We start from the raw sequence: 576,716 nt of genomic DNA, 5'->3' as shown, positions 1-576,716 counted from the left end.
TACTCGTAAATGGCCCTTGCTCTCTTCCCGGTTTAATGTGCCTTTCCTATAACAGTGTAACCAAGACTGCATGCTATACTGCAAGTGTGGCATGATCTCCAAACTGTACCTGTTGCTGGTTGACATGAAGCTGATGAGCAACGGCAGAGGGATACATCATTAATGCAGCTCTTTTGCCGCTGAGTGCAAAGCTTAAGACATTTTACCATTTGACTTTGATGTTGCTGCAAGATAAAGGCCCACCCTATCCTGGATAATTGCATTAAAATAATAAACCATATATTTGCAATTCAATCAGTTGGAATGATTTTGCATTTCTGTATTTTAAAAGGGAATCATAGCATAACTCCTGCTCGAAAACCCATTGCTGGCTTAAATGTTGTGTGAAGACAAATAAAAGGACAGATTCATTCTGATAATTCTGGGAAAATACTTGCTGATTGAAATAAAATAGATAATCAGTCCATCAGTACATCTTCCTCAAACAATAGAATTGTTTCACTGTTCTTGTGATCAAGGCTGAGAAGACTGATAGTGAGTGTTTTGTGAGGACCAAAGCAGGGAAATGATTGATGTGCTTTTTCAAAAACAACTTGAACAAAACAGGAGGATATTAAACTGAATTGAATATAGAGTTGAAATCATCAGAGAGTTCATTTTGCTACAAAAGGAGATTGCAGAAAGCAGAGAAATACTATGATCATTTCATGGATAATCACTGAGCAGCTCAAATGAAAAATGATCTATTAAGATGTGATGAGACTATGAATGCTATTCTGAGTTCAACCCATAATGTTTGAGCTCAAAAAGAACTTGTTATTTTTGTATTTGAAAACATTTCCTATTAATATTATTACTGAGGGAGCTGTTGGCTCACTCAAATTCTGTTACCAAGATGTAGTTGATACAGCAAAGAGACACTAGTTATCTTCTGTTGATTCTCTGCTCGAGCTATTCTTTTTCACAAGTTGACTATTAACTGCTGGCTAACTTATTAGCTACGTCGTTTCCAAAATCATTTGACTAAGTCAGGTTGAAAGATTTAAGGAGTGAGGCAAAACAATGATTACCTTTGATTGTTACACTACACAGTCTCCTTTTTACTTGTACCATCATAGGGCAGTACTGTTGCACAGTGGTTCCTGTAGTGTTTTACACCAGCTGTAAGATCAGAGTTCAGAATCAGAATTAAAATCAGGTTTAATATCACTGGCATACGTCATGAAATTTGTTGTTCTGTGGGAGCAGCACATTGCAATGCATTATAATTTCTAAAAATTAATTACAATAAGAAATACATATAAAAATTAAATTAAGTAAGTAGTACAAAGAGTAGGCAAAAAATAGTGAGGAAGTGTTCCTGGGTTCATTATCCATTAAGAAGCCTCATGGCAGGGATTTGTAACTTGTTGATTAGAACTGAGGGTACGCTGGGCCCCTAATATTATCAAGGATCCCACCCATCCAGCCAGCATCCTCTTTGACTTTCTGCCATCAGCCAGGAGATTCCAATGCATAAAGATAAGAATAGTCAGGATGGGAAACAGTTCCTTCCCTCAGGCCATTGAGCTTCTGAACTCCCTGCTGCATCTCATTAAAAGTGTCACCGATTAATTTGTTCTGTACCCTACAGTATTTAATTTATGTACGCATTTATGCATAATTCATTTGTAGATTTTATTCTTACTTTCCTAAGTTATTGTGTATTATATGTGTGTTATGTGTACTACTGTGCTTTACATCTTGGTTTGGAGAGACATTGTCTCGATTGATGGTGTACATGTACCGTATATAGTTAAATGACAATAAACTTGACATGTCATGATTGTGTTGAACACTGTGCTGTAATCAGTAAGCAGCAGTCTGACATGGGTGTTGCGGTTGTCCAGGTGATCCAAGCTGGCCACAGAGCCAGTGAGATCTGCTGTAGACCTATTGTGGCAATGGGGAAATTGCAGTGGAATCCAGGCAGGAGTTGATTCTGTCTATGACCAAACTCTAAAAGCATTTCATCACAGTAGATGTGAGTGCAACTTGTCAGTAGTCATTGGGGCAGCTCACCCTGCTCTGTTTGGCCACTAATATGATTGTCACAGCTGGCAACTTTCGACTACAGCAGTGAGAGACTGAAGTTGTTCTTGAACACTTCTACCAGTTGGTAGGCATAGGTTTTTAGAGTCTTACCAGGTTCACAGTTAGGGCCTGACGCCTTGCCAGTGTTCATCCTCTGGAAATGTGTTCTGCCAGCGTCCTCCAAGACAGAGATCACAGGGTCACCAGATAATGCAGGGCTGCTGTAGTTTTATTGTCTCTTTCAAAGCATGCATAAAAGGTGTTGAGCTCATCTGGGAGTGAAGCCTCACAGTCATTCATGTTGCTAGGTTTGGCCTTGTGGGAAGTAATGGTCTGTAAACCCTGCCAGAGTTGACATGCATCCAATTCCATCACTGACTTCAAAAATCCAACTCCATCACTAGCTTCAAACATCCAATTCCATCACTGGCTTCAAAAATCCAATTGCATCACTAGCTTCAAACATCCAATTCCATCACTGGCTTCAAACATCCAATTCCATCACGAACTTCAAACATCCAGTTCCATCACTAGCTTCAATCAGGATTTTTTTTGCACTCTTAAAATAGCCTTCTCTCGTTGATACTCCTGTATAGTTTTGGATTAATGATCTTGAATGCCACAGATCTAGTCTGCAGAAGACTACGAATCTGCTGGTTCATCTGTAGTTTTCGGTTTTGGTATGTTTTTGAAGATGCACGCCAATCCACATAGGTCTTGATAAAGTTGGAGACAACTGAGCTGTATTCACTCTGATTCAAAGATGAATCCCTGAATATATGCCAGTCCATTGACTCAAAGCAGTCCTGTAAGCACTCCTTTACCTTCCTTGACCATATCTTCTTGGTTCTCACCATTGGAGCTGCAGTTTTTAGTCTGTGCCTATACACTGGAAGTAGAAGTACCACCAGGTGACCAAGCTTTCCAAAATGTGGGCATGGGATGGCACAGGAAGCGTTCTTAATGGTTGTATAACAGTGGCCAAGTGTGTTGGCTCCTCTGGTTCCACAGGTGATATGATGTTATTATTTGTTCAGGAACTTCAACCTGGCCTGGTTGAAATCACCAACAACAATAGGGAAAGCATCCAGATGCGCTGTTTCATGACTGCTGATCAGGGTTCTCAGCTCTTCCTGACATTGGCCTGAAGTGGAATGTACACCACAACCAGAATGATGGTGGAGAACTCTCTCGCAGTTAAAATGGATAATATTTGACTGCTAGACATTTCAAGTTGGGACAGCCATCATGAGTTAATTATAAAGCATATTCCATCTTCTCTACTTATAAAAGACTGAGCTGTCCTCTTTCTGCAGAGAATGATGAAGGCATTGGGCTGCAGTACCATGTTCAAAATGGTGGAAGGGAGCCACATTTCCATGAAGCAAAGTACACAGCAGTCCCTGATGTCCCTGTGGTACTGCAATCTTGCACTGAGATCTTCAATTTTTATTTTACAAAGACTGTACATTTGTCAGTAGAATAGTCGGGAGTAGGGGTCTAAGGCCTCTACATTTCAATTGTACCTGCAGACAAACTCATCTTCCACGCTTCCATTTTCTTAAAGGGGAACTTCACTCGCAACCTGAATCTGAAATCCAGGATCCATCAATTTTGCTACATTTGAGAATTGATAAATTATTTTAAATGTCTTAAAACAATGTTGCTTCTTGCAGTACCCATGGCTGTGACTGTGGATTTCAGCTGTAGTGGACCTAAACGGGAATATTTCATGATTCCCATTGGAGCTGCAGGCAAAGGGTCTCCACTTATCTGCGCTGTCTCTACAATTATGGTACCTGTTCCATTCCCACTGCCGACTGTAAAGAGTTTGTAAATTCTCCCCGTGACTGAGTGGGTTTCCTCTGGGTGCTTCTGTCTTCTCCCACATTCCAAAGACATATGAGTTCAGGTTAGTATCTTGCAGGAATGCTATGTTGACCCTGGAAGAATGGCTACAATTGTGGGCTCCCCAGCACACCTCGGATGTGTAGGGCATTGACAGAAAAAATACATTCAATTATGCTTCAAAATTTCAATGTATATGTGTCAATTAAAGTTAATCTTTTTTTAAAAAATCTTTAATCTTTGTTATAGTATCCATGCAAATTTGATTTGATGTTGCATTTGAAATGAAAAAGGTTATTGGATAGCTTAGCAGTACATGAATGATATAATTCAAATACTACTTTAGAGCCACCAGCGCTCAATCATCTACATTACTGGCGAATCTCTTTCACTCACTGAGAGCAACTTTCATCCAGGTTTTGTACACCTTGTGGCTGTAAGTTTGGCAGTTCAGCCCTGGCGGCACCTGTGATTGGGGCTCTGCTGAGCCTGCACAAGCTTTATGCAGCAAAAATGTGAGAAATGAAAAGAAATTGTCCCTTTCTGTGCAGTGAAACAGTATATTAGGGAAGTAACAATATTCAGTTGAAAAGAGAGGGGCAGTAGACTGACAGAAAGAATACAAGAAACTTGTCTCAACATTAATTGAAAGACAGCTGTCAGTAATTTGCTCTCCTACACTACTGTCAAATGATGATTAGAATCTCCGCTTATCAAATACCGAATATACTTTTGCTGAAACTCCTCTGATGATATGATAGCCAATCAACAGAGGCCAAGAGAAATTCTGGCTGACTATGTTTGCTATACCATCTGAAATCATATAAAAAGCCTAGGGTGCCTAAGACTTTCCACAAGACTGTATGTTCATGTCATCCCGCACTGATCAAAACAGATCATTTAGTGACAAATAAAATTCACATTACCTTACCATAACATTATTTTCTTTCACACAATTTCTGTAATCAGGTACTCTAAGGGGTTTTTACAATGGTGGTGGGTCGTAAGTTACACCCTGTTGCTCTAGAATTTTTGCTGCAAATGCATTCAGCTTCAATTTATCCTTCTGCATATGGTCCTGTGCCTTTAAATGTGTCAGACCACAAACATGAGATCTGCTGATGCTGGAAGTCCAAAGCAACACACAAAAATTGCCAGAGGAACTTAGCAGGCCAGGCAGCATCTATGGAAAAGAGTACAGTTGACGTTTCGGGCTGAGACCCTTCATTAGACTGGAAAGGAAAGGGGAAGGAATCAAATTAAAATGTGGGGGTAGGGAAGAAGTACAAGGTGGCAGGTGATAGGTGAAACCGGGAGAGAAAAAGGGGGTGAGGTAAAGAACTGGGAGGTTGATTGAAGAAAAAGATAATAGAGAGGGGGGAATCTAATAGGAGAGGACAGAAGACCATGGAAGGAAGGAAAGAGGAAGGAGTACCCCTAGAGGGAGGTGATGGGCAGGTAAGGAGAGAACATTGAGGGAGGGAAACAGGAATGGGGAATGGTGAAGGGTGGGGGGGAGCAATTACCAGGAGTTCAAGAAATCAACGCTCGTGCCATCAGGTTGAAGGTTACCCAGACGGAATATACCTGTTGGTCCTCCAACCTAAGTGTGGCCTCATCGTGACAGTAGAGGACGCCATGGAGTGACGCTGGAATGGGAATGTGAAGGGTTGCCACCAGGAAATCCTGCTTTTTCTGGCGGATGGAGCGTAGTTGCTTGGTGAAGCAGTCTCCCAATCTGCATCGGGTTTCACCGATGTACAGGAGGCCACACTGAGAGCACCGGACACAGAAGGGGACCCAAAAAAGCTCAGAGGTGAAGTGTTGCCTCATCTGGAAGGACTGTTTGGCAGCCTGAATGGTAGTGAGGGAGGAGGTGCAGGGGCAGGTGTGGCATTTGTTCCACCTACAAGAATAAGTACCAAGAGGGAGATTGGTGGGGAGAGACAAATGGACAAGGGAGTCATGTAGGGAGCGATCCCAGTGGAAAGCAGAAAGTGAGGAGGAAAGAAAAATGTGTTTGGTGAGATCCGGTTGGAGATTGTGGAAGTTATAGAGAATTATGAGCTGGCCATGGAGGGTAGTGAGATGGAGGAGAGGACAAGAGGAACTCCATCCCTGATGTGGTGGCAGGAAGGTGGGGTGAGAGCAGATGTGCACAAAATGGAGGAGATGCAGAAGAGGGCAGTGTTAATGGTGGAGGAAGGGAAACCCCTTTCCTTGAAGAAGGAGGACATCTCAGTTGTTCTAGAATGAGAACCCTCAACCTGAGAGCAGATATGAAGGAACTGAGAGAAGGGAATGGCATTTGTACAAGTGACAGGGTGGAAGAGGTATAGTCCAGGTAGCTGTGGGGGGCAGTGGGTTTATAAAAGTTATCAGTACATAGACTGTTTCAAGAGATGGAGACAGAGAGATCAAGAAGAGGAAGAGAGGTATAAGAAATGGTCCGAGTAAATTTGAGAGCAGGGTGGAAGCTGGAGGCCAGCTTGATGAAATTTACGTACTCAGCATGAGTGCAGGAAGCAGTACCAATACAGGTGTCGATGCAGTGAAGGAAGAGTTGGGAAGAGATGCTCCTACCCCAATAAACTTGTGTCTGCATACCTTGACTCTGTTTTATCTCCCTTGGTTCAGTAACTTCCTATCTACATCCGTGACACTTCACACACTCTCAATCTTTTCAATGACTTTAAGTTACCTGACCCCAATCATCTCACTTTTACTATGGACGTCCAGACCCTATACACTTCCATTCCCCCAACAGGAAAGCCTTAAAGCTTTCTGTTTCTTATGCAACTCCCTTGTCCACTTGTCCCCCTCCCCACTGATTTCCCTCCTGGTATTTACCCTTGCAAGCAGAATAAGTGCCACACCTGCCCCTACACCTCCTCCCTCACTACCATTCAGGGCCCCAAACAGTCCTTCCAGGTGTGGCGACACTTCAGCTGCAAGACTGTTGTGGTCACCTACCGTATCTGATGCTTCCAGTCTGGCCTCCTGTATATCAGCGTGACCCGACATACAAACGTTTGCAGATTAGGAGACCGCTTCGTCAAGCACCTTCGCTCCATTTGGCACAAAAACCAGGATTTCCAGGTAGCCACCCATTTCAATTCCACTTCCCATTCGCATTCTGACATGTCACTCATTGGCCTCCTCTATTTCCACAAAGAGGACCCACTCAGTTTGGAGGAGCAACACCTTTTATTCTGTCTGGATAGCCTCCAAACTGATGGCATGAACATCGATTTCTCGAAATTCTGGTAATTCCTTCACCACTCCCCATTCCTGTTTTCCTCCCTCACCTTCTCTCTTTACCGGCTCATCATCCTCCCTCTGCTGTTCCTCCCCTTCCCTTTCTTCCATGGTGTTCTGTCCTCTCCTATTAGACTCTCCCTTTTCCAGCCCTTAATCTCTTTCACCAATCAACCTCCCAGCAGTCCGACTCCTTCCCCTTTCCTTTCTAGACTTGATGAAGGGTCCCAGCCCAAAATGTCGACCGTTTACACTTTTTCATAGATGCTAGCTGGCCTGCTAAGTTCCTCCAGCATTTTGTGAGTGTTGTTGTGTCACTCTATAATATGCAGTCATGTGCAGCTCCTTATATTGATTTCAGCATTGCCTGATATATGAATCATTAATCTCAGTAATCAATCCGACTCAACCTGCTCTCTGTGAACATTTGTAGTGCAGTCTAAATCAACGGGTGGAATACAGATAGTTTCTGGAATCAGGCAGAGATGCCCACTCTCCCCAGTCTTGTTTGTGTGCTGTATAATACTCTTTACTGAAGCCATCAGGAAGGACGAGAGCATAAGAGGAGTGACCCTGCTAATTGGTAGTGGAGGGACCCAAGTGAAAACTTCCCTGTACATGGATGACTTCACCATCTTCTGCTCAAATCTGAGGTCAGTTCACAGATTGCTCTGCACCTGTGACCAGTTTGAGAAGGCATCGGGAGCCAGATTAACTGCACAAAGAGTGAAGCCATGCTCTTCAGCATCTGGCCCAACCGATCCAGTGTCCCCGTCACCATCGGATCCAATTACATGAAGCTGCCGGGGATCCGGATCAGAGGGGCCAAGGCGTGCAACAAGAATTGGCTGGAGCATATTGAGAAGGTAAACCAGAAATCAGGACTGTGTGGAGAGAGCTCCCTATCGATAACTGGGAAGAGCTTGGTCATCAGCTGTGAGGTGCTCTCAGGGCTGCTGAACCTGGCGCAGGTGTGGTCCATCCCTCATTCCTCCAGCTTGGGATTCACCTGAGCTGTCTTCAGGTTCATCTGTGGACTCAAGGAGGAGTGGGTCAGACGGTTAACAATTCGAACAATGGGGGCAAAAAATGTCACCCTCACCCTGATGACCACCTTTCTGTGTTGCTGCATCAGGCTGTGTGTGGAGCTTGAATATGTAGGCACCACGTACCACTATGTGCCAAGGTTCTATCTGTCCCTAGTGTCGTGAAGGATGCCTCTGGCCCCGTTACCATGCAATGTTCCAGTCATCTGGACGTTGCTACCCACCTGTTCTTCATGGAAAAGTTCTTATAGACCAACACCTTTGACCACAAGTCGCTTAGGCAGTGATCAGCAATCACTGATCAGCAATCAGCACTGCAGGAGATGGACTCAAAGGACACAGTAGGGTGGTTCCCTGAGCAGACTGTCCAAACTATCACTGACAAGCACCAAGACTTTGCCTGAGTGAGGCCAGACCTCACCAACAAGCATCAAGACCTTGCCTGAATGATGGTGAGAGGAGCTTCTCTCCCAGTCAGATCGATACTGCAGGCCTGAAACATCACTCCCACAGCACGCTGCCCCCAGGAAGACTGCAGTGCGGAAGAGACAGTAACCCTCCTCTTTCTGTACTGTAGGTTTGTGAAGATGGTGCGGAGAATGATGCAAGGGCCTGTGCCGCGATTCAACCCGAGCAGCAGTGTGACAGAGGACTTTGATCTATGGGCTGTTCCCAGGGACGCACACGGAGACGGACATTAAGTGCTGCTGGCAGATCATCAATTCGATGAAAGGCACCCTTTGATTTGCCTCAATGTTGTTGGTCTGCCAGCATGTTAAGATGTCTGTGGAGGAATGCTGCCGACCGGCACATTCCAAGCTGCAAAGAGAATATGCTGAGGATGTGCATAGCAACCACAAGGGCTCACCGGGGAAGGACTACAGTGCAGGGTTCTTCTCTTACTGGAGACAGAGGCCTGGGTTGGGAGAGGAAGCCCCTCATTTGTTGTAATGGGATACCACACTATGGAGCCACAGGAATGCCAGCAGTGTTATTGATTGATATCTGGGAAGGTAATAGAACAGTGGGCCAGCTGGTGGTATAGTGGCATTAGCAATTGACTTTGAGGCAGATAGTCCTAGGTTTGAAACCAGCCAGGTCCCTACCAGTATCTGTGTGGAAGAAAGGCCTGACGATCTACTTTTGTATCTTACCATGAAAACTATGGGCAACTCAACAATAGAACAGTACTGAAAGCATTGACTTTGAATTTAAAGAAAGAAAAGGCAGTTTATTCTTGTCATTTTCTTATTCTGAATAAAGTTTATTTTGTTTCAAAAAATTAGTCCAATAAAGTCAAAGTACTACGCATGATCTCTGAGAATTATTAAACATAATGTCACCTAAATCGACATGGACTTTCAAACCACTGCTAAATTGATCAGAACTTTCTTGAAATAAATGCAAACTTATTGACAAACTCCATCCAAGTTTTCTGACTCTTGTGCAGTCTAACCACTGGTCTTTAAAAGCTAATAGATTTCAATTATAAAAGAGCATAAAAGTTTCTTGTATGTCCCAGTTGTGAAATAAAAATGTATATATCATTCACTGCACCCTACACTAAACAACCAGGGTGTCCATACGCTTAATTGGTCACAGCTTAAGGACTATGCCAAAGGCCTCAGCATTAAATCATAGCTAGCCAAACATATCAGACAAGCTGCAACTTACAATCAATCCAATTTATTAGGTATGGTTACTTGAGTTACTGTATCCTTCCTGTCAGCTTAACCAGTCTGACCATTCTCGTCTGACTGCTCTCATTAACAAGGCATATTCACCCATAGAACTGTAGCTCAATGGATTTTTTTTGCAACAGTCCTTGTATAATCTAGAGATTGCTGTGCATGAAAATCCCAGAAAATCAGCAGTTTCTGAGATTGTCAAACCAGCCCATTTGGCACCAACAATTATACCACTGTCAAAGTCACTTAGATCACATTTCTTCCCATTCTAATGTTCAGTCTAAACACCGACTGAACCTCTTGACCATGTCTGTATGCTTTTATGCATTGAGTTACTGTGCATCATGATTGGCTGATTATATATTTGTATTAATGAGCAGGTGTACAGCTGTACCTAATAAAATGGGCACTGAGTATATATTGGTTCTTGGGTGCATTTTGAATGAAACTAAAGATAGATTTTGAATGAAGATAGGTCTATATGAACTAGAAGTTAAGTGAATTAAGAGATTATCTCATTGAAACCTAGATTTTTCTGAAGGTTTTTCTAGTTTAGGTGCTGAAAGGCTGTTTTCTATGTTTTCTCATTCTCAGATCTACATGTAATCCAGGTTAATTAAACGCAAAGATGTAATGTTAGAAAGCTCCACCTGCGGAGGGATGGGAAAAAAAAAGAGAATTTGAAAAAACGCTATACGAGAAGAGGCGTGGCTGATGCAGGACAGACAAGGAGAGAAACATAGCAACAATTAGAAGCTGAAGACATGAACTGTTAAGAGTGAAATGAGTAATGAGTATCTTTACCCTACTAACTTGAGAACCTCAGGATGAAACTCCTGGAGGAGAGGCAATAGCGATAAAAGACATTGAAGCTATGGCTATAACACGCAACAGCTATAACGAGACAATATCAGCAGAAACGAGTGTCCAAAATCCCTACCGTGTAGTCAGGACTTAGTTGTGTAAAATCATACCAAGGGATTTGGTCAAGTTTGTGAATTGACTTGCCATGGATGATAAACTATTTCATTCCAATGAACCAAGAAAGAAGATGGCAAACTACCCAAGATTCAATGAACCAGCACGGGAATGAAATGTGCAAAGTCTCAGAGGATTTAATACAGTTGGATGTATAAATGTATTCTCATTCAAAGAATCCAAATTTAATTTTCTGCAAGAACTGATTATTTTTGCAAAGACTTTGATAAGTTACTGAATGAAATTTACTTTGTTTAACAGTTGTAATGTTATCGTGAAAGGAGTTAAACTATGTATATATAATTTTTCAATTTGAATTTAAACTTGTAGATATACTGCCTGGAACTGAAACTGAAGCTAACCATAATACTTAAGATTAGAAAACCAAATATAATTTTCTAACTAACTAGGGATAAGTAAAAAGGAAAGTTTAGTCTGTAAACTTTTGAGTAAGGAATAACACTAGATCTAATTAGTTAGAGAAATTAGAGTAATAAAGGATTCTCACTGAGTCTAATTAAAAAGGGTTTTGTTTTGGTTTGATATCTAAGATTTGGAACCTAAACAGAATGTTGGAATTTTGAACTGTTCTTGCTCATGTAAATATGTTGTATATATGTTTTCTTTCTTGTAAACAAAACTTATCTCCAGAATTGTGTGGTTTCTATTCACTGCCTCCTTCCAATACCTAGAATCTTCTGATGGCCTACTAGCATCTAGTATAGTACTATGTAGTCTGATTTGCTCAGAGTGCAGTGATTAGTCACACGTGATAAGACCGGTGCTACGCGGGAGTTACTCATATCTGGAATGCATGGTTCTGCATAAGGAGTCAGGAACTGTGGACTGACATGAGACAACTTCTTGATTCATAGGGATGCAAATTAAATCTCTTTGTGGCCTTTATTAAAGTCTGAGGTCACTGCTTTTGGAAAAAGAGATAAAAGATTAAGCAGGAAAGTGGCAATGATGAAGAATCAGCTGAGAACTTATTGACTGGTGGAGCAGGTAAAGGCACAACATGGCCTGTGCCTGCTCTTATTTTCATGTATTTAAGTTCTTACAATAAAGTGTTTCCTGAGCTTGTGATCTTGTGGGAGATCATCTACCTATTGCCAAATACATCTGATTCTTGTTCTGTTGAAATCAACAGAAGGAAAGTTGGACAAGATGTGTAAAGGACCTGTACTCCATTCCTCCAGGCTGCCTTCAAGCATCCATTAAGAAACCACCATCATTGTAGCTAGAATTTTAATTAGTTTAATACTTCAGTTCTAGTTTAAAATGACAATAACTTCTAGACCTCTGACAAATGGCTAATAGTCAGTGTACCAATATGTGGAGTCAAATGCTCTTAATTACTTCCTTATAGATAAAGAAATGTATGGGCTGTTGAGGGAGGGGTAGCACCTCTGGTGAAAGGGCTTGCCTTGTCCATTCTAGGGCAGCTCACTCACCTTTGGTTCCACTGGACACTCAACTCTCACCTGTGGCTTCTAGTAGCTGCTCCCATGTGACAGCAGCCACACCCTGGTACACCACTTTGACCGGCAGACTAATCCAAGTATGGGTAGTCGGCAGCTCATACCCCGGTGACAGAGGGACACGTCTGCTCTAGTGTGTGAAGTTAGCTCCAGCAGGCTGGTCAGATGAAATCTATAGTGAGACCCAACAGCCAGGAAGGCGATACTGTGACGTTACATAGAGAACGAGGGGCATGACAAGGCACAGAAGACGTCATGATCTTCCACTGCATCCAAGGAAGACCCTAGCTTGAGATGCTTGTTTGTTCCACTGGACCTGGACTTCTAAGGTTGAGAGAGTGGAATTGCCCCTATGTGGCAGCATTTCCACTCTAAAAACTCTTCCACACAGGTTTCCTGTCATTGTCGGACACGATGGACAACCACCACTGTATAGATTAATAAGTTTTCAAAAACAGTAATTATTCACAATTGCCAAACTTGCTAAGATTTTACTTTAAACCTTTTGAATCTGTGTGTTCAAGTTGCTCTTTTATCTTTGCATTTAAATTGAAACACAGATTTATCTACCACCCTATCACAGTAATATCCTCTATTCACACAACCTTCCCAAGTTATCTACTCTTCTGCCATCTCTCTTCAGAATCAGAATCAGAATCAGGTTTATTATCACTGGCATGTGTTGTGAAATTTGTTAACTTAGCAGCAGCAGTTCAATGCAATACATAATATGGAAGAAAAAAATAATAAGAAGAATTAAATAAGTAAATCAATTACAGTATACGTAAATTGAATAGGATTAAAAATCATGCAAAAAACAGAAATAATATATATTTAAAAAGTGAGATAGTGTTCAAGGGTGCAATGTCCATTTAGGAATTGGATGCAGAGGGGAAGAAGCTGTTCCTTAATCGCTGAGTGTGTGCCTTCAGGCTTCTATACCTCCTGATGGTAACAGTGAGAAAAGGGCACACCCTGGGTGCCGGAAGTCCCTAATAATGGATGCTATGTTTCTGAGACACTGCTCCTTCAAAATGGCCTGCGTACTTTCTAGTCTAGTACCCAAGATGGAGCCAACTAAATTTACAATCTTCTGCAACTTTCGGTCCTGCGCAGTAGGCCCCTATATCAGACAGTGATGCAGCCTGTCAGAATGCTCTCCTTGGTACATCTATAGAAGTTTTTGATAATATTTGTTGACATACCAAATCTCTTCAAACTCCTAATGAAGCATAGTCACTGTCTTGCCTTCTTTATAGCTGCATTGATATGTTGGGACCAGGTTAGGTCCTCCGAGATCTTGACACCCAGGAACTTGAAATTGCTCACTCTCTCCACTTCTGATTCCTCTCTGAGGATTGGTATGTGTTCCTTCGTCCTACCCTTCCTGAAGTCGACATTCAGCTCTTTCGTCTTACTGACTTTGAGTGTCAGGTTGTTGCTGCGCCTCCACTCCACTAGTTGGCATATCTCACTCCTGTACGCCCTCTCGTCACCATCTGAGATTCTACCAACAATAGTTGTATCATCGAAAAATTTATAGATAGTATTTGAGCTATGCCTAGCCCACAGTCATGGGTATAGAGCGAGTAAAGCAGTGGGCTAAGCACACCCCTGAGGTGCACCAGTATTGATCGTCAACGAGGAGGAGATGTTATCACGAATCCGCACAGATTGTGATCTTCCAGTTAGGAAGTAGAGGATCCAATTGCAGAGGGAGGTACAGAGGCCCACTTTTGTGGTCATCCCCCTCCCCCGAGTCTGGTATTCCTTTTCTAAGCCACCACTCAGGCTCATTGATTTCTGTCTTTCATTCAAAAGTTTGTTTAAATCCCACCAGATTTTCCGAGGCTCCTCCCAGTCATCCTTTGTATTGTCATCTTTTCTTCTCCCCTCTGTCAGCCAGGGCTGGGAATGTTATCTGCTTTAATGGTACAGTGAATGGTGTTGAAAAGATAATAAGTCAGCCATGATGAAAAGGTGGAGCAGACTCAATGGGCTGAATGGACGTTCTGCTCCTATATCTTATGGCCCTATTTCTATAGTACCAGTTGTTGTAGAATCATAGGGTAACACATCATGGCCCAACTAGTGCAGGTTGACCACAGAATCCTCCCTGCTAGTGCTTATCACCCATGTTCAGCCCATAACCCTCCGAGCTCTTTCCAGTCCATATATCTACATAAATGCCTCTTAAATATTGCAATTATACCCACCTTGACCACTTCCTCTGGCAGCAAATTCCAGGTACTCACTTCTTTCTGAGTAAAGAAGTCACCTTTTAGGTTTCTTTTAAATCACTGGAAGCCTTTATTTCCAACTAATCAATGCCATGCAAATAACTTTCTCAGCAAACTTAAATATACATTTCAGAATGTCTTAGAATAAAATGTGAATATCGAAGAAAGTTGCAGCTTAGCACACATTCACCGACTCTGATGAAATGAGGCAAGAGGACTGTTCCCAACACCACCCACCACATTGTGTGAGTGATTGTTTCTTTGTTATCTGCACTGGTTTGATATTTTAGGACAGGATGGGTCTCCGTTCTTTAACAAAGTACACCTCAAGGAGAAGACAGAAATCCCTGTCGCTGAGATCCTCTCTGTATCTGTCTCAGATCATCATTAAAGTGTTGCAGCTTAACAGCAGACTGATAAATTTACAGGGTTACATGTGACATTTACACACATTTTATAAGATTTGAATGTCATAAATAATTGGTGGCTGATCCAAGGTGCCAACTGTGCAATATAATAAAATTCTAATTACCGTCTACATGGGAAAATACTGTTCAGCTTGCTGCAGCTGGTGATATTCAACACGAATGTGAGAGTGGTCGGTGTGCTTCCTCTGTGGTGATTTCATATGGCTGAAGTTGACTAGGATGTGTCTGCACATCACCGGATTAAGTAATGTCAGAAATTACTTTCCTTAGCTCATCTCCAGATTATAAAAAATAAGCGAGTGCAAAACTTCTCGGTGCTTTGCAGGACTAGGTATGTAAATTTTAAAAGGCAGCCATTTTAGGAATCTGGTAGAGCAGCACAAGATGTGTTTCACAAAGAACCAAATATGGAGACATGTTAGCTGAAGGTATTAGCCAATGTCAGATTGATACTGCAAATAGGAAGGCAGAGAAGCAGATTTCCTCGGACTAATTTGACAGTATACAGTCATATCTCTTGAGGAGGGTTTACCTATTAGACATAGAGAGTTATAGCTTAGAAGCAGATTCTTTGTGCACCGAGTCAAAGCTGAACATTCATTACCATTATGTGCCATGTGAAATGAAGTGGGCGACCATAATTGTTCTTGGCAAATTCTATATATGTTGTTTGCCATTCTCTGGGCAGTCCCTTTATAAGATGGATGACCCCAGCACTATCAAGACTCTTCAGAGATTGCCTGGCATCAGTGGTCGCATAACCAGGACTTCTGATATGCACCAGTTGCTCATAGACCTTCCAGTACCTGCTCCCATGGCTTAATATGACCCTGATTCGGGGATTAAGCAGGAGATACACACCTTGCCCAAGGGTAACCTGCAGGCTAGCAGAGGGTATGAGCCCCTTACACTTCCTTTGATCGAGACAAATCTCCATCCTGCCACCCAGACACTGACCATTAAGCACCTATTTTGACACAAATACTACCCTCACCCATTTTACTCTCTTCATGTCCCCATCGACTCCACTCCAAATTAAACTTCGCACCTACATAAGCGGGGTGATTTTTAGGGGCCAATTCACATACAAACCTACAAATCATTAGACTGTGGGAGGAAACTGAAGCATCTGGAAGAAACCCATGTGGTCACAGGGAGAAAGGTACAAACTCCTTACAAACAGCACCAGAAGTCAAGGTCAAACCTGAATCGCCACAGCTGAGAGAAGGAAGCTTTACTAGCTGGGTCACCACGCTATCCTATGGTGGCAGGTAGTAAACTAGAATCAGAGCCAGACAGATCTGCAGTACACCAGGCATCTGAGCAGCCACCCTGCTAAACTAACAGTATCAAATCGTGTTAACTAATCACTACAGGCTAGAATTCTTTCATCATTTCATCAGATAACTTAATGATCTAATGCAATGGTTCCCAACGTAGGGTCCACGGACCACTTGCTTAATGGTATTGGTCCATGGCATAAAAAAAGTTGGAAACCCCTGCTCTCATGGTTAGTAAGCTCTGATTCCACAAATAGCAGCAAGTTTGCCTCTTCTCTATATTGATAAACACTACATTGAATTTAATTCCAAGTGTTGCTCCACTGACACAGAGCTTGATTCTAGTTCACTGGTTCTTAAATTGTTTGGAAGAGGAATGGATCGCCATTGAGCACGTCTACACACAGCACTGCCACAAGAAGGCAGCATCCATCACGAAGAACATCCAACGTCCAGGTTATGCTTTCTTCTTGCTGCTACAATTGCAAAGGAGGTACAGGAGCCTCTTAAGACCCACAGCACCAGGTTCAGGAACAGTTATTACACTTCAACCATCAGGATCCTGAACCAGCATAGATTCTATTACATTTGGACTGACTTTCAAGCGCTTCACAACTTATGTTCTCAGTATTTATTTATTTATTTGCTTGTTTGCTTATTTATATTTGCACAGCTTGTCTTCTTTTCCATATTGGTTGTTTGTCAGAATTTGTGTGTGGTTTTGCACTGATAATGGGCGTGGTCAAGTGGCTAAGACATTGGACTAGTGATCTGAAGGTCGTTAGTTCGAGCCCCAGCCGAGGCAGTGTGTTGTGTCCTTGAGCAAGGCACTTAACCACACATTGCTCCAGTCCACCCAGCTGAAAATGGGTACTGGCAAAATGCTAGGGGTTAACCTCGTGATCCTATCCGGGTGGAGTCTTGTACTCTCAGTTGCTTCACACCATGGAAACCGGCATAAGCCCCGGCCTGAGCCTATAAGGCTCAGGGCAGACTTTAACTTTAACTTTTGCACTGAAACTTTAATGGGCCGAATAGCCTAATTGAACTCCTATATCCTATGGTCTGATAGTCAAACATTTTACTAAAACTGCTAAATATTAAAATTCACAGATTCATGTATTTCAAAGATCTTCACCTCCCAGTGACTGCTCTTTTCTTGCTGCTGCCATCAGGTAGAAGGTACAAGTGCCTCAGGCCTTGCACCACCAGGTCCAAGAACAGTTACTACGCCTCAACCATCAGGCTCTTAAACAAAAGGGGATAACTACACTCATTCTACATCTGGTGGTCTCACAACCAATGATTTCACTTTAAAGATTCATTACCTTGTTATTTCCTGCTCATTATTTATTGCTGTTTATTTATATTTCCATTTGTACAGTTTATTGTCCATCGATCCTGTTTACAGTTACTGTTCTACAGATTTGCTAAGTATGCCCACTGAAAAAGAATCTCAGGTTGCATGTGGTGACATGTATGTACTCTGATAATAAATTTTAATTTAAACTTTGAACTTTTGAACTTCACTGTCAAATACTAATTGGGGACTTTATTCTTTAAAGCTATAAATTTGCATTTTCTGTGTTTCATTAAATTCAAATTATAGCAAGTGCATAAAAACTGTGGATGGGTGCAAAATCATGAGCATGCCTTTCTGCGTATACATTGCAGGTATGAACCTATTAATGGTGTTGTATCATTGACAGTTGAACAAATTTGTACACATTTCTGAATGTCTTAACATCAGTCACTAATATTGTTCATTTTTGGGTGATGTTTTGAGTTTATTAAGTATTGCTGCACTGAAAATCTTGCACAAATAACTGAAAGTCATCTTTAGCAAGTGCTTCAACCCCATTGGCCTGAGAAATGACAGTTATTTACTTACAAAAGAATCAGGTTTCACTAACACTGAAAGCACAAAAACAAAAGGCCAGTCACTCTAAATCTGTATATAAAGTCACACTGCTGTACGTCACTCTATGTACTCATAATCTACCCTGTGCACAATGAAGACTGAATATTCCTTGCATTCTCAAACACAGCAGGGCCCGAAGGATCATCAGGGACTCCAGTCACCCCAACCTCCAACTGTTTCAGCTGCTTCCATCTGGCAAACAGCATTAAAGCCAGGACCAACAACCTCCGGGTCAGCTTCTTTCACCAGGCCACCAAATTCATTAATACACATTGATCTGATTGCCTATCTGACTGTACACACATGTATACAAAACAATTATGTATACAAATTTTAACAATATAAGACCATAAGACCATAGAGACATAGGAGAAGAAGTAGGCCATTTGGCCCATCGAATCTGCTCTGCCATTCAATCATGGGCTGATCCAATTCTTCCAGTCATCCCCATTCCCCTGCCCCTGCCTTCTCCCATACCCTTTGATGCCCTGGCTAATCAAGAACCTATCTATCTTTGCCTTAAATGCACCCAATGACTTGGTCTCCACATCTGCTCATGATAACAAATTCCACAGATTTACCACCCTCTGACTAAAGTAATTTATCCGCATCTCTCTTCTAAATGGATGTCCTTCAATCCTGAAGTTGTGCCCTCTTGTCCTATACTCCCCTACCATGAGAAATAACTTTGCCATATCTAATCTGTTCAGGCCTTTTAACATTTGGAATGTTTCTATGAGATGCCCCTTCATTCTCCTGGACTCCAAGGAGTACAGCCCAAGAGCTGCCAGACTTTCCTCATACGGCAACACTTTAATTCCTGGACTCATTCTCATGAACCTTCACTGAACCCGGTCTAATGTCAGTATATTCTTTCTAAAATAAGGAGCCCAAAACTGCACACAATACTCCAAGTATGGTCTCACAAGTGCCTTATAGAGCCTCAACATCACATCCCTGCTCTTACATTCTATACCTCTAGAAATGAGGTATAAAATATCCTCCCACATTTCCCTACTTTATTGCTTGTACATTGCGATGGAGAGGTAACATAGATTTTTACTCCCTTAGATGTAAGAAATAAAATAAAACTAAGCTGAAATCAAAACTGATTAATAAAGCCCATGTGCAACACTCTAGCCCTTTTCCATGATATCGGAACAGAAAAGATGTCTTCCAGTCACCTCACTTGGACCCACATGAAAGCAGGCAACAATGGACTTAGAATACTTGACACCTCATTCAGCCAGGCTTCACAGGAAGCCACACTATTACCCATACTCATTATAGCAAGGTACACTTGCACAAAGTAACCCTCACTCACATTTGTGACCTTATAAAGAATCAAGTATCAACCCACTCACATGATTGTACTGATCTCAAAGTCAATGCCACCCTCCCTGTCAGCTTCCTAGCTCCAGTTTCATTTAGCTCACAGAGGGTGGTACATGTCACATATTAAAGTCTGCTGTATATTCCATTTTAGGGAAGTTGTTGATTCTTTCTGCCCTGCATACACTTCACATATTTCTCCATCTGACCAAAGGAAAAGGTATTCCAATCATAGGCATTTACTACCAATACAACCTTCCCAAATGAGCAGTTATCCATAGATTGTACTCACTTTGCTATTCTAGCTCCCATTCTCAGCATAGACATATTCACTCAGAAGTGGGGATTATACTCTCTCAGAAGACACTTGGTGAAAGAACTTTTGAGGTACTTTTCAATGGTAAGTTTCAGCTGGGCTGGAAACTTATTTACTTTAAATCACGGCTCCCTCTCAACATTCAAGGACACCATGTCCCAAAGGAATATCTGCTCACATCTCCAAACATATCAGGTGACTTCAGGCCATCAGGAGCAGCTCGATATGGGGCTACAGTTTCTACACCACTCTGACCATGTTCCAAAGTATTCAGCAACAGCGTCATTCTTTGTACTATTGTGACTGTATAATTTGTGACTATAGTAACTGAACTTATCCAACTTAAATTTTAACTACCACATTAAGACAATTACAAAGTCAACCTACTACCATCTTAAAAATATAGTGAGAGTTAAAGGGATTAAGTCTCAGCAAGATCTAGAAAAACTCATCCATGCTTTTATTTTTGGTAGGTCTCTGTAAAAAATCCCTCAGATAGCTGCAGCTCATTCAGAATGTTGCTGCTGGAGTCCTCACTAAGATCAAGAAAGTAGAACATATCACTCCATTTCTCAGATCACTATACTGGCTTCCTGTCTATCAGAGGATTGAATTTCAAATACTACTACTGGTTTATAAAGCACTGAATGGTCTAGGCCAAAATACATCTCAGAACTCTTGCTGCATTATGAACCTTGCTTACTGTCCCCAGGTCAAAGCTAAACATGGTGAAACAGCTTTTAGGTCTTTAGTATGGCCCACATATGTAGAATGACCTTCCAGAAGATCTGAAGTCTGCTCCAACTTTAAACTCTTTTAAATCGAGGCTTTATTTTTTTTTGTTGTAGCTTTGAATTAGAATCTCCTGGACTGTAACTTCTATTGATCGTATCAATTTTTATGTGATTTTATTCTCTTTATATATAGTCTGAAATTTGGTGAATGATTTTTCCGTCTAGCTCCATGTAAACCATTTTGAACTGCCTTGTGTTTGAAGTAAACTATACAAGTAAACTTGCTTGCTTGCTTATCTTTTGCTTGCTGAGATGGAGCAAGGGGAGAATTAAGAGCCAGCACACCATAACATACCACGATGAATCTAAGGAGTTACAGCAGCAGGGAGAAGTTGAGTATGAGGAAATGAAGCAACTGGATACCAGGCTTCCACAAAGGTAACATCTTTCTACAGGTGTTAAGAGGTAGTCAATGATGCTGCAAAGCTTTCGAGAAACAACATGACTACCACGCATAACAGCATGCTCATTTCAAAATACATACATTCATAGGGTCATTTAAGGCACTGTGTCACCATAGGAATAGTCTTCAGTCAATGTGCTACAATCAAGTGTTTGTAGTTTTAAAGTGTAACGTACTGCAGCTAAAACTGAATTCCAGAAATTTACTTATCTTGAATTTGATTTTTCTTTCTTCTATCAGCAAAAGTCTGATCCTTTCAGTTCAGTGTCTGATAAGACCATGAGACATAGGGGTAGAATCGGGCCATTCAGCCTATCGTGTCTACTCCACCATTCCATTATGGCTGATTATTATCCCTTTCAACCCCATTCTCCAGCCTTCTCCTCCTAAATCTTGACGCCCTTACTAATCAAGAGCCTATTAAGCTCCATTTTAAATATAACCTCTTGGACTTGGCCTCCACAGCTATCTGTGGCAATGAATTCCACAGATTCACTACCCTCTGGCTAAAGAAATTCCTCTTCATCTCTGTTCTAAAGGGTCATCCTTGTATTCTGAAGCTGTGCCCTCTGGTCCTAGACTCTCTCACTGTAGGAAACATCCTCTCCACTTCCACTCATCTGTGCCTTTCAGTATTCAATAGGTTTCAATGAGATCCCCACTTTTTTTTCTAAAATCCAGTGAGTACAGACCCAGAGACATCATACGCTCCTCATATGTTAACCCTTTCATTCTTGGGATCACTCTCATGAACCTCCTCTGGAGCCTCTCTTTCTTTGATAAGGGGCTCAAAACCGCTTACAATACTCCTAGTGCAGTCTGACTGATATCTTATAAAGCCTCAATTGAGCCATTGTGAAAAGAGCTTTCTAAAAAGCATAACTGAATATGTCCAATTTTCATCACTGGCAAAATACGAATGCCGTTATCACTGCCTTTACACTCTGCAAGCCTGGCCTGCAACTTCTTGGATGCTCTTCTCTTAAGCTACGTCTACACTACGCCAGGTAATTTTGAAAACGCCGGTTTCGAGTAAAAATGACAGGCGTCCACACTAAGCGTTTTTCAAAATATCTCCGTCCACATTAGGCGGATATTTGGGCGAATCTCCTCCTGGGCATGCGCGCAGGACACACAGAAAACAAGCCAAGAGGAAACGATATACTTTGTGCACGTTTGTCCAGTTACAGAGTAGAAAAACTTTAAAGGAATTGCTCTTGGCTCTCGCACAGGAGGACATTAAACTTAAAACAAACAAATACTGGAGCATATGGAGGCAACCGACAGGGAGTTCACGGACAGTATGACCCAGCTGACGACGAACATTGAAAAACTAACTCTGTTACATTAATAAAGCACCTTGTTAAATGTATAAAACGTCTGCATCAGCGTTATCTTGTATTTCCATACAATGTTACATTAGGCTGTTACACATCTATTGTCAGAGAAGTACTTGCATAAATAGGTAAACCACCTTCATACAAGCAAGGACAGAAAACAGGGCAAAGTTTTTATTCAGTAAATACTTATTTATTCAGTAAACTATGGGTCAACTGGCTTCAGTCTCGTCCATCTGTTCTGAAATTGTTAGGTGGTGGCGTTCAAGAAAACAACGAACATCTGTTCCAGCACGTCATGACAGCGTTTTTAAATAGTCAAAAAAACTCACTTTACAGTTTAACTCTCACGCCGTTCACACCGACTGCGCGTTATAACAGCTTGCGCAGTACCAAGCAGAAGCAGAAAAAAGCATTGTTGTTATGGTCCTGCCATGACACCATAAAATCTCTCCGGTTACCCCGTACACACTACACCGGATATTAAGCGTTTTCAGATTTATTCACTTTGGAGAGTGTTTTCGAAAATCTCCATTTTCGGGGGCTGAATACATCGGCTCAGTGTGGACAGGAGGGCAAAACGAAGAGAAAAAGCTTCGTTTTCAAAATTATCCGGCATAGTGTGGACGTACCCTTAGCTTTCCATGAGAGTGTTAATGATACAACAGGATAGGTGTGAAAATCTCTCTGGCCCTCATCAAGAGGCCCATGTAAGAACATTTGCAGTCAAGTGTGCTAATGGATATTTAGGATTGGAACAGTACAAACTATCAAGACTTCTCACTGAGCTCAGAAGGGTAGTTAATTAGCTCTTGATTTATCCTCATTTCCTTTCATCAAGAAGACATATCCTGTCCAGCTCATGGTCTCATTTGAGATTGCAGCTAGTCTCCACCACTACAGACCATTGTGTAATCTGTACAATTACAGTGCAAACATTATATTTTGACAATCACTGTTGGGTTTTCCATCTTCCTTTGATTTCCTGCTGCTGAGTCAGAGTCAGTAGAGTGCTGAATTTCTGGGAATATGCCTGAAAAGAGCCCAAAGCTTTTGCCCTCTCCTGTATTTCCACAGTATTGGTGTCAAATCAGAGAGGAATACTTCCAAAGAGGGGGAGGTTCTCCTAACTCTGCACCAGAGAACACAGCTATGACTTCCTCAACACTCATATTAATCTCATACAATTGGTCCAACAGGCCCAGAGCTGCTCCGAGCATTTCAGAATGATATCTCTTTATCCAGGGACTCACCCGACTCATCTGAGACAGCAGTACGGACTGGTCTCCATCTCTACAGAGCTCAAGCAGTGGTTTTTCTTCCCTTTCAGTCTGATTGCAGCCCTCTTTGGACTAAGCTACTCCTCTCATGAACCGTGACCTCTCACCTAATCGCTTCACAGTGCCAGTATCTGATCTGGTGCTCTGCTGTAATGGGTACCCAGTGTCAACATCTCCTCCTGCTCTTCCAATGACCCCAGCAGCTCCCTGAGGCAAAGGGCTGTGACTCAGGTCTCCCACCCCTTCTCTCTGAGTAAGGCCTAAAAAGGATTAAAAACTGTTGAATTGAAAATATCAAATCTCATCTCTGAGGCCTTGGTGACCGTGAAAAATTGATCCCAGCTCTGGACTCTGCAGTACCACCCCACCAACAATTCTGACCCAGTCCCACCTCAGTGTTACACGGTCAGTCTTTCTCCCACAATTGCATCTGCTGACCTTCTGTTACACCATAAGACCATAAGACAGGAGCATAATGAGGTCATTCAACCCATTGAGTCTGTTCCACCACTTGATTATGGCTGATTTATTTTCTGTCTCAAGTCTCCGGCCTTCTCACCTTTAATGCTCTTACTAATCAGGAAGCTATCAACTTCCACTGGAAATATGTCCAAACACTTGGCCTCCGCAGCTGTCTGTGGCAGTGAATTCCACAGATTGACCACCTTCTGGCTAAAGAAATTCCTCCTCTTCGCTATTCTAAAGGGATGGTCTATTCTGTAGCTGTGTCCTCTAGTCCTAGACTCTCCCACTACTGGTAACATCTTCTCCATGTCCACTCTATCTGGGCCTTTCAATATTCAGTAGGTTTCAATGAGATCTCATTCTCCATAACAGTAGTGAGTATAAGCTCTGACCATCAAACACTCCCAATACATTAACTCATTCAGTCCTAGGATCTTTCTCATAAACCTCATTTGGACCCTCTCCAAGGTCCTTTCTTCAATATAGGACCTGTTACGTACCCCGTAACTGGGTTGCCAAACCAGCAGAAATGGACCACTTAGTTGGAGTCTGGATTACTGGAACTAAGAAAGTTTTATTAAAGAAATAAGTAACACAGTACTCTAATCATAAGGATATAAATGCAACAGGTTAGCAATGATAAAACATACATGTACACAGAACTAGGATAATAGGAATCAATCAAGCTCTATCGCAGTCTAGGGGTAAAATGATCAGTCTCAAGTGACGCAGAGTTCAGTTCAGCTGAGTACAGTTCACAGTAATCGCTGTTGTGCCGTTGGAGAGAGAGAGAGCGAATGCAAATTTTGATTCAACAGACCTTTGATGTTCCCCACAGTTAGCTTTCGGGCAAGCCCTTTTACTGTCTTCGGAGGTCACCGACTGTGACCCCCTCCGTTCCGGTTACGATCGTTATTCCGCGGTGAACCCGGCACCCAGGCAAGGGCGGACATACACACCAGGTTCCTGCCGATCGTACCTTTTCACCCTGTGCGTCTATGGTCGGTCCCGCAACCAGACCTCCAAACTCCCACCAACTTGTGGGGGCACACTGCTTTTCCAGGGTCTCGTTATCTCGTGATCTCGTGGTGTCTGTCTTGCCTTAGCGAACCTGTTCCTTTTATCCCCCTGCTGGGGTATCACCTGTCCATCAAACTTCAAACAGTTCAGGTTCAAAGCAACTGGTCCGTCAATACTCGGAACTGTATCTCTTTTTGTTAATCTCTCTCTTCTCTCATTAACATTTTGAACACTTCTCCTTTTGTCACTCTTATCTCTCTCATCAGCATCAATCTTCTGATAACTTGGTTTTTCGTCACAGACCCAAGACTGCTCACAATATTCCAAATGTGATCTGACAAATGCCTTATAAATCCTCAGTGTTACAACTTTACTTCTATATTCCAGTCCTCTGGAAATGAATGCTAACATTGCATTGGCTTTCCTCACTGCTGGTGCAATCTGCAAGCTCACCTTGAGGGAATCCTGCACTGGGGCTCCTAAGCCCCTTCACGCCACTGAATTTGCTGTGCAATTTGCAACTGGCACAGCCACCTTTGTTGGAGATGACCGGACTCTGCATTGGTGAGAAGTCATGAGGCTCCAATGTTAGCATTTCCGAAGGCAAAGGGGTAAATGAAACACAGTAAAATTGGCTTTACATGCAAGACTGTACACAGTTTACAGAGTGCTTGCAACCACTCTCAGTTAATGGAACCTTTGCATGTTATTAGGACATTACAAAATGTCGGGTGTAGGATTGAGACATTGTGACTGAGAGAGAAGGAGATGGAGAGGCCCACTCCAGAGAGGCACATGAAGTGCAACAGAGAAAGAGGGAGAGGTTGTTCAGAACCAGGAACCTGGCAAGGGGAAGAGACATAGGGAAAAGGAGAGAAAAGGGGAGGCAATCAGTGCATTGGGAATCAGAGAGTGATTGGTCTGTGGAGAAAGGTTTTGCAGTGCATGCATTAATATGATAGCAAAAGCTTTGGACATGATGAAGAAAGTTAGGCTGTGATCCTGATATTATTTTCAGCATTTATTATCTCCAAGCAGAGACCTCCCTGGTGATATTTCAGTATCATCTACAGCTAGCACTGAATAGTCTCCACAGCCCCCTTCAACAGAGCCATTCATCCAAAGGTGAGGTATTCTCCTTGTGCCTTTCCACATTTCCCTACATCCAGGAGCATGCACACTGGCTTCAGGAATCAATGGTTTGGCCACATGGATGTAATCAACAATCTCCAGAAGCTGGAAGAGTGCAGCCTGTTCCTTTGGTGGTGTGAGTATGTTCCTGTATGGGCAGGCCGATGAGGTCTCAGCTTTGTACTTGATTGCCTGCAGCATCAAAGGAGAGCTTTTCAGTGTTATCCTTAAGCAGCACAGCTTTGAATGAAGGGGCCTGGTAACAGTGTCTTTTTAAATGGTGCTTTAAATGATTGTTTGAGAACTTTTTTAAAAAAGTACCATTGGGTAGACCAAAAATACATTTTACCTGTGGGTCAGTATCTGTAACCTAGCCCACCCTATAGGAATAGATTGAAGTTTCTACAGGGCACCTTTTTTTTAAAATCCATTTTGTATCAGTTTCCAGTGAGGTCAGTAGAAATTACTGAGCATCTAATTAACTGTGAGTATTATTATCATCATCTCTTTTCAGCTTTAGTGTAGCCTAAAATAAGAAAGATAAAGAGCCTATTCAATTTTTTAAAAACTTACAGATCTATAATAATGTTTAATTGCCATATCAGTTAATATATTATGAAAAGTAAAATTAATTCAGCTATGGTCATTGACCAAATCATAAATACCAGATGCTAGTAGGAAGCTTCCTCTTCAGACAGAAGAAGATACATGACATTTTGTTGCATCATTCAAAAACCTCACAAGTTATGGCAGCTGCAAGGGGTTGGATACTAATAGATGGGGTCCTTCCACTTCTTGGCCTTGACAAGAAGACATTTTATCAGTAATGTGACTTGAAAGTATAATAATTATCAGTGACTTAAATACCACCGTGCTATTAATCAAGCAGTAATCTTGTTAAATAATGGGGTAGTCACTGCTGTGTAGTTCCTGTTTAGTACAGCAATGCTCCACTGCTTCATGTTGAAACTTGTATAGCTAACTTCAGAACACTTTACTATTCTTGCATTCCTCAGCAGCTATAGCATCTCATCCTCCTGCTTTCATCGTTACTCCCAGGGCCTAAAAGTTATCTTCAAGTTTAATTATTTATTCTATCATATAACAAAATATCCAAAACGAGACTTCAAGCCAAAATCAGATGTCAGGAACAGCTTATTATGAATTTATCAGTGAACTTGTCTGACAGTTATTTTTCCTTCACCATTGTATGCTTTCACAATGCTTAATTGTCAGAAGATGTGTCACTTGCATGTTCAGCAGCTTTGAAAACAGTTGAGCTATGCCTTTGAAAGAGACTGTAATTCGTGGTTCTTGATTTCCCCATCAATATAAATTGGTTTCCCTGCATTCAACCCACTGAATCGCTTCATAATTTAAAGCACTTTCATAAGATTACCTGTCAATTTTGTGAAGACCCTAAGAAAAGGAGCAAGTTCTTAAGTCCGCTTGTCAGTTCCTCATTCAATAAATTCATGACAGATCTGTGATTTAACTTCTCATTTTCCCTGTGTTCCTTAATCCTTAATCCTTGGATTAGTCAAAAAATCTAATCAATTTTAGCTTTAAAACTAACAATTGATCCAGCATCAATTTATATTTGCAGAAAGGAGTTGCAAACTTCTACAGGTCCTCCCCAAGTTATGAATATCTGACTATGTACAGTCCATATATATGGATGAACTTTTGGGAGAATGGATTACGGCTGCTATGGCACTGCAGTTATCTTCAGCCATGTGGTAATTTGCTTCATTCAAATTCATTGCATCTTTCAGAAAAATCTGAATGGTTGAGTTATATTCCCTAGTTTAACTACACATTGCCCTTTGTAGGCCTTTATTTTCATTAAATAAATTTCCAGGCATCTGTATTTCCAGTTTCTGAACTATTCTGGTTGAGTACAGCTTTCAGGAACAGAACCATGTCATAACCTTGGGTGGGCCTTCATGTCTTAGAGATGTTTTCGAATTTTACTCCTGTGAGGCTTGATTCTGGCTCCGGTATATGCAAATCAACTTTATACTACTTGGTGTCGTAAGCAAATTCTTTCAGCTCTTGTATAATTCTGGTTAATCCATGATAGCCTTTTCAGGGCCAATTTACCCTTAAAATACAATATACAAAATTGGGAATAGTTCTCAGACAGAGTCCAGTTAAGACTCTGCTCAACAGAAACATCATTTCCTTGTTTTTTCTTCTAATCCGTTTTGACTGGAATAAAGACCAATTGTCCATTAGATTTTAGAATGCTTTTGTACCTGTCCAAGATGTTGCAGTAACCTCTAGCATTGCCGCAGTTCACTTCCGTTGCCTATATGAAAATATTTCACATCTGAGTTACAAAGTATTAGTTTCCCAAATTAGAGCTTGTCTGAAATTGGAATGAAAAGTAACTTAAAATGATTTTGTCCTGCATATTGTGTCACATAACACAAAATGCATGTGCAATGAGAAGCAGCGCTTTTGTTCAGAAAATGCTTCACAAAGAGCCTAATGCATGTTTTATGGTATGTGGGATTTTACTCTTTGGTTTTCCAACCCTAACTCTAAACCTAACCTTAACACATAGGGACACTGGAAAAACAATGGCCTAAAATGCTGTATGTCACACCATTAAAAGTCATTTCCATGATTCAGAGTCACTAATTTGTAGCTTGTGGATGCCAACCTTCACAGAACGTAGGTGGCCAGATTCAACACTACCTAAGTGGACCTGCCTAAACTGGCCTGGCTCTGAGAAGCACCTTCAAGAGGTTAAAAATTCACCACTCCTCTCCTCATGGCTCTCCTTCCACTATTGAATAGAGAGGAGCTGAGTTATAGGGGAAGCCCCTTAAATATTGTATTGGTGTACCACCCCAGGAAGGGAAATGACTGGCAATGATGCTATGGGTTTCTAAAACAATAAGTTATCACTACCGAATCTATGGTCCATGAATATAAAGATTTTGTATGATTTGTTCTTGTATTTTTTTATTATTAACAAAATTTATCTTGTTTAAAAAATAAAATCAACCCCTCAGTTAACTCTGATTTCTATATCCCTAATCCAAATGGAAATTCAATACTTAGAAACATAGAAAATAGGTGCAGGAGTAGGCCATTCGGCCCTTCGAGCCTGCATCGTCATTTATTATGATCATGGCTGATCATCCAACTCAGAACCCTGCACCAGCCTTCCCTCCATACCCCCTGATCCCCATAGCCATAGAGGCCATATCTAACTCCCTCTTAAATATAGCCAATGAACTGGCCTCAACTGTTTCCTGTGGCAGAGAATTCCACAGATTCACCACTCTCTGTGTGAAGAAGTTTTTCCTAATCTCAGTCCTAAAAGGCTTCCCCCTTATCCTCAAACTGTGACCCCTCGTTCTGGACTTCCCCAACATCGGGAACAATCTTCCTGCATCTAGCCTGTCCAATCCGGTCTATAATTCCCCGGTTTCTCTCTCCCTCCTTTTTTAAAAAGAGGGGTTACATTAGCCACTCTCCAATCCTCAGGAACTAGTCCAGAATCTAACGAGTTTTGAAAAATTATCACTAATGTATCCACTATTTCTTGGGCTACTTCCTTAAGCACTCTGGGATGCAGACCATCTGGCCCTGGGGATTTATCTGCCTTTAATCCCTTCAATTTACCTAACACCACTTCCCTACTAACATGTATTTCGCTCAGTTCCTCCATCTCACTGGACCCTCTGTCTCCTACTATTTCTGGAAGATTATTTATGTCCTCTTTAGTGAAGACAGAACCAAAGTAATTATTCAATTGGTCTGCCATGTCCTTGCTCCCCATAATCAATTCACCTGCTTCTGTCTGTAGGGGACCTGCATTTGTCTTTACCAGTCTTTTCCTTTTTACATATCTATAAAAGCTTTTACAGTCAGTTTTTATGTTCCCTGCCAGTTTTCTCCCATAATCTTTTTTCCCCTTCATAATTAAGCCCTTTGTCCTCCTCTGCTGAACTCTGAATTTCTCCCAGTCCTCAGGTGAGCCACTTTTTCTGGCTAATTTGTACGCTTCTTCTTGGAATTGATACTATCCCTAATTTCTCTTGTCAGCCACGGGTGCACTACCTTCCTTGATTTGTTCTTTTGCCAAACTGGGATGAACAATTGTTGTAGTTCATCCATGCAATCTTTAAATGCTTGCCATTGCATATCCACCGTCAATCCTTTAAGTGTCATTTGCCAGTCTATCTTAGCTAATTCACGTCTCATACCTTCAAAGTTACCCCTCTTTAAGTTCAGGACCTTTGTTTCTGAATTAACTATGTCACTCTCCATCTTAATGAAGAATTCCACCATTTTATGGTCACTCTTACCCAAGGGGCCTCTCACGACAAGATTGCTAATTAACCCTTCCTCATTGCTCAAAACCCAGTCTAGAATAGCCTGCTCTCTAGTTGGTTCCTCGACATGTTGGTTCAAAAAACCATCCCGCATACATTCCAAAAAATCCTCTTCCTCAGCACCTTTACCAATTTGGTTCACCCAATCTACATGTAGATTGAAGTCACCCATTATAACTGCTGTTCCTTTATTGCACACATTTCTAATTTCCTGTTTAATACCATCTCCGACCTCACTACTATTGTTAGGTGGCCTGTACACAACTCCCACCAGCGTTTTCTGCCCCTTAGTGTTATGCAGCTCTACCCATATCAATTCCACATCTTCCCGGCTTATGTCCTTCCTTTCCATTGCGTTAATCTCATCTTTAACCAGCAACGCCACCCCACCTCCTTTTCTTTCATGTCTATCCCTCCTGAATATTGAATATCCCTGAACGTTGAGCTCCCATCCTTGGTCACCCTGGAGCCATGTCTCTGTGATCCCAACTATATCATAATCATTAATAACAATCTGCACTTTCAATTCATCCACCTTGTTATGAATGCTTCTCGCATTGACACACAAAGCCTTCAGGTGCTCTTTTACAACTCTCTTAGCCCTCATACAGTTATGTTGAAAAGTGGCCCTTTTTGATGCTTGCCCTGGATTCGTCGGCCTGCCACTTTTACTTTTCTCCTTACTACTTTTTGCTTCTACCCTCACTTTACACCCCTCTGTCTCTCTGCACTGGTTCCCATCCCCCTGTTGTACTTGATCACAATTCAATCATAATCCCAAATACCTCAGCTCAACAGCTGAACACTGATGTCCCTAACATGACTCTTGTGGTCTTAGTCTTTCTCAAACATCACTGATACCTGACCAGCCTGGCACTACCCCACCCCCTACACACATACACACACATACACACACACACACACACACACACACACACACACACACACACACACACACACACACACACACACACACGTGCCTGCAAGCAAAACTGAATCCAAGCTAATCCCCAAATTTTGACCTCGCAATTGTAGCATGCAAACTAGGCCCAAGATTTACCTGTTCTTTCTTTACAAACCTGTAACAAGAGAACTCACAAATAAAATGATTTTCAGTGCACCAGATGTGCGATGGTCAGTCTGACAAAATGGGTCTCATGTACAATAGAACATTATCACAGTTTATTCTCAAAACAAGTAATTAATTGATCTTCCTATACCACTAATATAACATGCTTTTCCGAGACCCAACTCTTTCTAAGCCATTTGCTACTAACTTAAATATCATCCTGCTGTTTTCGGATCAGTTTCCAAACAGAAAATATAACAAGTGGTTTGAAGTAGCAGATAATCTTTCATTGCTCAAAGGGTATAATCTAGTTAGCCATTGTGAAAGTTGTGGCTCTCACTGGAACAGAGTTACTCCTCAGATACAAGTTCTCTATTTTCCATTGAAATCTATGATTTCAGTTACCACCAATTAACCCACATCGCATTATTTTCAAAGTATAATTTCACACTTGAATAGAACACAATTCAATTACACAATTTACATAAAACACAACCCATTATTTTAAAATGCACCTTACAATTACGTTGTTTAATGCTGCACAGTTAGCTGTAATAATTAAATGGTTTTAAAGCCTTACTGTAAATATACTAACAATATTTAAGTTCTCTTCAATGTTTTATTATTATCATTCCCCTTTAGCCTGCCTGCACAAGAATCCAATTTCATCCTGCCCATCCATTGAGTCCCAGGTCTTTGCTAAACCTTTTTCTCCTATCTTGCATTTGTCCATCAGTCTTTTTCCTCACTTATCCAACTTTTAGTCTGATTTTTTGCTGTTCTTCGTCCATTCTTTTATTTATCAACACTTATTTCAGTCACTTGCTGAACATTCCATACTTTCATTCTTAAATCTTTCTTTGTTTCTCTTTGAATAATTTGACAGCATGTCTTCCCTAACTTGCTTTATTAAAATGGTTTGATGCTTTATTTTTAAATTAATCTGAGTATTTCCAGCATCCTTTCTTATCAATAGCCTAGAAGGTAAATATTACTTCATATCTGGATATCACCTAAGTGCACCTTTCTTCAGGGCAATCATACATCAAGATCAAACAACATATTGATATTGTTCTGGGCCACTAAAATTCCACAAGTCAAATTAACCTGTCCTTTATACAACATAACCCTTGAGTCATAGAACATTACAGCACAGAAACAGACCCTTCAGCCCATTTAGTCTGTGCCAAATCTCCCTCAGATCATGACTGACACCTAACCCACATCCACCAATGAGTTGAATATATTACACTCAGATGTATTAAACCATTAGGTTTATCTGAAACCAGGGTCTGTATTTGTAGAATAAAAACCAGCGTATTTGACTACAGCATGATTTGGCTACGGTTGGTCGGAAAACTACACTGGAGGATATGATAGGAGTTACTCAAAAGCAATTAAAAAAGAAGCAGTATATTTTAAATAGTTTGGAAGTAATATACGCTCAGTGCCCACTTTATTAGGTACCTCCTGTACCTACTAAAGTGGCCACTATATGTATGTTCATGGTCTTCTGCTGCTGTAGCCCATCCGCTTCAAGGTTTGATGTGCTGCACATTCAGAGATATTCATCTGCACACCACTGTTGTAACATGTGGTTATTTGAGATACTCTTACCTTCCTGTCAGCTTGAATTAGTCTGGCCGTTCTCTGACCTAAGACTCCTGTCCCTCCTTCCTGATGGCAGCAGCAAGAAGAGAACACAGCCTGGATACTCTCCCAAGGCAAAAAAAAAAGAAGTCCAAGAGCAAAAGAGATTCAGACATAGAAACAAAGTAAAAAATAGTATTAGAACAAAAGAAAAGTTTATACCACTGCCAAGATAAAGCAGTAACCCCAAATACTGGGAAATTTTCAGAATTCAGCAAAAGGGGAGGGAAATGAAGGGGGAATATCGACTCAGACCATGAGAGGCCTGCATCGGGCATTTTCATGCCTTACAAAGCGTAGATTGGAAGTTTGTGTGGGGTACCACACCTCGCACAGACTAGAGCAATGTGTGATTAAGTGCCTTGCTCAAGGGCATAAACACGCTGCCACAGCTGAAGCTCGAACTAGTGACCTTGAGAAATGAAAGTATTGATAAAGAAAGGGAAAATAAAATATTAGAATGATAAATAAAGGCAGATGGTATGAGCTCCCATAGAAATGTGGGAAGGAAATGATTAAACAAAAGCTAATGAGACTTAGCAGAATGAGACAGGAGAAATGATCTCGATAGAAGATTGGCTGACTGGCAGGAGAAAAGCAATGGGGATAAAGGGACACTTCCCTGGTTGACTGCCAGTAACTAGTGGTGTGCCACAAAGGTCGGTGTTGTGACCACTTCTTTTCATGTTATATGCCAATGATTTAGATGAAGGAATTGATGCCTTTGTGGCCAAGTTTGTGAATATGATACAAAGATAGGTGGAGGGACAGATAGTGTTAAGGAAGCAGGGAGTCTGAAGAAGAGCTTGAGCAGGTTAGCAGAATGGGCAAAGAAGTAGCAGGTGAAATACAAAGTGTGGAAGTGTATGGTGATGCATGTTGGTAGAAGGAATAAAGCCAAAGACTATTTTCTAACTGGGAAGAAAATTCAAAAATCAGAGGTGTAAAGAGATTTCAGAGTCCTTGTGCAAAATTTCCTAAATATTAACTTGCAGGTTGAGTCGGTGGTAAGGAAGGCAAATGCAATGTGAGCATTCATTTTGAGATGACTAGAATACAAAAGCAAGGATATAATACGGAGGCTTTGTAAGGCATTGGTCAGACCAAAATTGGGGATTGTGATCAGTTTTGGGCTCCTTATCTAAGAAAAAACGTGCTGGCATTGTGGATGGTCCAGAGGAGGTGCATGAAAATTATGTCAGGAATGAAAGGGTTAATGTGTGAGGCACACCTGTTAGCTCTGGGCCTGTATTCATTAGTATTTAGAGAAATGTAGGGCATCTTATTGAAACCTATTGGATATTGAAAGGCCTAGGTAATATAGATGTGGAGAGAATGCTTTTTACAGTGGGAGAGTCTAGAACCAAAGGGCACAACCTCAGAAAAGCAAGATGTCTAATTAAATCAGAGATGAAGAGTAATTTCTTTAGCCATAGGATGGTGAACTCTTTGGAATTCATTGCCATGGAAGGATGTGGAGGCCAAGTCAATGCATATATTTAAAGAGGAAGTTGATTGGTCATGGTGTCAAAGATTACAGGGAGAAAATGGGAAAGTGGGGTTGAGAGGGATAATAGATCAGTCATAATAGAATGGCTGAGCAGACTAAAAGGCCAAATGTCCTACTTCTGCTCCAATACTTTATAGTCTTATGGCCTTATCTTGAACAATAGTGAAATGGTAGACAAAGTAAACAAATATTTCCTATTTGTCTTCACAGGAGAACACAGACCGCCCAGATGTAGCAGGCATACTTGGTGCAGAGCAAACAAGGAGGCTAGTAAATTAGCGTTAGCAAAAATGTTGGACTGAAGAAATTACAGAAAAGCAATAACTCCTGAACATTCAATGACATACATCCAATGTTTTTAAAATAAGTGGCTAAGGAGCTGCTGTTCATTTTTCATTGGTTTTCAATTAAAAGTTCAAAGTAAATTTATTATCAAAGTACATATGTATATGTCACCATATACAAACCTGAGATTTATTTTCTTGCAGGCATACAGAGTAAATCCAAGAGATGCAAGAAACACAATAGAATCAATGAAAGACTGCACCCAATAGGACAGACAAACAACCAATGTAGAAAGGGCAACTGTGTAAATACAAAAGAGAAAAAAAAGTAAGCAATTAATATCAAGAACATGAGATGAAGAGTCCTCGAAAGTGAATCTATGGGTTTTGGGAACAGTTCAATGATGCAGCAAGTGAAGGGGAGTGAAGATATCCCCACTGGTTCAAGAGCTTAATGTTTGAGTGGTAGTAACTGTTGCTGAACCTGGAGGTATGAGTACTGAGGCTCCTGCGTCTTCTTCCTAATGGCAGCAGCAAGAAGAGAGCATGGCTTGGGTGGTAGGAGTCGTTGATTATGGATGCTGCTTTCCTGTGACAGCGCTCCTAGTCCATGTGCTCCAGGGTTGGGAGGGCTTTACCATGATGGACTGAGCCATATCCATTACTTCTTGAGGGATTTTCCATTCAAGGTGTTTCCATACTAGACCATGATGCAAGTAGTCAATATACTCTCCACCACACATCCATACAAGTTTGCAAAGTTTTAGATGTCATGCTGCAACTTCGCAAACTTCTCAGGAAGTAGAGGCGCTAACATGCTTTCTTTGTAATTGCAGTTACATGATGGGCCCAGGACAGGTCCTCTGAAATGATAACACCGAGAAATCTAAAATTACTAACCCTATCCACCTCTGATCCCCTGATGAGGACTGGCTCATGGACCTCTGGTTTCCTCCTCCTGTAGTCAATAGTCAGCTCCATGGTCCTTCTGACATTGAGAGGCTGTTGTTTTGGCACACTCAGCCAGATTTTCAATCTCTCTCCTATATGCTGATTTGTTACCACCTTCGGCCAACAACAGTGTCACTGTCAAAAAACTTAAATATGGTATTGGAGCTGTGCTTAGTCTCAGTGCCCTTTCAGTGGCAGTAAGCTTTCAAAATTCCAACTATTTAAAAGAGGAGAGAAGGGAAAATACTGATCTATAAACCAGTTAACTTGACATCAGCGAAGAAAATATAAGATCATGTAACCAGAAGGTACACAGTGTCAGGGGTAATATACTGGCATAAACTGAGGATTGTTTAAGGAGCAAGAAACAAGGTATGTGAATATATGATTCAGCTTTAGTTTGAGATGCGGCTATTTACAATCTATACGAATAATTTGGTTGAGGGAATCATGTGTAATGTATCTAAGTTTACGAATGAAACAAATCCATGTGGTAATCGGGTTCTGAGAAGCTTGCAGTGACATTCTGGAGGACCTATGCCGGCTAAGTGAATGTTTGAAGAACTGGTAAATAAAATGTGGAAAAAAATATAGAAAAGTGAAGTGTTTGTGATTCATGGAAGGTCAACTGGGTAGGTTCAAAAAGCAACATGGAAAACAAAAGTCACATTGCTTTTATTGTACAAAAAAAATCAAATACAAGAGCATTTGATTTACTGCAGTTATAGTCTTGGTAAAGCTGAGATTGCAACATTGTGTACAGATCTGGTCTCCCTCTTTCCCTGTGCACTTGCAATAAAGGAATTGCAATGAAGGTTCACTAGGTTGTGTCTGAGATGGCAGGGCTGCCTTATAAGAGAAGGTAAGGAGAATGGGACTATGAATTGTAGAAGAATGATAAATGATTTTATCAATGTTCCTAAGGGTATTTAAGTGTGGATGTAGAATTGATATTTCCCCTGCCTTAGGTGTCTAGAACCAGAATCACAGATTCAGAATATAGGGTTCAAAATTGAGATTTGGAGAAATTTCTTCAACAGATTGAAGTGGATCTTTGGAATTCCCTCTCCATATTGGAGCATAGAGATGGATGGATTTTAAGATTTTAAAGGATGTAAAGGAGAGTGCCATTATGCTATATAAAAAAAGAGCCATGATCTTTATGAAAGGGGCTGTCCCAAGGGGCCAAGGTGGCCTGGTGCTGCTTCCAGTTCCTATGCTATTGTGAACTTATGTTAAACTCCAAGCACCACTGGGCCTCTGCATGTTTGCTTGTCCATACAAAGAGCAATCTGACTTCCTATCAAGTTAATGTGGCAGATGCAACCCAGCATTTGAGGTCACTTCACTCGTCTGCCAGCTCTGGTAATTTTCTGCTGATAACCCAGTAACAGTAATATAAGGGTTTGCAACTCTTCTTCCTCAAACACTGCTAAAGCTCAGGAGGATGACATTTACCCATCCACTAATTAAGTTGCAAGCCCAGTTATTTGACAATATACTAATGCAGTGCACTAAAAATAACAGAGGATTAGATTTGAATAGAATGTCAGCTCGGCAGGTATCTTTCATTTTCTTATTCATAAGCAGAAAACGTATGTCAGTGCTTGCCTGCTGTGATAGAAGCCAGTGGATCAATTCTTCAGAGAATGATGGAAACCTCTTGTACTTTGGTGATAAGAATAACAAACTGCACATTAAAAACTTAAATTAGAGATGATTGCATAAGAATTCTAACACGCTCGAACAATTGTCCCACTGCATCAAATCTCAGTTGCAAATCAGTTTCTCAACATGTGCTGTTGACCTTTCTTCCCGTGTGGAGTTTCTGGTAGCTGGAGATTTTAGTCAATTTCTGCAGGGATACACCAACACTGTGTGTGTGTGTGTGTGTGTGTGTGTGTGTGTGTGTGTGTGTGTGTGCACTCAAGTGTGTTTATGGACATATGTGCATATATTTCTGTCTGTGAGTGCTTTATGGGTATGCTTGTGCATAGTCTAAAGGCTGATTTATACTTGTGCGTCAAATGGACGCCGTAACCTACATAAGTGGCCTACGCACGTTGTGAGCATTTATGCTTGTGCATTGGTGTGTCTGCGTCGCTCTGCAATTCGGGCACATCACGCATCCGCACACACCTGCCTGATCATGGTAGTCTTTCTCGGGGTAAATAAATTTGAAGCAAGCATCTTTTCTCGTAAAAGCGAAATGTGTCCTCCATAATTTCGGAGGTCTGTAAAGCTTTATGGAAAGCATTGCAGCCAGAGCTCCTTCCCTTCCCTTCAGTCGCCCAATGGGAAGCTATTGCAAGCGGACCAATCACAGTTCTTGCGGTCTGCGTTGCCGCGACACATTTTGGGAGAGGTGCACGTCAGGCTACGGCATAGGGATCTGCATAGGCTCTGTGTAGGGTTCGTGGCGACTGGCGTCGATTGGACGCAGAAGTAAAAATCAGCCTTAAATTAGAGTGAAGAGTTAAAGCGGAATTAAATTGATCCATTGATGATTTTATGGGGAGAGAGTTTCAGCAGATATTGACAGGATATAGTAAAAGTTGAAGGTTATGATTTAGCTCAGTTTTTCATCAGCCTGGAGGCCTCCCAAATTGATGCTGTATTGGGAGGACAACTTTGTTTCTAAAGTGCCCAACAATTGCTGGTTAGAGCGGTGTTTGGGGTTAGTACATATCACAAGTAACTTCAGCAACTGTCTTCAGATGCAAATTTAAACAGTGGATTAAATCTAAAATGCAGCTCCGAACAATTTGTCATAACATTTGAATTGCACTAATTTTAAAATTCCAATCAATTTAGAAGCCATCATAGTCACTGTCAACCCATTTTTGAAGTGAGGCTAAGTGGGGCCTTAACACGCAATTGTTTTCACAACCTATGGATTCACTTTCAAAGACTCGAGAACTCATGTTCTCAGTATTATTTATTTCCATTGTTATTATCATTTGGGTTTTTTATTTGCACATTTGACTTTGTTGCACATTGGTTGTTTGTCCCTCTCTATCTGTGTGTAGTTTTCAAGTGATTCTATTGTGTTTTTTTCTCTACTGTGAATACCCAAGAGAAAATGAATCTCAGGGTAGTATATGGTGACATTTGCATATTTTGATAATATATTTACTTTGAACTTGAACTTTTGATTGCAATAGGTTGCAGAAAGCCCTATTGACACATGTGACTTAACCATAGGGAGAGAAATCGGCCTTTGGATCATATGTTTCTGTACAGAGAATGACACAAGTGAAGTCCAATCTTTGCTTGTTGGTCAACTGTGAGTACAGGTGGCTCAATGCAGCCTTCAAGATCTTGAATATAATCGTCTGAATGAATTTAGCTACTGAAACTCTCTGGTTTCCACGGCTGCATATGTCTAGGGGAGACAATCTCTGGCCCCGCCAAACGTGTGAGATTGAGGCCCGAGCCCACCCCAAACCCCCTGTTTGTGTGGATGCTGAGTAATTTGTTACCCTGTTACAAATGAGTGCCATGAAATAACAGACAATTATCTGCATACAATTAAAGGAAATATATTTATGAATCTTAACTAAGGGGTTAGTAGGCACTAACAAAAAGAAAAGGACGCATTCTAATTAAACAGTCAAATGTGCACAAGTTACAGCTCATCTTGAATTTCTCTTTCACTCACGCGCTGGCCCCTCGGTCAACATGAGTACACCACCTTCCGAACGTCACTTGCAATCCATCTCGAACAAACAAGTCTCCCACCTGATCGTATGCTACTACCAGTTCTCCCCGCATCTCCTCTCAAACAAAATCCCAAGACCAAACTTATCGTCCTTCACCAAGAAAAAACCTCCCGCTAATTGGATGGCACACATTTCACATCATCCCTGATCTTTAACAATAACCCAAACAGGCTGAAAGCAGAACAAACAGCTCTTACAGAGCTGCTAAATGAAACACGTACAGCATAACAGTAAAGATGTGAATCAGGGCACTACACTAGCCAGGCGCAGCACAGCTAGTCACTTTCATTTTACATTAGTCTCCTCAAAGTTTATGATGAAGAAATGACATAATAATATGCTGAATTATCTGTTGCTGATTCAGCACATCACTTGCAGAACAGTAATAAACTGGAGTCAGTAACTGGAGGAGAAATCTCAGAAACAGACGGAAATATACTCCAAATAGCTGAGAAGAGATTGTTTCACTGATAATCATGGAGAATGAAAGGTAATTTAAAATGAGATAAAAGAAATGATTTGAAGTGAGCAAATGGTCTAAACTGCACTATCAGATCTGAAGATTGAATGCTTAAGTAAAGCTCATCGATAGATTGGTTTCTGGTGTTCCCATCAACCATTAGAACAGACAATGGTGTGTAAGAAAGCATTACATAAAAAAGAAGCAGGGACTTTGTGGTGTTTTACTAGAGTCTAAATTAGGGGTTCCTAATCTTTTTTATTCCATGGATCAATACCAATAAGTAAGGTGTCCATGGACCCCAACTTGTGAGCCCCTGATCTAAATTGCATTTTTTTTGTAGTTAAACTTCCTTTATTCTTGCTTGTATTTTTATATAATTGCCAATTTGTCTATAAATGTTCAGAGTATTTTCAATAATTTGTAGTATAGCTGGTTCTGCATTTTGTCTAGTTTCTTTGTCTGCAAGACTATGCCATGCATCCATTGAGACAGACCTCATTGTCTCATAGGTTGTTCTTATCAAAAGAATCTCCTTCATCTTCCTGAGCTAATTTTTCAGTATAAAGGCAATCCTAAGGCAAGATTCTGTCTTTCTTCAGTTCTTGCTTACTTACAGTTATAGGTTACAGGTAGAATTAGTTACCTGCTGCTGTGTTGGTCACTGTTATTTCATTGTTATAAACACCTAATAAAATGGCTGCTGTCACAAGATTTGCAACACATTATTGAATTCCAAAGAACCTTCTAGACAATATCATCTCCGGATGCAACGGTGGATTTATGCATGAACCAATCTAGAAGTAATCTCATCTTACACATGAATTTCTGCCATGATGTGGATTTAAAATCCATTCAGAAAGATCGTGTAGAGTCTCAAGAACTTTGCAGAAGCTGGAAATCTTGAGCAACACACACAAATTTTTGGAGGGAAATAAATAGTCAACATTTCAGGCTGAGCCCCTTGAGGAGGACTGGAAACGAAGGAGGTGGAAACAGAATAGAGTTCTATAATTTGATATTGAGCAATATATCAAATTCAAAGCAATGTAATAAAAATAGAAAGTGCTGGAAACACATCGCAAGTCAGGGAACATCTTCCAAAGAGCAACAGAATTAACCTTCCTTGGAATTAGGAAAGAGGAAAGCAAGTTAATTTTAAGTGGGAGAGGGAAAAATAAGGCAAAGGGAATAGGATAGGATGAGGCTAGCACTAGTCAGGGTTGCCATAGGGATATATAAAAGGTTAGTGATAATTGTTAGAGAGTGATAATACAGACACTGATGTGTAAGATCAAGTTTATTTGTATGCAGCTAAATGAAACATCATTTCTCCAGGACTAATATGCAAAACACAGGACATACTGTCACACACAGCACACAGAATTTATAGTATGATAGCACACACATTCACAACATAATATTAGTATGAGCCCCTGAATGGCAAGGCCTGAAGATTGATGGTCATGGTATGTTGTTCTGGAGCCATGTTTCTGCAAGAACAAGTACACAGCAGTTTATCATCTTGGACTGGCTCAGCCACGGATGAAAGCAATTCAGTATATCTTCCAGGGAGCCAACAATGGAAGAGCCAGCTTGCAGGGGCCAGCCCCCAACCCAGTGCAGACTCCAGCACACCCACTGTGCCTCTGTTCTTACTCACACCACCTCTGACACCTCTTCCCTTGGGTGGCTGCAACAGGTGATGCATGGCATGTAGGCCTGGTCTGCGCAGCAACCCAACACCACTTAGATCCACCACTGTCAGTCTCACCAATGAACTGGACTTGCAGTGTTATGTATACCAATACCTAACAGAGTCTTGTGATCACAAGTAAAACATCTAAGACAAACATTTGCACCATTTGTTGGGCCTGAAGAGGCTGCTGCAACCAAGCAATGTAGCGAGATGCTGAGCTGTGAGAGGTCAGTCTGTGCTAATGATGAGAGACAGACTGGGAAGCTGACATAAAGAGGGAGAAATTAAGTTACAGTTGTGGAACATTATAGAATTCAGAATGCCGCAACTTGTCAAGACAGAAGCTGAGGAGTTATCCCTCAAGCTAACTTTGAGTCTTGTTGTGACAGTGCAGAAGGACATAGCCTTATACATCAATATGAGAGCAGATGGAGAATTAAAATGACAAGCAACAAAATGCTCAGGATCACTTTACAGACTGAACATGGGAGCTTTACAATGCAATCACAATTCATATGCACATTCGTGCACAGACAATTACGTTTGTAAATGTGGTGAACAGGATTAGATTTTTCTCGAGTACAAAACTGAAGCTGAACCAATACTAATACTGATTCTGATATCCTTCAAAGAAACTTGCAAAATTCCTCAAAATGAAGGAATTTTGTTGACATACTTTAAAAAACAAATACCCAGAAATTTGACCCTCACTTTCTCTGACAGGACCAGGCTCAGTTCAATGCAACTTCTTGTACTTAGCAGTTTAGCATTCTAGCAATAGCTCCAGCCCTTATGATTCATTCAAGGCATGTGATCTTTACAGGAAGAGCCAATGCACATTCCTAACTACCTTGGAGAAGTTATGGTGATTTGCCTTTATGAATTGCTGCAGTCCTTCAGGTGTGGGTGTACCCACAATGTTGTTAGGGAGAGAGTTCCAGGATTTTGTTGCTTCCCTTACAGGCATATTGTCTACAGCATACACATATGGTAGCAATGTATACTCAGGAATGAGAGAAGAACATAAGCAAATATGGGACAGGAGTCGGAGGAGGCTAATTTGCACCCCCCCCCCCCCACAAACTAAATCATACTGATCCAATGTTAGCCTCAACTCCATTTTCCCGTTCTGTCTCCATATCCTTGACCCCACCATACTTTAAATATCCTTTGATCTCCTTGAAACTAATCACTGATTCTGCCTCCACAACTCTCTGGGCAAAGAATTGAAAAGGTTCATGGCTCCGTAACAGAAAACACGTGTTCCTCGCCATCTGAAACTGGTAATCCCCTATTCTGAAACAATGCGCCTCCCTCCCCCAGCTCTAGATGACTCCACTGCAGAAGACATCTTCTCAGCATCCAACCTGTTAACTTCCTTCAGGATCTTTCAGTATAATCAACTTCTCCTTCCTCTTCGTACACTGCAGTAGGTACAGGCTTAGCCTGATCAATCTCTCTTCATGTGTCAATCCTGTCATACTTAGAATCCATCTTGTGCACTTCCAATGCAAGATCTTCATTCCTAAAATGGGGAGACCAAACTATACTCAATATTCCAGGTGCATTCTCACCAAAACCAAACAAAACTTCATCAAAGCTTACTACAGATTCACTGCAAGAAGGCCAACAATGTATTGGTCTTTCTAATTACTTGCTGTACCATACCAGACATCTGTGTTTTATGGGAAATGTTTTATCCTGTAGCATTTTGCTACAGTTTCACTCTTCCTTCCAAAGCAGATAATCTCATATTGTACTCCATCTGTCAACTTATTCCCACTCACTTAAACTATTGGAATCAACTTACAGCTTCCTTGTGACCTGAACATGACTTGCTACTTCATCTCCCTTAATATTGTTAGCAAACTTGGCTTCAGTGACATTTGATCACTGACTGAATTGTTAATCAGGATTATAACCATCGCAAACAGTACAGACAGGCAGGACCAGCTCTGTCACAATTATTATAAACACTGGCATCCTCAGCCCCCTAACTCTGCTCCTTGTACACTATCTACTATATGACCAGATTCTCTTCTAACTCTATCTACAAGTTTGCAGATGATACCACCTCAAGTAATGATGAGTCTGAGTACAGGAAGGAGAGTGATATTGTGTCATGACGAAAATTTTTCCCTCAATGTCAGCAAAACAAAAGAACTGGTCATTGACTTCAGAAATGGGGTTTTGCACGTGCTCTTGTCAGCATCCATGGTGTTGAAGTTGAGAGTGTTAAGAACTTTAAGCTTCTAGGAATGAAGATTACTAATGGCCTGGATTGGTCATGCCACCATAGATGCCACAGACAAGAAAGCTCACCAACACCTCTACTTCCTCAGGACTTTGATCCTCACCAATTTTTTATTGATGCACCATGGAAAGCATCCTGTTTAGGTACATCATGGCTTGGTATGACAACTACTCTGCCCATAACGGCAAGAAACTACAGAGGATTGTGGACACACCCCAGCATATCATAGAAACCAACCTTCTCTCCATAGATCTGTCTATACTTCTCGCTGCCTCAGTAAAGTAGCCAGCATAATCAAAGGCTCCATCCACTACTGAATTTCTCTCCTTTCCATTGGGCAGAAGATTTTTAAAAAGCCCGAAAGCGTGTACCTACCAGGCTTGAGGGCAACTTATATCCTGCTGTTAGAAGGCTACTGAATAGTTCCCAAGTTATGATCTTTCACCTTATTGTATACCTACACTACACTTTCTCTGTAGTGGATACACTTTATTATGCATTTTGTTATTGTTTTATCTTGTACAGCCTCAATGTGCTGTGTAATGAATTGATCTCAATGAACATTAGACAAGACGAGCTTCTCACTGTACCTCAGTACATGTGACAATAATAAATCAATTCCATTCCAATAAATAGTTGAGGGACTAGAAATTATCTCTCTGTCACCCTATTAATTACAGATGGCCAATTCAAATATTACCCATTTGTCCTGACTCTCTTCTTTCTGTTAGATTGATGATCCCCTGTTCATGCAATATACTGCCCCCAGCTGCTTTGTGCCCATATCTCAAACCTTACATGTGACATTTTATCAAAATCCATTTACACTACATCTTTTTCTCTTTATCCACTCTTTTTGTTACAACATCAAAAAACCTTGGCAAATTTGTCAATCATGATTTCTCTTTCATATTAAAAAAAACATGAAAATGCTGCTTGATTTTCCTACAATTTTCTAAGTGCATGCTTCAGGCAAGTTATGCACAGCTCTAATCTCTGGTGGTTAGTTTTAATGTGGTAAAAGCTATCAGGGGCAAAAAGCCTTCTATCAATTAAGTGATTTTGCCAATCATCTGAAAATGATGTCCACCCAATCTTGAAAACCTATTTGCTGTTCGGTTGTCATTTGTATGCCTGCCTGCCTGCCTCTTTGTACATTTCACTTCATACCATAGCAAGAAACTGTTGATTATTACTGAATACAACATGTTATTGATCACACTCACAACCCCAGCTTTTTGAGTAGGGTGTAACAGATTCTCACAATATTTAGTGTGAAGGCTTGATATCATTCTTAAATTGCCAGGCTGTAATTTTAAAAAAATTCTGCAGTGAACCGCTACGTTTTTTGAAGTGCTCTAAAAACAGTCAAAAAGCAGAAGTCACAGAATAATTTGAAATGTATGTGGACTACTGCCTGCATCCCTCACCTTTACATTGACTGTAAATAAAATCTTTTATTCCCAAATTGTATGTGTGTTATAGCTCCAGCAAATCAATAAATTGCTTCCTAAGTGAAAATCTCCTCTGGGCAGTATTTCTTACACCAATACCAGTATCTACAGTAGATTGATTGTTGTTTATTAGTTATGGTATATTAAAAATAACCATGTACAGAACAAGCCCAGATAATGAAACAAACTAAACTGTAAACAAATGGTAAAAAAAACAAGTAGGTTAAACAAGCTGGGACAGGCAGAGAATGAAAAAAAGACTAGTATTTACCGTATATAATGCTTTCATGAGCTCCCAAAGCACTCGAATGAGGGAGTTTTGAAGTGTAATCATTCTTGTGATGTGGTAATGAGCAGATACGCTTCTGGAAATTGCTTTCCGTCTCGTGAATTGTGTTAGAACAGTTTAGTACAGGGGTTGGCAACCTTTTTGCCTCTGTGGGCCGGATCCCAGAAATACCATAAAAAACCTGAAATATGGGAATTATCCATCTAAATACATCTAGTTATGTTTTGCCTCAAATTAATCAATAACGCATGCTAGAAAATCATTTGCGCTTAACCAAGGATGCCAATTAGTAATCAAAGAACTCAGTTTAGTTGCAATTTACTTCAATCAAGGTATCTTTTGAATCTATTAAAAGGACAAAATGAATCGTGGTAAATTAAGTTAAATAAAAAAGAAAATTTTAATGCAAACAGTCGATAAATCAATGTGAAACTTGATGCTGTTTGTTCCGAAACTAGCCTTCATTCATTCAACTTCATCTTTCCTTGCTTGCCCAGTAAACTTGTTAAAATTTCCACTATGGCGTCTGATATTTGCCACCTTCTTCACAGTGTTACGTACCGCGTAACTGGGTTGCCAAACCAGCAGAAATGGATCACTCAGTTGGAGTCTGGAGTACTAGAACTAAGGAAGTTTTATTAAAGAAACAAGCAACACAGTAATCGAAAGGATAATAAATGCAACAGTTCAGCGATGATAAACACACATGTGCACAGAATTAAGATAACAGCATCAATCAAGCTCTATCGTTGTCTAGGGGTAAATGACCAAATTTCAAAATGACTCAAAGTTCAGTCCAGTTCAGTTCGCAGTAATCGTTGCCATGGTGATGGACAACGTGGGGGAAGAGAGAGATAGAACAGGAACAACTGATCATTCAGAACACTGCTTCACTCACAGACCGGCGAGATTGCTCACAAGCAACTTTTGGGCGGGTCCTTGGTGATGTCACCTGAGGTCACCAACTGTGACCCCTCCTCCAGATGCGTTCGATCCTCTGCAGTGAACCCGGCACCCAGGCAAGGGCGGACAAACACCGGGTTCCCACTGATCGTACCTTTCCACCCTGGTCGTTGTCTGGTACTTCTCACCCACTCGTGAGAGGCGCACCGCTTCCAGGGTCTCATTACCTCGGGTGGCGTGTGTCTGTCTTAGCGAACCTGTCCCTTTTTATCCCCCTGCTGGGGTATCGCCTGTCCACCACTTCAAACAGTTCAGGGTTCAAAGGTGGAGCCGCTCCAGACAGCTCTCTCTCTCCCACGTCCCTTCATTACACATCTCCAGACGCTGCTCCATTGTTCCTTATCTCTCCTTCCCCTGAGGGCAGGTGGCAGACCAACTGCTGATGTCACTGATGCTAACCCAGGCCAGCAAACATCTTAATTTTATGTGTATTCTCGTAACAACAGCAACATTTTCCAGACAAATGAGACAAACTGGTTTCCCAGCTTGCTTGATGAAGAAGTAATCTAGTGTCCAAGCGTCCAAGTGTCTTGGAAATTTCAGCACTCAGTGTCTACCTCCCTGCGTTTTGCATTCATTGCCATTGGAATTTTTTTCTTCAATTTTATTTCGAAACGCGAGTTATTCGACAAATATTGTAGCACATGTAAATATCTGGATATTTAACGTGGATTTCTTGTTAAAACACAGTGGCGCTGTCTCTGTTTACAGATTTGAACGATCCCATCTGAAAATCTGTGCATGCACGGGGAGTATCTAATACGTATTAATAAGGTAGTCTGCCTTCCCGTCTTTCGTATATACCAGTGTTTGGTTTGGAACAAAATGGAACCTGGGGCCAGTGAAACAAGACGCCATGCATGTCCCTCAGTGTGGTCGTGTGAAACACTCAGAATAAGGAAAACTTGCTCGTGGGCCAGATAAGCATAGTATCCCAATATTTGCTCGCGGGCTGGTCAAAATACCTTCGTGGGCTGTAGGTTGTCTACCCCTGGTTTAGTAGATCACCTGATAGTTAACACTCTTCAATCCAGGCAACATCCAGGCAGCCCTCTTCTGCACCCTCTCCAAAGCCTCCAGCCATAACGCAGCAACCAGAACAACACAGAATTATGGCCTAATGAGTGTCTTATACAGTTTCAACATCCCCTGACAGCTTTTGTAATCCCTCAATCAACTGATAATAAATGCTGTGGACTCGATCTGGGACGTTACGTTGAAGTTAGATAAGGCCTAATTTGGAGTGTTGTGTGGCGTCTTGGTCACCTACCTACAGGAAAGATGCAAATAAGGTCGAAAGAGTACAGAGAAAATTTGCAAGGATGTTGCTGGGACTGGAGGACCTGAGTTATAAGGAAAGATTACATAGGTTATAACCTTAATCCCTAGAACATAGAAGATTGAGGGGAGATTTGATAGAGGTTTTTGGATAGGGTAAATGCAAGCAGGCTTTTTCCACTGAGATCGGCTGAGACTGCAACTAGAGGTTATAGGTTAAGGGTGAAAGGTGAAATATTTAAGGGGAACGTGAGGAGAAACTTCTTCACTCAGAGGGTGGTGAGAGTATTAACCAAGCTGCCAGTACAAGTGGTGGATGCGATTTTGATTTCAACATTTAAGAGGTTTGGATAGGTACATGGATGGGAGGGATATGGAGGGCTATGGTCCAGATGCAGGCCAATGGGACTAGGCAGTTTAAATGTTTCGGCATGGACTAGATGGGCCAAAGGGTCTGTTTCTGTGCTGTAGTTTCTTTGTAACTAAGTATCCATATGCCTTCTTTAATCTAGTTACTTACTTCAGGGAGCTATAGACTTGTACTTCTGGCAGATGTGAGGATGCATTTCCGGTCATAGGTAATCGTGTATCTCAAACCTTAATCAATTACAAGTCCACCCTGCCCGTCAACAACAGCAACGCCTCCCTTCCTGATAGGCCGAATTCTTTCTATACACAATTTGACCAATTGAATGATGTGACATTGGGGAAAGCCCCTCACTTCCTGAGGGACAGGCACCCTGTCTGGCAGCAGCCGAGGTGGTGACAACCATAGCCAGGGTAAACTCATGCAAAACTGTAGGGCCAGATAACATACCAGGTCAGGTTCTGAGGGACTGTGCAGCCCAGTTAATAGATGTCTTACTGAACTGTTTGATGAACTGATTCTTGCTGTAGGATAACTTAATCAGAGCAATTGAATGTGGACACAAGGAGCTTCTGCTAATGACCTGTTAAACCTGAGACCATTCTCAGACAAGCTGTCTATTGTGTACAATAGCAAGTTTGGAGAAACAATCTCCTTGTCTCATTCCAGCGTCTGGATGAGCTGGTGTGACTGGTTTGTACCAGAGTTGAATAGAACAAAAAGAAGTCAACGAAGGCGCAGAGTTGTCTAGCCCTTGTCTACATCCAATCTGAGCCAGATCGGTCAGATGACCTTGAGCCAATGAGATTGAAACACGTCATTTGAACTGGTAAAAAAAAGGAGTATAAGAATGAGGGGCATCAAATGCAAAGCAGCAAGATCTGGAGACTAACGATTGCAAGGAGGAGCCCCCATGCCAGGTTCTGGGAGAAGAAGGATCAATCATTTGGCCAATGGGACAGGTCTGAGTGAGTGTTGGTACAGAGGGACAGAATTTGTGTTTTAAGTTGTTGGCCTGGAGCCAACATCATTACGTTGATATTTGTGCAGAGACAATAAAATGCAAGCTTTGATCAATTAAGAGTTGTGCAGTGAACTGCCAAACACAGAACAGTTGATGAATGGTCAACGAGCCCATCAAATCCACCAAGCACCCATCTACGCTATTTCTACAACATACATCAAAGTTGCTGGTGAACGCAGCAGGCCAAGCAGCATCTATAGGAAGAGGCGCAGTCGACGTTTCAGGCCGAGACCCTTCGTCAGGACTAGACCTGACGAAGGGTCTCGGCCTGAAACGCGACTGCGCCTCTTCCTATAGATGCTGCTTGGCCTGCTGCGTTCACCAGCAACTTTGATGTATGTTGCTTGAATTTCCAGCATCTGCAGAATTCCTGTTGTTTACGCTATTTCTACGTTCGTTTTCAATTCTCCTTCCATTCTCATTTATGCATCTAAACTTCTGTCACTCAAGTAAGCATAGAGGGCAACTTGCAATGGCCAGTTAACCTGTCAAACCACATGCCCTTGGAACATGGGAGGAAAATAGTCATAGTCATAGTCATAGTCATAGTCATACTTTATTGATCCCGGGGGAAATTGGCTTTCGTTACAGTTGCACCATAAATAATAAATAGTAATAGAACCATAAATAGTTAAATAGTAATATGTAAATTATGCCAGTACGTTATGAAATAAGTTCAGGACCAGCCTATCGGCTCAGGGTGTCTGACCCTCCAAGGGAGGCGTTGTAAAGTTTGATGGCCACAGGCAGGAATGACTTCCTGTAACGCTCTGTGCTGCATCTCGGATGAATGAGTCTCTGGCTGAATGTACTCCTCTGCCCACCCAGTACATTATGTAGTGGATGGGAGACATTGACCTAGATGGACTGTAACTTAGACAGCATCCAGATGAAAATGGAGCACCCAGATGAAATAGAAGTGGTCACAAGGAGAACATGCCACCTCCACATAAACAGCAACTAAGGTCAGATTGAACCCAGGTCTCCAGTGATAAAAAAGCAGCAGCTTGACTATTGCACCACTATGCTGTTTCCTATTTTTTTAAGTAAAAGAGTTGACAACTAATAATACTGCAAAAGAAATGAGGGAAAATTGTGTCTTTACAAGAATACCTTAACTGCATTTAACTTGATCATACATATTTAAAATATCTCTAGCCTTCATCCAACATTTGATTATGATTTCCTCTCCAGGAAAGTGAAGTGATTGCAACCTAAACTGAATCAACACAAGTCGTCAAGGTGATAGCAAGGCAATATTTGAATAATTTCTGCAGAAAAAAATAGGCAGATGCACCAAATGAACAAAGAGAAATAAAAATGTAATATGTAATTTGCAAATATCTTACTTTTTGGACAAATAACCTTTCAACCTCTCAGTACTTTTATATTTGTGTGCTGTAGCACTTACTTTTTATTCGCAGTTATTCTGTAAATCACACTATTCTTTGCATTTCTGGTTAGATGCTAACTGCATTTCATTGGCTTTGTATCTGTACTTGGCACAATGACAATAAAGTTGAATCTACTCTAATCTGATCTAATCAAGTCTCCGAATGAATAGGCAAATTCATATTTCCAACCTCTAAAAGTTTTCCTTCAAAAAATCTTAATCTGGCTTCTTGAAACTAATCAACAGCTATCATGCATTTCTCAGGTAACTTGAAATATTTTGTATGAGTTTTTATGAATGCATGTTTAATTAAAGAATAAAGCAGTGTAATTCTCAATGGGGGGACAAATCTCATGCAAGTGCAGGTTAATTAGTGGGAAAAAAACAGAGTAGCACTGATTTCTCCATCCTTACCGCTATGAGTAAAGGCACCACATGCTCCCAAAGCCATGCTTCTGTTTTGATTTGTGAGGTTGTAATCCACCATAAAGACATATCTGCTGCAACAATAACATTGCAATTGCTATCCATATTTTTATTTCTTTTCCAGCTTCAGTCATATAAATGTAAATATCTTCCTTGCAATTTCTTTTTCAAATTTCAGCCTTTAAAACACTTGACTTTTATTGGCAACTAAATAATCAGAGTCAACATATGTGATCCTGGTTCCATGTTGAAAATATGGTTGAAGGATTAGCAGCTAGTTAAGACCATAAGACCATAAGATATAGGAGCAGAAGTAGGTCATTTGGCCCATCAAGTCTGCTCCGCCATTCAATCATGGGCTGATCCAATTCTTCCAGTCATCCCCACTCCCCTGCTTCTCCCCATACTCTTTGATGCCCTGGCTAATCAAGAACCTATCTATCTTTGCCTTTAATGCACTCAATGACTTGGCCTCCACAGCCGCTCGTGGCAACAAATTGCACAGATTCACCACCCTCTGACTAAAGTAATTTCTCCACATCTCTATCCTTCAATCCTGAAGTTGTGCCCTCTTGTTCTAGACTCCCCTACCATGGGAACTAACTTTGCCACATCTAATCTGTTCAGGTCTTTTAACATTTGGAATGTTTCTGTGAGATACCCCCTCATTCTCCTGAACTCCAGTGAATACAGCCCAAGAGCTGCCAGACATTCCTCATACAGTAACCCTTTCATTCCTGGAATCATTCTCATGAATATTCTCTGAACTCTCTCCAATATCAGTATATCCTTTCCCAAAACTTCACACTATACTTCAAGTGTGGTCTCACAAGGGCCTTATAGAGCCTCAACATCACATCCTTGCTCTTATATTCTATTCCTCTAGGAATAAATGCCAACATTGCATTCGCCTTCTTCACCACCATCTCAACCTGGAGGTTAATCTTTAGGGTATCCTGCACAAGGACTCTCAAGTCCCTTTGCATCTCTGCATTTTGAATTCTCTTCCCATCTAAATAATAGTCTGCCCGTTTATTTCTTCCACCAAAGAGCATGACCATACACTTTCCAACATTGTATTTCATTTACCACTTCTTTGCCCATTCCCATAAACTATCTAAGTCTCTCTGCAGGTTCTCTGTTTCCTCAACACTACACGCTCCTCCACCTACCTTTGTATCATCGGCAAACTTTGCCACAAATCCATTAATCCTATAGTCCAAATCATTGACATACATCGTAAAAAGCAGCTGTCCTAACACCGACCCCTGTGGAACTCCACTGGTAACCGGCAGCCAGCCAGAATAGGATCCCTTTATTCACACTTTCTGTTTTCTGCCGATCGGCCAATGCTCCACCCATGTTAGTAACTCCCCTGTAATTCCATGGGCTGTTATTTTGCTAAGCAGCCTCATGTGTGGCACTTTGTCAAAGGCCTTCTGAAAAACCAAGTACACCACATCTATTGCATCTTCTTTGTCTACCCTGCTTGTAATTTCCTCAAAAAATTGCAGTAGGTTTGTCAGGCAGAAGTTTCCTTTCAGAAAACCTTGCTGGCTTTGGCCTATCTTGACATGTGCCTCCAGGTATTCTATAATCTCATCCCTAACAATCGATTCCAACAACTTCCTAACCAGTGATGTCAAACTAACAGGTCTATAGTTTCCTTTCTGCCGCCTCCCACCATTCTTAAATAGCAGAGTAACATTTGCAATTAACAGTCCATCTCAGTGTGTTCTAAAACAATCCTTCATTTTGTCATATTTGGAATGAATGTAAGGATAGTTAGGTTTCTCAAATGAAATAAAAACACTTCAAAGCTAATTATATTACATGGCCATGGCTTGATTAAATATTTCATATTATATGTCCATGTTCAAAATTGATGTCCATGCTTGATGTAATGTTCAAAATTGTAAAATGCATAGAGATGCAATTTTCTATAATTCTGTGTCTCTGCAGATATTAACTGATACTCACTTATCTTCATGCAAATGACCACCGGCCAATTACTTTGAATAAATATTTACCTCCGATTTTCAGATTTTCCACAGTGCACATTTTATTCTACTTGAGGAGTGTTTGCAGAAGTCATTTGAGCCAGAACAATTGAGCATTAACCACTGTTAGGGAAATTAATGTGCTATTAACGAATGTAACTGATCCATTTTTGCTTAAATATACACAAAAAAAAGTCTGCGGATGCTGGAAATCCAAAGCAACACACACAAAATGCCAGAGGAACCCAGTAGGCTAGGCAACATTGATGGAAATTAATAAACAGTCGACTTTCCAGGCTGAGACCCTTCTTCAGGACCAGTAAGGAAGGGGGGAGATGCTAGAATAAAAAGATGGGGGAGGAGAAGAAGTATAACTGGAAGATGACTGGTGAAGGCAGGCTAGTGGGAAAGATAAAGAGCTGGAGATGAAGGACTCCGATAGGAGAGAAGAGAGACCATGGGAGAAAGGAAAGGAGAAGGACACCAGGGGGAGGTGACAGACGGATGAGAAGAGGCAAAAGACCAGGGTGGGGTATAGAAGGAGGGGGGGGAAGAGAAAGTGTTTTTACTGAAAGGAAAAATCAATATTCATGCCATTAGGCTGGAGGCTACCCAAATGGAAAATATGGTGTTGCTCCTCCACCCTGAGGGTGGCATTATCTTGGCTCAAGACAAGGCCATTGATGGACATGTTGGAATAGGAATGAGAATCGGAATTAAAATGTTTGGCCATTGGGAAGTTCCGCTTTTGGCGGATGGAGCTGAAGTGTGGAAGTAAATTGACCCCCAATTTACAGCGGGTCTTACCGATGTAGAGAAGGCCACAGACACATGGGGAGTACCAGACACAACAGAGGACCCCAGCAAGTTCACAGGTGAAGTGTTGCTTCACCTGGAAGGACTACTCAGGGCTCTAAATGGAAGTGAAGGAGGAGGTAAATGGGCAGGTGTTGCATTTGAGTCATTTCCATGGATAAGTGCCAGGTGGGCTATTAATGGGGCAGGACAAATAGACCAGGAAATCATGGCAGCGGGGGACAGGTAAAGCTATGTTGGGTGGTAGGATCCTTTTGGAGATGGAGGAAGTTGCGAAGGATGATGTGTTGGATGCATAGGGTGGTGGTAGATAAGGACAAAAGGAACTCTATCACTGTTAAAGTGGCAGGAAAATGGGGTGAGTGCAGATGTTCAGGAAATGGAGGAGATGCAGGTGAGGGCAGCATTAATATTGGAGGAATGGAAACCGCATTCTTTGAAGAAGGAGGGCATCTATGATGTACTGGAAGGGAGAACCTCATCTTGGGAACAGAGGTGAAGGAACTGAGAAAAGGGAATAGCATTTTTACAGGAGACAGGGTGGGAAGAGGTATAGTTAAGGTAATTGTGGGAATCGGTAAGTTTCTAAAAGATGTGGGCCAACTGTTTGTCTCCAGAGATGGAGAGAAAGAGTTCAAGGAAGGGGAGGGATGTGTCAGAAATATACCAAGTGAATTTAAGTGTAGTGTGGAAGTTAGAGGCAAAATTGATGAAATTGACAAGTTCAGCAAGGGTGCAGGAAGCAGCACCAATGCAGTTATCAATGTAGTGGAGAAAGAGTTGGGGAACAATACTTGGGAAGTCTTGGAACATAGACTGTTCTGCATAGTCAACGAAAAGGCAGGCATAGCTGGGTTCCTTGTGGGTTCCCAGGTCCATTTTACTGTGACAATGCATTTTTAGTGATGATAGAGGACATATATAAAATACCATTAACTTTATCAACAGCATCTGATAAATTTTCATCTTTAAGTTGCATATTTTCTTGTAAGAGCAGTTCCACAAGTGCATATTTGTGTTTATTATAGGTGACACAGGGCTCTGTTATGGTTTCTCTTGAAAGGATGTCTTGTGGCACTCTGCCTATGTACTTAGGCAAAAAGAATGATTAATGCATAGATTGTAAACAAGCACAGGAAAAGTGAAGTGAAGGGTTTGGCAAAGACGAAACACCCACGGCAGGTTGTACAGATATCACAAGGGCTGTTGTTTAATTTTTGTCTATAAGTGTTGGTGAAAGATCAAGTGACAAGTTAATGGGGCAATAATTCTTTCAAATAAGAACCTAATGAGGTGACAATGCTGTCATTAATTCAGAAGGAAAACACAACCGGAAGGGTTGTTACAAGTTGTCATCATGAAGGCCATTGGATGGTAATCATTAAAGGAGAGGAAGTACTAGCATGTACATTAAAAAGCCCAGGCCTTGGCAGAGAGCCTCAACAGCTGGACCTTGGCACATTCTATCCCTGCCATAGTGATCAATAAAGCTAATGAGCAGCTCACTACCAAATTAGCTACAGGCAGCCAGACTGTTCACCCCTTATTGAGAGTGAAATGAAAGTCACCCGGTGACTTGGCTTGAAAAGTATCCTTGTGTTGAGATCACAGGAGAGATTCAGTGTTTTCTCTAGTGTTGCAAAATTCCTTCATGTTAAATAAATTGGTCACCATCTTCATTGTGCGCCATTTTATATGATGTAGGTGACTATGGTCTATCTATAACCATGATTGTTCTTGGCAATTTTTTCTGCAGAAGTGGTTTGCCATTGCCTTCTTCTGGCAGTGTCTTTACAAGGCAGGTGACCCCAGCCATGAGCAATACTCTTCAGAGATCGTCTGTCTGGTGTCAATGGCCACATAATCCTGACTCGTGATATGCACCAGCTGCTCTTACGACCATCCACCACTTGTTCCCGTGGCTTCACATGACCCTGATCAGGGAGCTAACCAGGTGCTACAGCTTGCCCAAGAGTGACTTGCAGGCTAACGGAGGGAAGGAGTGCCTTACATATCCTTTAGTAGAGACGTAGCTCCACCCCACCACCCAAAGTAAATTCATAAATTGGTTTATTATTGTCACATGTACTGAGACATCACTGCGATGACACTGGTGCCAAGCTGTATGGGTCCTAATGCCCTTCCCTTGGACAACATTGGTGTCGTGGAGAGGGGAGACTTGCAGCATGGGCAACTGCTGGTCTTCCATACAACCTTGCCCAGGCGGGCGCCCTGGAGAGTGAAGACTTTCCAGGCGCAGGTCCATGGTCTCGCAAGACTAACGGATGCCTTTATTTATTGAGGTACAGTGAAAAACTTGTCTTACATGCTGTTCCTACAGATAAATTCATTTCAACTGTTCTTTGAGGAAGTACAAGGTAAAACAATAACAGAATACAGAATTACAGGAAAATTGTCGAGTCAAAAGTCCATCTTATTGTATGAGGGAAGCTGAAAGCACTTTCCAGTGGGATAGAAGTGTCCATCAGCCTGATGATACATGCTTTCAGGTTTTATATCTTCTGCCAGAGAGGAGAGAAAAGAGAGAATATTCAGAATGGACAGAGTCTTTGACTATGCTGGCTGCTTTACCGAGGCAACCAGAAGTGTGTCCACAACCCTCTGCAGTACCTTGCTTTCATGGGCAGCGCTGTTGCCCTACTGAGCTGTGACGCATCCAAGATGTTTTCTATGGCTCTTCGGTAAAATTGATGAGGGGCAGAAGAGAGATATTAGATTTCTTCGCCCTCCTGAGGAAGTAGAACATCCCTGGCTGTGACATCAACATGGCTGAACCAGATCATCCTTTTGGTGATTTCTTTCGGCAGTGTTGCAATCTCACACAGCTTTCTCTGTCATAGAAGTTATTCAACATCAGAATTAAATTCAAATTTTGGTGACCTTACTTCACACAGCCATGAACACATTTATTTAATACCTGAAAATAACGTGGCCTCTAAACATTGAACCACTTTATAATGCTGTGGTCTGATTTTCAAGTGAAAAAATAATCTGGTTGGTTCAATGCATAAATTGCTTTTTGAATTAAAAAAAGGTGAAATTACCGGGCATCATTTTTATTGTCCACTATTTAAAGCAATTATTAATAATCATAGTTAAGTTGATGAATAAAAGGAAATTTTCCATAGCTTGACACTCTTTCATTTGATATTTTTCTCTGTGCACAGCATGATAGCAACTTGCATCAAATTATGTCTCTATTAGTGTCACCATCACAGTGCAGCTCAAATTTCTTAATGACAGGCTAAGAAAGCGCTGGCTCAATGTTTCCTACTAACCTTTAATTCACAATGAGTACTCACTGAGGCCAGTGAGGTATGGTACTTCCGTAATTTTTCTTTGGCTATCAGTCTTCTGTACCATTGGGTCAGAGATCTGAGCTCAAATCACATCATGGCAAATGGGGGAATATAAAGTGAAATAATTTAATAAACCTGCTTTTTAATGCTAACTTCTGTATTGCTAGCTACCAAAATTTCCTAAAAACAAAACTGATGAATGTCATTCTGAGAGGGAAATCTGCTGTCTTTACCCAGTCTGACATATGTCTGACTCCAAACCACACTGGACTATTAACTGACTCTCCATTTAGGGCAACTAGGAACAACAACTGTCAGTAGTGTCCATATTCTGTAAAAGAAAAGTGCACTTGGACCATATTCCATTCCAAAAATCCCAATACTTACACCATGTTCTAAAATTCATTGACCAAGTTCCCAGCCATTTTATTGGCAAATATTATGATCGGCTTAATGGTAACATAATGACTAGTTTATGCTGCATAATATTATTGATGCACTAATCAGAGAGAAAATTCAGGACAGGTGAAGCAAAGCATTTAGAATTTTCTGGTCAGTTTACTTTTCTTCAAAGTTCCAGCACATTTATTATCAAAGTATGTACACATTATACAACCTTGAGATTCGTCTTCTTACAGGCAGACGCAAAACAAAAAAAACTTCGAAAGAACTCATTTTAAAAAGGCCATCAAACACCCAATGTGCTGGGGGGGAGGGAACAAATCATGCAAATAATAAAAGTAAGCAAACAGCTACAGAACTGAAGTTTTACAGACGACAGGAATTTGTTTTGCATAATCAGCATTTCACTTTTAGCCTCTCAGTTGCTGAATTTGCTTTTTATTTGTACATGGAAAATTAGAAAGTCAGAGTAGGTCCCCCAGAAAATAGGTCCCCCTGTGTCCTTGTAGGCCATCTACACATCTGCAACCTCACTTTCCTCTGAAGTCCCTGAACTTCCTTCCCGTTGCCTTCCAGCTCTGTGACTATCTTTCCAGGAACATTATGTTTGAGTTTCTCTTTATTGGTTGTAAAACCCAAGCAAAAGCTATAAAAACTATGTGACTGTAGCAAGTCAAGCCATCATTCTTGTTGATTGACCCTTCTGATGAGTGTTTGATGGCTTTGGGCCTGCACTCACTAGAGTTTAGAAGAATAAGGGGGATCTCATTGAAGGCCATCAAATATTGAAAGGCCTAGATTGTGATGGATATTAGCTTCATGGGCCAGGAGACCTCTTCTATTTTGATAAGATCTGCTTTCTAAACACAGCAGCAGACACTTCTAGAGATCAAAGAGTTATTTTTGAATAATTTTGTCTAGCTGCCAGCAGCTGACACTTCCAGAGATCAAAGGGTTGTTTGCTGAATAATTTTTGCTTAGCTGCTAGTCATAAATGGGGGCCAGTCTTCAGCTTTTAATGTAAGTGGCAAGCAAATACTCAGTTTGAAGTTGAAAGGACATCTTTGCAAAAAGATGCACTGTCTATGGAAAGCAGGATGTTGGGTCACAGCACCTGGACTGACTTTTCAAGAGATACAGTATAAGATGTTGGGTTATTTAATTGGGCTTGCTTCAAACAGACAGCGCTGGGTAAGTTATTTAGTTCAAGGAAGCTTGCAGACCAGATGGATAGTGTCATTTAGCATATCAATGGATGACATGTTAACAAAGTGGAAGGTTTGTGTACTCATTGAGTCAGCATCATAATATTAATTGTGGGAATCTGGAAACTCTGTCTCCAAGAAGCTTTTAGACCGTTTGTGTAAAAGGGTATCTAAGGAAATATATATGTGTGAAGTGGCAGAAAAACCATTTATACATGTCTGGAGCAGTTCAGTCTTTTTAGCAAATAGTTAAGGAACATCAAGAAGAACGGAAGAAACACAGGATGGACTAGAATCCATTCCTCTAGCTTCGATTTCTTCGATGGACAATCCATTTGCCTGCATTGTTGGCATGAGTTTTTAGCTTATAGGAAATGTTACCTGTGTTTTGGAAATCCTTTGAGTTTTAGACAAGTTTTGAAATTTGGAAATCTTTTATAAGATACAAATCCTCTGTGAGTTTTAAATGTGATCTAAGAATGTTATCTGGATTTAAATGTGTATCGCAGAAAATAAATAGACTGTGTTTGAACTACTTTGGTAGCTGGAATTATCCTCTCCTTGGTAGGGAGAGGGGGGGCCCTTGACTCAAATAGTGGGTATTGCCAGCTAAACTCACTGTGCAGAACAACAGGAAAGTGAACTAGTCTTTGAAGATTAGGTAGTTACAGTATAACTTCTATTTAGTGAAGGTATCCGTAGTTATGTAGAGGGCTAAGGTCTTAAGGTCCTCATTTTGAGTTTGTCTATCCTCCTCTATAGAGATAGAACTTAAGGTCTTCAACTGAGTTTAGAACTTTGTGATCAGCAAACCCAATACCATCACCAGATAAGAGTAGATGTGGAGAGGATGTTTCCTATAATGGGGGACTCTGGAACCAGAGAGCATGACCTCAGAAAAAAAGGATGATCCTTTTGAACAGAGATGAGGAGGAATTTCTTTAGCCAAAGGGAGGTGACTCTGTGGAATTCATTGCCACAGACAGCTGTGGAGGCCAAGTCATTGAGTATGTTTAAAATAAAGGTTGGTAGGTTCTTAATTAGTAAGAGACTAAAAGGTTATGTGGAGAAGACAGGAGAATGGAGTTGAAAGGGATAATAAATCAGCCGTGATAGAATGGCAGAGCAGTCTTGATGGATCGAATGGCCATCAGTACCTCTGCATCACCCTCTAACTGGATCAGTCTGTAATTTCTTGAAAGCTTTGCTTGATACTTTCTGCCGTTATGAACAACTCCCTTCACATCCCCTACCCCCACCCTGCTCTCTGTGTGTGGAACCTCCATGACACTGCGTATTTCTGCTGGCTGTGCCAGCTTCCTTCCATTCCACAAAAATATGTTAGTGTGTTAATTGGATATTGTAAATGACTCCTACATGTAGGATCCAAAGGAGAGATAACAGGCGTGCAGAGGAGAATGGTACAGGTCTACAAGGGACAGAGGAAGAGGAGTGGGACTGATCAGATTGCTCTGTTGGGAGCTAGCAGAAACACTATGGGTCAAATGGCCTCCTGTGATGTAGTAAAGTAAAAGACAGAATGCATTACAATACTGATCTTGCAGCAGATCTGACAGACTTAGAGCTGAGAGCAATGTTACATCGTGTTGGCATTTGAAAGAGGTTAGAGCAAGGTCAGATTGTAGCTGTCAGTGGGATAACCTGGTCATCCATTACACTTTGTTTACCAGTAAGAACAGCATCTATCAGAGAGAGTTACACATAAAATAATCCCCTGCCCCCTTTGCTTTCACAGATTCTGCCCTCTGCGGTGATAATAGTTACATGTCTTAAGTATGGATGTAGCGGCACACTGATTACCCTGCCAATCAGCAGTCCTAGTTCAATGTACCTGACCTCCAATTATCATTCTAAAGATGCTGAATTCTGTGCAATGAATTAATAAGTTCTTTCCAGTACTTTTCTTTATCTTGGAGACAGTTCAGAACAATGTATGATATAGATACTGATTTAGGAAGAAAGTGTGAATGAATTGCTTAGTAAGGATAATATACTAAAGGTCATAGGTGTCAGGTAAAGGTGTAGGACGACACAATTAGTGCAAAGCTTTACAGCACCGGCGATTCAGAGTCAATTCCTGCCACAGCCTGTAGGAATTTATATGTTGTACCCATGACCATTCAAGTTTCCTCCAGGTGCTGCAGTTTGCTGGCACATTCCAAAGACATACGGGTTAGGGTTAGAAGCATGGTGATACTTGCGGGCTGCCTCCAGCACACCTTTGGGCTATGTTGGTTGTTAATGCAAATGACGCCTTTCACTGTATGTTTTGATATTTCAATTTACTGTACATGTAATAGATAAAGATCACCTAATCTTTAAGCGTGCGCGGCCACTTCGGTGATAATGTCTGTTATCTGTCAAGTAGGGGACCGTGCACAATTCTGATTTGATGGAGACAGACGTGAGAGTACGGAGGAACATCTGGAAAACTTCTGAAATGCCCGCTTCACTGCCACTGCTACTGTGTGGTAGCCGGAATCTCCGGAGCTGAAGGCCCCAAAATCCTCGGCTTTGCGTGTTTCAGCGGCCGGGGAGAGATCGAAGGCGCTCAGCAGAGGATGGCGCTGGGGAGGCTGTATCGGAGAGGCTGGTCGAAAGCTTGAAGTTTTCGGACGGATGGACTCAGTGTCGGCTGTGGTCGGCTGCTTCCAAGGCATCAGCAAGTTGACAGTGCCTGGAGGTTTATGGCAGGGAGTTTCTCCCTTTTGCCGCCTGCTGTCGGGGACTCGGGAGTCGATCGACTCGGAACCTTGAGACTTTTTTTTTACTGTGCTCATGGTCTGTTCTTCATCAAATTATGATATTGTTTTACACTGCTATAACTATATGTTATAATTATATGGTTCTGTCAGTGTAAGTCTTTGGTTTGTCCTGTTTTCTGTGATATCACTCCGGAGAAACATTGTATCATTTCTTAATGCATGTATGCATTTCTAAACGACAATAAAAAGAGGACTGAGTGTTCTCATAATCTAATCTAATCTAAAAATCTAATTACCACCTTTGGGGTGGGTCATTGTGAGGTGGTAAGAAATGTGAAGACAAACTCATGTAGAGTGTAAAAATAACCAGATTAATGCAAATATAAGTCTAAACATTTGCCAACTAGTTTTGTCAAACCATCAAATTGCTGAGAAACTTGGTCGTTGTTATCAACAATTGACGGACATCTCTGCAGAAAAGATACCTAATTCTAATTTTAAAGTTATGGCTACTGCTATCCTGTACAACTCCGCTTCTTCTGTACTATCCAGAAATATTTTCCTTGTACAAGTTCAGTTCTTGTTTGATCTGTATTCAGTATACACTCAGTAGGCTACTCTGATAGGTTCATCTGTACATCTGCTCATTAATATAAATATCTAATCAGCCAATCATGTGGCAGCAACTCTACATAAAAGCATGCAGACATGGTCAAGAGGTTCAATTGTTGTTCAGACCAAACATGAGAATGGGGGAGAAATGTGATCTAAGTGACTTTGACTGTGGAATGATTGTTAGTGCCCGATGGGATGGTTTGGGTATCTCATAAAGTGCTGATCTCCTGGGACTTTCACACACAACAGTCTCTAGAGTTTACAGGGAATGGTGTGAAAAATATAAAACATCCAGTGAGTGGCACTTATCTTAGTGAGCGAAAATGCCTTATTAATGACAGAGGATAGAGGACAGAGGCCAGACTGGTTCAAACTGACAGGAAGGCAGCAGTAAATCAAATAAAAACTCAAAAGTTACAACAGTGGTGTACAGAAGAGTACCTCTGAACGGACATATCAAACCTTGAAGTGAAGAGGCTTCAGCAGCAGAAGATCATGAACAGATACTTAGAGGCAGTTTACTAGGTGCAAGAGGTTTTGTTTTCACTGATCCGTAATTTGCCCCACAGTCTGTTGAAGAAATTTCATCTACCATCAGGTGTGACTGTAGAATGATACTTAAAGTTCTGACAGTAAGGTTGATTTCATGCATCAGTAATTGTCATTTACAAAGTTTCAATGCACATTTATCAAAGTATGTATACAGTATATGACCCTGAGATTCCTCTTCCACACAGGCAGCCACAAACACCATCGAACCCTCTCAGAGAAAATCCCCACACAACAAAGACCATCAAACACCCAACACACGACAAAACGAACAAATCCTGCAAACAACAAATATGAGCAAGTAACGCACAGTGTTAAACATTAATCTGTAGAGTCCCCGAAAGTGAGTCAGAATCCACGAGCTGCTGAGACGAGAGAAGTCGGTCCAGAAGCTGTTGGCCGCAAGTCACAGCCACCGCGTCGGTCAGTTCAGTGCTGTATCAATGGCTGCAGACCACAGCTGCAGAGCCAGTTCTGCTCCCAAGGCATCACAATCAAATCAAGCAAGTAATAAAAAAGTGTAAGCAAAACCATATGGAACATGAACTGCAAAATTCCTGAAGCTGAGTCCAGAGCCGCCAAAGAATTGAAACTTGAGGATTAGGAATCGAACCTTATAGAATGGGACCTCAGTCTCCTGCACGTATGACTGGCAGCAGTGAAAGGGAGATCAGTCAAATACGGGCAGATGGTGCTGAATATTCCACTCTCATCCTCATCAATTTTAATCTTGCATAATGCTCTAATTGGCACGGAGTAATAGAGCCAATCACAGGTTTGCATTCCACCATTAGGAATAGATGGCCTTCCCATCGTCATCTCAGAATCCAGTAGGTGATCACAAAAGTGTCAGATAGTTTAGTTGGCTCAAAAATACAACCTTAAAATGGAAATTACAGGCTGCAATTATTCGCAGTTCAGGAGAAGAGTATCTAGAGGTTTTGTGAGCTGTCTGCAGGATGTTACCATTGGTCACTGGTGCCATCTTGCCAGATTCATATTGAATGTGTAGAATCTCTCTGCACAGATATAATCAAAGTCATAATCTGAGCCAAGGAAAGTGATGTTGGAAGTGAGAGACAGTACAGTTTGGTGGGTGTGGTGTTCTGCTGGTGACATTATCCGAACAAAAGCTTCGCCCCAATGAAAAAGAGGAATTTAGTTAGGTCTTAAGTGACAGCTATCACATGCCCCTTGACAGTCCATAGCAGAAGAAGATCAAAGGACAGTCAATATCAAAGTATATTTATTATCAAAGAGTGTGTATGTTACCATATACTACCCTAAGATTCGTTTTCTTATGGGTATTCATAGTAGAACAAAGAAATATGATAGAATTTATGAAAAACTATACATAAGCAAAAGCTTACAAACAACCAATGCGCAACAAAAGCCAAATTTTGCAAATTAAAAATAAGTAATACTGAGAACTTAAGTTGTAGAATCCTTGAAAGTGAGTCTATAGGTTGTGGAATCAGTTCAGAATTGTGGTGAGTGAAGTTATCCACACCAGTTCTGGAGCCAGATGGTTAAGGGGTAATAACCGTTCCTGAATCTGGTGGTGTGGGATCTAAGGCTCATGTACATCCTGCCTGATAATAGTAGTGAGAAGACAGTATGGCCTGCATGGTGGGGTCCTTGATAGTGAATGCTACTTTCTTGTGGTGGTGCTCCATGTGGATGAGCTCAATGGTGAGGAAGGCTTTTCCTCCGATGGATTAGGCTGTATCCACCACTTTTTGTAGGCTTTCCCATTATTGGGCATTGATGTTTCCATACCAGGCTGCTATGAAACCAGACAGGATACTCTCCACTGTGCACCTATAGAGGTTTATCAACACTTTAGGTGGCAAGCTGAATCTACACAAACTTCTAAGAAAGTGGACAATAGGAAGTTTGTGAGGAATTAAGTTGTGGAGGGATTCAAACTCAAATATAAAAGTGTTAGATTTGTTGCTCTGAGGAACATCAACGTAAATGGCAAATGGAGAATTGATGGGCATTTGGTTCAGCAAGTTAGGACCTGTTTCCCTGCTGTATGACTCCATGACAACAATGGATGAGTAGATTTTAGGAGGAATGCAGAAGGATAGTGGGCCTATAGGTGTTCGCAGAGAAAGGAGGAAGCCTGACGGAGCAGTAGAATAGTTGAACATAGAGCAGTAGTAGCTAATTGGTTGAGCGAGAGACAGCACTGTATTTGAACATCTATAATTGATCTGTGTGATAGTTTAGAGCTGCCAAGGAAGTGAGCAACCATCTTGAAATGGATCTGGTGGTACGGTTATAAAATTTGAAGTGAGGGAAAGTGAAGGTATCATCAATCTTGCTCAAAGAGCTGGACGGAAACAGCTCTTTGACCACCAAATTTGCACCATTCATGCTAATCCTCAATTAACTGAATTGTAATCTCCCCATATTCCCCTTAACTCTTTCTCAGATTCTACCACACAGCTACACACTAGGGCAAGTTACTGTCCCGCTAAAACACATGTCTTTTGGTTTTGGGGTAAAGAACAGGAACACTCAGAGGAAACCCACACGGTCAGAGAGAGAACAGCGACAGTACTGTACCAGAACTGAACCTGGCCACCTGGTCCACTGGAGGTTGAGGTTGCAGCTCAACGACCTGCACAACTGTGCTGCCCTCAGTGTAAAGCTCACCAGTGTTTAGCAGATGGCAATGTGGCTAATTTGAAATGAGATATTAATTTTTATTCAAAACATACTTGAACTGGTTGGGACTGAGGAAGTGAGAGTTCTGATTGCATGCAGAATTCTGGAAGATGATGTAGTACATTTGTAGGTGACTTTTTAACTCAGACGACACACTATAATGTTCCTCAGGAGTACTTGTCCAGTCAGCAACAGTTGTTGCATACTGCTACCTGAACTTCAGATTAGAATTCTGATTCGAAGCGCCACAGGAGATCGGAACATCAAGACAGCAAGTTCCGCTGTCGGAGACCTCTGCACTCAAGCAACGCTCTCGCCCTCTCACTCGGGGGGAGAGTTTGCTGCCAGTTCTCGAGTTGGAAAAATAAAAGTGCGCTGCAGATTGTAAAATCGAAACAGTGAGCTTTTGGTTTCCCCTCTTGCTGTGGAAGGGGTGACACCTCTCTCTACCTTGGGAGAGAGCCTGTGGCATGTCAACGTGCTGAGTTATGGACTGTAGTTTTTGGTGGACTTAGATCATGGTCTCTCTGGGGGCTTTCTTGGTGGGTGTTGGGGGCTGATACTTCCTGGGGGAAGTCGGGGGTGGGGGGTAAGTTGATGCTTTGCTGTCACTTGTGCATGGAAGTGGGGAGTGATGCTTTGGGGTTCCAACGTTTTTCTGTCATTCATCCTTTGGAGTTTTCTTCTGTTTCCTGGATGTCTGAAGAGTAAAAATTTCAGGTTGTATTCTGTATATATTCTCTGATATTAAATGAAACCATTGAACCTTTGAAGCATCTTTGGAATGTGGGAGGAATTTGGAGGGAACACATGCTGTCATAGGGAGAATGTACAAACTCATTGCAGACACTGGCAGCATTGAACCCAGGTCACTGGCACCGTAATAATGGTATGCTAACTGCTATGCTACTGTGCCACATCAGATATATTTGAAAACACCATCAGGGTGAGTGACAGAATTGAGTTGAGACGGACAAGACTTGTGCTTAGTTTCAGTAATACCCACAATTATAGGGGCTGAGCGGGATCCCCAAGAAAAATGTACTGTTTCCAAGTAATGCGAATTGACCACTAAGTCAAAAAATAGTAGCTAGGATGTGGGATATAAATTTCTCTCTCTTTTTTTTTAGAACAGCTTGTGGTTGAGCTTACTCGGGGAAAACAATTCTGGATAGGGTGTTGTGCAATGAAACAGATTTGATCAGGGAGCTTAAGGTAAAGGAACCTTTGTAAGACAATAATCATTGGATGATAGAATTCACCCTTAGTTTGAGAGGGCGAAGATAAAGCCAGGTGTATCAGTATCACAGCAGAGCTGGAGAATTACAGAGGCATGGGAGAGGAGCTGGCCAAAGTTGATTAGAAGCGGACACCAGTAGGGAGGATGGCAAAACAGCAAGGGCTGGAGTTTCTGCGACAATTCAGAAGGTGCAGGATAGATATTGTACATTGTAAAGATGTGGAGTATTCTAAAGGGAGGATGAGGCAACCATGGGAGGCAAGGGAAGTCAAAGGCAGAATAAAAGCAAAGGAAAGGGCATATAATACAGCAAAAGTTAGTGGGAAGTTGGAGGATTGGGAAGATTTAAAAAACCAACAGAAGACAACTAAAATAACCACAAGGAGAGAAAAGATGAAACATGATGGTAACTTAGCCAAAAATATCAAAGAGGATGCCAAAAGTATTTTTTTCAGACATATAAAGAGTGAAAGAGAGGTGAGGGTGGATACTGGGCTGCTGGAAAATAATGCTGGAGTGGTTGTAATTGTGGACAAAGAAATAGCATTTAAACATCTTAAGTATTTTGTATCCATCTTCACTGTAGAATGCACATGCAGTATGCCAGAAATCCAAGCGTATGAGGGAGCAGAAGTGAGTGTGGTTGCTACTGTATTACTAAGGAGAATGTGCTTGGGAAGCTGAAAGGTCTGAAGATAGATAATTCTTCTTGTCCAGAAAGCCACAAAACTAACAAATAAAAGAATGGCAGCACAATCATCAGCCCACAAATCTCTCCTGCCCACACAAAAAAAGAAGAAAAATGGAACAGGCACATCAAGCCACAAATCCCCCTTCTAATCACACAAAAAAACTGAGAAAGTTCAGGTGATAAACACAGAATATAAAAAATTATAAGACTGAAAAAAGTCTATAGTCGAAGTCCATATCCAAAATGCAGAAAACCTGGGTAACATTCTTCGGGCACGGCAGTAGCTTCTCTCCCTCCGTTGGCAGAGCTATCCTCCCCCCCCCCCCCCGCCCCGAATAAAATGTAGTCTCCCCTCTCTGGTAGCAGAGAATCCCACCGGCGATCAAAAGGCAGTCTCCCCTCTCTGGTAGCAGAGCAATCCCACCTTTTGACGCTCACCTTCCACATTGGCCTTGATGTTTCAAACTCCCTCGTTGCTTTAATTGGCGAACAATGGAAATTTTAATTGGTGAAATGGAGTCAAACATTAGCTCGCGCCCTGCAGCCTGCTCACTATGAAGTTCCCACACACTGCCTCCTGAAATCATCTCAGAAACTGCAGAGAGCTGAAACACAGAAACAAACTCTAAACTGCAAATCATAAGCTCCAACAGTTCTGGAATCACATTCAAGATGAAAAACAAGTGTAAAAGACATAAAAGAAGTGAAATATATGGTTTCATGATCTATCCAGAAGATGTCGACCGAAGGAGCATTGTATGCAGGCGCTCTCTTGACCAGAAGGTTACTTGGAGGCACATGATAAAATAGGCCAAAGTCAGCATGGTTTCCTTAAGGAAAAATCTTACCTGACAAATCTGTTGGAATTATTGAGGAAATAACAGATGGGGTAGACAAAGGAGAGTCAGTGGATTTTGCTTATTTAGATTTTCAGAAGGCCTTTTATAAGATGTTGTATATGAGGCTGTTTAACAGGATAAGAGCCAATGGTATTACAGGAAAGATGCCAGCATGGATTGAAGATTAGCTGATTGTCAAGAGGCTAAGAGTTGGAATAAAGGGGACTTATTCTGGTTGGTTGTCAGTATTTGGAAGGGGTCGGTATTAGGACCGCTTCTTTTCATGTTATATGTCAACAATTTGAGTGATGGAATTGATGGCTTTGTGGCCAAGTTTGCAGATGACACAAAGGTTGGTGGAGAGGCAAGTAGTGTTGAAGAAGCAAGGAGTCTGCAGAAGGACTTGGACAGGGCAAAGAAGTGGCAGATGGAATATAGTGCAGGGAAGGGTATTGTCATGCACTTTGGAAGAAGGAATAAAAGTGTAGACTATTTTCTAAATGGTGAGAAAGTTTAAAAAAATCAGAGGTGCAAAGGTACTTGGGAGTCCTTGTGGAGGACTACCTAAAGGTTAACTTGCAGGTTGAGTCAGTGGTAAGGAAGTCAAGTGCAATGTTAGCATTCATTTCAAGGGGAATAGAATAGAAGAAAAGGATGTGATGCTGAGGCTTTAAAAGGCATTGGTCAGACCACACTTGGATTATTGTGAACAGTGTTGGGCCCCTTATCTAAGGAAGGATGTGCTGGCAATGGAGAGTGTCCAGAGATAGTTCATGAGAATGATTCTGGGAATGGAAGGGATAATGTATGAGGATTGTTTGATGGCTCTGGGCCCGTACTCGCTGGAGTTTAGAAGAATGGGGTGGGGGGAGATCTCATTGAAACCCACCCAATATTAAAGGGCCTAGACAGGTTGCATGTGCAGAGGATATTTCCTGTTGCTGGGGACATTGGGATCAGAGGGCATAACCTCAGAATAGAGGGATGTTCATTTAGAATAGAGATGAGAAGGAACTTCTTTAGCCAGTGGGTGGTGAATTTGTGGAGTTTATTGCTATGGATAGCTGAGGAAACCAAGTCATTGATTATATTTAAAGCAGAGGTTGATAGGTTCTTGGTTAGTCAGAGCATCAAGATTACAGGGAGAAGACAGGAGAATAGGATTGAGAGGGATAATAAATCAGACATGATGGATTGGCAGAGGAGACTCAATAGCTCTAGAGGCCTAATGCTGCTCCTACATCTTATGGTCTTCTGATCAGTGATACTGGGCTACTAAATGAAGTATGTTACTCAGATGGGTTTAAGTTTTGAGTGCTAGGCTCTAAGTTTTTGATTATTATTTTATCAGTATTTTTCAACTGCAACTATTCCTTGTGTATAAACCAATTCCAGAACTTAAGAAAATCTACAACATTAACTGCAGTTTACTGCTTGTAGTTAAACATCCCTGCTACTTGTCCATAGCCAGATATGGAACTAATCATGGGACAAGAAATGGTTCAACCTTTAATTTTAGTGGTAAAATACACTCAGTGACCATTTTATTAGGTATACCTGTACACCTACTCACTAATTCAAATATCTAATCAGCCAATCATGTGGCAGCAGCTCAATGCATAAAAGCATGCAGACATGGTCAAGAGGTTCAGTTGCTGTTCAGTCCAAATGTCAAAATGGGGAAGAAATTTTGACTATAGAATGAATGTTGGTGCCAGACAGGGTGGTTTGAGTATTTCAGAAACTGGTGATCTCCTGGGATTTCCATGTACAACAGTCTCCAGAGTTTACAGAGAATAATGTGAAAATGAAAAAACATCCAGGGCAAAAATATCTTGTTAATGAGAGAAGTATATCATGTTCTCAATATTTATAGTTTGTTTATTTTTTTATTATTCTTCTTTCTTCCTTTCTTTCTTTTGGTGTTGCACAGTTTGTTGCTCTTTGTACTTCGGTCATTTGTCCGTCCTGTCTTTCATTGATTCTATTCTGTTTCTTGGATTTACTGTGTATGCCTGTAAGAAAATGAATCTTAGGAGATATATGTACTTAGATACTAAATTTACTTTGAACTTGAAGTCAGAGAAGAATATCAGACTGGTTTCAGCTGACAGGAACTCAAATAACCATGCATTACATCTGCCAAGTAACAATACATTACATCAGTGGTGTGCAGAAGAGCATCTTTGAATGCACAACACATCGAACCTTGAAATGGCTGGGCTACAGCAGCAGAAGATCACAAACACACACTCAGTGGCCACTTTGTTAGGTACAGGAGACACCTAATGAAGTGGCCACTGAGTGTAGTTTTGTTCATCAACCCAACACTGTGTGTGTGAAATTCACATGATGAACAGGAAGGTTTACAGTGGGAGAATGCTTGTAGCAGGTCAGAGACCTGAGCATGTTAATGGCAAAGTGCTCTTTGGAGGCATGTTCTTTCTGTGTACATAGCTTCCGACAGGAAGTTGCTGGGAAGATCTGTGAGGTGAGTCCATGTATGCCGGCACTTTGGAGTAGCTTGCAATGCAACCCCCCCATTCCTATAGGCTGAAGAAAAATTGAATAAAATCTCCTCTCCCTCAGAATGGAGCTTGAGTGGCCTACCTAATGCAGCAGTGAGAAGAAACTGTGACGTGTTTGTAATCAGGGGCACCACTCTGGAATGCTCCTGAGGATAGAAAGCTGTGACTGACCATAAATCAGAACCCGCTGCAAAACAGTCAAAACACAGTGTCTTTTAGATCACAGCAAGTTGTACGTCTCACTAAGGACAAAAAATGGAGCTTGAATGTTGGCCCTTTAAAAAACAATTGCTGGAAAAAGGGCTTCAGTAAAACCTAATTCTCTGAGTAAATAAGAACTGACATTCTTCAGATAAGTGTGAGAAAAGTCTCTCTACACATTCATTTCTCATGTAGCACTATCTTTGGAATCGTTTCGATGGGCTTTACAGGGCAAGGGTGTGAGGTACAAGGAGAAAGGTACTGAGGCCCCCAGCAACATGGTGTACCATGCTTCAAATTCCGGAGCGGTAAGAACAAAATACCTAGCTCATCCTTCTGTAGGGATTGAAGTTTTATTTTCATCTTCACTCTTTTTATGCTGTTTTTAATCATTCATAGTGGAATTAATTGAACTGAATTGATTTTAACATTCCATTTATTTCATGCAACATTTAAGTACTTTGTCCTTGGCAAAGTGAGCACATCACTCAATTACCCACTGTTCTGAAGCTTGGATTCAGAGCTGTAATTAGGGCTCAGTATTTAAATATGCTACCATTATTTTAATGACACTATTTTGTCCATCACAGAAAAAGCCCTCCCCATCTGCAAGGAACACTGGCACAAGAAAGCAGCATCCATCATCAAAGCTCTGCACTATCCAGACCTTGCTTTCTTCTTGCTGCAGCCATCGGGAAGGAGGTACAGGGGTGTTGGGTCCCACACCACCTAGTCTTAGAACAGTGATTACTCTTCTCCCCTCAGGCACCTGAACCAGAGTGGATAATTTCAGTCACCTCAACACTGAACTGATCACTGAAGACAACCCATAGACTCTGTTTCAATGACTTTACAACTCATGTTGTCATTTTTATTTATTTACTTATTTAATTATTTGTTTTCTTTTGTATTTGCACAGTTTGCCTTCTGCACACAAGTTGCTTGTCAGTCTTTGAATGTAGAATGAATTGATTCTACTGTATTTCTTTGTTCTACTGTGAATGACTGCAAGAAAATGAATCTCCAGGTAGTATATAGTGCAATATATGTACAGTACATTGGTAATATATCTACAAAGAACGTTGAAATTTGAACTGATGCATCTACTGATCCAGTGTATTGAAGCTTCCATACCAGGTGGTGATGCATATGTGGAAATTTTGATAAAATACCAAAATTGCTCGAACATGTATTACACTGAATGACAAACTTTTTCAAAAGTGTTGATTCCTCAGAATTTTTGTTTTGTTCATGATGGACCACTTGAAGTTGAACAAGACTATTTCTATCATGTAGGAATTTGGAGAAACAACAAATTAACTTTTATTGAATATAATATGTTTAATTGCATAATGGTGTTGATGTCTGTTGATGATATGTTGATAATTTCCATTTGCATTCCGTGCCTGAGGTTTCTCTCTTAAGGGTCCAACAATAATCAAGCCAGCTTTGAAGGACTCTATCTGCCCTGATACCAATTCTCCATGACTGCAATGTCCTAGTGAAACCTTTCACCATGCTTGTCACTGACAGCACCAAGATTTGCAGGGAAGGAGTCTAAGTGGGAATGCAGAAAATGAATCTTTAGTGACATGTTGCACTTCATGGTTTTGTATGCTTGAAGCATGTTGTCTACCAGCTGCATGTAGTTTGGTGCTCTGTAGTTGCCAAGAAAATTTTCAACAACATCCTTGAATGCCTTCCATGCAATTTTTTTCGGTCCCACTCGAAGTTTTTTGAACTGACTGTTGGTGATGACCTGTTTGATTTGTGGACCAACAAAAATGCCCTCCTTAATCTTGGCTTCAGTTATTCTGACTTGAATTATGAATTGAAATAGAAAATATAGACAATTCCAAAAAAAATTATGTGTGACAGGGAAATTTCGTGGTGACTTTATGATTAACAGCTGAAAGTTAATCAGATACACAGAAAAGTATTCAGGAAGCAAAAACTTTGTTGTCCAGTGTTAAGTAAGCCACTGGTGTGGCTTCTTTATAATTGTATCAATACGTTAGGTCCACTGAGACGTTGGTACTCAGATGTGACATAAATGTGCTTTGATAACAAATTAACTTTGAGCTTTGATCAGATTACAGTTCACTTACTGCTGTTGACCATTTTCTAGTATGTTACTTCGAGAAAAGAAACATGAGTTTGCTGATTTGCAAGGCATTACGAACATGTAGGCTAAATGGGCAGGTTTCTAATGGGAACCTCACAGCTTCGGGGCAAGGGAACTACTTTTCACTGTATGATTTTGATTCATTTGAAAATAAATCTGTGGATGCATGGGCATTTTAATAATTTCATTCTCATTCTGTAACTCAGTTGGTATCACTCTTCCCTGAGTCAAAATGCTTTTGTATATGTCACACTAGAGGTTTGGGCCGGTATGCCAGTACAGTACTGAAGGAACAGTGCACTGCTGAGATTTAAATGAGGAATGGAGCTGAGGCCCTATCTGCTCAGTGAATTGAATATAAAACATCCCACAGCACCAAATGGCAGATGGGAGAGGCGTTACTCTTGATGTCCTGGCCAATATGATCCATCTAGCCACAATCATCCATAATCTTTTAAAAAATGTTCTCCAATTCTTCTATTTATGAGTGCTTTTTGTTAATTTTCTTTAATGTTTTGTAAATGATTAATAATTTAAAATCTTTTAATTAATCATGTTAAATGTCTGGAACATTCAGAAACAATGAGAGAACTTGCAAGGCATTATCTCCTATTCATCTGGTAGCTCAGGCAATTGGCCTTTTAACAGCTAAGCCGGTGGTGAGACTCTGCCCTTTGTCAAAGGTTTCAGAAGAGGTTTGTAGCCAGTGCTTCTGCTCAATTGCCCACCTCAGTTGATTATATTTCTTGGGGTCCTGTTGTCACTTCAGGAGAATAGGGAATGTGAGCAGAGTGAGAGCAGCTGCCCCATTCAGTAAAACCTGGGTCAAGAATAAGTCATCCTAGAGACAAGAGGATGCAGATGCTTTTGTCTGGAGTGACAAGCAATCTCACAGAGGACCTATCTCCCTTTATTGTCCCTCCTCCTTCCCTTTTTTCCATTGTCCACTGTCCTCTCTGATCAGATTCCTTCTTCATCTGTTTAGCTCTTCCACCTATACCCCCCAGCTTCTTACCTCATCTCTCTTCCCCACCTTGGTCTCACCTGTTACCTGCCAGCTTGTAATTCTTCCCCTTTCCCCACCTTCTTATTTTGGCTTCTTCTCCCCTTCCTTTCTAGTCCTGATCAAGGGTCTTGGCTCTAAAAATTGACTGTTTATTCCTCTCCACAGACACTGCCTGACTTGTTGAGTCCCTCCAGCATTTTCTTGTGTATTGGTCAAGATTTCCAGCCTCTGCAGAATGTCTTGTGCTTACATTGGAAGAACAGTCCTGATATAGGGTTTTGACCCAAATCATCAATTCCTTTCCTTCCACAGATGCTGCTCAACCTGCTGAATTCTTCCAACAGATTGTTGCAAAATGTGACATGTTACCAAGTGATAAGTGAAGGTTCAACCTTGATCTCCATTTGGAGCAGAGGTGTGAAGTATGGTTATGTACAATGAACTATTCCATTTGATAGAATTAAGTGAGGACCAGAATCTCTCAGACATAGAAGGCAGTGCAACAGTTTAAATAGTAGTGGGGATTCAGATTAACCAATAAAAACGATAGACAGCCTTAACAATCTGTTGTGTGCCTAAATCTGGTTGCTACAGTTAAGGATGAAAATGATGTTCTGAGAGATTCCCAAAGATAAGATCTTGTTGAAGCAGAACTAGGACAAACAGTAACGAAGATACAGAATAAAAGATAAAAGCATATTGAATCATGCTCCGGGTTGCAGATTAACTGTCGTTTTAACACTTCATTATGTCTTAGTAGCTGTATAGAAATTATTTTTGATAGAGGGTTTTGTCTTTGAAGTTCAATGTTCAAAATAAATTTATTATCAAAGAACGTATATGTCACCATCCTCAATTCTGAGATTCGTTTTCCTGCAGGCACACTCAATAAATCCATAACAGAATAATAGCCATAATAGAATCAATAAAAGACTGCATCAACTTTGCTGTTCAAATAGTGTGCGAAAGTCAATAAGCTGTGCAATTGCAAAAAGAAAGAAATAATAGTAATAATTAAATAAACATTAAATATCAAGAAAGAGATGAAGAGACCCTGAAAGTAAGTTCATAGAATATGGGAACATTTCAATGATGGGCAAGTGACCTTGAATGAAGTTATCCCCTTTGGTTCAAGAGCCTGATGGTTGGGTAGTAACTGTTCCTGAACCTGGTGGTGTGAGTCTTGAGGCTTCTGCACCTTCTTCCTGATGGCAATAACTAGAACAGATCATATCCTGGGTGGTGGGGGTCCCTGATGATAGATGCTGCTTTCCAGCGACAATCCTTCATGCAGATGTGCTCAATGGTGGGGAGGGCTTTAACCATGATGGCCAAGTTCACTATTTTTGTGGGATTTTCTGTTCAAGAGCATTGCTGTTTCCAAAACAGGCTATGAGAGAGCTAGTCAATATAATCTCCATTACACATCTATAGAAATTTTAGATGTCAAGCAGATCCTTGCGAACTCCTCAGGAAGCAGAGGTGCTGCTGTGCGTTCTTTGTAACTGCACTTACATGCGGAGCCCAGGACAGGTCCTCAAAAATAATAACACCGAGGAATTTTGCTGACCCATTCCAAAGTTGCTGACCCATTCCAAACTAATCCTCTGATGAAGACTGGCTCATGGCCTTCTGGCTTCCTCCTCCTGAAGATAATAATCAGTTCCTTGGTCTTGCTGACATTGAGTGAGAGGTTGTTGTTATGACACCACTTTGTGCCAGATTTTCAATCTCCCTCCTACAGTATATGATTTTGCTTTTATGATTCATCACCACCTTTATGCGTCACCGCTTTCGATTCATCCTATGACAGCGGAGTTGTCAGCAAACTTGAACGTGGCATTGGAGCTGTGCTTAGCCAGACAACCATAACTGTAAAGCGAGTAGAGCAGGGGTCTAAGCACACAGTCTTGTGGTGCACCTGTGCTGATGGAGATCATGTAGGAGATGTTGTTGCCAATCCAAACTGACTGGGGCCTGCAAGGGAGTTGAGGAGCCAATTACACAAGGAAGTATTAAGGCCAAGGTCTTGAAACGTATTGCTTAGTTTTGAGAGGTAATGGTATTGAATGCTGAGCTGTACTCAATAAAGAGCATCCTGATATATGCGGCTTTGTTGTTCAGATATTCCAGCGTTGAGGAAAGAACCAGAGATGGTTTCTAGCTGTGGACCTGTTGCTCCGGTATGGTATGCAAATTGGACTGGATCCAAGTCACTTCTCAGGCAGGAGTTGATATGTTGCATCATCAACTTCTCAAAGCATTTCATCACTGTGAATGTAAGTGCTACTGGACAATAGCCATTAAGGCAGGCTACCACGCTCTTCTTAGGTACTAGTATAATTGAAGCCTGCTTGAAGCTGATGGTACCTCAGACTGCCGAAGCAAGAGGTTAAATATCTCAGTGAACACTCCATCCAGTTGACCAGCACAGATTTTTAGTAGTTGGCCAGGTACCCTGTCTGGGCTGGTTGCAGGATCAGGAGAGGAATTGTTCAGGTGGGAAATGAAGATGAGGATATTAGGTTCCCTGGAGATAAAATGGACCTACCTGAGTCTGTTTACTGCTGGCCAAGAATGACTCAGTCAAGCCTCAGCATGGCTGTCCTGTCAGTGCCCAATAACAGGTGCATTGGAAAGTCTACGGGACTTTCTACAACAAAGATCTAACTGAGCTTTGTATGGGGAAATATCAGAACTAGGTGCATATCTGATACAAGAATGTGTTATTCATGAAGTATAATTAACAATCAAAGTGATTGTCCAGATTGTAAATCCAGAAGTAATTACAATCACCCAGCACTATTGTTTTGTCATAATGACCAGGTTATTGAACATAAGGGGGTTACAGATAAAGCTGAACTATTTCTGTTGACAATGTGTGGCTTTACATTGTGAATAAATGAGGCAAAAACATTGAAAGATAATCCAGAAGGAAACATGGGTTGAATGTTTCCTGGAAAAATAAATAACAATATTTCAGAGCACATAGAATTATGCAAACTATGAAAATTATGAAATAGGTTTGCCTCCCACACCATAGTAAAATGATACACGTACTTATTTAAAAAACAAATGAGCACTTGAATCTCTCAGGCATAGAACACTGTGGAACAAGAGTCATACAGTGGGATTAATACAGATGATAGCTAACCAGACAGCATGGATATGCTGGGCTGAATGGCCTGTTTCCATTCTCTACGACTGGTTCTCTGATAACCATTGAACTGAAAGGAGTCTCTAGCTTTATGCAAACTCTGATCTGGTGTAGGATCATGAGGAATTCTAGTAACACCCACTCTACTGTTAAACTCCACATAGAGTCTAATGAAACAGCAGTATGACAGATGTGATGCCATCTGCTTCACGGGAAATTCTGCACTTAAAACGGGTCTGAGTGATTTCCTGGACTTACTTTTACGAGAAAGACAAAGAGATTTTGTCTGTAAGACACATTAAAACCATTTTCAGTTTTATAAAGAGAACACAATCATACAGATAACTTTAATTAATAGGCCTGCCAATCAAACCACACCATCTGATTAAGGTTTTCCCTTCCATTGATCATCCATTGATACTCCTAAATAGACTCATTGTGAATATGCCTTTAGTACTGCAGAGTAGGCAAATAATTGGAATGTAGTCTCAAGGCCAATCTAGAGCTCAATATTGTCTTTCTACACAGCATTGAATGCTCTAAAAATTGATGTAGCTGACCAGCTAGAAAAGTTTATTTTAGCCAAAATATAGATAAGTGACAAATGTACTCATCAGCTCTTTTAGATTTATTAATGAGTTAATTAAAGATACATTTTTCTCAATTTACCCATCTAATCTTTAGATCTCTGAACTGATAAAAATTCCTCTCAGATTCCATCATTTGCAGCCCTTTATTACCTCCATTTATCATCTCCCAGCCTGTCACTATTTCTACCCTTCCATCTGTCTCCCTCTTCCAGTGAGTCTCTCTTCACCAGGATCCTTGCCAGTTCTTGCCCCACCCCTCCTCCTCACCTATATACAGTATATTGGCTATCTCCCTTCTACTTTTTCAGTTCAGTTGAAGTGTCTCAACACAAAAACATCAACAGACCAATTCCCACCACATATGCTGCTTGACCTGCTGAGTTCCTTAGGCAGCTCATTTTTTTTTTGTTCCAGGTTCCAGCATCTGCAGTCTCCTGTGCCTCCAAAAGATAAATTCTATTTACTTTATAAAGCACATCACCATAATAATTTAACAGAACGATGTGCTACTATAAAATTAAATTGGAATTTATTTGAAAATTAGATCTTGCTCATAAAATTGTCACATAAAATTGGGAAGTCTAGAGGCTCCAAAATAAAGCAAGTTTTGCAATGGAAACTCAAAGTTAAATCAAATGATGAGATATTTACCAGAAGCAGATTTAATGCCAGAGAGTTCATATTTGTATCTCTAGAATCTATTGTGCATTGTAAATGGGTCATCTAGCAAACTCTCAACACATGCCCATTTTAAGTAGTCAATTTTAAATGAAGAAAACACATTTTTATTTTCAAAGTAATTATTCTTTGAAAGAGTGCTATATCTCCTTAAGTCAGATTGATTTGACAGAAAGATATGTTTCAGCACAATTTGATCTTCCCAGGTTATTTTGGAATCTCAGCAAGTAAGTGACTGCCTTGATGTTCAGCTTCCCACTTCCCCAGTTCTGTCAGGATCTTCCATCCCTACATTCCAATCTGTGGAATTGGAAAAAAATGAGTCTATTTACCTCCAAGGAAGATTTGCAGTTTACAGCTCATTCTCATCAATTTATCAATGCCATCAAGAAAAGTCAGCTCTTTATGCCACATTTAAAGTCAAAGATATTGTAGAATATCTGGTCATACTATATATCTTGGTTGCTTATCTGTGTCTGTGGTAAAAAAAAAATGCTGAGACATTCTAAACCATCACCAGGAAATCAGGGACATATACATGCATGCATATTATATACTGACAAATCTTTTGGGAGAATATCACAATGAATAGTGGCATAAAGCACTGTAGCTTAAGGTTCTTTTGGTCACCATATTTGCAGGTTCACCACTGTTAACAGGCAGATGGTCTTATAAATTACCTGGATACTTGGGCTGGTTTATGTTTGGTTCAGAGGAAGCTCCTTCTTGACTTTAGGACTTTCCTGCAATCTGACCATACAGATAATGTCTGCCATCCGTTACTTACTGTTCATTTCTCCATTTACAGGTGAAATTTGATTTGACCTGAGCACGAAGAAAATACAAACGGAGCAATTAATGTAATTGGCGATCTTTAGTGTTAGTCCACTGTTGGAGATTTTACTATGTAGTCATAGAGGGATACAGCACAGAAACAGGCCCTTTGGCCCATTGAGCCCATGCTAATCATCAACCACTAATTGCACTATTCATAAATTAATCCCACGTTTATTCTCCGCACATTCTTATCAACTCACATTGGTTGTTTATTGGTCTTTGCGTGTAGTTTTTCACTGACTTTATTGTACTTCTTTGTTCTACTGTGAATGCCCATAAGAAAATGTATCTGAGGGCAGTATATGGTGACATGTATGCACTCTGATATTAAATTCATTTTGAACTTTAAACTCTCCTCGAAATTCTACCACTCACTTACACATTCAGGGCGACTTGCAATGGCCAATTAACCTAACAACCTGCACATCTTTGGGATGTGGGAGGAAACTGGAGCACCTGGGCAACATCCAGCGGTCAGGGAGAGTGCGCATAAGTCCACACAGACAACATCTGAGGTCAGGATTGAACCTGGGGCTCTAGCATTATGGGGCAGCAGCTCTGCTAACGGTGACATGGAGCTGCCTGCAAGTATATTACACCACTGGATTTATAAATCCTTTTAAGTTCCTTCAAAAATTCAAGCTGCCTCCTTGTGTCTACACAATTGCTCCTATTCTAGGTTCTATATACTGACACCTCTTAGCAACTTAGCATGGTGCCTGCATCAGATAATCTTTACTCTTTGAAAAATTAGACAGGCAATATTGAAATCAGTCTTAAATCTATCCAAGCGGCAAGTTACAGCCCAAACATAAAAGTGTTTCTTGCGCCTCTGTGTGTAGCAAGTATTCTGATTAAGGTTGAATAATCATGTGGCTCTTTTAAATATTTATTAACCCACACACACATATACATCCACCAAGGCTTGCCTTTCTGATCAAATGCTGAAGAGACCATGGACTGGATAAAGTTAAATCAATTGTTTTGGTAACCAGAGTGTAGTTATGACTTCAGCCATTTATTGCTGCATATTCAAAGTGTGAAGGAGGTTGAGAAACCCTGTGTATCACACATACGAATATTTGCCATGTCTCCAGTGGACAAGGCTCCCGGATGAAAGGACAAATTGGTTGGATAATTATCTAACTAATTGCCCTCATCTAGCAGACCAGGATAATGCAGAATTATTATGTGGTCTCTGAGAATAGTTTTAAAACCAAACATTAAGATATAGTCATGAAGGTGGTTTCAGGATATTTTTAAGAAGCTTATGGATAATGAAGGAGGAATTATAAGTATTTCAGATATAACCCTGTATATTAATCAGGCTCTGCTTTATTTTTTATGGATGAAGAATAATCATGAAGCTGATATATCTTTTATCCACATAAATATCAGTTATTGTGGATAAAGGATATATCAGATTCGTGATTATTGATCTACCTGAACCATCCAAGTAACAATTGTGCAATCATACACTGTCAGCCTTATTTAATGCCACTTAGCCTACATGGGCCTCTTGCATCAGTCCCTGGAGACTGAGGGAAACACTAAGCATGCTTCAACACGCCAATAACAGGTTTTTCTACCCACAATATTTTGGAAAAACAGAATTTTGCACACACCGCATAAGGCAGAACATTTGCAAGAACATCTAGAACACATTCCAAACGCTGAGAATAATGGGGGCCAATATAGCTCTTGGAAAGTCTACACTGATCATCTCCCAAAAGGAAAATACAAGCAAATAAAAATAATTCTCAAGGCATTCCACAGTTTTGGAGATGATAACACACTCATAGCTTTCACATAAAATGTTGTGCGTTTTGTGAATCACAATTAGGACAAGATACACGTGGCGTGATTTCAAGATATATAAAGTTCAGTAATTTTTGAAAGTGGATACCCATGGAAATTTATCAATGAATCTATTCACTCAGTTGTACCTTATGCTCAATTAAAGTTCCACCAAACAGTAATTTGGGCAATCTGCATTTGCCTCATAAGCTTTTCTGTTGGTCATATTAAAGCTGGCAAGAGACCCAGCACAGATGATGTATTTGAAAACACTGGGCTCCCTTATTGCCAAATGTAGCATGAATGTATCAACATTGAAGGATTCTATTTGCAGTGAATTCCCTCTGGTACTCAAGCATATGAGCAGGTTGAATGCCAGGTCAAACTATGTATTGACAGGTCAATTATTTCTTCTGCTCACCATTGCTGCACTATATCATTTTGTTTTCAGAAGAAAGCTAAGGTCAAGTTGAAAAGGTTGGAACCAGAATTGAAGACATTGATAGTTCAAATCCCTAGAATCTCACCTGCTAGTCCTTTCAAGTCTTTGTGTTTTATGCCACATAGGAGCAATAAACAATGTAATTCATGTATGAACACAAAACTGAAAGTTAAATAGAATTATATTAGAAGAATTCTGAACAAGAGCAAGCGGCATCTATTAGTTCATAAATTCATAAAAATAATGCCTTTGGCCACCATGTTTGCACACACTACAGCCACTCATTCGCACTCATTCTTGATTAATTCCATTGTTTATTCTCTTATCAATTTCACAACCCCACCCCAACCCCAGATTTTATCACTCACCTGTCATCAGGGGTAAGTTTCAGAAGTCAATTAACTTACCATCCTGCCTATCTTGAGAAGTGGGAGGAAACTAGAGCACCTGGAGGGAGCCCACAAGGCCACAGAAGAAACTCACACAGACCTTTCCTGAGTCAGAATTGAACCTGGATCTCTGGCACCGTGAAGGAGCGGATCTAGCCATTGTGCCACCCTGCTGCCCAAAAGTTCTTATCGTACTTATACCATATGGTTGATGGAAGAAAAAGATCAACCTTCAGCCCATCTTCAACAACAGCACCAATTCAAAGTTCAGCAAGTTACCAAATTCAAAACATTTCAGTTGTAAGCGATGAGATTATGATACCTGCATTCAGCCTAAGCAGTAAAGGTGTAAATTCTCTCCCAGGGTAACAGGAAAATGGCCTTATGGGCCAATGTGATTTTGATTCTAACTTATTTTGTGTTGCCTTTGTTAACAGACCCAAGAGCCTTAAACATAAAGTAATACAGGAAATGTAATGACTATTCTTACTTTATATATGTAGTGCCTATGCTAGAATTAACGGAAAGATGGCGCTAGCGAACAATGGTACCTCAGGCGACATCTTTCAGATAGTTCACAAAACTGTTTCTTTCACTTATTTTATCTCTTTTAAATGTGGTTCTGGTCCTATTGAAGCCTTTGATCTACAGTTTGATGGTGTGTTTTCTGGCTGACTGAGCAATCAGGTGCTTTGCTGTCTCTGAGAAGGTTCTGGAAGGCAAGTGGCCTTGAGGCCAAGAAGTTTAGAGACATGAGCCCATGATCAACTCCATTTCTCACCAATCTCACCGATTAAAGTGTTGAGGAAGATTGAAACATAGACGCAAGTGCGGAAGGCAAACAAGTGTTCTGTGCCATCTACCAGCCTCTCGCTCACTGCTACTGGACGAAGGTGTCTGCCTGTGACGGTCTCTCTCTCCCATTCGCTCACAGTTCCTGAGGGAAGGTCCCTGAGTTCAAATGGTCTCGCTCTCCCTTGATGCTGTCAGAGGATGGTACCAATGTTCTGGGTATGCATTTTGTGGATTGGACTGTAGTTTGATAGGACTCTTGATTTTTTATTTTCATATTCTTTCCTTTACTTGTTCTTCTTTGTTTCCGTTTGTTGATTTTTTTGCAAGTGATGGTGGTGGGAGGGTGTTGATGCTCTTGTTGCCATCTGTGTGATTTTTTTCTTTGCATGTGGTGGGGGGAGGGTTGATGTTTCTATTTCAATGGTTTTGTTTGTTTTGAGCCTGTCTGTGGAGAAGACAAATCTCAGGGATGTATTCTGCATACATACTGTACTTTGAACTTTGAAGAGTTTTTTTTTCAAGTTGGATGACAGGTAATATTATTTATTTTTTAAAATGTAAGCAGTAGTTATATAGATAAACAGTGATGAACTATTTTGAGTGAAAATAAGTTAATGAAGATCCACAGTGTGACTGAGCTGGTGAACATAGAATGTAAAGGAACAGGTCCTTCATAACACCACATGATGCCACCTAAACTTAGTCTATCTCCCTGAAAATGGCATATATCCCTTTATCTGCTGTCTGTTCATGCATCTATCTAAATGCCTCTTAAAGTATCTACTTCCACCACTTTCACTGACAATGCATTCCAGGCAAGTATCATTCTCTGGGCAAAAAAAAAACTACCCTCCAGTTTTTGTGAAAAAAAATCCTTCAAGCATTCCCCCCACCGCCCCCCCCCCACCCCTAAACCTATTTAACATTTCTATTCTGGGAAAAAAAGACTTTATCTACCTTATATATACTTCTCACAATTTTATATACTTCTATCAAGTCAAATTCCCGCTTCCAGCACTCCAGAGAAAATAATCAAAGTTTGTCTGAACATTCCTTTCAGCTAATATATTCAAGTGAAGGCAGAAGTTGAATAAAAGCAGAAAATGCTGAAAATGCTCACCAGGACAATGAGCATCTGTGGAAACAGAAACAGAGATAATGTCTCAGGTTGAAGTTAGAACACATCCTCATAATAATAAGATCTCATCATAACTGCATCCATTAACTATTCCAATATCAAAGCTACAGATGGACCATGTGTGCACTATCAGCAGTAAATGGACTATGCAATGAAAGACTGTTATAACTGATAACCACATTGTCATAATGCATTGATTTTAGCACTGCTATATTTCAGTTTCCAGAGAACACTGAAGGTTTCATTAACTTTATAGCTTGACATTTTATTCCCACACTATCACTCTGGTTACATTGAAACATCCTGCACTGCAGGTTCCCTTATTATTGCTGCACAAGTCAGTTGCAGAATTTAAAAGCATCCTATTATCAATTTGCAAGCACAAAATAATCTGCAGATGCTGGGGTCAAAGCAACACTCACAACACGCTGGAGGAACTCAGCAGGTCGGGCTGCATCAGAGGAAAAGATCGGTCGATGTTTCGGGCCGGAACCCTTCGTTAAGACTGTAGGGGGAAGGGGCAGAGACCCTATAAAGAAGGTGGAGGGAGGGTGGGAAGGAGAAGGCTGGTCAGTTCCAGGTGAAAAACCAGCAAAGGGAAAGATAAAGGGGTGGGGGAGGGGAGGCAGGGAGGTGATAGGAAGGAAAAGTGAAGAAAGAATAGGGGAAAACACAATGGGTAGTAGAAGAAGGCGGAACCAAGAGGGAGGTGGTAGGCAGCTGGGGGAGGGGCAGAGTGACATAGTGATAGGGGAAGGGAGGGGGAGGGAATTACCGGAAGTTGGAGAATTCTATATTCATAGAATTTCCCGTATTTGTTTTCCCGTATTCTTTCTTCACCTTTCTTGCCTATCACCTATCTGCTGCCCCTCCCCCACCCCTTTATCTTTCCCCTTACTGGTTTCTCACCTGGAACTGACCAGCTTTCTCCTTCCCAGCCTCCCCCCACCTTCTTTATAGGGCCTCTGCCCCTTCCCCCTACAGTCCTGACGAAGGGTTCCGGCCCGAAACGTTGACTCATCGTTTCCACGGATGCTGCCCGACCTGCTGAGTTCCTCCAGTGTGTTGTGAGCGTTGCTATTATCAACTTGGTTTGATTCATCATGCATTACCTTTGACTAAATTAATATTACTATATACATCATGTACACCTCAGATGAGCTACAGTATAGGATAGTGCCCCTTTTCAACATCATCAAAGAATGGTCAACCTCAACATCTTTCTCACATTTCCAGGAATAGATCAATATGATTTTTTTCCAAAATCCATAAGGTATCCTTAGATAGAAAATAAACATTGTAAACATCATGTAAATGTTGTAAACATAAGAGATTCTGCAGATGCAGGAAATCTTGGGCAACACATACGAAATGCAATGAACTGTCTTGGCTCAAAACATTGACTGTCTATTCCCAAGATGCTGCCTGACTTGCAGACTTCCTCCACCATTCTGTGTGGGTTATGTTTTATTTTAAAGCTAAAGGTCCATATGTTTTAAGGTGAGGAAAGAAGATTTAGAAATCCTGTCAGAATTGATGTAGTTCTTTAAATATATTTTCAGAATTTTCCAATGGACAGAAAATATTTGAGCAATATAACTGAACTTACAGTGACTAGCATAAACTGTCCTGATTAGTATTTCCATGAGCCTATCACTGAATAATGAACAGCATGTAAAGAAATTTAAGCACTTCTGTCTGGGTGCCAATCACATTCTGAGGATGATAATTGGTTTTCCATCTCATTATTTTATATGGCCTGTACGCAACTGTGAATAATTCAATGTAATTTGTACTGTAAAAATGCCCAAATGTATTCAGAAACAGTGGAATGACATCCAGTCGGTACTATCATATATTATGTTCCCAAGCGTGTGATGGAAGATGTCATCAATGTGTTGCGTACCCCGTAACTGGGTTGCCAAACCAGCAGAAATGGACCACGTAGTTGGAGTCTGGTTTAACAGAATCTAATAAGGTTTTATTAAAGAAATAAGTAACACAGTACTCTAATTGTAAGGATATAAATGCAACAGGTTAGCAATGATAAAACACACATGTAAACAGAACTAGGGTAATAGGAATCAATCAAGCTCTATCGCAGTCTCGGGGTAAAATGATCAGTCTCAAGTGACGCAGAGTTCAGTTCAGCTTAGTACAGTTCGCAGTAATCGCTGTTGTGCGAGAGAGAGAGAGAGGGGGAGAGAGAGAGAGAGAGAGAGATACAAATCTGATTCAGACAGACCTTTGATGTTCTTCATAGTTGGCTTTCGGGCGGACCCTTTTTTATGTCTTCTGTGGTCACCGACTGTGACCCCTCCATTCCGGATATGACCGTTCTTCCACGGTGAACCCGGCACCCAGGCAAGGGCGGACACACACACTAGGTTCCCGCCGATCGTACCCTTTCACCCTGTGCGTCCACAGTCAGTTCCCGCGACCAGACCTCCAAACTCTCACCAACTTATGGGGGCACACCACTCTTCCAGGGTCTCGTTATCTCGTGATCTCGTGGTGTGTGTCGTGCCTTAGCGAACCTGTTCTTTTTATCCCCCGGCTGGAGTATCGCCTGTCCATCAAACTTCAAACAGTTCGGGTTCAAAGCAACCGGTCTGTCAATACTCTGAAATGTGTTTCTTTCTCGTTAATCTCTCTCTTCTCTCTTATTAGCATTTTGAATGTTTCTCCATTGTCTCCCTTATCTTTCTCATCAGCATCAATCTTCTGATAACTGGGTTTGTCATCACAAATGCAAAAATGACTTTGATATTTTTGCTTGACAATTCACAAGAGCAAGGCTTCGACTACTCCACATGTAAGGATAATGCTTTCACAAGCAACATGCAGGACATTACTGTTGAGGCAATAAGCAAATATGCTAAAGTAGCAATGAAGCCATCTCACCTTTCTTTGATATTTACTCTGAGGTAAATGATGGCAGTGTGAGTAATGAATCCACCTTCAACTTGAACAAACTATGACCTCTGGAGGTTATTCCCATTCACTACCAAACCCTTGTTCCCACCTCTTAATGACAGTGGTACAGCGAAGAACAACAGTACATGTTACAGGAGGCACTTTACTTCAATTCTGCAGTCTTGAGATTATGTCTACTAAAAGTCTAAATGTGACTCTTGCAACTGTTAAGATTACAAAACTATAAAACTGTCAACAACATCAGACAAGGTACCTTAGATTTTAGCCTAGTTATATCTTAGACTACCCTAATGCAATTTCTGTGCGGAAAGAAACTGAATCAGTATTTTGGGTCAAAGAGGGGGAGTGTGGGACATACAAACAGAATATCTTATATTGGTTCTGGACATTTGTTGTCAAGTTAACAATTATTTTAAGACAAATTGAAATAGAAAGGTATACTGAATCTGTGGAGCAAGAGAGAAAAGCAGGTGAATACCTGAAATTGTTGAATCACAATAGCTGTGATATATCCAGAGGTGTTCTTCCTCAAGTTTATACTGGGCACCATTAAATGTATGAGATGGAAGTGAGAGACTTAATGAGACAAGAAAATTAAAGTGACAGTGAATGAAAGCCCAGGGTCACCCTGACAGCTTGAACAGAAGTGATCTATAAAGCAGCCACTCATTCTGTGTTTGCTTACTCTTATCATTGTGAGCACAGATTGCATTAGACTAAATTTCAAGAAGTGCCAGTGAATCGCTGGAAGGTCTGTTTGGATCCTTGGATGGTGAGAAAGAATGAGGTAAAAGAGAAGTTGTTGCATCTCCCAAAGGAAAATACTGGGAGAAGGGAAGTGGTTGGTGGAGACAGTTTAGGTAATCTTCACAAACCTGAAAGTATATAGTAATTCAAAAAGAGTCAAATTTTGGAATCCAAGTTCAGTACAGATAGTATATGTGTTCAGAATATTAGAATGTACTACTGAGAACAGATTCTTTATGAGTACTGTAGTGGAATAGTCATAGTCATAGTCATAGTCATACTTTATTGATTCCGGGGGAAATTGGTTTTCGTTACAGTTGCACCATAAATAATAAATAGTAATAGAACCATAAATAGTTAAATAGTAATATGTAAATTATGCCAGTAAATTATGAAATAAGTCCAGGACCAGCCTATCGGCTCAGGGTGTCTGACTTCCAAGGGAGGAGTTGTAAAGTTTGATGGCCACAGGCAGGAATGACTTCCTATGACGCTCCGTGCTGCATCTTGGTGGAATGAGTCTCTGGCTGAATGTACTCCTGTGCCCACCCAGTACATTATGTAGTGGATGGTAGACATTGACCAAGATGGCATGCAACTTAGACAGCATCCTCTTTTCAGACACCACTGTGAGAGAGTCCTGTTCCATCCCCACAACAACACTGGCCTTACGAATGAGTTTGTTGATTCTGTTGGTGTCTGCTACCCTCATCCTGCTACCCCAGCACACTACAGCAATCATGATAGCACTGGCCACCACAGACTCGTAGAACATCCTCAGCATTGTCCGGCAGATGTTAAAGGACCTCAGTCTCCTCAGGAAATAGAGACGGCTCTGACCCTTCTTGTAGACAGCCTCAGTGTTCTTTGACCAGTCCAGTTTATTGTCAATTCGCATCCCCAGGTATTTGTAATCCTCCACCATGTCCACACTGAGCCCCTGGATGGAAACAGGGGTCACCAGTACCTTAGCTCTCCTCAGGTCTACCACCAGCTCCTTAGTCTTTTTCACATTAAGCTGCAGATAATTCTGCTCAGACCATGTGACGAAGTTTCCTACTGTAGCCCTGTACTCAGCCTCATCTCCCTTACTGATGCATCCAACTATGCCAGAGTCATCAAAACTTCTGAAGATGACAAGACTCTGTGCAGTAGTTGAAGTCCGAGGTGTAAATGGTGAAGAGAAAGGGAGACAAGACAACAATCCAAACAACTGAACAAAATTACATGTTACAGAGAATATGACACATATTCCTAGCATGAAAAATTGCAACTACAGCAAAATCGATTAATTATCTTTCCTTTCATTTGAATGATATTGATTTGAAGATAACAGAAGTATTTAAAGTTATGAAAGGGTGGATCAAGCATAACAAGAGAATGCTTGGAGTAGTTACAGTACATTATTTAGAATTGAATGCAGGTGATGCTTTTTTTAAACACGGAAAATATTTCCATTTGGATTTGCTGCTTAAAACAACAATTTTTTCCTCAAAATTCAAAATCAGATGGAATGGGTGAAGGGAAAAATGTTGAAGAGATGTAGGAGCTGCACAAGTTATGTAATTAGAACTTATAGCTTACAGGTAAGGAAAAATATAGATTCATTGAGCCAAGCACTCTTGTTTCTTCTCTCTGTCTCCTAAATATAAAGCACTAATTAGAAAAGATGAAGGTAGGTATCTTAACTCATTTTGGTTAAATGACAAATTAGCAAAAATATCCTCATTAAATATCCAAAGCTGGTGCATCTCTCAACTAACTTTCTGAAATTCATTTATTGCCCGATGTACAAAGTGATGATTTATATTTTAATGTCATTTTTGCAAAGATCGGGTCAGCTTGCCCTCCTCTGTGATGTTATGTTTGTTATGAAGCAGGAATTTTACATGTAAAGGCATACTGTAGTTTCTACTGTTCAAAGCCTGTGATCAAAAGTGAAGCATCACATGAAGTTGATAACTCTCCAAGTAACTTCTAAGCAGCAGGTTTTTTGATTGATATTGTTTTTATAAATGCGCAACAAACTGACTTCAATAAAGGATTACTCCAAAGAACATGTTTTTTTTATTAAGGAGGAAGCTCTTAGAAAAACAATTTTATGTTTTTTTCTAATTTAGCTCATTATATTGAGCTTCATTCTTGCATTACTTACCAATGAACTTAATTTACATTAGCTTCTAAAATATGGATTAATTTCAAGTTCTATGCCCATCATGCTTCCTTCAGCACATCCACTTTATTTGTGTATGATACAGATTGGACATTTAAGGTAAAATGTTGACATAAATAAAACAATACAGGAGGTAGCAGCACAAGTGTGCCAGGAGTGTGGGGAGATAAGAAACAGTATGCACATTCATTCTATGACTTCGAAGGTAAAACAATTCTCTCAGCCATTTGGAAATAACATTGCATAAAGTGACAAATGAGCTACAAACGTTTGCAGTTTTATTTTGATTTTTCCTTAAAGACAATGCGAATGTAGTTCAAAACCAAAAGGGTCAACCTGAAATGTTAATTCTGTTTCTCCAGTGTGGCTGCCACATCTATAAAGCATCTCCAACTTGATTCAGTTGTATTTTGTCGGAAGTTGTGAATTCACCATGATCTCCAACTCCTTCTTCAGTAGATTTAGGTACATCATATAGGGCGATTTTTCATTGTGCCACTAAGGAAGGATAGTATTGTTGAAGGAATAATTAGCAAATGCCAAAGTAAGCTACTGCACAGACAAATGTTACATGATCTTATAAATTGATTTTGACGCAAAGTGTAGAATTCATGCTAACGTTCACAAGTGAACAGCATTAAAAGAGTTATGTTCAATTTTATAAATAATCAGACAGACTGATCCATTCAACTTAACTGCATCTTACTTTGATGAAAAATCAACACAGATTGTCCGTTTGTTATGTAGGCTCCAGTCTGAGGTGTGTAGAATTAACTTCTGACAACTAATACCATATTATTGCCACTAGTAGAGCTTTACTTGTTTTTTTATTTCATACCTTTTCTGTCCAATGTTGCTGAATTGATCATGTAAGAAGAATATTTCAGAAGCGTAAGCTTCTCTACCAGTATAAAAATTGACTTAACTTTATTTCTTACATCCTTCACATACATGAGGAGTAAAAATCTTTACATTAAATCTCCATCTAAATGTGCAATGTGCAATCATAGTAATTGATAACCATTTATAATAAACAGAACAGTCAATGTAATATAGAGTACACTCAAGTCAGCATGAGTTCATCAGCCTGATGGCCTGGTGGAAGAAGCTCTCCTGGAGCCTGTTGGTCCTGGCTTTTATGCTGTAGTACCACTTCCCGGTTGGTAGCAGCTAGAATAGATTGTTGTTGAGATGGCTTGGGTCCCCAGTGATCCTACGGGCCCTTTTTACATACCTGTCCTTGTAAATGTCCTGAATCATGGGAAGTTCACAACTACAGATGCGCTGGGCTGTCCGCACCACTCTCTGCAGAGTCCTGCGATTAAGGGAGGTACAGTTCCCATACCAGGCAGTAATGCAGCCGGTCAGGATGCTCTCAGTTGTGCCCCTGTAGAAAGTTCTTAGGATTTGGGGGCCCATAACAAACTTCCTCAACCGTCTGAGGTGAAAGAGGCACTGTAGTGCCTTTTTCACCACACAGCTTGTGTGTAAGGGATGATGATTAAACAGATGAAATGCTATATGATTTTTCCCTTTGTGGCTGACAAACTTATCACACCAACACTCAGGCACTAAATCATATGCAGTATTATTTAAAATATAATCTAATTAGTGCAATGAATCATCTGGTTTATCATTCTGACAAAACATCACTACCAGGTGCAAGGATATCCCAATTCTTATTAGAACAACTGTCCAACCAAAACACAGTTTCTGTTGATGTTTTGCATACCAAAGTACAATTCTTATATTCACAATATAATTTCTCGAGTATTTTTTAAATTTATTTTTATTTTATTGAGATACATCGCAAAGTAGGCCTTTCTGGCCTTTTGAGCCATGCCACCCAGCAATCCCTGATTTACCCTAGCCTAATCACAAGACAATCTACAAATGACCAACTAACCTATTCATTGATAGGCCTTTGGACTGTGGGAGAAAATCCACACAGTCACAGGGAGAACATACAAACTCCTCACAGGCAACAGTGGCAACTGAACCCAGGACACTGGTATTGTAAAGCGTTGTGCCACCCTCATGTCTTGTGCACTTAAACTACCATGTGACAATCTCCCCTCACATTTTCCAACAAACACATTTGATCGCTATTAGGCCTACAAGCCTCCAGACTGCAGCTTAGCAAAATGAGCTCTTTGTCATTTTTTCATTAAAAGGGAAAAGAAGCAGGGAGGAGGTTTGAAGACAAGAGTTACGGCAAGAATCCAACCTGATTTTTCAGAAACTTAAGTTCCGTGTATTTCCCACAATAAGTTTCCTACCTCTGCAGGCCTCTCTGATCTCTGAGCTAATGACCTTTTGGCTTCAAAAAAAGAAACTGTGACAGTAGGAGAGCAACCTGCTATTTGTCGTCATAAAGAATACAGGTTCAGAATTCAATGCAGTTGAAAAGTGTCTGTGCCCTCTATAAATTGATTGTCCTATTTACCTTCAAATAACAGTGACTTCAGTCCAGTGCTGAAGAGATCTCCCTGAATGATGTTAGGGCCTCCTGATGATGCCAAAGCCTCTTTACAAAGTAGGCTTTTCTTTTGCAGTCACTGTCAGCCTTACTTGAGTATCAGTATTGCAAAAAAGGGCAAACAATTATGTGAAAAGCCTAAGTATAAGAAACCTGATTGATCTGCTCCCCTTTAAAGTCTTATGTTTGAAAAACGCCCTCTCAAGCATAAGTTAACACTACCTTTTGAGGAACTTACATCTGAATGGGAGCATGCATGGATTTTTCATCAGCGAGATGCAGCTACATTTAATCTGTGTTTCTTCATAAAATTGCCGATGAAACTTCCATATTCCAGTTAAGGTGGCACTACCGAACATGTCCGACAAATTTCCGGTAGTCAAAAAGCTAAGAAATCCAATTTAAAAATCACAAAAAATACCTTTTCTGAGGTAAATTGTGTTAAGTAATCACGCCAAACAGTGAAAGGGCGAGCAATAGCAAGATGGTGTGTTGCAGAATCGTTGTAGATGGAGTTCTGAACCCATACATCTGGCCAGGGAGCGAGGTGGGATCGCTTTGCTGAAAGGAGAAATTGGGGCTCGGGCAGATGAGATTCAGTGCCTGTACAACTGGCTGGGGTGCAAGGTTGGATTGCTCTGGGCACCGAGCTGAGCTGAAGAGCCTGAGAGCAGCTTTGGGCAGGGCAGTGAAATCAGAGCTCGGAGCAAACCACTGGGCAGCATGGTGTAGGCCTGGAGCCTTTCACAGTCACGGTTTCCGGGTCCCAGTGTGAGATACGATGCACTGTTTAGACTATTTAAACATAGGTTCAGATCAGAGGTGAGACCTGATTTCACTCACTCTCTGCGACCTTCACTCCTCTGTCCAGAGTGCCAGAGACTTTTGCTGTTCTGTTGTTTGGTCAATTTAAACGCTGGCCCAGATAGTCAATAGAAAACAGGGTGTCGGTCAGGACAACAGCTGATTTCATTCATTCTTCATGATGGTCATCCCCATGGTGCTGAGGCTATGAAAATTGTCCCGGCTGCTGTGCTCCATGCCCACTAATATGATGAATTGATAAGCGAGGCTTCGGGCCTACTCTGAGCTGCTCTGGGATCCAGATCTGAAGACACATTTTTGGTTTGGAATTCACTTCAACTGCTTGCATGATTTGTATTTTTTTCTCTCATGCATCATGCGTTGGTCTTTCAGTTTTTTCTCTTTAATTGGTTCTTTCGGGTTTCTTGCTTTGTGGCTACCTGTGAGCAAGCAGATCTCAAGGTTGTATAACTTATACATTCTTTGATTATAAATGCACTTGATTCTTGAATCTACAAATGTTTCTGTCACAAAAATAAAACATTCAGTGTTTTAGGTCCAATGACACGGCCAGATGTATTTCACCGTAGATCAGTGGTTCACAAAGTGGGCAATATCGACACCCAGAGGCAGTGGAGGGGTGGTTGGTAACAAGGGGGGAGGGCAGCTGAGGGATTACAGGTTTAATTTAAGAGATAAGTTACTTATCATAAACATTTGATCCTCAGTGCTTCATAATTGATCACAATGATCACATAATCAACTCTTCTCTTGCTAACATACCATTCATTTGGACTTTGCTCAAAGCATGTTATAGTTGTTAAAAAGCAAAGTGACACTTCTGTATCTGGGAAGTCATGAAAAATCTGTACTGAAGAAATTGTGTTAATTCTGGACCCCACCTGCGCATTATTGCCATTCACTACTGTAGTACAGTGTTAGCTAGTGTGATTCCCGTACTCTAATCACACAATGATGCAATTCTTGTGAATTAGGGTATGGTATGCAAGGGGTAAAATTCAGAATCTGCCCTTTCGGCTGGTCTTGACTGCATATCTTTAGCCCATGGCCCAACTGAGATATCACTGCCCCACTTTATGTACCTTCAGGTTTTGCCTGATCATTGATAATTGCAGTGCTTGAGGTTGGACTTAAACAATACGAGATTGACCGTGGTCATTAATCAATAACGTAAATGGCAGAAACAGACCAAACTAAAAAAGAAGTGTAGACATTTTAGTGTGGAGAACCTGAAATATGGATTTATCAGCAAGCAACCAATAACAGCCAATGTGTCTGCTTGTGAGAACATGTTCTTCAAATGAGGCAATGAAACCATCCCAGCACCTTGAACGTTTAAAGAGAATACACTCCGATAAAGCAAACTGCTTTTCAGTCTTTTCATGAAAACTTTCAGAAACGTAAAGCACTTCAAAACATACTTACCAGCACCTCACAACAAAACAGTCCTGGTCTGCATGCTTCACGCAATATTTTGTTGCTCATTGCTAAATTTGGAAAGCCCCATACAATTGGAAAACAATTGATCCTGTCAGCAGTAAAGGGAGTTCTGAGTATGGTTTTGCATAACTCACCAGGGAAATGATTAAAGTGATTCCACTCAAGCTACAACTCTGTTCAAAGATGAATAAATGAAATGTCTGAGAATATGGAAGCCACATTGTGCAACATACTTAGCACAACAGAGTTTTCTCTGCAGTTGGATGAGTCAACTTTTCCAGGTAATGTTTTTGGCTATGTTCACTCCATAAAAGATGAAAGCATGGTTCAAGGGGACTGGAAGCATACATGAAGAGGGAGGCAATTTCTTGGTTTGTTGAGCAACTTCTCAAAGAGAAAGATATTCAGCTCACCAACGTTCTTACTTGTGCAACAAATGGGGCACCGTCAATGACATGATGCCACTCTGGGGTTATTACTTCCTTTAAAACAAAGAGGTACCTAACAAATTTACTATTCACTGCGTAACTCACAGACTACACCTTGTCACACAAAAAAACCTAAGTGATTGGCTGCACAAACCCTTAAACACTGTTATCATAGTGGTAAATAAAATCAAGCCCCATGCTCTCGATTCTCGACTATTTTGAGAGTTTTATCTTGAGAATGACGAGCAGTTTGAATACTTGTTATTGCACACAGAAGTCAGATGGCTCTTAAAAGGAAACTGCCTTAAAAAATTGGGCTTTTTGAAATGACGATAAAATCTTTGAAGTTTCAAATGCTTCATTGAATAATCAACTCAAGAATATTAGGCATGGCATTGTTTATTTGTCAGAATTATTCACAAAGTTTAATGAAATCAATCTTCAATTGCAAGGCAATGATATGAATCTTATCAAAGTAAAATCAGTCTTCCACTTTCTGTTCAAGTTAACCCTATTTAAGTGCAACATTAGCCGTTGTGACCTTTTCCAGTTTCCAAGCCTCTCAACAATGATCTTTGACAATGATCTTCAGGTATACTGTGTCCACCTGGGTGAGCTGCATAAAGACGTGTCAGAGATATTTCAGGATCTTCCTTTGATCCAAATTGCAGATTGGTTAATAAATCCGTTCCTGAATACTCATAATGAGGAATTAACAGGAGTAAGAACTGATCTCGCTACAAAATAACTTTGAGCTGAAGCCAAGGTTCAAAAAAATCATATCAAGACTTTTAGTTGCAGAAAGAAATCTCTGAATGCTATCATGCTCTGTGGAAAAAGGTCAAGATGACCTTTTCAAACATTATATTTAGAGGAGTGCAGTTTCAGTGCAGTCAGACAACTTCCTTCAAAGGAGCAAAACAGACTGCACGTGGGGATCTGAGACACCTTCTGAGTGACATTCAACCTGATGCTGAGAGACTGTTATCATTGCACCAAGCCTATCCATCTCATTGGAAGGTAAAAAAGCAATGAAGTAGTGAATAGTTGGACTACTAATATATCCTCTAAAACTGAAGAAAATAGTTTTAATTCAATTCACTAAAGAAATAATTTTATTTTCAGCTTTAAATAGATTTGAATTTTTTTGCAATTACGTCACTGTTTTGAATCTGCAGTTCCTGTTTTCTTTTCACCCTGCATCGTAAATCAAAATTCTTTATAGCGTTTATGTAATGGCAGGAAAGGGAGAGGGGGGCACTGTGGATGTAGTCTGGGAGCCAAGAGGGTAGTTACCCGAAAGATTTGGGAACCACTGCCTTAGATCATAATGTTACATAATCACAGTTATCAAGATGAGGTTTAAAGAATGGTCCAGCTGGGCTGAATGGGCTCCTACTAAGTCATGAAATGCAATAACAAAAAGGTAGTTGAAGCAATAGTATTTCCCATCTGGTAAATAATGCAGGTTTAAGAAAGGCATCATTTGATCTGCCAGAAGTAAATGGTAATGTATGCAGACATTGAGCACTTGACACTTTGGTGGATGGTTGCGATAAGCAGATGGGAAGAAGAAACGTTGTTCAGAAAAAAAAACATTGGTTTTGATGATGGCAAGGAAGAAATTTGAAATCAGTAATTTTGAAGAGTGAGCTTTGACAGAAGGGTGAAATAGTCAATTACAGTACAGTGACACATAAGCCCCCACAGTAAATTGAAAGAGTTGTGAGAATACAGTGTAAACATGAATTCATCAATACATGAGGATGTCCAAGACCCATGCTTGAAAAAGTTCAGATCTTTTTAGGATCAATATAAACACTTTATAATATCCCTACTTAATCCTGAGACGCACTAGAAAAATTCTGGGCCAACAGAAATGGCCAGACAAACATCCAGAACTATTAAATCATTTCAGAACACCAAAGGGAAAAGTAATTTCTTACGAAGTGTACTGAAGCTAAATTAGGTCATGTTACAAGAAAATGTGGGAGAAGGTTGTGAAAAAGAATTGATAAATGGAGCTACAATGGGAAATGTGAAATGGCAGGAAAAGGTATAAAAGCAGACTATTAATTGTATGGATATTAACTACAAAATGCTATTGCACAGAGGGTGTTCCCAAGACACAACATTAGCATGCAGATACAGATAGTTATCAAAATAGTTGGAATCAGCCATGATCATAATAAATGGCGGTGCAGGCTCGAAGGGCCGAATGGCCTACTCCTGCACCTATTTTCTATGTTTCTATGATACTCTGAAGTACAAAAATAGCTAACTGAATAGGGTGCTTGCAAGTTCACACTAAACATGGCTTAAGGAGGCAATGGAGGCAGCTCAGAGAATTTTCCTCAGTTTTGTCAAGCCTGCACGTGTAGGCTCTTCCCAGTTTCCATACAGCTAACAGCAGTCACCCGCTGCTCATTTCTAGTGCATCACCTGCAGCCTATTTAAATCCAGCTCTCATACACAATTCTTGTTCACTCATACGAACCAGCCAGGCTCAACTAGTTGCTCCTGACCTTCACTTGCTTTGTTGCTTTGTCATGTTTAGTATCTGTTCTCTCTTGTTTTGTGGCTTGATATTTTGCAGCTTATTAAGATTTTCCTTCACCGCCTAATCATCTTTGCAGCTCTGTGTTTGGGTCAAGCCTCCTCTACATTTCCTGACAGGTTTGATACCTGGTATTAAGATATGAAGAAAGATTGATCAGGTTAAGCTATATAGACTGGAATGTAAAAACAAAATGAGAGGAGAATATTTGAAACAAAATAAGATAACTTTACCTTTCTAAAGGAATCTAGAACAAGGGGAAGAATAAGGAGCCATTCACTTAAGACTGAGATGAAGGGATGCAAATGTTTAAAAATTTCTACTCTGTAGATGCTGAAGCGCTGAATAACTTGAGACTGAGGGTAAACAGATTTTTGGTCAACAGATAAGTCAAGGGATATAGGAACTGGGCAGGAAAATCAAGCTGAGGTCAGGGTCAGGCTATGATTGTTGAAAGAGGAGGAGATAAGAGGAGTGGCTTAGCTCACTCCTGAAACCTAATTCTTAATCTCTTACATTATTGGAAAAAGTGATTAAAATTCACAACATGAAAACGGACACCTGCTGCAAACGAAGGTTAATATCTTGTTTGATTTGGATGACTGATCGTTTTTCTTTTCGCTACTAGAATCTCAGGCTTGTATATTGCCACGTTGGAAGCGACCAATTGGATTACTATACTCAACTTGAACTTTGATATTTGAATGCAGTATTGATAAAATGTCTGCAGACGTTTGCACATTAGTTCTCTGATATTCAATTTAAGACTGCATTATCCAATTTTATCATCAATTCCCAGTGTTTAAGGCTTATTGAGTTTTTTTTTAAACAAGGCATCATCGACAGTCATTGAATGTTGATGAACCTTGTGGTGGAACCTTGCACAAACCACTCATACGAAGTTGCAAATTGTATCTTGTGCCCAATGCCTTATCCAAGAGTCATGATATGAACTCAGGGAATGAAAGCATATAACTTCAGATTGATTAATGTGAATGCTGGTGCAAGCAGTGCTATTGTCATGGCATGGTCTTGGAAAACCAGACCCAGGTGCAGAGAAACAACAGGCTTTTTCTGTCATGGAGGTCACTGATACTGGACTCAACCCAGGAGCTGCAGACACCAGGCGCACAACTCAACCCAGAAACTGCAGGGTCCACAGGAGGAAATGGAAACAAGAGGTTAAACAGGTGAATACCATCAGCGCCTCATGAGAGTGACTGTGAGACAATTTGTGCTGCAGGTATTAGAAGAATAGCCAAAATCTGAAACCTGGTGCAGCAGTCAAGGCTGGTCTGCATTTCTTAAGCGGAAAAAGTTTCTAGGAGTTGGACAAGGAATGAAACATGAAAAAAACACAACATAGGTGAAGATGAGCACCGAACATTTTGGTTACTGCGCTAGAAATCTAAATGAAAGTAGTATAAAGAAGAAATGACATCTGATGGGGTAAGTTCCATAGGTCTATGCTTCAAGTGGTCTTGCAAATACAAGTGAAAATTATGGGTCAAACCAGGAGTCTAGCCCAGAGGAACCAAACGTGGTGATGCATACATTTGTTATCTTACACATGTCAGGGACAAAATATTTTTAAATACCACATCCTAGAAACTCTGTCATTTGCCCTAGGCAATGCTGAATTCATCCCACTCCTATCACTCACCTATCAGCAATTCCTGCCCTCCGTATAATCTACCATGTCTCACAATTCTATTGCGTCTCATAGCAAAATCGCTTACTAACATTTATTCTGTTATTATTGGATAAATTCTCAGTGGCATATTACTTCAAATCAAGTCCAATGTTTGAAAAAGGATTTATATCAACTGGAATTTCTTTGCTAAAGCCCTTACCTCTGCAATTCCTCATTTGCCTTTCAGGCAAATCCAACCATTCTGGTAAAAGGTTTTAATTGTGGGAATTAATCTTCTTTGTTTCTGCCTCTGAACCAACTATTGAATAAAAATAAAAATAAAGGTAGTCTTAGAAAATGAGTATGTCATTTTACCATCTCATGAGATCAAAACAAGCGGGGAAGATAATAACCTGAAGAAGTCATGGCCAATAGAGACTAAATCAATGGGTATACAATACAGCTCTCAAGGACTTATCTAGTCAGAAGTTAATGGACACCTTATGGGGATTCTCAGGCAATGGTGGTCATGTTAAGTCACTTAGGAGGATTAAAATGACTCTGCTAGAAGTGTGACCATGGAGGGAGTCAAGAGGTGATGAATACTGGCCAGGATGGTCACTGAAATCTGAAAACAATGGGAAGTGATGAATGATGGTTTAGTGGAGTGGAGATCATGACTTGGTATGTCACAGTAATGATCAGTGGGAGAAGCCAGCAGCACTCAAGATGGTTTCGAAGACATCCAGGATACATAAAACCTCTTATTAAATACTCAAAGTACTGTATCTAAAAGCTATTTCAGACATGGACATACATAATGTCTTTTTGGGGAGAAGGTGGTGAGGAAGAATGGTTTGGCTAACGGGATACTGCGGTCTTATATAATGTATGCCATTCTTATCTGCCACATGGGGCACAGAGGATTATTTAGAATCTTACGAACACAGATTTTATTCATCACTGAATATTACTTCCCTTTTAAGTCCTGCCATTGTCTATTTTCACTTGAAATTTTCTGAATTTGTGAGTTACCTTTTCACTTATCAAAACTGAGACTGAATTGATTTTGATGGATCCAGACACTTTCAATGCATGCCTGTTTCATCCAAGCATGCCATTTCACAAAGATGGGAGATTGGGCTGTGAACCTCAATGGCTCCTCTTTTGAAAGCAGAAAATTTAATAGCAAAAGATACGGACATCTTCTAAACAGAAAGCAAGTAGAAATGCATGAAGCACAGAATCGTCAAGCTGAGGCTGGTTAAAGAAGCAAAACAGCAATAAGTAGGTCAGGAGCTCGCAGAGACTTGGATTGTCTTAAATAGTGTAAACCATATTTCCTCAGAGAATATTCTCTTTTATATTATTCTCTTTGAATGTACTGCACTTGAACAGTCCACACTATATCCTTAAACCCCATCTTCTGTCAGTTGTACATTTTCTTTGTTTTGTGCTCAGGGGCTTGCAGTTATTAGGTTTATGGAGGGTAAAGATCAGCTGGAAATATGAATAGATATTCTTAATAATGAACCACTTGTGAAAGGCCAATTGATGTAATTAACAGAAATTCAAGCTATACTATTGGATCTCTATGGGATAAACAAGTTTTACTGTAGATATCATATTTTTTATTTGATTTCTCTGTGCAAGATTTGCTCCATTTTCTATGCCATTTGAGAATACTCTGATGCAAATAAAAGATAAATCCAGCTTCATGCACAGAAAAGCACACCATTACATGAAGCCTAGATGTCTTTATTTGCTACAGTGGATAAAAACAAGTTGAAAATAACTTTAATCTTCATTTGCCATGGTAAGCAAATTGTCAGCCTTCTGAATCTAGAACTTTAGCCATTCAACAAGAATGCATTTTCATTTACTAGGAAAGGAAGACATAAAGGAACCTTGATACTTCTGCCAATATAAATTCCAATTAATAAAAATACCCTACAGAAACAGCCCTTTCGGCCCGTCAATCAGTTGACTGGAGGAATTCGGCAGGTTGAGCATCATCTGTGGCGGGGAGGGGGGGAAGGAAATGTCAATGTTTTGGGTTGAAATCCTGATTCAGGACTGAGAGTGGAGTGGGGGGGGCAATTGGTGAACTGAGGGTAAAGAAGTAACAAAGGATAGAGAAAGGATAGTTGGCGGATGTTGTTTACTTGAATTTTCAGGACTTTGACACGGTGCTGCACGTGAAGTGCAAAGGGACAAGAAGTTCCTGGGCAAGACTCCCGGAAGGTTAATTCACAGGTTGAGTCTGTGGTAAAGAAGGCAAATGCAATGTTGGCAATTATTTCAAGGGGTATAAATTATAAGAACAAGGAGGAAATGCTGAAGACTTCAGTCAGGCCGCACTTGGAATATTGTCAAAAGTTTTGGGCCCCTTATCTCAAAAAGGATGTCTTGTCATTGGAGTGAGTCCAGAGGAGTTTCATGAGAATGATTCTGGAATGATGGGGTTAACATATGAGAAGTGTTTGGCAGCTGTGGGCCTGTACTCACTGGAATTTAGAAGAATGCATAAGATCTCATTGAAACCTACCAAATGTTGAAAGGACTACATAAACTAGATATGGGGAGGATGTTCCCTCTGCTGGGGGCATCGAGAACTGGATGGCACAGCCTCAAAACTGAGGGGTGACCTCTTAGAACAGAAGTAAGGAGGAATTTTTTTAGCCAAAGTGTGGTGAATCTGGGGAATTCATTTGCACAGATGACTGTAGAGACCAGATCATTGAAAACATTTAAAGTGGACTTTGATATGTTGCTGACTAGTACGAATGTCAAAAGTTAGGGGGAGAAAGCAGGAGAATAGGGCTGAGAAGGTAAAATAAATCAGCCATAATCAAATGGCAGAGCAGCCTTGATGGGCCAAATGGCCTGATGCTGCTTCTATGTCATATGTCTTCTCCTTTGACCTCCCGTTGCCACCCTGAAGGATCTTTGGACTTGTACACCAAGGTTCATCGTTAATATCTGGGATACTATATATACCTCAAAGTGCCTGAAATCAGGATTAAATTCTATCTGCCATTACCTTGCCCAAATTACCTTCAGATCAATACCACTCTGTAGCCTTAGACTTCCATTCTCTTCATGAACTGGCCTCCTCACCAGCCACAGTTAGGCATTTTTTTTTTGTAACCATTTCCTATGAAACACGATAATGTGCCTTATGGAAAGGCAATAATTTGAAATGTCATTTGCACATACTGTATGTGTGCTATAGCTCTGTGCTGAAGAAAAGAAGTACTATTAATTTAAGGTTCTGTTCAATATGATACAGTCAACCAGTGTTTTCTTTCAGGATATAGATGAGTATTGACAGAATTGTCCAGTTTGGTTAATTTCACTTGTCAACCACAAAGGATGTGGCTATTGATATACTGTCACTAATTGTAAAGGAACTTAAAAACATCCTGTAGATTTTTTTTTCCTAATGGTTCCACATAGAGGTTCAGATGTCGTACAATACTGAATAAAAGACACAGATGCTGGAGTTTCTAACTATAAACAGAATACAGTACAAGTAATGTTGTAGAAAGTCAGGAGCAGATGCAAGGGAAAAAGAACTGAGTTGTTATTTCAGGACTTTGAGCTTTTGTCACCACTGGAAGGAGATGCAGATCAAAAATTGTGAAGCAGGTATAAAGCCAGATAAAAGGTACACAGAGCAATAGGAAAAGTCTGTCATTTTTACTACACACATGAAAAAAATACAAAGTGTTCAATGTCTGTTATTAATAAAGGTTAGCTTTATTTGTTACATGTGTACTAAAACATACAGTGAAATGCATTGGTAGCATCAAATCAAATCAATGTGGTTTGTGCTGGGGCAGCCTGCAAATGTCACGATGCTTCCAGTGCCAACACAGAATGCCCACAACTTACTAACTCTAACCCTAACCATACATCTTTGAAATGCGGGAAGAAACCATAGTACTCAGAGGAAACCTTGTGGTCATGGGGAGGATGTATAAACTACTTACAGAGAGCAGTAGGAATCGAATCCCAGTCAGTGATCGCTGGTACTGACCACTACGCTACATTGGGAGGATTATTTATACCAGATACTGCAGAAATCATGCCACCTTATTTGATTGTTTTTGTATAAATTTTGCTGCATATTGAGAACAGCCTAGAGGAGAAAGCACACCATGACACAGAGTCGAAATGTCTTTATTTACCACAGTGAATAAATTTGAGTTCAGACTATTTTCATATTTATTTGTTGGGGTGGAAAACCTGGAGCAATTTTTCAGCCTTCCTGAATCTGGAAAGAGTATTAAATTTATCTATTCAACAACATTGAACAAGAGCAATGCATGCTCATTGACAAACTAAAAAAGACCTAAAGTACCCTTGAAACTTCTGCCTATTGTACTTTCAGTGATTAGTCTCATACAGCACAGAAGCAGCCTCTTCAGCCCATCGTGTCCATGCTGACCATCAAGGACCTATCTCTACTAACCCTATTTACCAGCACTTGGTCCATAACTTACTATACCTAGGCACTTCAAGCTCATGTTCAGATGTTTCTTTAATATTGTGAGAGTACCTTCCTCCAACACTTTCTTAGGTTTGCATTAATGCACTGTATGAGATCTTCAGGTCCCCACTTTTTTTTAATCCTCTCCTCAAACCTCTGCCTTCTGATCTTAATCATCTCTGGCTGAAAATCTGGCTGTGTGGTACCACAACAACAAACTCTTACTCGATGTCAGTAAGACCAAGAAACTGATTATTGACTTCAGGAGGAGGAAACCGGAGGTCCACGAACCAGTCCTCTTTGATGAAACAAAGGAGAGGGTCAGCCATTTTAAATTTCTCATGCTATCATTTCAGAGGACCTGTTCTGGGCTCAGCATGCAAGTACAATTACGAAGAAAGCATGGCAGTTTGTGAAGATTTGACATGACACCTAAGACTTTGACAAACTTCTTTAGATGTGGGGTGTAGAGTTTATTGACTGGCTGTATCACAGCCTGGTATGGAAATACCAATACCCTTGAATGGAAAATGCCCAGTCCTTCATGGGTAAAGCCCTCCCAACACTTGAAAACATCTACATGGAGTGTTGTCACAGGAAAGTAGCATCCACCATCAGGAAAAACACATAAAAGTTACTGGTGAACACAGCAGGCCAGGCAGCATCTCTAGGAAGAGGTGCAGTTGACGTTTCAGGCCGAGACCCTTCGTCAGGACTAACTGAAGGAAGAGTGAGTAAGGGATTTGAAAGTTGGAGAGGGAGGGGGAGATCCAAAATGATAGGAGAAGACAGGAGGGGGAGGGATGGAGCCAAGAGCTGGACAGGTGATAGGCAAAAGGGATACGAGAGGATCATGGGACAGGAGGTCTGGGAAGAAAGACAAGGGGGGGGACCCAGAGGATGGGCAAGGGGTATATTCAGAGGGACAGAGGGAGAAAAGGGAGAGTAAGAGAAAGAATGTGTGTATAAAAATAAGTAACAGATGGGGTATGAGGGGGAGGTGGGGCCTTAGCGGAAGTTAGAGAAGTCGATGTTCATGCCATCAGGTTGGAGGCTACCCAGACGGAATATAAGGTGTTGTTCCTCCAACCTGAGTGTGGCTTCATCTCCACAGTAGAGGAGGCCGTGGACAGACATGTCAGAATGGGAATGGGATGTGGAATTAAAATGTGTGGCCACTGGGAGATCCTGCTTTCTCTGGCGGACAGAGCGTAGATGTTCAGCAAAGCGGTCTCCCAGTCTGCGTCGGGTCTCACCAATATATAAAAGGCCACATCGGGAGCACCGGACGCAGTATATCATCCCAGTCGACTCACAGGTGAAGTGATGCCTCACCTGGAAGGACTGTTTGGGGCCCTGAATGGTGGTAAGGGAGGAAGTGTAAGGGCATGTGTAGCACTTGTTCCGCTTACATGGATAAGTACCAGGAGGGAGATCAGTGGGGAGGGATGGGGGGGACGAATGGACAAGGGAGTTGCGTAGGGAGCGATCCCTGCGGAATGCAGAGAGAGGGGGGAGGGAAAGATGTGCTTAGTGGTGGGATCCCGTTGGAGGTGGCGGAAGTTACTGAGAATAATATATTGGCTCTGCTCTCCACTCCCTCCGCACTAATCCTAACCTTATTATTAAACCCGCCGATAAGTGGGGTGCTGTTGTAGTCTGGTGTACTGACCTCTACCTTGCCGAGGCACAACGGCAACTCGCGGATACCTCCTCTTATTTACCCCTTGATCATGACCCCACTAAGGAGCACCAGGCCATTGTCTCCTACACCATCACCGACTTTATCCGCTCAGGGGATCTCCCATCCACTGCTACCAACCTTATAGTTCCCACACCTCGCACTTCCCGTTTCTACCTCCTACCCAAGATCCACAAATCTGCCTGTCCTGGCCGACCTATTGTCTCAGCTTGCTCCTGCCCCACCGAACTCGTTTCTGCATACCTCGACACGGTTTTATCCCCACTTGTTCAATCCCTTCCTACCTATGTTCGTGACACTTCTCACACTCTTAAACTTTTCGATGATTTTAAGTTCCCTGGCCCCCACTGCTTTACTTTCACCATGGATGTCCAGTCCCTATATACTTCCATCCCCCATCAGGAAGGTCTCAAAGCTCTACGCTTCTTTTTGGATTCCAGACCTAATCAGTTCCCCTCCACCACCACTCTGCTCCGTCTAGCGGAATTAGTCCTTACTCTTAATAATTTCTCCTTTGGCTCCTCCCACTTCCTCCAAACTAAAGGTGTAGCTATGGGCGCCCGTATGGGTCCTAGCTATGCCTGCCTTCTTGTTGGCTTTGTGGACCAATCTATGTTCTGTGCCTATTCTGGTATCTGTCCCCCACTTTTCCTTCGCTACATCGACGACTGCATTGGCGCTGCTTCCTGCACGCATGCAGAGCTCGTTGACTTTACTAACTTTGCCTCCAACTTTCACCCTGCCCTCAAGTTTACCTAGTCCATTTCCGACACCTCCCTCCCCTTTCTAGATCTTTCTGTCTCAGTCTCTGGAGACAGCTTATCCACTGATGTCTACTATAAGCCTACTGACTCTCACAGCTATCTGGACTATTCCTCTTCTCACCCTGTCTCTTGCAAAAACGCCATCCCCTTCTCGCAATTCCTCCGTCTCCGTCGCATCTGCTCTCAGGATGAGGCTTTTCATTCTAGGACGAGGGAGATGTCTTCCTTTTATAAAGAAAGGGGCTTCCCTTCCTCCACTATCAACTCTGCTCTTAAACACATCTCCCCCATTTCACGTACATCTGCTCTCACTCCATCCTCCCGCCACCCCACTAGGAATAGGGTTCCCCTGGTCCTCACCTACCACCCCACCAGCCTCCGGGTCCAACATATTATTCTCCGTAACTTCCGCCACCTCCAACGGGATCCCACCACTAAGCACATCTTTCCCTCCCCCCCTCTCTCTGCATTCCGCAGGGATCGCTCCCTACGCAACTCCCTTGTCTATTCGTCCCCTCCATCCCTCCCCACTGATCTCCCTCCTGGCACTTATCCGTGTAAGCGGAACAAGTGCTACACATGCCCTTACACTTCCTCCCTTACCACCATTCAGGGCCCCAGACAGTCCTTCCAGGTGAGGCAACACTTCACCTGTGAGTCGGCTGGGGTGATATACTGCGTCCGGTGCTCCCGATGTGGCCTTTTATATATTGGTGAGACCCGACGCAGACTGGGAGACCGCTTTACTGAACACCTACGCTCTGTCTGCCGGAGAAAGCAGGATCTCCCAGTGGCCACACATTTCAATTTCACATCCCATTCTGATATATCTATCCATGGCCTCCTCTACTGTAAAAATGAAGCCACACTAAGGCTGGAGGAACAACACCTTATATTCCGTCTGGGTAGCCTCCAACCTGATGGCATGAACTTCGACTTCTCTAATTTCCGCTAATGCCCCACCTCCCCCTCGTACCCCATCTGTTACTTATTTTTATACACACATTCTTTCTCTTACTCTCCTTTTCTCCCTCTGTCCCTCTGAATATACCCTTTGCCCATCCTCTGGGTCCCCCCCACCCCCTTGTCTTTCTTCCCGGACCTCCTGTCCCATGATTCTCTCGTATCCCTTTTGCCTATCACCTGTCCAGCTCTTGGCTCCATCCCTCCCCCTCCTGTCTTCTCCTATCATTTTGGATCTCCCACTCCCCCTCCAACTTTCAAATCCCTTACTCACTCTTCCTTCAGTTAGTCCTGACGAAGGGTCTCGGCCTGAAACGTCGACTGCACCTCTTCCTAGAGATGCTGCCTGGCCTGTTGCGTTCACCAGCAACTTTTATGCGTTTTGCTTGAATTTCCAGCATCTGCAGAATTCCTGTTGTCCACCATCAGGAACCTCCATCACCCAGGTCATGCTCTTCTCTCACCACTGCCATCAGGAAGAAGGTATAGGAGCCTCCAGACTCACACCACCAGGTTCAGGAACAGTAATTGCCCCTCAACCATCAGGCTTTTGAACCAGAGGGGATAATTTCACTCAACTTTACTTGCCCCATCACTGAACTTTTCCCAAAACCTATGGAGTTACTTTCAAGGACACTTCATTACTCATGTTCTTGATATTTATTGCTTATTTATTTATTATTTTTATTTCTTTTTAGTTTACAGAGTTGGTTGTCTTTTGCACATTGTTTGTCTGCCTTGTTGGTGGAGTCTTTCATTGATTCTATTAAAAGTATTGGGTTTATTGAGTCTGCCGCAAGAAAATGAATCTCAGGGTTGCATATGGTGACATGCATGAGCTTTGATAATAAATTTACTTTAAATTGTGAAGGCGATGGTACCCTCACAAAACTTTTAGACTTGCCCTTGAATCACCAGGTCAGATCAAAGCAGGTTGCTACCACTACTTATTAGGTGGCTGTTTGGTAAAAGCAGATTTTTCTTTTTCTGGATAAACAAAGTTTGATTTGGTGTTTCCTCTCTTTCCCAATGTGCTGGCATTCCCTTTTCTGGAGAATAGCAGACATAAACATGATTTGTCATATAATGTTATACACAAAGTCACAGCTAATACTTCATTAAGCCACTCCTCATATTTTTTAGCAACACAAATAAAATTTTTATGTGTGTTGCTTGAATTTCCAGCATCTGCAGAATTCCTGTTGTTTGCCTCATATTTTTTAATTTAGTGTCAGAATCCTTTAAGATGTACTCAGCTCCCTTCTCTCCTGATGGATCTTAGTAAAGCTTGACAGACAGTGGTCTGGTAGGTGCTGTCATGATTTTACTGATTTTGTTGACCTAAGCCAAAACAGCAGTGGGAAGTTAAAAACTAAAAATCAGTCATCTCACAATTACCTACCCATACTTCAGCAAGAATAACTATGTGTAGTTGCTGGATGAAAATAGTCTCTAAAAATGATGTGCTTGCCAATCCAGCAACCTGCCAACTGTCTATGAAGAACGACCAGCTGGGAATTATATGAGCAAAAACAATACGTTCTAAGATTCTGCACCTTCAGGAAGAGAGAGGATGGGAATCAAAATATATTTTACAATACAGTATTTGCCTAGCAATTTCTTAGCAGAGTCTCTCGAAATTCTAAATCATCACATAAGTGACAATCAAGACAAGCTATAGAGCTGTAGAAATAGATAGCACAGAAGCAGACCCTTTGGCCCAACATTTCCATGCTGACTACCAAGTAGATTAGATTAGATTCAACTTTATTGTCATTGTGCCGAGTCCAGATACAAAGCCAATGAAATGCAGTTAGCATCTAACCAGAAGTGCAAAGAATAGTGTTATTTACAAAATAGCTGCGAATAAAAAGTAAGTGCTACAGCACACAAATATAAAAGTACTGAGACATTACAATATGGGTGCAATAATGTTTATCGCTGTGATGAGAAGTTCAGCAGGGTCACAGCCTCAGGGAAGAAGCTCTTCCTGTGCCTGCTGGTGGGGGAGCGGAGGCTCCTGTATCGCCTACCGGATGGGAGGAGAGAAAAAAATCCATGGTTAGAGTGAGATGCATCCTTGATAATGCTTTTCACCCTGCCCAGGCAGCGCTTATGGTAGATATTCTCAATGGTGGGCAATTGGGTGCTGATAATCCGCTGGGCAGTTTTCACCACACGCTGGAGTGCTTTGTGGTCCGATACGGGACAATTGCCACATCACACTGAGATGCAGTTGGTGAGTATGCTCTCAATGGCACTGCGGTAAAAGTCCGTCAGTATCCTGGGACAGAGGTGAGCTTTCTTGATGCTCCACAGGAAATAAAGGCGCTGTTGCGTCTTTTTGATCAGGATGGAGGAGTTCAGGGACCAGGTGAGATCCTCGGAAAAGTGGACACCAAGGAATTTGAAGCTTGATACATGCTCCACTACAGCTCTGTTGATGTAGAGGGGGACGTGAGTGTGGCTCCTAGCATGCCTGAAGTCCACAATGATCTCCTTGGTCTTCTGGGTGTTAAGGGCCAGGCTGTTGTCCGCACACCACGCGGCCAGGTGCTGGACCTCATCCCTGTAGGCCGCCTTGTCATCCCCTCTGATCAGGCCGACCACCATGGTGTTGTCTGCGAACCTGATTATGGAGTTAGAACCATGTACAGGAACGCAGTCATAGGTGAAAAGGGAGTACAGAAGAGGGCTCAGCACACAGCCTTGAGGCACACCAGTGTTTAGAGTGAGAGTGGAGGAGGAGAGGTTGTCTAACTTAACTGATTGGAGTCTGTTAGTCAGAAAGTTCAAGGTCCAGTTGAGGGGGATGAGCTGATACCAAGCTGGCGAAGTTTGGCAATCAGCTTGGAGGCGATCACAGTATTGAATGCTGAACTAAAGTCACAGCAATGAAGTAGCTAACTATACTAATCCTATTTTCCAGCACATGGCCCATTGCCTTCTAAGCTTGGCAATTCAAATGTTTATCAACATACTTAAAGGTTCTGAGAGTCTCTGCCAGTAGGTAGCATGTTGCAGATTCCAATCAGCCTCTAATGAAACCACTGCCCTCTTATTTTAGTTCCCTCTGTCAAAGGGAAAAGTTTTTTTAAAATTATCTACTCTATCTGTGCAGTTCTCATAATTTTTTATAGTTTCACCATGTCAGCCTCAGCCCTTTCAGCTGAAAGGAAAACAATTCAGAATGTATCTAGTCTCTCTTCATAACTGGAGCATCCTATACCAAGCAACAACCAGGTGAATATCCTATGAATACCTCCAGTATAATGATGGCATTCTGTGCCAGGACGTGGGGCAACACTTGCGGACTGCCCCCAGCAACTCCTTGGGTGTGTTGGCTGCTCATGCAAATGATGCATTTCACTGTATGTTTCCATATACATGTGAGAAATAAATCTCCATTTGGATCCCATAATGTAGTGCCTAGCATTGTGCATAGTTCTCTAGCTGTGGCCTAGCTTTTTACAAAGCTATGTCATGACATCCTTGCTCTTATATTTTATGCACAAACTTATGAGGATGAGAATCTTTGGACTTGTACACTAAGATCCCTCTGTTGCTCAGCACTCCCTAAGATCTTACTATTCATTGTGTATGTACTTGACTTATTACTTCTCCAGAAATGCATCACCTCACATTCATCATGACTAAATTCCATCTTCCATTGATCTCATCAAACTCATCAGAATCGGCCTACAGTGACCTCCCTGCCAACAACAACACCACCAAAATTGTTATGTCATCTGTTATCTTCATAATCATATTTCCTCTGGTCATAATCCAATTTCTAATGTAGATAATAATCAACAAAAATTCCAGCAGTGATATCCCTGGTACAGCACCAGTCAGGGGCTTTTAATCATAAAAATAAACTTCCATTGTCATCTGTTGCCCACTTTTACCAATCTAATTTTGGATCCTGTTTGCCAACTTGCATTGGATCCCATAACCCTAACCTTTTGGACCAATCTCCCATATAAAATGTCTGATGTAGACCTTTGACGTACCACAAAGGTAGTTTGTCGAGACAAGGCCACCAGTTGCGAAAGGTGGTTGCAGACTGTTTGGAATGCCAGAGGGTGTGTGTATACTTGTTGGGTAGGCAATGGATTAAAAGTAGTGTGGCCTCTGAGAACACTACTGAGATACTGTTCAGGGCACCAGAGGATGCGTATATACAGTATTCATTTGGTTGGTGAATGTTTTATGTGTGTCTGACTGTCTATCGGAAAATTTGAGAATCAGAGCCTAAGATGGTGATCGTGCAGAAATACTTAACTTTCTACATAACATAGACATAGACATAGACATGGACATACTTTATTGATCCCAAGGGAAATTGGGTTTCGTTACAGTTGCACCAACCAAGAATAGAGTATAAATGTAGCAATATAGCAATAGCATATATGCTATAAAAGGCATATAGCAACATCATGGGCATAATTTTGAACAGGGGAGAATTCACTAAGTATAAACTCACTCCATAAACTTCAGAAGGTTGAACAGGAAATAAATAAAGCTGAATAGGTTAAGACCTGGAACCTGGAGAAACATTGGTAGCAGGTGGAAACACCAATCAAAGAGGAAGAGAGATACTGTAAAGCAGCAGCCACATGTGTATTCATGAGAGAGAACAAAGTATCCGGAATCATACAGATAGTAGAGCTACAGAAGAGATGAATACAGGGGACAGCAAGACAGTGTACAAGATTGAAGGAGCGGTTAGAACATGAGAGAGAGAGAGACAGACAGACTTGGGTGAAAAACAGGCAGAACAATTAGAACCATACTGAAATGTCAGTGACCCGTGCTGAATGAGAAGCAAATGGGATAATTGTACCTGTAGAGACCAGGCAATGGCAAGCTCAAAACCCTAATGATTCCAGCCAGCCTCTCACACTCACCACTATCATCCACAGGCCCTCCTCCCAGGGTAAAAGCACTGCATTCTATCTGAATTGCCCTCACTTAGAGTTGAGAGTGGCAATGCAGAATTTTGGCCTACGTTGGAAGAACTGATCACAGTCCACCTGATTCACTCAAAGCCATACACATATTGGTTAAAGCTAACTGCCTGTGAAATACGTGGGACAGAATGACCCCAGTTGTGCCGGATGGAACATGGACAACTAATGGGAATCCACGCTGGAGGAACTCAGCAGGCCAGGCAGCAGCTATGGAAAAGAGTAAACAAGTCAACTTTTCAGGCCAAGACCCTTAATCAGGACTGGAAAAAAAAGATGAGAAGTCAGAGTAAAAATCTGGCGGGGAGGAGGAAAAATACAAGGTAGAAGGTGATAGGTGAAACAGGGTGAGAGGGAGGAGTAAAGTAAAGAGCTGGGAAGTTGATTGATGAAAGAGATAAAGAGCTGGAGAAGGGGGAATCTGATGGGAGAGGACAGAAGGCCATGGAAGAAAGGGAAGGGGGAGGAGCAACAGAGGGAGGTGATGGGCAGGTAAGGAGACAAGGTGAGAGAGGGAAATGGGAATGGGAAATGGTGAAGATGAATGGTGGAACTAATGGGAATACCAGTAACGTGGAGAGGTGTTAGCATTTTAAGGAAAAAGTGAGGCAGCATCTGAGAGGCGGTGAGAGTAACTGGAGAGTGATATGTTAGTTACTTAGAAAGTGAATGAACCCACCATTGACTATGCAGAGCAAAAATACCAAGCCAATGAGGAATACTCAGGACTGGGCAATCTGTGGAGGGATTATCCAGTTTTCCTGAAAATGGTTAAGGAAGGAGTGAGTTCAGTCCAACAGGAAGTTTTAGACTTGAGGATATCCGAGGGATTCATCAACTTCACAATAGTTTCATGGGTCGCGGAAAAAGATTGAAGGAGAGGGAAGAGGGGTTGTAAGGTGGCTGTAGCAGATGTAAGTGCTGTGAAGACAGAGGGATTTTACTTTGTTGGTCACTGCCCAGGGCACCTGGCAAAGAACTGCCAGAAAAGACATAGAAAGGCAACGACAATGGTTTGGTACAGCTGTGGCCTCTCAGGCCATGGTCAGCAGTAACATCCCAAGAAGGAACAAGGTGTGATAGTCACCCAACAAGACATGCAGAAACCACATCAGAACCTTCTCTACCCAAACACATTGACTGCTGACCAGATTATAGAATTAGTAAAGACAGCATCCAAGTCAGACAAGCAGCTATTGACAGCTCCCTTTGCCAGTACTGGTCTTCTACAGATGTATACAAGTGCTCTAATGGGGTCAAGCAATACAGTATGTTACTGGACACAGGAGATTCAGTATCTATATCTGACTTACCCTTGCCCATGAGTGGGAAGGCTATTTATCTTACAGGTGTTGGGGGGAAAACAATGAGGGAAAATAAAGATGAGCTTCAGGTACATGAGATACAGCGAATGTGTTTTCCAGCGGATTTCTGGGTATGCCTAAACAATGAAGGTACTATTATGGGGATTGATGCACTTACTAAGGCAGGTGCTGCATAGATTCAGGATGGAACAGAGTACATGGACAAGTCAGCTCAGTAAACATATGAGATTCACAAAACCGACAACGTGGCCACAGCAGCCCTGATGACCAGGGACTGGAGCCGCAATGATGTATGTAGATTATATCAAGAGATCCCAGGGTTATGGGCTGAACACAAACAAGATTCTGAACCAGTAAGAATGGACCCAATTAAAGCAGGAGAATCACAAAAACCCACATGCACGAAGTGGAAGCAAAGGTCTGGACTAAAGGTGGTTGTTCTGAAATGGAACACATTATCCAAGCCTGCGAGACGAACAGGTCACATAATCAGAATTCTATAGATCAGAGACCTAAATTTGAGAAATCTCAGAAGACGTTGGAATTTTGGTTGATGTGGGGATGGTTGAATATTTGTTTGTTCATGACCAGTAGTTTCCAGAATTCTTAGCTTCAAAGTCTTAAGGTCTAAGATTCTGGAAGGTGGTTGTGAAAGTGTGTTTTAGGATGTCTGGCTGAATGTTTAGCCCTTGAGAAAAACTAACTAAAATATGAATGTTGCTAGAGGTGTAGCCACATGTGACTTCACTTAAGAGTGAAAAGGAGATATGCTTAAGTGAGTGTAAAGTCTGTCATGTGTTTGTTAAATCTATATTGGAAAGATGTTTGAATTAATCCAAGAGGAAGATTCTGTAACTTTATGTGAAATGAATTTGCAGGATGTCTTCTTTGGAAGTCTCTACATGAATGTACATGTCCAGAGACTCCATCCACTGATCTTTTCTTTTCCTTTGTTCTTTGCAATGTGTTTATTGTGTATTAAATATTTATTCCAATCACTTTTTTCAATTTATTTGTGAAGCCGCAGAAGGAAGAAAAGTGCAAGCATTGAGTTTTGTTTTGTCTTATCTGTGTTTAAGTTTGTATGCATTTATTTCTTTGCTTTGGAATGAATAGTGGAGAGAAAGAAACCTAGATTCTGCACTGGTCATGTGGAATCAAGGTTAAGGTAATGGAAATGTGAATATCTCTATTCTAGATACAAGATTCCTACATTCTAGAAAACGTTGGCATTTTGGGAAATTGGTGATTTGTCTATACTCAAATTGTGAATTTGAAATTTATGCTTTTGTTGGGAGATTGGTGGAACACTTGAGGAGTGAACCAAAACATTGCTTTCCTTAACAAGAATACTCCATATGATTAAAATATATAATTGGTATTGTCAATGCACTGACGATAAACTGAGTTTTAGTTCTTTTGGAATTAACTTTGCAAAGTTGAGACATAGTCAAAGTGTGTGTCTCATAAAATGCAAACAAGTAGCCAGAATTCAGGTTATTCTGGTCTCCTAGAATGTGCTTGAAGTTCAGCATGTGTTTGGTAAAATGCAAAGGTGTTCACCATTGCTGACCCTAGAGAACCAGAAAGAGAATGGAGACCAAGTGTGTCAGCCCACTAACAATCACATTACAGGAAATTACATAATGACAATCAAATTCCAGATTGAAGTAGGCCTGAGAATGAAAAGGAATGGGAATGCTAATGTAAAAGACAGAGAGAGTGTGAATAACATTTTACAATAGAATGGTGTTGGTACTTTGGAATGAAGGCTGCTACTGGGAGGTAGGTGGTTAGTTATATAGATCAGAATAGAAAGATATTGGTGAAAATAGATGGGAAGCGATCCAAGGTATGGCAGAGACATCAAGTTCTACAAACCAAGAAAGATAAGCAAATGCACAGAGCATATAAAGGCAGCCACCCCAGCCTGAATGGGAGTGAAATAAATGAGCTAGGTCCTTTCAGTGATCAGGCCAGTGATCAAAAGGACAGACCAGGTGTTCGCCACTGGGGTCAGGTTCTTGCAGCCATCAAATAAGAGACCAGCACTAACCCTCCTGTAGATCGATCAAAAAGACTGGTTGTCAAGATACAGTATTCTGATAATCTTCTGTCATGGCACAGAATGTAAACTGTTGCCTGTGACAATAACTACGTTACTTTGCTGGGGCCCCCTGTCCACACAGTAACTACCGACAGTTATGTCTGCTAGTATTGGTTATCTGACATTGAAACGGTGAAGAGAAGGATGTGGTGAAAGTGCAATCGGCCAGCAGGGAAGGAGGCAAGAAGCATATGATTGACAAAGTTGCATTTTAAAGACTAATTGAAATTGAGAAGACAAATGTGTCCAAGAACAGATTTAATCAAATTTCTGGAATGGTTTATTGCTATCTCTCCTTAGCTTCGCAGATGGCCAATTAGGGATGATGGATAGGGTAGATGTAGATATATAAGAACATGATAAGTTATTAGTTGGGGAAGGGATCCAAAGGGAGGGATATTTTTGCTGCCTTTTTAATTAGATACTTCCCAATTTTTGACCTTCCTGGGACATATTTATGTCCAGGGGCCAAGAGGAGGGTATGTTAGGGAGATCTCTGGAGTTATGTAAATATAGCAGATATTAATTCAATCAAGAACCAGTCTTCAGTTCTTATCATAAATGGAAATAAGTTCAGGAAACTTGCAATTAGCCTTTCACTGTTATTGTAAATTGAAAGCAGTAAATTGAAGTTAAAATGGTCTACAGACCAAGAGATTACATATGTATCAGCCAAACATTGAGAAAATGGGGTAGTGTTAAATAGCCTGCATGAATCCAGATAATTATGGGATTTAAACGCAAACAACAGGAATTCTGCAGATGCTGGAAATTCAAGCAACATACATCAAAGTTGCTGGTGAACGCAGCAGGCCAGGCAGCATCTATAGGAAGAGGCGCAGTCGACGTTTCAGGCCGAGACCCTTCGTCAGGACATGGGATTTATCTGGTTCTCTGTTGTTAGAAGTTTTTAGAATATCTGTGCCAATTATTTTCTCCCAACGAAGGCATTTGAACCTTCAGAGATGTCTTATCAATTACAATGTGCTTCCACTGTAAATATGTACCTCGAAAGAGCCAGTTCTCAACCTAAAGTATTGTAACCATTTAAACGTTAACTATTTTAATGGTTATTATAATGTTATTGTAAATATTTAAATTGTATTGTATCACCCACTGTAAACTATGATCTTAAGGGTATAAAAAATGTGATGTATTATTGGGTTATGAGCATCAACCGTGAGCAGCTCTAGAATGATGGCTGCTTGTTGTGACAAATAGACTCTATATCACCAGCTTCAGTGTCTCTCCAGTGATTTTGATCATTCACAACACCTGGGTTCCTTGGAATTGAGTTAATTTGTTGCCTTGTACAACTGGATAAAAGGCAGAATGACGTGATACAGCAATGAAATTATAAGACCACAAGACATGGGAACAGAATTAGGCCATTTGGCCCATCAAGTCTGCTCCACCATCCAATCATGGCTGATCCTTCTTATCTCCTCTTCAACCCTACTTCCTGGCCTTCCCCCCTAACCTTCCCCCCTAACCTTTGATACCATGTCCAATCAAGAACTTACCAATCTCTGCCTTAAACACACCCAACGACCTGGCCTCCACAGCTGCACATGGCAACAAATTCCACAAATTCACCATCCTCTGGCTAAAGAACTTTCTCCATATCTCTGTTTTGAATGGATGCCCCTCTATCCTGAGGCTATGACCTCTGGTCCTAGACTCTCCCACCATGGGAAGCATCCTTTCCACTTCTACTCTGTCTAGTCCTTTCAACATTCGAAAGGTTTCAATGAGATCCCCCCCCCACCCTTCTAAATTCCAGCGAGTACAGACCCAGAGCCATCAAACGTTCCACATACAATAACCCTTTCATTCCTGGTGTTACGTACCCCGTAACTGGGTTGCCAAACCAGCAGAAATGGATCACTCAGTTGGAGTCTGGAGTACTAGAACTAAGAAAGTTTTATTAAAGAAACAAGCAACACAGTAATCGAAAGGATAATAAATGCAACAGTTCAACAATGATAACCACACATGTGCACAGAATTAAGATAACAGCATCAATCAAGCTCTATCGTTGTCTAGGGGTAAATGACCAAATTTAAAAGTGACTCAAAGTTCAGTCCAGTTTAGTAGTTCAGTTCGCAGTAATCGTTGCCCTGGTGATGGACAACGTGGGGGAAGAGAGAGATAGAACGGGAACAACTGATCATTCAGAACGGCTTCACTCACAGACCGGCGATATTGCTCACAAGCAACTTTTGGGCAGGTCCTTGGTGATGTCACCTGAGGTCACCGACTGTGACCCCTCCTCCAGATGCGGTCGATCCTCTGCAGTGAACCCGGCACCCAGGCAAGGGCGGACACACACCGGGTTCCCGCTGATCGTACCTTTCCACCCTGGCCGTTGTCTGATACTTCTCACCCACTCGTGAGAGGCGCACCGCTTCCAGGGTCTCGTTACCTCGGGTGGCGTGTGTGTCTGCCTTAGCGAACCGGTCCCTTTTTATCCCCCTGCTGGGGCATCGCCTGTCCACCACTTCAAACAGTTCAGGGTTCAAAGGGGGAGCCGCTCCAGACAGCTCTCTCTTCCCCGTTCCTTCATTACACATCTCCAGACGCTGCTCCATTGTTCCTTATCTCTCCTTCCCCTGAGGGCAGGTGGCAGACCACTTGCTGATGTCACTGATGCTAACCTAGGCCAGCAAACATCTTAATTTTATGTGTATTCTCGTCACACTGGAATCATCCTTGTGAACCTCTTCTGAAACCTCTCCAATACTGGCACATCTCTTCTAAAATGAGGAGCCCAAATCTGTTCACAATACTCAAGGTGAGGCCTAAGCAGTGCATTATAAAGCCTCAGCATCACATCCCTGCTTTTATATTCTAGACTTCCTGAAATAAGTTCTAACATTGCATTTGCCTTCCTCACCACCGACTCACCCTGCAGGTTAACCTTCAGGGTGTTCTGCACAAGGGCTCCCAAGTCCCTTTCCATATCAGATTTTTGGATTTTCTCCCTGTTTAGAAAATAGTCCGCACATTTATTTCTACTATCAAAATGCATGACCGTGCATTTTCCAACATTATATTTTATTTGCCACTTTTTTGCCCATTCTCCTAATCTAAGTTCTTCTGCATTCTACTTGCTCCTCCACCAACCTTCGTATCATCTGCAAACTTGCCAACAGAGCCATCTATTTCAGCATCTAAATCATTTATATACAGCATAAAAAGAGGTGGTTTCAACACAAATCAGAGGTTAGAACAAATGCAGTGAGATAGTTAGAAGGGATATATTGACTTTCTTTGTTATCTGATCAGTGGAGCAGTTAAAATTCATGGGTTTGTCAACTCTCTGCTGCTCCAGGGCAGGTAACTTCAGTGTGTCTACATGGTGTGTTATAACTTATGCCCAAATTATCATTCAATCTGATCACTACTAATCTCTAATGGGCCTCAGACCACCATAATCTGGTTGTTACCACTGTAATAACCACAGAAACCAGTGACAGAGGGTCTGAAAAATGCAAAATCCTGCAGGAAGTGATGACACAATTGTGGTACTGGCAACATGTCAAAAGCAAAGATTGTTAATACGTTCAAATTGCCCAATACTTTTGGTCAAATATTTGCTTTCCTGCTTCTGTATTTATTATGCTATGCCAACAACATTCATAACTCATTATCTTTTGAAACATACAGTAAAAGTATGAAGAGTCTTTGAATCACTTTCCTTCCCAACCAGCTAGTTGTCAAATGCTGGTCCAGTGTGCTATGAGAGATTATGGAATCATTGCAGCACAGGCAAAACTATTCATTCAACAAAACTTTCAACTTCGACAGCAGCACAGTTACTTCCATTTCTGAGTCTCTTCCCCATGACCCTGCCAAGATACCGAAGTCAATCTATGACTGTCTCAGAGATAAGAGATATGAATCTGCTCTTTTTGATCTGTGCAGAATTATGTCAGTCTCACTGGTCCTGTTACCATTTGTCCTACTGAAATATAGATTATGTATTTCTAAAAGCAGAATAATATTTGATAAAAAGGACAGAGATCTTCAAATGAGGCAAAATACAACAGGAATGTGAATTACCAAACAGAATATTCATATAAATGGACAATGTCATATTGTGCAGATGGATATTGCCCTCTAGTGTTTTAGAAATAAAATGCAAGAGAATCTTTCAAAGGAAAGATTCACTTTTGTGGCTGAATTGATTTTTTTTATTGCTACTCCTTCATTTTATACTTCCAAGATCTAATTCTATTTTTTATATTTTCTGTTACCATATTACTAACCCTTCACAATCTTGAAGAATTTCATCAGAAATCTTATTAATTATCTCACAAAAGGGGATAACTACGCTCATTCTATTTCTGGTGTTCCCACAACTAATGCTCACTTTAAGGACTCTTAACCTTGTTATTTCATACTCGTTACTTATTGCTATTTCTTTATATTCACATTTGCAGTTTGTTCATTAATCCTGTTTACAGCTACTGTTCGATAGATTTTCTAAGAATGCCCACAGAGAAAAGAATCTCAGGGGTGTATGTGGTGACTCTGATAATAAATTTTACTTTGAACTTAGAGGTATCTCACGATGATGGCTATTTCTTTCCTTTAGTTTACGATAACAATTGAATGCTTCACATGAGGAAATCTGCAGGTGCTGGAATTTCAAGCAACAAACATAAAAGTTGCTGGTGAATAGATGCTGCCTGGCCTGCTGCATTCACCAGCAACTTTTATGTGTGTTAATTGAATGCTTCAAGTCTTTTTTCATAATGTTGGGGCTAATAGTAATTATATACTTTCATTTTCTTGGTTTTGACCTGGAGTTCGATGTCAGCAATGAAGGTGGATCTTATTTTACAACATTTGCTTGCCAAACTTGGGTAGAATTTGAGCCTAGTTGGGGGTTCAGGACTCAATCTGGTTGAGGAAGACAAGGGCTTTTTTTATTTGGGAGGGGTGGAATTTGCTACCAGGTAATCACTAAGCCAGATATTGTACTCTTGGGAAGGATCAATATGCTTCCTGGCCAATGCAAATTGCTATCCTCTTGATTCTTTCATCAAAATAATGGTTGGTATTTCAATGACTACAGCCATCTGCTATACTATTCAGGGAACATTATATAGACAGCAGAAGGTCTGTTGAGTTCAGTGGCAAGTGTATATTATGTATTAAATCCGTTCTTTTCTCTACATGTAACACCTAACATGCCGAATATTTTCAGCTTCTCTCTCTATCCCAACATCTGAAGTATTTGTGTGTTGCAATCCCTCAGCAATGGCTATAAATACAGGCTCAATGAGCTTCTGAACTTAAATATTAAATGTTTAAAAAACAGTAATTCTGGGAAAAATGCTTTCATTATTAATAGTTGCATTTGTTGTGCACGTCAAGAGTCACAAATAAACTCAATTCCATCCTCATCTAAATTCCACAAATAACTTACAGAGCTTGCTGTTAGGTATCAGTCAGAAACAGAAACGCTAGCTGATCTTCCAATCTCCACTCTGGGCATTATCACACTTCCACTAAATAAAAGCTGTCTCAGAGGGGAAAAGAACAAGGACACAGTGAAAAAAGCCATATGCTCTAAATGAAGCAGCTCTTGCATAGTACATCAAGAAACACATCTGAGGCAAAAACTATTCTACCATAAAGTCACATTGGAAAAATTACCCCGGACAATAAACTCCAGCTTAATTCATTTGCATAGTTGCTGCCTGACTATCTGAGTTCCTCCAGCTTTTTGTGGCTGAAAATCCAACTGTATCAGGGTTTGACTCTCAGTCAATTAAGCAAAGATTAAGGGAAATGTAATGCTGACTTACAAGAGAGTTTTTGAAAAATAAGTAAGTCAACCCTCTTAAGCAGGTAATTGATATGAGGAAGTCAAATGGATATATAGATTTAATGCTTTGGTATTGGCCATTACCCAGTTAATGAGAAAGGGGATGATGTGTTACAAAAAAGAAGTGGTACCACATGGGTAAAGTAACTCCTTGATTAAAGCAGATAAAATACCACTTAATGTCCTCATGGGCAGTATTCACAGGTAGAACAGAGAGCATGAAGATTACACCTGTGGAGTTGCAGATGCTCATGCCCTTCTCAGGAACTAGATTTTTGATATTCCTAGCAGGGTTGTGGCTTTGAAACGTTGTACTGGCATTGTAATAGGACCACAAAGAGTGTTTATCTCCATCAACTTAAACTCAACCTTCTTGGCACCAAGATGCTTTGAGATGACAAATATCAGAAAGAATTGAGAGAGCTGGGCAGAAAGCTGAGAGCAGAACTTCCAGGGTAATAACTTCTGGATTGCTACCTGTGCCACACTCCAGTGAGGGTAGAAACGGGATGATTTGGCAGATAAGTGCATGGCTGAGAAGCTGGTGCAGTGGGGGGGGGGGGGGGTGGCTTCAGGTTCTTGGATCAGAATCAGAATCAGTTTTTATTATTATCAGCAAGTGTCATGAAATTTGTTAACTTAGCAGCAGCAGTTCAATGCAATACATAATATAGAAGAAAAAACATAATAATAATAAGTAAATCAATTACAGTATATGTAAATTGAATAGATTAAAAATCATGCAAAAAACAGAAATAATATATATTACAAAAGTGAGGTAGTGTCCAAGGGTTCAATGTCTATTTAGGAATCCGATGGCAGAGGGAAAGAAGCTGTTCCTGAATCGCCGAATATGTGCTTTCAGGTTTCTGTACCTCCTACCTTATGGTAACAGTGAGAAAAAGGCACGCCCTGGGTTCTGGAGGTCCTTAATAATGGACGCTGCCTTTCTGAGACACCACTCTTTGAAGGTGTCCTGGGTACTTTGTAGGCTAGTATCCAAGATGGAGCCAACTAAATTTCTGCAGCTTTTTTCAGTCCTGTGCAGTAGCCCCTCCATACCAGACAGTGATGCAACCTGTCAGAATACGCTCCACATTACATCTATAGAAGTTTTTGAGTGTATTTGTTGACATACCAAATCTCTTCAAACTCCTAATGAAGTATAGTTGCTGTCTTGCCTTCTTTATAACTGCATCAATATGTTGGGACCAGGTTAGGTCCTCAGAGATCTTGACACCCAGGAACTTGAAAATGCTCACTCTCTCCACTTCTGATCCCTTTATGAGGATTGGCATGTGTTCCTTCGTCTTACCCTTCATGAAGTCCACAATCAGCTCTTTCACCTTACTGACGTTGAGTGCCAGGTTGTTGCTGCGGCAACAATTTGTTGAATGCCTATGAAATGGCTTTTTAGAATAGTTTGTCATTGAGCCTACTAGGGGATCAGCTATACTAGATTGGGTGTTATGCAATGAACCGGAGGTGTTTAGGATGCTTAAGATAAAGGAACCCTTAGGAAACAGCAAGCACAAGATGATTGAGTTCAACTTGGAATTTGATATGGAGAAAGTAATGTCTGACCTAGCGGCATTTCAGTGGAATAAAGGAAATTACAGTGGTATGAGATAGGAGTTGGCCAAAGTAAATTGGAAGGAGATGCTAGCAGGGATGACAGTAGAGCAGCAATGGCTTGAGTTACTGGGAAAAATGAGGAAGGTGTAGGATAGATGTATTCCAAAAACAAAAATACTCAAATGGCAAAATAGTACAACTATGGCTGACAAGGGATATCAAAACTAATGTAAAAGCAAAAGAGAGGGTATACAACAAAGCAAAAATTAGCAGGAAGATACAGGATTGGGAAGCTTTTAAAAACCTGCGGAAAACAACTAAAAGACTTACTGGGGGAATATATGAAATATGAAAGCACACTAGTAAAAAACATCAAGGTGAAAAGAAAAAGCTTTTTTCAAGTGTATAAAAAAATAAGAGAGAGATGAGAGTGGATATAGGACCACTAGAAAATGAGGCCAGAGAAATAACAATGCGGCTTGGGGGGGGGGCGGGGCAAGGAGATGGCAAGTGAACTAAATGACTATCTTGCATCAGTCTTCACTGTGGAAGATACTAGCAGTATGCCAGGTGTTGAGGGGTGTGAGGAAAGAGAAGTAGGTGCAGTTACGATTACAATTTCAAAAAGCTGAAAGACCTAAAGATACGCAAGTCACCCAGACCAGGTGAACTGCATCCTAGGGTTCCAAAAGAGGTAGCAGTAGAGATTGTGGAGGCATTAGTAATGATCTTTCAAGAGTCATTGGGCTCTGGCATGGTTCTGGAGGACTGGAACCTTCCAAATATCACTCCACTCTTTAACAAAGTAAATTATAGACCAGTTAGCCTGATCTCAGTGGTTGGGAAGATGTTGGAGTCAATTGTTAAGGATAACATTATGAAGTACTTGGTGACACAGGACAAGATAGGACAAAGTCATCATCGTTTCCTTAATGGAAGATCTTGTCTGACGAAACCATTGGAATTCTTTGAGGAGATTATAAGTAGCATAGATAAAGGGGATGCAGTGGATGTTGCATATTTTTCTTTCAGAAAGCCTTCAACAAGGTGCCACACATGAGGCTGCTTACCATGTTGAGAGCCCATGGTGTTACAGGAAAGTAACATGCATGGTTAGAGCATTGGTTGATTGGTAGGAGGCAGCGAGTGGGAATTAAAACGATCCTTTTCTGGTTGGCTGCCAGTGACTAGTGATGTTCAGTAGGTCCGGTGTTGGGGCCACTTCTTTTTAAGCTGTATATCAATTATTTAGGTGATGGAATCGATGACTTTGTTGCCATGTTTGCAGATGATACAAACATTGGTTGAGGGACAGGTAGTGTTGTGGAAACAGGAAAGTTACAGAAGGACTGAGAGAGATTAGGAGAATCGACAAGAAAGTGGCAAATGGAACACAATATTGTAAACACTTGGTAGAAGAAATAAATGTGCAGCAGACTATTTTCTAAATGGGGAGAAAATCCAAAAATCTGAGATGCAAAGGTTCCTGGGAGTCCTTTCGCAGGACATCCTGAAGGTTAACTTGCAGGTTGAGCCAATGGTGAGGAAGGCAAATGCAATGTTAGCATTTATTCCAAGAGATCTTGAATATAAGAACAGGGATATGATGCTGAGGCTTTATAAGGCACTGCTGAGGCCTCACCCCTTGAGTATTGTGAACAGTTTTGGGCTCCTATCTAAGAAAAGATGTGCTGGCATTGGAGAGGTTTCAGAGGAGATTCACAAGGATGATTCCGGGAATGAAAGGGTTATCATATGAGGAACGTTTGATGACTTTGGGCCCGTACTCGCTGGAATGTAGAAGGATGAGAGGGGATCTTAAGACAGCTTTTGAATGTTAAAAGGCATAGACAGAGTAGATGTGGAAAGGATGTTACCCATGGTGGGGGAGTCTAGGACAAGAGAGCAGCCTCAGGATAGAGGGCCATCCATTTAAAACAGAAATGCGGAGAAATTGCCATGGAGGCCAGGTCATTGGGTGTACTTATGGGGGAGATTGGTAGGTTCTTGATTGGCCACTGCATCAAAGGTTACAGGGAGAAGGCCGGGGAGGGGAGCTAAGGAGGGGGAAAAAAGAGATCAGCCATTGTTGAATGGCGGAGCAGACTTGATGGGCCAAATGGCCTACTTCTGCTCTATGTCTTGTGCTCTTATGGTAACAAAAAGGAACCGGCTACAGTCTAGCAATCTCATCCAGAACATGATCAAGGGTAGCAGAGTAGCTTGCCACTACCTGAGATGTGTGGAAGCTTTATTTCCCCATCAATATGGCTATTCAAGTGGCAGATCTCAGGTAGAGATCTAAAACTACTTGGGAGAGCATATCCTTAGACTTAGCATAAAGCTGGCTGTTAAATGATTAATTGTCAGGCCCAGAAAGGTGAACTTGTTGCAACAAGCAAGATGCTGGAGAAATTTCAACAGGTCAGGCAGCATCTGTGGAGGGAAATGAACAGTTGATATTTCAAGGTCAAGACCCTTCATCTGCACTCCATTTAACAAACTGAATTGTGGCTCCTCCTTACTACATTCCATCTCTGTAGCCTCTTAACAGGATAACATCCAATGCTACATTATTAAATCTGTGGTCTAGATCAGGGGTTCCCAACCTGGGGTTCACAGATCCCTTGGTTAATGGCAATTCATGGCTTAAAAAAGGTTGGGATCCCCTGGTCTAGATGAAAGGTCTTGACCTGAAACATGGACTGCCCACTTCCCTCAACTACCTGACCTTCTGGGCTCCTTCAGCATGTTGTTTGTTGCTCTAGATTCCAGCATCTGCAATCTGTTATGTCTCCAACTTGAGCTTATTCTTGAGTGAAATGACATTGACTGATGTTAACTCCACAGACCAGATCTAAATAGGCAATAAGAGTCAAGAAGGATATCAAAATATCTTGGTGGATATTTGCATCTCTGAGAAGGGTGTAGTTATTGACACAACATAGTTATAATGGAGAAACAGAGACACAAGCTGCTGGAGCAACTGAACAGCATCAATAGGGACAAATGGACAGTTGATGTTTTGGATCAAGCCCTTTCATTAGACTGAAAGAAAGAGGGAAGTTGGCAAGTATAAAAAGGTGGAGGGAAGAGATGGAGCAAGAGCTGGCAGGTGATAGGTGGATTCAGGCTCAGGTGAATCCAGACAAGGGAGCCGAAAAGCAGATGAGGGAGAGAGGAAAGTGAAAATGATATCTGAAGCTGGGAAGTGATATGTGGAAGAGACAGGGAATTGAAGATAAGGAAATCCGATGGGAGAGGCAGCTGGAGCATGGAATAAGACAAAGGAGGTGGGGAGGGGGATATAATGGAGGAACGATACTCTCATTTAGCAAAAACTGTAAAGTAGAAAGATATTTGTGAATTCCCCGATTATACACACATGGTTGCAAGGAGTCAGTTGTAGCACAGCTTGCTGAATAACATACACAGCTCTAGTTAATCCAACAACTGCATCCATAGCAGGGGTATCACAAATGCTGCTGCCTGGGATTGTGCTTGAGGACAGCAATGCTGCAGTTGTGACTAGCAGCTGGGGCGTGGGGATTGACAGAGGGCAGTGTGTGGGGAAGACCAGGGTAGGAGAAAAGTGATATGCTGAGGGGATGCAGAATTGGGGAAGGAATGGGGGTGGAAGGGACACAGTGGGGTGTGATAAAGGGAGCCAAGATTTCACATTAAAGAAATTCATACACACACAGCTCCCACTCTGAACTGGAGCAGAAGATATCCTCAACGCAAAAGAGTGATGAATAAGAAGAAAATATAACAAAAGGTGAAACTCATTTTGGAAGTGCAATACGCCATATTCCATCTGAGTAGCTTCCAACCTAATAGCATAAACTTTAAGTGCTCAAACTTACGGTAACTATTCCCCCTCCCACTTCTTGCTTACTCCATATCACGCCTCCTTCTCCTCACCCGCCCATCACCTCCCTTTGGTTCCCCTCCTCCTTCCCTTTCTTCCATGGTCCACTGTCCTCTCCCATTTTTCTTCTTCAGCTCCTTACCTGTCCCACTTATCCCTTCCCTGCTTCTTACTTTATCCCCCCTCCCACCAACCCACCTTCCCATTCACCTGGTCTCACCTATCACCTGACACCTTGTACTCCTTACCCTCCTCCCAACTTCTTATTCTGGCTTCTTCCCCTTCCAAGTGCTCTTGAAGAATCTTGACCTGAAATGTCAACAGTTTATTCCCCTCTATAGATGCTGGCTGACTTGCTGAATTCCTCCAGGATTTTGTGTGTGTTGTAGAAAAAGAATTTGCCATGTTGATAAATTGGCTCCTCAGTAAGGTCCAGAATAGAATTCATATACTCCATGCTAAAAGAAATTTAACCCAAAGGAAGACTTCATAACCCTCAAACCTGTCCTTAGTGACTCTTTGAGAAAAGGTATTAAACACCTCCCTACTTCCCAAATTCAGTTACCAACTGCCTTCCACAGCAGGAGACTAAAGAAATCCTCTTCATTTACATGCATAAACACAATTCCAAACCTGGCAGAGTTTGAAATAATCCAAGATGAGTTAGCTTATTGAATCAAGATCCAAGCATGCATACCACCCACAGATAAGCTAGCAGTTTTCTATGGTTCTTTTAACACAAACCAAATCTGCAACCTTAGCTGCAGAGGACAAGAATAGAAGGTGCTTGCAACACCTTCACCTTTAAGTTCCCCTACAATCAATGCATCATTCTAACTGTGCATACTATACGACATTCTTTCATGATTGCTGGTTAAAATCCCATAATTTGATTTCATTGTGTAAACTCAGTGGTTCAGCAAAGCTGCTCAACAAAAACAAAATTCAAACTTTTTCCTGGCACAGGTGGTGTAGCAGTTAAAGCAGCACTATTTCAGCGACATTAACTCGGTTTGTTTCCTGCCACTATCTGTAAGGAGTTTAAATGTTGTCCCCATGACTGCATGAGTTTCTACCAAATGCTCCAGATTTGTCCCATATTCCAAATATGTATAGGTTAGAGGTTGGCTGGTCACGTGGGTGGAATTGGCCCGGGTGGGCTTGTTGGGCTGGAAGGGCCTGAAACTGTGCTGTATCTCTAAAAAATACATTTAAAAATTGAGAATTTACATTAAATATTGTTACTAACAATATCTATGTCCCATAAATAAATAATTTTCCATAGATGCTGCCTGACCTGCTGAGTCCCTCCAGCATTGTGTGTGTGTTGCTAAAAACAATGCCGTTTGTTTCTGAATGCAAAGGGAGTTAAACATTCGTTACAGATCAACATTGCTTCTCTTCTGTTCTAGTTCCCCATGTTGTGAATGGTATTTGTCATTTCAATGATATTCTGTTCTTCTCGAATGTGGATCCCTATTCAGTGGTAGAAACTCCTGTAAAGGGAAGATACAGGAATGGCTCTGTAGTAGGAAATTAAAGGACTCTACAGGGTTGGTTGGAACCAGCTCTTCACAGAGTACTTTACCAGCTCTTAAACAACAAATAGATTTGGTTGATGGAAATTACACTACACAGTGCGGATAAGCTTTGGGGAAGGTGCATATAATTTGTACATTATGTCAGATGCATTATTACAATTACCTCAGACTAATCTTCAGGGGTGAAGAACGCAATTCCTTGCATATGAATTTTGATATATAAAGATTAAAAAGGTTAATAACATTTTCGATTTCACAAGGATGATGGACTCCCTGGGCCAATGAAGTAGAAAGGAGTTTATATCAATGGAAATAAAACCATTTCTATTTAACAATGATGGATAACCATGTGAAGAAAATGGAAAGTCTTTAGTAAAAGTTGGGAATCTGTCATGAAGGAGAATCGACTTAGAACTTTTACAATGGGAGGGCAAAACCAATCAAGAACATTTGCCTTTAGGTGGGTTCTTGGAATCTGATATGCCTGAACCAGACAGTGTTCAACATCTGGATGGAAAATTAGAAAGACAGTTCAAGCAGAATGAAGTGGAAGGCTAGGGTATAGCAAGCCAGTAGGATTCAGCTTCCACTGCACAGGCAACACAGTTATCATGGAGTAATAGAGCAATACAGCATGGATACAGGCTCTTTGGCCCAACTCATCAACACCTGCCATTGTCATTCCACTTGCACATTCTTGGCCTGAGCCCTATAAACCCCTCCTAGCCGTGTACTTATCAAAACATCTTTTGATTGCTGTTAATGTACTGTACCCGTATCAATCCACTCTCTTTGGCAGCTCATTCTAGATTCACATTCGTAATAGGCAGGTGATCAAAATGGCATGCAGTAGTGTAACCATAGTTTAACTGGTGCTTTATTCAGTTCAACCAATGATGTATCTACTTCTATATTCTGTGCCTCTGCAATGAAAGTAAAGAATCCAGTATGCCTTCTTAACTACCTCATCTTCCCGTTCCGGTAGCTTACGGCACCCTCACTTAAACAATCATTGAAAACCAAACTGTCATCAATAGCTTCTATCCTACTGTTAGAGTCCATTGAATATTTCCCAAGTACAATCAGATGGACTCTTGACCTCAATCTACCTCGCTACGAGCTTGCGCCTTATTGTCTACCTGGAGTCTACCTTCTCTGTAACTGTAAATCTATTGTTATTGTTTTACTCTGTACTACCTCAGTGCACTGTTGTAATGAATTGATCTGTATGAACAGCATGCAAAACAGATTTTTCACTGTACCTTTGTACATGTGACAATACAATACTAAACCAATTAAAACCCTCTGCACTTCTATGAATCCTATTTTTTATTAAATATTTCCTTTGCCATCTCCAAATGCATTTCCTTACACTTTGCTAAGACCTAATTCCAATTGCCACTTCAGGAGTCATGTATCTATCTTCTGTCTGCATTGTATTTTGTGTTGTATGTTTATTGTGGGTTTCGGTAATTTGTCACGAGTTGGGACGTGGTACAAGCAAATGAGTATAGTTACATATTCATGCTTTGTCTGAGCTAGATTAGTTTAGTTAGAGGCAACCAGAGACAGGGATGATGTACTTTTTTGTCGACCACTTAATTACGCTAATTTGAACACTTATTACTCTTATTTCGCACTATTGCTAATTTAGTTTTGTTAGTTTTTTTATTGCTATAAGATCATACATCTTTGCAGATTTCTGAATAAAGAATCGAACATACTTTTTTTGATTTGGAACTCAGTTATCTGGAAGTACATCATACAGTGTCAATCCCTATACTCAGTCTCTCAGCCGTTTTGGCTTGTTTTCAAGTAACTGCTACACTGCCCATTTGAATTGCTCATTGTTATCTTTCAGCAATTTAATCTATAGCTTTCTTTCACTCTATTAACTGTGGGAGCAATTTTATGTTGCCTATAACCTTCTTAATCATACTTTTTACAACTATATGTAAATTATTGATCGAGGTATAAAAGAAGCAAGTGGCCCAGCAATTAACCTATAGAATCGTACTACAACTAAAACAGTTCCACTCACTAAATCATCCGTTGACCACTCAGCCAATCTTGGATCAATTTGGGTGGCATCATGGATCTTCAATCAGCCTGCTGCCTCACGGCTCCAGGAACCTAGCTGCATTCCAACCTCGGACGTTGTCAGTGACGTTTCCATGTCCTCTCCACATCCATAAGACCAAACGTGGGTTTCCTCCTACATGTGCTGGTCGATTAATTGGTTACTATAAATTAACCCTTAATCTGGGCTCATGGAACAAAATGAGATGGGAAATAGATGTGAGGGAATACGCTTCAGAGGTTTAGGGTAAGGAATGGGATGCCCCGGAGACCACAGTACCAGATGAGCTGAATGACCTGTTGTGAATGTTTTAAATATAAGAACATGGGCTTCATTCCGTCATTCCCATGGGCTTTTATTTTTCTGATCAGACCCCTATGTGGGATTTGTCAGAAGTGTTTTTACAAAATCCACAATGATCCTATAAAATATATTTTCTCCATTGATCCTTACAAAAAATTAATTAAGTTCATCGACTACATCCTTTTCTTAACAACTTCAATTGTAAGACAGAAAATGCTGCTGTGGAATTCTCTGACCCACCTGTATTTTTGTCTTTTTTTAAACATAACTAAAATGCATAACATATTATACTAATGATATAATAAAACTTCTATTAGTTGTAATCATTTTAAACAAATGAGCTGTAGATACACATGCAGCTCAAATATTAATATTAAATAAATTGGAGATGTTACTGATGACAAAGGTGTTAAACAAAGTGACTGTACGCTGCTGCTCTGCCTTTTGAATGATACCACAAATACAAATGTACCACATTTGTATACAGGAAGGTCATTAAAAACACATGGCCATGAACTCTAATTTATTACAAGAAAACATAATTCCTGGGTTATGGCCTTAACTCAGCTCGCTTACACTAGCTTTCAGAATTATAACATCATCCACTGGTCGGTCTTCACGATTTGTCTCCACGAATTCAATACGTTTAGCTACTGACAATCCACGGTAGATGCGACCAAAGATTGTGTGTTTGCCATCCAGCAGTGGTGTAGGTCCCAAGGTTAAAAAGAACTGGCTGCCATTTGTATCTGGACCTGCATTCGCCATGGCGAGGATCCCTGCACCTTTGAAAAAGGGAGGCATGGTAAAATTAGTTATGGAGTCACAGAGTAATACAGCACCAAAACAGACCCTTTGGCCCAGAGGCCCATTCCAACCGCAGCATTGGCCATGCTCGATCCATTTGCCTGTTTTTGGCCCATAACCCTCCAAGCCCTTCCACTCCATGTACCTGTCCATATGCAATTGTACCTGCCTCAATCATTTCCTCTGGCAGCTCACTCCAGGTACTCACTACCGTCTGTGTAAAGATGATGATTGACGTTATTGCACACAAGGTTGAGATTTAATCGATGCGTATGCAAGATAATACCTATTAACTGAAAGTACTTGACTTTCATTACTTGTTAATTTTTAGCCTTTGCAAATAACAGCTACTCCACTTGAAAGTTAAATTAATTTAGCACAGTTCTCTCAGAAATAAAAATAGACCAAGTTTAATCATTGCACATAAAATTCACAATGATCACAACAAATACCCTTCACTCATTATCTTAACTATATTACTTATTAAACTTAGGTCCAACACTAAATGTAGAAACTGCAGCCGCAAGTCACCTAACCAGAAGGCATTAATATTTAGCATTTTAAAAACATAGCATTATAAAACTGCAGATTTTAATTTTTTTAACCTGCAGGAAAACATCACCAATTTGTGATTTTCACACAGATATTTTGTTCCTGAGGTTAAACTATGGGAAAATTCCAACAATGTGTTTGCTGTCAAATATACTAAACATTGTTCTAGTTGGTAACAATAATAATTTTTTTCTTTCTTTTCACCACAAGCTCAAATAATATATCCAAATGCTTCTTAAACTGACTTTACTTCAATTACCTTTTCACAATTCGTAATATTCATTCATCCACTGAATGATATGGCAACTGTCATTGGACAACTGCATAGTTATACCAATCGGGGTCAGAAACATAACGCACTGCAGCACACAAACGGACCAATTGGACCATCTAGTGTGTGCCAAACTGTTATTCTGCCGAGTTTCATCGACCTGTGCCTGGACCATAGCCATCCATAAGCCTTCCATCATGTACTTACCAATATTTCTCTTGTATATTGCAATTGAACCCACATTCACCACTTCCACTGGCAGCTTGATCCTCCTGCACCACCCTCTGAGTAAAGACATTCCCCCTCAGCTTCCCATTTAATAAATCACTTTTCACCCTTAACCCATGACCTCTAGTTCTAGTCTCACCCAACCTTAGTAGAAAAAGCCTGCTTGCACTTTCCCTATCTATAGCCCTCATGACTTAACCTCATAACAATTTGTAGACATAAAGTCATAATACATTAGTTATTATCACATAGATATAATCCTGGGATAATTATATACACACACAATTAACCATTAATAATTGGTACATGGAGCATAGTAGAGGTTAAATAATTATAAATTACTAAACAATGAAATTATTGCAAGTAAGATGCATACGTATTCTCCCATCTAAATATTCATTCCACATTTTTTCAGCTTTTACAAAGAACGTTAAATTCAAAGATAGATTTTGGAGAAAATGTAATACAAGTAAACAAATTTCTAAGCATCCATGATATTTAAGATGACAGAGAGAAATCCTAAAACCACCATCAATATTTTTCCATCTGAAGCTTACAGCCAACAATTCATAAATATGTAATATATAGAAATGTTATTTTTTTCCAACAAAACTGGCACTGTTGGGTTAAATCTTAGCTGATCAGGCAAAATCTATGGAGAGGAACAGAACCAATGTTGTCAATGACTTCGCGTATGAATGTCAAATTTACACTGAATACTTCTTCAACAGTTAGACAAAAACATACCAATTTTCTCCTAAGCCCTCAAGATTTGATAAGCAAAGGTTACCTTTGAAAGTTCAGAATAGACACATAATTTACCTGTGAATTTTAGATCTTTATGCAACTCATCCTCAAAGTGCTTTCCATATATAGATGACCCTCCTCTACCTGGGTACACAAGCAATGAGTTTGTATTAAGTTATGATAGATGCAATTCTGTTCCTTAAAATGCTGCCACATAAAATCAAAAACTAATAATAATATAACTTTCACATTTTAAATTGTATATATCGGGTAAATGAAGGAGAAACGTTTGCAGAAGGATGGAGAAAGAGTAAGCAGTGGGACTGGATGGCTATTTGAAAGAGCACAGAGGCAAAAATGCAGTAATTGGCCCTTCACTGTTTTGATTCATTCCATGATCCTGTCATAGGAGCACTTCATAATATGTTTTCGATGAGTTTGCAATATCAAAATAGAAAAAAGTATATGGAATTAATAGAAATATATTTCTCAGATGAATGCATTAATAGAACTTAGAACTGGAAAAGTTTATAAACAGTGCTTAAAATTTACAGATATTTCAAGAACTCAAAATGTTTTACTGATGGCTTTAATTGCAGTGCAAAGTTGTGTAACAGCCCCCTTCAATATGTTGCAGTTGAAACCTGCATTATGTATTACATTACAAGCAGCACTTGTTCCATAAACTTGCATTGATTTGTATGCCAATCATACTCATTATTTATCAGCTATTCATGTTTGAAACACAAAATGTGGCTAGTCCACTACCAGCAGCATTAATTAAGGATTTGTCCATTTAACACGCTTGAACAAATATTTGTTCGAGGTTGCTTTGGCAAGTAAGGTGAAAATAAATCCGAAGGGTTTCTACAGTTATACTAATAGCAAAAGGATAGTGAGGGATAAAATTGCTCCCTTAGAGAAACAGAGTGGACAGCTATGCGTGGAGTAATGAGATGGGGGAGATTTTGAACAATTTCTTTCCTTCGGTATTCACTAAGAAGAAGGATATTGAATTGTGTAAGGTAAGGGAAACAAGTAGGGAAATTATGGAAACTATGGTGATTAAAGAAGAGGAAGTAGTATTGGTGCTTTTAAGGAATATAAAAGTGGATAAGTCTCCGGGTCCTGACAGGATATTCCCTAGGACCTTGACGGAAGTTAGTGTGGAAATAGCAGGGGCTCTGACAGAAATATTCCAAATGTCATTAGAAATGGGGATGGTGCCGGAGGATTGGCATATTGCTCATGTTGTTCCATTGTTTAAAAAGGGTTCTAAGAGTAAACCTAGAAATTATCGGCCTGTAAGTTTGACGTCAGTGGTGGGTAAATTAATGGAAAGCATTCTTAGGGATGATATATATAATTGTCTGGATAGACAGGGTCTGACTAGGAACAGTCAACATGGATTTGTGCATGGAAGATCATGTTTGACAAATCTTACTGAATTTTTTGAAGTGGTTACTAGAAAAGTTGACAAGGGTAAAGCGGTGGATGTTGTCTATATGGACATCAGTAAGGCCTTTGACAAGGTTCCACACGGCAGGTTAGTTAGGAAGGTTCAATTGTTAGGTATTAATATTGAAATAGTAAAATGGATTCAACAGTGGCTGGCTGGGAGACGCCAGAGCGTAGTGGTGGATAACTGTTTGTCAGGTTGGAGGCCGGTGACTAGTGGTGTGCCTCAGGAATCTGTACTGGGTCCAATGTTGTTTGTCATATACATTAATGATCTGGATGATGGGGTGGTAAATTGGATTAGTAAGTATGCAGATGATACTAAGATAGGTGGCGTTGTGGATAATGTAGTAGGCTTTCAAAGCTTGCAGAGAGATTTAGGCCAGTTAGAAGAGTGGGCTGAAAGATGGCAAATGGAGTTTAATGCTGATAAGTGTGAGGTGCTACATTTTAGTAGGACTAATCAAAATAGGACATACATGGTAAATGGTAGGGCATTGAAGAATGCAGTAGAACAGAGGGATCTAGGAATATTGGTGCATAGTTCCCTGAAGGTGAAATCTCATGTGGATAGGGTGGTGAAGAAAGCTGTTGGTATGCTGGCCTTTATAAATCAGAGCATTGAGTATAGGAGTTGGGATGTAATGTTGAAATTGCACAAGGCATTGGTAAGGCCAAATTTGGAGTATTGTGTACTGTTCTGGTCACCGAATTATAGGAAAGATGTCAACAAAATAGAGAGAGTACAAAGATTTACGAGAATGTTACCTGGGTTTCAGCACCTAAGTTACAGAGAAAGGTTGAACAAGTTGAGTCTTTAGTCTTTGGAGTGTAGAAGGTTGAGTGGGGATTTGACAGAGGTATTTAAAATTATGAGGAGGATAGACAGAGTTGACGTGGATAGGCTTTTTCCATTGAGAATGGGGGAGATTCAAACAAGAGGACATGAGTTGAGAGCTGGGGGGCAAAAGTTTAGGGGTAACACGAGGGGGAGCTTCTTTACTCAGAGAGTGGTAGCTATGTGGAACGAGCTTCTAGTAGAAATGGTAGAGGCAGGTTCGATATTGTCATTTAAAGTAAAATTGGATAGCTATATGGACAGGAAAGGAATGGAGGGTTATGGGATGAGTGCAGGTTGGTGAGACTAGGTGAGAGTAAGCATTCGGCACGGACTAGAAGGGCTGAGATGGCCTGTTTCTGTGCTGTAATTGTTATACAGTTATATTTCTCCCTCATGTGTATTTGATATGAGGCCAGGAGATATCATAGCAAGTTCGCTCACAACTAACGCTGAAGTAATTAAACACAAAATAAAACACATCCCTGGAGCTTGTAAAGTATATTAGCTCATTTGTTCAATAATATTCGCACAGTGAAATTCAAATTCTTTTGTTTTGATTTAATGTGGCACAATCTAAACTGTTACCATAAGTTTTAAATGTCATTTTAGTAGGAAAATCTTTTAACATCGAGTACTACATGCAGCAATGCTGTAGTGCACTAAAGTGGTGCAAACCAACCTACAGTTTTATTCCTAGTAAAATGACAAATTTAATGTATTCATTTTGATTAATTATAATGTTTATTTATATAACTCCTTTCATACATTAAGATACAGGCTCCAAGTGCTTTACATAGACTGTAAAGATAAATCAATATAATAAAAATATGAAACAAAATTAAAAATCTTAAGTAAAGGCAAACATTATATAGAATAAATGTAATCGAATATACCAAATTGCATAAATGCAATCAACATCAACAGGCATTAAGTAATCCTATAAGTAGGCCAAATTAAATAGTAGGTTTTTAAAAATATTTTCAAATGTTCCACAGTACTAGCTTGTATTATCTCTGTCAGTCGAGTATTCCAGATTTTTGGTGCATTACAGCAAAAGGCTGCATCATCAGTTTTTATATGCTTGGCTCCAGGAACACTAAGCAAGCAAGTATTCATAGATCTAAGATTATGATTAGGGATGTAAGAGGATAGACACTCCAAAACATACAGAGGAGATATATTATTCAGAGCCTTATAAAAAATTAAGAATATTATAAAATTGATCCTAAAGGACTCAGACAGCTAGTATAATGATGCCAAAACCAATGAAATGTGCTTAGATTTTCTTTTTTTTTTAGCTAAGATACTTTTTGCTGCATTTTGAAAAAGCTGCAGCTGATTTATATCTTTCTTAGACAGTCTAAATGAATAAAAAAATCTTTGCTTCACTTATTGCTTAACAGCAATAAATTTGATTAATTTAGCCTTTCAGCAAGGGCTGTGAATGTAAATTTTTGGATTCAAAAAATACCATGATAAAATGGCTCAAGTTATACTTACAGCTTGTCGGCTAAATAGGGAATGGAGAGAAAGAAGCAACACACACAAAATGCTGGAGGAACTCAGCATGCCAGGCAGCATCTACAGAAAAGAGTACAGTCGACATTTCCTCCAGCATTTTATGTGTGTTGCTCGGATTTCCAGCATCTGCAGATTTTCTCATTTGTGAATGGGGAGAAAGGAGATGCTTCTTGAACCACTTTCAGGGAACAGAATATTATGCGTTTACTGAACTGCAACACTAGAGACAAAACTAGCTGCATTTGTTTTTCCTGAAGCAAAGAAGGCTGAGGGAGGTTTATAAAATTGTAAATGTCATAGGTAGGGTAGATAGCCATGAATTTTTTCTCATTGTAAGGGTATCAAAAACAAGTGGGCAGCGATTTAAGCTGAGATGAAGGAGAAAGGAGTTTTAAAAGAAAGGAGTTTTGAAGGGATTTTTCTTTTTAAATGCAGATATCTGGAACTTGCTGCCAGAGATGGTGACGTAGACTCAAGATTCAGGAATGTTTAGTCATTTTTTCAGTGCTCAAGTGTAAGGAGAACAAAATGACCTTTACTCTGGATCTGATGCAGCATAAAAAAAACACAATAAACACAAATATAACAGTAATCCAGAAAACACAATGTATAAGTAACTGTTGAGTGTGGCTGTATATACAAAGGATTAGCTTATAAATATAGACTGGTTATGTACATAAAGTGATGCTGGGTGCAGGAGTATCTTAACATAAGGTGACTGACAGGAAATGATAAAGTGAGAAAGTGACTCTTAGCAAGAGGAACTTTTCCATGAAAACACAGGACAGTGACTGTATCAGTGAAGGTATGAGGTGTGGAGTGCTTAAAGTGGCAGTGCTCGGGGGTGGAAGAAGGGTACTAAGGAGCTATATCTATCAATACATTTAAGAGATGGTCAGACATTTAAATTTAAATAGGCAATGTGTGTAAGTATACAGACATATATAGGCAAAAGGAGTTAGTGCAGATGGTGACAAAGGCTGATAAGGACAAGGCGAGCCAAAGAGCCCTTTCCTGAACTGTATAGTTTCATCACTCGCCTGCAGCAATTAAAATAATTATTCAAAATAGCAAGTTCCAGCAAAATCTTTATGGGCAACAAAATACATCATTGTAAAATATAACCACAAGAGTTGCTAGCATGAAAATGAATCAGAATCATTTTCAGAATTAGGTTTATTGTATCCGGCATGTGCCATGAAATTTGTTTCACGACAAGCTTCTAAATTATATTCTGAAGCTTTAGAATTATATAAAATGCTCATTTCTGTTATTTCACAGCAGGTCATGAATTATATTCTGAATGACTCTTGCTCTGCTGATGATGAAATTTCTGCACTCTTACCTGTTCCCGTTGGGTCTCCTCCTTGGATCACAAAGCCACTTATCACTCTGTGGAACTTGGTACCATTGTAATAACCCCTTCGAGCCAACTCAGCAAAGTTTCTGCAGGTTTTTGGTGCGTGCTTCCAATACAGCTCTAGTGAAATGTTTCCCATGCTGTTTCAAAATTGAAAAGTATAACAAGTTAGAAATAAGAGATAAAATGACAGACAGTGCCTGGAGATACTTGACAGGTTAGACAACATTCTGTGCAAGGAGAATTGAGTAAATGTTTCAGGCCATTGCCTGATCTGATGAAGAGTCATCAACCTGAAATGTTAACTTGATTTCTCTCTCCTCAGAATGTTGAGTAGTTCCCTCACTTTATTTTTATTTCAAATGTCCAACACCTCCAGTTTTTTTCTTATTCTGAAGTTAAATTAGTCCTAAATAATTTTAAGCAGAAACAATGGTTTTGCATAAATATCAAAAAATAGAATGGATTATGTAAAATCACAGCCAATTCATCTGTAATAAGAAATTCACAAACTTAATGGTATGTCTTAAACAAATAATTCACAGAATTAAAGATCTCTGTTTGAGCTAAAACGTATGGGTCAAACAGCATCTGAGTATCACTGGCGAGATCTACAGTATCACTTGTATGGTGTTGGCCCTTCTCATTATCACAAAATGGCTGTATTGATTCTCATCAGTAAATTTACATTGAATCAACAGCAGAAAGCTCTCTCAGTATGGTCTCTGACCTGGATGAACTCCAAACTCAGGAGTGTTTAAAAGACAGATAGATACATGGATATTTCAAGAGGGGAGGAATGTGGTTAAGATGCAGGGAAGCAGGATTAATAGGACCGGTTTAATTAGTTTAACACAACATTGTGGGCCAAAGGGCCTGTGCTGTGCTATTCCATGTTCTGTTCTATAAGTTCTGTGTGCATGGGTGGCCAAGGGATGCTTTGAGAGCTACCATTAGTCTCCCCGTGTTGTAAGGAAATATGAAAAAGAATGGTAAACAAATTTCAGTACTGACACTGGAATCTGAAACAAAATTAAAAATGCTGAGAGAGCTCAGCCAGTCATCAATCAGCATCTGTGCAAAAGAAACGGGTTAACATTTCAAATCAACCACGCTCCCTCAGAACCTCAGCTGCAGGAATTTTGTCAGGTTATTAAACTAGTCCTAAATTCAGTTGAGGAAAGCTGACCGGCTAAGTCGTTCCAGCGTCTCTGGTTTTGTAGATAGAAGAGTGGTAATGGGACCAAGAAAGAAACAAACTAGCGACACAAGAGACTGCAGGTGCTGGAATCTAGAGTAACAACCTGCTGGTGGAACTCAGATGGTCGAGCATCTGTGGAGGAAAGCAACTGCTGATCTTGTTCGTTGAAACCCTGGCATCAGGGCTGGATTCATCAGAAACAAAAGAAAGCACAAACAGGAATATCAAAATCGTTCCCGTTACTAAACGAAATATCTAAAACAAAATTGGTACCGGAATAAGACTGTCCAGTTCTAAGGCAGAAACTTTAAAAAAAAACTATTTTTCAGTCAATTAAAATTGTGGCTCATCTACAATCACATTACAGTGTGAAGCCGCGCGGGGCTGCTGGGGGAAGAGGAAGCGAGCACACGCTGCTCCTTTCCTCGGTTATAACTAAGGATTGCCAGAACAATTGCGAGTTCCGAGCCAAGCGAACTGCTCAAACCACCCGTACCCCCACCTACGTCGTTTCCAGTGTGACATTTGGGGGTTGCCATGAGTCCAGAGAGATCCCCGACATGCTGACTTTAACTCCGCCGCTCAGTACTTAATACAAAGAGCACCCTCCTTTCAGTGTCACCACAAATACGCCTCGGCCAGCCGGTATACCCGTACACCAGAGGTCTGAACAGACAGGGTAGACACAAACTTTCAAACTCCCCCAGGATCTTAGTGATTCCAAATGTCCTCCCTTTACAACAGGACATGCTATTGAAATAATGTCTGGAAATATTTACAATATCTATTTATTCTCTAAACAATATGTAGAGACGTTTAATTGATAGGAGACGAGAAATCGTTATCTTTTCCAGACAAGAAAATGTGCCAACGCACAAGCATTTCTTAAATACAGTCCTGTCTTTAAGGTGAATAGTTTAACAGTATTATTTATCTTCTTCAGTCCATTACATCAAGAAGAAAAAAAAACGTTGATTTTAATTTGTTTAATATAGTAAATGCTTAATATGAGTGTGTTTGAGAGAGAAAACTCAGATATTTTATAGCTAATCAGATTACCTCAATACAGCTGAGGTGACGATATCAACCTGATTTTCCCTCCAAGGATTTGTCTCAACGGCTGTTTATTTCTAGGAAGTGTTTTATTTATTATTTTGTATTTCCAGCATATGCGCCTTTTTGCTTCTTAGTAAAACTCGGTCTTCTTCAGAAAAAAAAATACCTAACCCAGAATTTGTTAATTTAAACAAGTCCCTCATGCAGATTACCGGGATTCTGGAACAAACGCTAGTTCCCTGCAGGAGGAAAAGTCAGTTGGCTGGGTCAACATGTCCGTGGTCAACGTGGTGACTATTTGGATTTTGCAATAAACACCTTATTGCAAATTTTCCCAGGTTTTGCTGATCGGTTGGAGACTTTTAAGAAGGGGTAGAGGCAGAGAAGTTGCTTCCTTTTGTGGGGATGACCAAATTTGGGAATGTAGCTGTAGAACAGCCTCTAATAAAAACAAAAGTAGATTCAGGATAAAATTTTGTACTCTATGCTGCTTAGTATATATTTGCTTATACTGTGACTGGATTAATTGCATTAATTATAATCAGGTAAACACATTAAGAAGTTTCTATTAGTAAGGTTGAATGAAATGGATTGTAAGAGGCCCATATGTAGTCTAAGCATATGTATAGGACAAAAGGCCAGTTTCCATTATGTGGTAAAAAAAATTGTTCAAGTTCAATGACCTTTTAATTTCTGCTGTATGTTCTGTGTAACTATGTAAACGTATAAGAGATAATATATCTGCAAACTACACTTTACAGTTATTTAAATGCCTAAGCGTCTTCCTACACACTTTTGTTTGGTACTAAAATTGGCTCTGGTATGCTGCAGTTCGTTAATGTGCTCTGAGAGAGAAGCTAATGATTAAGAGGGTGTTAGAAATTCTATCTGACTAAGAAGCACTTCAAGTCCTGATGGAAGGATTTGACTAAAAATGTCACTATATTTTTCCAGTACAGATGCAGCCTGACCCAGTGAGTTCTTCTAGCAGTTTGTTTTTGTGATCTAAAATAATCTGATCATTCTCCAGTTTTATGTTGGCGACCCCCACAGCATGAAACCTGGGTAAATCCTATCGAATGTACGAGATTGCGGTGCAAGTTGATATGGTGGTTAAGAAGCTGTCTAGTGTATTGGCCTTCATTAGTCGGGAAATTGAGTTCAAAAGCTGTGAGGTAATGTTGTAGCTCTATAAAACTCTGTTTATATGACACTTCTGGTCACTTCAATATAAAAAGGACGTGGAAGTTTTAGAGAAAGTGCAGAGGATATTTACCAGGATGCTGCCTAGACTAGAGACCATGTCTTATGAGAATAGGTTGTGTAAGCGAGGGCATATCTCTTTGGAGCAAAGGAAGATGAGAGGTGATGTGATAGGGGTGTAGAAGATGATAAGAGGCATAGATAGAATGGACAGCCAGGGACTTTTTACCTAGGGTGGAAATAGCTAATAAAAAGAGGCATAACTTAAAGATATTTGGAGGAAAGTATGGGGAGGGAGAATGACAGAAGTAGGTTTCTTTTTACACAGAGAATGGTAGCTGTGTGGAACACACTGCCAGGGGTGGTGGTAGAGGCAGATGCATTACAGACATTTAAGAGACTCAGATAGGCACATAGATGAAAGAAATATGGAGGGCTATCTGGGAGGGAAGGGTTACATTTATCCTATAGTAGCTTAAAGAATCAGCACAGCTTCCTGGGCTGAAGGGTCTGTACTGTTCTACGTTCTATGTTCAATGTTTTGGAAAATTGTAAATTAAAAATTTCATAACATTCTACTGAAAGTTTTGTGATAGATTCTTACTTAATATGTTCTAAATTTTCAATTATTGTCACATATCATCATCAACTATACCTCACATTTCAAGTCATCAGTGTACAATAGTTGATGTCTATTTGGCTCTGTGAATAATCCAGGAAATTATAGGCTGTTGAACCTGACATCAGTAGTGGGAAAGTTATTGGAAGATATTCTAAGGGACCCGATGTATAATTATTTGGATAGACAGGGACTGATTAGGGAAAGTCAATGTGGCTTTGTGCGTGGTAGGTCATATCTAACAAATCTTATAAGATTTTTTGAGGAAGTTGATGAAGGCAAGGCAGTGGATATTCTCTCCATGGATTTCAGCAAGGCATTTGACAGGGCCCACACAGCAGGTTAGTCGAAAAGGTTCAGTAACTTGCAATTCAAGATGAAGTGGAAAATGGTATTAGACGCAAACACGAGGAAATCTGCAGATGCTGGAATTTCAAGCAACACGCATAAAAGTTGCTGGTGAACGCAGCAGGCCAGGCAGCATCTCTAGGAAGAGGTACAGTCGACGTTTCGGGCTGAGACCCTTCGTCAGCAACTTTTATGTGTGTTGAATGGTATTAGACATTGGCTTTGCAGGAGAAGCTCGAGGCTGGTTGTAGATAATTGTCTCTCTGACTGGAGGCCTGTGACTAGAGGTGTCGCACAGGGATTGGTGCTGGTCCATCGCTGTTCGTCATCTATATCAACGACCTGGATGATAATATGGTAAACTGGATCAGCAAATTTGCAAATGACACCAAAACTGGGGGTGTAGTGGACAGTGAAGAGGACTGTCAAAGCTTGCAGCAGGATCTGGACAAACTAGAAAAATGAGCTAAAAAACGGCAGATGGAATTTAATGCAGACAAGTGTGAGGTGTTGCACTTTGAGAGGACCAGTCAGTGTAGGTCTAACACAATGAGCAGTAGACCACTGAGGAGAGTGGTAGAACTGAGGGACCAGGGAATACAGATCCATAGTTCCTTGAAAGTGGCACCACAGGTAACTAGGGTGGGAAAGAAAACTACACATTGGCCTTCATAAATCAAAGTATTGAGTGCAGGAGTTGGGATATTATATGAAGTTGTTTAAGACATTGGTGAGACCTATTTTGGAGTACCATGTGCAGTTTTGGTCACATACCTACAGGAAAGATGTAAGTAAGTTTGAAAGAACGCAGAGAAAATTTACAAGGATGTTGCTGAAACTTGAGGACCTGAGGAAAGGTTGCATAAGTTAGAACTTTATTCCCAGGAGTTTAGAAGATTGAAGGGAGATTTGATCGAGGTATACAAAATTATGAGGGGTATAGATAGGGTAAATGCAAGCAGGCTTTTCCCACTGATGTTGGGTGAGACTACAATCAAAGGCCATGGGTTGAGGGTGAAAGTTGAAATGTTTAAACTTGAGCAGGGACTTCTTCCTCAGAGGATGGTGAGAGTGTAGAATGAGCTGCAAGTGCAATAATGATGCGGGTTTGATTTCAACATTTAAGAGGTACATGGATGGGAAGGGTATGGAGAGCTATGGTCCAGGTGCAGGTTGATGGGACTAGTCAAATTAATGGTTTGGCATGGACTAGATGGGCTGAAAGGCCTGTTTCTGTGCTGTAGTGGTCTATAATCTCAGGTTCAAGTGCACAGTTACTTGTAAGTCTCAACATAAGTAGACAGGGTTGTGATGAAGGCATATTGGTATTAAAAGTATTGGTGTATTATAGATATTGGTTTATTACTGTCACATGTACCAAGATAAAGTGAAAAGCTTGTCTTGCCTACTCTTTATACAGATCAAATTATTACACAGTGCATTGAGCTGGATGTTGGAAATCACTGCATTTTTAAATACTTTTTATAAGTATTTTTACAAGTCGAAAAGTAAACAGTATAATCAATTAATGTAAGACTGACGTTGTAGTTTAATTATTTTTACTTTTTAACAAACTCATATATTTTTCATTTTTATATATGTTAGTCAAGTCACTCCTCAGCCTCCTTGGTTTTAGGGAAAACGTTTGTAGTATATGGTGCAAACACAATAATCTGCAGATGCTGGAATTTCAAGCAACACACACAAAATGCTGGTGAATGCAGCAGGCCAGGCAGCATCTATAGGAAGAGGTACAGTCGACGTTTCGGGCCGAGACCCTTCGTCAGGACAAACTGAAAGAAGAGATGATAAGACATTTGAAAGTAGGAGGGGAAGGGGGAGATCCGAAATGATAGGAGAAGACAGGAGGGGGAGGGATGGAGCTAAGAGCTGGAAAGTTGATTGGGAAAAGGGATACAAGGCTGGAGAAGGGAGAGGATCATGGGATGGGAGGCCTAGGGCAAAAGAAAGGGGGAGGGGAGCATCAGAGGAAGATATAGTGAGAGGGACAGAGGGAGAAAAAAGAGAGATAAAGAAGGGGGGGGGAATAATAAATAAATAAATAAATAAACAAGTGATGGGGTAAGAAGGGGAGGAGGGGCATTAACAGAAGTTAGAGAAGTCAGTGGTCATGCCATCAGGTTGGAGGCTACCCAGACAGAATATAAGGTATTGTTCCTCCAACCTGAGTGTGGCTTCATCTTGACAGTAGAGGAGGCCATGGGTGGACATATCAGAAGGGGAAAGGGACCACTGGGAGATCCTGCTTTCTCTGGTGGACAGAGCGTAGTACTAACAGTTTATCACCTTCTTCTTCTATTTCCAGCTGCTTAGATGCATCTGGGCGTATTACAGCCTCCGCAGGATGTATAATTAATTACAGAACTTCAAGGAACTCAAATTCTCAAATACAACCTAGTCTCACGTATAAACTCTTCAATCAGATGTTGATTCTCTTGATGGCCAAAGATTTAACAGAAAACCAAAATAAATTTAAGCCAGATAGCCTCTTGAACAACATGCTTCTTTCAATTTTGTATCGATTACAGCTCAGCAAAACATGCTGGACTGTCTCTGGACTATCACAGTCACATAATCCAGTAGGATGTTTTCCTATTATCTTTAAGTAATAGTTTAGCCCACAATGCCCCAACCTAAGTCTTGTAAATTTCACCATATCTCTACGACTTAAAAGGTAACAGTCTGAGACCTTTTAAACGAGTGGGTGACTAGAAAAATAATGCCTGTCCCTTAATTCATTTTTCCAATCCTCCTGCCACTTCTTTATGCCTTTTTTAATCCTACTTCTCAATTGTGCTCTGCCTCAGGGAACTCTAATTTCTACTTGCCTGTGTTTATCACCTTCCTCATTTTGTTTGGTTAAGTATTAGCACATTACCCATGTGATGTAATTGTGTGGCCATTGATTGGTTTAGCTTATCTAAGGAATTTTCTGTTATCTCAAGTATAAAAGCGAAGGATTTTGCAGAGGCATTATTTTATTCTCTTTAATCTTTGTGCATTCATTTTAGCTTTGTTTTTCAGCTCTTTAGTATTTGAATGGCTGTTTGCATTTTAAAATAAACTATCATTAAGAAGACTACTTGCTATTCTTGACTCCTGGAAGAACCCCAAGGATTAGAAAATAACAGAGATCCAACATAAAAAAAGGTAAAGCAATTAAATGCAGAATAAAGTGTAAAAGCTACACTTGCAGTGCAGGTAACGATAATGTGCAAAATCATAACAAGTTAGATTGTGAGGCTGAAAGTCCATTTTTGGTGCTCACCTTCATTGTTTGGGACATAGAAAATAAAAATTAGGATAATACATTGGAACTTTATAAATCACTAGTTAGACTACACTTGGAGAACTGTGTGCAGTTCTGATCACCCCATTGTAGGAAGGATATGGTGCAGGGGAGATTCACCAGTATGTGCATGAATTGGAAAACTTTGGAAGAGATTAAGTATTTTCCCTAAGCCAAGGAGGCTGAGGAGTGACCTGACTAACATGTATAACAATTATAAAAGACATGGAAAGAGTAGATGTCCTGAATAATTTTCCTATGGTATGCATATCAAAAATAAGAGGACAAAGGTTTGTGAGAGAATAAGTTTTTAAAAGGGAGAATTTTCTACTCAGAAAACAATTGGTACATGGAATTCCTTGTCAGAGGAGGTGATGTAGTCAGATACAATCACAGCCTTTTAAGTCATTTAGACATGCTTTTGTGTGAGCAAGTGGGATTAGTGTGGATGAACAAAAAGATCATCATGAGCATGGAGGCCCAAAGGATCCATTTTGTACTCTGTAAGAGTCTCACTGTTCAATCACATTGAATGGATTCTTTATTCAAATTTAAGACAGCATCTATTAACCGAACAGATGATCATATTTATAATGTTATGTGCTGTCACTGGGGCACACACTTATTTCATAAGACAGATGGTTATTGCTTTTATGATGGCAAAATATTATGGCATTGATTAAAAATGGAAAAACTGGCAATGCTGGAAATTAGCTGGAAACAGCAGGTCAAACAGCACTTGTGGAACGAGAAACTAGTTGAATGTTTCAGGTCAGTGACACTTCATCAGATCAAAGTAAGACATGTTAGTTTTAACTGCAGAGATGGTGGGGAAGTAATTGAGACCAAGTTTGGTGAGGTGATTCCATTGTTTACAGAGCTGGATTGTTGATAGATTAATGAGAGATGTCATCCTTGTTATTTAACTTTGTTGCCCCTTTACCATAGTTGGAAACTCTCATCTGCGTCCCATCTATTGCTCCTAGTGTGTGGGTGAATGGTAGAGTTAGTGGGGTCATGATGGGATGTGGAGAGTATAAAATGGAATTAGAGTAGGATTAATGTGCATGGGCACATGATGGTTAGTGTTGACTCCGGGAGCTGAGGGGTCTGTGACTAATGAGAGTTGATGTTTCAAATCAAAGGCACTCAGCAGAACTGGAAATGCGAGTAAGCAAGTTAACTTTATGGCAGAAAGGCTGGGAGAAGGGCACTTTACAGTCGCCATCTAACATGCCTCCACCCGTCTCAGGGAAGTGAGGGGAAGGACAACTTTTTCACGCAGAGGATAGTGAGTGTGTGGAATGAGCTGCTGGAGGAGGTGGGTGAATCGGGCGCAATACGATAAGACACAGTTGGATAGGTGCATAAGGGGTCGCGTTATACTGTTTACTTTTTGACTTGTGTCCTAAATTCATTTTGGGCTCAATGCCATTCTTTTGGAATACGTTTTATTATCTGTTAATTTATTTGAGGTAGTATCTCTTTATATGTTGTGTGTGTTATGCACCTTGATCTGGAGGAACGTTGTTTTGCTTGGATTTATTCATGTACCCTTCAACTTGATGAGGGGGATGGGCGTAGAGGGATATGGGCCAAATACAAGGAATTGGTATTAGCTGGGTGCACACCGTGGTTGGGCTGAAGGGTCTGTATCTGTGCTGTATTCCTCTGACTTGGACAAAGCCTACGCTGCTTTCCTTGATGCTGTTTGAACTGCTGAGTTTACAATATGCTACAGATTTTATAACATTGCTGTTTGTTGGAGTTTGCTGTGCAAATACTAGATGCAGCTTTTACTATGACGTATTATTAACTACATTTTAAAGGTGTATTTTTTTTTGTACAGAATTTGATCGATTTTCTTTCAACACCTCTATTACTGCCTTTAACTACATGCCACACAAATCTTAGCAGTCGACTGCCTCCGGAATCATTTCAAATCCTCGCCGAACGGATTGACGTGAGCCTTGTCCAATCACCACTCGCTTTTCTGGCTAGTGACCCAATCAAAAGTTAGCTGATTACGCACACTTTCTTTTTCCATAAAGCCCATAAGCAAACAGCTTCGACGTGCCGATTTGGATTTACTGGGGATGTTCATTTCTGTGTACTTTGACAGAGGGCGAGTCGTGTGCTTGTTTGTTTCCATGAGGAAAAGGAAAGAAAGGAAGATTGCGGTTGGCTTCTGACCCAATCAGAAGAAAGACTGGAGGCCACGTGACGTAGATTTGAATATGGTCCCGCCCCTTGGCCATGGTCATGTGCGGTGGTATTTGGAAAGTAAACAGGAGGAAGGGGTTTGGCTGGTGTGGCACAGGGAGCTCAGCACCGTTTTCAAAGGGTCGGCATTTACTCTACGTTATGTGAGTTTATTTTGACTTTAATGCAGGATGTAGAACTGTTTGTTAAGGGAAGAGCGGTGGGACGGGAACAACAGAACTTGCTGTAATGAAGCAACTTCAACATAACCAAATGCCTAGGAATCCCCCACACCCTCCATTCAATATGTTAAAAATTATCCTTAAGATGCTGTATTTAACTCTTACTTGGAAGCATGTTATGTGGCATTGACTATGATTTGCTTGTAATCTGGAGTCAAATCACGTTCCCAATGCTTTTAGGCAGTTCGTCGGATCTTCTTGCTAATGTTGAAAGTGTCATGTAGTTGCAAGTTTCACTTGCACTCGTGCTAGTTCGTTACAGCATTTGTGCTAATCACGGACTCGTGATTGTCTACCACTGTATACCGTGCGTTGAAATGCAGCAAGAAACAAATTAAATGCTTTAAGTATTCTGTGGGGAGAGCAACAGGGCAAGGTCATCGATGCACAATATTAACCTCTTGTTTCTGTTTTCACTAAGTGTTTACAGGGTTTTAATAACGTGAAATGGGCTAGTTAGAAAACGAATACTTGCAAATCTACACCTCTGATGCAATCTTGCCAGATGTGCTGCTGGAAGCATGTTATGCGAGAAGGAACTATGTTCCTCATTAGTGGGTGCAAATTTGAAAACACTTATTTTCTTTTTGAAAAGAGCTGTAATGAAAGAGTTAAATAGTTGAGGATCGAGTCTGACATCTGATGAATCTGAATTTGTGATCTTTATGTCAACCTTGATTTAGTTTCTTCAAGCAGGCTTTAATTATACCGTTGGCTAAGAAAAATTTTCAAAGTAAAATTTATTGTCGGAATACATACGTGTCGCCACGTACAACCCTGAGATTCCTTTTTCCTGCAGACATACTCAGCTACAATGGAATACTATAGAGCAGTAACTGTAAACAGGATCAATGAACTATGAACTATCCATATGCAAATATAAATAAATAGCAATATATATTAACGAAGCATGAAATAACCAGATGAAGAGTCCTTAAAGTGAGATGAATGGTTGTGGGAACACCAGAAATAGAATGAGTGTAGTTACAAACAAGTGAAGATCTGCAGATGCTGCAAGTCCAAGCAAAGCTCACAAAATGCTGGAGGAACTCAGCAGTGCAGGCAACATCTATGAAAAAGGGAATAGTTGATGTTTCGAATCGTGCCCCTTCATCAGTCATGTGGATGTGGTCATTGGTTTGGAGGGCTTCACGTGTGTTGTACTGGGGTAGGATTTGTAGGATTTTAGGCTCAAAGGCATTGGTGTTCCCATACCCGGGTGTGATGCAGCCAGTCAATACACTTTCCACCACATATCTATAGGATTGTCGAGGTTTTTGATGATATGCTGGAACTCCGCAGACTCCTGAGGAAGTAGAGTTGCTGTTGTGCCTTCTTTACAATTACATTTATATGATGAGTCCAGGACAGGTTCTCTAAGACGGTGACCGCCAGGAATTTAAAGTTACTGAGCCTCTCCATCTCCGATCCTCCGATGAGTACTGGCTCATGGACCTCTGGTTTCCCTCTCTTTAATTCTACAATTAGTTCCTTGGTCTTGCTGACATTGCTCCCAGGGGCCACCCATTTTAATTCCACTTCACATTCCCATTCTGACATGTCAGTCCATGGCCTCCTCTGTCACTGTGAGGCCACACACAGGTTGGAGGAGCAAAATCTTATATTCTGAGTGGGTATCCTCCAACGTGATGGCATGAACATCGTTTTCTCCGAATTCCAGTAATGCACTCACCCTTTCCTTCACCTTTCCCCGTTCCCATTTCCCTCTCTCCTTATCTCCTCACCTGCCCATCGCCTCCCACTGGTGCTCCTCCCCCTTTTACTTCCTTCCATGGACTTCTGTCCTCTATCAGATTCCCCTTTCTCCAGCCCTGTATCTTTTTCACCAATCAACTACCCTGCTCTTTACCTCATCCTCCCCCTCCCCCCCCCACTGATTTCACCTCTTACCTTGTGTTTCTTCCTCCCCTCCCCCACCTTCTTAATCTGACTCCATTTTTTTTCTCCAGTGAAGGGTCTCGGCCCAAAACTTCGACTATACTCTTTTCCATCGATGCTGGCTGGCCTGTTGAGTTCCTCCAGCATTTTGTGTGTGTTGCTTGAGTAAGAGGTTATTGTTATGACACTGCTCAGCCAAATTCTCAATTTCCCTCCTGTATGCTGATTCATCACCACCTTTTGATATGGCCAGCTGCAGTGGTGTCATTAGCAAACTTGAATATGGTGTTGGAGCTGTGCTTGACCACACAGTCATAGGTGTAAAGCGAGTAGAGCACGGGGCTTAGCATACAGCGCTGCAGTGCCCCTGTGCTGATGGAGATGGTGAAAGAGATGTGTTTACCAAACCGACCTGACTGAGGTCTGCAAGTGAGGAAATCCAGGATCCAATACTCCAGGGAGTATTGAAGCCCCGGTCTTGGAGTTTACTGATTAGTTTTGAGGGCTTGATGGTATTAAATGCTGAGCTGTAATTGATAAAGAGTACCCTGATGTAATGCATCTTTGCTGTCCAGATGTTCCAAGGTTGTGTGAGGAGTCAATGAGATGGCATCTGCTGTGACCTGTTGCTTCAGTAGACGAATTGGAGCAACTCAGGAGCTGATGTGTTTCAACACCAGCCTCTCAAAGTGCTTCACCACTGGATGTAGGTGCCACTGGGCAATAGTCATTGAGGCAGGTTACCATGCTCTTTTTGGGCACCCATATGATTGAAGCCTTCTTGAAGCACACTGTCGAGGTGAGAGGTTGAACATATCTGTGAACACACCAGCCAGTTGGTCAGTACAGGTCTTCAGTACTCAACCAGGTACTCTGTCCGGACCAGATGCTTTCCTTGGATTCACTCTTGAAGGCAGCCCTGCATGTCATCTTCAGATATTGAGACAAAAGGGTCATTGGAAGACGCGGGGGCGTGTGATGGTTGCTCCTGTTCTGGTGATCAAAAAAAGCACAGAAGGCATTGATCTCATCTGGAAGCGAAGCTCTGCTGTCACCCATGTTGCTAGATTTAACTTTTATACTGTTTTGGCATTCAAATCCTGCCACAGCTGTTGAGCATCCCTCATTGATTCCAGTCTAGTCCAGAATCTTCGCTTTCCCCAGGAGATGGCTTTCCAGAGATAATACCTACACCTCTTGTAGCATTTTTGTACAGGCAAATAGTCCGACTTACCAGAGTGGCTTCTCGGAAAGGAATGACAGGCATTCCTTATCACGGTGTAGCAGTGGTCTACTGTGTTGGGATCTCTGGTGCAACAGGTTGCATGCTGGTGATAATTGACCAGAGTTTTCTTCAGAAAGGCCTGGTTGAAGTCATCAACTATAATTTGAACTGCATTGTGATGGGCTGTTTCTTGCCTGTAGATGACGTTGTGCAGTTTCATGCGTGCTTGCTTATATTTGGCTGCTAGTGGTATATAAACTAAGGTCAGGATCACACAAGAACTTCCAAGGCAAATAGAATGGTCTATATTTGAATGTTAGATGTTCTTAGGAGAACAAGAGGTTGACTTAACCCCCATGTCCAAACACCAAAGAGAATTGACTAAAAAGTACCCGCCACCACCTATTTCCTTACCAGTTCTGCGGTTCAATCCATTCTGAAAATGGTAAAACCTTCCAGTCTGACTGCTACGCCCAGCGTGTCCGCAGATAACCAAGTCTCAATGCAACATACAGTTGAGATCTGCCTTTGATGCAGCAGCCTTGCCCTGAGATCGTCAATCTTATTTTCCAGCGACTGCACGTTTGTTAACAGGATGCTGGGTAAAAGAAGTCTCATTCCTCGGTGCGTCAGCTTGGCTTGGATTATTCCACGTCTTCTGCTATGTTTCCAGCCATGGTGTTGACCCTTAAAGGTGCCGTGCTTAACTGCTCCACCGGGGCTCATGGCTCTGCATTCAATTGTCGACTGTACGACCTGAAGATCATTGATGTAATTTCACAGTCTTGTTAAGAGGGAATTTGCATGCTGCAGATTGCAGCAAAAGTAATTCAAAAGAAGGGTATTTAAAGGGAAAACTGGAACAATTTTCTGCAGCCTGCATAGAGTCAACAATGTATGCTGGCACCATCTTCTCTCTCACTGCGGTGCCTCCGTGACCATTGTCAGTAGTACATGCATCCATTGGGATGAGGTGCTTTGAGAGGTTGGTGATGAAACTCCTGCCTGAGAAGTGACTTGGATCTGTACAATTTGCCTACCGGAGTAATAGTTTTACAGCAGGTGCCATTTCATCAGCTCTTCACTCAACCCTGGGGCATCTGATGAGCGATGGTGCATATATCAGGATGCTCTTCATTGAGCACAGTTTGGTATTCAATGCTGTCATCCCATCAAAACTAATCAATAAGTTTCAAGTCCTGGGCCTCAATACCTCCTTGTGCAAATGGATCCTCTATTCCTCACATGCAGACCCCAGTCACTTCGGATTGGCAAAAACATCTCCACAATCTCCACACCTCAAGGATGTGTGCTTAAACCCTGCTCTGCTTGCTTTATATTTATGACCGTGAGGCTAAGCACAGGTCCAATGGCATTTTGAAGTTTGCTGCTGTTGGCTGAATCAAAGCTGGTGATGAATCAGCATATAGGAGGGAGATTGTAAATCTGGCTGAGTGGTGTCACAACAATCTCTCACTCAATGTCAGCTGAACCAAGCAGCTTATTATTGTCTTTAGGAGGACAAAACCTGAGGTCCATGAGCCGATCGTCATCAGGGGATCAGAGGTAGAGAGGATCAGCAACTTGGTGTTATCATTTCAAAGAATCTCTCCTGGCTCCAGCATGTAATTTCCACTACGAAGAAAGCATGTCAGTGCCTCTGCTTGGAAGTTTGCAAAGATTTGTCATGATGTCTGAAACTTTGACAAACTTCTGTATATATGTAGTGGAGAGTGTATTGACTAGCTGATATGGAAACACCGATGTCTTTGAATGGAAAATCGTACAAAAAGTAGTTAATACAGCCCAGACCTCCCAACCACTGAGCGCATCTATGTGGAGTGCTTCTGCAGGAAAGCAGCATCCATTACCAAGAAACCCCAACTTCCAGGTCATGCTCTCTTCTTGCTGCTGCCATCAGGAAGAAGGTACAGGGGCCTCAGGACCACACCACCATTTTCAGGAACAATTATTACCCCTCAGCCGTCAGGCTTTTGCACCAGAGGGGATGACTTCACTCGCCCCCATTACTGAACTGTTCCAACATCCTCTGGGTTCACTTTCAGGGACTCTTTAGCTCATGTTCTTTAACATTTATTACTTGTTTAATTTTTTTTGTTTTGAATTTGCGTAGTTTATTCTTTGTGTACTTCAAACAATGGCGACTGAAACTGAGCGCATCATGTTGGAGTTGGAGCTAATAGATATTGAACAAGAGTTACTTTTATTGAAATTACTGCAATGCAGAAAAGAGAGAAGACATCGGAGGAGATGGTGTGTACAACCATTGAACGGATTGAGGCAGAAGAAGGGTGAACTTTCTGTGCTTGTCCGGCCACTGAGAGACATGGATGAGGAAATGCATTTCAAATATTTTCGGATGTCGGCAAGTAGATTTGACGATTTGACAAGAAGCAGCAACCGGAAATGCATAGGAGGAAATGCGATGCAACCAAGCGGACCAATCACAGTTGTTGCGGTCTGTGTCGCCGCGACACGTAGTTACATTTTTGGGGAGGTGCACATCAGGCTACGGCATAGGGTACGCGACAATGCTGTACCTATGGTGTAGATTTGACGCAGAAGTATAAATTGGCCTTTAGGATGGATATAGAGTGGTGTATAAATTTAAACAATAATTCAAGGAATAATTTAAATGAGAGAAATGCATTGACAGTGTCACTAAAAAAGGATTGTTTAATATCATTATTACTCCATTCTATACTCTTGCTTTTTGCAAGGGGTCAGTGATCACAAATTCTGATATTGCAGTACTTCAGAAGTTGTTCATTGGGTCTAAGCGCTTGAAGATGTCCAGGTAGCAAGAATGATTGTGGGTTGTTTTCCTCTGATTCCACAGGAATTTCTAGTGCAAAAACAGTTTGTTTTTGAGTATGTAGATATAGCCTTGACCTGGCCAATATTGCCTCAACTTTAAATTTTTTTCAGCAATTCTGAAATAGTTTTGCATTATCTAACCTGTTGCATTTGTTGGCTCTTGTATTTGTGGATACATAAGATAAAAGATGTCTTTTTGCAGTGATAACAAATAAACTGAAAATCTGTTAAGCCACAGTTGATATTCTTAAGATATTTATTTGTTGAAATACATAAAGTAGCATAAATTGCAAGTTATGGCCCGAATACAGTAGAATCAATCTAACTTCAAATAGAGGTATACAATTGCAACACTGAACTCTTGGTAGATTCAATGGATTTGGTGAGCATACTGCACATGGCCTTTTACATCTGAATTTAAATCTGAATCTAGAGCTGAATATAAAGAAAAACAAATGCTAGTAAATTTCATATAGAGCTATATTTTTCAAATGCAGATGTGTTTTGTGGGACCTTTTTGGGGTGGGGAAGCATATGACTCCCCAGATTATGGACGACCTTGGGGTAGTATGACTTTATTGAAGTTCTCCCATACATTTTTAAAGACTTGTTCAACATAAATGCTTTGTGGTATTCATTAAAAATGGGTGCAGTATAAATTCCATTAGTTTAATTATAGGCAGTGTTAGGGTGAATGCGTGATGAAATTAATTACAGGATGTGTATGCAGATTAATATGATATAGGTTTACTATAGAAAATCAGCTTATTGGCATTGTTGAGGATTAACCCCTTTTGTGAGCAGGAGACCCTGCACTGTCATTTATGAATTTATACGATCAGGAATAAGGTACAGATGTCCCCTGCTTTACGAACGTTCGCTTTACGTCACTTCGCTTTTATGAAAGACCTGCATTAGTACCTGTTTTCACTAACTGAAAGAGGATTTTTGCTTTTACGAAAAAAGACGCCCGCTTTAAACTTGTGTTTACCCCGAGAAAGACTACCATGACCATGAAGCCTTGCGTGGGCAGATGTGTGCGCATGCCATTTTTTTTCTACTAATCAGTTTTGGATAAATCTTCCCGATTCTGTTAAGTGAAACTGCACTGTACATACATTATTTCTACTTTATTTAGGCTGTGTATTTATCATATCATTCCTACTTTTACTATATATGTTAGTGTTATTTTAGATTTATGTGCAATTTGGTATGATTTGGTAGGGTTTTTTTGGGTCTGGGAATGCTCAAACATTTTTCCCATATAAGTTAATGGTAATTGCTTCTTCGCTTTACACCATTTCGGCCTACGAACGGTTTCATGGGAATGCTCTACCTTCGGATAGCGGGAGAAACCTGTACAGAAGACTGAAGGTGATTCAGGAATAACTTCTTCTCCTCTGCTAAATGATATTCCTAAATGGACATTGAACTCATTTACACTACCTCACTTTTTTAATATATTACTTCCGTTTTTGCACTATTTTAATCTATTTAATAGACACCTACAGTATATGCTAACTGTAACTGATTTTTTTTTCTTGATTATGTACTATTGCCACTCAGTTAATAAATTTCATGACACGCTGGTGATAATGAACCTGATTCTGATATTACAGATTTATTAAATAAGCTGTTGATTGAGATTTTGGAATAAGCATTGCAAGCTCTATAACTGCTGAAAAATGATGCTGGAGGGGTAATAATGGGGAACAAAGAAGTGGCGGGCGAACTGAATATGTATTTTGTATCAGTCTTCATTATGGAACACACCACAGCATGCCATAAATTTGAGTGTGTCAGAGCAAGCTGTTACTAAGGAGCAGCTGCTTCAGAAACTGAGAAGTCTGAAGGTAGATAAGACACCTGGATCAGATGAACAACACCCCCAAAATGTTGTGAGCGATAGCTGATGAGATTGTGGAGGCATTTGTGGTGATCTTTCAAGAATCAATAGAATGGTTCCAGAGGACTGGAAAACCACAGATGTCACTCCATTCTTTAAGAAAGGAGTGGGGCAAAAGATGGGAAATTATGGGCTGGTTAAACTGACTTCAGTGGTTGGCAAGGTGTTAGAGTCCATTATTCAGGATGAGGTTTCGGGGTGCTTGGAGTCCAAAATCAACTTGCTTTCCTTAGGAGGAAATCTTCCCTGACAAATCTGTTGAAATTATTTGAGGAAATAACAGCCATTATAAACAATCATTATGGAGAGTCAGTGGATGTTGTTTGCTTACATTTTCAGAAGGTCTTTTACAAGTTGCGTGCCTGAAGCTGCTAAACAGATAAGAACCTATGTCTTACAAGAAAGATACTAGCACAGGCAAAAGATTGGTTAACTGGCAGAAGGAAAAGTGGGAATAAAGGAGGTTAATGTATGAAGAGTGTTTGATGTTTCTGGGCTTGTACTTGCCGGAGTTTAGAAGAATTAGGGGGATCTCCTTGAAATCTACCAAATGTTGAAAGGTCTAGATAGTGGACATGGAGAGAATGCTCCCAACAGTGGGAGAAGCTAAGACCAAATGGCACAATCTCAGAATACATGGATGTCACTTTAAAACTGAGATGAGGCATTTCTTAAGACATACGGTGATGAATCTGTAGAATACATTGCTACAGGCTGCTGTGAAGCCCAAGTCATTGGGTATATTTAAAGTGGAGCTTGATAGGTTTCTGATCAGTAATTGTGTCAAAGTTTAAGGGGTTAAGAAGTATGGAATTGAGAGGGAAAATTAATTAACCTTGATTGAATGTCTGAGCAGACTCAATGGGTCAAATGAGCTAATTCAACTTGTGTGCTGTGTTTTAAAGGTTTTTTTTGCAGGTCTTGTTTGTATTTCGAGTAACTAACTAGATTTCTTTCTTTATCAGAGCTTTTTATTGAACTAACTGGAAACTCGCTGACAAGAAGAATGAATCTGCCAACTGATGGTAACCACATTTGTTTCCTCTCTCATGTTGAACCACATGACTTGCAGTTTCAATTCCCAACTGCAGTTTCTGATTCCAATATAAAAACCCTTTATTTCCACGTCTATTACGTGAAATCCTCAATGTCTGTACATTAACTGCTATTTAAAAATTGCCTGTCTCCTGTCCTATGCCTCTGTTCTGCTAATCAATTGGTTTTCCATTGCTTCATATTTATAATTTTTATTCATGTGTTTAAATTCTTTATTCGTCTTGGTCTTCTGCTTAAACCCTGCTCCTTTGATCTAAGTTTTGATATATTGCTTAAAATATCCCCTTTATTCTTTGTTCATTTATTTCACACCACTGCACTTCGAACTTCTTTGCTCTTGAAAGTGCAATCTGAGTTGTTACTTTATGTAACTTGGGGAAATGTGATGATGTAGACTTGGTCAAGTGTTTTATTTTGTACTTAAATTGTAAAAATGACATTATGGTTTTCTCATTTAGTTTATTGAACAGTTTCGCACTGAGCCACCTGGCGTAGAAGTTGTAAAACTCCTGCATAGCATCCTTAATGTGTTATTATACTGAATGATGTCCTGGGTTATGTCTGTGCGTTCTGTTTGGACTCTCCAAGTATAGAGGCAAGCAGTACTGAGTTAATTAGAGATCCAGCCAATTAATACATTTCAATTATTCTTCTTTTGTGTGGGATGACAGAGGTGATATTACTGTGGTAAATACAGACTTGCAAACAATAAAGTATTTGATTATTTATGTGTCTAATGCTGTTTATTATTTAAAAGTTTGGTGTGCTCTTGATACTAATGAATATATGCCAGTCTTAGTTACTCGATTAATCTGCTTGCATTCTTTGTTTTCAAAAAACACCTATGCATGCATTGGGAAACAAAATTACACAGTTCAGGCCTAGAGTTTCTCTAACCTTGGGCGTCTATAAGCAGTTTAAACTGTGATACTCAAATACTGTATGAATGTGCAGGAAACTGCACATTTCAAACAGGTAACTTCTGTGTTATGAAGAAAATTGACTAGCACAGATTTCATAATGCAAAATTCTATTTTCTTCTGAATCCCATATTATAAGTGGAGATGTGTTCTCTCACCACTAATGATGGTGGCACTGTGGCTGCTAGTTCACGGCAGGGAACCACTTCAGAGATTGCCTGATCAGTTTCCAAAGCAAATCACTGTATCAAACACCAGCGACTGCAAATGCTGTAATATGGAGCAAAAAAAAGGTGATAGAAATTCATAGATCTTGAGTTCTACTTAACACCTTTCTTACTATCATCTGCAGCTCTTTGTGTCTCCTATTTGTCACCTTTCAGCCTTTCAGTTTAAGTTTACAACTTGCTGCCACACACACAGTTGGAGAAACTCATTGGGTCAGGCAGCATCCATGGAGCAGGAGGGAAATGGACAGTCAATGTAAATTGCAGACCCTGTTTTGGATATCCTGACTCATGGTGGAGGGAGGGTGAGACAGTTTAATAGCACATTGAATTTATTGCGTTATTTTTAAAACTGCCACCTTATCTGCATGTGTCAAAAAATACAAGTTGAAGAAAAACTACAAAATTTTTGTTTTGCACTTTGTTCAAAATTTTCTTGCACAAAAATTCTGTAACTGTGGATTTTATTCCATATCTTGGATTTTTGGGTAATGAATTGTAAATTCCATAAGGGATATTTCTGTAAGCTCAACAGTCACAATGTAGAGGCTCACCTGTACCAGTAAATTAGAACTGATCTTGCTAGGGATATCCATATACTGAAAAATGAGGGGAGAGGGTTGGTAATAATGTTAGTTTTCTACTATGGATATTGTGTGCAAGTTTGTCACTTTACATTTGCCTCTGGGGCAGGAGGTTGTTAATTGGAGTCCCACTACTGATTTAATAACGTAACATGTTACCACATTACGAAATACAGGGAATTTTCTGTGTCATGATTCAGATCACTAATAATTTGCTTAATTTCTTTTATTTGATCTTTGTGGATAATTGTTATGAACAGTTTTGGTATATAGTTGTATTAACTTTTTTAAAGTATAAATTAGAGTACTACAACACTGGCCCTTCAGCCCATCTTGCCCAACCTGATCTTCTACCTAGTCCCATCATCCTGCACCCAAATCATATTCCTCCAGGCCCCTCCCATCCATGTACCAATGCAAACTTCTAAATGTTACAATCGGACCCAGTTCTATCACTTCCACTGGCTGCTTGTTCCGCACTCTCACTACCGTCTGAGTGAAGTTCAAAGTAAATTTTATTATCAAGGTACGTATGTCACCATTTACAACCCTGAGATTAATTTCCTTGTTGGGAATACTCAACAAATCTATAGAATATTAATTATAACAGATCAATGAAAGACCGCCCAACTAGGGCGTTCAATCAGAGTGCGCAAGACAGCAAACTGTGTAAATGCAAAAAAAGAAACAATTTAAATAAATAAGCAATAAATATTGAAAATGAGATTCTTGAAAGTGAGTCCATTGGTTGTGGGAATATTTCAGTGATGGGGCAAGTGAAGTTGTCCCCTTTTGTTCAAGAGCCTGATGGTTGAGGGGTAGTAATTGTTCCAACCTGGTCGTACAAGCCCTGAGGCTCTTGTCAAGTCAAATTTATTTATAAAGCACATTTAAAAACAACCCATGTTGACCTAAGTGCTGTACAAACCATAACAGGTAGAAAAAAAAAATCACAAATACAAGAAACACAGATATAAACAACAAGGCACACTGCTTATAGGCACAAAATAAACAACACGAGCCTAGGCTCAAGCCAAAAATCAGCCACATCAGGAAGATTCAAACGCTAGTGAATAAAGGTAAGTTTTGAGCCTGGACTTAAAAGAATCAATGGAGGGGGCTGATCTGATAGGGAGGGGAATGCTGTTCCACAGTCTAGGGGCTACATCAGCAAAGGCGCGGTCACCCCTGAACTTAAATTTAGATCGTGGGACAGCCAGGAGCCCCATCAGTGGACCTGGAAATAGAAAAAGGGGTTAGAAGGTCTGCGATATAGGAGGAGGGCCAGCCCATTTAGGACTTTATAAACAAACAGGAGAACCTTAAAATCAATTCTAATCCGTACTGGTAGCGGAGAGAGGCCAGGATAGAAGTAATATGGTCCTCTTCTGGGCACCTGTCAGGAGCCTAGCTGCAGCGTTCTGGACCAGTTGCAGGCGGGACAGGGACGACTGACTAATCCCAGTATACAGGGAGTTGGAGTAGTCCAAGTGGGAGGATATAAGGGTGTGGATGACTTTCTCGAGATCTTTGAAAGAGAGAAACGACTTGATTTTGGCAATAGTACGAAGCTGGAAAAAACTGGCTTTTACTACTGCATTAACTTGCTTGTCAAACTTAAAGGCGGAATCAAATATTACATCAAGGTTTTTGACATGGGGTTTGACGAGAGTGGACAGGTTACCAAGACTGTTGGTAGTCACTTTGATGGAGTCAGGGGGGGCCAAATAGGACAACTTCAGACTTGCCTTCATTCAGCTGTAGGAAGTTCTGTGCCATCCAACATTTTATGTCCTCGAGGCAGTTCTAGATTTGACTGGTTGTTTGGTTTCAAGGGGAGATAAAGCTGTGTGTCGCCAGCATAACAATGGAAGGAAATGTCGTGTTTTTGAATCCTGATGGCAACAGTGAGAAGAGAGCATGACCTAGGTGGTGGGGGGTCCTCTGGATACTGCTTTCCTGTCCCTGTGACAATGGTTTATGTAGATGTGCTCAATGGTTGGGTGGGCTTTACCTGTGATGGACTGGGCCATATCCACTACTTTTTGTAGGATTTTCCATTCAATGATATTGGTGTTTCCGTATCAGGCTGCGGTGCAACCTGTCAATAAGAAGTTTCCTCTTTTATTTTCCGCTTAAATATTTCACCTTTCAACCTTAACCTATGACCTGTACTTCTAGTCTCACCAAATCTGAGGGGAAAATACCGGCATACATTCAACCTATCTATACCCTTCAAATTTTGTACTACTTTATCAAATCTCCTTTCATTCTCCTACACTACAGGGAATTAAGTCCTAATCTATTCAGTCATTCCCTATAATTTCAGTCCTCAAATCCTGGCAACATCCTTGTAAATTTTCTTTGGACTCTTTCAATCTTATTGATATTCTTTACCGTAAGTAGATGACTAGAACTGCACACAGTACTCTAAACTCAGCTTCAACAATGCTTTGTATAAATTCAGCATAGCATCCCAACTCCTGTACTTAATGAACTGATTCTTGAAGGCCATCGTACCAAAAGCTCTCTTTATGACCCCATCTACCTGTGATGCCACTTTCAGGAATTGTAACTCTATATTCTTGGATCCCTTTGTTCTATGACTCCCCTCGTGCCCTACCATTTATTGTGCAAGTCTTACCTGGGTTTGTCTTCCCAAAGTGCAATACCTCACACTTGCCTACATTAAATTCCATCTGCTACTTTTGAGTACTTTTCCCAGCTGGTCCAGATCATGCTGCATGCTTTGATCACCTTCCTTAATGTCATCTGCAGATTCGCTGATCCAGTTTACATTTTCTTCCAAATAATTAATATAGATGACAAACAACAATGGACATATCACTAATTCCTGCAGTACACCAATAGTCACTGGCCTCTAGTCTGAGAGAGAACCATCTACTACCACCCTCTGATCTCTCATGCTGAGCCAGCATTGGATCCAGTTGGCTATTTCTTCCTGATTGCTGAGCAACTTGACCTTCTGGACCAGCTGCCCATGTAGGACTTTGTCTGTGTGGACTTTAACAAAGCCTTGAACAATGTCCACCACCTTTCCTTTTTCAAAAAAAACCTATTGGTTAGACATGACCCACCGTGCACAAAGTTGTGTTGACTCTCCCTCATCAGGCCTTGTATATGCAAATACATATATCCTGTCTATCTGCATATCTTACAATAACTTACCGGTGACTGACGTTGAGCTCACAGGTCTACATTTTCCTGTCATGTTCTTAGAGCCCTTCTTGAACAGCATTGGTCATCCTCACCTCACCCCACCCATGGACAAGGATATTTAATCATCTCTGCCAGAGTCGCTGCAATTTTTAACTGTTAGGTTTTTTAAAACAAATAATTTATAATATGTGGGTTGTACTGGCAAAACCAGCTTTTATAACCCATCTCTAATTGCTCTTAAGAGGAGGTGCTGAGCTGCTACCTTGAGATGTTGCAATTTTTTGGTGATGGTAGATGCAAATTGGGGTGGGGGGGGGTAGGATTTGTCAGGATTAGATCTTGGGATGCTGAAGCAACATCAATATACTTCCAAATCAGAATAATGTGTTAATTAGGAAACCTACAGATGGGGGTGTTTGTGTACGGATTCCTTAAATTTGAGTGTTTTTTCCTTCAAGTCTAATGTTATCACATTTGCACTGATTTCTGTGCAAATCTTGAATCTCCTGTGGTATTATTTCAATTGGTTATTTTCTTTTACTGTTAGGTGTTGCCTTCATAACTGAAGAAACATTTGATTTTGGAATTAGTTTTCCAGCAGAAAGGTAAGGTGGCTTTGACAAGTAGATGTACATAGGCAATTAATTATTAAATGCCAAGTATATTGTTGGTGCACTTTGTTTTGGGAGTAAATTTTTGCCTGAAGGTAGATCACTTTGTATTTGAATCAAACTAGATTTGCTGTGAAAATGATTCCTGCCTTAGCTACCATAGAAATTGGTCTCCTCCACTCTTCTGTGCAGTGCATGTCTTTTTGTTTCAGTGGGCAGCTACGCATTTACTCATAATTAGACAACTTTTATTTCTAATTTACAAATTGGAAGAGCACACATGCTTGTGAAATTGCACATTCAGTTATTACTTTATTATGAAGATAAAAGTCTTTTCTATCATAGTGCAGTTTCTGCAAGTCAAACTTTTTCCCTGGGCATTGTGTGCTTTCCTTGAAACATTTTTGAATGGTGCTATGGAAGGTCTACTTGCGTCACTGTCTTCATCCTCCTGTGACTCCTTTCATTGAGAATGCAACTGTGATATAAAAGAAAAATTACATTCTCTGGATAAATGGCTTGCAAGTGCCAGAATAGTAGAACCACGGGTATATTACTCAGCTGCACCTCTTTGATCTAGAGATAACATTGACTTTCTAACACGGGTCACTGCTACTAATCAAGGATGGGGGCAATGGGTAAGTCTTTGCTGCCTAGGACACATTAATTATAAACTACCTTAATGTTTGTTTGATCATAAATAGAATAAGTATGCAAGAAACTACAATAGGTAGATCTGCAAATATATAAAGGAAAATAGTGATGCTAATTAGATACATAGCCGGCTGGTGGTGTAGTGTCGTCTATGCCAGACTTGAGAGGTGAGTGGTCCTGGATTTTAATCCAACCGGCTCCTTGCACACTTCCCATCCATGCTGGGTTGAGTGTTGAGTTAACAACTCAGCCGTGTAAAACAGACAAAGTACTCAAAAGAAACAGCAAGGTCGCTGCCTGAGGTGTGCGAGGATATTATTATAATTGTTACATATCTGTAGATTTACTTCTTTCAGATTTTGCACAACTGTTTTTCCTCTTTTTTTGTTTGATTTTTTTTTCATTTCCTGGCTTTGTTTTATTCTGTTGGTGGTCATTCTTTTGTACATGTATGGACATCTCTTTTGATGTATTTTTTTAATCTCACTAAGGAATTGTTTGGGTATTTGAATTTTGTTTTTGTGTTGGAATGAAGGATGTTTTCATTTCCTGTTGAGGTGAATTGCTCAGGCTGTTATGATTTGACCTGTCATCAGTTAATTTTTTTTTTCTTTTTCTACAGCCAAGAATCATTACTTGAAAATGATACTGAAGAAGCCTTTGTTGGTCCAGTCAGGCGGCCTGAACGGTGTCTTGCTGTGGGGATTGATGTGAACAGTAATAATGGAAACCATCAGAAAATGAATGAAGGCGTACTAAAGTGGAGTCCTCTAAGTGCAGAGAAGCTGGCAGAAATAGTGAAAGAAGCAAACCGGCTGGCAAATCAATTTGAAAAATGTGCTTTGAAGGAAAAGGAAAATGCCAGAAGGCAGGGGAAAGAGGTCAGAAGCTGTGGTGACCGATCAAAATTAGAAAAAGACTCCAAAGCCAAAATCAAGCTTTTGCAAGATGAAAGAATGTGGAAAAAAAGCCCTCGAAGTCCAAGGAGAGATACTTACTTTGTGTTAGATAGTCCAAATAAAGCTCTTCTTCCTTCGGTGGATATTCAGGATACAAATGAAAACTGTCCGGTCAGTAAGAGCACACAAGCACATCCTGATGATGGACTACAAACCACTATCTGCAGACTTGAGTCACCCAGTGAGTCTGAAAAAATAACCTCTGACAAACCCATGAGAACAAAGGAAGGTAACCTATCTGCAAACAGCAAGCAAGCTGCTGTTAAGAAGGTGCTATATTTCACTTAGTTTTGAACAATATTTTTGATTGGATAGACTTGAGAATGCAATATTCTTATCGGTAGAACTGCTAAAATAATGAGCCCTGTCAGATTTTTCACCTGTTCTTGCAATGAGAAATGTAGTTTGCACATAATTTACTTAACCGTAAGAGCAGATTGGCTTTTCCTCACTAAATGCTTGTATTAATGTAACACTGTGCTTTGCTATACTGCTACACTGATTGTAAGGAGCATAGCTTATTCCTTTGCTGTCTTCATTAATGAGAACACACTAATCTTTTTTGCAGCAGCAGCAGCAGCGGTCAGAACTTTCCAGGCCATCAGGCTTAAAGCTTCCTTCTGCTTTTAATAGAAAAGGAAATGTGCATTCATTATCTTCATCAAAGCCCTACGAGTTTCCTAAAAAGGATTTGCCTTTGCTTTCAACAGGAAACTTAAAACAATCTAGAGGTAAAGCCACTTTAGTACTTCTTGCATTTCAACTTATGATGCTTAAGAAGTAGTTGAACTTTGATTAGCAAAGTAAATTTCATTATCAAAATATATATATGCGTGTATATAAATATATATATGTATGTATGTCACCATATACAACCTTTGGGCATTCTCAGCAAACTTATAGACTAAAACTATAACAGGATCAATGAAAGATCAACCAGAGTGCAGAAGATGGCAAACTGTGTGAACGCAAATATGAATAAATCTTAATAAATATTGAGAACATGAGATAACAAGTTAAAGAGTTCTTAAAGTGAGATCATTGGTCGTGGAAGCATTTCAATGATGGGTAAGTGAGTGTAGTTATTATTTTGTTGTGGGTTAGTAACTGTTATTGAGGCTGTGTACTTTTTACCTGATGGCAGCAGTGAAAAAGGAGCATGGACTGGGTGGTGGGGATGCCCCATGCTTTCCTACTACATTGTTTCATGTAGATGTGCTCAGTGGCTGGAGGGACTTTACCCATTATATACAGGCCGAATGCACTACCTTTCGTAGGATTTCCCGTTGAAAAGCTGCTGCTACATCCTTAGGATCATATCAGCATGTTGGTTTTTAAGTTCACCATGAAGCATTCTGTGTTTTTTCAATCATATTGGTGCATCTTCATTCATTATTTCTATTGAATTGTATTTTCCTGACTCTTGCACACATTAACTTAGTGCTGTGAAAATAAATAAAATTGTTGTTAATGCAGGTTGTCTGTCTAGGAGAATAGGGAGGAAAAATGCCTTTTTTTTGTTTTAAATAGGTGTGTCACTGAACAACCCAGTAGACCTCTCTAGAGATTCTGGGAGAAGTACTATCTTACACAACAAACAAAATAAAGGAAAACCACCAATAACGTTTGAGAGGAAGATGTTGTCAGCTCCTTTTAAACCCACCACTGCCACAAATATTAAACAGCTTCCAAGTACCAATCGAGCTGCCAGCACGGAGGGCGGTAGTCGGAAACAAGTGTCAAGCAGACCAGTTCCTCCTGTTGCTTCCAATCGTTTACGGCCTGGATCAACCTTATCTGCGCGTGCTGGGATCAAAATCGAAAGAGGCACTTCAGAGGTTCTCAAAGTGAAAGGATCAGAAAAACAATTCCAAGCTACAGGTAAGGATGTGGAATTAGGTTTGCACTTGGGAATACAAATGTTTGAGACCTTTGATTAGTCGTGTATAGCAGCTACAGGGAAATACAGTTTCACAATTTCTGTATGAATCTGGTAAAATATAAAACTCTAAAATGGTATACATCATCTTGGATAATCGTTTTCCATGATTCAGTGTAGTAAAGAGAAAAACCTGGAATTTTTCTGTTTTAGATAATTCAATTCTGGTTTGCTTTTCTGTTTCTTTCAGTTACTTCCAAGCACCTGAATTTGAGCACAGCAGATAAAACAGTCCAAAATAAGTCTCAGCCCAAGAAAGTGACTTCAAGTCATGTAAAAAGGTAATGGTTCCGAGACTGGATGAAGCATGTAATGTAGCAGTTTAATTATGGGTAGTGTTATGGTGATTATTCAATGAAATTAAAGAATTGTGGCAGAAAATATGAAGAGAGAAAATATAGGTTATTATAGGAAACACACACAAAATGCTGGAGGAACTCAGCAGGCTGGGCAGCTTCTAGGAAGAGAGTATAGTCAATGTTTTGGGCTGATATCCTTTGGCAAGACTGGAGAAAAAGAGCTGAGTAGTAGATATAGAAAGTGCCCCTACTACCATTCTGGAAGGACTGTTTTAGGGCCCTAGTGAGGCGCCACTTTACCTGTGAGTCTTTTGGAGCCATGTACTGAGTTCAGTACTTCCAGTGTGGCCTGTATATCAGTGAGACCCAAAGTAAATTGGAAGAGTGCTTCAGCGAGCACCTGCGCTCCATCCGCCTGAAAAAGTGGGATCTCCCAGAGGCCACCTATTTTAATTCCACTTCCTATTCCCATTCCAATATGTCTATCCATGGCCTCCTCCACTGCCGAGATAAGGCTGTGCTTTGGTTGGAGGATCAATGCCTTTTGGGTAGCCTCCAACCTGATGGCATGAACATCGATTTCTCGAACTTCCGGTAATGCCCCCAACCGCCCTTCTCGTTCACCATCTCCCATCCCCTTTTCCCTCTTCCTCCTCTCACCTTATCTCCTTGCTTGCCCATAGCCTCCCTCTGATGCTCTTCCTGCCCTCTCTTCCATGGCCTTCTGTCTCTTTTCCCATTTTACTTCCCAGCCCTTTACTTCATCTCCTCCCCCTTCAGGTTTCACCTATCGCCTTGTGTTTCTCTCTCCCCTCCCTTCACTTTTTAAATCTACTCCTCAGTTTTTTTTCCTCCAGTCCTGCTGAAGGGTTTCGGCCTGAAACATCAACTGTACTCTTTTTTTTCCTAGGTGCTGCCTGGCCTGCTGAGTTCCTCCAGCATTTTGTGTAAGTTGCTCAGATTTCCAGCATCTGCAGATTTTCTCTTGTTTACTACAGGAAACAATTGTTTCTTGCAGAGAAATCAGCTTACAGATGATTCTGAAAAACTGAAGCCTTACATAACCTGAGGATTTCCTGTGCTAAACACATTCTCCAGAATTGCTCTAAGAAATTTGCCTTTTTATTAGTTCATAATTTCAGTCAGTACCATAGGGTGTTTTTCCTTTCAACTGAGATAGGAAGAAATAATATAAACACTGAACAAGTGCCCAGCCAATAAAATTCACTTGAACATGGGTCTAGAAATTGGACTGAGTTGCAATGATTTGGGAGTTGTAACATTTTATCTACTGTTTGGGACTGTGCTTGCAGATTGACTAAGCACATCTAGTGATTAATCCTTGTACAGATCTTTTGATATCTTTTTCCATGTAACATTTTTTATGGACAAGAAATTGTTCTAAAAGGGACACAATTCAATCATTGGAAAACACTTTTTATCAGTGCTATGATGGGAGGTACTTTTGTCTTGTGTCCAGGCTAGCCTCAGACCAATTTCCACTCCCAAAAAATTTAAGCTCTACCCCGTATCTTGGACAGTTCCCACCACTTCACTATTGCTGCTCTTCATACTGATACTACTGGACTCCAGCTCCAAAACTATGCAGTACTTTCTGAGTTATGCCAATGTCCTGAGATCTTTGGTGCTATCCACTATTACAGTGATGGTCTCATGACTTAATGATTATAGGATCATTGTTTCTCAGCTTGTTCCCATTATAATTATGTCTAGTTCACAAGCTAAAACATTCCTCTACCTCTGTGGTGAATGAGAGCCACACCTTGAACACAAAATTTGTTGGGACAGGTGAATATTGCAGAATGATTCAAAATATTGCATAGTTCTGTCAGTGCAATATTTCATAATAAATCAACAACATACTGTTGTGAAAATTTTAATTATTTGACTGCACCCTTTTTAGCAATGTTTTTTCTAGTGTTCCTGCATTTGAAAGCTTTAAAAGAAATGTAAGCTATTGGCCTAAGGAATACTGTATATTGGAATATTAAAGATTGTGCCAAAACTGATTTAAATCCAATCATTTGCCTGTTGAAGAAAGGGTGGATTATAAGTGTTTAATATTTTTAAAATAACAGTAAAGGGGTTGGTTGAGTTTTGTCCTATGTAAATTGCCTGTACTTTCCTCTACTGTATAAATTGATGCTAATAAAAATGGGTTGATGGATAAGGATAAGATTGGGATAATAGTTGAACTAAAAACATGACTAGACTCTTTACTCACTGAATCTTAACAATCCCAAGACATTTTATGCATATTAGGAACAAGAGTATAGGCAAGGAAAGGATAGGTCCACTCAAGGTCAGAGGAGGAAGTGGTGTCTTGAAGAACGTTAAGTTGGATAACTTCCAAGGGCCTGATGAAATCTATCCCATGATATTAAGGGTGGAGATGTTTAAGGTCTTTACAGTGATCCTCTTTAGCCACAACTATTTTCAACTGTTTCTTACTGTAAAGTTTATCATGTATAAAGCTATTAGTTTTTATGTGATTAATTAAAATAATCAATTCTGCCTAGATCTGGTTTATTGTGCAGTTCAGAAAATGTTCACAAACCTGTTTAAATGTATAAAATTACTGCAACAATACTACCTTCATATTAAGCAAAATATTACTCCTTTTCAATATAAATGGAATATCTTGTCAAGTAGAATGTCTAAGTACATATTTTCTTTTGTAGATGAATCCTTTTGAGGTTCATTTAATACAAAAGCAGTTGAGAAAATTTTGCTTGGAAGGTGCAGAGACATGTTTTCTCCCTCTGAAGGAAAAAACCATACAAGGAAAATAGAAGATGCATGTTCATCATCAGCTTAAAATGTAAAAAATCTAGTAATTATTTTTTCTTAAAAAGTAAATGATGACAACATGCCCATTCAGTCTGGTTCCCAATTTGAAAGGCAATTCAATTGGTTTTTCTCCCTGTTATTTCTATGTATGCAATAAATTTGACTCCCCAGTTGTGTTGCTATGGTGAAATGACATGGTTTGTATCAGAATGTCATTGAATTCCATTACATTTTAAAAGGGAAAAAATAAATATTTTCACAAAGAGCTTGTGAACATTTTAAGCTAAATACTGTTGCATAATTGTTTTTTTTGTATCTGATTTTTCTTTGCCTATTTTGTAAGCTAGTGTTAAATCAGTATTTAGTAGCTGTTCTAAATCCTATGAACTCATGGAAAGAATTTCCTTATATTCTTTAGAGAGTCATATATTTCAAATAATTTGATAGCCAGAGGTGAAAAGTTGTAATCAATTCAGCTAAACTCCATTTCTAGCATCTCTTACCTCCTTTAGTATCCTCTGCTGTAGTGAGAACATCCCTAGATTCTCCAGTCTATCAATCCTTGGTGATATCATAAAGCATAGGAACAGAATTAGGCCATTTGGTGCAGAGAGGCTGCTTTGCTATTTCAACATGGCTGAACCATTTCCCTGTCAATCCCATTCTCCTGCCTTCTCACTATAACCTTTCACACCCTGACTAATAAAGAACTGATCAACCTCTGCCTTAAATACACCCAGTGACCTGGCCTCTACAGCTGCCTGTACACAAATTCCACAGATTCACCACTCCGGCTAAAGAAATTCCTCATCTCCATTCTAAATGGATGTACCCCTATTCTGACGCTGTGCCCTCTGGTCCTAAACTCCCCCACAATAGGAACCATTTTCTCCACATTCACTCGGTCTAGGCCTTTTGACACCCAATAGTTTTCAGTGATATTACTCCCCATCCCCATTTTTCCAAAGTCCAGTGAGTAAAGGCCCAAAGTCATCAATTGCTCCTTATATTCTAGTAAATCTGAACTCTCCCAAAGGCTTAATATCTTTCAATGAATCTTATGCTCAAAATCAGTCTAAAACGGATACCCTGAGGGTTATGTACTTTAAATATAGCTGAAAGAACTGATTCACTTGGATATTATAATTTCCTGAGATATGTATTATCTTTTAAGAAATGTATCGCCTCTGAAAACATACATATACATTTTCAGCCTCTTAAACTTCTCTAAACAAATCATACTTTATTTTTAGTGTACACTGATGTGATTTAAAAATATTGAACATCTTAAATTTCACACTAAAATATAATTTTTGGGAATGCTTTTAATTTGTGCATCTTGCCCTTCCTGTTTATGCAGTGTTCTATATAATCAAACAATGTCAGTTATTATGATCGAACAGTTAAGGTTCTGGATTAACACATTCCATTGTAAGAAGTTGAAGAACTAAATCCATTGTTTTGAAGTTTGTGAACTTGTCAGAAGATCCTGACCATGGCACCTTAATCTCAATTGCTTCACTAGAATTCTTCAGGGAGGCAAACTTATTCCTTCCTTCTGTTGCCTCGGTGACTCAATTTCACTGTCTAAGCTCTTATGGCAATTATTTCATTAACTTGTCTTTTTTTAAATGGGGAATGTTATGTATTTTAAGGAGAAAAAAAATTAAGAAACTCTTTTGAACAATCTGTTAGTGGTTCTTGTAAATTCAGGATATGATTCTGTTAAAGCATGTATTTTTAAACACTGCATTTACTTTTATGTATGTCTTAGATCAATAAAAGCATTTTGTAACAAGTAGTTGTCATTTTATAAATATGGAAAGTCAAATTGACATGCGATTTCAATAACACTTAGCTACTTAGAACCAAAGTCCCCTTGCTAAATTTCCACTCACCCTGAGTAACCTCCAATGTGAACTTAACTTGGAGCTAATGTTGACTTGAAGGAAGCGGAGGCTTTGAAAACTACAAGCCATTGTCTGTCACACTGCTATCAACCAAGTTGAATGTTTACACATCTTAACATTGACATTTAGGACCTATTAAACATTTTATGGAAAACATTAATTTACTCAATTCACGAAATATGAATTATCTGAAACAAACTTCCTTTCAGTGGTTCTTCTCTCAAATGAAGCACGGGTTTTGCCGATAAGTATCTAGGTTCAGTGAAGAGAATGGAAAGAAATTCACATTCCATTTCTAACTTCCAGAATTAAAGGCAAATCATGGACAGGTTAATTAAATTTGGAACTTTTGTTCATGCATAATTACACCAGTGTCCCTAATTTTCTCTCAGTCACAGAATTAAATGTTGATCATTGCATGAGAAAACATTGGCTTTTGTGGTTTAAAGAGCATCTTCTGATTGGCTAAATTGTGATCAGGGTAATTGTTATGTTACAAATGGTGATAAGAAAAAAGTCTTCTATTCCAGATCATTATTTATAATTGCAGGTGGAAACTAACATGAGACAAATTTTACCATGTACGATTCTGGTTAATTGAACCATCAGCTAATCAGGCCAGTTGTTTATTTGGGACACCTCTTAAAGAACAAAAACTAATCAAAAAAATAGCTGGGATTCCCTTTGTTTATGGGGCAGGAGACTGTTGCCAAATGGTTTCTAACTAGTGTCAGATCTGTGCACTTGTGTGACCGTTAAATCTCTACACCGTGCTCAGAGTGAACAGTTTTTAAGTAACATTATTTGTGTTTGCTTGTGTTCATAAAGTAGTGATTTTTTTTTTGAGCAAGCAGGCAAGCAGTAAGATAATTCTGAATTGTTTCAATTCACTGCAGTTTCAAGCAATCAGGTCTGGAAGTGCCAGAAATGTTCAGGATTGAAAAGGAAACTATTTTGCTTCTTCAGGTTAGGAACTACAAAGAATTTGAAGGTATCGACAATCATCTTGAACGTTAGAATAAAAATGAAGATTTGGAAGGTGCAAGTGTCAATATTATTACATGAAAGAAGTCCATTATCTACAGTGTCTGCTGATTTTCTTCATTTACAGTCAATCAAAAGAATATGTTAGCATACTGGATGAATTCCTCCATTGATAACTATCAGAAACTACACAATTTGATACTCAGTTAAACAGTAGTTTATCTTTTCTATACCTTTTTAACTTTCCATGAAACTAGCTAATTGAGGCAGCCACTTAACTGGGTCAAAACATACTGGTCCCAATTAACTGAAATCCACTGTATCTGTTTTTAAAAACATACCCAATCTGTGATGTAGAACTGCCAAGGGAGGGAGTGGTTGGGGTGAAATGCATCCATAAGGCATCATTCACAGCTTCAAGGATGAGATTCACAGAGACAAGTATTTTAAGAGCAGTAATTGCAGTGTTTAGGAGCAAAATTCCACAGGACTAAAAAAAAAGTATAATGGGAGTCATTTAGTTCCATAAGAATTTCTATGACATTACAGCTATTCACATCATATCCCATAGTATTTTTAATAATCAGGGTCTTCTCAATCTTAGTTTCAAAATCTCAATTGCTGTTTGCAAAAAGTAAGTCTAAATTTCTACTATCCTTTGTAAAATGATGAAACATATCAGCTCCTGCCTGAGAAGCAATAGATCTACTCAAATTTGTCTGCCAAAGCAACAGGTCCATGGCAGATGCCATCTTGTTGGCTCTTCAATCAAACCTGGAACATCAGGACAGCAATGATGCATTCATCAGGATGCTCTTTATCAACTGCACCTCGGTGTTCAATACCATCTTCCCCTCAGGGCTAAGTCAATGGGCTCCGGGACCTTGGCCTCAATGCCTCCTTGTGCAATTGGATCCTTTATTTCCTCACTTCCAGACCTCAATCAGTTCAGGTTGGCAACATCTCCACAAACTCCATCAGCACAGGTGCACCAAAAAGCTATGTGCTTAGTCATCTGTTATTCTCCCTTTACACTTGTGGTTGTGCGGCTAGGCAAGGCGCCAATGCCACAATTCAAGTTTATTGACACCACTGTTGTAGGTTGAATCAAGGGTGGTGATCAACATATAGGTGGGAGTTCGAAAATCTGGTTGAATGGTGTCATAATAACAACTTCTTACTCAATGTCAGCAACCCCAAGGAGGTAATTGTAGACTTCAGGAGAGGGGTCTGTGAGCCAGAACTCATCGGAGGATCAGAGGTGGAGAGGGTTAGTAACTTTAAAATCCTGGGCGTCACTGTCTCAGAGGACCTGTCCTGGACCCATCATATAAATGTAATTGCAAAGAAAGCACGACAGTTCCTCTACTTCCTTCGGAGTCTGCAGCCATTCACAGTCTGTAAATATAACAACACCAGGTGGGATTAGACCATTTTATGAATTCCACTGACAAAATGGTCAAAACATATGGGTTTGGAGCTTTCCTGAGAAAGGCAGGCTGTGAACTAACTTCCTGACGGGTGTAGGTTTTGTCAATATTTTCTGTTGCAGGATTCTTCATGAAGCTGATGGAAATCACTTCTTGCAGTTCACCAGCCTGTTGAGCATTGGTACCAGCAATATGGATGGGAAGCATTTTCCTGACTTCATGCCTTCCATGTCCCTATGAGTACTGCACAGGTTGCATTTTCCCCATTTTACTTCTCATGAGGTTCACTGTGCCATTAAACCAAACAAAAGTGGTCACATTTAACATTCTCAGAAGACAACAGCAAACTCATCACCTAAAATCACAAATGTATAACAAGCAGTGTTTTTTTGAAGTATGATAATATGACCACCTTGGAAAATACACTAAAATGTACAAAATAACAACTTTAATAGATCCAGAAATTGTACTAGTTTTATCAGGTTTCTAGTCAAGAAATAAAAAAATCTGGGCAAAATAATCTGCCAAAACTTTCAGGTAGCAACACCCGTTTAACTACATTTATTTAAAAACCTACAATATGTACATTAAAGAATTCACTGTACAATTCACTGTGAGAAAGCATTTCATTTTTGAACTATTTGGTGAAGACATCAGTGGAAAAATCATCACCAAATTCTCGTAAGATAAAATAGTGGAAGCTTTGCTTTCAATCAAAATATTCAAACTATACAATATGGACAAACATCATATTAACAGAAAAAAAATGAGCAGCATTATTTAAATAAAACATCCTGGATTTCCTACTCATTTTCTTTAGAACTATGTTAAGCAACTTTAAAAGGAAAAACATGTACAGCACACATTTTCTCTCAAGACAAATTAAAATGATATCAAAATATCTACAAACAAATGTCTTGCAAAAAAAATGTTCAAAATAGGCATTGGTCTGAGGACTACTCCACTATAACCTGGAGCATGAAGGCCATGTGGCTAAAGGCAATTGTTTCCTCCACATATGCTGAATGTGGTTACAGTTTATCGGTTTGTATTTGTACATCATCAGTTCAGTTCATTGTTTGAGCTTCTTAAAGGGACCTGCCAGATGCTCAACAGTAATATTGCTCCCAAAGGCAAACTCAGATTCTTATTTTTTAGTAAAATATTCATTTGGGTAAAACAAAAGTATCTGGTTCAACGTTTGGAATGTAGAAAAAGTTTGTTGTTGCCACATAGAACAGGATGACTAACATTTCTATTTTTCTGTACATCAGCTTCTAAAAGTAATTATTGTTTCTGTAAGAAAAATACATACTTTCTGATCCCGTATGTCTGATTGATAAATTAAAAATGCCATGCTCCTAAGCAGCTAAATGTTCACATAATTTCAAAATAATGAAATATTTTACTTGCAATTCAAAACTTGTAGTCTTCAACAGAAAATAGTCACAGCTACATACTCCAGTGGTTGGTTTTGTTCTCTTTTTATATGTCTCATTACCAGCAAAGCAATTATGATCGAGCTTGTCTTGGGGAGGCTTCGACACAGACCTTATTATTATAAACTGTAGTTACAACATATTCCCTGAAGCTTCAATTCTTCCATTCTTTTACACATTATATGAGAATGTGAAATTCTGAAGCTTTTGCTTCATAGAATTTTAATTGTCCTGAGTGCTCGTAAGTATGTTTGGGTGCTTTTTGGTATTTTTAAACCTGTTCTGACACCCACTTTGTCCATAGCACTATGCATAAACAGAACAATGTCTCGGCATAATTTGGCACTGATAATAACCAGCAGTCACAACTTCAAGGACACACAGTCCACATGACAGCAGTTCTTTTCACATTTAAGTGTTCAGTTACGTGCAGGTCTGTACCTCAGACAAGGTACAAGAAGTCTTCTGTGCTGTCTGAAGTAAGCAAAGTGACATTCTGGCAGCTTTAGCAGTTCCTCGTGTCCTGTGCTGACATGAGAAGTCATATGGAGGTCTCATCACTGCTACTATGTGTGAAAAGGACAAAAGGAAAAAAAAAATGCATGATCATGATTACGTTTGAGAATCATGTGATGGAAAGCAATTATGCATTTCATCACTGGAAGTGTATGGTCGACAGTGAGAAACAGCCTCAAATTAATTATGCACATGTTTCAATGGAGAAAATTAAAAAACAGAAATCTACAGGTTTGATGAGGAGAGAAAAGGCATAGAAATTAGATTATTTCATAAATAGAGATATATAAATATTCATTTTAATTTATGACAAATTGATTTGGTTTTGTTAAATTCAAAAGGTGAAAATTATTATTTAACCTAATAAATATCAAGCTCCCATCTGCTCCTTCACAGACGATCCATTATGCAGAATGTTTCCCTTGCATACAAACCATGCAAATTTGCAAAATCTTACCAAGTCTTGCATCTTGTTCATTATTTCAAATATAGTTGTGTTCAGTTCCATAGAATAACATTTGCACATTTCCAGGAGCAAAGAAGCCAGCATGTATCAAACAGAATTGATTTCACTGTCCCTACTAAGCTTTCAAATCTCGATTCAATGTCTGACATTATTTTTTAAATTTGTTTCTTAATTGTCAAAAGTAATCTTAACTTGTATTAGACATTTCTTTCATTTGAACCATGTGTTTGCTGATGGAGTAAACCTAGAATGGTATTACACAACCACAGGCATAACCCTCCCCACATTTAAAGACATTTTCAGGAGGCAGCATTCATCTTTAATGATCTCACCATCCGGGACATGCCATCTTCCCATCAGGGAGGAGGTACAGGAGCCTGAAGACCCACACTCACCTTTTTAGGAACAGCTCTCCCTCCTTCTTTCTTCAGATTTATGAAGAGTCCATGAGCAATCCCTCTCTATACTTCTTTTGCACTATTTATTTGGTTACGTGGGAAGGGACAAAGGTTTGTGTCCTATTTGGTTAAATGTGAGGTGACAAGTTCTGTATTGCCTTCTACTGAAAATACAGACCCCTTTAAATCAGGGGTCTCTTTCATATATCCATGATAGGATTTGTTAAATCTGGCTTTTAAAGGAAACTTTTAATGATAATTATTCTACTAATAAGTTTTAGAAATGCTATTCCTCTGTATTTTCCCTTTTTCTAGTGAAATACTATGATTTTGCTCCTTTCTGACTGTTTTTAACATGTGTCTAACCAGGAATCACTCATAAGCCATCCAAATTTGGAGAATTACATGCAAGAAAAACTCATTACTAAAATACACAAATTAATGTAAGAACTGTAACAACAACATAATCCTTTGAGAACCCAATTACATGTTAATTGCGTTGCAGGAGGACACTGTGTAACTATGAATAGCATGTAACATTTATAAGATGCAGTTCAATTTATTGACCACAAGATGGCAGAACTGACTGTTCACTTCTGTAACATACAAACTACAACAATCCATCAATATATCTTAATACCAAATACTGTAACCGGATGAATTTTCATTCCCACTTAATGGTTCTCTCCCGCCACTCACAATGATGTGCAAATAAATGCAAACTCAAACTTTCACAGCAATGATAATCTATTACAAGATTTCGCTGAAATGTTGGGATAACTTTTAACTGACCAAATATCATCCATTTACAACCTTCCTACAGTAAACCTGTACCTTACAACAAGAAACAGTTGATTAAACACAAGAAGAAAAATTCAAATCAAAAATAACTTCCAAGTAAGCCATGAATTTATATCATGAAATTAAGTGTTTAGGATTGTTTAATACCTTAGGCTGAAACTCCTAATTTTCCTATTTTAACAGAGGTTTTTAACAATTATTTTAAATGAAGTTTAGCTAAAGGAACACCATATCTCATAAGTAATTTTATGGCCAGTAACTATTTAAAGATTATGCTGCTGAGTTAAGTGCCCTTAGTTTAATAATTTTATTTATTATGTGCCTTTGCATGAGAAATATTGATTTGAGAAACACCTGCAATGGACTGAGCTGCAATTAACAATGCCTTTTTCTGCATTACACTCATGTCTTGTAATATCTTTCCACTTTGCTGGTCAGGTCCTTCTGTAATACCCTTGGGTTGGCACAAGCTAAGTACAGAAAAGACATACTCACTCAGAGCCTGATGAATCTTCATCTACCGTGCCTGTTTTGATGCTCATAGGTATGGGCATCATCCCATTCATATGCTCCCCTGTTGTTTGCCTCAGCTTTGTTAAACCTCCTGACCGACTTCCTTCACTTGATCCCACTGAAGATGCACGTGAGGAGACAGTGGCTGATTTATGATTTGAAAGTTCATTGTGTATTCGGTTGATGCTATTCTTCTCTGAGAACAGTGGTAACCCCCTATTTTTCAGAATTCCTGTGTGTTTCAATGGAAGACAAAAACATTCAGTAATTGATTGCAAATATTGACTTATTTTCCAAATGTCTAAATATCAATATTCTTGTAATAGAGGTGACTGCAATAAGCCAGATTAATGATGGAACAGTACTTGATTACAAAGCACTTAACACCACTTCAAGTAATTAGCAGAAGTATTAGAGGAGAGAGGGGAAAAAATTTCATAACATCCATCTCACCCAAACCAGCATTAAAAGCTCCAGGCGATGAACATTGTGGAACAGTATCAGAGGCTCAAGAAACATGATTTGTTCTTTCTCTTGCAATTAAAAGCATCAGGAAATTTGATCGAGGCATGTCAGAATTCACATTCGGCCTCTCAGAAACCTTGCAAAGTTCTACAATATACACCATTGGTGTTATAGATTGGAGTGGGGACAGGCTCACTTGGTCCACAGTGGGATTCTTTTTACTTTGAAGGCTCTGTATAAAAATTATCTATTTGAGACTCGTTTAGATCTTGGCTGCCCAATTCCTGACATCTCCCAGATCAGCAGAGGAAAGTCTACAAATGCTGAACACCTTTGTCTTCTCACTCACTGCTATTCTTCAGGCAGTGCCTTGGGCTTTAGGGCTCCTGGCTACTCTTTCTCTGGCAGCACCTGCAGGCAGTACATGAGGGTGAAGTCTCTGCATGTGCTCAGCTTGTATTAGAGGGCAGCCCACACTAATGCAGGCAGCACAAGGAGACCAGTGGCATTATCCATTGCTAGGGTGGTACTTTCACAGCTGTCTTTGTATCTGTGCTTATCTCCAGAGAGTTCACTAGTGTGAAGAGTCAGCAAAACAGATAACCACTATCCCCCAGAATACATTCTCTAGGCAATTCTAAAAAAGGCCAGCAGTGCTGTCTTCCCTAGAATGAAGATGTTAGAGAGTATTCTGGAACTATGGGAATATAGCAGATATTAATAAACAAGAATCAGTCTTCAATTCTTAATATAAATTATAAAATACAAGCAGTAGATGGAAACTAAAAGTACACCTTTGCAAGTACAGTCGGCCCTCATTATCCACGAGGGAATGGTTCCGGGACCCCTCGCGGATACCAAAAAACGTGGATGCTCAAGTCCCTTATTCAACCTGTCTCAATGCGGTGGACTTTAGGACCCAGCGGAACCCTGGACCTTAATTAACCTGTCTCAGTGAGGTGGACATTAGGACCCGGCGGTGGAGCTCTGAATCCACAGTGTTTCTGTTCACAAAAATAATCACGATCACGATTGAAAATAAAGTGGAAATAATAAAGCAATCAGAAAGAGGTGAAACGCCATCGGTCATTGGAAAAGCGTTAGGCTACAGTCGGTCAACGATTGGAATAATTTCAAAGGATAAAGTGAGAAAGGCCCTGCCCCGATGAAAGCTACAATTATTACTAAGCAACGCAGTGGTTTAATTATTGGGTTTTGGGGCTTTGGGTTTTTGATCCTCCACATCAACCTGACAGGGATGGAGTGCGCTCGGGAGCGCTCTGTCATTGGATCGAACTCGGGAACTGTTCCCGAGCCCGGCACTGAAACATACGTTTCTTAAGTGTTTTACATGCATAGAAAAGTAAAATAGATACTACATGCTAAGACAAACATTTGACTAACTGACGCTAAATGATATCGGATGTACCTGTTCCGACTTACTTAGTAAGAGAACTTCTGTTTTTTTTCAATCCCGATCCATGATAACCTACGCACATCCTCCCGTATACTTTAAAACATCTCTAGATTATTTATAATACCTAATGCAATGTAAATGCTATGTAAATAGTTGTTATACTGCATTGTTTAGGGAATAATGACAAGAAAAAAAGTCTGTACATGCTTCAGCAACAAGTGCTGGAAGAGCACTTCCGGGTTTTCTCGATTCGCAGTTGGTTGAATTCGTGCATGCGGAACTCACGGATAAGGAGGGCAGACTGTTAACAGTACTGCCTCTGGAGCACAGACTAAGAGATATGGTTTGCAAAACAATAACCATGAGACCATCGCATGTGCATCAGCCAAGCGTTAAGACAATGGGTTATGTTAATTGGCCTGCTTCAGTCCAGGCATCTATGGGTTTAAGTAATTTGCACCATTGTAAACAAGTTCAAGGAGGCTTGCAGACCAGACTAACTATTGAAATTCTACTGAATCACGTGCTGTTACCATTGATCTTAAGGGTATAAAAATATGATGTACTTTTAAATATGTGAGACTCTAGCGAGAGAGTCTCCAGAAGAATGCCTGTTTGTTGTGATGAATGAAGACTTCTATAACCCCAGTTCAGTGTCTCGAATATACCTCCTAGAAACTGGAAGGTCCGCATTATTATGCAGAGCTATTAAGGGATCAATTATAACAAATGGCTGTTTGTATTCTTGTGCGTGAGGTTTCATCTTCACCAAACTCAAAATTAATTAAATTATTTCCTTGCAGACACAGCACTCTGACACAATGATGTGCAAGCTGATTGGGAGACATGGCAGGGATCTGCTGTGGCTGTTTAGAACGATCCCACAGTGAGGAAGTTCTGGGTCAATTAGACTTAAAACCTCCATGGATAGAGTAATTGAGCCAGGAAATTAAGGCCAAATGACTTCTAACAGAATCTCTCAACGACAGCCTTGGGAAGCATGAGCTGCATCAATATTGTTGATCGGAGGGGTTTCTGTGTGGCTACAGTAATGCTTCATCATGAGGTACTGACAGCAGTTGCACGACCGAGGCGCAGATTAAAGAAAGGCCTCGTTGGCTAAAGGCTGGGAAGAACACTCGGTGTGAGTTGTAGCAATTCTGTGAATCTTGGAAAAGGCTTGAGCAGCCTGTAGTGAGTTTTAAAGCAGACCAGACAGGTCTGCCAGTGTCAGCAGCATTCACTCAAATTACAAAATAAAGCAACTGTCTGGGTTGGAATTTTTAACTCCATTTATGTCAGCAAGTGTAGAATAAGCAGTACATGAATAATATTAGTTAGGAAGTGCATGAGACAGGAAAAACATCACACATACTGACATGAATAGCTCCTAGGCACCTAGTCCAGTTTTGCAGTTCATTTCACCAGAAGGCGATTTCCCCCTGCCCCTATTTTCTAACCCTCACCTGAGCTTTTGCTTCTTCTCACCTGCCTATTACTTCCCCCTAGGTCCCATCCTCCATCCTTTTCTCCTATGGTGAACTCTCCTCTCCTATCTAATTCCTTCTTCTCCAGCCCTTGACCTTTCCCACCCACCTGGCTTTACCTGTCACCTTCCAGCTAGCCTCTTTCCCCACCCCACCACCTTTTTATTCAGTCCTTAAGAAAGAAGGGCCCTGGCCCAAAACATCGACTATCTATACGTTTCCATGAATGCTGCCTGAGTTTTGCCAGCATTTTGTGTGTGCTGCTTTGGATTTCCAGTATCTGCAGACTTTCGCTTGTTTATGACCCCTTCTAACAATCTATACTGGGTCAAGCTGAAATTAGAGCATGACAATCCCCAATAACTGGCCTTTCTCAATGCAACATCTAGGCTTGTAAGTTTAAGTGATGATTCCTTGATTTAATTACTCCTTCTGGTCAAACACAGCATACACTCCCAGTAGAAGATACTACATTGAATCAGACAAGTCTTTTCTCAAAAGCTGAATGGACAGCTTTCAGTGTAACGACTGCAGAGTATTATGCCTTTATGCAAACTCAAAAACCTGTGTCAATTTCTCTGAGTAATTGCACCTCTGTGAATTACACAATGAATTCTATACAACCTCATTATACAAAGAACATACGCATAGGTGAAATGACTTTGATCAACAATTACCTTTCTGAGGCTGTGCATTAGGGTTAGGCAATGACGTCAATACATTTTCTTTGTACAGATTGTCTCCATTCTCCTTTGGTCTTTCATCTACATGGTTGAACTTCTCTCGGTGAAGCTCGATGTTTGCGACTGTTTCAACTTTCAGGTTCCCCGATCCACCATGATCCTCACTTTCACTGGCTGTTGTCATAAACTCCCCAGGCCAATAAGGTGTAACATGAGAAGATATGTTTTCCACTAGAAAAATAGATTGAAGTTTGTTTGAAAACTGAAAATGATAATAACTGAATCTTCTTGATATGAAGGTAAATACATAATAGATATTAACCCTGAAAGTGCTAAATATAGGAAGGTTTTCCAAATATTTAAATTTATTGAAGTGTTTTAATGTTGGGGTAGTTGAAGTTTTCAACTAAGGTGCTAATTTCAAAATATTTATAATCAATTTTGGGTGCCATGTGAGTGTTTATATCAACAAATTACAACCTAGTTATGTTTTTTTCTCAAGATCAGAAGTAGTCTGTTGGAAGACTAACGCACTTTTGCATGGCCAGTATTATCAGGTAGCTATTGATATGGGTGGTGGGGTGGAAGTTCGTCCCTATCAAAAGAGGAGTAAAGCGCTGCTTCCCTCCACTAGCCTGCAGGTCACCTTTGGGCAAGGTGTAGCACCTGCTTAGCCCCCTGATCAGGTTCACGCAGACAATCTCTGAAGAGTATTGATAATGGCTGGGGTCACCCATCTTGTAAAGACACTACCCAGAAGGTGGCAATGGCAAACCACTTCTGCAGAAAAATTTGCCAAGAGTAACTATGGGCATGGAAAGACCATGATCACCCACATCATATGACATGGCATGTAACGAACGAACAATATATTGATAGATTAGAGCATTGTTGATACCATTAACATGACTAAGTAATTCATGGATAGACTAGTGCATTATTGAAATTAGTTATTAAAAGTTTGCAAACATTGTGAATAAAAAGTCTCCAAACAATCACTGTTGACACACACACCTCTCTGAAAATGTAGCTCTCTCGTCAATAAAGGTATTAAAAACAGAACACATCACTGATATTAATATGAGAAACCAGGTAAGTTCAGGAATTAAGTTTCATAAATTCAAATATGAATTTATGACAAGCAAGGAGGGTGTTGTAGTTGACATGGACTAGATGGGCTGAAGGTCCTGTTTCTATGCTCTATTACTTTGTGACAATCAATGTTTATATTATTTATTCCTTTAGTTATAAAAAGCATAGCACTAAAAGGATTTTATTTGTTGATATCTGACTCTGCTTAAGTTCATTGGAATGAAGTAGAAACTGGGATTACCGTTAACGTTCTCAACAATACAATGTAAAAAGGCAATCTGTATGACTTCATAGTCACCTTTTGGAGTGCTGTGATTAGGATGTTTTTCATTATTTTGCGATATAATATTCTCCCAGCCTGGCTCGCCCTGATACTCTTCATCTTCTTCACTATCAGAAGAATGAGTGGAAGCATAAGATCCACTTTGATCATCTTCCAGAGAAAGGTCACTGTCCGAGTCTGAATCATGTTCTGTTATGAAGAAATAAACAACAGCCTCAACATCTATCATACAGTAAATCCAAAAGCCATTTTCAATGGAAGGCTACGTTATTATAGGATAGTTCAACGGAATGTCTCTATCAGTTCATATAAATTATTAGACAGTTCCAAAACTGAGATTATGTTTCTACTAGTATGAAATTCCACTTCACTGATAACATGCATGAAGCATATATTAAACTCTCCACCAATTTTTGTGCATTAATTTTTTTGCTATATGAGAAATTAGAATCAAGTAAGACAAGTTCTGAATCTCATGTAAGTGAAGTTGAAAAATAATGGGGATTATCCCCTTGTTTGAAAAGAAAAATAAATGTAATTCCTCCCATTGAGGATGTATCCATTCACTCTTCAGATATGGACTGAGTAAATATATAATGTCCTGAATAGCCTATCTATTTATCTTTCCCTTAATTTTCCTTCAAGCATTTGTTATTCAGAACGTAGAAATATCCACTGCTACTAATAGCGAAAAGCAAGCCAATATTCCATTCCAATTGCTTCTCAGTCAATAAAGACCACTTAAGTAATTACTTGCCTGGTTGACCAAAGAGAAATAGGAAGGGTGTTGATCTTTTCTTCCCTCTCAGAAAATACTATTCATATGCAGAGCAAATAATGATCAGAATCTATAGTCCTATCAGCACTTCAAGTTTCATGAAGCTAAACAATATAAATTATTTCTATTTAATCTTTTCCCTAAAAATATTTGAAATTTTCAAAATATGATCTCATTTCCAATTATATTCCAGTTCAAAACAGACTTTCTTAAAGAAACAGCATGCAATCATTAACCAGCTTGTTATTAATGATCCTTGTGGTTTAATGTTTAATTTCAATTCTCTTTTTAATAAGCTCTGAAATAATTGGTAGATTACTAAATTACCTCAGAGAATTTGCAGATTTTTTGAGGTAAAGTTCTGAAGCTGTCTGGTGAAGGATACACAGTAACAAAAAATATTGATCTCTTACCATCTGGGTTTGCCTTAATCTCATGGAATAATGAAGTGGGATGGTCAGTGAGAGCAAGTTGAGCTTGACTTGAACTACTATTATTCAAGGTAGCTTCTTCCCTAAAGGAAACACAATGAGTTGTCAGCAACACAAGAGATTCTGCAGATGTTGGAAATCCAGAGCAACACACACAATATGCTGGAGGAACTCAGCAGGTCAGGCAGCATCTACGGAAATGAATAAATAGTCGATGTTTTGGGCCAAGATCTATCTTCAAGACGGGAAAGGAAGGAGGAAGATGCCAGAATAAAAAGATAGAGGGAGGAGGAGGAGGAGGATAGCTGGAAGGTGATAGGTGAAACCAAGTGGGTAGGAAAGGTAAAGGGCTGGAGTGAAAAAAAATCTGATAGGAGAGGAAGGTGGGCCATAGGAGAAAGGGAAGGAGGAGGGGACCCAGGAGGTGGTGATAGGCAAGTGAGGACAGAGTGGAGAATAGAACAAGAGAGGAGGGCGAGGGATTTTTTTTTACTGGAAGAAGAAAGTGATATTCATGCCATTAGGTTGGAGGCTATCCAGGGAGAATATAAGATGTTGTTCCTCCATCTTCAGGGTGGTCTCATCATGGTGCAAGAGGAAGCCATGGGCTGACATGCTATGAGAATGGGAATTGGAATTAAAATGTTTGGTCACCGGGAAGTTCTGTTTTTGGCACATGGAATGAAGGTGCTCGATGAAGCGGTCCCCCAATTTACAATGGGTCTCACCAATGTAGAGGAGGCTGCATTGGGAAGATGGCAGACTAAAAGGGTCGGGGAGGGAGGGTAAGGAAGATTGCTAGAAGGTGATAGGTGAAACCAGTTGGGCTGGTAGGAGAGGAGGATGGGAAGATAGGAGAAAGGGAAGAAGGAAGTGTACCAAGGTGAGGTGATAGGCAGGTGAGGAGAAGAGGCAAGAGGCCAGAGCAGGGAATAGAAGCAGAAGGGAAAGGAAAATTTTTACTGGAAGGAGAAAACAGTGTTCATGCCATCAGGTTGAAGGCAATCCAGAAGGAATATGAGGTGTTCCTCCTCCACCCTGAGAGTGGCCTCATCATGGCAAAAGAGGAGGCCGTGGACCAACATATCAGAATAGGAATAGGGATAGGAATTAAAATGGTTGGCCACCAGGAAATTCTGTTCTTGGCAGATGGAATGGAGGTTCTCGACCAAGCTGTCCCCCAATTTACATTGGGTTTCACCCGTGAGGAGGAGGCCGCATCAGGAGCATTGGATGCAATAGACAACCTCAACAGATTCACAGGAGAAGTGTTGCCTCACCTGGAAGGACCTTTTAAGGCCCTGAACAGAGTAAGGAAGGAAGTAAATGGGTAGGTACAGCATATTGGTCATCTGCAGGTGTATGTGCCAGGAGGGAGATTATTGGGGAGGAACGATTGGACAAGGGAATTATGGAGGGAACAATCCCTGCGAAAAGCAGAGAGTGGGGGGGGGAGATAATGATATGTTTGATGGTAGGATCCCATTGAAGATAGTGGAAGTCATAGAGAATGATGTATTGAATGCAGAGGCTCATGGGTGCTAGGTGAGGACAAGAGGAACTCTCTCTCTGTTAAAGCGGCCAGAAGATAGGGTGAGCTTGGATGTCTGGGAAATGGAGGAGATGCAGGTGAGGACAGTATCAATAGTGGAGGAAGAGAAACCTCATTCTTTGAAGAAAGAGAACATATTTGTTGTTCTGGAAAGGAAAGCTGCGTCCTGGGAACAGATGCGGCAGAGATGAAGGAACTGAGAAAAGGGAATAGCATTTTTACAGGAGACAGGGTGGGAAGAGATATAGTCAAGATAGCCATGAGAATCGGTAGGTTTATAAAAGGTGTCAGTAGACAGTTGTCTCCAGAGATAGAAACAGAGAGATTGAGAAAGGGGAGGAAGGTGGCAGATATGGCCCAAGTGAATTTAACAGCAGGGTGGAAGATGGAGGCAAAATTGATGATTTTTCACCAATACAGCAACCAGGGACAGTACTAATGTGACACATTAGCATCACATAAAATGGGAAAAACTGAAGAACTTAGCATCTCTCCCAGACTTTCCCACAAGATTTCCCTGAAACCACATTATGTCAAAACAACAAATTTTACTTTAATGTCTGTTGGATATAAGGAGGGAAAGCGAAATAGTAGTTTGTTTCAGATGAGCAATATAGGCTCGGCTGCTGTTACATCTTTCTCTATTAATTTATGAATAAATAACACCCCTTCCAAAGAGAATGCAGTGAATATATAAATCTAGCCAGAACAAAAACAATGCACTAATCTTGCCTCTGCATTATTGCCCTGATTCTGACACCTTGTTTCAGGTGATGCTTCCTTTGCAATTTGTCTTCACAGAGAAGTTGCATGTGGGGCAAGGAAATTCAAGACTAGATTTCTATTTGAATGGTCAATGTTCAGTATGTCCACTGGCAATTTAAAGTCAAAGCCCTTGATTGGAAAAGCCTAGATAATTGGGCTTTGTTTCAGGGAAGGTGGGATCTGTTCCGATGGGACGGTTTACACCTGAACTGGAGGAGTACTAACATTCTTGCAGGAAAGTTTGCTAGTGCTGCTTGGGGGGGGGGGGTAAACTAAATTTGCAGGGGGCAGGGATCCAGAATGTGAGAGAGGATAGCAAGATGAAGTATAAAGGACAGGTGGGGACCACACGGTTCCGGAATATTAAGTGTGAAGTAGAAAAAGGTGAGGCGGAACGAGTGATAAGGAGGATACATGTGCAGAGGGATGGTCTGACGGAGCATGGAGTTAAATGTGCAGAAAGAGTAAGTGAATTTAAGAAAGAGAACAAAATTCAAGGGGCGTATAGCCCAGTGAGAGTTCGGGGAGCTGGGTTATGCACAATAGGTAGCGATTTAAGCAGAGAGAGGAGAAATGGGTTAAGAATTCTATATCTGAATGCACGAAGTGTCAGAAATAAGGCGGATGAGCTTGAAGCTCAGGTGCGAATGGGTAAATATGATGTTGTTGGGATAACTGAGAGATGGCTGCAGGGGGATCAGACCTGGGAATTGAATGTACAGGGGTATACGTGCTATCGAAGGGACAGAAAGGTGGGCAGAGGGGGTGGGGTGACCCTGTTGGTGAAAAATGAGATTCAGTCCCTTGCAAGGGGGGGACATAGAATCAGGAGAAGTAGAGTCAGTGTGGATAGAACTGAGGAACAGTAAGGACAAAAAGACCCTAATAGGTGTTATCTACAGGCCCCCAAACAGTAGCATGGATATTGGGTGCAAGTTGAATAGGGAGTTAACAATGGCATGTGGCAAAGGCAATGTCCCAGTAGTTATGGGGGATGTCAACATGCAGGTGAACTGGGAAGATCAGGTTGGTACTGGACCCCAGGATAGGGAGTTTGTAGTGTGCCTACGGGATGCATTTTTGGAGCAGCTTGTACGAGAGCCGACCAAGGATAAGGCTATTCTGGATTTAGTGTTGTGCAATGAACAGGATTTGATAAGTGATCTTGAAGTAAAGGAGCCATTAGGAGGTAGAGACCTTCTTTTTCCCAGGGGATTCTGGGTGGTTACTTCCTCATCGTCATTTTACGTATTTCCTTTGTGGCCTTAAATTTTGTAGTTTTTTTTTTAAATCTATTTTGTTTTGTAGGTTTTTATAACTAGTTTATGTTAATAATCTCATTTTTTTTGTTGTTTTGTTTACTCATGGGTCTGGGGTTTATTGCGTTTTTTTTATATTTTCTGGCTTTTATTCTGTTATGTGTTTATTTTAATTGAGTTATCTTTTTTTATCCTTTTACTGTTTTATAATCAGCTGATCTTTTTTTATATTTACACTTTATTTTAGGGAGCGTATACCGGAAGTCATGGGGGTAGTTTTAGCGCTTGCTTCTTTCGGGCTGGTCTGCGTTAGATTGAGCCTTGGGGTCATGGGGTGGGGGGTGGTGGAAGGGGCTTCACGTTTTAGTTTCTTTCTTCTTGGGCTATATACATTATTGAAGTATTGGTTGCGTTCTTCTTCCCGGTATCTCTTGTATGTTCTGTTCCCTTTCTGGGTTCGTGGGTCGAGCCTATCGTCAATCCTCCTTGTTGCAGGTTGACTTTAGGGTTTATGGAGTCTATTATTAATTTCGTCTCCTGGAATACTAATGGTCTTAATCATCCTATTAAAAGGAAAAAAGTTTTTAAAGTGTTCCGGAGACTTAGAGCACAAATTTTATTTTTACAAGAGACCCATGTGCGGAGGGGGGACAGACTACGTTTTTTTTTAATTCTGGAAGGAACAACAGTTTCATTTGAACTCCAATGCTAAGATTCGAGGCGTCTCTATTTTTATAGACTCCTCAGTTACTTTTATACAACATGATATTATTTCTGATCCGAATGGTAGATTTCTATTGGTTAGTGGTTTACTATTTAATAAAAAAGTAGTTTTGGTTAATGTTTATGCTCCTAATATGGACTGTCCGGAATTTTATAAATCATTATTTAATCAGTTTCCGAATTTGAATGAGTTTTCATTGATCTGGGGCGGAGATCTTAATACCTGCTTGTCTCCAGCTTTGGACCATTCGGCTCCTCTACGGACCTTACCTAATAAATCTGCAACTTTGATTAATTCATTCCTTTCTGATTCTGGGTCGACGGACATTTGGCGTTTTTTGCATCCTCAGGAAAAAGATTTTTCTTTTTTTTCACATGTTCATCATTCCTATTCAAGAATTGATTATTTCTTTATTGATTCTCATCTTATTTCTTCAGTGATTAAATGTGATTATGACTCTATAACCATTTCGGATCATGCTCTACTTAAGCTTTCCAGTAAAATTCTGGCCAATATACAAAATAATAGACAATGGCGTTTTAATTCGCTGTTGCTTCAGGACTCGGACTTTGTTAACTTTATGAATGAACAGATTGATCTTTTTTTTACAATTAACTATACAGAGGATATTTCTGTCAACATTCTTTGGGATACTTTTAAAGCTTATATTCGTGGTCAGATTATCTCGTATTCTGCTGCTTTGAGGAAGAAGCTGAAGCAGGAGGAGTTGGTAATTGTGGACAAGATTAAGGAAATTGATAAGAAATATGTTATAGCTCCTTCTGAGGAGTTATATAAACAAAGAACTGAACTTCAAATGGAACACAGTTTATTACTCTCATCCTCGATTGTAAACCAATTAAAGAAAACAAGAAGTGAATTTTATGTACACAGTGACAAAATTGGCAAACTGTTGGCTAATCAACTGAAGTCTAATTATGCTAAATCTCAAATTAATCAGATTTATAACCAAAATGATCGACTGATACTTGATCATGTGGGGATTAATCAAACTTTCTGTGATTTTTACTCTTCCTTATATCAATCAGAGTCTCCTCGAGATTCTAAATATATGAATGATTTTTTAGATAATTTAGACTTCCCTGAGATTTCACAGGATATGTCTTCTATGTTAGATACTCCCATTACCATGGATGAGATTAAGAATGTTATTTTCTCTATGAATTTGGGAAAAGCTCCTGGCCCTGATGGGTTTACCGTAGAATTTTATAAATGTTTTGCTACTTCATTAATCCCTTGGCTCTGTAGGGTTTTTAAGGCTTCATTAAAACTTGGTAAACTTCCTGAATCTTTCAATAGAGCGTCAATTTCTCTAATATTAAAGAAGGATAAAGATCCTGCTCAATGTGCATCTTATAGACCAATATCTTTATTAAATGTTGATTCTAAAGTTTTTTCTAAGTTATTAGCAAATAGATTAGAAAAAGTACTTCCTTCTATTATTTCGGAAGACCAAACGGGTTTTATTAAAGGTCGTTACTCTTTTTATAATATTCGCACACTGTTAAATATCGTTTATACTCCCTCACAAAATGTTCCTGAGTGTGTTATTTCTTTAGATGCTGAGAAAGTTTTTGATAGAGTAGAATGGCCTTATTTATTTAAGGTGCTTGAAATGTTTAATTTTAGCTCGAAATTTATATCCTGGATTAAACTGTTATATCATTCTCCTGTGGCCTCGGTCCGTACTAACTCTTTAAGTTCACTTTTTTTCCCCTCTTTTTCGAGGTACTCGACAAAGTTGTCCTCTTAGTCCCTTATTATTTGATATTGCATTAGAACCTCTTGCAATTGCCATTCGAGAATCTCCAAATATTACTGGGATAACATAGAAACATAGAAACATAGAAAATAGGTGCAGGAGTAGGCCATTCGGCCCTTTGAGCCTGCACCGCCATTTATTATGATCATGGCTGATCATCCAACTCAGAACCCAGCCTTCCCTCCATACCCGCTGACCCCTGTAGCCACAAGGGCCATATCTAACTCGCTCTTAAACATAGCCAATGAACTGGCCTCAACAGTTTGCTGTGGCAGAGAATTCCACAGATTCACCACTCTCTGTGTGAAGAAGTTTTTCCTAATCTCGGTCCTAAAAGGCTTCCCCTCTATCCTCAAACTGTGACCCCTCGTTCTGGACCTCCCCAACATCGGGAACAATCTTCCCGCATCTGGGCTGTCCAATCCCTTTAGGATCTTATACGTTTCAATCAGATCCCCCCTCAATCTTCTAAATTCCAACGAGTACAAGCCCAGTTCATCCAGTCTTTCTTCATATGAAAGACCTGCCATCCCAGGAATCAATCTGGTGAACCTTCTTTGTACTCCCTCTATGGCAAAGATGTCTTTCCTTAGATTAGGGGACCAAAACTGCACACAATACTCCAGGTGTGGTCTCACCAAGGCCTTGTACAACTGCAGTAGTACCTCCCTGCTCCTGTACTTGAATCCTCTCGCTATAAATGCCAGCATACCATTCGCCTTTTTCACCGCCTGCTGTACCTGCATGCCCACTTTCAATGACTGGTGTATAATGACACCCAGGTCTCGTTGCACCTCCCCTTTTCCTAATCAGCCACCATTCAGATAATAATCTGTTTTCCTATTTTTGCCACCAAAGTGGATAACTTCACATTTATCCACATTAAATTGCATCTGCCATGAGTTTGCCCACTCACCCAACCTATCCAAGTCACCCTGCATCCTCTTAGCATCCTCCTCACTGGTAACACTGCCACCCAGCTTCGTGTCATCTGCAAACTTGGAGATGCTGCATTTAATTCCCTCATCCAAGTCATTAATATATATTGTAAACAACTGGGGTCCCAGCACTGAGCCTTGCGGTACCCCACTAGTCACCGCCTGCCATTCTGAAAAGGTCCCGTTTATTCCCACTCTTTGCTTCCTGTCTGCTAACCAATTCTCCACCCACACCAATACCTTACCCCCAATACCGTGTGCTTTAAGTTTGCACACTAATCTCCTGTGTGGGACCTTGTCAAAAGCCTTTTGAAAATCCAAATATACCACATCCACTGGTTCTCCCCTATCCACTCTACTAGTTACATCCTCAAAACTCGGGGCTTAAAGTCCCATAAAATATCACTCTATGCTGATGATTTACTTTTATATATTTCTAATCCTCAAAAATCCATCCCGACTGTTTTAAAGCTATTAGCACAATTTGGTCTTTTTTCAGGTTATAAATTAAATCTTAGTAAGAGTGAACTCTTTCCGATTAATAAACAACTTCCCTTATATTATAAATTTCCATTTAAATTGATTAATAATTATTTTTCATATCTTGGGATTAAAATTACTTGTAAATACAAAGATTTATTTAAGACTAACTTTTTACCATTAATAGACCATATTATTCAACTTTCATCTAAATGGTTTCCTTTATATTTAACTTTGATTGGTCGTATTAATGCAGTTAAGATGTTTTTTTGCCAAAATTTTTATATATATTTCAGGCATTACCAATCTTTGTTCCAAAATCTTTTTTTGACAAAGTTGACTCTAAAATTTCTTCATTTATTTGGCAGAATAAAAACCCGAGACTGGGTAAAATACATTTACAGAAAGCTAAGAGAGATGGAGGCTTAGCATTACCTAACTTTAGATTTTATTATTGGGCAATTAATATTCGACATATGAAATTCTGGTTACTTGACCAGGATATACTATCCATTCCTAAATGGGTAGCATTGGAATTACAATCTGTTCAGGGTTTTACACTTGGCTCTATTTTAGGTTCCTCTCTTCCTTTTGATTTGAAACGCCTTAAACAGGTGTCTAACCCGATAGTTAAATATACCTTACGTATTTGGTTTCAATTCAGAAAATTTTTTGATCTCAATCAATTTGGGTTAGTGATTCCTATTTTAGGTAACATATTTTTTCCTCCCTCTTTTACGGATCGTGCTCTTCAAATTTGGAAGACTAAGGGTATTTCACGGTTTTTGGATTTATTTTTAGATGGTTCCCTTATGTCTTTTGAACAATTATCTAATAAATATAACTTATCAAGAATACATTTTTTATAGATATCTACAAGTTAGAAATTTCCTAAGTACTATACTTTCTTCCTTTCCAATGCTTCCTCCTACATACATTTTAGATACTATAATCAACCTTAATCCATGTCAGAAAGGTGCATCGGCTATGATTTATAATATTATTATGAAACTTAGGAAAGCTCCATTTGATAAGATTAGGGTAGATTGGGAACAGGAATTGGGGTTTACCATTTCCGTGGATGACTGGGGGCAGATTTTACAATTAGTCAATACTTCCTCTATCTGTGCTAAACATTCCCTAATTCAATTCAAAGTTGTTCATAGAGCACATATGTCCAAAGATAAGTTAGCGCGCTTTTATTCTCATATTAGTCCTTTTTGTGATAGATGTCCGGGGCAGATAGCCTCTTTAACTCATATGTTTTGGTCTTGCCCTACTTTGGAAACTTTTTGGAGAGACATTTTTAATATTATCTCCAAGGTATTGAATATAGATATCTCACCTCACCCTATTACTGCTATCTTTGGACTACCTAAAATTTCCAGTAATCTTTCCCCTTCAGCCCGTAGAATGATTGCATTTCTTACTTTAATGGCGAAAAGATGTATCTTACAACATTGGAAAGAGCTTAATGCTCCAACTACCTTTTTTTGGTTTTCTCAGACGATATTATGCTTGAATTTGGAGAAAATTAGAAGCAATCTTTATGACTCCTCATTTAAATTTGAACAGACTTGGAGCTCTTTTATTCAATATTTTCATTTAATGTAATATATACCCTTCTTGTTTTTTTTTACTGTTTTTAATGGAGGTCGGGATTGAGGACGTGATTTTAAGTTTAACTCTGTTTGGTTTCAAGTTAGCCCATTGCTTTGCTTTGCTTTTAGTTAGTTGCACGGTGGGTTTTTTTTTTTGGGCGGGGGGGTTCCTTTTCTCTATTGACATATATATAAAAATTAGTATACTATTATGTTACCTTGGTATGTTATGTTTAAATTACACTGTAGTTTTTTTTGTATTAATATCTTCTGTAATTTTATTATATTCTAACAGTGTATTAGTGTCTATATGGCTTACCTTTTTGTATACTTATTCAATAAAAAGATTTAAAAAGAAAAAAAGGAGGTAGAGACCATAACATGATAAGTTTTTATCTGTGAGTTGAGAGGGCTAAGAGCAGATCAGAAGTGTCAGTATTCCTGTTGAACAAAGGAGACTATGGAGCCATGAGGGAGGAGTTGGCCAAAGTTGACCGGTCGGATATCCTAGCAGAAAAGACAGTGGAACAGCAATGGCAGGTATTCTTGGGAATAATGCACAAGGTGCAAAATCAGTTCATCCCCCCGAGAAGGAAGGATTCAAAGATGGGGAAAGTGGCCACAGTGGTTGACAAAGGAAGTCAGAGATAGCATAGCATTAAAAAAGAAGTATAACAGAGCTAAGGTGAGTGGGAAGATGGATGATGGGAAAATTTTTAAGGAGCAACAGAACTTAAATAAAAAGGCTATGCGGGGAGAAAAAATGAGGTATGAATGCAAGCTAGCTAGGAATATAAAGGAGGATAGCAAATGTTTTTTTTAGGTATGTGAAGAGAAGGAAGATAGTTAAGAACAATGTTGGGACCTTGAAGAATGAATTGGGAGAAATTGTTATGGGAAACATAGAAATGGCAGATGAATTTAATAAGTACTTTGGATGCGTCTTCACTAGGGAAGACACAAGCAATCTCCCAGATGTATGGATGGGCCAAGAACATAGGGTAACAGAGGAACTGAAACAGACTGACATTAGGAAGGAAACGGTGATGAGTAGACTGATGGGACTGAAGGCTAACAAATCCTCAGGTCCAGATGGTCTGCATCCTAGGGTACTAAAGGAGGTGGCTCTGGAAATTGCAGATGCATTGGTGATCATTTTCCAATGTTCCTTAGATTCAGGATCAGTTCCTGAGGATTGGCGAATGGCTAATGTTATCCCACTTTTTAAGAAAGGAGGAAGGGAGAAAACAGAGAACTATCGCCCTGTTAGCCTAACATCAGTAGTGGAGAAGATGCTAGAGTCCATTATTAAAGATGAAATAGCGGCATATCTTGATAGCAGTGATAGGACTGGGCCGAGCCAGCATGGATTTACCAAGGGCAAATCATGCTTGACTAATCTATTGGAGTTTTTCAAGGATGTAACCAGGAAGATAGATGCGGGAGATCCAGTGGATGTGGTGTACCTTGACTTTCAGAAGGCATTTGATAAGGTACCACATAGGAGATTGGTGGGTAAAATCAGAGCTCATGGCATTGGGGGGAGGATATTGACATGGATAGAAAACTGATTGGCAGATAGAAAGCAAAAGGTAGCAGTGAATGGGTGTTTCTCGGAATGGCAGGTGGTGACTAGTGGGGTGCCACAGGGCTCGGTATTGGGACCACAGCTGTTTACGATTTACGTCAATGATTTAGAGGAAGGCATTGAGAATAACATCAGCAAGTTTGCTGATGATACTAAGCTGGGGGGCAGTGTAACATGTGATGAGGGTGTTAGGAGAATTCAAGGTGGATAGGCTGGGTGAATGGGCAGAAACTTGGCAGATGGCATTTAATGTGAATAAGTGTGAGGTTATTCACTTTGGGAGCAAGAACAGGAAGGCAGATTATTATCTGAACGGTGTGGAGTTAGGTAGGGGAGAAATACAAAGAGATCTAGGAGTACTTGTTCATCGGTCTCTGAAGGTGAATGAGCAAGTGCAGCAGGCAGTGAAGAAGGCTAATGGAATGTTAGCCTTTATTACAAAGGGAATTGAGTACAAGAGCAAGGAAATCCTTTTGCATTTGTACAGGGCCCTGGTGAGACCACACCTGGAGTATTGTGTGCAGTTTTGGTCTCCAGGGTTAAGGAAGGACATCCTGGCTGTGGAGGAGGTGCAGCGTAGGTTCACTAGGTTAATTCCTGGGATGTCCGGCCTGTCTTACGCAGAGAGGTTAGAGAGACTGGGCTTGTACACGCTGGAATTAAGGAGACTGGGAGGGATCTGATTGAGACATATAAGATTATTAAGGGATTGGACAAGATAGAGGCAGGAAATATGTTCCAGATGCTGGAAGAGTCCAGTACCAGAGGGCATGGTTTAAGAATAAGGGGCAGGTCATTTAGGACCGAGTTGAGGAGGAACTTCTTCTCCCAGAGAGTTGTGGAGGTGTGGAATGCGCTGCCTCAGAAGGCAGTGGAGGCCAATTCTCTGGATGCTTTCAAGAAGGAGCTAGATAGGTATCTTATGGATAGGGGAATCAAGGGTTATGGGGACAAGGCAGGAACCGGGTATTGATAGTAGATGATCAGCCATGATCTCAGAATGGCGGTGCAGGCTCGAAGGGCCAAATGGTCTACTTCTGCACCTATTGTCTATTGCCTATAAAAACCAATGGATACAGCCCAATTGAATACTGGTAAAACCCTCCTCATCTCTGAGCACATCTACAAGGAGCTCTGTTGCAGAAAATCAGCATCCATCATCAAGGACACCTACCATCCAGGACATACTCTCTTCGTATAAACAAGAGAAAATCTCCAGATGCTGGAAATCCAAGCAACACACACAAAATGCTGGAGGAACTCAGCAGGCCAAGTAGCATCTATGGAAAAAGAGTATAGTCAACATTTTGGGCCAAGACCCTGACGAAGAGTTTGATGAAGTCTTGGCCTGAAACGTCAACTTCACTCTTTTCCATAGATGCTGCCTGACATGCTTTCTTCTTCTTGCAGCTTGCATTATGCTGGACCCATTCCAACGGGTACAGGAACGGTTTTTACCCCTCAACCATCATCTCATGTTCACAATATTTATTTATTTATTAATTATTGTGTTTTTTTTCCCTTTGGTGTTGCACAGTTTGTTGTCTTTTGAACACTGGTTGTCAGTCTTGTTGTCTGTGGTTTTTCATTGATTCCATTGTGTTGCTTTGTATTTACAGTGAATGCCCACAAGAAAATGAATTTCAGGATATATACGTACCTTGATAATAAATCTGAATCTGAATATGAAACAAACTAAGTTGGAAAATTAGGGAGGTATATTTAGAACTTTCTTAGATGTTTGGGCTAAGTGGAATGTCCTGCCACTAATGTAGGTTGTTGATGTATATGATTGATATTTTATTTAATATGCATGAAATATGAAATAAGTGTGTAACAAAAAGATGGCTGATGGTCTGGGTCGAGAACCTGGATCAGGGAATATAGATGATTGGCAACTCATTTTCAAAATGAAAGCAGCATAGTGCTTTAAATCATGATAGCAAAATTCCAATAGTTACAGTGCAGCACCAACCCCTCCCCCTGTATATTACCTGAGAACAAATGCAATGTAGCTGTTGTGACTTTTTCCTGATCTTGAAGCACTGCTCACTGACCCAGATGAATCACCAAAGGCTGAACGATACGTACGACCGTCAATGTATGTGTTATTACACAATGACTGAAATCAAATGCAAAGAATTTATTAAGTAAGTTGATCATATGATTTAATAAAAAATCATTTCAAATCAACTCTTTTCAATAAAAATAACATTTTACTCTTTATACATTTACTGGCTGTTCTTGATTTCCCATTGCAAGTAAATGGTGGGCCACTGAAGTCCTTGTGATTTGAAAAGTTGAGGACGTGACAGAAGCTGCAGATGTGGTGGAACGTGCAAGTGTTGAAGGTGAGAGATGGGTTGTGGGTCTACTTTGACATGGATACTGCTGAGCTTCTTGACTGTTATTGGTATTAAAAGGTCAGAAGAGTAAGCAAGAGCATGCAATTACCAAAACAATACTACATTGCTACTATCATTGGGCAGGAGGTACGGGAGCCTTAGGTTCCATAAGGAACAGTTATTACCCTACAACGATTAGGCTCCTGAATTTCACTCACTAAAACTCTGAACTGATTGCACAACCTACAGACTCACTTTCAAGTGATCTACAACTCATGCTCTCAGTATCCTTTATTTTATACAATGCATCTTGTTTTGCACCTGGGTTGTTTGTCAGTCTTTGGTCTACATTTTTCTTGTAAATTCTATTGTATTTCTTTATTTTCCTGAAAATGCCTGCAAGAAAGTCATTTCAAGGTAGGATTTGGTAATATATATGTATTTTGATAATAAATTAATTTTGACTTCCATAGATCGATTAGATGAATGGACATGTTGTACACCATGATGATAATCACTACTAATTTTACATCAGCTTAAGTGTTATTGATGCTTCAATTAACCAGACAAGTGGAAAGTATTCCATCAGGTTCCTGACTTATGTTGGTTATGGAATGTACTGTATGAGGGAGTCAGGACTCATTCAAATACTACAACCACTGGCCTGGCTTTTCTGGCCACAGTACTTAAGTGACTAATTAAGGTTCTGAACAAGGGTGATAACCATCACCCGCCCCCCATCTCCAATGTTATTCTTAATGGTGATGTAGGTGAATACCAAAGAGAGACTCACTCTCTTTGAGGATTGTCAGTGTCATATGTGGCACAAATATTATCCCAGTTTTCATTCTGACTTTAAAAATTGTTCAGATCTTGATGCGTGCCTGCTTACTATCAGAGAAGTTGCCATGGGAATTGGAATTTAACACATGCAACCCTCAGTGAACATCGCTAGATCTGATCTGTTGAGGAAGAGAAGATTATTGACAAAATCAAAAGGTGGTTGTATCTAGGGCAGGGACCTGAGGAACATCTACAGCGAAGCCTTGGGGCTGGGATTACCAGCCTCTAAAAATCACAACATTAAGCAAGAACACGCAGTGGAGATTTCTCCCTAGTTCCAGTTGACATCTGTTTAACTATGGCCTGTTTGTTTGTTTGTTTACTTTTGATTGATTTATATACAGTGCGGAATTGGCTTTTCCAGCCTTGCCGCCCAGCAATCCCCGAATTTAATCCTAGCCGATTTACAATAAGCAATTAACCTATCGACCGGCACATCTTTGGAGGAAACCGGAGCACCCGGAGGAAACCCACACGGTCACGGGGAGAACGTACAAACTTCTTACAGGCAACACCAGGAACTGAACCCGTGTCCCAGCATCTCAGAAGAGTCTTACTTAGAAGAAATACAAGAACTCTTATATATTATTTTCCAATATATTATCTTTTTGATACTAAGTGGCAATGGAAGGGAAATCACTTAATTGTAAATTTGGAAAGAAATCTCAAAAGGGAAAATAAAAACGTTAGATACTTCCTACAGGTGACTCCTGTCTTCCTCGCAAACAGTCTGCATTGTGATTGTTCTGCAACGTGAAGCCACATCATCAGCTCATGTTAAGAATCATGATTTTAAAAAATAGTATTCATTCATTTCCTTACATAAATCCTGAGAGAGAGAAGCTTATTCTTCATCTTACATTCTTGAGCAGTGATTTGTAAATTCTATAAGGGTGAATTTTTGTTACCTGAACAGCAGTACCACAGAGGTTGCCTGTATTATACTTTTTAAAAAAAAGTGATAAAAATCTGGTCATGTCACCAGCAAACCTCTTAAAATACCAATGATTATATAAATTTTTCAGACTTCTAGAATCTGGAGTTACCAGAATAAAACTTCTGCTGCAAGAGAACAATTCTGTGAATACAATACTGTTTACAAGTGAAAGTAAAGTTATTATTTCAGAGTTGTATTGGAGTAATATTGCAGCCAACAGTAGAAGTACAAATATAAAGGATAAATCAAAAAGAAAGTGCTACTAACAGACGCCAGTGTTGATTTTGTTGTGACCACAGTTTCATCTGAATTCTTTTTACTGAAGACACACTTGAAGGCTTTCCTCACTTCCTTGTTGAGAATACAGTGGAAGATGAAGATGAATGGACCCTACGAGCAAGAAATCTATTAGTACAACGTATCAGTATAATGGATAAAAGTAAGCTTCATCTCCTCTATCAGATCACTTCATTAAGGTTTCCTCAAAGAAAGATATATACAGTCCCAATCTGTCACCCAGAAGTAATCCCATCAGTCCCATTTCACCAACCATATCATAATTGCTTAAGTTCCTTGATATCACAATCTTTATCGTACATCCCAGCATTATCTTACTAATCATGTCAATAGTTGCTTGTTCCTGTCTCCCTCTTTCTTAAATCTTGTTACCCTCCAAATCTTCAGGAACCATTCCATAATTAACTGAATTTTGAAAGGTGATAAACAGAAAATCTATCAATATACCCATCTCTTACACATAGATAATTGAGCTCTTGGGATTTATCAGTTTTCTAGTCCTTTGGCAACTCCTTGTTAAGTTATTTTCCCTCACTAATACTATATTTTTTATTTTCACATTTGCCTTCTTCACAGATGCTACTTGACCAGCAGAGTATTTCCAGAATTTTCTGTTTTTACTTCTTAATTTTACAGATGTTTTAAGTAATTATCCTAAAAAACACATCAAATCAAAACCAGAAGTGCTTCACTTGAAAACTGCATAAAATATTTTAAAAACATTTTCCTGTTTTCCGGATTTTTTGCCTGTTTGGAAATTCCCAGGTGCCAATCTGTATGGCTCAGTAGTGCCCCATGTGAATTGTAAATGGAACTCAAAATTACAAAAAGATCTGTGTCAGCCCTGACTGGAATGATAATTGACACCCAATTCAGAAATGAAGATTGGCTAAGTGATTTCTTAATCCCTAGTTTTGTTGAATCCAGCTTCACTCCCAATCACTCTTGTCACGCTAACTTGCCAATATACAGTATATGATTTGTTAAACATAATGGCAAAACAGCCAAAGTAAGTTAAAAGGCAACATGGTGAAGGAAACAGAAGGAAAATAAACCATAAAATGGGCTTCAAAGCTGATACTACGGACCTGCATTAAAGGTGAATGATGGAGAACTTTACCTGAAGACAGTTAAACCCAGCAAAGAGGTAGTGGAAAATAATGGTGTCACTGTTCACTGAAAGCAAGGCCAAGAGCCAAGTGCAGCTGACAAGCAGCAGCACCACAAATGCTGTACGCAGTCCAGATCTATCAAAACATTCAACAAAAGCGAGTTACGGCTACTCTGTTGACTAGAAAGTCCAAACTCACATTTGCTTTATAATGTTATTATAACACAATAATCACTTTAATATTGAATGCCGCTATACACATACAGTGGTAAAGGAGGTAGAGGTGGATAGTGGTGACTGGGTTTTTATCTTCATAGTGACTTTTGTCAGGACATTTCAGGTCAGGGGACTCAGGCCTTTGTTTACTGATTAAAGTACCCTCCGAAAAACAAGGCCCAGATGATGTAAAACTCAATTTTAGCAGAGGCACAAAATGGCCAACTGAGGATTGGGTTTTCAATGGGTCCCTATTCAATTTTTGATTTGCATTGATTAAAATATAATGGAAAACCTTCTGCTTCCATCCAATTTGAGTCACAATAATGTCAAATTTCAACTCCAGGGTTTAATAGGTCAGTGCTGCCAAATGAAGTGGTACCCAATAGTCCAACATTATTAAATAATTGCACATTGTTCTGGATTGCTTCTTCCTTTTTCTGAAATTCAAACTGCTGATTTTTGAGATTTCATATGAATAAACAATTTGGGAGATGGAAATAAAGAAATATATCCTGGTATTGTATTACCAGTTACTTCCTTCCCATGCGCAAATTTAGTGCCAGTTCCTTATTTGAATAATTACTTTTATTTTCAGCACTTTGTGTTATGTGTTTCTATTTTGACTACTGTTTTAAATAGAACTGCAGCTTTCTCAAAGATTTAATCTGAAAATACCTACACATTCCCCTTCTTCTCAAAACCTTGGTGCCTCGGCCTGCAGGAAGCCTTGGCGGACAGAATATATAGGAAAACATTCATCTGCAAGACAGAAAATATAATATGTGCAATGAGCAGGCAACACTTGAGCTACAGCGCATTACTCTTTGTCACTTCCTAACTTCTTACACATACATATCTAAAACAATGTAATTATCAAGTTTTAAGTGAAGACAAAATGAAGGCTGACTACCATACACTGCATAAGTTTGTATTATACAGATTAGCTTTATTTGTCGCATGCACATCGAAACATCACAATATGTAGTGAAGTTCATTGTTTCCATCAACATTCAACACAGTCCGAGAAGGACTCGTGTCACCACACTTCCAGCACCAACATAACATGCTCACAACTTACTAACTCCAACCGGTACAACTTTGGACTGTGGGGGGGAACCCGACCACCCAGAGGAAACCCATGAAGTCACGGGGGAGAACTGACAAACTCCTCATGGACAACAGCAGGAAATGAACCCTGATCTTAGAGCTGGTAAAGCGTTACGCTAACCGCTACACTACCATGCTGCCCCAAAGGTTCAGTTGTAATAAAAGCTCTATTCATTAGTTTAACATGATCTTGTATATGGGAGCAACTACTTTATCACTGTATGGTGCTTAACCATACATTACCAAACTGCCACAGTGTAAGAGAGGAATTAAGGAAAGTGAGGAAAGGTGCCACACATGAGGCTACCTAACAAGATAAGAGCCCATGGAATTACGGGAAAGTTACATACGTGGATAGAGCGTTGGCTGATTGGCAGGAAACAGAGAGTGGGCATAAAGGGATCCTATTCTGGTTGGCTGCCGGTTACCAGTGGTGTTCCATAAGGGTCTGTGTTGGGGCCACTTGTTTTTACATTGTACATCAATGATTTGGATTATGGAATAGATGACTTTGTGGCTAAGTTTGCTGACGATACAAAGATAGGTGGAGGGGCCGGTAGTGCTGAGGAAACGGAGAGTCTGCAGAGAGACTTGGATAGATTGGAAGAATGGACAAAGAAGTGGCAAATGAAATACAATGTTGGAAAGTGTATGGTTATGCACTTTGGCAGAAGAAATAAACGGGCAGACTATTATTTAAATGGGGAAAGAATTCAAAGTTCTGAGATGCAACAGGACTTGGGAGTCCTCGTGCAGGATTCCCTTAAAGTTAACCTCCAGGTTGAGTTGGTAGTGAAGGCGGCGAATGCAATGTTGGCATTCATTTCTAGAGGAATAGAGTATAGGAGCAGGGATGTGATGTTGAGGCTCTATAAGGCGCTGGTGAGACCTCATTTGGAGTACTGTGGGTAGTTTTGGTCTCCTTATTTAAGAAAGGATGTGCTGACATTGGAGAGGGTACAGAGAAGATTCACTAGAATGATTCCGGGAATGAGAGGGTAACCATATGAGGAACATTTGTCCGCTCTTGGACTGTATTCCTTGGAGTTTAGAAGAATGAGGGGGGACCTCATAGAAACATTTCGAATGTTGAAAGGCATGGACAGAGTGGATGTGGCAAAGTTGTTTCCCATGATGGGGAAGTCTAGTACGAGAGGGCATGACTGAAGGATTGAAGGGTGCCCATTCAGAACAGAAATGTGAAGACATTTTTTTAGTTAGAGGGTGGTGAATCTATGAAATTTGTTGCCATGGGCAGCAGTGGAGGCCAAGTCATTGGGTGTATTTAAGGCAGAGATTGATAGGTATCTGAGTAGCCAGGGCATCAAAGGTTATGGTGAGAAGGCAGGGAGTGGGATTAAATGGGAGAATGGATCAGCTCATGATAAAATGGCGGAGTAGACTCGATGGGCCGAATGGCCGACTTCTGCTCCTTTGTCTTATGATCTTATGGAAATGTCGCAGAATGTGAAACCTAAAACGGAAATAAGCCTAACTAGGAATGGAACAGTTAGAGAGCACTTGGGCAAGGAGTAAATAGTGCTTTGTTGGCCTTGTAAAGCATGGAGACTTGGTAAAACAAAATTTTCTGTGCTTGCACTTACGTGATAAAGGGAGTTGATGGGATTTAAATGTGGAAACAATTAGGTATACATTCTATCTACATGCAATACTCTATGATGCGTCAAATTCTAATAAGCGGAAGTGAGGAGTTTTAAAAGGTCGGAGGGTTCAGCAAGTCTGAATTAGCAGCAAATCATGACTATATCACTACTACCATCCGGCAAGAAACACAGGAGCTTTAGGTCTCACACTACTGGTTATTACCCTACAACCATCAGGCTCCTGAACTTCACTCATCACAACTTGGAACTGATTCCACAACCTACAGGCTCACTTTCAACAACTTTACAACGCACGTTCTCAGTATTAATTACTTTATTTGCACAATGTGTTCTGTTACACACATTGGTTGTTTGTCAGTATTTATGCATATATTTTTTTTTCAAAAATTCTATTGTATTTCTATATTTTCCTGTAAAAGCCCCCAAGAACAATTATCTCAAGGTAGTATATAGTAACATATATATAAATAATAAATTTGCTTTGATTTTTATAGAACAATGGGATTAGTGGCCTGTTTCCTGTTTCTGCATTGACATTATATGTGGTAGACCATTATAATAATAGCTACTAACTTCAAATCAGCTACAAAATCTATTTCAAAATCCCATGGAGAATCTGTTTCAATATCTACTAAGGTGACCATCCCTCAATAGCAAAAAGTCTGACAGTGTCATATATCAGATCGGTTCTTGTAGAATAGATTTGATGATGCAAGAACAAATTTTAAGACTTACAGAGACTGCTGCAGATATGGGGCCTGCAAAGCTCCATATCAAGGTGTCATAGATGGAAAGCCAGCAGAAATCAGGATTACCGTAACCCTCGGGATCAAGGCCAACAGCCAAGCCTGCAAGAGGAGTCAGAATCAAAAGAAGCAATGTTTAGACCACAACAGGTGAAAACAGAGGATGTTACTTTTCCATTCGGACCCTGGAGTATATGACCCCGCACTCTGAGGAGACAACACCCTCATGTGCACACTGATGATGGCTTCTCAACTGCAGCTGAAATGGCTGCAAACATTTTGCCAAGCTCGGTGATCAACCAAACTTCCAAATAATCAACCCGAGACACCGATAGTTTGCATTAGAGGAGGTTAGTGTTGAACTTAAGAGTGCAGACCACTGTGGCACAGGCAGTAAGGAGCAAAGTGAGAGGGACACCATTTTTACCATGTTCTTGTGCTTTCCTAAGAAATTCCAGTAATAGAAGCAGGCTCTCTTTTCCCTGAATTTCTTCTCCTGCCACGCCAGCTTTGGAACCAGAACCTGCTACTTCACCCATCAAACACCTGAGAATATGATAGGCCTGCTGGAAGTTCCAACCTGATTAATAATGGTGATTTTTGTGGGAAAAGATGCAACAACCACAACGAAATTCAACTATCTTCAGTATAGTTCTTGGGTAACAAAGATCAGCAATATGAAATGTCAGTAAATTTCCCCAGAACATCAATTGTCAGTACCAGAGGACATCATTTTAAGTAAAGTCTAAGGGAGATACCCAACGTAGTTTTTTTCACAATGGGAGTGCTGAATGCTGGGAATGCACTACCAAGGGTAGTGGTAGAGGCTGACACAAGAATGGTATTTAAGAGACTCTTCAGCAGGCACTTGGATGTAAAAAAACAAAATGGAGTGTTATGGGCTGTGTAGGAGGGAAATGTATATTGATCGTGGAGTAGGTTTACAAAAGTCATTACAACATCATGGGATGAAGGCTCATTCAGTGCTATACTGTTCTAAATACCCGATCACGGAAAATTCGTGAGACAACTTCAGAACGTGAGTGGGTTGGTGACATTGTGGAATATCATGAGGGGTTCTGCTATGCAATATTATCATGAAATCCAAGGAAAGGACCAGACAACTACATGCAACTTTGGCAGATTCATCCTTAAACTTCATTGAATAGCACAAACATTGTTGAATGCTTTTGAAATCATCCTGGCTACGGTCATGGATTTTGCAGATCATGCAGAGAAATTCATTTTCAGCTGCTCATTTTAAATCCATGCTAAACTATCAGCAGCCAACTGTATTCATCTCCATCGGTTTGATTTCAACAATAAGGTATGGAAGTCAGTACAACTTCCTTTGAGAAGTAATTTTCCTTTGGGATCAATAAAATATCTATCTATCCAACTTACATACTTTTGAACTAACAACTAAAGACAAGCTTCATCTACATAATTCTATACAGTGATCTCTCCATCTCCTTTAGCAGAACCAACATTTAACGACAAACCACTCTCATGTCACAGTGACCACAGGGCCCCATCTCTCACAAGATGGTTAATGGAGTGTGGGTGGTTCAAACTACATTTTAATTAATTGAAATGGATAAAGAACAGGACCAAGCTAAATGCATGCTATTTTTGCTTGCCAATTTATTTGATTATTACAAAGAGGTAGAGTATTGCGACCAATCGTCAAGCAGAAGTACATGAAGAGTCAGGTCGGTGCTCAAGATTAAAAAGGCAGGACTTTGTGGTAGTTGCTCAGAGTTAGACTGTGACCAATCACCGAGCAGGATTCATTTGCAAGGGTGAATAAAAATAACACAAGTGCAAGTGGAGCAGCCATTGCTGTAAGTGGACCAGTGTTTGGAGTGGCTTTGGCTCATCAGGCTTGGATGAGATCAGGATCGGGCGAGGTAAAGTATCTAGCAAGTTTCTCTTTTTGTTCTTTATTCTTCATTCCTCATCCGTTAGGGCACAGCAGTGTAGTAAGAATGGCTCCAGGGCAGAGTTTTGTACTACGTGTGAGATGTGGGAATTCTGGGAGACCTCCAGTCTCCCGGATAACACATTTACACCAGGTGCACTGAGCTGCAGCTCCTGAGAGAACCTATTGAGGAAGCAGAGCTGCAGCTTGATGACCTTTGGCTCATACGGGAGAATGAAGAGGTGACAGATGGGAGCTACAGGAGGTAGTCACAGTTAGATTGCAGGAGACAGGTAACTGCAGGAGACAGGAGGAGAGGAAGTGCACAACGAGTGCAGGGTACACCTGCGGCCATTCCCCTCAGTAATACGTATCCAACTTTAGATACCATTGAGAGAGATGACCTACTGGCAGGGCCGGGGGCGGGGGGGGGGCGGCGGGCGGCATGCAAAACTACAGTGACTGGGTCTCTGGCACTGAGTCTGGTGTTGTGGCTCAGAAGAGCAGAGAGGACTGCAGTGTTGATAGGAGATTCCCTATCAGAGGAACAGAGATGAGGTTCTGTGAGGACAATGGAGACACCCAATGGCATGTTGCCTCCCTGGTGCCAGGATGAAGGATGTCTTGGATCTGGTCCATGCTGTTCTCAAGGGCAAGGTTGTACAGCCAGAAGTCTTGGTACATATTGATACAAATGACATTAGGAGACAAGGTGAGCAGGTCTTGAAGAGAGATTACAGGGAGCTAGGTAGAAAGCTCCAGGACCTCAAGGATAGTCATCTCTGGATTGCTGCCTGCGCCATGTGCCAATGAGGGTAAGAATAGGATGATTTGGCAGGAGAATGCAGGCCTGGGGAACTGGTGTAGGGGGCAGGGGTTCAGAATTATGGATCATTGGGATCTCTTCTGGGGAATGTCTAACCTGTACAAAAGAGATGGGCTACACCTGAACCTAAGGGGAACCAATATCCTTGAGGGCAGGTTTGCTGGAGGTGTTCGGGGATGGGGGTGGGGGTTGTGTTTAAACTAATTTGGCAGCAGGATGGGAACCAGAGTGATAGTGCTGAGGATGAGGTAGCTGGTTTACAAACAGGTAGTGTGTAGTGAGACTGCTAGCAAGGAGAGACTGAAGATAGGGCAAAATTGCAGTCAACACAATAAGTTCTATGTAAAAGCTGGACAAAATCAAAAACGGTGAATACAGGATTGAAGGTGTTATATTTGAACACATGCAGTATAAGTAATAGGGTATCTTGTTGGTGCTGGGTCCCAAGTAGGGGCATTTCTAAAATGACTATGAGAAGGTTTTTCAGAGCAGTTCATGGTTGAGCCCACTAGGGGATCAGCTATTCTGGATTGGGTGTTGTGCCATGACCCCAGAATTGATTAGAGTGCTTTAGGTAAAGGAACCCATAAGGCCCAGGGATCATAATAAGATAGAATTCACCCTGCAATTTGAGAAGGAGAAGCTAAAGTCTGATGTATTGTTAATACAGTCAAGTCAAGGGATTTACAGAGGGATGAGCGTGGAGATGGCCAAAATTGATTGGTAAAGAACACTGGCAGGGATGACGGCAGAGCAGCAATGACTGGAGTTTCTTGAATCAACCTGGAAGGTGCAGGATATATTAATCCCAAAGAGGAAGAAGTACTCTAAAGGAACGATGACACAACCATAGCTAACAAGAGAAGTGAAAGCCAACATAAAAGTAAAAGAGAGGGCAGAGAATAGAGCAAAAAAATAGTGGGAAGCTAGAGGATTGGGAAGCTTTTAAAGACCAACAGAAGGTAACTAAAAAGGCATTAAGAAGGAAAAGATGGAGTACGAAAGTAAGCTGGTTAATAATATTAAAGAGGATACCAAAAGTTCCTTCAGATACACGAAATGTGAAAGAGAGACAAGAATGGATATTGGAAAAAGATGCTGGAGGGGTAGTAATGCAGGACAAGGAAATGGGCAATTTTGGGCCTTTCATCTAAGAAAGGATGTGCTGGCCTTGGAGAGAATTCAAAGGAGGTTCATGAAAATGTTTCTGGGATTGAAAGGCTTGTCATATGAGGAGCGTCTGATGGCTCTAGGCCCGTACCACTGGAATCCAGAAGAAGGACGGGTGACCTCATTGAAACCTGAAAACGTTGAAAGCCCTCAATAGAGTGGATGTGGAGACAGTGCTTTATATGGTATGGGAGTAGAAGATCAGAGGACACAGTCTCAGAATAGAGGGGTGTCCTTTTAGAATGAAGATGAGGAAGAATTTCTTTAGTCAGAGAGTGGTGTATCTGTGGAATCCATTGCCAGGTGTGGCTGTGGAGGCCAAGTCATTAAGTATATCTAAGGCAAAGGTTGATAAATTCTTGATTAACAAGGGCATGAAGGGATACAGGGAAAAGGCAGGAGACTGGGACTGAGAGGGAAAATGGATCAGCCATCGTGAAATGACAGAGCAGGCGTGAAGGCCTAATGGCCTAGTTCTGCTCCTATCTATTAGGGTCTTATGGTCCTATTACATATGTCAATTAGTTCATTAATGAAAAGATAAAGTCCATTTAAAGCAACCGCTTCATTATTCCAGTAGCTCGGGGAAGCACTAAATCAAACAAATGTACTGAAATTGTGACACCTGTACAAATGGAAATGGTCTAAAGATCACTGCATGCTTTTTTCTACAGATTTCTTTGGGATAGCAGATCAAACAGTTGAAAGATAATACACAACATCAGAAAACAAATGGTAAATGGATTGTGGAAATACAATAATAAAATCAATTTGATTACATTTTAGTTTTATAGTGCTGTGCAAAAGTCTTAGGGTGCATAAGAATTTTGCACAGTAATGTAGTAATTTTGTGTGTTGCACTATACTGCTGCCACAAAGAAAAAACAAATTTTCATGACGTATATGAGTGATGATAAATGCGATTCTGATGTGGGTCTCTATCGTGGACTGAGTGGGGTGGGGCAAGGAGAGGGGAATCATGGTTGAGAAAAGGGGAAGGGAGAGGGAGGGAGAAGGAAGCACCAAAGACATTCTGTAATGATCAATTAACCAATTGTTTGGAACCAAATGACCTTGCCTGGTGTCTCGAAGCTGGCTGAGACTGCACCCTCACCCCCTGGCACTCCTTCTCTGCCATCTGTCTCACACCCCTCCTGTGGCGCTTCATCCTCACCATTCCCAACATCCTTTGCTCCCACCAGATTTACAAACTTGTTCTCCGCTCCACTTTGACAAGTACAGTACTGTGCTAAAGCCTTAAGCACCCTAGCTATATATATGTGGCCAAGACTTTTTGGCCAGCACTGTTATTGTTCAGGATTTCACATTCATTTTCAGTATAAATTGAATTTGGAAAGTAGGTGCTTTGTTGGGAGTATGGCTTATTTCACTGAAGGCAGAAAATTGGTTATCTAGTCCAAAAATACCATAAAGTGCAAATACCTGTGATGAAGGCAGGAACACCCCAACCAATCATATAGTAGAATCTCATAGGGCCATAGTTGATATCACGAACTTCATTCATCATGCGGTAAATGTGCAGCCCCTCCAAGAACATCCAGGCAAAGGTGCACATATAGAAGAAATGGAGCAGAATAGCAATCACAGTGCAGACAAACTGTGCAAGACAAAGGAGAAGAGGAGTACATCAGTTGCATGTCACCTGTTGTATTTAAGTGCATATGAGTGCTCTGGGAGTCATTTAGAATTTACAGCATAGAAGCGGGCTCCAAACAAGACTCCTTCCTTACTAGTTCTTCAGATCTAACCAGCACAACCATTTGTTCATACCTCTCTCAAAAAGCATTTCTTTCAATCCATTTGTGCTAATGGCCTCAGCTGCTCCAGATGATAGCAAGTTCCATATTCTGTGTAAAGGTGTGAGGTATGAAGTCTAGATCAACAAAACTACACTCAAGGCTCTGAGGTTAAGAATTGAATGTGTTGTCAATTGTATTAGCTCGAGTATTCTAAGTTACATTTCATAGAGCTTTGCTATTCACGTATCCCAGTTTTCTGTTGAATGGATGGACCATATGACATTTTCTTATCTTTCTTTGAATATGGTAATATTTAAAGCAATTAATCTAGTTTAATATGTTCCCCTCATGTATAGGAAAATTGACTGAAAAATATCTTCACATTGTACACATTAGAGAACATTTTATTTGAATTGAAAATGGTATCCATTTCTGTAAATAATTATTCCTGTTGTTTGTAAATCATACCACCAGAGGGCCACATTGCTTAGGTTTAAAGCACAAATACAGATCAACACATTTCCACTCTTTCTGCTGCAGAAGGCTGGATTTCCCTGTGTGCACTTATTTCAAATTGACTTCCCATTCCCATTCTGACATGTCAGTCCATGGCCTCCTCTTCTGCCACAATGAGGGCCAACACAGTTTAGAGGAGCAACACCTCATATTCCGTCCAGGTAGCCTCTAACCTGATGGCATGGGTCTAGATTTCTTTAACTTCCGGCAATTTCTGTACCCTCTCTCCCCCCGTTCCTCAGTCTACTTACTCACACTCTCTCTCTCTCACCCTTTCCCTATTCCATTGTCATGTCCTATTAGAATCCTTCTTCAGCCTATACTTCTTCTACCTACTTACTCCCCTCTCCACTCACCAGGTCTCTCCTGCCTGCCTGCACTCCTCCCACTTCTTATTCTGGCTTCTGGCCCCTTCCTTTCCAGTCCTGATGAAAGGTCCTGGCCCAAAACATTGACTGTTTATTTCTCTCTATAGATACGACCCGACTTGCAGAGTTTCTCGAGTATTTTGTGTGTGTTGCTCAGGATGTCTCTTGTGTTCACAGATACTGGTGTCTTTCTTTATACTAAACATGAATCCGCAACTCCTTTCCTTAATTAACATAGTATTTTACCCAGACATAGTCTTATATTGCACTTAAATCTACAGTTCAATAATGGGAATTTAATCGCTCGCCGTAAAACATAGAGGGAACTTCATTCTCTAGCAGTAGCAGGGATGGAAAACGATGTTATTCACACATGCAGAACAAATTGGGAAAAAAAGTTCACAATTCATCTGCAGCCTGATGTTATCATTTCTCATATGTAAGGCGTATCACCATTAGATCACATCTGAAAAAACATCACTATGGTTGAATGAAAATTCGTTTTCCGCTGGCAGCCTCTATGTATGGCAGTAGCAGTGCCTTGTACTTGGCTTTTGGAATTCATGCCATTGCAGCCTGAGGAATTTGGAAGGCACAATAAAACAATATCTATCGAATGAAGAAAATTTTCAGAGAAATTGAATCATGATGAGGAAAAAAGGAATGATGGAAGAACTCAAGTCAGTCACGCAACGTTTGTGTAAGGAAGATTCATGTCAAACACCTTTTGCCTCCACAGACGCAGCTTGACCCGCTGAGTTTTTCCCAGGGTTTTTTTGATCTGGATTCGAGAATCTGTTGTCTCTTTTGTCATGTGACAATTAGGTTTGAACTCATTATGCTTTGAGGACCCTGTTACGATAAAATTAATTTATCTACTGGCCTAGGCACTGTATGTTGTATAGTGCAATGAAGTGCAAGATTTGAAGGCACATTAACATACTCTACTGACTGCACACAAAGCCATTTACTGATGTAAGGACTCCAATGTTGTTCACAGTCCCACCACAGACACCAAACTGTTCATCATTGGATAACACTTACCGGATTATCTGCTTGGTTGATGCCAAAGAGAAAGATGAGCTCAGAGAAGAAGAGTGCCACAACCATGTTCTTGCTAATGCTGTGCTGGTTTGAGCGAAGGGACCTCAGTAGCAGGAGTATCAGAAAGGACAACAGCAGGGCACCGAGTGTGACACCCACAGTGGAGTAGGTGACCAGCTTCAGAGGCAGAATTTCACCATTCTGAGTGGAAAACAGGAATTTAATGCAGAAACAATAGTTATATAACCACGTGTATATCGTACATAGCTCCCTTTAGATAGATATTCTGTAAACCCTGCCCTAGGAGGGATAGTATAGGTCAGCGCACATGTAGAATGTAAGAAGCTGCAGTCAGTAGTGGCCTCTGCCCAGTACATCTCAGACACGTCCCTCCCCAACATTGCTGGGATCTGCAGGCGGTGATGCCTCAGGACAGCAACACCTATCACCAAAGGTTCCTACTATTTGGACCATGCTATCTTTTGCAGAAGCCATCAGGCAGGAGGTACAGAAGCCTGCTGTCACCCCCTGCCAGTTTCAACATCAGCTACTTACCTTCAACCATGCGGTTCTTGAACAAACCAGTACAAACCCAATCACTTTTAGATTAGGTTTTAGCATTGCTTAAAGGGGTTTAGCAATGCTATGATCATTTTGGTCATTTTGCACTAAAATGGAATTTGTTTTATTTTGATCCAATTTTGTTTTCTTGAAAAAAAAGTGAATAATTTGTCTTTCTGTGAATGCTGCTTATATGATGCCATGTGTCTGTAAGGATGTGCATAGATGTACTTATAAATATGACAATAAAATTTATTTATTGAAATTTAAATTTATAATTTATTATTATGCATTGCACCAGTACACGTGATGACTCAAGCAATACACTGCTAGCATAAATTAGAGCAAAACTGTTGCAAGAATTGATCTTCACCAGACCTTCTGACAAAGGAATTCTTCCATGGAATACTTTTGTTGGATTATCATATTTGTAATATGATGCAGGAAAAGCAACAACCAAGTTTTGCACACATGGTAATAGTGACCAAGTAGGTTGCTTCTTGGTAATGTTGATTGAGAAATAAATATTGGCCAGGATATCCTGTTCCTTTCCAAAGATGCATTTTGGGATACTTTATGCTTATCAGTCAGTACCTTAGCTTAAAACGTCATCTAAAAACCCACAGTCATATGACTCCCTCCACACTCTCTCAGAATGCACTTTTCTTATTTATTCACAGGATTTAGATGTCACTAGGAAGACCAACATATTCTGCTCATTCCCTTTATTGCCCCTGTCCTAAATAGCTCTATACAGTACAGGTATACACTTAGATTCTGGTACTCATGTCTCTGGGGTGGGACTTAAACCGGCAACCTTCTGATTTAGAAACAAAAAGAAAAACAAGTGAAAAAATAAATTATCTGACAAGAAAACTCCCACAGTGGAGCAATCCAATAGTTATTTAGCTCTGTAAACTTCCAAATCATGCTGACAACCCCTTTGTGTGGCATTGATTAGTAAGGGCGTTAAAGGTTAGAGGAGAAGGTGGGTGAATGTAGTTGAGAGGGAAAATAAGTCAGCCATGATCAAATGGCAGAGCAGATTCAATAGACTGATCAGTGTAATTCTGCTCCTATGTCTTATGGTCTTGACTATCCCTTTAAAAAGGAGATGAGGAGAAACTTCTTTAGCCAGGGGGTGGTCAATCTGTGGAATTCATTGCCACAGATGGCTGTGGAGGGAGCTTATTTGGTATATTTAAAGCAGAGATTGATAGGTTCTTGATTAGTAAGGGCATCAAAAAGTATTGGGGAGAAGGCAGTAGAATGGGCTTGAGAAGGAATATAAAATCAGACATGATCAAATGGTGGAGCAGATTCGATGGGCCAAATGGTCTAATTCTGCTCCCATGTCTTATGATCTTATTGCCACTGAAGGCTGTAGCATTTTTTAAGAGGATGCTGCTTCTCAAGAAATCTTCAACTTCAGCATGAAACTCAAGTGATCTTTAGTACAATTTGGAGTAAAGAAGTTCCCTTGGTGGCCTATATCACTGAAACAAGTTTGCCAGTCAGTTTAATGTCGCTGTTTGTGGGAACTGGAAATCTGGCAGCTGTATTTACCTTTAATACAACCATGACCGTACTTCAAAGTGTTTCATCAGGTGTGAGGTTATGAAAGGCTCTGTATAAAATATAGATTCATTCTTTCCCTGACCTTTCCTTCTACTTAATAATAGTTCAGGTTTTTAAAACTCTAGTCTAATGCAGCTTAATTGCTTCCTATTTAATCCTGTCTCGATTTACCTATTTTAGGTTCGGGTTTGCCTTGTGCTTCAGGGCTTCACTGGAGTTTCTCAGGAAAACAAAATACTACCATTCCAGAGCTCCCACTTTAAATCACAAAGCGACATAAACAAAACATACCAGAAGAGCTCAATCAACTTTAATTTAAATGTTAATGTTATGCAAATATGCATTCAATCTTCTTATGAGAACCAGAATGCTATGTCAAGAATAATATAATGGATCTCATCACAATCCAAATAAGCCACATACTTCAGACTACCTTGTTATTAAGACATACTTATACATAAAAGGCCTGCCCCACAGTCAGAGAGCGTGGTGTGATTTACCTCGCGTCTGGAAATGTCCATGAGAATGGCAAAGCTGGTCATGTGACTACACTGGCAACTGATGTGGCTCTCGTTCCTGAAGACTAATTCACACCCTTTGGATGACCAGCCTCCTGTTCCACCAACACTGCATGGAAGACAGACCAGAAAATGACAAAGATAAATTGCATCTAGTAACAATAAGCCTAATTGAAAAGATTAGATAGAACGGATGCGGAGAGAACGTTTCCAATATTGGGAGAGTCTAGGACCCACAGGGCACAGCCTCAGAATACAAGGACAGCTCCTTAGAACAGAGTTGAGGAGGATTTTCTTTAGATAGAGGGTGGTGAATCTGTGGAATACATTGAATTGAATTTACTTTATTTCTTATATCCTTCACATACATGAGGAGTAAAAATCTATATGTTACGTCTCTATCTAAATGCGCAATGCGCAGTCATAGTAATTTATAATAATTTATAATAAATAGAACAGTCAGTGTAATATTGAGTACACTCAAATCAGAGTGAGTTCATCAGTTCTTCTCCTGGTGTAAGAAGCTGTCCCGAAGCCGGTTGGTCCTGGCTTTTATGCTGCAGTACCGCTTCCTGGGTGGTAGCAGCTGGAATAGATTGTGGTTGGGACGACTTGGGTGTCCAATGATCCTACGGGCCCTTTTTACACACCTGTCCTTCTAAATGTCCTGAATCATGGGAAGTTCACAACTACAGATGCGCTGGGCTGTCCGCACCACTCTCTGCAGAGTCCTGCGATTAAGGGAGGTACAGTTCCCATACCAGGCAATGATGCAGCCAGTCAGGATGCTCGCAAATGTGCTCCTGGAGAAAGTTCTTAGTATTTGGGGGCCCATACCAAACTTCATCAACTGTCTGAGGTGAGGAGAGGCATTGTTACGCCTTTCTCACCACACAGCTGGTCGTACAGACCACGAGGTCCTCGGTGATATGGATGCTGAAGAATTTAAAGCTGTTTACCCTCTCAACCCCAGATCCATTGATGTCGATAGGGGTTAGCCCATCTCCATTCCTCCTGTAATCCACAACCAGCTCCTTTGTTTTTGCAACATTGAGGGAGAAGTTGTTTTCTTGACACCACTGTGTCAGAGAGATGACTTCTTCCCTGTAGGACACCTTGTTATTTTTTGAGAAAAAGCCAATCAATATAGTGTCATCAGCAAATTTAATTAGCAGATTGGAGCTGTGGGTAGCGATACAGTCATGGGTATATGGGGAGTAAGGGAGGGGACTCAGTACACAGCCCTGAGGGGCTCCTGTATTGAGAGTCAGAGGGTTGGAGGTAAGGGAGCCCACTCTTACAACCTGCTGGTGATCTGACAGGAAGTCCAGGATCCAGCTGCATAAGGCAGGGTCAAGGTCGAGGTCTCTGAGCTTCTTGTCGAGCCTGGATGGAACTATGGTGTTGAATGCTGAACTGTAGTCCAAGAACAGCATTCTCAGATAAGGATCCTTCTTCTCCAGATGTGTAAACACGGTATTAGAGCAGTGGCTATTGTGTCACCTGTCGAACAGTTGTGTCAGTAGGCAAATTGTAGGGGGTTCAGTTTGGGTGGTAGCAAGCTGACAGATGTAATCATTGACCAGTCTCTCAAAGCATTTGTTTATTATTGAGGTGAGAGTGATAGGACACCAGTTGTTCAGGTATTTTACCTTGGTCTTTTTTGGTACAGGGACAATGGGGGATAATTTGAAGCAGGAGGGCACTCTACACTGGGAGAGGGAGAGATTAAAAATGTCAGTAAACACACCCGCCAGTTGTGCTGCGCACATCCTGAGTACTCGCCCTGGGATGCCATCTGGTCCTGCAGCCTTGCGACTGTCCACTTGTTGGAAACATCTGAGTAACTCAGCCTCAGAAATGACCAGGTTGCAGGCTGTAGTGGTGGCTTTCCTCGGAGGCTCAGAGTTAGCGACATCGAACTGAGCATAAAAGCGATTGAGCTCATCTGGGAGAGCGGCCGCGATGTTGGCGGCACCACAACGTTTGGCTTTGAAGTCTGCGATGGTATGCAGTCCTCGCCACAAGTCACCTGATTGCCACAGAAGGCCATGGCAACAATGTCATTGAGTATATTTAGGCACAGGTTTATAGGTTTCTGATTAGTAAGGGCATCAAAGCATAGGGGGAGCTGCCAGGATAATGCATTTGAGAGGGATAATAAATCAGCCATGATGGAATATGGAGCAGACTCAATGGACTAAATGTCCAAATTCTGCTCCTCTACCTTAAAATACTGAAAGCCTATCGAAGCAAAAAAAATCTCTGACTTTGACCTTCCTTCCACTCAGCACCTGATTTCTGAGATACAGCACAGCAGAAATTCAGCAGGCTATTAACTTCCGAGGTGCTGCATTTTAACACAAAATTAGAAGGATATTGGAAGAAAGAATAAAATTATCTTCACATGATGGAACTTGCCTGGGTCCAGCACATAAGTGCCTTTACAAAGGAAGCATGGTATCGCCTCTACTTTCTTTAAATTTGCAAAGATTGGGTGCGTTATCTAAACTTTGTCAAACTTCTGGAATAGATGCGTGGGAGACTATATTGACTGGTTGTATCACAGCCTGGTATGGAAGCTACAAATAGTAGTGGACATAGTCCTGTCCATCACGGTTCAAACCCTCCTCACCATTGAGCTCATCTACTTGTAGCACTATCACAGGAAAGCAGCATCTACCATCAAGGACTCCCACCATACAGGCCATGCTCTCTTCGTGCTGATGCCATCAGGAGAAAGGTATAGGAGTCACAGGACCCATGCCACCAGGTTCAGGAACAGTTATTCCCCTCAACCATTGGGCTCAAGAACCGGAGAGGATAACGTCACTCAACTTCTGTCCCCTTCACTGAACTGTTCCCATTGAACTGAACCCGCTTTCAAGGGCTTGTCATTTCATGTTCTCAATATTTATTGTTTACTTTTATTATTGATATTATTATATTTTTCCTCTTTATTTTTGTATTTACACAGTTCGTTGGTTTGTTTGTGCTCATTGGCTGTTGTCCACCCTGTGGGACACAGTCTTTGATTGACTCTACTGTGTTTCTTGTATTTACTGTGATTCCGCACAAGAAAGTGGATTTCAGAATTGTATATGGTGATGTATACGTACTTTGATAATAAATTTACTTTGAACTTTGAAACCCTCCATTTATTTTTCTAATGCAGTATTTTGCACATTAATAAATAACACAACATGTACATTCACACTAGGAAATATTAAAATATCATAAATCACTCAGAGGAATTCGTTTGGCCAGTTGAATTCACACCACCTTGCAGCAGAGTAATTTCATCAGTCCATCCCTTCTTTTACCTTCCTATGACCCATTCTCTCTCATTTTGACATCAGTTCCCACCTGATATCTACTTTGCCTCTTACCTTTATTCACCACTACTCTGAACTGATTCTATAATCTACAGGTTCACTTTTAAGGACTTGGTACAACTCATGATCTCAGCTTTATTTTTCTTTTGTCTTCTTTTGCACATTGATTGTTTGTCAGTCTTTGCTTATACATAATTTTTCATAAAATTCTAAGTTGTATTTCTTTTTTCCCTGTAAATGCCTGCAAGAAAATAAACCTCAAAGTAGCATATGGTAACATATACTTACTTCGATAATAAATTTACTTTGATCTACCTACAACCACAGATAATTTGCAGGAATCCATTAACTTACCGGCACATCTTTTGCCGTGTGAAAGGAATCAAGGGGGGCGGGGGGGGGGGGGAGGGATGTACAAATTCCACAGACAATCCAAATCCAAAGTTTAGGATCAAATTTGTTACTGGTGCAGTGAATTTGCAGCACTAACTCCACACCAGTAATAGAAATAAGGTTTTAGGGCATATCCTGGAGTTAAGGGTATATAGAAATATTAATTGCACCAGCAACCAATCTTCAGATTTAAATATGGATTGCAGATTGAATTTAATATGCAGCTCACAACAATTAGACCTCAGATGCCTGCATATGCATGAATGCAGCCCAGAGTTAGTGGAGATTAACATTGATGTTGGGTGTCTGGAGTGTGGATGTGAAGAAGGAGGTGTTTAAAAAGTATATGCAACTCAAAGGAAGCATTGTAGATACATTGTAACTATAGAATTGTCCTGTAGTTACCTCTGATCTTTAGCATATAAAGAATGTCATATAATATTGGGTCAAGCAGACCTCTTCTTCCAGGGGAGTCTCAATATGATACCTGTGGCTCATTTTTGTTGAATAAGCACTTTTATATCCACTAGCTTCAGTGTCTCTCTCCAGTGACTTTGTTCACATCACAATACAAGGAATACTTCACCTAAGCAAATCTGGACATCCTTTGACTCAGTCCTTTATTTGTGCCAAGTTATTTGAGCTCAGCAGCACACACAATAAGTCCAACATGCCATAATTTGTGACAGAGCAAGGCAGTCATTGTTAGGGTTCTCCATATACACTGAGCCATTTCAGCTTCATATATTCACATTTGTGCCTTCTGTAGGGTACCAAAGAGTTGTCAGAACCAACAGAACATGCTGGCTTTAGGAGAAGAGCCAATAGTTAAAGATTTCTTCTTAAAAATGTATTAATTCATAAGATGAGCATTACTAAATATTCCTGAACTAATGAGGCAGATCGAAGAGAAGCAGATTAATGGGTCTGGAGTTATATTTGGAGCAGGCGAGACATGGACAGTAGATTTGCTACTGTTGTTGAATTAAGTGTGCTTTTATAACAATATGAGAACTTGATGATACTGACTTTCTAATTCCTGATTTTTTAACAACTTTAATTTAAATTTCCAAATGTTTGGGAAGGATTTGAACTCGTGCTTTAAGTACACAATCCACTCCAGTAACTCATAGACTCAGGTTGGTGAAAGCCTGGCACTTTTCCACAAAAAATAATTAGATATAATCAGCTAATAGCCAATGGCATTAGACAGGATGGCCCCTTTCCTTCTTGTCGCTTCAGTTACTAGGTCACTAGGTCTGTAGAAGAATTCATCATTCTAGGGGCTTACAATAGAAAATCCCATTTTTGATTTTGACTTCTGAGAGATTATGCTTTAGTAAAACCAAACCAAGGCAGCTAAGATTTATTTTACTAGACTGAAAACCGTTGTTGTTTTTCTTTAAATTTAAGATAACAGGACGTTCCAGCCCAGAAAGCCACACTGCCCAGCAACCCATCTATTTAACACGAGCCTAACCACAGGAAAATTTACAATGACCAATTAACTTACTAACCACTTTGGACTTTGAGAGGAAACCAGAGCACCCAGAGGAAACCCAAGCGGTCACAGGGAGAACATACAAACTCCTTACAGATGGTGGTGGAATTGAAATCTCAATGCCTTGAGCTGTAATAGTGTCATGCTAACCACTACATTAATGTGTTGCCCTCGACTGTCAGACAAAAATAGAGTTTGGAAACTCAAGGGTTACTGTGACATAAGATCTGAAGGAAAATCAATCTGTATGCAGTGATAAGAAGCATCCATCACCCTTACACGAGGCAAGGCTGACCAATAGTTTGTTGCTATATATCATACCCTTTATTGAATGACTAAATCACCCATTAATGCTCTATTGCATATTTTTTTAGACAGTATGCAACTGTTTCCCCAAGACATTCAGCACTAGAAATAATAAGGGGTCTTACGGGATGGAGTGGTTCCAGAAGACACAAATTGGCTTGGTTCTCTCCTCAGTTTGGAAAAGCTTGTACTGTACCCTAATTGGCTTCGCCAGCTGATGCTGCAGTAATTCATCATTGTCATGTACAGCAATGCTAACGATGGGGCTGTTAATGACAGGTCGCTTAGGAACCCTAGGACACAAATAGTCACTTCATCAGTGCACAGAAGTTTAATTAACAAATAATTTCTATTTCTACTTTTGTGCATTGAGTGTTGTGCAAATGTACCAATTCATATTTACCTTAGACTTCTTTTGTCAGGATCGTACTGTTCAGGTAAAAGCTCTCCTAGTGACCAGTAGATGATAATACTGGCAATGGCATCATTCTCATTTGGATCAGGGTGTCGCTTCTTTCTGTTCAAAGGTGTACTTTCCTTTTCAGGTGAGGAGGTCGGGAGTTTGGAGTTTTCTGGAAAAGAATATGCATTAAACCAGTGTTATGCAATGTTAAAATTTGCTAGAACTAGCAAGAAATACTGATTGAACTTGCTACAACTAGCAAGAAATACTGATTGAACCATAATCAGGGCTTTGAACTGCCAAGTCTCCTAATTTGTACAATATATAGTTGCCAGAGTTTAAAACTGGCACCTGATCAAAACGATTACATTGTAGTCAATCCTCAGAAAAGGAGCATGTCCATTCCACTTTATGTATATTGGACAGAATCTAGCTGTGTCTGAGAATAAGCTACATCAACTCAAATTTATCCATATTCACTCACTTGCTTAGCATTACAGGAGGTTCCCAGATTACAGTAGGGTTCCATCCCTGCGAACTGTTCGCAAGCCAAGTAGTTCACAAGTCGGAAAGAAGCTGTGAACTGAGTTCCTAGGCAGCAGAAATTGCCTGTGGCCCTGCAGTAACTGGCAAATCCAAACCGCCAATCTCCCAGTCACTTGTTTCTTGTAAGGACTCTACACAAGCCATGCATTTGTAAAGATGGAGAAGATCTGTAATTGACTAGAACAAAATTCTTCTTTGGGTTATTCTTTTGAACTTCTATTCTTCATTGAGCTACAATTACTTTACTAAGACATTTCCACATATATAGGAATTGGTATATGGGTAATGTCAGATTGGTAACAGATGAATCAATGGGCACAAATTCATCATCTTCATCAGGTGCTGTACCCAATTTGAGCTTTGACTGCCATGCCCCACACACTCCTGTTTCGGGTCAAGTGGATCAATTCATTGGTATTCATTTCCAGTTCTCTGGCTGCTGTCTCCATCATCATTTGTCTTTGTCTTCCTCTTGCTTTCTTCTCTTCAATCTTTCCCATAATTACCATGCATTCTAACTCCTCTTTCCTAATCATATGTCCGGTGAAGTTACATTGCCTTTTCATGATCTCATACATTATTTCTTTTTTTGTACTGGCTCTGTTCATGACATCCTCATTAGATATCTGTTTCGTCCATGATATTCTTTGCATCTTCCTCAAAAACCACATCTCTGCTGCTTCAATTCGTTTCCTCATGTTACTAGATATTGTCCAAGATTCTGATCCATATAACATAACTGGATAAACGTAACATTTCAGTACTCTGAGGCGGGTTGTTATGCCTCCTTTAGTATTGGTCAGTATACTCTTCATTCTTGTAAAGGTGTCTTTCGCCATCCCTATTCTTCTGTTGATGTCCATGTCGCACCTGCCATCTGATATCACCCAGATTCCTAAGTAGCAAAAGTTCTGTACTTGTTTTATGTCTTCCCCGTTTATTCTCAGCCTGCAGATAGGATTCTCCTTCTTTTTGGATATCACCATACATTCTGTCTTTTTGTAATTGATAGATAGACCCATTTTTGCACTTTCTTCAACAACTTTATCAATTAAATTTTGTAGTTCTTCCTCCGTACTTGCAATTAACACAGTGTCATCCGCATATCTGAAATTATTGATGTTTTCACCGTCAACTTTGATTCCCAAGATCTCCTTTTTTTTGTAATATTTTTTCACTGTACACATTAAATAAATCAGGGGAGAAAACACACCCTTGTCTAATGCCTCCCTTGATTTTTGTGAACTGACTCACTTCTCCATCTATTCTTACAGCAGCAGTTTGTTCCCAATACAGATTTCTGATTAGCCGGAGGTCTTTCGAATCTAGATCTAGAGTTTCCTGTAACATTTCAAATAACTTATTGTGCTTCACTTTATCAAATGCTTTTGTGTAGTTGGTAAAACAAACAAATCTTCTTGCACTTGAACAGCTCATTCTGATAGTATCCTTAACATGAATATTGTGATTCTTGTACCTTTGTCTTTCACAAAACCACATTGTTCTTTACCTATTTCAGCTTGTATCTTACTTTTAGCTCTCGTCATCAAAATTCTTATAAGTATCTTGGTGATATGACTCATTAAACTTATGCTCCTATGTAATTCACATTCTATTGCTCCAGGTTTCTTAGGAAGAGTGATAAATTCTGATTTTTTCATCTCTTCTGGTATTATTCCAATGCCATAAATGTCATTGATTAAATCAGTAAGTTTTTCAATTCCATAATCCTCAAGGGCGATAATTTGTTCTGTTACTAATTCATCAAGACCTGCTGCCTTTCCTTTCTTCATCTTATTTATTGCATTATGAACTTCAGATTTTAAAATACTTGGACCTTCAATGTTTTCCTTAATTTCTGGTTTTTCGCCTCAATCGTCTTCAGACAATTCCTGAATATACTCAGTCCATCTGTTCATAATCTCATCTTTTTCCATGATAATGGTACTGTCCTTTCCATTCAAACATCCACCTGAAGAACAGAGGAGATTTTTACCAGTGATATTCTTGATTTTTTGATGTAACCTTTTTGTATCAGTAATAGAGATTCTTTCTATTTGCTCACATTCCTGGTTTAACCATTCTTCTTTGGCTTTTTGACATAAGCTTTTAACTTTTTTTATCTAAGGACTTATATTCTATAGGATTTGCTCTCTCCCGTCTCCTTTCTTGTGTTAGATTTTTGATTTCATCTCTCATCTATTTATTCCTTATGCTTTTTTCTGATTCTACCAAGGCATCCTTTGGAGAGCTAAACTTCATTTCTACATGATTGCTATCATCTTCAACAGATTCTATTTCTAGACTTTGAAATCTATTCCTTACTTCAATTGTAAATTTTTGTCTTAAGTTTTCTTCTTTAATTAATTGCAAGTAGTCAAGGAATTGTTCAGGTTTTTGTTTCTTTAGTTTTTTAAGTTTTACTTTTACATGACATACTACTGGGTTATGGTCACTATTACAATCTGCACCTGGATATGTTTTGCATTGAGTCACTGAGTTTCTAAATCTTTGGTTTATAGTAATAATGTCAATTTGATTTCTAGTGTTATTACCTGGACTTTGCCAGGTCCACAAGCGTCTTGGATGGTTTTTAAAGTAGGTATTCATAGTGACCTGATTATTCACCTTGCACCATTCTACCCATTTCTCACCTCTTTCATTTCTTTCCCCAGTCCAAATTTTCCTATGGTATTTCCATCAGCATCTTGTCCTACCTTAGCATTTAGATCTCCCATGACAATAACAATATCTTGAGATTTGCTTCCATTCTTTGCTTGTTCAAGCTCTTCATAGAATTTATCTAAATCCTCATTTGTTCCATCTGTTGTTGGTGCATTTACCTGTATAATTGCTAAATCAAATGGTTGTCCTCTGAATCTAACAAGCAGCACTCTTTCTGATATTGCCCAATGTCCTAAAACAATTTTTGCCATGTTTTCATCCATAAGAATTCCTACTCCATTAGCATGGGATGTTCCACAAGAATAAATTACTGATTTATTTCTATTCTGACATGTTCCAGCACCTATCCAACCATCTTCACTAATTCCCATGATGTTAATCGTTAGTCGTTCCATTTCATTTATCACATTGTCCAATCTTCCTGCTTGATATAGGGTTCTTACATTCCAAGTGGCAATAATTTTCTTTTGCGTTATTTGAATTTTATGAGCAGTAGCTTGATGACAGTCGGGGATCCCCTGCTGCCCAGAATCAACCCTACTGAGCGAAGCATCTTCAGAATTGTCTTGAAGATCCTCTTGACGCTGTTGTTGTGTGATACATTTTGTGAATTTGACTATGGTTTTCTTAGCAAATAGATTCTACGAAACCTAGTATCTAGCAACGGTGGTTTGCTATTGCCTTCCATAGGGCGAACTAAAGAAATCGCCATTTCTCTTCCCAAATATTCATCCGCCTGTACTATAGCCGTTGACATTTGAGGTCCTAGCTCATCCGCCTTCTCCATCATAGGTTCAGTTACTGAACCTGCCGGATCTGCCATTGGCCTTCGCTTGTATCCTGAGCAGGAACCCTTGCAGGTGCTACCATTCCGGGTCAGAGCGGCCCTGGGAGCAATGAATGACTAAGGGGTAACTCCATTTTCCCCAAAGCTCTGAAAGTTCCCAGTCAGAGCCTCATCACCGGTTGCAGTTCAGAGTCATACCCAGGACTAGGGCACAAATTACTCTTCCTATATATCTATGCTTTAATGTTTTTTAGCCTATTGTGGAAAACTCTAAAATAAAATTTTGTTTTATGAATATTTTGAATATTTTGCTTCATGGCTTATTGCTTTTTGATTATCAACTTACAACATGAACGAAAATACTTGGCTTCAGTAGTAAGAAGTTACCATCAACATTGGATGGTGAAAGAATCATTATGGTTGGTTTAACCAATCAGAAAAACTGCTGTAGACCAATAAAAAAAAACAGCCAGGACATGAACATGAAGGCAGACGCTGATCAAATTATGATTACAGGGAAGACCACTAAGTTTCTTGAAGAAATTACATTTGAATGTACAAATTTACATTTACCTGTATGGCATTGATATATTGCACTCCTGTATTCACCTTGGTAATGCTAAAATACCTGCCAGTGCCTTTAAGAAAAAAACTGTGATGTTATTTTTCATGGGTGGAGTAGAACAAAGAGTTGTCATGTTAAAGGACCATGTTCGAATGCTTTTCCCAGGTTTAGTGAGGAAAGATTTTCACAAGTAAAATTGATGGACACTGGAATAGTGTGATTGCGTAGTTCCTTAATCGGCCTACTAACGTAAGCGAGGAAAACTCATTTCAAGGTCTAGCCTATGTGTATTTGAAAATTAAGCACGTGTGTGCCAAATGTGAGTATAGTTCTTTTAAGATGAGATGATTTATTAATATTTTCGATGTTGTGTATAATGTATAGGGTTGGTGGGATTCTAATATTGTTTGTATTGTTTTTTTTAGAATTGCTGCTACCGTATTAGTTTCGTATATTTTGTTTTAGTTATTTTCACACTGCATACGTAACAAGTCTGTGGTTCAAAATTAATCTGCGATTGTAAAAGCAGGAACTGTTTTTTAAAACTTATTTTGTCCTTTTTATTTCGATACCCTCTTTCTGCAATACAACATTTAATGCAGAATTTAAGACCTGAAAAAGTATTTGCTGTCCTGCGTGAGTATTTTCCCCCAGGCTATAAAACCCGTTTACAGTTCAGATTTCCAGAATCTGCATTTTTGCTCGTTTTTAATTGGATTATGATGGGTGCATGATTGGGTGAATGAGTGGGGAGGAATGATCTGGCAAGGAAGCCAGGGTGGAAAAGCAACTGTAGTCAGTTGGATAGATGGTCATCGGACATGGGAGTGGAGCATTAGGTTGAAAGGTTCTAGGACATTGATGGTAGATTGGAGAAGTGATAAGAAATTTAGGATCAAGGGGATAGAAAAATGGGGATAAGTTATCATGAAGATGCCCAGTCAATTTGTACTTTGTTGTGATACACAAGTTCATGAGTGTTTGAGAAGCAAAATGTTAGAAAAGTAACATTAAAAGAAACTACAAAGTTTATCCTACTAAAGAGGTAATGGGCATACTCAATACCACGGAAGTGTACCAGATAACACTAAACCTCCATTAACTAATACCAAAATGGCCCATAACTCTCCCACTTCAGTGTACAATGCCTCTGCTATTCAGTGATCGTCAATATGCTCAACCTAGGTCAAAACGTGGCTTCATGCCGTTTGACATCACAGCAAGTGTAGATCTGCTTTAAAAGGTATTCTCACCTTTAGCATCTGCTGGTGTAAAGATTGATTCTGGAAGGATGGCAATAGTTTCCAAGTCTCTGGGCTTCTGTCCTCGAATAAAGTCATACCGTGGAAGTTTCACTCCAGAGAAATTAATTTTGTGAAGGCGATCGACTGAAATAACTGGACAAAATTACTTCTATTAGTTATAAAACCAGCAGAATATTCTAGAACACAATATGCATTACAGTCTGAAGGATGCCCAGTCTGGTTATTGTGATACTCACCAATATTAGGGGTGACAATTGTGAAAGGGTTGAGGTAGGTTTTTCTCATATTTTTTGCCAGTGCACTTGCATAATCTTCGTAGTGCCTCAGCAGGAGTGCCGTCCCTCCATCTGTCTGCTGGATCATATCCCAGTGCTTTTTGTTACTTATATCAAGTATTGCACTTCCAACTTTAATAAGGTTCTGAAAACAGAAGTAAAAGCAATGGCCAATATATTGCATTATTGGTGGAATAATCAAGCCCATCCAAAGAACTCCTTCTATTTTTAGCTGTTTCCATCGAATGAAGTTCCTGTCAAAAGTTATGCATCAATTTCTTGATTGCTAATAGTAAGCACAGAATTTAATTAATTATCCATTAATACTAAAGGGCTTCTTCTCCTTAGCGAATTGAATTGATTTACAGTTTTTCTAAGGCCCTGGATATTATAAATGTTGGTGTTGAAGCAGTTTACTTTGTTTATATGACACAATACAACACAGTAATACACTTAAATTTGGAAATTCCTCTCACCTCCCCTCCCCCTGTTCTTAACTTTGCCAGAAAATATGAGGAACTCCATTTGTAACATACATTTAACAGTTTTGAGATAACCCCTAGAGTGAGATTCCTGTCACACTTACCAATACCAGCACAGCAGGTCAGTCTTACTGCCGAGAAACAAGTTTTCCCTTAAGGACAGGAAATTATATAAAGTCTGTGAAAGTCACCTTATTATAAATGCTTTAAAGTGAATTGCGTGCAATGATTGATCAACACAATAATGTTCCAGACATATTAACATTCAGTATTGAACCATTTAGTTAGAATTCAATATTGAAGTACTTAAGTCCAGCTGAATGATTTCTTTGGACTGTAGATTTTTGCTTTCTCAACTTATTTTTAAAGCAATAATTCTATTACTGATCAGCAAAACTCCAACAGCCAGGAAAGTAAATTTCACTCAACATACACAAAAAATGCTGGTGAACGCAGCAGGCCAGGCAGCATCTATAGGAAGAGATACATGCTAACTGTACCTCTTTCTATACTTGCTGCCTGGCCTACTGCGTTCACCAGCATTGCTTGTGTGTGTTGCTTGAATTTCCAGCATCTGCAGATTTCCTCGTGTTTGCGTAACTAAATTTCACTTTTCACTGCAAATGTTAACAACATTTCTCAAGATATTAATATATCTAAATTAGTGCAACATTACATTTGCTAAAGAATACATCTTTCGAATGAAATGTCCCTTTTACAGATTGTCTTGAAGTGCAGAAATGAAAACTGATAATTCTGAAATTGAAAGATTTATTGTATTAGCAACTCTCCATTAGTATTGATCCCACTCATTAGCAGGATCAACTAATTGAAATATTTGCTCAGAAAATACTTAGATATAAAGCTTCAATCCCATCAGTGGTAAATACCTGACTGAAGGTGGAACTTGCAAGTGACAAGCTGATCATCTTGTCAATCAATCCTTTGATAAATGTCCTTAAACAAATGGCTGATGTCTTCATTTAAGTGGCCTTAAGCATTCAACAAGTGTTAGAAGCCAGGAGGAAGAAGTACTAACAAACTTTTGGGAAGGAGTCAACCCCCAAATAATCTATGTATTATCCAGTGCCAAAGAAGAGCAGGGTAAACTGCCTCAAATATCTCCCAGTTACACTCACATCCACTGTGATGAACTGCTTTGAGAGGTTAGTTATGGCCAGAACCAACTCCTGCCTAAGCAAGGACCTGGACCCGCTACAATTTGTCTACCATCACTATAGGTCTCTACCTACGTCAAGCTGCTGTTTATTGATTGAATCTCAGCATTCAAAACAATCATACACTCAGTCTTAATCAACAAGCATCAAATCCTGAGCCTCTGTACATCCCTCTGCAACTACATCTTTGATTTTCTCAAGAAATTTCAGTCAGTGCAGCTTGGAAATAACATTTCCTCCACGTTGACAATCAACACCGGCCCACCGCAAGGATGCCTGCTTAGCCCACTGCTTAACTCACTCAACACCCACGACTACATGGCTAGGCACAGCTCAAAGAACATCTACAAATTTTCTAATGACACAACAGTTGTTAGCAGATGGCGATGATGAGGCGTACAGGAGTGAGATAGAACAGCTGGTGGAGGGATGCCACAACAATAACTTTGCACTCAATGTTAGTAAGACCAAGGAAATGACTATGAACTTGGGGTTGGGGAAGGCGTGTGAACACACACCGGTCCTCATCGAGGGATCAGCATTGGAAAGGGTGAGCAGTTTCAAGTTCCTGGGTGTCAGTATCTCTGAAGATCTATCCTGGGCCCAATATATTGACGTAATTACAAAGAAGGAACATAAGCGGCTATATTTCATAAGGAGTTTGAGGAGATGTGTCTGCTGATGCACCATGGACAGCATTCTACTGCACAGGATCAGAAACAGTTGCAGAGGCTTGCAAACTCAGCCAGCACCATGGGCACCAGCTTCCCAGCATCAGGGACATCTTCAAAAGGTGGCATCCGTCATTAAGGACTTCCATCACCCAGGACATGCTCTCTTCTCATTACTACCATTGGGGAGGATGTACAGGACACTCAAAGTATTAGGAACAGCTTCTACCATCAGATTTCCCTTGCTAATATTTTGGCTCTCTTTTTGCACTAACTTAATATAGGTTTTTTTAATGTTCTGTACTGCTGCTGAAAAACAACAAATTCCAGAACATATGCCAGCGATATTAAACCTGATTCTGATTCTGTAATCATTGAACTGTCTTCCAATTCCTAAATCTGATATAATATATTTACATAAATCTTCTGTTCTTTGGTTTGACTGGATTTTGACCGCCAGGTGTCTCTGTACCAAAGACGAAGTCAAAACTTGACATTGAGAAGTGACTGCACACAAATTATTGAGTAGTTCAGTTGTCTTGAAAGGTGTTCTGAGCTCTTACCTCTGTGAACTGGACATCCTGCGTTGCAGCCAAGTTAAATCCCCTTTGGGAGTTCTCAAATTCCAAGATTTTTGAGGTCACATGATATGCTATCTTCACATCACTGCCAAAATATTCAGTTGTGTGCTGAGTAGCGTTCCATAATAACAGGGCAATTTCCTTGGACTTCCCCACATCCAGCAACGTTTCATTCTTTTTCAGTTTTCCAGCCTGCACAGAAAGCAATCCACAAGAACATGAGAAATCCATTTGGCAAGATCACAATTGCATTGCCCAGAAAATGGATCATATGAACATGAGAAAATCTGCAGATGCTGGAAATCCAAAACAACACATGCAAAATGCTAGAGGAACTCAGCAGGCCAGGCAGCATCTAAGGAAAAGAATAAAGAGTTGACATTTTGGGCTGAGACCCTTCATCACATGAAACTATCTTTTGTGTGTTAGGTTGTTCAATTTCAATGAAAAATACAAGACAATGAAAAAAGATCAGGTAATTATCACCTGGATAAAAGTCAGCAATTTCCCTTTGGGGTCCAACACTAATCTGACAGCATCTGTGGAAACGATGAGTCGATGTTTCGGGCCGGAACCTTTGACCCCAGCATCTGCAGATTATTTTGTGTTTACGAATGGCTTTAGGCATATAGCCAATTTTTGAAGTCCAGAGAACAAAATGCGAGTTTAGAACAAGGCTGCTACTTAACACTTCTTGAGGTGATACGGCTCTAATTTTAGAAGCTGATCCTTTGCTTCACAAAAAGGAAAAAGTTCTGCAGAGCAGTACTACACAGAACATGTCACATAAGTGTAAACATAAACATTATTGTCCATTAAAAAGAAAAACGAAACTGCAGTTTCTTGACATTGTCAATCTTTCAAATCAATTTCTCTAAGATGAAACTTACAAAGGTTTTCAGCTCTGCAAAGGTGCTGGTGGTACAGTTGAAAAGATCAGGAGGGAGCCAGCCTCTGTGTTCATCGCAGTGTCGTATTCCTGTTCCTATGGAGAAAATGATGCAGGATCTCAGTGTCTGCCCAAAGCAAACTTTGGCACAGAGGTACATGGCTATCATCATAATTATTGCACTAAGTAGTCCTACCACATAACTTAGAAAAACTGCTTTATTTCAGTGACATTTCACCTCTTCAAAATATTAAGTAGACATCTGCCTTTTTCCATTAAATTAAACTTAATTATTAGTGTTTATGATTTTAAATTTATGCTTATAATCTGAAACTAAAATACTGCAGATGCTAGAAGTATGAAATAAAAACAGAAAATGCTAGGAATACTCAGTCAATCAGGCAGCATCTTCAGAAAGAGAAATAGAGTTCATACTTCAGGTCAATGACCTTTCATGAGAAGTTCCCATATCCACTTTAGTAAAAGAAAGAAACACTATCAATATATCTAAAATATGATTGTTACTAAATTCAGTCACAATTGATCCAGTGACACACACATAAAATCCTATATTTTTAACACAAAATGTGATTTTGCTGGTGTCTTGATCTAATACTGGCACTCCAGAAATTTGACCAACACATCCTGTTACCAATCGTACTAGCGCAGATCAGTCTTTCTTCCCACATCTTATCCTTAAGATCTCCTCACCAAACCCCACCAGCCTACCAATCCCTCAGCCCTTTTTACCCCTCTGCCAATCTCCCAAACTCTGGGCTTTGGCCATCGTGCTTTATCCTCAGATCTCAATCACCTGGTCAAACCCTTAACATTCGTATCTTCTCCACCCTTCCCAAACCCTCATCATGTGAACCCACCCCAATCCATTGCTCATGCACTGATCATCTGATTCCTTCTCCTGGGCCCAAACACATGTCTCAACCTCCACACTCACTCACTGACCATTCTGCAGTGTCAACCCTCAGGCCAATAACTCCCCATTCTCATGCTTCACCACCAACTGAAATCCCTTGCAATACAGGACTGGCTCCCTGCCTCCAAGTCACTGTCTGCCCCTAGTGCAGCCACCCCACTCTCCCTCTCTCTCTGATCCTGGACCCTAGGTTTAGAATCATAGAGAGATTCAGCAAGGAAACAAGCCCCTCAGCCCATTCAAGTCCATGCCAAGAATGAACCACATACATGAATCCAAACTTTCATTCTCCCCACATTCTCACCAGCTCCACTGATGCTACTATTTGCCCACATACTTGGAGCAGTTCACGGACCAATTACTCTACCAAACTGCACGTCTTTGAGTTGTGGGAGGAAACCCATGCAGTCACAGAGAGGACATTTGAACTCCACAAGTCTAAAGTCAGCATTTTACTTTGGTCTTTGGCACAGTGAGTTTGTGGATCTACCAGCCACATCACTGTGCTACTCTGTCCAAGCACACAAGGGAATGGCTTTTCTTTGTGCGATGCTAATTTAGTCACGATTAGACCCTTGGGACTTGAGTAACAGATCTATGACCAAAACTGTTAGTAAGCACCTAGTGAAAAAGGGGACAAAGCCACTTCTCTATAAGATTAGCTGCAAGGCTGTGTTGCTCAGGGGCCTGTCTGAGTGGTATAATTCTGCACAATGGACAACACGATGAACACTGCACACCATTTGATGTCACTCAATGATTCAGTATGTCTGCACATCTTTTTGACTAATATTGGGAAATATGCTGTTGATATGCAAAGCACCCAATCACACTTAGCACAACAAATAAAAGTATGCCACTCAATGGAATTTTCAAGTCACTTTGTTTCTTCTTTAAGGACTCGATGGGCTGAAAGGCATCTTTCTCTGCTGGAAAGATACTCTGTCAATTGAGAAAATATCTCAGTTTAAAAACGAAAACTATTGGTCACCCCATGATACATTAGACTACATCATTAAACTGTGTCAACGGTGGAAATACATTAAATCATTCTCAGTGATGACCAAGTAATTACTTTGAAAACACATGAAATTGTAATGACAACATTACCCATTGATCCTTTGGGGCAAGGCACAGCAGCAGGCAAACCAAACTTGGTTCTGGGCCACCAAATCCCAGACTCCATGGCTCGTGGGCAACTGTCATAAATCACTGAAAGGCAAATAAACAGATGAAATATTCAGAACATGATAAACCAATACATTTTTCCCTATTACATCAATTATCCCTCTACAAATGTGTATAACCTGAATCAGTATTTTAGTCATAGAGTTATGCACTGAAATGATTCCTTCTGCCCACCACTTCAATGTTAATCTTTCTGTCAATCTAAACTAAGCTCAATTGTTTTGCAGGTGCCTTATTGTGTTAGTCAGAGTCAGAGAAAAGTACACTGTGACTCTTCCACATTTTAAACAAATATGGATCAAGATTTTGAGTTCATTCTTAACACACATAAGCTTTTCAATACAGTTTTCACTAAAATGTTCTAAGCATATTCAGTGAAAATTGTTGAGCATATCTGTTAAACATGCACTTAAATTGCATGAATATGCTTTATCTCATAACATATTTGAAAAGACAATGCTTTGAAAATTCAGTATGAAATGTTTTTTTTCCCCTTTTCAGTACTTTGTACCAGAAGTTGTTCATTACCAGGTTGGACTGCATCAGTGATTTTCTGGTGATGCCTACACTGAAGAAGTTTAAATCTTCTCTTTGACAGGAGTTCAGTGAAACCATCTCTCGTTGCTCCCCATCTGTAATTTCTTCGGCTCTTCAACTTTTCGACCACATTTTGACTCAGACTCGCTATCTCTTGGCTCCATTCCCTCCCCCTCCTGTCTTCTCCTATCATTTTGGATCTCCCCCTCCCCCTTTCAAATCTCTTACGAGCTCTTCCTTCAGTTAGTCCTGATGAAGGGTCTCGGCCCGAAACGTCGACTGTACCTCTTCCTAGAGATGCCGCCTGGCCTGCTGCATTCACCAGCAACTTTGACGTGTGTTGTTTACATTTAAAGTAGATGGCAAAGATACCAGCAATGCCAAGTATAAAAGTCTGTTTATACAGTGAAATTGATGGCATAGTGGATAGTGAAGAAATTTGCCTAAGGTTATGAAAGGATCTAGATCAACTGGAAAAGTAGGGAAGGGAGCAGCAGATGGAATTTAATGTAGATAAGTGCCACGTGGTGCATTTTGAGAAGTTAAACTAAGGCAGGGCAAACACTGTGAATGATAGGGAGATGGGGAATGCTGTTGAACAGAGAGACCTTGTACATGTTGTTGTTGTTCAGTCGTTAAGTTGACTCCGACTCTTCGTGACCTCATGGACCATCGGGTCCATAGGCTTTTCATGGCAAAGTTACGGAAATAGATTGCCAGGCCTTTCTTCTGCGCAGATACTGCTGCTGCCCAGGTTTGAACTCAGGACCATCTGCCTTGAGGTCCAGCGCTGACGCCACTACACCACCAGCTGGCCTGACCTTGTACATGCTTTCCTCAAAATGGGAGATGGGTGGATAGAGTGGTGAAGAAGGTGTCCGATTCCCTTGATTTCATTGGCCCAGACATTGAGTGTACTGCAAGAGCCGAGACACTATGTTGCACTTGTACAAATCGCACTTGGGAGTTTTGTTTCAAAACTCTGTTCATCACGTGCAGGAAGGGTGGGATTAAACTGTAGAGGGTGCAGAAGAGATTCACAAGAATGTTACCTGGATTGGAGGGATTGGTTTATTAGGAGAGATTAGATAATCTGGGATAGTAAGGGAAGCTGAGGGGTGATATAATACAGGTAATAAAATTATAATAAGTTAGACAGTATCTGTTTCTCATGTTTAAAACTAGAGGGCACAGATTTAAGGTGAACTAGGGGAGGTTTAGAAGGAAATTGAGTGATAAATTCTTCACACAGCAAGTAGTTGATATCTGGAATGAGCTCCAAACAAGGTGACAGAGCCAGGAAAAGAAACATTTAAAGGCACTTGAATGAGTAGGGCATAAAGGGGTATTGAATGCAGCCAAATGGGATTATCATAGACAGACATGATGGTTGGCATAGATGAGACAGGCTGAAGGGCCTGTTTCTCTATGGAGCAACTCTATGACTACGACATTAGTCAATGCTGAAAAACTGGTGAAACAAATCCAAGCACTGCTTTCAAAGTGATGCTGAATAGAAACTTAAGAGGGAAAAATTACAGGATTACAGGATCTAAGCCAGGGAATGATATGAAATAATTTTCTATAACTGAGAAGTGAATTGCCTTCTTCTGTGCTGCAATGACATGAGGATTGATTGTCAATGCTGTAATGTAGGAAGCACTGTTAAATTAAATCTTCACACTTATATGACCTGGCTCAGTCTCTGTGCTACTTAATAAAGATACTACATTTTGTCTGGTTTAGAAAATATGCTCCTTGCTTTGGCACGGAGAGTTGGACCAAAGTGGCTTTCCAATCACAGTAAACACAATAAACAGCTGATGTAATTGTTTGCAGGTGATTACAAAATCCAGACAGGTTCATATTGAATTTGGTCCTCTAAAAAGAAAACACTCATCTGTTTCTGTTCCATAAAACTGATAGCAAGTATCATCTTTTTTTTCATATGGGATTAAGCATGCAAGCTGAGAAAGTGAGAGAGATTCCTGGTCAGACTTACACAAATACGTATTTTTTAGCCCGTGATTATAACTCAGCAAGTCAGTGCAAGTTTCCATATGCAACGTTCACCACTAATTTCAAAATCAAATTTCATCATCTAGCCACCCATAAACGCACCTTCGCAACCGTTGGTGAAAACCTCTGCAAAAGGATTGTCGCAGCGGTCACACTGTCGTCCAATCACACCAGGTTTACACTGGCACTGTCCTGTCTCCATATCACATGAGCGAGACAGTGAACCAACGGAGTAGCAGTCACAAGGGAGGCAAGCATTGGTTCCAGGAGGCCAGTAATAGTTATCCTAAATAAAAAAAGATATATTATTACTTCATAGGAGGCCAAAGAACACACCAACATAGAAAATAGATTTGTTTTCTGTATCACCCCGACCCTCATCTTCATTTTCGATATTTTAAAGCTGACCATTCATGGTGAGTGGTAACAGTCGCCAATTCCAATGGATTAGTACATAAAGCTACTCAGATGGTCTCTGCAAAACACCATTGTTAAGTAATCTGCTGATTTAGCCATCTTGGATTTAGAAAAGCTTCCAAGAATTCCCTCTTTATGATGGGGATATTCCACCTGATAACTGAACCTGATGATCAGGTGAGGAAACAGTGTTCTAATTCCCCACGTAAAGAAAATGGACTAAGAAAGTTGGCTAAATTGATAACATGAAGACATATGCAACCCTCTCACCAGGGCTTGTATGCAAACGTGGCTCGTTAGCTAACTAACTCATGAGACTCAGTGGTGAGAAGACCACCTTCCATATGCAATATATGTCTAGGGTTGGTATGATTTGGGGCTCCCCCAAACAGGAAAGTTATGATGTTCCAATTGAGGAACATTGATTGTAGCGAATGCTGTGTAAATACTACTCACACACATTTATCGGTCACCAAGAAACAACATATCGCACACCAGCAGAAAATTATAAAAAGAGTATATTTACCAATTTTCAACAGGAAAAGAAAAGAAAGAGAAAATAAAAGGGCCCTTTACAGTTAAGCAAGTCCAATGTGCACATAAACATTGGAGCTCATTTCTGAAGTTTCAGGTGCATCGCTTTACTCGTGCTGAACCCACGTTCTGTGTGAAAGACACCAGTCACAGTTTCAACTTCCCTCAAGGACCATCTCGAACGAACTGACCAATTCAGAAGTATTGGCACTTCCTCTTTGGAGCCATTCCTCTGTACAAAGCAGTTCTTACAATGGGGTCTCTCTGTCATATGGCATTCAGTGGACATCTTCCCTTGTGCCCCGCTCTGTAGCTCCCACCAAAAAACTCCAAACCAGACTACTGTCCTTCAGAAATCTCATCCTGCCCAGCTCTCCAGAATCTTCTCCAGCATCCCACTGGGCAGAAAGTTATAACGCATAACCAGACAATCCTGATTGACTGACACAACATTCCTAATTTGGGTAACAGGGCTCCATATCTTTAGCCAAAGCCAAAATACTCTTACCAGCGCAGCAGAACACACTGCTTTTGCAGAAAACCACTAAAATAAAAATACCTCACAGCATAGCAGTGGAAACCTTACCCAGGTCATTATACCTACATATCCTCCCTTTATTGGAATTAGCCATACTAAATTACTACACTAATGCTGGAAGTTTTTGCTTCTTGTAAATGGCATGTTTAATATTTCAGAGAGAGTACACTGTAAATCAGTGAGCGTTTTTTTTGTCTCCCCTCTTACTATGTGTCACCTCTCTGCCCCTTTACTACGTCGAACTGTCAGATGAATGATTTGTTTTGTTCTACTGCAGATGGTGGTCTTTCTTGGGGGCTTTGCTATTGCTTGCTTGGTGGGTGGAGGGAACTGATGTTTTTTTGCTGAAGTAAGGGGGGAGGGATAAGGTCGATGCTTTGTTGCTGCTTATGCATGGGAGGGAGGAAGTAAGGGAGCTTTGTTGTTCTAACATTTTTGCTGTCACTCATTCTTTGTGGCACCTTTCTGTTTTTGTGGATGTCTGTGAAGAACAAGAATTTCGGGATCTATATTGTATACATTCTCTGTCAAATAAATGGAACTACTGAATTATTGAAATGCATTGAGGGGCAGGCAGAGAACAAAATGTTTGCTCTTGGATCTGGATCACTTATTGTTAAAGACAGAGACATGTGTAGGGAAGTTAGAGCATCAAATAGGTATTGATGAAACTTTAAACATTGGTGCATGAGTAGTAGGGCTGCCTATTCAAGATGAGGTCATAATGAGGTTTTGAGTTCTAAATAGGTTCTGGGGTGGGGGGGGGGGCCTGTAGCTGTGTGTGGCCCAAAAGCATGCCAGAACATTGGATAAGACTACACACTAACCTGCCGCAGGCTCTGTCTGGCACCATATTCCACAAGCTTGCTCAGGAAGCTCCACCTCCTGCACCCCTGCAAGTTATACTGAAGAGGACCTCATCAAAGGTTTGCTCCTGCAGAGAGGCCGGTGTGAGCGTGTTTCACAGACCAGACCTCATGTGTATCGCGCAAGGATAGTCAGCACTTCATAGATTTGCATTACGCAAAAACAGGCAGCTAATTGCAAACACTTAGCTTAATGTGGGGGACAGCATTTGGTCTGGAGGAGAATATGTAACTTAACTTTAACCTGGAACAGCTCAAGTTACTGAAGTCTTCAGCTGCGATGACCTTGAAACTGATGACCGTAGACAGCCCTGGATTACTCAGTCCTCACCTTACATCTGCATTCCCCAGAGGTTTTGTTACAGTCAGCGTCGAACCCATTCCTTACATCACAGCTGCAAGGTCCGCACATAGGATGCCCCCACCATCCTCGAGGGCAGGGCTGATCAATCCTACAAGTAAAACATTGAAATCTCTGAGTTGCCCAATAATCCGACTGCTGATATTTGCAATAGAAACAAAAGTGATCTCCCATTAAGAATGTCTGCGTGAAGAACACCCCAGCTATGAGACTGGATATTCTTAATTTTTTTTTATAACTACAGAAGTACAGACTCAGATAGGTGGAGCAAAGTCAAGATGGTGCTAAATGGTGACTCCTCTGTTTGTATTTTTGGAAATAGCTCTATTTCTATCTTTGCTATCTTTTTTTTTTCTTTTTCAAAGTTCTTTAGAAGACCTTGACCTGGATTTATACTCTGACATTAGTTCTTTGTAGGAATGGGACCCGTTCTCAAGGACTCACGACCGCTTTTTGATATCCTAAGGATGTGGCCTGGAAGACTAGCACACCTTCAGGGTTCTGGATTGTCGTGAGTCTGGAGGTGAGCTGATTCTAGGCCAGTGCCCCCGACTGAGGCTTTGCGGGAGAACACGCAACATTGGGAGCAGTGGGTTGTGGGTCCAGAGATCTGCACCTTTCCGGGGCCAACTCTCTGGGCGCAGAGCTCGGAAAAAGCAAAGCAACAGACTTGTAACACCATAAGTCAGCAAGTTGTTTGTTATGTCTCCTCTCTCGCTGTGAAATGGGGATGCCTCTTTTTCCCTTACCGGGGGAGAGAGAGAGAGTGAGCCTGTGGTATGTTGAATTACGGGGTGAACGAATAGTCTTTGGGGTACTGCAAGTCAGCATCTTTATTGATGTTTGGTGCATGGTTGAGTGCTTGGTAGAGGGCGCTGAAGCATTTTGCTGGTGGGGGGTGGGCATCGTTGCCTTGCTGCTGCTTGCGCGTGCAACGGTAAGCTGGGGGGGGGGCTTTGGCGTTCTAACGTTTAACTGTCATTCATTTTTGGGGTACTCCTGTGTTTTCGTGGATGTTTACAAAGAAAAAGAATTTCAGGATGTATATTGTATACATTTCTCTGACATTAAACGTACCTATTGAAACCTATTAAAATTAGGTCCAGTATATTCCATTCAGTTATATGCTCTGTGATACAAGATTATCAGAAGTGTTTAATTCCAATAGGATTGGGCCTCAGAGTCAAAACCAGTACTTAATATCCATTTCTAAATGCCCAGCATAAACCAGTCTATATGATAAAGGTACAAATGAGTGGATTGCTACTGACAGCACAAAGTTCAACAAAGACCGGGAGTGGTAAGGAAAGCAGATTAAAAGGCATTTGTAACTCAGACAGGTTTCCAATATCACTGTCCTCAACATTACTGATACTGGCTTTTATAAATAATGCCAGACATACTTAGTTACTAAATTTAACAGTCGCTGTGAATTCATGTTTTTGGATCTTTAGTCCCGAAATTAAACTACTAAGCCATCACACTAAGTAATGGTAGGAGGTGGGAGCCTTAGACAGGCTTCGCCTTCTGAAATTGGTATTCATGTCTTCTTTCTCTCTTCCCTGTGTTAACCTGGGACATCATTCACAGCCCAGCCTTCAAGGAAAGATGGGTCTCTGCAGTAATTCTTCACACAGCAGCCCGGTTGAGAGCACCACAAGCAAAGAGCTAGAGAAAGCTGTTCTGCTGCCCCTTCATTCCCTGAGTGGGTGGATATCGATTTATGGATCATAAATAGAAAATTGGATTGCATCTTAGCTAAACAGGTTGATAGAAAATACTTCAAGATTTTTAGTCTGTTTTTCTGGAATTTCTGATGATACAGGAGACTTTAGAAGCATCATAAGCTTACTTCGGAAATGTATCTATCCTAAAGGTCCACCCACCAGTCACCACTAAAATGTAAAGCCTTTAAAACAAAAATATTTGATAATGTAATTAATTACATTCAAAACAAGATGCCGATGTTAAATAGACACCTGGAGTTTAAGAGTCCAGCTAAGACAACAATGTAACTTAGACACTGCTTACTTGGTTTCGCAGTACTGCCCAAAGTAATTTGCCGTGCAGTCACAAGTGTAGCCATGTGAAGAACTGGGCTTTCGGCTACAAACGGAGAGATGTTCGCAAGGGTTGAGGGAACAGACATCTTTACATTCCTCTCCATAATAACCTGGAAATTATTGGAGATTTTACATGATTGCTTTCATAGTTAGAAACAACAAGCTCATTCTACATAGAATTACGTGGAATACACACATCAGGGAATTACGATAATTGAGTCAAGCATTTATATTACCCCATGCAAGCCTCCTCCTCCTTCCAATCACTTCCATCAGTACAACTGTCAATTCCCTTCTTCATCATATGCTAATCCATGCTCCACCTAAATGTATTCATGCTATTCAGTCCGAAAAACAATAAATTCCATTTTCTCAGTGCTCTTCTGAATTCCCTGCTTGATTCCTAGATGATTGATAGCTTCCAGCTGTGCTCTTTCTGACAATCTCTCAATGTCAACCCCAGTAAAGCCTTCTATAATTATGAAAATAATTTCTGAGTCATACTGAGGAATGGAGGACTGTGGGGAACTGACACAGAAAGGGAGCTGGGACCAGCAGAAATCAGCCGTGATCAGGCAGAATGGCAGGGCAGACTCGAGGGCTGAGTGGCTTACTCCAACTCCTATCTTCTTGTGTTCTCAGCAATCATTTTTTAAGAGCCAGTTCCATCATGGGCATAATCCTCACCCCAACAAGGAGGGACATATTCAAGAGGTGGTGCCTCACAAAGCTGGGATCCATCACTAAGGATGCTCATCATCCAGGACATGCATGCTTCGTGTTATTACCATCAAGATGGTGGTACAGGACTCTGAAGACCCACACTCAGTGATTCTCGGAACAGCTTATTTTCCCTCCGCTATCAAATTTCTGAATGGTTCTATGAACACTACCTCATTAATCCTATGTTGGTGCTAGTTAGTTTAGTAATTCATATGTGTTTATGTGCCTGAACTGTTCTGCTGCCACAAAGGAACAGATTTCACACCAATATCAGTGATAATAACACTGGTTCTGATTCTGATCTCATCCATTCACCTTTTCCTGAAAATATATACCACTGGTTTCATTTCTACAAATGTACTTCAGCGGAAGATTACAATATAAAAAGATATTCCAGCAGTGCATTAAGTATTACTGCTTAACTGGTAATAAAAGCATAAGGTTTGAGGTGACTTTGAATGGAATCAGTTTCTACTTGGGTACTAGAGAAAGTTACTGTCACGGTCATTTTGTAATGTATTTCTATATACTTAAGAGTACTGCGTGTATTTTGCCTCAAAACTGCCTATAGTTCTGTAGATTTGCACTGGATTGCAACTCGTTAAAGGTGTGGCATGGTAACTGTAATCTGTGGCGCTACATCAAATACAAGCACTGAATCATCAGTTTACAGCAATGTAACTAGTGATTCACAATTTTATCCTTAGAAACAACTTCATTCTGAGGTTCCCATAAATGGACGATCAAAAGAAACATTAAACGACTTTACATGAATTTGCATTACGCTGTAAAAGATTTAAGTGCATTATTAAAAAGTTCTGATGAATCTGTTCCAAAATAGATCAACTACAAGATAAGAAAGAGTTGTTCTTTTTAAATCTTTTATTTGCCTTTTATTCTGGTAATATGATTAAATGTTAGATTAGGAAGATATATAGAACTATCAGTGTGGATAGGCAATTCTTGAATTTATCATTAATAAGCAGCAATGGATTAGGAATGAAAACAGAACTTTCAAGTTCCAGATTTTATATTCATCAGAGTTAGAAGTACAAAGTTAGTTTTGTTTCTATTAATCAATCTCTTCACTGCACTGCTAGAGAAATTCCTCCCCATTACAATTGTAAATGGGTGATCCTTTTTCCCCAAGGCAATTCCCACACTTCTGTAGCCCCACGTTAAAAGAAAGCAGTCAATGAGAATTCACTGTTGTCCATTTCGGTGAGCTACGTCTCATTCTACTAAACTCCAGTTAATCAGCTGAAGCTTTCCACATTATGCAATTATTTCATATCTGGAATTAATCTAATGAAAATTCTCTGCACTGCCTCCAATCTGTAAACAACAGGAACCAAAACAAGCAAAAGAAGGCACTCAGATCAATTTCATCGAGCAAATAAAGCATTAATCATACATGATTGCTTTCCAACCAATGATGAAAAGATAAATGTACGTGCTTAACATTTACATTATTCAGTACAAAAACATCTTTCCTTTTCAAGTATTTAAGCTAAACATAATGCAATATTATTCTTTGGAATTAAGGCATCTCACCAGTCAAGGGGAGCCGTAACCAACTAGATTGGACACTTGGGAGTTTATAGAACATTCTTCAAGAGAATGGGATTATTGTAAATTGGTGGTTGATGGTTGGTGTGGACTAGATTGGCTGAAGGACCTGTTTCCTTGCTGTATAATTCCATGATTCTTCAAGTCAGTCATTTATTGAAATTCAATACTAGAGAATTTTAGTGAACATGTGCCACACTTTAAGCATTATTCCAAACAGAAATGTAACAACATAATGATACCCATATGTTCAACAGTTCTTATGGAAACATTTCTAAAGACCTCAGGTGGATGGTCTTTCAGATGTGAAATGTGAAGTATCCTTTGATTGCTAAGACCTACGGAGCTTCTGATAACCATTACTGGATCATTTTCCTTACCTGGGTCACAGCTACAGGAATAGCTATCCCAATCGTCACTGCAGTAGCTGTTTGTAGGACATGGACTGGAGTCACAGGGATCGGGAATGCTACAACCTCTCTCCACGTTTACCTTCTCGGCGTGGTTTATATTCAGGGCCACAGCTGTGAGTGGCGTCTCACCAATTCGAACCCCCTGAGGAAGAAACACCTAATTTTACAGCAGTTCACTGAGGCAATCAACTTAGGTGCATCTGCATTGGTTTAACATCACTTTCTGCTCAGAAGCATTACAACTATATTTTGCTTTCTGAATTTCCACACTTGGAACCACAATAAAATACCGGTTGCATTTAATTTTAGCAGCAGTTGGAACGATAATTTTGATAAATAAAACCAGCTACTTAAGGAAACTTAAGACCATTGCAGCCTCCTCTAATTGGTGAGACCCACTGTAAATTGGAAGACTGCTTCGTTGAGCACCTTCATTCCATGTGCCAAAAGCAGAACTTCCCGGTAGCCAAACATTTTAATTCCAATTCCCATTCTCATTCTGGCATGTTGGTCCATAGTTTCCTCTTGTACCATGATGAGGCCACCCTCAGCATGGAGGAGCAACATCTTATATTCTGTCTGGATAGCCTCCAACTTAATGGCATGAATATCGATTTCACCTTCCAGTAAAAAAAATCACTCCCCCTCCCCTTTTCTTCTATTCTCCACTCTGTCTTCTTACCTCTTCACCTGCCTATAACCTCGTTCTGGGTCCCCTCCTCCTTCCCTTTTTCCTCTGGTCCACCCTCCTCTCCTATCAGATTTCTTCCTCTTCCTACCCACCCAGCTTCACCTATTACCTTTCTAGCTATTCTCCTTCCCCTCCTCACACCGTTTTATTCTGGCACATTTCCCCTTCCATTCCAGTCCTAAAGAGGGGATTCGGCCTGAAGCATCAATAGTTTATTCATTTCCATAGAACCTGCCTGACCTGCTGAGTTCCTCCAGCATTCTATATGTGTTAAAGAAACTAACTTACATAGCCACATAATTCTATTCGAATCAAGCGATTTAGTGTAGCAGTATTAGGAGTGGAACACATATCTCCCAAATAGACACAATCTGGTTTTATTTAACAGGAACACATGTATTTCTAATAAGGCCAACTCCTTTTAGATCTGACAGGTTATCAAATAACAGTATTCCAACATACAAGCAAGAACTGGGCAAAAACACATACTGTATGTGCACTTAACACTAATTTTGATACCTAGGGAAATGTGAGCAGGGACATAAGCTCCTTTCACATTTACACTTATTTGAAGCATCCACTAATAGTGAATAAGAGTTTAGTGTTCCACCATAAGGGCTATTTTGAAAGGTCTAGATAGAGTGGACATGGAGATGATATTTCCTATAGTGGGGATGTCTACAACCAAAGGGTACAGCCTCAGGATACAAGGGTGCCCCGTTGGAACAGAGATGAGGAGGAATTTCTTTAGCTAGAGGGTGGTGAATCTGTGGAGTTCATCGCAACAGCTGTGGAGGCCAAGTCGCTGGGTACATTTAAAGCAGAGGTTGCTAGGCCTTGATTAGGATGAGCATCAATGTTACATGGAGAAAGCAAGATCAAGAGGGATAAAAAATCAGTCATGATGGAATTGGTGGATCAGACTCAATAGGACGAATGGTCTAATTCTGCACCTATGTCTTATAGTCTTAAACACAATTGACTGACTTTCTAAACATTGCATTTGAACTTCCATCTGGGGCTTTCAGGTGTACAGGAAGGCAAAGAATTTTTCACCTTTTGAACCAGAGCAAGGTTGACCCTTTGCCAATTTAGGACTCATTGTCATCAAGAGGGTAAATCTGAAATCTTCTTGGTTTCCAGTCTATATGGTCCAGTTACCTACCAAGTTGTCATGGGGAGCTTTCCATTTGGTATGATAATACTGAATGTTTCATAATATATTTATCCATGAAGAAATTTTAAAAATGCCTGAAGCTGACTCCATGGTATACCAGAGGTAGCAACCATTCTGCTCTTTGCTATACCTGCATACATCCTCGAAAGCCATGAAGTATACTGCCATCATTGCCTGGGACTCCACCAATGCTGATCATTTTTAGCTTCAGCCCGTGCAGTTCGTTACCAATTTCCATCGTGGTCTGTGAAATAGATGACATCAGCATTCAGTGCACAAGTCGTTACAAGAGCTGGGTTTTTAAAAAAAAAATCTGTGTGATTATCAGTTTTTGTTACTCTTGAGCTTCTATTTCCAGTTGACAGTGCTCAGATGTTAGCTACACATTGTTTGATACCAAAAGGGCATTCATAAAACCTGCCGCGTGGCGCCACTCCAGTTGACTGTGTTTGCATTGGGATACATGCCATACGATGTGCCAGAGGTTTGTTTGTTTTGATGACTTTCAGGGTGCGACATAACAAGAAATAGGGCAATTAGAGATTGAATGAGACAGGTTACATGGAGGTGTTCCAGGTATCAAAAAATCTGAAAAGTTTTCAAACACTCAATTGTTCTGTTATTAACACTGACATAGGGGAACATTATATTCTACTCTCACCTCATTCAGTGCCAAATGTTTATTTATCTGCAAGGCTAAGCTCCTACTTGTCCGATCCAATGTGCATAAACACAGGCTCTCCGCAGGGCTGTGTTCTTTCACCCCTCCTGTTCTCACTTTGTACAAATGACTATACCTCCACAGACAAAAGCTTTAAAGTCCTCAAGTTCGTGGATGACAGAACTGTAGTTGGTCTCACCTCTAATAATGATGTGACTCGCTATCAAGGAGAGGTAGATGATCTTGCAGCATGGTATGCTCATAGTAACTTGGAGCTTAATGCTATTAATAATAGACAATAGGTGCAGGAGTAGGCCATTCAGCCCTTCGAGCCAGCACCGCCATTCACTGTGATCATGGCTGATCATCCACAATCAGCACCCTGTTCCTGCCTTCTCCCCATATCCCTTGACTCTGCTATCTTTAAGAGTGCTATCTAACTCTTTCTTGAAAGAATCCAGAGAATTGGCCTCCACTGCTTTCTGAGGCAGAGCATTCCACAGATCCACAACCCTCTGTGTGAAAAAGATTTTCCTCAACTCCGTTCTAAATGGTCCATCCTTTATTCTTAAACTGTGGCCTCTGATTCTGGACTCCCCCAACATCAGGAACGTTTCCCGCCTCTAGCATGTCCAGTTCCTTAATAATCTTATATGTTTCAATCAGATCCCCTCTCATCCTTCTAAATTCCAGTGTATACAAGCCCAGTCGCTCCAATCTTTCAACATATGACATTCCCGCCATCCCTGGAATTATCCCAGTGAACCTATGCTGCACTCCCTCCATAGCAAGAATGTCCTTCCTTGGAAATGTCCTGAAATGTTCCCTGCGTTGGAAATTAATGGTCAGGCTGTTTCTGTGGTCGAGTCATTCAAATTCCTAGGGGCTACCATTACCAATGCATTGAAGTGGAGCAAGCACGTTACACTCATCACGAGGAAAGCTGAGCAGAGATTGTCCTTCCTACTCCAGCTTAGGAAACTTAACATCTTGGGAAGTATACCAATGAATTTTTACTCAACTATGATTGAGAGTTGGCTGGTGGTGTAGTGGCATCCGCACCAGATTTCAAGGCAAGTGGTCTCGGGTTCGAATCTGGCCGGCTCCTTACATACTTTCCATCCTTGCTCAGCTGAGCGCTGAGCTAGCAACTGGGCTCTTTTTTTAAAAACACAGACAAACGCCAAGGAAATGGCAAAGGTTTCTGCCTGATGCGCCACAAGGTGTGGAGAGGAACAACAGTAATTGAGAATGTTGTGACCTCCTCTATCACTGTTTGGTTTCCCGCAGCCTCCTCCTTCTCCAAGTACAAGCTGTAGCGGGTGGTCCACTCAGTGAAGAATGTCATTAAACAACCTGTTCGTCGTCAGAACAGAAAAAAAAACTGCTGACTCCACCAACCTAGCAGTCACCTATTAAAATAATTGCCATCAGGGAGACTCTACAAGTCCATCACCGCCAGGACCACACATCATCTCCGAAGCTTCTTTCCTCTAGCTATCCAGCTTCTCAACAAAACTCACTCAGGCATAATATCCTAACTGTCCCTGCACAACATCCTGCTCTTCTTGTTCTGTTTACAATTATTTAGTCTGTTCATATGTTCACATTTATTTAAGTTTGATTATTGACATTGGCACTTGTGATCGTTCTGCTAGCTAGTGATTGCTTATGACTGCACCATTGCCTTGTAGGTTGTTGGTTGCTATTGTGTTGTCTGTTACGGTATTGTCCTGTGTTTTATGCTCGGCACCAAACCACAATCAATTTTGGTATGTTTCACATACTGGTGATTCTGATTCTGATCTTGTAACGAGCACAAACATTAACTTAACATAACATTTGTAAAATTCTCCAATGTGGTTGACTAATATTTTCTGATGCCTTTCTGGATATTGATGAATGGAGAAAGATTTGGCAAATATTTCTGCCCTCTTTCTAGGAATAGAAAGCATTTACACACAATGGGAACTTCAGGAGGTACACCTGCTCGTTAATGCTAGTATCTAATTACCAATCATGTGGCAGCAACTCATTGCATAAAAGCATGCAGACATGGTCAAGCGGTTCAGTTATTGTTCAGACCAAACATCAGAGTGGGGAAGCAATGTGACCTAAAGTGACTTTGACTGTGTAATGATTGCTGCTGCACTATGTGATGGCTTGAGTATCTAAGAAACTGCTGATCTCCTGAAATATTCACACACAGCGGACTCCAGAGTATACACAGAATGGTGACAAACAAAACATTCAGTGAGGGGCTGTTCTGTGGGTAAAATGCCTTATTAATGAGAGAGGTCAGAGGAGAAAGGCCAGACTGGTTCAAGCCGACAAGAAGGTGACAGTAACTCATATAACCACGCAGTACAACAGCAGTGTGCAGAAGAGCGTTCTGAACTCACAACACATCGACCCTTGAAGATGATGGGTGACAGCAGGAGAACACCACAAACATACACACAGTGGCCACTTTATTTGGTACAGGAGGTATCTTATAAAGTGGCCATTGAGTGTACGGTCAAGACTGAAGCATTACCATAGAGAGATGAGAAATCAGATCGGGAACACTCTCTTACCTCCAAAAGAAGGCAGGGAGCATGTAATAGTCAGAACAGAAAATGGATGAGCATTGTGGAGGAGGGAACCTGAGCACGGGATGAAGGGAAAAAGCATAAACGGGGAGATCAATTGTTGCTCCTTTTGCGTGGGTGATTGGAGGTTTTTTTTTGTGTGCAGGGACACACAATTCAAAAATATGCATTCAAAATGCACAGTGATCCCAGATGATAAGGGTTTGGTTCCCGAAGACATTTCACCAAATGCCAAAAAGAAAGAAAATTACGGAATTTTAAATTGACAATATGACCTAATTTCTTTCCAATTTTTTTGTCTGTGTCTGCTCCCGGTTGAAGGCCGTGTGGATAATGATCTATCAGTGATGGCATTTTTACCATTACATCACCCCACTGATCATTTCTCATACGGAGTCCGGAGACTACAGTGCTACTTGATAGTTAATAGGGTGAGAGCTAAGCATCTCCTTCCTCAGGGCATGTGCCTGCATGCAAAACCTCTGTTTTGATTGGTTAATAATACTAGTTTCAGAGACCCTCCTAGGAATCCCCATATTGGGATCACTCAGGCTAACTTCAATTGTATATTATCTCCTCAGAGAATTCTGGAAAACTCAGTGTGGGCCAGGAGTTTAATACTGAGCTGGCATGACCTATACTGTGGGTGGCAGAGTGGTTAGTGTAACACTTCACAGTGTCAGCAACCTGGGGTCAATCCTGCTGTTGTCTGTAAGGAGGTTGTATGTTCTCCTCGTGTCTGTGTGAGTTTCTTCTGGGTGATCTGGTCTTCTCCCACATTACAAAGATCTGTGGTTAGGGTTAGCGGGTTGTGGGCATGCTATATTGGTGCAAGAACATGCCGATGTTTGCAGGCTGCTCCCAGTACATCACATCCTTGGACTGTGTTGTTTGTTGGCACAAATGATACATATCACTGTATGTTTCGATGTGACAGATAAAGCTAATCATAAAAATCTTAATTCGTAGCCCAGTTCCAGAAAGCAGGTGTATATTTCTTGTTGAGACATTAGAGATGTCCTTGGGAGTGGCGCTGTAGCGTACTGGTTAATATAAATCTCTACAGTACTAGCGATCCAGGTTCAATTCCTGCCACTGTCTGTGAGGAGTTTGTATGTTCTCCTCATGACATGGGTTTCCTCTGGGGGCTCTGGTTTCCTCCCACAGACCAAAGACGTTCTAATTGGTAGGTTAATTGGTCATTGTAAATTGTCCCATGATTAATGTAATAGGCATCCGTTAGTCTCGTGAGACCATGGATTTGCGCCTTGGAAGGTTTCCAGGGCGCAGGCCTGGGCAAGATTGTATGGAAGACCAGCAGTTGCCCATGCTGCAAGTCTCCCCTCTCCACGCCACTGATGTTGTCCAAGGAAAGGGCATTAGGACCCATACAGCTTGGCACCGGTGTCGTCACAGAGCACTGTGTGGTTAAGTGCCTTGCTCAAGGACACAACACGCTGCCTCAGCTGAGGCTCGAACTAGCGACCTTCAGATCACTAGACCGATGCCTCAGCCACTTGGCCACATGCCAACGCGTCCCATGATTAGGCTAAGGTTAAATCAGGGGTTGTTGGCAGCACAACTCTAAGGGCCAGAAGGGCCTATTGCATGCTGTATCTATCTATCTAAGTAAATAGATAAATCAGCAAGCAAGCATATAGATGGTGAGATTTATTTATTTATAAATTACAGGAAGTTATTTATAGACATGTTTCGAACCCAATTCAGTTTATTTCTTCACTAACTTAATATCTTATGCTTGCAGTCATTACCTGATGATGCCCATAGTCTATTGACATGAGAACTGTGTATTTGGTCTCTTTTCCATTTTTGGAACTTCGAAGCTCTAGCTGCAAATGGTGCCAATCACCATCATTCACTTTTAATTGTTTCATTGTCAGAGCTGTGACTTGGCTGCTCGAGCGATACACGTTTAGCATCACGTTGCCCTCACTCAGCTGAAAAAAAGATAAAGATATTGCTGTTAAAAGTAGTGGATAAAAACAAGATAACATTTATCCTCCTCCAATAATAGCCTATTAAAAAAAAGAGCTGTGAAATGGTCGTCATGTATGTGTAGGCAGGCGGATGCCCAAGAACATGAAGGATGTCCAACTTTGCACCTTGCTCCAAATGCTGGAAAATTTGCTCAAACCCCTCAGCTTCTATGGCGATCTGGGAAAGTGAATGACATTGCACTTTCCCAGGCATTGCATACAATCTAAGAAAACTGGTTCAGATTCCTCCAGACGAAGCAAGAGGAACTAAACTGAGAAAGGATTTACAAAGGGTATTTTATACAAAGAATGCCATTGCCATTGGTCAGTTTCCTAGATGATGGAGTTTACTTTTTTTCTGGTGTGCATGTAAAGCTAATGGGCCAACAATTCATGAAATTGGATGAAAATATTTTAGTGTTGTGATATTTAGCACACACTTGCGCACTGCGCAGTTCCCACATTTCCCAATATCACCTCTAGTCGAGTCTGCAGCTGCTATTGCATTGCTATGCTGACGGCTAGGAAATGAATCGTTGCTTAATGAACTCTCTGTTCAGTAGTCACTGTATAGCGGCGAAACAGATGGCCTTTCAGGTGTGAGGTAACAACGGGGAGGGAGAGAGTGCATTCCCTATTGTGACTGTAATGGACTGGACAGCTGCAAGGAGCCACAGGTCCTGGTGAGGTGGAGACTCCGTGAGGGACTGCAGATCACAGCATCAGTAAAGCTTGATGCCCTCTTGTGGAAGAATGCAGTATCTTTGACACTCTAGACTGTATGGATAAAGAACAGAGACTATAAGAATGGGTAACATCGAGAGGGACCTATCGGGAAGGCTATAAGGAATCACAGTAAGGGTGATTGCAAATCACTGTTAGAGTGAGTTTTATTTTGGATAGATGATTTGCTTACACTTAAATGACTTCGGCCACCAGACTTCTATTTGACAAAGTACTGTGGATTGAGTCCACAACAACGTGCTTCCTAAAAAGGTGTGAATACCAGATGCTCTGGCGCCGTAGTTTGACCAGATGCTGTAGTTTCGAAGACATTATTATCTATACTCTATCAATATTAATTGTCTTCTATGTTAGCAAATAAAATGCCAAATAAATGTATTGTGGATTTAACTTGCATTCCTAAAGGCTGTGAATACCAACCCAGACATGTTGGCGTTGAAAGGAAAGGATGAATTCACAAGGTGTGATGTTTGTATGTAGCTTCAAAAGGAAGCATTGTCTATAACTTTTTAAGTAGCGATTGCCTTTGTATTTAGCATATAAATATCGAGCCCACATTGGGCTAGCAGACCTTTCTACCAAATGTGTCTCCGTCTGTATGATGCCTGCTGTACCTTGTGTCGAATAAAGAAGCTGCTTTGTATCTACCAGTAACTCTGTCTCTCCAGTGATTTCATCCACGCTACGACAATCACAATAATTATTGTTCACCAAATTCTCTAAGAAAAGATTTCACTTGGAATAACATTTGAGAACCCCTTTCAGGTTGTAAGACCTCACATAGAACACAAATCTGAAGAATAAATGTTGTATGCCATTTTGCACTGGGAACATAATTACTGTGGCTCCAGACTGTAAAAGGATTTAGCTAATAAATTATCAGCAGGTCAATTTATGGCTAAGAAAATGAGTTGTTATTAAGTTATATACAGTGATAGTACCCAAAATTCCTTGGAGACACAAGACACTACAAATGCTGGCATCTGGAGCAAAAAAAAAGGCTGCTGGAGAAACTCACACAAAATGCTGGAGGAACTCAGCAGGCCAGGCAGCATCTGTGGAAAAGAGTAAACAGTTGATGTTTCAGACTAAGACCCTACATCAGGACTCAGCTGGCTGTTTACCAGTCCCAGTGAAGGGTCTAAGCCCAAAATGTCGACTGTTTACTCTTTTCCATAGATGCTGCCTGGCCTGCTGAGTTCCTCCAGCACTTTGTGTGTGTTGCTTTGGAATTCCAGTATCTGCAGATTTTCTCGTATTTGTGACACTGGAGAACTCAATGGGTCAGGCAGTATCTGTGGAGGAAAATGACAGTTGACACTTCAGATCAAGATCCATCATCTGGACCGGTCAAAGGTAATGAAAGATCCAGATGAAATGTCAAGTGTCCATTTCCATTCCCAGATGGTCCCTAACACATTAAGCTCCTCCAGCAGCTCATTTTTCATTTGAGGATTAAAGTATCTGTAACTCTTCCAGGAGTGATTACAGTAAATCTGTCTTTCCAGCCCAAAGCAAATTCCAAAGTGGCAGGAAGCGCACAAAATGTCTAAGGTAAAATCAGAGCTGTTTCAAATATGATCGTTCCAGATCCTATGCATTGCCATGTTGGCTTTAGTTTCGTAACACCACACGATCTGAGTTGTTAAGAAAGATACATTTTGAAGCAATGTATTTTCATTCTTCGATAAAGCTAGCCTTTAAGAGTGCTTCACAGATAGTGATATTGCATTTGAAACTTCCTTTACAATCTACCTTTTCTGACCTCAGAATATCAATTTTGAGTTTTATTTTCTGAAAGCGTACTCTCTGTTGTAATGTAGTAAATTTCAGCAGGCAATGGTTACATACAAAGCTCCTAGTAATAACCAGTGACATGAAGGTCAGTTGAAGAGTTTCGGTGATCATGACCGAGAGGTAACCAATGGTTAAGCCGTAGGGGTTTGAGACTTGATGGGCCAGGCAGCTGTGTGTGAATGTAGGGGTCAACAACAACAGGAATTCTGCAGATGCTGGAAATTCAAGCAACACACATCAAAGTTGCTGGTGAACGCAGCAGGCCAGGCAGCATCTCTAGGAAGAGGTGCAGTCAACGTTTCAGGCCGAGACCCTTCGTCAGGACTAACTGAAGGAAGAGTGAGTAAGGGATTTGAAAGCTGGAGGGGGAGGGGGAATGTAGGGGTCAGTGGTTACTGATTTCCCTGCCCAATGACAAATCATAAGAATGAAAGGAGAGCAGGAGTGATCCATCCAGCATTTGTGCCTGCTGATTTTCCACCTCAGCTCATCTTCCCCATTTTTCATGATTCTTTTAACTCCAGAAATCCTTGCATTTTCAATGAGAAAACCAATTCAGCTTCCATAGCGCTGCAGAGTTCACCACACACAGAGGAAAGAAATCTCTCTTTCAAATAACCACGTGTACAACAGTGGCATGTAGAAGAGCAGCTCTGAACGTTAAACCTTGAAGTGGAAAACCATGAACATACACTCTGTGGCCACTTTATTAGTTACAGGAGGTTCCCAATAAAGTAGCCACTGAGTGTAGTCTAACAATCCACTTTTACTAATATTCTCATGATGATAGTGCCAGAACACATTTTTTCAATGTATGCTAAATTATTTAACTATATATATATATATATATATATATATATATAGAGAGAGAGAGTACTCAATTAGGACAGGATGCTCTTAATGGGAAAATTGGAAAAGGTAACAGGCTGGTGTAGACATGATGTTTGTTTTCATCCAACTAGCTGTAAAAACAAGCCTACCTGTTAGGGATAAAATCTTATGTCAACACATCAAAAGCAAGAAAAAACTTAACCTTGAGAGTGAGCAGAATTCTTGACTAGTTTTTTCAGGCTCTGAAGAGTGATGAAAAGAATTATTATATCCTCTTTCATGGCAACAATAATTTAATATAAAACTAATTAACAATTTGAGGAATATTCCTTTCTTGGATTTACAGTTCATTTGGTAGATTATTTTTCTCCAGTCAAATCACATTTTTGAAAGTTCCTTAAATTTCCTAGCGGAGGAAAGTTAACCAAAAGAACTATAGTTAGACATAAAATAAGGGATAGTGGCACCTTGGCAGTCATGAACACTTCTAATGGTACTTAAGGGCTTTTCTAATGGCTGGTTATTTGACACTACCCCACACCAATTCATGACGCAACCTTCACAGTTCATCCCACTGCATTACTGAGCTCCACACTGGGGCAGGCCAAAAATGCTTTTTGACATTGGATGGATCCAGTTCTAGCAATTCATTTGATGCGTCCGGTTTACAAAATGGCATCAGACAAAAGCACGTAAAGTTGTACCCTCCTCTGCTCTCTCCTTCTCTAGAATACCCAGCCGGATCTGATCTCCAGCCACTGTTCTTCGACCTTCTTGTCTCTGGCCCTCCAGCCCTCTCAAATGTTTATCCATGTTATAAAACTGCTATAAGGCTTCATAAACAGCAAAGCAAAAATATCCAGTTTACCACTTTCAGTAGTGCCCGGGCAGCAGAAACATCGAAGTGTTGACACAACAATTCGATCCTTTTCTTCCACAAATAGTTATCAAGGATTATTTAATAGTCAATCAAACAGACATTTCTGTTTAACATCTCATTCAAAGGTTGATACTTTTAACAATACAGCACTCTGATGGCAATGCATACACATGTCACTCTCGATTAGGTATTTAAATGGCTCAGTGAATGCTTTCAGCACACAACTTTGACTCAGATGTAGAAGTGATACTGATCCAAACTGATTACCAATAGGTAAACAATTTATGAAAAAAGTACAGGATTTAACAGTTAGCAGGATATACAAATAAATATTTTCTTAAAAATACATATTCTGTTGTATGTGTAAGAGTTTAATATTAAATGAAAAATTACTGATATTAAATAATATATGAATACTTGTTTCAATGAAATACTGCCATCGTGAAACTTGCTGAAGAAGTTCTCTAATGCCTATTGGGGAACGTCCAATATCTTTTGGGGAAGGAGCAATTGTATGGGGGGAACTGGGTTGGATCAGGGTCAGCGGTCAAGAACATCATATCTGATGAGTTTTCCTTACTTCCATAACTGATTAATAGGGCACAGCCTCAGAATAGAGGGAACAGAGATGAGGAGTAATTTCTTTAGCAAGATGGTGGTGAATCTGTGGAACTTGTTGCCATTGGTGGCTATAGAGGCCAAGTCACTGGGTATATTTAATGTAGAGGTTGATAGGTCTTGATTCGTCAGGGCATGAAGGGACAGGGGGAGAAGGCAGGAGACTGGGCTGAGAAGGAAAATGGATCAGCCATGATGAAATGGTTGAACAGACTCGATGGGCCAAATGGCCCAATTCTGCTCCTATTTCTTATGGTTTTATGGTCCAATAACCTTTAATCTTGAGTATAATTCTAAAACATTAGCACGCTTTCCAATAGTTAATTTCAAAACTTAAAGATAAATTAAAATATCTGAAAAAAACCCTGAAATATTGCCCTATTCTCCCTAACCACCTGGTACTTCCATTTATTCATGTGGCAGAGTCGCCACCAACAAAGCCATCAGTTATTGCCTCTCCCTGATGTCCCTTGCACCAAGTGGCTCCAATGTTTCTTCAAAGGCCAGTTAAAAATCCATTGTTGTGAACTTAGAGTCAACTGTAGCCACAGTTGCAAGGGTAAGATAGGCTGAGTGAGCTGGTGCTTTTCTCCCTGGAGTGAAGGAGAATGAGGGGTGACTTGATAGAGATGTACAAGATGATAAGAGGCATGGATTGAGTGGATAGTCAGAGACTTTTTCTTCCTCAGGGCAGAAATGGCTAATACAAGGGGGCATAATTTTACAGTGATTGGAGGAAAGTATGGGTGGGGGGGAATATGAGAGGCAAGTTCTTTACACGGAGAGTGGTGGGTGTATGAAGTCCCCTGGAGGTGGTGGTAGAGGCAGATACATTATGGGCACTTAAGAAACTCTTAGAATGTCATATAGCTGATAGAAAAATGGAGGCCTTTGTAGGAGGAAAAGGTTAGATTAATCTTGGATTAGGCTAAAATGTCAGCACAATATCATGGGCCAAAGGGTCTGTACTGTGCTGTTCTGTTCTATGCTCCGTAACAACACATTTCCTTCTGTACAGGGCAGTTGTGAACCAGATTATGTCTTATTCATCTGATGGTGAGCATCACTGAAGCTAACATTTCAATTCCTGATCTATTTAATTAACCAAATTTAAACACACCACCCACCACAGTCAGTCTCGAATCATCCGCTTTGGCTTTTGGGTATTCGTTGAGCAATTTAGCCGCCAGATCATCGCACCCCCTCATCCCCTTTTCATTGATATTGGCATCCAGGATATATACTTAACCACACAAATAATTGGTAAAGTATTTTATGAAATGGATCAATTTACCAACCTGGATGCTGATGGTAGAGAACTGGCCAGCATCTGCTTGAATAAAGAGCCCATTTGCCTGCCGTGTACGGAACATCAATCCAATGTACCAGGGCAAAGTGATTGTGCTGACGAGATTACTCCATGAAACAAGGCTGTTACCCAGGAACCTCTGGGGATTTGCCATTACTAGAACAGGAGAAAGATCAGTTCATTACTGTATTCTTTTGGGAGACAGACATCAAATATTAACCAAACCAGAAAGTTATATTTCAATTTACAGTGCTATCAATTAATAATTAGCCACCTAAATAAATCATCAGATTTTTTCAAGTATAGAATACGATATCTTGCAATTCTTCCCAGCTTTTCATAAAATGTAGCTTGAAACAGGGGAAAAAAATTGTACGATACTCAATAATCAACAGAGTGTCATTCATCTTCACTTTACTTTAGCCTAAGTCTGTCAACATAAACTGGTGCACACCTGGTCTGTTCAAATAGAAGTAATGGGTAACTCTGCTTCTTTAATTGACAAACTCATGTGAAGGGCCAAATTCACTGTTCCAGGCACCAGGCTTGAATAAATAAAAGAAGGGGTGAATCAGGTAGTAATTAGGTGCAATGTTATGTTTAGCTCTAACAGAGGTTTGCCAGCAATATTCTCCAGAATAACTTGTTTTGGAGTCCTCACAGATTTCTATACACTTCTTTTAAATTGGGACCTCTCCTCAATTTTCCTTCCAAAATTGCACTTACTTCTTCAGGCTTTTAGACTTAAAATTGTTTTCATTTGTTCATATTTGGCTCATTTACTTTTGATGCAGGATCCTTCAGTATAAAATAAAAATATATAAGCATAAAAAGACACACATTCACATAGTGCACAAGTTACCAAGACCTGATACTAACCTAAACTGCAAACAACAACACACATAAAAGTTGCTGGTGAACGCAGCAGGCCAGGCAGCATCTCTAGGAAGAGGTGCAGTCGACGTTTCAGGCCGAGACCCTTCGTCAGGACTAACTGAAGGAAGAGTGAGTAAGGGATTTGAAAGTTGGAGGGGGAGGGGGAGATCCAAAATGATAGGAGAAGACAGGAGGGGGAGGGATGGAGCCAAGAGCTGGACAGTTGATTGGCAAAAGGGATATGAGAGGATCATGGGACAGGAGGTCCGGGAAGAAAGACAAGGGGGGGGGGGACCCAGAGGATGGGCAAGGAGTATATTCAGAGGGACAGAGGGAGAAAAAGGAGAGTGAGAGAAAGAATGTGTGTATAAAAATAAGTAACAGATGGGGTACGAGGGGAAGGTGGGGCATTAGCGGAAGTTAGAGAAGTCGATGTTCATGCCATCAGGTTGGAGGCTACCCAGATGGAATATAAGGTGTTGTTCCTCCAACCTGAGTGTGGCTTCATCTTTACAGTAGAGCAGGCCGTGGATAGACATGTCAGAATGGGAATGGGATGTGGAATTAAAATGTGTGGCCACTGGGAGATCCTGCTTTCTCTGGCAGACAGAGCATAGGTGTTCAGCAAAGCGGTCTCCCAGTCTGCGTCAGGTCTCGCCAATATATAAAAGGCCACTTGGGAGCACCGGACGCAGTATATCACCCCAGCCGACTCACAGGTGAAGTGTTGCCTCACCTGGAAGGACTGTTTGGGTCCCTGAATGGTGCTAAGGGAGGAAGTGTAAGGGCATGTGTAGCACTTGTTCCGCTTACACGGATAAGTGCCAGGAGGGAGATCAGTGGGGAGGGATGGGGGGGACGAACGGACAAGGGAGTCGCGTAGGGAGCGATCCCTGCGGAATGCAGAGGGGGGGGGAGGGAAAGATGTGCTTAGTGGTGGGATCCCGTTGGAGGTGGCGGAAGTTACAGAGAATAATATGTTGGACCCGGAGGCTGGTGGGGTGGTAGGTGAGGACCAGGGGAACCCTATTCCTAGTGGGGTGGCGGGAGGATGGAGTGAGAGCAGATGTACGTGAAATGGGGGAGATGCGTTTAAGAGCAGAGTTGATAGTGGAGGAAGGGAAGCCCTTTTCTTTAAAAAAAGGAAGACATCTCCCTCGTCCTAGAATGAAAAGTCTCATCCTGAGAGCAGATGCGGCGGAGACGGAGGAATTGCGAGAAGGGGATGACGTTTTTGCAAGAGACAGGGTGAGAAGAGGAATAGTCCAGATAGCTGTGAGAGTCAGTAGGCTTATAGTAGACATCAGTGGATAAGCTATCTCCAGAGACAGAGACAGAAAGATCTAGAAAGGGGAGGGAGGTGTCGGAAATGGACCAGGTAAACTTGAAGGCAGGGTGAAAGTTGGAGGCAAAGTTAATAAAGTCAACGAGCTCTGCATGCGTGCAGGAAGCAGCGCCAATGCAGTCGTCGATGTAGCGAAGGAAAAGTGGGGGACAGATACCTGAATAGGCACGGAACATAGATTGTTCCACAAACCCAACATAAAGGCAGGCATAGCTAGGACCCATACAGGTGCCCATAGTTACACCTTTAGTTTGGAGGAAGTGGGAGGAGCCAAAGGAGAAATTATTAAGAGTAAGGACTAATTCCGCTAGATGGAGCAGAGTGGTGGTAGAGGAGAACTGATTAGGTCTGGAATCCAAAAAGAAGCATAGAGCTTTGAGACCCTCCTGATGGAGGATGGAAGTATATAGGGACTGGACATCCATGGTGAAAATAAAGCGGTGGGGGCCAGGGAACTTAAAATCATCGAAAAGTTTAAGAGCGTGAGACATAGGTAGGAAGGGATTGAACAAGGGGAGATAAAACCGTGTCAAGGTATGCAGAAACTAGTTCGGTGGGGTAGGAGCAAGCTGAGACAATTGGTCGGCCAGGACAAGCAGGTTTGTGGATCTTGGGTAGGAGGTAGAAACAGGAAGTGCGAGGTGTGGGAACTATAAGGTTGGTAGCAGTGGATGGGAGATCCCCTGAGCGGATAAAGTCGGTGATGGTGTGGGAGACAATGGCCTGGTGCTCCTTAGTGGGGTCACGATCGAGGGGTAAATAAGAGGAGGTATCCGCGAGTTGTCGCTGTGCCTTGGCAAGGTAGAGGTCAGTACGCCAGACTACAACAGCACCCCCCTTATCGGCAGGTTTAATAATAAGGTTAGGATTAGTGCAGAGGGAGTGGAGAGCAGAGCGTTCCGAAGGAGTGAGGTTGGAATGGGGACAAGGTGCGGTGAAGTCGAGACGGTTGATGTCCCGTCAGCAGTTAGCGATAAAGAGATCCAGAGCAGGCAGAAGACCAAAGTGGGGTGTCCATGAAGAAGAGGAGGGTTGAAGATGGGAGAAGGGGTCATGGGTGGGGGTGGAAGAATCCTTGCCGAAGAAATAGGCTCGGAGTCGGAGACGGCGGAAGAAGAGTTCCACATCATGGCGAATGCAGAACTCGCTGAGGTGTGGGCGAAGGGGGACAAAGGTGAGGCCCTTACTGAGGACAGAGCGCTCTGCCTCAGACAGTTGAAGGTCGGAGGGGATGGCACGGATGAGAGCTGGGATCAGAGGGGGGAGGGGGGAGGCTGGGGGTGTCAATGGAGAGGGGAGGGTTGGGGTGAGAGGAAGATGCAGCCTCTGAGGACCCAGGAGCTGACAATTGGATCAGAAGGAGATGGGATTGCAGAGTATTGGTGGGGGAAGGGGAGGCGGGAGTCACAAAGCAGCACGTGAAGACCTGGCCTGGAGTTCAAGGCTGGAGTCGCAGTTGGTGGTTGCACAATCACTTTGCATGTATCCATGGTCGTTGCTGGAGTCCGGGCTTTGAATCTGCCCTGAGGTGTTAGAGCCGGCGAGATCAATGGCAGAGGCAATCTGAAGTTCATGCCTGCTAGTTTCATGGCCAGCAGGCTCTGGAGTCCGTAGATGTAGGATTTCATGGCCAGCAGGCTCTGGAGTCACCTAAACTGAATCAGCTCTGTCATCAGCACTGGCGTCCGTAGTTTGCAGGACATCTTCAAAGAGTGATGCCTCAAAATGGTTGTGTCCATCATTAAGGACCTCCCTCCCCCCCATCATCTCCCAGGACATACCCTTTCTCATTGTTACCATCAGGAAGGAGGTGCAGGACCCTAAAGACACATATTCAACAATTCAGGAACCATTTCATCCCGTCTGCCATCCAATTTCTGAATGGACATTGATCGTATGAAAACTGCTTCATTACATTTTTTATTTCTATTTTTGCATTATTTATTTAACTATTTAATATGTATACTACTGTAATGAACAGTTATTATCTTTTCTATTACTGTGTATTGCATTGTACTGCTGCTGCAAAGTTTAAAAACATCATGACATATGCCAGTGATATTAAGCCAGATTCTGATTATTTCTGATAGTAATTATTGACAGGAATGACCATTCTCATTTCAGCATTCCCTGGGTGATTTTCCTTTGATATCCTTTGTATGATGAGGAAGAGAGAAGATAATTTCAGGAAAGAAACTAATTCCACATTGCAAAGGAGATTATCTACATAAATACTTATAATTTAGAGCAGGTAATGGTGGCATGTATACATGCAGCGGCTTCTCAGGAGCCAACCAAAGGTGCTTTTTCCTTTCTTAAGTCTGTTTTTAATACATAGTAAGACTATCCTTGACTCCAATAATTCTGTGTACAGCAGACCCACCGGATCAGTGAGCTGCACATTATTTGGAATAGACGGCCGGGGTATCATAAGAGCCGGCCAGCTGTTCAGAGAAAGTGAGTTGGCCCGTTTTTAGATTATGAAGATACGCAGTCCTCTTTTGTTGTCATTTAGTAATACATGCATTAAGAGATGATACAATATTTCCTCCGGTGTTGTATCACAAAACACAGGACAGACCAAGACTGAAAAAAACTAACAAAACCACATAATTATAACCTATAGTTACAACAGTGCAACAATACTATAACTTGATGAAGAAGTCCATGAGCACAGTAAAAGTTCAAAGTCTCTCAAATGTCCCACATCTCACGCAAAGCCGGGGATTTTGAGGCCTTCCCTCCAAAAGATTCCCGACCGCGCAGTAACGACAGCAGCGAACGAGCGTTTCAGAAATTTTTCCAGATGTTCCTCTGCTTTCACGTCTGTCTCCATCAAATCAGAATTGTCCACGGCCCCTATTTAACAGATGCGATATAATTTTTCACTGAAGGGCTGCGCACGCGCAGCGCGCTGCTCTCTCTCCTCCCACCGTTTGTTTGAGGGAATCGAGATGAGCTGTCAGGCCGAAGGATTCGCGTCGGACCATTGTGCTGTGGGATTTGAGTTGGGCCGTCAGGCTGAGGGATTCAAGTCAGGCTGCAGGGCCGGAGGAGGAGCTGGATTGGGTTTGGAAAAGCTGACCTGGGTGGAGATTGTACTGCCTCCTGCTACCGCATGTACCAGAGTTGGTACGTACGTGGCGTGTAGGGAAATCGTAAGTGATTGTCCTGGATGTTTCTTTTGCAATCACAAGACCCTGTTGGACATTGATTGCCCCAGGCCTGCTTCCCTTGTTTCCTGGGCAGACGGGCGGCGAGGCAGCAGTGTTGCATCGGTTGTAGAGAGGACTAGTTCTCAAGCCACATGCTTGCGTTGTGGCAAGGCGTCCTGGGTTGCTTGGTGGTGGCCTCTCCCATCGGGTGCTGCCCTCCAGTGTCAGATCAGTGAAATTGCAGGCTGGAATGCTAGGAACCATCAATTTGAGGGACTTGTTGCTCAGGGTCTTGGACTAAAAACGAGTTTCCTTATATGACTATGTTCTTTTTTTTGACTTTCCCGCTATTTTGAATGCGTACATATGTTTTTTGCATTTTGGTCCTAGAGGAACGCTGTCTCATTTGGCTGTAATAATGTGTGGTTTAAATGACAACTAAACTTCATTTCACTTGATTTGGTTTCTATAGAGCAGCATATATTGCCACAGTCCGACAATCTGACAGGAGATGACATTGTTGCCGCTGAGGTTGTAGAAGTAGTTCCTTGACAAACTGCGTCCTTTTGATTTAAAGTTTACAAATGTAGAAATGCGGAGCTGCAAGTCTGAAACCATCGGAATAATTCAAACACCCCAAAGACCAACTAACCTTTACCCCTGCTACAAGGAGCTCTCCCATGCAGAACTGTGCCATGCAAAGATTAACCGAGCTTTGAGCTTTCATGTGAGTGTAAGCCTGAAACTGGATTGGCCAATGAATGTCACTTTGCATTAATACATATAGGAAAACCTTTTGTCACTATAGTAACCCTTAACTGAATTAATTCACATTTGGAACATCATCACTGGGAAATTATAGAGCCATAGAACTGCTTGACCTTATCCTTTCAGATTTGATTCGAATTTATTACTGGAAGGACAGCAGTGCTTCACGACAATGGGTCACCATTACCTTCCCATTGGGAACAATACAAAAATCGTGGCCTAACCAGTGATATCATTTACTGGAAAATGCATAAAGCCAGAAATTCCCTTGATAGAGGTCCTTTCACACATAAATTGTGGTTGCCAAATAGAGTGACTGGAGACTAGGGCTCCCATTCCACAGATGACTTTACACACTGCTGTCTCAAGCCTATTGTTACTTTGTTGATAAGAAATAATCAACAACTTCTAGCTGTTGAATTATGCAACAGTCAGGTAGAAGAACAAATGGATAGATGGATGGATGGATGGATGGGGAGAAAAGAGGCTACAGATGCTGGAATCTAGAGCAACAATCAATCTGATTGAGGAAATCTCTCATTTCTACCCTTCCTTTATGGCTATTCATTGCCCCAATTCAGCCCACTGAGTCTGCTCTGCCGTTTCATCATGGCTGATTTATTATCCCTCTCAACCCCACTCTTCTGCCTTTGCCCCATAACCTTTGATGCCCTTATGAATTAAGAACCTATTAGCATTCAATTTTAATATACCCAATGCCTCCACAGCCATCTAAGGAAATGAATTTCAGATTCACTGCCCTTTGGCTAAAAAAATTCCTCCTCATCTCTGTTCTAAAGGGAGATCCTTTTATTCTGAAGCTGTGGCCTCTGGTCCTAGACTTCCCCACTATAAGAAACTTCCTCTTCAAATCCACACCATCTATTCCTTTCAATATTCCAAAGTTTTCAATGATATTCCCTTTCATTCTTCTAAACTCCTGGTGAGTACAGGCCCAGAGCCATCAAACACACCTCAGATATTAATCCTCTCATTCCCGGAATCACTCTTGTGAACCTCTTCTGGACCATCCTCAATGCCAGCACATCCTTTCTTAGACAAGGGGGCCCAAAACTGCTCACAATACTCAAGGAGTGCCTTTAGCTCCCCTTACACCTTGTCACTAGCATATATAACTCCTTCTATCTCTGAGTAATGTTTCAGGTTGAGAAGCCTTTGCCTGTTCTGATGAAAGGTCTTCAACCAGATAGATTCATTCTGTCTCCCTTTCTGAAAGTGCTACCTGACCTGTTACATGTTTCCAACATTATGTTTTGTTTCAAATTTACAGCCAGCAGATATATTGCTTTTGAAAGTCAAAAAAGTCAAAAGTAGTATTTATTATCAGAGCACATACAGTGCCTATAAAAAGTATTCATTCACACCCCCCCCACACACCCCTGGAAGTTGACATTTTTTATTGTTTTACAATATTGAATCACAGTGGATTTAATTTGACACTGATCAACAGAAAAAGTCTCTTTTGTGTTAAAGTGAAAACAGATCTCTACAAAGTGATCTAAATTAATTACAAACTAGACAACAGGGTGACCCATTGGGGAACCCTTTGAGAGAAGGGTAGTGCAGTCTGATGTTACCAGAATGAACATTAAACTTTCCTGAATGCTATTGGTATCGCTTTGCTTTGGAAACTGAAGTAGAAAACCTCAGTTTATTAAAGAAAAACAACACGTAGCAAAGCAAATATAGCTGCTCCTCATTTAACGAAGGACACTTTTGATGGCATCATTTCTGGATTATCTGCCACTCCTGTGCCTCTCGTTGTCATTCTGGAGACGTGCAGTCCTTTCATCCCCCATCACTTTATCTCTTCTGCTGTTTGTTGTTTGTCTCTGATCCTGGAGACGTGCATGCCTCTCCTCCTCTGTCTCTTCTTCTCTCATCTTTTTTGGTCCTGACTCTTTGATCCTGGAGTCATGCGGCCCTGGCCTCATCCGATTTTTGTTCTCTCCCCTTCCTTGCCGCTTCCCGATGATGTTTGGCATCATCTCTTGGCCATAATGTCCCCCTTCCCTTTCCATGCAGCATAATTAGGCTGACCATTTTTTTTTACCCTAATACTGGATAGAAAATACGAAGCAGTAACATCAAAGGATGCTGATCAGTTTTGATTATGCGGTTGCCGCTCTCCTAAATGGACGTGATATAGTCACCGCTGTCCTTTGACTGCAGCAAAGGGTTTTATGGTTGCCTCAAAGTACATCATTACAGTAAGATTTAATTATCTCTTATTGATGGGTGGCAGTTAGATCTGTCCCAACCCTGCACATGCTGATGGTGATTAGCAGAATGTGACCCTGTGAAATAGAGCTGCCCTGCCCTTTTGCTCCGGTAGGTGTTACTGCTGAAGCTGGCCGTGCGCATGCGTCAGGTTGTCGCGTCCCGATTTCCATGATGGCCGATTGGGTTTCGGGTGGAAGTGAGCCTGTTGATTTTTGGCGAATGAGCAATTTTATACGAATATATAACCCTGAACTTTACCTGCATTCTGTAAGTTAGCGCATTTTAATTGGATTGAGCTGAGAAAAGTGCCGCAGTAATGCGCCATTTGCGCTAATTGGCGGTCACAAACAGACAGATAGAGCATGAGAGTTTTAGTAGTATATAGATATAAAACACAAACTAATTGCATAAGTATTCACCCCCTTCAAGTCAGTATTTAGTAGATGCAATTACAGCCTTGAGTCTGTATCTATCCGCTTTGCACATCTGGACACTGCAATTTTTCCCCATTCTTCTTTACAAAACTGCTCAAGCTCTGTCAGATCACATGGGGATCCTGAGTGGACAGAACTTTTCAAGTGCAGCCACAAATTCTCAACTGGATTGAGATCTGGACTCTGACTTGGCCACCCAAGGACATTAACTTTGTTGCTTTTAAGCTATTCCATCCTGTGTAGCTTTGGCTTTACGCTTGGGGTCATTGTCTTGCTGGAAAACAAATCTTCTCCCAGTTGCAGTTCTCTTGCAGACTGCATCAGGTTTTCTTCCAGGATTTCCCTGTATTTTGCTGCATTTATTTTATCCTCTACCTTCACAAGCCTCCCAGGGGCTGCTGCAGTGAAGCGTCCCCACAGCATGATGCAGCTACCACCATGCATCACGGTGTATTTTCAATGATATTCAGTGTCTGGCTTACACCAAACATAGCATTTAGTCTGAATGCCAAAAAGCTCAATTTTGGTTTCATCAGACCAGAAAACCTTCTTCCAGCTGACTTCAGAGTCTCCACATGCCTTCTGGCAAACTCCAACCAAATCTCCAGTCCTGCTAAAGCGTCTCAGCCCAAAACGTCGACCGTACTTTTTTCCAGGGATGCTGCCTGACCACTGAATTCCTCCATCATCTTGTGTGTGTCACTTAAACCTACTGTGATTCAATATTGTGAAACAGTAAAACATTAAAACTTCCAAGGGGGTGAATACTTTTTATAGACACTGTACATATCACCACAAACAATCCTGCAATTCTTTTTCCTAGGGGCATAGTCTACAGAACAATAACTGTAATCAGGATCAATAAACAACAAACTGTTCAAAAGCAGATAAAGAAATAGCAATCAATAATGAGAGCATGAAGTAGACAGGAGCAGAATTAGGGCATTCAGCTCATCGGGTCTGCTCCGCCATTTCATCATGGCTGATCCCGGATCCCACTCAAACCCATACACCTGCCTTCTCACCATAACCTTTGATGTCCTGATCAATCAAAAAACTATCAATTTTCGCATTAAATATACCCGCAGTCTTGGCCTCCGCAGCTGTCTGTGACAGAGCATTCCACAGATTCACTGCTCTCTGACAAGAAAAAAATCCCTCCTTACCTTCAGTTCTAAAGGGTCGCCCCTCAATTTTGAGGCTGTGCCCTGAACACCCCCACTATAGGACTATCCTCTCCACATCCACCTTATTTAGCCTTTTCAACATTCGGTAGGTTTCAATGAGATCCCCATGCATTCAGTTCCCGTGAGTACAGACCCAAAGCTGCCAAGTGCTCCTCATACATTAACTCCTACATTCCCAGAATCATCCTCCTACACTTCTTCTGGACTCTCTCCAAAATGGTTGACTATGTTCTAATGGCGGCCTGACTAGCGTCTTATAAAGCTTCAGCATTATCTCCTTGTTTTTGTATTCTAATCCCCTTGAAACGAATGCCAACGTTGCATTTGCCTTCTTTACCACAGACTCAACCTGTAAATTAACATTCTGGGAGTCTTGTACCAAGAATCCCAAGTCCCTCTGATATTTGAATTTTCTCCCCATTTAGTTAATAGTTTTCACTTTTGTTCCTCTTACCAAAATGCATTGTTATACATTTCCCAACACAATTCCATCTGACACTTTTTTGCCCATTTTTCCAATTTGGCTAAGTCCTTCTGCAATAGAACTGCTTCCTCAGCATTACCTATCTCTCTACCTACCTTCATATCATCTGCAAACTTTGCCACACAGTCATCAATTTCATTCTCTACATCACTGTCACACAATATGAAAAATAGCAATCCCAACACTGACCCCCTGAGGAGCACCATTAGTCACTAGCAGCCAGCTAGAAAAGGCCCCTTTTATTCCCTCTCACTGCCTCCCGTCTGTCAGCCATACCTCTAACCGTGCCAATATCTTTCCTGTAATGCCATGGGATTTTATCTTCTTAAGCAGCCTCATGTGCAGCACATTATCTAAGGCCTTCTGAAAACCCAAGCAAATAACATCCACTGCCTCTCCTTTGTCCACCCTGCCTGTTACTTTCTCGAAGATCTCGAACAGATTTGTCAGGCAGGAGTTCCGTTTTACAGAAACCATGCCAACTTTGCCTTATTTTATCATTAGTCTCCAAGTACCCTGCAACCTTATCCCTTAATAATGGACTCCAACACTTTCCCAACCACTGAGGTTAGGCTAACTCGCCTATAATTTCCTTTATTTTGCCTTCCTCCCTTCTTAAAGAGTGGAGTGACATTTGCCACCTTCCAGTCCTCTTGGACAATGGCAGAATCAAGTCATTCTTGAAAGATCATGACCAATGCATCTGATATCTCTTCAGCAACCTCTTTTAGAACTCTAGGATGTAGCCCATCTGGTCCAGGTAACTTATCCACCTTAAGACCTTTCAGTTTGCCTTTTTACTTTGTAGTAGCAATGGCACTCCCTCCTGCTCCCTGACACTCATGAACCTCTGGTACACTGCTGGTGTCTTCCATGGTGAAGAATGATGCAAAGTACTTAGCAGGCTGATCTGGCATCTTTTTTGTTCCCCATTACTTCCTCACTAGCATCATTTTCCGGTGGTCCAATGTCAACTCTCACCTCCCTTTTAATCTTTATATAACTGAAAAACTTTTAGTATCCTGATTTATATTATTGGCTAGTTTGCCCTTTTTCATTTTTTGCCTTCTTATAGCTGTTTTTTTAGTTGCCTTTTGTTGCATTTTAAAAATTTCCCAATCATCCAACTTCCCACTCACTTTTGCTACATTTTATGCCCTTTCCTTGGCTTTTATGCAGTGCTTAACTTTCCTCGTCATCACGATTGCCTACCCCTGCCACTTGAGAACAACTTCTTCTGTGGGACATATCCTTCCTGCACCTTGTAAACTATTCCCACAAACTTCAGCCATCTCTGCTCTGCTGCATTCCCCGCCAGTATCCCCCTCCAATCTGCCTGGGCAAGCTCCTCTCTCATGCCCCGAATTCCTTTTATTCCATTACAATACTGATACACCTGACTTATGCAACTCCCTCTTTTGCAATCTGACACCAACCTGATTTTCCCAATCCCCTTGCAAAGATCACTCACATTTTAAATTCCATTGATGCTATCTGGATACAAATTGGAACTTTAACCTCCTTCTGATTACATCACGCCATCCACAATGCCTCTGTTCTCCACTTTCCCAGAAGACTTTAGCTAATACAACATAGACAGGAATCAAATCTGGCCTCTCTTTGTATTGTGGAGCTCAGTCACTTACAGAATTAAATTGATAAATCATTAGAGAGCCTCATCTTCTCCCTTAAATAACCTTTCATCTTTGTGTTTCAGATGTCCACAACCAAAAGTATCCTTATTGCTACAAGAGTATGATATTTTTCTGCTCTCATGTTCAAAATTTTCTCTTGTATATGGACATTCCAGATTAGCTTGAGAAGACGTACAGTATTTCACCTCACCCCACATTTTTATTCTGGCATCTTCTCCCTTCCTTTCCAGTCCTGAAGAAGGGTCTTGGCCTGAAATGTCAACTGTCTATTCATTTCTAGAGATGCTGCCTGACCTGCTGAGTTCGTCCAGCACTTAGAGTGCGCGCTGTTTAATATTTCAATTGGTATGATAATCCCACTGCATAATTATCATCCGTCTTTTTTTCAAAATCTGTCTAAACCCTTGTCCAAAGAGCAAATCCTGCAGGACTTGTTACTATCTTGCCAGCAGCAACACATCCAAAAGCAAACAGCTGTGGCTAAGGGAAACGGACAGCTAAACACAGCGTCAACCTATAAAACCCAAACACAGATGTAAATCATTAACTCTTCATACATGCAGCTGTCTCCAGAGAACCCCCATAGTGCCTTCTATTGTTTTAAAATAAACGGCAAATCATTTGACCCACGGATACCACAGGGCAGCTCCTGTGATCAGGTTTGCAAAATTAGAATGGAACGGAAGCACCTGTTAAGAAGGAAATGTTGAATGTCAGATTTTACTTTTCCTTTCTCCTGTTGCTGGGAAAGTGAATTCAGCATTCAATTAATTATCTTGGCCTGGAGCTATTGATAACTGAATGGCTTGGTAGTCTTACCAGCGTATTCTGAACAAACAATGTTTCCTTAAAACGAATGCTCCTTTTTATTCTTTCATGGTATGTGGGAACTCACTGCAAGGGTCAGCAGTTATAGCTCATCCTGAACTACACTTGAACTGAATGCTCACTGTGTCATTTCAGATGTCCAACACATTGCTGAGAGTCAGAAGTTACCTGTAGGCCAGACTAGGCATGTTTTGTTCTCAAAGTGATAAACGCAAACCAGCAAGGTTTTTATTGTAATTTGGCAGTTTCATGGTCACCATTCTCAATTCTACTCTCATTTTCAACTTGTGATTTACTTAACTGAATCAAATTTTCCAATTTGCCATAAAAGGCTTTTAACTTGTGTTATGGAGTCATAAAAAAGTACAACACAGAAACAGGCCCATCTAGTTCATGCCAAAGCCATTTAAACTGCCTACTCCCATCAACTTGCACTGGGACCATAGCTCTCCATATCCCTACCATCCATGTACCGATCCAAACTTTGCCTAAGTGTTGACATTGAGCTCACATGTACCACTTGCGCTGGCAGCTTGTTCCACATTCTCACAACCCTCTGAGTGAAGAAGTTTCCCGTCATGGTCCCCTTAAACTTTTCACCTTTCCCCCTTAACCCATGACCTCTGGTTGTAGTCCCACCCAACCTCAGTGGAAAAGCCTGCTTGCATTTACCCTATTTGTACCCCTCATAATCTTGTATACCTCTATCAAATCTCCTTTCATCTTCTGCGTTCTCAAGAATACAGCCCTAACCTATTCAATCTTTCCTGATAACTCAGGTCCTCTAGACCTGGCAACATCCTTGTAAATTTTCTCTGTACTCTTTCAACCTTCTTTACATCTTTCCTGTAGGTAGGTGACCAAGACTACACACGTTACTCCAAATCAGGCCTCACCTTATGTCTTATGCAACTTCAACATAACACCCCATCTGCTCTCCTCAATACTTTGATTTATGAAGGCCAATGTGCAAAGGCTTTTTTTGGCGACCCTATCTTCAGATTATTAGCTCAAATCCTGAGATTATGTGGTCAATAACACCACTAGTTCATTCCAGGGATGTTGAGGTGCATCATTGTGGCAAGAAACACTTGGATAAAAAATGCTGGGGCAATGATGCAGCCTTAGACAGAACTATTGCCTGCTTTGATATTACATCTATTAAAGTCAATGGCATAGAAGCACTATGCTGCAACCTCCTACTTTTGTCCGAGCTAGCAAGCTCATGAATAAATGCATGAGCATTTAACAGGAGGGACTGGTGTAAGTTATCTTGGTAGCCCATAGAGATCTTAAATTAACATCAACTCTCATGGGCTTGTGAAGGAAGCTGTGGAGACAGGGGGAGAAAAAGATAACTAAAAATATGAGGAGAAGTCATCCTGTATAGTCTATGAACATGAGTTAATAAGGTCCATCTTTGAATTCCCCAAGCCAAAATAAAATGCACTGATTAAATGTCTTGGCTCAAACTTAATGGATGGGCACTTGAGTGAGATACAAGCAACAAGCACCCAGCATGTTTCAAAGGAGGTGGATTTTTTTTGTTCACCCTCATTAGCAGTAATTTATTGGTTGTCAGATACCTTGGGCACCTTCAAAGGGTTTACAGGTCACCCTTGGGTTACTGACAGACTATTTGTGAGCATTTTTACAGACAAGCTCCAATAATTTTATAAAATCAAAAGTCCAACAAATGTTCAGTCCTACAAACAATACAATGAGATTTTTCTCTCTTTCCACTTTTAGTAACTCTTCCTTCACTGTTTTATGTGCCTTTAACATCATTCATTACAATACTGTAGAGGTATGGTTACTATATTGAGCAATTATTATGTATTTTCCGATTTATGGACAAAGTTAACTTAAGGACATAATTTCCTTTGATGTCCTCCACACCCTGTCTTTCCTTCCTGAATTCTTTGGAAAAAATTGTTAACTTTTTTAATTTGCCTACCACATCAGTTCTTAAGTTAGTGGCTGTACAATTTAGTCCAGTGTGTTCTGTAACTTGCTGACAGAGAGCTGAGTGATGGAATGCTCAGTGGCCACAGAAACTTCCAAATTGTACTCCAGGATAAAGAACATATTCCTGTCTCCTTTGGAAAAAAACCCTGGTTTAATGTTTAAATTATATAAAGAAATTTTTACTGACCAAATGCTCCTGAACTTTAAAATTTAGAATATAGATCTTGAAATATTTCTCTGGAATAACCTTTACCGTATCAATATTTCATCTGTCTCTGAACTGTTTCTTAACTAACTCCCCTTACAAAGCTGCAAGGTTGCTTTAACTCTTCTGAGAAACTTCTGACAGGAGAATACATGTCCTTTCTGTTTTGCATTGCAGCTTGGGGTAGTGTACATAGATTAAATTACTGCCCCAGCAATTAGAGACTGATCCCACTGATACAGAGACTCACACCGAGGCCGAAGAAGAATTTAAGTTCAAAGAATGAAGTAAATCTTGGATTTAAAATTTATTTCAGGAGGACCGTCCGTCTGCCAATGGAGTAGCAGTATTTTTCTGCTGCTCTTAGTTTTCTTTCTTTCCCCCTAGTTTAAGCTTTGAATCTAAAAATTTTACTTGTTGATTCTTGAGGGAGATCAATTATGTCTATGTCTACAAGAAGTGGGAAGAATTTACCTGAACCTAGTGATAAAGGTAATGGGAAAGGAAAGGTGCAAACGGAAAGATCTGATGAAATGCCATCGTGGGCTGAAGATATTGTTCGGACACTAAATTCAATTAAGGATCAGAATGGATCAATTAAAGACCAACTGGAAAAGAATAGTAATGAAATTAAGTCATCTCTGGGAAAGCTTAAAGACCTGGAAACTCAAGTTATTTCACACGAACAGGAACTGAAGATAACTAAGCAAAAGTTGTCTGAAGCTACAACTCGTTTGGAAACATATCAAAATAAGTTTATAGACCTGGAAACTAGGTCTCGACGAAGGAATATAAGAATTGTTGGGCTGCAGGAAGGAGCTGAAGATGGAGATCTAACGGCTTACTTTGGTAAGCTTTTCCACACTTTATTTCCTACCATTCTATCAAAGCCGCCTGCAATAGAAAGGGCACACAGGGCGTTTATCTCGAAATCGAAGGATTCTAGTAAACCAAGATCTGTTCTGATTTGCTTTCATCACTTTAAAATTAAAGATCAAATAATGCGACAGGCAAGAAAACAGAGAGTTTTTAGATTTGTGGAACCTGAGCTCCACTTCTACGAAGATTATCCAATAGAGATAATGGAACAAAGATCAAAATTTGCCCTGGTAATGAAACAAGAATATGATAAAAAACCTTTTCCCGTCTTTGAGGTACCCGACAAGAATTAAAATTTTCCCTGCTAATTCTCCTCTTCGTACTTTTTTTGATCCAAAAGCTGCACTGGATTTTGTTCAGGCTTTACCTGCCACTGTCACCGACGCTGCTGTTGAATGATCCATCTGAAAGGCTGTTTGGCTATTTGTCTATTATTCGCATTTTGGAAAGAAGATTTATGAAGGTCACTTGTATATTTCATCGAGAGACTAATTAAACAAGACGGAGTGTTGTTCTTTATTGCATATTATTGGTTTTCCTTTGGAAAGATTTATGGTTTAAGTATCTCTGTTCAAATGATCTCTGGACATTCTATGACTGAGGGAAGAAGATAAGGTGACTTGTTCCTTTAATTTAGTACTTGGTAGCTAATTGGTAGTTTTTTCCTACTAATATGGCTTTTTATATATTTTTTTCTGTTTTATTATAACATTTTATAATTGAATTTAAAGCTTTTTTTAGGGAATTAATATTAAACTTAAACATGGCGCTGGTTTTTCTCTCTAAGAGATAACATTATTTTGGTTCTTTCTTGTTTATTAGTCGATGGAATGTAAATACCTTTTCTTGCTGAGACTTTATTGTCTTTCTCACAAGGTCACTCTACTTTTTTACTAACTGGGGGGAGGGAAAGAAAACACAGACAGAGCAGTCAGCAGCTTTGAATTCTATCGTAGATCGCTTGCCTCTTTCGGGTTTCTGGGTGTGGGTGGGTGGGTTTAGAGTTAGGAGTTTTTTCCCCATTGGGTGGTTCCAGAGCATGCGTGTTTTTTATTTGGTTGTATTCTTCATCACCGCCATCTTTGATCATCCTGTATTGGTATGTGCTCTGTGTATGTATAAAGTAGAATGAAATTATAGTATGCTGTTCAAACGGATTAATATAATAAGTTGGAATGTACGCGGTTGGAATCATCCTATTAAGCGAAAGAAGAATTTAAAATTATTAACCGATTGCAACCTGAGATAATTTTTGCTCAAGAGACACATATCAGGGCGGGAGATCAAAATAGATTTTTTAGATGGTGGAATGGTTTGCAATTCCACTCTACTTCTCAGAGTAAAACAAAAGGCATGTCTATTTTCATTAAACCTAATATATTTATTCAAGAGGATATTGAATCAGATTCTAATGGTAGATTTCTAATTGTTAAAGGAACAATCTGTAACAGAAAAGTTGTTTTGGTTAATTTGTATGGTCCTAACGTAGATGATCCTACTTTTTTTAAAAAGGTATTTGCTTTACTGCCTGACTTAAATGAATATATGCTCATAATGGGTGGGGATTTTAATTGCTGTTTAAATCCTATGATTGATAAGAGCTCAACCAATCAGCAACTTCCAAATCGATCCGCGTCATTTATTAATTCCTTTTTGATTGACTTTGGGTTGATTGATTTGTGGAGGTATCTTCACCCCGATAATAGAGAATATTCTTTCTTCTCACATGTTTAAAAAAAAATTCGAGGATCGATTATATTATAATTGATCCCCGCTTCTTGCCTAGTGTTAAAACTTGCCAATATGACGCTATTGCTATATCTGATCATGCGCCTCTGAGTTTGTCTTTTGAATTTGATGATGTCATTCTTGCCCGCCCACCTTGGCGCATGTCTCAGACATTATTGCAAAACTCTTTGTCAGTTTCACTGAAACCCAGATACAAGAATTTTTTCTTTTTAATGATTATAGGGGGTATGTCTAAATTAGTTATATGGGATACATTTAAAGCATTTTTACGTGGTCAGATTATTTCTTATTCAGTTAAACTTAAAAAACAAACTAAAGCAGAATTAGATAGAATTTCAAAACAAATTAAAGATTTAGATAATATTTATGCAATTTCCCCAATACTGATTTATTTATACAAAGGGTGGAACTTCAATCACAATATAACCTGTTATTAACTCATCCCATTGAAGGTTATTTGCTTAAGTTAAAGAGCCAATTTTTTTATGTCCGGAGATTAAAGTAATAAACTGCTTGCATCTCAATTAAAAATGGCTGCAGCCAAAAGGCAAATCATGAAAATTTATAGGAAAGATGGTACCTTAGCTCAGGAATATAAAGAAATTAATAAGATTTTTCAAGATTTTTATGCTGAGCTATATAAATCTCAATGTCCGTTAGATTCCTCTAAAATGAATGCTTTTTTACGAAAGATTGTTTTTCCTAAAATCTTGGCTGAGGATCAAAAAACTCTCGATGCTCAAATTACTGAAGCTGAAATTCATAAAGCTATTTTTTCAATGCAATCTGGTAAGTCCCCAGGACTTGATGGCTATCCTGTAGAATTTTATAAAAAATCTGGAAAGTTGCTCTCTCCGTATATGTTGGAAATGTTTAAGGATTCTTTTGTGAAAGGTGACTTACCCTCTACTTTTTATGAGGTCTCTATTTCTTTAATTCTTAAAAAAGATAAAGATCCTACTGACTGTGCTTCATATAGACCTATTTCATTACTGAATGTTGACGCTAAGATTTTGTCAAAGATAATGGCCAACCGGTTGGAGAATATTTTGCGTAAAGTTATTTGTAAAGATCAAACAGGCTTTATAAAGGGTCGCTATTCCTGTTCAAATGTTCGGAGACTATTTAACGTTATATATTCATCTTCTTCTAAAATTCCACAATGTGTTGTATCTTTGGATGCTGAAAAAGCGTTTGACCGAGTCGAATGGAAATATTTATTCAATGTTTTAGAGAAACTTGGCTTTGGTGTTAATTTTAATAATTGGATTAAAATGATATATAAAGCCCCTATTGATACTGTTGTCACTAACAATCGTAGGTGTCCTTTTCTTCAGCTGTCACGGGGGACAAGGCAAGGCTGTCCATTAAGTCCTTTGTTGTTTAATTTAATATTAGAACCCCTTGCTATTGCTCTTCATGAGGCTAAAAATATCCATGGGATCTTTGTGAATGAGATCATGCATAAGGTCTCTCTTTATGCTGATGATTTATTGGTTTATATATTTAACCCTGATGAATCCATTCCTGCCTTGCTAAAATTATTTAATGAATTTGGAGGTTTTTCAGGATATGAAATAAATTTTAGTAAAAATGAATTGTTTCCTTCAAATGATTCTGTCTCTATAGACGATAATACTCCTTTTAAAGTTTCAGACTCTTTTAGATATTTAGGTATTATAATTACTAAAAAATATAAGGATCTTTATAAAGCTAATTTTGTTCCCTTAGTAGACTCTATGAAGTATTTATTTAATAGATGGAGTCCGCTTACATTTTCACTTGTTGGTCGTATTCATATAGTTAAAATGATGATTTTACCGAAATTTTTATATTTATTTCAGAATATTCCTGTTTTTTTGACTAAGAAGTTTTTTGATCGGATTGATTCTATTATTTTATCTTTTATTTGGAATAATAGAAGACCAAGAATTAGTAAACGTCATTTACAAAAATTGAAAAAGGATGGAGGTCCTTAGAATGTATTATTGGGCTGTTAATCTGCGATATATGTCTTTTTGGTTATACTGGGTTGATAGGAGTGATCGGCCAATTTGGATAGACCTGGAACTGAAAGTTGTAAAACAGTTTTATTTAACCTCGTTATTGGGAGCTCCTTTACCTACGCAATTAGGTAAAGTTGTTAATTTCAACCTATATCCTGTGATTAAGTATTCTTTACAAATTTGGCTCCAGTTCTGCAATTTTTTTAATCTTAAAAAATTTAAACTTCGTAGTTTAATTTACCGAAATTACTTTTTTAAGCCTTCTTTAAGTGATCCAATTTTTTTACTTTGGAAAATTAAAGGTATTAATTCGTTTTTGGATTTATTTAAAAAAGATAGATTGATGTCCTTTGAACAATTAACTGATAAATATTCTCTTTCATACTCACACTTTCTGCAATATCTTCAAGTTAGATATTTTTTACAAAAATATTTAAGTAATTTCCCTTACATATTGGAGGCTGACCTGTTAGATACTATTATGAGTATAAATCCTTTGATTAAGGGTTCTATTGGAAGAATTTATAATTTATTATTACAATGGGATAAGCGGCCTTTATCTAAGATTAAACAGGATTGGGAGAAGGAACTTAATTTCACTTTTATGACGGAGGATTGGATGCCGATATTGAAGTTGGTTAACTCTTCTTCAATTTGTTCTAGCCATTCATTGATTCAATTTAAAATTGTACATCGTTATCATTTGACAAAGGAGAGACTTTCTAAAATCTTTCCTAATGTTGATAGTCATTGTGATAGATGTAAAACTGAGATAGCTACACTGACACATATGTTTTGGTCTTGTTCTATGTTGGAACAGTTCTGGAAGTCGGTTTTCTCAACAATTTCTAAAGCACTTAAAATTAATTTACAACCTAATAAATTAACTGTGCTTTTTGGAATAGTTCCTCAAAATATTCATGGTATTTCTGTGTCTGACCAACATGTTATTGCATTTGTTACATTGATGGCTAGGAGGGCCATTTTGTTGAAGTGGAAGGATACATCAGCTCCCACTTTGTCACAATGGTTCTCTCAAGTGATGCTATGTCTTAGTTTGGAGAAAATTAGAAGTCAAACCTTTGAACCTTTATTTGATTTTGAGAAAAGATGGGGCTCATTTGCTCGTTATTATCATTTGAGCTAATTGATAGATTTTTTCCATGATCTAATTGTAAATTTTTTAGTATATTTTCTTTTCTTGCTGGTGGTTTGATGTTTATTTTTAGAAGCTTTTTGTATGACGCATGGCTCCGGGGTTGTACAGCTAATGGGTTCTCTTTTTTATTTCTCAGTTTTCTGCTCAGTAGGTTTTTTTTGTTATCACAAAATTTTGTTTTCAATCTTTAAGATAATTTTTTTTGAGGCATTGTAAGTGTTGTTACTTCAATGTACTCGTGTTATTTTTCCTATATATACAATAAAAAGATTTGAAAAGAAAGAAAAGAAAAATTTATTTCGTAATGTTGACCACTAAATTACCTGATCATTGCAAAAGCACTTCTGATTAATGGAGTCCTTCAGGGAAGGGAATCTGTTAATAATATCCGGTCTGGACTACATGTGAGTCTCGACCAGGGTTTCCCATCCTTTTTTATGCCATGGACCCCGACCCATAACCAAGGCATCTGTAAACCCCAGGTTGGGAACCCCTGGTTTAGACCATCTACAGTATGTTACTGTATAGAATATCTGGCCCCTAATGTTGTGCTGAACTTTGAACCTACTCTAAGATCAATCTGTCCCTTCCCTCCCACATAGCTCACCATTTCTATTTGTCATCAATGTGCCTAGCTAAGAGTGTAGAATATACTTTCATACTTTATACTTCATTGTTGCCAAACAATTGGTACTAGAATGTACAATCATCACAGCGATACTTGATTCTGTGCTTCACACTCCCTGGATTACAAATATTAAAAATTAAAAATATTAAAAATAGTTAAAATTAGTAAATATTAAAAATTTAAATTATAAATCATCAATAGAAAATAGAAAAATGGGAAGTAAGGCAGTGCAAAAAAACCGAGAGGCAGGTCCAGATATTTGGAGCATACGGCCCAGACCCGGGTCAGGATCCGTTCAGCAGTCTTACCACAGTTGGAAAGAAGCTGTTCCCAAATCTGGCCATACAAGTCTTCAAGCTCCTGAACCTTCTCCCGGAGGAAAGAGGGACGAAAAGTGTGTTGAAAAAGAATATAGAACATGTCTCTTTGTAATCGCCTTGGTTCAAGGATATTTTGGGGTGAACAATTAATGTCAGCATTGTCACATCCTATGAACTAACTTTAAGAAAAAATTAACACAGCGCGGCCAGAATACAAAAAGTGTTTTGCATGTTTTTTCCCGCAAATTATTCTGGCGACGATGGGAGGTAGCAAGACCCCTTTGGATATTGCTAACCTCATACGCCGCAAGTTCGATTTGCTGATTTGTTGGATGCGAGCCAGGGTGGATGGAAGGGGCCTAGTCCTTGGCTGTAGCGAGGATTAGGCCTGAAGCCTTAATGTTGCCTGCTTGAGCAGACGAAGCTATTGTACTTCACTGGAGGCGGGGGGGGGTGGCATGGTGTCCGGAACGGAGTTGGGGCTGCCCTCCCAGGGCTCTGTCCTTGTTGAAACATTTATTGACACATACACAAAAACATGTATACTGCTATATACATTGTTCACCTGAAAGCAGGATTGCCAACTGTCCCGTATTAGCCGGGACATCCCGCATATTGGGCTAAACTGGTTTGTCCCATACGGGACTGCCCTTGTCCTGTATTTCCCCTGCTAAGGTAGACCGTTCTTATGAAACCTTTAGTAAGCCAAAATGGCGTAAAGCGCAGAAGCAATTACCATTAACTTATATGGGAAAAATTTTTGAGCATTCCCAGACCCAAAAAATAACCTACCAAATCATACCATATAACACATAAAACCTAAAATAACACTAACAGTAAAAGCAAGAAAGATATGATAAGTACACAGCCTATATGAAGTAGAAAAAACGTATTGACAGAATCAGGAAGATTAGCCAAAACCGGAAAACTTGTAGAAAAAAAAAATCAGCACATACGCGCATGCGCACACAGGTGCCCGCGCAAGGCTTCATGGTCATGGTAGTCTTTCTCGGGGTAAACACAAGTGTCCCGTATTTGACTGCTACTTTTGTCGCTTATTTGGGAGTGAGAAAGTTGGCAACCCTACCTGAAAGCATTCTCCATTTAGCTTCCTCTGACCATAGTGCATGATCTCACCCCATTTGCAAGTACACACACACTCACTGTACCTATATGCCTCTGTTGCTGTGCTTCACTATCACATCACCTGACACCCAGTAACACACACAAAATGCTGGAGGAACTCAGCAGGTCAGGCAGCATCTATGGAGAGGAAAAGAGTTGACGTTTCAGGCTGAGACCCTTCATCAGGACTTGGTATGTGTCAGATATAGAGCTTTAACCTCTGGCACCCAGGTCAATTGTTATGATCAGGACTGATGCTGGCTTTCAACACAAAACACTTACAGTTCCTTTCCTCCATAGGAATGTGAAATCCTCCATAGCTGAATAATAGCTAAAATGTTTCAAAATTTGGTTTAAAAATACATGCATTACACCAGCTTATGAATTTAAAAATACCTGCTCTTCTATTATCAAAAATTCTGAGCGAGGGTATGGAAAGCTCACTGGCAAAAGTACCCTTGTATAATCTGGTACATGTATTTATTAGTGTCACATGGACGTTACAATTAGGTTATTTGTGAAGTTTCACCATGCGGACAAGACTATGTGGTCTGCTGCGTTGAAACTCTGTTAGCAGCAATCATAAAGCTTTTATCTGAGAAGTAAGTATTCCAGATCATCTTGCCATCCTTAACATTTTCTTGTGAAAAATACAAGGTTTTATTTTTCTTTCTTTTGAAGGGTTGTTTTTAATGCAAGACAAGCTCCATCACGCAAGAAGCAGGTGCACTGTAACTGGATCCATGGATGGAGTTCTGCAGAGTTGCTTAAAACTATTCTCCCGTCTGCTGCATTGCACACACAATGATACATCTGGTGAACTTTTAGGACTCTTGGAAACTTGCTGCTATGCTGTGTGTTACAATTCTTCTAATTCCTTATACATTAACTCTCTCCCTACTGAACATACTTGAACCACAGGCATTCAAGTACAGCAAATTGTAGAAGAATTCACCCACAAATGAACTTTAAATTTCATTAATACCACACAAGCTAACAAACAAAAGATGGAAGCAGGATTTGCCAGAGGAAGCATTATTATTCCAGCCCTCAATAAATTAAGCCTTTGCAAAATAAATACATTGTAGTTTGAAACAACATATACCATAGAAACCATAGAAAAACAACAGCACAGAAACAGGCCTTTTGGCCCTTCTTGGCTGTGCCGAACCATTTTCTGCCTAGTCCCACTGACCTGCACACGGACCATATCCCTCCATACACCTCCCATCCATGTATCTGTCCAATTTATTCTTAAATGTTAAAAAAGAACCCGAATTTACCACCTTGTTTGGCAGCTCATTCCACACTCCCACCAATGTCTCTGTGAAGAAGCCCCCCCCCATGTTCTCTTTAAACTTTTCCCCCTTCACCCTTAACCCATGTCCTCTGTTTTTTTACTCCCCTTGCCTCAGTGGAAAAAGCCAGCTTGCATTCACTCTATTTATACCCATCATAATTTTATATACCTCTATCAAATCTCCCCTCATTCTTCTACGCTCCAGGGAATAAAGTCCTAACCTATTCAACCTTTCTCTGTAACTGAGTTTTTCTAGTCCCAGCAAAATCCTTGTAAACCTTCTTTGCACTCTTTCAACCTTATTAATATCCTTCCTGTAATTTGGTGACCAAAACTGAACACAATACTCCAGACGACATTTCGGGCAGAGACCCTTCAGTCCTGACGAAGGGTCTCGGCCCGAAACGTCGACTGTACCTTTTCCTAGAGATGCTGTCTGGCCTGCTGCATTCACCAGCAACTTTGATGTGTGTTGCTTGAATTTCCAGCATCTGCAGAATGCCTCGTGTTTACAATACTCCAGATTCAGCCTCACCAATGTCTTATACAACCTCATCATAACATTCCAGCTCTTATACTCAATAATTTGATTAAAGGCCAATGTACCAAAAGCTCTCTTTATGACCCTATCTACCTATGATGCCACTTTTAGGGAATTTTGTATCTGTATTCCCAGATCCCTCTGTTCTACTACACTCCTCAGTGCCTTACCATTTACCCTGTATGTTCTACCTTGGTTTGTCCTTCCAAAGTGCAATACCTCACACTTGTCTGTATTAAACTCCATCTGCCATATTTCAGCCCATTTTTCCAGCTGGTCCAAATCCCTCTGCAAACTTTGAAAACCTTCCTCACTGCCCACTACACCTCCAATCTTTGTATCATCAACAAATTTGCTGATCCAATTTACCACATTATCATCCAGATCATTAGTATAGGTGACAAATAACAATGGACCCAGCACTGATCCCTGTGGCACACCACTAGTTACAGGCCTCCACTCTGAGAAGCAATCCTCGACTACCACGCTTTGGCTTCTTCCATTGAGCCAATGACTAAACCAATTTACTACCTCTCCATGCCTTACTGAAGTCCATGTAGACAACATCCATTGCCTTCCCTTCATCCACTTTCCTGGTAACCTCCTCGAGAAACTCCAATAGATTGGTCAAACATGACTTATCATGCACAAAGCCATGTTGACTCTCCCTAATAAGTCCCTGTCTATCCAAACGCTTGTAGATCCTGTCTCTTAGTACTCCCTCCAATAATTTACCCACTACCGACGTCTAACTTACCAGCCTATAATCTCCCGGATTACTTTTTGATCCTTTTTTAAACAACGGAACAACATGAGCCATTCTCCAATCGTCCGGCACCTCACCCGTAGACACCGACATTTTAAATATATCTGCCAGGGCCCCCTGCAGTTTCAACACTAGTCTCCTTCAAGGTCTGAGGTAATACCCTGTCAGGTCCTGGGGATTTATCCACTTTAATTTGCCTCAAGATAGCAAGCACCTCCTCCTTTTCAATCTGTACAGCTTCCATAATCTCACTACTTGTTTCCCTTAATTCCATAGACTTCATGCTAGTTTCCTTAGTAAACACAGATGCAAAAAAACCCATTTATGATCTCCCCCATTTCTTTTGGTTCCGCACATAGCCAACCACTCTGATCTTCAAGAGGACCAATTCTATCCCTTACAATCCTTTTACTCTTAATATACCTGTAAAAAATCTTTGGATTATCCTTCACTTTGACTGCCAAGGCAACCTCATGTCTTCTTTTAGCCCTCCTGATTTCCTTTTTAAGTATACCACTTGATAAGATTCTTTTGAAGAACCATTGAATCAAATATATCACAGGGACAGTCACTTGGCCAACAGCACCTTGATTTCAAGTGAATAAAAATTCACTAAGTGACTTAAGTCCAAGTACAGAAGCAATGGATCAGTTGTTTCAGACTCATCTTGCATTCTGCACTCAGTGTTGGACAATAAATCTCATGAAACATTTATTGATTTCTCTTAGGAGCCATGTTATATAGCCCTCAAATCCAAAGATTATCCATTAACCATCATCCCATTTCTATTCTAAGGACCTCTTCTTCCCATGTTCCCACATTCCTTTTAATATCATAAAGGAATTTTATTTATGAAACAGCACTTTGTCAGATTCCTCTTGAAATCCACATGCTTTACATTCAAAGCACATTATAAAATAGAAGCTGAGAACGTTTGTCAACATAAATGGCTCAATCATTTAAATCAATCACTACTTACACTTTGTATATGATCAAGAAAACAAATTTGCTTCTTTTCTTCAGAATCTAACTTTGAAATGATAGCTGTCACAAACTCAGAATCATTTTCTCTCTGTGTCAGCAGATTATGAGTTTGAATCTCACTCCAGGAATTAGAAAACAAGTGTCTCAGCTGACACTTCCACTGCAATACTTAAGGAGTGCCAGACGGTCACAGGAGTTGTCCTTTGGGTGCAAGGTCCCATTTGCTCTCTCTGAATAATTTTGAAAAAGGGCACAGATTCCTTCCCCAGATTATGATACAAAAGATTAACTACTTATTGTCTAAGGTACCTGGCTGTGTGCAAAGTGGTTGAATAATGTTCAACTGTGACCAGACTTCAAAAGCACTTTGGGACAATGAGTGTTTTAACAGGCACAGTAGAAATGCTATGGTGCAGTATGTGGCACTCCATTACTGTATCTCAGCTGAATGTTCTGTTCTCCTCCCATTCTTTTTCCTGATCTATATATTTAATTAGTTTGTGTTGAGAACATGTCAATGAATGTTAGCGTGTGGATCTACTTTCACAGAAGGCGGAGATTAATGGAGAAACTAATAAAAGAGGTCAAGTTGCTTTTTAATTGAAGTGACAACTTTAGAGAATGTGTCCTGTTTGTGCATGTAAATCCATACCTTGCTCACAATTCTTTCCTCCAAAGCCCAGGGGACACTCACAACTGAAGGTCTCCCATCTGTTCACACAAGTTCCTCCATTCTTGCATGTGTTTGAATCACAGAAATTCCACTTGGCAGAGCACCCTGCAGAGAGAGAAATTTTGCACAGATCATTTAACTGACATGTGTATATGGTATAACAGAGTATAACCCTAGTTCAGGCTGAGAATTCATCCAGCTCTTTGAAGGTGAACGAGAAGCAAATGGAAACAAATATTCTCTACTTTTAAAAGTAAAGCATTAAAATAATTGAAATTGTCTTTATTTGCATCTTAATTCATACACATCCCCATGCTGATTTATTTCTAAGACATTATGCTGTTATTTAAATATACTTTTTTTTCTCCTCTGTAAGGCTTTACAGTTGCTCAGAAGAGAAAATCCTTCCAAATTAACCCTCGATTTTCCATGGATTAATGCCTCTCACTGGTATATTCCTCTTGAAACTATTGTCTTCTCCTCATGGTACACTAATTAAAACGCAGAGTTGTTTCCAAGTTGATGGGCAGCTGGGAAGGGTACAGAAAAGATTTACGAGATGACACTGTAACTGGAGGGTTTGATCTATGCATGGAAAGTCAGGGTCTTTCAACTCTCGAGTGCAGGAGGCTGAGAGGAGACCTGATAGAGGTTTAGAAAATCAGGAAAGACATTGATAATGTGAATAATTGTAATCTCTTTCTCAGTGTAGAGTAGCCTAAAACTAGAAGGCATTGGTTTAAGAAGGGAAAGACTCAAAAGGGATAAAGTGCTCCACGTAGCAGGAGGTCGGTATATGGAATGTGCTGCCAGAGGATGCAGTAGATGTCGGTATAATTATGATGTTTAAAATACATCAAGAATAGAAAAGGCTTAGAGAGAGATGGGCCAAGTGCAAGACTAGTTCGAGTAGACAACTTGGTCAGTATGGATGAGTTCGGCTGAAGGCCTGTTTATGTGCTGCATTTCTCTATAAGAGCCCAGAAAGAGCATCAGGGTTAAAAATCCCTAAGATGATAAAAATAAATAGCTTTTACTCATGTTTTAATGATACCGTAAAAAGGTGGAAGCAATGGAGTGAGGAAGAGCTGTGATAACATAAACAAATCCTCTGAAATGGGGTGTGGCAACCCAGTTACTTTGGACCATCTTATTACCTGATACTGTGCCATTATTTGCAATGAAATCAGCCATATCAATTTGCTGGTTATCTATTAATAAGTTCTTCATGCATCCCATAAATTCATGGTTCTGAAGTGGAAAGTCTTCAGGCAGGTTTGGAACTCCACCAAGGAGTAGAGGGCCTGTCAAATCCAGAGACCTGAAAAGCAAAAACAGAATCAATGGTAGTCTTTATCTTATTCCCCTTAACATTATTAGGCCCTTCAAGTTCAATCAAATACTATTGAATTTGACTAATAACATAACAAGCGTAATCAATGATAAATATTCAAAGGCAAATACAGACAAAGCACTCTCTAGAAATGTTTAATTCATAAAAAAAAATCTATACAATTCCATTACAAGCAACTTCTGGGATTCACTTTAACATGGAGACCAAATGCAGTCACTTCACTAACCAGGTGGAGGTTTGTGGCAAATGCAGAAGTCTTTCACAGTTCAGAGAATTTCAGCAAGTTTCAGACTTGCAAGTACTAGCATTCTGACCAAGAGCTTCAGATGTACTTGTTGTTAGTTAGTAAGAAGACACAGACCATTTGGTTTTACTGACGTTGCACGCAAAGTTATAGCAAGTGAAAATAGTGACGGGTAATTAAAATTCAATGAGCCTTGTTGAAAAATGTGGATGCATGGCTGTTTCAAGTTGAATTGCCGCTTGTAGCCAATGCACATAGTTGGCTAATGTAATCATTCAGGTAATAGAATCACTTGCCTTTGGAATGGAGAAAATGAAATGAGACAAGGAAAGAAATCAAACAGAGGAAATATATAATGAACAGAAAGGATTTTGCAGATGTTTTAAATCTTGAGAAACACACAGAAAACACTGGAGGAACTTGGAATTCAATGAAGGGGAATGAACAGTCGATGATCAGGCCAAGAGACTTCATCAGGATTAGAAAGGAAGGGGACAGAAGTCAGAATAAGAATATAGGAGAAGGAGAAGGAGCTCAAGCTGGCAGGTGATAAGTGAAACCAGGTGAGGGGGAATGTGCATGGGTGGGGGAGTGGGATTAAGTAAGAAATTGGGAAGTGAAAGGTGGAAAGGGTAAAGAACTGAAGGAGGAATATGATCAGAGAGGACAGAGGATCTTGGAAAATAAGAAAGGAGGAAAAGCTGCAAAAGGAGGTGATGGTCAGGTGAGGAGAAGAGAAGGGGTGAGAGGCAAATAAGAATGGGGAATGGAAAAAAGTGAGAAGGGGAAGAGCAAAGAAATTACCAGAAGCTAGAGAAATTAATGTTCATGTCATCAGGTTGGAGGCTATCCAAACAGAATTTGAGGTGTTGTTCCCCCAACCAGAGTGTGGCCTCATCCTGGCAGTAGAAAGGCTGGAATGGGAATGAGAAGTCAAAATGAAATGGGTGGCCACCAGAAAATTCTGATTTTTATGGGAGATGGAGTGAAAGTGCTCGACACAGCCATCCCACAATCTACGTCGGATATCACTGATGTAGAAGAGGCCGAACTGGGAACATCTACTATCATGGTCAGAAAAGAAAAGTAATTATCCTAAGCATGGCTCAAGGGGATTAGTCAAAACAAAAATTTCCAATTATCCTGCCCTAAGATAAATGTGGGTGAACTAGTTTAGCAAAACACGTTGAGATTAGCAATAAACCCAAATGAATTGTGTTTGAAATTTCTTGGAAAGAAATTACAAATGACGCAAAGTGTCTGAAACATTGTGGTAAAGGATATATTATTGGCATTTGCTTTTGTGGTAAATAATGAATTAAAAATAAATTGGTCCTGCTTAATAATAAATAATTAAGAATAAAAATAAACAGTTACTGCTTAATTCAGCTGTTAGAAATTACAATACTCTTAAACATACCATCAATTCCAATACAGTAGAATTGTGAATACTATATGGCATTGTTTAAAGTTACGAGTCTACCTGTGAAGACCTGAGCCTGGACTTTCCTTAGATTTCATGTTAATGTTGAAGATAGTCATCATTGGTATCAAAATGACACACCATGTTAAACATTTAAACTTCTCTTCCTTTATTCTTCCTCAAAGCCAACTTGATCCTTTGAGCTAGCAACTAAATGAAGTGTATTCCTCTTCTCTGGATGCCCCTGCGCATTCCATATTTTTGCTTTGCTCTTGGTGGGTGTTATGCTTTCTAACTCCAAAACATTAAATTATTTGAAAGGAAAACAAGGGAGCCAGGGATGCGAGTCTAACTTTGTTTTTACTTGAAGCGAAGCACGCATGTATGCAATTCACGTGCTATTATATATAACTTGTAATGAATCAAACAAACAAAAATACTGAATCAAACAATATACAATACTACTCAAATGTCAATAAAATATTAACTGCAAAACACTACTCCCTGCCTAATTATAAAATCCAATTCAAAATAGAATGCAACTCAACTCAAATATGCAATGTATTGCCCTCTATTCATCTATGTACATACACGTATTTTACATTGTCCAATTCAGGCTTAAATATTTAACTACTGTGAAGGACTTCTTATTCTTGTGGGATGACGTCTTTCCTGACCGGGGGTGAGCGGGGGAGGATGAAGGGAGTGGTCACTCTATTTGACAGGCGAGTCTTGTGGCTGTGAAATAATCTCAGGTTCTGAGACTTCCTCCGTGTTGGCTGTAGGGGTTGAATCAGGATCTCCAGGAAGTGGTTCTGACAGCACTGGAGTTGACTCTGGACACCTTCCTTCTGGGCGTGTTGGCATCCTGAACAGTGTGTGTCAAGCTTCACTGGATGATGTGGCTCAGCACACTCGTACAGTCTCTGATGTCACCATTTCCTTTACTTTTGGAAAGTCACCTCACACTACCCCGTCCATTGCCATTTCTTCCTGAACTATAGTAACAAGTTCAAGGGGTGCAGCACAGTAGCCAAGTTTGGTGAGAACCTATTATAGTAATTGACAAATCCTAAAAAGGATCACAACTGTGACACATCTTTGGGCCTTCAAACATCCACATCTGCTTGAATTTCACAGTACACTTTTGTGATCCCTGTGTATCAATAGTGTGACCACAGGGAATGACACTTGTTTTAAAGAATTCACACCTGTTGCATCATGCGCTGAGCCAATGACCTTCTAATATTTTAACAATGCCTTGAGATTTTGGAGATGTTTCTCGGCATCCTTACAGTAACAGTGATGTCATCTGGGTTACACTGAAGAGCTGGGCAGCCTTGTAGCACCTTGTTCATCACTTGTTGCCAGAATGCAGGTGTTGATGCTACTTCAAAGATAAGCCTATTATAACCATAAAGCCTTTTGTGAGTGCTTAAGGTGAGAAATACTTTGGACTCTTCTTCCATTTCCATCTGTAGGTAGGGCTCAGCTAAGTCAACTTTGCTGAAGTGCCTTCTTTCAGAAAGGTTTGCAAAGATATCCTCTATCCTGGGGAGAGGGTATTGGTTTACATTCAGTTCTGGGATGATGGTGACCTTAAAATCACTTCATATCCAAACAGACCCATTCATCTTGCCTAGTGGGACCAATGCCATTGCCCATGGAAACCTTGGAAAAAAATTCCTTTAGCATCCACCTGATCTTGCTCACTGGCTCCTTTATCACGGATGGTATAAGGAACTAGACACGCTTTGTACAACTTGGGTATGACATTTTCATTTAACACTATTTTACCCTTGATCTGCTTGAGTTTTCCAATGCCATCCTTGAACACTGTTGTGGCATTATCTAGTATCTTACTTAATTCACTTTCAATCAACTCTATTACAGGGAATGGCATGCAAATTGTGCATGGCTATCCAATCAAGTAGTAGATGTATCAGCCAATCACATCACCACAATCCTGACTCTCCTGTTTTTACCACATACAAGCTTGTTGGTTGGTGTATTTTTTGAATGTCAGTCCCAGAGGAGATGTCTTTCCTCTAGTATAAGTTCTTAGTAGGATATCTGCAGGATTCAGTTTAGAATCTCTGAAATGCTGTTCAAACACATTTTATGGAATGACTAAAATAGCCGAACTTCTTTTTGGATTCCAGACCTAATCAGTTCCCCTCTACCACCACTCTGCTCCGTCTAGCGGAATTAGTCCTTACTCTTAATAATTTCTCCTTTGGCTCTTCCCACTTCCTCCAAACTAAAGGTGTAGCTATGGGCACCCGTATGGGTCCTAGCTATGCCTGCCTTTTTGTTGGGTTTGTGGAACAATCTATGTTCTGTGCCTATTCTGGTAACTGTCCCCCACTTTTCCTTCGCTACATCAACGACTGCATTGGTGCTGCTTCCTGCACGCATGCAGAACTCGTTGACTTTATTAACTTTGCCTCCAACTTTCACCCTGCCCTCAAGTTTACCTGGTCCATTTCCGACACCTCCCTCCCCTTTCTAGATCTTTCTGTCTCTGTCTCTGGAGACAGCTTATCCACTGATGTCTACTATAAGCCTACTGACTCTCACAGCTATCTGGACTATTACTCTTCTCACCCTGTCTCTTGCAAAAACGCCATCCCCTTCTCGCAATTCCTCCGTCTCCGCCGCATCTGCTCTCAGGATGAGGCCTTTCATTCTCGGATGAGGGAGATGTCTTCATTTTTTAAAGAAAGGGGCTTCCCTTCCTCCACTATCAACTCTGCTCTTAAACGCATCTCCCCTATTTCACGTACATCTGCTCTCACTCCATCCTCCCGCCACCCCACTAGGAATAGGGTTCCCCTGGTCCTCACCTACCACCCCACCAGCCTCCGTGTCCAACATATTATTCTCCGTAACTTCCGCCACCTCCAACGGGATCCCACCACTAAGCACATCTTTCCCTCCCCCACTCTCTCTGCATTCCGCAGGGATCGCTCCCTACACAACTCCCTTGTCCATTCATCCCCCCCATCCCTCCCCAGTGATCTCCCTCCTGGCACTTATCCGTGTAAGCGGAACAAGTGCTACACATGCCCTTACACTTCCTCCCTTACTACCATTCAGGGCCCCAAACAGTCCTTCCAGGTGAGGCAACACTTCACCTGTGAGTCGACTGGGGTGATATACTGCGTCCGGTGCTCCCGATGTGGCCTTTTATATATTGGTGAGACCCGACGCAGACTGGGAGACCGCTTTGCTGAACATCTACGCTCTGTCCGCCAGAGAAAGCAGGATCTCCCAGTGGCCACACATTTTAATTCCACATCCCATTCCCATTCTGACATGTCTATCCACGGCCTCCTCTACTGTAAAGATGAAGCCACACTCAGGTTGGAGGAACAACACCTCATATTCCGTCTGGGTAGCCTCCAACCTGATGGCATGAACATCGACTTCTCTAACTTCCGCTAGGCCCCACCTCCCCCTCGTACCCCATCTGTTACTTATTTTTATGCACACATTCTTTCTCTCACTCTCCTTTTTCTTCCTCTGTCCCTCTGAATATACCTCTTGCCCATCCTCTGGGTCCCCCCCCCCTTGTCTTTCTTCTCAGACCTCCTGTCCCATGATCCTCTCGTATCCCCCTTTGCCAATCACCTGTCCAGCTCTTGGCTCCATCCCTCCCCCTCCTGTCTTCTCCTATCATTTTGGATCTCCCCCTCCCCCTCCAACTTTCAAATCCCTTACTCACTCTTCCTTCAGTTAGTCCTGACGAAGGGTCTCGGCCTGAAACGTCGACTGCACCTCTTCCTACAGATGCTGCCTGGCCTGCTGCATTTACCAGCAACTTTGATGTGTGTTGCTTGAATTTCCAGCATCTGCAGAATTCCTGTTGTTTGCTTGTCTATTGGTAGTTTTCACATTGTAAATCTCAAAGCTACTCAGCTGTGTGTAAATCTCAAAGCTACTCAGCTGTGTGTCAATCTCATCATTATAAGATTTTTCAACAGCATCATGCAGATTAGTGCTCTTTCTGAAACTATAACTTGACTTTTTATCTTTATCTCTTCTCCTTCCTTTTGTTTGCCTGACATGTTCTTTGTATGTGTCCTACTTTGTTGCATTTTTTGCAAGTTCCACCCTTAAACCTGCATTGGTTTGGTGTATGTTAGCCCCTGTCACACATGTAACACAATTTGTTCGGCCAGTCCAGTTTCTGTCTAGATGTGTCAATTTTATTCATGCTCACTTTCATTCCTGACTGCAACTCAGTCGTGTCTCTGTCTGCTGTTTTCATTGATGCAGCTATTTCAACTGCTCATTTAAATGTAGGTTATGTTTCAGCTTTGAGCCGTTTTTGAATGCTTTCTTGTAAGATTCCACAAACTCAGTGATCTCTCAGTACATCATTAAGCCTTTCACTGAACTGACAATGTTCAGACAATCTCTCCAATTCAGCCATGTACGCTGATAAGGACTCTCCTTTCTTTTGATTTCACTTTTGAAACCCAAAGTATTCTACAATCAACCATGATTTCCGTTCTAAATTTTCCTGCATTACCTTCACGATATCAGCAACGCTCATTTCAACTGGTTTGGTTGGAGCAGTCCAACTTTCAAGCAAAACCATACTCATTGTTTATGAACCTGTGAATTTGCCTGTTTTCAGTCTATTTTTTAAAAAACTCAACCTCACCCGTCATGTGCTGTGTTTTTTTTTTATCTCAACAGTTTCTTGCTGCGCTTTTTTTTTTAACTTGAATGGCTCAGCGCACCTCAACAGGTAGGTAATCATCTTGAGCTTATTTTAAAAATACCTTGTTGATTAAAAAAATACCGCATGTTATGTTTTGTAACTCTTTCACAGGGGATGTGAACCTAACTTCATTTTTCCTTTAAGTGAAGCACATATGTATGACATAGTGGTGTGATTATGTATGCCATTCATGTACTCTTACATTTAACCCGTAATGAATTATTTAAACAACAAATACAATATATTTATAGTATTACTTGAATATCACTGGAATATTAAATACACAACAGTTTGTGCACCTTAAAAAGTATTCCAGAAAGCCTTCCTTTTTATTTAAATCAAACTCTTTATGCAAACCCTGCCCCCACCTTTCCTGTTTGGTTTTCAATCTGTTTGCCTTGCAGCCTCTGTGAAGAATTTTGAAACAGTTCTACATCAAAGGAAAAATATATTGGAAGTCATAAGAGGCTTAAAGGTTAATAAAACCCCACAGTCTAATAAGATATAACCTAGCCTATTTTGGGAATAATAGAAGAGTTTGCTGGGGCTCTGACAGATATTTTTAAATCGTTGTCATGGAAGAGGCAGTAGATGACTGGATAACAGCAAATTTGGTATTTTACTCAAGAAGGCCAGCAGGGTTAACCCAGTAATTATCAGCTTCTTAGTCTAGCATCTGTGGAAGGGAAACATTAGGTAATAATTCTGAGGGACAGGGTAAATTGGAATTGGACAAGCATGAATAAATCAAGGAAAGGATAGCTTTATTAGGGGAAGACAAATACGACTTCAGAAGCTGAACCAAAATGTTGACATTCCTTTTGCTTCCACTGATGCTACCTGACCCATGGAGTCAGTAAACCTTTTTTCTTTTGTTAAGAAAGGAATCTATTTGATTATTTTGATTCAATTTTTCAAAGATATAACTAAATCTGTCAATGAAAGCAGTGTGGATGGTGTAGTCTACATGAAATTAAAGCATGTGGTGGTGAGTTCCAAACATTAAGAGCCCATAACACCCAAGACAATTTGGCAAATTAGATTTGATTCTGGCTTGGTACAAGGAGGAAGAAAGTGTTGGTTAAGAGTCAATTTTTACAATCAGCAACTTGTGTCTAGTGGTATACCTTAGTGACTATTGCTGTTTGTTTTATCTATTATCAATCTGAATGTAGAAAATATTATTACTAAGTTCACAACTGATGTGAAGATTTGTGGTATCATTGATAATCAAGGGGACAGATTTGGCTATAGAATGACATTGAAGAGTTGGTAAGATTGGAAGAGAATGTAACGGAATGTAATCCAGAAAAACTGTGGGGAGAGGAACTTTAGGAGGAATAGTAGGTCTCAACTGTATATAATGAATAGTCAGATCCTAAGAAGTATTGAGGAACAAAGGGGCCTTGGAATCTATGTCCACGTATCCTTGAAAGCAGTAACATAGGTTGGTTAAAAAGACATAAAAACACATGCCTTCATTGGCCAGGGTATAGGATATATGGCTAGGAAACGTTACACAGGCTACATCTGGACTCCTGTATGCAGTACTGGTTGCCACACTATAAGATGAATCTGATTAAAATGAAGAAGGAGCATGCGGAGGAGATTAGCCACTATGTTTCTTTGGATGCAGTGCTTCAATTTTGAGAAGACATTACATAGATGAACTTCATTTTCTTGGAACTGAGAAGGCTGAAGGGAAACCCTAAGTGATGTAAACTAAATTATGAACGGCACTGCATTGCATAGGTTTCTATAATCAGAGGGCATAGGTTTAAAGTAAGGAGTAGCAGATTCAGAGTAACTATGAGGAATAATTGTTCAGACAGAAGGTGGCTCGTATGTGAGAACACTGATAAAGTAAGGCACTCTCATAACTTTTCAAACAATATTTAAGATTGGCACAGTGGCCAATCTTCAAGTGATGGAAAATAGGATTGGTTCAGATCTGTACTTGATGACTGTCATGCACACAGAGAAGTGTTAAGTCTCTATTTCTGCAAAACTTCATGATTCTTGTTATTTCTCCATTGGTGACGGTAAATGTTGCATTTGGCTACTGCTGGAACTTTTTGCACAGATGGGCTGATCACTGAGCAATAACAGTTGAAAATATCATTGAGGAAATCACCATGATCTATAAAAACAAAGTGGAGAATTCTTTAAGGATCATTCTTTTAATTTAGAACTTACTTTTTTGATCCTGACTGAGTTCCTTGAGCAGAACAGGAATAGTTTCCAATAAACCTGCCAAAACGCAATGCAACTGAAGTATCACAGTCATCAACAGTAACTACGGCAACCTTCTGTTCAGACGGACCTTGAGGAACACCAGACTTCCCAATGTATGGCTGTTGAAAAAAGAACAAGCATATTTTGTAATTTGTTGTCAAATTATCGGATGAGATTTTCTTGAATAATAATAATAGGGTTTGAATATTGTAATCAATCACAGCAATGCCTTTTGGGATGAATTTCTAATTGCTACAATTTGTTTGCCCATTTGCAGAGTTCTTCCATTCGCTTCGCAAAACTGTAAACCATATTTCAGATTAAGTGACAAGATGTTCAGTTTCAATAAAAATGTCATGTTACATTTCCTAAAACATCATTTTCATTCAAGTGTAAAGGGAGAGAATCTTGGCATGCATCATTTATTTATTTAGCTTATCTTGTTCATTTTGGCAACCTGGCTGCACCAATGTGTTGGGTAGGTGAGCTGACAATCCTGTGACATAGTCCATTCCAACAGTGTGGTCTTTGTTCCACATACATTTAATTTTCTCTCTCTTCAGCATCTAAAATTTAGGAATTCACTACACACAAAATTAAGAGAATAAGCCCATACCTTAACAGCTTTTGCCACAGTGTAGTACATCACTTTCAGCACAATGAAGTAAAAAATATTTCCTATTTTGTTCTTAATTTATTGCAAATGATACGTTATTCTACAGACACTCTTGAAGTACAGTGGATTCCGGTTAATTTGGCCATCAATTAATAAGAGCAGCAGCTTATTTGGGACAACTTTTAAAGAACAAAAGCTAATTGAGAAAATAGCCAGATTCCCTTCATGAATTTGGAACACTATGCCGCTAAACTGGGACAGGAGACTTTTGCTGAACAGTTTCTAACTAACATCGGTGATATGCAATTGTGCGGCCATTAAGACACTACACTGTGCTTATTCTGAACAGATTATAAATAGTGTCAGTTGCGTGTGTTTGTGTTCAGAGAGTAGTGATTTTTTTTGTCACTGATAGTTGGTGAGAAATAAAGAGTAAGGCTAATCTGACCTGTTTTACTCACTGCGGTTTCAAGCATTAAGGCTCGGAGATGCCAGAAACAACCAGGAGTGAAAAGGAAACAATTTCATTACTTCAACAAGTTAGGCACTATGAAAAATTTGAAGGTATTGACAAAAATCTTGAAAGTTACAATGAAAATGAAGATTCAGAGGAAGCAATTGGCAAAAGCATTCCATGACGACAGTCCTTTATCTGCATTAGGTGTCTGTGCAGATTTTGTTCATTTACAGTCAATCAGAAGAACACAGCAGCATACACTGAGTTCTTCCTCTGAAAACTATTAGGAACTAATGAAGTTTTATTGTATTGTAGTAGTATTGGTAATGTTCTAATTTATTCTGTATTTCATTTAAATACATAATTTTTCACTCAGTTAAATGGTAGTTTGTCTTTTTTATAACTTTTTAAATTTTTCCATGAAACTTTGAATAATTGGGCCAAAATGTACTGGTCCCGATGTGTTCCAGTTAAGTGAAATCCATTGTATTGAATTTTCAGCAGCTGTGTTATTTCAAGGTGGTTTAAAATGCATGGATAAACATCTAACTAATGGGCTTGGTGCAAGTGAGGCTATTTCTCTTGCATTAATAAAAGAACAAAAGAGAATGCGTCCCTTTGGGCCAACAAAATCAACAAATCAAATAAGCTAATTAAATATACTTAACATGTTGAAAGTGAGTGGCTTTTGCCTTGCTAATGGCGAGGAGTCTTTGATTGTGTCTTTTTTTAAAACACCAATATCTTGTTTTGCCTTTTGTTTCTCTCCATTGTCATAAAATTTATCAATAGTTCATATTCTGTGTGTTGTCTATCTTAACGTGCCTGTGATGTCGCTACAAGTTTTTCTTTGCAGCTGTACAAGGTTTTTTGAAGAAGTTACCAGGAAAGTTGATAAAGGCAAGGCAGTGGACATTGTCTACATGGACTTTAGCAAGGCCTTTGACAACGTCCTGCATGAGATGTTGCAGGTAGAGTTCAACCCAGATAGTGTGAGGTGGCTCATATTGGTAGGTCAAATATGATGGCAGAATATAGTATTAATGGTAAGACTCTTGGCAGTGTGGAGGATCAGAGGGATCTTGGGGTCTGAGTCCATAGGACACTCAAAGCTTCTGCGCAGGTTATCAACTGTGGGACTGAGTTTAAGAGCCAAGAGGTAATGTTACAGCTATATAGGACCCTGGTCAGACCCCACTTGGAGTACTGTGTTCATTTCTGGTCACGTCACTACAGGAAGGATGTGGAAACTATAGAAAGGACGCAGAGAAGATTTACAAGGATGTTACCTGGATTAGGGAGCATGCCTTATGAGAATAGGTTAAATGAACTTGGCCTTTTCTCCTTGGAGCGACGGAGGATGAGAGGTGGTCTGACAGAGTTTAGAAGATGATTAGAGGCATTGATCATGTGGATAGTCAGTGGCTTTTTCCCAAGGCAGAAATGGCTAACACAAGAGGACACAATTTTAAGGTGCTTAGAAGTTGGCATAGAGGAGATGTCAGGGTAAGTTTTTTAGGTGGAGAGCAGGGAGTGTGTGGAATTGGCAGCCGGCGACGGTGGTGGAGGCAGATACAATAGGGTCTGTTAAGAGACTCATGGAGCTTAGAAAAATAGAGGGCTATGGGTAAGCCTAGCTAATTTCTAAAGTAAGTACATGTTCGGCACAACATTGTGAGCCGAAGGGCCTGTATTGTGCTGTAGGTTTTCTATGTTCTATGAGAGGCTGGTCAAAAGTTTCAATAGCTTGGCATTCAAGATGAGGTGGTAAATTGGTTTAAAAACTGGCTTCACGGAAAAAGCCAGAGAGTGGGTGTAGATGATCGTTTTTCTGATTGGAGGCCTGTGACTGGTGGAATGCTGCAGGGATCGATGCTGAATCTGTTGTTTGTCATCTTTATCAACAAACTGGATGAAAATGTGGTGAACTGGATCAGCAAATTTGTAGGTGATGCCAAAGATTGGGGGTGCAGTGGACAGCAAGGTAGACTACCTAAGCTTGTAGTGGGATCTGGACCAGCAGGAAAAATGGGCTGAAAAATGACAAGAGCGGAAACGGAACAGGTGTTCAGTGCCAACTGCCTGCACATGAATGCTGTCTTTCTTGCTGCTGTGGATGGATTGTGCAGGCGTCTTGGGTCTCACGTGCAAGTTTTGATCGCCTCAGTGGCTCAGGACTGTGGACTTACTTTAGCCTGTTGTTTGATGTTTAACGTCCTCAGTGTTGAAAGTGCTGTACTATTTGCACAATTAGATCGAGGCACTTAGGCATGGAACTGGACCTGTGGCTGTGGTGTGCAACCATCGAAACGGTGCTAAACTGACCGATTTGGTGGCTGTTGCCATGGCCATCAGCTCCTGTACTGGCTTCACTTGCCTCGGTGGCTCATGGGTATGGACTCTCTTTTGTGGACCCTGCAGTTTGATATTTTGTGTGTTATTTGTTTACTTTTTCCTCATTTCATGAGCTTGTTGTGTGATCTTTTTTCTTAAAATGCGTTCTATGGTGTTTCTTTGTTTTGTGGCTGCCTGTAAGAAGAATCTCAGCACTGTATACTGTTCATACTTTAATAACAAATGTACTTTGAAATTTGACAGGGTAAATGCAAACAGGCTTTATTCGTTGAGATTGCACGAGACTACAGCTAGAGGTCATGGGTTAAGGGTGAAAGAGGAACATAAGGGGGAACATTTACATCTTCACTTTGAGGGTGATGAAAATTGCCTGCACAAGAGGTGGATGCGGAGTCGATTTCGACAGTTTAAGAAGAATTTGGATAGACACATGGATTGGAGGGTTATGGTCTGGATGCTTGACGATGGGACTAGGCAGATTACTGGGTCAGCACAGACTAGATGGACTAAAGACCCTGATTTTGTGCTGTAGAGTTCTATGACTCTATGAATCTCACTGTACTTGTGCAAAATAGTAAACTTGACAATCTTAGCTCAGAGTTTAAATGATACGAGAACATCAACTATCACTGCTTTACATGTAAAATTTTCCGTTGTAGCTTTCAATGAACGTACAACATTTATCCAGAGATTTTTTTTTCACTTTCCTAAAAGTGATGTTTATGTGCTGACCTACCTTGAGAACTAAAGCTATTTCTCTTAAGAAGAAGAATATGAAAAATAAATTAACTAAACTGTATATCAAATCTATTTGTCAGCACACAACACAACAATATAAATTGCTTCAACACATAATAAACAGGATTAGTATAGCTAGGCTTCAGATGGTTGACACAGAAATGGTGGGTTGAAAGGTCTTAGCTATGTTCTATAATAAGGAAGAATGAGGCAGTCATAGATGAGAGCTACAGGGAGGTAGTCACACCTAGGCTGTCGGAAGCAGGTCGTTGGGTGACAGTCAGAGGGAGGAAAGCGAAGGTGCGCGGACAGGTAGTGCAGAGCACCCCTGCAGCCATTCCCCTGAATAATAAGTTTACCGTCCTGGATACTATTGGCAGGGACGACCGACCAGGTGTGAGCCACGGTGGCAGGGCCTCCTGCACTGAGTCTGACCTGGTGGTGCAGAAGGGTGGGATGGAGAAGAGGAGAGCTGTCATCATTGGAGACTCTATAGTTAGGGAAGCAGACAGGAGATTTTGTGAACGTGAAAAGGACACCCGCATGGTTTGCTGCCTCCCAGGTGCCAGGGTCCGTGATGTCTCTGACCAGGTGCATGACATCCTGGTACGAGGGGGAAAGCAACCAGAAGTTGTGATACATGTAGGGACCAATGACATAGACAGGAAGAGGGATGAGGTCCTGAAGTGTGAGTTTCGGGAACTAGGCAGAAGGCTTAAGAACAGGACCTCAAGAGTGACGTTCTCAGGATGGCTGCCAGTGCTACGTGACAGTGATGGTAAGAATTGGAGGAGATGGCAGTTGAATGCGTGGCTGGGGAGTTGGTGCAGGGAGCAGGGTTTTAGATTTTTGGATCATTGGGATCTCTTCTGGGGAAGGTGGGACCTGTACAGATTGGATGGGTTGCACCTGAACTCGAGGAGGAGCAATATCCTTGCAGGTAGGTTTGCTAGTATGGTTCGGGAGGGTTTAAACTAATTTGCGAGGGGGATGGGACCCAGAGCGATAGAGCAGTGAAAGAAGTGCATGGCGTAAGGTCAGATCTAACATACAGAGAGGCTTTGAGGAACGAGAAGCAGAATAAACGGTGTAAAGGTGGTAAGGTAGAAGGGCTTAAGTGTGTGTACCTCAATGCAAGAAGCATCAGGAACAAAGGTGATGAACTGAGAGCTTGGATACATATATGGAATTATGAATTATGATGGCCATTACAGAGACTTGGCTGGCACCAGGGCAGGAATAGATTCTCAATATTCCTGGATTTCAGTGCTTTAAAAGGGATAGAGAGGGGGGAAAAAGGGGAGGAGGGGTGGCATTACTGGTCAGGGATACTCTTACAGCTACAGAAAAGGTGGGTAATGTAGCAGGATCCTCTTTTGAGTCAGTATGGGTGGAAGTCAGGAACAGGAAGGGAGCAGTTACTCTATTGGGGGTATTCTATAGGCCCCCTGGTAGCAGCAAAGATACAGAGGAGCAGATTGGGAGGCAGATTTTGGAAAGGTGTGAAAATAACAGGGTTGTTATAATGGGTGACTTTAACTTCCCTAATATTGATCGGAACCTGATTCGTTCCAATGGTTTAGATGGGGCAGAGTTTGTTAAGTGTGTCCAGGACAGATTCCTGTCACAGTATGTGGACAGGCCGACTAGGGGGAATGCCATACTAGATCTAGTACTAGGTAATGAATCGGGTGAAGTCACAGATCTCTCAGTGGGTGAGCACATGGGGGACAGTGACCACCGCTCCCTGGCCTTTAGCATTATCATGGAAAAGGATCGAATCAGAGAGGACAGGAAAATTTTTAATTGGGGAAGGGCAAATTATGAGGCTATAAGGCTAGAATTTGCGGGTGTGAATTGGGATGATGTTTTTGCAGTGAAATGTACTATGGACATGTGGTCGATGTTTAGAGATCTCTTGCAGGATATTAGGGATAAATTTGTCCCGGTGAGGAAGATAAAGAATGGTAGGATGAAGGAACCATGGGTGACAAGTGAGATGGAAAATCTAGTCAGGTGGAAGAAGGCAGCATACTTGAGGTTTAGGAAGCAAGGATCAGATGGGTCTATTGAGGAATATAGGCAAGCAAGAAAGGAACTTAAGAAGGGGCTGAGAAGAGCAAGAAGGGGGCATGAGAAGGCCTTGGTGAGTAGGATAAAGGAAAACCCCAAGGCATTCTTCAATTATGTGAAGAACAAAAGGATGACAGGAGTGAAGGTAGGACCGATTAGAGATAAAGGTGGGAAGATGTGCCTGGAGGCTGTGGAAGTGAGCGAGGTCCTCAATGAATACTTCTCTTCGGTATTCACCAATGAGAGGAAACTTGATGATGGTGAGGACAATATGAGTGAGGTTGATGTTCTGGAGCATGTTGATATTAAGGGAGAGGAGGCGTTGGAGTTGTTAAAATACATTAGGACGGATAAGTCCCCAGGGCCTGACGGAATATTCCCCAGGCTGCTCCACAAGGTGAGGGAAGAGATTGCTGAGCCTCTGGCTAGGATCTTTATGTCCTCGTTGTCCACGGGAATGGTACCGGACGATTAGAGGGAGGCAAATGTTGTCCCCTTGATCAAAAAAGGTAGTAGGGATAGTCCGGGTAATTATAGACCAGTGAGCCTTACATCTGTGGTGGGAAAGCTGTTGGAAAAGATTCTAAGAGATAGGATCTCTGGGCACTTAGAGAATCATGGTCTGATCAGGGACAGTTAGCATGGCTTTGTGAAGTGCAGATCGTGTCTAACAAGCCTGATAGCGTTCTTTGAGGAGGTGACCAGGCATATAGATGAGGGTAGTGCAGTGGATGTGATCTATATGGATTTTAGTAAGGCATTTGACAAGGTTCCACATGTTAGGCTTATTCAGCAAGTCAGAAGGCATGGGATCCAGGGAAGTTTGGCCAGGTGGATTCAGAATTGGCTTGCCTGCAGAAGGCAGAGGGTTGTGGTGGAGAGAGTACATTCGGATTGGAGGATGATGACTAGTGGTGTCCCACAAGGATCTGTTCTGGGACCTCTACTTTTCGTGATTTTTATTAATGACCTGGATGTGGGGGTAGAAGGGTGGGTTGGCAAGTTTGCAGACAACACAAAGGTTGGTGGTGTTGTAGATAGTGTAGAGGATTGTTGAAGACTGCAGAGAGACATTGATAGGATGCAGAAGTGGGCTGAGAAGTGGCAGATGGAGTTCAACTCGGAGAAGTGTGAGGTGGCACACTTTGGAAGGACAAACTCCAAGGCAGAGTACAAAGTAAATGGCAGGATACTTGATAAGGGTGGAGGAGCAGAGGGATCTCGGGGTACATGTCCACAGATCCCTGAAGGTTGCCTCACAGGTGGATTGGGTAGTTAAGAAAGCTTATGGGGTGTTAGCTTTCATAAGTTGAGGGATAGAGTTTAAGAGTCGCGATGTAATGATGCAGCTCTATAAAACTCTGGTTAGGCCACACTTGGAGTACTGTGTCCAGTTCTGGTCGCCTCAGTATAGGAGGGATGTGGAAGCATTGGAAAGGGTACAGAGGAGATTTATCAGGATGCTGCCTGGTTTAGAGAGTATGCATTATGATCAGAGATTAAAGGAGCTAGGGCTTTACTCTTTGGAGAGAAGGAGGATAAGAGGAGACATGATAGAGGTTTACAAGATAATAAGAGGAATAGATAGAGTGGATAGCCAGTGCCTCTTCCCCAGGGCACCACTGCTCAATACAAGAGGACATGGCTTTAAGGTAAGGGGTGGGAAGTTCAAGGGGGATATTAGAGGAAGGTTTTTCACTCAGAGAGTGGTTGGTGCGTGGAATGCACTGCCTGAGTCAGTGGTAGATGCAGATACACTACTGAAGTTTAAGAGACTACTAGACAGGTATATGGAGGAATTTAAGGTGGGAGGTTATATGGGAGGCAGGATTTGCGGGTCAGCACAACATTGTGGGCCGAAGGGCCTGTAATGTGCTGTACTATTCTATGTTCTATGACGCACACCACTCGAGTTGATATACCATAATGAAATGAATATAGTGTATATTGATTTATACAGACTGCAGGGGTTCTCAAACATTTTTTATGCCATGGAGCCTTACCATTAAACAAGGGGTCCCATAGACTCCAGGTCAGGACCCTTGATACAGAGTATTTCCTATTCCTCTCTTGAAAGTTTGGCTCTCTAACCCATCAGGATGACTAAATCTGAAAAAAAATACTTCTCTCTTCAGTTTGCTGGAAATCTAACATCCTGAAATGTTACTTTGGAAATGTACTATTTTTCCTAAAGGCTGTTGTTAGCAAAATTGTAATTGTGCTCATGGTCAGCTATGAATGATGCTGCTCCAAGGACTCCCCAAGATCTTTCCCTCTTTGGGTCTAAGCAATTTTCTCAAAGTATATTTGATCTCAAAGGAAGGGGGTTGGGGGTTGGGGAACGAGAAAAGAGGGAAGAAACCAGAATAAGAAGGTGGGGAGATGGGAAGGAGTGCGAGGTGGCAAGTGATAGGTGCAACTAGCTGAGGAGGATGATGGGTGGGTGGGGAAGGGCGTGTTGAAATTAAAAGCTGGGAGGTGACAGGTGGAAGTGGACAGTTGACCATAAGAGAAAAGGAAGGAGAAGGGCCACAAAGGGAGGAGATGGGCAGGTGAGGATCTTCACACTTCACCTTACCCTCCCATAATCACCTTCTCCTTCAATTGTTTTCATCTATCACTTGCCAGCTTGTACTACTTCCCCTCCCAACTCCTTATTCTGGCTTCTTCCCACTTCCTTCCCAGTCCTGATGAAGGGTCTCTGCCTGAAACATCGACTGTTTTTTGTCCTCTTCAAAGATTGTGCCCGAGCTCCTCCAGCATCTTGTGTGCATCTGTTGGTCTGGATTTCCAGCATCTGCAGAACTTCTTGTGTTTATACATTTGATTTATTGCGAACATAATCCTGTTGAGGTTTGCAGAATGCATGCATGTGGTTATTTGTATTGACAGTTCTCCAACTTGGCCAATCAGCTCCATTGGCTCATTCATTGCCGAACACTGGCAGGTACGCAGGCAGCTAGACATGACTTATTGAATATAGTTTTGCTCTCCATGGGAGGGAGCCGACTCTGAAACAGTACTTTTCCCGACAGTGCAAGTATTCTTAGGAATAGGAACATAAACACAGAATCAGACAGAGTCCACCGCCATGATGCTGCTGGCTCCCCACTTGAACATACTGAAGAAAGAATAATTTTAATTACAAAGGAATTCTTAGTTAGTTACTTCTGCATGGAAATCTGAATCCAAGCTCCCGTTTGTAGAATTGAACAAGGCAAATTTGGGTTTGGCTGTATTGCACCTAAACCTGTCCAATAGGTACCCACACACACAGAAAAGCACACAAAAAGTAGTGGATACGTCCCAGTCCATCACGGATAATGCCTGCCCCACCATCGGACATATCTAGAAAGAGCAATGTCGCATGAGCACAGCAGCTCTTATCAAGAACCACCACCATCCAGGCCATGCTCTCTTCTTGCTGCTGCCATTGGAAGGAAGGTACAGGAGCCTAAAGGCCCACAACACCAGGTTTAGGAACAGTTATTACCCCTCAACCGTCAGGCTCTTGAACCAGAAGGGATAATTTCACTCAGCATCACCTGCCCCGTTACTGAACTGTTCCCACAATGTATGGAATCACTTTCAAGGACTCTTCATCTCATATCTCGATATGTATTGCTTATTTATTTATCATTATTTCTTTTTTTCCTTTTCTTTTGTATTTGTAGTTTGTAGTTTACTTTTACACATTGGTTGTTGTCTACCCTTTTGAGTGTCATCTTTCACTAATTTTATTCTATTGCTTCTTGTACTTACTATAAAAACCCACAAGAAAAGATATCTCAAGTTTGTATATGATGACATAAATGTAGTTTGATAATGAATTTACTTTGAACTTTGAATATATATGTATGTGTATGCACACACACAGTCTTTTTGTAATTTATAGTTTGTTTTTATGAACTGTACTATACTGCTAATGCAAAGCAAAACATATCACGATGTATATCAGTGATATTAAACCTGGTTCCAATATATTCTGGGGTCCATTCAAATGAATTGCTGGTAATCCAGTAAGCAGAGTAGAGAGAAATAGCTGGAATTTCGCCATTGAATCCATCAAATTGTTGTACAGCCATTTCCTCGATCGTTTCTCTGTAGAAGTAATGTTTTCTGGCAGAAGTTTCAAAGGTATTCTTAAAGAGATCAAGTTTCTGATAATGTTGGGAGATGAGATAAAGGATGGGAAAAGGAAAAAGGATTACTAGAAAGTTAGAAACTTTTCAATTTTTTAAAATTAATAGAAATGTTTTGCAGAAGGAAGTCCATTCAGTTCATCTTGTCCATACAATTAACCTCACTTCCCTGTCCTGGAGGTTATGGCTTTTTATGTGGTCATCAAAGTGGTTTGAAGGTGGCAAGGTGCTCCACCTTCACTATCCTTTTCTCTCAACTTCTCTCTAATCTTTTAGATAATTAACTTAAATCTAACATTACTCTCTCCTTTTCTGTTTACTCTGTCAGGCTTCAGTGCACCTTAACTAAATCACCAGTCTCCTTTGTTCCAAAGAAATCAAAATAACTCCATCCTAGACAGTCTCTCCTCATAACTTGATAAATCTTTTTGCACTACTAGGTGGAAAGAAAACACCTTTTTATAACAAGTAGAGGTGGAGCAATTTACACCAGTGTGCCAACTGCCTGAAAATTTATATTGCAAGGTTTGATAAATACCTTATCTTGGAGAGAATATCACTTTAAACACCTAAAAATAACAAGAAATATGCTACTGAGCTTCAGTGAACAAGGCTCGCCAATAGAAATCTTGAAGGATTTAAGCAGCTCTGAAGTTTGCAGGTCTAAACATTTATAGAGTCCTTTTGTTTGTCCCAGTCCTTTCGACTTCCCCTTGCATCCCTATATCACACTAGCCAGGCCTCCTACAGACAAAAGCATTCTTCAACTATCAGATCATCCTTTCACCAGCCAGCAACCTCCAACGGCATCTGACTAAGCTAAATGTTTTTCAGACTGAACAAAGACCAACTGAATAGAAATGATAATCCGAAGAAAATTTCTTTATATTGTCGGCATTGAAAACAGTATTAATTCCCTAAGAGGGAAGAGGAGAGATTGTAAATGTACTGAAGCTTTCTTCATAAATTGATTCCTGACTTTTTGTCAAACATTGGAATTTTATATTTGGCAATCAAGTATATAACACATTATTTGCACTATTGTGTTCTGAATGGAGTTCCAAATGGCTTCCTCCTTTTTAAGCTTCACAGCCATAAACACATACATATGGAGCACATTTCCCTGTGCCTACTTACTGTACATCACTTTATTGACTGAAGAGCTAAATCATTTTCCATTTAAGTACCCAGTTCAAATGCAAGTAATTTTGTCTTGAGCAATATTAAAGCAGCTAAAATTTAGCTTCATAGCTAGACTTTAAAAAAAAGAACAAAAATCGCAATTTACAATTTTTATATAAAAACTTCTGACCTCATCTGCGGGCTTCCAACGGGGAACAGAGCTATAGCCAGCCAAAGAGCTTTATTAGTGATACCACTATTTCCCAATATTCAGCAACTAATGGCATACTGGAAGAAGATAAAGGCTCAGATTTTGAGCTGGGTGGTGAAGGACAGATGCTGGGGTGAAACGGACAGATCCCAGACCTTTGCCTCGATATCTCCTTCCTCACTTGCAGACTCAGCCGGCTTGCACTGCCAACAACTCCTCCTCCACAATCAGCATCTGCCCAAGTAGACCACAAGCCTGTGTGCTTAGGACCCTGCTTTGCTCGCTTTATACCTGTGACTGACAGGCTGAGCATGGCTCCGACGTCAGGTCTTCTGATGACACCGCTGTTGCTGGCCTAAAACAAAGGTAGTGATGAAGGGAGATTGAAAATCTGGCTGAGTGGTACCACAACAACAACCTCTCACCCAATGCAGCAAAACCAAAAGAGCTGATTATTGAGCAACACACATAAAAGTTGCTGGTGAACGCAGCAGGCCAGGCAGCAACTTTTATGTGTGTTGCTTAAAATTCCAGCATCCGTAGATTTCCTCGAGTTCGAGCTGATTATTGATTTCAGGAGGAGGGAAAAGAAGGTCCATAAGCCAGTCCTCGTCAGTGGATCAGAGGTGCAGAAGGTCAGTAACTTTAAATTTCTCAGTGCTATCATTCCAGGCGATCTGTCCTGGGAAAAGCACATAAATACTATTACAGAGAAGGCTTGGCAGTGCCTCGACTTTCTTAGACATTTGTGCAGATTCGGCATGTCAACTAAAATTTTAACAAGCTTCTATAAATGTACAGTGGAGAATATAATAATTGGTGGCTTCATAGCCTGGTATGGAGACACCGTTTCCCTTGAATGGAAACGTTTTACAGAAAGAAGTGGATACAGCTAAGTCCATCACAGGAAAAGCCCTCGTCACCGCTGAGCACTTCTACAAGGAGCACTGCCAGAAGAAAGCAGCATCCAACAACGGGGACCCCCACCGTTGCTTCTCGCTGCTGCCTTTTGGAAGGAAGGTCAAGAGCCTTAGGTCTCACATCAGTGGATCACGAACTGTTATTAAACAACCCTCAGGTTCCTGAACCAGAGTGGATAACTTCACTCACCCCAACACCGAAATGATTCCACAACCTATGGACTCACTTTCAAGGACTCTACAACTCACGTTCTCAGTATTGTTTATTTAATATTATTTTGGTTTTCTTTTTGTATTTGCACAATTTGGCATCTTTTGCATAGTGGCTATTCTTCTGTCTTTGCGTGTAGTCTTTTCATTGATTCTATTATGGTTCCTGTACTTACTATGAACGTCCACAAGAAAATGAATCTCAGAATAGTATATGGTGACATATATGTACTTTGAAAGTAATCATACTTTGAACTTCCACATTTCCACAGGCACATGGCAATGGGAACTTATGGAGGCTGTATTCAGCTTTTCTTTGTAGACTGCACTCCGATCTTGGATCTAGTGGAATGAATTCATTCTGGGAATTCTGTGTGGATGAATGAACCTGTATTGTACAAAATACCTTCCACTTATAAGGCAAACTCATAAGCTGTGTCATTTAAAGGGAACATAACCAGTCCTTACACCTTTGTGTTAATGGAATGGAATTGCAGCGAGCACCGGCATTTGCTACTGTAAGTTTTTTTTACTGCTTGAGATACTTCTTGATTTAAGAAAATGACTCAAAATTTTTTCATCAATCTGCAATGAATTGATAATTCTGACATAAAAATCAGAATGTACAAGTAAGTTTTGAAGTTTTTTGATTTCTTATTAAACATAGATTTTTTTAAATGTTTTGAAATGCTTAATGTCTTGAAAGCATTCAGAGTGCTTTAATATTTCTGATGAAGACATGGCTTGGCTAGTTGCCAACACTTTACCTTTGTAGGTGGAATGTAGCTGCTCCCATTTGAACCTGTGGAAGGAATTCTTTGGTGCTCTTGTCTTCTTTTGTCAGCTGCTGCCAACAACACCCAACCCCTCGCACTACCACGTCATTTCGTTCTGATCTGGAAGGCTTGTTTTAATCCAACAAGGCCTGCTGGGAAGATCACCAGATGTAATCCAAAACTTCTTTCCCAGCAACATTATGGTGGACTGACTGTGCTCACAGATAACCACACAGTTTAGTCTACTGGAAGGAATTCAACGTCTACAGAACTGTCCAATAGCATGAGCTTCGCATTAGGCCGGGTTCCAAACCGTTGATGAATGGAAAAAATATTTCCATGGACCCCTATATTATGGCAATTGCCCTTATGGAATTCTGAATTCACTACAGAACAGAAAGTTGTTCTTATGAGACTTATGTGGAAAAAGATAAATAAATGCATACAAATTTTATTTTTCCCTGAGTTCTCATTCCTTGCCACATGTACAGATGATATAACTTCACATTTATGACACTAGACACTAGAATACTACAGCACAGTACAGGCCCTTTGGCCCCTGATGTTATGCCAACCCACATATTCCTTAAAAAAATACTAAATCCACATTACCCCGTAACCCTCTATTTTTCTTTCATCCATGTGCCTGTCCAAGAGGCTCTTAAATACCGCTAAAGTTTTAGCCTCCACCACCATCCCTGGCAAGTCATTCCAGGCACCCACAACCCTCTGTGTAATAACCCTCAAGTCATTTATAAAAATCAGAAAGAGCAGGGGTCCCAGGACAGATCCTTGTGGCACTCCACTAGTCACTGACCGCCAGGCAGAATACTTCCTTCCATTACTACCCTCTGCTTTCTTTCTGTAAGCCAGTTTTTTATCCAAACAGCCAAGGTTCCTCTGATCCCATGCCTCATGACTTTCTGGATGAGTCTCTTGTGGGGGACCTTGTCAAATGACTTGCTAAAATCCATGTAGACCACATCTACTGCCCTACCCACATCAATTTCTTTTGTTACCTTTAATGAATCGTTTTTCAGAATACAACACCGCTCGCTCTCCTGAACTCGACCTTTTGAATGTTTTCAAAACATTCAAAATGTGGGCTTTGGACTACCTGGAAAACAGCAATGCCTACTTTAGGCTGCTGTATATTGAAAACAGCTTGGTATTCAACACCATCCCATCAGTACCAATCGCAAGCTTCAAAACCTGGGCCTGTGCAACTGGACCCTTGACATCCTCATCAGTGAGGAGTGTCACAATGACTACCTTGCACTCAACATCAACAAGATCAAGGAATTGATTGTGGACTTCAGAAAGGTGAAGTTGGGAGAACACACATTGTGGAGGCAATGGTGGAAAGGGCGAGCAGATTCAAGTTCCTGTATGTCAACATTGCAGGGGATCTGTCCTGGGCACAACACATTGATGTAATCATAACAAAGCTACACCAGTAGCTATACTTAATTAGAAATTTGCGGAGATCCAAGTAAGGTAATATAATGGACCCAGGTAGATGAGCTATTATGATAGCCAGGTGCTTCAAATTTAGTTTAATCCTGTGGTCTTCCCTTGAAGCTTTTCCAATCCTGCTTTATTGACAGCCCATGTATGACTTTATCAGACCAGAGTTAAAGAATTATATTTACAAAATCAAGTGTTAATGCTTATACTAAAAGGAGCAAAGCCACTGTCAGCTCCATATATGTGAACAACTACTGGTACAAGATAGAACTTGATTAGTTGTGAGATCCTCTATAGCCTCCTTACCCAGGCCTCAAATCCCTGGCAGAGTACTGAACATGTAGAGATGATAGCTTCTCACATTAATGGGAGATGTTCGGAAGATTACGCGTGGAATGCTAACAAAAGAGCAATGCAGGATAATTCATTTCTAATCCATAATGTGATAATTGAGAGAGAAATTGAAGTAATATTTCATAATGTGCATTTTCCAACCAAATATTTTTGGATCTGAACTAAGCTGATATGAAGAGAGACATCAGTTAGAGTTTTATGAGATACATACTAATTGCAAATATTCTAAATGGAGATATGAAATGTGGAGCCTGCAGATGCAAGGATGTTACAATTTCATCTCATTATGAACCATTACATTTAACATTAATTAAACTTAAGTGCCTCTCGAGCCGAAGCTTTTTCTATCTCGCTTATTCATCTCCCTGGCACTGTCAGCTTCAGGAATTAAGCCAGCTAACTCCTTTCATGATTTCAACAGTATGTCCCTTTGTTAACTGCCATTATCTCTACATGCTTTGTAAATGTTTTGCAGTGAAGATTGTATATAGTGGGGGACAGAATCCCCACTGCATCTTCTCTCATTGGGTACAGGTAGTTAAAGTGGACTCGTTATGATTACTGCAGTCAGGCCCACATTAGAATTGTGTTCCCCTGTGGCTTTATACAGAATTGCTGCAGGTGCCCTATGTAATCCCATAGTCTTAAAATGGAGAGACTAGCAACAGCTACCTATTTGGCATCTTTAGTATGACATAAATGCCCAAAGTACTTTTAAAAATCTTCACATCAAGTACTATTCAAGCAGCAAATGTACACCCTGAAAAACAGCACTTCAGGAATAAAGGAAGTCTGTTGCAAAATTAAATTTCAATTAAGTCGATATTGAACATTATTTAATAGAAACTTCCCCACAAGCAAGTACCCTTTACAAAAAAAAACTCAGCTAATTAACTTTGTACAACAGAACAAATTTTAATTAGAATAGATTCAGGCTTAATATCACTGGAATATGTGGTGAAATGTGTTGCTGTGTGGCAGCAGTACATCGCAATAGATAGTAACAAAAACTATTCAATGAGTATATATATATAAAAATAAATTAAATAAGTAGGGCAAAAAGAGAGGGAAAAGAATACTGTGGAAGTGTTCATAGGTTCATTGTCCATTAGAAATCTGAAACAAGATGTGGGCATGTCCTGGGTGATGGGGGTCCCTAATGACGGATGCTGCCTTTTTGAGGTATCACCTTTTGAAAGGGTCCTGGATGCTGGGGAGGCTACTGCCCATGGTGGAGCTGGCTGAGTTTACAACTTCCTGCAGCTTTATCTGATCCTGTGCAGCAGCTCCTCCATGCCAGACAGTTAGAATGCTCTCCACGGTACATCTGTAGAAACTTGTGAGTACCTTTACTGACATACCAATTCTCCTCAAACTCCTAATGAAATATAACCGCTGTCATGCCCGCTTTGTAATTGCATCAATATGTTGGGCCCAGGATAGTTCCTCGAGATGTTGACACCCAGAAACTTGAAACTGCTCACTCTTTCCACTTCAGATCCCTTGAGGACTGGTGTGTGTTTCCCTTCACTTACCCCTCCTGAAATCCACAACCAATTCTTTGATTTTACTGGCACTGAGTCAGCATTCAGTCTGACTGTCATCCTACAAAGCTAGGAAGAAAGTATTAAGTCTATACCAGAATATTGATCAGATTTCTCACATGTTCAGTTAATCCGATACTTGGAACTATAGGATACCTAGGCCTGTCAACAGCTCTTGTCAAGTTGGGGGAGGCCTTGGGGGAGGGGTGGGGTTGCCCTGCCTGTTGTCATTATAAAATGACTGCTGTTTTCATTCAGTCCTCAGAGCAACAGATTGAAAATGTCCTTTCATGCGTGAGCTGTGCGCAGAATGGCAAATGACTGTGCACTATTGTGGCATCGGTGGTGGGTAATGAGCTGCCGGCACATGAGAGCAATGTGGAACAGGACAATTGGTTCTTATTCGAGGGAGCAGAGCACAAGAAAAGGAAGAGGATAGAAAGAAAGGAGACTGGCAGCCAGCTGCGACCCACCCAACTGTGAGAGGAGGAGACATTGCACTCCACTGCGTTGCCATGGCTTCATCAATTCACGTGATTTCGGCTTTTTTGTCTTATCATTGTTGGCATCCATTCAGAGGCTTTCACTGGAAGACTTAATGTTTGCCAACTCTACACTGCTAAACCCATTGATTGCTGTGAAATCTTTAACCGAAATGGAAAGAGATCTGCAATATTACATCATTCGATCAGACACATCCTGACTTTTTTGTGAGACACTTTCTAGATTTTTGGTTTCAAAAGGATAAGCTTCATTTGTAACAATATCCTCTTATAGCTACCATTGAAAACATTTAGGGAAAGAGTGGTTTACATCAACACACCAACAAAAATGCTTTCAAAGAACTTTCTGGTAAATCTTGGTGACAGAAACATAACCTTATAGGGTAATAATGGATAAGGGGCCTTTCCAGAGCAGATGCATCCCATGATCTTAGGGTAATCACTGGATAATCATCTATTCACAACAACTTACCAGTACATGTATTCTTTTTACCAAAATGCATTGACAAAATTTAATAAATTACAGGTATTCATCAGTTTATCAATATTTACTTTCTGAAATTGTGTTTAATGGCTACAGCTACTTTGGGGTATGTTTCTTCATCTTCGAAAAAAATTCTTCACTATAATGAAGAAACAAATATTTGAACATAGGCATATAATAATGCATTTTGTTCAACCATTTCACTACATGAGGTTTTGCTTGACAAAATTGATTGGCACTGCCTTAGTGCATAAAAGTTTAGATGGAGTAGAATTTGTTACATGTGTCCAGGAACGATTACTGACACAATATGTGGATGGGCCAACTAGAGCAGAGGTCATACCAGCTGTACTTCCAGGCAATGAACCAGGTCAGTTGACAGATATCTCAGTGGGTGCACATTTTAGACACAATGACCACAACTCCCTGATCTTTACCATAGACTCGGACAGGGATAGGAGCTGATTGTATGGGAGAGTATTTAATTGGGGGAGGGCTAAATTATGAGCTGTTAGGCAGGGCCTTGGGAACATGAATTGAGAATGGATGTACTCGAGGACATGCACAAAGGAAATATTGATGATCCTTAGAGGGAACTTGTATGGGTTTCTTTGCTCTAGTGAGAGGGACCTCAATGAATACAAGGGCAGCATAGATTAGGCTAATACGCTGGAATATGCTGAAAGAAAGAGGATATGCTGAAATTTCTGAAAACTATTAGGACAGAGAAGTCCACAGGGCTGAACGAGATATACTTCAAGTTACTATGCGAAGTGAGAGAAGAGATCGTTGTACCTTTAGAGATGATCTTTGCATCCTCATTGGCCACAGCAGTTTGGTGGGTAGCAAATGCTAGTCCTTTGTTCAAGAAAGCTAATAGGGATATTGCTGGGAATTATAGACCAGTGATTCTTACATCAGTAGTGGGCAAACTATTGGAGAGGATTCTTAGAGGCTGGATTTACAAGCATTTGGAGCAGCATAGTCTGTTTAGGGATAGTCAGAATGACTTTGTGAGGGGGGAGGTCATGCTTCAGAAGACATTGAATTCTTCAAAGAAGAAACTGAAGAAGGAAGAGCAGGGGGTATGGTGTACATACGTTTTACTTAGGCATTCACACAGAAATTCCCCATGGTAGGGGGTCATTCAGAATGTCTGGAGGCATGGGATCCAGAGAAATCTGACTGAATAGTTTCAGAATTGGCTCACCCACAGAAAACAGGGAGTAGTAGTAGGTACAGTGTTATCTGCCTGGAGGTCGGTGACCAGTGATGTTCCACAGGGATCTGTTATGGGACCCCTGCACTTGGTGATTTTTATAAATCACATGGATGACGAAGTGGAAGAGTGAGTCACAGAGTATGCAAAATGACATGAAGGTTGGTGGTGCTGTAGGTTGTTGTAGCTTACAATGGGACAATGATAAGATGTAGAGCTGGGCTGTAAAATGGCAAATGGAGTTCAGTTTAGAGAAGTGTGAAGTGATACATTTTCGAAGTTTGAACTTGAAGGCAGAGTACAGGGTTGAAGGCATAATTCTTAACAGTAGAGGAACAGAGGGATCTTGGGTTCCATGCCCATAGATCTCTCAAAATTGCCACACAAGTTTGGGATAGTTGAAAGGCATTAGTGTGTTGGACTTCGTTAATCATTTGATTGAATTTAAGAGCTCCAAGGTAATGTTGTAGCTCTATAAAAATTCTCGCTAGACTACACTTGGAGTATTGTGTTCATTTCCGCTTGCCTCACTATTGAAAGGACGTGAAAGCTTTAGAGAAGGTGCAGAGGAGATTTCCCAGGATGCTGTCTGTATTTGAGGGCATGTCTTATCAGGAAAGGATAAAAAAGCTAGGACTGTTCTCTTGAATGTGAAGGAGGATGAGAGATGACTTGATAGAGATATGTAAGATGATAAGGAGAAACTAAAGGACAGCCAGTGCCTTTTTCCCAGGGCAGAAATATCTAATTGGAGGATAGTCAGAGGTAGGTTTTTATCACAGAGTGGTGGATGCATGGAACATGCTGCTAGGAGTGGTGGTAAAGGCAGATACAATAAGGGCATTTAAGTGATAGGCACATGGACAAAAGAAAAATTGAGGGCTATGCGTGAGGGAAATGTTAGATTGATCTTGAGATAGGTTAAAATGTCTGTTAAACATCATGGGCTGAAATGCTGTATGTTCTAAAATATGAAGGCAACAATTTGATAAAACAAGGAAAAGGGAATGACTGTAGCAAGTGATTTTTTTTCTGTGATGCATCTACGCTGTTCTCTGTCTCACTGTCCCTGTACTGTTCATTCACTCCTTCCCTCCCTATTTTCATTCATCTTTCTTTATTAATGGCTGCTTCAGACAGATTAGCTGTGATTAGCAATACCTCACCGCCCCCCTCTACTCAGCTGGCACCACTAGTACCGGTGACATTCCGCCTCTCTCTGCGACTCCACCCTATCACAGATTTTGTTCTCTTCTCCATTCCCCTTGTCTGCATCTTGTTTGATTTCAAATTCTTTATATTCTGATGGGAGATCATCAACACAAAGATTTGACTCTATCTCCACTCCCACCCAGCTCAGTATTCCCAGCAGTTTTCTGTTCTGTTCTGTTTCCCAGCCTCTGGAGCTAATTGCCTTTTGATTATCTCATGAAGATTGCATGCAAAGTGGACAAAGATTGTCTGTGAGATTCCTCCGATGACTCTGTGCCTCGTGTTCTTTGCTACTTACATTGACACAGGCAACTGGAATGCAAACTAATCAGAAGAATTCCCAATCCTTTTTATGCCATGGACCAATACCACTAAGCAAGGGGTTCATGGACTCTAGGTTGGAAACTCCTGCTTTGAATGAATATTCTAAAAGCACTTCAGACGAGTAGAATGACACTTAGAAGCAATACTGAACTTTTAAAACATGTCTGATTTAAAAGAATAACTAGTTTATCAATGATCAAAATTATTGACAGGCACAGCTGTGTGGGAATAGCTATCATAAAATGTTTCGCAATGATATAATCAAATCTGAATATGTACTGATAAACAGAGACTTTTTTCATAAAGTTAAAGACTAGCTTTATTTGTCACATGTACATATAAACATACAGTGAACTCCATCACTTGTGTCAAATCAAATCAGCAAGAATTGTGCTGGGCAGCCTGCAAAAGTTGCCATGCTTCTGGCACCAACAGAGCGTGCCCACAACTCACAAACCCGAACTGTACGCCTTTGGCATATGGGCCGAAACCAGAGCTCTTGGATAAGATCCATGCAGTCACAGGGGGAATGCACAAACCCCTTACACACAGTAGGATCGACGATCACTGGATGGCACTGTGAAGCGATATGCTAACCATTGCGCTACCATGCTCTCCCAGCATGATACTGGAGCATGGCAATCTGAACGGCAGTTCCGCCACTGTCTTATGGAGTTTGTCCGTTCTCGCTGTAAACGCGTGGGTTTACTCCAAGTGTTCCTATGTCCTCCCACATTCTAACGATATATGGGTTTAGGTGTTGTGGGCATGCTGTGTTGGTGCCCACAAATTAACTCTTCAGCTTTTTTTCCTCCAGTCCTACCGAAGGGGTTCGGCCCAAAACGTTGATTGTACTTTTTTCTATAGATGCTGCCTGGTCTGCCGAGTTCCTCCAGCATTTTGTGTGTGGGGCTCAGATTTCCAGCATCTGCAGGTTTTCTCCTGTTTGTAATGTAATAGGTTAGTCAGTTAATTGGTGCACATGGGTGTAATTGGAAAGCTGGGGCTTGAGGGGTCTGTTATCATGCTGGTTTCTAAACAAGATAAGCACAACGAATAGCACTCTCTGACCACGGTGAAAATAGTCTTGTGATCAATGATAGTGAGTTTGGTTTGTCTGTACGGTGAAAGGTTGGCACATTCTCAGACATCATACCTTCAAGATTGGAGTGATAGGAGCACATTGACGCTGAGTGATTGTTCCAAGTGAGTAGCTGTAGTACACTGCAATACCATTTAGCACACTGCAGAATGCAGCTGGCATTTTACTTTCTCCTGGGCTCTTGAATTCATAAACACGAGATTTGGCAGATGCTGGAGATCATGAGCAGCACACACACACAAATAAATGCTGGAGGAACTCAGCAAGTCTGACAACACCTACGGAGGGGAATAAACTGCTGCTGTTTTAGTCTAAGAAAGAGTCGTGGCCCAAAAGGTAAATGGTGTATTCTCCTCCATATATGCTGCCTGATTTGCAGAGTTCCTCCAGCATTTTGTGTGTGTAGTTCTTGAACTCATTGCAGTTTATCCCCAACAAATTGGAGGAGTGTGGCCAATTCCATGCTGTATTATCAAAAAATTGCTAACTTTCTGGCTCTCCATGTGACCACAGCTGGAAACACATCATTAAAATATTTTTATTATTTAAGGCAGCCATGCAATATGATATCAAAAAGTACTGCACTTGCACATAAATGGTGTTGATTTTTTCTGACATTTCTTAGCCTCATGAAAAGCAGACAGATGTCAAGGGATTAATTTGTCCTCCTGCATCTCACCAGAATCAGTCCTCCTGCAAATCTAAACTGCGAATGTCAGCAAACATGGAAGCATCACAACCAAGCTCAAATTCACTTGTTAGGACAAATCGTTGTGCAGTAATTAGAAGCAATAACAATGTCTGATTTGATTTTCTTGTAGGACAGGGCTACAGAAGGTAATTACAGTAGCCTTCACAAAATCCTGATTGCAATCAGTTTATACAGATCCTGAGAGGACCTGAGAATTTCCTAGTCTGGGTCAGTTCCACTTTCAACGTTCATTAAGTGAACTGCTGGAGGAGTTACAAATATTGGTGTAGTTTTGAAAACATTCCAACTGGCACCAAAACAGACACATTCCTCAAAGAACTCTGGACCCTTGGGGTGGGATTTTCCAGCTCAGTTTTCTCTAGCCTATGATTATCCGCCTGTTTATTTTAATAAACAGGGGAAAAAAAACAGGCTGGGAAGTGCAACGACAGAGAATTCTGTTCTGTGAACACACTTTTATATTACCTCACTCGGAATTTTCCTGAAAAAGTATCAATGCCGCTCAATATCACAAAATGTCCTTAAGAAGGATCTCAGCCCGAAATGTCGACTGTTTATTCATTTCCATGGATGCTGCCTGACCTGCTGAGTTCCTCCAACATTTTGTGCGTATTGCACTGGTTTTCTAGCATCTGCAGATTTACTCATGTTTGTGATTCACAAAATGTCTATTTGCCCAGAGAACCACCCAGTTTATTCATTCCAGAATGCCAGCTGGCAAAATGCAGAGTATATATCTGAATAAGCTGCCGGTGCTTGGAAATTAAGGAACCTCATGCGTTTCTCTAATACCAAGCATTAGTACAATGTGACCAACCTATTTCCACTCCTCTGTCTTTTGCCTTGCAGTCTTTACTAATTGATTGTCAATTTTCAGGTTTTAGCTCTTGAACTCAGAGCTTCAGGATGCAGTACATCTTATCAATGCTTTTTCTATTATACGCATTGCTGACATGCAATTATAAGCTATGCAAATAGCATATCATGTCTTGGGCTGTTTTTGACACCAAGATATGTCTTCCATCAGCAAAAGAAAAACAGTGGCAGATCTTTGATTCTGATCTTGGAACAAAACTATGTTACTTTTAATTAAATGCTTCACAGTTGACTTAAACAACACAGCCAGTTGAAAGACACAAAGAACTTTAAACTTGAGTGTGATTTTACTTAATAGCTTGTCCCCGAGTTAAAAAAAGACATTCATTTGGCAAAAAGGATTTCACTATTTCTGGGTTATGCTGGCAGCTGTTATGAGATTCACCTTGACTGATTTTGTCACAAAACAAATATAAATTCAGATAAGTACAAGGCACCTCCTCAAAAGTTGTCTAATATTTTAGGTTGTCTGCAGATTCATTTCAAAGGATTAGAACCATTTGTTTTTTTAAAATCCCTTTACAAAGGAGATACTGATTATATTTTAGGATTCATAATAAAGTTTATTTTGTCTTATTCCTTTCCTTCCACCTGTTAATGATCTTCTATATTTGTTTTACAATCTCACTTATTAGTTCTTCTCTTTCCTTGAACGTCAAGGTAGTATACAGTGACACAAATATACTCCTATAATAAACTTCCTCAGTTTTTCTCAGTTCATTTTCTTATCCTTGCTCTGATGTACTCTCTCAGCTCAAACTCAGATCACTGACATAGGGGATTTCACACTGCTGTTGTTGTAATTGTATAATAACAGTTTCTGTAACTCCACTCCCCCTCCTCTGATTCACACCATCCTGGTAGAACAATTACTTAGGGGCATTCTCAGTTTTATTTTGAACCATGGTAACCATTCTAGCAGATGAGGAGGTTTAATTGGATAGCAGCTTCAGGTGTAATAAAAATGATCTAAAGCTACACTTTTCTCCTTTTCTCTGTCCCAGTGGGTATGTTTAAATGCCTCCTGATCTGGGAAAGTAACTCTACTCCTGTTCTATTGTGATTAGGAGGAATACAGCTATGGGACAAAAGTGCACTTGTTAAGTTTCATGAATGTTCAACTGCCATCAACATCAACTTTCAGCTTTACTCTTGTAAAACACCACTGGGGTGAATTTGACTCTTTCAAAATCACAGTTCAAATTTCTGATCCCTGCTGCTGAGAGTTCCGGGGCACATTTCACTCAAATTCAAAGAATGAGAAATGTTAACACAGTTGGGATACTCGATCTGGTTATTTTCAAAATTTCACACAGATACTCCATGAAGTGCAAATATCCAGTAAAGCATCAGAAAGAACAATATCTGACCATTTCCTAAAGTCTAGTTACAGCCCTGCAAAATGAAAAGCCTTCTGTGTATCCTAACACAAGGGCCAGAGGAAACACAATCCCTTAACACTATACAAGAGCATTCAAGTTCACAGACCATGTACACTCAAATCCTGTGAAAGGGGAAAGTTCTTTTAATGTTCATTTAACACTCCTGTGGCAAATGAAAGTTAAAACTCAGTCAGAATCAGAATTAGGTTTAATATCAATGGTATATGTCATGAAATTTGCTGTTTTATGGCAGCAGTGCATAGTAATAAAATTATAAATTACAGTAAGTATATTTAAAAAAATAAAAAGGTAGTGCAAAAAGAGAGGGAAAAAGACTGAGAAAGTGTTCATGTCTTCATTATCCATTCAGAAAATCTGAGGGGAAGAAACTGTTCCTTGTACATTGAGCGTGTGTCTTCAGGCCCCTGTACCACCTCCTTGAAGGTAGCAATGAGAAGGGACATGTCCTGTGTGATGGGGGTCATTAACGATGGATGCTGCCTTTCTGAGGCATCGCCTTTTGAAGGTGTCCTGAATGCTGCGGAGGCAACGCCTATGTTGGAACTAGCTAAGCTTACAACTTTATGCAGCTTTTTCCGATCCTGTGCAGTGGACCCTCCATACCAGCCAGAGATGCAACCAGTCAGAATGCTCTCCACAGCACATCTGCAGAAATTTGCAAATGTCTTTGGTGACACAACAATTCTCCTCAAACATCTAATGAAATATAGCTGCTGTCATGCCTTCTTTGAAATTGCATCAATATGTTAAGCCCAGGATGTGCCGGATTAACCTAGTAGCAAAAGTAGCATCTGCTACTGGCCTCGCACTAAATGCTTGCAAGCTGCAGTCTGGTGAAATCGGTATCTCACCGTATTCTCATGACGATCTGGCAACGCTGTTGTTTTCATGTTGGGGGAGCTGCATGCTGCATGGTATGTGTGTGCAGGTGTGTGTTGGCTCCTTGCTGTGTCGTGGTGACCTTAGTGCTATCTCCCATGCTCCCAAGCCACTGCAGCGTGCACTGTTACGCCACTGACTTTGACTGTGTGCTATGTTTTGCCGTCTGGACCAGTTGAAAGATTTGTGAAGTTTTTGGATATGGAAAGTCATAGTGCTGAACAGCTCACTCAAAGCTTACTTGCCTTTTTAAAGGAAAATGACATTGATATAAAAGACTGCTGTGGTCGAAGTTATGACAATGCCAGCAACATGAGTGGCAAGTATAGTGGCTTACAATCACGAATTAAAGAGCTGAATGAGTTTGTGGATTACATTCCATGTTTTGTACATTCACTAAATTTGGTTGGAAAATGTGATGCTGAATGTTGTCAAGAAGCATTAGTTTTCTTTCAATTTGTAGGAAGCCTGTACACATTTTTTTCTGCTTCTACTTCTCGGTGGGATCTCCTTTCTGCTGCGTTATCTGATGGTGGTGCTCATTTGCCCATCATGAAAAGAATGTCAGATACCGGGTGGTCAGCTCGTGCAGATGCAACAAAAGCACTTTTACACAGCTTTTCTGCAATAAAACAAGTCTTGGATGACATTTCAAATAACAATGATCAGAAGGCAGAGTGTCGACAACAGGCTCGTGGACTACTTTCAACCATGGTGAAGTTGGAAACAGGAATAATGGTCATACTGTGGGATCAAGTACTACAGCGTTTTCAAATGATCAGTGCTTCTTTGCAATCTTCTGGCCAAGACTTGAACACAGATTGTGCACGCTATGAATCCTTGTACGGATATATTCAAGCTATGTGGTCTACTTTTTCAGACATTGAGCAAAAAGCCAAGGATCTAACTAACTGTGAAGATTATCAACAGCAAACTTGAAGAAAACACAAGCAAAATGGTGCGTATAAGGATTTCAGTGGTTCCAGCACGCTTGATCCACTTGTTGAATCTCAAACGCCTTCTCAGAAGTTTAAAAGCCGAACATTTCTTGCCATTATTGACAGCTTGCTTTCTGCCCTGTCAAAAAGGCAGAGACGAGGAATTCTGCAGATGCTGGAAATTCAAGCAACACACATCAAAGTTACTGGTGAACGCAGCAGGCCAGGCAGCATCTCTAGGAAGAGGTACAGTCGATGTTTCAGGCCGAGACCCTTCATCAGGACTAACTGAAGGAAGAGCTAGTAAGAGATTTGAAAATGGGAGGGGGAGGGGGAGATCCAAAATGATAGGAGAAGACAGGAGGGGGAGGGATGAAGCCAAGAGCTGGACAGGTGACTGGCAAATGGGATATGAGAGGATCATGGGACAGGAGGCCCAGGGAGAAGGAAAAGGGGGAGGGGGGGAAATCCAGAGGATGGGCAAGGGGTATAGTCAGAGGGACAGAGGGAGAAAAAGGAGAGAGAGAGAGAGAGAGCAAGAATGTGTGTATATAAATAAATAATAGATGGGGTACGAGGGGGAGGTGGGGCCTTAGCGGAAGTTAGAGAAGTCAATGTTCATGCCATCAGGTTGGAGGCTACCCAGACGGAATATAAGGTGTTGTTCCTCCAACCTGAGTGTGGCTTCATCTTTACAGTAGAGGAGGCCGTGGATAGACATATCAGAGTTGGAATGGGATGTGGAATTAAAATGTGTGGCCACTGGGAGATCCTGCTTTCTCTGGCGGACAGAGCGTAGGTACTCAGGAAAACAATCTCCCAGTCTGCGTTGGGTCTCGCCAATATATAGAAGGCCACATCGGGAAACCGGACGCAGTATATCACCCCAGCCGACTCACAGGTGAAGTGTCGCCTCACCTGGAAGGACTGTCTGGCGCCCTGTATGGTGGCAAGGGAGGAAGTGTAAGGGCATGTGTAGCACTTGTTCCACTTACAAGGATAAGTGCCAGGAGGGAGATCAGTGGGGAGGGAACGAATGGACAAGGGAGTCGCATAGGGAGTGATCCCTGTGGAAAGCAGAGGGAGGGGGGAGGGAAAGATGTGCTTAGTCGTGGGATCCCGTTGGAGGTGGCGGAAGTTACCGAGAATAATATGTTGGACCCGGAGGCTGGTGGGGTGGTAGGTGAGGAGCAGGGGAAACCTATTCCTAGTGGGGTGGCGGGAGGATGGAGTGAGAGTAGATGTGCATGAAATGGGGGAGATGCGTTTGAGAGCAGAGTTAATGGTGGAGGAAGGGAAGCCCCTTTCTTTAAAAAAGGACATCTCCCTCGTCCTGGAATGAAAAGCCTCATCCTGAGAGCAGATGCGGCAGAGATGGAGGAATTGCGAGAAGGGGATGGCATTTTTCAAGAGCCAGGGTGAGCAGAGGAATAGTCCAGATAGCTGTGAGAGTCAGTAGGCTTATAGTAGACATCAGTAGATAAGCTGTCTCCAGAGTTAGAGACAGAAAGATCTAGAAAGGGGAGGAAGGTGTCGGAAATGAACCAGGTAAACTTGAGAGCAGGGTGAAAGTTGGAGGCAAGTTAATGAAGTCAATGAGCTCAGCATGCGTGCAGGAAGCAGCGCCAATGCAGTTGTCAATGTAGCGAAGGAAAAGTGGGGGACAGATACCAGAATAGGTTTGGAACATAGATTGTTCCACAAAGCCAACAAAAAGGCAGGCACAGCTAGGACCCATACAGGTACCCATAGCTACACGTTTAGTTTGGAGGAAGTGGGAGGAACCAAAGGAGAAATTATTAAGAGTAAGGACTAATTCCACTAGACGGAGCAGAGTGGTGGTAGAGGGGAACTAATTCGGTCTGGAATCCAAAAAGAAGCAGAGAGCTTTGAGACCTTCCTGATGGGGGATGGATGTATATAGGGACTGGACATCCATGGTGAAAATAAAGAGGTGGGGGCCAGGGAACTTAAAATCAAAAGGCAGAGAGCTTATTCTAAAAGTGAATTGTGTTTTTGGATTCCTTCATCAGTTACAGTCATTTACACTTGAAGAGATCATAAAGAGGTCATCAAATCTTATTAAATCATATCCGGAAGATCTGGAAGAAAGTCTTGATGAAGAATTTGTGCAGTTTACTGAACTGTTGTAAACTGATCTTGCTTCTCATATTGGCGCCAGACAAGACCTTGTAGAGTTACAGTTGTATCGTTTGATAACTGACAATTCTTTGGAGTCATGCTTTCCAAATGTAGAAATTGCCTTGCACATCTATTTGTCACTCACGGTTACCAAACTGCAGTGGAGAATGCTCATTTTCAAAACTGAAAAGGTTTAAAAATGAACTAAGAAGCACCATGGGTCAAAACAGATTGAACAATCTCACTCTAATGAGCATTGAACATGAACTTCTGCGTGAAATAGACATTTCCAGTATCATCAACAAATTTGCTCATGCTAAATCTAGAAAATGTAACTCTTAAATTGTAGTTTTGTTAGTTTTGACATTTGAAATTGATACCTACATGTAATTAATACTATTACTGAAGTGTCAGATATTTGTTGTATTATCTGGCTGTATAGCAAATGAAAAAATTGAATTACTTTACTATGCAAGTAAATAATTTATGTTTTAATACTTATGTGCATTTTTAAAATTTAGGGCCCCTTTATAACATATGCTACAGGCCCCGCACTGGCTTAATCCGGACCTGATCCTCAGAGATGTTGACACTCAGGTACTTAAAAATGCTGACAATTTCCATTTCTGATCCCTGGGTGAGTGCTGGTGTGTGTTCCCTCAACCTCCCTTTCCTGAAGCCCACAATCAATTCCTTGGTCTTACTGATGTTGAACGGAAGGTTATTGCTGCAACAGCACTCAACCAGCTGATACGTCTCACTCCTGTATGCCTCCTCGTCACCATCTGAAATTCTGCAATAGCTGTGTCATCGGCAAATCTATAGATGGTGCTTGAGCTGTGCCTAGCCACACTGTCGTGTGTGTACAGCAAGTAGATTAATGGGTTAAGCACACGTCCTTGAGGTGCACCAGTATTGATCGTCAGCAAGGAAGACATGATATTTGTGATCTGCACAGACTAGTGAGGAAGTCAAGGATCCTGTTGTAGAGGGAGGTCCAGAGGTCCAGGTTTTAGAGTTTTTAAAAATTAGAGCCAGGATATGATTGTGTTGAATGCTGAGCTGTAGCCAATAAACAGCAGCCTGATGTAAGTATTACTATCGTTCCTGTGATGCAAGGCTGAGTGGAGAGCCAGTGAGATTGCATCTGCCGTAAGTTTATTGTGTTGATAGGAAAATTGCAGCGGCTCCAGGTTTGCTGAGGCACGTGTTGATTCCAGCCATGGCCAGCCTCTCAAATCATTTCATTACAGTAGATGTGAGGTCTACTGGGTGAAAGTCAGCGAGGCAGCTCACCCTACTCTTCCTGGGCGCTGGTATGATTGTCGTCCTTTTGAAGCAGGTGGTAACCTCTGTCTGCAGCAGTGAAAGACTGAAGATGTCCTCGAACACTCCTGCAAGTTAGTTGGTACAGGTTTCAGAGCCCAACCAAGTACATCATCAGGGCCTCTTGAAAGATCTTCTGACGTTAGCCTCCCAGACGGAGATCACTGGGTCACCGAATACTGCAGAAATTTGCATAGATGTAGTTTTATTTTCCCTTTCAAAGTATGTAAAAAAAGGCAGTTGAGCTCATCGCCTTTTGAATTTTACTGTAATTACTGAAATTAAAACCCAGAAAAAGATCCTTTGTCCAAACTCATCCATGCCAAATTAGGTGCCTTCTTCAGCTAATCCTTTTTGCCTGCACTTGGCCCAGATCCCTCTAAACCGTTCCTATCCATTAGCCTGTCCAAAATGTATTTTAAAGATTATCATTTTACACACATAAACCACTTCCTAAGCCAATTCATATGCCCATCGCCTCTGTAAAATTCTTATCCCTCAAGTCCAACTAGCCTTGCCTTTGTCACTAGCAGGAACACAGTGGCCCTGAATTCTCTGCATCTCACTTATAAAAGCTGCTTATTGCTAGCCTTCCTTTATCCAGCTAAAATCCTCTCCCTAACAGTCTTTATAGGTTCCTGTCTAAAGCCATCAAAATTAGCCTTGTCCAATTTAGGACTTCAATTTGTTAACTAGTCCTATCTTTTGTCATACTATTCAAAAACTAATGGAATTATGGTCACAAGTCCCAAAGCACTCCCCAACTGACACCTCAGCCACTTGCCTAAACTCACTTCCGAAGAGGTTCAGTATGGACCCTCTAAAAAAGTTATTTAAATATTGCTTGAGAACATTTTCCCGCACGCACTTTAACAGATTCTGCCCCATCTAATCCCCTAGCACAATGGCAGTCCCAATCACTTTTAAAGAAGTTTGAATCACCTACTACTCCAGTCCTATTGCTCCAACAGCTGTCTCCTTACATATTTACTTCTCCAATTCCCACTGATCGCTGTGACTTATGGTACAATCCCATGAAAGTGATCCTTCCTTCTTATTTCTAGGTTCTATCTATGCCTCAGTAGAATAACCTCTCCTGTACTGCCATGATGTTCTCCCTAATCAAACCTTACACTAAAGAAGAGTAAAATGGATATGCTGAAGGTAAGCTTCAAGGTCACAATCCCACTCAAAGAGGAAATTTTAGATGGAGTTTCAGCAATTGTCATCGGGAGCTAATGTCATTTTACTGGAGAGCCTAAGCAAGAAAGGGCCCTGAGTTCTCTGCCAGGTAGATCCAATACAGACCCAGTCAGAAAGAGTCAAGATCACAGAAGTTTATTTTAACAATTCCTCTCAAAATCCAGGGAGAATGGGGTGGCATGATTTTGTATCAACAGCCTGCTAGTCCAATAAGCAACCTGCATTGAAGCCCAGTAGCGGAAACATCAGGGGCTCCAGTTTTGAGCTTTGAGCTGACATGGGTCTGGAAGCATGGTAACTTCTGTGACTTGCTTTCAGAGCTCACAGGGAAATTCACAGAGTACACAGTTCCAAAAAATACTCTCAGTCTGAGAAACTAAACTTGCAAAAATAAAAAATAGTATCTGTAAAACTGAGAATGAAACTGGCGGATGGTTCTATAAACACCATTTTACAGATGCTGTAAGGATGACAATGGGCACTTTTTACACACTCTGGCCTACGCACAACACCAGTAATGATAGACTCCGACAGTACTCTAAAGTGCTCCAGCTGGTCACTGTGTTTAGTAAGATCATTGCAACATTACTGCACCAGTCAGGAAGTTTCACCCACAACATTTGTCAGCATTTTTTGCCACCTACACCCACATCCCAAGACAAAGACGCAAGAGGATGAAGGTGCTGGGAACCTGGAAAAACAATCGGCCGGAGGAACTCAACAGATCGAGCAGCATTTGTGAGAGGAAATGAACTGTCGACATTTCAAGTCGAAACTCTGTATCAGGACTGATAGCGGCGAAGGAAGATACCAGCATGAAGAGGAGCAAGGGAGTGGTTGAGACAGGTGTCTGGGGTCATTGGTGCATTGGTGGGTTAAGGATGAGTGAAAAAAGACAGACTGACTGCACTAGGTAGGGGAGGAGAGGAGGTTGTCGAGCTGGGAGACAGTGAATAGTGAATATAACTCCTCATATTAAAAGGTTAGTTACCAAGGAGACAGGAAATTGAGTAATGGGTCCTCTCCTGTACGTATCCTAAAATTAGCCTGTGATGTAATGCACTTGTGAGAGAACAGCAAATTTAACTGTGAACCTAAGCACAGACGGTTTAGCAGAGCACTTTCTCCTAGTCTGCATTAGCAATCCCAAACTCCCAATTTCATGCCATTTCAATTCTCCTTCCCATTCCCACACTGACACATCTATTCCCTGTCTTCCCCACTACCAGAGTGAGAACCAATATAAACTGGAAGAACCCACACCTCACATTCACCCTGAGTAGCCTACAATGGCATGAACATTTGTGTTTTCCAAATGTTTCCCACTGGTGGGTTCTTTCCCCTTCTCTACCCCAAATTCCTCTTATTGTTGTCTACTTTTCTTCAACTGTATTTCCGCCCTTCTCACAGATTCTCCATCACCCATCCTTGCCTCCCGACCTCTTCTGGTTCCATCTGCCCATGGCACACATAGTTCAAACACAGGTTTTCCTACCCCATCTCCTCCACCCCGCATTTGCCATTCACCTCTCCCCTTGTGGTTCCCAAGATCTTCTCCCCTACTTATCAAATTCCAGTGCACTGCATTCCTGTTTCTTCCTTTCCCTCCAGCAGCTGTCTCTAATCTTCACAGTGCCCACCTCCAACTTCTTTTATTCCTCTTTCTCTTTGCCTGCCTTTATTTACCGTCCACCTACACTGTATGGCTGCGAGTCATGGGCCATCACAAATGCAATGGAGGTAGAAAAGAATCAATGCAGTAGAGATGTGATTCCTCAGAAGAATGCTATGCATATCATATATGGATAGGATAACCAACAAAGAAGTTCTACAGAGAACGAAAACAAAACGTACATTACTTAAAAAAAAATCAGAAAACAGCAATCAAAATTCTTGGGACACATCATGCGAAGAGAGACATTAGAACATTCAGTTACAACTGGAAAGCTGGAAGGAAAAGGAGCAGAGGCAGACAGAGAATGAAAATGATGGATGGAATAACATCATGGTTAGAAACAGGGGAGGCAACAACTACAATTCGGAGGGTCAGGGTCCATGATGGATGGAGAGACGTGATTGCCCATGCCGAACGGCAAGGCACGTGAATGAATGAACACTGTCTCCCAATTCCACCCCTCCCCTACCTTACATTACCCGGCCATCATCGCTCACCCCTCCTCAGTCCAGCAATCGCTTTGGATTGCTGTCTCATCATTCCCCTTCTACTCTTAATCTGGGCATCTCCCTCTCTTACAATCCTGATGCAGGGTTTCGACCCAGAATGTTGACATTTCCTTTCTCCCCACAGATGCTGTTCGACCCATTGGGTTGCTCCAGCAGACTGTTTGCCATTTCACTTCCCAAAAACATCCGTGAGATTTAGCAGCGGAAAACAGAGCCTCTATATCCAGTAGGTCCAAGATAGGCAACAACAGTCTACAACACAAGCACCATGAAACAGAGCAATTCCTTATTTGGGAGGCAGTCAACAGTGCAAAAAAATGCAATGTTACGGGCAAAAAAGTGCAGGAATAAACACATCCTAGGTAAGAGATTTACATTTATGATGATCAGTGAATGAAGAGAATTACTGAGAATATTATGTAGCACACTCACTCAACTAAGCGGAGGGGGAGGGGAGGGGAGGGAGGGAACATCGATTCAACTAAGGCAGATGTGAATGTTATGATTATGGAATATTGCAAATTATTTCAGAACAACATCCATGTGTACTCATAAAACAATAGATATTCCCAGTCCAAGATGAATGAAGAAGTATTTGTCGTTCGAGCAGGCTTAACCATGGAATTTGGGGCAGCCCTATTAACAAGCATACTCTAACTGAAGAACAATATCAGCTGTGCCAGCACAGGATTCACAGCTGGCAAATGACATTTCAAACACTGTCAGATATTTGTATTTATCTAACTTCAGCTTCTGCAAGTCGAGTTGTTTCCACACATTTCTTCATTGATCACAAACAAGACATCACCACAGATCATGTTTCACTGCAGCTCACAGTCATTTCAAATGAATATGTTGGCTTGCTTTGGGTCCAATTTCTGATGTGCTGTCTCCCAGAAATCATATTCCAAGCATTAGGATGCTCAAAGTCTGGAAGTTTTTGCTTAGATAGGCTTTCAATATCAGGTGTAGTGATGTAAAATGTACCAATGCATTGTTGATCAACGTCTGAGGAGCTAAGCAGTATTCTATCAATAAATAGTATCCAGGGATTTCTTCAAAGTGTAAGAAGTTTGATTTGACAACTCTGCTCCTTCTGTGCACAGATGGTGTGGTCGGCTTAAATTTGCACACTACTGTGATAACTTGAAAGTGGTAGTTCCCATGTGGGGAGAGTTTTGGAGTATATTTTCCCTTCAACATGGGGGAATTATATGAGTCTCCAGTGACCAATGGAAAATTGGCCATCAGAGGCGAGCACCTGCGGCAGGTGTGGAGTGTATGGGTTGCCTATAAACCCAAGAGGTAAAATGAACAACCACAGAAGTAAGTGGTGGAGCCTTTCCCATACTATTCTCCTGGCCATCGTCTCACTCACCTTGGACCTCTTAAGTTGGGAGGGAACTGGTGGTGCTGACCAGGGCTGCTGTTGAGGTCATGTTACAAATCATTAGGTGATTTTATATTCAGTGTAGAACACTGAAACAGTATTACCTGCTGTGCAAATGATTTCATCAATTGTGTTCCATAACAAATGGCACACCAGAATTTCTGAAAGTGAACCTTGTGTATATAGATAGAAACATAGAAAATAGGTGCAGGAATAGGCCATTCGGCCCTTCGAGCATGCACCATCATTCAGTATGATCATGGCTGATCATCCAACTCAGAACCCTGTACCTGCCTTCTCTCTACACCTCCTGATCCCTTTAGCCACAAGGGCCATATCTAACTCCCTCTTAGATATAGCCAATGAACTGGCCTCAACTATTTCCTGTGGCAGAGAATTCCACAGATTCACCACTCTCTGTGTGAAGAAGTTTTTCCTCATCTCGGTCCTAAAAGGCTTCCCCTTTATCCTTAAACTGTGACCCCTCGTTCTGGACTTCTCCAACATCGGGAACAATCTCCCGGCATCTACCCTGTCCAATCTCTTTAGAATTTTATACATTTCAATAAGATCCCCCCTCAATCTTCTAAATTCCAGCGAGTATAAGCCTAGTCGATCCAATCTTTCATCATATGAAAGTCCTGCCATCACAGGGATCAATCTGGAGAACCTTCTTTGTACTCTCCCTATGGCAAGAATGTCTTTCCTCAGATTAGTGGACCAAAACTGCACACAATACTCCAAGTGTGGTCTCAACAAGGCCTTGTACAACTGCAGTAGTACCTCCTTGCTCCTGTACTCAAAGCCTCTTGCTATGAATGCCAGCATACCATTCGCCTTTTTCACCGCCTGCTGTACCCGCATGCCCACTTTCAATGACTGGAGTACAATGACACCCAGGTCTTGTTGCACCTCCCCGTTTCCTAATCGGCCACCATTCAGATAATAATCTGTTTTCCCGTTCTTGTCACCAAAGTGGATAACCTCACATTTATCCACATTAAATTGCATCTGCCATGAATTTCCCCACTCACCTAACCAATCCAAGTCACCCTGCATCCTCCTCACAGCTAACACTGCCGCCCAGCTTTGTGTCATCCGCAAACTTGGAGATGCTGCACTTAATTCCGTCGTCTAAGTCATTAATATATATTGTAAACAACTGGGGTCCCAGCACTGAGCCTTGCGGTACCCCACTAGTCACTGCCTGCCATTCTGAAAAAGTCCCATTTATTTCCACTCTTTGCTTCCTGTCTGCCAACCAATTCCCTATCCACATCAATACCATACCCCCAATACCATGTGCTTTAAGTTTGCACACTAATCTCCTGTGTGGGACCTTGTCAAAAGCCTTTTGCAAATCCAAATATACCATATCCACTGGTTCTCCCCTATCCACTCTACTAGTTACATCCTCAAAAAATTCTATGAGATTCGTCAGACATGATTTTCCTTTCACAAATCCATGCTGACTTTGTCCGATGATTTCACCGCATTCCAAATGTGCTGTTATCACATCTTTGACAACTCTGACTCTAGCATTTTCCCCACCACCGATGTCAGGCTAACCGGTCTATAAATTCCCCAGTTTCTCTCTCCCTCCTTTTTTAAAAAGTGGGGTTACATTAGCCAGCCTCCAATCCTCAGGAACTAATCCAGAATCTAAAGAGTTTTGAAAAATTATCACTAATGCATCCACTATTTCTTGGGCTACTTCCTTAAGCACTCTGGGATGCAGACCATCTGGCCCTGGGGATTTATCTGCCTTTAATCTCTTCAATTTACCTAACACCACTTCCCTACTAACATATCTTTCCCTCAGTTCCTCCATCTCACTTGATCCTCGGTCCCCTACTATTTCCGGAAGATTATTTATGTCCTCCTTAGTGAAGACAGAACCAAAGTAGTTATTTAATTGGTCTGCCATGTCCTTGTTTCCCATGATCAATTCACCTGTTTCTGACTGTAAGGGACCTACATTTGTCTTAACCAATCTTTTTTTTTTCATATATCTATAAAAGCTTTTACAATCAGTCTTTATGTTCCCTGCCAGCTTTCTCTCATAATCTTTTTTCCCTTTCCTAATTAAGCCCTTTGTCCTCCTCTGCTGGACTCTGATTTTCTCCCAGTCCTCAGGTGTGCCGCTTTTTCTGGCTAATTTGTATGTTTCTTCTTTGGAATTGATACTATCCCTAATGTCCCTTGTCAATCACGGGTGCACTACCTTCCCTGGTTTATTCTTTTGCCAAAATGGGATGAACAATTGTTGTAGTTCATCCATGCGATCTTTAAATGCTTGCCATTGCATATCCACCGTCAACCCTTTAAGTATCATTTGCCAGTTTACCTTAGCTAATTCACGTCTCATACCTTCAAAGTTACCCTTCTTTAAGTTCAGAACCTTTGTTTCTGAATTAACAATGATATTTAGCAACTAGGTTGACAATAACAATAAATAGCTCAGCACATGTAACAGGCATGTTATGTGCTACAATTTCTAAGCCAGGTTATAAACTGTTCCTAGTTATAAAAAATTATTCTTTATTCTCCAGTATTCAGTCAGAGTGAATCAAAGTGTGGGTTTCCTTTTCTGCAGGACGAAGGGTAAAGTAATCCACAGGTCACAGATACATAAAAAAACAAAAGCTGTAGGGGATTATGTACTCCAAATACAACCAGCCTGGTTCTTCTCGCCCAGATTTCCTCTGTACACCATGACAGGTACATTACAGTACAAATCTGATAATCCAACATATGACTATTTGGAAATTCTAATGATTGGCATCAGTCTTACAGAGTGCTGATTCCTATTCTCTCTTTAACATACTAGGGCCCTGGTTCACATAAAGGGGCTCTGGATCCCACAATCCCTGGAAGCTCACCAGGTTCTGTTCCCCATGCTCCTTTGAAACTGGAGCTTTGCTGTAATTGGAAAGTCAACTCTAAATACCATTAATCTAAGGAATGAAGACTACTGCAATTTTGGGAAAAAAAGTGTTAAAGGAATTGATCATGGAATTAGTAAACAGGACCAAATTAAACTGAATATTCAATCACACATTTGCATCGGAACATGCTCATATATGCATGTCGAACACCTGTACCTAATAAAGTGGCCACTGAGTGTATGCTCATGGTCTTTTGCTGCTATAGTCCACCCACTTCAAGATTCAACGTGCTGTGTGTTTGGAAATGCTTTTCTGCACACTACTGTTATTTGAGTTACTGTCACCTTCCTGTCGGCTTGAACCAGTCTGGCCACTCTCCTCTGACTTAACAAGGAGTCTTTGCCCACAGAACTGCTGCTCACTGAATGTTTTTTGCACCAGTCTCTCTAGAGACTGCTGTGTGTGAAAATCCCAGGAGATCAGCAGTTTCTGAGATACTCAAACCATTGATCTGGCACCAACAACTGGTGGTCACTTAGATCACGTTTCTTCCCCATTCTGATGTTTAGACTGAACCTCTTGACCATGTCTGCATGCTTTTATGCATTGAGTTGCTGCCACATGATTGGCTGATTATTTGCATTAATGAGCTGGTGTAAACGTGTACCTAATAAAGTGCCCACTGACTATACATGCAAGTACACTAATGTTTATTTTTTAATTTGAGTCTTCATGTAAATCATCAGCACACACCCTCCATGTGCACAAGTAGGCTGAAATTTGTTCTTAATTTCAACTTTGTAAGGCCTCCCTTCCTCACTTTCTGGTTACTTCAGAACGTTTCAGAGCCTAATTGATTAGCAAAATCTATCATCAGTGATGAAGAATCTTTTTTTTTAAATTGGACTCCCTTTGCTTAATCACACTGCTCACACAAGCCCTAAATGAAACCCCCAGCTGACAGTTGTTATCTGTCCGCTGGTTCTCCTCATTCTTGTTGTACATATAATTATCAGGTGGTCCAGCGGCACCATTTCCTTAAGGAAATTAACAAAATGCCCCTCAGATACAAAACTCATAATGAACAATAAGGCCAGCTACATTTTACACACCAGTTGCTGTGCTCCTTGTTTGGAAATATTCGTAAGCCAACGTCCCTTTCCCTTAGATTTAGTCCTTATGTTTCAGTGAAGAGAAGAAAACTTCATACCTATTGTAGTTCATAGCAATCAACTTACACAGCCAAATATTCACATCTCAGTTCCCATTTGTAATAAAGAATCGACCCTTCCAAAAGCAAGGAACTTCGTAGAATGAACATTCATACCCTGATTACGACTTGCAGAATTAACTGCATATGGCAATCTAGAGTAACATTTGAATCATCTTAAACTGCAACTGATGGTCATTTTAAAAGGGTAATTATCACGAGACAAGAAATTGAGTGATGGTCCCTGTCCTGTGCATCTGGCAAAATTAGCTGGTGATGTAATGCAAGGAAATTAAATAACAATTACATAATAAATTACACACAGCAAGCCCAATTGAATAACCATTATCCACAATGCATGAATTTCCTCCTCCTATTACACATGACAGGAAGGACAATTTTTATAAAAAGAGATAAATAGGGACACTAACATTATGAATTATTTGATATATTACAAATAATAGGCAAAACACTAATGAAACACAGGCTGAACATAGCACAAGGAACTGTTCAAGAATACAGGAGAAAAACACAGTGCAATGGACCCTTCTCCATTAACTGAGGGCTCCCTGGGCGCCTGAGCTGAACAGTGCCCAGTGCAAGAGATTGCAGGGAAAGATCCCACTACACCAAACATCATGGGAAGTGGAAAGTGAATATTAAAAATAGAATTCTATTAATCAACAGAGTAAATAAAAACAGCTGAAAACCTAAATACCTGACCAAATATCTTCATTAAAAAATGAATCAATATAAAAATAATCTCGGGCAAATTTGCAACAGAATTATTGAAGTGAACCAAATACCAAACACAGAGATTCAAGAACAGTAAAACACAGGAAGAAATAAGAGCAGAGATGGGTCATTTGAGTCTGCTCTGCCATTTCATCAAAAGTGTGGCTGACCCTTCAACTCAATTCCATGTTTCTACACTATCGCCACATCACAGCAGGCTCCGTGTACCCAATCCAGCTACTCTATGTTATAAGATTAGTACATTGACAAGCTTGGCTATTGTTTCTTTTGTTGAATTGGGTCTTCCTGGCTGAGGTCTTTGCCTCTGTGGAAAGGGCCTGTCAGGACTAATGCATATGAGGCCCCAATAGATCAGGAGCCGATATCTTCAGCAACTCACTAAAGGAAGTATAGAAGTAGCTCTGAAGTTAACCATATAACCCGTTTAGTGTAAAGTTTATACTATAAAGAGTCAATGCATATCAAGTACAGGGAGTTAGAAGAATGTAAAATTAAATGTGCTTCTTGAAAATCTGTCAAATAAATCAAATGGAAATTTGGATCGAAACTGGAATATAAATCTGACCACTTATGGAGAGGAGCAATAAGCAAAGATATATATATATATATCAATCACACACGAATATTCTCGCACATTTAATTATTATGAGGGCTGGGGTAACTGAGTTCGTCAGCCAAGCAGAGTGCTTGCCTCTATTCTGAACCAACAAAGAAGAGAATACAAAGATGTCCAGTCTTCACAAGCATTACATGATGAAACCGAACGATTGTTTCCTAACCTTATTGTAGTACTGCAGCTGGACCGTGTGCCACATTCCATCACTCACACCTCCAGGGATGTAGGGAGTTACCAGTGTAGTTGACTCGCCTGTTTGGAAGGAAAGCAGCTACAATTAGCATTTCTAGCAAAGGGATTGATACACATATTCTCCTGATACTCGCTCTCCTTTCCCTTTGTCTGTCCAGAGATGGGACAGTTGGTCAGTTATTTACTTGGCAAGTTTGTCACAGCTCAACATAATCCAACTTTGAATCAGCATCCACCAATGACCATACTGCTGATTATAGTGTAAACTATTCTTCCACCAGGAATGCAATCTAGCATGAAATTCTACCACACTTATAGGCATTACCCTTCTATAATAACTCTAAAAGAACACCATATAGTGCATAAAGCTACCAAGGAGGTCCTTAATGTACAGCAACAAGTAAATCTTGGAATGGTGATATGGTTGAACAGTGGACAGTGTCTAACTAATTAGACCAGAATATGCTATTTGTAAAATCAGCAGACAAGCACCTAAAAATCAATGTGAACAATGTAAATAAGTGAAAACAGTGGACTTTGGTTAATTTGGACACATCAGAATCTGTACATTTTGGTCTAATTAAGCAGCCTCCCCAATTAGCCAAAGGTTCATGAAAACAGTTAAAAAAGGATAAAAAAGACAAACTACCATTTAACTGAGTAACTAGCTATGTATTTAAATGAAATACAGAATAAATCAGCACACTACCAAAACTACTACAGTAGTATAAAACTGTGGTTTAGTTCCTAATAGTTGTCAACGAATAAATTCATTCAGTGAATACTGACATGCTCTTTTGATTTACTACAAATGAACAAAATCAGTTCAAACACCAAGTGCAGATAGTGGGCTGCCTCCAAAGAGTGCTTTCAATGATTGCATCCTTCAAATCCTCACTTTCATCATAGCATTCAAGATAATTGTTGATACCTTCAAATTTTTCATAGTTCCTGACTTGTTGAAGTAGTGAAATAATTTCATTTTCACTCCTAGCAGTTTCTGGCATCGCCAAGGCTGAATATTTGGAATGACAATGAGCAAAACAATTCGGAATTTTCTTACTGTTTAATACTTGCCAACTATCAGTGACAAAAATCACTCCTTTTTGAACACAAACACGCTAGTTAAAAACTGTTCATGCTAAGCATGGCAGGGTGTCTAATGGCCACGCGACGTTCAGCAACAGTCTCCTGCCCCAATTAGGTGGCAGAATGTCCCAAATAAACTCGGGGAATCCTGGCTATTTTCTTGATTTGTTTTTGTTCTTTAAGAGTTGTTCCAAATAAGTGGCAGCCTGATTAACTGATGGCCCAATTAACCAGAATCGACTTTAGCTACAATAGTGTAGCTAACAGGAATTTGACATTATTGCCTTGAACACTGATACACTAAGACATTATCAATAGTAATCTGGAAGCAACAGAATGCATCAGGAATAATTTCCCTCTCGAAAGTTGGCAAATTATTTATTACTGTCATATGTATGAGATACAGTGAGAAACCCCGTTTTGCATGCCTTACGTATAGAAGATCATTTCAGAGCTCGAGTACATCAAGGTAGTACAAGGCAAAAGCAATAACAGAATCCAGGATATCATGTTACAGTTACACAGAAAATGAAATGCAGGTAAAGTTGTCCTTGAGCCTGTCGGTGCATGTTTTCAAGCATATTTATCTCTCCATAGATTTAAACTTGCTATTGTACAGTCTATCACAGAATTGAATAGCTTGCCATATGAAGAGTATCTAATTGCTTTGGGCCTGCATGCACTAGAATTCAGAAGAATGAGGGGTGACCTCATTGAAACCTGTGGAGTGGATGTTTCCTATGGTGGAAGAGTCTAAGACCAGAGGACACAGCCTCAGAATAAGGGAGCGTCCTCTTAGAACAGAGATGAAAAGGAATTTCTTTAGCCAGAGGGCGGTGAATCTGAAATTCTTTGCCACAGGCAGCTGTGGAGGCCAAGCCTTTATGCATATTTTAGGCAGAGGTTGATAGATTCTTTGATTGTTCAGGGCTTGAAGAGATACGGGGAGAAGGCAGGATATTGGGGCTGAGAGGAAAATTGGACGAGAAATTATGAAATGGCAGAACGTACTCGATGGGCCAAATGGCCTAATTGTGCTCCTATATCTTATGGTCTAACGCAATAGGACTGCACCTCATTTAGTTGCTCAATCACTTTCACTAAATTGCTTCCTTGAAAACTAAAGTTAATTTAAGGAAGGAAGAACATAGGTACAAATATCTTTGTGAAGGAACTTTGGCATCATCATTTTTTTTTAAAAGTGTGTAACAGGCAATTCATTTGGCAAAATTCATTTTTACTGCTTTTGACCTAGTGACATCTTTCTCTGACAGCAAAGGTGCTTGCAGTCAGATTTAAAACTGGGATTTTGCACCATTTGTATCAGCAGGAGATTCACAAAATATGTATTGCTAGATTAACCATATATACATGTCTGCAGGGTACAAGCTCTGCAAATGCTCTGTCTCTCACTGTCATGTCATGTCTCCCCAAGAGTATAAAAGGAAAGACTCGGCAGAGATAGAAACCAGCATCAATTACAGCCAACAGCGATTCTCTAAGTGGATGCCAGCTAATATGCAATTTAAATATTTATAACAAACCACTGGTGTGCCAAGTGATTCTTAACGGGTATCAAACTGAGCACATTGCTACAGGAGGAGCTTTATTCCGTTTAGTCAACTTTTATACAGAAGGAAATGGTTGGATCTTCTTTTTCACTTTTGTTGTGTCAACAAAAAATTTACATTGGGCCCCTCCACTCCACACCACACCACCAAGGAAGGCAACTTTGATGAAGTATTATTTTGCAAAGAAAGATGGCAAAAACCTGGAGCAAACTATTTTGCATTAAATAGGCAGAAGGCATTGAGGATGTTTGGGTCAAAGCTAATGCCAAGCAGTTTGGTTGAATATCCAAGCTGGGTGGCCTTTCATTGATTCTGTTATACTTATTATTGTATAGGATTTTTGAGTATGCCTACAGCAGAATGAATCGCAGGATTGTAAATGATGACATATATGTACTTTAATAATAAAATTACTTTGAACTTTGAACTTAAAAACAAAGGGTCGTATTTGTTAACTTTCAGATACCAGCCCTGATTTGTAGTTTGTTTCATATACTTTTAGCAGAAAACTCAAAGTTTCCATTGGGTTTAACACACACACAGGGTATCTGAGGGGGATTTTCCTCACTGACGAGTGGTGCCTACCTAGAATGCAGTGCCAGCAAGAGAGAGAGAGTGGTGGAAGCAGTGAAATGGCAGCACTTAGGTAGAGTTCAGATGGATACTGAACTCACCTAGGCAATGGGTCAATTGCTGAAAGATGGGATTAATACTGATGGGTGCCCACTATTCAGCGTGAATATAGTAGGTCAAATGGCCTGCCTACATTCTGTACAACTATGACTTCTGCTAGATGGAAAGTTCTTCAAAAACCTTAATTAAGAAGTCTCAATAAAACCATAAATTCAGCAGCCGGAGTCCACAGAGGCACTAAACAATAACTTACCAGCAGAAAATGTTAACTGAACCTGTTCATTAATAATCTCCAAGGCAATAAAATCATGTTTCTCATTGAAACGCCCATTGTACAGCAGCAAGGCATTTTTCTCCTTAGTGGCAAACCTGCAAAAGAAATAATTCTCTTTTATTCCAAATGTTGGCAACAAAGCAGAAGAACAGAAAACTCTTCTAGATTTACAGGTTTTTGATGTAAGAAAATGTCAGTAAGGATTCAATTTACACACATATATATAAACAATATAACTTGCAGTTATATAGGATCTACATTGTAGTATAGCATCCCAAAGAGTGATACAAACAGATTTTGATATGGAGACACACGAGGATATAGTGGTTAAAATTCTAGTCAAAGTGGTAGGTTTTAAGAAAGAGAAAAATTCCACAGTTAGGGAGATATACTGGGTGTCAGAATCTCAAAGGGCTGTGTGGTTGGAGGAGCTAACAAAGATAATGGACCTGTAAAGCTAGGAAGTTAAAGAGGTTCAGCTTATCACCGAACACCCTAACAAGCTTCAACAGATATACTGTTGAAAGGATCCTGTCTAATTGCATCATGGTCTGGTAAAGCAAAAAACAGAATTACAGCAAATACGTACCTATAAAAAACAGTTAGATTAAATAAGTTCTGCAAAAATAGATATAATGAACTAGTGAGGTGGCATTCATGGGTTCAATGTCCATTCAGAATTCGGATGGCAGAGGGTAGAAGCTGCTCTTGAATCAATGAATGTGTGCCTTCACACTTCTGTACCTCCTTCCTGATGGTAGGGATGACTTGGGTAATGGGGGTCCTTTATGATGGACACCAGCTTTTTGAAGCATCACTCCTTGAAGGTGTCCTGGATACTACATAGGCTAGTGCTCATGATGGAGTTAACTATGTTTACAACTCTCCACAGCTTACTTCGATCCTGTGCAACAGCAACCCACCACACCCCCTCCCCACCCCCAAGACTGTGATGCAGCCAGATAGAATGCTCTCCAGCTACATCTGTAGAAATTTGAGTGTTTCTGGTGACATACAAAATCTTCTCAAACTCCTTATGAAATAGAGCCGCTGTCACGCTTTCTCTGTAGCTGCATCGATATGCTGGGCCCAGGTTAGGTCCTCAGAGATACTGACACCCAGGAACTTGAAACTGCTCACTCTTTCCACTTCTGATCCCTCTATGAGGACTGGTATGTCTTCCCTTGTCTTATCCTTTCTGAAGTCCACAATCAGCTCTTTGGTCTTACCGACATTGAGTGCAAGGTTGTTCCTGTGACACCAGTCACTTGTCACCATCTGAAATTCTGCCAACAATGGTTGTATCATCAGCAAATTTACAGATGGCACTTGAGCTGTGCCTAGCCACGCAGTCGTGGGTGTAGAGAGAGTAGAGCAGTAGGCTAACCACACATCCGAGGCCAATATTGATTGTCAGTGAGGTGGAGATGTAGATCCTAATCCGCACAAATTGTGGTCTGCTGATTAGGAAGTCAGTTACAGAGGGAGGTACAGAGGCCCAGATTCTGGAGCTTTTCAATCAGAACTGTAGGAATGATTGTGTTAACTGCTGAGCTGTAGTCAATAAACAACATCCTGACATAGGTATTTATATTGTCCAGGTGATCCAAGACCACGTGAAGACTCAATGAGATCGTGTCCACTGCGGACCTGTTGTGGCGATAGTCAAATTGTAGTGGTCCACGTCCTTGCTGAGACAGGAGTTAATTCTAGCCACAACCAACCTCTAAAAGCACTTCATCACTGAAGACATGAGTGCTACTGGACAATAGTCATTAAGGCAGCTCACCTGCTCTTCCTGGGTACTGGTATAATTGTTGATCTTTTGAAGCAGATGAGACTTTCCGACTGTTACAATGAGATATTGAAAATGTCTTTGAACACCCCCACCAGTTGGTTGGCACAGGTTTTCAGAACCCTACCAAGTATTACATTACCAAGTATTACAAGCCTGTCGCCTTATAAGGGTTCACCCTCTTGAAAAGACAGCCTGATATCGGCCTCTGAGACAGCGATCACAGGGTCACCAGGTGCAGCAGGGATCCGCATAGCTGTAGTATTATTCTCCCTTTCAAAGACAGCATAAAAGATGTTCATGATGTTGGATTTCGCTTTGTAGGAACTAATGGCCTGCAAACCCTGCCAGAGCTGACATGCATCCGATTTTGCCTCCAACTTTGTTTGGAATTGTTCCTTAGCTCTTGAACTAGCCTTCTGCAAATTGTACCAGGTTTTCTTTTTTTTTAATGTAATTTTTATTGATTTTTCAAAGTGATTACATAGAAAGGTAATGTCTACCATCCCCCCTGATATATACCCCTACCTGAAAAAAAAAGAAAAAAAAGAAACAAAAAGAAAGAAGAACTGCCTGGATATTGGAAGGTTTCCACATGCTCCATGGGATTCAAAATAAATTTGGTATATTTATTTATTACTTTCCCCAAGGGACCAAAATCTTCATCATCGGAGCAACTAAATATGCCATCCTATCTTTTGTAAATAAGGGTGCCAAATATTCAAAAATGTATCATATTTATCTCTTAAATTATAAGTAATTTTTTCAAGTGGAATACAACTAGACATTTCATTATTCCAACGATTGTACTTGGTTTTCTTGTGCAGGCCTGGAATGCCCAACTTGAATGCTTCAGATCTAGCCCTCAGCAGATTGCGAACCTCCTGGTTTATCCATGACTTTTGATTTGGGGGTGTACAGCAAATTCTTATAGGTACACACACATCCACACAGGTTTCAATGAAGCAGTAGCTATGGTGTACTCATTCAGACTCGAAGATAAATCCCTGAATACAGTCCAGTCCACCAATTCAAAGCAGTCCAGTAAGCACTCCTGCACCTCCCTTGTCCATACCTTCTCGGTCCTTGCTACTGGTAATGCAGTCTTCAGTCTCTGCCTATATTCCGGGAGTAGAAGTACAGCCAGGGGATTAGACTTTTGAAAGTGTGGCTGTGGGATAGCACGGTAAGCACCATCGATGGTGGTGTAATAGTGGTCCACTGTGTTGGTTCCTCTTCTACTATAAGTGATTTGTTGCTAATAATTATTTAGAGGCTTTTTCAAGCTGGCCTGGTTAAAATCCCCCATAACAATGTGGAAGGCATCAATCAGGATGTGCTGTTTCATGTCTGTCGCTCAGTTCCTCTCAAGCCTGTTTACACTGGCCTGAGGTGGGACGTAACACTGCTATCAAGAATATGGCTGAAATCTCCCACGGCATATATTTCAATGCAAGGTGAATTCCAGGAAAAGATTGAAGGGGGGAGGGGTCCCATTACTACTCAAGGAAAATGTCATGCCAGTGCTCAGCCTGGACGGACTGGAGAGCTCCTCTAGTGGAGTTCTGGAGGCTTTATGGGTAGAGCAGAGGGATAAGAAACATATGACCACATTAATGGGATTACATTATAGGCCGCCCAACAGTCCGTGGGATTTAGAGGAGCAAGTATGTGGAGAGATCACAAACTGTTGCAAGAAATGCAAGGTTGTGATAGGGGATTTTAACTTTTTACATATTGACTGGGACTCCTGTGCTGTAAAAGGGAGAGAGGGGAGAGAATTTGTCAAATGTGTTCAGGAAAGTTTCCTTAATCAACTAGAGAGAGTGTGATACTAGATCTGCTATTACGGAATGAGACAGGGCAGGTGATCAAAGTTTGTGTAAGGGAACATTTTGCATCTAGTTATCAAAATACCACTAGTTTCAGGGTAATTACGGAAAAGAATAGGCCTGATCCTCAGGTTGAGATTCTAAATTGAAGAAAGGCCAATTTTGATGGTAACAGCTTGAGAGAATTGTAATTTTCAAAAGATATTGAAGCCATGAGAAAGAGGAAGGAGGAGATGCATAGCAGGTATAGGCAGGTATGAATAAATGAGGTACTTGAGGGTTATAAGAAATGCAAGAGAACATTGAAGAAGGACATTAGGAGGGCTAAAAGAAGACATGAGTTTGTTCTAGCCGACATGACGAAGGAGAATCCTGAGAGCTTCTACAGATGTATTAAGAGCAAAAGGACAGCAAGGGACATTACTGGTCTTCTGGGAGATCAGTCATAATCTATGCATGGAGTTGAAAGAGATGGGGAAGATTTTAAGTGGATTTTTTGCATCTTTATTTACTAGGGACATGGACACAAGAGTCTATAGATGTGAGGAAATGCAGCAGTGAGGTCATGAACCTTATATAGACCCTAGAGGAGGAGGTGTTTGCTGTCCTGAGGCAAATTAGGATGGATAAATCCCAGGGCCTGACAATATGTTCCCTCAGACGCCGTGAGAGGCAAGTGCAGAAATTGCAGGGGCCCTAACAGAGATATTTAAAACATCCTTAGCCATGGATGAGGTGCCGGAGGATTGGAGGATAGCTGATGTTGTTCTGTTCTCTAAGAAAGGCTCAAAGGATAAGCCAGGAAATTATAGGTCGGTGAGCCAGACATCAGTAATGGGAAAGTTACTGGAAGGTATTCTAAGGGACTGGATATGAAAGCATTTGGATAGACAGGAAATGAGTAGCAATAGTCCTTGTAAATATTAGATAATTTCTAACCAATCTTAGAGTTTTTAGATAAAGTTACCAGGAAAGTTGATGAAGGCAAGGCAATGGATATTGCCTACATGGACTTTAGCAAGGCCTTTGACATGGGAGATAGGTCAAGAATGTTCAGTCACTTGGTATTCAAGATGAGGTAGTAAATTGGACTAGACATTGGCTTCGAGGAAGAAGCCAGAGAGTGGCTGTAGACACTTGCCTCCCCGGCTGGAGGTCTGTGACTAGTGGTGTGCCGCAGGGATTGGTGGTGGGTGCATTATTGTGTCATCTATATCAACAACTTGGATGATAATGTGGTAAATTCGATCAGCAAATTTGCAGATGACACCAAGATTGGGGGCGTAGTGGATAACGAGGAAGACCATCAAAACTTGCAGCAGGATCCGGACCAGCTGGAGAAGTGGTCACTACCCGCTGCATATTTATATCATGAATGTTGCTTCTTAAATTCTGTATGCCTGTGATGCTATTTAGATTTGAATATAAGAATGAAAATATTAATTTAGATATATTGTCATATCAGGGTGTTGGACCTCAAGAATGAACTGGGATATGGGTGGCAGAGTGGTGAATGAGTTCAAGTTTGTAGACACTGTAACTAACTGTGAGGAACTGAGATTAAAATAGAATAATTAATGAAACTGGCAAATACTCTCAAAAGGGACATTAATAAGGGACATTAACCAGAGCTTTTTACAAGTCACTCAGGACACATCCAATGAGATGTCTTTAGAAAGCAAGCTCCACTAGTATGAGTAAGACAGCCAATAAACTCTGGTTCTAGAAATAAGCTCTAAAATGATAATATTACTCACTGAGTCTTTTGCTGCTTATCATCCGTGATTTGAATTCAATTGTGCAATGAAGCTCACAGTTTAACCATTACATCGATGAGTCATACAGGTGGAATAAACTCACATCCCCAGCCTTTGTTTGACAGAATGGCCACGGCTTCTGTGTTACTTCAACATTTTTATATTTTTCTCTGACAAATTCAACCTGTCGTGTTACCTGCTTCTCAAATGAAGGTCAAACAATTTCATGATAATATGCCTCATCTCTATAGACAAGCTCTCTAGTGTTTTTAAGATTGCTTCATCCAAACAACTGAGTCAGGAGATTGCCTTTCAATGATGCTGTTCCTTTCTAGTCAACAGGAGACCCTATTAAGTACCACCAGTGTTGCTAAGCTGTTTTATGCGCAGTGTAAAATCAAGCAACTGTTCCTTTATCTTGGCAACTTTATGATTAATAAATTCAGCATTAGAGGTGCAAGGAGTACATGAACTTACTTGGTGCAGGCACAGCAAATTTAAAGCATTTTAACGCACTTATTCTGAAGATTAGCACTTTTTTTAAAAAACACAAATTTTACACAAATAAACATTCCTCACCACTCTATTAGCTCATTATTTTCTGTCATGTCTACTGCAGCACAAAGAACATCAGCCCACGCCCAATGAATGATGGTGTGGAAACTCAGCCTCTTTGGTGTTTCTGTCACAGGAGTTGTGCAAGATTTTCCAAAGCTTTGCAGCTGATAACAGGATTGGCACTTCCTGACTTTGTTCTAGTTAGATCCTAAGAGCTTATTTTAGACATCGCACTTCATTTTGCATACAGGATGATTGAATTACATCCCATACACCACGCCCTCTACCTCCCTCATCAAACTCACACGATGAATCAATTATGCTATCAAATTAGTAGCTCAATATGGACTTCTATCCAAATCTAGAGATCTCAAAGCTTGTTTGTACTTTATGCTACGTGGTTGAAAATCTGCTTAATCCAAATAGCAGCAATTTTGCATACATTCTTGGGCACTTTGGTATCCATGAGAAATGCACCCCTGTAGTGGGATTTTTTTGCCAAAGTAAAACTGAAGTAATAGTCCATTCTCTTAGGCAACACCAGCACCTCTTTCTGATTGACTAGGTCTTGTGACAAATAAAACATTTACCCTTCTTTAGATTTCTGCCAAGGCATTTGCCAGTTCTGCATAATTAGCACACCAATTTCCCTAATTATCCAAAGTAATTCAATTGAAAATGCTCAGATATCTCAAGTTAGACACAGAAATGGCAGTTGTGGGTTTTTTTTGGGAACGTCATTAGTATTTCAAAGTTGGTGCACTCAATCGAAAAATGAACAAACAGCAGTGAGTCAGAAAAGCTTTAAGGCCCAGCCCACTGTTAAACAAAATCATGGTTGATCCTATGTGCTGTTTCACAGGATACAAATCTAGGCAGCTTTTACATCAAGGCCAAGGAAACCACTCTCAGTCTGGTGCTTTGGATGGGCCAAAAGCCCAAATTAAACACTGTTCATTAAACTAAATACCAAAGTAAAAACTTTGAATTTTAGTCTCACTTCAGGCCCCACATCAGCTGAAGGCTAGATTTGGTATGCATGAAAAAGAAATTATCTGTCTAACAAGTGGAACTGAGGCTAAATATTCAGACAACACACATCAAAGTTGCTGGTGAACGCAGCAGGCCAGGCAGCATCTATAGGAAGAGGCGCAGTCGACGTTTCAGGCCAAGACCCTTCATCAGGACTAACTGTTAGATCCTCTCTTCGGTGATGCCTAAATATTCAGAAATTGTTTGCTTACCAAGATCGGAAGGTAATGAGAATCAATAGAACAAATTCCCTGAATGTAGATGTTGAAAATTAAAACTGAGTGCTTGAAACATGCTATTTCTTTACACATGTACAATCAAGGAGATTGTGTTTGTAATTTGATATAAGCATTCACATCATGTAAGGTTTGGTGCCATGAGCAGTCACTCAAAGGCCAATCAAACAGAATCCTTAATGACTATATCCTTCCTCTCATTCCTTTCAGGAATAAATCCTTACCCAAAATTATATCAACTCAAGCTTTGAAGTGGGGAGCTGTTGATTTTCTCTGTGCAATGGCATTTAACGCTTCTCCAATGGAAATTAAAACTGTCTTCGAAAATGAACCATTCTTGTTTTCTCCTTGGTAAAGTGACAATACAACAGATAAAATATGTTGCATACGGAGTTCAAATTTATTTCCTGATGATAAGCATTGATAGAATGATTTGGTGATGCAAAAAGAAGAGTAAGATATTCTTGCTGGGTTTGGAGACCCAAATGACATACAGCACATATGTCAGCACAATTCCCATAATCAGAAGTAATTCCAGCAATGCACAGTCACTCTTCTAGAATCCCTTACCAACAACCATGATAAAACAACAGGGCACATCTCGCAAACCAAATAGCATGAACATACCCAGGAGAAATAGCATATTGCAAACACTCAGTTTTATTTTCAATATCTACATTCAGGGAATTTTGTCCTATTGAGTCAAGTACCTTTCTCTATCAAAATATTTGCCGGGGTGCTTGGAGAAGCGATACAGGGGGAGGGGGGGAGGGGGGGGAGAGGGGGGTGAGGGGGGGGAGGGGGGAGAGAGGGGGAGAGAGAGGGGGAGGGGGAATACATCCCACCTCCCCCGGAAGTTCCGGGAGTCTCTCGCAAATTAATAGTGGCTCCCTGATGCCCGCAAATTATATACAATGTCCCAGAAATTGATTTTTTTGAGAGCGAGCGTGAGAGAACACGCGAGAGAGAGCGAGCGCAAGAGCAAGAAAGCCAGTGCGAGTGAGAGCGACCACGAGAGAGAGAGCGCGAGAGCATGCACGCACAAGAGAGCGAGAAAGTAAGCGTGAGAGTGAGAAAGCAAGTGCAAGAGAGCGACAACGGTCGAGAGAGCGTGCAAGCAAGAGCGAGAGAGTTCCAAAAAAAAAGTCAGAGTGGCAGAGTATTCCAAAAAATATATAAAGCGTACGTCACCCCAGATTACACTAAAGTGTACCCCTGCCTAATAGGGGTCAAAAATAATGACAGTGTTGCTCGCTGCACTGTTTGCAACAGTGACTTTTCTATTGCCCATGGTGGGTTAAGACTGTAAAAGACATGTTGAGGTGAGTTTAACAGGTGTCATTCATTTATTAGCATAGCTAACGTTATTTAAACTAGCTGGCTAGCTGCTAAGGTGCTACTCTATTGCAAACATCCCACCTCTCCCGGAAGTTCCGGGAGTATCCCGCAAATTGATGGTGCTACCTCCCTGAAATGAGTTTTTGCGGGGTGGGATGTCTGAGGGGGAGAGGGGGAGAGAGGGAGAGAGGGGGAGAGGGAGAGAATATTTGAGATATTGAAGAACTGGGTTATGGACTGTAGTGTTTGATGGACTAGATCAAGGTCTCTTTGGGGATCTTTTGCTGTTGCTTGCATGGTGATGGGGGGTGATGGTGCTTCTTCTGGTGCAAGGCGGGGGAAGGGGGAGGGTCGATTCTTCTGCTGCTGCTTATGAGATGGGATGGGGGCTTCATGGTTCTGATATTTGGATTTCTTGTTTTGTGGAAGTCTGTGACGTGTAAGAATTTCAGGTTGTATACCATATACGCTGTCTGATATTACTTTGTAAATTGAACCATTTGAAATGTAAAAAAAATACACTAAAACTAAGTAACCAATTAGAATAATTTAATTTCCTTAATTTACTTTGATCAAGGGTCAAGTCTGTTGAACAAAATCATGAGCCAATTGAATAACATTAGATCAAGTCTTCTGACATTAATAGATGTGACTCCAATCAAGACTGGATTTTAATGCAAGTGAAATGTCATTCAACCTATATTGGAATTCAATGCCTTCTTTTGTACTTCACATAATTGATTGGGCTTCTTGATCTGTTTGGCCTTAAATCCAAGATTCTATTTACTTTTTTCAGATTGTCAGTATGTACTAAAACCAAAAGTCAAAACATTGTGATTATGTAATGACTAACTATTAATTTGGTAAGTTATTAGATTGGTGTTGAAATTGATTGAATAGGAGAATCACATTTTATGTGCCTCCAAATATGTGACATAGTAATTTCCTGCATCAAATCAGGCAAGTAAAATATGTTCTTGTTGCCTACAGAAACAAAAAAGATCAACTTTCTATTCATACCAATTTTTATTCATGTTATTTAATTCCTTTTAAATAAATATTTAATAAAGCAGATTACACATTGGACTGTCATTACACATCATGGGAAATCCAGTTAACCGGTTTTGCTCAGAATGGCAGAAAGGCTCAAAGCTTCAGTGTCCCTGGAGAAGATTACTGGCTGAGTTCTTACATATGAGGACATTAGCCAAAGGCAGATTTGTCTAAATTGCAGTGCAATTTTAGTTTAATTATATTTGTCACACTCAGCTGATTTGACAGATACATTTCAGGAATAGCCAGTTCTACGGGGAAGCAGAAGACCATCAGAATCTATTCTCTGTGCGTTCGCAGGAATCACTAAACTTCAGAAGAGAAAGCCGACAGGAAGGGGGAGCTTCTCAGCTCAGTTCATCCTAATAGAGATGGGCAATACACAATGGCATTGCTAATGAAATCCAGATTTTGTGGAAAATAAAATATTCCTCTCTTTAAATGCCATAAACCAAGCAATATCTGTCCTCATTTGTGACTTCCCGCTCCTATTATATTTATTAAACTCGCCACATTTAGAGAAAACAAAGCACTCAGTGGCCACTTTATCAGATAACTGCTGTACCTAATAAAGTGGCTACTAATTGTATGTTTGTGGTTTTCTGCTGCTGTTGTCCACCCACTTCAAGGCTTGGTGTGTTGTGCATTCAGAGATGCTCTTCTGCACACCATTGTTGTAACGAGTGGTTATCCAAGTTACTGTCACCTTCCTGTCAGCTTGTTCTCTTTGCACCATTCTCTGTAAACTCTGAAGACTGCTGTGCGTGAAAATCCAAGAAGATCAGCAATTTCTCAGATACTCAAACCACCCCATGAGGTACCAACAATCATTCCACAGTAAAACTCAGTTAGATCATGATGCTTCCCCATTCCAATGTTTGGTCTAAGTAACAACAGAACCTCTTTACCATATTTGTACGCTTTAATGCATTGAATTGCTGCTACATGATTGGCGGATTAGAAACTTGAATTAATGAGCAGGCGTACAAGTGTACCAAATAAAATGGCCACTGAGTGCATTATGCTCACCTTCAGTAATATTACCAAGTATTTGCTTTCCAAACTTCCTTTAACTCTCTTAAAATCTCTGTACTGTCACAATCAAAGAGTTTTGCTTCAAGAAGGGAGGGAGGCAGAGGAAAGGAAATTATAGGCCAGTCCGCCTGACTTCCATGATTGGGAAGATGTTGGATTCGATTATTAAGGATGACATTTTGGGGTACTTGGAGGTGCTTGATAAAGTAGTCCAAAGTCAGCACAGTTTCCTTAAGGGGAAATCTTGTTTGATGAATTCATTGGAATTCTTTGAGGAAATAACAGGCAAGATAGACAAAGAAAAGTCAGTGGATGTTACTTATTTGGGCTTTCAGGAAGCCTTTGACAAAGTGCTGCACATGAGGCTGTTTAACAAGATATGAACAAGCCTGTGGTATTACAGTAAAGATACTAACATGGATAGGGTCTGGCTGATTTCTAGGAGGTATGGAGTCGGAACACAAGGGGCCTATTCTGGTTGGCTGCTGGTGACATGGTGCTCTGCAGGGGTCTTTTCATGTTATATGTTCACAATTTAGATGACGGAACTGATAGCTTTGTGGTCAAGTTTGCAGATAATACAAAGGTAGATAGTGGAGCAGGTAGTGAAGAAGTGGAGAGTCCTGCAGAAGGATTTAAGACAGGCTAGGAAGATGGGCAAAGAAGAGGTAGATGGAATACGGTGTCGGGAGTGTATGGTCATGCACATTGGTAGAAGGAATAGAGGCATAGCCTATTTTCTAAACTGGGAGAAAATTCAAAATCAGAAGTGCAAAGGGACTTGGGAGTCCTTGTGCAAGATTCCCTGAAGGTCAACTTGCAGGTTGAGTCAGTGGTAAGGAAGGCAAATGCAAAGTTAGCATTCATTTTGAGAGGACCAAAATACAAGAGCAAGGATGTGGTGTTGTGGCTTTATAAGGCATGGGCCAGATCACACTTAGTGTATTGTGAGGAGTCTTGAGTCCCTCATCTGAAAAAAGAATGAACTGGCATTGGAGGGGATCCAAAGGAGTTACATGAGAATGATTCTAGGAAATGAATGTGTTAAAGAATGTGGAGTGTTTGATGGTTCTGGGCACATACTCACTGGAGTTAAGAAGAATTAGGAGTGATCTCATTGAAACCTATCGAATATTGAAAGGCCTGGATGAAGTGGACGTGGGGAGGATATTTCCTGTAGTGGAGGAGTCTAGGATCAGAGTGCACAGCCTCAGAATGTAGGAACATCCACTTAGAGCAGAGATGAGAAGTAATTTCTTTAGCCAGAGTGTGGTGAATCTGTGGAATTCATTGCCACAGATGGCTGTGGATGCCAAGTCATTGAATATATTTAAAGCAGAGGCTGGCAGGTTCTTGGTTAGTCAGGGTGTCAAAGGTTATGGAAAGAAGGGAGGGGAATGTGGTTGAGAGAGATCATAAATCAGCCATGATGGAATGGCAGAGCAGACTTGAATGGCTGAGTGGTCCAATTCTGCTCCTATGTCTTAATGTTGCATGGTTCACCTCTGATTCCACAGCACACTACATAATATAACAAGCATATTACCGAGAGGAGGTGACAGGGAGTGGACATGTTACAGTTGTCAAAGTGGAGGTTATAGTGGGTGATGGGGGAGGTTGCAAGATGCTAAAGAATTAATGTAGCTTTGCTGAAGAGAAGTGAATCAGAGTTTACATAAGTTACTCAAGTCTGAGTGCACATGCCTGGCATCACAGTAAGATTAACTAAAAGGGGTTCTGCCAAGGTACAAAACCGTGATTTAAGATCATTTCCTCAAAGCACCAAGATTCCTGCTTGCTTAGAGAAAAGAATTATCAACCATGTGCTACAGATGTTATATTAATTACTCCAGTGCAGAGAATCCTGTATGTTTTAGATTGGGCAAATAAAAAGAAAGCTCTTCCTACTGGCAGTCTATGCTGGTAGTGTAGTAGCATCAACGCCCTGACTTCAGAACAAGAGGTCCAGGGTTCGAATCCAGCCGGCTCCTTGTACGAGTTCCACCTGTACTAGCAACTCAGCCTCGCAAAACGGACAAGCACGAAAGAAACAGCAAGGTTGCCGCCCGATGCGGGGAGGAACTCTTCCCGCAGGTAGAGATTCAAACAGATTGGATAGCTCGGCTAAAGAGCTGGCTTTCTATGCTAAATACATCCAGGATGTGAGGACCTGCCAGCACAGATTTAAAATACTGGATGAAAAGATATAAGGATGTCAGTAAAGACCCTATTTTCCCCACTCGGTATCAGGAATTCACAGCTTGTTAAAGGTGTTAGAAACAGAATTGATCAAAACCGTCAAGACATAAATTTGATAGAGAAAAAGACATTCAAGGATATGGGGAAAGGTGGAGGGGGTTGTGGAGTGATAGGACTGACATTAGTATATCAGAAGCCAACATAGACAAGATGGGCAAATGGTTTCCTGCAATAAATTCTGTGGATGTACCACTTATTTCCACCAACCTGGCTTGGTGATCACCTGGGAAATCTTGCTACAGCAATTTCCAGTCAGCTCACCTGAGAGCCAGTCTACAGCAGTGTTAGCCTGGTGCTGAGAGATGATAAGCCCTCCCAGAAGAGCTACTTTTGTTCTCCAAAGGATCATATATTTCTATATGAAGCACCATCGTTTCTGCTGTTATTATTTGAACCTGTGCCAAAGCGCAAATAAAACACCAACGGAATGGAAGGAGCAGGACTTTCTGTCTCATCAACTGCGGCTTCTTCATGATTTCAGGGTTTGAGCGAAAGGCCCGGTGAAAAATAACCAGCGTAAGAAACAGGACCACAATCTACATGTCACTGTGCATCAAGATGCAAGCAAGAGTAAATAATGAACTACGTCATATTATTTACTTCTAGCTTACATTCCCGGTTGTGTTAAGGACTGGGTAAATCTTAATTAGCACATTCAAATGACTCTCTTCTCGTAGGCCCAAAGGTTAAGTGTCAGGTTCAGGGCCATGCCATTAAGGAACTGGAGTGATAAAAGGCCTTTTAGCCTGCATTACCTTTCAAAAATGACGGGAACTGATTTTCTCTTTTTCTACCTTGCCCCATTTCTCTTGATTCTTACAAAATCCAGAGATGTATTAGTGACTGTTTTGAAAGCATTCAGTGATTGAGCCACTGCAGTCCTTTGGAGGTATTGAATTCATAAGACCATATGACATAGGAGCAGAAATAGACCATTTAGCCCATTGAGTTCTCTGCCATTTTATCAATGCTGATCCATTTCCCTCTCAATCCCATTCTCCTGCCTCCTCCCTGGAACCTTTCATGCCCTGACTAATCAAGAACCTATCAACCTCCACCTTAAATACACCCAATGATTTGACCTCCACAGATGCCTGTGGCAATGAATTCCACAGATTCACAACTGTCTGGCTAAAGAAATTTCTCATCTCCGTTCTAAATGGTTGTCCCCTCTATTCTGAGGCTGGGTCCTCTGGCCCTCAACTCCCCCACTATAGAAAACATCCTCTCCACATCTACTGTCTTGGCCTTTCAACAATCGAGAGGTTTCAATAAGATCCCTCCCACCCCCCATTCTTCTAAATTCCAGAGAATAAAGGCCCAGGGACATCAATAGTTCCTCATACAATAAGCCTTTCATTCCAAGAATCAATTTTGTGAATCTCCTCTGAACTCTCAGCACATCCTTTCTTAAATAAGGGGCCCAAAACTGGTCACAATACTCGTGAGACCTCGTCAATGCCTTATAAAGCCTCAGCATTACATCCTTGCTTTTATATTCCAAAGATTCACCACCTTCAAGTAAAGAAATTTCTCTCTTCCTTCAATTTTAAGTGGCATCCCCTTTATTTTGAGGCCATGAGTCTTGGTGATAGACTTTAGTCAAGGATGCATTATTCCCTGTTATTGCATCTGGAGATGTGATCCAGAGGTTGTTCAGAAAACAAGAATGAGGCATAAAACTTGGAAGTTATGGTGATTTAATGAGATGTTCTAAACAAAGAGATAGCAGTAACCGGATTACTCCACTATAAGAACAAAAATCAAAGAAGTAGTGGTAATCTTACACAAGATGAATAGTCAAGATATTCCATTACTAATGGGTACCCTATGAACTAGTCAGGCTCAATGGTGTAACACAGGCTGCAGAGAAACTTCTAGAAAAATACAGAATCAGTAATATTACAATTTCTGAAAATTTGTTGAACGATATACCATAATCATACACATTCTTTACGTTAAAATTACAAAATGCAAGACAGGAAAAGTTAACCTATGAGAAAAATAACAATTTGACCCTCTAGTCCAACACTGTTTTGCACTTTAAGAGTTGTGTATGTTTCAATACGGTCACTGATCATTCTTCTAAATTCCAAATAGAGGCTTATCTGATTTAATTTATTTTCACATGGCAGATCCACCAACCTGGGAACATTGTAATGGATAAGCAAAAACTGCAGTTGCTGGAAACCTGAAGTAAACCTAGAAAACACTCAGCCAATCAAGCAGCACTGTAAAAAGAAAAAGTGTTAACCTTTCAGGTCAATGGTCTTTTACCAGAATCTCTTCGTTGATATCTGCAGGCTTCAGTTTAGTATCTTTGAAATGCCATTCAAACTCACGTGCAGCCTCTCCAGTGAATGATATCTGTAATCTGTCAAGTAGGGGACCGTGCACAATTCTGATTTGATGGAGACAGACGTGAGAGTATGGAGGAACATCTGGAAAACTTCTGAAATGCCTGCTTCACTGCCGCTGCTACTGTGTGATCTGAAACCGGAGGGGGAGGCCCCGAATCCTCGACTTTGCTTGTTTCAGCGGCCGGGGCGAGGTCGAAGGCACTTGGCAGAGGATGGTGCTCGGGGGGCTGTATTGGAGGGGCTGGTCGGAGGCTCGAAGTTTTCGGATGGATAGACTCAGTGTCGGCTGTGGTCAGCTGCTTCCAAGGTATCAGTAAGTTGACGGTGCCTGGAAGTTTATGGCAGGGAGCTTCCCCCTTTTGCCACCTGCTATTAGGGACTCGGGAGTCGATCGACTCAGGACTTTGAGACTTTTTTTTACCATGCCCATGGTTTGTTCTTCATCAAATTATGGTATTGCTTTGTACTGCTGTAACTACATGTTCTAATTATGTGGTTCTGTCAGTGTTAGTCTTTGGTTTGTCCTGTTTTCTGTGATATCACTCTGGAGAAACATTGTATCATTTCTTAATGCATGTATGCATTTCTAAATGACAATAAAAGAGGATTGAGTGTTCTCATAATCTAAACTCATTTCACGTGATGAATGAAGCAGCTGAGCCAGTGTCCAACCCATTTTAATTAATTTGCCACTCACTTCTGGTGTAAGCTATATTGTTTGTCTATTTTAAGTTTTCTCATTGTGAATCTCAAGGCTACCCAATTCTGTGTCACTCTCATCAGATTTTTCAACAACAGTATGCAGTTTAGTGCTCTTTTTGAAACTGCAACTAGACTTTTTATCTTTTCTCTTCTCTGTGCAGTCCATTTATTTTTTTGTCTGCCTAACATATGTCATACTTTGTTGCATTTTCTGCAAGTTCCACCTTTAAACCTGCATTGGTGTGGTGTAATGTGAGCCCCGCCACAATGGTAACATGATTTGTTTGGTCACGCAGGTTTCTGTTAGATGTTGCAATTCTGTTCATGCTCACTTTCATTCCTAACTGTTACTCAATGGCATCACTGTCTGCAGTTTCCACCGATACAGCACTTCCATCTGCTTGTTTAAATGTGAGTTGTGCTTCAGATGGGAGCTGTTTCTGACTGCTTTCTTGGAAGATTCCACAAACTAAATGATCTCTCAGTGCTTCATTAATCCCATTACTAAACTGACAATGCTCAGACAATCTCTTGAATTCAGCCACATATGCAGAAATAGAATCCTCTTCCATTTGATTCTACTTCTGAAGCCTAAAGTGTTCTGCAATCAACAATGGTTTAGGTTCTAAATGACCCTGCGTAGCTTTCACGTTATCAGCAAAGCTCACTTCAGCTGGTTTGGTTGGAACAGTCAAACTTCTCAGCAAATCGTATGTTCTCCCAGCCAATGCACTCAGAAAAACTGGCACTCACTTCTCATTGGCTATTTCACTTGCTTCAAAATACTGCTCGATTTGCTCAATTAACTGGAAAACATATTCCAGTTATCACCTGTGCACTGAAACCTGTCTGTCATTCCGATGTAACCAGCCATTTCTGCTGTTTTAAAAATATTTATGACTATAACCTAGTACACATTGTTTATGAACAAGTCAATTCATCCATTTTCTGCTTTTTTTTTAATAAACTCAAACATCTTCTCTTGCGAAGATAGCATGGAGCATTTTTTAAAAAATTTGAATGTCTTGCCGCGACTCAATAGGCAGGGAGTCATCTTGCGTTCATTTTAAAACTTACTTATTGCCACTGTTATGTTTTGTAACTCCAAAACATAAAACTAATCAAAAGAAAAACAAGGGAACCCGAGAAATACGCATCTTAGTTTCATTTTTACTTGAAGTGTGGTGCGCGCATATGACATGGTGACATAATGATGTATATCATTCATGTACGTTTACAGATAACCCATAATGGATTATGCGGACGACAAAGAGTAATGACTCAAACAATATATTTGTACTATTACTCAAATATCACCAAACTAATATCACCAACCATAAACTGTTTCAGCTGCTTCTGTCTGGCAAACGGTACTGCAACATGAAAGTCAGGACCAACAGGCTACGGGAGAGCTTCTTTCTAAAAGCCATTAGATTTATAAATTCCCATGTCTGTACATTGCAACAGGGTCAGAGAACAAAGATTTTTACTCTTTCATGTTGTGGGATGGACGCAAGATTTAAATAAATAAATACTAAATACACAACAGTTAGGTACCTCCTGTACCTAATGAAGTGGTCACTGAGTGTATTTCGCATCCACTGTTTTACATTTCTTGTTTTGATATCCTGGGAGAATTATGTTAAATTGTGTATGCATATTGTCATTGAATTACATTTGAATGCAAAAGAAACATTACATCAAATAAATTGAGACTGCAGATCTAAAAATAAAACTGGACCTCTCTTGGAATATCATAATAAAATTGTGAAAAAACAGTTAAAGACTAGCCTGGAAGCCCAGATTTCCAAGGCAAAATTTTATTTGTATTGTATGAGTGGGAGTTGCTTTCATTAAACGCAGTTCTTAGGGGGGAAGTGATACAAGTCTATTCCAGTTAAAGGTTCTTGGTACTTTGCTGATTGCAATCAAAATTAATCAAATTGAAACATTAATTCTGTTCACAAAAGCTGTCTGCTCAGCTGAAAAATTCTCCTTTTTTACTTTTTGCATTTGCAATATTTTGTTTTGCAAGGGTATAGAAGCCATTGCTAATAAATGGTACTTATAGACACCTAATTATATAAATTTAGAAGGAAATTATCCCTGTGAAACAGAAATGTCAAATAAGCCCTGAAAACAATTGCCCTAATTGCCTCTTGCATCATTTTAATGGAGTTATTTTGAATGCACTGAATCTCAAGAAATACAGTGAGAAAAGAAATTTATAATCAGCATATTAAGCATTTGTGCAATATCAGTTTCAAGTTACATTATGATTCAACATTGGTTGAATTTCCTTAAGTTTCATAGTCAAGGATGATTTAAGAAAGATGCTTCACAGTATTAAAGAAATTTGATAGTGCAGAGAGATGTGATAAAATCTGGTGAGGAGATTTAAGATAAGAAACCATGATTTAAAAAATTAGAGCTTAACCATTTAAAGATGAAAAAAAGGTCCATTTCACAGTGAAGTCACTGGCAATCTGGGACTTGCTTCCTCAGCAGTTTGTGGACGCTAGGATATAGCTAAAAATTTCAAAGCTGAAACAATGGAAGGGCTTCAGTGCAAATGATGTTAAGCAAGGTAAATGGAATTGAAGCACTAATTAACCGTGAGCTAAATGGCTGGCAGATTTGCCTCAAGAGACTGAATGACCTGCTCGCACTCATCCACAGTGCAAAACACAGTGAAAGAAATAACCAGCAAATTGGATGTTGCACAGAAATACAATGTCTCTTCACATGACTTGATATAGAGTGAGCAACATTTCTGTAAAATACCAACAACCAGACCAGAAACTGCAATAAACAGCAATTCAACTAATTTCACATAATGAATAATAATATACAGTAGTTAGTTTATAAGATTTAATATTAGGTCATAAATACTAACTATGCTAGTATACACTCGGTGGCCACATTATAAGGTATACCTTTAAACCTGCTCATTAATGCAAATATCTAATCAGTCAATCATGTGGCAGCAATTCAATGCATCAAAGCATGCAGATATGGTCAAGAGGGTCAGTTGTTGTTCAGACCAAAAATCAGAATGAGGAAGAATCTAAGTGACTTTGAACGTGGTAGGATTGCTGGTGCCAGATAGGGTGGTTTGAGTTTCTCAGAAACTGCTGATCTCCTGGGATTTTCAAGCATAATAGTCGTTCTAGAGTGTACAGAGAATGGGACAAAAACAAAAATCATCCAGTGACTGGCAGTTCTGTGGGCAAAAGTATCTTTTTAATGATTCCTCCTTCCAGTAGACGAATTCAAACCCCACCCCCCGCCTTCCTCCATTCACCACTCGGTCCTTTTACTACTTCTCATCTGACTATCACTTATCCCTGGGTCCTCTCCTCCTTCCCTTCCTCCTAAAGTCCCCTCTGCTCTCCTATCAGATGCATTCTTCTCCAGCCCTCGACCTTTCCCAGTCCTGAGGAAAGGTCTCAGCCTGAAATGTCAAGTGTTCATGCATTTCCAGAGAAGCTGCTGAACTGTTGAGTTCCTCCAGCATTTTGTGTGTGTTGCTTTGGATTTCCAGCATCTGTAGACTTTCTGGTGTTTACTGTTAATGAGAAAGGTCAGAGGAGACTGGCCAGACTAGTTGAAGCTAATAGGAAGGCAAAGTAATTCAAATTACAGCATGTTACAACAGTGATGTGAAGAAGAGCATCTCTGTACACACAACACATTGAACCTTGAAGTGGATGGGCTACAGCAGCAGAAGACCATGGACATACAGAGATACACTGTGCAAAAAATAACCAATATATTGGATAATACACAGGAATGAAATATCCCTTCACGTGGCTTTATATTGAATAAATAACACTGCGGTAAAATATCAATAACCAGAAAATGCAATAAGCAGCAATTCTAAGTTATGAGTAATGATACAGTTCATTTATAAGGATTAATACTAGGTCCAAACTTTAACTACTTTAATATATAATTGCCCTTCATAATGAAGTTAGGTTGTAGAAGGTACTTCATTGCAAACAATTAAGCCAAGAGGTCTAATATGAATGGTTGGCAAGACAGCTTAGTTACAATCTATGCATAACAATCTTCCGCTCCACCATCCCCCCAAATCTATAATTTGATTACTACCGCAATAGCATTCCAGTGACTTCACGTTTTAGCACTCCACACATTTCTAATTCAGTTAAATGAAATAGGACAACTTTACCTTCTGAACTTTTTCTTTCTCATACCTCTCACATCAATGCTGGTCTTTGGGTCGTCATTAGCATAATAAGCTACAATACATTTGTATGGATATTCTAATATCCAAGCAAGATCAGAATAACCATGGAAGGTTTAAGGGGAAGGAGGGAAAACTTCTTCACTCAGAGGGTCATGAGAGTGTGGAATGAGCTGCCAGCATAAGAGGTGCATGCGAGCTCATTTTCAATATTTAAGAGAAGTTTGGATTGGACATGGATGGCAGGTCTATGGTCTGGCTGCAGGTCCTTGGGAATAAGTGGATTAAATGGTTCAGCATGGACTAGATGGGCTGAAGGGCCTGTTTCTGTGCTGTACTTTTCTATCATTCTAATTTTTCCTATTAACATACTGCCATTGCACTTTTAGTCATATGGAACTATAGCAAATCCCAAACATCCTCAATTTCATTAAAATCATCAATTCCTTTGAACCCACATGAAATTATTAAATGTATATGTTCAGAAAGAAAGAAAGCAAGAGATTCCACCAGTGATTGAGCAGACTCAATGTAGTATATAAATATTTTATATGGTGCACAAAGCAAGCAGATTAAGCCTTTCTAATAAAAGGTATGTGTATTTCCAGATAGCATCGATGCCGACTACATGATGGATGGGCCATGCAGAAGTTCACACAGAATCCATTATGCCATTTCAGTAATGGAGCACTCTTCAGGGATTTTGTTCAAAACAGCCAAGGAGCAATTAAAGCAAAATCCCTTAAAATGAAAAACCTGAGAGTTAGAGTTACATTAGGCCAACAAGAACACCAGTCAACAATGTTTTCAGCATGGATGAACAAAAACTTTCCTGAGAATTCAGACATCTCTTGCATCTTTTATGTTGCTTTTGACATCAGATATTCTCCCTGCAAATCATTAAGCCCCAGTATGAGCAGGACAAGGTGCCAATTTGAGCAGCTACCCACTGCACCATTCTGTTGACCAAAGTGCTGTTTATTTCTGGGTAAAAGGTTGAAAAAATACCTTCCATCAAATGAGTGTGAACCGTTATCTGACATCCATTTTCACACTGTTGCCTACCTTACATGTAAATTTTACGGGTCAATTTCATCTTAAAGTATCACTGTATTAAGCCACAGGGACAGAAATGAACCATTGGTCATCTGTGAAAAATGCACAATTTTTGTGACAGAAATGTGTTGTGCTCAGCTTCTGAGATTTAGTTTCACTGACTGTAATGGAGGTAAATTTCAGGAGCAGGGTAGAATTGACAGTCTGCTGCACAAGTATGTACTTAGTGCACGTGAACAAGAATATACACCTGCTCCACATCATCATAGAAAACTGCTGCACAAAAGGAGTCCGTTTTTCTTACTACTTCTTTGAAAGAGCAACTCAGTTAGTCCCACGACACTGCGATTTCTACACATAGCGGGATTAGGCCATCAGACCTTTCAAGCCTGCCCTACCATTTAAGGGTCATTGCTGATCTATACTGGCCTCATTTTTGTGCTATTTCTCCTTACTTCTCTATTCCTCATTCTATCAATTTTTTTTTTATCCAGCTCCACGTTGAATATTTCTTATGAGCCAGCTTCCACCACCCAGCAATGCAGAGAATTCCACCCTGTACAAAAAGAAACTTCTAGTACATCAGTTTTAAATGACTGGCTCCTTATGGTTACAACGTTCATTCGTGATTCTCCCACAAGTGAAATTATCCCAATAACCACCCACTCAGCCTCTTTGGGATCTTATATATTTGAATAAGGTACACCTATTTTTTGCAGATTTCAAGGAGTGCAGGCCCAAACTATTTAGTGTCTCCTCCTGGGACAGCCCTCATCACAGGGCAATAGAACAAAAGCCTGAAGAATCTCCTTTGTGCTTACTTCAACGTTACTGCATTCCTTTAGGTAAGGGGATCAAATCTGTACATAGTATTGCAGGAAGGGTCTCACCAATGTCCTTCCATTTTCTTTTTCTCATTCAATTAACTTCCATCCACAAGCCCTTTGGACAATGCATTCCAAACCTTGATATGCCATTGTTCTTTAGCCTTTTTCACACCATTTCTGGTATTTTTGGCAGTTTCCTTACAAATGTATATTCTCATTATTGACACTCTTTCCATCAACCAAAGAGCTTGTTATTAACTATACAGACACATTTTGATGCCACCGACTTCAGTTCGCCAGGCTTATTCTCCATTTTTCTAATATTGTGCAGCATTTTCAACTGTCCATTGGTATCCTTGGATCCAGTGAGAACTGCAAGGTCATGACTGGCAGGTCCACTATTTTGAAAATTATTTGCATCAAGAACTTAGAATGTATCCTACTTGGATGACTTAACGTCCAGTTGAACAAGATCAAGTGGTCCTGTAGTTCCACTTCATACTTATCTAATATGCCTGCAATCTCTTTGTTCATAAATTCAGCAATGTCCCTTGTAATGCCCAGCACAAATTTCCCATTTCGTGCCTTAGCCTTGCCTTCACCAGATCTCAATTTTGGTTCCCACTGTTACCGAACTTTCCATCACCTAGGCCACTAATTTGTTCCTGTACTATATCAGAATTTTCAGATTTTTTTTTTACTTTATATATTCAGCATCTTTTTAAATATCATGCCTGAACTTAATATCAAGGAATTACATGCCATATGTTGTTTGAAAACCTGGCATGATTTTTCAATGTCCAGTTCACAGAGTACATCAGGAACTCAATGGTGTGTGTACACAATGACAGCAATACTTGCCAAGTGATAAATGGTTTACTGCACACTTCACATTGCTTCCATAATGACTTGGACTATCTCATCAACATAATACACATTGTGCACTCTGTGAAATTTAAAATTTCTTTTGAGGAATATAGTTAAAATATCATAGGGCACGGAGGAGTGTGGCAGAATTATTGATCTATATGCAAGGAACATGGATCCATAATTGCTTGAAAGTGGCATCACGGGTAGACAGGGTTGTAAAGAGAGATTTTGGCACGTTGGATGTCATAAATCACGGGATTGGGATTGGGATGTTGAAGTTTCATAAGATGTTGGTGAAATCAAATTTAAAATATTGTGTCATCTAACAACAGGAAAGATATCAGTGCGGAGAAAATTTACATGGATGTTGCCAGGGCTTGAGGATCTGAGTTACTGCGGTAGGTTGCATAATTTAGGATTTTATTCCCTGGACAGCAGGTGAATGGGGTACATGAAATTATGAGGGGTATAGATGAGCCTCCCCCACCCCCCCCCTCAGTTTTGGTGAGACAAGAACTACAGGTCATAGGTTTAGGGTGAAAGGTGAAATATTTAAGGGGAATTGGAGGGGGAAATATTTCACTCAGAGGGTAGTGAGAGTGTGGAGGATCCGCCATCGGAAGCAAGTTATCAATGGTAACATTTAAGAGGTGTTGGGTACATCGATGGGAGGGCACGGATGGATATGTTCCATGTGCAGATAGATCGGACTTGACAGAAGACCTGGGTACCATGGACTAGATAGGCCCAAGAGCCTGTTTCTGTTCTGTAGTCCTTTAAGAATCCACTCAAAATAAAAAGCAAGACTAAAAGCACTGTAGAAGTTACTACTGCCTCTATTCTTCAGAGATAATAGTCTGAAGAATTCAAGAAGACAATAAGTTAATTGGCAAGGATTACAGTTTTATATAGTTACCTCCAATAAAATGAAAGAAGTAACACACATATTCAAATTCAGCCTCTCCTCAAACAGAGCACAGCCACAATCACTTTATGACAAGACACAAAATTAATTTGCACGATCACTGGCATCTGCATCAGAAATATTCATTATAAAATTAGTTTATTGGAACATTCAGTCCAATAAGTGCACTATTTGGAACAACATCCCACATCAAAGTATCACAACAACAGAAGCATCAAACAGGCCATCAAACAAATGAAACAGCAAGTCAAAGATAACACGAGGAAATCTGCAGATGCTGGAATTTCAAGCAACACACATCAAAGTTGCTGGTGAACGCAGCAGGCCAGGCAGCATCTCTAGGAAGAGGAACAGTCGACATTTCGGGCCGAGACCCTTCGTCAGGACTAACTGAAAGAACAGCTAGTAAGAGATTTGAAAGCGGGAGGGGGAGGGGAGATCCAAAAAGATAGGAGAAGACAGGAGACGGAGGGATGGAGCCAAGAGCTGGACAGTTAATAATCAGTTCCTTAAGGTCGGCATAACTGGGGGGAGGTAGTGGGGATAAGCTCCCACTACATATTAAATGCTTACAATGGTGTGCATTTCAGATAGCCTCTGAAAACCAAATCCAGCTCCTGGTTAGCTACTAAGCCCAGTCTTGTCTTGTCCATAATGCACCAACTGCCACCGCTGAGCTATAAACGTACAGGAGCAATGTGTGGTTAAGTGCCTTGCTCAAGGACACAACGCACTGCCTTGGCTGAGGCTTGAACTCACGACCTTCAGATCACTAGTCCAACGCCTTAACCACTTGGCCACGCGCCAACACAGTGGAAAAGGGGCAAAGGCAAGTTACTGGTGCCTTAAAACCAGTTACTTTGGGCAGATGGAGCTCCTCAGTCTTGGTTGGCTGCTCATGTAGAAGGAAAACACTGATCTCAAACCTCCGCTGCTTTGTGGCTACACTCACTCATGAGAAGGCTTCGGAAGTAAATCCCAAGGAAAAATATGGAAATGGAGTCCCTAAGGTAGTCCAACGATGAGTTCAACGCTGACTGGCAACTCCTGCGATGCTGCTGACACCAATCTACATCAGTCTCTGCCGTTCCTTTGGATCCATCAGCTGCGTGGAGAGGGGGAGCCTGGTGCACGGACAACCGCTTGCTCCCCATATCGTACTGCCCTGGCTTGAGTGCCGGATCGCGTATCACAGAGACAGTTAGGACACAAGGTCCATGGTCAACAGATGGCCTCAAAGATCATCATTCATAATATTATCCAAATTATAACAGCAGTAAGATTTGCTTTGGTAGTGGATTTATGTACAGGTGTCCCCCGCTTTTCGAATGTTCGCTTTACGAAACCGCACTGTTACGAAAGACCTACATTAGTACCCTGTTTTCGCTAACAGGAGTTTTCACTGTTATGAAAAAAAGCAGCGCGTGAAAAAATCAGCGTGCACCCCGAGCAGCCACTTTCCCCCGGATTCGGAACGGCATTGCTTTAACACGTGCCTGTGAGCAGCCATTTGCAAGTTGAGTTCTGAGGTATTGGAAAAGCCTGAAAGAGCTCGTAAGGGTGTTACACTTAGCGTAAAACTAGACATAATTAAGCGTTTCAATCGTGGTGAACGAAGCAAGGATAACGTGAGTTTGGCTTGTGGAAGCTGACAAAGATGATGTTGAAGAGGTTTTTGGCATCCCATGGCCAAGAACTGATAGATGAAGAGCTGATGCAATTGGAAGAGGAAAGGATAACAATCGAAACCAAATGCAGTAGCGAAATGAACGTGAAGCCACTGCGTGAGATTTTCGCTGCAATGATAAAGTACGACTTTATTTTTGAAAGGATTCGTAGGTTTAGGGGATATTTGCAAGATGGTTTGAGTCCTTACAAAGAACTGTATGATAGAAAAATGCGCAAGGCTCAGCAGTCAAGCAAGCCTTCCACATCAGTCACAGCAGACGACGAACCTCGACCTTCGACATCGAAGAGAAGATGAGCCACCTGTTCTAATGGAAACAGACCAAGAGATGATACCCCAGTGTCCAACCAGCCCAACCCCCAGGCTACGGACAGATACCGATTCGCGGAGAATGCAGCGGTAGCCGGGAGGCACACAACACATCTTTAAGAAAAAAGCCGAAATAAACATGCTAATTAATTAGGTGCTGTCCCACACATAAACGTCGGCACAGATCAGAGACGATGCAATCGGTACTGATCTGGGCTGACAATTACGTGCTGGGTGGCACCTAATTAATTAGCTTGTTTATTTCGGCTTTTTTCTTAAAGATGTGCTGGGTGCCTCCCGGCTACCGCTGTACCCCTGCATGCTTCGCGGATCGGTATCAGTTCGCTGCCTGGAGGGTGGGGGCCACTGCACCACCCAAACTCCAACGACCCAGTCTAACACACCGTCATCAGTATGTTCGGCGCTGTCTTCCTGATTCCCGTAAGTGATACTACACTGTACATACATTATTTCTACTTTATATCAGCTGTGTAGTTTTACGTGTTATTTGGTATGATTTGGCAGCTTCATAGTTTAAAGGTTACTGGAGAGCGCTTGCGCCGTGTTTTTGCCGATGGCGCTTGCGCCGTGTTTCTGCGGAGAGCGCTTGCATGAGATTTTCGCTACGGAGAACAGTTCAGGCAATGATTGTGGAGAAGTATTTCTACTTTATACAGACTGTGTACTTATTATATCATTCCCGCTTTTACTATATGTTACTGTTATTTTAGGTTTTATGTGTTATTTGGCATGATTTGGTAGGTTATTTTTGGGTCTGCGAACGCTCACAAAATTTTCCCATATAAATAAACGGTAATTGCTTCTTCGCTTTATGACATTTCGGCTTACGAACCGTTTCATAGGAACGCTCTACCTTTGGATGGCGGGGGAAACCTGTGTTCTCCTTCAGTTCAACAAGGCTCTCGAAGAATTGCTGCCTCCCACCTGAAAATTTGCAAACGCTCATGGCTGTGCTCCATGTTGTTAATTTTCACCTTCTCCTCACTACCTCTCGTAGCTACTGAAAAGCTCAGTTTGCCCGGAGAAGCAGCTAAGCAATCACAGAGGTACAACTTACTTAAACCACGATGGCTTAATTTTCAATGACAAGCCTTTGTTACTATCTTTGAATGTTAGGAAGACCTGATCTCATTACTATCTCCGATCTTCCTCACTTTAATTTTTCAATTCCCACAGCTAACCGGGAAGTACAAGGTGGAAAAAAAATGCAGAAAAAATAAATAACCTCAGGGAAAAGAGCTTAAGAAAGGTATAAATCAATGCCACTGAAATTTCAATTTTTAGCTGTGTTGATTGTTCTAGAATGAATTAAAACTTCAAGTTTACTGACTGAAGAACGTGAAAGGAGAGAAAAATATTGACTGCCCTGAAGAAGGCTACATCCTAAGAGATGTAGAACAAATTTCTAACCGAGCTGCTAGATAACCCAAGGGTTATAGAATGTGATTGATATCTGTATCAAATGATTCAGCTCTGTCTGTTACAAACAGGGAAGGTTCTTAATATACACTCATTAGCTTCAGGAGTGGCGTAATAAAGTGGCCTACTGCTTTATGTGGTCATCTGCTTCTGTATCCCATCCATTTCAAAGTTTGACATGTTGTATGTTCAAAGGTGCTCTCCTGCACACCACTGTTGTAACGTGTGGTTATTTGAGTTACTGTCACCTTCCAGTCAGCTTGAACCAGGCTGGCCATTCTCCTTTGACTTCTCTCATTAACAAGGCTTTTTTGCCCACAGAACTGCCACTCACTAGATGTCCCCCCCCCCCACCCCCCCACACACACACCATTCTCTTTAGAGATAGCTGTGTGTGAAAGCCCCAGGAGATCAGCCGTCTCTGAGAGGCTCAAACCATCCCGTCTGGCATCAACTATCATTCCACAGTCAAAGTCTCTTAGATCATATTCTTTGCACATTCTAATATTTGGTCTGAACCACAAATGAATCTCTTGACCATGCTTTAATGCACAGAGTTGCTGCTTACATAACTGGCTGATTAGATATTTGCATTAATGAGATGTACAGGTGTACCAAATACAGTTGCCACTGGGTGTATGCTTTCATGTAGAGCTGTAACACAATGAGAAACTCAATGAACTGTGCTTTGTTTCTCCCTTCCTTCCTCCCTTCTGCTGCACAAGTTCAGTCTCATTATATGGCTCTGTCAATGATGAATACCTTCTGAGAATGACACTTATGATGAGCAAAAACAATAGATTTCAAGCATATTTAAATATGGGCAATACTACTAACCTTTACATGGATTTTGCAAGTAAATGTCGCATATTTTTAAACCAAACTGAGTGGCTGTCATTCCTAATAAGCAAGAGCTGTTTTGTCTGTTCTGCCTGGTACCTCTGGGACGTGTATTCATAGCTGCCCTTGTTACCACTGCAGTTCGTAGACACTTTCTAACAAGCACAAATTTGCACAATTCCCCATGTGGATTATTGATTAGAAAACAGACAACAAAGAAAATCACGATGCATTCGATTTTTTTTTTCTGGTGACTGCTAGATTGTAATTAATCAATCTCTTAAAAAATAGTTTTAAAAGTCCTTGCGAAGGAAGAATGTCAAAAGGCAATCAGTGATAACAATGACATTTGATTTTGATTGGCTGTTGAAATTGGGGAGAAAATGAGCGATGTAAATCAAGCAGGACAATAATGCGGGGGTACATGTTTGGTTTTAATTTGTTAGTTCACTGGACGCTGACATTTATTGTTCAACATTAATTGGTCCCAAACTGAGAATCAATCACTTAGGTAATCCCAGAGCCACAAAGGGCATGTATGGATAACAGGATTCATCTTCCTAAGGGGCATTAGTGAAGCAGGTGGGTTTTTATCATAGTTACCATCACTCAAGCTTGCTATTAAAAAAAAATAATTTATTTAATGGCAGGAGTTTAAATTCTCCAGCTGTTGTGGTGAGATTCTGTATCAGTGGTCCAGAACTCGGGCTGTTAGTCCTGTAAATTAACCATGACTCTAACACCCTCTAGGTTAGCCATGATCCTGATGAATAAAAGCATGACCTAGTCATGCTGTCATTACTTATGTTCTTCAACCTGCTATGGCTTGTCATACCCATCCTTAAATTTCCTTTTCAGCACGGAGTTAAACACTCAAGTTACATTCGGGCAGCTGCAAGGGTTTAGTGGCTGAAAGAAAGTGTTTTATCTGTGGAATCTACTCGATTTACAGCTAATGGTGTCGTCGGCAGTGTTTGAGTTTTGTACAGTATTTAGCTTGCATCTGTTCCTGACAGGACAGATCTGAACTAAAATATCACCTGTGGCTGTACAAGCTGCAAGTCTTGTCCACAGACACCCAAAACCTCAAGCACACATCATCAGACATGACCCCAGAACAGTGCCTGAATGAACAGGGCAGAGGTTTACTTAATACTGGGGCTTAAACATTATTATTCTTGCACTGAAATTATCTGGTGGATATCATTATCTTGCTGGTTGGTAATGCACAGCCTCCCCACTGCTCACAGCCATTAACTCTGACAGCTGAGCTGAGATCTACTCACACATTGCTCACAGGAGACACAAAGAGACTGCAGATGCTGGCATCCGAAGTGATCACTAAACTCAGTGGATCAGGTAGCATCTGAGGTAAATGAAGAATCATATTTCTGGTCAAGACCATCTAGTCTGAAAGAGGAGAGGCAAGATAGCCAGTATAATATTGTGACGGGAAGGGACGGAGTAGGAACTACCAAGTGATAGGTGGATCCAGGAGTGATAGGCAGACGGAGGAGGGAAGATTGGAAATAGGGATCTGAGAGGAAATATGTGGAGGCGACAAAGGACTGCAGATGATAGAATCTGATAGGAATGAAAGATGCTTGGAGATGCTTAATGATTACTTGGGGTCTATGTTCTGCCCATTGTCCAGGGAGGGCAAGCTTCAGAGACAGTCAAATACTCATGGCTGTAACAAGCTTCCCAATCAGGCGCAATTCACTTACGTGAGCGAGATGCTGAAGTGGAACCGCTGCCGCAACCCTTTGAAGGTTATGAAGGACTGCCGAGGGAAGCTCCGGGTGGTCATCTCACAGTACGGCTTCTCGTACTCTCCCGGCAGGCAGTCACATTTAAAACCCCCGACCAAAAGGTTCACGCATGCCCCGCCATTCCGACAGATTCCTGGAGAACACCGGCCCGACCGAGAGTTCACTTCACAGTAACTACCTGAAGAAAAGATAAATCAGCTTCATTTCAGTACAGGGATCTGGTTGTAACTTTCAGAGTTACAGCAATTAACAGCTCATAGTCAGCGTTAACTAATGAGATAATGCATTCTAGCAAAATATAGGACAGTGCTGTGCAAAAGTCTTAGACATGTATACGTAGCTAGAGAGTGTAAGGCTTTAGCACAGTACTGTAGTAATTTTACGTATTGCACTGCACTGCTGGTGCTGCAGAAAATCCAAATTTCCTGACATACGTGAGTGATGATAAACCTGATTCTGTTATGGGTCTCTATCATGGACAGGGTGTGGGAGACATTCTGTAATGGTCAATAAATGAATTGTTTGGATTCAAATGACCTTGCCTGGTGTCTCAGGGCTGGGTGTGTCTGCACCAGCCCCGGCACTCCTTCTAGCCTGGTGCTCCATCCGCACTATTCCCAATATCCTTTGCTCTGCCAGATATACAAACTCATTCTCCACTCCTCGTTGAAAATTACAGTACTATACAAAGGTATTAGGCACCCTAGCTATATATATGTGCCTAAGACTTTTGCCCAGTACTTTAATTTCCACATGAATAGCAACATGACCAATGTTTTCTTGCACCTATTTGCAAACTTTAAAAGAGATGGAAATTGATTCTTTGGTGAAAGGATTAACTATAATATGAAGTCACACATGGGAGCTGAAATGAACTCAAAAGAAATTGGATGGAATCTTTTCGGCACTATTTTCTGTCTACTAACGTTTCTCCTATAGCTGTAGCCTCACCAACATCAAGATCAGGTTTATTATCATCGGCATGTGTTATGAAATGTGTTAACTTAGCAGCAGCATTTCAATGCAATTCACAATATAGAAGAAAAAAATAAGTAGATCAATCACAGTATACAGTATGTATATTGAACAGATTAAAAATCGTGCAAACAGAAATAATACATATTAAAAAAGTGAAGTAGTGTTCGAGGGTTCAATGTCCATTTAGGAATCGGATGGAAGAGGAGAAGAAGCTGTTCCTGAATCACTGAGTGTGTGCCTTCAGGCTTCTGTACCTCCTACCTGATGGTAACAATCTTGTACAACCACAGCATGACCTCCCCATTTCTTTACTCAATGCCCTGACTGATGAATGTCAGCGTGCCAAAATCCCTCTTCACCACCCTGTCCATCTGAAACTCCACTTTCAGGGAGCTATGTATTTTTACTCCTGGTTCACAACACTCCGCAGGGCTCTGCAGATCACGGTGAAAATGCTACCTTGATCTGTCTTCCCAAAATACAACACCTCGCACTTATCGAAATTAAACTCCACTTGACCTCGCCCATCTCCTGCAGCTCCACACAAACATGTTCACATTGAAGGGTCCTATACTCGCTCCCTCCAGTTTCTCTTTCCTCCTTTACATCCTTAACAGGGGCGGCTTGGTTGCATAGTGGTTAGCACAACGTTCTGCCGCTGCCTGTAAGCAGTGTGTACGTTCTTCCCACGACCGCATGTGTCCTCTGGGTGTTCCGGTTGGTAGGCTAATTGGTCATTGTAAATTGTCCTGTGCTTAGGCTGGGGATAAATCAGTGGGCTACTGTTCAGCATGGCTCGAAGTGCCAGAGGGGACTACCTCTTGCTCTATCTCCATAATAATAACAAGTTTAATAAGTTGCCACAGAGAATCTGTAAATAAAGGAGCACTGGAGAAAGAAATTGCATGGTTATACAAGACATGTTAATGTCATCCTCACACTACTGTTTACATCTACAGAGTGGAAATCCTGACAGAAAATGTATCTTATGTGGAGGTCTGATATTCTAAGGGTGGTGCCATACCTCAGTAAGTGCAAAGATGGTTTTCTTTACAAAACTATTGAAATAACTGAAATGTGGATTCAGTTGTCTGTTGTATTCACTGCAGGTGGAACTGCAAAGCAGAATGTGAAGGATTTTATGAATTATGTGGCTTCTTTTGGCCAGTTCTTCCAGCAAGTCCCAAGCTGCAATGGAAACATTTCTGTAAAATGATGAATGGCCCGCAACCTGGAATATTAACTGTTTTCCTTTCCAACTGTGACTCTCGGTGACTCCACTGTTCACGGCCCATTACTGGACCCATTGTTATGCTTATGACTAGCCACCTGGGGTGGACTGGGAGTCTCAGGGCACAAAGCTCATATTCCACGCTGTGGACCATTCATCAAAATACTGCTAATATGTCATCAACCTGCACTGTTCATCTTCCACATATTCTGAAAGATCTTCCCAGTGCTTTATATTTTCGTAACTATTATCAAACTTGCTGAGCATTCAATAATCTTTCATAATGCTACATGCATTGAAAACATCCAGAAAGTCCACAGAATCGTTTGGATTAGCATCTGAGGGTACAGAGTTTTCAGAAATAACTTTAATATATCTATGAATTGAATTCAATTGAATTGACATTATTACTTACATCCTTCATATACACAAGGAGTAAAAATCTTTGTTATGTCTCTGTCTAAATGTGCAATTTATAGTAATTTATAATAAATAGTGTGTACAACAGGACAGTCAATACAACATAGAAATACAATTGTATCAGCATAAATTAATCAGTCTGATGGCCTGGTGGAAGAAGCTGTCCCGGAGCCTGTTGGTCCTGGCTTTTAAGTTGCGGTACCATTTCCCGGATGGTAGCAGCTGGAACAGTTTGTGATTGGGGTGACTCAGATCCCCGATAATCCTTCGGGCCCTTTTTACACACCTGTCTTTGTAAATGTCCTGAATAATGGGAAGTTCACATATACTGATGCGCTGGGCTGTCCGCACCACTCTCTGCAGAGTCCTGCGATTGAGGGAAGTACAGTTCCCATACCAGTCAGGATGCTCTCAATTGTGCCCCTGTAGAAAGTTCTTAGGATTCGGGGGCCCATACCAAACTTCTTCAACTATCTCAGGTGAAAGAGGCACTGTTGTGCCTTTCTCACCACACAGCTGGTGTGTACAGACTACGTGAGGTCCTCAGTAATGTGGATGCCGAGGAATTTAAAGCTGCTTATCCTCTCAACCCCAGATCCATTGATGTTAATGAGGGTTAGTCCGTCTCCATTCCTCCTGTAATCCACAACCAGCTCCTTTGTTTTTGTGACATTGAGGGAGAGGTTGGTTTCTTGACACCACAGTGTCAGAGACCCTGTAGGCCATCTCGTTATTGTTTGAGATGAAGCTAATCAATGTAGTGTCGTCAGCAAATTTAATTAGCAGATTAGAGCTGTGGGGAGGGGGGGGCGACACATTCATGGGTATACGGGGAGTAAAGGAGGGGACTCAGTACACAGTCCTGAGGGGTTCCTGTATTGAAAGTCAGAGGGTTGGAGGTGAGGGAGCCCACTATTACAACCTGCTGGTGATCTGACAGGAAGTCCAGGATCCAGCTGCACAAGGCAAGGTCAAGTCCAAGGTTTCTGAGCTTCTTGTCAAGCCTGAAGGGAATTATGGTGTCGAATGCTGAGCTGTAGTCCAAGAACAGCATTCTCACATAATCACCCTTCTTCTCCAGATGTGTAAGGATGGTGTGTAGAGCTGTGGCTATTGTGTCATCTGTCGATCAGTTGTGTCAGTAGGTGAATTGTAGGGGGTCCAGTGTGGGTGGTAGCAAGCTGCAGATGTAGTCCTTGACCAGCCTCTCAAAGCATTTGCTCATTATTGAGGTAAGTGCGACAGGATGCTCGTTGTTCAGACATGTTACCTTGGTCTTTTTAGGTACACGAACAATGGTGGATGTTTTGAAGCAGGAGGGCACTCTACACTGGGAGAGGGAGAGATTAAAAATGCCTGTAGACACACCTGCTAGTTGTGCCGCGCACACTCTGAGTAGCCTCTCTGGGATGCCGTCCAGTCCCGCAGCCTTGCGGCTGTCCACTGATTAGAAACACCTGCATACTTCAGCCTCAGAGTTCACCAAGCTGCAGGCATCTTTGGTGGCTCTCCTCTGGGGCTCAGTGTTGGCAACATCAAATCAGGCATAAAAAAGATTTAGCTCATCTGGGAGAGAGGCAGCGATGTGGGAAACTCCACTGCATTTAGATTTGAAGTCCTCAATGGTGTGCAGAGTTGGCCATAAGCTGCATGTGTTGTTGGTGGAGAGTTGTGCCTGGATCTTGTCTCTGTACTGTCTTGATGACTTTGCGCAGATCGTAGCTGCATTTCTTGAGTTCCTGTTGGTCACCGGCAATGTAAGCTCTGTGTTGCACAGTAAGTGCTGCTCAGGGTTCCTGGTTTGGAAAGACCCTGACCGATTTCTGGGGGACAACATCCTCAATGCACTTCCGGATGAAGATCTTGACCCCTTCCGTGAACTCGGAGACATCCTTATCATGGAAGACATTCCAGTTGACGTCATCAAAGCAGTCCTGTAACATGGAGGCCAATTGGGTGGACCAACCGTGGACGGTTTTAACTATGGCTGCCTCTTGATTCAGCTTCTGCCTGTACCTCGGCAGAAGCAAGATGGAGGAGTGATCCGATTTTCCAAATGGCGGGCAAAGGAGCCGCTGCGGAAGGGAGAGTTGCAGTGGTCGAGTATGCTATCTCCCCATGTGCTTATCTGGATACGTTGACAAAACTTCGGAGAGACTTCCTCACTTGCAGCTGCATTAGTTGATTGACTCTGTATTACATAAGAAGAACTTCATCCTGTTGGCTAGGACTCTGGCACTAACACTCTCATCGCTCCATCAAGAGATTGTTCCACCTCAGAGCCTTCAGCATAAACATTTAACACAACAGTGCAGCGCTGAGGAAATCTTACACATTAAGAGATGTCGGAATTTAGATTAAATGTTAAATCAAGTCTTTGTCTGCTCTCATGAATTGATGCAAGTGATCCCATGGCGCCATTGTGAAGAGCTGCTGCTTTTGCTACCCCTTATCGAAAGTTATTAACACAGATTATCTAACCACTATCCGCCTACTCTTCATGGAATTTACTGCACATGACTCAGTTGTCACTATTCTACCCGATGTACTTCATTCACAATAAGGAACTGTGGGTCTTTCTGAGATCAATGTGAGAGGCATTAAAGAAATTCAAGTCACATTTTTTGCATAAAGAAGGTAAAATTGCAAGAGTGAGCAGTCCTGACTCCATTTCCAGAGATCACAATTACTCAACCATATTCACCCACACAAGCCCCAAATTCCAAACATGGTATATTCCAATTTAGAGAAATTAAACTGACCCAATGCACCAAGAATTAGATCATGATTTCCCGTGTGTAAAAAACTATCAACTAACATGATACAATTCTAATAAAAAAAATCATAGCAGGCTTTTTTATTTTTCAACCATAATTTGATTTAGACATTTGAAATTAAAAAGAGTACATGTTACAGGTAATCATTTGAAATCCCACAAAGCATAGACTGTTTTATTGATTAACAAAGTGGTAATTAAGACTATCTACCCATCAAAATAATTGCATTCACTGTGTGGGAGAATGAAAAAGCACAGGCAACTCTTCTGAATCAAGCAATTGAATTCTTCTGATAATTCGTCTGATTCAAGCAATTGAGCCAACATTTGATAAACACCATTTAAGTTTGAGGCTGGTCTTCAGTTACACACTTGTTATAATTACAGCTGAACATTCAGAACACTCATTGTAATATTGGCAGTGGTCACTGCAACCTGGCCTGTGTGTGAGGATATGATACAATACGGATTTCAGATACAGTGGCATATGACAGAGATCTGGGAAAATGCCCACATGGAATTCCGAGCTGCTTATGAAGAAACTTTTGAGGATAATTCTGCAGAGTACATAAGAAGGGATTTGGAGGGAGCAGGTAGTCTTTTTGTTGTCCCTGCCAATAACGAACATACATTTGATATGTCAATGTCATGAGTATTAATCACTTGCTGAGGAGCAGTTAAAAGTACTTTGGGTTGTGAGCAACTACTTCCTTGCCAAAAACTTGATGTTGATTTTGAACATTTTTATGCATTTTCATTCTTTATCAATTCCAGTCACAAAATAAGGGACAAGATTAATTTCATTGGCACTCTCAATCCCCTAGTTATCATCTGTAAATTGAATGACTGATTGGCAGAGATGTCAAGAAGTAGTTTCTGTCAGTGTTTACTTTGTAGCTTTCTGCATCAGATCGTGTAACTTTCACCCAATCATGAGCTAAAATTAAATGCCAAAGAAGAAAAAATCCTGGCATCAAGGAAACTATTAAAGAGAATGAAACGTTGGACTTAATAGGTACCGACGAGATGTCAGGGGTAAGTCTTTTTTTTTACGCAGAGAGTGGTGAGTGTGTGGAATGGGCTGCTGGCGACGGTGATGGAGGCGGATATAATAGGGTCTTTTAAGAGACTCCTGGACAGGTACATGGAGCTCAGAAAAATAGAGGGCTATGGGTAAACCCAGGTAATTTCTAAGGTAAGGACATGCTCGGCACAGTTTTGTGAGCTGAAGGGCTTGTATTGTGCTGTAGGTTTTCTATGTTTCTATTCTTTAGGTTTCTGGACAATTCAAGATCAAGTGACAATGCATATGTGGAGCTTGACTATTGTGTGGCAATGGATATGATTGGCCAAGGGGAGCGGAGTTATAAGCAGACTGAAAGCCATTGCTGTAGGCCTTTCACCAATGAGCACATAGACCACAGCTGAACAATAACTCAAACAATCTTTAGTCTTTACCATCAAAGTCATTACATTCTTGGCCCCACCCACAGCGCAGAGGAAAGGACTCCGAACCATTGAATAACGAATATCAAAGAGCAGAGAGTAACAAGTCTTTCAGGTGCAATATTTCACAGGCATACTCCCTCTATTGTACCTACTGCAGGAAGAGTTCCTGCACAGAAAGGGGTGTGATCTAGATCATATTTCATATCTGGACTAACAGCCATGGCAAGCTCCTGACATCAGCGGAGCTTTTGCAGAATGCTGATGGATTGACAGTAATTGCTTGAAAATGGTCAAACTCGCATTATCCAACCAGAAAATGGTATGCTGCTGGGATGAATGGGGGCTGTGGTAGTGATGTGTGGGGGGGGGGGTTGGTGGTGGGTGACTGCAATTGCAGAAGATGCATCACAGCATAATTTTTAATTTAATATGTCAATTGTTTAATGTTATGGAAGTTTCAGACAATACAAGCATGCATTAGATGTTGTCATTTTTGAAAGAAAACAGCATTTCCTTTTTTCCCAAATTAATTATTTTCTTCCTCTCATCTATCTACCCAGTTAGTGATGAATTAGGTGGGTAATGATCTGTACACAACACTGCACATTCAGTGACCATACTTTCAAGTGAGAGCCTCAATATTGAAGCATCAACAGACAATCTGATTGTTAAACGTCGACTGTACTTTTCTCCCCCCCATTGATGTTGCCTGGACTGCTGAGTTCCTCCAGCATTTTGTGTGCGTTACTTGGATTTCCAGCATCTGCAGCTTTTCTCTTGTTTGTGTAAGAACAGAATGACATCAGTTCACCATTCAGCCTCTCATTTCTGTGCTGGTTCTCCACCACAGCAGCCCACTAGTCTCTTCTCCTTACTTTGAGAGTATTGCTTCACTTTACAATATTCAAGTTCCCTCATGAAAGCAACAGTAGAAACCACTTCTGTCACACAATTTTTTTAAAATTGTGCTTCCTCAATCTATTGAACAGTGAAGGTTATCTAAAATTACAAGGCAACATTGATCCACTGAATAAGTTGGCCGAGAAATAACAAATGGAGTTTAATTCAGCTAAGTGTGAAAACTTTGGACAGCCATATCAGGGTAAGACTTCCACTATGAGGAGCAGGACCCTGGGGAGGGTCATAGAACACAAGAAATTTGGAGTTCAGAGACACGGTTCCCTAAAAGAGGAGTCATAGGTAGACAGGGCGAAAAAGCAGGCATCCCACCTCTCCCGCATATTAATAGTGGCTCCCTGACGTCCACAAATTGTATACAATATTACGGAAATCAATTTTTTTGAGAGAGAGCGAGCGCAAGAGCAAGAAAACAAGCGCGAGTGAGAGTGCACGCGCGAGAGAGAGAGCGAGAATGGCCATGAGAAAGACAGAGAGAGAGTGCGCGCGAGAGAGACAGAGAGAGAGAGAGCGTGAGAGAGTTCCAAAAAAAGTCAGAGTGGCAGAGTGTTCCAAAAAAAGAAAATATAAAATGTACTTCACCCCAGACTACACTAAAGTGTACCCCTGCCTAATAGGGGTCAAAAATAATGACAGTGTTGCTCGCTGCACTGTTTGCAACAGTGACTTTTCTATTGCCCGTGGTGGGTTAAGACTGTATAAAACATGTTGAGGTGAGATTAACAGGTGTCATTCGTTCATTAGCATAGCTAACGTTATTTAAACTAGCTGGCTGGCTGCTAAGGAGCTACTCTATTGCAGACATCCCACCTCTCCCGGAAGTTCTGGGAGTCTCCCGCAAATTACCTCCCTGAAATGAGCTTTTGCAGGGTGGGATGTCTGACAAAGGTCTTTGACGTGTTGACCTTCATCAGTCAAGACACTGACTGCAGAGGCCGGGAAGTCATGATATGTTCTGCAAGACGCTGATGAGGCCACACTTGGAGTATTATATTCATTTTGGTCACCTTGCTTAAGGAACAATGTTATTCAACTGAAAAGTGGGAAGAAAAGGTTTACAGCATATTGCCTCTAAGCTGTGCACGTGCACACACGTTTTTCAACCAGTGCACAAAGGAAATTAATGTGCGCACAAAAGGTTAGTTACCTAAAATAATGTAGAAATTAATAATTATACTTATTGAAAATAATCTTTTAGCTAACCGTTTCTGTTAACTAGTTGGTCGGTTTTTCAAATACCACAATGCACGTCACTAATTTACCTCACCTCACCTTTCCTGTTCCGGTTTGTACAGCTGCCTCATGGCGGCGGCGTCTTTGGCAGACGGTGTTCATATCGTAAAGTTTATAAAGGTCTGTTTCGAATCCTGTAGATAGCTTACTAAGTTTTTATTGGAAAAAATATTGATTCACTATGTCGAATTCAAAAGCAGCAAAGGGCGTGAAGCGCAAAAGAACTGCAAATTTGTTCAAAGTTGAATGGCTTAACAAAATAGTAGAAACTGCTACACTGAAAGCTCATGAGGTCATGAACATTCAGCTATGAGAAATATTTATGTATGATTCGGAAACTGGAGTTATCTGTTTGTACTTTTTTTGATGCGAAAGTTTGTGTACAAAAGCTCAGGCAACAGAACCTGTCATTACCCTTTACAGGAGTGCTACGCATGTTACGGTTGAGTGCAGATGAGTGAGAGCGAAGACAATCAAACCCAGAGGAGATCAAAGTTGAGGTACAAGAATGGTCAGCTTTTGATTTCTCCACAATTGCAGATTGTGACTTCACATTTGGTGATGAACAAGTTAATGCCTTATGTCTAAAATATCATGATTTTCTAGCTGAAAATACTGTAATAGACAGTTTAATTATTTCAAATTTTCCGTGCAACAAAAAATTAAATCCAAATTGATTTCAAACTTTGCTCGAATGGTGGTTTTCGTACTTCAAAATGAACAGCTTTGCGACCTTGCACAGTTGATGGACATTGGAGGAACCTTTCTTGTGTCTAGTGCGGACTGTGAGCAAGGTTTTAGCCTAATGAATCAATTCAAAAACAAGCCGAGAAACCATTTAGGTGAATGTCATTTGGGTATATTAATCAGAATCAAAAGCTATCAATTGGATGGAAGTTCTGTTAGTCTAGATGGTGTTTACAAAGAATGGGTAAATGCCAAAGACAGGAGAGAGAAAAAAAAACCGAGTGACTTAATATGTATGTTATTTTGTTGTTATTCTGTGCAATTTTATGTCAAATATTTTGTAAACCTACATAAACCGTGCCATGTGTGAAATCAGTGCGCACATATGTTTGTCACAGGAAAAGAAATTGCACCACATAAGATCTTTGCGCAAACTGACTAACTAAAAATTAGAGGGAACATTGTTTACAAGGATGTTGCCAGGACTTGAGGGTCTAAGTTACAGAAAGTTAGACAGGCTAGGACTGGAGCATAGAAGATTATGAGGTGATCTTAACGAGATGTTGAAAATCATGAGGAATGTACTGGAGATGAGATGAATGCACTCAACCTTTTCCCTGCACTGAGGAATCAAGAACTAGAGGGTGTGAGTTTAAGGTGAAAGGGGAAAGTTTTAACTGGAAGTTAAGGGGCAACTTTTCTTAGATGTAGGGTTCTCAGTAATATTAGATGGACTGTTACCTGTTAAATGCCTATTACACAATGGCTTCTCTGAAGCGTTAAAATAAAATGGTTTCTCGTGCTGTAAACTGCCGAGTAAGGAGTTCTCTGCAGCAGCATGTTTGGGTTATACTTAGAGATGATGGAAATTGCATTCGTTTGCTTGCCAATGGAAGTCATGTTATGCTATCTTGTATGTGTGTGCTGAGCTGAGGATCGCCGGCTTTTCGGGAGGAGAACCGAAGAGGAAGGACGTGCTGGACGCGCTCTGGTCGACCACCGTGGTTGGTCCCAGGCAGCGGGTCGAGGAGGTCGGAGGGGATCAAATGGTGGAAAGAAGACCCCCGTTAATTGAGCTCCAACGGTTGTGCACGAAGTGGTTGAACTCTGTTAAGTTTGGCGCCTTTTACTTTCCTTTTATATTGTATCTCTATTAATTACATAGTTCCAGTAAGATCTATAAAATGTAATCTGTAAATCGTACGTTGTGTGCTGTCTGATATTTGATGTGTGAGTTTGTACCAGGTGGCGTTACACAGCAACTACGCAAACGTGAGATACGGTTCGCCGGGCAGACAGGGTTTCCCCTACATAAACACGAGCCGATAGTCCTGAACATTATATAAATAAAAGGGGGTATGCTTGTGCACTGAGCTGCCAGGGGAAGTGGATGAGGGAGGTACAGTGACAACTTTTAAAAGACACTCGAACAGACACATGGATCAGAAAGTTGAGATGGCTCTGAGCCAAACACTGACAACTGTAATGAGCTAGGAAGGGCATCTTGGACCAGATGGGCTGAAGGGTCTCACCTGTGCTTGGATAATGTCAGTTTTGCAAGGTGCAGCTTTGAGGCCTGAATAATAATGATCTAAGGTGTTTATTGTGGCTACTTCTGGCCACCGTAAAATCTTAATGGGTATATAATGACTACTGAGTAGAGATGTACTGCTGCTACTGTACAATTAAGTCAATTCAAAAAGCCTTTACTGTTACTGTACAATTAAGATAATTTAATACTCACACACTTTGAAATACTGGTAACATAAAGAGTATTCTAACCATTTGAGGACATTTGTCTAGCAAGTATCAAATACTTAGCACAAGGTCTTTCAACCATTGTTGTTTTAGCCTGCACTGGAAGAAAATCCCCCTGAGACTTCTGCCACCTAAAAGAACAAAGGCAACTGGTGACTTGAAAAAGGCCACCTGCAAATTATCCTCCAAGGCATACACCATGTTGACTTGGAAGCACTTTGCCCTTCCTGTATTGTTACTGAATCATAATTTACAGCTTCAGTTCAGCAACACTATGACCCCTTTGATCACTACACGGAAAAAAACTACAGAAAGATGCGAACTCAGCCAGTTCCACCATGGGCATTGGCCTCCCCGGCATTGAGGACATCTTCAAAAGGCAATGCCTCAAAAAGGCAGCATCTGTCTTTAAAGAACCCCATCTCATCTCAAAGACATGCCCTTTTCTCATTGCTACCATCAAAGAGGTAATACAGGAACATAAAGACATACATTTAATATTTTGGAAACAGCTTTTTCCCCCTCTGCCAATAGATTTCTGAATGGACAATGAACTTATATACATTATGTCACTACCTATTTCTTCCTTTTTGCTCTCTTTTTGTACGACTAATTTAATTTAAAAAATATTTCTTATGTAATTTATAGTTTTTTAAATGTTTTGCAATATACTGCTGCTGTAAACACCAAATTTCACAACATTTGATTGTGATATTAAACCTGATTCTAATTCTAAAATGGGTTTTGCTATTTTTGTTCTGGTTGTTTTGTCTTGTAAAAATTATGGATATTTTATGTTTAATTTATGCTTCTTTTTGTAAATGCTGTGTATATGATTCAAGGTGCCTGTGATGCTTCTGAAACTTAAGATTTTCATTGCACCCGTACATACATGGATGTGTGCATATGATAACAAACTTGACTTTGATAATGCGGACACAAGAGAGACTGCAGATGTTGAAAAGATGGAGCAACGCCCAACATGCAGGAGAAACTTAGCAGGTCAGGGCAGCTACTATGGAGGGAAATGGACAGTCAATATGGGGAGAGATTAAATAGGATAAATGTTTAGAAGAATGAAGATCTCATTCATACTTGCATAATTCTTAAAGGGCTGAACAAGCTGGATTCAAGGAGCAACACCAGCAAAATGCTGAGGAGGATGAGCGGTCAAGCGGTGTCTATTGAGGGGAATAAAGAGTCGACGTTTAGGGCTGAGGTCAGGTAGCATCTGTAGAGAAGAATAAAAGGTCGATGTTTTGGGACGAGACCCTTCATCAGTGTTGAGTTCCTCCAGCATTTTGCGTTTATTACTCTGGGTCTCCAGCATTTGCAGAATCTCTTGTGTTTACGGATGTAAGGAAGATGTTTCCATTGCCTGCAGGATCAAGAACCAGGGATTACAGCCTCAGAGTAAGAGTTAAACAATTATGATTCAGGTGAGGAGAAATTTCTTCACACTGAGGGTCATGATTCTTTGAAATTTGCTATGCTGGAGAGGATGACTGTTTCTGGTTATCTTTTTAAAGGTATTACATAAATGAAAAAAATACAGAATTGTTGTTGACTTTGTATCTATTGCACAGCAACAGCCCTTAACTCAACCTCAGTGAAGCTAAGATCCTTTTATGATCAATTTTACCATAGCCAAGATCATAAAAGTCAAACCTTTTCATAGGTATGCTGACTGGCTTAAAAAAAAGTTCCAGCTCCCTCAATAAGAATGTATTGTGGGTAAAACTTATAAAGAAATACACTCCAAATTGAGTCAGCAGATTTAGGCTAACAAAATGCAAAGTTAAGAGCTACAACTAGCCAGCATAATTCATTTCATATTTAGGTGCTGTCTCGGGATATGTATTTTGACAATGAATGACAATGAGAGATCATGTCTGTAACTGTGTATCCTTTATAAGGCAAACCAAAAAAATAATCAGATCAAATACTTTCAAGAAATAGTTAAGGGGCTACTTGCATGCAATTTCTTCAAACTATTTTTCAACAATCAAAATAGTTACCACCTATTAAGTCTAAGACTTCTGTCACCTAGAATTACAAAGGCAGAAGGCACACAGAAACACACCACCTGCAAATACCCCTCCAAGGCACACAGCATGTTGACTTGAAAATATTTTGCCTTTCCTGCATTATTGCTGGGTGTAAACCATGGAAATCCCAATCCCCAGTGTACTGCAGAAGAACCTTTGCCAGATGGGCTGCATCAGTTTAAGAAGGCAACTTCCCATCACAGCCTGAAGGGTAAATCAAGGATCAGCAATAAGTGTTAACATCGGCATCCTGTGAATGAATAACTTATTCATTTAAAAATATTTCGAAGGCCCCCCCCTTCTTCTTAAGGGCAGATTACAGTTGGACATGAAATTTAAAATTGCAAGTATACAGCCATTAATGCATATTTGTGCATTAATTAGATAATCCAACATATCCATAACATTGGTAATTCACTAGCTGATATTCATATCAATATTATCAGTTTTTTGTACCCGGTATCATGTTTTCAAAAAACCAAAAATATAATCAGAATATTACTGCAATTATTTCTAAAGGTATTTTCAAATGATGGTTCCAGCTTTAATTATTAATTACTCAACAGACTTTCTACAATACAGCACGTTTCAGATTATTAAAATGTCAATGTTCATTATGTTCAAAAACAACTTATTTTCATATATTATGCTAAATTGTACTCAATTTTTATTGATGAATGGTTTGCCACGGTAATTAGCAAAAGGACCCTCTTGTATAACCTGGCACATTTAGTGCTAGTCACACAGAGAAGCGATGAAATGATATGATGCTGCAAGAATTCAGTGACTGTACAGAGATGATAAGGAAGTATGACAGGCCTCATTGAATAAAATGTCCTAAGGGCTTAGAAAAAGATTATGGGTGTGAGCCGAAGGAAGAGATGTTGAGTGGAGTGCTGCGCAAAAGGGAGCGGATGAATAGGAAACTGGAGATTTAAGTACTTGGGCTAAATTGGATAGGGATGGCAAACATTAGTTGCCTTCATGCTACATAACTTAACTTCACCTATTTAACCCGGTGAAGACTGTGGAGAAAATTTCTGCTGCTTTTCATTGTCAGAATTTCAGAGTCCGGATTACAGTAAATAAGCTGTTGTCTGCTGCAGTGTATCACCACAATGTCCAACGCTGCTCAATGCTAGTTCCAAGATAGCTTGCATTGACTAATGGCAGCTGGTACTTCTTATGAAGGAGCTACATCATGGCTGTGAAATTATAGTTTAAAACTTCTTGGAAGAGATGGAAAGTCCCAGGGAAAGTCCCAGTGAAAATGGACTCTATTTTCCCATTGCATCAGTGCAATGGTTGATGAGATGGGTGGAACCCTGGCCAAATTCTGGCCTGGCAGAAAAGTACATGCACACTAGATCAGTGGTCCCCAACCACCGTGCCGCAAAGTAGGTGCTACCAGGCCGCGAGGAAATTATATGAGTCAGCTGCACCTTTCCTCATTCCCTGTCACGCACTGTTGAACTTGAACATAGGGTTTCCAACTGTCCCATATTTGCCAGGACATCCCGTATATTGGGCTAAATTGGTTTGTCCCATACGGGACTGCCGTTGTCCCGTATTTCCCCCGCTGAGGTAGAGCGTTCCTATGAAACCTTTCATGCCAAAATGGCGTGAAGCAGAAAAGCAATTACCATTAATTTATATGGGAAAAATTTTTGAGCGTTTCCAGACCCAAAAAATAACCTACCAAATCATACCAAATAACACATAAAACCTAAAATAACTCTAACACATAGTAAAAGCAGCAATGATATGATAAATACACAGCCTATATAAAGTAGAAATAATGTATGTACAGTGTAGTCAGGAAGATTAAGCCAAAACCAATTTGTGGAAAAAAAAATCTGCACATACGCGCACATCGTGCATGCGCACACAGGTGCCCGCGCCAGGCTTCATGGTCATGGTAGTCTTTTTTGGGGTAAACACAAGTGTCCCGTCAACACACACAAAAAATGCTGGTGGAACGCAGCAGACCAGGCAGCATCTATAGGAAGAGGTACAGTCGACGTTTTGGGCCAAGACCCTTCATTGGGAGTGAGAAAGTTGGCAATCCTAACTGTAAAAGACATGTTGAGGTGAGTTTAACCCTACTTGAACACCCCCCCACCCCCCAGTTGGCTGGTCCACAAGAATATTGTCAATATTAAACCGGTCCGCGGTGCAAAAAGGGTTGGGGACCCCTGCACTAGATAATGCCCATCAAGATATGGAGTGTGTGGTCAGTGACTGGCTGTGCACTTGGGTTGGAAACCCTTGCACTACTCAGAAGGCAAGCAGTGTAGCACTTGCATAACTCTATTATAATGCCAGCAACCAGGGTTCAATTCTGCCACTATAGAATGTTTGTGCATTCTCCCCATAACCAAATGGGATTCCTCCCCCATTCTCAAGATGTATGGGTTAGTAGTTTAATGGGTATAATTGGGTGGCATGGGTTTGTTGGGCCGGAAAGGCCCATTCTCATGCTGTATCTCTAAATAAGTAGTTGCAAATCATCTGGGAACTCTTGATACCACCTGTACACCAACATGAGATTCTGCAAGGTTTCCGCAACCAGCTTCAGTGTCTCAGTGTGAGAGCTTCCAGAACCATCAAAACCGACAGCTACTGTGATATTAACAGCCACACGTATTGCATTCTAGGCCATCTTCTAACATTGTATAGTACCTTCATTGGGATGTTCTTAATGAAGCAATCTCCTCAAACATTGCTCCCTCTACTAATGAGAAACATTCGCCAAACACCCATGTTCTATATAGTGCCTTTCTCCTCCACTTTCAAGAAGTCCTTCCTTCAAGCATAACCGTATCACACTGCTTAGCATATCCACTCCTCAGTTCATCTATTGCATGGCATTACAGGAGGCAGAATAATTCCCCAAATCTGGACAGGATGTTTCTGATGCTTTTAAATAAAGATATTTCATCTATCCATTGGAGGGATTAAACTGTATGAATGACAGGGACAATGAAATCACACATGCCTATAACTAAAAAATCGTTTCAAAAGTCGTGGTAGAAAAAAAATGGGGCCCATTGTGGGAATGTGGCCTGCAGTCAATGAATAACATAGCGCTAAACTGGACTGAAATGAACTCCACTAAACATTCCTAGATTGTTTCAAGGACTTTATGGTTTGATGTTTAATATTCTGTGTGAAGGTATTCACTCAGTTTTTTTTGCCGTTAGTGCGATTTGTTCTTTTTTTTTGCATGTTGGGTGTTTGTCATTTTCTTTGAATGCATTCCATGGCATTTCTTTGTTTCATGGCTGCCTGCGGGAAGATAAACCTCAGGGTTGTATATTGCATAAATACTTTGACAATAAATGTACTTTGAATCTTTGGATAATTCTGCCCTCACTTATGAATCCTGAAGAGCAAGAAGTGAAAGAAGGACTCCACCAAACAGTTCCCTGAACAGGTTTTGATAAAAGATCATCAGGCCACTCATTGCTATAAGTTGGATTTTGCTTTGGCTAGACTGGTGACTGCATCAGCCTAATTTACAACAGTAGAATTCTTTGCCTCTGAATGAAATGTGCCAAGTAGATGAAAAATGCACAAAATGGAATATTCCATTTACCTGCTTATTTTTGTTTTATCTCTCAAAGAAATTAAGACATCGCATAGAAACAAAAAGCATTGTTATGCTTTTGCAAACTCTTACTTATTACATCTGCAGCTTAAACATGTAATTCTGTGCTACAAAATTATTTTGCCATGAACTATGTTTAATTCAGAAAGTTTAATTGTTTGCATTGTCTTAAAGGCTCCAGGGTTCAGGGTTAAGGTCACCCGAGAAAACAAAATCATTGAGGTGTCTTTATCAATTACTCCTAACAGTCTGAAAAATAAAAATTCAATGTTAAATGACCAACATCTGTTGAATGGAAATCCTATAATAAAATTCAAGGCCCAGTTTGGACCTCCCTGGGGTATATTTGTAAAGCGGCAAGCCTATAGAGAACCTCTCATTGGCCGCATCATTCAGCAGCCAGCAGCTGTTACTATAGGAACCAGGTCTCTGTGATACCCTTCTTAGTCTGAGAGATGGAAAACATGTCACAAAGGGCAAGACAGGATTTTACAACCATGATTTATTTCACATTTAAATAAGAAAGCCTTATGCGTAAAAGAAAATACTTCTCTAAATCTGTCTGACTCAAGTTCAAAGCACTTAAACTTTGAAACCAAAACTACTGGAATATTAATGACTATAATGTAATGTAGTGGATTATGATTAATTGGGGCATCAATTAATCGGGGCAGCCTCTTATTTGGGATAACTCTTAGAAACAAAAACTGAGAAAATAGCTAGGATTTATTTGGAAGAGTATGCCACTTAACTGGGACAGGAGACTATTGCAAATTAGTTTCTAACTAGTGTCAGTCCTGTGCACTTACATGGCTGTTAGACACAACACTGTGCTTACAGCGAGCAGTTTTTAAAATAGCATCAGTTGCGTATTTGTGTTCAAAAAGAAGTGATTTTTGGCGCTGATAGTTGATGAGAAACAAGTAATTTAATACAATTTAGATCTGTTTTGCTCACTGTGGTTTCAAGCATTCAGGCTTAGAGATGCCAGAAACAGATGGGAGTGAAAAGGAAATGATTTCACTAATTCAACAAGTTACGAACTACAAAGAATTTGAAGGTATTGAAATCATCTTGAATGTTACAATGAAAATGAAGATTTGAATGATGCAATCATGGAAAGCATTGTACAATTTATTTTATTTGATTTACTTTATTGAGATAGAGATTAGAATGGGCCCTTCCAGCCCTTTGAACCTCGCCCAGCAACCCCCAATTTAATCTTAGCCTAATCACAGCACGATTGACGATGACTAATTAACCTACCAACTAGTACATCTTTGGACTGTGGAAGGAAACTGAAGCACCTTGGAGGAAACCCACATGGCAAGGGGAGAACATGAAAACTTCTTACAGACAGCAGCGGAAATTGAACCAGGTCACTGGTACTGTAAAGCATTGCGCTAACTGCTATGCTACCATGCTGCCTGCTTCAAAAGGGCTCCAATCATACCAGTGCCCAGGAACAGCAGGGTGAGCTGTCTCAATGACAATCGCCCAGCGGTACTCACATCTACTGTCACGAAATGCTTCGAAGTTGGTCATGGCCAGAATCAACTTCAGCCGAAGCAAGGACCTCAACCCACTGCAATTTGCTTATCGTCACCGTAGGTCTACAGTGGATGCAATCTCACTGGATCACCCGGACAACAGCAATGCTTTCTTCAGGCTGCGGTTTATTGACTACAACTCAGCATTCAACACAATCAGGCCCTCAGTTCTAATCAACAAGTAATAATTTGGGACTCTATACCTCCCTTTGCAATCTTCTTCACCAGGAGAGCTCAGTCTGTGCGAATTGGAAATAACATCTCCTCCTCACTGATATTCAACACTGTGCTTAGCCTACTGCTCTACTCTCTTTACAGCCATGATTGTGTGATTAGGCACAGCTCAAACACCATCTATAAATATGCCAAAAACACAATTACGCTAAGCAGTATTGCATCCATATTGTAGTGACTCAGTACTTTTATATTTGTGTGCTGTAGCACTTTTTTTTATTTGCAGTTATTTTGTAACTAACCCTATTCTTTGCATTTCTGGTCAGATGCTAAATGCATTTCATTGGCTTTGTATCTGTACTCGGCACAGTGACAATAAAGTTGAATCTAATCTAATCTATTGTTGGCAGAATTTCCGATGGTGACGAGAAGCGTACAGGAGTGAGATAGGTCAGCTGGAAGAGTGGTGTTGCAGTAATAACCTTGCACGCATTGTCATAAGATCAAGGAATTGATTGCGGATTTGAGGAAGGGGAAGTCGAGGGAGCACACATCAGTCCTCATCGAGGGATCAGAAATGGGACAGGTGAGTATATTCAAGTTCCAGGGTGTCAACATCTCTGAGGATCTATCCTGTGCCCAACATATTGATGCAATTACAAAGTAGGCACGACAGTGACTATACCTCATTAGGAGCTTGAGGGAAAGACACTTGCAAATTTACACAGATAGACTGTGGAGAGCATTCTAACTGGATGCATTACCTTGCGGTATGGGGGAGCTGCGGTACAAGATCAGAAAAAGCTGCAGAAAGTTGTAAACTCAGTCAGCTCCATCATGGCAATAGCTTCCACAGGATCCTGGGCACCTTCAAAAGGTGATGCCTCAAAAAAGAATCATTGAGGACCCCATCACCCAGGACCGCCCTCTTCTCACTGCTACCATCGTACAGGAGCCTGAAGACACACACTCAATGTTTCAGGCACAGCTTCTTCCCCTCTGCCATCAGATTTCTGAATGGACAATAAACCCATAAACAATACTTTCATATTCTTCCCTCTCCTTTTGCACCATTTATTTTAATTTTTTATATATATACTTATTATAATGTATTATGTATTGCAATGTACACCTGCTGCAAAACAACAATTTCACAACATATGCCAGTGATATTAAACCTGATTCTGATTCCAGTCCATTATCTGCACTAGGTGAATGCGATGATTTTGTTCATTTACACATGACAGCGTACACTAGATAAGTTCCTCCATTGATAAAAGGAACTAATACACTTTTATAGTACTATAGCAGTGTTCTAATTTGTTCTGTATTTCATACAAGTACATAATTTGTCAGTTACACAACAGTTTGTCTTTTTTTTAAACATGTTTTAACTACTTCCATGAAACTTTGGCTAATTGGGCCTAAATGTCTGGGTCTCAATGTGCCCCAATTAACCGGAATCCACTACATTTTGCTATTTTTAAAAAAACCTCATGCCCTTATTAGGAATTAGTCTTTAAAACAATTAAAGAAGTGAAATACAAGAATTCAATTCCAGTTCTTCCACTGACCCAGGATGTTTGACAGAATAAAAATCATCCTAAAACAAACTGAAGGCTTGTTTCAGAAGCATTTTGCAAGGATACACTCAGAGGTGCACGTAGTATCAGGTTGCTTGGCAAGGAGTTTAGATACAACATTAGATGGCAAGATTCTCTACCAATTTCTGCATTCAGCCTAGAAATTGTAGCATGAAATGTGTCGATTTGTGGGATGTGAGACTATTTTGTTGGAAAATAAAAGTATGATTCAAGAAACACACATCAAAGTTGCTTGAATTTCCAGCATCTGCAGAATTCCTGTTGTATGATTCAAGAGTTTTTTTTTACACTCACCATAATGTCCACAATTTTCCTCCCATGTATCAAACTTCCTGGAACAGTCGGACGTGCAGCATGCCATCCAGCAAGATTCAATCCATGCCTGGAGGATGCTTTCATGATTTTTATCTACTCAATAGACAGCATGCACCAGCCATGATGAAGTTGGCTGATGAGTTCTCCTTCAGTACAACTTAAAATCGACCCAGCAAAGGTGGCACAGGCCACAGAGTTAATCTCATAACTCATCACTCAATGACTCCAACTTCATTCACCTCAGACTTGTTCTATCTCTAAGCAGACCGTGAGGCCAGACCTTCCCCGCAGCTGGATGTGAATGCTGACTCCATCAGTGATGGCTAACTGCAACCCTGCCTGGTGACCCAATCTGAACCTCATGGTGGCAATGGTTCTCCTATCCCCTGACACACACCCCTTCCCACTACTTAACCCTTGCCCTCTCCATGGGTTTCTTCATTTAGTGGCTGTCTGTGGGAAGAAAAATGTCAGGGTTGTATGCTGACAACAAATGTACTTTGATCCTTTGAACTTCTCTCCCTAAATCATAACCTACAAAACACTCTCAGAACTTAAAGCAACAAACAATTTACTGGAAGAACTCAGCGGTCGAGCAGCATCTGTGGGAAGAAACCCTACACGAGGACTCGCGATGCAGGGCGTGTGGCCAAGTGGTTAGGGCGTTGGACTAGTGATCCGAAGGTCGCGAGTTCGAGTCTCTGCCGAGGCAGCGTGTTGTTGTCTTGAGCAAGGCACTTAACCACACATTGTTCCTGCACGTTTATAGCCCAAATCCTTTCCTCAGCTGCTTGACCTGCTGAGTTCTTCCAGCAGAATGTTTGTTACTGCAGTCTCTTGTGTCTCCACTCTCAAAGTACTGGTGGTATTACCCTTGGGAATGGAACATTTACGGGTCTAAAACAATTTCATTACTGCTTGTACAATTCAGGGCCTCACCGTTTCATTTGGCTGTATTCATGGGTACTCATGCACAACTAAACTTAAACTACCTTGAAAATCAATGTTATTGGCCCCATGTACATCACCCTTTATATCTACCTTCTAGGTGCTAAAATATTTCTAGGCCTCTGCCTCTCATTGTGATAATCCAGCTCAGAGTTGACTCTAGGCCACTGATCCCTTAATTGTGGGCATGAACGTTGATGTCAACTATCTACTCTGTAATCTTGTACCAAAAATAGCTGCCCTCATGTAAATCTTTTCATGTCACTTCCAGGATTTGCCCCAAAAAATGATAAGGCCAATAAAGTGCTTTTAAAAAAAATTGCAAATGCTGGAAATCTGAAATAAATATGAAAAAAGGTTGAGAAACCTGGTTGAGTATTTATGGAAGAAGAAACAATTGACATTTCCGGTTGAATAACCCTCAATGGCTTGGGGGGGAAGGGGGGAGGGGAGGAGGGGAAGGGGTAGAGGGGTAGAGGGGAGGGGATAGGGGGAGGGGGGAGAGAGAGAGCGAGAGAGAGAGAGAGAGAGAGAGAGAGAGAGAGAGAAAGAAAGAAAGAAAGAAAGAAAGAGAAAGAGAGAGACAGACAGAAATGAGACTATAGATGGTGGATTCTGGTGGAGGAACTCAATGGGTCAAATAGTACCTGTCCTGATGCAGAGTTTTGACCTAAAACAATGACTATTTCTTCCGTCCCCCAACAAATGCTGCTTGACCTGCTAAGTTCCTCCTACAGATTGTTTGTTGCAAAGAGAGAAGACTGGTTAGTCTAGGGAGCAGAGAAGATGGGGAGGGCAATTCAAGAAACAGTTGTAATTTCTGTACCACAAATAAATAATGGAGCTATTAAATGGGTAATTAGGCTTCTTTGTTTAAGTATGTCTTGCTAATGTTGTGAAATCTAGAAGAAGTTGTACAGTCGGCCCTCCTTTTCCCCGAGTTCTGCATGCGTGAATTCAACCAACCGCGAATCAAGAAAACCCAGAAGTACTCTTCCAGCACTTGTTGTTCGAACATGTACAGACTTTTTTTTTCTTGTCATTATTCCCTAAACAATACAGTACAACAACTATTTACATAGCATTTACATAGTATTAGGTATTATAAGTAATCTAGAGATGATTTAAAGTATACGGGAGGATGTGCATAGGTTATCGCGGATCGGGATCAAAAAAAAAATGAAGTTCTCTTACTAAGTAAGTAGGAACAGGTACATCCGATATTATATAGCGTCAGTTAGTCAAACGTTTGTCTTAGTATATACTATATATTTTACCTTTCTATGCATATAAAACACTTAAGAAACGTATGTTTCAGCGCCGGGCTCAGGAATGGAAGTTCCTGAGTTCGATCCAATGACAGACCGCTCCCGAGCACGCTCTCCATCCGTGCTGGGTTGATGTGCAGGATCAAAACCCCAAAACCCAATAATTAAACCACTGCGTTGCTTAGTAATAATTGTAGCTTTCATCAGGGCAGGGCCTTTCTCACTTTATCCTTTAAATTTGTTCCAATCGTTGACCGACTGTAGCCTAACGCTTTTCCAATGACCGATGGCGTTTCACCTCTTTCCGATCACTTTATTATTTCCACTTTATTTTAAATCGTGATCGTGATTATTTTCGTGAACAGAAACACTGCGGATTCAGAGCTCTGCTGCCGGACTCCACCGCACTGAGACAGGTTAAATGAGGTCCGGGGTTCCGCTGGGTCCTAAGGTCCACCGCAGTTAGACAGGTTGAATATGGGACTTGAGCATCCGCGTTTTTTGGTAACGCGAGGGGTCCCGGAACCAATCCCTCGCGGATAAGGAAAGCCGACTGTAATAGCTTGGACTACTCAGATATGGCCAACAGACCTGAAATTACAAATAAGTAGTAAGAAGAATAACAGGCAGAAATTGCCACTCCTGGTACAAACAGGAAGAAAGAGAAATATACTGCATCTGGAAAATTCAATATCGAGCCCCACAGGATGCAATGTAGATAGAAGACAAGGTGCTGCTCCTCAAGTTTGCGCTGGTCCTCAGTGTACAGTGCAGCAGGCCACAGTCAGAGAGTCAGAGCAGGAGTGAATGGGAAACTGGAACTGCAGGCAACCAGACACTCAGGGTCACTTCTACAGAGCAGGTGCTCCTCAAATCCATCAACTCAGCCTATGTTTGGTTTTCAAACTGCAGAGCAGATCACACCGTGAACATCGAGTGCAGTACATTAGAATGGAAGAAGTGCAAGCGAATTGCTACCTTACTTGGAACGAATGGGTCCATAGATAGCGGAAAGGGAAGAGGTAAAAGGACAGGTATTGTACCTCCGACAATTGCATGGGAATAGAATGCATGGTGGGACGTAGTTGGTGAGACGGAAGAGGTGACTAGGCAGTTGCAAATGGAGCAATCCCTTTTAACTGCTATAAGTGGGTGGGTTTACTTCTGAAGAGCTTCTGGAGACATAATATGAAAACTGCTGCAAGTAATTTGCAGTCTACCTATGATCAGGAAATCTATTTAAGCAATGGTCAAGAAGGGGCAGAGTTTGACCAGAATGTTATGAGTAACCCTTGTTTTAAGTGGGACATGGGATCCACATGGGAAGGTAGACAGGACTTCATCTGAAAGAATGCTTCCAATGCAATTTAGTAATAAGATGGAAAATGAGTAAGAGTTTCCTATTCCTAGCCCCTGATCTGCTTCTGCACACGGGGCAACCTGAGCCTTTACGCCTTTTAATTCATTTAATATCACATCTAATCCTGTATTTCAAGATAGCTCTCCTGCTCATTCACCACATTTCATGTCCAAATGTTCAGAATGAATTAATCTTTAGTGCAGTCAATTTCTGAATATCCACAGCATGCAGAGCTCTGAGGAAAGAAATTTCTCCCCATCTCAGTACTAAATGGCAAACTCTCCAGCTAAAGGAAATTACCTCTCAACCTGCACCCATCAATCCTCTCAAAATTTTGTCTTAATGAGACTGCTCTCCTCTTTGGCTTAGATTCTGTCCCTAAGATACTAGAAAACTGTTGGTGAGTCAAATGAACAAAAGTACTGATTAATCAAAAGAATGTATTGGATCCTTGATGTATCTGTACTGGAAAGATAGAAGGTAGAGTTTAGTCTGGGAAACTGTGAGGTATTGCATTCTGGGAGGTCAAATATAATGGAAAGTTGACAATAAATGGGAAGACGCACAAAAGCAAAACATAGTCAAGTCCATAACTCCCTGAAACTTACAATATAGGGTAGATAGAGTGGTACAGAAGGCACGTGCCATGTTTGCCTTTATCAGTTAGGCCACTGACAACAAGAGTTAGGAAGTCATGTTGCACCTGCATGAAATGTTGGTTAGGCAGCATTGGAATGCTGTGTGCAGTTCTCGTTGCCTCACTGCAGGAAAGAATGGAAGGATAGAAGAGGTTCATCAGGGTCCTGCCTGTATTGGAGAGTAATAGCCACAACAAGAATTCATAGAAAATGCTGCAGAAACACTGCAGACCAGGCAGCATCTGTGGAAAAGAGTAAACAGTCGACATTTTGGGTGGCAGCCCGAAATGTCTATTGTTTACTCGTTTCCCTACACGTTGCCTGGCTTGCTGAGTTCCTCCAGCGTTGTGCGTGTATGACTTTGATTTCTAGCATCTGCAGATTTTCTCTTGTTCGTGCCACAACAAGAAGTTGGACAAGTTTGGACTGTTTTCTCTGGAAAGTCGGAAGCTGAAGGATAGAAAGTTATAAAATTATGGGAGGCACAGATGGGGTAAACAGAGTGATATTACCAGGGTACAAATGTCAACCACTAGAGGAGATAGCTTTATAGTGGGGGCTGAGGGAGATTAAAAGAGAATTTCAAGGGCCAAATTTTTTTTTACACATGGTGAGTGGTAGGTGCCTGGAATGCACTGCCAGGGGTGGTGGTAGGTGAAGACACTATGTTGAGTGCAAGCGACATTTAAACAGGGATGGAGTAGGAGTATAGAGATCATTTGTAGGCAGATGGGATCAGTTTAATTTGGTGTCATGGTTGATATAGACATTGTCGACTGAAGGATCTGTTTCTGTGTTCTACATTCCAGAAAGACAAAACTCTTCCTTCCATTTCTACCTCATGGTTGTTGCAAGAGAACCTAGTCACATGATACAACGCTCTGGGGGAGAGGGAGGTTCATGCCAAATTACGCATAAGCCACAGACTTTCCAACTCTTTTAACTCCAGAGGTTGTAAACCAATCTTTCTCAGACTGTTCTCATCGGAACCCAATTCGCATAATCTGTTTGATATAACGGAAATCTTATCAAATTGGCTTCACAAATAATAGGATGGAATGAGGAAGAACATCAGAAAACATCAAACACAGCTGCTTCCAACAGACAAATAAACTCAAAGAGACTATTTTAACACGTCCACTTGGCTCAGCTGGCAGCACCTTACGTGAGAATTGACAATCACAGCTCTGATAGATCACGCAGTAATTTTCTAAATCAATTAACAGGACTAAAAACCTGTTAACCAGTCATTAATCTTTGTCCTTTGTGGATGTTAGTTGACTAAATAACATAAATCATGTCAAAATGGAATGAACGTTGTGAAAGGTTTCAAATTTTGATCATAGATACAATCTGAACAATAGTTCAGTAGGTTGAACTACTGAACTCCGTTGCATCGGGCTTGCACCGATTTGGCAAATACTTGGAGAGAAATGGAGATAAAGTCCAAAAGAAAGAAAAAGCTCAATTTTCTTCCCCCAGTTCTTTACATGCAAGAAAACAGAAGGCATGTTTATAATATTAGACAAACTACTTCCTGGACAAAATACTGTGGTAGAATCCTGCTTCTTATCACTTATGAGATAAGATGTAAGAAAAAAACAGGAAGAGAATCATGTTGAAATTTTAAAATCCCATGGAAAGTTTGGACAATGTTTACAAGCAGCACATGATGTCATCTCAACATTTTAATCAGGTTACTGCTTTGTCACCAGTCACTTTCCATTAACTGTCATACAAAGTCCAAAGAAGTAACAGGATGAGAAATTCAAATGGATAATTCTCCTTTCAGTGTTTTAATAATTTAAATTGTTTCCCCCCAGCGAAGCACCAGAATAGTCAATTCAAGTTAGTTTTTGCATCACTCCCAACAACAGGCAAGTCACTTTCAAGCATGAATCATTCCATATCCTTGAAATGATTTCGGCTGAAATCATGAAATGCTCTGCATGGGTCATTGAGGAGAAAATACAACCATGCTGTCTCATAAGTGACCACCATCAGACACTCCTGCTACAGCAGTCCTTAAATATGTGTGTCTGGAGAACAGATATGCTGTGACAATGGCTTTACTCTATCAGAAAGCTCTATATGATCATATATTGACTTCTTGGGCAAGTATACTTCACTTCACTGAAATTATTCTGCGGTTGTTACGTGGACAGGGGAGAACATTGGAGTGTTAAACCTCCATTGGGGTATTCATTGATAGAATCACAGACAATACTATTCAGTTAAAACATAAGTAATGGTAACATAGACATAATAGATCCTGCAGCACACACAAAACTCTGGAGGAACTCAGCAGGCCAGGCAGCATCTATGGAAAAGAGTAAACAGCTGACCCTTCAGCAGGATTATCCTCAGTCCTGATGCTGCCTGGCCTGCGGAGTTCCTCCAGGAGTTTGTGTGTGCTGCTTGGATTTCCAGCATCTGCAGATTTTCTCTTGTTTCTGAGAAGAGATTCTGCATCTAGCGTTAGAAACAAAGCCAGCTAAAGCGAGATCGTAAACACAAGAGATCCTGCAGGTGCTGGAAGTCCAGTGCACCACACACAAAATGCTGGAGGAATTCAGGAGGTCAGGCAGCATCAATAGAAAAGTATAAAGAGTCGAGGTATCGAGCCAAAACCTTCATTATTCCCTCCGTAGATGCTGCCTGACCTGCTGAATTCCACCACCATTCTGTGTGTTTTACTCAGAACTAAGAACAGGAGTACCCCATTCAGCCTCTATTGCTTGCTCTGCCATTCAATAAGATCTTAGTTGATCTTCAATGTTAGCAACACCTTCCAAAATATCTAAAAATCTATCAGCCTCTGTCTTGAGTGCACTCAGTGACTGAGCTTCTAAAACTCAGTACTCACTGGGTCATCTCTGTCCTTATTTTCACATTATTACCCTTGGGGTTAGGCCACCAAGGTCGGACTGACACCAACTCCACATCCACATTGTCAAGCTCTGTCCGAATTTTACCTGTTACAATGAGATTACCTCTCACTCTTCTAAGCTCAAGACATATAGGCCTGCTCTACTTAGTCTCTCCACATCCAACAAACCAGCATTCCAAGAAATATACTGATGAACCTTAAAACTTCAGGAACTCGCTATCTCAGAGTGTTGTGGGGGCTAGTTCACTGGGGGCATTTAAGGAGGAAGCATTTTTTTTGTTTGAGGATCAGGGAATCAATGGTTATAGGGAATGAGCAGAGAAGAGGAAATGAAGCCTGAATAGATCAGCCATGATCACATTGAATGACAGAAGCGAAAGGGGCCACGTGTCCTACGCTTGCTCTTACTTTCTTGTGGTATTACATCACATCAGCTCCTCAGTCACAAATCTATATCCCTCCAGACCTGTACACCTCATTTCACATGTGGTCTCAGCAGGACCCTGTGTAATCGGAGCAGGATATAATCTCGGAGGATCCAGAACCTGAGATAGTTTTCACCGCCGCAAGGCTCACCTGCCAAGCAGAGCGACCTCCCTTGTCAGGAAAGACATTATACCTCAAGATTAAAAAATCCTCCACAGAGATTAAATCTTTAGGCCTAAATGGAACAATTTAAAATTTACTATGCTGTGGATGTCTTCTACTACTACTACTACAACAACATCGACTCAGGCCTAGGGGGCCGGCATCGGGCACGATGACGGACTCTCCATTTCTCCCTCTCCCTCATCAGTGTGTTCAGTTCATCCACATTAGCCACGCCGCTGTCTTCTAGGAGCGTGTTGACCATAGTCTTGGGAGGGCGCCCAGGGTTCATCCTCCCGTGCTTGAGCTCCCATATGATGGCCAGGCTGGCAGGTAGCTCGGGGTGGCGTAGACGGTGCCCCGCTAGTTGCAGTCTCCTCGCCTCGATTTTAGTGGTGAGCATTGGTAGGTGACATTCGTCATGTGCTGTTGCCAACTCATGTCAAGAGCCATCCGGAGCATTCGTGTATAGCAACCATCTAGAGACTTTCACATCGTCTTGGTGAGTGTCCACGTCTCACATCCGTACATGAGAATGGACTCTATGACTGCTATGAAAATCCACTTTTTAAGCCCTCTGGTCAGGTTCGACTTCCAGATTTCCTTCATGTCGTTCCTAGCCCTCCACGCCAGCACCTTCCGTATCTTTATGTCCTTCTCCGAACTCATCATTCTTGACCCGAGGTACTTGTAGTCAAAGACTCTTTACATAGTAGTTATATTTTATAGTGTACTGCATGCATAGTACATGCATCTAAGTTGAATTATATTGAGTTGGAGTTTATAGCTAACCATGTAGGAGTGTTGTGTACTTATTAGTGATCTTTGAGTAATATTCTAATTATATTATTTGATTAAGCATTCTTTATTGTTTAAATAATTCATTATATTTTTATGTACAAAATATGTGAATAGCGTATGTCATCACCCTACCGTGTCATATGTACATGCCACACTTAAAGTAAAAACAAACATACACAAGTTATCTCCTGGCTCCTTTATTTTCCTTTCAATTAGTTTATTGCTTTGGAGTTACAAAACATAACAGATACCCCTACACTTGTCCTCACATTGTTTTCCAAAAAGGACTAATGTTTCATTTGACTTCCCAATTTGCTGTGCCTCGAAGTTCCCTGGAGAGATTCATGTACAAGAAATCTAACCAACGTTCCCTCTAATTTGCAATGACCAGTGTGCAGAAAAATCCTGTGCTGTGCAATTATTTGTCCAGTGACAACAACATGTGCGCACTGAATTTTTAAGTGGAAGTAAACCTGAAGCTATTCTAAGGATAATAAACTACCAGGTCCAGTTTGTTTTTCAATGTTTAAAAGAAATAAAATAACTGCCAACAAGCTTGATTTCTTCTGGGTTTAATTGTCTTCGCTCTCGTTCATTTGAATTCTCACAAAATATACATAGCAGGCTTGTAGTGGGTAATGAAGGACTTCCTCGCCAGAGCTTTTCTCACTATCCTTATGTGTTTTGCTTGCTAAATGATGGTTTAAAAAGTCAAGTTTCAAAATATCACTCCACTTCTTCCCACTTGCAAATTCTCCAGCAACTTTTGCATTGTGACAATACACGGAGGTAACACCAGTTTCTGTATTGTACATAAATATTTCTCATCCCTGCACGTTCCTGACCATGAGCTTTCATTGTCGCAGTTTCTACTGTTTCATTAAGCCATTCTGCTTTAAATGAACTAGCAGTCCTTTTGCTCTTCACTGTGTTTGCTTCTTTGGAATTCAACATAGTGAATCAATAATTTCTTCAATAAAACCACTATAAGTAAGCCAGGTCTAAAGTATGCAGACAAGTCATTGCAAATTCCACGTTCTCAACACCATCCACAGCAGAAACCAGAAAAGGAAATGTGATTGTGTATGATCGTGAAATATACTTAACATGCCAATGAGGTAGAGGGTGACAACATCTTATGCGCAGCTTAAATTCATTTGTGCGCTAGTAGCAAAAGATGTGTGCACGCACATGCGCGCACACCTTAGAGGGAACATTGATTCTAACACCTTTTAAACTTTTTACCATTTAAAAATTACTTCTACTTTTCCCTGCTTTGTGTAAAAACAGGCTGACAAAGATAAGAAATTGTGGTCACCTAACATCCAGTGTGGGACAGCTCAGTGGCATAATACTATCAGAGGGCCAGCAATACCACTGCTGACGGTTCTCTCCATCACCATGTGCGTTTCCTCTGGCTGCTCCCATTTCCTTCCACTTTACAAGGACACACAGATTTGCAGGTTAATTGGACACAAAGGTGTAATTGGGCACCATGGGCTTGTTGGGCTGGAAGGGCCTGTTACCACACTGTGTGCTAAATAAATGAATAAATGTCCTACAACAAAATTTGAGACTGAACTGAGACCTCCTTCAAGTATAATTGTTAGAATGGCTAAACTTCAGCGGCAGCTGCTAATCTAACAGCAGCTGCATGCTGTACTCTGTCATGGTCCTTGCTTGCACTGACCTACAATTAGTCATTAAACAACTCCTAGATTTTAAAATTCTCAGGCTTCTGTGGTCACAGCCCTCATTATTCTCCAGAACCATAATCTCCATGATATCTGCATTTAATTAATTCAGACTTCTTGCACATCTTACATTTATCACATGTATGGGATGTCAGGGAGGGGTAGCACCTCTGGTGGGGGAACATGTCACATCCTTTGGTCCCCACCTGGCACTCAGCTCTCACTTGTGGCTCCCCGTAGCTGTTTGCATGCGACAGTGGCCACACCCCGGGCAACAGCTTTGACAAGCCGGCTAAACCAGGTGAGGGTAGTGACAGGTCTCAAACCCTCGGTGAGATAGGGTGTTGTCTATTCCAGCATGCGAAGGCAGACCCCGGTGGATTGAGTGGACAAGACCAATGGAAGGTCCATAAGTCAAGAAGGCAGTCTCTGCAAGCGTCGTGGAACGAGTAGAGCACGACAAGACACAGAAGATGTCCTGGTCATCCACCGCGCCTAGTCCCATCTCCAGCCATCTCGACTCTTGTCTTGCTACTGGATCCAGATGGGAATTGGGAAGAGAGAGTGAGGCTGATGCTGCGCAACTCTCCCTCACTTAAATCCAAATCAAGAGTGAGTCTCGACACCATCATAAAAGCCGGCTGGTGGCGTAGTGGCATCAGCGCTGGATTTCACGGCGAGAGGTCCCAAGTTGGAATCCGGCCGGCTCCCATGCACGCTCTCCATCTGTGCTGGGTTGAGCGTCGAGCTAGCAACTCAACCTCATAAAAAGTACTAATGGTGTCGAGGTCTTCATCGATGACAATGGACGAACCTTAGCACATTTTTCACAAGTCAATTGATGACTGTGCTTACAGCTCCTATGCTCCACAGTCTGTAATTTCCCCTTTAACCCATCCATCTCCCTTTCGTCCCTCAAGGTACTCCATTAGACCTCTCCCTTGGACTAAATTTTAAATAATCTGCACTAATATTGCCAAACACAGTTATTGATTGATTGATTGGGATACAGTGCAGAATAGGCCCTTCCAACTCTTCGAGCCACACTGCCCATCAACCCATGATTTAACCCTAGCCTAATCAAGGGACAATTTACAAAGACCAATCAACCTAATAACCCGTATGTCTTTGGACTGTGGGAGGAAACCGGAGCACCCAGACGAAACCCACGCAGTCACGGGGTGAACGTACAAATTCCTTACAGACAGTGGTGAAAATTGAACCCGGGTCACCTGTACTATCAAGCATTCTGCTAACGGCTACGTTATCATGTCGCATTTACGTGTCACTTTGAGTTTGATAGAGTTTAAGACACCATGTCATAATTTTGATAAATTTAGAATTCTGTTTTGCTGTTGTTCAATGCTATTTAAACTGGCATTAGTATTGTGCAGAACTTATTATGAAGAACTTCAGCGTTGTATACATTGATAATAAATGAACCATTGAATATGTTGTTTTAATACAGAGCTAAGAGTCCAAAACCAGAACAAACTGTGATTCCAGAAGCATATGGTCTCTCATCTTCTCTAGTAATTGAAAATCAAGTCACTGCTGCTGCCAGACATCTGAAACAAGGAGAAAAAGCTTGAAACACTCAGCAGATCAGGCAGCATCTCTGGAAAGAAAAACTGAGTTACTGTTTTGTGTCAAAGACCCTTCATGAGAATTTCTTCAGTTCTGGAGCAGGATCCTTGACATCAACCATTAACTTAGCCTATCTTTCAATAGATGCTGCCTAATCTGCTGAGTGCCCTCAGAAGTTTCTCTCTCTGTACTTTATCTCAGGGTCACTTTGACTGCTTGACTCTGTTTTCAATTACATTCAATATTTAAAAGCAACATAATTCCTATTGGCTTTGGATTTGGAGGCACTGATCTTCCAATGCAGCTGCATGTAATCAACACACACTAAATGCTAGAGAAACTCAGCAGGCCAGGCAACATCTATGGAAAAGAGTACTGTCGACATTTCGGGCCTTCAGCAGGACTTGAGAAAAAAAGATGAGGAGTCAGAGTTAAAAGGTGGGGGGAGGAGAGGGAGAAAGACAAGGTGATAGGTGAAAGGGGGAGTGCGAGGGGGGAGTGGTGAAGTAAAAAGCTGGGACGTTGATTGGTGAAAGAGACTCAGGTCTGGAGAAGGGGGAATCTAATGGGAGAGGACTGAAGGCCATGGAGGGAAGAACAGGGAGAGGAGCACCAGAGGGAGGCAATGGTTAGGCAAGGAGATAAGGTCAGAGGAGTGGAGAATGGTGGACGGGAGGGGGGCATTATAGGAAGTTTGAGAAATCGATGTCCATGCAATCAGGTTGAAGGCTACCCAGCCGGAATATAAGGTGTCACTCCTCCAACCTGAATGTGGCTTCATCACAACAGTAGAGGAGGCTATGGATTGACATGTCGGAATGGAAATGGGAAGTGGGTGTCTTCTGGGAGATCCCACTTTTTCTGGCAGACAGAGTGTAGGTACTTGGTGAAGTGGTCTCCCAATCTACATCAGGTCTCACCAATACACAGGAGGCCACACCAGGAGCACTGGGCATAGTGTATGACCCAAAAGACTCACAGGTATAGTGAGGGAGGAGGTGTGGGGGCAGGTGTAGCACTTGTTCCGCTTGCAAGCATAAGTACCAGGAGGGAGGATCAGTGGGGAGGGGCGAATGGACTAGAGGGTCATGTAGGGAGCGATCCCTTAGGAAAGCATTAAGTGGGGTGGGGGGAAGAGGGAAAGATGTGCTTGGTGGTAGGATCTGCTTGGAGATGGTGGAAGTTACAGAGAATTATGTGTCGGTGTGGAGGCTGGTCGGTGTGGAAGCTGGTAGGGTGGTAGGTGACATTCCATCTTGATGATCTTCAACCTGATGGCATGAATATCGATTTCTCAAGCTTCTGGTAATGATGCCTCCCCTCCCCCACCCCACCTCCACCATTCTCCATTCCCTCTCTCACTTTATCTTCTTGCCTACCCATCACCTCCTTCTGGTGTTCCGCCCCCCTTTCTCTTTCTTCCATGGCCTTCTGTCCTCTCCTATGAGATCCCCCCTTCTCCAGCCCTGTATCTCTTTTACCAATCAACTTCCCAGCTCTTTACTTCACCCCTCCCCCTCCTGGTTTCACTTATCACCTTGTATTTCTCCCTCCCCTCCTCCCACCTTTTAACTCTACTCCTCATCTTTTTTTCTCCAGGCCTGCTGAAGGGTCTCAGCCCAAAACGTCAGCATTACTATTTTCCACAGATGCTGGCTGGTCTGCTGAATCCCTCCAACATTCTGCTTGTGATGCTTGGATTACCAGCGTCTGCAGATTTTCTCTTGCTTGTACATGCAGACAGCCATTGTTAGGTGCCACTCCCCAATTACTTGGCTGTATATTCTCACTAACCTTCCAGTAAAAAGTCTCAAGTTTCAGACATATTGCTAATTTTGCCAATGCCTTATTTGGTTTGAAATTGACGTCATAGAAACTCCCATTCCAGCACCAAACCATAAACAGGCACGTTCTTGTCAGCCTGGACTCAGTAACAAATAACACTTTCACCTGAGTCAGGAGAAAGTAGGTCCTAATCCAAAGTCCAGAGAACTGAACACAAAACTTAAAATGACACTAAGGGAGCACTGCACTGTTAAGAGAAGATGCTCTTCAGATATTATGTTAAGCAGAAGCCAAGTGAGCTCTCTAAGGCACATGTAATAGATCCCATTGCATTATTTTGAAGAGCAGGGGAATTTTCCCTGGAGCACTGGCCATTATTTATCTCTCAACATCCGTTGCTAAAATAAATTGTGTGCAATTTTATCTCCCCCCCGCCCCCAAAATGGGCAGATCAGGTTGTGTAGAAGATTAAAAATCTCAGACAAGAACTCGATATGCATCAAGCCCGTGTTCGGTTTTAAAGGAGGCAGGAGGAAGTATTGGATAAGCTAGGGGCATTGGTCCATATAGCATAGACACAGGCCCTTCTGTCCAACCACACTGACCAAGACACCTATCGAAGTTAGTCCCATTCTCCCAGGCCTGGCCCATGGCTTCTTAAAACTCCCTCAGTCCAAAGACATACCTGTTACTAGGTTAACTGGTCATTATAAATTGTCCGGTGATTGGTTGGAATATGTCTGTCTTGAAGGGCAATGGGTGATGATGATCATCCTCACAAATCTGGCCAGAAGGTGTGGAGATATGCCCGGTTGTCAAGATCTTGGCTTCACCAGTCTAGTCCAAAGGAAAGCTTATGCAGCAGAATGTTTAGCACCAGCTTGGCTGCAGGAGCTGCCGGAAGGATGTTCAATGACGTCCAGACGCCTCAGGGGCACCACTCTGGATTTGCTGTCTGGATTTACTGATGTAGCCTTCATCTCTCCCAAGGCTGCCCACAAAGCAGTGGGTCTATTTACCCATAACTGGGGATCAGGTTCACGAGCACCAGGGCACATCCACCTGCCGGTGGACTTGCGTGCTCCTTGTGCAAGGGCCGGACCTCCTCCCTGTCCTCTGTAGTTCAGCCCGAGTCTGAAAGGAGTTCAGATTCCTGTGCTGCCAGTGAAGAGGCATTACGAGGCTTGCTGTTGGAGAGATTTACACATTCAGCTCTCCTTTTCGCAAGACTGCTCACCAGCAGTGGAAGCTGAAAGTGAGAGTCACAAGCACCACCCACTACACTACCACACTAGACACATCATAACAACCATTTGCCCTGTGATTTATAGGCATCCGTTAGTCTCGTGAGACCATGGATTTACGCCTTGGAAGGTTTCCAGGGCACAGGCCTGGGTGAAGTTGTATGAAAGACCAGCAGTTGCCCATGCTGCAAGTCTCCCCTCTCCACGCCACTGATGTTGTCCAAGGGAAGGGCATTAGGACCCATACAGCTTGGCACTAGTGTCATCGCACAGCAATGTGTGGTTAAGTGTCTTGCTTAAGGACACAGGTGCTGCCTCAGCCAAGGCTCGAACTAGCGACCTTCAGGTCACTAGGCGAATGCCTTAACCACTTGGCCACGCATTAGCACTGAACACTATCCTGTGATTAGGCTAGTGTTAAATAGCTGGGTTGCTGGGTGCCTTGGCCCCTTGGGCCAGAAGGGCCTATTCCATGCTGTGTGTGTGTGTGTGTGTGTGTGTGTGTGTGTGTGTGTGTGTGTGTGTGTGTGTGTGTGTATATATAGATAGATATATAGATAGAGAGAGACAGACAGAGGGAGAGAGAGACAGGGTGAGGGAGAGGGAGAGAGGGAGGGAGGGAGAATGAGAATGGACCAGCTATTTGGGCCAGAAGGGCCTATTCCATGCTATATATATATATTTATATATGAGAGAGCGAGAGATAGATATATATATATATATATATAAAAAACCAACCTCTGCCTGTCCATGTACCTGCCCAAATGTCTTTTAAAGGTTGTTACTGTACCTGCCTCAACCATTTCCATTGGCAGTGCATTCCACATAAGGACCACCCTCTGTGTGGAAAAAATATAGCCCCTCAGGTTTCTAATAAATCTCTCCCATCTCATCTTCAACTGATATCCAATAATTCTTGATTCCACAATCTAGGGCATAAGACCGAGTACAGTCACCATAACTACAGCCCTTGGGATTTTACATGTGCTTATAAGAATTAGAATCAGGTTTATTATCACTGGCATGTGACGTGAAATTTATTAACTCTGCAGCAGCAGTTCAATGCAATGCATAATCTAGCAGAGAAAATAATAATAAACAAGTAACTCAATTGCATATATTGAATAGGTGGAAAAAAGTGCAAAAACAGAAATACTGTATATTAAAAAAAGTGAGGTAGTGTCCAAAGATTCAATGTCCATTTAGGAATCGGATGGCAGAAGGGAAGAAGCTGTTCCTGAATCACTGAGTGTGTGCCTTCAGGCTTCTGTACCTCCTACCCGATGGTAACAGTGAGAAAAGGGCATGCTCTGGGTGCTGGAGGTCCTTAATAATGGACGCTGCCTTTCTGAGACACTGCTCCCTGAAGATATCCTGGGTACTTTGTAGGCTAATACCCAAGATGGAGCTGACTAGATTTACAACCTTCTGCAGCTTCTTTCGGTCCTGTGCAGTAGCCCCTCCATACCAGACAGTGATGCAGCCTGTCTAAATGCTCTCCACGGTACAACTATAGAAGTTTTTGGGTGTATTTGTTGACATGCCAAATCTCCTAATAAAGTATAGCCGCTGTTTTGCCTTCCTTATGACTACATCGATATGTTGGGACCAGGTTAGATTCTCCGACAGGAACTTGAAACTGTTCACCCTCTCTACTTCTGATCCCTCTATGAGGATTGGTATGTGTTCCTCCGTCTTACCCTTCCTGAAGTCCACAATCAGTTCTTTCGTCTTACTGAAGTTGAGTGCCAGGTTGTTGCTGCAGCACCATTCCACTAGTTGGCATATCTCACTCCTGTATGCCCTTTCGTCACCACCTGAGATTCTACCAACAATGGGTGTATTGTCAGCAAATTTATAGATGGTATTTGAGCTATGCCTAGCCACACAGTCATGTGTATACAGAGTGTAGAGCAGTGGGCTAAGCACATACCCAAGGTACGCCAGTGTTAATCGTCAGCGAGGAGGATATGTTATCACCAATCCGCATAGATTGTGGTCTTCTGGTTAGGAAGTCAAGGATCTAATTGCAGAGAGAGGTACAGAGGCCCAGGTTCAGCAACTTCTGAATCAGGATTGTGGGAAAGATGGTATTAAATGCTGAGCTATAGTCGATGAACAGCATCCTGACAGAGGTGTTTGTATTGTCCGGGTGTAGCCATGTGAAGAACCATTGAGATTTCGTCTGCCCCTGACCTATTGCGGCGATAGGCAAATTGCAATGGGTCCAGGTCCTTGCTGAGGCAGGAGTTCAGTCTAGTCATGACGAACCTCTCAAAGCATTTCATCACTGTCGATGCAAGTGCTACCGGGTGATAATTATCTCTCATTCTCCTACACTCAGATGGATAATGTCCCAGTCCACTCAACCTCTCCCATTTTTAGGGAACAAGTCAGAAGGTTGAAACCTTGAGGCTACACATCTTTATTTTGTTAGAATTTTATTCTTAAACCTATGTTGTTTAAGTTTCCATGTCGTAGGAAGTAAATCAAAAGATTGGCATAAATGAGGCAACTTTCTTCACAGCACCAGGTATGGACCAGGAGAAATACCTGTCCCAGCCTGGCAAGTTGACCAGTGGTCTCCTATGACACCTCTTCCATTTACCATTCTTCATACTGAGAAAAACACCACCTCCAGCTTATTATGTTATCAGCTTCTCCCATGTCTTTCCCCTCACTTTTCAATGACATTCTTGATCCCTTGATAATAATCGAACGTAACCCCGAACTAACTGCTCCCTTCCCATCCACTGCACTATGATGCAAGTACAAATTCTTCAGCTTCCCCAACTGACAAATCTGCTTCATCTTTCTACCACAGGCTTTCCTGCTTGACAGCCAGTTACCCGATCCATCAGTGGAAAACTGTGGGAGATATGAGAAAGCCACAGCTTTCCACTGCCCCAAATGTGCAATCCCAAGTATAAAAGGACAGCATTAAGTCAAGGTGACTTATCACAAGCTCATTTCCTGCATTACAACTATACCTACTCTTCAAAGAAACGTCATTGGTTCTAAAGCCCGTTCCAAGGTTGCAACCTTATGACAATAGCTACAGAAATGAAAACACATACTTTATTTGGGAGCCTGGTGGATCTCCATTTAATTTTTGATCCTTAGGATTCTTATGGGACTCAAAAGTGGCAAGCAGACTTTATTCCAAAATGTCAGTTTATTTTAGATTACAAACAAACATACAAATACTAAGCACACTGAATAAAGAGCTGAGAAATGATGCAAAGAGGGGAATTAGTTTAAGGGGTGTAAGACAAAGGAATAAAGATGGCACTTCTGAAAAAGCTATTACCTTTATAGGTAAGGGAAATTCCTTAGATAGAATTAAATTAGTTAATAGGCTACATAATTAAAACAACTACATCACATGGGTAACGTGTTAATGAAAAATGAGAAAGGTGATAAACTGTTAGTTTAGCTGCTATACCGTTTTCTGCCAGTGTGAAAAATACACGAGTTTTTTTTAAAAGTACATATCTTATTAAAAGTATTACTTAAAAAAAAATCAGTGCTTTCCAACAACCCCATGTGTAAATATGGTCACTTAACCCAATCCAAATCACTAAGATTGGTCTCAGCACCTGCTTACTGGGGCTGCGGAGAATATAATCAGCCTCTGGATGGTTGGAAGATGCAAACATGGCCATTAGGTGGGGGCCATTAGCTGGGAGCCATGTCAGGTCAAAAGAACTGGAAACATAATGGAACTTTTAAAAATAGCAATTCAAGGAAAGTACTGAATGACTGTCAGTGTCAGCATGACCATATCATAGCAAACAATGTTTTGCCTCCAGGAAAAGACAAAACATTAAAGTAGGATTATGGCTTTGAAACTGCACTGCAGTATCTTTATTATTTTACAATGGTGAACACTGAAGTGGATGGGGTAATTTATTTAGTTAGGTCCAGTTTATTTATTTTACTTACTGTTAAAGCAGACATCAATGGCCACTGTTCAAGCAGTTAATACTGCTGATAAGTAGGTATTACTCATTAGATAAGTTTGGGGCGGCATGGTAGAGTAGTGGTTAACACAATGCCTCACCATACAGGCAACCAGGGTTCAATCCCCACCACTGCCTGTAAGGAGTTTGTACATTCTCCCCATGGGTTTCCTCCAGGTGCTCCAGCTTCCCCCATATTCAAAGACACAGCAGTTGGTAAGTTAATTGGTCGTTGTAAATTGTCCCGTGATTGGGCTGGGATTAAACTGGGGATTGCTGGGTGGTGTGGTTTGAAGGGCTGGAAGGGCCTACTTCACATTGCATCCCAATAAATAATTAAGTAAACCAAAGGATAGTGATACCCATTGAGCATGTTTACTGAAGATATACAAATGCTGAAAATGAACTATAGTTACCATATAATATCAGTCTTAGTATTTTAAAAAGGCAATCTAAGATATAATGGAAGCCCAATGAAGCACTGCTGACTAAGAGACCCATCTGGCTTAACAATTGATATTAGGCATTAATATTGGGGACATTTAACCAAAAGACCTGAAGACACAATATATGAATACATAATCTTAAACTTAAGCTCTTTATTCTACAATGTTCACAGCAGGGAAATGGGCCAATGCACGTCTAATAAAAAATTGAAATACTTTGTTCTTGGTCACTGCACTTCACCTTCCATTTCCCAGGCTGCTTCAGCTAGATAACAAGCAGTAGCATTAGCTTAATAGTATGTAATCCTGTGTTAAAATACAAGCTCAATTTTCATTACTTCCCAGGACCCCAGACGCCACTATTGTCAGCACCTTCCTAGAAGCTAAGCACGAAGGGCTGACTGACTCACCAAGACCCTTCCCATTAAGTTTGGTTTTGATGCACATTCCTGTCAAAGGAAATAATTACACTGAAAAGGAAGCAGATAATTATGATAATGATCGAATGATTGACACATGGCTGAAAGGTGGAAACATTGCCAGAAGTTACATATAAATGGCATCAAAGGCAGCTTCACTAGGGAAGCCTCTACACAACTACACTATCTGAAAAGCACTTTTTTCCCTTTTACTTCCGTATTCATTCTGCAGCATTTCAGCAGACAGTAATGTCATTTATACTATCGTCCGTGAGCTTATTAATGAACTGCAACTCATAAGGGCGCAGAATTATAAATAGATCTTGGAAGCTAGAGAAGGAAAGTGAATAAAATACAATTAATTTGCATTAAATTAAAGCAGAAATATTACACCCCAAATGAAATTAGGGAGCTACGCTTTGACATTTACCCAAGGTGATAAGTTTCTAATTCTACTTTTTGATAGAGTCCAATATTATCTCTAGAGGCTTCTGGAAAGGTAGCTATACCCGACTGTGTATAGTTAAAATTTTCTCTCCATTCAGACTTTTACTTGCATCCTGAAAACATCAAAACTGTTGTTTATGTATTCATGCTGGTATTTATGCATATTTTATTCTATAACTGTATTTTAACCTTTGATTTTACTTTTACATAATTCTTCACAACTGTTGAATGTTTTTTTGTTGCATGTTGTGTCCAGAACAATACACCACAGTAAATTCCTAATACATGTTAATGTATATGGCGCATAAAGTTGATTCTTGAAAACTATAAAAAAAAATTGTGCGGTGCCCAAAAGGGAATACATGTGTCAATAACAAATGGGAAATGGAACATTGAACCTCTTCAAAAATATTTCATTTCTTTGAAACTGCATGTGTTGAATAACCTGTCAGCCGACATCTTTTAGCAAAATAGAAATCTTATTTTATTTAGAACTTTTTAATACACATTGTTTATCTCAATTTAACAAGATCAAAACAGATTGGGCTGATTTACCTGACTTGTCCACAGATGGCAACTCATGTGATTGTCTACTTCTGCCATTGCTTTTTTTGGAAGGTGAATAGATTACCACGGTACTTGAGTGGTGGCCAAACCACTGTCTTTCACATTGTTGCCTTAGTAATGAAGGGGTGAGAGGTCATGGCCCTTGTCAACACTGGGAGCAATATCATTCGGCTTTTTCTTTGGTGGGTGGTGTTCTCTTCCAGTGATCTAGAAACCACTGAAAATTTCGGTGCATCTGGGCCACCGAATGCCCAGAATCCAAGGGCAAAGAGAAACCTTAGGTTGGCAAAGGACTTATGGCTCAGTATGGAGATCTTTGGGGGAAGTGGTTGATAAACAAAGTAGGATAAATGCAAAAAATAATTTTAAAAAACTGAACTTTTTAAAGTAGTGTCCCAGATTCCACTGCACTTCCAGGCAATTATTTCAGCTGTTGAAAGAAATACTTCCTAATGGCTGGAGCTATGCACTCTTCCCAAGCTACCACAGAATATTTAATGTGAGTTAAGTTAATCTTTTTGTGTCCTTTTAGATAACTTTTATATTATTTCCCTTCCCAAGATACACAAGTCTCTGTGAATTTATAGTGGATGATAGGACAATTTTCTCTAAACATTAAGCTTTTACATTCGCTCTCTCTATACATTTGTACTCCATTTTCTACTGGTTGCTTTTTTTAAAACCTCAAGAACCCAGTGGTACAAAATTGCCACAATTAATTCATCAGTTACTTGTCTAAACTCAGCCCCAATGAAAACTAACCACACTGAAAAAAGTGCGAATAATATACTATTTCATCATATAATTAAGAATAATTTCCATTTTCATTGTGTGGTGGGAGCTTAATTGGCACATAAAGTATTTTGAATCTATTACATATCAAACAGACACGTCTAAAATAATGCAATAGCTGGAACAGAAGACAAGTCATATTAATCTTTGATCCAGACACTCCACCTCTTCAACTGGGCACATACTTTTCCTCTATGCCCATCTGCAATGAACTTAACCACTTGAATGTCATAAGAATTGAACATGATACTCCCTATGGAATTGGAGCTATTTTGAACATAACTACTTGTATTTTGCCTGATAGCATTATATATTGGAGCTGTCCCCCCCCCCCCCGAGAAGGACTTAATTATTTTGTTGATTTTAACTGAATGAGAATCAGGACAAGGTTTAATATCACTGGTACATATTGTGAAATTTGTTGTTTTGTGGTGGCAGTACAGTGCAATACATTAAAAAAACTATAAATTCAATAAGAACTGAACAGTCAGTGTTTTGGTCTGAGGCCCTTCAACGGTCCTGGTTTAAGATGACACTGCTGAAGACAGACGACAACTTACTGGCAGTTCCTCAAAGCAAGAATTACAACTAAATACTTTATTAATTACACTTTTTCTGTAAAAATTATGGTAAATGATCACTGCAAACAATGAAGAGGTGAGAGGCTAAGAGTGAGGTCGAGGCAGGTTCGGGAGAAGTGGTCAGAGTTGGAGGCGGGAAGTTGGAGCAGAGGAAAGGAAGATTCGACAGCAAGGTTTGATCGATCCAAGCCCCGGGCTGATTTGGAAAGGTTGGATACGGGCTGAAACATGGCAGTGGGGTCCAGACCCAGAGTGTATTGATGTGACAGGGCCCGCGCCTTAGAACAAGGAACCATCCAATGTTTGGACGAGTTAAACGCAGGGCTGGATGGATTGAAAAGGCAAGGTGTCGGGACCAGAGGCGAGGGCTGGGTTGGCTCTGCTCACTGCTCCATGATATTTACTCTGCTCTTTGCTGTACTGAGGCTGAGGCTGTGGGCCTGCTCTAGCTGCTCCAGGCGTCGGGCCTAAGGATTCCCTTTCATCCTGAATACTGTTTGCTTGCTTTTACTGCTTGCACAATTTGTTTTCTCCCCGCTCTTTCTCTGCATAGGGATGATATTGGATTTTCGATGGGTTCTTTTGAGATTATTCTTTTGTAGCCGCCTGTAAGGAGATAGAAACATAGAAACATAGAAAATAGGTGCAGGAGTAGGCCATTCGGCCCTTCGAGCCTGCACCGCCATTTATTATGATCATGGCTGATCATCCAACTCAGAACCCCGCCCCAGCCTTCCCTCCATACCCCCTGACCCCTGTAGCCACAAGGGCCATATCTAACTCCCTCTTAAACATAGCCAATGAACTGGCCTCAACAGTTTGCTGTGGCAGAGAATTCCACAGATTCACCACTCTCTGTGTGAAGAAGTTTTTCCTAATCTCGGTCCTAAAAGGCTTCCCCTCTATCCTCAAACTGTGACCCCTCGTTCTGGACTTCCCCAACATCGGGAACAATCTTCCTGCATCTAGCCTGTCCAATCCCTTTAGGATCTTACACGTTTCAATCAGATCCCCCCTCAATCTTCTAAATTCCGACGAGTACAAGCCCAGTTCATCCAGTCTTTCTTCATATGAAAGTCCTGCCATCCCAGGAATCAATCTGGTGAACCTTCTTTGTACTCCCTCTATGGCAAAGATGTCTTTCCTCAGATTAGGGGACCAAAACTGCACACAATACTCCAGGTGTGGTCTCACCAAGGCCTTGTACAACTGCAGTAGTACCTCCCTGCTCCTGTACTCGAATCCTCTCGCTATAAATGCCAGCATACCATTCGCCTTTTTCACCGCCTGCTGTACCTGCATGCCCACTTTCAATGACTGGTGTATAATGACACCCAGGTCTCATTGCACCTCCCCTTTTCCTAATCGGCCACCATTCAGATAATAATCTGTTTTCCTATTTTTGCCACCAAAGTGGATAACTTCACATTTATCCACATTAAATTGCATCTGCCATGAGTTTGCCCACTCACCCAACCTATCCAAGTCACCCTGCATCCTCTTAGCATCCTCCTCACTGCTAACACTGCCACCCAGCTTCGTGTCATCCGCAAACTTGGAGATGCTGCATTTAATTCCCTCATCCAAGTTATTAATATATATTGTAAACAACTGGGGTCCCAGCACTGAGCCTTGCGGTACCCCACTAGTCACCGCCTGCCATTCTGAAAAGATCCCGTTTATTCTCACTGCTTCCTGTCTGCTAACCAATTCTCCACCTCAATCTCAAGATTGTATGATGTATACATACGTTGATAATAAATGTACTTTGAACATTGATGAAAGTACTTCCTACAATGTAAAGTATTTGAGGATGCTTTGGGGTTATAAGAGTTGTTCTTTCCTTTGCTTGGAGTTTAAAAACAGTGGTTGAAGGATACATTTCCAATCATGTATAAAAGAGGACAAAGACTGCTGTGATAACTGTAGTTTCAATACTTCAACCAACAGATTAATTTTTTTTTAGAGCTATGGTGTGGATCAGGCCCAACCACCCAACAATCCATCTATTTCACTAGTCTAGTTGCAGACCAATTTACAATGACCAATTAACCTACAAACCAGTACATCTTTCAACTGTGGAGGGGGATCTGGTGGAAATCCACGTGCATCATGGAAAGAAATGTACAAACGTCAGAATTGAACGCTGAACTTTGACGTCCCAGGCTGTGATAGCGTCGTGCTAACTGCTACACTACTGTGGCGCCCATTTGTTTAAAGCATTAAAATAATAATAAAGGGTCCTCCAATTGCAATGCCTGTAGGAAAGCAAATTATTTGTTCAGCAGGCTGCTTTGGAAGTGATATACTAAAGTACAAACTTGTAATTTCCAACAATGGTGATATATAAAAATATTTCTCTGATTTTTGAGGACACAAAGCAGGCACTGTGTAAATGCAAGTTATTTATCTTTGTTGGTTAGTTTTCTTTATAATTGCTATCACGGTTAATATACATGGCTATGTAAACTGGCAGTACACTGCACCAATATGAGCTCAAAATTCTCCACCCAGTGCCAGTTTATAAGTGCCTCATTGAAGTACAGCACTCAGACAGTTGTTAAAGGATTAAATATGGCTTTTGCCTGGAAAACAATCAGACTGAAAACATGATAGCTAATTTCAAGAGACGAGCTGCTAAAAAATATTTTTAGCACTATCAAGTGAACTTGCTTATCAACTATAATTTCTTTTCTAATGTCTTTGGGATTGGTTGCTAGGGAGAAAAAAAAACCCTGTTAATGACATACCCTGAAAGTGAAACTGTCAATTATCTGAATGATATAAGCATGGCTTATTTTCCATAGACTGGGAGTCTCACTAAAACCTGTCAGCATGCCTCCATGATTTGTAGTCTGCACCACACCTCTCATTTACTGTATCCTTTTGAACCCTTTGAAAATCTTGCTTGCCTCAGGCACCAACTTCTCTTCCAACTAAAGTATCTTTTACATATCTGCTGGAAGCACGGATCCTGTCTAACGTTACCTGGGTAAGATCCGGAGCCTACTTGCCTCTATGCACGCGCATCGACATAAACTCAATGGCTACTTTATCAGGAGTTGAACCTGGTGTAGTCTTCTGTTACTGCAGTTCATCCACTTCAAGGTTTGACATGCGTGTGCTGGTGTAACACGTGGTTATCTGAGTTATTGTCGCCTTCCTATCAGCTTGAGCCTGGCTGGCCATTCTCCTCTGACCGCTCTCATGAACAAGACAATTTCACCCACAGAACTGCTCACTGGATTTTTCTCACCATTCTCTGTCAACTCTAGAGACCGTTGAGCGTGAAAATCCCAAGAGTTCAACAGTTTCTGCGATACTCAAACCATCCCATCTGCCACCAACAATCATTCCACACTCAGTCACTTAGATCACATTTTTCCCCATTCTGATGTTTAGTCTGAATAACAATTGAACAATTTCATAATTATGGAAGTGCAGTGTATTAACTTCTCCGCATCACTGGTGCCTTAAAAGGTCAGATTTGTGGAGGGGTGGGGGAGGAGATGCAGAACAATACTGTATCGGAGACTCTTTTAACATTTCCAGCTCTTTTTCATAGATTGCTTCAGATATTTCCATATACCGTGCTCGTCATGTTCAGAACATAGAGCATGTTTTTAAGGAAGAATGTGGCAATTGAAGGGGATGGCTCAGTAACGTGGCGGTCATCGCATTAGAGCACCAGCTTTCACAAATTCAATTCCCACTGCTGCCTGTGAGGGGCTTGTACATTCTCTCAGTAACTGTGTAGGTTTCCTCCGGATGCTCCGGTTTCCTCCCACATTCCAAAGATGTAAGGTTAGGGGAGTGAGTTGTGGGCATGCTACATTGGTGCCGGAAGCGTGCTGATACTTCAAGCTGCCCAGTACAATCCTCGCTGATTTGACGCAAACCATGCACTTCACAGCGTGTTTCGATGTTTCAATATACATATGACAAATGAAGCTAACGTTAATCTTTAAGGCAAAGCTAATCTTAAATGTGGAAAAGAATGTGTATCAGGAGAACAACCTAAGCTGCATGTCGCCATGTTGTCCAATGACAAACCTGCAGTCACTGTTTGCTTGTGCAAGATTTCACAGATTTCTTTTTTGTTTGTATGTTGTGGATGGCTCTACCTCCTCCTCTTCAATGTACAATTGCTTAACTTTCTAAACTTGGATTTCGACTTCGCTGAAGAATTAAAAAGCATCATCTATCTGAGGAATACATTTATTGGTTCCTCATGCTGACTGGATATGTAAACTCATGTTGGTTATTGTCTGTGTTTGCTCAGCCTGCTTCTTAATCCGAAATAGGGTGATGAATTTGTCAGGGCTCAAAATGCCAACTTCTAGCCACTCTATCAGGCTAGATGTAGGCACGGGGAACTAATTGACTTTGTGCTAATCTTACAGAGCAAAGATAAACTATTCCATCTGCTTATGTCTGAATGTGCCATAACAATTAACCACAAAATATCCAGCTGCTTATCATATGGCTGTTTCCCAATAAATTTTCATTTCAATTTAAATGAGGTGTCAAGATAGGATGCTTCAAAAACTGAAGACTTGACAGTCACAAATGCTGCAAATCTACTGATCCATACAAACAACATTCAGAAAGGCAGATTTAAAGGGACTGTTCCATCTATTTTGGAGAATAATTACAGAAATGTCCAGCGCCTAGAATTTAATATTTGTAAAGCTGAAAATCTTTAGAAGTAATAAGCTTCATGTGACTTGAACCAAGCATAGCCAGCAGGGTATCAAAATCTCTTTGAAAATTGAGAAAAGGAGATAAAGGCAAAATGAGAAAGTAAATACTGGACAATATCTGGGCACTTTGAAAATTCTGAAATTCAATCAATAGTAAGCAGCTAAGGCAAACAGTACATGAAACACTGAACAACAGTAGAAGCAGGGACAGCAAGTTAAAAGTAATTGTGAGTTTTATATTCTGTAGTTGCTTCACTACTCCCTATACATCTCTAATATTTGTGAAATGCTTTGGTCTCTCTTGCTTTACCAACAAACCCTCACTTGATTATTATGCCAAAGGATGTAGTCTGTTTAACTGAACCTAATCTAGCTAGTTGATCTTAAAAAAGTGCTTATTTTAATTGGGACAAAAATCTACAAAAAAAAACAGCATCCTTTGTTCGAGATTCTAACTACACTCATGACTCATGTGCATTTCCTCGTGATTTTCCCACAGCTCTTTATTATACTCCAGCTTGGTGATTTTGACAGGCACAGCAAGCAATAGAAAACTGGGTCAACATGCCAGCCAGAAGAAAATACACAGATATCATAAGCGAAAAGTGCCTTTGTTTGGAGACTCTGGTGTTCCACAGATGCATAACCATTGTCATCAAGCAGGAGCTGTATCAAGCCGAGAGGCTGTATTCTGCTAAACCTACTGCTTCTTCAGTTACACTGCAGTAGTGACTTTTAAGACAAATATTTAAGAATCTTTACGGGAATCTTTTGAAGTGGTATATTGGACTGCTAACTATTATCTCAATAATAGTTAAAATGACCATTATACTCCAACAGATGCCAGTTACCAGTGTGACTAAATTTCTGCTGGAGAGCTAAAGAAAGTGCCCAACTGTATAGTCATTTGTTGCCAAGGTAAGAAACGAGGAATGAAGAGCAGAGCGATGAAGAAGATAGATCTGATTTCACAGGACTGCTCTTTCTGTCAATCTGTTCAGTAAGATCACTTTTCCACTTGCAAGCAGGGAATTTTCCAGTCTATTTGCTAATAGAACAAAATACTCCAAGTAGAAGGAAAATGAAATGCAGTAAGAGAATCTGAAAGTAATAAGCGAGTGGAAGAGAAAGGACAATGACAGAGTGAGAATTCTTCAGAATCCTACACTGCATAAGCATGGTAATATTAGCCACCCTTCATAATATTTGGTTCCATTCATTTAAATAACAACAGATTGGCCAATGGTAATAGTATTTTGAATATCAGGACATCAGCTATTTTACAAAAAAACATATCGCCAAATCACCAGGTTGATTATCATTGATGTATGCCATGAAATTTATTGCTTTGTGGCAGCGGTACAGCACAAGACATTAAAAAAATTACCATAACTTATAACAAGAAATATGTATAAAATATTTGTGCAACAAAATAGGTGAACAAAATAGTGGGGTAGTGCTAAATGGCTTAGCCTCCACAGTAGTCTGTGCAAAGAATTCCACAGATTATCCACCCTATGGCTAAAGAAACTCCTCCTCATCTCTGTTCTAAAGGGACGTCCTTCTATTCCAGGGGTTCTCAATTTTTTTTTATGCCATAGACCAATACCACTAAGCCTGTGGACCCCAGGCTGGGAACCCCTGCTGTATTCTGAGGCTATACCCCCGAGTCCCAGACTCTCCCACTATTTGAAATATCCTCTCCATGTCCACTCCAACTAAACCTCCCAATATCCCATAGGTTACAATGAGATCACCCCCTCATTCATCTAAACTCCAGTAAGTACGGGCTGAGATCCATCAAATGCTCCTTGTATGTAAACCTACCCCAATGGCAGCACATCCTTTCCTAGATAAGGGGCCCTAAAGTTTCTGTTTATCCACATAGAGAGTAGACATGAGAATGCACTGCCTGAAGAGTTGATGGTGTTATATCTAAAAAGCATCTAAAAACATACACACACAAATCACTGAGGCACTGAGAGTTCTTGTGGATAAATGGGCTTAGTATAAATGGATGTTGTGGTTGACATGGACGTAATGGCCCAAAGGAGCTACTTCTGTGCATAAATCCATGGCACAAGCTTGTGAGGCTAAACTCTCTGCCAGCATCCACTTTGTATGATCAGGCAAGATCTCAGAGGGCAGATTGCCACGCATCCACAACCCAGGCAAGGATGCTACTTGAAGATAAATGAACGTGAGGGGAATTAAATAATCTGGACTCAATTGAGTTACCTTTGACTGCTATCAATCTGTGCCTACCAAATACGATTAACCGGAAATTTTAAACATGAGAAAGTCTGCAGAGGCAGGAAATCCAAAGCAACACACAAAAAATGCTAGAGGAACTCAGCAGGTCAGGCAGCATGAAAGGAAATGGGGGGAAAAAACAGTCGATGTTTCAGACTGAGACCCTTCTTCAAGACTCAAGTGGAATCCGGAAGACACTAGAATAAAAAAGAGGGAGGGAGGGAAAGGAGGATAAACAAAAGATGGATAGATGAAGCCAAGTGAATGTGAAAGGCTGCAGAAGAAGTAATCTGATAGTAGAGCAGAGTGGGCCATAGGAGTAAGGGAAGGGGGAGGGGACCCAGGGGGAAGTGATAGGCAGGTGAGAAAGGGTATGAGGCCAGAGTGGGGAATAGAAAAAGAGAATAGAAGAAGGGAAGGGAAAAATGTTTTACTGGAAGGAGAAAATGATATTTATGCAATCAGGTTGGGGGTTACTCAGATAGAATATAAAGTGTTGCTCCTCCACCCTGAGGGTGGTCTCATAATCACGAGGAGGCCATGGACCAACATGTTGAAACGGGAATGGAAATTGGAATTAAAATGTTTAACCACCGAGTAGTTCAGGCTTATTTGTTTAGTTTTTTTGATGGTAAATCATGAGCTCAGAGGTTATATAAACTGCCATTGTGTCCCTGTCTGATCTAATTCTGCACTACAAAATAAAATAATCCCCTTTAATGCACGTGATATTATTTAACATTTGTCTGTTATTTCTTTGTGCAGATCTTTGACTATCTGAATGACCTTCCATCTGTGTATTTCTTTTTTTCTTTTATGGCACCGCCACCGAGCTATTTCAGATGAATTTAGTTTGATTGCCATAAAGCTGTGAAAAGATGGTCTAATGTTACAAAGCCCTCAACATTCTGCTGTCACGACTGAACAACGTGGCATTGAGACTAGAGTAAAAATAAGTGTAAGTACCAAGCAACTCTCGGTCTCATAACTATTCCCCCTTTACAGGGTTCACACACAGATCTGCACAGCCTGACAATGATAAATAGCTGCCAGGGGACTGAAGTGTCTTCTCCCGCAGGCATCATTCATTAAAGTCACAAACAGTCCAAGAGAATGGCGCAGCGAGAAAAACAAATGTCTTGTTAAGAGAAACTCTTCAGATGAATGTGCTCTGTCCAGTGTCCAACCCAGTCAGAAATAAAGATAATGTAAAGATAATGTCTTGTCAAAAATATGCCTTGACATAGACAAAAAAGAAACCTCACACTGACAGTTGATTTTACACTCAACTTACTAGAATGTGGGATGGCGCTCAGTTCCTCTTTGAGCTTATTTCTATCTCCTCTCTATTTTTGCTCAATTCCTACTGCTATTTTAACAGGGCCTTTCCAAACACAGCTAGGTCATTTCTCTGCCTAATTCGCAGTGAACTGGAATGATGTCGTTGGCACCACATTGGCAGACTGAGAGAGTGGCACACTGTTTAGTAACTTCTGTCCACTGGAACCAGAGCCCCTATAGTCTAAGGACATAACTTGCTTTGGTGCGATCAGAAGCAGCAGCAGAGCCCTTCTTAATTCCACTCATGAAAGAATTCCTGCCATTCTTCCCATAACTCAAGCCAAATCCTGCCAGCTACCCTCTAAGTTGCAGAAATCTCCCATAGTTAGCAAAAGACAAAAAAAATCATCTAAGAGTTAAGAGAAAGCAGACACCTAATATATGTTGCTGAGTACTTTTCGTATTCTCCCAGCCCACCTGAAAACTGTTAACCGTTGTGTGTGTGTGTGTGTTGCCCGTTGAAATAGTGGTGCAGCACAGTCTCATCTCCATCATCCTAACTGATCATCTAAAACACAAGGCAAAAGTAAGAACTTCAGGAGGCTGACTTCAGGAGGAGGAAATCAGAGGTCCATCAGCCAATCCTCATCAGGGGATCAGAGTGGGTCACAACTTTTAACTGTGTGGTGTTATCATTTCGGAGGATCTGCCCTGGGCCCAGCACACAAGTGCAATTGCGAAGAAAGCACGTCAATGCCTCTACTTCTTAAGACGTTTTCGAAGATTTCGCGTGACATCTAAAACTTTGACAAACTTCTATAAATGTGTGGAGAGTTTATATATAGGCGGAGAGTATATTGACTGGTTGCCTCACAGCCGGCTATGGAAATACCAATGCTCTTGAATGGAAAATCCGGCAAAAAGTAGCAGATAATACCCAGGCCGTCACGGGTAAACCCTTCCCCACAGTTGAGCACATCTGCATGGAGCACTGTCGCAGGAAAGCAGCATCCATTACCAAGGACCCCCCACAATCCAGGCCACGCTCTCTTCTCAATGCTGCCATCAGGAAGAAGGTACAGGAGCCTCAGGACCTGCACCACCAGATTCAGGAACAGTTAGTACTCAACCATCATGCTCTTGAAACAGAGGGGATCATTTCACTCAACTTCACTCGTCCCATCACTGAACTCTTCCTGCAACCTATGGACTCAACTTTCAAGGACTCTTCATCTCATGTTCCCAATATTTATTGCTTATTTATTTATTATTGTATTTTTTTTCTTTCCTATTTGCACTGTGTATGCATATTGGTTGTCCGTCCTGTTGGGTGCAGTCTTGCATTGATTCTATTGTGTTTCTTGGATATATTGTGTATGCCCACAAGGAAACTAATCTTAAAGTTATATATGGTGACATACATGAACTTTGATAATAAAGTTACTTGGAACGTTGACCAACTAGAAGGAGCAACTGAGGGGACTCATCCTCCCACATTCCAAAAATGTACCAATTAATTGGTCATTGTAAATTGTCCTGTGATTAGGCTAGGCTTATGGGTAGGGTGCTGGGCAGTGTGGCTCATTGGGCTGGAAGGGCCTTTTCTTCGCTGTATTCCTAAATAAATAAAATTAAAAAATAAAAATGGGGCCTAGATACTCTGCATCATTGGTGGTAACAGTTTCCTTCTTTGGGATCTCATTGGGATGTCTGGTATCGATGACACAGACCAATTAACTTGTTGCTATGTTGTCATGTTACCTTATTCCGGTTGACAGTGATAAGACACACAACAAATGCCCTCACTGACCCTGAAACAAGGAGGAATGACTAATGAGGTTTTCTGATCTTAATCACTCCCTAGTGTCTCTGTCAAGCAAAGATGCTGTTGGTTAACAGAAAGATAAGACCCTCTATAAATTGGCCTATACATGACGAATTTCTTTTTTTAGCTGTAGTGTTAGTAGGCACCTGTTGCATCCAGGAACATATATTGCCAGGAATTAAACCGTTATTTGAGAATGAGGAACATAGAACAGTACGGCACTGGACAGACCATACGGCCCATGATGTTGTGTCAGTCATGATAGAGAATTATTCTAAATGTCTTCCTCCTACATATCATCTATACCCTGTTATTCCATTCATAATCGTGTGCCTATCTAAGAGCTTCTTAAGCTCCAGCAAGCTACCTAATCCACTACCATCTCTGGTAACCCATTCCAGGCATCTATCAACCTCTCTGTAAAAAAGCTTGCCCAAATGTTGCCTTTAAGCTTCCTCCCTCTAACCTTAAAAGCAGGTCCTCTGGTATTTGACACTTTGACCCTGGGAAAAGGATTCTGACTATATGAAATTATGGGGTAACAGACAAAAACAGCAATGAGGAACTACTGAGACACTTTTCAAACCAAGACGTGCTGGGAAAGTGACCTTCTGTGACTTCAGTGATTCTTCGAGGAGAATGCATCTTCAGCACAGAAGGGAAATAACAGAACAAGAGATGACTTATCTCTATACTTCAGCAGTCATTACATGAGGAAACCCACAAATACCATGGAGACAAATGGGGCATTTCTAAACCCAGATTATTTTGCCAACAATGCAGAATTAATCCTTTACTATAAAATATTCAACTTCAGAAAGTATCTCATAACAATTTAGGAATTATTTAGATGAGTGAAATTTAAATCAAAAGCAATTTATTTCATCATCTATTGACACAATTACATGAACTGTCTGGTTAACCAGGAACAGAAATCTGCTACCATAGGGACAAGAAATTAGTAAACAGATCTTGCATTTTTCTCCAATTGGTTGAGATATTGCTATGTATACTGGGAGTTGGAACCTGATCAAGGCTTCAGTTCCTGATCATGTAATCTGAACATAATATCAATATGTAGTTCAGGTATTAAAAGGTAGAAATAATTAATTGAAAGAAAAATTGTTTACACGTCCTTTTAAACAATTGGACATTTCTTTTACTAGTCCATTTAGAGAAGATTATCTTTGGTTAAGCATTTCTTGCCCCTCATAGTTATTTGTAATCATTTAGACACTTAAACTAAACATGCTGTCAAAGGAATATCCCACTGATTACTACCATAGCAATAGGGAATTTTACACATTGGGATTCGGTCCCTGTCTGCCTTGATAGGCCTGACCTAACACCAAAATTCAATGTAAATGTATTATCAAAGTACATATATAATCACCAGGTACAACCTTGAGATTCCTTTTCTTGCGGGTATATTTAGTAAATCCAAAAAACACAATAGAATCAATGAAAGACTGCACCCAACAGGACAGACCAATGTGCATAAGACAAAAAGAAGAAAAAAGAAAAGACAAAAAGATAAAAGAATAATAATAATAAATGAATAAACAATGAATATCGAGAGCTTGAGATGAAGAGTCCTTGAAGGCAAGTCCAAAGGTTGTGGAACAGTTCAATGACAGGGCAAGTGAAATTGAGTGAAGTTATCCCCTCTGGTTCAAGAGCTTGATAGTTGAGGGATATTAACTCTTCCTGAACCTGGCAGTGTGGGCCCAGAAGCTCCTCTACTTTCTTCCTGAAGGCAGCAGTGCGAAGAGAGCAGGTGCTCGGCGGTGGGGGTCCTTGACAATGGATGCTACCTTCCTGCAATAGTGCTCCATGTAGACATGCTCGGTGGTGGGGAAGGCTTTACTTGTGATGGACTGGGCTTTTTCCACTGCTTCTTGTACGATTTTCCATTCAAGGGCATCATTTTAACAGCACTCACAACAAGCCTCAGCTGGTTTGATCATAAAATTTAAGCGGTAACATTAAAAACTCAGTTCTTTAGGTCACTGTTACATTCCCATTATTAAATAGAAAGCAATTAATTCCAAAACATCAAGCTTAATTTTAAAACCTTGAGGAAGGAAAAGCAGTTTAAAGGCATTCATAATTTGATGGTCTGCCAAAGAATGAATTTGGCACAATGAGGGACTTTGATTTCAGCATAGTAGCAAGTGAAACAATGTAACCGTCAATTTGGAAGAGACTGGTCAAAGAAGTATTGATGAGATAGAAAGAAAGACAGTAGTTAGAATGGAAAGCAGGTTGTAGGAAAGAGAAGGGCACTTACAGATTACTGTTGTTTGCATTGTTCCTAGACAGGTGAAATAGGAGATGGAGATAAAGTGGGGGGTGGGGAGAGTGGCGACCTGACTCAATGGCTTTGCAGATGTGAGAAACAAACACCCCGACAGTCAGCATAGTGGGTGGAATACCATCCTTTTCTGAGAAATTGTGAGAAAATACCAAGAACGTAAGCAGAATTTGGGTAAACACATGTCTGAGTTTCTAGGCAAGGAGAGATTTTAAGATGAAAGAAGAAATTAACCTTCTAAATGATAGTTGTTGCAAAGGAGGTGTGGCAGGCCTGATGACTCATCAGTATCAGTACCAGGAGATTTGAAATCTGGCGAGTGCTAGGTCTTGCCTGTTTAGGGCTGGAAAACCAGAGTCATACAAGTCCAAGTATAACCTCTGGATGGCCATCGCAAGCACAAGGAGACAGGTTTGGACTGAACTCAAATCACAAATGTACAGACATTGGCTGTGACAGGGCTTGAACAACATAACTTCCTACAAGATGAGATAAGGAAGCAGAAGTGGCAACAATCCATCACTCCTAGATAAGTACAATGTCTTTTTTGCATGCTTTGATAGGAAGAACTATAACACACACACACACACCTCTGGATGACCCAAAACATTCAGCCTACGAGGCTGATGTATGTGTAACCGTCAAGACGCTTGTGAATGTCAAAATGACTCAGAGGGTATTTGTTCAAGGGGGAAAGGGGGGGGCGGAAGGGTGGGAAAGAAAGGGGAAAGAGAAGGGGCGAGAGGGATTGAGGGGGGTATAGAGATGAGGGTCTAGAGGGCAGGGCAGGTATAGAGGGGCGGGTACAGAGGGAGAGACAGATGCTAGGAGAAGAGATTGTGAGGGAGAAAAGGTTGCAAGAAACTGATGGGTACACTCTGGGAGAAGACACTAACTCAATAGGTCAAATGGCTTCCTCTGTTGGAATGAAAAAAAATGATTAAAACAAAATGCTAATAAACTGCTTCTGTTGACTTCACCAGAAAATTGGATCTTGCGCCAAATGGATGTGTAATCAATTATCACTTCTCGAGGCTAAAATTGTTTGGAGTGAGACTAAGAATGTTTATAGAAACTGAAAGACCAAAAACCCAGACTTGCAGTAAAAAAAATTTAAATACAGAAACTAAATTACCATAATCTTAAATTTCTGCTTACTGTTATTTTAACATTAGCAGAAAAAAATTAAATTAAAATAATCTGCCCTAGGCATTAAAGTACTGCTCACTTGGAAAATCTCAGTTTATAGCTGTTCCAAGTTCTGGAGCAGTTCATTGTTCCTCAGCCATCAAGCTCTTGAACCAAAGGGGATAACTTCAATCACCCCAATACTGAACTTAGTCCACAATTTTTTGTATTCGTACAGTTTGTTGCCTTTTGCACATTGGTTGACTCTGCAGTGTGTGGTTTTTCATTGATTCTATTCTGTTTCTTTCTATTTACTGTGAGTATCCGCAAGAAAATGAATCTCAGGGTAGTTTGATAATAAATTTTCTTTGAACTTTTTACTCAGGACAAATACACTTGAAGACATTTTTTTAAAAATTCTTTTGAATATTCAGTTAACAGAGAGCTTGTGGAGATATCAACCATTCTGCTTCAGAACAGATCAACCCGAGGTTAACCTTTCCTGCCTTTCTTTCTGAAATTTGGTGTGTTTTATTCATTCATTTGGTGAATGCACTTTTTCACTTTAAATAAATCATGTAGTATAAAACAAAGTAAAGTGTATGGGGTATGTGTTAAAATAGGTAACATGCCTAAATATTTCATTCCACAATTTTCACTCAAAGATTCTTTCTGGGATTAAAACAAGATTTTTCATGAATAATAAGCTATTCACATAACTACAAATGACAAGAAATTGTTTGAGGCCATTACTACGAAGTGAAGTCTTTAATGCCAGGCATCTAACTAAATGATGACATAACCTTGGAAGTTATCCAAGATAAGTTTCATTACTGACATCAGGATTTTCCGTACAATCTAATCTACAGAGCTTGACACTCGGGTAAGCAAGCTAGTCTTGTTTTAAAAATCAGCTGCAATGGAGGTTGCCCTTGTCATGAGGTCAGCCATGTTATGCTATTCCTCACCACGCCTTGTGGCGCATCAGGCTGCAACTTTGTCGTTTCTTTAGCGTATTCTTGTCTGTTTTTTTTTAACGAGGCTGAGTTGCTAGCTGAACACTCAACACAGTAGCATTGTGAAGTGTGCAAGGAGCCAAATGGATTCAAACCCAGGACCACTCTAGTGCTGATGCCACTACACCACTGGACGGCATATGTCAGCCTGTTAATGACTTAAATAATAGACATTTGCCTGATCTAAGCTCCCAGCATCAAGTTAGGAACGTAGGTAGATATTTAAAAATAAGAATTCTAATATGTTTCAGTATCAATCAAAATATATTGAATCTATTTTGAATCTTGAATCTATATTGTGCCCTTCCTCCCACCTTTAATATCTAGTTATCCTTTTTTTCCCTAGGCCTGCCGAAGGGTTTCAGCCCAAAACATGACGGTATTCTTTTCCATTGATGCTGCCTGGCCTGCTGAATTCCTCCAACATTTTGTGTGTGTTGCTTGGATTTCCAACATCTGCAGATTTTCTCATGTCTATATTGTTTTGAGGTTTTTTTTTGTCTACATAGCCTGGAAATATGTTGCTTTAAAACAGGCATTGTTGCTGAGGATGGATTCTCAGAGGTCCAGTGGACAATAAACACAATAAAAGTAACTCTGAGACACAAAAATAAAGCTATAATAAGAATTCTTATGTGTGCTTGGATGATATACAAGCTAAAATGATTAGTTGGGCTACTTCTAAGACCATGAAGAAAGTGGTGGCACATTCCGTATGTATTAGAGGGATGGTGACTCACTGGTTCAGAAATTCTGCTTTGTAAAATGAGATGTGTCTTAACCACGGAACAAAGTGATCATATTCACTGCTCGGATGTTAGGGAGAACAATGTAAATCATGCAAGTCCCACTCTAAGAACAGCTTTCTGTTCATTTGGAAAGTAGCAGCAAATAAAGCAGTTGCTGATTTATATCTCACCCAGGGGCTTTTCAAGCCACATTCCAAAGTCTGGAAGGTGTGGATGCTGACATACGTGCCAGATTATTTAGTTATTAAGCAATAAACTATAGATAATTTTTTTTTCATTCTTATCCAGCTTTAGGGACAGCCAAGAGGCGAAGCCTTACAGACCAGAATACTCCCAAGCAGTTTGGCTGATTTAAACCAAAACAAGAACAAGGCAGTTACAATTGGTCACAAATGGTTAGGAGCAGGAGTAGAGGAAATCAGTTGGGAAGGCTTTCCATCTCAGATGAGAGACGTCTGCAGGAAGCCACCATTGTTATGTGAAGATAATATTTTATTTGGCTGTAAAGTCCCCAACATGCAAAAACCAATTAAGGTCTTAATATCTACTTGGGTAAGATACTGGATGTCAACAACTGCCTATGAATGAAGGTTATGCAGGATAAATGTGGCACAAATAACAATTTTCACTGGGGTTTATGCCTCTCTCAAACACTTTTCCCTTTTTCCATCATACTGTCAGTTTAACGGTTATTTCCTTTCTAAATTAGTTGTTTGTCCAACCCCCATTAATTTTGTTTTCTCTGTTTATCTGTAATGGCAAGCTCCACATTATCACCTCCCACTGCATAAAGAAATTATTCCTGAATTCTTCTTTGGATTTCTTGGTGGCCACTAGCATTCGCTTCCTCACAAGTGGAAAAGTTCTCTCCAACTATTCCATCAAAACCCATCATAATGTTAATATGTTCATAATTAACTATTAGATCTGTCCTCAAAAGTGATCCACTCCAATCATATGCTTCCATTTCTGATATCATCCTTGTAAATATTCATTCAATGCCTCTATATGCTTGAAGTATTAGGGCAAAGAGAAATATATGGAGTAGTGTAAGTGTGATCCAAGAAAAGTTTGCTGCAAACCTTATGCAAGTTTTCCCGATTTTAAATTCAATCCCTTCAAAGCAAATTAGACGCTTTTCTTTACGGCCTTGCTAACGTGTCACACAACTTCAATTAATGGCTGTATTTACACCCTAAGGTCCCTTTGTTCTTCCACCTCCCCTGGACTTGCACCTTTCAGATAACAGGTGATCTCGCTATTCTTCCGACCTGAATGTACTGCGAGATTAGCAAAGGGAGAAATCAATAAGTCAATACTTTACAATACAGGTAAACGGAAATAGAGATAAATAAAGCGCAACTTTTTTTACTCTTTGTTCATTAACTGTTTGTTGGTGGTGAAAGTGTACATTGACTGCAAATAATTTCTAAATTAAAACAAAAGCACCTTCACCTGTACAAACGTTTGTACTTAGCATGCAACCACCTTTCAGTAGTCAGAATATAGGAGTGGAAAAGGACTTATGACCCAAGCAGCCGCGATCATCAGGAAATCAATGCTGACCTTTTTTTTTTATCATTCTGCTTTCCCCCAATTCCCCTATAGTTTGAAAATGCTGGTTTTTTTTGCTAATTATTCACCTTAGATAAGGTGTGCCGTTACAAATAAATGGACACAATGATATTTTCCATTTAGCCACTTCATATTTGTATTTTTAACAAAGCAATTTACCAATAACTAACACAAACTGTCTTACTAAATTAAATAATTTGAGGGAAAATTATATTTACCAATTAGGCTAACAGTAGCCATTATATTTAATGGGTAATATACAGAGTTAATTTTTGATATAAACTGCGGTTCTTAGTTAAGAATTGAACCAGAGCTGTATATGACGCACACTGATTAGTAAGGGGGTGAAGCTCATGTTTGCACTGCAAGGGTATTGGTAAGAAATTTATATGAACAGAAATGAAATATTAGTTAAGAACAAGACACAGGATGTACAATACAAGACTGCTTTGGATATGTCAAACTGAAACACAGCTTTTGACAAAACAGTCCATTTGAGTGGTTATGTTCCATAAGAATAATTTTTTTGTTATCTAAGTATATAGATAGATAGATACTTTATTGCTCCCAAAGGAAATTACAGTGTTACAGTTGCATTACAAGTTCACAGAATAAAAATAAGTTATCTTAAACAATCTAACAAGAGGGGGTCATCACTTCCTTAACTATAGGTTGACTCATTATAGAGCCTAATGGCTGAGGGTAAGAATGACCTCACGTAGCACTCAGAGCAACTCTATTCTCTTCCCCTATAGATACTGTGCAGCATCTTATCATTGAGTATTTGAGGCTATATCAGGGGCTCTCAATCTTTTTCTTGCTGTGGACAAACGCTATTAAGCAAGGGGTCTGAAGACCCCAGGTTGGGAACCCCTGGGCTCTAACAATGATTACCCATTGCAATCCACACCATCTGCAAAGTACACAGTAGCATCTTACAAAGTTCACCTCAGCAGCAACTTCAAAATTACTGACTATCCCAAGGAGGACCAGGACAATAGATTAATGGAAACCTAATCACACAGCATCATGATTTGGAGCACATTGCTGTTTTCATATCTTTGCTGATTCCAAGCCTTTGAAGTCCCTTTCCCCATAGTACTCAACATCAAAGACAAGTTTGGATGGGAAAAGTATGAAGAGGCATGGTCCAAATGCAGGGTAATGGGACTAGGCAGAATAATAGTTTAGCATGGACTAGATGGGCCGAAGGGCCTGTTGCTGTGTTGTAGTGCTCAATGATTCTACTGAGAGAGGACCTTCAACACAAGGACTATACAAATCAAGTAGCTAAATCACCACCACATTCTCAAGAGAATTAAAAATAGTTAATAAATTCTGGCTTCTTAATGCTTTCCACTTTGCTTGAGTAAAATACGAAATTTATTCCGGAATAATATGAAAGTACAACAGAATTTGCTTTCACATACTGTTGTAATGGAGACTGAGAAACAAATGATCCAAAACTCACCTGTGTAGTCTTCATGGCACTCACACGTAAATCCTCCTTCCCTACTTCGACAAATGCCATGGTTTCCACAAGGATTTGAGTAACAAAGATCAATTTCTGTTTCACAGTAGTCTCCAGTGAATCCTGCAGGGCACCTGCATCTCAAGCCATTTATTGGATGGATGGGACGAAATAAGATGGTGTCTGAGGTGATGAATGGAGCAGAGCTATCAAATTTCAACACAGACACACACTTCATGTAGTTCTCACAAGGCTCCCGGAGGCAAATATTATCATCGAACGGTAGCACTGTTTGTGTGGAGATGGCTGTCAAAAGGGTTCGGTTGAGATAGATTTGCTCTTGCAGATCTTCCGAAGAGAAAAACTGGTTATGGGTTCCACCGGGCAACAACACAGAGAGACTAACATTCAAGATAGTGGCTTTTACATCTGTATCATTTTGTATGTTGAAGATAACGATATCCTCTTTCATTGCAGCTAATACAGTTGCCACTCCTTCGATAAACAGAGAGAGAAGAGGAGACAAGAACTTATCTTGGGACATATTCTCCAGGCGTAATGTAATGCTGTTGCTGAGCATCTCATCAGTGATGATCGTAACCCGCAGTGTACACTGGGCTGTAACACTGTGAATACCATCTGAAAAAAAGATAAAATAACTCTTATTACATAAGGTACCTGCTATAAGATGCACACTCTTTCAGTCTGGCCATCCCGAACAATCAAGTTCAGAATCAGATTTATTGTCACTGACAAATTTCATGAAATGTATTGTTTCGCTGAAGCAGTTCAGTGCAATACATAAAAATCCCTACCAATTACATTAAGAATATATTAGAAACTACAAACGTTTGTAAATCATGCAAAAAGAGAGGGAAAGTGAGGTCGTGTTCATGGGTTTTTGGGCCATTTAGAAAGCTGATGGCAGAAGGCTAGAAGCTGTTTCTGAATCGATGCGTGTCTGCCTTGACTTCATGTTATTTTATGAATGCTTAAAACAGTAGAGCAAGATCAGCTTTCCACGGTACCTTGGTAAACATACAATAATACACCAATTCCAATACTCTCATTTCAGATTAAATAGGAGCATGATCTCAATTAAAATAAACAGCTTAACCACTTATTTGAAGTTGAGGGAGCCAACACAAGGGGTGCATCAAATATTAATATTTATGCTAATTTAATGGATTTCAGTTTTATTAAAATCTGTAGCTACTGAACCAAATGTAGATTTCAGTTGTATGCCACTTTGTGTCACCCATCACCTTGCCCCCTTTACTCAAAATTACAAATTGCTGTTTTTTTCCCTGAAATAAACTTCACTGACTGATATCCAACTGTTAATGAATAGTCAGGATTGAGGAAAATTGCAAGGAGGATCTGGCCAGATGCCCAATCACCCTGGGTTTAATCCACTGAGTGTTCAGGATATCCTGAATAAAGCCCACCACATGGTTCCACCTCACAATAATCAAGGGCCTAAGCCTATTTTCTGGTTCCACACCCGCATCTTCCCTTCACCCACCTCCTAATCATCTAGACTCATTCCAATGACAGCATTCAACATTCAATTATCTTTGACTAATCCACTGTTCAGTCTCACCATCTAATAGTTTTGAACCTGACTATACCATAGCCATACAAGCCAACTCTTTTGGAGTTGCCCTGACCTCTTATCCTACTGACCTGAACTCAACCACCTTCTGGACTTTGTCAGCCACCCAGACATAATGCCAATTGACTTGCATAATTAAAACAAAATAATACATTTTTAAAAATTAAAGCATATAAACACCAAGAAATAACTAAAACAATTAAATAGAGAAAAACACAATAAATTGAGATCAGTAAGGCACTTAACCTTTTCTATTAAGGTAAACAGCCCTGTTAGCCATTCCTATCCTATCCCTTCCTGACATCAAAACCGAGGGCCAGATGTGTTGTGTATCTAGACTCTCTCTCCTAGGAGTCACTTCTCCATCATCAAGTTCAATGGGAAGCACAGTAAAAGAGCAGACATAGAATGTGCTGGACTTCAGAATATCTCAGATCTTAACGAACTTCACGTGGGCACCCGAGACTTCCCAGGGCACGAACTGGTTCATTTCAGAACCGCCTGCTACGATTTGGCCCACACCTACTAAACTATGCCAGTTCTGTTTGTGGTATTGTGGAGTCATCATCCACCCATTAGGATTGTTTAATTGTTCAAATTCAATTTAATTCTGCACATTATCTTGAATAAGTGCGACTTTCATGACGTTTAACAGTATCAGAAGTGAACCAACGTATACTTGAACTTCCCTCATTATTTGACCATCAGTCACAAAATCATTAGACCTCAAAATCATTAGAACCTCAATTAAATTCACTGCCTCAGCAGTGTCCTGTTAAAAAAATAATGCTGTGTCAATGATCTTCATATTCTTTCTCATAACTCAAAGGAAGGTATAAAAAAAATCTTTCTTCTTTGGCTGGGCAATCAAAGATACTTTATGTTATACTTTGATATCAGCATTCAAGGAACATTTCAGAATTATTTTAAAAATATTATAAATGAGCATAAACTCATTATATGTCTTGAATAATCCTCAAGTGACTGATAAATGTGCTACATACTGTAATACCCAGTTCCATAATGGCAGGAAGATCTGTATTCAGTCTCTATAGTTTTATTTATATGGAGATACAGTGATGCAACAGGTCCTTCTGGCCCACCTTGCCCATGCCTCTCAATTACACACGACTAATTAACCTATTAATGTGTACATCTTTGGAACGGTGAAGGAAACTGGAGCACTTGGAGGAAACCCACACGGTCACAGGGAGAACATACAATCTCCTTACAGACAGCAGTGGAATTGAATCCCAGTTGCTGGCGCTATAATAACTTTACACTAATCACTATTAGGGCAGTTTCCATGTTTTCCTAATCTGTTAACCGATCTCAATTGGACTACAGTATAAATGACTACAGTGCCTTTGGCTAAGGGGGAGAAATGTGTTACACAGTTCCTAAATATAATCTAATAATTCTAATGAAGAATCAGCAGCCTGAAATATTGCCTTTATTTCTCTCCCCACACAAGCCACTTGAGCTGCTGAAAATTTAAGCTTTCATTTTTTAAAAAATTATGTCCATCAATACAGTCTTAAGATCAGAGTGGAAATATTACTCTTATATCTTGGAGACCAAGAGGTTGTTTCAGAGGTGTTTGTCTGGTGATTCAAGAAAAATAGAAAAATGATGTATATACACCATTTGGTGTGTATGTTATAATGTTTAAATACTTGATTGAAATAGACAAATATGTTATCAGGTAATGTACTGATGTGATCCGTGTATATTAACAGATGCTACGGTTGAAAAGAAAACAGCACTACTCAACAGCAGGGCACAATTACATTAAAAACAGAGTTGAGTAATGCTTAGATTTTCTGTCCAAGTCAAAGATTTGCAACAGCTATTATAATAACAAGGCATGTTATAATTCTGGGTAATAATACCTCTCAGGAAAATAATTTTCAAAGACAAACTGGCTTAATGAAAACATTCAGTGCCTTACATTACAAGGGATTTCTAAAGACTGTTATCTGTTGCCTGTGACCTCCAATGTGCTTTTTTTTTATTTCAGTAAATCAAGATTAAATCAGATTTATAAAGCTTGCTGGGGCTGACAAAGTAGCTAGACAAGTAAGTGGAAAACGAGAGCATATTTCATGTTTTTATTTGCCTGGAGGTGAAATATTATTTCTTGGTGCTTTTGAACATATTAATAACAAAGCCTTGTTTTCTGATTAACACCTACTTCACCATTGGAGACTCAGCACCAAATACAAGATGTCTGCCAGCTGTCATCTGACTTTTATCCATTTCTTCAAAGATATGTCTGAAGCCAGAATCAGTCCCTTTAGTATACTCTTTTCACTGTTTCTGGAATCCTGAGGTTACTTTACAAACTGTGTAATGTGGCAAATTCTAGCTGACAGCAAAAGTACATAATGAATAAGCTATCTGCATTTTCTTTGAGGATATTGTCTAAGATAAAACAGAATGCAAGGCTAGGCTGTGAAAACTGTGAGCCCACTAAGTTTAGGGTAGCATAATACACTTTAAATGAAAGTGGAGCCATGCCAGCTCCACTTAAAAGTGCAAGGATTGAACAAATTCCAACAGTTGGGTAGACTTTTCTCAGCAATTTATTTATAACAAGTTTTCCAGAAACACAATACTAAAATATAAACTCATGTAAGGAGTTAGTATGTTCTCCCCGCAACCACGTGGTTTTCCTCGGGTGTTCTGCTTTTCTCCCACAGTCCCAAGACCTACCAGTTGATAGGTTCACTGGTCATTGTAAACTGTCCTGTGATTAGGCTCGGATCAAATTGACACACAGCCTGGAATTCTGGAAGGTTCTACTCCATGCTGGGATGGAAGGTTCGAGCATCAGAGTGTTGGGGAGTTTGAAGGGAAGGAGGGCTAGACTTTCCATAAGAACTATGCGAACAAAAAAAAAGAACAAGAGCAGATTAATAGTCCAAGAAAAAGCATTTTTAGGAAAAATGTTATCAAATGGGGGAATCCACAAGATTAAAACTTAGTGTTAATAAAATCATAGGAGACAAAGAAAAGATTGGAAAAGGTACAATGAGCCACAACTGAATAAAATGGAAAAGGCTAAATTCCAGTGATAAAGAGGCAATAGCACAACTGTGTGAAAAAAAATTGAGGTGGAGGACAGAAATCGGAGAAATAAAAGAAATGGAAAACTTGAGCGCAAGACTGAAGACAATTGTTTTCTACCAAAGAGAAAAGTCATCATGTTCAGATTTGAGTATCTCTCCAAAATCCAGAGGGAAAAGGTACACCATTCCACTATGAATGATTGTTACAAATTCTTTCCTTTCAGCTTCCCATCCAGTTCCTTTGAATGATAAAATTGAGTCTATCACTAGCACTCTCAACCCTAATTACTCACCGCAAAATTAGAGAAACAAAATGGCTCCCCTTGATTTTGCTTTTACTGCAGATCATCTTCATTTTATGCTTCCTAGTCCTTAAACTTTCCAACAACGAATACGAGTTCTGACAGTCTGTACTCTTCAGATTTCTTGTTTGTCAAGGGAGCATAACAGTTTCTCCAATATAGCCACTTAAAGTTCAAAATACATTTATTATTAAAGTAACAATGCATGTATACATTATGCCACCTTGAGATTCATCTCTTTACAGGCAGCCGTAAAACAAGAAACCCAAAAGAACCCATTATTAAAAAAAAGACCAATACCCAATGTGCAGAGAGTAAAAAAAACAGAAATGGTGCAAACAACAGCATTCAAAACAAAAGTGAGTCCACAGACATGAAGCATGAAGCAGCCATTAAAATGTTACTACTAAAGTATTTGGTGGTATTAAATGAAGCCTCAAACATGTTAGCAAATCTCTTTTGCACCCTTTCTAAAGCTTCAATCTTTCCTACGTCATAGTTCCCAGAATTGTATGCAATACTACAATTGTGACTGTGTTTCATAATGCTTCACCATTACTTCTTTACTCTTGTACACTTTGCTTCTAGATTATGAGAACACCCAGTCATCATTTATTGTCATTTAGAAATGCATGCATGCATTAAGAAATGACACAATGTTCCTCCAGAGTGATATCATTGAAAAACAGGACAAACCAAAGACTAACACTGACAGAACCACATAATTATAACATATAGTTACAGCAGTGCAAAACAATACCATAATTTGATAAAGAACAAACCATGGGCATGGTTAAAAAAAAGTCTCAAAGTCCCGAGTCCCCGATAGCAGGCGGCAAAAGGGAGAAACTCCCTGCCATAAACCTCCAGGCACCGTCAACTTGCCGATACCTTGGAAGCAGCCGACCACAGCCGACACTGAGTCCGTCTATGCGAAAACTTCAAGCCTCCAACCAGCCCCTCCGATACAGCCTCCCGAGCACCATCAACCTCATCCGGCCGCCGAAACAAGCAAAACCGAGGATTCGGGGCCTTCTCCTCTGGAGATTCAGGACCACACAGAAACAGCGAAGTGGGCATTTCAGAAGTTTCTCCAGATGTTCCTCCGTACTCCCATGTCTGTCTCCATCAAATCAGAATTGTGCACGGTCCCCTACTTGACAGATAACAGACATCACCACCAAAGTGGCTACAAGTGCTGCGTCGCGGCGCCATCTTCTCCTCCTTCTATTTATAAAGATCAAGATCCAATAGTTTTTAATGTCTTTTTTGCCACTCTCAATGAATTAAGTGCATTAATCAACTGAACTTTTCTTAAATACTTGCAGAATTATGCATTTAGTTTATTTGTCTCGGTTTTTCCTTCTGTCAAAAAATGTAATGCTTCCTAGTTTCTCAGCATTAGATTTCAACTGCCACTTTTAGACAAGCACCTAAATATCTCTTGAAGTTTACCACCACGTTCTTCACAGTTCAGTACGCCTTCAAGTTTTGTGTCAGCTACAAATATGAAAATTGTGCACTATATGACCTTACCCGAATCTTGGCAACTGTCAAAAAGAGCAGCAGTCCAAAGAACCCTTGCTTCCCAGAGCAGGGAAGTTCGCCAAACTCATCCCTCCCGTTTGATTAGCAACCTTTCACTACGACTCCGTGTTCCTGTCATTTCAACAGTTTGGCATCCGTACTGCTACAGCACCTTTTATTTTGTGGCCGTCAGTCTTGCTGTAAAATGTGGCACTTTACCAGACTAGGATTCAGTGACACAAGTTCAATGATCTCAAATGAATGGTAAAGGTTATTGAATGTGTTCCCTTTTACATTAGTGGTCTCAATAGCTCCTCAGTTCATTAGAATCCATCAGTCAAATGCCATTTGTGCAGCTTGTTCTTTTTTCACATGTTGGGCATTTGATGTTTTCCTGAAAGGTGTTTCTTTGTTTCATAACTGTCTGCAGGAGCACTAATCTCAGAGATGTATTCTGTACACGTACTTTGCTAATCAATGTATTTTGAATCTGAGGTCATTATCAAATCTTTCAGTTGTGAGTCAGCAGCATGAACTGCTGTACCACAAAGTCTGAGGCTGTGGGCAACAATGGAGTCAAAGCCCGACTTCAGATTCCTGCATGTAAATACCACTGACAATTTGTCCTGGTCCAGCCATGTGGATGGTATGACCAAAAGGAGCTTCAACACCTCTACATTTGCAGAAAGATAAGAGAATTCACCATGTCCCCTGAAGATCCCAACCAATTATAGATACACCATAGATAGTATCCTGTCTGGTTACATCACAGCTTGGTAGCTTAGTATTCTCTCAGTCTGGAAATTATCCTAAAAGCAATAAGGCATCATCTCTAAAAACACAGAGCCAACTTATTTCCTTATTGTGACTCAAGAGGCAGCCACTTGGCCCATCCAGATCACACTAAGAGCAAGAGCAATCCAATTACTTGTACTCTTCCAATTCTTTTCCCAATAACCTTGCATTTTCTAAATACATAAACATAATTCCTTTTTGAAAGTCATGATTGTATCTGCTCCCAGAACCTTTTCCAACAGCGCACTGCTTGTTATAACTTCAGTTTGCCCTGGGTTCTTTCACCAATCAACTCACATTTATGTCCAGTAGGAAAGAATTTCTCTCCGACTAGACCTCTCATTATCTTAACTGTTCAGAAGAAATTATTTCTCAACTATTTCTGCTCACTGATCTAATCCTCAACGTTGAAGTCCTTCATTTCTGGGATTAGACTAATAAATCTTTTCTGCATCTTATCAAGACATTCACATCCGATTCCTAAATGGACATTGAACCCTTGGACACTGCCTCACTTTTTTAAATATACACTATTCCTATTTTTTCGCGCATTTTTTAATCTATTCAATATATGTATACCGTAATTGATATTTTTTTTTATTTTATTTATGCCGGTAATAATAAACCTGATTCTGACATCATTCCTAAAGTGCATTTAACACAAATGTCCGACTTGTGCTGCACCAAATGTAACCACTGGCCTTCGACTACTTAAGGAGTAAATCCAGAACGTCTGTATGTGTAAAGGTCCAAGACTTACTAACAGACTGAAATGGTCAAGTCTCACAGTTGGTGTTCAACTGTGGAACCCTGTTTTGCTAAGGGGAATCACCACTTCAGTTCTGAGCCAGATTATGTCAGATAGATCTCAAAACAGAACTGTTGCCACCTCTCTGGAAAATATGGGGTATTGAGATATTTGTTTTCAGCTGAGGTGATAGCGGTTGGAATGCCTGCTTAAGCTCAGAATGAGGAATTTGCTGCTCATTTCCCTGTTACTAAGGTAATGCAGACTACCTACAATAGCTGCTTTAGGCCCATCTGAGAGGGCAGAGAGCCTGGGTATAAATCGCATGCGAGAGAGAAAGCATGACCAACTGCTCCAGGAAGCCTGAAGCATTTTTCAGTGATGAATATCAGCAGGTCAAGTGTTGTGGGAAATATTACCATCAGATGCAATTAGACCAATATCTTATTTCAGAATGCAAGTCAATCCTCAGGGAAGAGGGTGAAGAAATACTGAGCTGGATCACACTCAGCAAAGCCCATAGCTGAGTTCACCCACACCTTAACTGCACTACAGCAGCACGTCCCACAAACTAATTTAAACTAGGTTCCCTTGATTTTACATAATATGGTGCAGTGAAATTCCTTGTTTGCACCAGGCTTATAGATTTAATAGTAGTAATGAATACAACAACGAATGCAATGGTGAAAAAGATTGCCACACAATCTGAAGTGGTGCAACAACACTATTGTGACAACAGTGGAATAATTAAGAGAGGTAAGGTTAGGAGATCAAGAACATGGCAGCACTACTGGGAGGGGGATGTGAAAAAAGGTTAATTGGTTCTGGAATCAGATTGCAGTGGGGAAGCCATTCTTAAATCTAGTTTTCCATAATCTACTCCCAGAAGACAGGAGAGAGAAAAGAGATCAGGCATCCTTGATGATACTGCCAGCCTTTCTGAAACAACACACTGTGAAGATGTTGGGATGGGAGTAATCTGCTGTGCCTGTGATGGAATGGGTAGTGTTTACCGATCGTCAACCCAGAGCGGAGCAGTCTGAGGTACTATCCATCAGAGTACTTTCTGGTTACACATCTCTAAACGTTCAAGAGAATCCTTGTGGACATGCCAAATATTCTTAAGAACCTAAAAAAACTGAATATGCTGATGTACTTCCTTGATCATCGTATTCATATGAAGGGACCAGGTGAGGTTGCTGGTGATTGGATGCCAAGGAATTGAAGCAGTCATCGATCTCTACAGCAATTCTATTGCTAATGACAGGGTGCACTCAGCCTTCACAACCACCACGCTCCCCCACACAAACATCACTTCTTTCCTTTGATCAGCAACCAATTCTTTCATCTTGACGACATAAAGAGTTAGGTTGCAGTTCTGACACCATGACACAAGGTCCGTAGTCTCTTTTCTGTGCTCCATCACATCATTGCTGCTGATCCACTCTATAACAGTGGTGCCACTGGTGAGCTCGAAGTGGTGCCACTGGTGACCTTGCCAAACTATTTGCGCAATTTGCCTTCTTTTGCACATTGGTTGTTTGTCAGTCTACGTGCATATTTTTTCATTGATTCTATTGAATTTCTTTCTTTTACTGTGAATGCCTGCAAGAAAATGAATCTCAAGGTAGCATATGGAGACACCTACGTACTTCGATAATAAATTTACTTTGAACATATGTGCCAGCATCTGACTTCAATCTTATTCAGCAGTTCAGCAAGGCTGCAGCCAGCAGTTCCCTTCGGGTAATGAGCAGCACAGTGCAAGCAGCTGCCTCTTTCACACCGGCAGTTACAAAGGAACCTTGCTAATGATTCATTTCATAATCATTTGGTACATCAATTAAAGCTGTAGCTGAACTACAAGTTATTCTAGTGTAGTAATCAGATTCTGGTAGGTGAACTCTGTACAATGAAGTACATCTGCCACAGTTGCAACTGATGCTCTCAGTGGGAAAGTTCATAATTGAAACATGTTTTTCCTATGCTCCACTGGAGATGGTGGAGACATTACGTTGCTTACATCTCAACGACCACCAAGCTCAATCCAAAGATTTGAAAGATTAGCTTTATTTGTCGCATGTACATCAAGGTATTGGAAAAATTCAGTGAAATGTGTCTTTCGTTATCGCAGTGTGAGAGTATGCTAGGGGTAGCCATAAGTGTCGCCATATATCCAGTACCAACACAGCATGCACATGACTTACTAAGCCTAACCTGTAGATGTTTGGAGTTTGCAAGGAAAACACAGCAGCCAGAGGAAACCATGTGGGCAGACTGAAGACGTACAATCTCTGTACAGATAGCAGTGGGGATTGAACCCCGATCGGTGATCGCTGGTATTGTAAAGCATTGTGCTAACCGCTACGCTGCTGTGCTGCCTTACCACATTAGCGCAACTGGTGACACGGACAAGGATTCTAACTTCATTTGAAATCAAGTATTGTAGCAGGTTGCATGCCTCAAGGCAAGAGGGACTACATCAGAATTACTCTTCTCAAATACTTGTACACAACTAGTTTAATACTTGCGACGTGCATTTGTATATTGAATTTAACTTAGCCAAATGACCCAAGACAAAGATGCAATGACACAAAATTTGATACTGAGCTATGAATATGTTATAACAGGTGCCCCAAAGCTCGGCCAAAAAGACTTTAGAACATAGAGCAGTACAGCAAAGGAACAGGCCCTTCGTCCCACAATGTTGTGCTGAACCAATTCAATTAGTAATCAAATTGCTAACTAATGTCTTCTACCTACATCACGTCCACACCCTTCCATTTTCCTCACATTCATGTGCCCATCTAAGCTTCCCTTAAATGTCCCTAATGTATTTGTCTTTAACACCACCCCAAGCAGCGTATTCCAGGTATCCACCACTATATGTAAAAAAAACCTGCCCTCACATCTTCTTTGAAATGGCCTCCTCTTACCTTAAATGCATGCCCTCTAGTGTTAAGATATTTCAACATAGGGGAAAAGATACTGTCTGTCTACTCCATAATGTCTCTCATAATCTTATAAACCTCCACTGGATCTCAACCTCCACCATTCCAGAGTAAACAACCCAAGTTTGTCCAACTCCTTGTTACAGGTAGCATCGTAGTAAACTTCTTCTGCACCCGCTCTAAAGCTTCGACATCCATCCTATAATGGGGTGATCTGAACTGTATGCAATACTTCAGACGTGGACTAACTAGAGTTTTATAAAGCTGTAACCTAACGCAGTGGTCCCCAACCACCGGGCCGTGGACCAGTACCGGGCCACAAAGCATGTGCTACTGGGCTGCGAGGAAACAATATGATTTGGCGATATGAAACAATACGAGTCAGCTGCACCTTTCCTCCTTCCCTGTCACGCATTGTTGAACTTGAAATAACCTACCAAATCATACCAAATAACACATAAAACCTAAAATAACACTAATATACAGTAAAAGCAGGAATGATATGATAAATACACAGCCTATATAAAGTAGATATAATGTATGTACAGTGTAGTTTCACTTAACAGAATGGGGAAGATTAAGCTAAAACCGATTTGTAGAAAAATAATTGGCACATACATACATGCGCACACAGGTGCCCGCGTAAGGCTTCATGGTCATGGTAGTCTTTCTTGGGGTAAACACAAGTGTCTCATATTTGACTGCTACTTTTGTCCCTTATTTGGGAGTGAGAAAGTTGGCAAACCTACTTGAACACCACCCCCCATCCCCGCCAGTCGGCCGGTCCGCAAGAATATTGTCAATATTAAACCGGTCCGCGGTGCAAAAAAGGTTGGGGACCCCTGACCTAACATCCTGATTTTTGAACTCAAAGACTTGACTAATAAAGGTAAACATGCCAAATACCTTCTTAACAACCTTATCAACAACTTTCAGGGAGCTGTGAACTTGGACCCCAAGATCTCTCTGCTCATCAACATTGTTAAGTTTTTGCGTAAGATACTCTATATTATTTCCTACATCTATTGTGTAAAATAAAATCACCTATGATTATCATATTACCTTACTGAAAATCTCCCATTATTTCTTCCTTTACACTCAGTCAATGCTTGACAATCATAGTCAGATTGCAAAGCCTTCTCAACAAGAAAACAGGACCCATCATCAAAGACCCTCACCATCCAGTGCATGCTCTCTTCTTGTCACTTACATCAGGCAGGAGGTTCAGAAACCTTAGGTTCCACATCACCAGGTTCAGAGACAGTTATTATCCTACAAACATTGTGCTTAGGAACAAGTGTGGATAACTTTGATAAGCACAGCTCTGAACTGATTCTATGACCTACAGACTCACTGACTAGGACTCTTTGTAACTCTCGTTCTCAGTACTATTTTTTTCCATTTACACATTTTTTCCACTTGCCTTTTTTTTGCACATTGGTTATCAGTCTTTGCCAAGTTATGAAATTCTGTTTTATTTCTTTACTTCCCTGTAATGCCTGCATGAAAATAAATCTCAAGGTAGTATACAGTAACATACACATACTTTGAACTTCGTGCTTTGAAATTTTCTAGGGTCTGTGCAGCATGCATTCGGTTGACTATTTCTTGCCTTTATTATTTTGCTTTTCAATGTTAATTTTCCAAACTTGAAGTTATTCCTCTCCACTGCTCTGATCACCATTATTTAGCAGCAGACTTTCCATCCTTTCCTAGCTTCCTGTCTTCAGGTTCTGATCTGTGCCATCCCACAGCATTGCCTCTAAAATAACTGCTAAACCAAGCTAAATTCTTTCCATGTACAATCTCATTTCACCCTTTTTTCTAATGCTAGGTACAGTCAGGGAGTTTAATCTTGTCCTTCTATTTCTTTTGCATCTGTCAGCCATATCTACTACATTTTTTACAAACTAGGTACTCTCCCCCTTGGCACTACGAGTTTATTATTTCCCATATTAATATACAGTAACAGTTTTTACAGTTTTTATTCTTTGCAACTCCTATTTGGTTTAAAAGCCTCGCTACTTCTATTGCTGGAATACTGGTATCAACAGTACAAGTCACACTTTCCCCAATGACACCAGCTTCCCAGAACTGGTGTCATTGCTTCATGAAAAGAAACACATTTCAACCACACATTTAAATCTTATTCCATCTTTGTTAGTCCAAGACTAGCAGAGCCGAATACAGCTTCATTCTGACAGAAAGCAATCTGGTTAAATACTGAAGATGAAACTTAGAACACTCTTCAAATTTTCCAATATTAGGTAAACTGCTACCTCTCTGTTTCTCTTCCCTCCTCCCGATGTACCCAGTTCCTCCCACACCACCCCCGCATTCTCATCGCCCTGTTTCTTTCCCCCTCTTTACCCCTCCTCCACTCATCTATCTGTTCATCATCCACACTCTCCTCCTACTGGGTCCCCTCTGCCCATCCACCTCCCTTATTTCGTTCCATTCTCCCCTTTCTCTTCCATGTCTGCAGCCCTTGCTGCCTCCACCCATTATGTCCCAGCTTTTGTCACAATTTTGCCTCCCTCCTCCCCTATATGCTCATCTCCCCTCCTAACTTGGATCCACCTATCACTTTCCAGCTCTCACTCCATCTTTTCCCCTCATCTCTTTATACTGGCCATCTCCCCACTACTCTTTCAGGCCAGATGAAGATTCTTAACTCAAAGCCATGACTCTCCATCTCCTTCTGTAGATACTGTCTAACCCACTGAAATCCTCAGGGATCTTCTTTGTTGTATCCTCTTGCCCACAGGGATATGACTTAACACATTTTAAGCAGAGAAACCAAAGGACCCATAAAGACTCTGCCAGTTGTTGGCCACATAAAAAGTCAAATCTTTCATTGTGTCACTCCAATGGGCAATAGCTGATAGCGGACATTCTATGAGGATTAGCCATACAATAAATGGACATTGAACCCTTGGATACTACCTCACTTTTTTAAATATACAATATTTCTGTTTTTATGCATGATTTTAAATCTATTCAATATATTTATACTGTAATTGATTTACTTATATATTATTTTTAATTTTTTTCTTCTATATTATGTATTGCATTGAACTGCTGCTGCAAAGTTAACAAATTTCAAGTCACATGTTAGTGATAATAAACCTGATTCTGACAATAATCATAATACTTTAATTTGGAACAGTACCAGCATGAAATGAACCCCAGTGAATAAGCAGGATAGATAAACCATAAAATAACTCCAAAATATTACAACACACACAAAACACTGGAGGAAATGAGCAAGGGGAATAAAGAGGAATAAACAGTTGAAGTTTCAAGCTGAGACCCTTCATCGGCTCGGAACATTATCTGATTATTTCCCTTCACAGATGCTGCCTAGCTTTCTGAGTTCCTCCAACATTTTATGCATGTTGCTCAAGTTTTCCAGCATCTGCAGAATCTTGTGCGTCCAAAATGTTACAGTCTGATCTCAGACGCGACAGATTTTAAATTTTATCTGAATGGAGTGCTGTAGTCTGTGCGGCTCAAGTTGACAGTGGCAGGAAAGTGCTGCTTTGTATGAATAATACATTAATTGTTTCACTTTCCAGACTGTTATGGATTTGTCCCTCCAAATTCATTTTCAGATAAGATCTTCCATGAAAGTACAACTACATACATTCAGCATTCAGCTCCAAATACAGGATGAAGAATTGAATGGTGCAAGAGATCTAGAGGCGATTCTCTGGGTGAAAGAGAACTTAGATTACACTACATGAGATAATGGTGGAGGCAGAGTCTCTAACAGCATTTAAGTGCTTAGATGAGCAGTAGAACTGCCTAGGCTTGGAGGGCTTATGTTAAGAACATGAGGATGGGACGAAAACAAATGGTTGGAGTGGATGTGGCAGCCTGAGGGGTCTGTTTCCATGCTGTACGACTCTGAGTCTACAATATGCTGCAGAGTAATCACTCACCCCCTTACGGAAAAAGGGAGGTACACTTTGATCATATGATAAACAATCAAAATTTAATCTTAACTTGATATTATCTCAAATTACTAAACGTCTACATTACTGAACTTAAGCATCAGAAAGTGATCTTGTTTGGAAGGCTCTGACTGGAAGAATATTTGATTTCTGCCGGTGACTCAGTCCTCATACCCAACTCTCATTCATCTACAGAGGAAGCAAAGCAAAATAAAATGAGCAAAAACATCTTGAGGTGTGGAAAAGGTGCCCAGGGTTGCTTAAACTGATCTCACAGTGGCAGGTGGGGTAAATAAAATTAATCAAGGGGCTTAGGTGGACATGGAGACAATGTCTACTGCCAATCTAGTGACAAGCAGAACATTGGATTCTAAGAAATTGGGTTAGAGGAGAGTCTGGCTGTGAATGCTCCTGAGATTCAGTAGATTGTAGAATTCAAGAGTCCAGCTCCATTCTTGCTCACCCCATTGCGTTGTTACAGCTATTATTCAGGTAGGCTGAGTGTTCCAATGAACTATTAGCATTCAGGATGGAGTAGTCAATTGAATACAACACTTGCTAAGCAGAAGCAGCCTGAAAATGGTAGCAAATGATTGTCTTTCAGACTGGAGGTCTGTGCTAGTCGTGTGCTACAGGGATCAGTGCTGACTCCACTGTTGTTTAACATCTATAATTAATGACTTAGATGCTACTGATGAACCAGATCAACAAGTTTGCAGACGACTGGGGGCATAAGTGGACAACAAGGAAGATCTTCAAGGCTTGCAAAGTGATTTGGACCATCTGAGAAAGTGGGCTGAAAATGGCAGACGGGATTTAATATAGACAAGCGTGAGGTGTTGCACTTTGGGAGAACAGACTAGGGTAAGCCTTGCACAGTGAATGATAGAGCACTGAGGTGTGCAGTAGGAGGAGGAGACCTGGGAAAACAGATCCACAGTTCCTTGAAACTGGCATCACTGGTAGATAGGGACATAAAGTGATCTTTTAGCACTTTGGCCTTCATAATCAGGGCATCGAGTACAGGAGTTGGGGTGTTATGTTGAAGACATATATGATGCTGGTGAGGCCTAATTTGGAGTATTGTGTGCAGTTCTGCTTACTTATATATATCAAATATATCAATAAGCTGAAAAGAGTGCAGAGAATATGTACAAGGCTGTTGCCAGGACTTGAGGGCCTGAGTGAGAGGGAAAGGTTGAACAGGTTAGGACTTTATTCACTGGACTTCAGGAGTATGAGGGAAATCTTATAGAGACACACAAAATTACGAGACCAGAACTAGAGGTCATAGATTTAGGGTAAAAGATGCAAGTTCCATTGAAATAGTTAAAAGAAGCTTGGATAGGTATATGGATGACAGAGGTATGGGGGGCTATGATCTGGGTGCAGGTACTGTAGATGGCATTAGCCAGAACAGCAAGCCAACATAAACTAGATTGGCCAAAGAGCTTGTTTCTGAGCTGTAGTGTTCTATGACTATGTTTCTACATTGTGCTTATTGGGAAAAAAGGAAAGCACTAAAATTATCAAGCATTCATCATGTCATAAAAGAGATGCTGCTATATATTAATGCTAGAATCAATATTACTAATTCTTTGTAACCTACATAATCACAATGTACATCAAAGCAACATGAGGGCCATATAATTACAACAAGCAGAGCAAATGCCTTTATAATATGTAGGAATAGATTCTGATCAAACCACAAACACAAATGAATTATCGTGGTAGGGTTTGTATTGTTTTAAAGCCTTGAGTGAGATGGGAACATGGGAATAAATGATCTCCCAGCAACATCATTTGCATTTGAAAGACAGCAAAAAAAATGCAGCTTAATCAAGGGCATGATAAAGGTAGTTCGTTTTTTTTTTGATGTAATCTAAAATAAGCCCTATGCTTAGCAGACAAAAGAAGAAATGATGTGCACAAGCAGAAGAACAAAACCAAGCTCCCTCTGGCCATCCATTTGTTCAGGTCTCACGTCTGAGGTTTCTTTTAAGCTGCCATCACAGTTATACTGAAAGCATTGCTGCAGGATTCGAAAGTCGGTTGCTTTATTAAGATGGAGGTTAAAGGTTGCTGACAGAGGAAGCAGTACACAAAATGCAACGTGTAAGTGAGAAAATCAAGGAGAACACGTGAGAGACTCCAGGTCCTCTGGACTTAAAAGAGTAAAGGCCTGCAGAAAGAGATGAGGGGAAGAGGTGGAGCAAGAGCTGGCAAGCAATAGATGGATGCCATCAAGGAGGAGTGACTGTCTGTCACTCCCAACATCTGTCACTGTTTTCAGCAACCCTTCCTCCATCTGCCGATCAGCTATTCATCCAAGGTTTAAGAAGGATCTGAAAGGGGAAAAAGAGATGGAGATGCTGAAAGTTTAGGGAGGTGATTCTGAAGTTTACAATCCTGAAAACTGAAGGCATGTGCACCAATGATCAAAAACAGTGAAAGCAAATACAGTAGGGCTGGAGAATTAAAGAACTAGAGAGGTTGGGTCCATGAACCAATTTGAAAAGAAAACTAGGCAAATTTTACTATCAAAGCAATATTTAAACAGGAGTCAACAGAGATCAACATACACAGGGTGAATGGCGAATATTCCCCCACGTGACATGGACCCCATCAAGACTCCAGCTGAATTTTGGGTGATGGCATGTTAATTACGTGTTCGTGATGGTTGCAGGTGGTACACTTGTCAATGTACTCAAGTCTAAAGGAACAAAGGTGTTGAAGCATTCTTAATGATGAGCAGAGTCAATTTCACAGAGGTGCAACTGTACTCAGGCAATTTTAGTGATGGTTCATCTATTGCGCACTATTGCTTAGATTTATCAATTTGGTACTAGAGAGAAGAGTTGGTGGCAGCAGCCAAATAATGGCTTCAAACTACCCAACTTCTATTTGGGGGGTGGGGGGGGGGGGGGAAATGTCCAGAAGAGGAAATCCAGAAGTCAAATAAGAGTGTGAAAATTTACAGGCAGCAAACAGATAAAAAAGTTCCACCAGGTAGAGTATTTTCAGGTTTACAGAGGGCAGAGTGGGAGTGAGTAGAAGAGGTAATGATATGGCATCAGAAGATGAAATCCCACCTAAATTAACAATGGTGGAGAAGTGTTGAAAAAAAAAAGCTGGTCAATCAAGTCAATGTGAGATTCTGAAGGATAAGAAATAATATTTTATTGTGCTACAACCCATATAGTACAGTACAGTGCAATGCACTGTAAAGTGTAGGCCCTTTGGGACAAAATATTGCGCCAATCCTTCAACTACTCCAAGGTTAATCTCATCCTTCCCGCCAACATCCCCCTCCATTTTTCCCCATCCATGTGTCTATCAAAGAGTCTCTTAAATATATGTTATTAATTGTGATTTTGATGAGCTCCATTTCAGTCTGGAAGAAATGTCATTGGATGCATCCAAATACTGAACTCTGGCAAAAACATGCATGGATTTGGGATGTGGCAGCAAAGGACTTGAGAAAGCAAAAAGATAGAAACATAGAAAATAGGTGCAGGAGTAGGCCATTCAGCCCTTCGAGCCTGCACCGCCATTCAGTATGATCATGGCTGATCATCCAACTCAGAACCCTGTACCAGTCTTCCCTCCATACCCCCTGATGCCTTCAGCCACAAGGGCCATATCTAACTCCCTCTTAAATATAGCCAATGAACTGGCCTCAACTGTTTCCTGTGGCAGAGAATTCCACAGATTCACCACTCTCTGTGTGAAAAAGTTTTTCCTAATCTTGGTCCCAAAAGGCTTCCCCTTTATCCTCAGACTGTGACCCCTCGTTCTGGACTTCCCCAACATCGGGAACAATCTACCTGCATCTAGCCTGTCCAATCCCTTTAGGATTTTATACGTTTCAATAAGATCCCCCCTCAATCTTCTAAATTCCAACGAGTATAAGCCTAGTTCATCCAGTCTTTCTTCATATGAAAGTCCTGTAATCCCAGGAATCAATCTGGTTAACCTTCTTTGTATTCCCTCTATGGCAAGGATGTCTTTCCTCAGATTAGGGGACCAAATACTGCACACAATACTCCAGGTGTGGTCTCACCAAGGCCTTGTACAACTGCAGTAGTACCTCCCTGCTCCTGTTCTCGAATCCTCTTGCTATAAATGCCAGCATACCATGCCTTTTTCACCGCCTGTTGTACCTGCATGCCCACTTTCAATGACTGGTGTATAATGACACCCAGGTCTCATTGCACCTCCCCTTTTCCTAATCAGCCACCATTCAGATAATAATGTTTTCCTGTTTTTGCCACCAAAGTGGATAACCTCACATTAATCCACATTAAATTGCATCTGCCATGAATTTGCCCACTCACCTAACCTATCCAAGTCACCCTGCATCCTCTTAGCATCCTCCTCACAGCTAACACTGCCGCCCAGCTTCGTGTCATCTGCAAACTTGGAGATGCTGCATTTAATTCCCTCATCCAAGTCATTAATATATATTGCTCGAGCTGGGCCAGGGGTTATAAAAGGATCAGGCCTGGAAAGGTCATAGTTGATCAGTTTACTGAGAAGTGGATCTAAGGAGCAGCAGGAGGATCTCATGGCAAGATGAGCTCAAAAAGAGCAAAAGGGGAACTATGAGAACACAGGAAAATAGTATCAGGAATAGACTGGCTGTCCCTTCAAGCCTACCATGTTATTCCATAAGATAATGGTTGGTCAATGCTGAACTCATCTCCTCTTCTGTGCTAGTACCCCATTACCTTCCATTACTCACGATGACACAAATTTATCCACCACCACCTTAAACGTGACCTGGCTTCCACAATGTCATGGGGTACAGAATTCCAGAGAATCACCACCCTACCCCTATTTTAAATTATCAGCCTTTTCTTTGTAATTCTGTCATCTCATCAATGATACTTCCATTCATGGAAGTATCTCAACATCATCCCTGACAAGAACCTTCAGGATTTTATAAGCCTCAGTAAGGTCATCTCTCATTCTTCTAACCCCTGGAGAATACAAACTCGAAGTACAGACCCTTCATTCATCTAATTAGCTTGGTGAATCTCATTTGGACTGCCTCCAATACTATGATATCCTTATTTAGGTAATATTTAAGGATACAGTGGCAAACCGAGAGCTGTACCCCTCACCAACATGAGATACAACTGTTACAAAACTTCCTTATTTTAAACTCCAATCCTTTTGCAATAAAGGTCAAGGTGCCATTTTCCCTCTTAATTACTTGCTGCATCAGACTTCTTGTGATTCATGCACTAGAAGACTTACTTCCCTCTGTACTTCATTCATTTGCAGTCTCATTACAACATGTTCTTCTTCTAAACAGGAAGCAGCAGTATGATCTGATCAGGTGCTATTGATGACAAATGCGAGTGTTGAGGGGAGAGGGAAGGCAAAGCTTTCAAGGCCACTTTCAATAAAGAAAAGCAAGCCAAAAATCATCTCTGCCCTCATAAGACGTGAAAAGACCCAGAATTTTTTATGTGCCTTAGGCGGTGAATGGCTATGCAATCTTCTGAAGGTGTGTGAGCAGCCTTCAGGAGGGAGAACACACGAAAAGCATCTGGCCCAGAGGAGGTACCTGGCCAAGAACTAAAACCTGAGCTGATCAACGGGCTGGAGAGATCACTGAGATCTTTAACCTCCCGCTTCGGCTGTCTGAGGTACCCAACCGGTTTCAAGCGGGCTTGAATTATACCAGTGCCTGAGAAGAACATGGTAACCTGCCTCAATAACTATCGTCCAGTAGCACTTACACCCACAGTAACAAACTATTTTGAGAGGTTGGTAATGAAACATATCAACTCCTGACTGAGATGCAACATGGATCTGCTCCAATTTGCCTATTGGAACACCAGGTTCACACCAGATGCTATTTCATTTGATCTTCCTCAAACCTGGAACATCTGGACAGCAAAGATGTATACATCAGGATGCTCTTTATTAGTTACAACTCAGCATTCATTACCATCATCCCCTCAAAAACTAATCAATAAGCTTCAAAATCTTGACCTCAATACCTCCTTGTGCAATTGGATTCTCGCTTTCCTCACTTGCAAACTCAATCAGTTTGGATTGGCAACAACATCTCCCCCACAATCTCCATCAGAACTGGCTTGTGGTGCACCACAAGGCTGTGTGCTTATCACCTGCTCTACTTGCTTCATACTTATGACTTTGTGACTCAGCACAGTTCCAATGCCATATTCAAGTTTGCTGATGATACCACAGTCAACGGCCAAATCAAAGGTGATGACAAATCTGCATATAGGAGGGAAGTTGAAAGTCTGGTTAAGTGATGCCACAACAGCAACCTCTTACTCTATGTCAGCAAGATGAAAGAGCCGATTACTGGCTTCAGGAGGGGGAAACCAGGGGTTCATGAGCCAGTCCTCATTGATGGATCAGAGGCAGAGAGGGTCATCAACTTTAAATTCCTTGGTGTTATTATTTTTGAGGACCTGTCCTGGGTCCAGCACTTAAGTGCAATTACGATGAGAGAACATCAGCGCTTTTGCTTCTTTAGGAGTTTGCCAAGATTCAGCATGACAGCTAAAATTTTGACCAACTTCTATAGATGTCTACTGGACAGCATATTGACTGACAACATCACAGCCTGGTATGGAAACATCAATATCCTTGAATGGAAAATTCTACAAGAAGTAGTGTACAAGCCCCATTCCATCACAGGTAAAGTTCTCCCCACCGTTGAGCACATCTATACGAAAAGCTGTCGCAGGAAAGTAGCATCCTGGGTCCCCCACTACTTAAGATATGTTCTCTTCTCACTACTGCCATCGGGAAGGTGGTACAGGAACCTCAGGACTCACACTACCAGGTTGAGGAACAATTATTACCCCTCAACCATCAGGCTCTTGAACCACAGAGGATAGCTTCACTCAACTTCACTTGCCCCATCTTTGAAATGTTCCCACAACCTATGGACTCACTTTCAAGGACACTTCATCTCATGTTTTCAACAGTTATTGCTTATTTATTAACATCATTTCTTTTTGTATTTGTATAGTTTGCTGTCTTTTGCACATTGGTTGAACACCCAAATTGAGATCACTAATTCTGTTATGGTTATTATTCTATTATGGATTTATAGGGTATGCCTGCAAGAAAATGAATCGCAGGGTTGTATATAGTGGCATTTATATACTTTGATAATAAATTTACTTTGAATATCCATTCAAGGTTATGTGCTTGGAATTAAAGGGATTACAGGATAATTCTCATATATAAAAGTGTCATCAGTTTCTTTTTGTAACTCTTCTGCTAAAAGTGTTGAATAAACCTAGAAAATCATACTTTTTGATCTGCGCCTAATCTTGACTCATTTGTGTCTCATATCACATGACAGTTTCTCACCTTATGTTATGGATGGCAAGTGATAACAGATTATTTAATGAGGGGGAATCTTTCAATGGAGCCCAAGTTTGCCCCTGGATGGTCTCTGTAATAAATTTTTCAACATGAACTATTCAACTGCAGCGAAAAGAAAGAACCAATGACGGAAACTTAGCTCATCCTAACCCTGCAATTATCTACGTGCACAAATTTATAATCTTCAAGAGCAGTCATTTTTCATTATCAGGAGAACTCCTCCAGGGACATTTACAAGCCGATACTTGTAAGATTTGCTTTTCATCAACGGTATTGTTAACACACCTTACTTAAATGGCTAAATCAAACTTAGCACGAGGAGATAAAGGGAGATCAAAAAGAAGTCAAACTAGGAGACTCAAGGTGTGGTCTGAAGGCTGGGAAAAGATGTGAAGAGAGAGGACCAGAGAACAGACAAAGAGCAATGTGGTGACCACCAAATGAGTGGAAAGCTGGGAGATTCATTCCAGGACAGAATCAGAAGGAGATAATGGAGGCTGGATATAGCAGGAACAACATGGAGGTTTTAACGCAATGTTGGAAATCTTAAAATCATCCCTCTCCTCACCAATGATCCCTTCTCCCACCTCCAACCTTCCCCCTCTTCAACACTAAGCTCTGGTCCTCTGTCTGCCCTGGATCTTCACATCTAATCACCAACGAGACATCAACCAGCTCGACTTCAGCACTCCTCTTCAAACCTTACCCCCTCTGAATGCACTGCTGTCCATTCTCTCCACACCAATCCCAACCTCATCATCAATCCCACAGACAAAGGGGGTGCCATTGTAGTCTTGCAGACCAACCTCTGCCTTGCTGAGGAGAGGCAGAAAGTCTCCTTCACCTCCTTATAGTTACGCCTTGAAAAGGACCCCACTCAGGACCATCAGAAAATTGTCTCCAACACCATTGCCAACCTCATGAACTGTGGAGATCTTTCATCCACAGACACTGACCTCAGAACTCCCATACCCTGCAACACTTGATTCTACCACCTGCCCAAGATCCACAAACTGAACTGTATGGGTAGGTCCATTATTTCTGCCTGTTCCTGCCTCACTGAACTCGTGTCCATATACCTTGACTCCATTTTATCCTGTTTGCTTTAATCCCTTCTCGCTTACTTCTGCGAACTTCACATGTTCTCAATCTTCTCAACAACTTTCAATTCTCCGGCCCTGATCACCTCATTTTCACCATAGATATCCAGTCTCAATACACTTCTATTCCCCAACAAAAAAAAACTTAAAGCTCTCCGACATGAGGAAATCTGCAGATGCTGGAAATTCAAGCAACACACACACAAAATGCTGGTGGAATGCAGCAGACCAGGCAGCATCTATAGGAAGTACAGTCGACGTTTCAGGCTGAGACCCTTCGTCAGCACTAACTGAAAGAAGAGATTGACGAAGGGTCGTGGCCCGAAATGTCGACTGTACTTCTTCCTATAGATGCTGCCTGGCCTGCGGCTTTCCACCAGCATTTTGTGTGTGTGTTGTTTAAAGCTGTCCGCTTCCTTCTTCACATCAGACCCCAGTTCCCCTCCACCACCAGGCAGAAGTGGTCCTCACCCTCAACACATTTTCTTTTGGCTCTAGCCACTTTCTCCATACTCAAGATGTATCCGTGGGCACCTTCATGGGCCCCAACTATGCCTGACTTTTCTTTGGCTACATGGAATAGTCCATGTTCCAAGTCTTCACGGATAACGCTCCCCAACTCTTCCCGTGCTACACTGACAAATACATTGGTGTTGCTTCATCCATCCATGCTGAGCTCATCAATTTCATCAACTTTGCCTCCAACTTCCACCCTGCCTTCAAATTCACTTATCTATTTCTGACATCTCCCTCCCCTTTTTCAATCTGTCTGTCTCCATCTCGGAAAACAAACTGTCTACCGACATCATTTATAAACCTACCCATTCCCACAGCTATCTTGACTATATTTCTTCCCACACTGCCTCCTGTAAAATGCCATTCCTTTTTCTCAGTTTCTTCATCTCCACCACATCTTCTCCCAGGACGAGGCTTTCCTTTCCAGGACATCAGACATATCCTCTTTCCCTTCCTCCATTACTGATGCTGCCCTCATCCACATCTCCTCCATTTCCCAAACATCTGCCCTTGCCCCTTCTCCCTGCCACCTTATCAGGTACAGAGTTCCTCTAGTCCTCACTGGCCACCCCATAAGCTTGCGCATCCAACACATCATTCGCCGCAACTTCCACCTTCTTCGACAGGATTCGACCACCATACGTATATTTACCGCCCCCACCCTCCCACACCCAACTTTTAACAGGGATCACTCCCTCTGTGATTCACTTGTCCATTCACCCCTCCCACTAATCTCCCTCCTGGCACTTATCCCTGCAAGTGGCAGAAGTGCTACATGTGCCAATTCACCTCCTCCCTCACCCGCATACAGTCCTTCCAGGTGAGTCTGTTGGGGACATTTACTGTATCCACACTCTTGGTGCAGCCACCTCTACATTGATGAGACCCGACAAAGATGGGGGGTGGGTTCACTTGCTTGAGCATCTCAGCTCCATCTGTTAAAAAGCAGAATTTTCCGGTGGTCAACCATTTCACTTCCCATCCCCGTGTCCATTCTGACATATCAGTCTATGGCCTTCTCTTCTGCCATGATGAGGCCTCTCTACGGTTAGAGGAGCAACACCTCATATTCCGTCTAGGTAGCCTCCAGTATCAATTTGTCCATCTTTTGGCAATATAATAAGGTCTGAAGTACACATTTATACAGCTGCAATACGTGGCATCAGATCCATCCAATGAAAAATAATATTAAGTAAAGAAGTTTCATAATCCTTCTGGGCACCATATTTTGGCTAGAATATCAAAGTTTTGCAAGAGGGACAAAAGTGAAATAAGCTACAGGTAGACATTTTTTTTTAAGTGTACTTCAGATAGTTTTAAAAAGGGTACTAAAAAATGAACACTTTAAACAGGTAAGTAAAGAAGAAATTATTTCTAATAATAGCAGCATCAATAACCAGGGAACAGAGTAAACCTATTGCGGCATTCACTATGGCATAATCTTAGTCAATTTCACTTCCCCACTTAGCTTCAATACTCCTTAGTTCCTTAAAGTCTAAACAATTACCTGCTTCTACCTTTAATATGTTTAATGAGTCAGCTTCTGCAGTTCTCTGGAGTTTAGAATTCTGTTAGTTCACAACCCTGTGAGAGAAGAAATGGTTTTTCAAGAGGTAGCCCTTTGTTTGAGACAAGGTCTAATGGTTCTAGACTTTTCCCACCAAAGGAAATGTCCTCCCATCATCTTCCAAATCTCAGGATCTTATAGGTTTCAATAAGCTTGCCTTTCATTCTTCTGAGTTTTGAAAGACTGTAGGTTTCTTAAACTTTCCACATAAGATAACCCTTCATACCTGTAGTATTCTCCATCCTGAAACCTAGCAAGTATACCTCTACATAAACAGGTAGAAGTGTATGAATTTCTCCAGATTGTGGTTTCACCAACCACACCTGCAGCCCTGTATAAAATGTTGGTCTCCACTTTGGCTTATTGCATTTGGTAGCACTATCATGAAGTTCTTTGTTTTACCATTAGGAGTCAAACATGCTTCATGATGCATGGTGCCCTCAAAGATCATTACCCTTATCTTTAACATATCATTAATTACTTTAATATCAGCAGCCCGTAGTTAAAAAAAAGATTTTGTTTACATATTCACAACACGCTGGAGTTCCTCCAGCGTGTTATGAGTGTTGCTTTAACCCCAGCATCTGCAGATTATTTTGTGTTTATTGTTTACATATTATCATTGGGAATGAAAGATTGTGCCTCAGTGAGGTATTTTGGACAATCTAAGAATATTGGTCCTGAATACACAAGCAATTGGCAATATACCAACAAAAATCCTTTTAATTCCTCCCTTACTTCTCATCGATCTTTTCCATACCCTAGTCTTAACCTGAACAGCTCAAACCGAAAGAAAGGAAGCAGTATTTAAAGCAATAAACATTAATGCACCGGTTCAAGCATTCAACTTTTCTAATAATGGATTTCAGTGATCAATCTAGGAGCTGCTGAGAATTGAGAAGATAGTGTTTACTGACAGGAAAGAGATCATTTCTCACACGTGCAGAGAATAAAATCGAACATGAGCCATGAAAACATATAAACAGTTTAAAAATTGATATTTTAACCCAAGCATAAACATGCAATTGACTTTTGTCTACATTGTGCATTGCATTTCATCTTTAATGAAAGATCAATGATTAAACCACTATGCATTAAAAACTGAAAATTACACCACCCCAGAATCATTGAGAGTCTTCAGAATCCACTGTTAACAAAGACCAGAGATGTTCAGTCATGGGAAAAAATGGATATGGGAAAAGGGGAAAAAAAGGTGGACGAGATGGAGTCATCTCCATGGCTCAAAGGTGATGTTCAGCCAGTATTCAACTCAATGCTGAAAGAGAGACAATATTGATAATGCAACACACACAAAATGCTGGAGGAACTCAGCAGGCTGGGAGGCGTCTGTGGAAAAGAGTAAGCAGTTGATGTTTTGGGTCGAGACCCTTCATCGGGACTTGGATGCTGTCTGATCTGCTGAGCTTCTCCAGCATTGTATGTGTTGTTTTGGATTTCCAGCATCTGCAGACTTTCTCTTGTTGACAATATTGATTATCCCCACTTATGTTTTTAAGAATATTGCACAGTATGAAACATCTATGAAAAAAGCCAAATGAAATATACAGTGACATGCAAACGATTGGGCACCCCTAGTCAAAATTTCTGTTACTGTGAATAGCTAAGTGAGTAAAAGATGAACTGATTTCCAAAAGGCATAAAATTAAAGATTACACATTTCTTTAATATTTTAAGCAAGAAAACGTTCTTATTTCCATCTTTTACAGTTTCAAAATAACAAAAAAGGAAAAGGGCCCGAAGCAAAAGTTTGGGCACCTTGCATAGTCACTACTTAGTAACCCTCCCCTTGGCAAGTATCACAGCTTGTAAACGCTTTTCGTAGCCAGCTAAGAATCTTTCAATTGTTGTTTGGTGGATTTTCGCCCATTCTTCCTTGCAAAAGGCTTCTAGTTCTGTAAGATTCTTGGGCCATCTTGCATGCGCTGCTCTTTTGAGATCTAGCCACAGATTCTCGATGATGTTTAGGTCAGGGGACTGTGAGGGCCAAGGCAAAACCTTCAGCTTGTGCCTCTTGAGGTAGTCTATTGTGGAATTTGAGGTGTGTTTAGGTTCATTATCCTATTGTAGAAGCCATCCTCTTTTCATCTTCGGCTTTTTTTACAGACGGTGTGATGTTTGCTTCCAGAATTAGCTGGTATTTAATTGAATTCATTCTTCCCTCTACCAGTGAATGTTCCCCGTGCCACTGGCTGCAACACAAGCCCAAAGCATAATCGATCCACCCCGTGCTTAACAGTTGGAGAGGGGTTCTTTTCATGAAATTCTGCACCCTTTTTTCTGCAAACATACCTTTGCTCATTGCGGCCAAAAAGTTCCAATCAAAAGGTTCAAAGGAACATCTAAACAAGCCTGATGTATTTTGGAAACAAGTCCTGTGGACTGATGAAACTTTTGAAACTGCTTCAGGCCCTTTTCCTTTTTTGTTATTTTGAAACTGTAAAAGATGGAAATAAAAAAGCTTTCTTGCTTAAAATATTAAAGAAATGTGTCATCTTTAACTTTGCCTTTTGGAAATCAGTTCATCTTTTACTTCCTTAGCTATTCACAGTAACAGAAATTTTGACCGGGGTGCCCAAACTTTTGCATGCCACTGTAGTTGATAATAATGCTACTATTGCAATAAGGTATGCTGTGTGAGGGGTTAACATAATGCTTGACATTATCCTTTTCTATTTTGGAAGATGGCAGGAACAGGTAGGTAAATGCATAGTAAACATATAGTATACTTCACCCACTGCCTACGAAACACATTAAGTTAGATTTTTGGGCCAAGTAATTAACAATTGTAACTCCAGAGCTGATAACTTCAGAAGAGGAAAACAGAGGAAGAGAAGGAAAGTTCAGTAAAAAGAAATAAAATGAACCCATGCAGTCTGTTTTTTATGCCAGCCTGTTAATTCTATAATGACTAGCCTAGTGATACCCTTATAATGCCTTTCTAGACTACCTATTTACTATGAGTAGGTTACATGATTGGCACAACATTGTGGGTCGAAAGGCCTGTAATGTGCTGTAGATTTCTATGTTCTACTATCCCTTTCTATAAATTGTGAAGAATGGATGTCCATACTTGGAGTTTCATTTCCATTGGAGTTTTGTTCACCCTTTTCTCGGAAGGACTGCACTAAACTGAAGAGAGCACAGGTAAGATTTACCAGGATGCTATCAAGACTTAAGCATCTGAGTTATAGGCAGAGGTTGGCCAGGCTACAACTTTATTCCCTGCTGTGTAGGAGATTGAAGGGTGACCCGATAGAGGTGGGTGTATAAAATCATGAGAGATATAAAATAGAGTCAATGCACATAGTCATTTTCCAAGTGTAGACGAACTAAAATCTAGAACACAGAGATTTAAGGTGAGGTTTGAATGAATTAAAATGAGCCTGATGGGCAACTTCTTCACACGAAGAGTGGGTGATCTGCCAGAGGAAGTGACTGAGGCTGGCACAATAATCACATTTAAAAGACATTTGTACAAGTACATGGATAGGAGGGGTTGTAGAGGGATATCAGCCAAATGTGGGCAACAGGGGTGAGATTGGTGGGCACCATGTTCCAAGCTTTGAAAATTGTGTGGAAAAGAATAGGCTGCTGTGTCCTAATGAAGGGTCTCGGCCCAAAACATCGACTACTCTTTTCCACTGATGCTGCTCGACCTGCCGGGTTCCTCCAGCATTCTGCGCGTGTTGCTTGGATTTCCAGCATCTGCAAATTTTCACAGGTTTCAGGTTGTTTTGTTGCAATGTTGAAAAACAGGAATGACAAGTCTAAGTGCTTAAAATGGTCAGGGATTTAGGGTCAATGTTATCAAGGGTCAATAACAGAGTAATATATTTTATTGCTAGGTGTGTTGAAAGACTTAGTTGTTTGGACAACAAATTTTCATTCCTTTGTTATTCTCTGTAGTGGTTCAGCAGTAGGAATAATTAAGTGTTGATGGTTTATGTAGCAATCCAAATAAATGTAACACCCTTCTCTGGAATTTCCCTCCTAATCTTGTCCATCTCCTATGTCCTGCAATTTAATTTATGGAACCAGCGTACAAACTGTACCAAGACTTCTGCTACTTCCATATTAAATTATACTGATTTATATACAGAAGACAGCAAAATAAAATAAAAATGTATTGGAGCAGGTATACAGTATAAGCCAATTAGAAATATAGAAGATTACATTAGATACAGTTTAAAATGTTTTTCACGCACTGCAGGCTGTAAAATAATTAACTTATAATTCCCTGCATTCTTACGAATTAATTACATGTCTGACTAGCTGGAGCACCACATGAAATGAACTCATCACAAGCCTACTTTAAGGAGTGATATATAAAATTAATTCTCCCACATTGATAAAGCTTTCTTATTGTGTAACACCAGATGACTAAATGTGCTTCTCTATCTGCACAGGAGAGCCTGGGAATTATACACTTCCGATTGCTTCATAAATTTTTAAGTGTTATATTTGGAAGAGTCATTGGGACCTCTGTCATTTATTTTCAGACATAATCAAATCTAGGTGTCAGGCAAAGCCTGGATCATACGGCTTCTCTACCGTAAAATTTTACAGACTCTACTTTGACTTTACATGGATGGAAATGTTTATTTAAATGAAAATACAGTGCACCAACTCAAAACTTCATAGCAATCTATCTTTTTTTGGAACATGAAAGGGAAACCCTTAACTTTAAAGTATCAAGATACCAGATTTTTGTATCTAATCAGCACTTTGCCACAACAATGCAAGTAATCAGCAGTCAAAGATGGTATTGAAAACCGTTATTACACCTTATACAGCATCTTGAAATTTATCCAAAGTAAAAAGAAATGTATACAATGTGCAGTAGTCACCCAGATTACCACTAATAGTCTGAAGCAGATGGTAAGAAAAGTCAGACAATATTGCATGACTAATCAAGGAAAAAGCTGCAAAAAGGAATTGAAATGATTTTTTTTTTAATTGAGATTTTTAAGAATTGTGAACTAAACTTACGCAGGATAAAAATGAGTTTTGTTGATTTTAAGGTTGGAGCTCATTATATTTCATGGTCCATGCATGCAATTTCACAGGATTAAATATGTATTATTACGCAGTGTTTTCTAATCTTCATTTGTCAATGTAATCCTTATTTGACATAATTCCCTTCATCTGGTTACCATTGCATGACAGATCCAAGACTAAATTGGATTTTGTGGATGGGCATGTTGCAGAACTAGTTGTGAAATTCCTGTGTCTATTACAACAAAGTCTAATAGTTTTAACTCTAATCCCTAAAGTGGCGAATGGGATTTCAATAATCATCTTAATCCTGAACAGTTCCATTGCTGATACTTTGGAGACTAAACAAGAACTTATGTTTATATCAGCGTAACACACACAAAATACTAGAGGAATTCAACAGGTCTGGCAGCATCCAAGGAGGAATAAAGAGCTGAGACCCAAAACTTCAGCTCTTTGTTCATCTTCATAGAGGCTGCCTGCTCTGTTGAATTCCTCTCACATTTTGTGTGTGTTAATCTGGATTTCCAGCATCTACAGAATCTCTTGTATCCAAGACATCTTCAAGGAATGGTGCTTCAGAAAGGCAGCGTCCATTATTAAGGACCCTCATCATCCAGGACCTGCTCTCTTCTCATTGTTATCATCACATAGGAGCCTGAAAGCAGACACTCAGCGATTCAGGAACCGCTTCTTCTCCTCTGCCATCTGATTTCTAAATGGACATTGAACCCATGAACACTACCTCACTTTTTTTTTCAGTTTTTGCACTATTTTTAATTTAACTATTTAACATACATATATATACTTACTGCAATTGATTGAATATTTTCTTTCTCTATTATCATGTATTGCATTGTACTGCTGCCACGAAGTTAACAAATTTCACTATGTATGCCGGTGATACTAAACCTGATTCTGATCCTGTTCATAACACACCTTTTTATAACATCAGCATCTCTAAACTTCTCAACAAACAGTTATTCTGGCACCTCTTGGATAATGCACTTTTTCCAATTACAACCCATATTGTGGAATCACATAGCCATTAGAGAATGTGGTATATCATCATCATCCGGTGCCGTGCCCAGTTTGAGTTTTGACTGCCATGGCCCACACACCCCTGTTTCAGGTCAAATGGATCAATTCATTGGTATTCATTTCCAGTTCTCTGGCTACTGTCTCCATCATCATTTGTCTTTGTCGTCCTCTTGCTTTCTTCCCTTCAATCTTTCCCATAATTACCGTGCATTCTAACTCCTCTTTCCTAATCACATGTCCAATGAAGTTACATTGCCTTTTCATGACCTCATACATTATTTCTCTGTGTATTTGTTCTGCTCATGACATCCTCATTAGATATTCATTTTGTCCATGATATTCTTTGCATCCTCCTCAAAAACCACATTTCTGCTGCTTCCATTTGTTTCCTCATGTTACTAGATATTGTCCAACATTCTGAGCCATATATCATAACTGGATATACATAACATTTCAGTACTCTGAGGCGGGTTGTCATGCCTAGTTTAGTGTTAGTCTGTATACTCTTCATTCTCGTAAAGGTGTCTTTTGCCATCCCTATTCTTCTTTTGATGTCCATGTCACACCTGCCATCTGATTTCAGCCAGCTTCCTAAGTAGCAAAAGTTCTGTACTTGTTTTATGTCTTTCCTGTTTATTCTCAGCCTGCAGATAGGATTCTCCTTCTTTTTGGATATCCCCATACATCTTGTCTTTTTGCAATTGATAGATAGACCCATTTTTGCACTTTCAACAACTATATCAATTAAGTTTCGTCGTTCTTCCTCCATACTTGCAATTAACACAGTGTCATCCACATATCTGAAATTATTGATGTTTTCACCACCAATTTTGATTTCCAAGATTTCTTATTTTTTTGCAATATTATTTCACTGTACACATTAAACAAATCAGAGGAGAAAACACACCCTTGTCTAAAGCCTCTCTTGATTTTCATAAACTGATTCAGTATAGCAAGATTAAAATAAATACTAAGTAAAATATCATTCCCTGGCATATGTTCAATTGCCAGCTGGTGGTGCAGTGGCATCAGCACCGGACTTTGAGACAGGTGGTCCCAGGTTCGAATTCGGCCGGATCCTTACACGATTTCCATCCATGCTGGATTGAGTGTTGAGCTCGCAACTCGGCCTTGTAAAAAAAACAGACAAAAATGCTAAAGAAGCAGCAAGTTTGTCACCTGATGTGCCACAAGGCTGGGAAAGGAACACTACTGCATATCTTCAATTGTTCAAATACCAAGGTTAGGACAGTTGGGTTAATATCAGGTCATTAATTAACTTCTAAGTCCATCTCCCATGTTACAGTTTAACCTGTAATTGACCCTTTCTTGGATACCAAAATAAACAAATTAGAAATTTGTGGGTATTAAATTTATGTGAAAATTAATTTGTCATAGAATTGGATTATGTTGTATAGTCAGAATGAGTATATGTGAGGTATAGTCTCTGCATTTGTAGTCTTATAATTGTCTATTCAACAGAGCAAGGGTTACACAGCAAAATGAAGCACTTGTCTATTCATTTTAACTTGTCACCAGTACACTGGGTCAAAACCTTGTAAAGAAACAGCTTGGATTGTAAAGTAATCTATTAAGGCATTAATCAATCTTTAACATTTACAGCCAGAAGATTTAAAACCCCTACCCTGGATGGTGACCCTTGCTCACACAGCATTATCAGTTTATTGTAGCCGGTTCAATAGAATGAATATAGGGATAGAAATCATTCAATCATAGGCAAAATACTTTTTTTTAAAAAAGGAAAGCATCAGTTACCTTCTGTATGAAAAGAATCCTCAGTCTTTGGGTGAAATTCAGAAGTCAGCAAATAATGCAGATTTTAAAGAAATAACTGTCTTCCAGTTCATGGCAACACACATAAAAGTTGCTGGTGAAAGCGGCAGGCCAGGCAGCATCTATAGGAAGAGGTACAGTCGACATTTCGGGCCGAGACCCTTCGTATAGACTGGCTTTTAAACTTTTTTCCATTGCTTTGTCATACTGGACCGTACAAGTTTGCCTCAGCCAGCAACACAACATGGTCCCAGATGGCTTTTACTATCTTTCCACATGGTTGTTGTTTATTTGGATTTAGTTTCATGGTGCTGTATGCCTGTCAATGCAGCTGTCATGTCAATCATATCCACACTTACAGTTCATGCAGGCTATTCCAATAAGCACCTTGTTATCACAAGGAGAATTGGGGACCCCTGTTAATTATGTTCTCTCCTGCCTGGCAGTGTCATCCCACCCTCATTACACTTATTATTGCAACAACTGAGCCCACCTGACATTGGCAATCAGGCCAGAGATCTTCCTGTTTTATGGTCAAAAAATTAATTCACATGCCAAGCAACTGGCTGTTTTCGGATTTGGAGGAGCCCTTAATAAAACTGTTGAGCAGGGCAGATAAAGCACAAGCTTCAGAGTAGTGGTTTAAAAATTTTGATACCGATTAGCTGGTTTAACATAATCCAAGGAAATACCAGAACCACGATCTTCTTGTATTGTGTGGCTCAGAATCATACAATACTGTAATATAATCTGGGAATCCATTGCACATGCCCAGTGTGTGTGACTCTCTACAAGTTAGCACAATTATTTGATCATGTTGAAGACCAAGCATATTTTTACCCAATATCCACATATATACACACACTTTCCAATAAGAGCTCACTGACCCTGATTAGAAGTGGGACAACTTTCTGCTCAGTCCGACCACTAAAGTATTCTCAGTTACATTGCTGCTCAGATTCTCTAGCTTATTCAAATCAAATTTATGTGGCTCAGTACCATGTCATACATCAACCACAGAGAATTCTGGAAGAACTCAGCAGGTCAGGCTACTGTGTAGACATAGAAGCTCTATGGAGAGGAATAAACAGTTGGTGTTTCAGGCCAAAACCCTTTATCAAACTGAGGGGAATCTTCAATAAATTCACTTCCAGACGCGAAAGCAGAAATTTACATTTGCAATCTTTGGAAGGGATGTAAGAGTGTATTATGTGGGTCTCCTTAAACTTGTTATACATTTTTTTTAGTTAAATTGGCAGTAAGGAATTGAGGAGTCCACATCTTAACCCCAACATCAGGCATGCCCTTGGCTTTCTTTCTGCCCACTGCTCAATTATTAATACTGCACATAGGCCACACTGGAAATCTGTACACCCATGCTAATACATCTGTGTGAGCTTATCAAGATCTTCATTCTTAATGCTGGGGAATGCACGGGTACCCAAAGCTAGTGCCAAGCAGGGTCTTTCTCAGTTCCCATACTTCAGAGGAATGATTGCATCAGCCTAACATTTGCTCCATTTTCCACTAGAGACAGACCAATGCATAGACCAGTCATATTTGAGGACAAACAAAGCAACACTGACACCCTAACAACAAAACAAGATTACGTAGCAACTTGGTAGAAACTTAATAATGAAAGCATTCATGTTGTTTAACTGGATCATATCAAATTTCCTATGCTTCATCGAGGATAATGCAGAAGTGGAATTTAATTTCAGAGCTATATACACTGTACAGTAGAAATGCAAATCTGTTGCCATGGGAGGCTTAAAGAACTCATAAGCCAGATTTGTTTGATATCAACCATTTTAACTCTATTTGACATGGAAATGAAAGCAGAATTCTTGAGCCATCCCAAACATGTTAAGGCTTCATTTCCTTCTGCCACTGTAATGGAAGGAATATTCTGCAAATATGATAGTTATGATGTAGTTTCTCCATTGACAGGTCAATAATTGGCAGCACCAGAGCATAGTGGTTGGTGCAATACTTTGCAGTGCCAGGCACAAGACCAAGTTCAATTTCCACCACTGTCTGTAAGGAGTTTGTAAATTCTCCGTGACCACGTGTGTTTCCTCCAGGTGCTCCGGTTTCCTCCCACAGTCCAAAGATGTGCAGTTAGGGTTAGAGAATCGTGGACCTGCTATGTTGGCACCTGAAGAGTGGCAGCACTTGTGGGCTGCCCATTACAATCCTTGCTGATTTGATTTGATGCAAATGACACTTTTCAGTGTATGTTTAGATGTACATGTAACAAAAAAAACTAATCCCGCTTTATCACTTTAAATACAAAGACTGGCTATGTGTTTGCCCATGCTGTCATTGTTACTGCTGTAGTTGCAGAATATTCAGGTATGTTAATTAATCGTATGTCAACAGTTAACATGCTTTTACAAAATATAGTGCGAGTTCCTCTCTGGACTCACAGTTGCTCCTGGTACAGATGTGTGCCCTGAATTGATATCAAATGAGAACAAAATTAGTTGATTAGTCTGCCAAAAGTATCTTTGCCAAATTGACAAGCAATTAGGTGACATCAGCACTGAAGCAACTGCATTCCAGCAGAAGCCTTTAGAAGAGTGCCTTTCAGAGACTAACGTCAGATGGGAGATTAATTGAATAATCTGAAGAATGGGGGAAAAACAAACAAGAGAAAATCTGCAGCTACTGGAAATCCAAGCAGCACACACAAAATGCTGGAGGAACTCAGCAGGCCGAGCGGCATCTATGGAAAAAGGTACAGTTCACGTTTCTGGCCAAGGCCCTTCGGCAGGACTGGAGAGAAAAAAAAAGATGAGGAGTAGATAAGAGTAAACACATGTATTTTGACCGTGAGAACTAAAACAAACCAAAACACACTACCTATGAGTGCCTTTTCTTTTCAGGCAGGGGGCGCCCAGTCTGGGGTACACAGTCCCCTTGCTTAATGGTATTGGTCCATGGCATTAAAAAGGTTGGGAGCCCCTGATTTGAGGGAACCATGATATTTTTCACCTTCAACAACTACCTCAACACTTATGGCTAGTTACATTTTCAAAACAGAACATACCAGGATGTGAGAAAATATCTGACTCTAAATTGATTTCTGAAGAAGGTTTATCTAAAAAGAAGCAGGAAATTGTAGAAATTGCTGACAAACACTCACAAAATTCTGGAGGAACTCTGCAAGTTAGGTAGCAGGGGAATACACAGTCAATATTTCTGGCCAAGACCCTTCCTTGGGACTCAAAATGTTAACTGTTTATACCCTCTATGGATGATGCCCGTCTTCAAAGGTTAACTTTATTTATCACACGTACACTGAAACATCTACAGTAAGATGCACTGTTTGTGTCAAATTCAGTCAGTGAGGATTGTGCTGGGCAGCCTTCAAGTTCCACTGACACCTTCATAGCAAGACCTCAACTCATTAACCTGAACCATGCATCTTTGGAACATGGGAGGAAACCAGAGCACCCAGAGGAAACCCACACAGTCATTGGGAGAACATACAAACTCCTTACAGAGAGCAATGAACCGCGAACTTACAGCGACGCTGTTATAGCGTTACACTGCCATGCCGCCCACACTTGCTGCTGAGCTCCTTCAGCACTTCGTGTGTGTGTTACTCAATGTTTCCAGCATCTGCAGAATCTCTTGTGTTATAGAAATTGTTGTAGGTGGCTACTAATAGAAAACTGGCCCTTTGTTCTTTCAACTTTTAAACCCATCATAAAATGTCCCGTATTGAAACTTTATAAGCACATCAAGCACTCTCAGAAAGTACCAGGCTTCATTAATGAATAATAACAACAGAGACTTTATCTGCACAGACTTTAGACTGCTAATTGCCATTGTGGCTTTTTACCCTCCAGCCTTGTCGCGAAGAGAAAAAAAAACTCCATAATTATCTTATAGAAGAGCTAAATGAACAGATCTAAGGAATCTAAAGTGTTACGATAACACTCAGAATGACGCTCATTCAAAATTTATCATAAGGAATTTTCAGTCAAGAAAAGATGATTTTCAGTGGACAGGAGCATAAATGTTTGTGGATCAAAAGTGAGTACATGGAACTGAGCAACAGATGAAATATAATTCATTTGAACAGCTTAATAAACTTGAGGATATGAATGGCCTACTCCCCATTCCCACGTTTCTTGCGTTTCTATTAAAATGGAACTGTACAGAGTTGGTTTTCACAATAACAGAAGCTCTGCAGTTCAATGGGTCATTAGCCTTTACATAATCCCACCCACTCACCCTCTCTACCGAGGTCATGTGTGCATCTCAAAAGAATACCTTTGGAATGACATATGCTCGATGCAGCTGCATACCCCCCTCTTGAAATCTATTTGTGAGGGTGTGCTCGGGGTAGGATCAAAAGCTGCTCGCAGATTTGTGGGGAAAAAAAAATTATGTGCATTTCTGGAATAGTCACAATCAGCCAGACCAATTAAATTTAAAGCAAAGAGGAAAGAACCAGATGTCGCTCACCAGATTAAATATTTGCAGCTTCCGAAGGACTGGCATTCCCATTGACGCCAAAGGAAATCATTTTCACAGGTGCAGTTGAAAAAAATTGCGTGAATGATAATCAGAATCAGGTTAGTATCGCTGACATACATCATGAAATTTGTTGTTCTGTTGGAGCAGTACAGTGCAATACATACAAAAATAAATGTTACAAGAAGCAATACATATTTAAAAAATTAAATAAGTAGTTGAAAAAGAGGGCAAAATTAGCCAGGTAGTGTTCATGGCTTGGTTCATTACCCATTCCGAAATCTATTATGATGTTCAAAACAATGTTGTTGATGCATTGTGCACATAAAGTGACTAGAAATTCCTCAATTATTTTAATCTGAGCAGAGCCCTTTAGCTTTGAATCCTCAACACAGAAGGAAAGCAATTAACAGGACACTTAATTGGTCAGGAAATGATACAAGTGCACAATAGAAATTCCTATGTCAATGCTGGATCTGTCCCAACTTTTTGAAAGTACAAAGACTTCCACACTGCTGCCTCCTTAATGGAAAATAAACAGTTAGGTGGCATGTAATAATCAGCCAACTGCATCCAAACTTAATACAGGCACAGAATTTGGGAGGAGTCTTTGCCCAGAAATTGCTTTGATGGTGATGGTGGAGGTGGGGTGGGTGGCAAACGATATTGTCAGAAAAAGTCAGAAAGCACAGGTAAGGAACAGACATTTAGGAAGAGCCACAACACCATGAAAGAGGGAACGTCGACTCAGACCATGAGAGGCCTGCGTCGGGCATTTTCCCTTCCATCGTGGAAGTTATCCACTTACTCTGTATCCTACCCAAAGTGGAACAACAGCCCCATTGTCTCATTCATTATTAACTGGTAATGGCAAGAACGATGTTATTTTGACTGCACAGTGAAATGACACAATGATGCTTCTGAGTTCAATCAAGTTCAATTCACTTTCATGTTTAAAGATTGTGTTATAAAACATTTATAAATATTCAGCAGATATAGCCTTGAATTTTACATAACAGCACACAAACCATTAAGTGGGCAAACTAATTAACAAACAGCAGCAGAACTTCCATTTAAAAAGTAGGGGAAGTCCATCCAGTATAACTGAAGATGGCCTTTACTCCAACCTATTCAGGAGTTAAATAGATATATAAAAAAAGACTAAGTACTAATTAACAAATTGTGTATTTAAAGGAAATACACAACAATTTAAAACACTACCAATGCTACTGCCATACTAAAAAACCATGTTCCTCTCTGTGCCTTGTGGCACACCAGGCAGCAACCTTACCATTTCTTTAACATTTATCTGTTTTTTTTACAATGCCGAGCTGCTAGCTCGACACTCAGCCCAGCTTGGATGGAAAGCATGCAAGGAATCAGCCAGATTTGACCCTGGGACCACTCGCCTCAAAGTCTGGTGCAGATGCCACTACATCACTGGCTGGCTATAAAACTGTACAAGTTCCCAATACTTATTTACCAAGCAATTCATCCATATCAAGTTCATTTGACTGTAAATTAGCAAAATCAGTTCAGACGCTGAAGTTCTAATCATGGACTGCCCTCATACAATGCTGTCAATAATTGCATCCTCCTAATCTTCATTTTCATTGTAACATTCAAGATGATTGTTGATACCTTCAAATTTTTTGTAGTTTCTAACTTGTTGAAGAAGTGAAATGGTTCCATTTTCACTCCCAGCCGCTTTTGGCATTACCAAGCATGAATATTTGAAACCGCGGTAAGCAAAATAGGCCTGAATTGTCTTACTGCTTATTTCTCGTCAGCTATCACTGACAAAAATCATGGCTTTTTGAACACAAACACAAGCAACTGATGCTATTTAAACATTGATCACTCGAAGTATGGTGTTGCGTCCAACAGCCACTCAAGCGCACGCATCTGACACTAGTTAGAAACTGTTCAGCAATAGTCTCCTGCTCCAATTAAGCAGCATAGTGTTCAAAATAAGCCTCTATTTTCTCAATTACTTTTTTGTTCTTTAAGAGTTGTCCCAGATAAGCAGCTGTCCCAATTAATTGATGGTCCAATTAACTGGATTCCACCTTACTTCCAGTGGAATTAAGAACATAGTTGAACTAAAATCCTGACAGAAAGGAAAGATCAACTTGGTATTCCGGTACAGATCAGCCCTTTAATCTTAAAAACCTCTATATGCTTCAGTTCATATTTTCCCACTGTACAGACAAGCTTTACATCTACAACCTGGTTGGCAAAACAAAGAAAGCTGTTTACACAAATGGCACCATTCTCCTCTACAGGTTTACTCTTATAAAAATGCTTTTAGCTTCCAAGGGAAGTAAGATCCCAGCAAAATCCTAGAATCCATGTCCAGGCCATTCTTAGTTTTGTTGATTGGAGTCCCACCCTGTGTAATGTGAACATCAACGGCAATAGTTTGTCAAAACTTCCATTTGGATATTTTAGAAATTAAAACACAATCAATGTTGTTTTCAGTAAACGCAAATCTAGAATATGATTTTCTTCAAAGTGTATTGTATGTTGAATTACTATTGTGGTGGGAGTAACTGTTGAGTATTCAGTACTGCTTGAATTCATTGCCTTTTACACCCTCAACATCTGTCCATCATTGCTGGCTATACTTTCATTCACGCAAGTCCGAAACCTCTCCACCTTTACACCCACGACTGTGTGGCTTGTGTTACATACCCTGTGTGGCTTGTGTTACGTACCTTGTGTTACATTTCTGCCAAACCAGCAGAAATGGATCACTCAGTTAAGAGTCTGGATTACTAGAATTAAGAAAGTTTTATTAAAGAAACAAGCAACACAGTACTCTAATCAAAAGGATAATGAATGCAACAGTTCAGCAATGATAAACATACATGTACACAGAATTAAGATAACAGGATCAATCAAGCTCTATCGTTGTCTAGGGGTAAATGACCAGTTTCAAAGTGACGCAAAGTTCAGTTCAATTTAGTTCAGTTCAGTTCGCAGTAATCGCTGCCGTGGGAGATGCACAGTGGGGGGAAGGAGAGAGAGAGCAAAACGAATGAATATTCAAAACGGCTTCCACACAGACCTTCGATATTCTTCGCAGTCAGCTTTCGTGCAAGCCCTTTGTGATGTCATCTGAGGTCACCGACCGTGACCCCTCCGTTTCCAGACACGATCGTTTCTCTGCGGTGAACCTGGCACCCAGGCAAGGGCGGACACACACCAGGTTCCCGCCGATCGTGCCTTTCCACCCTGTGCGTCTATGGCTTGATCCCGCGACCAGCCGTCCAAAACTTCCCACCAACTTGTGAGAGACGCACCGCTTCCAGGGTCTCGTTACCTCGGGGTGTCATGTGTGTGTTGCCTTAGCGAACCTATCCCTTTTTATCCCCCTGCTGGGGTATCGCCTGTCCATCACTTCAAACAGTTCAGGGTTCAAAGGGGAAGCTGATCTTGACAGCTCTCCTTCCGTTACTCCCTCCCGTCCCTTCATTAACATCTCCAAATGCTGCTCCATTGTTTTCCTTATCTCTCTTTCTCCTGAAGACAGGTGGCAGACCAACTGCTGATCCCACTGGTGCCGGCCCAGGCCAGCTAACATCTTAATTTATGTGTATTCTCGTCACACTTGGCACAGCCCAAATGCCATCTATAAATTTGCTGATGACACAACTATTGTTGACAGAATTTCTGATGGTGACAATGCAGCATACAGGAGCAAGATATAGCAGCTGTTTGAGTGGTGTCGCACCACAACCTTGCACTCATCATCAGTAAGACCAAGGAATTGATTGTGGACTTCAGGAAGGGGAAGTCGAGGGAACACACATCAGCCCTCATAGAGATCAAAAGTGGAAAGGGTGAGCAGTTTCAAGTTCCTGAGTGTCAATATCTCCAAGGGTCTATCCTGGGCCCAACATATTGATGCAGTTACGAAGAAGGCACGACAGCAGAGTTTGAGGAGACTTGGTATGTCACCAAAGACACGCGGAAATTTCTACAGATGCACCATGGAGAACATTCCAATTGGTTGCAACACAGTCTGGTGTGGAGTGGCCACTGCACAGGGTCAGAAAGTTGTAAACTCAGACAGGTTCATCATGGGCACTAGCCAACCCTGCGTCCGACACCTTCTAAAGGCAATGTCTCAAAATGGTGGCATCCATCGTCAAGAACCCCCCCCCCCCTTACCCAGGACATACCCTCTTCTCATCCTTACCATTATGGAGGAGGCATAGGAGACTGAAGACACGCTCTCAATAATTCGAGACCAGCTTCGTCCTCTCCGCCACCAAATTTCTGAATGGACAAATAAACCCATGAACGCCACCTCACTATTTTCCCCCCTCTCTTTTTGCATTACTTATTTAATTGACTTTTTATTGTATACTCATTGTAATTAATAGTTTTATTATGCATTGCGATGTACTACTGCCACAACACATCAAATTACATGGCATATGCAGTGATATTAAACCTGATTCTGATTCTCCCTCTACAATTAGAGCATTACCTAAGGTTTTCTGAAAAAAATAATTTCCCCCACAGTTACCACCAATCTTTATGAGAATGAGAACAGCATTGGAACAGGATTTGTTGTTCAGTCGTTAAGTTGAATCCGACTCTTCGTGACGTCATGGACCATGGGGTCTATAGGGTTTTCATGGCAAAGGTACAGAAGCAGATTGCCAGGCCTTTCTTCCCCGCAGATACAGCCGCTGCCCAGGCTGGGTTTGAACTCAGGACCATCTACCTTGGAGTCCAGTGCTGATGCCACTACACCAGCCCTGGAACAGGAAACCAAGTTAAAAATGCTATGTAAATACAAATTGTTGTTTCTGTGATATATATCAGAAGCACATTAAAGTAGCCCTCATCTGATAGATAATTTATTTCTTGAAGAAAGGATTTACTATTCTGAAGAGCAATTTTTTACTGAAGTTCATCTTATCACATTTTGAAGCCAGAATCTCTCTCCAGCAGAGTGAGGAAAGCAGGTGTCTGCTCAAGTCAAATGGCAATGGATCAAATGCAGAAATGCCGGATAAGCCATCTTAGCAGTTCTTTCAAGTCAGAAAATCTGGCAAGGCTGGACTCCCTGACCCGCAATTTTTGTTAGCATAAATGTGATCTCTCCTCTCAGGCAGAAAGCTCACTACCGAAGGCAGTGTCATTGGAACTGTTTGACATTGGTGTATGAATCTTTAAAAAAAAACAAATTATCAAGTAAAATAAACCCGGGAAAGCAAGCTTAGATCAAAGTAGGATCTTTTTTTTTAACTAAAAAGTATTTAATTCAACGAGAAAAGTATTCAAAGCTTCACAGATAATTTCTAATAATCATTTATACATTAGAGGAATTAGTGTAGAGTGGGATAAAATCATCTCTATAATATCTAGTTAATTGAGCAAATGGGGATGAGATTAACAGATACAAGTCTTTGGGAGGTGGCAAAAATGAAAAAATACAGAGATTAATTTTGATCGTTGGAATTATGAGCACTTAAAGGTCTCTGATCCCATTTCAAAGTCTAGACAAGCTTCCTCACCAGTATATTTATAGGATGTCAGGATAATATCAGTACCAGCATTATGACACCTAACAGTTTATGATAGGAAATAACGAAAACAAAGATTTGATTGATTTACTGTTTATTTATGAAGATAACACAATGCTGCAACAGATGGCTGAAGTCTATAGGAGATGGCCTCAGATCTTGCCAGAGCCTTCAGTAGTGAGTTAAGCAAGCAGTTATTCTGTCATAGATTAGGCCTGATGTAAAGCCTTTCTTTTACATAGTCCAAAAGTCAGATCAAGGATCAGGCCATAATGTAGAAGGGATGAGGCAAGGATTGTGTATCAAGGATTGTTAGCAGAGGATAAAGTATTTATTGATTGATCATGGGGGTGGGGAGGGGGAAGAGGTTGGATGGTGAGGAAAGAACAATGTTGTCGGCAAAGGCGAGCACGTCAGGTAGTGAGGTGGGAGGGGTCACGCAAAGGGAGCCAGTTAAGGCTACACATATGGAACTAAAAGTCTTGGAGTTGGAATGCAGAAGGGCATTGCACATTATGGGATGGTGCTATCTAGTCCATACATTACACTGCTACACACACAGTTGAAAATCATGAGCCTAGAAACCTAATTAGAAAAAAAACAATCATGTCCAAGTAGCTCTGAAATATTGTTTTGCACAGAGTGAGATGTTGAACCCATTTCTGACATAAACTGGACGAAGATTTTTTTTCTTTGAGATTCCGTCTGCTGCTGGAATAATTTATCTGCTATAAATGCCAACATTACCACATCATAAGGATATACGGTGTGTGCTTATAACTTATAGACAAAAAATAGTATTAAGACATCATGACCAACTGCCTTTGTTTTTCATTCACAGTAAAAAAAACTACTAGCAAATCACACAGCAAGTCAGGAATTACAGGTAATTCAAATTACCCCACTGGCACATCTGTCTATTTCTGAATTATAGAATATTGAGTCATTTAACCCATCCCATGTCTCAGATTTCCACCTTTTCCATTTCTTCTCTCTCTCTGCAATGTTGCTGCCATAGAAAGAGAACTCAGAAAACACTACATTAGAAGTTGGCAAGCAGCGACAACCTGTACCCAAGTCTTATCAATTGCAGAAAATTGCAACAGTGATCTCTTAAAGCAAAGGCTCCCAATGTTGTGATGTTTTTTCCAAGTGAAATTCCATCCCCACCCCATTTGTTGCTTGGTCGAAACAAGGCAATTATTACCACTCCATTAATTTCAAGGCACCATAGACTTTGAAAGCTATGGGGTAAAAATTCAAAAAGTTTTCATATTCTACTTCTCATCTAGAAAGACCACATTCAACAAAATTGGGTTGCTTGTGGTCCAACTGATTTAACTTTAGAATGCCTGGTCCCTCAAAGAAAAATATATAGCATTTGCATTTAATAGCTACTGTGGAGAAAAGAGAGACTTAATATTTGGTGTAAATGAGATAGGTTTTGGAGATGCTTCAGCTGTGTTGTCTAGAATAAAGACTTCATTTCTATATATGAATTATAATTTGATGATACGAACCAAATGCAACTTAAAAATATACCAAGAAACTAGAGGCTGCAATGTAAATGGAAATTAATGGGAAAAAAGATTTAGCCCATTTAAGACTCAGCAAGTTTGGAAAAAACTTGACTGAAAGTGTATTCACCAATAATGCTGGAGGAGAGGAAGGAGGTTTGAGTCGATGGAGTAAACAGTAATTCTCTTATCCCTAACTTTTCCTATCAAAACATTACTACCACACCAAGTCCATTTGATCTCACATTTCCAGTATTAAAACTCAAATGCTTTTCCTGTCCAGTTACTTTAAAAATGGGTTACGTTTATGTTATTGACAGTTCTTGCAGGCAGCTCATTTTAGCTGTTGATTGCAGTTTTTCCTGAACCTTTGCCCTTGTGACCTGTTGCCATGGCAGAAGCCCACAAAACGCAAAACAACACCTTGTTATTTAATTAGGTATCTTGCATACTTCCATACGGAGCTTTTGAAGGTATAGCTCCAGGTATATAAAAAAAAACACCAGGCCTTTCATCCTAATTGCTGCAAACTCAGCGACCAGCTGATGTTGCACTGGCAGCAACTTGATTACTGGAATAAGAACAGGAAAGCGCTGCAGGATTAAGTGATTATGTTTCACCATATGGAGATCACACTATGATAGACATCTGCTCCTTTGACAATGGTCTTGAACACTGTCATCTTTTTCACTATTGGCCTTACAAGGAAAGCAGCAGACTGACTTAATTTGTATACAATACACATACATGACACAACATCCTCATTAAAGGCAATACAAGTAGACCAGTTGGTTCCTGATAACAAAACATGCTTCTAGATTTAGACATTTTTAAGTAGGCGGATCTTAAAACTTAGTCATCTTAGAGATGGGGGTGTTAGAGGGGCAAATTAAACTTTCCAATTTAATATTTTGGCATCTGTGTCAGTCCAGTTTAGATAGCCTTGGATATTCCGGATTAAATTACAAGGATTAAACTAGGCCATCTGAATCTTCAAACCTATTCTGTCTGTCAATAACGAAGAAGAGAAAATCTGCAGTTGCTGGAAATCCAAGCAACCTGCGCAAAATGCTGGAGGAACACATCAGATCAGGCAGTATCTATGGAAAAGAGTAAACAGTCGACATTTCAGGCCGAGACCCTTCATCAGGATTGACAGTCGACACTTTGGGCTGAAACCCTTCATCAGACCTCCTGAAAAAGGGTCTGAGTCTGAAATGTCTTTTCCATACATGCTGCCTAGCCTGCTGAGTTCCTCCAGCATTTTGTATGTGTTGCCTGTCTGTCAATAAGTCATGTCTAAACAGTGCCTGCACTTCATACACACTTCTTATCCCATATCTCTCCATCTACTGTGAACAAGTATTATTTTTATTCCAACTAGAACTTGCTTCTAATGATATTAAGTACAGACAGCAGGACATATAGATACAAAAAAACTCTAAGAAGCCAAAAAACAACATTAAAATGGGAAAAGGAATACATAATGATTAATTTTCCTTTCAGATCAACTGATGACATATTAACCATATTTTCCAACAGAACCTTTGGACACTGCTCAAATGTTCAAAGTGCATTTATTATCAAAATATGTATATATTATACAACCTTGAGATTCATCTCCTTGCAGGCAGCCACTAAACAAAGAAATATCCTTTGCAAGGTTCATAAAATTCTTATTAAGCCTCCTACAAACTGTTCATAAATGTCACACAATTTATTACTTCCATCCACGTGTAAGTCTCATAACACGGCCTACAGGGAGAGGTGCATTAGTCACTGTGAAGGTAGTAGCCACAACATTGAATTTTAATGTCTTTGGAACCTTAAAGCTACTAGCAAATTGTTCAAATCTCCCTGACCATTATATTTATCTTTTTGATTTTTTTGTTGTCTCTAAAGCATATCAATATCTTCCTTTTTCAAAAAGGATCTCACATTTTGATGCTCCGTTGAAATCCAACTAATAGTTTTGCCCAAAGTGCCTAATTCACATCTTTTATTATACTGCCAAATATAAATAACTTGCTATACCAGCAACCTGAGGGTCATCATGAAATTTTGTTGTGCTATCTCTATCATTGTCAAATATAATGAATATTTTAGACCCCAGCTAAATGTAACATTTTCATTTGATCACAACCAGTTCAATATTTTTTCCCTCAGTTCCATGAGCTTTAAGTTTAGTTAGTAATCTTAAATCTTGGAGTTAAAGAATATTGAAGGAGCAAATTAAACTTTTCAACATCTTGCAGAAAGTTTTTCTAAAGTTCATATGAATTTTATTGCCATTGCAGTTAGTGCCTTAAAACACAGGCCATGCAGTCCATCAAGTCAATGCTGGCTCCCATTTCCCCTCTTTACCCTATAATCTATTCTCTCTCACATGCCAAGTAACATTCCCACTCTCCCACTCTGATTCTCTTACATCCAACTACACCAGGGGCAAGTTGCAGTAGCTGATTAAACCACCATCCTCTCCACTCCCTTGGCAGCTTCCTCAAAAAAAAATATGACAGATAAATTCTACTCTTTAGAATTTTTTGCTGGCTCCCTGATCTGTTTAACTCCAGCGTCTCTCAGTGATTCATTCCAATAACTTCCTCAAAATCAACAGTGTACGGGCAGGTCTATAACTTCCTGCTCTTTCTCATCACTTTCGAAGTAATGACATTTTATTTATAATTTTCCAGAAAGAAGGAATAACTTAAATTACCCTATACACACTATGACCTGTTAAAGTAATGGTGATATCAAGTTAAGTCTCTGATGTTATCATTTAAGCTGTACTTACAGTGGTTTCACATTACAAGATTAAAAAGTAATAACATAGATTTGGGAATCAGAACCCGATTTAAAACCATAACAACATAATTACTTGAAGAAATAGGAGTAGGGCATTTGGCCCCTTGTACCTGCTCCAGCATTCAATACAATTTATTTATTTAGATACAGCACAGAAAAGGCCCTTCTGGCCATTCGAACCATGCCGTCCTGCAACCCACTAATTTAACCCTGGCCTAATAACAGGACAACTTACAATGACCAACTAACCTACCAACCGGTATGTCTGTGGAAGGATACTGAGGAATCCTACGCGGTCCCGGGAAGAACATACAAACTCCTTACAGGCAGTGGCAGGAATTGAACCCAGGCCGCTGGTACTGTAAAGCGTTGTGCTGACCACTACACTACCACGCTGCCCCGTTATGACAGATCTTTCATCTTACTGTCATTTCCTTGCACTACAATATCCTTTAGATTAGATTATGAGGACACACAGCCCTCTTTTATTGTCATTTAGTAATGCACGCATTAAGAAATGATACAATTTGTTCCTCCAGAATGATATCACAGAAACACAAGACAAACCAAGACTAAAAAAAACTGACAAAAACCACTTAATTATAACATATAGTTACAACAGTGCAAAGCAATACCATAATTTGATAATAATAAGACCAAAAGACATAGCAGCAGAAATTAGGCCATTTGGCCCATCGAGTCTGCTCCACCATTCATTCATGGCTGATCCGTTTTTCCCCTCCTCAGCCCCACTCTCCAGCCTTCTCCCTGTAACCTCTGATACTATGTCCAATCAAGAACTGATCAAGCTCTGCCTTATATACACCCAATGACCTGGCCTCCACGGCTGCCTGTAGTAATAAATTCCACAAATTCACCACCCTCTGGTGAAAGAAATTTCTTTGCATCTCTGTTTTAAGTGGACTTTATTGTTGCAACATAGAAGATTGAATGGAGATTTGATAGGGATGTACAAAGTTATATAAAGTATAGATAGGGTAAATGCAAGCAGGCTCTTTCCACTGATGGTGGGGGCAACTACAACTAGAGGTCATGGGTTAAGGGTGAAAAGTGAAAAGTTTAAGGGGAACCAGGGAGAAACTTCTTCACTTGGGGGGGGGGGGGCGCAGTTATGTGAGTTGGAATGAGCTGCCAGAGCAAGTGGTGCATGCAAGCTCGATTTCAATGTTTAAGAGAAGTTTGGATAGGCACATGGAGGGCTACAGTCTGGGTGCAGGTCGATGGCAGTACGCAGATTAAATGGCTTGGCATGGACTAGACGGTGAAGAACAGACCATGGGCACGGTAAAAAAAAGTCTCAAAGTCTCTTGAAAGTCCCATCATCTCACACAGACGGTTGAAGAGAGAAACTCTCCCTGCCATGAGCTTCCAGCAACGCAAACTTGCCGATGCAGCTCCCTGGAAGCACCCGACCACAGTCCGACTCCGAGTCTGTCCGACAACTTCGAGCCTCCGACCAGCCCTCCGACACCGAGCACCATCTCTGCCAAGCGCTTTGACCCTGGCCTCGGCAACAGGCAATAGGCAAAGCCAAGGATTTTGGGGCCTTCCCCTCCGGAGATTCTCGATCGCACAGTAGGAGTGGCAGCGAAGCAGGCATTTCAGAAGTTTCTCTAGATGTTCCTCTGTGCTTCTCATGTCCGTCTCCATCAAATCAGGATCGTGCATGGCCCCTATTTAACAAATGCAATATCCTTGTCTCCTTATATAATATATAATGATAGACCATCGGAAGGAGATATTTGCATTACATTTCACTCAAGTTTCAGGGTGCCCCTTGCAAACCATTGTACCCTAATGGCAAGGCTTTGAAAACCTGCAGTTATATCAAAGCAAAGCAGTAATTTTATCATCGAATTTTCCAGGTAAACAAAGCAAGGATCCTTGCTGCTCATTTTTATCCTCTGGGTGATATTATGGCACACGAGCTTCTTCTTAATCAACTGCATTTCATTCCACTGAATGGGCAAAGGGAGCATAAAAATAAAAATAAAAATTTTTATTTTATTTAAAAATATAGCACAGTAACAGGCCCTTCCAGACAGTAACAAGAAGTGCAAACGGACTGAGTATTCATTTGGGCCCATAATAATAACAACTTCAAGTTATGCGTCACACTTTTCCATAAGATCATACAATACAGGAGCAGAATTTGCCCACTTGGTCCTCTGAGTCTGCTCTGCCTTCTCATCATGACAGATCTATTTTCCTTTAATGATTTTTGCACAGTAATTCAACCTAACAGATAGATACTGTAAAATATACTTCATTGCTGCTCATCCCAAACCAGCCTCTTAAAATTTTAAGCCACTTTATATTGCCACTGCTGAAACAGTACAGATAAAAGAACTGAAGTCTCTGACTGGGAATCACCACATTTAGCTATTTTTGAAAATTAATCAACAGTTACGGCCACCCGTAAGAATCTAGTCAACTCATCTTTTCCACTCCCTCTTGCTACCCATGCATCTACTGCAATTAAAATCAATATTATAAATATTCAGTCACAAATCACAGTTCTATCACTGTAAATTGATCTCTATTTTCAAACAATGCACTTTTTTTTTATTGTAGCATGAAATTGGAAGGAAAATGAATCTGAGGTGAATGATGCAGGACTGCACTTGCAAATCAGAGAATCTACATACAGAAAAACAAAGCCCTGTCACAAGTGTACGCTCTGTGCAGATTCTTCACTGCAATGCATTGGATTGTCATGACAACAATCACTAAACAAAGCATTCCACAGACTCATCCTAGCTTTCACCGAGCACTTGGGAGAGAGCAAAATCTCTGAGAACCGCCTCGGACCTACCTCCTTGTTTTTGATAAAAGAAAGCTAATGAAGACTTTGCAAAGATAGCCTAGAATGAACATTCGCATTTGACTCATCATCCCAATAATACTACTGAATAACTGGTAACACTGAAAAGTGATTTTAACAACATCATCTTTCAACAGGAAAAAAAGTTATGTGAAATATTGGCAGCAGGCAACAATTCTTTAGAACTTACGAGATTTTAAACATAATTATCAATAGGGGCCTCGCTTGATGGAATTAAGGAGGTAGATGGGACATATTCATTATTTTGAACAAAACTGTGAACATATTTTCTACACACGCACATCACCAACTGAATTGTAAATAGCAAACAATGGAAACATTCCCCAGGAGTTTCTGAGCCATTAATCTTTGGTCCTTGATCTGGGGTAGTTGGGACTCTATCAGCTGGAAGTCCCTTGGGAACATTTCAGTTGACGAAGCCCAGGGTTTCCTGCTACTAATCACAATCTATTACATTCAGTGGGTGTTGAGCTAGAACAAGAGCAGTTTCAGCTGTGATGTTCTGCACAATCAGAAATCCTCTGGGATTCACCCTATTTGTGTTCTCAGAAGAAAACCTGGGAGCAATTTGGAAAGGTGAAAATGAATCCTGAAAATTCCCAAACTGCCCCATTGAATCTGCTATCTTAATAAAATTCCATGTGGTAATTTATTCTGCTCTACCTCTGTAACTGCAGTAGCTTCCCTGTGTTTAGTCATGGCAATGTTGTTAAACATTTATATTACGGGTTAAAATTGTGACATTATTATTGTGATAAAATGAAATAACCTGCTTTTGGTCATTGGAAAATTCCACAAAGATTCAAACTTCAAAGTAAATTTATTATGAAAATACATATAGTTCACCTGAGATTTATTTTCTTGCGGGTATTCACAGAAGATACAAAGAAACACATTAGAATCAATGAAAAATTACTGGCGGACAAACAACCAATGTGGAAAAGATAATAAGTTGTGCATTTACAAAACAAACAAATTAAAAATAAATAGATAAATGCTGAACAATATTGAGAACAGGAGTTGTAAAATCCTTGAAAGTGAGTCCATAGGTTGTGGAATCAGTTCAGTGTTGGGAGGAGTGAAGTTATCCCCACTGGTTCAGGAGCCTGATGATTGAGGAGTAATTACTGTTCCTGAACCTGGTAGTGTGAGGCCTAAGGCTCCTGTACCCACTTCCCAAAGGCAGCAGTGAGAAGAAAGCACTTTTTATAAACAAATTAATCAGAGGTCTTTCAATGCGGCTCTTTGGAAGCTAAAGAAATTTTATGTCATGCCAGGAGGGATACTGGAAGAAAGAATATTTTCTTACAGTTGAGGCAGGTGATTAATAATCCCTGTTCTACCAAAGGTCAAATTGTTCATGGAGTGCGGTGGTGTGAGGCTAATGCAACACAACAGATCAATCAAAATATTGTAAAATATTAAACCACCATTCCTATTAAAATTAAACAGATGTGCTGTTTCCAGCAGGCATTATAATGATCAGTAACTTATACCACATCATTCGCCGCAAGGCGGAAATACAGATTCAAAGAAATTCTGCTTAAATTTGCCAATTATCTCACTTGCTTTTTTTTAAATTATTCTTTCTCTCAATGCACTACTGACCTATATCCACACAAGAAGGTTTCAAGCAAGAGAGACCTGATTTCCTACAAACCCTAAAGAGAAAATCTGCAGATGCTGGAAATCCAAGCATCACGCACACGAAATGCTGGAGGAACTCGGCAGGCCAGGCAGCATCTATGGAAAAGAGTAAACAGACAACGTTTCAGGCCGAGACCCTTCAGCAGGAGTCCCAATGAGTTGACAGTCAGTCCTGCTGAAGGGTTTCAGGTCGAAACATTGACTCCACTCTTTTCCATAAATGTGTGTGTTTCCTACAAATCCTATTGGATAGAGGGCCCTCACTTTATCATGTGTTTGACTTCTGAAGCTCACCAGCCTGATCAATTCATTGTCTCCTAACACTTTTTTTAAAAAAACAACAAAAAAAACTCATTGATTGTGCAAGGATAAACCTAACCACATAGACTTTTGCAAACTAGTTGCGGCTGTCAGCCATCATTCCAGATGCTGTCTAACTTGCTGAGCATCTTCATTACTTTTTTCAGCTGAGAGAATGGGTGCTTTCCTCATCAACACTGAGCTGCATCAGCCCATCTTCCCTTCCAGTAGATGATGTCCCAACCACGTTTCCCTACTCTCACACATTCCAAAATGATGGCTGCCTTCAGGACAAGCTGTAACATTCTCCCCTTCACCACTATCACCGTCCCACTTTGGACATTCCCCCCTTTCCCTGGCACCTCTACCACATCTTTTCATTCATCTTTCTAAGATAGTGGAAGACAACAGGTAAATTAAATTAATAAAATTACCTATTTAAAAGATACTCTACAGTGGGTGAGAGAGCAGGAGGTCAAAATCACATTTGCTGCCAGGTACACAAGCACCTCAGTAGCACAGTGGTTACGCAGCACTAAAACAGCTGGGGGTGTTCCAGAGTTCGCAATTCAATAAGCAGTCTGTCCCTCCTCCCCGTGGAATGCGTAAGTTTTCCCCGGGTGCTCTGGTTTCCTCCACAGTCCAAAGACGTACCGTTAGGTTAACTGGTCATTGTAAATTGTCCCGTGATTAGGTTAGGTTAATCAGGTGTGTCAGGGGCTGTGCAGCGTGGCCCAAAGGGTCAGAAGGGCCAAAACTGCGTATCACTAAATAAAATAAAAAATACAAATATGCACAGGTACAATGAAAGTTGCTGCAGCAACATCACATACACAAATACACAAGAGAAACATAAATTGAACAAAACTATAAAAGAAAGCACACAATTAGAACATGCAAAAACTGAAGTCCATTGTAATGCAAAATGCTCAAGAGTGTTGCCTTACTGAAGAACTGATTAGGGTTGTACAGGTTGGTTCAAGAATCGAATGGCCGAAGGGAAGTAGCTGTGTTGTGGCGCTTCAGGTGTCTGTACCCCCTATTGCAAGAAGATGGAGTGTCCTGGATATGGGGATCTCTACTGAATAAATGTTGACTTGTATCATCAAACAGTGTGTGGAAAACAGGAGGGGAGGCGGTGGCGGCAGTGGTCCGAGATTCTCCCACTATTGGAAACATCCTCTCCATGTCCACTCTATCCAGGTTTTTCAATAATCAATAGGCTTCAATGAGAGTCCCCCCTCATTCTTCTAAACTCCAGTGAGTATAGGCCTAGAGCCATCAAACGAGTGGGATGGAGGGTGAAATTGACATCCAAGAATCCTGAAGTGGAGGTATGCACACATTATCAGATATCAGCATGCCCTGCCATTAAACATGGTGGGACACAATTTTCCCAAGCTGCTACATCATCTCCCACCTCAACTCCCTCTCTCCACCTGGTTTCCAGAAATCAACGTCCTTGTCTTCAGCCTGATACATTGTGCAACACACAGAAAATGCTGGAGGAACTCAGCAAGTCAGGCAGCATCTAGGGAGGAGGATGAACAATTGATACTTTGGGGAAGAGACCCTTCATCAGAAAGTAAGTGGGGGAGGGGGGAAGAACCAAAGTCAGGATAAAAGGGAAGGGAAAAGAGAGAAGTAAAAGTTGGCAGGTACAAGGCGAGTCCAGGTGAGAGGGATGGGTGAGGAGGAGGGATGAAGGAAATGGTATGAGAAGCTGGGAAGTGACCAGTGGAAGAGGCAAAGGACTAAAAAAAATGAGGAATCTGATAAGAGAAGACAACAAACCATGGAATAAAGTGAAAGGGGTGGAGAACCAGAGGGAGGCAATTGGCAGGTCAAGAAGGCAGGGAAGGGGAAGACAAGGGGTGAGAGGATATTGTACTTTGTTGGATTTCTTACTCCGCAATTAGCCTCACATCTCAAGAGTGAAAAAACCCTCAGTGGGTAATGATAAATGGCAGAATACAACAAGCCTTTAATACCTCACTCACATTACTATTCTCTACCAGGATGACCTGGCAGATCACACCTGAGTTTCATGTTCCATTGAATGCTTCTCTTCAGTTCCACAAAGCACATCAATTAACTTCAAACACTGACAAGCTGCTCGGATAGTAAAGAATTATCCAGGCACCTTCAAGTTTCACTGAACACGCTGTTAATTCGTGTGGATCTAAACCTAATCCTAGTGGGATTTCACTGACTTCACACTTCTGGCAAAAATCCTTGACTAACAAAGCAGCAGATTGAAAGTCACGGCATGTGTAATGCAGGATTTTCTTACCATTTCTTCCAAAGTGGGAAAGGCCAATCAAACAAAATGGATGCCAACCTTTCCAATACTGCTGGTGGCTGGTAAAAAGACCTTTACCAAGAAATGGTTATCACAGGAGAGCCCAACTTTAAATGTATGGATGGAAATTACAATGGACATTTACAAAATGGAGAAGATAACAGCATCTGTTAATCATAAATTGGAACAATTTGATTCGTACTGGGAAAAATGGTTTAACTGCATAACACCTCATAGGCCTAAATTTATTCTCACAAGTTGATGAATATGTTGTAAAAAAAAATCACTCCCTACTTTGTACATAGTTTTCTTCTTTTGATTGTTCTTTCTTTCCTCTCCTTTCTATAAGTGTATACCTCAGATAAATATTATGTGGAGATTTGTGACAAATGTGACTATATGATACATATGTACAGTATCTGAAATATATCTTATGGAAAGTTTTGTCTGATGATGAACTTCAATAAAAAAATAAATTACAAAATTTATAAAATTACAGAGCAAGGCTCTGTACTGCCTACAGTAGAAGTCACAGTAAACAATTTACTTGGGTAAATTATCTCCACAGATAACAAGATAACCAGACTCTTGTGGAAATCGTTGCCCCTTCCCTCCCAGTGAATACAGTTGGTTGAAAGACAGAATCAGTTTTAATATCACTGGCATATGTCGTGAAATTTGTTAACTTTGCAACAGCAGTACAAGGCAATATATGATAAACAGAGAAAAAAACTGAATTACAGTAAATATTATAAATGTTAAGTTAAGTAGTGCAAAAAACAGAAATAAATTTTAAAAAGTAGTGAGGTAGTGTTCATGGTTCAATGTCCATTTAGAGATTGGATGGCAGAGGGGAAGAAGCTGTTCCTGAATTGCTGAGTGTGTGCCTTCAGGCTTCTGTATCTCCTTCCTGACGGTAACAATGAGAAGAGGGCATGTCCTGGATGGTGGGAATCCTTTAGGATGGATGACGCCTTCCTGAGGCACCACTCCTAGTAGATGTCTTGGACACTGTGGGGACTAGTACCCATAATGGAGCTGAGAAATTTTACACCTTTCTGCAAATTACTTCAAACCTGTTCAGTACTCCCCCATCACCCCCACCCCAATACCAGAGAGTGATGCAGCCAGTCAGAATGTTCTCCATGGTACATCTGTAGAAGTTTAAGTGTTTTAGGTGACAAACCAAATCTCCTTAAACTCCGAATCAAGTCAGATTCTCTTTATAGCTGAAGAGCAATTTACTATAAGATGAGACCCAAAAAAAAGATAACTTCTGTTCCAAACTACTTTTACAACAGAGCAACTTCTATCATATTGCTAAACAAAAGGAAACAATAACAGATTATCCATGCTAACAAGCCAACTTGATTAGTATTATTTATGAATAGATTACATGCAATCCACCTTCTTCAGCTTTCTGCACATCAGGAATTTGAATGGGTAGTTTATTCAAGCCATTATCCAGATCCATCATAGGTAAAGCCCTCCCCACCACTGAGTACATCTACAAGGAGTGCGGTCAGAGGAAAGCAGCTTCCATCAAGGACCCAGGCAATGCTGTCTTATCACAGCTGCCATCGGAAAGGAGGTACAGGAGCCTTAGGTCCCACACCACAAGTTCAGTAACAGTTATTACACCTCAACAATCAGGCTCCTGAAACAGAGTTCACTCACCCCAACATTGAACTGATTCCACAAGCTATGGGCTCACTTTCAAAGACTTTCAATACAACTCATTTATTATTTAGTTATCCATTTATTCATCTTTTCCTTTTTTTGTATTTGCACAATCTGTTGTCAATTGGTTGTTTGTCCATCTCTCTGTGCAGTTTTTCATCCATTCTATTGGGATTCTTTGTAGTGTATTTACTTTGAATGTCCACAAGAAAATGAATCTCAGGGTAGTATATGGTGACATGCATGGAACTTTGAGAATAAATTTACCTTTGAAATTTGAATTTGAAATAATAATTTATCTCTATGTGGCTCTGTTAATGTCATAAGATGTCCCAAGGAAATTCATTCAAGTGTCAAACATTATTTGACACAGTCACATACCAGATATACAACATAATAGGACAAATGATGATGATAAGTTTTAAAGAAAGAAAGAGGAAAAATGTTTGATGAAGGAGATTCCAACACAGCTACTAAGTAGGGAAGGGAAGCGGGTGTTTGCAATAACATTAAAGCAAACTACATCAGATTAATTTACATCAATCCCACATGCATTGCTACCTATTGTTGTTTCTTTCATGGCCAATAAAAAAAATTGAAAGGTATTTATAATTTCTATTATCAATATAAACTTCCAGAAATATTAATCCATGTGCTACAACTGGGAGCATTCTTCTGTTTTACCAAGTGATTAGTTATTATAGAGCTGCTATGGGACTGAACATTGCGACAACAATCCAATACGTATATATCACTATTTAATTGCAAAAAAATGCAAAGACATTAATATACGGCAGATTGTTTTAATGTTACGGCTAACACTAATCTTTTTAACTTAATAACAGAATTGGAAGTTCCTTCCACAACATCTTTGACCTTACTTTTATTTTTGCTTGCATTACCCCAATAACCTATTTGAGGCTTGGTGTCAATTTTTTCTTTCATTAGCAACACTGTAGGACATTTTTATAAACATTGGCAATGCCACATAAATGCAAGTTATTTACATAACTAACCTTTGCAGTATGATTTACCTGATACTGGACTTTATAGCTCAGTTATATTTTTCTCAAAAATTAAAATCTATTGGAAGATTAAAGTACATTCGGGAGAAAATTCAGCTGGGTGCAATTTATATGTTACTGCTACTTGCAGCAAGGGGCAAAGTAGTTGGGCAAAGAAATGGGCACCATCCTTATGAGAAATAGTTTCAAATACTGTACAGGGCAATATAAAATAAAAATGAAACTGGATGTCATTAGGCCAATATCCAGTGGAAATCATTTTGGTTTAATTGATGGCATTTCCATTCAAGACAAAATACTATGTATTCAAACCTTATGCAAAGACTTGAAAATGTTGAAACTAGTGATTAAACTGCATTCCCTGGTTGTTAGATCTGTCAACTGAGGCTAATTTCCATAAACGTTTAAATAGCTTTTTGAACTTCAAAATGCTTTGATAGGGGGAAAAAAAAGACCATATGAACAGGGAAGTTGACTGTATAGCATCTAACTAATGAATCAAATTGAAGTCTGAAATCAAAATATTGCAGGTGTTGGAAATCTGAAATAAAATCAGGAAACAATGGGCGTGCAATGTCAGACATCAGTGGGAAAAGAAACAGAGTTAACATTTCAACTTGTTGATCATTTATTGGATTAAGGTCTGATTCAAATATTATAATATTATAAACATTAAAATAAAATACAGAATTCAATGTCAAATCAGACAAAGAGGAAGAAAACTGGTTTTTGAAAAAGAGAACTAAAGGAAACAAAGAGTAATTGTTATAAATAATTTGCTGACAACAATTAATGGTCAGGAATGAAACGCCGGTAAAAATTAAAGGTGATTTTTTTTTATTGCCAGCTCTGTTGTTCTGAAATAATTAAAAGAATTTGTAAAGGCAACATGGAATGATGTGAACACGAGATTCCACAGATGCTGACAATCCAGAGCAATACACAAATGTTGGAGGGACTCAAGTCAGCAGCATCTACGGAGAAAATAAACAGTCAACATTTTGGGCTGAGACCCTTCATCAGGACTGGAAAGGACGGGGAAGAAACCAAAATGAAAAGGTGGATTTGGGAGAGGGGAAGGAGTACATGCTTGGGAGGTGATAGGTGAAGCCAGATGAGGATTAAGGTGGATGGTGGGAGCAGGGGAGATGATGTGAGAAGCTGGGAGGTGATAGACAGAGAAGGGCAAAGGGCTGAAAAAGAAGGAATCTGATAAGAAAGGAGATCCCTTGCATGCTTTCCATCCGTGCTGGATTGAGAGTCGAGCTAGCAACTCGGCCTCGTAAAAATAAGAAAGCCTGCTAAAAAAAAAACGCCGTCATGACGGCGTCCCGATGATTCCACTCGGAGTTAAGGGCTTTCTTCTTCTCCTCTTAAGAAAGGAGAGTGGACCAAGAGAGAAAGGGAAGAAGGAGGGGTACCAGAGAGAGGTGATGGACAGGTGAGGAAAAGGGAAGTGATAAGAGGGGAGCCTGAAAGGGGAATTATTTGCTAGGAGAGGAGAATGGGCCATGATTTTTCAACAAGTATTAATCCATATGTAGACACACATTTCCGAGAGAAGATATTGTTTGCATGAGGCATTAAGTTAAAACCTTGATCAAAACCTTAAGAACCATAATACTCCTCCCTCAATGTTGATATCAAAAAGAAATAAGTAGTCCTATACCTGATGAACTTTTCCCGCCGCTGCTTGAAAGGAGTTTACACGTTCTCCGCATGACCACATGGGTTTCCTCTGGTTTCCTCCCACAGTCCAAAGACATAGCAGTTTGCAGGATAATTGGTCACTGTAAATCATTCCGTGATTAGGCTAAGGTTAAAATGGGGGATTGCTGGTTGTCACGGCTTGAAAGGGCAGAAGGGCCTGTTCTGTACTGTATCTCAATAAATAAAAAAAATAAATTCACCTCAGACTCCTCTGGATTTATTGACTCTGCTTCTGCCTGACATCAGATGAAGCACAACACCAGGTAAGACGTCAATGTGTAAGTTTTGCTGGGAAGCTGATGTTGTCATGTTCTCACCCAGATCCAACATTTTGCTTTCATGCAGAGTGAAATTTGCACTAGATTTCTTCTTTCCCAATTTCAGCAGCAACTTCTACTCAAAGTAAATGCAATTTGGTTGAAGTGGTTGATTTGCACAAAGATGGAGATTGATCTTGGATTAGAAAAGAATTGTTATTTTTCATGTATTTTTCTTGTTGTTTAATTCTCCTGTGCTTGCTTGCATTTTTAGATAATTGTCTATGCACATGCAATTGTTCAGCAAATTTTCCATAAATTGTGGTATGGATATTTCTGTATCTTTCTAGATGCCTTTTAGATTGTCTGCAGCAGGTGTCATGCCACGAGAATCTGGCTATTCTATAGCTTAATTCTTAATCACCGGAATTTTGTTCACCTCCAGTCTGGGTATGAGGCAACACTACTTTCTTTCCTTAGTTCATTCTCCGTTCTTGTAACACTTAATAAAATGTCCATAAGCAACAAGCTTTATGCCTCATTCTTGACTTTTGAAGAACTTTTAGATCACAAAGCACCAGGTTCCAACACTGGCTCACTGAATGCCCCGCAGCTACCTAAGAAATGGGACAATATTGCAGAAAATAGTTCATTTCAGCTACAAATGAAATATCTCAGTGGGCGCTCGTGGAAATGACAATCCTGTATAATGGGAATTGCTATTCAACTCTGCTGGGAGGAGGATGAGGAAGAAGGACAAGGGTATACCTAGACAAGTCACAAGTCACAATTATCATATAGAGTAGTTGCCATAACGATGTAAATGAAAAAAACCTACCACAATTCTAAAAGCAAAAAGCACTTTCTGTGCTGAATTCAGAACAGCACATTCACCCATTTGCATTCTCACCTGAAACTGTGCTCCATCTAATGTCAGGCAGAAGCAGGATCAAAAAATCCAGCCGTAGTTAAAAGTGGCAAGAATAGGTCTATTTTGCATTGGGAATAAACACTTTGATATTGACTTGTGCAGTTAAGGGAGGAAAAAAGGGAGACGTCTTTATCTATATTTTGTTATATTAAAACAACATTAAATCCCCCACTCTCCGCTTTCCTCAGGAATCGCTCCCACTGTGATTCCCTTGTCCATTTATCCCTCCCCACTAATTACCCTTCTGGCACTTATTCCTGCAAGTGGCCAAAGTGCTACACTTACCCATTCACCACCTCCTTCACTCCATTCAGGACTCCCAATCAGTCCTTCAAGGTGAGGCAACACTTGCGAATCTGCTGGAGACATCTATTGTATCAGGTGCTCCTGGTGAGGCCTCCTGTACATCAGTGAGAGCCGTTGTAAAGTGGGGGACTACCTCATCAAGCACCTCCGCTCCATCCACCAAAAGCGGAACCTCCCGGTGGCCAAATATTTTAATTCCCATTTCCATTCCGACACGTCAGTCAATTACCTCATCTTGTGCCACGAAGAGGCCACCCTCAAAATGACACCTTACTGTTTATTCCTTCTGAGAAGCGTAACCTGATGACATTAATATCAATTTCTCCTTCCAGTAAAAAAAAGCATTTCCATCCCCTCCCCTGTTCTTTCATTCCCCATTCTGTCCTCTTATCACCTGCCTATCACCTCCCACTGGGTTCCCTCCTCCTCCCCTTTCTCCTGAGGTCTGCTTTCCTCCACTATCAGATTCCTTCCTCACCAGTCCTTCACTTTTCCTACCCACTTGGCTTCACCTATCACCTTCCTGCTAGCCTCCTCCCCCACCCCCCACTTTTTTTTATTCTGGCATCTTCCCCCTTCCTTTCCAGTCTTGAAGAAGGGCCTCTGCCCGAAACATTGACTGTTCGTTCATTTTCATGGATGCTGACTGACCTGCTGAGTTCCTCCAGTATTTTGTGTGTTTTGCTTTGGATTTCCAGCATCTTCTGAATTTCTTGTGCTTATTATATTAGTTCTGACACATGCCAACGTAAGCTGCATTTATTTGGAATTTAGTAGTGTTTGGCTCCTTAAGCTTGTCATAACCAGGGTAGGGGGTTCGCGTGGTAGGGAAAGGTTCCCACTACCTATTAAATCATCCCAAGGGAAAGGGTGTGTGTTTCAAATAGACTCTGACAACCAAGTCCAGCTCCTAGCCTTCACAGCTGGCTTAGTTACTAAGCCTGATGGAACTGTTTTTACTGACCGGAGAAGGGGCAAAGGTGGATTACTGGACTTTTAAAACCAGTTGCTTGTCAGCTGTGGTTGGAAGCTCAGCTAGAAGGAGGAAAATTCTGATCTCAAACCTCCACTGCTTTGCGGATAAACCCACTTATGGAGACAACTTTGGGAGTAAATCCCAAGGGAAAATCTGGAGTTGGAGTCTCTAAGGCACAGTTCTAAGGAGACTCTAAAGTTGAGCTCACAGCTGACTGGGAACTCCTGCAATGCCGCTGGTGCCAAATTATATGCACCTCTGCCATCCCTTCGTCTTCATCAGCTACATGGAGAGATCAGCCTGCTGCATGAGCAATAGCTTGCTCTCCATATCAAAGAGCCCTGGCTTGCATATCGACTGGCAGAGCTAGCGAGGATGCAACATCTATTGTCAAACCCAGCAAGTGGCGGGCCTCAGTAGTGCTCATACCACTGGCGCCCAAATAGAAGATTAGTGCTGTTGGCAGCAAACTCAAAGAAAAGTTGCCAGAATCACTCAGACGATCCAGTTCACTTATCAGATTTTAACGCTGATTTTGCATCCAGAATCCAAATTACACGTCAACAATCTCCGTTTCTATCGCTAAATGATGACCCACCCCAGATCAGTACCATTAGATTCAATAGACTCCATTTACATTGCCGAATTCCTGCTAGTTCTGTGGTAAAATACCATGCTTTCTTGCTTTTAAATTCTCAAGACTTAATCACAGGGTTTATTTTTCCCCACAGATCCGCAATCTAACCAGTCCAATTTTCTGTCTTTATTTGTGAACAAGGTGACCCCACAGATACACCTAAACCTCACAAGCATTTTTATTCTACCCCAATTGTCTACAGATTTGCTACTGAGATAAGAAACCATCTAACAGTGGTAATTAGATCAGCTAAAAATTCTCATTCCAAAATCTCAGAACAAGGTGAGTTTTGTGCAAAAGTTTTGTACTCTATGCAAATTAATTTGATCAAAAAATAGGTCTGAATTAAAAAAAATTTTGATGACAGAGTGTTTACAGATCTTGCACATGCATGGATGCGTTTGCAGCATTATCTTCCAGACAAGTGTAGTGTTAAATGTTATTCAATGCAGGTTTGGATATTGCTTTCTTTAAATTCTCTGGCCACATCGCTCGTGATCATACTACCTGACTTTGTCAGCCAGCTCCACAACTGGGAGTTAGCAGAGAAAAGGTCTTTGTTGTAAAGATCCAATTCTTATGTAACGGAATACTATAATAGGGTGGGAGAGGGATGGGGGATGGGGATACATAAATGTGACAGTTTTCTGCTCATTACTGTTTAACGCATTTTAGGAATCATGAGTCTTAAACCTTCACTGAGAGGATGCCACAAAAAAAAGCATCATATTTGCCAGAAATTTTGAAGTTAGGTATGATTCTTGGGACTGAGATCTTGACAAATTATAAAACAATTTCATGACCTAGATGACAACACATCCAAGTACTACTGTTTCAGTAACACTTTATATAGCAAGTTTATAAACTTTTCGTTACTGCATTTGGGATTTCTTTCCTTAATGCTTTTATGCAATGCTTAGCAACCAGCCAATAGGTCACAATTTATCTATGCTTTGCATAGCAGATGCTTACCAATTTTCTGGCAACTTAGGCCTGACCCCCATGATTGTAAAGAACTTAAAACATTTCTAGAACAAAGCAAGCAGTTGAATTTCAGGCCAGAGTTTCCTCTCCTTATTCTTTCACATTTTTGTTTCAAAAGCTGCTGCATATCAATGACCCATTTTCATTCACTCGCAGACTTTGGATAATTGCTTTGAAATGTCATGACAGAGCGGCAAAACAGACATTTGCACAAATTAGATTCAGAAAACTTCCCTCAATAAAAGGCCTCCTCTGGGGAAGAATCACTTTGTTGCTCCTTGTTGTAGAGCAACCAGGACAATCACACTGGCTGTATTGTTTCCTTCTTCAACCACTGGACTAAGAGAGACTAGTTGTCACTGAGAAAACTAGCTGTCACCATCACAGCAAGGGGCTGATGAAATAAATTCAACTCTTAAAAATTCAATTTTTAATTTCTCTTTAAACACATACATAAAACTTTGTCAATTTTAGGAATCAACGAAGCAGCAAATAACATTTTTGGAATCAAATCAGAAAGTGCTGGAAATACTCAGCCAGTCAGGCAGCGTCTATGAAAACAGCTAATGTTGCAATTCTGAGGAATGATTAGATGTTTCTCGCATTGCATGTTGTTGCTTTTTTTGCTGGAACATAGACATTAGAATGAGGCCAATCACACCTTTGCAGGGTCTTTGGAAGAGCTACCCCATTAGTCTTAACAGCCCTGCACATTCACTCAATTCTGTAAATTCATATTTAAGCATTTCAAAGTAGATTTTATTATCAAAGTACATACGTGTCATGATATATAACCATGGGATGCATTTTCTTGCGGGCACACTAGAGAAATCTATAGAATAGTAACTATAAACAGAAACTTCAATCTTGAAAGTTTCTGTTGAATGACATTCCATCATCCCTTTAGGCAGAGCATCAGTGGGAGTTTAACTTTTCCCTATTCAAAAATCACAACCAGAATTAGGTTTGTCATCACTGAATAATGCTGTTCATTTGCTGTTTTGTAGCAACAGTACAGTGCCACACATTTAAAAATTATGACAAGTTACAATAAGTATACTGCATTTAAAAAAAGTACAAAAAAGAGCAAACTAGTGAGATAGTGTTCATAGGCCATTCAAAAATCTCATAGCAGAGGGGGAAGAAGCTGTTCCTAAACTGTTGAGTGTGCATCTCCAAGGTCCTGTACCTCCTCCCTGTTGGTGGTAATGAGAAGATGGTACGTTCTGGATTGTGAGGATCCTTAATGATGGCCACCACCTTCTAGAGGCACCACGGTCTGAAGACGTCCTCGACAGTGGGGAGGCTGGTGCCCGCGTGGAGCTGACTGAGTCTCCAACTCTCTGCAACATTTTTTTCCCCGATCCTGTGCACTGGAGCCTCCATACCATCCTATTCCTTAACTCATTGACCTTTGCTGAGCTCCCTCAGTCAAGTAGCTTGCCATTTGTAAACTGAAGCGGAGTATGAAAATACTATATACAATAGACAATTTTAACCACCCAACAAAGCTCCACTATTATGATTGTCGCTATGGATTACAACTGAAACCACTAAGCAATTCTGAAGAACAACTTCACTAGCCAATTTTCTCCTCTCTTTAGTCCACTGAAGGCTAAGGAGCTCTATCGCTAGCCACAAATGAGCTTCATTATTTCAGAATCATTGACATAGCTCATGGAATTTGCTGCTTTGTAGCAGCGATAGTGCTAAGCATTAAAATTATATTGTTGCAAAAAAAAAGGTCAATAATGCAAATTTATTTTGAGTGAAAATCAACATGGGAATGTTTCATCCTTTGAGATTTACTCTACCAGGAGGTAATTTTACCCATGAGATCTCCCCCTTCTCATTCTTTTACAAAGTGGTGTTTCTTTCTTTCACAGAGACACTCCCAAACCAGTTTATACAATCTCGCCTGTAGAAATTGGAGACAAAAATCAGAAATTTTAACCGAAGGCCATTACAGTCCCTAATGACCAATATAGACTGGATTTTGGTGATTTCCCCCAGCAACCTGCCATAAATATTTCCACTGCAGAAACCTGCTGTCAGTACTTCATGATGCAACCCACCTTTCCAAGTTATAGAGCCCAACTACTCCATTTTCAAGCTTCTATCTGTACAATGTAAAATCCAGCAAAGTGAGCAGCGTCACCAAACCGTGGTCTCGCTTCACTACAGTATGGTTACATCAGAAAGCATGCGCTACCAATCACCCAATAAAAGTTTTGACAGATTATGAAGTTTGGAATCTCACCAGAGGATCATTGTTTTAGGTTGGACCAGTCACTAACAATATACCTACAAGACCAGGTCAGGCGTAGGAAATCCTGTAGTGAGGCCTCCACCTTTTGAGTTCCATCATCTACAAAGCAAAAGTCAGGAACAGACGGAGTATTCTCCACAAGCTTGGATAACTGCAGCATCAGCAGCATTCAAGCAGCTCACCACAGTTCACAACGTATCATTCAGCTTGATAAGTATCCATCCATCCAAGTATACACTCACTGGCCACATTATTAGGCACACCTGCTCGTAAAGCAAATATCTGATCAGCCAATTATGTGGCAGCAACTCAATGCATAAAAGCATGTAGACAAGGTCAAAAGGTTCAGTTGCCATTCAGATCAAACATCAGAATGGGGAAGAAATGAGATTTAAGTGACTTTGACCATGGAATGATTGGTGGTGCCAGGCAGGGTAGTTTGAGTAACTCAGAAACTGATAATCTCCTGGGATTTTATGGCACTAGAGTTTACAGGGAATGGTGCACAAAAAAACAAATAAATAAATATACAGTGAGTGGGAGTTCTGTGGGCAAAAACTTCTTATTATTGAGAGAAGTTGGAGGGGGATGGCCAGTTTGCTTCAAGCTGACAAGGCGGCGACAATAACTCAAAGGACCATGTGTTACAATGGCACTGTGTAGAAGAGCATCTCTGAATGCACATCATATCAAACTTGAAATGGATGGGCTTCAGCAACAGAAGACTACACTGAGCTCCACTTCTGTACCCAAGTGTATATTCATAGTACCAGCATATCTTGTGCCCACAAGGTGTACCATCAGCAAAATGTAATGTAGTTATTCACCACTGCTGTTCTGACAGCAATTCCCATGCCTGTGATGCCTACCACAGGAAAAGAAAGGATTAGAAGTAAAGGAAACATCACATCCTGAAATCTCCCCTCTAAGTCACACACAATCTCAGACTAGAAATATATCACCTGCTCCTTCATTCTAGAACTCCCTACATTGTGGAGGCAACCTTAGGAGAAGAAATCCACCAATTCAAAATCTGGCTCACTTCTGTTTTCTCAGGAGTGATTATGAATAGGCAAGAAATGCAGGCCTTGGTTTTTATGCCAAAACAACCCCCCAAAAAGAAAAGAATTCTCAAATTCCAAACTCTGGATGTAATCCCCAAATATCATTGGCCTAAGCTCTACGTTTTAGACCATAAGAGATAGGAGCAGAATTAGGCCATTTGGCCCATCAAGTCTGCTCTGCCATTTTAACATGGCTGGCCCATTTGCCCTCTCAACCCGATTTTTCTGCTATCTCCTGACAACCTTTGATACCCTAAATAATCAAGAACCCATCAATCTCTACCTTAAATACACCCATTCATCTGGCCTCCACAGCAGCCTGTGGCAATGATTTCATAGATTCACCACACTCTGACTAAAGAAATTCCTGATGTCCATTCTAGATAGATGTCCCTCAGTTCTGAGGTTGAGCCCTCTGGTCTTAGACTCCCCTACCATCGGAAACATCCTCTCCACATCCACTCTATTTAAGTCTTTCAATATTCAATAGGTTTCAGTGAAATCTCCACTTTTTCTTCAAAATTCGACTGAGTATTGGCCCAGAGCCATCAAATGCTCTTCATATGACAAACCTTTCATTCCTGGCATCATTCCTGTGAGCCCTCTCCAATGTCAGCACATCCTTCCTTAAATAAAGGGGCCCAAAACTGCTCATAATACTCCAAGTGAGGCCTCACCAGTGACTTAGAAAGCCTCAGCATTAAATCCTTGCTTTCATACTATAGTCCTCCCCAAATTAATGCTAACTGTGCATTTGCTTTCCTCACCACCGACTCAATCTGCAAGTCCCTTTTGCATCTCAAATTTTTGAATTTCTTGCCCGTTCAGCAAATAGTTTACACTTTTGTTCCTTCTACCAAAGTGCATGACCATACACTTCCGAACACCATATTCCCTCTGCTACTGCTTGTCCCATTCTCTTAATCTGTCTTTCCACAATGTCCCTACATCCTCAGCACTACCTACCCCTCCACCTATCTTTGTATTGTCCACAAATTTGGCCACATAACCGTCAATTCTGTCATCCAAATCACTGGCAAATAACTTAAAAAGCAGTCGCAACGCCAATACCTGAAGTATACTACTAGTCACCAATAGCCAACCATAAAAGACTCCTTTTATTCCCACTCTTTGCCTCCCGCCAGCCAGCCAATCCTCTATCCATGCTAGTCTCTTTACTGTAGCAGCACCTTGCTAAAGAACTTCAGAAAATCCAAGTACACATCCGCTGATTCTCCTTCGTCTATCCTGCTTGTTATGTGCTCAAAGAATTCCAATAAATTTGTCAGGAAAAATTTTCCCCCCAAGGAAACCATTTTATAACATATCATATGCCTGCAAGCACTGAGACCCCATCTTCACCACCACTACATACACATCACCTTGGGTCACTTTATGGACATACAATCATTCTATGTATGTAACAGTTAATTCTATATTGTGTTCCACAGAATTGCTTTGATATTTATACTTAATGTGTTTTCTCTTTCTTTTATTGTGTTCTTTACGCTGATGTGTTTCATTTATTCTGCATCAGAGAGGGAGTAACAATCATTTTGTTCACCTTTACACTCATGTACTGAAAGATGACAATAGAGTATTGAAATTTGAACTCAAGGTGATGCTGATCAAATTTATAGTCAGTTAAATAGAGTGGAAATTTTGTAGATCATTTCTCAGATCCACCATCAATGATAAAAAAAACCTTAAACAAATATATTAAAATTTATTTACATTAGTTGCAAAACACAACTAGGTAAAGGATATTCAAGCTGAAGGGATTACAAGCAGGCTTTGATATGCACTCAGAGGCCACTTTATTAGGTGAACCTGATTGTTGGTGCCAGACAGGGTGATTTGAGTTTCTCAGAGACTGCTGACCTCCTGGGACTTTCATGCATAATAGTCTCCAGAGCAGGGGCTCCCAACCTTTTTTCATGCCATGGGCCCCTACCATTAACTGAGGGGGCCAGGGGCCCCAGATTGGGAACTCCTGCCCTAGAGTTGAAAGAGAATGGTGCAAAAAAAAAACTAAAAGTATCCGGTGACCAGCAGTTCTGTAGGCGAAAATGCCTTGTTAATGAGAGAATGGCCAGACTAGTTCAGGCTGAGAGGAAGGCACACTAACTCAATTAATAACCATGCCTTACAACATTGTTATGCAGAAGAGCATCTCTGAACACACAAAACATCGAACCTTAAAGTGGACAACGGCAGCAGAAGACCACAAACATACACTCAGTGGCCACTTTTAGTAGGTACAGAAGCACCTAATAAAGTGACCAATGCATGTATACAAAAGAAGAGAAAGGCGAAGGAGACACAAGAGACTGTATGTGCTGGCAACAAAAGCAGAAAACAAACTGCCACAGCATCTCTACCACTCTGGTAGTATCTGTCGGGGAAAACGGACAACTACTGTTTCAGGTCCATTCCTGATGCTGTATGGGACACAAAATGTCATCTGTCCGTTTCTCCTTTGGATGCTGCCTGACTCGCTGAGTTTCTTCAGCAGTGTTCTATTTGTTGAAGGTGAAGATGTGGCAAGGGCTAAAGGCCAAAGAGGAAAGGAGAGAATGAACACCAAAGTCAGGGAATCATCCAATACCCCGCCATCTGCCTGCGCTTGAACAGCCTCTTTTCACTATTGCTGGCGGGCAGAAGGTGCAGGAGTCTTGGGTCTCATACTGCTGGTTCAGGAGCAGCTATTGCTCTGCATCCATCAGGCTACCGGACGGGCTTCACTCACTGCAGCACTGAATGCACTCTGTGGCTGTGGACTCACTTTCTGGGACTCTGCGCCTCATGCTCCTTGTGTTTTCGTTTACTTTTTTTTTGTGTGATTTGATCAAGGCGCTTCAGCAATGAACTGACTCCGCAGCTGCGGCCTGAGACCATCAGCACAGCGCGGAACTGATTCCATGGCTATGATCTACAGCCATCGGGCTCCTGGATCGGCTTCACTCACTTCAGCTAGCTCCGTGATTTTCAGCGACTCTTGCGGTTAATGTTATTTATTTACTTCTTATTGTTTGCACAGTTTGTTCTTTTTTTAAAAAAAAGAATAGTTGATGGTGTTTGATGGTTATGCTGTTTGAGCTTTTTCTTTAAACGTGTTCTATTCTGTTTCTTTGTGTTGTGGCTACCTATGAAATGAAGAATCTCAAGTTTGTAAACTATATACATGCTTTGATAGTGAATGTACTTTGTGCTTTGAATTCAGTAAGTAAAACAGCAGTCCATCCAATATTATAACAGGGTCAGAAGTTACAATGACTACTGAAGCGTTTCATAGAGTGACTGAGTTAGTGGTGTTTGTTTAGAATACTATCAGAGATAGTTCAAGACCAGAGGGATCATGGGGTGAATTTTAACATGATAGCCCATTTGTATTTGGGACATTAGAGGACATCTACAGGTAGGCAAGGGCAAGTGTGTGCAGGACATGAAAGGAACTGCAGAGTTCTGCTAACATTTACAAATAGAAGTCCAGGAAAGAGAGCACGTGAGTAAATTGCGCAACAGGGGCACATGTACATTTGCAACTGAAGATGCACTGAGGTGCAGAAGGGTGAAGAACGTGCAATGTGAGCAAGATGTGCAAGACCCTGAGAGAGATTTCTATTCTAGAGGTGGACTAACAGGACTGTGCAAAAGTCCTGTATTTGTCAACGTTGAGCAGAAAGCAAGTTTGTAACTCTGGTAGGAGCAAAGGATGATGGGAATGGTGAGGGTGGAGCATCGTGGGAGGGGTGTGGAACATGTGGCACAGGAGTGCCAAGGCCAGGGGGTGGGGGTGGTGCGGGTGCGCACACACCCAGCCCTGAGACATCACACAAGGTCATTTCATTCCAAACAATTGGTTACAGAATGTCTCCCTGGTGCTTCCCGCTCCCTCCCCTCTCCCTTCCTCTTTTCCTAACCATGATTCCCCTCTCCCTGCCCCCTTCCCAGTCAGAGACCCACATCAGAATCAGGTTTATCATCACTCACACGTCATGAATTTTTTTTGCAGCAGCAGCAGCAGCGCAGTGCAATACACAAAATTTCTACAGTATTGTGCAAAAGTCTTAGGTATTCTAGGTATTTTGGCAGTACAAAAGGTCACATATTTAGAGTCGAGTTGAAGAGAAACTTCTTTTATGCAATTCTCCACCTCAGAGGCTGTGGACACTCAGCTGTTGGGTACATTTGTAACTAAAACGGAGTTTAAGACATGGAGGGGATCAAAGGAAAATTGGTATTGGGATGCAAAAGGACCTGCCTTCAATTTATAGAATGTCAGAGCAGGCATCAGAGGCCAAATGGCCTAGAATTGGCATTTCTTAAGTTATGGGAGCACAGGTAGACTGACAGTTTGGAATCAGAAACGGAACTGTGTCTTGAACAATACACACAAATGCTCGAGAAACTCAGCAAATCAGGCAACGTCTATGAAGGGGAATAAGCAGCCAGCATTTTGGCCTGAGACCACTTCATTAATCTTGGTCCAAAACAACAACCGTTTATTCCCTTCCATAGGTAAAACCTGACATGCTGAGTTCCGTAAGCATTTTGCTCTAGACTTCCAGCATCTGCAGAATCTCTTGAGTTTGTGTCTGGAACAGGACTTATTTGGGCTGGTGTTCTTGTTGGTTCCAGTCCCAGTAAATCTGGCGAATTTCGGCTGATTGCTGGCTGCCCACGCAAGACTCACCTTCTAGGAATAGGCAACATAGACATCCTTCATGGAGTCCCACCACCCAGAACATGCCCTCTTCTCACATAAGCCTACACCACTGCAATAGTTAGCAATAATTCTCCCTGCCCTCATTACTACAATCAGAGAGGAGGTACAGGAGCCTGAAAACACACACTCAACATTTTAGAAACAGCTTCTTCCCCTCCGCCATCAGCTTTCTGAATGGACAATGAACCATTGAACACTACCTCACCATTTTCATATAAGTTATTTATTTTTAATATCTGTTTTATTACAATTTATAGTATAGTTTACATATTGCAGTGTACCTCTGTCATAAGACTACAAATTTCGTGAAATTTCAAATTTGTCCAGAACCAGAGGCCACAGTTTACAATAAGGGGTGGGCAATTTAGAATGGAGTTGAGGAAAAACTTTTTCACACAGAGGGTTGTGGTTCTGTGGAATGCTCTGCCTCAGAAGGCAGTGGAGGCCAATTCTCTGGATTCTTTCAAGAAAGAGTTAGATAGAACTCTTAAAGATAGCGGAGTGAAGGGATATGGGGAGAAGGCAGGAAAAGGGTACTGATTGTGGATGATCAGCCATGATCACAGAGAATGGTGGTGCTGGCTCAAAGGGCTGAATGGCCTATGCCTGCACCTATAGTTTATTGAAATGTTAGTGATAATATACCCTATTCTGAGATGTTGTCCTTGAGAGAATATTGCTGTTCATTACAGATAGGTTGGCTCAGTTACATCAAGAAAATCAACCAGTGGCAAGTCTGCTGTCAGCTGCATTCATGAAATGTAAATGAGGTAGCTTCCAAAGCTGTTAGCAACATGGCTTCGCCACTCCAATTCTGCCAAAACCAATATTCATCCAGACACTGGAGAAGGGTGCACTTTCTTTCTAAAGCAGAACATTCCTTTAAACCACAATGAACAACTTCCCAGCTAAAACCACACTGGGCCACTTTGTTTTCAGCCCCGATCTCCGGACAAGTCTCCTCTCTTCCCTGCTGACCCAACTCTACAAACCTTTTATCATTCAAATGCAGAGGACAAAAAGTCACGATGTGGCAATTATTCAGCGTTAAACTGTGGCGGTGCAAAAGTGGGAAAAGAAATATCTGGATCACAACTCTGACATTACCATCACCAATCACTGTTCTCCCCAACTAAACGAGGATAGAAAATTCACACCTTTGCATGAATACTGCCACTAGTTTTAACTCCTGGTTAAATTAGCTGTGAGTATTTGCAAATGCCAGTCTTAGTATTTCCTGAGTTGTCAGTATTATCAGAATTTGCATATGAATTGAAATTCCTAAATGTGACTTTGAAAATTTTTAAACATTGTTAGAAATTCTGCAGAGTACAGTATACAATTTAAATGTCAATGCAATATTCACTCACTGTTAGCTCTGTTCCTGTGCAAACTGCTGATATTATCCATTTTTCCTAATGTTTTTGAACTTACACTTAATCAGAAATGGAAAAGAATATTAATTTCAAGATTAAGAGATTTAAAAATATCAGTGTAATTTGTCAAACATACAGTGAAATGTGTTACTTGCATCAAATCAGTGAGGATTGAGCTTGGCTGCCGCCAATGTCACTACACTTCAGGCGCCAACATAGTAATTCCCACAATATACGAATCCTAACCTATACATTTTGGAATGTGGGAGGAAACCAGAGTATCTGGAGGAAACCCATGTAGCCACGGAGAAAAACGTACAGACCCTTTACAGACAGCAATTGGAATTGAACCCAGATTGGTGATCAATGGCACTATAAAGCAACGTGCTATCCATTACACTACCCAACGTGCCACCCTCCTCACCCATTTACTAAAATAAATAAGACTTTGTTGGTGCTCCTTATTGCCCCTTTTCCTGATCCAAGGATATTTCAGAGCAATTTGCAACCAATACTTTCTTAAAGTGAAGTTACTGCTGCACTATAGGTAGTTCTGGTCGCCACATTACAGGAAGAATGCGAAAGATTTGGAGAGGATGGCCCATCCCACACATGAGCCATCTGCTGTCGGCCCCCAACCAACACATATTCCACTCTCCCCTCCTACAGTCCCCCACCCTGCTCTTATGACTATACCTCTTCACCACACGAAACCACCACGGTGGGCTTCACAGCTGAACAGGTGTGAAGACAGCTGAAACATCTCAACCCAAGCAAGGCTGCAGGACCAGATGGTGTCAGTACCAGGGTGCTCAAAGCCTGTGCCCCTCAGCTATGTGGAGTACTTCGCCATGTATTCAACATGAGCCTGAGGCTCCAGAGGGTCCCTGTGCCGAAGATGCCGCGCTCCAGCGGCCTCAATGACTACAGACCGGTGGCATTGACCTCCCACATCATGAAGATCCTGGAGAGACTTGTTCTGGAGCTGCTCCGGCCTATGGTCAGGCCACACTTAAGATCCCCTCCAGTTCGCCTACCAGCCCCAACTAGGAGTTGAGGATGCCATCGTCTTCCTGCTGAACCGTGTCTACGCCCACCTGGACAAGCCAGCGAGCACTGTGAGGGTCATGTTTTTTACTTCTCCAGTGCGTTCAACACCATCCACCCTGCTCTGCTGGGGGAGAAGCTGACAGCGATGCAGGTGGATGCTTCCCTGGTGTCATGGATTCTTGATTACCTGACTGGCAGACCACAGTACGTGTGCTTGCAACACTGTGTGTCCGACAGAGTGATCAGCAGCACTGGGGCTCCACAAGGGACTGTCTTGTCTCCCTTTCTCTTCACCATTTACACCTCGGACTTCAACTACTGCACAGAGTCTTGTCATCTTCAGAAGTTTTTGGATGACTCTGCCATAGTTGGATGCATCAGCAAGGGAGATGAGGCTGAGTACAGGGCTACGGTAGGAAACTTTGTCACATGGTGTGAACAGAATTATCTGCAACTTAATGTGAAAAAGACTAAGGAGCTGGTGGTAGACCTGAGGAGAGCTAAGGTACCGGTGACCCCTGTTTCCATCCAGGGGGTCAGTGTGGACATGGTGGAGGATTACAAATACCTGGGGATACGAATTGACAATAAACTGGCCTGGTGAAAAAACACTGAGGCTGTCTACAAGAAGGGTCAGAGCCGCCTCTATTTCCTGAGGAGACTGAGGTCCTTTAACATCTGCCAGACGATGCTGAGGATGTTCTACGAGTCTTTGGTGGCCAGTGCTATCATGGTTGCTGTTGTGTGCTGGGGCAGCAGACTGAGGGTAGCAGACACCAAAAGAATCAACAAACTCATTCGTAAGGCCAGTGATGCTGTGGGGATGGAACTGGACTCTCTCACGGTGGTGTCTGAAAAGAGGATGCTGTCTAAGTTGCATGCCATCTTGGTCAATGTCTCCCATCCACTACATAATGTACTGGGTGGGCACAGGAGTACATTCAGCCAGAGACTCATTCCACCGAGATGCAGCACTGAGCGTCATAGGAAGTCATTCCTGCCTGTGGCCATCAAACTTTACAACTCCTCCCTTGGAGGGTCAGACACCCTGAGCCGATAGGCTGTCCTGGACTTATTTCATGATTTACTGGCATAATTTACATATTACTATTTAACTATTTATGTTTCTATTACTATTTATTATTTATGATGCAACTGTAACGAAAACCAATTTCCCCCGGGATCAATAAAGTATGACTATGACTACGACTATGACTATGACTATGATTAAGTTTGCTTGCTGTCACATGCACCAGGATTAATTGAAGTATCTTTGCTGCCTGAAGCCCACAGAGTAACAGTATAATACACGCTAAAATACAATATCAAATACAACAGTGAGTGGGAAATAGCAGAAAGGTGGAAAGATTGAATGAGGACTTAAATTTGGGATGTTGCCTAGATTGAATAGTATTACCTAGAAAGAAAGGTTGAACAAACTTGCACTGTTTTTTTCTTGATTATCAGAAGCTGAAGAGAGACCCAAAGTAAAAGTATATAAATTCATGAGAGGTGTAGATATGGGAGATAATCAAAATCTTTTACTTAGGGTGGAAATATCAAATACTATTGCACAAACAAGAACTTCAGCACCTATATATTGATATATTTCGTTCAAGTGTAGTCACATCATCTCATAGTGGTTATAAAATCATACAAAGTTTTCAGAACCCTACATATAATTGTTAACGACTTTTGAAGTTTGTTTACTGATGTCATGTAGGGAAAAGTAGCACAAATTTCCACAAACAGCATGAAGATAATGACCAATATTTTTTTTCCCAAACACTGAGGGGTCACTTTTGCAAATAAAGACAAGGAAAACGCCAATATTTGAAACCCTGCTAGGATGTCCATTCTGGTCTCTTACCTCCTCTCGCCTGCCTATCACTTTCCCCGGGTCCCCTCTTGTTTCCTTTTCTCCTATGGTCCACTCTCCTATCAGATTCCTTTCCTCTCCAGCCCTTTACCTTTCCTACCCAACTGACTTCATCTTCTAGTCAGCCTCCTACCCCTCCCCCCCACCACTTTTTATTCTAGCATCTTCCCCCCTTCCCTTCCATTTCTGAAGAAGCGTCTCAGCCCAAAATGTCGACTGCTTATTCATTTCCATAGATGCTGCCTGAGCTGCTGAGTTCCTCCAGCATTTTGTATGCGTTGCTTAGGATGTCTGTACACTTCTGAAAGACCAGAAATGCCTTAAGTTTAACATCCTAAAAGAGGGATCAGCAATAACAAAGTGTCAATCTGCATTCAGAATCAGAGACAAGATACAGAAAATGGAGCTCTGGGTATTGGCAACATTTTCTGAACTTCTGTGAATCCATTTGGTCAGGCGGAGTAAGATGGTCTGTCTGGCGTATTCCACAGCAGGTATGCAGGAACAGTTAATTGCCATCTGCTCAGCTAACTCATAGCAAGGATTCAGTGACGTGGTTTGAGATCGGTGCGGATACGGTGCCATTTAAAGGCTAATAGCAAAACTACCTTTTTCCCCCCGATGAGGACATAAATCATCTCAGAGTCTGTCAGACATAACCTGAAACTTGTGTGATTCCACACCCACTGCCTGGCATTCAGTACCTCATCGAACTAAACGTAGTAGTATATGTCAAAGCAACTTTCACCATTGCTTACCACCGCTGGCCACATCCATAAGGATTTATTTGACAGTGATCAGGAACACAGTTTTAGCTTCTATGCTGCACTTCCATTTACACCAGGGGTTCCCAATTTGGGGATCTATAGACCCCTTGGTTAATGGTAGAAGTCCATGGCATAAAGAAAATTGGGTACCGCTGATTTATACCCACATAATCATCTCCCACCATCTTACCAAACCCATCACCCCAATGTCTACATGGAATACTCAGTCCAACTGCAGTGCGATGGATGAAATCAAAGGTTTTATAACGTCCAGCTACCTGGGAGACTCTAGCCACTTCCCACCTTGTTTACTTTTACACAGGAGTTGGAAATGCACACATCACACCAAAGATAAGAAACATCTACCACTGCGAGTTGTTTTTCACTGTGGGCTGTCACTTGCTCATGCGTTCTGTGCCCTTAGTGAAGACAAGCTGAAGCAATGACCAACTTCAATCAAATCCACTAACTTTCCAGAAGACACCTGCTCTCTCACCAAACCATTAAGCACCACAACAATTCACACAAAATGATGGAGGAATTCAGCAAGTCAGGCAGCACCAATGGAAGGGAGTGAACAGTCGACATTTCGGGCCGAGACCCTTCATCAGGACTATTGACGGAACTTAGCCATGACTGACTTGCTGCCGGACTAGCGGAGTTCCTCCAGCAATTTGTGCATGTTGCTCAAGATTCCCAGCATCTGCAGAATCTCTTGTGTCTATGAATATAGAGCAGTTATGGTATAGTTACCATAATATCCAGGGACACTAAAATTAACCACAATTGTGTTATCACTATCTTGACTCAAACTTGCTCATTTTGGAAATATGTACAATAAATGGCACTTTTTGGTTAATGTCAGATTCTAAAGCAGTGGTTCCCAACCTTTTTTATGCCATGGACCAATACCATTAAGGAAGGTTGGGAACCCCTGCTCTAGAGGAATACAACGCCAAGACATGGCTTTAAACTTTGCTGCCCCATTAAATGAATACAGTCGGCCCTCCGTATCCATGGGGATTGGTTCCGGGACACCCCCCCCCGGCAGATACCAAAATTCGCGGATGCTCAAGTCCCTTGTATAAAATGGCGTAGTATTTGCATATAACCTACGCATAGCCTCCCGTATACTTTAAGTCATCTCTAGATTACTTATAATACCTAATACTATGTAAATAGTTGTTATACTGTATTGTTTAGGGAATAATGGCAAGCAAAAGAAGTCTGTACATGTTCAGTACAGACACAATCATCGTAGCTCTTCTGGGGTCGCTGATGCTGCCTCTGCGAAAATAGCGTTCAGCGTTCGTTTTGCAGCGAGCCGTTATAGAGGCAGCGCGCACGCCATAGCTTTGAACTGCGAGAGATTTTCACTACGATTGACAGTGCTGCAATGATTGCAGAAAAGTATGACTTTAATTTTGAAAGGGCACATAGGTTTAGGGCAGGTTTGCAGGATGTTTTGAGTGCTTACAATGAACTGTATGATAGAAAAATGCATGAACCTTCCAGTGTGCTTGCTGTCTTCCCAATTCTGGTAAGTGAAACTACGCTGTACTGTACGTACATTATTTCTACTTTATATAGGCGGTGTATTTATCATATCATTCCTGCTTTCACCACGTGTTAGTGTTATCTTAGGTTTTATGTGTTATTTGGAATGATTTGGTAGGTTATTTTTTTGGGTCCGGGAACGCTCAAAAATTTTACCCATATAAATTAATGGTAATTGCTTCTTCACATTAAGCCATTTCCGCTCTACTTTCGGATAGTGGGGGAAACCTTTACAGTATTTTTGATCCGCAGATGCGGAACCCGCAGATATGGAGGGCCAGCTGTAGTTCACCGTGCATTGCTGGTGGAGCCACTGTCTCACATCGCCTGAGACTAGGTTCAATCCTGTCTCCGGTGATGTCTACAAGAAATTTACACATCCCACGGACTTGCAAATTAATATGTTCACTGGCCACCGTGAGTTTCCACAAGTGACTAAGTTGCAGAATCTGGGTGGGGGTTAAATCTGGGGAGAACTTTAAAAATGCTATTTACGATCTAATCAAAACTTTGAATGTCCATTTCCTTCCATAAATACTGCCTGGCTCACCGAGTACATCCAGTTCATTTATGCATTGCTCGACAATATAGCAATATGGGATTCAAGTAGGATTAGTGCAAATAAATATTTGATAGTTGGAGCTGACTTACTGGACTAAAGAGCCTGTTTCCATTTTGCTTTCTCTATGACTCTAGAATCATGCACCAAGAGTCACAACATATTTCTGTTAACCCACAGAAAACATCAATCAAAGTTAAGAAAGGAAACATGAAAGGGACGAAACAGAAGCAATTCCCGGATTATTTTCTAGTTTATAAAAGCACCAACATGCTTCGGAGAAAAAAAAAAGGCAATAAGAAAAATAACTGAAGATTTTAAATCTATAAGAGATATTATTAGAAAATTGAACAATATTCATCTATTTTTGGCCTTGGTGCCTCATGAATAAACAGGAGTGGTAAAATAGAAAAACAAAAATCAATAAATTCATCAGTAAAAAGCACAGATCAATGTTTCTGTGAATGTGGTCAGCGGCTTAAGGCTACAAGAGATTTCAAATTAATTCTATACAAAGACAATACCATGCAGAATGAACAAACTGCCTTTCATACTCCCATAACTGCTGGATTTCCTTTACAATGAAGGGAGAAGGTGCTAACAAGTTTATTTTGTCATTTGCAAAACTGCCCATATAAATAAGGCTTTTTCCAATGCTCTCCCTAATAACAATGTTTTTTTTAAGCTCAGAGCATCCAACTTATGATTTTCAATACACAGTTGGATTGGTGTGCTATTAACTAGATTACGACAGTGACAGTTGAGTCAATTTCTGCAAGTGTGCTTAGCAAGTAATGTAAATTCTGGAAGATATTATATGCAAGGTACAAGTCTGAAGGAATAAATAAGCTTGAAACAAATTAGATTAATTTGAGATAAAAGAAAATCCTCCATTTCTTATTATACATATTAATGGGATTTCAACATTGCCAGCAGCAGCAACATTTATTATCCAATTTTAATTACGCTTGGGAAAATATGGAGAGACACCTTGAACCGCTGCAGTTATTCTGGCTAACGTACATCCAGAGAGCTGTTAAGAGGGAAGCTCAACAGTTCAGACCTAGCTATGATGAAGAATCAGAAATCAGGTTTTTTATCACTAATACACGTTGTGAAATTTGTCTTTTTGTGGCAGCAGTAGAGTGTAAGATACAAAAGTTACCACAAGTTACGACAGTTATTGCAAGAGAGGAATAGTGAGGTGGTGTTCATGGACGGTTCAGGACAACCAAATACTATGAAATGAGGATAAAGCAGGACTTGAAAAAACTCATGGTAGTCAAGGAATTCCTATGCACCAACTGTTCTTTTTGGCACAGACCACATACTTTGTTTCGTTGGGGATGATGTCACGAAATCAAATCCCTCAGATATTACGTACTAGAACTAGATAGCACCACTGGTGGAGGGAATGATTGTTTAGGATGATGGATTTGGTGCTCTTCAAACTGACTGATGGACTGCTGTTGGAGCAGCAGTTGTCCATGTCTATGAAGAACAAACCTTCATACTCACACTCTGTGCCTTGTTGTTTTTGTGTAGTCAGGGGGAGAACGAGTCTCCCGTGTCTAGATCAGTTTCAGTCAATGGTGACCCCTGCCCAGAATGTTGACAATGGGAGTGGTGGGGGGAGGCTCGGCAAAGGGAACAACAGGCTATAAGGGGAAAGTGGCACACACAAAATGCTGGGGGAACTCAGCAGGCCAGGCAGCATTTAGGAAACGAGTACAGCTGATGTTTTGGACTGAGACCCTTCAGCAGGACAGGAGAAAAAACAGGAGAGAAGTAGAGCTGGGAAATTGATTGGTGAAAGAAATACAGGGCTGGAGAAGGGGGGAATCTAATAGAAGAGGACAGAAGGCCCTGAAGGAAAGAATAGAGGAAGGGAGCACCAGAGATAGGCAGGCAAGGAGATAAGGTGAGAGAGGGGAAAGGGGATGGGGGTTGATGAAGGTGGCAGGGGCCATTACTGGAAGTTTGAGAAATCGATGCTTATGCCATCAGGTTGAAGGCTACCCAGACGGAATACAAGGTGTTGTTCCTGCAACCTGAGTGTGGCCTCATCACGACAGTAGATGAGGCCACGGGTAGACATATTGAAATGGGAATGGAAAATGGAATTAAAATGGGTGTCTTCTGGGAGATCCCACTTTTCCTGGCAGATGGAGCATAGGTGCTCGGCGAAGCGGTCCTGCAATGTACATCGAGTCTCACTGATATACAGCAGGCCACACATTCCATCTGGGTAGAATAATTTCTTCATTCAAAAGGTGGTAAACTTGCAAGTTTCCCACCCTCTGAATGAAGAAATTCCTCCTCGTCTTAGGCCTCTATCTCTTGCCCTGTAACGTGAGACAAAGATCCATGCTACAAGCCTAAATCCATAATACTTCAATCCTACAACAAATTGGCAGGGACCATTTTATTTTCAGAGGAGTGGCAAATGAAATGGAAAATTATGCAGCCATTGAACATTTGAAACTCTGACTTTATGCTGGAAGGAAGTTCATTGTTAAAAATTATTTCAGCTGATGTTATTGACCCAAGGATTTCCTGCAGTCATGCTCCAAGGCTGAGATGATTGACTTCCAACAATCACAACAACTTTCTTTGCACAAAACCAGCCAGAGAAGAGTTATCCTCTGCCAGTTTCCTGAAGAGAAATGGAAAACAATCCGCCTTGGATTATTGATTGGTACATGCTTAGATCAAGGATGCAACAAGCCTGAAGCCCAGTGGTTCTGTCAACTTTAAACTGTGCATTTATGAGTAGCTTATGGATGATTACAATCCCTCATTTTTACCGTCAATGATATGTTCTTTCAGATTGCTGAAGAGAGCAAATTAATCAATCGCAATTAGCTGCACTGAACTTGTTCTGCTTTTTGTGTACAGAATGTTCTTGTACAATTTACACATTGTTGGGTTGATATCGTTGACAATGACCAACAACAGAATAGCTCGGCTTGAGATCAGATAGTTTTTTAATACCATTACAAAGTTGGGATGTTGCGTGGTACAACAACTGTTGCTATATTAGGTGCTTCTCTGGTATCAGACAGAGAAACAAGCTGGCTCAAACTAGTTTCTGTGAAGGTAGGCATCTGGCACAGTGTTCTACAGGGTTGGGCAGCAATGAGGGTACAGACATAATAGAATATAACTCTACTGCAGCTGAAGGGTCCACAATTCTTCATGGACATCTAGTTTTGAGCTACTAGATCTGTTCTGAACTAGAAGGAAAACAATTCTGGGAGAGGTCTCCCTGAACTATGCTGAGGTAATGTGCTTCAAACAGGGCTGCAACTACTTTTATTCCCTTTGGGGAAACTAAGAAAACAGCTTTATCTTAAAGGTGTGTGCATGTGCGTAAGTAAAGGGGCTTGCTTTGCTGTTGTTTTGTCTCACCACAATATGTGACGACACTTACAGGCTGCCCCAGCACACCCTTAGGTTATGTTGGTTGTTAATGGAAACGATGCATTTCACCGCATGTTTTGATGTACCTGTGATTAAAAATGGATCTGAATCCGAAGCAGCTCTTGGTGAAATATGTGTAAGCAACCGAGCTAATATTGCCAACAGGAAATTCCCCCTGTGGCTGTGATGTTAGAAGATAGGAAATGTCCATGAAAAATTAACATCAACCAGCACGTTCTTGAGAGGAGGAAGATATTGCCTCTTTAAGCTTTTAAAATACAATGGAAATACCTGTGACAGGGCAAAGGCAGGGCATGAAAGAAAATGAGTGACATCACTATTATTTTTAATGACAGCTAATCCAAATCAACACCAAATCATGTGACAGGTATCCACCAAGGGACTTCACGGGGATGACTAATTCCAACAGACACTTGACTCTGTATTTCAGCAGCTGGAACTAATCCCCTCCAAATGTTAAGATCCAGCTAATATGAACCAAGTATGGGATTTGACGCTTTAAAGCTGCTTTATGTTTATAGTATGATATCTGCAGTACTTTGTATTGGGAGATTAAGGAAAGAAAAGCTGGCAAATTATATGCCATAAGCAACTAAGAATTTCTTGCTTCAGATTAGATTAGTTTAGATTTCTGTCACATGTACATCAAAATAGACAGTAAATATGTGATTTTGCATCAACGACCAACACAATCCACGGATTATGTTGAGGCTTACGTTGTTCTTGAAAGGTGAAAGAGCCATTCTGAATACAAATACTAAGCCAGCTCATATACACTGTGACGAGAATACACATAGATTAAGATGTTAGCTGTCCTGTGCTGGCACCAGTGGGATCAGCAGTTGGTCTGCCACCTGTCTTCAGGAGAAAGAGAGATAAGGAAAACAATGGAGCAGCATTTGGAGATGTTAATGAAGGGACGGGAGAGAGTAACGGAAGGAGAGCTGTCAAGATCGGCTCCCCCTTTGAACCCTGAACTGTTTGAAGTGATGGACAGGCGATACCCCAGCAGGGGGATAAAAAGGGACAGGTTCGCTAAGGCAAGACACACACGACACCCCGAGGTAATGAGACCCTGGAAGCGGTGCGTCTCTCCCAAGTCGGTGGGAAGTTTTGGATGGTTGGTCGCGGGACAAGCCATAGACGTACAGGGTGGAAAGGCACAATCAGCGGGAACCTGGTGTGTGTCCACCCTTGCCTGGGTGCCAGGTCACCGCAGGGAAACGATCGTATCTGGAAACGGAGGGGCACAGCCGGTGACCTCAGATGACATCACAAAGGACTCGCCCGAAAGCTGACTGCAAAGGTCTGTGTGGAAGCCGTTTTTGAATATTCATTCGTTTTGCTCTCTCTCTCCTTCCCCCCCCCCCCCCGTCCATCGCCACAGCAGCGATTACTGCGAACTGAACTGAACTAAATTGAACTGAACTTTGTGTCACCTTGAAACTGGTCATTTACCCCTAGACAACGATAGAGCTTGATTGATCCTGTTATCTTAATTCTATGTACATATATGTTTATCATTGCTGAACTGTTGCATTCATTATCCTTTTGATTAGAGTACTGTGTTGCTTGTTTCTTTAATAAAACTTTCTTAGTTCTAGTAATCCAGACTCCAACTGAGTGATCCATTTCTGCTGGTTTGGCAACCCAGTTACGGGGTACGTAACAACACACAGTGGCGACTTTATCAGGTACACCTGTATACCTACTTATTAATGCAACTATCTAATCACCGAATAATGTGGCAGCAACTCAAAGCATAAAAGCATGCAGACTTGGTCAAGAGATTCATTTGTTGTTCAGACCAATCATCAGAATGGGGTGAAAAAATGTGAACTCAGTGACTATGGCATTGGAATAATTGTTGGTGCCAGATGGGGTGGTTTGAGTAGCTCAGAAACTGCTGGGATTTTCATGCACAACAGTCTGTGAAGTTTACAAAGAACAGGTGAAAATGCCTTGCAAATGAGAGAGGTCAGAGGAGAATGGCCAGAAGCTGACAGGAAGGCGACAGTAACTCAAAGACAAGGGGATCTCTGAACGCACAACACGTCAAACCTTGAAGTGGATGGGCTACAGCAGCAGAAAAGCATGAACATACACTCAGTGGCCACTTTATCAAGTACAGGAGAAATGTAATAAAGTATCCACTGAGTGCATTACCTATATTTTTGCTGCATCTCGAGAAATAGTGCACCCCCCCCCCAAACTGCTCATCATGATCCTAATAGTGATAACAGTATCATATTAAACAGTGTCCTCTCTTATTTTCCCACCCAAATCTCAAGTGGGAGCAGGAGGTCAGCTTTCTACAATGTGATGTGTGCATATATAGCCCATGTTATAGCTGAGACACTTTCCCCATGGCCAATGATGACCCTGAAGTCCCATTCCCAATCGTACGATATGTTTTGTTTATTCAGTTACTTAAGGTGTCTTGTCCAGCAAAAAACATACTTTAAGTATTCGTTATTATTCTTTGGAGGCTTTGGTCATTTACTGAACCCTAACCCTAAGTCTTTGTAGGATAGATTCACACATATCAGGAAGAATCCAGATGTTACATAAGAAATAGGAACAGTAGAAGACATCTGGCCCATCGAGCCTGCTCCTCCATTCAATAAGATCATGGCTGATCTAGCCATGGACTCATCTCCACCTACCTGCCTTTTTCCTATAATCCTTAATTCCCCTACTATGGAAAAAAACTATCCAACCTTGTCTTAGATATATTTACTGAGGTAGCCTCCACTGCTTCATTGGGCAGAGAATTCCACAGATTCACCACTCTTTGGCAAAGGCAGTTCCTCCTCATCTCCATCCTAAATTTACTCTCCTTTGAGGTTATGTCCCCTAGTTCTAGTCTCACCTACCAGAACTTTCCAGTCTCTATCTTATCTATCCCTTTCATAATTTTATATACTTCTATAAGATCACCTCTCATCCTTCTGAATTCCAGCGAGTACAGCAGTAATGGCTGGTGTCAGTTATTACAATGGCATCCAGTTTTGTCCTGGTTCAGGCAATCCAAGTTCAGGACTTACACCTCTGGATGCTTTCACATTCACTTGTTACATACACCTGTTAGGGTCCATTCTCCAGTTACCTTATAAGTTAACCATAGCCTTCAGCCAGGAGCAGATGTCATCAGGTGGTTCCCAACCTTCACAGAGTGTTTCAACCCTTATCCACGACACTCTCCAGTTGTTGGGCCGGCAGTAGTGGCCAAATCACTGTCCATCTGCTCCTGTCTTCCAGCTTCCCTTCCAAATCCAACAAGAGGCTCGTTCTGCCTCTTCCCCCATCCTACAAGCTGCTTGATTTTTGCTGCTTTCGTCCAGGCCCAGATCTGACAACAACCGCCATGCTGATTTGGCTGGGAAACCTCTGCAGCCAATCTCCACAGGGAAAAACCATGCCTGCCATCCCTCGTCTTTACACTCCTGCACTAAGGGCTGGTACTTCAAGGCTATTCTTTCGTGGGCCTCTTCCCATCCCTCCTCCCACGGCACAGTCAGCTCAACCAGAATTATTTTTCTGTCTTCAGTTGACCACAGTACGATGTCCGGGCGTAGGGTTGTGTGCACCACATCCGGGAACTGCAGCCCCCTTCCCACACCAACCCTCATCTCCCAGGACCTGGCCGTCAGCAGTAGATTGGGCTTTGGTCGTTTGGTTACGAAAGGCCTAGCTCCCTCTTTGATGAAGGTGATGGCCTTCCTCAAATCTGTGCCAGTCGTCCTCTTCTTGCATCTCTCCCCCTCTAGTGTGTCAGCACGAGCCAGAAGCACCTTATCATGGCGCCACCTATAACATCCTTGAGTTAGAGCTGTTTTACACCCGGACAGTATATGAGCCAGTGTCCCCTTTTGACCACAGAGCTTACAGTTCGGGTCCTCTCTCATCCCCCATGTGTACAGATGTAATGGTGAAGGAAGGGTGTCATACACGGATCGCAAGAGGAAGGAAATACGGAAGGACTCCAGTCTCCATAACTCTGCCCATGAGATCTTGCGCTTAGGCAGATCCCATTTTGTCCAGGCCCCCTGGGACCCTTGTTCCACTGCCTTTCAAATCCGCTTCTCTTCCTCGCGGATCCGTACTTCTGCCTGTATCATGTCTCACCTGTTCCTTATGCTAGCATTTCCCCACTTCTGGAAGTGAACTGAGCCGAGGCCTTGCCGCCTGACGCAGGGGTGGCCGATGATATCTCGCAGCTTCAGAGAACACATTGCCTCCTCCACAGCTGCGTTGGCTGCCCACTTGTGCCCAGATCTGGTTGTAACGCCTGCTTGCTTTACCAAGACATCATTGGAATCTCTCAAGCTTAATAAGGCTCTGTATTTTGCCACCTTGAATTCCTCCGCAACAGATGACAGGGGAAGCTGCAGTTGCTCAGAACTAATGTAGAGGCCCACCAAAGAGAAACTTGGGGGAACTCCCATCTCCGCAGGTGCTTGTTGGTTTTCCTCTCAATGCCCTCTATGGCAGTCATGGGGAACTCATAAAGTGTGAAGAGCCAGAGAAGCCTGAGCAGAATGCCGTATTGGTACAGCCAGGTCATTATTCTTTACAAAGGTTTAATGGTGTTGACCACACACAAGCAACACACTCAAAATGCTGAAGGAACTCAGTAGGTCAGGCAGCATCCATGAACGAACAGTTAATGTTTCATTGTTTCCTTCCCACTTTTCCATCTGTTTTCCCACACACTTCCTTCTTCTCACATTTTTGGTGAGTACGTCCCAAACAGATGTGATAGCACTTGAAAGGGATCACAAAAGATTTAGAGAGGTGTTTCCGAATCTAGGGAAGATAAGTTGTAAGGAAGGATTAGCTAGGCTGGTGTTACACTCTTTAGAATTTGGGAGACTGACAGAAGATTTGATCAAATTGTTTTAAAGGGAGGACAACATATTATGAGCAGTAGAGCCCGATTTCCCTGATCAGAGAGCACTAAAAGAGAATTAGAATGTAGTCAGGGGAAAATCTTTTATTGTAAAGGGTTTAAGGGTGGAAATGTCTTATTTAGCCACCTAGAACATGATAGCATGAATGGCCTTGTTCTGTGCTGTAAGCTTCGAGGAACACCCAATTACTGCCAGTGAAGTGGTAAGGAAAGGTTAGATCTCACCCCTGCTCCTTTCTGTATAAAATGCTGTAAACTCAGAGCAACACACTCAAAATGCTGGAGACGCTCAACAGGTCAGGTAGCATCTAGGGAGAGGAACAAATGGTTGCTATTTCGGGCAGGGTCCTGATGAAGAGCCTCACTCTGAAATGTCGAGTGTTTGCTCCTCTCCATTGATGCTGACTGACTTGCTGACTTCCTCCAGCATTTTGCGTGTGCTGCTCTGTATAAATATGCTTTCAGTGAACCTGCTAGCAAGTAATGCCACTGTAGAAGAGATGATGGTCAAGTTCTCACCCAACCTTAGTCTATCACACACTACCAGAAAATAATCAGAAATGGGACAGCCAGATCATCTTCTAAACAGCACCCAAGTCAGGCATAACAACAATATTTAAACTGTTAATTAACAATCAAATTAATAAGGATCTTCCTGGACAACTAAGATACACGTTTTATTTATGATATTAAAATTGTAAAAAAATATAGCACATAATTAGTCCCATGGTGATACTTTAAAGTTACCAGGGTTATTATTTATGATGCTACCAGACCCAATCGATACAGCATATTTATCTTATCACGCTAAGCACAGCTGGTACACAAGGCATTGTCGGGAGTCCTTTTGCAACCTCCGACACCGCTCCAGGCCTATGGCAAAGCTTGCCTGATAAAGCTGCACATTTCGCACCAGCCTGTCGCCAGAGCAAGGCATCATTAGCATAGAGCAGTTTACGTCCCACTGTGTAGTTATCATGAGGTCTTTTTGTTGTTAACACAACCCAAACATAACATAGGCTTCTTATTTTATTTTAAAATGAGGCAAGTATTTTGCCCGTTTTCTCTTATAGTTATGGCTGAAATACATTTTAATGTACAATTGAGAACTGTGCATTGCTTCTGAAATCTGTTTTCACACATTAGTGGAACCTAATATTAGGAAAACAATACAATGTATATTTGCAACTATCTTCCAAGTTTTACATAACGTACAGGGGATATCAGAGGCAAGTTCCCCCCCCCCCACTCCCCCACAAAGATAGTGGTGGGTGTATATTATGTCCTACCAAGGGTGGTAGTAGGAGGCAGATACGTTTGGAGTATTTAATAACAATCTCAGATAGACACATGGATGATCGCGAAATGGAGGGCCATGTGGGAGGAAAGGGTTTGACTGATCTTGGAGAAGGTTCAAAGAACATGGGTCAAAGAGCCTGTATGGTGCTGTCATGGCCCATGTTCAAATTTCTACCTGCATACAGAATAGTGTCTGCATAATGACCAAATTAAATACATTTAAATTTTCCATGGTATCATCTAATACAATCCAACTCGCGCTTCACAAATGTCTCCACAATACAAGTGACTGCAATTTAAGAAATCAAAGTACATAAATGTACTTAAAGAGTTACATAAATGCTTTCAGTCACTTAAGATTTTAAAGTCATATTACTGTAGTTGAAAAAAATCAGAGAAAAAGCATTAAGCATAAATATCAATAAAGTATTTTTGTTCTGTATTATATTCAATAGGATGCTAAAGTCATATTGCTTTAAGATATTGCTTCTGGGTATTTTGTACCTCACGTTCTTACAAAGTGGTTACACATAAGTTCCAAAAATAATTCTGGGCTTGTGTCAGAGTTAACAGATCTGATCACACAATTTGGTGCTAACATATTGAGCTGGATTTTGTAGCTTGTGGAATAACAATGATGCCTGCATCCCTCCATCAGGAACTGACACTCCCAGTGGTATGGACTTGATTACAACGATGGCTTTTGTCACATTTCTTCTTCAAGTTTTCTTACAACGTAGGCGCTGTTCAGCCCATCGGATCTGTGCCAGCTCTCAGAGCAATCTCATTCCCTCACTTATTTCCCTTAAAATTTCTCTCTCTCCCATTCTTATAAAGTCTATCCTGATTCTCCTTCCATCTACTATGCAGGGGATAATTTACAGCAACCAATTAACCCATCAATCAGCAAAACTTTGGAATGCGGAGGAAACTGGGACACCCAAGGAGAAAGCCATGCATTCACAGAGAAAACATGCAGACTCCACCCACTCAGCCTCAGAAGTCAGGATCAAACCAGGGGCAGCTGCAGCTGCGAATCTGCTGCACAAGCTGCTGCATGGCTGTGCCTATCAGAAGATGCCTGCCAGCCAGCAATAAGCAGCAGCCAAAATGAAGATTTCTCAGCAGCCAGGAGCTAAATTCATATTTTTTTAAAATGTGTTACCCTTCATAACATAAGAGTGGAATACACAAACGTTTGTACTAGAAACAAAATATAATAAGCCATTTAAAAAACATTTTTCCATTATTCTAAGTGTTTTCTTTTTCTAAAACAGGGAGGCAACTCAAGCATGATTGTACTGTAGGTGTATCTCTTTCATAGATGTGAATTGTACATTTGATACATTTGCTATGAACTGCACAAACCTTCTTTATACTATGCTCTCTTTATTAAAATAAAAATATTTGAAAACCCCTCATGTTTAACTTTATTTTAGAACCAGATATTTTAAAATCAGCAGAAAATTCCATATAAAATATTCTTATTAGGCTGCATTTAAAATTTTCCAGTATTGTGAATTGACTTAAACACCTGAAATTTCAGTGAATTTTTTGATTTTCTTTTGATTACACGACAGGAAGTTGAATTGCAAATCTCTCTCAATATCTCACACACACACACACACACTACATTACAGTACTAATGCAGTGTTCATAATATAGTGGATTCTAGTTAATTGGGACACACTAGGACCAGTACATTTTGACCAAATTAAGTAGCTGTCCCAATTATCTGAAGTTTCATGGAAATAGTTAAAAATATATAAATAAGACAAACTACCGTTTAACTGTGTAATAAATTATATATTTAAATGAAATACAGAACAAATTAGAACACTATCAATATTACTACAGGACTATAAAATTGTATTAGTTCATAATGGTTACTGGCAGAGATATCCATTGAGTCGGTGCTGGCATAGTACCTGATTGGTAAACTATCCATTATTAACCCCTTAAAGCATTGAGGTTTAGCATTTTTACCCAATAACAAACAATTTCTTTTTATCAGATCCTGATATATTTGAACAACACAACACAGTTCTGTGATGCATTGCTTCCTTCAAACCTGAAAGGGTTGTGTGTTTGTAGCTAAGGGAACCATCCAGCGTGGCATGATGGCAAAAAGGGAAGCTCATCGGCATTGCACGTCCTCAGTGTGTCCTTTCTTGAATTTAATATGGTATATACATTTCTATCGAGACAACCAAGCATCTGTTTAAAATCTTTGTGACCCAGCTTCTCAGCTAGCTCCTCTGACTTTTAAAAAAAACATTCATCCACTGATTGACTGACACACAAGCTCACACACACAACTACCCCCCCCCCACCTCGGTGGGTTACAATGGAAAGACCATTTTTTGAGGTCTTCTTCTTCAACATCTGGATCCCGAGTTTCATACTGTTGTTTTTGAGATGTTCCCTTATGTCTCACGTGTAATGCCCATTCTTCTTGAAGTTTATCTTGCTGATATATCAAATGTGCATTTGTAGATTTTGGCCTTTCAGTTATCTACGCCAGCTGATGATGAGTGGTGTTAGGCAGATGGTTTTTACTTTGGTCCAGTAGGGTAATTTTTTCCATTGAGCGTCAAATCTTTTTGTGGCAAGGGTCTCAAAAATATTTAAAGTCAAAGTAAAAAAAAAGTTTTTTAAAACTGCTTTTTGAATCAGTATCCATCAGCCCAAATGGGTAACATAACACAAGCACATGGAACTTATCACTCTAAGCATAGTGTAGTATCTAATGGCCACACAAGGGCATGTGACTGACCATCTGCCATCCTGATTAAGCAGCATGGTGTCCCAAATAAATGAAAGAAATCCCTGTTATTTTCTCATTTTGTTTTTGTTCTTTAAGAGTCGTCCCAAATAAGCGCCTGTCCCGTTTAACCGATGGCCGAGTTGAACCTCTGATAATAACTGGGATTTCCATGCGTGCCATGTTTAATATAGAATGTCATCTTATTGTCAGTTCAATGGTGAAACAATGAGAATGTCAATTTTGCTGGAAAATTCAACGAGTCAACTGTGTTGAACCTCATTTCCAAATGCACACCATTCAGAATCTCCTCTCCTCACTATTCAAATAGAAAGTTTTTCAGGTGGTAGAATTCTACATAACCCAGCAAGTCTCAGTTCCACTCGACCTAATTTTCACAGCAGTGATTTGTATAGGATAGTCTCAAGGAAAAAGAATATGGGATAAATTTTCTTTGATTTTCTTCAATATCTCATCTTAGGTTTTTTTTTAAATACCATTGCTCTCAATAGCTGATTGATCTCCTTCCATCTCTTAGTCCTTCCAATCCAATAAAGCAGCACTTAGTTTTATTCCAGATCGGCTTGAATTGTGAACTTCTCTCTGACATTCCACACTACAAATGTAATGCAGCAATCATAATATATTGAAGATTGATGTTTTATGAGTAATACAGTATGGATGACTCAATCATATCCTTAAAACATGATGAGGCCAATGCCTCTCTAAATCCTTAGATCATCAGCCATTCAATCCTGGCAAAGCCATGTACAAGCATAACCAGAGGGAAATTATTGAGGTTAAAAACACAAGCACGAGGAAATCTGCAGATACTGGAATTTCAAGCAACACACATAGAAGTTGCTGGCGAACGCAGCAGACCAGGCAGCATCTCAAGGAAGAGGTACTGTCGAGGTTTCAGGCCGAGACCCTTCATCAGGAGTAACTGAAAGAAGAGATTGACGAAGGGTCTCCGCCCAAAACGTCGACTGTACTTCTTCCTAGAGATGCTGCCTGGCCTGCTGCGTTCACCAGCAACTTTTATGAAATCATTGAGGTCATAGTTTTATGGCATTCTAGGTGTCCTTAAAGGAACTTAAGTTGTCTTTATAAGGATAGATAGCAATGAACGTAACCTAGAGAGGCAACTGTTCTGATAGTCACCTGGCTGACCTTCCACTTTGCTCTTAATCTAAATCTGTGCTCATCCATCCAGAACTTGTTCTTTCCATTTCTGTACTCAGTGTCATACGATGATTGCTCATGAACCCTGTGTTTGCTGGCCCACGCTGACACCAGATAGAGCATTGCTCTCTGTTCTGATTGTTGCCTTTGAATGTCTGTTTCCCCTTATCTTTCCCAGTCTCCTGAACCTCCTCCATAACACCACATAGGAACAGAATTAGGCCATACAGGCCATGGAGTCTGCTCTGCCATTTGATCGTGACTGATTTATTTTCCCTTTCAACCCCGTTCTTCACAAGATGCTTCTCTGTGTTGTATGGAAACTGCAATGCAGCGGATAGGAGGCGATTCTGGTATCTCACACAACTCCGATTTTCTTTGCTCCAAAACTGATAATGGCATCTTCAGCTACGACCCCCTTCCTGAACACGTACCACATCTTTCTCTTTTAAAGTGCTCAATAAAATACACCTTTCTACAAATGTTTGTAATATCACCTCCAGAAATTAGATGTTAATTTTATTTGATGATTCCTGGGAAGCACCTTTGCAGATTTTACTACAGACCTCAGCTTGGATCAAGCAAATCAACACTATTGGTGTACAAGATGATAAGAGGCATTGATCGTGTGGTTAGCCAGAAACTTTATCCCCAGGGCTGAAATGGTTAACACAAGGGGGCATTGTTTTAAGGTGCTTGGAAGTACATACAAAGGGGATGTCAGAGGTAAGTTTTTCAACACAGAGTGGTGGGTGTGTGGAATGTACGCACAGTGAGGCAGATACAATAGGGTCTTTTAAGAGTCTCTTAGATAGGTACATGGAGCTTAGAAAAATAGAGGGTTATGTGGTAGCTTATAGAGTAGGTTACATGGCTGGCACAACATTGTAGGCTGAAGGGTCTGTAATGTGCTGTAGATTTTCTATGTATAATGTTCTAAATTCAACTGAAAATAAAAAATGCTGGAAATCTGAAATTAAAGCAAAAATACGACAAACACTTAGCTATTAGGCAGAATTTGTGAAATGCAAACACAGTTAACTACTCAGGTTGAAAACCCATAAACAACATTGTTGATCTTGTGCTTCCATTTATTTATTTCTAAGTTTAGTTGTAATCCTGATATTTATCACAATTTGAGCTATCAGCTCTTTTATTAAAAACTGTAGAAATATAGAGCACAAGAGGAGATGGTTCAGTCACATCCACGCCTGCTGAAAGTGCTTGTGGACAAAGCTATTTCAAAAATGATACTCAGAGAATGGTACCTCTTGCCCTTCTTATACAAGTCTTTTATATATTATCCAGGTCTGGTTATTTATCAACTTTTGAAAATGCAAAACTCTTTGATATTTCCTCTCTATCAATGTTTATCACATAGCTCTTCACATGCCTCCACAGTGCCAGTGCCTACATTACCCACTTTCTCTGATGAAGAATTCAAAATACTCAAAGAATTACACATTAACTTACATAAACTGGGCTTCAATTAAAACTCCATCTGAAGGCACCTCTCTGTCATACAAAAAAATTCAAGAACAGCAAACCTTCCAACATTGTCGGAGTTTATAGAAGGGAAGGTCCGACTTTCCCTCTGAAACTCCATCTTCTATGGGCCTAAGCTGTTGACATTGCACTTGTTTTTTTTAGCAATGTTAAAGTAACGTAAAGTCATTTAAAGCAGTGTCTGATAGATTCCTGATTAGTAAGGATGTCAAAGGCTACGGGGAGAAGGCAGGAGTACGGGGTTGAGATGGACAATAAATCAGCCATGATAGAATGGCAGAACAGACTTGATGGGCTGAATAGACTAATTCTGCTCCTATGTCTTATGGTCTTTTGTTTAGAAAACAATTTAGCTCTATTCTCCAAAAGGTACAATTATTAAGCAAACTATCTAGTGGAACAGTGAGAAAGAGTCTTTGACCTTTTTCTCTGTTTTCACACATGCTGCCCCAAGAATTTCCAGATTTTATTCTGGATTTTTAGCTTTGACAGATTTTCTGATTTGCATATGCTGTAACCAAATTATTTGCAGAAGGTTTAGTCACTCTCCCTCTTTTTCTTGCCTGTGCACAACTCAGAGAGTTGATATTCTGAACTTTATGGGAATGATACAAAAAAGTCCACTGTCATCAGTATGCACAAAATGCTGGAGGAATTCAGCAGGCCAGGCAGCATCTATGGAATAGAGTAAACAGTTGACATTTTGGGTTGAGACTGAAACATCGACTGTTTACACTTTTCCATAGATGCTGCTTGGCCTGCAGAGTTCCTCCAACATTGTGTGTGTTGCTTAGATTTCCAGCATCTGCAGATTTTCTTGCAACTGTCATCAATATGAATACTTTCCCATTGTTCAATTTAATTCCACAGACCAAAATAAATGTGAAAACATATAAATCATTGAAAATAAAATTTAACTGGCTGAAAAGTGAGTGATATTTCATTAACTTAAACATAAAAATACAGTTTGACAAGTTGTGACATCTATTCTCCAAATGATTCTATACATGAATGCAATCCAATAATTACTCATTACAACCTTGTCCCTGAAACCTTAACCATCAACTTGATAAAATGAGTTCATCTTGTAAGCTATAATCAGCAGAATAGAGGACTACAAAATGGCATTCATGCTCTGATACAAAAGGGAAGAGAGACAATTACTGCCAATCACTCTGCAATGAAGCATCATTGATCTGTCCACAGTGATTTATCTGTCAATTCAATAATCAGCATGCCTTCCCTACAAAACAACAGTGAACAGCAGACAAGCGTCCCTTTGTGCCAATGATATGCTCAGCAGGTGCTTGAGGTAAGAGGCAAACTGTTTTTCAATCGAAAGGATCCATGCACAGCTGCTGCTAAAACCGGACACAGCTTGGGCACAACTCTTTGGTTATTGTCCAAGTATCTTGGTAACTGTGGCACCATTTCTTAACAACATTTGTATCAGTAAATCAAGACTATTAGATTATAGTGGAAAATCACATATTCTAATATAAGATTATTTTAGAAACATTTAAAACTCAATGAATTATTAGCAGAAGGAAAGATAAATGAGTCTACCTTTAGATTTCACCTCCCTCATTACTTGGCAATATACAAGGGCACATGTAAACAAACAGAAACTGTAACTCTTAGATCAAATCCATCGGAAGAAAGAAAAGGGGATAATAAATACATAATTTCAAAATGATTAGTGAAAAGAAAAAGAGGCCATGATGCATTTAAAATTAAACCAGTCACTTTTTCCAATTTATAAAGTAGGAACTATAAACCGTAAAAAACATAACTGTAATGCATGTATTATAGAACTAATGATTATTGAACATGTTGCACTTAAGTTGCTTCACAGATTCATCCAATACTTCAGTCAATGCCACCATTGTTAGCTTCTGGACAGGCGCCAAGAACACAAGCAGTGACAGGTTTTCCCCTGGAATAAGCTTGCTCCAACAACACAAGTGACCCATCCAACAATAAGACTGAAAGCAAAGAATATATTGAAGCAAGTCAAATTTGAGCAAGAAAGATTTTATGCTCTTTACAGAGTTTTCTGGTCCTTTATTAACTTATAAATGGGATAATAACAACAATACTGTACTCCTACACTTAAGATGATTCTTTGGAAATTTGGAAAAATGCGAGTCTAATTCTTTACATTCCTAATTGGGCGAAGCAGGACTAATTGGGATATGCCTTTGAATAAGGTTAAAATATAAATGATATCCTCACTTTTTAAACTATCCCCTTTACTTCCAAGGATTTTTTTCTTTATTCCACAAACACTTTTCCCGCTACGATGGGCAGCTGTGCAGTAACTAAAAATGCACCCCTGCACTTAGCCTTTGATGCTGCGCAGCTGGAATTTTCTTTTATATACTGTTTTGTTAAAGTGCCAAGCAGTTTTCAGGCCACGAAAAAATTTCCTGCTCAGATCAATGGTTGGTCTATGCAACTGTAATAAAATTAGAGGAAACATCATTTTAATGGATATTGTCATATTTAATAAAATTACAGTTCAAATTCAGTTAAAACGTTAATGCGGAACTTGTTCCCAATTAATCTCCAGCAGTTTTCTCTGTCATGTGCAGAAAATAGAGAATAGCAAATTAAATCAATCACAGACATCCTTTCTCATCCTTGTTCGTATTTTCTATAAATCAGTCAAATTTTGCAGTCAAATTTTTTTTTTAATTAATATTGTTTCATTAACTTGCACTATAATTTTCCAGAAATTAGTTGGATACATAACTTGTCCTAACTTTGAAAAGTCCACCAAAATATTCAATTGCAATGCAAGACTGTGATATGCTTCTTAATACTGGCTCCTCTATTTGGTAGTGGTGTTATCAGCCCTATAAAGTACTAAATTAGTATATTTTTCCCCTTGGCATTCTTGAACTCTATGACACACATTCATAGACAGAATAGCATTGTTGCAAAAGAAAGTACGACAAGGTACAAGTAAAGTGAGGTTAGAGATATCTAGAATTAATCAAACCACAGACAAGAGGATACTGATTTTAAAATCTCAAAATAACAAGACTGAATTTCTACCATCCCTTATATACTAACCAAGATGTGTGCAGTCATCACTTTAATATGTAGAGAAATATTCTAATGATAATATGATTGAATAGCAAATGAACTTTCTGACATTACATCGGTTGGGCTGAACAAGTTACAATACATGACACCACACCTATTATAGGATCCATTCTTAACATCAGAAATACATCAAATTTTTCACCTCAACATTTTCTTTCCAATACAGTATCCTTAAATGAATACATGCTTGGAAACGTTGGACAGAATTCAGTCATGTACACAGTCAGTTCTCCTTGGTTGTATGATTCATAAAATATTAATTCAGGGGGCGTAGTAATATGTCCTCCAGCTCAACCTTTCAATGAAAGTAGAACTCAAATAGTCTCCCTCAAACCCACCTTCTTGCCCAGTCCTCGTATTTCCCAAATTTGAGATTCATAAAAATCGATCGACAGCTTTGAATAAACTCAGCAACTGCATCCCTTCAGAGCAATGAAACCCTTTTTAAAATCTACTGTACATTGTTTGGTCATGCTTCTTATTAAAGTCAACTTATTAAAATGATTGACTGACCACAGAGAGCGCCACTCTTTGATGACATTATCCACCATCTTATGGATATATATTGTCAACTTCCACAGAAAGGAGTTCCATATTGGTGCAACTTTTAGACCTTGGATATCACTGAGGATACGTTCTTTCACAAACTTTAATGGCGATACTCAGCAATAGAGTATATATTGAAGACCGTAAGACACATGAACAGAATTATGCTACCCTGCCCATTAAGACTGCTCCACCATTCCATCATGGCCGATTTATTATCCCTCTAACACCACTCTCCTGCCTTCTCCCTATAACCGTTGATGCCCTGAATAATCAAGAACCTATCAGCCTCTGCCTTTACATATACTCAATGACTTGGCCTCCACAGCCATCCGTGGCAATGAATTCCACAGATTCACTGCCCTCTGGCTAAGGAAATTCCTCCTCATCTCTGTTCTAAATGGAAATCCCTCTCTTCTGAGGTAGTGACTTCCGGTCCTAGACTCCCCCACTGTGGGAAAATCCTCTTCATATCCACTCTACTTAGGTCTTTCAATATTCGATAGGTTTCAATGAGATCCCCCCTCATTCTACTAAACTGCAGTGAGGACAGGCCCAGCGCCATCAAACATTCTTCATACATTATCCCTTTCATTCCCGGAACCATTCTCACAAACCTCCTCTGAACCCTCTCCAATGCCAGCGCACCTTTTCTTAGATAATGGGTCCAAAACTCCTCACAATACTCCAAGTGCTGTCTGACCAACACCTTATAAAGCTTCAGCATCACATCCTTGCTTTTATATTCCAGTCCTCTTGAAATGAATGCTAACATTGCATTTGCCTTACTTACCACTGACTTATGCTGCAAGTTAACCTTTAAGGAATCCTGCACAAGAACCTCCTTTGCACCTCCTTTGCACCTCTGATTTTGGAATTTTATCCTCATTTAGAAAATAGCTTGTACTTTTATTCCATCTACCAAAGTACATGATCATACACTTCCCTACACTATATTCCATCTGCCACTTCTCTGCCAGTCTCCCAATGTCTAAGTCCTTTTTCAGCCTCTCTGCTTCTGCAACACTACCTGCCCCTCCAGCTATCTTTGTAGCAGTTGCAAACTTGGCTACAAAGCCATCAATTCCATCACCCAAATCATTGACCTGTATCATGAAAAGAAGTGGTCCCAATATCGACTCCTGCAGAACACGATTAGTTACCAGTGGCCAACCTGAAAAGCCCCCCTTTTATTCCCACTCTTTGCCTCCTGGCAGTCAGCCAATCTTCTACCCACGTGAGTATCTTTCCTGTAAGACCATGGAACATTTGCCTCACCATGCTACTGTCCAAGTTTCACTGCGAGGAGAAAGTAAAATTAATTACAGCTTTTAAATGACTTGAATTAATTGTAACAAATGCAATTTTAAATGGATGCTCACCATCTGTTTAATTACATAAATAGTGACTGTCAGTCATCAAGGATATAGCACCAGAATTAAGTCACAGCTTATAATTTATATGACATTTTCAACAAGACCTGTAGCCAAAATATGAATGTACAATTTTAGAAAATTTCCAAATATTTACAAAGATAAACTTAAATCCATTCCCAACACAGTAATCTTGAATTATATATGTTCAAGGGTGGGTGTCATTACTATCTTAAGTAGTAAACTCATTGAAATATAATATCAAATGAACAATCACCCATTAAAATATAAACTTTTTCATTCCTTGCAATTAAAAGGACTTACAGATTCCATCCACAGTTGCCAAAAGTATACTCAAATATTTGCATCAGATGATTGTATCATAACTAGTTTTTTTAATGAGGGGAAATGCAACATAATCCTTTCTCATAAATGTATACATACATTTACCACTGTTTCACTGAGACATAATAGCCTTCCTTGGTGCAGGTAAGAACTCATTTGTGCCAGCAGAAAGCAATGGATTTCCAAATGATACTTGTAAGCATGTAATAATGATAATACATTAAAATATGTAAGTTTATTGAAATTGACATTTTTAAACATTTCTTTGCCATAAAGGGGGTAGCATCAGGGACAGTTTTACTTAGAAGTGATCCTCTCCTAAATAAGGGCAAACAGAAATAAATTTGGAATAACAATTGTTTCAAGGTTCTAATTTATTTTTTAATGTAAGCTTACCAAGGTTACTAATTACTCATTTTAAGTATATTCATTGATAGTATTTTTCAATTTAAATGAAGCCTTTATATCTATGGTCACATATAAATACTAATTAGTTAATCTGATCAACCATTCCAGTTAGCCCATCGCAGTACTGCATTTTAAACCCCTTCTTAATAACGTTGGTTACATAGTAAATACATGTTGGTATTGTGTATTTATGCACATTTTATTTCATAGCCATCCTTTAACTAACTTTATTTTTATATAATTCTTTATAATTGTAAATTATAATTATTTAGTTAAATGTTGTTGTTTATTTGTTGTATGTCATGCCTCGTCCAACAGGCCATAGCAAATTCCTAATACATGTTAATGTATATGGCAAATAAAGTAGATCCTTGCTGAAGTGCCAGTCCACCCACGTGATAAGTTCCTCATCTCCACTACTACTATCTGTGATTGATTTTTAACAGAATAATTCACCCTGACACTATAAACTTCAAAATATTGTCTTCTTATCAACCCATGTTAGGGAGGACAAAGCATACACTTGCTTAAATTTTCAAGAAGAAAAACTCACGGTGGTTATAATGGGCAAAGTTCACATACTGTTGCAACTTTTTTGAGATGCCAGTAGGAAAGAACTGGGAATACAAGTGCTAGCAAAAAGTAATGAGATCATTACAGTATTCAGGATAAAAGTTTGATAAATTTTGTAATAAAAATTGTAATAATTGGAATTCATATATCATATAAAATGCAATTACAAGAAACTGATTTGTAGATATTAAAGGTTTTGCATTTATACGTAATCTGAAATATATTATTTTAATATTTAACTGTTCAAAAATGTAAGACCTGTATTTAATCACAATTATTCTTAACCGGGTTTTTTTTTAATGTAACAGACAAAATATATTTCTAATACTCTCTCTAGGGTATTGTCTAGAAGTATTTTTGTTTTGTTAGATAGGATTGTAATGTACCAGATTTCACCAACTTATTTCAACAGCAGAGACACTCAGGAGTGTCCCCCTGCACACAAGTGATACTTGAATGAAAGGAGCAAACTAACTGCTGTATCATTTGTCTCAATTCAAGGAGTGCTGCACAGTATGGAAGAAACAATGTACAACTACAGTCAAAAGTCTATTCAAAATCAAGGGTAAACTACACTTGGACTTGAATGGCCTATATTCCACCAATTTAATAAATGGTAATAACAACACAACAAATCTACACCACAGAAAGCCACCCAGTGATGGCCAAAGGCAGAATATAAAATTTAAGCAAAGTATTTATAACCAAATAAATAAAAGTTATTGACAAGTTGATTTCTACTTAAACAGTCTGCTGCAATAGAACAAAGAACAATACTGTACAGAAACATGTCCTTCATCTCTTAATGTTGCACTAATGACACCTAAATCCATTTTGCATGCACATTGCCCATATCCCTCCGATCCCTACTATTCATGTGGCTACTAAGAGCCTCTACATATCCACAACCACCACCACTCCTGGCAGCGCATTCCAGACAACCACCACTTGCTCACACATCTCCTTTGAATGTTTCCTTTTTCACCTTAAATGCATGCAGTCTAGTATTAAACATTGTGTTTAAGGCATTAATTTATTTTTAATTGTGTAACTGTGAATTACTTTGAGATATTACTTTATAATGAAGGTGCTATATAAATGTCAATGTTGTTGGATTCTGTGTGCCTTAACAAGAAGAGTAGCATTAAAAATAATACTGTTTTGTAGTTTGAGAAACATACAATACTTGGTAATGCAATGAAATTTGCAGGACTTTCTCCGCAATGTGAATTGATGGTCTGAAGGTTATACTTGTTCATAATTTTATCCAAAACAATAGGAATGCAAGAAGGTAACCAACTCAGGATACAAAAGCATTTTCTTTTCTACATTCTCTTTTTCACTCAATATTTACGATAGGACTTTGCAAACAGTTGCTGTAATTCTAACCCAGGTTTAACAAAGATAAACTCCAAGTCACCTTACCTGACACAGAAACTCTCATGGTTGCTTCAAGTGGTCTGTTGTTGTCCAGAGCATGACTCAAGCTTAATTCCCCTGTGGTCTGATTGAGAATGACCAGATTTAATTCATTTCCGTGGTCAAATTTGTAATAAAGACTGTCAGAGACATCTGGGTCATGAGCTGGAATTCTGCCAATTATCCCAGTCGGAAAACTGCTGGATTTGTTAGTGACATAGTTATTGAAAATGATTTCAAAATTTTTCAACACAGGTACATTGTCATTCTTATCCAAAAGACGAATATGTACCGTGGCTCTGCTGACAAGAGGTGCTGATGTAGCTTGGACAACAATGATATACTCTGATTTAGATTCATAATCCAAATCCATAAGAGCAGTTAGCTCTCCAGAAAAAATATCCAGCTGAAAAACTTCAGGAATGTTTCCCTCCACAATCTGATACATGATTTGAGCATTTGTACCTTCATCTGGGTCTGTGGCAGTGATACGGGACACCACTAGTCCTATTGGGCTATTTTCATCCACAAAGATATCAAACTCATCTTTTTCGAAAACTGGAGGGTTGTCATTGACATCCAAGACTACAATCTGGATGTCGATCGGGGTCCTCATTGCGGGTATACCTTTATCCACAGCAAAGGCTTTCAGATTGTAGACTTGAACGTTTTCCCTGTCCAGTCGGCGTAGGGTTCGAACAATACCAGAGGTGGTTTCAATAATGAAGTCTCCATCTCCATCGTCCCCTCCTTGGAACGTATAAAAGACTCGACCGTTCAATCCAGAATCGCGGTCAGTTGCAGAAATCTGAAGGACACTCGTGAATGTGGGGACATCCTCATAAACAGACCCTTGATAATGATCTCTCAGGAACTGGGGGGAATTGTCATTTACATCATTAACTAGAATTTCAAGGTAAGTGGTGTCAGACTTCTGAGGAATTCCATTGTCTTTTGCGGTAATTGCCAACGTGTATGAAACTTGGTCTTCATAATCAAGATCCATTAATGTTGTAACAGCACCTAAATCAGGCTCTATTTTAAACTGAGGTATACTGTCTTCCATGAAATATGTAATTCTAGCATTTTCACCAGTGTCTTCATCAGTTGCACTTATAATGACTACTGTTGTGCCAACAGGTTTGTCTTCATTGATGTTAACGGTGTAATGGGAACTCTGAAATACTGGCCTGTGTGTGTTGGCATCTGTTACATTAATGAACACCTGAACTGTGTCAAATCGTGTCCCATCGCTGGCTGTCACTGTTAGGATGTACTGTCGCTCCAGTTTGTAGTCCAAAGGCAAGGCTAGAGTTATCAAACCGCCTCCACTCTGGCTGGTTATGGAAAAGCGGTTTCGGGTATTACCATTTGAGATCTGATAGGTAACTACACTGTTGACATCTCTGTCAATTGCAGATACAGTCACCACGCTGGACCCCACCGCAGCATCTTCATTCAGTCTTATTTGATATAGTTTCTGCGTAAATTCAGGGTTGTTGTCATTTACATCCAGCACCGTGATGCTGATGCTGGCCGACGAGGACATTGGGGGTGATCCCTGATCCCTCGCTTCCACGCCAAACCTGTAGAAGTCTGTCATCTCCCTGTCCAGTTCTGAACTGACCACAATCCATCCGGTGTTGTTGTTGATGGAGAACGGGAAATCCGGAGACGTGTTTATTAACCTGTATTCCAAACGAGAGTTGTTCCCCGAGTCCGCATCGATTGCCTGCACATGAAGAACTGAGTAACCTATCGGCACATTCTCCAGAACTGTGGACTGGAAGGGGGTGCTGACGAATATGGGAGCATTGTCGTTCACATCCACCACCTGCACGGTCACTAAGCCAGTGATGTTTGACAGTGGAGGCCTCCCACCATCTTGCGCCCTGATTCGGAGGGTGTACTCCTTGTTGGTCTCATAGTCCAAATGGCTCACAACATCGATGCTGCCAGTTTGGGCGTCAATGTAAAACTGGCCCCGAGTGTTGCCACTCATAATGCTGTAATGGACGACTGCATTGTTACCCTTGTCACGGTCAGAGGCAGTGACCTGAAGAACCTTGGTGTTGGGAGCAATGTCTTCCAGAACCTGGATGATGTACCTCTTCTCACTGAACTGGGGGGTGTTATCGTTGTCATCTTCCACCGTTATGTGCACTGTTGCAGTGGAGCTGCGTGGACCAGGGTTCCTCCCTTGATCGTTGGCTTCCACCAATAGCTGGTAGTACTCCACCATCTCTCTGTCCACTGGTCCTCTTGTCCTCATCACCCCAGACCTGGGGTCAATTTCGAACACGGCGTTCTGCCCCTGGCCGTTGAGAATCTGGTACAAGATGTTGGCGTTAGGCGGGGCATCTCCATCAGTGGCCCGCACCGTCAGCACCTCGTAGCCGATCTCCAGGTTCTCCCTCACGCTCTCCTTGTACTCCTGCTGCTCAAAGAGCGGGTCGTGGTCGTTGGAGTCGCTGACGGTGACAGTCAGAGTGGCCATAGCGGTGCGCCTGGGGGTGCCGTGGTCCACCCCGGTGACCCTGAACACATGGGTGTCCTTGGTCTCCCGATCCAGGCTCTCCGCCGTGGTCACCACCCCAGTTGCGGACTCGATGACAAACAGGCTGTTGGACCTGCTGTCGAAGAGGGCATCCATGGAATACTCCACCCGTCCAGCGTCCCCCTCGTCGGGATCCACCGCCCGGACAGAGATCACCCTGGTACCCGGGGGCATGTTCTCTGGGACTGAAACCTGGTAGATCGGGGGCTGGAACTGAGGGCTTGTGTTTACGTTCCTTTTCGACCTCCTCATGCTATCTCGGTCTCGGCCCAGCACCAATTGCTTGAAGGGACTCCCTCGGGAAGATTCGTCTCCCACTCTCAGTTCTATGGTGACATTTCCCAAGGCGCTTCCCCCTTCCGTTGCACACTTGGGGCAGAGGACGTGACCCCGAATGGACATCTTCCCCTCCAGGCAAATCCTCTCCCGGGTCCTCAGCTGCCCGTCCCGGGACAGAAGAAAGGGGCTGCCGGCCAGCTGACAGCGCAAGGGGTCGCAGGGTTGCCTGGAAGCAGGAAGCAGGTCCTGGAGGGCCAACAGCGGTCGTCCGGCGGCGAGGCAGGGAGAATTTTGGAGAACCACCACCTCCACATCTGCGCCTACACCGCGCCGCTCCTTCCGCCGGTGCTTGCTGAAGCAATGGGGACCGTGGACATGGAGGTCCAGGCGGCTGGAGATGGAAGTGAAGTCCAAGGATCGTCCCGAGCCCCCGCCGGGACACCGTGCAATCAGGCGAATGGGGAATGGGTTCGTGGACAAGGCGCTGCACAGCAGGCTCCGGGACAGCCGCACCGTGCCCGCGGTCCGGTCAGTTTCCAAATAGCTCCAGATAAATTTCGGCGCGGAGAGCCGGTAGATCACACAGCCCCGACCTGCGCGTAGACCCGCCACCACAGTGCCCGGCTCGGAAAGCTCGGAGAGGTGGACAGTAACGCAGTCCAACAAAGGCGCATGGAGGAGCAGGCAGGTCACCAAGGTCCAGTGGAGCACGGTTACCTCCATTCTCGCTTCAATGTAACGCTGTCCCATCTCCACCGCGGCGGCGGCTGCCCCATCAAACTTGCCTCCTGCTCCTTCAGCTCTCCCTTAATGCAGTCGCGGCGCTTTCCCGTTCTCCTGTTTCCCAATGTCTCCCGACCGGCACATCGTCCCGTCCCCACGGCAACACTCCTCGGCCCCGTTTGTGTTAAACGATCGCACAAAATGGCTCCGTCTGCTCCCTGGCGGGGGTTTCAATTAGCATAAACCTGCTCAAACAAGGCGAATTCAGCTGAGAGAGCGCACACTACAGCGCTTAAAGGGGCTGTGTCCTTCCTCCGTATTGTATTCCGGGTTGATTGCAGTCCGGCTGAATGAAGAGCAGATAGAAGACAAGTAGATGGTTTAAGTTCACTAGTCACAGTCTTAAGGTTACTACTAACTAGCAAGAGCTTTAATACTGTTAAACTCCATTCTCAGATAACTACGGTGTATTTCGCTGTAACCTCTTAAAGCTAATGGTAAATTGGAGATACACTTGGCTTCGTAAACAAGTTTTCCCCCCAGTGATTTTATAGTCCTTATGGAAATGTACAAAAAGACTCAACGCACTCCTTGACAAATCCCAGACGGAGAAACGGCTAAGTTTCACGGCGTCACCTATCAGCTTAGCGTAAAAAAATGAATCAAATATTTCAAATGGTTCTGAGTTTCAGCAGAGTGTGCCCATTGTTTACACTGCAGACAGCTGGATGACGGCGGGCGCGGAAGAAACACGTTAGTACAGTTACTTTTGGGTTGGGGAATTTTCAACGCCTGTTTGATCTGCCGTTGAAATGTGTTTCTTAGAAGACGCAATGCACTTTGTTAATCCCCATCTCTCTTTCAGCAGGGAGTGGCACGAAGTGTAATGACGCTAAATAAAGGAAGCTGAGACCCGAGTGCGCAGAACGGGATCAGAAAGCGGGATGTTTGTGTTATGGGGTTGACCGTAAAAAAAATCCAAACTGAAATGGTATCCCTGCTTAACAGAAAAATTAAAATATTGCCCTTCTATCCCTGTCTAATTGAGCGTTGCCACCATCAAATGAACTGATTTTTTTTAACTTCAAATTAGCGTTACTAGTTTCCTAGACCGCAGGTCGCCGTGGTTTCAATTGTCAAAAAAAGCTCCATTAGACATAGATCAGGGTAAATTCTACCGGTGCACCTGCAGAAACCAAGCGCTGACTACGCACCTGTTGTTGGAAGTCAAGTAAAACGAAGATAAGGACCTGGGCTTGTAAAATAGATCATTGTAAAATAAACAAGCAGGCAGCGCGCGGCAGGCAGAGGTCACGGGCGGTCGTAGCTCTGGTGCTGCTGCCCCGCGACTCACCTCTCAGCGCCGTCTCAGTGCGTCAGAGCTCAGCAGATGGCCCAACAATAGATAATCGGATCTCGGTGAGAATGGACGTTCTCGACGTTGGTTATTGGGGAAGGGGTGGAGCTGGTCTCCGTGAAACCGCCCCAATCCACCACTACAGTCTTACAGAAGCTAGTTTTCTCTCCCTCTCCCTCTCCCTCTCATGAGGTGTTCAAGATGATAGGAGGGCGTGGGTCGAGTGGAGAGTCGGAGACGTTTTCCCAGGGCGGGAATGGCTAACGCGAGGGGGACAATTTTAAGGCGATTGGAGAAAAGTATAAAGCGGTATCTCAGAGGTAAGTTGTTTTACACAGAGAGCGATAGGTGCGTGGAACATTCTGCCGGAGATGGTGGTAGATGCAGATACATTAGAAATTCTTCGGCGCGTGGATGATAGAAAAACGGAGGCAGCGTAGGAGATAAGGGTTAGATTGATCTTAGAGAAGGTTAAAAGATCGGCACAGCATTGTGGGCCGAATGGCCTGCAGTGCTATGTTCTATATTCTAAACCTTATACCCCTGATTCCACTTCCAAATACCTTGGGACATCCATGTGTTGCTAAATTCAACACTGCAATTTAAATGATCAAATTATGATCTCATGAACTTAGCATCATATTTTACAGGATTCTACTTCGGATCAGCACCGCAACACCTGATCTCTGACGCGGCACACCAATTTAACCGCGCACTTTGTGTAAAAACAAGCAAAGTTATACTACAAGTTATCAGTAACGGGAGTGCGAGAGTTATTGATTGATGCACGTTTCCAGGTGTGTCAATAACTCTCGCCTTGCTTCGTTCAAGATTAAGACTTATCAGATTTATCTCATTTCTGTTTCCTTGTGCATGTGATAATTACAGCTAAATCTTGAACGAAGCAAGGCTGATAATAGAACTGGCGTATTGTGCATCATACATCACTGAATGCAAGCAAGCCTACAAAGCCTCTGGCGCCACTTCTGCGCAGCAACCTAAAAGCTGACGGAAATGCAGTCAGTGCATGGAGCGTTGGCTCTTTCAAAACATCGATTGTGTTACAGAGGATCATGTGGATTCAACCTTATTCCTCGCATGCGAATGGATTTACACACTAAATCCCCCATTTGGCTTCTATTTGTATTCCACATTAAAACGTTACACCAATTTGGAATTATGAGTTCGTATATTTACAAGACTAATTACAGAAATACTGTAGTTCGTTGCTACGTTCTTTCCTGTCGCCGCAGAAGAACGAAAATCGAAGGGTAAAGATCAGAACTAAACGCAGAGCAAACACTGTCACCTCCAGATCAAACAACTGGATATCCTCGCGCAAGGCAACATTCGTAAGACGTCGGGAATCGTTTTCGACCCGATGTTCTGCGAAGAGATCCGATTTACCTGTGCATTACCCCCCAAAAAATCCTGTGACATGTAAACATCAGAAATTCTGCAGATGCTGGAAATTCAAGCAACACACATAAAAGTTGCTGGTGAACGCAGCAGGCCAGGCAGCATTTCTAGGAAGAGGTGCAGTCGACGTTTCAGGCCAAGACCCTTCGTCAGGACTAACAGTTCTCGGCCTGAAACGTCGACTGCACCTCTTCCTAGAGATGCTGCCTGGCCTGCTGCGTTCACCAGCAACTTTTATGTGTGTTGCTGTGACATGTATATGTTCATTCCAGCCAGTCCTTCGTTTTCTTCGTTTACAGTAAATAGGAACGATTACGTTCGATTTTAGCAGCAAAGAACGAAGTAAGGCTTAATATTAGAACATAGAATAACGCCGGATAGGCCATTCGGCCCACGAAGTTGTGTCGATCTTGATCTTCACAAAGTGACGGTGGATCGCAGCAGGCCAGGCAGCATCTATAGGAAGAATCACAGTCGGCGTTTCGAGACCCTCTGCCCGAAACATCGACTGTACCTCTTCCTATAGATGCTGCCTGGCCTGCTGCGTTCCACCAGTATTGTGTGTGTGTTGCTTGAATTTCCTGCATCTGCAGATTTCCTCGTGTTTGATGCTAACTTGCACGATATGTCCTCCAGTGCGTATTCCGTGTCCCTCCATTCCCTTCATATTCACGTGACTGTCTGAAAGCCTCAAACTCTACCAAACTGCTTCGACGAGGACCCCTACACCTACCCCTGACGCTCGTGTCCGTCTTTGTGTTTATGTATATTTTTGATCATTTGTATTGTATTACAGTAATTTTTTTACCTGTAAATGGCCGCAATAAAAATAGATCTCAAGGTAGTATATACTGACATATACGTACTTTGATGATAAATATATTTCGACTTTGACTTTACCCCTGGTAACCTATCCAAACATTTACAACTCTCTAATCTTAAAAACATATCCTCTGGTGTTGAAATTTCTATCCTGGGGAATAGATTCTGACTGTCTACTCTGTTTATGCCCCTCATAAATTGAAACAAAAACCTCCATTGGGTCTTTTCTCAGCCTAGGAGAGCAATCCAGGTTTGCCCAAACTTCCCTTGGAGCTCCATCCCTCCAATCCAGGTAACATCCCGGTAAACATCTTCCGAATGCTCTCTGCATGCTTCCTAGGCGACCAGAACTGCACACAATTTTCCAAGCGCCATCTAAGGTGTTTTACAGCCGCAGCTTGACGTCCTTTTTCGTATTCTAGCAACGACTCTACTAATAAAGGCAATTCTGTCATAAGCATTCTTTACCACCTTATCCAACTGCATAGCCACTGTTAGTGAACGATGCACCAGACCCCAAGATCCCTTCGTACCTCAATGCTAATAATAATTCTACCATTAACTGTATAGTTTCTCTCCCAAAGTGCACCACCTTATACTTGCCCAGATTAAACTCCATCTGTCACTCGTCTGCCCACATCTGTAACTACTCTATATCTTGCTGTATCCTTTAATAGTCCTTTATGCTGTTCACAGTTCCACCTAACTTGGTGTCATCTGCAAATTTGCTAATCCACCCATCTACATTTTGAACCACGTCTAGTATACTGTACATGACAACAGAGTCATGTCACTGATTCTTGCAGAAATCTTCTGGATCTTCAACTAGAATATTAACATTCCACCCCTATTCTCTGTCTTCCAGGGGCAAGGTAGTTCTAGATATCATGCATCTTTATCTTCTGAGTCAACCTATCAAAATACATCTTATCAAATGCCTTACTGAAGTCCATGCCTACAATGGCTACTGCTTTACCCTCAGCAAGTCCCTCTGTCACCACAAAAAATTCAGTCAAGTTTGTAAGGCATAACCTGCCCCTCATAAAAGCATGCTATGCCTAAACAGGCCATGCCTTTCCAAATGCCCGTAAATCCTATCCCTAATAGCTTCCCGACCAGTGGCATGAGGCCGACTGGCCTGTAATTATTTGGGTGATCCCTATTTCTCTTCTTGAACAAAGGCGCAACAGTTGCTACTCTCCAGCCCTCCTGGGCATCACCTGTTGCTCGTGAGGACGCAACGCCTTTGTTGAATCTCCACATCCGCTTCTTTCAATACTCTGGGATATTTGCCATCAGGCTGTGGGGATGTTTCGACACTCATGCTTTTCAAAAGACTCAGCACTTCCCCTTCCTTAATCCCAAAACGTCCTAGCACATCAATATAACCCATTCTGTTTTCACTATACTCCCCATCCTTCTGTAAATACAGACGCAAAGGACTCGAGTCCCTCAGCCCCTAGATCTGAATACAGGCACAAGTTTCATCCTCTTTTCCTTGAGTGGACCGACCTTCCCGTCAGTTATCCCTTTTCCCCTCAATACAAGTGCAAATTCCCTGCATGCTCAAACGTTCTGCATGATTCGATGATATTTTTCTCGGTGACGGGTGCGCTGGTACATTATTGTTCAAGCGAGTAATGTGACTAGCTATTCCGAATGAGATTTCTCGGGGGTCAGTAGGGATCATTGTGTATGTGCTCGGTTAACTATGGAGAGGCATCATACGGAGTCCACGGGTGCCGTGGAGGTGGTCCGGGACCGTTGGGCACCGCGGGATAAATGCCGTCATTGGAGGTATGGGAACATTTTAATTCAATTTAGTTCATATTAGTAATTTTGTTAGTCGCGGTTATTGTCTACGTGTTTGTTGTAGTACTGCAGAATGTGATTTTTAAAAATGTGTTTTTTTGTGTTAAGTAAGTATCAATGCATCACGTTCGCAGTAATTCAAACAGAGAGCAGGGTTCACACATTTGAACACGCAGCCAAGGCGGGTCAGCTATGTCGTTTCTATTTCAAATACGATTACCCATTCGGACACATCGAGCATTTTTTTTCGACAGTGGTAAGTAAAAACTGGACAGTCCGTGATAGATAATTACATACAACATATTACTATCCATTACAGAAAGAAGCGAGTTTCTCTGTCTGCTGCTGAGAGATCACAAAACGCACTACAGATGTTGATAAGGTTAAATAAAAGCAGAAACTGTTGGAAATACTCCGAGATCAGGGAGCATCTGACGTTTTAGGCACCGTTTTCGTTTTAGACGGTGAGTCTGCTTTGCTGAGATCCTGTACGCTGAGGTCCAGACTTGATGACACTCACAATTGACCAGCATCCCAGATGCAGTCTGCACCCACGTGATTTTTGCTTCCACGGAGAGCGGTGGCGCAAGTCGCACTCCAGCACGTCCTCGGTCCGGAGGCTGAGACTGCTCTGAAAGGATTTTTTTTTAAAACATACCTGCATACCCTTCCCGCTACACTCATGCGATTTTCTCAACACTCCATCCTGGGAACGAAGCGGGCAAGAGCAGTTTTCCATGGAATCATACACAAGAGAAACCGGCCCTTTCGGCCCACTACGTCCGTACTGTCCGTGATGCCCCTCTATGCTTAATTGCACTTGCCTGCATCTGGTCCGTATCCCTCCAGAGCTTTAGTACCTGTGTAAATGTATGTTATATCTGCCTCTACGACGTCCTCTGGAAGCCTGTCTTTAAAACTTTAGCCCTCAAATCTCATTTGTATTTCTCCCTTCTCACCTCACACCCAACGCCTCTGGTTCTGGACTCCCGTGCCTTGTGGGAAAATGATAACCCACCATCAATGAGCCCTTCGGAACTTATATACGGTCACCCCTCAGCCTCCTACGTTCTTGTGAGAATAAACCCGGCTTGTGTATATTATGTCCTCTAAAATAAAGTCAATGCATTCAGTACAATAACCAATGCAGGAAATGGTCCTCAAAAAAATTGAGTCTTGTCTTCAAGAACATTGATGATTATTTCCGCAGAAAGATCGAAACTAATAATAACAAATGATATAGAAGTTGGTGCATTCGATCCAAAACTAGATATATCCTATTTATAATATTTCATTAAACATAATATCCGCGGTTGACCAAACGTTTCCTAAGAAATTACTGTCTGGTTTTACTCTTAAATGAAAACAGTGACACCTCGTGGGCATGTTGAATGCAGCCGGGGATCATTGATTCTGGTCGACCGCATGGAACATCAAGTAAGCGTCTAAATATTGTATGTAACAGATTGTGAGAATTAATTCAATAACTTTCTCATTTGTGGGCCGTCAAACTATCAATATAAGTAGGAACATTACGGTTTAAAGCTAGTTTTTAAAAGTATTTATTTGTTTCTCAAGGTATAAACTTAAAATATTTATTCAAAACGGCAGGGCAAGTACTGAGGCTATAAATGTGATCTTACGTTTTTATAATTGGTAGGTGAAGAAATCAAAAAATAGGAAGTTGGTCTTTTGGACACTGCTAACGAACATCCCGCTAGAATTAGCAGAACTAAAAAGAAAACCATTACATTAAGCACTTACATTGATTTTCTTTTGTGTGCGACATTAAGGCAATATATGTGATCAAACTGGTCGTTTTTATTGGTTAGATTTTATTCCTGTTTATTAATAGAAGCCTGGTTGCTATGTGAATCATGGAATTTTCAAAAACATGCAAATGAAGGCAAACTGGCGTCTGGGGATTAAACTTTGTAAGCATTGTGTTGTTCCTGTATAAAAATTAGAAACTATTCCTTCATGGTATTAGAATGATTTATGACGAATTTCTTTTCTTCTCTCAAATTCCCAACGTGAAAAATGATCACTTTGTGAGAATAAACCGAGAAAGACTAAAAGGTCTGCATTGAATAAGCCAGTCTCGTTAAAAACACTTTGGTTAATCAAATCTGGAATGGCTGCAGTGATACTGGTTTAAATAGATGTAATACATTGTCTATGAATGTTAGAACAAAAAAAATATTATAAATATTTTTGTTATAAATAAAGTTTATTTTGTTTTTAGAAACAACTGGAGACAATTAGAAGTTAATCAGACAGATGCTCCATCTAAGCCTCCAATTGTAAATTGACACAAGTGAGATTGTATGGAGAACTATAAAATTCAAATAGTTGTAATTTTGGTCAGAATTAGAATCCTAGAAAAAAATAGGTATTTACAAAGGATTTTGTTAAAAAAAACAAAGTCATTTGAACATTTTCATTTTGGGCTTTCAAATAATTGTAAAGTTGTGGGAGTGACGTATACCGTTTGGAAGGTACAACACTATTGTTGTGATAATTTTAGTGTTTTCAGCAGGAAAGAGATGACATTTTTCCTGGGGTAACGCGGGACCGGGGAGAAATCAGACATGAGCCACAGCTCCTGCTTGATCCCCATGTGTGCATTTCAAGGAGGGTCAGAGATCAAGCTTAGTTCGATGTTTTCATTATTCGATAGAATCCTTTTTACTCTCACTCGAACAAACAGTGCCCCACAACTCAGAGGCAAAACACAAGGTAAATAAAATACACACATAAACCCAATGAACCAACGCTTCAGAACTCTGCAAATATTTCACAATGCTCATCGTTTCTCTGGCTCTTTTAGCCAACCCTAAAAGTGCAATCTATATTTCTGTGTATTTACATACAGGTTCGACAATTAGGATCTTTAACTCTTCCTCTTCACACATAAGCGCACGCGCAGAACGTAGTTATGCAACCAGTTAACAGGCCTTCAGCCCAACTAATTCAAGTTTAACCAATTGCCTACCCAGCTCGTCTCATTTACCTGCGTTTGACCCACATCCCTCTAAACCTTTTTTGTAACTGTGCAAATAATTGCCTTTTAAATTTGCTAGTTGAATCAGTAGATTCTAATTCTGTACTTAACTCCATGTCCTCCTCTCACAGCTCACTCCACGTACGCATCACCGTCCGTGTGATAAAGTTGTCCTTCAGGTCCCTTTTAAATCATTTCCCTCTCATTTTAAACCTATGTCCTCGAGTTTTGGACTTGCCTGTCATGAGGGAAATACTGTGTCTATTCGCGTTATCTATACACATCATGATGTTATAAACCTCTTCAACAAGCATCAACGGAGCTTCGTTGTGATTTAGTTTTATATAGCTGCTCCCCAATATTTCAATTAATTTAAATTTAGTGATGGTAAACGAGGGTTAGGAATTGCATCCTAAGTGGCACCTTTCTAAACCAGCAGCTAATATTTTATACCCATTGTTGGAATATTGAGAAATGAAGCAAATAATTTATACCCAGGAGGTGTCTTAGTGCCAAATAATACGCATTAGATTGACTGAAAGAGAAATATATGCCAAAAAAATTATGTCGGGGCGGAGTTATGATGGCGCTCTTTCGGCCATTGCTGTCTCTCTTTTTCCTTTTCAGGGCGGACGGAATTCTGTTGAAGACCCTAACCTGGAGTTACACTCAGACTTAGGCTCTTTGTTGTTGTGGGACCCACTCCCAGGGGCTCACGACTGACTGCTTTTCAAAATCCCCCCCCCAAAAAACCTCTCTCTCTCCCGATATTCGTGTTGCCTCAGAGAGAGACTGTGGTATGTTGAATTGCTGAGGCGAGCGATTAGGAATCGTTGCTTTGCTGCTGTTTGTGCGTGGGAGAGGGGAGTAGGGGGCTTTGGGGTTCTAATGTTTAAACTATCACCCATTCTTTGGGGCATTCTTCTGTTTTCATGGATGTCTGTGAAGAACAAGAATTTCAGGATGTATATTGTATACATTTCTATGATATTAAATGGAACTATTGAAAAAGATCTAAGAGCACCGCCACAATTTTCTTTTCCACGGAGTTTTGAGATCTTTTTCTCCGACGGGCCAAAAGGAGATTTGGTTTAATCTTCTACATACAATCTAGTGCAACTGACACCTCAGCCATTCACTCTTAGTCCTATGTTTGCTGGGTTCAATCCCACGTAATCTAGCAACGCTTCAGTACAGTAGATGTTGACATGGAACTAAACCCAGCAAAATCGTTTAACATTAAATAAGACGTTGGTATCATTTTTAATTACATTCACTGGGATCAGATTTACATAGAAACACTCCTTGTACCTAAACTTCATTTTAAAATAATACTGAAATATTTAAATAATTATTGCATACAAATATAGAGGAAGAAAAGAGTTGAAATGGTTTCACATTGTCCAATTTTAAACTTCACCCTCGTAGTTTTGCACTCTTGAACTTTGAACTTTTGAACTTTCTATCTATTTTCCTTGTACAATTTCAACACTTATTTTAAAGATGGTCTTCTTAACCAGTTAACAGTAGCAAAAGTCATGGTTATCATCTAGTGTAGTTACTCTAGAACCATGAAAGATAGATAGTAAACGCAGAAGAACAACACTGAAGTTTTCGGCCAATAACTCAATTTTTTCTCAACCATTTTTTTTTGCTATCGGCAGATATTGTCTGGTCTACCAAGAATATGCCAGCATCCCGGCGACGTTTGTTATTTTTATTTGGCGGTTGCACCCATTGTTAAATTGTGAACAACTCACCGCTAGACAGTGTGTCTTCCAAAGATTCTTTATTCAGTTGCTGCGGGAATTCAGCAGGTCAGGCAGCATCTATAGAAATGAATAGAAACGTCGACGTTTTGGGCCGAGACCCTTCTTCAGGACTGAGAAGAGGCCAGAGTAGAAAGGTGGGGGAAGGGAAAGGAGGCTAGTTGGAGGGTTGCAGGTGAGAGGGAAAGGTCCATGGCTGGAGAGGAGAGTGGACCATCAGAGAACGAGAAGGAGGAGGGGACCTCGGGGGAAGTGATAGGTCGGTGAGAAGTGTAATGTCAGTCCGGGGTATGAAAGGAGGTTTTTTTTACCGGAAGGAGACTACCCAGTTGGAATATAACGCCTCCATCCTGCGGGTGGCCTTAGGCTACAAGAGGAGTCCATGACCGACATATCAGAACGGGAATGGGAATCGGAATTAAAATGTTTGGCGTTCGGAAAGTTCCGCTTGTGGCCCATGGAACGGAGGTGCTCGACGGACCGGTCCTGATTTACAATGGGTCTCGCCAAGTAGAGGGGGTCGCATCGAGAACACCGAGCACGATAAACCACCCCTGCAGATTCGCAGGTGAAGTGTCACTTGGAAGGACTGTTTGGGGCCCTGAATGGAGTAGAAGGAGGAGGTGCATGGTTAGGCGAAGCACTTGGGCCGCTTGCAGGGATAAGTAAGTGCCTGGAGGGAAACTAGTGGCGAAGGAGGAATGAACAAGGGAACCAGGGAGATCCCTGCGGAAAGCGGAGGGGATGGAAGTAAAGATAGGATTCGTGATAGGATCCCTTTGGGGATGGCGGAAGTTATTAGATGTGGAAGGAGATGGGGTGGAAGGTAAAGACAAGAGGAATTCTATCACTGTTACAGTAATTCATATACAATTTACTTTCTTATCTGAATCCAGAAAGAATAAAAAGGAGTTAATATATGACTCTGGACAAGATATCATGTACAGAAGTTCCGTAAACGTCTCAATTTCTTTAAACGCTGGCCACCCGCTAGGGCAAAATTAAGTAATTTCCTTCCAAGGGGTCGACCTTGTGAAGAAATGCACGAATACCAGGCACGCCCATCCTGCTTCTTGGGATATTCCTCCTACTCATCCAAATCAACACATATATATAACTTCTTGGGATATCCAAAAAGAGCAAGAACAAGCTAGAGCGCACTGCTTTTAAACGAATGTACACTCTCAAGAGAAACCGACCCCGTTGGTTTATCAGGGTGAACTAATAGTCGACTAACTTGTCCTGTCACATGGTTTTCTGAAACTCACCAATGTGTACACGTTTGAAAAGGAGTCGTCAAGATGAAGCAGGAAGCGCGGTGACAGGGTGTGTGGGACAAGGGACCGGGAGGAACGCATTGACTGGAAGTAAGAGCGGCGGAGATATGGTGCAAAGGCCTGTTTCTGTGCTGTATAAACTAACAGATCTCATGTTATGCTTACTTTTGAGAGGTGTTAATTTTGGGAATAGGAAGGGGTGAGGGAAAAATTTATAGATTAACTAAACACACAAAAATTAGAAAACCTTTAGAAATTCAAACTTAATGACAGCAAATTTAATGACAGATTTACATCAGCTGTTTCCCATGAAATCTAAAGTCAGAGAATTTCGGCCATTTTCAGAAAACATTAATACATTTATGTTGAAATAAAATTCTTCCATACTTTAATAAATCTGAAAGTTATTTGTTTCCAGTTGTCGCTTCTGTTGTAGCCAATGACTCCTCTAGATCACAGCACATAAGCCCTGCCTAAATTGTTCTTCTTTAGCAAGTACAGATACTGAGAAAGGGCATGCAAGTTGGGAGTAACAAACACATCTGATTTTGGTTTTTTTTTGCTTTTATTTAAAACTCAACAGACATATTTGTTAGAAATCATGGACACATGTTTTAATAATTTCCCCCCTTAGTCTGGAGTCACTGAAGCCAAATAGCACATTGCCCACAAATGCCCTAAGGCAACTAATGACTAAATCCAGGGATGAAAGCTGACAACTTGTCAGTTTGTATGGCTCAGTACCATGGCATGTGACATATACCAAGCCATCTATAAAGCACAAAGCAATTTGTACAGCATAATAACTTAAGCTCTATTGAATTCAATCTGTTGTATTAGGCAAGAAGATGTGTTGCAATTTCATAATGAACTATACATGAAAAAAACAGGCTTACATTAGAAGCATGCTTGTTTAAGCTGTTTATTATTGCAAATCATTCAGGAGATAAAATTTCATATTCTAAGCATAGATTGGCAGCAAATTCTCCATAAAACTTGTTCCACTTAAATGACCAGCCCAAGAGCTGCACATTATTACTACCACGAAGGTGATGCTCTTCTCATTTTACTCAACATGGAGCTCATTTACAAGTCATCCACCTGTAATTAATCTGGACAACAAGTACACTGATTACAAGTTAATCATTTAATTGAAAGGATTCACTAATTGCTGACAGACATGTTCTGGACTTTATTTTCCAAACTAGTATCAGATAAAACAGGTTTCTTCTTGTTTCCTTCTTGCTGCTTTTTCTGTTTTTTAGATGGTTCCTGGTCAATAGGTGCTTGTTTAACAAACTTGATAATTTCATTCAAACCTATTAAAAAGAAAGGGTATATGTACTTTTGCAAGTTAAAAATGATGTGCTTCATTTTCTGACTTAATATGAAAATATTTCAGTAATAATTGTCATTTTAGTTGTTTGTAATTCAACTGTCAGTTGCAATGAGCTCTAAGTTATATGTAGACAAGAGCACATCAAGACTAACAAACATGAGAAAATCTGCAGATGCTGGAAATCCAAGGCATCACACACAAAATGCTAGAGGAACGCAGCAGGTCAGACAGCTTCTATAGAAAATAGTAAACAGTCGACATTTCAGGCCAAAACCCTTCATCAAGACTCATCCTTCAAGATCAACAGCTGAATTGTAATTTTGTTTTATCTTAAAACAAACATTAATTTGAAAGGTAGATCACAGGCTGATTTTGCTCCACTCCAACTTGGAATCCAGCCAACTCTCAAGGTCCCAAATTTTCCCTCAATTAAGGTTAAACCAGAGAGTTTCTCACCTATACTTCAAAAAGATTGTTCCCACATTAATTTTCCCCAGAAGTGTTTAAAATTATCATAATCTTTTATTAGTTTATCTTGTTCCCACATCTTGCAAATAGTTAACATGTACTATTAATGCAACACTTTAAATATAATGAAGAGGGTAGAACTTGGGCAGATCTTCTCCTGAATAGAAAAATCAAAGCTTTAAATCCTAGATTTTCAGCGTGGAATTTAACTAGATCAGGAGAGTATGTGGCTTGCTCGATCTCATCCCCAAATGAATGAAACAAAGTCATACTGTACACATAATTTCTTCCACTTACCTGGAGGCATGTACGGTCTTAGACTTTCAGGTATCACCACACCCTCTTCAGTTTGATAATTTTCGAGGATAGCACAGATGACACGAGTTGTTGCACACATTGTGGCATTTAACATGTGCACAAATTCAGCCTACAAACAAAAAATACATTTATCCTACATTAATTTACATCCTCAAAACAAAATAAAAATCTCCTTAATGTTTTCCTCTCTTCATGCTGCAATGTTTCATCATTATTACTCCTGTTCTGAAGATAAATTGACTAAGGAAAAGGTTCATTAGCAAATAACTAAGCCTCAATATTGAGACTAGGCAGGGAGACGGCATTCAATCACAGCAGGCATCATATATGGATCATGGTAATGTGAAGCCAGCAGCTGGGAAGCACTGGAAAGAGATCATTTTGAATGAAAACCCTGGCTACGTCTTCTTTTTAGACCAGAGAACAAAGTGATTTCTGGATCATTACCACTTCAAGCAAAATTACCACATTGTCATACTGGAACCTTCAGTATCCATGTAGTTTAGCACATAATTAAATGCGAGTCATTTTTAGTTTAAAAAATGTTTTAAATCCACAATATAAGTTTCCATTGCACATGTATAGCTTAATGTTGTTGGATATATCAAGCATCCCATTTACTCAAAGTCAATCTGTTCTACACAAGTTAAAAGCTTCCACCAAAATTCACTCACAGCCTACTTGAGATAGATTCACATTTCTACTTAGGTGACTTCTATTTGCTCTCAAAATATTACGTTAATTTATTCCAATAGCTGAATGAGTAAATATACATAAAGCTTTTGGGTGCTCGACTACACCAAATCAATTGGTAAGTTCTTGATTCTGAGGTAATCTAAATCAGATTGACAACAGGTTTTATGTCTCCACGCTTGGAAAAGTGTTGTATCTTTTAGAATTGTGAGGGTCAGCAAAAATGTTTTGTTGTGAAGCAGTTCCACAACTGAATGGCACACTAGCACCCTCTTCAGGCAAACCTGATACCCAAATACTATACCAGTATTATTTTAGTTAGACAAATGTGGGCAAATAATTGCTGGTTAACATTTACAGTACTGTGCAAAAGTCTTAGGCACATAGATATAGCTAGGATGCCTTAAGACTTCTGCACAGCACTGTTAGCTTTTGTTTTTAAAAATATCATTTCCTGCATGGGTTAATATTGATTTGAAATATATAGTGGAAAGACATTATCTCTCTCATATATATTTGAGTTTACAAGTGAAATTAATATTAGCTGCAGCTTGAGCCTTGATAAACCCGTGTCTTACTTCCAAATGTATACAGTCACATGCGAGACCATTAGATTTCAGTTTTCATTGGAAAATTACGTGTATTGCAGAAAAAGTATCCCAAAGCATTAACATAAAGCTCAAAATCCAAAGTGTTAAGTTCAGTTGTAAGAGCGTTTTACAATTCAATATTGTTTCAAGTTGCCAGTTTTGAGGTGTGAGCTAACACTCTGAAGCTTTGCATTAGCTTTCCCATGTTTTGCAGATCGCTATGCACATAAAAGAACTATTAAAGAGATTGTTGAATATCAAGCATTTTAGCATATTTCAAAAAGTGCAAGCAGGCACTATATCAATGTAAATTCTTCCTTTCTTATTCTTATGAAGACAATGTCCTTTCTAGCCATCCAAAATCCAAATAAAATACCATACAAATTCGGTAAAGAAAAACAGCCACAACCCACATGCCGAGGTAAATAGCAAGATCCTTACCGATGTGAGTTTAGCCCAAGCACTAATTTGTGAAAATTTACCCAGTTTTATGTTCCCAACTAATACACATAAAGGAATGGACAATCACATAAATATTTCATATTCAGGCATCATGACAACTATTTGTTTTATCAAACAGATACACATTTTCACCTTTTGAAGGCAGTGTAATTCAACATATCATCATACATACTTTATCCATCATTTTTTTGGTTTGTCCATATCTGATTCGTAATCTCCGTGCTTGGTAATCTGTACAGTTTGAACATGATACCAATTCCCGGAAGGCAGAAGAGCCAGGAAACCAAGCTTCCAAATCCAACTTTTTACTTGCAGCATGATTCAGTGCACCTAACAGAGCAAAGAAAGCAAATTTAATTTCACATCCATTTCTAACTGCAATATCAATTTGTCAATTAAAAGAGAATGACTTCAACTGCAAACAGGAAATCTATGAGACCAGCAGGTATACAGCCACTTTGCAATCTGCATTTATCCATCCCTCACAAATGTTCAGCTTAAATATCCTGATGTCACCACAGGCCAGAAACTCCACACAAATGACAAGCAATTCAGAGGCATCTCTAATGAGTGACTTACCTGATGCCCCTGGATCTTTCCAGCATTTATATGGTACAAGTATGGAGTGTGAGAAATTGAGAGTTGTGTTAGTACTTGGGGCGCCTTATGAAAGATGTGCTGGCATAGGAGAGGGTCCAGAGGAACTTCACAAGAATGACTCTGGGAAAGAAAGAGTTAACGCATGAGGAGTGTTTGACAGCTCTAGGCCCTTACTTGCTGGAGATTAGAAGGATGAGGGGGGTGATCCCATTGAATATTGAAAGGCCTATATAGAGGGAGAGGATGTTTCCTATAGTAAGGAGTCTAGGACCAGAGGGCGCAGCCTCAGAAGAGAGGGATGTCCATTTAGAACAGATGAGGAGGAATTTCTTTAGCCAGAGAGTAGCGACTCTGTGGAATTTGTTGCCACAGACACCTGTGGAGGTTGGTCATTGGGCATATTCAAAATGGAGGATGATAGGTTCATTATTAGTCAGGGCGTCAAACATTACGGGGAGAAGGCAGAAGAAGGGGGTTGAGAGGGATAATAAACTAGCCATGATTGAATAGCAGAGCAGTCTCGACGGGCTGAATAGCCTAATTCTGCTCCTATGTCTTATGGTAAAGTAGTTTTAGAGAGTTTCCTCATCTCCACGAAACTTTACTATTTTAATCAGCTAAAAGGCAACACAATCAAAACAAGAGCATGCTATGTTCCTTTATTCTTGGATGTACAATGCTTGACAGAACACAAATAATATCTTGTGACTTAAGGCTGGTAACTAAACCTGTAAGTAGAAAACTTGTCAACCATATCACACGTTGCTTTTCTGCAACCTTCCAAATGCTCCAAACACCTATCTAGTGACCATTGGCTTCTAAAATCTAAAACAGGTTCCTTATAAAAATAAATTAGGTTTATTGAAATATAATTTTTAAAACATATGTCTTATGGGTCTTCTGCTTCTTTCTTAGCTCAAATTTACCACCAAGTATAATCAAACTGGAAATACATTTTAGTTTTTAAAATCTCATAGATAGCAAACAGCACTTTTAAATGTTCAATCATTTAGCAGGATCTAAAGAAGCTATATGATTTATCAAGTACCTGATACAATATTTACAATGCGGTATGGAATTCCTAGAGACCGGTAGAACTCTTCAGCAGTTTCAATCATTTCGTCAAACATATCCCATGACTTATTATCATGAGGGGAAGCAAAAACGAATTGTTCAACCTATAAAGACAAAATATATTGAACTGTCTTAAATTATCAACAATCTATTGAACTGATGTTCTGAAATAAAATTATCACTATCAGATGATATTGTACATTTACATTTATTACTTCTGCGAATACAGCAATGGGTATCAGATGCTTTGGTATCGCTTACATTTTTTCATGCAATGGATATTGTTTGCAGTCACCCAAATATGACTTTGCTCCTTTAATCAATTCTTTCTTGAGGCAGTGGGCCTTATTGAGGTATATTGGGTATTCTTTGAAGTGCTGCACATTGACCAAATGGATTGAAGTGGATGTAACGACTGGCATGAAAATGTAATTTGCTGAGGGCCATCACCAGTAGCAATCCTTCTTTTAAACAGGTCACCTATGTAATTAATGTACTATGAAGAGAATTTAATGGGGAAGATACCATTGATGGGATTTCCACCCCATCCCCCAGAAGTAGAATGTGAAGAATGCCACAATGCTGGAATGGGTGATAATAATTTGGGTTATCCATGGATCCGCAAGGGAGTGTTGCACCATGCCAAGTAATTTAACCTTCCCTTTTTCCATTCCACATTCTGGCTCCCCTCCTACCCCTTTCTCTTCTCTTCATCTGCCTATCACCTCCTTCTTCCCATTCACCCATGCTCCACTCTCCTTTCAGATTCCTTCTTCAGCCGTTAACCTTTTCCACATATCATCTCCCAGCCTCTTATTTCACCCTCCCTCCACCATCCACCTACCTTCCCACCCACCTGGCTTCACCTACCACCTTCTAACTTGTACTCCTTCCCCTCCCCCACCTTATTTTAGTTTCTTCTCTCCTCCTTACCAGTCCTCACGAAGGGTGTTGGCCTGAAACACAAGCTCTTTATTCCTTTCCATAGATGCTATCTAACCCACTGAGTTCTTCCAGCAGAGAGTGAGTGAGTGAGAGAGATGTTACGTTACTCTGGGTTTCCAGAAACTGCAGAGTCTCTTGTAAATAATTTATTGAGCTGTTTTATGAATTAGAATTACATTTCCCAGCATTTTGAATTACCTTCTCGAACTGGTGAACACGGAAGATGCCCCTGGTGTCACGGCCATGTGAACCAACCTCCTGGCGGAAGCATGTAGAAAATCCAGCATACTTAATAGGAAGATCCTCAGGCTTCAACCATTCATCTCTGTGAAAAGCTGCAATTGGCTGCTCGGAAGTAGCAATCAAGTATTTCTCATCAATGGAACTGTCATCTGACTTTTCACTGCCTTTTCCAATTACCTAAAGAAAACATTGCAAATACCAATTCAAGTTATAGAGTTATATGGCAAGGAAATAGACCCTTCAGTCTAATTCTACTATGCCCGCCAAGCTGTCAATGTAAGCTAGTCCCATTTGCCCACATTTGACCCCAATCCCTCTAAACCAGGGGTTCCACAGAGCTTTCGGTTAACGGTAGGGGTCTTTGGCATTAAAAAAAGTTGGGAACCCCTGCTCTAAACTGTTCCCATTCATGTGTCTGTCCAAATATCTTTTCAATATTGTAATTGCTCCTGCATCTAACATTTCACCTGGCAGCTCGTTCCCTACACAAACCATTCTTCCTTTTAAATCTTTACCTTCCAGGGAAAAACGGACCATTCACCCTCTTATACTCATGATTTTATTGCACAAGTTTTAAACTAGCATTAAGTGCTGATAAAGAAAGACAAGACACTAGATATAATCAGTAGATAGTAAAGGTAAAAATAAAAAAAATTAACTGTCATTGTTGTTTTTGCTACTTTCCACACTGACTTCTAATGCTTTGTCCAGTTGACATCAAGTCAATAATGAGGTTGTTATTACTTTTAAGATGGTACAAAGATAAGAAAACATGACTGTCTTTGACTCAATACAATAATGTTTATGGTTTCATAAGTGATGGTAAATGTGCAATACGATTCACTCAAAAGGGACAACTTAAATTTCTAGTATCACATTAGTGGGGATTATTCCCTTTCTGCTTTGTAACCACAAAAAGCATTGTGTTCAGTACCTTGTACAATTCTTCATCAAATTGACTCAGCTGTGCTACTTCTTGCATTACTTCTTTTCTCATAAAGAATGGTGTATAAAGTGGAGTATAGCCTTGGCTGCTTAGACCCCGCAGAGCATGCTGGATCAGAGCTTGTTCAAGAAATACCAAAGGACCCTACAAAACACAATGAACACATGGCATATATCGTTCTTTGACTTTCTTTAGGTCTTTCAATTAGTATTATAAACTTTGCAATTACAGACTTAACTATACACTCAAAACTGCACGACATATCAGATCTCATTTTTCCTTCTGATGTTCCAGCTGGGTAAGTAAAAAAAACTACGAAGGGTTTCCCTTTTGCAAAGATAGTCAAGTAATATACTACATGGCAAGGGCAACAGTACAAGTCTTATGATTAGCACCCTGCCCATAAGCTTAGACATTCACTTCTTTTATGAGCATACCACCACTGCAGAGCATGTCTTAGATACGATTCATTACAACAACTCAAGATGGTTTCTTTATCAGCACCTCCCAAAATAACAATATGATAGATTGCTATTCTGCCAGAAATGAGTAATACATTATCCAATCTTACAGACATGTCACTACTACTTCACTGTCAACAAGATATGGAACTCATAACCAAAACTCCACAGGCAGGAGCACAATAGAGTATTTTCCATTTCCTGGATGGAGTGCCACTCAAGCAATATTAAAGAGGCTTCTCACTATTCAAGTCAAAACAGCTTACTTGATTAGCAACCAAATCCAATAAGCATTCACTCTTTCCAGCTCTCCTTCCACTGTGGTTGCCATTACACAACACTCAACTTCTACACCAAACAAGGATAAGGGTAGTAGGTTTGTCTCCAAAATTATTCTCTATTCTGATCCAGAAATGTATCATTGTTTTTTCCTCACAGACACTAGATCCAAACCCCTGAAGTTCCTACATAATCCCAATATCTCCATGACAAGACCCTAAAGCATCTGCACAGTGAAGATGCATACCTCAAGATGCTCTGCATTGATGACAGCTCAACATTTAAAACTATTATCCTCTTAAACTAATCAAGGCCTCAATACCTGCTTGTACAACTAGATCCTCAATTTCCTCACTTGTAGACAGTCAGTGTGGATTGGCACAACGTTTCCTCCACAATCTCCATCAGCACAGGTGCACCACAAGGATGTGTGCTTAGTTAGACTTGCTTTATACTTATGACTGAAAGGGTAAGCACAGTTCAAATGGCATATTTATGTTTGCTTATGACACCACTATAATTGGCCAAACCAAAGGTGGTGATGTTCTTTAACAGAAAAGCCTACAAAATGTAGTGGGTAAGCCCAGTCCATCACTGGTAAAGCCCTCCCCACTGTTGAGCACATCTACACGAAGCACTGTTGCAAGAAAGCATCATCCATCATCACGGACCGGCACCATCTAAGCCATGCTCTCTTCTTGCTAATATCATCAGGAAGGCGGTACAGGAGCCTCAGGACCCACACCACCAGGTTCAGAAACTGTTATTATCCCACAACCATGAGGCTCTTGAGCATTTACTCAACCCAACACTGAGTTGTTTCACTTTCAAGGACTATTCATCTCATTATTTCAATATTTTTTGCTTACTTATTTATTATTTCTTTTTGTACTTGCTGTCTTTGCACATTGGTTGTTTGTCCACCTTGCTATGCTTCTATTGTGCTTCTTAGATTTACTGTGAATGTCCACGAGAAAATTAATCTCAGGGTTGTATATGGTGTACTTTGATAATAGATTTACTTTGAATTTTGATTTAAGGCAGCAACTCACCAACCTCTCCTAATGGGGCTATTAGCAAAGGTGTATAAATGCTGATAATGTCAACAGAGCCCACATTCCATGAATGCACAAAAAAATTCAAAATGAAGGTAAAATACTAAACTGAGTTAATAAGACAAAATAATTTCCCCCTCTCATTTTTAAACGTTTAAGTACACTTTGCAATTTATATTGTTACAACAGCTTTGAACCTAACCATGCAATATTTAAAATATTAATAAGCTTAATCAGTACATTTTAAAATCATTGATGCAAATTATTAGTCAAATACAATTTTTGAAAATATACTTGGCAAAATGGTGCTGTTTAATACAAGTATGGGTACACAACAAAAAAAGTTAGTGGACTAATATATCCATTCAATATAAGAAAAATAGTATTGTGATTTATTACAATCATTTTAATCAATAAAAATTGAAAGGACCATTTAAGGGAGGCTTTTATTGGTCCTGATCATGTCTGAATGCAAAAAAATTCCAGACTGACCCTGGCAGAAGACTCATAATTCTGTTCCACTGTATATTGATGGGATTGCTTTGAAAACCTAGACCCAAGGTGTCAGTGATAAGCAGCATTCTTCATTTTATTTAGTCTACAAAAGTACAGAACCTTTATCGCTCTCTACTTGCATCTTGAGTGAAATCAACAGAAACCAACTGAAAATGAAAATGTTCCTAATCCTTGGGGCTCTCAGTCAGTTCAATCACCTTGACTTTGGAGAAATTGGACAGTACTTGTCTATTCCACCTCTTGAAATGGGACTCCCTTCCTATAGTCAAGACACCATGGTAAACATATCACAAGGTTACTAATAACTTGAGAAACTGAGTTAACAAAATGCTCAAACTACTTCAGCCACCACCAGAAAATGACACACAAACCATTGCAGTTGTACCTGATATGATTAAATAATAAACACTGTGTAAGATTACACATTTAGCCTTTACTCAGAGATGAATCTGCACAGGGATCTCAAAGAAATAAGTTCCCCAAGGAAAGGAAAACATGATGAAAATTAGCAAGAGGTGATTGGCAGGCTTTAGCTATTTATACAAAACTGAACTTAAATGTTGCTGGTTTAATATTACCAAGATATAGGTAATTTAACATACTATAATCTCACCTTCAAGAAATACCCTCGGCTGCCTGCTACTACAGCAGCTTTCTCTGCTTCAAAACCATCAACCATTACCACTAAGTCGACATGGGAATACTTCTTTGTGGAAGTACAATCTCCCCATGTTCGTTCCACTTTATTGTCTGCATCCTGTAAAGGAGAAAAAGAAAGCTTTTAAATTGCTAAAATATTCTGAAATCAGATGCAATCTATCAGCACGTTACAAATAAAGCTAGACAAAAGTTGTGAAGCAAGGTGACTTGTGGCATTTTCTCTCTATCCAAAAGAAAGCTACTTTATTAGAATGAGATACAAGTAAACACCAAAATTGGAAAAAAACACCCATGGTTATAATGATACCTCAGATAACCGGTTTCTTACAGAAATCATTCAAATTTCTGGGGCAATAAATCAACTTTGGTTCAAAGCAGCTGCATATTCTAATAAAATTGGCTGCTGTTTGTATAGCCCTTTTAAAATTGTTCCATAAAAGTGTAACCATAATTCAGAATAGCATATAAATGCAGACACCACTACATACACTCTGTGGCCACTTTATACCTGTACATTCCACGTTGATCATGGAATGATTGTTGGTGCAGGTGAGGTGGTTTGAGTATCTTAAAAACTGCTGAGCTCCTGGGATTTTCACATATGGCAGTCTGCAAGTTTACAGAGAATGGTGCAAAAATGAAGGAAAAAAACGGTTCTGAGGGCATAAAAATCTTGAGAGGTGACAGGTGAATTGCCGTCTGGGTCATGCTGCCAGGAAGGTGAGTAACTCAAATACACGTTACAAAATCAATGCGCAGAAGAACATCTCTGAATGCACAACACACTGAACCTTGAAGTGAATGGGCTATAGCAACAGAAGACCAGGAATGTCAATTCAGTGGACAATTTATTAGGTACAGGAGGTATCTAATAAAGTGACCACTGACCGTACATGCCTTTAACACCAGTGAGAGGACTAATTTCCTACTCCATATATTCCAACTACCGTTCTGTAATGTTTTGATTTCATATAATCAAACTGCAAAAGGAACGGAATTGGAAACAAAGGAGTTTTAAGAATTTCTGAGAGCTGGGAGATACAAAACAAAGTTGTGAAAATATCAATATTACAAAATTTTTACTGAGGGACAAACTTCACACGCAATATACCTAGCCACAATGGAGTCAGCTGTTTATCTTACAATGCATAGTAACCCTTAAGTATATTTGTAAGTTTTCAACAAAAAAAACTACAAAGTTCTTCAGAGCAAAGTATTCTTTCTGTGTAGGCCCATAAGTTACATAAATTGACAATAATACTTACCCTGGCCAAGAATGAAAATTTATGCTAGGAACACTTCCTGTTTTCTTGGCTGTAGCCAGAACACACATTGGGACTAGGATGACTGTATGGAACTTTGTGGGGAGAAATCCATATTACTACAAACACTCAACATTTTGGCCTACAATCCATCATCAGAACATCACCTCCCTTTGCTTATCCCTCTGCCCCCTTTCCTCCCTTTGGCTTATCCTCTGGCTGTGTCACCCCTTCTCTTTCTGCTCCCCTGCCCTCACAACCTGCCCATCACCCATTCCTTCCTCCTCTGATTCCCCACCTCCTTCCCTTTATTCCATCTTCCACTGTCCTCTCCCATCAGATTCCCTATTCTTCAGCCCTTTGCCTTTTCCAACTTTCACTTAGCAGCTTCTCAAATCATCCTCACTTCCTGCCTCATCTACCCATCTTACCCCTCTCATCTGGATGCACCCATCACCTTACAGCTCATGCTCCTACCCCATTGCTGTTCATTTCCCTCCATAGATGCTGCTTGGCCTGCTGAGTTCCCCCAGTGTTTTGTGTGTTACTTCAGGGAAAACAACATTTGGTTCACATGACATCTCCTACCATTGGCCAGCCCAAAGGCTTCCAATATTCTCCCATGTTGAAGGCCCAAGGCAGAGCAGAACAGACCACAGTCTTTGTAATCTTCAGTTTCTGCAGAGGTCATAGAGGATGGGAGTTTATCATACTGGGAAGATACATGTGGTTTGGGGGGTGGGTAGGGAGGGGCAGGGTTGCTGAAACAGTTGTGTGCAGGAGAAATCATTGAGCATTGGGTGGGAGTTGGACCATGGCAGGCAGGTATTTTGGGGTGGGGGAGGGGGGAAATAGAACAGGTGGAAGTAATCAATAACAATGAAAAGTCAAAGAAATCACCCACCCTTAAGGAAATACATGCCCTCATTTCTCTGGTGGTAAAGGCAGGGTTGTGCCCCTTAACTAACAATGGCCTGATTCTGTTCCTGTGTCTGAAGGTCTTAATCTTCACATTGCAAAACAGTTAAACTTTGTGCAAGTCATGTTAAATGAGCCCTGTATGCTATTTGCTGCCACTATCAAGCGTACCAACTGATATACATTCATCCAATATGCATAAATGGAACTGACAACAATGTCTCCCTGCACCCTGAAGTTAACCAACAGCCCCCACTGTTGCTATTTCAGATATGGTTCATTACCAAGTGTCCTGGAGCATTTTTGGGGCTTCAAACAACAACAAATATACTTGGTTTGTAACTTCTATTAGAGAAACATTTCATCTTGGAGTTCTTAATGCCTATGAGACTCAGTTCAGCATTGGGACTAGTCACTGAAAAGAACAATGTTTATGATATGATTTTACCTTCTTCTACAGCTGGCTCCTCATCTTGAATGTGTTCTTGAGGAAACCATTTGGTTTCATGTCCTCAGTTTTTAATATCAGCAAACAGGAAAGAAAATGTCTTTTATACCTAATTTCTCTTGACCAAAATAAGAGAAATAAACATGCCTTTTTCCACTGCCTCAGTTCTAGAGACCGGTGTCTGGGTGGATCCTATTTGCGGGTCTTTCCGAAAAATTTTTTCAAGAATAACGCTGATGAACAATGTTTGGATACCTGGTTATATTTTACATAAGCTAAACAACGGATCTTTGTGGTTTCAATTATCACATCAAACTGCTCCGAATGCACATTGTTCCATTTGACAAGTAGATCTGCATTCAACTCTCTGGGTATTAAGATAATTTCAAGGTGTTTGAAATTTTCTAGAAATACTTAGGTACTTAGAACATAAGATTCTGCTATCTCTTCCATGGAACCTTAACAATGATGGGGAGAGAGAGAGAGAGATCTTTCACCACAAAGTAGTTCAGTGTCAATTTACATCTAGGCAAGCCAAGTTGAAAGAAAACATTTGGCTCCATAATTTCATAGCTTCCAGTCCACAATGCAATCAAAAGCCTTATTTACATTAATAGCTCTTTGAGTAGCATTTGTCCGAGCTGTATAAAATTCTACAATTTCTTCAGAAGTCACAGACTGACCAACATATCCCTTTCAAAAACTAAATTGCTTTGGATTACTTCCAATTGCTCTTCTATACTCTTATAATATCTAAAATAAGCACTCTAGCAACCCAAGAAACCACTTTAAGAACAACTTAGATCAGAGATCTTTTGAAAGACTTGTCATTCTCTGTGCTCCAAACATCAGTAGCTTATTCACATTCATATAAAGAGAAGCTGGGTCTAACTAGTGACTTTCAGCCAATTTCCATTCTCTCACATTTTCAGCCAAATCAATACTTTGGAATAATATCCACAACGGCCAATGTTATCTTGCAATACAGAAAGCAGTCCAATTTCTTCCATTAACTCGTAGAAGATCTTTCATTTAGTACATTAATCTCCCTTGCCATAGCCTTTAAAATAGCAAAGCTTGTATTTTGCATAAAATAATACCTTAAAATCATCTGGAGCAAGGCTTTTGTATTACTGAATTAGATCTTAATTTTAAATACAATATTAAGAATAATGTCGACTTTCATATTTGATACTGAATTTCAGTGTGCTCAGTGTTAACTATAAAATACATACAAATCAAATAATTTAGCAATGTAATCTATGTCCTTACCTCATCATTGCTGATGGGTACAGAGGGATGCAAGATATTACCAATTTCTCTCAGACTGTCTAATCTTTGTACTTCTAGTTTCAGACGTTCGGTGTCACATTTTCCTATGGCGTCATCGATAAGGACCCGTATTTTCTTGATCTGTGTTACATTTAAACCCTGAAAATTAAGATTATCCTATGTAAGATACAATATTTCACTTTATACCATTCCAAAATAAGAGGCAGATTATTGTTACATTATTTTCAATACTATTACAAATTTACTTCCAAATATGCATAACTCTTGTTTGAAAATGTTCAGCCAAGTGGCTATGCACGCAAACTGGATTAGTGAAAGATAAAATTTACTAACACAATAATTCACATCTCTACTTTATCTGCTCTACAGAATATGGGAGAACGGAATGCTTTGACCAGTGAACCATTTTTGGACAACAATGGGATGGGATGAGTCTAGTAGCTACAAAAATGCTTTTCGTCAGACTATAAATGCCTAAATTCAAGAGTTGGGAAAAAATGGCAAAATTATTTACAACTAAGTAAAAAAAACTCCATAGATTCATTTTGTTAATCGGGTTATAATTTCTCATCTCATCAAAATAACCTGACTGCAAGAGAAATACAAATCCAGTGATGGAGTTTGGTCATTTCTTTTGAATATTACAGAAATAAATCATTTCATATTCTGATTATGACATATGATTATATTCTGCAACATATACTTATTAAAAAAACAGAATTAATTACACTAAAATGAAATAGCAGCATGTGTGTTACACAGGAAAAGGTTGGTTCTGAAAGGCAATTGACATTTCAGACAGACACGGAAAATGCAGGAAATACTCAACAGGCCTGGCTGCATCTGTAGAATGAGAGAGCACCAATGTGTAAAGTCAAAGACCCCTCAAAATTAAAGTTTTTTTTCAAATGGCTTTTCAGATAACTAATGCTAACCTCACAGACTTGTTCAATAATTTTCTATCAACCTTTAGTTAATTATTTTCCATTAATGGAGTGAAATTGCTTACATACATCAAGTCTATTGTGTTTTTCCCACATGTGCCGAGATTAATATGCTTGGCTTAGGAGATTATATATAAATTGGTGGGACTCAAACACGATGGTTGCTCCAACAACAGCATGTCATTTAAAAAAAAATAAGGTTGATAATAAATGAATAAACTTCATCATACTTCCTGAACCTAAACTTCACCTGTACATTTCCCATTTGGGACAGCAGTCTATAGTTACCTTCCCCCTTCTGACACACTGTTTTCATGGTTCGTCAAACAATCTGGTTTAAATGGGGTAAACAAATACTCTGCTCAACACATAAGTGTGATCTTGACATCCCTTCGCTCATCATCCCACAATTTCTCTCTAAAATGTACTTATTTTTAGCCTCTTGCATCATTGTAGCAAAGTCCACTGTAATCTTAGCTGCAATTATGTTGGGTGGTAGTTAGTACTGCTACCTCACAGCTTCAGGGACCCGTGTTCAGTTCTGACTCCGAAGTTGGCCGATTCTCTCCTTTACCACTGCTCTGGTTTCCTCCAATATCCCAAAGGCTTGTCTACTATAAAATTACTCTGCAGTGTAGGTTATTGGCAAAAAGAATCTACATAAAAAATGGGAGAGAAAACAAGATGCAGGGGTGCAGGAGCACCAGGAAATAAGGAACGGATCAATTGGATTGCTCTCCAAGGACCTGACATCGACCTGATGAACCAAAACCAGTACACAGACTCCACATCAGAAACATAGGAACATAGAAAACCTACAGCACAATACAGGCCCTTCGGCCCACAAAGTTATGCTGAACATGTCCCTACCTTAGAAATTACTAGGCTTACCCATAGCCCTCTATTTTTCTAAGCTCCATGTACCTATCCAAAAGTCTCTTAAAAGACCCTATCATATCCGCCTCCACCACAGCTGCCGGCAGCCCATTCCACGCACTCACCACTCTCTGAGTAAAAAACTTACCCCTGACATCTCCTCTGTACCTACTTCCCAGCACCTTAAACCTGTGTCCTCTTGTGGCAACCATTTCAGCCCTGGGAAAAAGCCTCTGACTATCCAGACAATCAATGCCTCCCATCATCTTATACACCTCTATCAAGTCACCTCTCATCCTCCGTCACTCCAAGGAGAAAAGGCCGAGTTCACTCAACCTATTCTCATAAGGCATGCTCCCCAATCCAGGCCACATCCTTGTAAATCTCCTCTGCACCCTGTCTATGGCTTCCACATCCTTCCTGTGGTGAGGCAACCAGAACTGAGTACAGTAATCCAAGTGAGGTCTGACCAGGGTCCTATATAGCTGCAACATTACCTCTCGGCTCCTAAATTCAATTCCACGATTGATGAAGGCCAATACACCGTACGCCTTCTTAACCACAGTCAACCTGCGCAGCTGCTTTGAGCAGCCTAGGGACTCGGACCCCAAGATCCCTCTGATCCGCCACACTGCCAAGAGTCTTACCATTAATAATATATTCTGCCATCATATTTGACCTACCAAAATGAACCACTTCACACTTATCTGGGTTGAACTCCATCTGCCACTTCTCAGCCTAGTTTTGCATCCTATCAATGTCCCGCTGTAACCTCTGACAGCCCTCTACACTATCCATAACATCTTTAGCCTTTGTGTCATCAGCAAATTTACTAACCCATCCCTCCACTTCCTCATCCAGGTCATTTATAAAAATCACGAAGAGTAAGGGTCCCAGAACAGATCCCCTCCGCTGGTGACCGACCTCCATGCAGAATATGACCCGTCTACAACCACTCTTTGCCTTCTGTGGGCAAGCCAGTTCTGGATCAACAACTTTAGACCTTGTCAATTTTGCCCAATTTCCTCTCCTTTTTTCAACTTCCATTTTTAATTTTTTTCTAATCTGGAACAGATCTCAGTATTTAACTTTCTAAAATATTTTCCCAATTACAAATTACCTTTAATATTTCAACAAATTGGCTTCATATTACCATAAAGTCCTTCTATCAGTTACAAGGCATACAACTGGAGTATGATTGTTCCCCACCACCCCCTAGATTTCCTCTATTTTCCCCATTCACGTTCACAAAGAAAATTGTAGAAGACAGTAATGTAACTGAGCACAAGAAAATTAAAATGTAATGACACAGTAGAGAAAGACAAGTCTGAATCTTCTCCATACTGTTCCCAACCTGACTGATAATCGATTTGCCTTTAGTAATTGATTACCACAAAAGTTGGTAATAGCCTGCTAACAACCTAATCTTGACATACAATGGGATAACAATCATTGAGTTTCCCCGCATCAACATCCTAAGGTTGCCTTTGATTAGAGACACAATCAGATGTCAACATGTCAATACTGTAGTAAGGAAAGTGGGGGGGGGGGGGAGAAGGAGACTGGGTATGCTATGACCAACGACTCGTGTCTTGACACCCTTATGTCCTTTCATCAGTTTTAAGGAATGTGTCTCAAGTACATGTACTCTCCATTTGTCAAGATAAATGCAGTTCCAAAAACATAGCACCCAGAAAAGAGCAGATTATTTGCCTGGTAACCCTATTCACTGCCCTAAATATTAATTTTCCTCACCAGCAGCACAATGGCTGCAATACATGCCATCTAGAAAAATGACTGCAGTTGCTTACCTGGATAATTCCAAAAGCCTCTTCTAAAACTGTGATCTCTAACACCAAGGTTGAGGGCAATAGGCATACATATAAACTGCCAACTGCAAGTTCCCGTACAAGTTACACATCATGACCGTGTCCAAATCTTGGGACTCCTGACCCAATACCATTATGGGAATACTTTCACCATAAGTACTACAGCGATTCAAGGTAATTGCTCACCACCACTTTCACATGGATTATTAGGAATTGGCAATAAATGGTGACCCCACAAATAAAAAGAAAAATACATGAATAAAATATTTGCAAGAAGCAAACCAGCAAATAATAGAAATCAATGCCAAGACCCCAAAGGAGAAAACTTAGCCATTAAAGGAAGCAAACTCTAATCACAAGCACTTGGGTGAATCATGTGTGTGTTGTAATCACGTGAATGATGAAATCCCCTATAGAATATTACCCAAGGTATATTGAATAGTGGACTAATAAGAACGTTCCTATGAAACAAGTGTACTGTTATAACAGACTGCATAAAGAAAGACAATCACTGAATCAGTATGACTTACACTTAAAGTTTCAGCATTCAATTCATCCAGATTCTGTGTATTTTGTGGAAGGGTATCACTTTCACCAACAGGCTCCTTTTTCTGTGGAAAATCAGATCTGTAAACGCTAATTTCAATTCATATTTAAATAATTTACCACAAATCTACTTAACACTTGATTTTTGAATTTTTTTTAAATCAATTGTCTGGTGGGTTAGGTGCAAGCATTTTTACTTCAATTATTCAAATTACAGTATATTTCACAAAATCAGCCAATGTTTTACTTGCCAATACACGATTTCAGCAACTATCATTCATTGAATGCAAAAGCATGCAAAGCTACAAATATCAAAACAAATGACACCACTAGTGACTGGACCCCACACAAAACTGCTACCATTAATAACCACACGTTGCCTCTATTAATGCAGCCAATTTGGAATCTACCTTCAAATTTGATCGCTAATTCCACAGGACAGTATCTTATAGACATTTATGCGATAATTTACCAAAGGCTTTTTTAGGAAATCAAGATCCACGATATCTGTGAAGTCAAATTAATTATTTGATGAGTATCGGCCCTGGCTCTGTGGTAGCACTCTTGCCTCGGAGTCAGAAGGTCGTGGGTTGAAGCTCAAGTCTAGAGATTTAAGCACACAATCTAGGCTGACAGTTCCAACGCAGTACAAAGGGAGCGTCACATCAGTGCAAGTACTAAGAAATGAAACTGAGGTCTGCCTTGTCTTTCAGGGTGAGAATAAAACAAATCTTCTGTCCCTGCAATTATCTATTCCTCAGCCAATATAGCTAAAATTATTATTGTTGTTTGTGGGAATTTGTTCTGTACAATCTAGTTGCCATTCTTAACTACTTCAGCCATAATGAACAAACAAAAGAACTTCCCCTTTTGCACCTTTTCATCAATTGAGTAAGACATTTATACAGTTAAATTACAAGAGCAACCATTTCTGATAATTTTATCAACAGGTTGAACTTACCTTCATTTTTTCACCAATTGTTTTGCTGCAAAGGTTTTTCAATTTGTTTAAGTTGTCTGCTTGGAACCGACCTGGTTAAAATAAAAGGTGGAAGCATAAAATATGACAGTTGAACATTTTATCTGAAAAGCAATAAGAACAAGCTTTGTGGAGCAAAAAGCAGTATAAAGTGAAGTATATGTCTTCCATTAACAAATCAGTCTGTTAACATGGGATTTAATTTTTTTTGGTGCATGTCAAGTCACATTTCAAACTTCCATTCGGCAAATAAAATTCCTTTTTTTTTGGAAGTATAACTCATTTGTAATTTTTCCATGTTATAAATAATTGGTTTACCAGTTTGAAATTAAACAATCAGAGAGCCAGTTCCAAATTAAAATTAAGGGTATTTCATTATCTTTACAAAGAAAAACTTTAAAATTCCCTACCAGATGCAACCACATGGAAATATCCTACCAAATGCAACCACGCAGAAAGTCCCTACCAAATGCAACCACGCAGAAAGTCCCTACCAAATGCAACCACGCAGAAAGTCCCTACCAAATGCAACCACATGGATCTTATCCAAAGCCCTTTGAAAACATATTTATAAATTAACTGAAAGCCACTAAACAAAGATATGATGTTATATCTACACAAAAACCACATTGCATGAGGGATAAATCTATTAAAGGATCAAAACAAGATAAACTTGCCACCAAATAAAAAGCAAATTGGTCCATCACAATGGAACCTGTTCTGCACAAGGGAAACCAATCTCTTGATATACTGCTGTTGCCTTGAAAAAATTTCAAATATATACGCCCTATCCTCGTTATATGCATCTTCAGACAATGCGGATTCACATTTACGCGAGGAACCTACTTCTACCAATGTCTCCTTATATGCGTCCAAAACTCAGTTATGCGAGGAGCACTGCTTTCCTGCCAATACAAGTCAGGTGCGCGCGCCTCACAATCTCACTCCCGCCAGTCTCACATTCGTTTTGGCAAGGTGTGGATGCGCGATCTTGCGCTCTTAAACTTTTGTTGGTTTTACCTACATCAGCTGAAGGTAACACAGCTCTGGAACACTACTGCCGGGAACAGAATCTTGCCTTTAAAGTTCTTTTGTTGCTTGACAATGCACCAGCCCACCCTAAACATTTGGACAGCATTCATCCTAACATAACAGTGCGTTTCCTGCCACCTAACACAACATCGCTGATTCAACCACTTGACCAAGGTGTGAGCCACATTCAAGGCGTACTTATTTTTTTTAAAAACGGTTAACTATTTCTCAGATGCTGCAAGCAACAGACGATTTAAAAAATCCCGGGAGTTTACCAACGGTGAGGGAATGGTAGAAGTTGGAACACCTGGCAAAAATGGCGATGGACATGGACCCAAGTTTAGAATGGAGTCAGCATTTCAGTCGTTCCCTACTGTCAACCCTTCTTCCTTACAAGCAAATTTATGTTGAAAAAGACGGCAGTTCTAAGAGTGCTGTGAGTCTTCCTTCACCCCTCATTGTGCTTGATATGATCCTGATGACCACAACCATCCACCTTATCCATGTAAAGCTGCCCGACACCACAACAACCACTCATCTCCCGAAGCGAACTCACCTGCCACTGTTGGAGTACTCTACACCCTAGGATGTTAACTGTCTATGATTTATTACATTGAATATTACCTTAAATTGATGAAATATAATACAAATGTTGTCTTGTGGTACTGCTTTTGTGTTGTATGAAAATGTGGATAAATTACAGATAAAACATATTTACGAAGCCCTCTGGAACGCATCCCCATTTTCTGCATTTAAATAATTATTCACATTATGCGTCAACTTCGAGGAACGTATCCCCTGCATATAACGAGGATAGGGTGTACAGTGAATTCTGGTTAACTGGGAGACATCAGGACGTTTTGGCCCAATGAAGCAGCTGCCACAATTGTCCGAAGTTTGATGAAAATAATTTAAAAGGTATTATAAAAAAAGAAAGACTATCGTTTAATCAAGTAATGTTATATATTTTTTAAAAATACAGAATAAACTAGAACAGTTCCCATGTGGCTAAAGTACTTTAAGACTGTATTAGTTCACAATAGTTATTAACAGCAGAATTCATCGAGTGTGCGCAGGCATGTACTTCTGACTGACTGAAAATGAATAAAATCAGTGCAGACAATGCACTGGCTTCATTGCCTTTCTGCATGAAGTACAACAATAAATCTCCTGGCATCTTGCACTGTCACAGCTCAGGTTCAGTTGAGTCATCCTCATCACTTTTCTCATCTTCATATTCCTCACCTTGGTGTTTTGAAACAATGCTTTCAATAATTTCATCCCCCAAATCTTCATTTTCATTGTAACATTCAAGGTGATTGTCAATACCATTTGTAACCTGAAGTACGTGAAATCACCTCATTTTCATTCCTGGCATTTTCTGACATCTCCAAACCTGAGTGCTTGAAACTGTAGTGAGCAAAACATTTCTGAATTGTTTTCCTACTTACTTCTTGCCAACTATCACTGACAAGCTGTACTGCCTACATAAGGTTAACTCCTGCAATCACTTCCTTGGCTGTTGAAGATGTCAGTAGATTTTCTTCAATTGCTTTGAGAATGTGGTGCACCAGCTTTGTGATTTAACACCTTTAAATGTTTTATGATTTCCATATCCACTGGTTGCATAGAAGATGTTGCACTGACAGGCAGAAACTCCAGCTACATGTTTCTCAAATATTCTAATTAGGGTGCAATGCACAATAGACGAGAAGAATTTTGCTTGATTTCCACTGTAGCTCAATATCCTAACTCATTAGCCATTTCTTAAAAACTTTATAAGTCATCCATGCATTCTTATTAGAAAAGTATTCGATTGGCAAACTATCTATTCTTAGCCCCTTAAAGCATCGAGATTTAATGCTTTCTCCAATAACCAACAATTTCTTGTTATCAGTTTCTGACATACCAGGGGTGATTGATAATTTTGTGGCCTAAGGTAGAAGGAGTCAATTTTAGAAAATATAGTCCCCTCCTACATTTACACACTTAGTCCAGCTGTCATGGAGCATATAGATCCCTTCTTTGTAGAAGTTGGCATCTTGGACCTCCAGAAAGTGGTCCACAGCAGGGGTGATTGATAAGTTCGTGGTCTAAGGTGGGAGCTGAGTTATACAGCTCTCGTTACATGCACATGCAATTCAACTCTTTGAGTGATTATGCAGAAAGTTTGAAGTTAATAACTCATCTCCTTCTACCTCACGAAGGGTCTCGGCCTGAAACGTCGACTGCACCTTTTCCTACAGATGCTGCTTGGCCTGCTGCGTTCACCAGCAACTTTGATGTATGTTGCTTGAATTTCCCGCATCTGCAGAATTCCTGTTGTTTCCTTCTACCTCATCTCCCTTTCTTCTTGCAGTTTATTTTGCTGATGGATCAAGCGTGCAATTGTAGATTTCGGCACGTGACTGACCACCTCCTATCCCAATTAAGCAGCATAGTGTCCCAAATAAACGAAGGGAATCCAGGTTGTTTTCTCAATTTGTTTTTGTTAAGAATTGTCCCAAGTAAGTGGCTGCCCTGATTAACCGATGCTCCAATTAACTGGAATTCATTATACATTCATTTCCTTCTGGAAGTTATTTTTGGATTTACTTTCACCACCCTTTTAGAATACGAAAGGGTGATACTCCTACTGAGGTTTAAAAAATTGAGAGAGGCATAGATTTGGTGGATGGTCGCACTCGTTTCCCCAGGGTAGTACAGTCAAAAGCCAGAGAGCACAAGTTTCAGGCAAGAGGGGAAAAAGCAAATCTTAAAAAGGAGCTTCATATAAATAAGTAGAAACTTTCAGCTCTTCAGTTTGAGTGGCATGGTAGTGTAGTTGGTTAGCACATCACTTCACAGTACTAGCAACACAGGTTCATTTCCTGCCGCTGTAAGGAGTTTATATGTTCTCCCTGTGACTGGTTGGGTTTCCTCCAGGTGCTCCAGTTTCCTCCCACAGTCCAAAGACACACAGGTTAGTAGGCTAATTAGTCATTGTAAATTGTGACTGATTAGGCTAGGATTAAATAGGTGGGTTGGTTGGTGGTGTGGCTCCAGGAGCCTATTCCATGCTGTATCTCAATAAATAAATAAAGTTTGAACTACAGTCAAACCCAGATATTCTCAGTATACCATCCAATTTTTACAAGCAGTGAATCTTAATTTTTTCCGACATTCAGCCACAGGAAGTCATGTAAAAACTGAAGTACATGAATTGCTCCTTAGAAAAGGACCACTGCAACTTAAGCAAGCATATAAATCACTTCAAAAAATAAGATAAAAAAAAACAAAGTCAGCCCACAAACAAAACTAAAACATTGGCTTGCACAGGATTGCATCAGATTCTGCAAGTCAACTGCAGACACCCTGTGGAACTACACGGTTACTGCATCAAGGTTATCCAGCCACAGAATGCATTTGCAAGTCAATCAGCATCTGTAAGGGGAAAGATATAGTTGATGTTTCAGGTCAAAACCCTTCTCCCACCCCCCACCCCCGCACACTCTACAGATGGAACTCAATCCACTGAGTTTGTCCAGCACTTAAGAGTTTTTTTTTGCTCTAGATTCCAACATCTTGCATCTCCACCCTGAATTACAAAGAGCAGAAAACATCTGTAGAAAGAGAAACAAAGTTAGCACTCTAAATTGAGGCCCTGATGAAAAGTCAATGACCTGAAACGTTAAGTGTTTTCCTCTCCACAACAGCTGCCCACCCTGCTGAGAATTTTGGAGACAAAAGACTGCAAATAAGTTGGAATTTGGAGCAAACACTGGAGAAACTCAGCAACTCGGGCAGCATCTATTGAAGGAAATTGACAGTCAAGGTTTCACGTCAAGATTCTTTATCAGTCCTGATGAAAGCTCTCGACCTGAAACGTTGACTGTCCATTTCCTTCCACAGACACTGCATTAATCCAGCGTTGTGTGTTGCTGCTCAGAATGGTTCCGACTTCCAAAACCACCAACACTTGGCTCTTGAGGAATGAGACAGCAACCCCCTCACCACCCCAGGTAGTCACTAATTTGTTACGCTGTTGGCGTTTCACCTTTGAAACAAGCGGCAGAAATCACAGTAACTATCCACACCTCTTGCATTTAAAACCCGACAGGGACGGGTAAGAGTAGAACGCATGCGCAGCAGTTTCATTCACAAAGACGACCCCGGAGGAGCCTTTGCCGCCCACCCAGTGACCGACCTCACCCGGCTCCCCATCGCTCACCCTCACCCACCACCGATCCAACACCCACATTTCCTCCACTCCGTGTCCACCTCCACCAGCTTATCCACCAGCGACACGTCTTTGAAGCGCTTCACTTGGTTCTGCCGAATTTTGTCGGGGTCTCCCCCCTTGTCCTTGCGGAACAGGTCGAGATCGAGCACCATGTCGACGACCGAGCTCCCACTTCACCGACTCCGCTCCCACACCCTCGCCGCCGCCTGCCACTGCAGCCAACGCCGGGCATGCGCAGAACACTTGCCGGCGGTGGAGCCAAGTTGGGCAACGAGGCGGTCCGGCCGCCCGGGGCAGCGCCACCACCAGGCGCCTGACTCGTCAGTGCAACCGCGCTGCAAATCACGGAGCCGCGGACAAAGCTCCGGAGGTGATTCAGCTGGTGAGGCAGCAATGAGGAAGGAAATTGGACAGCCGACGTGTCGGATTTGCCACCTGACCTGCTGAGTTTTACATATGTTGCTCCAGATTCCAGCATCTGCATTCTCTTGTGTTTCCATTTTTTGGCAAACCATTGGCAGTGATTTCGTTTGTGCCGCTTTTAAAAAAAGGAGGGAGAGAGAAACCGGGGAATTATTGACCGGTTAGCCTTATATCGGTGGTGGGGAAACTGCTGGAGTCAGTTATCAAAGATGTGATAACAGCACAGTTGGAAAGCGGTGAAATCATTGGACAAAGTCAGCATGGATTTGTGAAAGGAAAATCATGTCTGACGAATCTCATAGAATTTTTTGAGGATGTAACTAGTAGAGTGGATAGGGGAGAACCAGTGGACGTGGTATATTTGGATCTTCAAAAGGCTTTTGACAAGGTCCCACACAGGAGATTAGTGTGCAAACTTAAAGCACACGGTATTGGGGATAAGGTATTGATGTGGATAGAGAATTGGTTGGCAGACAGGAAGCAAAGCATGGGAATAAACGAGACCTTTTCAGAATGGCAGGCAGTGACTAGTGGGGTACCGCAAGGCTCAGTGCTGGGACCCCAGTTGTTTACAATATATATTAATGACTTAGATGAGGGAACTAAATGCAGCATCTCCAAGTTTGCGGATGACACGAAGACGGGCAGTAGTGTTAGCTGTGAGGAGGATGCTAAGAGGATGCAGGGTGACTTGGATAGGTTAGGTGAGTGGGCAAATTTATGGCAGATGCAATTTAATGTGGATAAATGTGAGGTTATCCACTTTGGTGGCAAAAACAGGAAAACAGATCATCTGAATGGTGGTCGATTAGGAAAAGGGGAGGTGCAACGAGACCTGGGTGTCATTATACACCAGTCATTGAAAGTGGGCATGCAGGTACAACAGGTGGTGAAAAAGGCCAATGATATACTGGCATTCATAGCAAGAGGATTCGAGTACAGGAGCAGGGAGGTACTACTGTAGTTGTACAAGGCCTTGGTGAGACCACACCTGGAGTATTGTGTGCAGTTTTGGTCCCCTAGTCTGAGGAAAGACATTCTTGCCACAGAGGGAGTACAAAGAAGGTTCACCAGATTGATTCCTCGGATGGCAGGACTTTCATATGATGAAAGACTGGATCAACTAGGCTTATACTCGCTGGAATTTAGAAGATTGAGGGAGGGATCTTATTGAAACATATAAAATCCTAAAAGGATTGGACAGGCTAGATGCAGGAAGATTGTTCCCGATGTTGGGGAAGTCCAGAACGAGGGGTCACAGTTTAAGGATAAAGGGGAAGCCTTTTAGGACCGAGATGAGGAAAAACTTCTTCATAGGGAGAGTGGTGAATCTGTGGAATTCTCTGCCACAGGAAACAGTTGAGGCCAGTTCATTGGCTATATTTAAGAGGAAGTTAGATATGGCCCTTATGGCTAAAGGGATCAGGGGGTATGGAGAGAAGGCAGGTACAGGATTCTGAGTTGGATGATCAGCCATGATAATACTGAATGGCGGTGCAGGCTCGAAGGGCCAAATGGCCTACTCATGTGCCTATTTTCTATGTTTCTATGTTAAATCTCATGTCATGTCACTCTTTGCAAAAGGGAATGCAGTTTTACAAAGATGGCAAATACATTGGAATAGATGGAGAGACTGACTAATATGAAAGAGACAAAGATTTTCAATTTATTCATTCTTTGAAACACAACATGCTGGAGGAACTCAGCATCTGTGGAAATGATGAGTCAATGTTTCGGGCCGGAACCCTTCATCAGGACTGTAGAGGGAAGGGGCAGAGGCCCTATAAAGAAGGTGGGGGAGGGTGGGAAGGAGAAGGCTGGTAGGTTCCAAGTGAAAAACCAGTAAGGGGAAAGACAAAGGGGTGGGGGTGGGGGAGGGAAAGCAGGGAGGTGATAGGCAGGAAAGGTGAAGAAGGAATAGGTGAAAACACAATGGGTAGTAAAAGGAGGCGGAACCATGAGGGAGGTGATAGGCAGCTGGGGGAGGGGGCAGAGTGACATAGGGATAGAGGAAGGGAGAGGGAGGGAATTACCGGAAGTTGGAGAATTCTATGTTCATACCAAGGGGCTGGAGACTACCTAGGCGGTATATGAGGTGTTGCTCCTCCAACCTGAGGTTAGCCTCATCATGGCAGTAGAGGAGGTCATGTATGGACATATCTGAATGGGAAGCAGAGTTGAAGTCGGTGGCTACTGGGAAATCCTGTCTGTTGTGGCGGACGGAGCAGAGATGCTCGACGAAGCGGTCCCCCAATCTGCATCGGGTTTCACCGATGTAGAGGAGGCCGCAGCGGGAGCACCGGATGCAATAGATGACCCCAACAGACTCCCAAGTGAAGTGTTGCCTCACCTGGAAGGACTGTTTGGGGCCCTGAATGGTGGCAAGAGAGGAGGTGTAGGGACAGGTGTAGCACTGACGCTTACAGGGATAAGTGCTGGGTGGGAGATCTGTGGGGAGGGATGTGTGGATAAGGGAGTCGCGGAGGGACCGATCCCTGCGGAAAGCGGAGAGTGGTGGAGAGGGAAAGATGTGCTTAGTGGTGGGGTCCTGTTGAAGGTGGCGGAAGTTGCGGAGGATAATGTGCTGGATCTGGAGGCTGGTGGGGTGGTAGGTGAGGATAAGGGGAACTCAGTCCCTGTTGTGGTGGCGGGAGGATGGGGTGAGGGCCGAAGTGCGGGAAATGGAGGAGATGCGGGTGAGGGCATCATTGATGATGGTAGAAGGGAAACCACGATCCTTAAAGAAAGAGGACATTTGAGATGTCCTGGAACGGAAAGCCTCATCCTGGGAGCAGATGTGGCGGAGACGGAGGAACTGAGAATAGGGAATGGCATTTCTGCATGTGGTGGGGTGGGAAGAGGTATAGTCGAGGTAGTTATGAGAGTCAGTGTGCTTGTAGAAGATGTCAGTGGACAGTCTATCTCCAGAGATGGAGACCAAGAGATCGAGAAAGGGGAGAGAAGTGTCTGAGATTTCCTATTCATTCTTTGACTTGTGTGCATCATTTCTCAAAGCTCATTTATTGCCCAACAGAATGGGTAACTTGGCCATTTCAATGTCAATCGTGTTGCGGTGAGACTGGAATACAGGACTCAGCGAAAAAACATTAGTTTTTACAGTCTGGCACTCAACTTTGCACTCAGTGTCAACAAGTCAAAGAATGGAGTGTGGACTTCAAGAAGGGGAAGTTGGGAGAACACACGAGTCCTCATTGAGGGGTCAGTGGTGGAAAGGCTGAGAAGTTTCCACTTCCTGAGCGTCAACATCTTTAAGGGTCTGCCCAGGGACGAACACTGATGCAATCACAAACAAGGAGTTTGAGGAGATTTGTTATATCACTAAAGCTCTGTATTTTTTTTTACAGAGGTAGAGAACTTTCTGACTGGTTGTATCATAGTTCTCTTATGTACAGGATAACAAGAAGCCTTAGAGGGTCATAGCCAGCCCCATCACTGACACAACCCACCCCCACCATTGAAGACATCTTCTAAAGACAGTGCCTCAAGAAGGCAGCATCCATCACTGTCCAGCCCTTTTCACATTATTAACATTGGGGAGAAAGTGCAGGAGGTTCATAACCCATACTCAGTGGTTTAGGGACAGCTTTATTCACTCCACCATCAGATTCAGGAACAGTCCACAAACACTACCTCACTATTTTTTCTCTTGCACTGTTTATTTATTTATCTTTGTTACCTATAGTAATACTTACATCTTGTACTGTTGCCACAAAACAACAAATGTCGCAACACATGTCAGTGATAGCGAATTTGATTCTGAACCCAGAATCAGAATCAGGTTTATTATCACTGCCATATGTCCTGAATTTTTTTTTGTATTGCAACAGTACAGTGCAATACATTTTAAAATTACCATAAGTTACATTAAGTAATGCAAACAGAGAGAAAAAAAAAGTGAGGTGGTGTTCATGGGTTCATGGACCATTCAGAAATCTGACGGCAGAGGGGAAGGAACGGTTCCCAAAAGATTGAGTGTGTGTCCTCAGGCTCCCTGAAGATAATAATGAGAAGAGCCCATGCCCTAGGTGGCAAGGGTCCTTAATGATGATGCCGCCTTGCAGAGACATCACCTTTTGAAAACGTACTGTGTGCCTGCAATGGACCTGGCTGAGTTTTCAACTTTCTACAGCCTTTTCCAATCCTGGCTCCTCCATACCAGACAGTGATGCAACCAGTCAGAATGTTCTTGATGGTATATCTGTAGAAATGTACTATCGTCTTTGGGACATACAAAATCTCCTCAATTTCCTAATGAAACATAGCCACTTGTGTGCCTTCTTCATAATTACATCAATTATTTTCAACCCAGGATTGATCTTCAGAGATGTTGACACCCAGAAACTTGAAACTGCTCACCCTTTCCACTGTTGATCCCTCCAGCAGCCATCTTGGCTAATGATTGGACACACAAGAGACTATGGATGTTAGAATCATAGAAACATAGAAACATAGAAAATAGGTGCAGGAGTAGGCCATTCGGCCCTTCGAGCCTGCACCGCCATTTATTATGATCATGGCTGATCATCCAACTCAGAACCCAGCCTTCCCTCCATACCCCCTGACCCCTGTAGCCACAAGGGCCATATCTAACTTCCTTTTAAACATAGCTAATGAACTGGCCTCAACAGTTTGCTGTGGCAGAGAATTCCACAGATTCACCACTCTCTGTGTGAAGAAGTTTTTCCTAACCTCGGTCCTAAAAGGCTTCCCCTCTCTCCTCAAACTGTGACCCCTCGTTCTAGACCTCCCCAACATCGGGAACAATCTTCCCGCATCTAGCCTGTCCAATCCCTTTAGGATCTTATACGTTTCAATCAGATCCCCCCTCAATCTTCTAAATTCCAACGAGTACAAGCCCAGTTCATCCAGTCTTTCTTCATATGAAAGACCTGCCATCCCAGGAATCAATCTGGTGAACCTTCTTTGTACTCCCTCTATGGCAAAGATGTCTTTCCTCAGATTAGGGGACCAAAACTGCACACAATACTCCAGGTGTGGTCTCACCAAGGCCTTGTACAACTGCAGTAGTACCTCCCTGCTCCTGTACTCGAATCCTCTCGCTATAAATGCCAGCATACCGTTCGCCTTTTTCACCGCCTGCTGTACCTGCATGCCCACTTTCAATGACTGGTGTATAATGACACCCAGGTCTCGTTGCACCTCCCCTTTTCCTAATCGGCCACCATTCAGATAATAATCTGTTTTCCTATTTTTGCCACCAAAGTGGATAACTTCACATTTATCCACATTAAATTGCATCTGCCATGATCTGCCATCAGGAGAAAAAATACAAGCAGCTGGAAGAACTCACAGATCAAGTACCATCTTTGGAAGGAAGCAAATTGTCAGTTATAGAGTAATGCAGACTGGAAGCAGGTTCATCGGCCCAGGACATCTGCACTGACCGTCAAACACCCTTCTAGATTGCATTCAAGTTAGCCGCGGCTTGATCACTGATGTTAGCACGACTTTGATTCTGGACTGCAGGGGGCACAGGTTGAATTATTTCCCTTTAGGCCTGTAGATCAGCTTCAGTGGGAATCCCGTTGAACCCTTAAATTGCAGAGTGGATTCAGACCAATTCAAGGCATGGTGGGCACGACGGTCACTGTGTGACAACTTCAAGAAAAGCCAAGGAAGGAGCTATTGGGTGTGCAATAGAAGCTGAGGTCAAAAAGTAAGTTTAGAGGAGGGCTTTTTAAAATAATGGAAATGAATTGGAGGCTAACATGACAAACACAAGAAATTTGCAGATGATGGA

At 40.7% G+C, this 576,716-nt stretch overlaps 4 protein-coding genes across 5 annotated transcripts; 1 reads left to right on the top strand and 3 right to left on the bottom strand.

Moving 5' to 3' along the window:
- Nucleotides 1-130,995: 130,995 nt before the first annotated feature.
- Nucleotides 130,996-140,585, bottom strand: ppil1 (peptidylprolyl isomerase (cyclophilin)-like 1). The gene is made up of 4 exons (XM_063066464.1): nt 140,476-140,585; nt 138,754-138,908; nt 133,664-133,732; nt 130,996-131,768 (listed from the first exon to the last, which is right to left on the bottom strand). Exons 1-4 carry the CDS (start codon nt 140,529-140,531, stop codon nt 131,542-131,544), a joined length of 507 nt encoding a protein of 168 aa, XP_062922534.1. The 5' UTR covers nt 140,532-140,585; the 3' UTR covers nt 130,996-131,541.
- An 8,185-nt stretch (nt 140,586-148,770) lies between these two features.
- Nucleotides 148,771-171,842, top strand: LOC134355511 (proline/serine-rich coiled-coil protein 1-like). Its single transcript, XM_063065492.1, has 9 exons — nt 148,771-148,871; nt 156,258-156,285; nt 157,783-157,842; nt 163,332-163,389; nt 164,672-165,278; nt 165,577-165,739; nt 166,539-166,889; nt 167,138-167,228; nt 169,949-171,842. Exons 3-9 carry the CDS (start codon nt 157,824-157,826, stop codon nt 169,950-169,952), a joined length of 1,293 nt encoding a protein of 430 aa, XP_062921562.1. The 5' UTR covers nt 148,771-148,871; nt 156,258-156,285; nt 157,783-157,823; the 3' UTR covers nt 169,953-171,842.
- A 3,070-nt stretch (nt 171,843-174,912) lies between these two features.
- On the bottom strand, nt 174,913-535,359 carry celsr2 (cadherin, EGF LAG seven-pass G-type receptor 2). Of its 2 annotated transcripts, none has more exons than XM_063065489.1 (36): nt 535,268-535,359; nt 530,501-534,399; nt 429,004-429,642; nt 367,876-368,098; nt 338,010-338,125; nt 334,435-334,523; nt 293,881-294,038; nt 285,089-285,252; nt 283,911-284,036; nt 256,642-256,808; nt 250,249-250,434; nt 245,355-245,468; nt 243,324-243,498; nt 240,620-240,761; nt 238,559-238,679; nt 235,975-236,158; nt 233,239-233,340; nt 231,196-231,290; nt 230,288-230,497; nt 227,355-227,538; nt 227,107-227,250; nt 221,271-221,439; nt 220,993-221,160; nt 215,315-215,441; nt 212,676-212,876; nt 210,431-210,605; nt 205,060-205,172; nt 202,272-202,351; nt 201,383-201,509; nt 200,233-200,355; nt 197,835-197,962; nt 185,133-185,233; nt 183,957-184,130; nt 182,561-182,797; nt 178,497-178,746; nt 174,913-176,386 (listed from the first exon to the last, which is right to left on the bottom strand). In XM_063065489.1, the coding sequence occupies exons 2-36, from the start codon at nt 534,078-534,080 to the stop codon at nt 176,362-176,364; spliced, it is 9,117 nt and encodes a 3,038-aa protein (XP_062921559.1). In that variant the 5' UTR covers nt 534,081-534,399; nt 535,268-535,359; the 3' UTR covers nt 174,913-176,361. The 2 variants fall into 2 exon arrangements, with proteins under 2 accessions (XP_062921559.1, XP_062921561.1); XM_063065491.1 differs by having other exon boundaries at nt 174,913-176,383.
- Nucleotides 535,360-545,796: 10,437 nt separating this feature from the next.
- sars1 (seryl-tRNA synthetase 1) lies at nt 545,797-570,746 on the bottom strand. Its single transcript, XM_063066463.1, has 11 exons — nt 570,528-570,746; nt 565,240-565,310; nt 564,263-564,343; nt 560,063-560,221; nt 556,116-556,259; nt 553,180-553,335; nt 552,201-552,422; nt 551,032-551,161; nt 549,556-549,713; nt 547,618-547,747; nt 545,797-546,832 (listed from the first exon to the last, which is right to left on the bottom strand). The coding sequence occupies exons 1-11, from the start codon at nt 570,661-570,663 to the stop codon at nt 546,678-546,680; spliced, it is 1,542 nt and encodes a 513-aa protein (XP_062922533.1). The 5' UTR covers nt 570,664-570,746; the 3' UTR covers nt 545,797-546,677.
- Nucleotides 570,747-576,716: the final 5,970 nt, after the last annotated feature.

This window comes from Mobula hypostoma, chromosome 13 (assembly GCF_963921235.1).
Source record: "Mobula hypostoma chromosome 13, sMobHyp1.1, whole genome shotgun sequence".
In the NCBI taxonomy this organism is placed as follows: domain Eukaryota; kingdom Metazoa; phylum Chordata; class Chondrichthyes; order Myliobatiformes; family Myliobatidae; genus Mobula; species Mobula hypostoma.
Note: the sequence above shows the minus strand (reverse complement) of the source record. Positions and strands in the feature narration are given on the sequence as shown.

Bases quoted from the DNA above. Each gene is read 5' to 3' on its own strand.
- ppil1 (XM_063066464.1), bottom strand. From the start codon at position 140,531: ATGTCGGGGATCTCTCTGGACTCATGGCAACCCCCAAATGTCACACTG. The intron at 138,909-140,475 runs GTAGGTGGGGGT...ATTTTGAAACAG, and splicing joins AATGTCACACTGGAAACGAC to CATGGGAAACATTTCACTAG. The intron at 131,769-133,663 runs GTAAATTATGTG...CCTTTTTCAAAG, and splicing joins TAAAGATCTAAAATTCACAG to GTGCAGGGATCCTCGCCATG.
- LOC134355511 (XM_063065492.1), top strand. The intron at 163,390-164,671 runs GTAAGGTGGCTT...CTTTTTCTACAG, and splicing joins ATTAGTTTTCCAGCAGAAAG to CCAAGAATCATTACTTGAAA. The intron at 166,890-167,137 runs GTAAGGATGTGG...TGTTTCTTTCAG, and splicing joins AAAACAATTCCAAGCTACAG to TTACTTCCAAGCACCTGAAT.
- celsr2 (XM_063065489.1), bottom strand. From the start codon at position 534,080: ATGGGACAGCGTTACATTGAAGCGAGAATGGAGGTAACCGTGCTCCAC. The intron at 240,762-243,323 runs GTAAGGAAAATG...AATAATTTCCAG, and splicing joins TTCCTGTAGCTGTGACCCAG to GTTATTATGGAGAGGAATGT. The intron at 227,539-230,287 runs GTAAGAGCTCAG...TTCTGTTTTCAG, and splicing joins AGGATGTCCAGTTCACAGAG to AACCTTATTAAAGTTGGAAG.
- sars1 (XM_063066463.1), bottom strand. From the start codon at position 570,663: ATGGTGCTCGATCTCGACCTGTTCCGCAAGGACAAGGGGGGAGACCCC. The intron at 552,423-553,179 runs GTACTGAACACA...TGTTTTCTTTAG, and splicing joins TTGATGAAGAATTGTACAAG to GTAATTGGAAAAGGCAGTGA. The intron at 546,833-547,617 runs GTAAGTGGAAGA...TCTTTTTAATAG, and splicing joins AAGACCGTACATGCCTCCAG to GTTTGAATGAAATTATCAAG.